Source organism: Phyllostomus discolor, chromosome 6 (genome assembly GCF_004126475.2).
Source record: "Phyllostomus discolor isolate MPI-MPIP mPhyDis1 chromosome 6, mPhyDis1.pri.v3, whole genome shotgun sequence".
NCBI lineage: Eukaryota > Metazoa > Chordata > Mammalia > Chiroptera > Phyllostomidae > Phyllostomus > Phyllostomus discolor.
The window spans coordinates 51,286,223-51,850,176 of NC_040908.2; the positions used below are offsets into that span (position 1 = coordinate 51,286,223).

The 563,954-nt window shown below is 45.7% G+C and overlaps 25 protein-coding genes, 5 long non-coding RNA genes, 1 other non-coding gene and 5 pseudogenes across 74 annotated transcripts; 20 read left to right on the top strand and 16 right to left on the bottom strand.

Annotated features, from left to right (window-relative positions):
• The first annotated feature begins 3,254 nt into the window (after nt 1-3,254).
• LOC114498523 lies at nt 3,255-8,188 on the top strand (annotated as a pseudogene).
• Nucleotides 8,189-17,395: 9,207 nt separating this feature from the next.
• On the bottom strand, nt 17,396-30,452 carry BOLA3 (bolA family member 3). Its single transcript, XM_028516383.2, has 4 exons — nt 30,297-30,452; nt 28,066-28,189; nt 21,507-21,595; nt 17,396-17,641 (listed from the first exon to the last, which is right to left on the bottom strand). The coding sequence occupies exons 1-4, from the start codon at nt 30,348-30,350 to the stop codon at nt 17,576-17,578; spliced, it is 333 nt and encodes a 110-aa protein (XP_028372184.1). The 5' UTR covers nt 30,351-30,452; the 3' UTR covers nt 17,396-17,575.
• A 4,647-nt stretch (nt 30,453-35,099) lies between these two features.
• On the bottom strand, nt 35,100-54,109 carry MOB1A (MOB kinase activator 1A). Its single transcript, XM_028515605.2, has 6 exons — nt 53,845-54,109; nt 49,930-50,096; nt 46,461-46,554; nt 44,617-44,750; nt 40,334-40,497; nt 35,100-38,654 (listed from the first exon to the last, which is right to left on the bottom strand). Exons 1-6 carry the CDS (start codon nt 53,856-53,858, stop codon nt 38,577-38,579), a joined length of 651 nt encoding a protein of 216 aa, XP_028371406.1. The 5' UTR covers nt 53,859-54,109; the 3' UTR covers nt 35,100-38,576.
• A 16,428-nt stretch (nt 54,110-70,537) lies between these two features.
• MTHFD2 (methylenetetrahydrofolate dehydrogenase (NADP+ dependent) 2, methenyltetrahydrofolate cyclohydrolase) lies at nt 70,538-88,419 on the top strand. 2 transcript variants are annotated; one of them, XM_028516562.2, is made up of 8 exons: nt 70,538-70,683; nt 80,284-80,468; nt 81,595-81,717; nt 82,716-82,868; nt 83,329-83,436; nt 84,554-84,646; nt 85,503-85,628; nt 87,228-88,419. In XM_028516562.2, the coding sequence occupies exons 1-8, from the start codon at nt 70,583-70,585 to the stop codon at nt 87,389-87,391; spliced, it is 1,053 nt and encodes a 350-aa protein (XP_028372363.1). In that variant the 5' UTR covers nt 70,538-70,582; the 3' UTR covers nt 87,392-88,419. The 2 variants fall into 2 exon arrangements, with proteins under 2 accessions (XP_028372363.1, XP_028372362.1); XM_028516561.2 differs by lacking the exon at nt 70,538-70,683 and adding an exon at nt 71,293-71,432.
• A 1,970-nt stretch (nt 88,420-90,389) lies between these two features.
• On the bottom strand, nt 90,390-192,254 carry SLC4A5 (solute carrier family 4 member 5). 2 transcript variants are annotated; one of them, XM_028514469.2, is made up of 27 exons: nt 192,144-192,254; nt 185,705-185,785; nt 180,032-180,223; nt 163,231-163,360; nt 140,389-140,549; nt 139,407-139,562; nt 138,040-138,135; nt 135,109-135,164; nt 131,657-131,814; nt 131,140-131,227; nt 130,047-130,201; nt 129,485-129,670; nt 128,224-128,398; nt 126,222-126,355; nt 125,278-125,549; nt 120,848-120,906; nt 114,246-114,446; nt 109,950-110,063; nt 108,732-108,893; nt 107,471-107,649; nt 106,147-106,219; nt 97,899-97,967; nt 97,072-97,245; nt 95,746-95,901; nt 94,100-94,184; nt 92,973-93,040; nt 90,845-90,984 (listed from the first exon to the last, which is right to left on the bottom strand). In XM_028514469.2, exons 2-26 carry the CDS (start codon nt 185,775-185,777, stop codon nt 93,006-93,008), a joined length of 3,339 nt encoding a protein of 1,112 aa, XP_028370270.2. In that variant the 5' UTR covers nt 185,778-185,785; nt 192,144-192,254; the 3' UTR covers nt 90,845-90,984; nt 92,973-93,005. The 2 variants fall into 2 exon arrangements, with proteins under 2 accessions (XP_035884059.1, XP_028370270.2); XM_036028166.1 differs by lacking the exon at nt 94,100-94,184 and having other exon boundaries at nt 90,390-90,984.
• Nucleotides 102,236-106,252, top strand: LOC118501136. The gene is made up of 3 exons (XR_004903739.1): nt 102,236-102,724; nt 106,058-106,062; nt 106,243-106,252. It is a non-coding gene; the product is annotated as an uncharacterized LOC118501136 (long non-coding RNA).
• Nucleotides 192,255-214,587: 22,333 nt separating the features above from the next.
• On the bottom strand, nt 214,588-233,253 carry DCTN1 (dynactin subunit 1). Its single transcript, XM_028517151.2, is given in 33 exon segments — nt 214,588-215,064; nt 215,468-215,557; nt 216,080-216,159; nt 216,397-216,589; nt 216,703-216,836; nt 217,027-217,041; nt 218,439-218,605; nt 218,885-219,027; nt 219,255-219,380; nt 219,588-219,719; nt 219,806-219,967; nt 220,125-220,274; nt 220,376-220,438; nt 220,672-220,740; nt 221,001-221,169; nt 221,273-221,433; nt 222,027-222,179; nt 222,410-222,441; nt 222,444-222,525; nt 222,615-222,806; nt 222,949-223,053; nt 223,178-223,337; nt 223,449-223,527; nt 223,604-223,808; nt 223,959-224,156; nt 224,515-224,709; nt 225,927-225,947; nt 227,380-227,397; nt 229,710-229,730; nt 230,442-230,476; nt 230,635-230,713; nt 231,007-231,251; nt 232,962-233,253. Coding segments are annotated over 33 exon segments (3,846 nt in total). The 5' UTR covers nt 232,999-233,253; the 3' UTR covers nt 214,588-214,929.
• A 4,991-nt stretch (nt 233,254-238,244) lies between these two features.
• LOC118501137 lies at nt 238,245-246,961 on the top strand. Of its 2 annotated transcripts, XR_004903741.1 has the most exons (5): nt 238,245-238,317; nt 243,131-243,219; nt 243,346-243,469; nt 243,894-244,052; nt 246,563-246,961. It is a non-coding gene; the product is annotated as an uncharacterized LOC118501137 (long non-coding RNA). The 2 variants fall into 2 exon arrangements; XR_004903740.1 differs by lacking the exon at nt 246,563-246,961 and having other exon boundaries at nt 243,894-244,536.
• On the bottom strand, nt 244,656-256,418 carry LOC114500498 (retinol dehydrogenase 11-like). 4 transcript variants are annotated; one of them, XM_028517208.2, is made up of 7 exons: nt 255,859-256,365; nt 255,448-255,687; nt 255,064-255,153; nt 252,554-252,742; nt 251,970-252,076; nt 251,642-251,845; nt 244,656-245,346 (listed from the first exon to the last, which is right to left on the bottom strand). In XM_028517208.2, the coding sequence occupies exons 1-6, from the start codon at nt 256,034-256,036 to the stop codon at nt 251,657-251,659; spliced, it is 993 nt and encodes a 330-aa protein (XP_028373009.1). In that variant the 5' UTR covers nt 256,037-256,365; the 3' UTR covers nt 244,656-245,346; nt 251,642-251,656. The 4 variants fall into 4 exon arrangements, with proteins under 4 accessions (XP_028373009.1, XP_035884062.1, XP_035884061.1 ...); XM_036028167.1 differs by lacking the exon at nt 244,656-245,346 and adding an exon at nt 250,157-250,417; XM_036028169.1 differs by lacking the exon at nt 252,554-252,742 and having other exon boundaries at nt 255,859-256,418.
• LOC118501138 lies at nt 247,160-248,092 on the top strand. The gene is made up of 2 exons (XR_004903742.1): nt 247,160-247,238; nt 247,413-248,092. It is a non-coding gene; the product is annotated as an uncharacterized LOC118501138 (long non-coding RNA).
• Nucleotides 256,419-257,507: 1,089 nt separating the features above from the next.
• C6H2orf81 (chromosome 6 C2orf81 homolog) lies at nt 257,508-263,014 on the bottom strand. The gene is made up of 5 exons (XM_036028179.1): nt 262,902-263,014; nt 259,343-259,564; nt 259,025-259,255; nt 258,357-258,881; nt 257,508-258,317 (listed from the first exon to the last, which is right to left on the bottom strand). Exons 1-5 carry the CDS (start codon nt 262,917-262,919, stop codon nt 257,691-257,693), a joined length of 1,623 nt encoding a protein of 540 aa, XP_035884072.1. The 5' UTR covers nt 262,920-263,014; the 3' UTR covers nt 257,508-257,690.
• Nucleotides 263,015-263,102: 88 nt separating this feature from the next.
• On the top strand, nt 263,103-266,793 carry WDR54 (WD repeat domain 54). Of its 7 annotated transcripts, none has more exons than XM_036028183.1 (10): nt 263,103-263,184; nt 263,554-263,776; nt 263,945-264,007; nt 264,405-264,471; nt 264,564-264,617; nt 264,931-265,058; nt 265,883-266,031; nt 266,130-266,292; nt 266,453-266,527; nt 266,606-266,793. In XM_036028183.1, exons 2-10 carry the CDS (start codon nt 263,555-263,557, stop codon nt 266,735-266,737), a joined length of 1,053 nt encoding a protein of 350 aa, XP_035884076.1. In that variant the 5' UTR covers nt 263,103-263,184; nt 263,554; the 3' UTR covers nt 266,738-266,793. The 7 variants fall into 7 exon arrangements, with proteins under 7 accessions (XP_035884076.1, XP_035884077.1, XP_035884073.1 ...); XM_036028184.1 differs by having other exon boundaries at nt 265,931-266,031; XM_036028180.1 differs by having other exon boundaries at nt 263,109-263,189.
• Nucleotides 266,794-266,921: 128 nt separating this feature from the next.
• Nucleotides 266,922-282,043, bottom strand: RTKN (rhotekin). Of its 10 annotated transcripts, none has more exons than XM_036028172.1 (13): nt 280,421-280,561; nt 279,631-280,059; nt 273,732-273,931; nt 271,898-271,959; nt 271,750-271,803; nt 271,528-271,645; nt 271,101-271,310; nt 270,254-270,348; nt 270,054-270,160; nt 269,692-269,820; nt 268,846-269,014; nt 268,188-268,292; nt 266,922-267,599 (listed from the first exon to the last, which is right to left on the bottom strand). In XM_036028172.1, exons 2-13 carry the CDS (start codon nt 279,700-279,702, stop codon nt 267,271-267,273), a joined length of 1,650 nt encoding a protein of 549 aa, XP_035884065.1. In that variant the 5' UTR covers nt 279,703-280,059; nt 280,421-280,561; the 3' UTR covers nt 266,922-267,270. The 10 variants fall into 10 exon arrangements, with proteins under 10 accessions (XP_035884065.1, XP_035884066.1, XP_035884064.1 ...); XM_036028173.1 differs by having other exon boundaries at nt 279,631-279,925; nt 280,421-280,553; XM_036028171.1 differs by having other exon boundaries at nt 279,631-280,268; nt 280,421-280,553.
• Nucleotides 282,044-290,963: 8,920 nt separating this feature from the next.
• On the top strand, nt 290,964-293,371 carry INO80B (INO80 complex subunit B). The gene is made up of 5 exons (XM_028515829.2): nt 290,964-291,097; nt 291,331-291,523; nt 291,749-291,867; nt 292,025-292,194; nt 292,761-293,371. The coding sequence occupies exons 1-5, from the start codon at nt 291,040-291,042 to the stop codon at nt 293,289-293,291; spliced, it is 1,071 nt and encodes a 356-aa protein (XP_028371630.1). The 5' UTR covers nt 290,964-291,039; the 3' UTR covers nt 293,292-293,371.
• A 166-nt stretch (nt 293,372-293,537) lies between these two features.
• Nucleotides 293,538-296,298, top strand: WBP1 (WW domain binding protein 1). Of its 3 annotated transcripts, XM_028517475.2 has the most exons (5): nt 293,849-294,092; nt 294,432-294,533; nt 295,040-295,142; nt 295,270-295,447; nt 295,618-296,298. In XM_028517475.2, exons 3-5 carry the CDS (start codon nt 295,131-295,133, stop codon nt 295,758-295,760), a joined length of 333 nt encoding a protein of 110 aa, XP_028373276.1. In that variant the 5' UTR covers nt 293,849-294,092; nt 294,432-294,533; nt 295,040-295,130; the 3' UTR covers nt 295,761-296,298. The 3 variants fall into 3 exon arrangements, with proteins under 3 accessions (XP_035884079.1, XP_035884078.1, XP_028373276.1); XM_036028186.1 differs by lacking the exons at nt 293,849-294,092; nt 294,432-294,533 and adding an exon at nt 293,538-293,836 and having other exon boundaries at nt 295,618-295,842; XM_036028185.1 differs by lacking the exons at nt 294,432-294,533; nt 295,040-295,142 and having other exon boundaries at nt 293,845-294,092; nt 295,618-295,842.
• A 147-nt stretch (nt 296,299-296,445) lies between these two features.
• MOGS (mannosyl-oligosaccharide glucosidase) lies at nt 296,446-300,279 on the bottom strand. Its single transcript, XM_028516015.2, is given in 12 exon segments — nt 296,446-296,891; nt 296,893-296,922; nt 296,924-296,953; nt 296,955-297,045; nt 297,047-297,264; nt 297,267-298,185; nt 298,187-298,241; nt 298,244-298,277; nt 298,280-298,384; nt 298,598-298,819; nt 299,300-299,526; nt 299,712-300,279. Coding segments are annotated over 12 exon segments (2,532 nt in total). The 5' UTR covers nt 300,064-300,279; the 3' UTR covers nt 296,446-296,642.
• Nucleotides 300,280-302,798: 2,519 nt separating this feature from the next.
• On the bottom strand, nt 302,799-305,053 carry MRPL53 (mitochondrial ribosomal protein L53). The gene is given in 4 exon segments (XM_028516372.2): nt 302,799-304,631; nt 304,731-304,796; nt 304,799-304,842; nt 304,942-305,053. Coding segments are annotated over 4 exon segments (336 nt in total). The 5' UTR covers nt 305,034-305,053; the 3' UTR covers nt 302,799-304,497.
• Nucleotides 303,453-312,308, bottom strand: CCDC142 (coiled-coil domain containing 142). Its single transcript, XM_028516371.2, is given in 14 exon segments — nt 303,453-304,631; nt 304,731-304,842; nt 304,942-306,293; nt 306,296-306,346; nt 306,485-306,684; nt 306,808-306,985; nt 307,206-307,289; nt 307,292-307,319; nt 310,151-310,215; nt 310,218-310,263; nt 310,335-310,465; nt 310,601-310,747; nt 310,838-310,924; nt 311,216-312,308. Coding segments are annotated over 12 exon segments (2,286 nt in total). The 5' UTR covers nt 312,279-312,308; the 3' UTR covers nt 303,453-304,631; nt 304,731-304,842; nt 304,942-306,087.
• Nucleotides 305,818-309,737, top strand: LOC118501139. 2 transcript variants are annotated; one of them, XR_004903744.1, is made up of 2 exons: nt 305,818-305,908; nt 309,403-309,737. It is a non-coding gene; the product is annotated as an uncharacterized LOC118501139 (long non-coding RNA). The 2 variants fall into 2 exon arrangements; XR_004903743.1 differs by lacking the exon at nt 309,403-309,737 and adding an exon at nt 308,172-309,127 and having other exon boundaries at nt 305,823-305,908.
• A 126-nt stretch (nt 312,309-312,434) lies between the features above and the next one.
• TTC31 (tetratricopeptide repeat domain 31) lies at nt 312,435-320,735 on the top strand. 5 transcript variants are annotated; one of them, XM_036028187.1, is made up of 14 exons: nt 312,435-312,582; nt 312,738-312,826; nt 315,926-316,028; nt 316,146-316,381; nt 316,555-316,638; nt 317,093-317,149; nt 317,261-317,341; nt 317,450-317,644; nt 317,978-318,029; nt 318,113-318,203; nt 318,291-318,432; nt 318,659-318,760; nt 318,900-319,120; nt 319,152-320,735. In XM_036028187.1, exons 1-14 carry the CDS (start codon nt 312,459-312,461, stop codon nt 319,459-319,461), a joined length of 1,887 nt encoding a protein of 628 aa, XP_035884080.1. In that variant the 5' UTR covers nt 312,435-312,458; the 3' UTR covers nt 319,462-320,735. The 5 variants fall into 5 exon arrangements, with proteins under 5 accessions (XP_035884080.1, XP_035884081.1, XP_035884084.1 ...); XM_036028188.1 differs by having other exon boundaries at nt 318,903-319,120; XM_036028191.1 differs by lacking the exon at nt 319,152-320,735 and having other exon boundaries at nt 318,659-318,701; nt 318,900-319,105.
• A 2,626-nt stretch (nt 320,736-323,361) lies between these two features.
• LBX2 (ladybird homeobox 2) lies at nt 323,362-325,243 on the bottom strand. Its single transcript, XM_028517594.2, has 2 exons — nt 325,039-325,243; nt 323,362-324,017 (listed from the first exon to the last, which is right to left on the bottom strand). The coding sequence occupies exons 1-2, from the start codon at nt 325,241-325,243 to the stop codon at nt 323,626-323,628; spliced, it is 597 nt and encodes a 198-aa protein (XP_028373395.1). The 3' UTR covers nt 323,362-323,625.
• A 6,420-nt stretch (nt 325,244-331,663) lies between these two features.
• Nucleotides 331,664-334,156, bottom strand: PCGF1 (polycomb group ring finger 1). The gene is made up of 9 exons (XM_028517451.2): nt 334,033-334,156; nt 333,530-333,635; nt 333,219-333,371; nt 332,748-332,819; nt 332,525-332,630; nt 332,312-332,345; nt 332,127-332,213; nt 331,912-331,992; nt 331,664-331,810 (listed from the first exon to the last, which is right to left on the bottom strand). Exons 1-9 carry the CDS (start codon nt 334,123-334,125, stop codon nt 331,763-331,765), a joined length of 780 nt encoding a protein of 259 aa, XP_028373252.1. The 5' UTR covers nt 334,126-334,156; the 3' UTR covers nt 331,664-331,762.
• Nucleotides 334,142-335,745, top strand: LOC118501140. Its single transcript, XR_004903745.1, has 2 exons — nt 334,142-334,227; nt 334,765-335,745. It is a non-coding gene; the product is annotated as an uncharacterized LOC118501140 (long non-coding RNA).
• On the top strand, nt 335,575-335,731 carry LOC114501233. The gene has a single exon (XR_003684983.1). It is a non-coding gene; the product is annotated as a U1 spliceosomal RNA (small nuclear RNA).
• Nucleotides 335,746-338,807: 3,062 nt separating the features above from the next.
• TLX2 (T cell leukemia homeobox 2) lies at nt 338,808-341,825 on the top strand. The gene is made up of 3 exons (XM_028516957.2): nt 338,808-340,772; nt 341,230-341,467; nt 341,581-341,825. The coding sequence occupies exons 1-3, from the start codon at nt 340,373-340,375 to the stop codon at nt 341,795-341,797; spliced, it is 855 nt and encodes a 284-aa protein (XP_028372758.1). The 5' UTR covers nt 338,808-340,372; the 3' UTR covers nt 341,798-341,825.
• A 4,896-nt stretch (nt 341,826-346,721) lies between these two features.
• Nucleotides 346,722-353,735, bottom strand: DQX1 (DEAQ-box RNA dependent ATPase 1). 2 transcript variants are annotated; one of them, XM_036028199.1, is made up of 12 exons: nt 353,176-353,735; nt 352,593-352,848; nt 352,136-352,329; nt 351,210-351,594; nt 350,631-350,864; nt 350,442-350,541; nt 350,202-350,360; nt 349,927-350,118; nt 348,051-348,170; nt 347,685-347,875; nt 347,179-347,369; nt 346,722-346,964 (listed from the first exon to the last, which is right to left on the bottom strand). In XM_036028199.1, the coding sequence occupies exons 2-12, from the start codon at nt 352,827-352,829 to the stop codon at nt 346,808-346,810; spliced, it is 2,160 nt and encodes a 719-aa protein (XP_035884092.1). In that variant the 5' UTR covers nt 352,830-352,848; nt 353,176-353,735; the 3' UTR covers nt 346,722-346,807. The 2 variants fall into 2 exon arrangements, with proteins under 2 accessions (XP_035884092.1, XP_028373010.1); XM_028517209.2 differs by having other exon boundaries at nt 352,593-353,735.
• Nucleotides 351,925-352,021, top strand: LOC114501112 (annotated as a pseudogene).
• A 154-nt stretch (nt 353,736-353,889) lies between the features above and the next one.
• On the bottom strand, nt 353,890-357,991 carry AUP1 (AUP1 lipid droplet regulating VLDL assembly factor). 5 transcript variants are annotated; one of them, XM_028517672.2, is made up of 12 exons: nt 356,758-357,991; nt 356,540-356,677; nt 356,310-356,460; nt 355,939-356,123; nt 355,622-355,694; nt 355,456-355,529; nt 355,151-355,217; nt 354,949-355,051; nt 354,697-354,816; nt 354,466-354,581; nt 354,166-354,281; nt 353,890-354,066 (listed from the first exon to the last, which is right to left on the bottom strand). In XM_028517672.2, the coding sequence occupies exons 1-12, from the start codon at nt 356,805-356,807 to the stop codon at nt 354,030-354,032; spliced, it is 1,230 nt and encodes a 409-aa protein (XP_028373473.1). In that variant the 5' UTR covers nt 356,808-357,991; the 3' UTR covers nt 353,890-354,029. The 5 variants fall into 5 exon arrangements, with proteins under 5 accessions (XP_028373473.1, XP_035884094.1, XP_035884096.1 ...); XM_036028201.1 differs by having other exon boundaries at nt 353,895-354,066; nt 354,697-354,831; nt 356,758-356,917; XM_036028203.1 differs by lacking the exon at nt 353,890-354,066 and having other exon boundaries at nt 354,216-354,343; nt 354,697-354,831; nt 356,758-356,927.
• Nucleotides 357,130-360,296, top strand: HTRA2 (HtrA serine peptidase 2). Its single transcript, XM_028517667.1, has 8 exons — nt 357,130-357,690; nt 357,792-357,996; nt 358,085-358,279; nt 358,493-358,525; nt 358,759-358,864; nt 359,002-359,071; nt 359,738-359,833; nt 359,939-360,296. Exons 1-8 carry the CDS (start codon nt 357,185-357,187, stop codon nt 360,102-360,104), a joined length of 1,377 nt encoding a protein of 458 aa, XP_028373468.1. The 5' UTR covers nt 357,130-357,184; the 3' UTR covers nt 360,105-360,296.
• LOXL3 (lysyl oxidase like 3) lies at nt 360,277-375,268 on the bottom strand. Of its 8 annotated transcripts, none has more exons than XM_036028192.1 (16): nt 375,126-375,268; nt 373,360-373,684; nt 371,373-371,536; nt 370,594-370,808; nt 366,558-366,614; nt 365,876-365,935; nt 363,472-363,691; nt 363,045-363,225; nt 362,750-362,904; nt 362,353-362,520; nt 362,054-362,216; nt 361,612-361,855; nt 361,399-361,514; nt 361,178-361,314; nt 360,978-361,089; nt 360,277-360,799 (listed from the first exon to the last, which is right to left on the bottom strand). In XM_036028192.1, exons 2-16 carry the CDS (start codon nt 373,670-373,672, stop codon nt 360,726-360,728), a joined length of 2,379 nt encoding a protein of 792 aa, XP_035884085.1. In that variant the 5' UTR covers nt 373,673-373,684; nt 375,126-375,268; the 3' UTR covers nt 360,277-360,725. The 8 variants fall into 8 exon arrangements, with proteins under 8 accessions (XP_035884085.1, XP_035884086.1, XP_035884088.1 ...); XM_036028193.1 differs by having other exon boundaries at nt 373,360-373,872; nt 375,126-375,233; XM_036028195.1 differs by lacking the exon at nt 366,558-366,614.
• Nucleotides 375,269-375,969: 701 nt separating this feature from the next.
• On the top strand, nt 375,970-378,856 carry DOK1 (docking protein 1). 2 transcript variants are annotated; one of them, XM_028517586.2, is made up of 5 exons: nt 375,970-376,136; nt 376,445-376,744; nt 376,915-377,008; nt 377,194-377,378; nt 377,621-378,856. In XM_028517586.2, the coding sequence occupies exons 1-5, from the start codon at nt 376,077-376,079 to the stop codon at nt 378,431-378,433; spliced, it is 1,452 nt and encodes a 483-aa protein (XP_028373387.1). In that variant the 5' UTR covers nt 375,970-376,076; the 3' UTR covers nt 378,434-378,856. The 2 variants fall into 2 exon arrangements, with proteins under 2 accessions (XP_028373387.1, XP_035884093.1); XM_036028200.1 differs by lacking the exons at nt 375,970-376,136; nt 376,915-377,008 and having other exon boundaries at nt 376,609-376,744.
• A 582-nt stretch (nt 378,857-379,438) lies between these two features.
• On the bottom strand, nt 379,439-439,406 carry LOC114499875 (meiosis 1 associated protein). 2 transcript variants are annotated; one of them, XM_028516377.2, is made up of 10 exons: nt 438,945-439,406; nt 426,077-426,262; nt 424,384-424,552; nt 406,453-406,626; nt 402,496-402,658; nt 401,157-401,298; nt 382,179-382,385; nt 380,970-381,110; nt 380,492-380,503; nt 379,439-380,007 (listed from the first exon to the last, which is right to left on the bottom strand). In XM_028516377.2, exons 1-10 carry the CDS (start codon nt 439,182-439,184, stop codon nt 379,837-379,839), a joined length of 1,605 nt encoding a protein of 534 aa, XP_028372178.1. In that variant the 5' UTR covers nt 439,185-439,406; the 3' UTR covers nt 379,439-379,836. The 2 variants fall into 2 exon arrangements, with proteins under 2 accessions (XP_028372178.1, XP_028372177.1); XM_028516376.2 differs by lacking the exon at nt 380,492-380,503.
• On the top strand, nt 388,657-389,220 carry LOC114500813 (annotated as a pseudogene).
• Nucleotides 439,407-449,062: 9,656 nt separating the features above from the next.
• Nucleotides 449,063-473,063, top strand: SEMA4F (ssemaphorin 4F). 2 transcript variants are annotated; one of them, XM_028517575.2, is made up of 14 exons: nt 449,063-449,914; nt 452,140-452,291; nt 452,930-452,989; nt 453,222-453,320; nt 457,943-458,036; nt 466,399-466,518; nt 466,618-466,769; nt 467,416-467,594; nt 467,810-467,957; nt 468,089-468,311; nt 468,452-468,561; nt 468,669-468,829; nt 470,335-470,393; nt 470,641-473,063. In XM_028517575.2, exons 1-14 carry the CDS (start codon nt 449,770-449,772, stop codon nt 471,249-471,251), a joined length of 2,313 nt encoding a protein of 770 aa, XP_028373376.1. In that variant the 5' UTR covers nt 449,063-449,769; the 3' UTR covers nt 471,252-473,063. The 2 variants fall into 2 exon arrangements, with proteins under 2 accessions (XP_028373376.1, XP_028373378.1); XM_028517577.2 differs by lacking the exon at nt 453,222-453,320 and having other exon boundaries at nt 449,066-449,914.
• Nucleotides 473,064-475,090: 2,027 nt separating this feature from the next.
• LOC114498520 lies at nt 475,091-499,439 on the top strand (annotated as a pseudogene).
• A 55,861-nt stretch (nt 499,440-555,300) lies between these two features.
• Nucleotides 555,301-560,089, top strand: LOC114498518 (annotated as a pseudogene).
• The last annotated feature ends 3,865 nt before the right edge of the window (nt 560,090-563,954 follow it).

Sequence of the window (563,954 nt, forward strand, 5' to 3'; positions counted from 1 at the left end):
GGCTGTCTTCTAGGTCAAGGATCCTGTTCTCACTGACCTCCCTCCCCAGAAGCCTTAACTCTGTGGACCCCTAAACCCTCCACCCCTGGGCTGTACTACCAGTAGCACTGCATTGTCCCAAGGCCCTAAAGCCCTCTGCCCCTCTCATGGCCCCTTTGTACATTTTCGTCCTTTAAATACAGATGCCCCCAAGAGAATCAGCTGCATCTTCGCCATGGCCTATAGGCTTCCTCGTTCAGGCATGAGGCCTCAACTATGACCACAGTGCTGATGATTTCCAAAACCGTGTCTAGCCCTGACCTCCTGCATGTGTTCTGGCTGCTAGACAGCTCTGGGTGGCTGTTTGACAGGCTACAGTCTTAACACCTCAAATGACTCCTTAACTCTCTGCCAGATTTCCTTCTGGCCTCTGACGGCCTCATCATTCTCCTGGTCACATCCTGACACCTGCCGAGTCTGGATTCTATCCCCTCCACGTCTTCAATTCCTCCTTCCTGCTGCTATTGTTAGCAATCCACACTGCATTTTCACAGGCTGTGTGCACTGTGCAGGGTTGGACAGGCGCCACTCATGCAGACCACTGTGCAGGTTTCCATCATTGGCATCGACTCCTCCCCCATGAGCAGGGCAAGCTGGAAGAAAACTGTAGTAGGGCCCCCTAAAGCTGGGGGCCTCTCATATTGACCTAAAAATGAGACTTTTCAGAAAAATTAAGTGAGTTGTCCAAGACTATTCAGCTAAGACGTGGCAGAACCTATACTCAGACCTGGCTGTGCCTGACGCTGAAGCCCATGCCCTGTCCAAACATACCCGCTTTTTCTGCATCTTAGTGCCATGTCCCTGAGGGACGCACATTGTCCTCACTAGCAGGAATCTACCCACAAGCAGAGGATAGGGCATGGCCAGCGGCCTGGAGGTCTGCAGACACAAGAGGCACCGGTTACAACAGGGTGGGCGGGCAGGGAGACCTGCGCTCTTTGGAGGTTTTTTCAACAGCCATTGGTATTTGAAGTCTGCATTTTAGTCCCCATTTGACCTCCCTGCCCATCTCTCCAAAGCCTGTCTCTCCTTGTCCAGACAGTCTTCCTACAGACCAGACAGGATGATACTATGTCACTGTACCAGCCCTCAGTTGCTCCCCATTTGGGTACAGCTCTCAGGACCATTTTAACTTTGTCACAGGGCCCTGCAGGACCTGGCCCCAGCTTGCACCTCTAGTACCACTACAGGCTGCTTGATGTCTTTCTCTGATCATCTTAATGTCCCACCCCGCCCAAGTGGCTCCTCAAATACAAAGTGGCTTTCCAGCTAATGGTAGTGCAAGTAATACCACCAAGAGCTCACTCCTTTTATTTTTTTTATTTTTTAAAGATTTTATTTGTTCTTAGAGAGAGAGGAAGGGAGGGAAATAGAGAGGGAGAGAAACATTGATGAGTTGCCTCTCACACACCCCCAACCTGGGACCTGGTCTGCAACCCAGACATGTGCCCTGACTGGGATTCAAACCTGTGGCCTTTCACTTTGCGGGACCACATCCAACCCACTGAGCCATGCAGCTAAGGGCAAGAACTCCTTTTAACATCCATTAAAATATTTACATAAACTATAAAGCAACTCCAAATAAACTCCAACTCTTATTATCAATAAGAATGGAAAAAATCAACAAGATTTTACTCAAAGAAGTGTGAATAGGAAGCTAAGGTGTCTGACACCAAAAAGAACCTTTTACTGCATAATGAACAACAAACATTTAGAATCCAAAGACTAGCAATGAGTCCTTTGCAAAAAGAAGTTAGACATCAATTGCAATCTATTTTCAAAAAGATTAGAGAGAACATCTCACCTACTCAACAAAAGTGGGACTACTAGATGGCAGACTAAGTGGTATCTATGCCAAAAGCACAATTAATGTGCAGGGAAGAGAATAACCAGAGAAGAGCAGGAAATAGCTATTTAACATGAAAGAACATATAGGGAACTGCACGAGGCCACAAAAGACCACGAGACTGGAGCACTGAAATGCCTCTTGAGAATACTGGGGATTCCCAGTAAAGGACATGAATAAATTGTTCTGAATTAGTAATAAAAGTCTATGGGGGAAAAATGTTCGGACTGAGGTCAGATGAGAACTAATACTTCCCAGACACTGCAGGCTGTGGTCCATTCCATCAAGAATAAAGAGTCCTGGAAATTATCTGTCTCCTAATGGGCTGGGGAAGCATTTCTGCAAATACATCTGGATTCTTCAGCCACATTCTCATTTGGAACCCTGAGCGAAAGCTCAGCCCTGTAGCCTGCAGCTCTCAGACCCACTCACTCCACGACCAGCACTAAGTGCCCTGCTCTCAGCAGATACTGCTCCAGGCACAGGGACCAGGCCCAGGCATCACACAGTTCAGAGCAGAGGGCCACACTAAAAGTCAGATTATTATTATTATTATTATCCCTATTCACTGGCAATTCTAAACAACATCATTGCTAAAGGAATACATGAATAAATACATACATACATACATACATACATACTATGGTGCAAAAAAGAAATTATGAATTGACACACTTTTTGTTTTTAAAGTAATAAACTTTATTTTAGAACAGTTTTATTTTAGAACAGTTTTTCTTTATTTATAGAAAAACTGAAGAGTAAATAGAGTGGTCCTACATACCCACTTCATCCTCCCTAATTTCCCCTATTATTAACATCCTGTATTAGTGTGCTACATTTGTTATGATTGAAGAGCCAATATTGATACAAAATTATAAACTAAAGTCTATACTTTACATTGGGATCACTCTTCGTATTGTACATCCTATGGGTTTTAACAAATATATAATGACCAGTATCCACCATTAAAGTATCACATAGAGTAGTTTCACTGCCCAAAAACCATCTGTGCTCCAACTATTCATCTCTTCTTCCCCTCCAACCCATGGAAACCACTGATCCTTTTACACAGTCTCCATAGTTTTGCCTTTTCCAGAATGTCACAGTTAAAATCACACAGTATGTAGCTTTTCAGATTGGCTTTCTTCAATTAATAATGTGCATTTAAGTTACCTCCATGTATTTTCATGGATTGATAGCTCATTTCTTTTTATCACTAGAATTAACACTTAAATTTCATTAACACGTGTTTGTAAAAGGAAGGAAGAGAGGAGTTTCTGTGGGTGCCCAGGACGCAGTGTGTCCTGTGGACAGAGCTGTCAGCACCAAGCCTGAGAAGCTGGTCCTGGCACAGGTGAGGAGTGGGGAAATGGCCGGCTGGGTGGGAGCAAAGGGGAGGTGAGGAGAAGATGGGGCAGGGAGGGTAATGGAAGGGGAAGAGGAGGGACCGGATGGGATCTGTGTTTTGACAGCGTCACTCTGGCTGCTGGGTCAGCAGTGCAAAGCGCTGCCCAGGAACAGGAAATGTTAAGCCGGAGGGCAGTGAGGAGCCGGAAGCCCGGGTCTCTGTTTTTCTCAGGATGCCTACGGACAGACTGCCTCCTTGGGCAGGCAAACTTGTTTCAGGCTAAATTCTAACAATTGCTTCAGTTACCATTTAACAATATATGTGTCCTTCAGAGTAGCACATTTTTAAATGACTTCCTCTTTAATAAACATTATATTCTGTAGGCAAACTAATTCCAAGTCACCCACTGACACGTGGACTCAGCCACATGCTTTTTAAAAAAGTTATTACTGTTGTTTGGTTTAAAGTCGGGTTTTCCCTTACCTTTGTTTACTTAGCAATTTAAAAAAAAATTTATTATAAAATGTACATCACATAAAACTTACTATTTTAACTATTCACTAGTTTACAATTCAGTGATACCAAGTACATTCACATGGTGCAATCACAGCCATCTACCTCCAGAACAGTTTTTCATCATCCCCAACAAAAATTCCATACCCTAAACACCAACTCCCCATTCTCTTCCCTTCCAGCCACCCACAACCATCTTCCTTCCTTCTGTCTCTATGCATTTGATTACTTCTGTACTTCATATAAGTGAAATCGTACTGTAATAGGCAGTTAGAGAGACGTGAACAGAGCAGGAACGATGGGCCAGGTACAGAAGGCACCTGGGGCTGAGAGCAAGGGACAAAACTGGGAAAACAAGGACCTTGCCCCCAGGGTAACCTTTCCTTCCCTAGTACAACACTGGTCAAGTGGTCTGGACCCCCTGACCTTTCCTCTCTAGGGATAACATCTAGGCCTCAGCTGTGTTTTAGCTCCAGGCCCAGAAAGGCAGCAAAATCAGATAAGCAACACAGAGGCTAACCTCAGGACCAGTGCATTGACTAATGACCCCCTGCCCCAGCACTGACTGACTGATCACAATGCATCCATTGTTGTTCAAAGTACTGACAGCTCCTTTCTTTTTGTTTCTGTACCCTATTCTGTCCTGTGGCCAGAACGATTTGTTTATTCCTCTCCCAGTTCATGGACTTTTGGATTGCTTCCAGTAGACTGCACTTTACTTTTATATCTTAACAATATAAATCAGAAGCAATTCTTCATCAGTTTATGGAGTTCTTTCTTATTCTCTTCCCTACACTATTTTTTTCATTGTGGATTTTTATTTTATTTTACATTTTTTATTGTATATTTTTATTACCATTTGTCTTCCTTACACCAACCCTGCAAGCACTACACTGTTGTCCATGTCCATGAGTCTTTTTTTCTTTTTTCCCACCACTTTTAGCAACTTTTTCAAATAATAGCTTTTGGGGGATATAATTCATAAAGCATAAAGTTCACCATTTTAAAGTATACAATTCGATAATTTGTAGTATATTCATAAAATTATGCATGAATCAACACTTTATAATTCCAAAATATTCTCCTCACCCCCAAAAGAAACTCCATACCCATTAGCAGTCATGCACATCCCGAACCTTAGCTACTTCCTTTGGCTGAGGATTCGCATGTTTTGGACATTTCCTGTAAATGGGATAATATAATATGTTGCCTTAATTGTCTGGCTTCTTTCACTGGGCATGATATTTTCAAGATTTATCCACATTGTAGCATGTACCAGTGCTTCATTCCCATTTATAGCCTTATGCATTTTATTGTATAAATATACTACATTTTAGTGGGCTCTGTGGCACAATGGATAGTGCATTGGACTTCTAGTGAATATACCACATTTTGTTTGCCCACCCAGCAGCTGGTGGACTTTTGGATCTTTTCCACTTTTAGCTACTATGAACAAAGCTATGAATATTCATGCACAAATTTTTGTGTAGACACATGTTTGCCCTTCTTTTGGGTAGATACCTAAGAGTGAAATTGCTGGGTCCTGTGGTAACTCCATGTTTAACCTTTCAAGAAACTCAGACTTTTCCAAAGCAGCTGCCCCACTAGCATATGTGAGAGTTCCAGTTTCTCCACATACTCTTCAGACTTGTTACTGTTCACATTTTGATTCTGGCAATACTACCGGTTGTGAAGTGCTACCTCATTGTGGTTTTGCTACTCATTTTCTTAATGGCTAATTGTTGAGAAGATTTTTAGATTTTCATGTGCATCTTTTGGCCCTTTGCATATTTCTTTGGTGAAATATGTAGTCGAATATTTTTAAGATTTTATTTATTTTTACAGAGGGGGAAGGGAAGAAGAAAGAGAGGGAGAGAAACAGCAATGTGTAGTTGCATGTCACACGCCCTGCGGTGGGGGACCTGGCCTGCAACCCGGGCATGTGCCTGGACTAGGAATCGAACTTATGAGCCTTTGGTTCACAGTCCGGCGCTCAATCCACTGAGCCACATCAGCCAGGGCCATAGTCAAATATTTTACCTAGAAGCCTTAGCAGCGGCAGCCCGAGTTGTAGCTGGCAGCGGAGGGGGGCGGGGGGCCTACAGGGAGAGCAGCGCTATGGGCAGGGGCCAGACATCACCACCGGACCCCAGGTGAAGCTCAAGACCACAATCTTGACCTACCAGAGCCACAAGAATTTAATTTCTCTTTAACCTTTAATTCAGTTCCAAGGGCTCTAAGGGCTTGTCAAAATTCCCAAAAACAATCCCGTCAATGCAGTGCACACATCTAATTTCTATTTGTCAAATGTGGGTAAAGACAACGGTCAGGGCGGCTCTGACTGCATCCAGCTAAGGTTCTCCAGCTCTGGAGCGCCCCCGCCCGACCGCCTGGGTTTTATACAGGATGAAGGCACGCAGTGTGCCGCAGACGACTGGCGTGGGACGGCCGGAGGAAGGGTGACCCGGGCGGAGGAGGAAGCCCGAAACCGAAGCACAAAGGTTATCAAACCCGGAGGACCCTGTGTGAGGGGAGGATGCAAATTCGGACGCACCTGGGGCTGTTTCAGACGCGGTGCCTGAGGGGAAGGGGTGACCCCCGCGACCCCCGCGAACGCTGGCAGCAGCGCCACACAGGGACGGGGCGATTCACGGACCGGCACGGAAGTCCTACCAGAAACCTGGGCTGCCGGAAAACGGTGTCCATCACACAGACAGGGACTGCCTCAGAGCGACTCGCCGCAGGTGGCCAGTCTGAACCCTGAGGACCTCCCATAAACCGTAAAGGGCTAGGAGAGATTGGTCTGGGTGCAAACTGACAGGGGGTCGTCAGCGCCGGTGCTCTCAGGAAAACTAAACGCACCTCGGGGCTGCCCGCACCGGCCATTCAGAATCTCCTGTAGAGACGCTGCATCTTCTCCTCAGAAACAGCTTTTAGATTCGGATTTCACTGACCCTTTAATGAGTAAAATAGCCCGAGCCCTGGCCAGGTGGCTCAGTTTGTTGGAGCGTCATCCCGTACAGCAGAAGACTGCAAGTTTGATTCCTGATCGGGGCGGGATGGGGCGGGGAGCGAACCGAAGACAAATGCTGCGTGTTTCTCATTTCTGTGTCCCCCCCGCCCCCCCGCCACTCATCATCGTCATCATGTCTGTCCTCAGGTTTGGGTTAAAAAAAAAACAAACCTTCAATATCTTACCTGACAGAGCGCCGCCAACATTAAGTCATGTCAATCCCAGCGGTGAAAACTCTGCCGCGGTCTCCAGCTGCCCCCGCAGCTGCTGCCCGCCCCACCGCTGCGCCACTGCCTTCAACCCACCTGCCCAGCTCCGGTCTCCTTAGACTGTACCTTCTCACTCCAGTTCCCCTAGCACTTCGGAAGGCCAGGGGACTCAAGGGTGTGTGTGTGTGTGTGTGTGTGTGTGTGTGTGCGCGCGCGCGCATTTAATTCATTTATTTCTAGAGAGAAGGGAGGGAGAAAGAGAGAGAGAAATATCAAGGTGTGGTTGCCTCTCACGCGGCCCTACTGGGGACCTGACCTGCAACCCAGACATGTGCCGTGACTGGGAATTGAACCAGTGACCCCCTGGTTCATAGGCTGTGCTCAATCTGCTGGGACACACCAGCCAGGGCAAGACATACCTGTTTTTGTCAAAACAGTAGTATCTGTGAGGACCAGCAAGACAAATATACCTCTGGGACTTCTCTGGAAACCTTAGGCTCTGTTTCAGTCCTAAGCCTATGGGAGAAGAGAAAACCATTCAGTGTCTCACCAAAAGTCTAAAAAGAAGTGTGAAAAACATGAGGAAAGGGACCAAATAAAGAAATATGACACAGAGATGATTGAGGAAGAGGAAGAGGACCTTAAAAGAGTTGAGGGAACTGCCAAGCTGAGCAACTCCAGCCTGAATTCCAGGGAAGGAGTCAGGGAGGGTTACACTGCCTCCACGGTGCCCTCTTCAATAATTGCATTCCCAGAGCGTTTGATAAAATATATTCTCTCCTCTCCTATGAGCAACACCAGAATTACAAGGATGACTTCAATGTGGAGTATGATGAGTACAGGGTTTTGCACACCAGAATGGAGACGGTAGCTAGATTTATCAAACCACATGCACAATGAAAGTGACTTTCTCCAGGCTCAAAGAGTATCAGGACGTTCATGAAGTCTTACAAGAGTATCAGAAGATCAGGCAGCCTCAATCCTACTTGCCATGAAGTTATTGCCTATATGAAATGTATATTCAAAGATTTTTTTTCTTCATCCTGGATGCCAGGAATATAAAAAAAGAGAAGATATATTTAACCATAACATACTGTGATTCATCAAACAGCACAAACTTGCATTTTATGGGGTTTATCTATTGACATTGATTTAAACTATCACTTGTTTTATTGTGTGGGAGCATAAGCTATGTCAAAAATATAAGGATTTGGGGGGGGCAGTGGTGAGGGGAACTCAAAGAGAGAGAGAAGTAGGGAGAGAGCAGGAGAGAAACATCAGTGGGTTGCCTCTCATACACACCTGCACGAAGGGAGCAGGACCAAACCAAAACCCACCCAAGTGCCCTGACCAGAATCAAAGAGCAAGCATTTTCGAGTACAGGATGTTGCTCCAACCAACTGAGCCACACTGGCCAGGGCACAAAAGGTTTGTTTGTTTGTTTGTTACTTGTTGTTGTTCTACTCAACCTATGAACCAAGGAAGAAAGTTCCTTCTAGAAAATTGTACTGAAAAACCTTCCTGAATTTAGGTTACTTTTAATATATACACCTGTGAACATGAGCCCTTGTTTCATATGGCAAATGTATTCCACAGAAGGAATCTACACCTGCCACTTCTGACACTGTCTACACCGTATGTTACAACTCTAAAATTTTGGTTAAAGTTTTAAACATAAAATTTTATTATTGAGGTTAATTATCCAATGATGGTATTCCATTTCGTGTTTAGCTTTGGCTTAACATATTTTGTAATATCGTCCACTTCTAGAAAGAGGGCAAGGAGGTTGGGCGGGTGAGTCTAGTTTAGGGGTGGCCCAGAGAGAAAGGAATAGGAGGCAGAGGGAGGTCAGGCTCGAAGTGCCAGGAGAAGAAGATGCCTGGCAGTGGCCCCGGAGTTACCACAAGCCCTCTGGAACAGTCCCTGGGCCGCTTCCTTTCTCACAGGAGAGGGCCTCTAGTACCTCCAGGTTCCCCCCTAGGGTGCTCCAAGCCCAGGGCGCTGCATCCCAGGACTGGCTGGGCTTCTTTCCCCGGTTGTTCCATCCCTGGGCCCGGGGTCCCGGCTCCTTCCCGGGACGGTCTATTCCCGGGCATGGCGGGCGACCTCTCGGTGGCGGCTCAGTGCCGAGTGCTGGGTCCCGGGCCCGGGTCGCGAGGTGCCAGGGTGTTGGCAGCCAACATCCACACTCCGACTGTCTCCCTCCCGGGCCTGTGCGCGCATACGCGCGCGTGTTTGCTTCTGGAGTTTGGGCGAATATCCTGGTCATTTACAAATTAAAGCTCCCAGGGCTCGGAGTGCTGGTTCCTCCGGCCGTTTTGCAGAAGAGCGACAGGGAAGGGGGACCGCTGATGAGACTCCGGCGGAGGCCGCGAGGAGTGCGGCAGGCGGAGGGATGGGCCGAGGAGCGGACCGCTGGAGCCGCGGCCGCAGTGGGCGCCCTTCCCGCCCTCTGCACTCATACTGGCCCATTGAGCTCCGGAGTCAGTTTGACTTCGGAAAACACACACAGTGGGACATTGGTATTCTTGAGAAATACATCACATCGTCAGTCACGGAAAGCACCGAGAGTGAACTGTGCTATGCAAGGCAACTCTCAAAGACACACCAACCTAATAGAAACTCGGAGGAATACACCGTGTAAAGTTTTCTTAACTCCCTGGGCGCGAAATGAGCGACCACACTGGGCAACATGATGTCATCTTTGAGAACGTGACCTCACAGATCGCTGTGGAGCTAGCGGCCTCTGATCAGGGCCTGAGCAGGAGTGGACATCATCCTTTCATGGGGCTCAAGAAACCACCCATGGACACTTGCGGGAAGCACCTTAAATCAAGTAAAAGAAGGCTTGAGAGGGATTACAAAAAGCCCAACAAAACACAACAGTATTTTCAGGAAACGTTGCTGGTATGAATGTTTTTAAAAGTAGGTGTCAGAAAGGCATACCAACAAGCTCAAAAACGTCTCCTTTGGCAGAGGACAGCAAAGGGGATTACTCCTCAGTTCTTCAAGACACTCCACCATGAGCTGCATAAATATTACCACCTTCATATTTCCAACATCTTTCAGAAAATGTAAGATATGGAGGGAAGGAGAATAGTGAGACCTGGAGAATCAGTGGACACGCGTAGGGGTTGATCAACAGTCAGTGGCAATCAATGGGAAGTGGTTGAATGGAATAGTAAAGGCAGCTGAACCAATAATCAGAAAAATGTCGCGGCTGATAATAGAAACTTTGGAGTCACAATTTGAGCCTTCTTGGAGACATCTGAGGATGACACGCAGCCAGTCCAATAACCTTTCAAATTCCAGAGAAGGCAAACCAGAGGTCAAAACTGGTAGTAAATCCAAAGCAAAGCTATATTGCATAAAAATAAATGCCTCCCAAATTGAAATGGAAATCCTTTGTTTCAATGAGTCCATGATCTCCAAACCCCAAATTCACTGCCTCAAAAGACCAAAGTATAGGGGTGCCACACCGGAGGACTGCAGCAATCTTCCACCTCAACAAAGAAGGAAGAAGCTATAAAAGAAAGCCAATGAATTAAATAATTTTCTTCAGCTGGTTTAACTCTAATCAAGTTTCTTTTGCTAAGATGGAGTTTTACATTGAAAGCTGAAACAGTTTACATTGTAACTGTGTCATTTGACATCTGATAAACAATTCTTTTGGCAGCATTATAAATAACCAAAAATGTTGGGTTATTTATAAACATTATTTCTGAATCAAAAATATAGCATAATGGAGGTACAGAAGACTGGCAGTTCTCTTATGTATATATGTCTGCCATACATTGAAATAGGTTGGAATGTTACATTTGTAACTTAATAAATTGAACTATGCCAGTTTGTTAAATTTTACCATTATTTATTTAAAGGAAATCATAAAAATAAAATCTCACCCCTCTTGAGTAAAGAAGTATATAAGAAAATACACTAAATATTTGTATTTCTCCTTAAATGTGGTTAAGATCATGTGTACTTTATCATGATTAGCCTATCATATCTATTTAATACCACACAACCAATTGAAAGCTGGAAAATTTGGTCAATTAACCTGTTGATTTTTATATATGATACCAATTGATTTTTCCACCAAACTGACACAGTATATCAAATGTTCTAATGCTGTACAAATGCACAGCATTAGAACAGTGCATGTCTACTTCTCAATCATCTTGGTTCTGTATTAGCTGGAGGTATTGTGGCAAGAGAAATTGTGTTCGGCTCACACTTCTCTATGCTGAGCTATAACTAGAATGCAGTAAAATAGTAACTACCATAACAGAGACACAAAACCCTTCATATTACTTTCAAAGGGTAGATTTTTTAATTGTTGGCATCTTTAACACCTAAACTTTGAGCTTGCTGGACTTTTTAAAAAATTTATTTATTTTAGAGAGGGGAAGGAAGGGAGAGAGAGAGGGAGAGAAACATCAATGTGCAGTTGCCTCTCATGCACCCCTTGTTGGGGACCTGGCCTGCAACTCAGACATGTGCCCTGACTGGGAATCAAACCCATGACCCTTTGGTTTGCAGGCTGGTGTTCAATCCACTGAGCCACACCAGCCAGGGCTGGACATTTTTAAATGCAGTAAATGTAAAGGTTCACTTCAAAAAGTAATATGATTAATTTTGGCCAGAATAAAATAAAATATTCTCACCATCTTTAAAGAAATCTGGCCACATGAACAGACAGCTACCAGTGTTTAATCTTGCCCAGTAATGAGATCTACCCAGAGATCATAGAGAACCTGCTGTAAGTGGGTCAGAAGGAGGGCTTCAGGTTGAGACTTTCCTTTTTAAAAAAAAAAAATTTACTTTGGAAAAAAAAAACCTGTGTTTATATCCTTCCTACTTTTAGAAAGGAAAATTACATTTTGGCTTCTACATGTAGGCTCATTTCATAAGCTGAGATCAGAGAATCACATGTGGCAGGAGGGATTCATGCTTGCCACTCTGGATGGTGGTGAATCAAGGTTCCAGCAGTGAGTTAATTCATACTTACTAGGGTTATGACAGTGAATTGTAGCAGACTTTACTTAATGACATCCTGACTTACAACTGTAATTTTTTAAATGTTGAAATTAAAACTTCTTTTTATTAAAATTATTATGCCCTCACTGACATGATACTGATAAATCTGCTTATCTTGATCCAGACCTCTTCAGCTTGGGGTGGGGGAGTCAGTCCTCATCTCTACGCATTGTAACAAGAAAATCAGCCCTGGCTGGTGTGGCTCAGTGAATTGAACACCAGCCTGTGAACCAAAGGGTCGCAGGTTGAATTCCCAGTCAGGGCACATGCCTAGCCTAGGTTGTTGGCCAGGTCCCCAGTAAGGGGTGCACAAGAGGCAACCATACATTGATGTTTCTCTCTCTCTTTCTCCCTTCCCTTCTCTCTAAAAGTAAATAAAATCTTTTTTTTAAAAAAGAAAAAATCAGCTGACCCTTAAACTGAGGGGATTTTTTAGAGACCCATACATTCTTCCTACCCCTCACTTTCAGCACTAGTAAATTACCTGCTTTAGGCATTTAACCAAATGAACGGGAGAATGAAAATATTAAAATCTGACCTTTCTATCCCTGACCAGTGTGATTCAGTTGGTTGGGCATTGTCCTGCAAAGCAAAAGGTCAATGGTTTGATTCCTGGTCAGGGGAAATGCCTGGGTCCAGTCCCTGGTTGATGCATGTACTAGAGGCAACCAATCGATGTTTCATGTTGACATTTCTCTCCCTTTCCCTCTCTCTAAAAAGAAATAAATAAAATATTTTTAAAAATAAAATAAAATCTGACCTTCCCATGTCAGATGATGAACTAATTTCCAAACTGAACTGTCAGAGGAAAGCAAACTAAACCCCCCAAAAGCCTAGAACAGAGCAAGTCAACAGTAGTTTCTGTAAACCTGCCTTGAAAAACATCCTGCTCTCTGAAGTTCTTTCTTCAGAAGCACAAATTTGATTGAGAAAGTAGCTCAGTTGGTTTGTTTCTGAGCAAGGAGTGTGCATGGGGCAGGGTTGTGTGCACAAATTTATAATTATTATTTTAAGTTATAAGTCTCAGTATGGAGAACAGATGAAGATGGTGGAACATTGACTAAACAGCTTAAGACATTTTGTAATTTTAGTTCTTCTAGTCAATGTCTGAAGTACTAGAAAAAGCACTGAAGCAATTTCCAAAGCATCAGGAATTTCCATTTCCACCCAAAGTATTTGTTTTCTTCCAACATTTCTCTGTTAAATAAAAGAAGGAAAATTTCCACTTGTGTATGAAGTTTTTTCCCTTTATTTTACAGGTTGATAGTAACACTTTATGGGTCAAAAACACATGTGTAGAAGCCTTTCCTTCCTAACCTTGTTTATAAATCTACTGAAGCTCTCCAGCCAATGCCCTCCTTGACACTCATCCTGTTGGGGTGAAACTGCTGTTTCATGGTGTCCATAACCCAGGCAGTTGTTTGATTTTTTAATAATGCCAATGCACTTCTTTGGTGTTGTGTCTAAGATGTGATTATTTAAAGTTTACCAAAATGTTTTAGAATAGCGTAACTTTCCATTGGCTGACTGGATTGTGACTTCTTCTGTGGTCCTGATTTTTTAAAAAATGCTTTCCGTCAAACACATCCATTGAGAGTATATTTGTATGTCCTGCTGCTTAACAACTAAAGAGTCATCCAAAACAAGGACATCCTGAGAAACTGTCATGGCCAAGAGGAGCTTAAAGAACCATGACAACCAATGTAATGTGGTATTGTAGAGGAGAGACCTGGCAAAAGACATTAGGGAAAAACTAAGGAAGTCAGAATAAACAAAACAATGGGCTTTAATTTGCAATACTGTGTCAGTGCTCACTCATTAATTGTTAACAAAAGTACCAACAAAAGTAGTGTAAGCCTGCCTTTATTTATTTAGCTATTTATTCATAAGAGAGAGAGGAAGGGAGAAAGAGAAGGAGAGAAACATCCACCCATGGCTCCCCCTGTCCTGAACAGGGACCAAAAGTACAACCCAGGCATGTTCCCTTATGGAGAATCAAACCGGGGACTTTTCACTTTGCCTGCCAGACAGCACCCAACCAACTGAGCCACACTGGCCAGGGAAGTAAAATAAGCCTTTAACAGGGGAAACTGGGTGTTGGGTGTAGAGGAATTCTATACCATCTTCTCAATTTTCTGTCAATCTAAAACTCTTCCAAAAAGTTACAGAAAGTTATATAAACTGTTCTAAAAATAGTTTATAAGATAAAAAACTAACGTTATTACTTGAACTTCAGTTGTTTAAACTTTTTACTCTTTCATCCATTTGTTTAGTTGCTTTTTCCACTCCCTAACAACCTTTTGTTTTCATGACTGCTGGGGAGTCTTGCTGGGTGGCACGCTTGACCGGGTCTAGACACTTGGGTTCTGAATCCATGCGTTTGGGTGAAGGTCTTGCGTTTGTCTCTTTCTATTCTTATTCTAAAAGAGTATGTCTGATACCCTAGCCAGCTTGGCTTAGTTGATTGGGCAATGTCCAGTGAACCCAAAGGTCTCCAGTTCAATTCCAGGTCAGGGCACATGCCTGGGTTGCTGGTTTAGTCCCAGTCTGGGTGCTTATGGAAGGCAACCGATCTATGTATTTCTCAGAGGCTGTTTCTCTCCCTCTCTCCCTCCCTTCTCCATGTACCCCCTCTAAAAAAAAAAAAAGAAAATGTGTCTGGCATCTTTTAACTGTACCTTTTCATCTGATTCTCCAGAAAACATTATATCTGTCTCAAAAAAATTAAAGTACATAAATGTTATTTTAAATTTATAGTAACATGGTATCTTAACACAACCTGTAAGGTCAATATCCTGAAATGCGGTGTCTGACTATAATTAATCCTACCAGCTTTATTAGAGCAAATGCAAACATAAAAGGTGTCAAAAGGCCAGTTCATGCAGCAAGTTGAGCCACCCTCCAGCGGGTCCCAGAGGAAGTATTGTGCAAGGGTGCGGTGTGGCTTAGGGTTCTTTAGGACACATGCAGGTAAGAAAGCCAGCTCTGCTGCCTCAGGCCAAGGGGTTTGGATATGCGCTGACTGTCTTACTGAGTCTTCTGGAAAAAGCTCTGGGGAGAAATGTGGTGGGCAGAGGGGGGAACCGGGCCTGCTCTGCTTCAGATGCTCCCAGGGAGCCGGTCAAAGTGGGTGTTACAGATCGGCAGGCCTGATCCTGCCCAGGTGAGGCCAGGGACTCAGCTGGCAGTGGTGCACTCCCACCCTTTACCCTGTGGAATCAAGGGCATCTGGGCAGGTCCCCCAGACAGGTGGTAGGTGGAGGTGAGCAGGCAAACCGCCACATATGCACTGCAGCTCCCTGGAAGGACAAGCATGTGCACTGGGTAGACCTCATCAGAGTACCCCTCATGACATCTCGCAGGCAGCCCTTTGCTTCTCTTTACCTGTCAATTCCCTCCATTTTCCTGATTTGAATGTCCACTTTGTTTGCCCTGAGCTCTCACTAGCCCTCAGAAGGTCTGTGGCCTGGCTGTCCCTGGGTCACCCTTTCCAGTTTGGATTCCCAAGAAAGGGAATTGGATCTATCGACTCCTTGCCACCAGATGTATCTGGTGGGGCTTTGCGGTCCCAGGTCTTCTCCCAGCTTGCAGGCCAGCTCACCCCATGACTGCTGGCTGGGTGGTCTAGTCAGGGGTGAGAGTGGCCTGCAGGAACCCATGGAGGAAGCGGGCCTGAGGGAGTGCTGTGGCCAGGGCAGTTCCCCTTAGACTGACTTGCCTAGTCAGCAAGCACCTACCCTCAGGACTCTGAATTTTCCATTGGAAAACTGTACACTGTTTTTAAAGACACTGAGCTCAGAAAATGGATCATCTTTCATAGTTCAGCAGTTTCCACAGAGCACTTAATCAAAAAGCTAGGAGTTGGCTGTATCAGATGCAATGTTATACTCTGGCCACTAAGATGAACAATTTCTTTTTTAATTGACTAAAAAGAAACCCTGTGATTCCTCTTCCAACTTTCCTTTTAATTTTGGGGGAAGAACAACTTGGGTGGGGGGGCCACTTTAAAATTATCTTGTTGCCAGATTTGGGTGCAGACATGCAGAACTGATAGGATTGCCACATTTCAATGGGCCTGACGACTCCCCTGGGGTGGGGGTGGGGGCAAAGCAGAGGGGAGAGTACAAGTTTCTCAGGCAGCCCCAGACTCCTAGGAGGCTTGCTAGGCCACATCATGTTTTCCTGCAGTTGAGAACACCTGTTGCTTTGTTCCAGCCTCTTCTTTGGAGAACAGAAGCTCTACTTCGTTTGGCAACTGCCCCTCTCTTCACTTCAGTGGAGCGAGGCTATAGTTACTGCACATCTCTTGGATGCCAGCTGATTAGTCCAGAGTGGCTCCTGATGAGAAACGGGTGGATCAAAGGCCTTTACCAGTATTCTTTGAACTGGAACTTAGAAGGAAAGTATCCCTGTCTCATGGCCTGGACATTAAGATACGAAAATTAATGTATGGTGTCAGGTGTGTACTGGAAATATCAGAGGGCACTTTGTAAAGTATATGATTGTCTAACCACTATAGTGTACACCTGAAACTAATACAAAATAATGCTGAATGTAAACTGTAATTGAAAAATAAAATTTAAAATATATACAAAAACTAAGAGCTACTGACAATATAATCACGGCTATATGGTGGAAGTCAGTGAGAATGAGAGGTAATAATGCTGAGCTACAGAGAGCAGCAGACTGGAGACGCAGAGGCCTGGTGGTGTCACTGTTCCTGACATTTAGCTGTATCCGTCCTTTCTGCATGCAGCTTGGCCCTTCAGCCCTTACTTCAGTATGCGAAACGCCCCAGTGCTCCCAGTGATGCATGAGTGTGTCAGTTTTCTATCACTGCCAGAATCAATGCACCATTGCCTGTGTGTCTTGGTGTCACTTCTCCCAGTTCTAAGTCCAGGGCAGATCTGTCTGATTGGCTGAGACTAGATCATCTCTGCCTGTGCCTTACTTTCAAGAGAGCTAAGAAAGCAAGACTTTTCAGCTTCTGTTGGGGGGAGGTGGCCCCACCTCCCACCAAGGTGCAAAGGGTAGGGGATCTTCAAATACAGAAGAAAGACCATGATCCAGGCAGCCCCACATCCTCAGACCACTCCAGGGAGTAAGAAACCAAGGGTGCAACACCATTCTTGTAAGAAGCGTGGAGAGAAAAGGCAGTGGTAAACCATGGGAACAGAAAAACCAAAGGATCCTTTCTTTTCTTTTTGGTAAGATTAAGAGGCCTGAGCAGTTTTGTAGATGAGAAACAAGGAAGTCTCATGACAAGACAAAAGTAGCTGGCACTCCATTCCACCTGTACAGCAGCAAAACGGAACTGTCCGAGGATGAGACCACTTTGGACAAAAGGACACCGCTTCCGAAATAAAGGAACTAGAAGCATTACTAATGACTCTTCAAAAGACTCAGATATCTGTTGTCTTTAATTAACATCTAAATAGATACCATATTCTTCTGTAATTATAATATGGAAATGTCTATGAACATAATAAATTTTTTGGCAAATGCCTAGGAAAGATTGGTCAAGTTCATCCAAGGTTGTCAGCAGCAGTATCTCTGCAGCCGAGGTATGGTCAGCGTTTGGGGACAGAGGTAAATATCCGCAATCCATGCATTCCTTTGATTTCTTCTTTCAGAGCCTAAATAAGTAAAAGAGCACCATCATTTCTTTTGTATTTGACACTGATTATAACAAGTCCCTCTGAGAGTATCTTTATATAGCTCTATATTTGTAGAAGACTTTGCACACACGTTTTGTTTAAGTAGTTTTTCCTTTTTTGGAAAACAATATATTAAAAAAAAATTTTGAATCAGCATCTAACCTGGTTCAAAAATAAAAAAGACACAAAAAGTCACAGTGACATCTCCCCCTCACACCTGTCCTCCACCCCCAGTCTCCACCTCCATCCCCAAACAAAGAACTGCTGCTAGTTTCTGTGTCTTTGCAAGGACACATATTCAAGCTCATATGAATGTATATTCCACCTCACACTACCTTTTTAAAGTAAAAATGGCAGCACTCCAAATATAGTGTTCCACACTTTGCTCCCTGCCAACCATGGAGATCTTTCCGTATCAGCCATAAAGAACACCATCTTGTTTGTGTCCGCACAGTGTTCCACTGTATGGATGTACCAAACTTTTCAGTCCATCCCCTAATGATGAACTCTGAGGCTTTTTTTTGTGCTTTGCTATTTTGAACAACAAACAGTTATTCTTTAAATCCACACTATCTAGCCCAAATGACCCAATTTTACTTTAAAAAATAAAGTTGGAAAATAATTATAAGACTTGTTTAAGGCTACAAACAGTGTCAGGGCACAAACCTGAATGAGCGCCACAGTCAGACGGACATCATTTCTCTGCCGTGCCAAGAGAGGAGCTACAGGACCCGAGGGAGGCACGGACCACTGGAGTTTGTAATCAGTGCAGAGGGAGACTCAAAGTTCTTTATATTAGATCCAGATCTGATCATCACAGTGGGGTGGGCATTTTTCTTCCATTCTGTCAAGCAATCTCTTTTCTCCTGGGGAATGTTCCTTTAACTGTGTACTGCTGGTGGGACTACCAACTGGCCTGGTATTGAGGGCGCCTGCAGTCTTGGCCCAGCCTGATTGGTTCAGGTGTGGTACATGATCCAAAATGGGCCAATCACAATCTCCCCTGGGATTTTTTAGAATAGTGCCTTCTCTCATCCATTTTGGACAGTTGGCCCAAAATGGGAGTGATATATTGGAATAATGTCAATTGGAGGCAGCTGGGGGCCACGTTGCCCACCAAGAAGCAAAAGCCTATCTCCAGTAGGAGAAAATGAGGCTGACACACAGAAGGCGAAAGTATATAGAGGACAGGAAAAAGTGCAAGCACTTTTGAACTTAATGAACTTAAGACTCTGAATCTAGATATGCTAGAAACCAGATAACAAAGGCGCCAATTCATTCCCTTTGTTTGCTTCTGTTAGTTTTAACTTGCTCTCTGTCACTTATAAGTAAAAGAATCCAAATACATGTGGTCAGGTTTATCAAGTAAGGAGAGATAACCTAGTCCTCTCCCCTTCTTAGCTAAAAAAGAAATAGTTTACCCCTTGTCCAAAGTCATCAAGTGACTAACAGATAAGACCTGAACCTGGATATCCTGATGTCCTGGCCACTTGTCTCCTTTGGGTTCCCGTCCAGCCCTGATGCCCCACCATCTCCACACTCACATCCAAGCCTCCTCAGCTCTACAGACAAGCAGCAATGCCCCCTGGGCCACATGTTCTCTGCTTTCTGCAGGCACAGAATGCTTCCTAGAGGCTATCCCTGTGTCTATGTCAAGGCTACAATCCCTAAAGCCTGCATGGCTAGACGGGGGTGCAGTCACACCTTCACACAAAAGCCTTGACCTTGTGCCCTAAGTGATGCCTTCTCCCAGCTCTCTGGCAGCCCTCTGAGGGCTCCCCAGCACAATCCACAGATCTTACAGCTACAGAGGGCTCCTGGGTCAGCTTACAGTTAAGGAAACTGAGGCCCTGGAGGGAAAATGAATTGTCCAAAGTTTATTGGCCACAGTTTATAAGATAGAGCTTGGGTAAACATTTTTCAGCATCTGCTATGCCCAGTGCATTATTCTGGGAGCTGGGGGCACAGATAAAAAGTCTTGGGAAAATGATGAGAAAGGTAAGGGAAGTAATACACGTGCACCAGAAATGGTGGTGATGGGCGCTGCCAGGCCCCCAGCCAGCTCAGGACTGTGGTGGCTGTTCCCAAGAGGGAGTGTCTGCTATTGCACTGGCCATCTGCAGATGAGGCAGCCCAGGAGCTGACAGCTGGGAGTGGAATGAACAGACAGGGACAGGGCATCAGGCCCAGGAGTGCAAGGTGAGAAAAGGATGGGAACACACTGCAATTCACCAGGAAAAGCCTGGCTTCAAGTCAGGTGCATGAGGGGGCAGACTAAGACAGGCCGCACAGGGGATTGGGAATCCCAGGCCAGGAGAGTGGGAGCAGACTCTGTGGGCAACCAGCGCACATACTGAAGAAGTCTGTCTCCGTCTGAGACAGACGGGGGCACCCTTGGTGGTGGGAGGGAGGTGATGAGCACCAGACTGGAGGCCAAGAAGGGGAGAGGGCAACTGCTATTTACCAAGTGCCTTCCACATGCCAGCTGTCTGGGGGACCTGCCCAGACGCCCTTGATTCCACAGGGTAAAGGGTGGGAGTGCACCACTGCCAGCTGAGTCCCCGACCTCACCTGGGCAGTCAATACCTCATATGCTCTTTGCTAAAGAGGAGACCAAGGCTCAGGTCCCGCTGGGGAGCAGAGGGCCTAGTCGGTGCTCACTCCTCTCCCTACAGCTGTTCCCTAGGGCGGGAATAGGATGGGTGGGGGAGAAACACTGGTCATCCTGGCATCCCTGGGGCCTGGCCCAAAGCAAATGCCAGTGACTATTTCAGAAGAGAAGGCTGATGAACCATGGGAGCTGGGAGAGGCTGGGACACAAGTCAGAGGGGTCACAGAGGGACAGTGAACTCACTACTGAGGGTGGCAGGGCCGGCCCCCTGCCCCCTACTCTCCACAGGCCATCAAGCAGGGACCGGTCTGGAGGAGTGAAGTGGCTGCTGTTCCACCCCAGACCACCCTGACTACGGGCACACCTTCAGGCTGTCGGTGCCCACAGGCAAAGTGGAGGGTTGGGCTCTGCAGCCATCCAAATAGAGATTCAGAAGGGGTCATCCAACACAGGGCTGACAGGGCTAAGGGACAGAAGTGTCCAGGATCCGAGGCAAAAAATGCTGGAGTCAGAGGGTGGAAGGCATTTATGCCTGCCGGGCAGGTAGAGAGGCGGCATTTAAGCTGGGCAGAGAAGGAAGGGCACCCTGCAGGAGGTCTGATCTGGGCAAAGATCCAGATGCACAGAGACCAACAGACAGGGGCTCAGGGAGGATGCATGCCAAGGCAGGCGGGGAAGGACTCAACAGCAATCTGGTACATCTGAACTTGATGCATAAGGGGCCACAGAGGGAATCTCATGACCAAAACTGTGCTTTACAAAAGTTAAACTAGTTCACAATGTTCAAAACCTTCCAGAACGATGTCAAGACTGCTATTAATTCCAAGTAAAATAAGCATAGATAATAAATAAACTTGGCCTTGTGTGGTTAAATCTGCTATTTCCAACCCCTACTGTCTGTCATTGGATCTGGGACAGCTGGAATAATTCTCAACCATGCTGTGCCTCAATTTACCCATCTGTAAAGCAGTCCTAAAGAGAGGCTAAAAAAATACTCAAATCTACAAAAATATATCTTTTAGTACTTTTACACTTGTTTTCAATTTTGAATAAAAGTCATGTCATATTCGCTCACAATCAGATTCCAGGTAACGTTTTTCTTGGGTCCTAAGTCCGGTCTGCATGGCTGCAGCACTGCATTATTCCTTCCCAGGACTGCAAGTAAAATGCCATTGCCACTCGGCAGGCCCTTTTGGACGGAGGAGGCAGAGGAGCATTTTTGCCTCTACTGACCTGGTTTACCATCTGGTGCTGCTGGACAGTCCTCTTCTCCTTAAATTCTTCTGACTCAATTTGAATTTCATACATTGCCCCACAGCCTCCTGAAATAAATGCAATTTGAAAGCATTTCAGTTATTAAGTTAGGGCAGCCACAGGCCCACACGTCCCTGAAGTCCCGTACCACCTCAAGAAGCTCTAAATACTACCGATCAGCAGAAAGTTGCTAAGACTGTTGGGAAAAGGTCATGGCTTACAATCTGGCCACCCACTCCCCCTGGCAGGCTGCCTTCATCCAGAGCGTGTTCCCCCTCGTGCAAGAGAGTTGCACCTCCAAGGATTATTACTTATGAGATAGGAAAGATAAGGCACAAAGTATGGAAAACCCAGGAAATGTAGATTTTCCTAGTATTTCCTTTCATTAAGCCAACAAATGCCATGGAGGAGGGTGGGAGGGCCTGAATTTCAGTGTTCCACCTTCACAAAATACTAGCAATCTTTTAAAGTACAAAAATATACAAGCTATGGCTGGTGTGGCTCAATGGATTGAATGCCAGCCTGCGAACCAAAGCATCGCCAGTTCAACTCCCAGTCAGAGCAAATGCCTAGATTGTGGGCCAGGTCCCTGGTAAGGGATGCACGAGATACAACCACACATTGATGTTTCTCTCCCTCTCTTTCTCCCTCCCTTTCCCTCTCTAAAAATAAATAAGTGAAATCTTTTTAAAAAATACACGAAAATTCAGTCTGAAAATTGTATAATACTATCAGAAAGCAAAGAAAGGAACAAGGAAGTGTGAGAGACACAGGGACATGGCGTTACAATAAAAAGCACAGACACGTGGGTCCTGGAGCTGCTGGGCTCTCCCAGCACCTCCTGCTCTATAAGCAGTACTGTGTGCTTCATCCAGGGCTTCTGCAGGGAGACAGAGGTTGGGGTGGACTCATCCGCGCCCTGACCAAGCTTTGTCTCCACACAGTGGGAGAACTGGTGCAGATGGCTGATAAGAAATCATGCTGCTCTAGCATGAAACGACCTGGGCAAGAAAGAATATCCTCTGTGCTGCTAATCCCAGGCCACTGTTATGTTATGTTCCTCTTATGAGCTCTAGAGGGCCAAGCTTTGGTTAAACCAAGTCCCCAGCCTCAATTCCCTTTCTGTACTCAGTCCACTGAGAAGAGTCAGACAGAAGGCCAAGCTCCAGCTCTACCCAACTTGACTCTGTCAAGGCCTCAGCATTGTTCTGAGCGCTCACCCCACCTACCGTTCCAAAGGATCTTTAGATTGACTAATTTCATCTAGTTTTCAGAATAAAAACTTTCTTCTTTTTTTCTTTAATCCTCATCCAAGGGCATTTCTTTATTGCTTTTTATTTTAAAATATATTTTATTGATTATGCTTTTACAGTTGTCCCAATTTTCCCCCTTTTGCCCCCCTCCACCACCTACCCCCATTCCCTCCAACAATCCCCACACCTCTTAGTTCACGCCCATGAGTCATGCATATACGTTTTTTGGCTTCTCCATTTCCTATACTGTTCTTAACCTTTCCCTGTCTGTTTTGTACCTACCGTTTATGCTTCTTAATCCCTGCACCTTTTCCCCTATTCTCTTCCTTCCCCTTCCCAACTGATAACCCTCGGAAAGATCTCCATGTCTATGATTCTGTTCCTGTTCTGTTTGTTTGCATAGTTTGTTATTTGGATTCAATTATTGATAGTTGTGAATTCATTGCCATTTTAATGTTCATAGTTTTGATCTTTTTCTTCTGTAATGTCCTTTAGCATTCCATATAATAAGGGTTTGGTTAGCTGGGAAGCACTTTATCTGCCCTTCCATTCTAAATGACAGCTTTGCTAGATAAAGTAATATAGGTTGTAAGGTCCTTGCTTTTCATCACTTTGAATACTTCTTGCCAGTCCCTTCTTGATTGCAGTTTCTTTTGAGAAATCATTGACCGTCTTATAGGCACTCCTTCATAGGTAACTCTCTGCTTTTCTCTTGCTGCTTTTAAGATTCTCTCTTTATTTTTAATGTTAGGCATTTTAATTATAATGAGTCTTGGAGTGGTCCTGTTTGGGTCCATCTTGTTTAGGACTCTCTGTGCTTCCTGAACTTGTATATCTATTTCCTTCACCAAATTAGGAAAGTTTTCTTTCATTATTTTTTCAAATAAGTTTTCAATTTCTTGCTCTTTCTCTTCTCCTTCTGGCACTCCTATGATTTGAATGATGGTATATGTAAAGTTGTCCCAGAGGCTCCTTAGCCTATGCTTTTTTAAAATTCTTTTTTCTTTTTGCTGTTCTGATTAAATGCTTTTTTCTTATGTTCCAGATCACTGATTTGATTCTCAGCTTCATCCCCTCCACTTTTGGTTCCCTGTAGATGTTTCTTCATTTCACTTACTGTAACCTTCATTTCTGCCTGTGTCTTTTTTATGCTGTTGAAGTATCCAGTGAGTTCCTGGAGCATCCTGATATCAGTGTTTTGAACTCTGCATCTGATAGGTTGATTATCTCCATTTCATTTATACTTGTTTTTCTGGAGTTTTGTTCTATTCTTTCATTTTAGGCCATATTTCTTTGTTTCTTCATTTTGGCAGTCTCCCTGTGTTTGTTTCTATGGATTAAGTAGATCTGCTTTTTAAAATATATATATATATTATTGATTATGCTATTATAGTTGTCCCATTTTTCCCCCTTTATTCCCCTCCACCCTACACAGCCCCTCCTATCTACATTCCCCGCCCCCCTTTAGTTCATTTCCATAGGTCTTACATATAAGTTCTTTGGCTTCCACATTTCCTATACTATTCTTAACCTCCCCCTGTCTATTTTCTCCCTACCATTTATGCTAATTATTCTCTGTACCTTTCCCCCCCCTCCCCCCACTGATAACCCTCCATGTGATCTCCATTTCTGTGACTCTGTTCCTGTTCTAGTTGTTTGCTTAGTTTGCTTTTGTTTCTGTTTTAGGTTAAGTTGTTAATAACTGTGAGTTTGTAGTCATTTTAGTGTTCATATTTTTAATCTTCTTTTTCTTAGATAAGTCCCTTTAACATTTCATATAATAAAGGCTTGGTGGTGATGAACTCCTTTAGCTTGACTTTATCTGGGAAGTACCTTATCTGCCCTTCCAACCTAAATGAAAGCTTTGCTGAATACAGTAATCTTGGATTTATGTCCTTGACTTTTACAACTTTAAATACTTCTTTCCAGCCCCTTCTTGCCTGCAAGGTTTCTTTTGAGAAATCAGCTGATAGTCTTATGGGAGCTCCTTTGTAGGTAGCTGTCTCCTTTTCTCTTGTTGCTTTTAAGGTTCTCTCCTTATCTTTCATCTTGGCTAATGTAATTATGATGTGCCTTGGTGTGTTCCTCCTTGGGTCCAACTCCTTTGGGACTCTCTGAGCTTGCTGGACTTCCTGGAAGTCTATTTCCTTTGCCAGAATGGGGAAGTTCTACTTTATTATTTGTTCAAATAACTTTTCCACTTGTTGCACTTCCTCTTCTCCTTCTGGTACCCCTATAATTCAGATGCTGGAACATTTAAAGATGTCCTGGAAGTTCCTAAGCCTTTCCTCACTTTTTGAATTCTTGTTTCTTCATTCTGTTCTGGTCAAATGTTCCTTTCTTCCTTCTGATCCATTCAATTGATTTGAGCCCCAGTTTCCTTCCTGTTACTGTTGGTTCCCTGTGCATTTTCCTTTATTTCACTTAGCATAGTCTTCACTTTTTTCATCTAATTGTGACCATATTCAACCAATTCTGTGAGCATACCGATTACCAGTGTTTTGAACTGTGCATCTGATACGTTGGCTATCTCTTTGTCACTTAGTTGTATTTTTTTTGAGTTTTGATCTGTTCTTTCATTTGGGCCAAATTTTTTTTTTTTTTGTCTTTGAGTGCCTGCTATGTAGTAAGGGGCGGAGCCTTAGGTGTTCACCAGGGCGGGGTAATCACGTCACTGCGTTTCATGCTGTATGTGCAGCTGGGGTCTGAGAGGGAACAATGCTGCTTGCTTTGATCTCTGCAGTTTTCAGTCACTTCCCCCACTACCCACAATCAAATTGGGCCCTTCTGGTGCTAATTCCCAGGTGGGTGGGTTTGTGTACATTCTAGGACCCTGTGGGTCTCTCCAATGAACTCTCCTGTGAGGCTGGGAGTTTCTCCCGCTGCCTCAACTCCCACAGGTGTTTTCAACCAGAGGTTTGAGGCTTTATTTCCCTGCGCTGGGACCTTGGGTTGTTCAGTCTGTCTTGCTCCCCAGCTGATCCTCCCAGTTTATCTGCACACAAATGTGGGGCTGCCTGGTCCACCAGCCACCACCTTGCCTGCCAGCTGCCGCCTTGCCAGCCCCAGTCCTTGAGTCACTGCCTTGACGTGAGTCCTCTCCACTTGGCTGCCCATCTCCGCCCCTCCTACTGGTCTGGATGAATGTTTCTTCTTTAACTCCCTTGTCGTCAGACTTCCATACAGTTTGATTTCCTGTCAGTTCTGGTTGTTTTTTGCTTTTAAATTTGTTGTCGTCCTTCTTTTGGTTGTGCGAGGAGGCACAGTGTGTCTACCTACACCTCCGTCTTGGCTGGAAGTCAGTAGATCTGCTTTGATTGTCTGTCTTAGTAATGTAGCCTATTATAGAAAAGCGCACCTGTAAGTTGTATGGGGCAGAGCCTTAGGTGATCACTAGGGCAAGCCAACCTGTGTCACCACTCTGTTGCCATTCAGGGGAGGGTTCACAAGGGGATGACTCTTGCTGCCAGACCTCTGGAGCTTTGCCCAGGAAGAAGCTGTCTCCCGGCACTTGCCCTTTTGCCAGTCACTTTGCTTTCTCCCCTTATGCCACTGGTGCCCTTCCAGCTGTTGCCCTGGTGCTGAACCCCAGAGAGGGTAGGTCTGCAAGAGTCCTAAGTCCATTGAGGGCCCTTTAAGAGTCTCTTGAGAACCCTGCAGTTTCTTCCACTGTGCAAATCCCACTGGTTTTTACAGCCAGTAGTTATGGGGTCTTATCTTCCTGGTGCTGGAACCCTTGCCTGGGTGGCCTGGTCTGGAACTGGGATCCCTCGCTCCTGATGTATCCCTCCTAATTTTTATCCACCACACGTGGATGTGGGACCGCCTGACTATGTCTGCATCTCTCTGCACCACTCCATGCATCTGTGCCTCCCCATCTCACCCCACCTCTCTGCACATCTCCATCTCCACCTCTCCTACCCATCTGGATGAATGTGGCTTCTTTAAATCCTTAGTTGTTGGACTTCCATACAGCTCAATTTTCTGACAATTCTCAGTGATATTTGTTTTGTAGTCTAGTTGTAATTTCTGCTATAGTTGTGCAAGAAGGCAAGATGTATTTACCTATGCCTCCATCTTGACTGGTTCTGGAAAGCTTTTTTAAAACGTGAAGGACAAAGAACAAAAAGGTAGTGGTGCTGGAGGGTGACACCAAAGCAGTCCTACTTCATTACTTTTTAGAGAGAGGAAAGGAGAGAGGGAGAGAGAGAAACATCGATTCAAGAGAGGAGCATTGAAAGTTACCTCCCACATGCACCCAAACCGGGGACAGAATTCTGCAACCCAGGTTGTGCCTTGACAGGGAATTGAATCTGCAACCTTTTGGTTATGGAATGACACTCCAACCAACTAAGCCACACCAACAAGGGTATCCTTTTTTATTATTATTGATTTTTAAGAGAGGAAGAGAGGAAGTGTGTGTGTGTGGGGGGGAAGCATCAATTTGTTGTTCCACTTATTTACGAGTTCATTGGTTGATTCTTGTTATGTGCCCTGACCAGGGACTGAACCCACAACATTGGCATATCAGGACAACACTTAACTGAGCTACCCGGCCAGGGCAAAAAACTACTTTCTCGCAATCCTTATGAATGTTATGTCCTCAGAAAAACCTGTGAGCCAGCATTGTGGCAAAGCAGAGTGGCAAAGCCAAGTCTGGGTGTGGGCAGTCAAGGGCATACCCACTGCCAGGCCGCCCATGGGTGTGTCTGGAAAAAGGCTCTATCTTCCCTATCCAGTGGGTGCAGAAGGTGACTGGCACACAGCCAGCCTGAGCTGCAAGGTGCCAGTGGCCATCTGAGAAAGGCAGGGTCTGGCTGGGGCAGGAAACTGGGCTCAGACCAGAATCTGCCCTGGGTCCTGGTTCTGGCTCCAGTTCCGTTGCCTCCTCCTTGTGAGGGGCTGCGTAGGTTCCTCAGCCTCCCTGGGCTCATCTTGTGGAAAAAGTGAGGCAGTTACTTTCCTCAAAGGGACAAACTCCTCCTGGGGTCCACTCTAGCTCTGACATTCAAGGGTATCAGAAGAATGTGGGATAATTTCTGCAAAGCCCATGTCGCATTCAAATGAAAGACTTGTGGACCAGAGCCCAGGGTGACTGAGAGGGACCTCGTCCCCACAGTTTCCCTCAATGTTTCTGTATCCCCACAGATGTATCCACATCTGCCCAAAAGCCACACATACTAAGAAGTGATCAAATTCCCTCTGCTAAGCCTCCCCACCACCCTGTCCTCTGTCCCTCTAGAGGATAAAATCCTACCACACTCTGAGATGAAAGAAAAGCTTACCTGAAATGTCAGTGACTTTGATAGTTGTAGCTTGAGGAAAGTTTTTTTTGAGAATTTGGGTTACTTTGAGCTCCCCTTCAGTCTGTGAGGCAAACATCCGCTGGGCACAGTGAAGAAGAGGAATCTGTCCCAGAAGAGAGGAGTCATGGTTGAGCAAGATGACACTGCCCCCAGTGTCATTTTGCCCCCAGCTGGGCCACTGTGAGGGACCCACCTGCCATTTTCCTTCCAGGCTGGGCTAGCCCATGGCCACGGGATATGTCAGAGGAGTTGTGTGGTGTCAGATGCCCATTTAAGCTCCACAGGATACAGAATAAACTTTCTTGGGGTGGAGGTAGGAGTGATTGTAAATAACTCACTGTGACTCTAGAGACAAGGCTCCAAACCCAATTCAATAGATGTTTAACTTGTCATGTTAATACCGTGAGATACTATCATGATGCCAGTTTTATAGGTGAGGAAACTGGCATTAATATGCCCAAGGCTGGATCCATTAGGAAACACGGAGCAGGGAGAGGCCAGGCAGCTGTGCCCTGCTAACCCTAGGTGTAACCAACCAAGAACTCACCGATAGGGCCAAGTACCCCCACCCTTTAGGCCCAATTAACATTCCAGTCTCTGCAGTGGGATATGACCTTGTGACCTACTGCTCAATAAGCCAGCAACCCTTTGTTACATGAACAAATTCTCACAGAGGAGAAGCAGGAGAATTCTATTAAACAACATGAAGGAGAAACATTTTTAGATTGTTTACCATTGGCAACCACTCTGCCCCACCAACGCCCCTAATGGCTACCACAGGGAGTCAGTGTTCCTGAGGGGTACATATCTCAACCCTTAGCGGGTGAAGAGCAGAAAATCAGGTCAGCAGACCCTTGGCTGGGTTGGTACTTTTCTGAAAAGGGAGACTGAAAAGAGTATGGCAGGCCCTGAATGTCAGGCTAAAGATTTTGGATGTAGGCATCTTGGTGCCAAAGTAACCTGAACCAAAGTGCCTTCTGAAGCTAGTCAGGAAAGATGCCCTAATGGGAGTAGCACCAGCTTGGGTCCCTAACTGGAGGAGGATGGCAGGTAGGAAAACACCAGCACATTCTCAAGGGCTGGTGCTAAAGGTACCTCCCCTCCATCAGTCCAGCTCATCGTCAAGCCTTTCCTGATGGTTCTGTGTTACAGAACCTCAGAGCACCTTCTTTAAAATGACCTGGGCTCTTTCACCAACATCCCTCAAAGGCCAAAACTGAGGCTGTCCTGTTGCTGCTGCCTTCCAGAACTGCGCCCAGGGCAGGCCCTCAGGCAGAGGTGGGTGACGGACGGATGGACAGACCGACCGACGGATGGATGGATGGATGGATGAGCAGGGGAAGAACCACACAATTCAGGTCATGCCTACTCAGCAGCAGCAAATAAGCATGGGAGGCAGCTGATTTGGACTTAGACTGTGTGAAGAGAAACAAACTTGATGTTGTAGACCTGGTTAAAACTAGGGTGTGGGGTGGGGTGGAGCCTCTTCTGAGGAAAGAGGCTTGGGAGGCAGAGGAAGGGAATAATCAGGTGGCAGGCAGAAGGGTAATCACTAAGGAGTTAGGGGGTAGTTAGTATTGCAGATTTTTTGGGAGAAGCCTTTCCTTCATCTCAGCAGATCTGTGGGCAGCGGCCTTTAATCAGGCAATCCCCAGACGTCACGGGTCCACTCTAAAAGCCACCTGCAGAACTTCTTCCAGGAGACAGGTCTAAGACCAGCAGAGAATAAGAGAAGAAAGGAAAAGAAGTGGATGAAGTGAGGCAAGGGTGAATCAGAGAGGGGGAGAGAAAACTAGGAAAGCACGTAGTGAGTGCCCTCTGCTGGGCTTCGACTCCGGCTGCGTGGGATTTTAGGCGGGCCAAGGTCAACGAGGCCGGAGGACATTCCCACAGTCCAGACCCCATCACATTACCCGGCACCCACGCTGTGACCCTAGGATGACTAGGATTCCTTTGTCTTCGGCTCGAAAGATCAATACTGCCTGCCCGTGCCGGCTGCATTACGGCTGTTTAGGCGTCTGTTTCCCTCGGCCGACCTCCACCCAGCTTGGGAGGACCCCCAGAGCACCAGGGCCCGACACGTCTCCGAATCCCGTTGCCGGGGCCCACTGAATGAAGGAACCAACTAAGGAATGAATGACAGAAAGGACTCGGAGCCCGCTGCCCCGGCCCCACGGGACCTCCGCAGCCCCCGCCCGGGGCGTGCTCACCCCGCAGATCCGGCGGAGCAAAAGCGCTGCCGTGGAAGGGCTCCACGCCGCCATGCCCGGCCGACGCGACCCGCAGCCCGAGGTCGCTGGGTCTCCGGAAAGGCGCGGAGCCCGGGACCGAAAGCCGCCCCGGTGGGCAAGGCCGCCCCCTGCCGCCCGGAGGCCGCGGGCCTCCTGTCCCCCAACGCTGGGCCAGGTCAGTGCCCCAGGGACACGCCACTCGGAACACCGCTCACTCACAGCCCTGCTCCCCTGACCCCGCACGGCGCTTCGACACCCTCCCCCCAGCCTCGTTCCACCAGCAGGTCCCTACCCCTCAGCCTAGAAACACTACTCAGGTACCCTCAGTTCGGACTTACCTTCATCCCAGTGCCACTCGTGCCCTAGGCAGAACTTCACTACCCACCCCCTAAACCCTCTCCCGCCCCACAACCTGGCTTCTCAATTGAGGAACTTGGTTTCCTTCCTCCAGAAAAGCGGAGCCGCAGGAGGACTTTTAAGCAGGGATGTTGTTTTCAGGTTTGCGTTTTAGCAAGGTCACAGTGGCTCCTGCGAGGGGCAGAAATTGGAGCTGAGGACGGAGGTTCTCAGTCCAGGTGAGTGAGACTTGAGGGTGAACTAGAGTAGCGACAGCAGGGATGGAAGGAGTGAATTGAAATATTTGAGAGGTGAACTGTATGCAGTGACTGGGTTGGGGGTAAGGAAGGCATCTGGCATGACTCCCAAAAGTCTGGCTTGAACAACAAAATGGGTGGAGGGACAGGTTGGGCATGAAGTGGGGTGACAAACTCGGCTTTGGATTTGCCTGGGTTTACAGTGCCTAGGCAACACAGCCCACCATAGGCGTAGGCTCCACAGGCCGTGGACTCCCACGAATGTAGTGGAAGCTGATGCCAGGTGTGATTGTCAGCAAAAACTGCCCGGCCTCAGGAGTACATCAGATAGACATCAAGGCGAAAATTCTACCAAGCCCTTTCTCTCTCTAGCTGTATTTGTTTGCAACATGTGGTCTGTTATATCCTGTAGACTTTACCAAATCTTTTTAGTATTTAATTCTGCCTATCCAAGCAATAAACTTCAGTGTTTCAAATGGATGGGTTGGTCAGACCTACAGTTGTTGTGTTTGTGGGGGGGTTCTTTTAAATTTTATTTTTAGAGGGAGGAAGGGAGGGACCCAAAGAGAGGGAAAGACCCAAACATCGATGTGTGGGAGAAACATTGGATGGGTTGCTTCTTGCGTGCCCCAAACTGAGGACTGACCCACAACTCAGGCATGAGCCCTGACCCAGAATCAACTGGCAAAACCTTTGGGTTTGCGGGAGGACCCCCAACCCACTCAGCCACACCTGGGCACTGGCTCAGTCAGAGCTACAGTTCTTTGAAGTGCTTAGCTAAATATGCCCATTCATTCCAGTATTGTGACTCCTACCTTGTGGCTCTCACTGAATTCTTCTTTGAATTACTGCAATAGCCTCTCACACTTTTTGTTGACTGCTTAAAAATTATGCTCAATTGAAGGATGAAAGAGGGGTTTTTTTCCACTGATGTTAATAATTAAAACTGCCAAAAATATTTTATCTATTAGTGTAGTGGTGAACCACCCCTTTGCTACTCAAACCATGTGGTTCAGATGAGACGTGATCACTAGACCCAGGTCCTGCCAGTAAGACACAGGAACTAGTTTAGGGTTGGTTCCAATGAGATGGTCCAGGGAATTTTATAGAACTAAAAAAAAGATTGTTTCCAACTGGATTGCTAAACTGGTAGAAAGCCTACTGCTGGCAGCAGCCTTTACAATCCCTTGGGCAGAGCCACTTTGGAAATGAAGCAGACAGAAGAAAGCAGAGATGAGAGGAGACAAATTTGACATTGCTTGTGTGACTGGAAGCCAGCAGTGCCAGATATGAACACTAGTCATTTTAGTAGGTTATCTTAAAAATAAAAAGACCTTTCAAAGTGAGAGGCAAACAAGTGTTTATTTGAGATTAGTAAGAATGGGTATTTGGGAACCATTAATTCGGGCAGAAGCCCACAAAAATGTTCTGATTAGGCAACAAAGGCAGTGGGCATGAGAAAGGAAAAGAACAATTACATCATTAGAAGGAAAGCATTTCTATTGGTGCAGATATCATAGTGATGTGACTTTTAAAGTGTTTTTAATCTTCAGTCCAGTAGTCATAATAACTTTTTGTTATCTTTGCAAACAGTTGGGAACACAGTTGCTTAGACCCAATCCAAAAGCTATACTCCAAGGTGTGTTTTAAGCCATGCAAGGCAGTTCCGGCTCCATTTTGAAGTGTCTCTGTTTATATTATTGTTTACATTTGTCACTTGCAACTGAGAGACCCATGTTGAATTCGATTTGTATTTGCAGAATTCCTCCTTCTTTATTGAAAATCAGCACTTTTACTTATCTCTGAAGTTATTCCCTATAATTTAACAATTTCTCCATTATTAATTTCCCCATTTAACATTATCTGCTATTTTGGATTACTGATAGTCTGCCCTAGCACCCTCCCCTGCTCTGTTTCCACACTGCCAGCAGAGCCATTTGAGATGAAAATCTGTTCATTATTTGCTTAAAATCCTTCAGACTCCCCATCACCTACAGACAAAAACCCTACTTCTTTTATACGACTTATCTCCTATCTACCTTTCAAACTGAAATCCATCCTTCACTAGTAATGACGGCTTGTACTTCCTCGTACAAGCTATGCTGCAAGTTTGGTTATCACTTACCCATCTTTTAAGCCAGTCCAAGCCTTCTCTTCTGCAGGAAGCCACCTCTGACTGCCCCCCAGTAAACGAAGGGCCCACAACTTGTGTATAACTTTTATTACATGAGGCCCTTGTTTATTACGTGTGTTCCTCCCACTGGCCCATAAGCTCCATGACAGGATCTTGTTTTATCATCTACTGTACGATCAATGGCCCAGGATGGTGTGAGACGGAAAGCATGCACACTGTAATTATTGAACAACTGATAGTGATTTAACAGTTCTAGTTCCACCGTGAATCTGAACCTTTTCAGAAAAGAATCTGTAGAACAATCTCACTAATCTTGGCCTTCCAGATTAATCCCAATTTAACAGAGTTCAAGTATGATTTTATGACAGAAGTCAGTAGAAAGCCACTTTTACCCTAAGTATAATGCTGTTAGTCCCAGGTCTGTCTCTTCTGGATTTTACTTTTTTCGCCTTGAACTTGAGATCCTCTTATCTTTACTTGTGTGGGTCCATGACCTCTCCCAGATTTCATAGCTACATTTACACCTGAGCTAGCTGCAGAAAACTCCTTAGGTGGGATCTATTTGAATATGTCTTTCATACGTTCTCAGTAAAAAATTAACTGCAGCACTTTTATAGAACCTCCTAGCATTCTTAAACACACAGAATTTTTAAAAATGCAACTTCGAGGAACAGACCTACCTCACTATGAACTATTTGAAGTCTGAGCTTTCATTACCCTGAAAAAGTCCTAACATACATCTCAATTGCCAACCTCTTCCCCAGGTTGCTGTATTAAATGAGCCTATGAAAGAACTCCCTAAAACAGGTAAGTTGCTTTAAGGAAGGGATATTCAAAGTGCTAGTCAGCCATGAAATAAGGAGCTTGACATCAGAATCGGAATCAATAATCTACTTCCTTCATTTAGCAAACATGCTACAAAAAAATGTCAGTAAAACTGAACAGTGTGCTTGGATACTTACATTCTGGTGAAAACCCCTTATCTTTTCACAGAACAGTAACAAAAAGCTCACAGAGCAGCAGTAGTCCAAGCTTTTGGACCATCCAGATCTTTTAAACAATTTTGCTGTAAACTCTGAACCCTTAAGTAAAACCCAGAAACTTTTCCCCGGTCTCTCTTGTAGCCAGGACTAAAGTATGTGATCTAGGAACTGTCAATCAAAGGCATCTGTGTCAGTTTTTGATTAGGAAGACACACAAAAAGAAGATACTAGGTAAAATCCTTCATTCCGGTCAGGACTCACACATGTAGCTTTTGGGAGATGCCACAGACTGACATCTAGTGGTCAGCCGTAGGGGATGCAGGCTGTAGTGTCCATACTAAGCCAGACAGCAACCTGTTAGAGGAGGCCCAAGACATGGTTTAGGACATCATTTCTGGTTGTGAAGCTTTGAAGCCTGACTCTGGCCCTTCCAAAGATTATTTGGGTTACTCTACTACTCATTTATAAAGTTTGAAATAATGTTCAAATTTAGCCATTAGACACCCATACAAACTTAATTTTTTGTGGTTAATTTTAGGACTAATAAAAAAGAACTATCCCCCAAAATCCAACTGACTGTAGCTTACATTCAGTTGTAAGATTGCCTTTAAGATGTAACATTCGTCTTAAGGGCAATGAGTGTTAACCCCTATTATTTAGCCACACTAAGTTTTTAATTTTAACTTCACTCAATAAAGGTCAAAACAATTCTAGCACTGCTATTTTGAATAGACCTAAAATCAGTTCTAATATTTCTCCAATAATGAAAACTGACTCTCTGGGGAGAGGGGGGTTGTCTTTCAGATGATGTTGAGTACTAAGTTCCAACGTCAGAAAATCAAGGAGTCCGGTCTCTCCTCTTCCCTTTTCTCAATCTCACAGCCAGGAAAGTACAAGGGGTCAAGAGCTTGGAGACCAATTTTTTCAAGAGCTTGGGTTTTAGCCACTGTACCCTTTCTTCTAAAATTAAGAAAACATTTTAACTACTAAATGATAAGACAACCTTGTACAGAAGCTGCAAAATTATCAAGTTTCACAAATAACATATTCAGACACATACTTTAGTCATTTCTTTCAATATATTTTATTCTGATGAAGTTACAAAAGTAGATACAAAATACCTTTTTGTAAAGTACAGTTAACTGACTTAGAAAAATAGATAAAGCCCCTAAAGGTTTAAAAATACAATATAAATTTTCATGTAAAGAACATTTAAAAATATTTTAGATGGTAACCAAGACTAACTTATGCAAGCTATTTTTCTATGTGGACCAAACACAGAATGTTCTATAATCTATAGCACACCGGCAATCCATTTGGATTTACAGAATACTTGTTTGGAACAGAATCTGATGAGAGAAAACCCAAGTGAATTTCAATGCAGTTGCTTCAATAAAATTACTGCTATCATATATAATATCCCCCCAAAGTCTTTTGCAGTCTGAAATAGCAAAATAATGCAAAAACATAGGAGACTGAGGGACTTACTATTTTCCCAGAATTCTACAATACTAAATCCACTTAACAAGCAGGCGTCAGGAGGAAGTAATGTCCCTGTGGAAGGCGCTCAGTGTGATGGCCCAGCCAGCATTTTTTAGCTGCAGACAAGAGGCAGCCTCCTCTAACCAGGCAGGCATAACACCAGTGCCATGACTGGGGCTGCTTGGAAACAAATTTCTAGGACTTACATTCTTTGGGCCTGGTTTATTTATGTTTCTGAGGTAATAATGTTAAGTTTAGAGGCTCCACTTCTAGCATAACCTCACCGCTCAGAGAAAAGGCCAACAGTATAATCAGGAAACTGCAGCAATAATTGCAAAGGTTAAAATCTCCACCGGACTGCTCCTCTGGCCTCACAATACTAGGCAGTTTCCTTTTGTTGTTATCAGAGTCATGTGACTACTGATTTGCATTTCTTGAGCAAGGAGCAACGTGAGCTAGAGCTCTCCAAGTCTATGAAAGAAAATACTGTGTTAGCTTGTGGCCCTCCAAAATCACTTTATCACTCTGGAAAAGAATAAAGGATACATTTGGCTGTCATTACAAAAACTAGTATGCACATCACTGTCCAAAAGTCTTTTTAAAGGCCTGGAAATAGAAGCACCAAAGGATTAACTGCATAATTTACAAAGCACTCTCCACCCCACTGTTATCAGGCAGGAGGAGCAGAGCAGACACTGAGAGATGACTAGCGATGAGGAGGGTCAGGGGAGGGCACGTGGTCAAACAGGCAAACCTCAGGCACAGGGAGATACATCAAGAGAGGAGTCAAAGACAAGCTGATTTCTTCCAACTCTCATCAGAAGCTGGCCCTCAAGTCAGGAAGGGGCCAGCCTCGCCCCATTCCTCCAGCTCTCCTGCCTTCGCCTCTGTGGCCTTGGATGTAAACAAATAATGCTAACACTGAAGTTCAGATGCATTGTTGGTTAAGCCAGATTAGCATGGGAACCTGGCAATGTTTTTATTTTTTAAAAAAGGACATTCTGAGTCTCAAATTACAAATAATTTTGTGTCATTAGTAAGCTCCCTTTATACTATTCTAACGTGACCTATCTTTGGTTCATTTGGGGCTGGGTCATAAAGAGAGGGAGGATTTCTATCACTGAAAATAAATGGAGAAAAGTGAGAACCCTTTTGTTTGAGAATATTAGAGATGATAATGAAAGCACAACCCTGGTTGAGAAATCTAATTTCATTCTTTGCAGGCTTAATTAAAGCCAACGAGAGAGGAAGTAACATTCTCGGTAGCATCTAGAAACCCTGCTTTCTTGTTCATAAATGATCAACATAAACATACAGACCACCTGACAGGGACCTTTGAATAAAATTAAAACATGGATTGTGAAATGTCTTATAGAGGGCTTTTCTCTTTTTTTTGTAAGTGATTATCCCACTTTTTAATTCCTGAAATGAGGTATGATTTCAGCCTAATAAGATGAAATGTTTTGTTTCCTTTAAAATTCTGTATATATTTGATAATTTACTGAAACTGAGTTATTACAAAAGTGGCATTTCTAAGGAACTCTCTCCTTCATACTCTAGTCTGGAATAATAAAAATAAACAACAAAAACTCTATCAAAACTAACTTTTGCCGAATCTATCAAGACACTGGTGACTACTTTGCAAAAGTTACAACTCTGAAACAGGATGATGCCAGTCCGGCAAGTCTTTAGTGTGCCTGTGCCTCAATCTATTCAAACAGTCAGTGTTTGCTAAGTCCTATAAACCTGATAAAAATCAGACCTGTTCCTCGTTAACAGGGAAGATTCTTTATATCTGATTAGAAATAGAATAATTTCAAGTTTTGATAAAAAAAAAATTAACACAGGATAAAACCCCTATGGGGGCTCAATTCATCCTTTGATATTAACAGAATTAATTTTTTTTACTTATTCCTCCCATGTTGTCTCATTAAACATGTGCGTGCACACACACACACACACACACACACACGAACAGGAAACACACTAAACCTTAAGCTGTGTTATAATATGTGTATACATTTCAAGGGTTTTTAATTGTAGTTTTCCTTAAGTTTAATCCTTATTGGGATAAAGTTGGTACATTTCTATAGTACTCTTCACTAAGTCTCAAGCCACAATAAAAACATACAGAAGTAATTATTTCAAAAAGGAAACTCCAAACAAAGCAATGGAGTACTTTTTTCCACTCTCCTAGCCAGATTTCCAATGCCTCTAAAAGACAACGTGAAAGAAATTAGTGGTTTGAGACTTAAATTTGTCATAATTTTTTGGAAGTTTTTATTCAGCCAAAAGGCACACATTCAAATTAATCTGAATGTTTTTTAAAAAAATCTACAAGACCACTCTTAGATGCTTTAAAAAAATTATTTCTGATACATACTCCTAAACATTTAGATAGGTTCATGTGAACAAAATCCCCAACACAGATTAAAATATAGTCATTTTAGAAATAACTGTGGTTACTCCCATACATGTCATAACAATTTAAATCACAATCATGGACTTTGAAAAAATATACGTATTTGCATTATCTATAAAAACACCAGTATACAACTTCAAACTACAATGTTATCCAAAGGGACACAAATGTTCTAAATCTTAAGGAAACTTGAAAATACCTCTTCTATTTGTAAAATAAAAGCAGAATAAAACTGATCTGAGTTTTGAGGAAGTTTTTTGTGGAAACTTGCTAATAAATTATTGGTGGAAATTCTTAGTATCCATTATGCTGTAACCTGAAACAGACTAAATCATTTTCTTTAGTAAAATAATAATAAGTAAACAGATAAACTACAGATTAATCATCACATATTAACACCAAGTGTGACTCAGTGACAGTAACAAGAGTGGTTACACAGTGCCTCAGATTTGGCTGTGTCCTGAATTTCTCACTCTGAACATATTAGGCCAACCTACCTTTGGGACAATTTTATCAGTAGACACAGACAACAGGTCTTTTAATCATGTTTTCGTCAAGTCTGTATCACTAGTCTCTAATAGATAGCAATGAGATAGCTCTAGCAGGAGATGAAGCAAGAGGGTAACTGTGCTCTAGAAGAAACATTTATCTGTCTTTTGATCCAAGCTTTTCAATTAATTCCTGAAGAGGTGCCAACTCACGCCTATCAATCAGATTAAACTCCTAAAAAGAGAAGAAAAATACAATTTTAAAATAGATCTAAAAGTAAAACTATGTAAATGTTATCATTCAAAGAAGATATTCCCAACCCTAAGTTTTTTGAAATCCAAAAGAATGATGAAATGGTCTCTGTGAACATTTTAAAATGAAATCATTTCTTACTCCCTTTTAAAATATAGGGGACTTACAAAATAAGCAACTGTACAAACAGCATGATGTTCACTGTGTAAAACATTAAAATCAAAACTGAGTATGCCTGCATTTACACAGAAATTATCTGAAAACTGTACACCGACCCTCTGGCAGTAGCTACCTCTGGGGCAACAGAACTTTCCTTTTCACGAATCTGCAGCTATAGCTGCACTGTAGGTATGTGCCAGCAACACTCTCAGAAGGAAAACAGACAAGAGTGCACAGGACAACCTCCTCCGTGTAACTGACAGAACTGTAATACTCAGTATCTACTGTAAAGGTGATGGTTTTTCCACAAAAAAGAATATATAGACATATTTATAGTTTGCATATACTGGGTTAGCCAAAAAATCCATTATGTTTTTCTGTATAATGGCTCTAGTAGCCCTCAGTTGTCTTTAACTTCATTTGGAACAGTTGTTAGATTGTATTGTGACAGGTTGTATTATATCAGGGTACATTAAAAAACAAAATTGGTGAATTTTTATGTAGCCATTTAAATATCGAAGATGGAAGAAGATACACATTTTCAGTATATCATCCTTTATTTTTTCAAGAAAGGTAAAAATGCAACTGAAACGCAAGAAAAGATTTGTGCAGTGTATGGAAAAGGTGCTGTGACTGATCCAACACGTCAAAAGAGTAGTTTGCGAAGTTTCTTGGTACTGTTGACATTTTGGCCAAATAATTCTTTGCTGTGGGCTGTCTTATGCACTGGAATATTAGTTTAGCAGCACCCCTGGCCTCTACCCACTAGTAGCCAACAGCAAAAGATAGCCAACATACTAAAAATATCCCAGTCAATAGTTATTGGTGAAAATGAAAAATATGTCTTTTATTTTACAGAATAAGCATAACAGACTTTTTGGCCAACCCAACAGAATTATATATCTATAAAATGAGGCTAAAGAAGCACCAATTCTTGATATCCTTTTCAAACAATGTGAATTCTAGTGATATTTAAAAAGTTTCAATTCCAACTAAGAGCCCATAAGGAAATGAGCTACATCTCTGAAGGCAGTAGGCTTTTTTAAAGTTTCTAGCGGCTGACTTCATAAAATTTGGCCTTAGGGGGAACTTTTGAAAACTGAATCCAAGACAACAGGTAAACAAGTTCTTCCAAAAGTTTCTTTTCCAGGCATGAATATCTCATGAAACAATCCAACCTCAGATACTTTTCATAGTGTCCCTTCACTCAGCAGTGGCGGAACAGAAGGGTATGGACAAGCTCATCTGAATTTCTGGTGCTCTGGCATATCCTAGAGCCAGAGACCTGGGCAGTCAGAGGCAGAAAGCCCAAAATGGAGGTAATGCTTTCTATGCTACTATGTACATCAGTGACATAAACAATGTGGCAAAGAGAAAAGAGAACACTGCTTAAACTTAGCTTTACATCTATAAATAAGACTCTATAAATTGCTCTTTATTAAAGTTACCAAGCCAAGTATGTCCAAGTCAAAGAACACAGAAATCAACATGGTTTAACTTACCTGAACAAAGAAAATAAAGTGCTTAAAAGAGGTGTTGAGGTGGGCCTCCTCTTGCAGCTGCATCACGGAATCAAAGTGCTGGTGATAAATGTGGGCATACACCCTGAACAGACGCTTCAGAATGGTCTTTGCCACAGACATAAAGTTTTTGGGAAATGGGACACCTGTAACATAAATATATAATGGCAAATATACGTATATATTCATTAGTCTTCATCTAATTGAACAGCGGAAAGTTTAGATAAAGCCATGAGCAACTCCAACAAAACCACACATTCACAAATACAAGTCTATTGCCACGTATTTTTTAAAAGACAAGGGAAAAAAGAATCCCAAACCTGTATATAAGAGATATATTCACATACCACACTTTTTCTGACTGCCTTAGAATAGCAGGCACAGGTATCAGAAGTTATATATATAAGATGCTACTGAATCAAGGTTAAAGTACAACTAATTTTAGTTGTTTAATATTGAAGAGTTTCTTCCTAAGATTAAATGCAAGAATAAGCATTTTGACAATAAACAGAAAATTTTTACTTTGTGTAATCTGTAACTCTAAAAAAAAATATTTTACACACTCAACTAGGACTGGAAACTCTCCTAACCAAAAGAAAAAAAAGCATTCTTCACTTCGAATCATTGTAATCTACTGTTTATAAATTTTTTTATCTTCTGAATTACTCTGAAAAGACAGTTTTCTTAAACAAGAAGTTACAAACTTTTTATTTTTTAAAGTGCTATTTTCATTTTTCTGTAGTTTAAGAAGGGGACAGACTTCTTAAAAAAGGGAGGAAGAGCATCTCCCTCTTTTTCAAAGAAAATAAACACCTTCTGAGAAAGAAGTGGGTCTGGTAATGTCTCTCCGAGCACTGCAGGTAGGGATGCAACTGGCTACTTCCTGAGAACTTTGGTTGACAAGACCAAAGTCTCTTAGAAGGTAGGGAAAGGAGAAAAACAATACAACTGGCACTAAGTACGGTAAATAAACACATAAGAATGTATCTGCTTCCAAAATAACCTACATTAGTGCCCTTAAAGGTTTGTTCTAGAACATTACTCTTAAAACATTTTCTTTCTTTAATCTTTCAGAGGACAAAAGCTAAAACACTTTCTCTTTTCCTACATTTTACTTCTCAGTCCTTCATAGCTTGAAATTTAGTATATTTTGCTTTCATAAACTGAAACTGGTATTTGTGGGGCATCCCCTCCTCCCCAGTCCTGGTTAACAATTTGCTCTTTTAAAAAATTATTCTGGAGCTCATGGGCATGTTTTTGTGAAATGAGGCTTTTATTTGTGTAGTGAAAAGATGGATTGTTATTTCAAACTCCTTTTCTCTCAGAATTTACAAATTGGCATCTTGCTAATAAAAGGAAGAATAATAACTTGGATATCTAGTTTAAAAATGAACAATACATTTCATCTAATTGGCATAAGTAAGATGTAGATAACAGCTTAATGAGAGCAGAAAGAATTCTAGAACATCAGAATAAAGCACTGACGAATGGGAAACTGAGAAAAGAGAATTAAGTCAAAAGTATTCTGTATCTTTCATAAGAGAAAAAACTTCAATGAATAAAGAAATATAACTTGTTTTAACCTAAGGACCTTCCCAGCTGAATTTAACAGAAAATTCAATCATGGTAAATATACAACAAAACTATGAAAAAGGAAATAAAATGCTTAATAATAGAATGAAAAAACTGACCAACAGCAAACAGACCAAGTGTAACATGATACAATTTTTTCCCCTGAAAAATAAATCTTTAATTAGACTTCAAAAAAGAAATCTGCTATGGTCTGAATATTTATATTAGCAACTCGAGTGTCCCCCCCCCCCCTCCTCGCCACCCCGCCAAATCCATAGGTTGATGTCCTAAGCCCCTGTATGGTGTCATTAGTGGGTGGAGCTTTTCGGAGGTGACTAGGTCACCAGGCAGACCACTCATGAATGGGATTAATGCTTTTATAAAAAGAGGTCTCAGAGGGCTACCTTTCCATTATGTGAGGACTAGGTAAGAGGCTGGCCAGCAGCCCAGCAGTGAACCTTCCTCAGAACCCAAACATGCTGGCACCCGGATCACAGATTTGCACCCTTTAGAACCTTGAGAAATTATGTTCTCATGTTTATATGCCATCCATTCTGGTATTTTTGTTACAGCAGCCCAAACAGACAAGACAGAATCCAACAATATGTTGTTCATAAGACACCCTTACACTAAAACTGGCAAGGATCAATCCCATCAATAAATACCAATTCCAAAATCTTATTCAAAATATCAGCAAATAAAAAATACTCTTCCAGGAGAACAGAAAAAAAATGGAGAAAACCTTATGGCTATCAACAACACATACTGGAAAAGCATCTGATAAAACTCTACAACCATACACCTGACAAAAAACTTGACACACCTCTAACCAAATGCAAGATTCCTTCTTAATGCTAAATACTAAAGCACTCATAAAAGGAAAACGAGAGAAGGATGTCTGCCATTATCACCATTAGTCAGCACTGTTCTGGAAGTATTAGTTGGTAAGTACAATTAGGTAAGAGTTACACAAGAAGTACATTAGCAGAAAGACGCAAAATTACTGTTATCTTAATGTAATAGAAATGCATATTTTAGCCCTGGCTGGCGTAGCTCAGTGGATTGAGTGCTGGCTGCGAACCAAAGCATCGCAGGTTCGATTCCCAGTCAGGGCACATGCCTGGGTTGCAGGCCACAGCCCCCAGCAACTGCACACTGATGTTTCTCTCTCTTTCTCTCTCCCTTCCCGCTCTAAAAAATAAAAATAAAAATAAAAATTTAAAAAAATCTTAAAAAAATTTTTTAAAAACCTATAAAAAATGCGTATTTTAAAAATGCAAGAAAACCAACCAAAAACAAGAGAAACATTCAAAATCTGATGGTCAATCATAAAATTTATATAAAAACCAGCAGCTTTTCTATATATTAAACACTAACCAGTTGGAAACCAAGTATCCACAAAAAAAACATTAAATGCATAGGAATAAACTTAAGAAACTTGAAGGATTAGCAAGAAGTATAGAGTTTTACAAGAGGAAATAACAAGAGACGTGAAAAAATGAAGAAATATACTTTGATTTTGCATAGGCAAATTCATAATTGTCGAGAGAACAAGAATCCCTATATTAATCAACAAACTGAATGAAACTGTAATAAAAATCTCACAAAGATTTGGGTTTTCTTTTTTAACCTTGAACAAATAATTCTAAGTTCTTTGGAAGAACAAATATCCCAAAATAGTCATGAATATTCTGAAAAAGAAGAGCAAGGAAGAGAGCCCTACAAGATGCTCACAGATATGTGGCCATGGTTCATTAACACAGTGTGGAATTCTGGTGGGCACAGATAGAGATTAAAAGACTCCAAAATATGTGGCAAACTTGATAATCAGGGGAGAAAACACACACACATTTGATAAATAGCACTGGACACACTGACTAGCATTTATAATTGGGAAAAAAGAAAAGGAAATAGTGAGAAAAAAATTCCAGACACAACAAAGATTTAAATGTGAAAACAAAAACACAAAACTACTCATTGAAAACACAAATATTTTAATAACAGTGAAGTAGGGAAAACCTTTCCAATTGATTAAAATCCACATGTAAAGCCCTGGCTGGTGTAGCTCACTGGACCGAGCACAGGCCTGAGAACCAAAGGCTCACCAGTTCAGTTCCCAGTCAGGGCACATGCCTGGGTTGCAGGCCAGGTCCCCAGTAGGGGGCATGCAAGAGACAACCACACATTTATGTTTCTCTCCTTCTCTTTCTCTTTCCCTTATTCTCTCTAAAATCCAGATATCATTAAAGAAAAATTAATAAGACAAAATAAGAAAGTTATACATATAACAGCAAAAACACTTCATGAATACAGTAAGACAAAAGGCAACCTGGGGAAAAATACATACATTTATGGTAACAAGTTAATATCCTTAACATACAAAGGAATGAGGAAAGGATAGAAAAAGAAATTACACAATGATCAGTAAAACAATAAAATGCTCAATTACATCAATATCTTAAAAATGTAGCTTAAAACAACTTACCCAAATTATAAAAATTTAAAAATGATTAACTATCAATATTAGTAAAGAAACACGGGCAGACACAAACATGTCTGGAAGGAGTATACATTTATAATTCTTTTAGAGAGAAATGTGGTAGTCCCTTTTACATTTTTTTTAAAGTAATGGAGTGTTAAAAAGCACACATTTATCATTTAAAAAGAAAAATAGTTCTACAACATTAACTCACCAATCTTAGAAGGAAAAAGAGTTTCATCATCAAGTTGATCTTGAACCCAAGTCATCAAGTAGTCAATGTATTTTGGTGCAGAACATTTGATTGGCTTTTTAATATTAGTACCATCTGCCCAATGATATTCATATCTGAAGAAAAAAAGGTATTACTGATAAAGTTTTCACATTAACAAATGTGTAAATTATAATCAAAGTAGGTTTACACTTTGTCAAGAAATTATAGATATCTTAAAAAAAAAAAAAAAAAAAAAGATTTATTTATTTATTTATTTTTAGAGAGAGGGGAAGGAAGAGAGGGAAACATTAATGTGTGGTTGTCTCTCCGGTGACCCCTGCTGGGGACCTGGCCCTCCACTCAGGCATGTGCCCTGACTGGGAATCAAACTGGCCACACTTTCATTTGCAGGACAGCACTCATCTACCGAGCCATATACCAGCTAAGGCAGAAGTTATATATATCTTTAGTAAGTCACCTAAATTTATACTGAAGATTACTGAGAGTTTACTATAGAATTATTCTGAAATGTGATGGCTATGACTGAAAGAAAAGGAGTAGATAATATGGCAGCTGGCAGTGCCACAATATAGAACAGCCCTGGGAAAAATAAAAGAATTTCATTCCTGTCTGTTAGGCAGAGGGCACTGAGGACTGGGGAAGGAGCTGATGAATCACCACATTCTGAGATCCTTGGCCACAGGTTATCACCAACAGGTCAAGATTATAAAACCCTGTTTCTTGGAGAGTGTGTTAAAGAAGCATCCTTGAGCATGCATTTTTTTGCACCCTCACCTTTGCAGAGCTAGAATGATTAACAAGGCTTACACAAAATTTCACTGTGTCAAGCATTTAAGCCATAAATTTAATTTTCCTATTTATTTAAATTTATTTTAAGGAAGCTTGAGAACTAAAATTTAAAACAACACAAAATCAAAACATTCCTCCTAAAATACTGTAATAAAAATATGACTGCACTCATGGGGGACCTGTTTATCCTTTATACCTGTAGCAAATTTAGAAAAGATAATTTTTTCCGAAGAGATAAATAAATATCTTGATACCATCTATCACCACATAAAATCAGTTACTATAGTGAAAAGACTGGAAGGAAACACCTAAATCATACACCATCGCACCTTGAAACATTATGAGTAACAAAGAGTTCCATCTCTTTCTCAATATTTCTTGCAATTTATTATAAGTTTTTAAAATCTAGCATCTTTAAGCCAGATAACTAAAGCAGCACAATTTGGAAGTAATTAACACCAAATAAGCACAAGAAAAAAGAATCAAATATGAAAGAGTCAACTAAAAACTTGATTTTGCCTTGGCTGGTGTTGCTTAGTGGACTGAGCATCAGCCTGCGAACCAAAGAGTTGAAGGTTCAATTCCCAGTCAGAGCACATGCCTGGGCTACGGGCCAGGTCCCCAGTAGGGGGCACACGAGAGGCAACCACACATTGATGTTTCTCTTCCTTCTCCCTCCCTTCTTCTCTCTTGAAAAATAAATAAAATCTAAACAAACAAACAAACTTGATTTCAATAAATTAATTTAAAAACCAGAAACAGAACCATGTTAATAAAATTCTAATCTTTTCTTATTATTCCTCTAATTCAACATTCACCTTACTATAATGCAATTATAAAATCAAACACTAAGTACCAAATAGCAAAATATTTAATAATAACTAAAAGCTTATAGGTATTTAAGAACTCATAAAAATGAACTGCTTTAACACAAGCAGACAAGAAAAACAAAAAAGTATTATTTAATTTCTATCAATTAATGATTAGCTTTATTTAGTAATCCACACACCTATATAAAAAGGGGTAATATGTACCTTGGACCTGCAGACATGACTGGACAGCTTGCTTCAGTGCAGAATTCTGTGATAGTTCCATATAACATGTTGATTTGGTTGAAGAAATCCACAGCTGGCAAGATAATAGCAGATTTGTGTTAAAAAATATATGTAAACACAACAAAATATCAGACCTCTCAGTTGAAAAAAGTAGACAATGTGCTCCAATTCTTGGGAAATTCAACAATCCAGGACATTGTAAATTCTCTTTATAAGTTGTCACATCCAAGTAAACTTTAATATACATTCATTTTTGATGTACTGAGCTTTTAACCAGCATATGACAGAAAAAAAAAATCAGGCACAATTCCAACTTAATGGTGACTGTTAATTAGGTCATTAGCATACACAATTTGATTACATCCAAGGGAATAAAAAAAGTCATAGCTTCTATTCATGTGGACCAGACAATATCATTTATTAGAAAAGTGTTGTAGAGCATACTGTGAGGCAGAAGGTACATTAGCTGTTATTAACTAGCATTAAAAAAATCTAGTTTATCATTAAAAAAATTGAGGCTATGCATATTGAGGAAAAAGACATGGGAATGTCTCTTGACCTGGATTCTCCAGCTAACAGAAAGGTGAAATTACAAGAAATGAATAATACAACATATAAGAAGGTAGTTATACAAAGGCCAACACCTAAGTGCAAGAGTTCAGAGCAAGAGCAACATATTAAACAGGTGAGCTTGTCAGGGAGTACTTTCTAAAGAAGCTTCAGCTAGATCTGCAAAATAATGGAAGAGGAACAGGGTGAGCGCAACAACTTAACTGACTGAAAAATACTCTGTACAAGAACCCCACAGGCCTTAAAACCACACAAGTTTTTAAAAATGTTTTAGTTCCCTGTCTAAAGGAGTACCTAAAAAATCCACTAGGGCTTTTCCAAGTTTCTTGAAAAACATATTAAAGGAACTTTGTACAAAACTCCCTTACTGACAAACCTTCCTCTTAATTAGTCATGTTTCTAAGAAAGCAATACGTAGGCACTCAGTATTCTTTCAAAACAAAGAGTAGGCCCAGATGGTATGCTAGTTTATTGGTCTAAAACAGTGACCTTCAGCCAGTGTGTGCCACAAGAATTTTTAAAACGTGCAATACTTGACTATTTAGTCGAGGCACTGACCTCTTTTCCCTTAGATTATCAAATTAAAAAATGACAACAGCCAACACAACAATAGCCATCTGGTGTGAACCAATCAAAATTATACCAATTCTTTATTTTGTCAGGGAGGCAAAAAATAAATGTTTTTGGTGTGCTGCAGAATTTTAGTAATTAGTTTGTATGCCATGGGATGAAAAGGGTTAAAAAAATCACTGATCTAAAGCAAGCACTCTCCAAACATGCTCCAGGGATTCCCTGTTTCAGGGGGTTCTGTGAGGCTGGAACCACTTAAACTGCCCTTTTCCCTTTCACTCTCTCGGGAAGTGCCCTGGAGTTACCCAGTGGCTCCATGATGTGTGACATTGCCACAGCCTGAAGGCAGAAGCAGACATGAGAATCCAGCTGTCTCCTATTATGCTGGACATTAAATAACATTTGCAAAGATGCAAAAACAATGCCACACTTCTCACTAAAATTTATTTTGAGAAATAGTCACTTTTTATTAAAATATATATTAACATGCAATGGATTTATTACTGTTATTTTTAGATGAATCTAAAAATGAACAATATTTAAAATTTCTAACACTGTAAGTATCACTAGCTATAATCTAAAAAATGAAAAGCTTTTTAGGGTTCTCAATAATTTTTAAAAGATTTTATTTATTTTTAGAGAGATGGGAAGGGAGGAAGAAAGGGAGAGAAACATCAACCAGCTCCTTCTTGCACACCCGCAACCAAGAACTGGAGGCAACAACACAGGTGTGTGAACCAACCCAGTGACCCCTGGGTTCGCAGGCTGGTGCTCAACACACTGAGCAACACCAGCCAGGGCTTGGGTTCTCAATAATTTCTGAAGAATAAGGGGGTCCTGAAACCAAATGGACTGAAAACAGCTCGTCTAGAACACTAAGTCACAGAAAAATCTAAGGCTGAAGAAGGTCAACAAATGCCTTTAAAAGATGATAATGTGAATAAGTTTTTAAAAAGGGGGGATCTTTTCTAATATGTAATATTTCACATGGCTCACATATCAAGAAGAAATATACAGTGAAAAATATCTAAACTCCAACCACTACAAATCCCCCCTCCACAGGTTACTGTATTAATTTTTTTCTGCACCCAGCCCCCTAAGTTTATTTGTCCTGTCTTACACAAAAAGTAATATATTATGCACTTCTGCACTTTTTTTTTCTTAGTGACATGAATAATGGCTTTTTAATGAGTTGAGAAAATAAAATTTTCTTAGTGTGGCTATTGGAAAATTTTAAATTACACTTGTACCTTACTTTTTAAAAAAGATTTTAAAAGATTTTATGTATTTACTTTTAGAGAGAGGTGAAGGAAGGGAGAAGGAGAGGGAGAGAAGCATCTGAGTGCAAGAGATATGTTGATCTGTTGCCTCTTGAATGCCCCCAACTGAGGACCTAAACCACAACCCTAGCAGGTGCTCTGACTGGGAATCGAACCAGCAACCTTTTAGTATATAAGCTGGCGCTCAATCCACTGAGCCATACCAGCTAGGGCTTCTTTTTTTTTAAGATTAAAAAAAAATTTTTTTTATTGGTTTTAGAGAAGGCAGAAGGAAAGGGTGAGAGGAGGGAGTAAGATGAGGAGGGGGACCAAAGCGGGGGGGGGGGGGGGGGGGGAGAAAAACATCAATTTGTTTGTTGTTCCACTTATTTATGCATTCATTGGTTGCTTCTTGTATGTGCCTTGACCTGAGACTGAACCCACAACTTTAGCGTGTATCTGATGATGACAACACTCTAAACAACTGAGCTATTAGGCCAGGGCCAGAAATGTTACATTCTGAACATTCAAATCTCTAGCCTCAGCATATTCTTCTATGCCTTGCCCTCCTCACTTTCTTGAACTCAAGAGTGACTTTCAGCTCATGGTTCCCACCATTTTCTCACAACCTCTCAATTTCCGATGACAACTCTTAAATCACAACAAATAAGTGACTGAAGGTATGACCTGTAGTGGACTTTTCTTTATACGTGGTAGGCAGATTGAGAGTTTCTGGAAGTGGAAGCACAACTATACAGATAGATTCCCTAACAAAGTCATGTTCCATCACAGGTAGATTTTTTGCATTTATCAATCTTTTATTTGACTTTACTCAGCTCCATTTCTCCCCAGAAATTACCCCAAAACACTCATCATTTCTCCTTAGGTCTCTCTGTTCAACCACAAAAGCTATAACCAAGAGCTTAGTGTTTCTTTATAGATAATCTATTATATTACAACCTTTACATACCTGCAAAATAAAATTCATTGTGAGATTTTAGCAAAACCTTCCTATAAACCAGAAAAGTTGAATGTTATTAAAAACTTACTGTTAACGGCAATCCATTCATTGAGATCCTCTCCCTCTGGCAACATAACAGCTTGTCTCAGATTTCCACTTCCTAGAGTTGCTTCTGCATGTTTTAAGAGTTCATACTGATGAGACCCTTCAGGTATATTCTTCTTTGGTTTGAATGTTTTAGAAGAGCGGCTGCTGCTGTTAGAAGAAAAACATAACAATTTTAGGACTAGAAGCAGAATGGCATAATTAATGGCATTAATATAAACTGTTCTGTAAAATAAAATATATTCCCTGAAAAGTGCCAGGATTTTGGGGAGAGGGGGTAATGATCACAATAAAAAGAATGCTTTAAATTTCTTTCCTCACGTAGAAACAGGATTAGCAGCACAATTTCACACATAAGACAATTTAACTATGCCCCATGAAGCAGTCTGGTATAATAAAAGGGTTCTTGAACCAAAAGAAAAACAACAACAACAAACCCCCCCCCCCTAGATTTTAGTCCCTGACCTACCACTATCTCTGTGATCGCTTGAGAAACCTAACCTTCTGGCCTCGATTTCCACCTACACAAAATGGTGCTGGGAGGACAGCAGCCCTTAGGTTCCAATAGCTCAAAAAAAACCCAGCATCTGTATCAAAACATCTAGGATGTCATCAAAGCAAACCACAGCAGAAGTGACACATTTTTTTGAGGTTTTTAGAATGAAAAATAAATGAAAGAGATAACTGGTTATTGGCAAAAAAAAAAAAAAACCCCAAAACTTTATTCCTATCTTTATACGCCATCCATAAGGAAGGTCTTCTTAACATGTCACAAAACCCAGAAACCTTAAATAGATGGACTTCAACCCATAACAATTAAAACTTCAGTAACAGCCCTCACTGGTGTGGCTCAGCGGATTAACTACCAGAACCCCAGTTGGAGGTGCAACAGGCACCCAATTGATGTACCTCTTGCGCATTGATGTTTCTCTCCCTCTTTCTCCTTCCCTTCCTCTCTAAAAGTAAAATAAATCTTAAAAAAGAAAAGAAACCTTCAGTAACAGAGCAAAAAGACATGTAATGAGAAAAGTACTTGCAACACATATTACAAAGGATAAACTGGATAATAACAAGCTTCGAAAATCTGTTAAGAAAAAAGGGCTAAGGAGATAAATAGGCAATACAGAAGGAAAATACAATGATTAATGAAAATCTGAAAAGCTGTTTAAAGTAAGGTTTATTCTTCCTTAAACTGAGTGTCAAAAGTTAAAACAATTAACATTAAGTGTGGTGAAAATGAAAAGTGTTTCTGGGAGGGCAATATGGCGGTATACATTAACACCGAAATGCTCCTCCATCTACCCCTTCTGAGTATCTCTCTTAGATACAGGTAAGGATGTGTTTTCCAAATTTTTTAAAAACTCTTTATTTAGGAGGACAGTTTTATTTTTATGACTTCAGTATCATTACTAACATGGTTTACCTTACAAAGTATTATCTCTTCTTTTTTTAATGGGAATGCATTTCTGTCATAACATTCTGAATTTTTTATTTTTTTTTCAAATTTTAATTGTTGTTATAGTTTTCTGCCTTTAACTCCCATCCCAGCCCACCCCCCATCCAAGATTATTTTTAATAATGAAAAATCTAGAAACGATCCTAAGGCTTATTAAAAGAATGATTAAATAAACTATGATATATCCACAAACCATGGAGTATTGTAGTTAAGATGAACAAGGTACAAGAACAGATAGAGCCACATGTGTTTACATGAAAAGATCTCAAGACATGTTAAAACAAAACCAAATGGACAGCAGGAGCTCATTTTTGTTTTTTTCTGTTTAACTGTATTTTGTTTATGCTATTACAGTTATAATTTTTCCCCCTTTACCCCACTCCACCCAGTTCCCCCTCCCTCAGGCAATCCCCACACCCCTTGTCCCTGTCTATGGGTCATGCATATATGTTCTTTGGCTACTCTGTTCCCTATGCTTTACATCCCCATGATTATTCTGTAACTACAATTGTACTTCTTAATCCCTTCACCTTTAGGAGCCCATTTTGTAAATACACAAAATATCAGAAAGGATACACATCAAACTGATGCTCGTGATTACTTCTAAGAAGGGGAAAAGAATAAACTGTGGGCTTTTACTTTACCTCAGATATTTGAATTTTAAATAAGACTGATTAAAAAGTAAAATCAAATATGGACAGTTTTCGACATGGTAAATACCTCTATTTAAATGAGAAGTACTAAATAACAAAGAATGGCCTTTTACAGATAGAAAAGTGTGAATGACAGGAAGTTAAATATGGAAAAGATGAAATGATGACTCAATATTCAAATGTGATCTTTGTCTAAATTAAGACTTGGGTTCAAATAACACCATCAAGACAGTGAAAACATTCCACAAAATGGGAGAAAATATTTGTAAATCATAGATGTCACAGTGACTTGTATCAGGGATAAAGAATTATTACAACTCAAAAACATAAAGAGAAATAATCCAAATTAAAAATGGCCAAAGGTTGTCAACTATAATTGAAAATGAAATGTTTTAAATGGTCAGAAGATTGAAATAGACATTACTCCAAAAAATACATATATACAAATGGCCAATAAGTATGAGAAAGGATGCTCCACCTTCTTAGTTATTAGGGAAATGCAAATTGACATCACAATGAAAAACTACCATTTTACATCTACTTAGGATGGTTATAATCCAAAAGACAATAAGAGCTAGTGAGAGTGTGGGGAAAATGAAATTCATTCAATGCTGGTGGGAAAGCAAAATGGTCCAGTGCTTTGAAAAAGTGTGGCAGTTCCCTCAAAAGATGAAATATAGTTACCATGTCTTAACTGAGCAATTCCACTCCTAGGTATAATACCCAAGAGGAATGAACACATACATCTAACACAAAAAATCTGTAGTACATACAAGTTCATAGCAGCATTATTCATAAAACCAAAAAGTGGAAACTCAAATATCCACCAACAAAACAAAGTTCAGAAGAAATACACAGCCTCTCACATTTACGTTCAAAGACCAACTAAACAACTTGCATACACAAACCACTAAATAAACATTAACTCATAAAAAAGACTTGAAGCACGGGGAGATTGTTCTAGTAAAATAGACATTTCCAATTAAAACATAAATCATACAGATTTTTTGACATGGTAATCATACTTTGGAGCCTACACCCTAAAAAAAAAAAAATCAAAAGGAGCGGAAAAGCGATATGGACAAAGATATTCTCAGTAGCACTAATTTACAAGTAGCGAAAGAATTTAGATTTCTCACAATAAGGAACCAGGTAGATTAACTCTAGTTATGAAACACTGTAATTTTAAAGTGTAATAAAAATGTCAAGTGTGTGGATAATGTCCGTAACTAAAAATGGATATTTATTTAATCACACAACATAGATTTAAGCAGTATACTACGTAGACAGCGCTACCTGAGAATAATAAGGTGCTAGAGCAATGTTTCTCAAACTGCAGCACTCCACGTTTTCCTGCGGCGGCATTTTTCCGCGGGGCTAACAATACTGAGGATAATTAAAACTAGACAAACGGTGGAGTAAAAAGCTAAGTCAGCAGGAATCGCTACAAGGCGGCTCCAGACTGCAGAGAAACTAGGAGCCCCTGGCCTCGCCCCCAGATCGTCCCTGCGCCCTCAGGGGCGTTGGGGCGGAAAGTTTGGACGCGCTACAGGCCTCGGGGCCTTTTCACCCCGTTTCCTTTACATTGACTTCTCGTTCCATTTCCTTTGAATCGACTTTTCACCTCCGTCTACCTCGGCCCACGTCCCATCCTCCCCCGTAGCCGCAAACAGGGGCAAGACAAAAGCCAGCCAATTCAACCCCGGGCCGAGCCTAGCCTCAGCCGTCGGCTCGCCCTTCCCCGCCCTCAGCGAAGAGCCCTGCACCCCTCGGCCCCGTCCGCACTCACAAGAGGAAGCTCATCTTCTATCCTTAGACAGGAGGAAAGGGGCCGCTGGCCCCTGCCACGGTCAGGTTTCGGAGCCCACACGGGATATCCCCTGTGAGGTAGCAAACAGTCCTCAATCCGCCAACAGCGAAAGTACTTGCTGCCGTTGCTCCGAGCTGGGATCAAGCGGCTATAACCCGACTCAAGTAACTGAGCCCACCTGGTCCTCCTCCCCCCCGACCTAGCAGAACCGAAATGCGGAAACAGCAAAATCTCGCGAGAGAAGGCTACGCTTAGCCCTACCCAGCCCCCAGCCTAAGGGTATTCAGCTTGCCCCTTTTCGCCCCACCCTCTTTTACAACTCATCCAATCATCATTGCCCAGGCCAGTACTTCCTTCTCTAGGAGGCAGGGTGGGATTGAGGTTCTAGGCCCCGAGGAGTGTCTGGGCAAGTGTTTTGTCCCAGCGTGTTGCCATAGGTGTACGTTTCCTGGATGTTATCAGACCTCTGTGAAAGCTGCAATTTTAAAAAATTTAATTTGATTTGTAAATTGAGTTATAATTCATATAGCATGAAAGTCACCCTTTTAAAATGTACGCTCCAATGGTGTTTTTCGTATATTCTCAGAACTGTGCAGCTGCCACAACTATTCAATTTTAGAGTATTTTTGTCACCGCAAAAAGAAATCGGTACCCTTTAGCAGTCCTCCCTCTTTTCAACAGCTGGCAGCAACTAGTCTACCTTCTTTTTATATGTATTTGCCTAATCTGGGCATTTGATATAAATGGAATTACATGTAATGTTTCCAAGATTCATTTGTTGTAGCTTATGTCAGCACTTAATCCCTCTTTATAAATGAATATTTCATTGTATGAATATACCTTACTTCGTTTATCCATCCATCTACTTTTGGACATTTCCTTTTCTACTTTTTAACTATGCTGAATAATGTTACTAGGAACATTCCCATTCAGGTTTTTATGTGAACAAATGTGTTCATTTCTCTTGAGTATACTTGTATGTCTAAGAGTGGTTGGTTCATGTGGGGAAGCAGAGATTGCCACCGCAAAATATTCCTTTTGGGTTATTGATTTTTTTTAGCTGGTTATTTTCAAGAAACAAAAGGCTCAGAAAGAGCCTTTAACCTTCAACCTAATTGTCCCTAAAAGAATTTAGATAGAGGACCTGCTGCAGAAAGGGAGCTACTACTGAAACTGTAACCGGAAAAGACACCGGCATTCAGGCTGCCTGTCACTACCAAATCCAATAAGCAATGACAGCAATTGAATCTTTTATGGGCTCTTTATTCAGATGGCCAGTGATCTGAGAAGATGGCGGGTTCATACCCTAGCAAACCATCTTGCCTTCTCTTTCCTGGCCAGATCTTTTATAAGGAGGGTGAGAGAGGACAAGCAAGGTGCGGTGAGGGCTTTGAAATTTAGGGAGGATTAGGTGAGGAAGCTGCAGCCTTCCTGTTCTCCGCAGTTACCTGTCAAAAGGGAGGGGGGGTGGTCACATGAAAGGCCCAGATGCCTCCAACATGTCCCCAGGCGGTAATCTCTAGCCAGTGCCCCAGGAGGTCAGCTGCTTTTCCTGAGCCCGGATGGGCTTTATCTGTAGTTTCGGAAACAAAAGCTTAACATACACATTACTTGCTAGATTTATAGCTTTTTACCTTAAGCTAAAATTTTCCAAGCTTTGAGTCCCCTATCAAAACCAGAAAAAAAAATCCAGCATTCCTGCTGCCTGTCATACCAAACCCAATAAGCAGAGACAGGGATTGAATCTTTACAGGCACTTTATTCAGATGGCTGGCAATCTGAGAAGATAGTGATTTCATACCCTAATGGGCCAGCTTAAGTTCCATTTGAAAATGGCCCTTTTTATAAGGAGAACAAAGTGTAGGTAAGGGGTTTGGAATTCAGGGAAAAGTTAATCAGATAAAAAAAACCCTGCAGTATTCTCACCCTGGGTGGTGGTCATCTCACTCTGGAGTACAATGGCTCAAATACCATCATGAATTGCTTGCAGTCCTCCTGAAGCACAAAGGTGGAACTGCTTATGGTCTTCTGGGGTCAAAGTGGATCATATTTTCAGTTCCTGGAACAACAGCTTTAACATATGCATTACCTACTAGGCTTATAACTAGTTACCTTAAACTAAAATTTTCTAACTCTTGAGTCCCCTATCATTACTACACATAACTAATGTTTAATATGAATTAAGTACGACAGACAGGGAGGAACCTAGTAAGACCCTCTGATTAAATTCCTCTGTGTCCCATTGTTACATTTATTTACCACACGTTTGCTTTTTCATCACACTCCCCTTTGTCCTTAGCTCAAGAGGGCATATAAACCTTAACTGTCAATCTATCTACCAGTCCTATATTCTTTTTTTTAAGACTTTATTTATTCATTATCAGACAGAGGGGAAGGGAGGGAGAAGAGAGGGAGAGAAACATTAATGTGTGGTTGCCTTTTGTGCGCCTTCAACCGGGCACCCGGCCTGCAACCCAGGCATGTACCCTGACTGGGAACCAGTGACCCTTTGCTTCACAGTCCGGTACTCCACTGAGCCACACCAGCCAGGGCCCAGTCCTATATTCTTAAGTAACCCCCATATGTGCATACATAGTAAATTTGATCATTTTCTCCTGTTACTGTGTCTCATGTTAATTAGATTATTAGTCCTGTGAGAGAAGAATTTAGAAAGGTAGAAATAAAATAGTTTCCCTCACCACACTTACATTGTAACTATGTTTAACTTTTTGAGGAACTGTCAGACTGTTTTCCAAATCAGCTGTACCATTTTATATTCCCACTGGCAAATGTCTGAGGATTTTAGTGTTTTCACATTGTCAATAACATTTGCTAGTATCTATCTGTTTGATTATAGCTATCCTAGTGGGTATGAAGTAGTATCTCATTGTGATTTCAATTTGCATTTCCTTGTTGGCTGATGCTGGTAATCTTTTCATGTGTTTATTGGCCATTTGAAACTAATTTATTTTTATCATACTTTCAAGTTAGCTGAGGACTGCAAAAGAACCATCCAACAACTCAAAAGGGCTTCTGGTCCAATAACAGGTTTTATTCAGTCTGCATAACATCACCATCCCTTTGTTCTTCAACACCCATTAAGTCCAGATTCTGCGCCCTGCTCACCCTCCCACAAAACCTTTTCTTACCAGCTCTCTAGTGTCTTAGTTTATAAATCCCATGAGCATTGTTTAGTTGTTATCTTACTTACCACTTAGTTCTTTCTGGCCCATCCTACCAGATTCCCCATTTGATCACAGTGATTTCATTTTTTCAAGAGCTTCTTTGTTATTCCCTGTCATCTGGCTTCTATATGGTGGCAGTGGGGTACAGAGAAGAGGAGACCATGGCTGAATCTGTGGTAATAGTCTAGCTAGATATTTTTGGTGGCAAATGACAGAAATCTACACTGTTCATATTTCCATCAGACATATCTTACATGTTCTTTCCCACAAGACTGTAAATTTCTTTGTAGGGCAGAGATATAGATTGTTCATTTGTCATGCCCAGTGCTCAGCTGCCAGGGTCCATCCTCTGCAGGGTCTCAGGGTCCCTGAAGGATGCACGGCTAAGGCGAAGCGAATAAAGTGAGACACCTGGTGGGGTGCCGGAGGACAGCCAGGCCTTTTGGGCCCGACTGACTCGCCGAGAAAAATCAATCTTTATAGGGGAGGTTATACAACACTCAATGCATAGTGTGATTATTAAAACAAGCAGTTACCATAGAAATAATTTCTAAAAACACAGGTTTTACAAATTAATCATGTTAATCAAAGAAATAACTGAAAGTACAGGAGGTCCCACAGATCAACCATATTAAACAAAGGTTATTTTGACCAAGAGGGTCATTAATCAGATAGCCACCGAAGCTATACGGGCAAACTTTCAGGTGCCAATTAGTAACTAGGTGTCTATTAAGATTCTAGGGATTGGTCTAAATTAAAAGGGTGCAAGGGGTGACTTATAGATATATAGAAATCAACTATTATCCATTGAGGTTAAACTTATCTCGGTTAGGTAACTGGTTTTTTGCCTAGGTTTTTTGATTTATACATCTTGGGGGGGGGCATGTTTTGTATTCATTTCCATGTATTGAGATTATTATTTCCAACTAGAACTCTTTGATTCTGTACACTCCTGTCCGGGTATGGGAGGGGTAGTGGCTCTAATAAATCTTAAGCTTTTGAGTGGTGACTGAAAGGTTTTCTTAGGCTCCTCCGAGGAAATAAATGCTAATCAGCCACAAAATTAGGCAGTATAGAGCTTTATTGGAGTTTGGGTTCCCAGGCGAGATTTCCTGGTCCACATGGTGGGGCTGAGAAAGTTGCGCTGAGCAGGGAAAATGGCAGGGTTTTATTTTGGGTTGGCTTTTCTTGGGAGCTGGGGATTGGTCCCTTGTGAACAAAATAGCAACATATCATTGGTAGTTCCCCTCACGCCCTGGTTTGACGTCATCCATCTATTCCGGGTTATAGTTCAGCCGCCATGATTAATTGTAGTCCAGCTGCCATTTTGATTGTAGTCCAGCTGCCCCCATCCTGACAGTGACTCCTTAAGAAACATCCCTAGCGACAGTTTCCTTCAGCGTTCTGGCAGTTGGTCTGCCCATAGTTAAATTTTGTCCTTAACTTCCCAGGTGGGGGAAGTAGGCAGCATTAGGGTTGCTAGGGGTCTCTATTCTGTGGTCAGCAAATCATTTCGCACAGAATCAGAGGCATCATGCAGATTTTTTATTATATCACACAGGTATCCAAAAATCCCACCACCTATTGCTAGCAGAGACAGGCATACAGGAAGAGATAGACAGGAGATCTGGCCACAGTCACCTCTGCTGTGCAGATGCATCTCATCTGACCTGACTGTGTCAAAGGTCAGCTGTTGGTCGGCTCCCGACACTCGGCATAGTGCCTGGTGCACAGAAACTACTCAATAAATGCTCTTTGTATGAACGGGGGTATAGACTAGAGATCTGAGTCTAGTAGATGAGGTTGGTACAGAAATAAGTGGTAATTAGCACAGTATTACCAGTACTGATAAGATAAAAGGTGGAGCAATTCTTGACTTTTTATGACTTGATCTTCAGTTTTCTGGATTTCTAGCTTTGTTGCTGGAGGCAGTATTCTGGACAAACGATGCCGTGCTGTTTCCCCTGGACCTTCCTGGGTCCACACTCCTGTTCTTGCAACTCTTTCTGCCTGGAATGCTTCAACCTCCACATCACATTCTGTCCAAGATCCAGCCAGAAATCCTCTTTCCTTCCTCTGACCTCTTGTAGCCCATTTTCTATATCCTTTTACAAATATCCTTTATATGGCAGTGAAATGACCAGATACAGCAGTTCAAATTTTTTTAAAGCAGTACTTATATATTAAACAGCTATTGTGTTAGGAGATAGGAATTTGAGGGTTTATGTTCTCCTCTACATTTCTAAATATTCCAGTTTTTCTCTAGTAAGCAAATACTCATATTATTTTCAAACACTTTTTTTTTAAGAGAAGCAAGATAGTATAGTGACTAAAAAGCTTATATTTTAGAGGTTACGGTCTGGACTGAACCCTGCTAGTGCTATTCAATAACCATATGACCTTGATGATTTTCATAACCTTTTGCTTCAGTTTTCTCCTCTGTAAAGTGGGGGTGGGCAATCTCATAGGGTTGTGAGGATTAAGTGAAAGGTAAAGAACTCACTTAGTTCTTAGAACATAGAAACACTCAACATTTGCTATTTAAAAAGGAAGACATTTTGACATGTGTTACCACCTCTAGTAGGTGGCCGATGTTCTGAAAGAAACCCCTGACTGTTTATCTCTGTGTTTTACATGTGTCTGCTATGCTGTCTTATATCAGAGTAGATATTCAGCAAATATTTGCTAAATGATTGCAGTTGGATATTTGGCTAAATATCATTTTACATCAATTTTTTTAACTGATGCAGTCTCTTGATTTCAGAACTTTCGTGTAGTTTGGGAAGTAGTTGCATCTGTTTCCCCAGAGAGTACGTTCGTTCTCTCTCTCTCTCTCTCTCTCTGCACCCCCCCTTTCTCTCTTTCTCTCTCTCCCTCCCCCCTCCCCCTCCCCCACCTCTGCCCTTTGGGTTTCTCCAGGTGAGAACAATCTTTCATTATATGGCAGTGAAATGACCGGATACAGCAGTACATATTTTCTGGGAGGGATGGAAGTGCCTGGATACTTCTGAAAGACTTTTACAAGGAAGCCATGTGGGAAAACCATGTGGGAAATATAGAAATATTAAGTCACTAGGATACTGGAGTGAGAGCTACAGGGAAAGTCCTATGTTGGTTTGGTACCCTTGGCTTATAAGAAAGGATGCAATCATCAAGTGCTAGAGCAGTGGTTTATGCTAGAAACCAAATCTATGTGTCTTGGATGCCTAAGTGTCTTCTATGAGAAATTTTTATTTGGTGTTTTCAGTTCATAATACATAATTGCTCTCACATACAATTATTTCAGACTGTGTGGTCTAATAGAAATATAATGTATAATTTAAATTTTTCTAGTACATATGTTTTTTAAAGCAAAAATAAACAAAACCAAAAATCCTCAGTGAAGTTAATCTTGATAATATATTTTATTTAGTCTAATACTGTATGTCCAAAATAATGTGATTTTAAACAAAGAGTCAGGTTAAATTTTTTAAGTGAGATATTTTACTTTTTTCATTCTAAGTCATCAAAATATGATGTGAATTAAATCTACAGCTCAATTTGGACTAGTTACATTTCAAATATTCAGTAGCCACATGTGGCTAGTGGCTGCCCTATTGGACAGTGCAGCTCTGGATCATCTGTATGATCTTCTTATAAACACAATTTCAGTATTGTGGGTGCATTAACACATGCTCTAGTTGGTACCAAAGTTCCAACTGGTTGCTACCCAGTGAAACATTAACAGAAGCATACAATGTGAAAATGATGTAGTAGCACCAAGTGGCAGTCACTTGACTGTGCTGGACTAAAGGAACCAAGGGAAAGGAAAACTGTGGGAGAATCAAGTCACAGGTCAGCAAATGGTGATACAGGATGCCCAGCACAAAAGAAAATCATGTTGCAAGTGATTTTTATTTCATCCAAAAATCACCTGTCTTATTAAATCATGACCTTATTTTGATTTTAACCATTGTAGTTTTGATGGTGTTTAATTTATAACTATGTGTGATTTGATAGTGGTGTAAAAACTATAAACAAGGATATTAATAGATTTGTACTTTTATAATAATTTATATTACTTAAATAATGTAATTATCATAAAAATATTCCCAGAGAGCAGCAGGGAGAAAGGAACTTATGAAAGTCCCCTCCCCTCTCAATGGCATTGCTCTTCAAGTTGGAGAGTCACCGAGGATACGAAAGTTGGGCTGTGTGTCAGAAAAACCTTTCAGGATAGCTACATTTGGGGGCCTCATGGATTTGGGAAAATCCTAGGTCAATATTTGAACAAGGTATTAATTAAGATAAGATGAGACAGACAGAGAGAGAAAAAGAGAACACTCATGCTAACTGCTGCAGAGAAATTTGAACCCTCCCAGACATGGCCTATAGTTTACAAAGGTTGGGAAGGTTTTACTTTCTCCTTGGATCAGCTAATCAGAGAGCTGTCTACACACCATCTGGTCACAGCACATACTTAAAAGCAGAAGCTAAGCAGCAAATTATAAAGTCACCAGTACTGACTTCCCTGAACCACTGTCATCCTCCACCCGGTTCCCCCCACACCCACTCATCACACAGTTCCTCTTTCCAGCTTCCTGAGCAGCATTTGCAACCTTGCATTTTCATCTGTGTAAGTGACTGATCTCATCATTTGCAAAGCCCCAACTCTGCCCTAATAACCATGCCCAGGCAGGGCCTCTTCCCACTGTGGTCACAGTAAGGTCTCTGCCCATCCCAGCTAGTTAGTTGGTGCTCTTTGGAGCAGCTTGTGTTTTCACTTTATCACAAGTGGGTGAAAAAAAGATAGTAAAGTTGCTAAACTGTTCTTTCTGTTATCTCAGGACTCAGGTCAAAGATTATGAAGGAGAAATACCAATTTATCAGACATTGAAAACTCACTCAGCAAAGAAACCATATGAAAGTTTCCACTTCGGTCTTAAGTCTAAGGTCAGACCTCTTGTCAGTCATATACGTTGGTGAATAAAATACATGGCCCTCCTGGAGCTTACATTCAGTTGGAGAAGATAGATATTAATCAATTACGCCTAAGTGCTAGGAGAAAAAGCACAGAATGCATTAAGAATATTTAGAGAGTGTAACAGGCAGGAGAGACCCGAGAGCCTGGGGAGTCTTAGGAGATGTTATTCAGGCCAAGACCCCAGAAGATGAGTTAACTGAACTGAAGAAAGAGGGAAGATGTTCTGCTCAAAGTCAACACCATATGCAAAGGTTTTGAAGCAGGTAAGAGCTTACTATGATCAAGGAAATGAAAGAAGCCAATGTGATGAGAATGTGATAGGCCAGGGGAAAGGGAAGGGGGCTGAAACTGGCCACCGAGAATCTTGGCTCTTATTTGAAGCAAGGTGGCCAGCCATCGAAAGGTTTTCAGGAGAAGGACAATGCTGTCAACACTTTAAAACACTGAATCAGTTAAGATGCAACTACATCTATTGTAGTTATTTGGTCAGGAGAAGAAGTTTGATCTGGACTAGATCAGTGGGAAGAAATAGATGGAGTTGACATCTATTCTGGAAAAAGAATATACAGGTCTCAGTGATGAGCTGGATGTGAGCCAAGGCTGAATCCTGTGTTTTTGGAGCAATCATGTAACCGGGAGCCAGTTGTTTCCAATGACTGAGATGGAAAAGCAGCTTTGGGGGTAGATCAGTTCTGCTTTCAATGCATTAACTTGGAGATGTCGATAATACAGATATATACAGACTTGGAGCTCAGAGAAGAGACAAGGACAGAGACAAATTTTAGAGCTGTCGGCATACAGGTCTGTTCAGGCACGGCAGTGGATGAAATAGCTGAGGTGAGGGAAGAAAGTAAGAGGTGCCAGGGAAGAGCCTTGATGATCTCTGGTATTTAAAGGCCACATAGAGGAGAATATTCTGGCAAAAGAGGTTGAGAAAGAACAGTCAGAGAAGTAGGAGGGGATGTGATAAAAGCAAGAGCAGAGTGTTAAAGAATAAAAGAGGTCAACTCTGTGGAATGAGTTCCAGCAAGATGAGGCCTGAAGGGAAATTTCCAAAAGTGGTGACGATGGGGAAATCCTCCCACAGCTTTCTCATCTTCATGCTCCACTGCAGTGATTCAGAGAGAGAAGCCTTGTAAATGCCATGGGTGTGGGGGGAGGGGTTCAGGCAGGAACAAGATGTACTGATGAAAACCTTTGTCACCCAAGCATGTCCTGCGGCCTCTCTGAAATTGTCTTCTTGAGTGAGAAACAGTGATAAAAGTTTAGGTTATATTGCCTTCAGCCATGGTGTGATCCCAACAACCCCAGAGTTTTTAATGCCTTTTTCTTCTCCTTCTCCTTCTCGTCCTCCTTTCTTCTTCTTCTCCTTCTTCTTCTTCTTCGGCTATTTTCCTTTGCTATCTTAACTCTGTGTACTTACTAACTGTGCATCTAGAACAAGTTATTTAAACTCTTTGTGCCTTAATCTCCTCATCTGTAAAACAAGGATACTAATAGAACAGATCAGAGGATTGAATAATACATGTAAAATATTCAAAACAGTGCCTAGTATATTTGGCTATTATTAAAGACTCCGAAAATAAAGTTTGTGCTATTGACTTCTTTACTCTTAAAGTTCAAGAACTATTGTGTGTGTGTGTGTGTGTCTGAAAAAAAGCAGGGTGGGGAGTGGGCCAGGGAGAATGGGTTTGAAAATTAGACCTGCCATTTGCCAGCTGTTTGATCTTAAGAAAGTTACTAACCTCTCAAGGCTGCAGTTTCCTCATCTATAAAATGGGGATAGTAGTATACTACTTTAAAGGGTTGCTATGAGGTTGAAAGGAATTATTACACATAAGCATTTAGAACAGTGACTGACACACGGTAAGTGCTACCTGTCAGTTGTATTTTTCTCTGCAGCAAATCAGTAATTTCCTTCAACATTATTATCATCTTTAATCTGGAATGTATTGATAATAAAATCAAGTCAAATAGAGAGTGTATAGAAACATTTTCATGATAAAACACTTTATCATTTTTTAAAATTACTTATAAGGACATAGGCAAAAAACCCCACAATAAATTGGCATCTAAGTCCTAAAGCTTGGAAGACAAGCAATATTACCAATAACAGTTTTTAATGCTGTGTACGTTACGTATCTTTTTTGGATTGATTTTTTTCCCTAGTTTTTTTTAACCATTTGATAAAACATCATCTCTATTTTTTTTAATTTATCCATTTTTAGAGAAAGGGGAAGAGAGGAAGTAAGAGAGGAAGAGAAACATCAACATGTGGTTGGCGCTCACGCACCCCCACTGGGGACGTGGTCCGAAACCCAGGCATGGGCCTTGACTGGGAATTGAACTCTCAACCCTTTGGTTCACAGGTTGGCACCCAATCCACTGAGCCACACCAGCCAGGGCTAATCTCTATTCTTTTAAAAAATCATACAAAATTTTGTAAATGGTTAAAATTTAATGAGTTTCTTTTAGCAGTCCAAAATTTTAAAAAAAGGAGGAAGAGGAAAAAGAAGAAAGAAGAAGGGAGAAAAGAAGGAAGATAGGAAGAACAAAGCAAGGAAAGGAGGGAAAGAAAGGAAACTTCATCAGAGTATAATCTTCAGGAAGAATCATTTTCTTAAATGTTCTGTAATCTTGCCGGGGTTATGTGCCCTGCGTTCTGGCCGCTGCATTCTGCCAAAGTACTGTCTTCAGTCTGAAGTAACACAACAGCGGTAGGCATGTTTTGCGGTAGAGCATGGGTTTGGATGAAGAAAAACTGATGTTTAGTCCTGGCACTACCAATACTAGCTGGTGACCATGGGCAAAGTACTTTAACCTTGTGAATTTGTCTCTTATTCTATAATGCAGAGATAATAATATAATGACCTCAGAGGAATGCTACAATTAGATGAGTAAATGTAGGGAAGTGTCTCGCACAGTTGCTAGCATATGGTTAATGGTCTATAAATTTAGTTCCCTTCTTCCTGACAACTTTCTCTCCCCTTTCCTATCTTGTTAAATAAGTAAGGTTCCCTTATTTCTTGAAATTAGAAGAAAACTAATTTTCATCTCTTCTATAACTACTGCCTCCCACCCCAGATTCAGAGGAGTCCCTTCTGTTTTCTCTGATGAGAGAAAAATTAAAGAAAGCATCTAAATCCTGAAAATTCTGAGGCTGGTATTCTCCAACCACAGCATCCTTAACCAGTTGCCCCTTCCTGCCCCACCAATGTTTCATAAAGGAGATATGCAAAGGGTCCCTGTAAATCACTGAAGGTTTTTGTGCAATCTTATCCACAAAGTTACTAGTTTTTTATGAAGTGGGGTGCACTGTGTGAACCTCTAGGTTCCCTTTTCCTTGTCTGCCTTAAGACTCTACCAAAAAGACTGAGCATACTCCTCAGCCTTCTTTCCCAGTCTACACTTTCACTATGGCCATAAAGGTGATCCAGTTTAAGGAGAGGACTTTGCCATGAATTGGTGGCCCTTCCTATAAGCTCCCAGAACCCTCTGGGCATACCTCTGTCACGTATCCACTGAAGCAGTAACACAGTTTGTCTTCCATCCCACTAGGCTACAAACCTGGTTAGGACAAGTTTGCATCTTATTTAACTTTTTAATCTCCTTTCTTCCAAGTACAATGCCATTGATTTAACCCTGGGTGTTAGATCAATGGCATTGTTAGTCTTTTTTGTAATTTCCAATGTGTGTGTGTGTGTGTGTGCGTGTGTGTGTGTGTTAAAGCACACGAATTGCTTTTAGAGTAAGAAAAAGAGGCGTGGCCCTCTCTGGTTGGATGTTTTGAAGACTGGGCTGTCCTGCCCTAGCACTGTCTGCTTTAGTGGTATTGAAATAGAAGGCAAGTTGGCCAAGAATTAGAATGTTCTTGTAACAGGGTGCAGCCAAGAGGGGAGCTCCAAATAGGGATTTATAATAGGGTCCAGAAGAGCTTGGAGATAATTGGCTCCACACCACAGGACACACCTGCCCAGAATGCTGGCAGCTGTAGCTAATTGTGGGAGGAGCCGGAAATGGAACTGCAGAAGAAGATTGGCGCTGGGATTTAAACCCAGCGAGGCAGCCATTTTGGGTCTCTCTTTTGGGACTGCGTCTCCTTTTTTGGGACCACACGTCTGTTTAGGACCACACAACTTTGGTGTCTTGGTTGGGACCATGCGGCTTGGGTGAGAGGACCACGAGACTTTGGAAGTGTTCCCTTTTGCCACGTGGAGGGTGCTGGGAGGACTGTGTGCATTTGTGGGAAACTTTAGTTTGTGTTATTTCAAATGAATAATAAATTCCTTTCCTTTTCACTGAATCTCGGGCATTGAGAGATATCTTTCCTTTGGCGGCAGACATAACAAATCTGGGGGGTTCCTTCAGGGAATAATATATTGCCCTTTGAGCACCCCCCCCTTGTTGCTCTGTAACATTCTGAGATGAGAGAAGTTCAGGGAATATGGAATGATGGGTATGCCTCAGGCTGGCCTCGGGTGAAAGCAGTGCCATAGTCCAGGTGTCAATATTAATTTCCCTAGTGAGGGATCCTAGGGTCTGATGATGGGGCCTTGGGAGTATAAGTTTTATCAATTGGAAAAGAAATACTTAAATATTTTCACAACTATATTGGCTATCATGTTGCATGAAGACTAATTATAAGCTCCAGATTATGAAGGGTGAAACTTCAGTGCCAGGTATAATCGTTCCTTCGAAAGTGCTCTGAGATAATACATGTTCCTAGATTTCTTCAGGTTAGTCAGTTAAAATGGAAGTTTGACCAGTGGTGGAATGAGGTAGAGTTCATAAACTCTGTGGTTCCTCCCAGACATGGAACACTGTCGTAGCTGAACAGCCAACCCTGTGGGTCCCACCACCATTGCCTCTGCTATCCAACTACTATCTCTCACCCATTCGTGGGGTTTTAGGTGATGTTGCCTATGCGTGGTCTGGTTTCCTCCCCATCACTATAAAATAGGCAGGCCCACATCAAGTGGAGGGCTAGAGGCAAGACTTTCAATTCCCACTACCTGGGGGTGGAGCCGGCCTCATCTTGTTGAGTGAGTGAGTTCAGGCACTTGGCCTACTCTCTCTGAGCCTAAGTTCTTTCAACTCAAGTGGGGAACATGGTACCTACCTCACATGGTTGGTGGGATTAAAGAAGACAGTGTTGAACCAAGTGCCTGGAACAGAGTAAGTGCTCAATAAATGGTAACTAATATTAAAAGCATGGGCTCTGGAGCCAGCCTGTCTGGGTTTAATCCCTGCCTCTTCCCTTACTAGCTTGGTGACTTCTGACACATTTCTTAAACAGCTTGCGCCTCATTTTCCCCATTTATAAGATGGATATAATAATAGCATTTACTTCATGAACTTATTGTGAGAACTAAATAGTATTATATATGTATAGTGCTTAAAACAATGACACATTGTAAGTGTTCAATAAAGCTTAACTATCATTAAAAAGATAATAAACAGAAGTTGGGTCACTCACATGTTTAGTGCTTGCATGATTAAAGAGTTATGCAACATGAATTATGTTGGTTTAATAAGCCCACATCATATTGGGAGAGATAAACAGGTGCACAAATAATAAGATATATTTCTGAGGGCTGAAATAGGAGTGTTCCTACATGCTATGACAGCCCAGAGGAGAGGGCAATTCATTCTGCCTATTCATATAGTTTTAGAACAAAAATACCATTTTGCCAGTGTGTGGTCCTGACATTCCTTTATGTGTCAGTGAAACATCGGGGCCAGTTAATATGGAGGTCTAGAGGCAAAACTTTTAAGTCAGAAAATCGGCAGGTGCAGCCTTAAGGGATGAGTAGCAGTGACTCTGGAGAAAAGAGAGAGGTGGGCGACCAAGCACAGGGCAGAAGTACAGGACATGCTCAGTGGAGGCAGAGTGAAGGGAGAGTGGGTCGCAGGCTAGTTGGCCCTGGGCATCTTCACCCTATAGAATTTGTGCTAAAAATTGCACCACAAAGTATTGTTAAACGAATGATTTTTCAGTATAATACTGTGAGAGCATAGAAGCAAATCCTTTTGTTAAGCACGTTAAAAATATATAAAGCAATGTTCTCATGGTTTCATTCTTGAGAGTTCACATTTTGTAAAAACAGAATTTTCAAAATTTTGTGAAGTGGTAAGAGGGTTAGGCATCTTAAAATCTGATCCTGTCTGGTTTCTCTCCCTCTGAAGGATGTGCTCTGACCCTATCCAGCCTTTCTATGTGCTTCTTGAGGGTTCCTTTTTCTTAGTTTATTTTCTTGTTCTCTATATGTCTACCTTATTCCCAAGCACCATGAAAGCAGAAATATTACTGATCTGGTTTTTAAATTTTTTATATAATTTCAGACATACAGAAAAATTGCAGGGAAAGTTCAGAGAACGCTTGTATATTCTTCATTCAATTACCCAGTTGTTAATGTGTTACATTTGCCATATGCTTCATCAGTTTCTCTTTATGTATATACACTGTTATGGATTAAATTGTGTCCCCAATTCATATGTTGAAGCTATTCCCTAGTACCTTAGAATGTGTCTGTATTTGGAAATACAGCCTATAAAGTTAAAATAAGGTCTTAAGAGTGGGTCCTAATCCAATCTGACTGTCGTCCTTATAAAAGAGAAGATTAAGACATTCAGAGAAGGACACCACAGGTGTGCTGTCACAGAGAAAAGGCCACCAAGAGCGCAACCATACAAAAGCCAAGGAGAGAGGCCTCCAGAGAAACCAAACCTGCCAATCCTTGGTCTTGGGCTTCTAGCCTCCAGAACTTGGAGAAAATAAATTTTTGTCGTGTAAGCCAGAGAGCATGTACTATTTTGTTATGGCAGCCTTAACAAAGTAGTAATTATTTATATTATATTATAATGTTAATTATAATTTTGGAGACATTTGAGAGTAAGTTGCAGATATGATTCTCATTCATTGCTAAAAGCAAGTACATTTGCTTCTATAAAAGTTGAATAGTTAAATCAGGAAATTAACACTGATATCTTTCTATTAGCTGATCTACAGACCTCATTAATATTCTGCTAATTGTTCTATAATGTCCTTTATAGCAAAATAGAGAGGGAAGAATAAAAGAAAAAAATTTTTGTTCAGAAACCATGCATTACATTTAGTCATCATGTCTAGACTCCTTTAACCTAGAACAGTTCCTCATTCTTTGTTTTTCAAAAGGACAGTTTGATATTTTCAAAAAGTACAGGCTACTTGTCTTGCAGAATGTCTTAGTTTGCGCTTGTCTGATATTTTCTTGTGATTAGATTAAGGTCTACTAGTATATTACCAAATTTCAGAATTCAGGGTTTTTCCTGGACTGTTTTATTATTTCAGGTCTATCATCTCTCCTCTCACATTATAAATGAAAGATCAGTAACATTTTTTAAGGGACTCGATGGATGAATTAGGAAAATCATTTCATTCAAGAGTTATGAAGTGATGTTTCCTCCTCAATGAATCTTATCTGGGGGTATACAACATGTCTGTCCTCATTACTGGTGGTGTTAACTTTGATCACTTGTTTAAGGTGAAAACTGTAGGTTTCTCTACTATAAGTTTACCCTTGCTATTAAAAAGGATTTTATGGAAGAGTTAGTTTGAGACTACACAAATAAGGCAGTCAGATAAAATACAGGAAGCCCAATTTAATTTAACTTTCAGGTAACTAACAAATACTTTTTTAGTGTAAGTATGACCCTCCTCCCAAATTACTTATCTAAAATTCAAAGTTAATTGGGCATCTTGTATTTTTTGAGCAAAGAAGTTATACTTTATTTTTTATTTTTATTTTTTTAATTTTATTTTTCAGTTACAGTTTACATTCAATATTAGTTTCAAGAGCATCTTGTATTTTTATTTGCAGGATCTGGGAACCCTTTATATGAATAGCTTGTTCCAAATACAACTTCACTCATTTTCACATCCTTTGACGATTCTGAATCAATGGCTTGCTAAAATAGTTATTTTCTAACCCGATCATTCTACATTTACTAGTTGGCATTTTCTCTCTCTTTTCATCCACTCTTTACAGCAGGAGTGTCAAACTCATTTTCACCGGGGTCCACGTCAGCCCCGCGGTTGCCTCCAAAGGGCCAAATGTACGGGATTTGTACATTACTCTTTTGTACTTACATTAGTTATTTGTACTTACATTTGGCCCTTTGAATGTACGGGATTTGTACATTACTCTTTTGTACTTAGTTATTTGTACTTACATTTGGCCCTTTGAAGGCAACCGCAGGGCTGACGCGGACCCCGGTGAAAATGAGTTTGACACCCCTACTTTACAGTGACTAGCGCACAGTTAAGTGCTAAAACGAAAAAACGCTAGCGTTGGCGGGGCTTTAGGGACCGTCTGGCAAGGGTTGGCCTTCCTCAGCCAATCACCACTTGGTCCCGCGGCTCCCGAGCCTTCTAGGGTCTCGCCCGGGTCTCCTGCTCCAATCACAAGCAAGGCTTTGCTGGACAGGGACCAATGGGTGCCAACGGGAGGCGGTACCTGACACGCGCCGGCGGTATAATCACTCGGCCCGCGCGCGCGCTTCTCTTCGGGCGCAGTCGCCGGTGCGGGCTATGGCTGCCTCATCCCTCGTGTGTATGTTTGCCACTCGGCTGTTCCGGCCCACACAGAACTGTCGCTTCCGCCAACGTCTGCTCCACTTCTCGGCAGTTCGGTGAGAGAGTCGGGAACTCGGGCAGTGTCAAAAGTCGAGGGGAACTGAGCGCGGGGGAACCGCCTCGGCTCCAGAGGGACTCCAAAGGAGTTCCTGAGCATCTCCGCCCCGGGCTGTGGTGGCCACCAAGAGGGGTGTGGCGGGGCGACGTGGCAGCAGAACTCTACCTCAACCAGCGACCTGGGTGCTAGGCGGGGTGGGCTGTTACCGGGTGCCCACCTTTTGGAGGATCCCGGTCTCCCACAGGCTCAGGGCATCGCCCTTTCACGGCACTGGTGGACTGGCGGGACGGGGCCCCAGTGGGGAGCAAAGGTACTGGCGGGTTATGGGGAGCCTCGATTTACGGGAACATAATTTACAGGCCAAAACCTGCCGGCTGCCCTTGGTAGTGATGAGAGATCTGTCTTGGGGAAAGCGGCAAAGACGTTTGGCGAGCGTGGGGAAGGATTCTGAAGGAGCAGTCTTAAGCGACCGTCATTTCTCGGCACCCTAGTGGCGCAGGGGGTTGGTGCAGTCTGATGAAATCCTTTAGCCGCCTTGCTTCCAGGGTACCCGCACTTCCCCCCTCTTCCAGGAGGTGGGTATGGCTCTTGCCACCCCTTTCCCTTCCAGGAGAATGAGTAAATGTGCTGCGGTCACCAGGGCTTTAACTGCCGCCCAGCCAGAGCAGGTCAGTGCCAGGCAGAGTCAAATGAGGTGATAAATACCAGGGAAGAGAAAAGAAGCTCTGTTTGCGTTTCCATGGAGAGGTAATAGGTTTTTCCTAATTTTTCTGGGCATCTAACTCATTTTTAAATCTAGGTTGAAGAGTTTTGGGGAGGGCAGTCCTGTGATTTCTCTCCCCAAATCTGTGACCTCTTCCTCTTCCTTTTATCCTTAAAGCCTTTGCATTGCCAGAGACCTAAGCCTTGTAACATCAGCCCTTTCTTTCATACAGGCACTGTGCAGTGCTAGGCTGTGGCGAATTCAGAGGTGATAATGACTGTTATTTCTATAGCGGAACTCACCTGTCTAGGGGCAGAACACACGTGTGTAATTTCCTCTTGATGTAAAATGTTATTAGAGACAGTGCCAAGGTGCTGTAGAACACTTGGGAGGAGACACTCAAAGCCTTTCTTGGTCCGGCCCTGACCTGTCTGTCCAGCCTCATCTCTCATTACTGTCTATTCTCCTTCCACTTCCTCCCTGAGTCATGGCCACATGGGTCTGTGGCTTTTGTGACTGAAGAGAAATTTACTATAAAGGTCCTCTCATTACCTGAAGAACTGGAACAGTTTGCTTGCTCTCCAATAACATGCTTTCCTTTCACTTGTTTTTCTGAATGACTTGCAAGTCAACCCGCCTACCTCTGGAGACAATATTCTGCTTGGTATTTATGGTTCCATTGTGCTGCTTTGATTACTGTTGGCTGGCAAAACTATTTTTTTAAAGATTTTATTTATTTATTTTTAGAGAGGGTGGAGGGAGGAAGAAAGAGAGGGAGAGAAGTATTAATGTGTGGTTGCCTCTTGCATGTTCCCCATTGGGGACCTGGCCTACAACCCAGGCATGTGCCCTGACTGGAAATCAAACCAACGATCCTTTGGTTCGCAGGCCCACACTCAATCCACTGAGTTACACCAGCCAGGGCAGGTAAAACAATTTTTTTTTTAAATGTATGAGTCTAAATGTATTCCTTTTTGGGGGATTGGGAAGTTGGTGTGAGGGTTTCAGGAGCATAAACCCCTGGTTAGAGAGAGATTACATCAGTTCTCCTGAACTATAGTTCAGGGGACGGTGAGATACACGGAAGAATGGACTTTGGGTGCAGAGGTTTGCATTTGTATCTTGTTTCTACAGGCCTCAGTTTCCCCTTCTGCATAATAAGGTTATTATATTGACTCACAGGTAACTGAATAATACATGCAAAACTCTTAGCAAAGTATCTAGTGTATAATAGATATTAATTCCATCCCACTTTGTGTATTTCTTCACTCATTTATGGTTCCATTAATTAGTGGATACTAATTTCTAAATTAATATCCATGAAACTTCTTTCTAAAATAAGCTGATCATGAATTGTAAAATTTCATGGAAAATTACAGTACTGTAAGCTGTTGAATTAGGAGGAAAGTGAAGATGCTACCAACTTGGATCTTAGTGTGTTCTTTTGTTTTTTTTGTTTTTAGAAATCTAGACACTAACATTCTTTTTTTAAAAAATTTATTTATTTTCAGAGAGGGAAGGGAGGGAGGGAGGGAGAGGAAGAGAGAGGGAGGGAGACGGAGAGCGGCCGTGGCCTGCAACCCAGGCATGTGCCCTGACTGGGAATCGAACCTGCGATGCCTTGGTTTGCAGCCTGCGCTCAATCCACTGAGCTACACCAGCCAGGGCTGGATCTTAGTTTTGAATTTTATTTGAATAATCCTCGTGACCTCTTTCTAGTTCATAATTTTAATGGGAATTTTTCTAAACACATCTGTGAAAACACTTAATTGTGAAATAAGTAATATTAGCTAATGTAGTAAATACATTTTGAATTTCCTGTAGAACTGAGCTCAGTTTCTATTTCTGTTTATTTGGGCATAGCAGTTACTTTGTGTGCCCTTTGGCAAAAAAAAAATAATGGGAAGTTAGGTAACTTGTAGACTTCCTTGCAGGGCAGTGTTTCACATTTTGCAGAGTGGTGGTATGCAGAGCAGTGGTATGCAGAGCAGGGCTGAAACAGTTACATTATGAGAAATAGGTGCACTGCATTGTGGCTTTTTTTGTTGTGGTACTTATTCTTTGCCAGGTGTTTGTTTTTGTTTGTTTGTTTAAGCAAGTTGGCATAATATCCAGAACCTGCCTTTAGAACTTGGAACTCTAGGTTCTAGAACCCTGTGTCCCTAACTTTAGTGTATCATTTTAAGCCCGAGTGTGCTGTTACCATTTTCTCTAAGTTTATTGCTTTGAAAAGGAACTTTTTTTTAAAAGATTTTATTTATTTATTTTTAGAGAGGGAAGGGAGGGAGATAGAGAGAGAGAAACATCAATGTGTGGTTGCTGGGGGTCATGGCCTGCAACCCAGGCATGTACCCTGACTGGGAATCGAACCAGCGACACTTTGGTTCGCAGCCCGTGCTCAATCCACTGAGCTACACCAGCCAGGGTTGAAAAGGAACGTTTTAATGAAGTGAAAGCTAAGCCCTTCTCACTGGATTTTATGTATATATATATCTCTATATAACTATATATATGTGGAGGATACCGGCCAACAGTATCCATCTCGGCTGCGGATGTCAACACTCGAAAAAAACATACACAGAGACAACCGGGTCCTGTGGGGGAATAGGAACAGCAGGGCCACTCCTCACGTGGGGAGCGCACCGCTTGGCCACCCTCCCTGGTGGGGAGAGTGCCCCGCTCCCCCTCAAGAGAGGCTTTTTATTGGTTTCGTTTGAATAAGAATTCAGGTGAAAGCTCATTACTCATTGCTAGGAAGTAAGGATCAAACAATAGATAACAAGGAAGTCTGAGGGCCTATTTTGAGTCAAGATCAAAGAGCTGTAAAACTTTGAGGAACAAATTTATTTCTTCCTTGGACCCTTATCATTCAGCTGAGAGCATTCTAAACAAAGCAGGTTTCACAGGATTTTACATATTCTTTCTTAGGCCTGATCGCCTGGGGAACCCGCCCTTTTCAGCAGCGCAGAGCGGCACCACCCTGTCATTGTTTCAGGCTTAGGTGGAGCGAGGGAACTAAGGTAACCTAGAGATAAGGAGATTTTCTCCCAGACAATGAGGACTCAGGCTATATCAAAGCCGTGGAGCGAGGGTCCATCACCCCCTTTTGCTGTAGCCCCCAAAGTCCTTCCTTGGGGGCCTCCCATGTGATCATGCCTGTCTTAGATCGTTCCCCCCTTGGGGAATCTTACCCATCATTGGCTAACTGACCAAGCTTTGGGGTTCAGTTATGAATGAAGCAGCAGAAGCAGCACTCCTGCCAGGGAGATAAGCTTTTGTCTCCTTGCTGGCTTACGGTCCAAGGCCACTCCCTCAGCCTTAGCCTTGCGGGGGGGGGGGGGGGGGGGGGGGGGGGGTACAGTTTCTGATACCAGGCAGGGCAGTTCCCAACATACATATATATATATATATCCTTAGGATTATATAAATAGGTAAATATATCTATTGCATAGTAACTATTCATATATATCTATTACATGTTAAGGATACATATGTATGTGTGTGTGAATATAACTCTAACCAATAGAAGAGAATAAAGTTGATTTTTATTGAATATATATTCCTGGAAGTTTATATATGTTATTTCATTCGATCTAAATGAGTGTCCGAAACCCTGTGTAACTAGTCTTTCTCTCTATATGTCCTAAGGTTGCGAAAGCATTTGTGGGCTGGGGTTGGTATTTCTGGTACTAATATAGATCAGGCATACTGCTGGGTATTTGTATCAGCAAAGCCCTTTCAGTGAAGTTTCCTTCAACTCCAGTTCTGAAATGGATTTGTGAATATTGACATGTTTTCAATTCCTTAATGTACCATGGGTATATGTGAAATGCTATCATTATTTTGTGCTATGATGTGAAATCTGGGTAAAAGTATTTGGTTTGCTACAAAATTATATCTTCCTAACATCCCACAAGATGCAAATACAGATTAGTACAGTGATCCCTCACCTGTTGCAGGAGTTACTTTCCAGAGACCCCCATGATAGGTGAAAATCTGCAAAATAACAGCGTTATATTTTTTATTATTTATATATATTTTAAGGCTTTATAAACCCCACACTCCTATAAACCTTTCCCACTCTTATTAACTTTTCCCACACTCTTATAAGCACTTCATATGCTCTTAAACACTTTCTACACTCTTAAACCTAAGTAATTTTAACAACACAGAAAATTCTATATGGTTACTCACCAGTGAAGTATACTATAACTTGAATGATGAAGATCATGAATTATGTAGCTGTGCGGTACTGATGGTGATGAAGGTGAAGACAATGAGATGAATGTACTGCACAGCCAAAAAGAGCATTACAGCTCTTCTGAAGGCACCACTTCATCGGGTGCTTCATCAGGTGGTGCAGTATCTTCACCCTGGGCAGTAACTTCTATTTCCGCTAAAGGCATAGGCGTAACTGATCTCTTTGTCCAAGTGATGAACATAGTTATGGGGAGTTGCTGGCGCTGCTTTTTATCCACAGAGGCAGCTTCTCCATGCAGAGAAACACTCACGAGTCCAAAGCGTCTCTGAAATTTGTTAACCCAGCCCTTGTTGGCACTGAATGGGGTTGGTCTGGTGGGAGAAGCACTCGATGGTCCTGCTTCTGTATCCTCCTTGTCTTCATCATCATGAACGTCCGTGCTTTACTCAAAACTATCAAAGTTTCTTGGCCTTCATCCGGACAGTGTTAGTATCCAGCAAGATATTCTTCTTCCTGCAGTCATTTATCCACAGGGCCAATGCAGAGTCCATCCTCACAATGGCCTTATTGCAGGAAGTGACCACCCTCTTTGCAGTCTTGTTAAAAGTCATTGTTGTCATAGACCTAATATTCTTCTCATCTTTATGTAGTGAATAGTAGATTAGTTGATCCCATAATGGCGGCCTACAGCTGCGTAGCTTTTGCCTTCCTTTAACATGTTGAGAAGTTCCACCTTTTTGGTGGTAAGCATATTCCTCTGACACTTGGGTTCACTGCCAGAAGCCTTAGAAGGCGCAGAACGTTGGGTGGCATCCTAGGGCTTGAAATAAATTCAGACTTTTACGAAAATTTCACAAAAACACAACACCGCAGAGCAATGCTATGCTCAGCGATCAGATGTTGCTGTGAAGTAGACAAGGGGAGATGCTGAACGTATGGGTACAGTGTGGGAGAGCAAACAGATCGATGCTATGGTCACTGAGCCAATCAGCACTCAGGATACAGAACACAGTGCTGTGGTTGGTTGCCTTCCATTCCATCAGCCAATAGTGTGCGGTGTACAATCCCACATTGGCAAACTTGCATAAGCAGTAGTGGCATACTGCATTTCCATTGTGTATAGTACGGTATTCATCCGCTGATGAAATACATACTATATTTTATTTTGATTTAATATTCTTTTAATATGTTTGAATTAACATTTTTTATATTTTAAATTTTTTAGGCAAAAATAATTAGAATAATAAATATATAAATACCTATAATACCGCAAAATCCCACAATATAGTGAAAACTCCACGATACAGAATTAGATATATATTTTTTAAAAAACCCACAATACAGTGAAGCTGCAATAAGTGAACCACAATACAGTGCAGGACAACTATATAAGGTTTTACTTTCTTAAGATTTTATTTATTTTTAGAGAGGGAAAGGGAGGGAGAAAGAGGGAGAGAAACGTCAATATGTGGTTGCCTCTCATGCACCCCCTACTGGGTACCTAGCCCACAAAGTCCAGGCATGTGCCCTGACTGGGAATGGAACCAGTGACCCTTTGCTTCACAGGCCAGCACTCAATCCACTGAGCCCCGCCAGGACTAATAATGTAAAGTTTGGGTATAAAATTACCGCATTGTACCTAGACATTGAAATCTAAAGTAACAATGCAAATAAAGTAAAATAATGCAAATAAAAGGTAGGCATTGAAGGCTTAAAGACTGTTAAAACTTCAAAATTCTATTTTAATTAGCAGGCCTTCAGCATTAATCATAATCTGACTGTACAAGACATCAAGACATTTATTTATATATATATAAATTGCCTATCAGTTTGTGAATGATCAGGGGGCAGGATGCTGTGGCATTAAGAATCTAGACTCTAGACTCAGAGCTGGATATGAGGCCCAGCTTCGCCAAGTACTGGCTGCCAGTTACTTAAACTCTAGAGCTTCAAATTAATGCTAGTAACTGTTTTGATCAATTTTATTTTGTCATATTTTTTATTTTTAAAGTATATATTATTGACTATGCTATTATAGTTGTCCCAATTTTTTTATCCCCTTTATCCCCCTCTGTGCTACACTCCCCCACCCTGCTGCGTTCTCCCCATCTTAGTTCTTGTCCATGGGTCATACATATAAGTTCTTTGGATTCTCCATTTCCTATACTATTCTTAACCTCCCCCTGTCTATTTTGTGCCTCCCAATGATGCTTCTTATTCCCTGGACCTTTTCCCCTGATTCTCCCCCTTCCTCTCCGCATGGATAACTCTCTATGTGATCTCCATTTCTGTGATTATGTTCCTGTTCTGGTTGTTTGCTTAGTTTTTATTTTTTAGGTTCAGTTGTTGATAGTTGTGAGTTTGTTGTCATTTTACTGTTCATATTTTTTATCATCTTCCTTTACTTAGATAAGTCCCTTTAACATTTCATATAATAAGGGCTTGGTGATAATGAACTCCTTTAACTTGACCTTATCTGGGTGTAGAGGAGCTCTGCCCACAGGCCCCCCTTGCACTGCCCCCCCCTCCCCCTGCCACGGATGAGAATAAGTGTACCAAGACATGATTGATCTGCTTGGGGAGGAAAGGTGGCTGATATCTCAAAGGAGAAGGGCCAGGAGCCTGTTCCTCAATGGGCTTTTATTGGGTTCAATTTGCACAGGAATACAGGTAAAGCTCATCAATCATTGTCAGGCAATAAGGATCAAACAATAGATAACATACAAAGAACTATGAAGACTTATTCTGAGTCAGGGTCAGATAGCTAAAGGGCCATAAAACGGGGGAAACAAACTGATTCTATGCTTGAACCCTTATCATTTAAATTGAGGGTATTAGCAAAGTAGGTTTCATGGGATTGTATGCATTTTTTCTTAGGCCTGATCACCCCAGGGAACCTGCCCTTTCTAGTACAGGGCTACACCCACCTCCAGCATTGTTTCAGGCTTAAGTCAGACAGGTGAAGTAAGGCAGCCAAGAGACTAGGAGACTCCTCATAGACAGAATGAGGACTCAGGCTATGTCAAAGCTGAAGGGAGAGGGTCCATCACTTGTTTCTATAGCCCCCCCACCCAAATCCTTCCCTGAGGGCACCTTTGCATCTGTACCTGTCTTAGGCCGTCCCTCCCTAGAGGAATCTTACCTGCCGTTGGCTAACCGGTCATTCGCTCAGGGCTAAGCAGCATGAAATAAAAGGGGCCAGAGGCAGTGCCTCTGCCAGGGAGATAAGCTTTGTCTCCTTAGTGGCTTAGGGTCCCGAGGTCTCTCACTCAGCCTTAGCCATGGGGGGTTACAGCTTCTGAAACCAGGCAGGGCGGTTCCCAACATCTGGGAAGCACTTCATCTGCCCTTCTGTTCTAAATGATAGCTTTGCTGGATGGAGTAATCTTGGATGTAGGTCCTTGCCTTTCATGACTTGGAATACTTCTTTGCAGCCCCTTCTTGCCTGTAAGGTTTCTTGTGAGAAATCTGCCGATAGTCTTATGGCACTCCTTTGTAGGTAACTGTCTCCTTTTCTCTTGCTGCTTTTAAGATTCTCTCCTTATTTTAATCTTTGGCATTTTAATTATGATGTGCCTTGGTGTGTTCCTCCTTGGGCTCAACTTCTTTGGGACTCTCTATGCTATGCTTCCTGGACTTGAATGTCTATTTCCTTCACCAAATTAGGGAAGTCCTCTCTCATTTTTTCAAGTAAATTTTCCATTTCTTTCTCTTCTTCTCCTTCTGGCACCCCTATAATTCAGATGTTGAAACATTTCAGGTTGTCGCAGGAGTTCCTCAGCCTCTTCTCATTTTTTTTGAATTCGTGTTTCTTCATTCTGTTCCAGTTAGATGTTTATTTCTTTTGCTCTAAATCTTTGATTTGAGTCCCTGTTTCCTTCCATTCACTGTTGGTTCCCTGTATATTTTCCTTTATTTCACTTTGTATATCCTTCATTTCTTCCTTTATTTTGTGACCGAACTCAATTATTTCTGTGAGCATCCTGATTACCAGTGTTCTGAATTTTGCATCTGATAGGTTGTCTATCTCCTGGTCGCTTAGTTCTTTTTCTGGGGTTTTGATCTGTTCTTTCATTTGGACCATATTTCTTTGTCTTGGTGTACCTCAATCAGTGTTACTGTGCTAGACATGTAGCTGGATACAGATTTCCTACTTTGAACTTGTTCTTCAGATTTCACTTGTTCCTCAGATTAGGCACCATGTATTTTAATCTAAACTTTTAAGTTTTGGGTATTTTTTCCCAGTGCTATTATGAAATAATTGACATATGCCACTGAATAAGTTTAAGGGTACAGCATGATGGTTTGATTTCCCTATATTGTGCAATGATTAATGCAGTAGGTTTTGTTAACATCCATCATGCCATACAGATACAATGAAAGAAAAACATTTTCTCCTGGTGATGAGATGAGGACCAGGAGAAAATGGTCCTCTTAAGATCTACTCTCTTAATAATTTTCTTGTATGTCCTACAGCATTGTTAACTATAATCATCATGTTGTGCATTATGTTCCTGGTACTTATTTATCATATAACTGGAAATTTGTGCCTTTTGTCCGCTTTCCTCCAATTCCTCCCCCTCCCAGCCCTGGAAAGTTTGGGTATGTAATAACACTTTTTTTGTAGTCTTATCTTTACTTTTTACAAAAATTCAAGCTAGTATTTGGTTTTGTGGCTTTGTTGCCTTCTGCAGGAATGAAGCTGTTGTCATTTCTGGAAGGAAACTTGCCCAGCAGATCAAGCAGGAAGTGCGGCAGGAGGTGGAAGAGTGGGTGGCATCAGGCAACAAACGGCCATACCTGAGCGTGGTTCTGGTTGGTGAGAATCCTGCAAGTCACTCCTATGTCCTCAACAAAACCAAGGCCGCTGCAGATGTGGGTATGTGTCATTTTCAGATCCCGACCGCTTTTAAACTGAGGGTTCCCTGGGGCAAACTCTGCTGTAATTTTTCTTTTTTTCTGACTAGAAACTCAAGCAGAGGAGGCTCATATGATTGAACTACGGCCAAAACTCTGTTAAAAAGAGATCAGGGTGTATCTGTTGGGGAGGCACATAGACTTGGACAGAAGGACTATGGTTTATCTTATCTTTGCCTGTTTCTTAGTTTTAACTTTGGACACGTGGCCTTGGACACAGTTTACGCCTACTTTCCTTGAACAATGATGAGAGCGTTGAGGTGGTTAAGCACTTGCAGACTAAGGCAACTGAGTGTTAGGGGAAGATTGAGGAGACCTCAGTGTTATAGCCTTGGACTTAGTACAGAGTTGAAGAAAATAACTCGGACTTCTGGGAAGTAGCTTTTGATTTCTTCACCAGTTGGTGAAGCCAATTAAATCCTGCAGTTTAGAAGTGATAGGAATTTTGAATGCAAAAGGCATGGGTCTGGGTGATGGGCGATTTGTGTTCTAGGTCTCGCTATACCACAGACTTTGTGTGTGGGTGGACTCATCCGTGGGTCAGTAGCCTGAGCAGGTATCCTGTCCTTCTGAAAGCACTGGTGTGGCTGGGCAGGTTTACTGGACGGTGAGCCCTTGGTGTACTCTCATCTATTTTTCTTTTCCAATTGATGTACTCTATTCTGTATTACTGAAGATTGAGACCTCCTGCACTTTTCACTGGAAAACCTTCAAAGCCTCTAGAAAATAGCAAGCCATGGCTTCCTAGGACATTGGGAGGTGCCATGCTGCAGCGGGAAAACAGGGGCTTCAGGACAGGAGGATCGGCTGTGTCACTAGCTAGCTCGTTTCAGTTCCACTGTGCCTCAGTCTCCTGTCTGTAAAGCGAGGTTACTGAGGATTACATAGAATAATATATAGAAAATGTCAAGCCAGAATTTCCTAGTGTATATATTTGTGAAATTACTGTTTTAGGTTCCTTCTGAGCTGATTCAAGCTTTCAGCTACCAGGGTGAGCATGATAATAAAAAACCTCAGTGGTGGAAGACTGTCAACATAGTGTTGCTCTTCAAATGCCTCAATATTTTTTAACTTTGAAACTTTCTTAGGAATTAACAGTGAGACCATTGTGAAACCAGCTTCAATTTCAGAGGAAGAACTATTGAATTTAATCAACAAACTAAATAATGATGATAATGTAGATGGCCTCCTTGTTCAGCTGCCCCTTCCAGGTGAGTTTTAGACTCTACCATTTAAAATGATTTCTGAATGGAGAGGCTTGGTTACTTTATACAGGTGGCTGTTTATGTGAATTTGACTCAAAGGAGAGGTAAACTTGAGTGAATGTTTTATTAGACCATGGAGCAGGCCTACTCCGTGACGGGAAGCAGCATTTGCCACCCTAAAATGTGCTTTTTGGGGTATTGATTACTTTAAGCTGGTTATTTTCAAGAAACAAAAGACCCAGGGAGAAGCTTTGACCTTTTCCCTAACTGCCTAAAAGAATTTAGATAGAGGACCTCCTCCAGGAAGGGAGATAGCATCACAGATAACTATAGTTGAATGTAAACAAGGTGTGCTAGACGGGGAGGAATCTAGCAAGGCCTGTTTGATCAAAGTCTTCTCTGTGTCCTGTTGGTAACGATGGCCCAGCAAACATTTATTTACCAAACATTTGTTGTTGTTATTGTTGTTTTTCATTTATCTCTGTCTGCATTGCCTTCCTGCTCTTTGCAGTCCCCAGCCACAACCCCCCTTCTCCTTAGCTCAAGAAGGCATATAAGCCTTAATTGCCCAATCTGTCCTGGGTTTCATGGAACCCCCATTCTTATACATATATACATACGTAATAAATTTGGACATTGTCTCTTGTTAATCTATCTCATGTTAATTTGATGATTCGTGCAGCTAGAAGACTTTACTTTAGAAAGTTAGGAGGAAAAATAATTTTGAGCTGGTAAATCAAGAATACCAATTACTCCTTGATTTGGCATTCAGATCTTGATACAAAAAACAGTGCAGGGAAGCAGTTGTACAAGAGGTTATTGACATTTGGCTTTGCTTGATGTATCCCTTCTGTGCAGATGGAAGAAATAAATCATGGAGTCAAGTAGAAGCAAGTTGTAGAAGGGGAACAGATTTGTGCGTCAAACCAGATAAGCTGGAGTCAAGCAGTACTAACTATGCAACGGTGACTGAAGGCCACTCACTGCTCTGCTTGCTTTTTCAGACCACATAGATGAGAGAAGGATCTGCAATGCTGTTTCTCCAGACAAGGATGTGGATGGCTTTCATGTAATTAACGTGGGGCGCATGTGTCTGGACCAGTACTCCATGTTACCGGCTACCCCATGGGGTGTGTGGGAAATAATTAAGCGAACTGGTAGGTATATCCCACAGTTAGTTGTATGTCTGTGTTAATACTATCAAAGCAGTACTTGCAAATGGTAAAAGAGTGAGGACTCCCGCCCATGACTCATCCTGGTCCCCAGAGCCTTTCTCTTTTAGCGATTGCCTATGATTGTTTTTGCTATTTAATCCAGAAGCCTCAGTGAAGGAAACTTAAACTTTAATAGTGGTACTAGGGCACATTCGTGCAACAGTTTGTAGCTCACAAAAAGTTTTCTTTAAACTTCACTATGTGTAGAAGTGATAGCACCAGTTGATTGATGAGGCAATAGGCTTAGCTTTCCTTCTTTATCACAATTAGATTCACATCCTAGGCCATCTGCCTTCTTTTCCTTTGGTGCCCTAAGACAGCCTGGCATTGCTTTTAATACACACACGTGTGTATATGTGTGTATATATACATATGTATGTATGTATGTAAATTTTTTTAATAGGCATTCCAACCCTTGGGAAGAATGTGGTTGTAGCTGGAAGGTCAAAAAATGTTGGAATGCCCATCGCAATGTTACTGCACACAGATGGGGCGCACGAACGTCCTGGAGGTAAGCAAACTGCTTTCAGAGGAGAGTCTTCTTCTCCCTCATGTGAGAACGTTCAGAGGCTGTCTTGTCCATGTTTGGAAGTGTTAACTTTGTTAAACTTCCAAGGAAACATTGTATTTGTGTTTGCATTTGTTGTAATTTTATTAACAGATAATTTGGGGTGTAATCTTTGTAGGAGAAGCTGTACTCAGTGTCACCTGGGAATTTATTTATACTCATTTATTATGGAACTAGTTCAGAAATTGATGTGCCTCAGAAATGAATTTGAATTTTGAGTATAAGTATGGTTATAGGCAATTAGAGATTTTTAGTTATGGCTTTGATAGTTGGAGCTAAGAAACAATTCTTACTCAAAGTTCGTATTGTGTTCTATGTCATTTGATGGAAAGAATCTTAGATCATTGCAAAGGATTAAATTAATATGACTAATGTGTCATGTCAAATTTTGTTAATTTGCTTGAGAAAAAGCATCAAAGCAGAGTTATGTGATTATCATATTATGATACTACATGATTATATCAGAACTAATGTTAAAACAAAATACTTCCAAATATCTCTTAGCACAGTTAAACACAAAAAAACAGCCCTGGCTCAGTGGATTGAGTGTGGGCTGCAAACCAAAGGGTCCCTGGTTCAATTCCTGGTCAGGGCACATGCCTGGGTTCCAGGCCAGGTCCCCAGTGGGGGCCACGTGAGAGGCAACCGCACATTGATGTTTGTTTCCCTTTCTCTCTCCTTTTTCCTCTCTCTAAAAATAAATAAATAAATAAATAGATAGATAGATAGATAGATAGATAGATATCTTTAAAAACAAAACAAACCTGGAGTGATTCTAGTGGTATTTTATTTAGAAAGTTAAAATCCTTGAAAAACAGGATAAAGAAGAAATCTAATTATATATGATTCCAAAGAGTAGAGCTAGGACTAACAGGTAAAAGTTAACAAGAAACCGAGTACTAATTTTTAAGAAAGTGATAATTGGCTGTCCAGAAAATATGGCACATGAATTATGTGTTATTTTTTTCAGAGATGTTGAATTTCTACAGTGATTTGCTTGATATCTAGTCCCATCCTAGCTTTGATTTAGAAATCAAGACATTTAATTTTTAACTCACAGGTGATGCCACTGTTACAATATCTCATCGATACACTCCCAAAGAGCAGCTGAAGAAACATACAGTTCTTGCAGACATTGTCATCTCTGCTGCAGGTAAGAACACCAGGGAGGGGAGGGAGAGACAGACCTCTCCTCTTAGAGTTTGCCCGCCTTGCTGCCATCCCATTCCTTATTGCCCAGGACAGCGATTTTCCACCAAGGGGTTGCAGGAAGTGTTAAAACATGCAAGACCTGACTATTTATTTAGCCAGGGGCACTGACCTCTTTTCCCTTAGTTTGTCAAATTAAAAAATGACAATAGCCAATATAACAGTAGGCATCCAGCATGAATGAATCAAAATTATACCTGTTTTTTGTCAGATCAGCAAAAAATGTATTTTTCAGTGTGCCACAGAATTCCACTAGTTAGTTTATGTGTGCCTCGAGATGACAGAGGTTGAAAGTCGCTGCCCTAGGCTCTGTGAGTCGCCCACAAAGAAGAGGAAAGCATTGTGGGTGGAGTAGCAGTTTTGGTCATTTCATTATGGACTTCATGGGTGAAGTTTATTTCTGTAGCCTCAAAAGATTTCTGTTTACTATATGAAGTTTAAATGTTTCCTTGGTTAATGGTTCTTGTAAGTTTTTTATAAAACAAACTAACTAGTTCTTCTGGGTCTCTTGAAATTGAAATTACATAAGAATCTGATAGGTAGGCCTGGCTGGCGTAGCTCAGTGGATTGAGCTCGGGCTCTGAACCAAAGTGTCGCTGGTTCGATTCCCAGTCAGGGTACATGCCTGGGTTGCAGGCTATGACCCCCAGCAACCGCACATTGATGTTTTTCTCACTCTCTTGCTCTATCTCCCTTCCCCCTCTAAAAATAAAAAATAAAATCTTAAAAAAAAAAAAAAAAGAATCTGATAGGTAAAACCTTTTCGGTCCTAAAGTGGTCATTCCTGTCCCCATTTCCAGGCATTCCAAATTTGATCACAGCAGACATGATCAAGGAAGGGGCGGCTGTCATTGATGTGGGAATAAATAGGGTTCTGGACCCTGTCACTGCCAAACCCAGGCTGGTTGGAGATGTGGACTTTGAAGGTAAAGAGTATACTTTTTAAGAAATATAAAATCAATAAATACTACCTTTAATGGACATTTAGGACTAGTCATTTACTTTTTCTTTTAACTATTGAACTTGTGTTACCCTGGGAATACCATTTAAAATGCTTTACTTAGGGGGTGGAGGGATTGAGCAAAAAGGACAAAGGACTCATGGACATGGACAACAGTGAGGTGATTGCTGGGATGAGGAGGGTCTAAGGGGACTAACTGGTAATAGAAAAAATATAATGAAGATTATATATTTTTAAAAAATGCTTTCCATTTTTCCATTTACTTGGGGTGGTGAAGACACAATACAATATACAGGTGATGTACTACAGAAGGATACACCTGAGACCTATGTAATTATATTAACCAATGTCACCCCAATAAATTCAATAAAAAAATAAAGTGATAATAATAACAAAAAATACACAGCACTTTCAGAGGTCCTCCCCCAGGCAGTGGGGTGAAGATTCAGGGGCTGGCGCTGAGAGGAAACCCTGGAGCGCGCCCTGGCCCTGGGGCCGTGCCAGCAGAGGCTGCCACTCAGTGGCACAGAGAAAAATAAACAAATGCTTTTAAAAATACTGTAAAGAATCATTGTGTAAGCATGTGCCTAAAAAGATATTCTGGTCTTTGGTTGTAAAGATTAATTTTCTGTGAGGAGAAATGCTTTCCATAAGAATTAAAAGAAATCTTTTTTTAAAAAATATAGATACTCGAATTATTTTAGGTGTTTATATCATAAAATAATGGAGAGAGAATATAAACTTTTCAGGGAATTGGTTTTTTTTAGGTTTATTTCATAATTAAAACAACTTTAAGACTTTTGAACAAGTCCGAAAATTTAATAAAATGATTTTCCTAAACCATTGAGTCTCCTAAAAAGTGCTACAGATTTCTCAGAATCACATTGAGAGGGGAGATCCCAGACCTGGAATGTTAAAACAGTCCAGGAAAAAACCATATTCTTGAAAATTTGGAATTTACTAGTAGATACCTCCTTTTAGTTCTTAAGGTATTATGTTTATATAAATTTTATGCTGATAATCCTGTTCCTAGCTTTCTCTTTCTATTGAAGCCATCAGAACCAAGCCTAGGTATCTACATATTTTTTCTTTAAAATTGGGTTAAAAAAAATCTTGCTTTCTACTTTCCAGAAAATTACTTTTCTTGATACTTTGGGCAAATAGTATAAATACATGTAGTATATAAATAGAGTAAAATTAAGATAATGTTGTAAGTAGGTATTAATTGAAGTAATGCTTATTATTGTTATTATTATTATAGGTATACCTTTCATACAGTTAACATGCTGAGATGTTTCTTTTTTGATATGGAGAAAAGTGTGGCTGTTAGATTACAGGTTATTTAGATGTATAAACATTCATCAAACAACTCTGCTTATATCTACGTTCAAAAGCCTTTACTCTTGAGTAATTTAATGTGTTGTTTTTAATGAGTTTGAGGCTTATAAAAGTGCTTAGGAATATTTTTGCTTTTTTTGTTTGAATGCTCCTTCCATGATATGTTAAAATACATGCATTCCCTTTGTCATAATTAAAGTGGCCTGCCTCTTGTTTCTCTACATAGGAGTCCGGAAGAAAGCTGGTTATATCACTCCAGTCCCTGGAGGTGTTGGCCCCATGACAGTGGCGATGCTGATGAAAAATACCATTATTGCTGCAAAAAAGGTGCTGAGGCTTGAAGAGCAGGAAGCACTGAAGCCTACAGAGCGTGGAGTGGCAACTAATTAGATATCATGTCTTCTGTGTCATGAACAGCGTACTCTAAGCCAGTTCAAGAGGCAAAACAGGCCGATAGAAATGCAGCATTTTTTATTTATTTTACTGACATGGTTTTATACGATGCTTTGTATTTATTGAAAGCTTAAATTAAATGGTGGGTGTTTGCACACAGAGGTCTTCAGTACCTTACCAGGGAGCACCCACCATCATGCTGGGTCTGTGATCTAGCCACAAGAGGAGCCATTAACCTAGTGATCACCGCGGGGACATTGTCACTTTGACAATGGCTGCCTAATGTGGTCAGATCACTTCAGTTACAATTTGCCTTTTCTAGGATTGCATTTCCCAAGTGCTATTCCAATAAAAGTTGGTACTCACTTCAGGTTCCAAACCTTTTGAGTTCAACTGGTGAAACCAAAGGAAAAATATTGCTAGAGAAAATTAGGGGAAAGGTAAGAAGGAAGAAATGATAGTACTTGAGTAGAAAAAAATTTACCCTAATTTTGTACATGTTGATTGATAACCAGAATAAAAGCTACATGTTAATAGAATTCTGTCATTTTATAGCTTAGTCAGTCATCCAGAAAATGTCTGCTCCGTGTGCTATTATTAGCCCTTGTTTTATGTGTGTTACCATTGATGAGCTCTCCCCATTTTAGTTTTTGGGGATCAAAAGGCTTATTTTATAAATAACTCATATGTATCATCCTATTTGATTTTTCCTGTGTTCTTAAACTTCATTGTTAAGTTTTTGTACTGTTGGGGTTGTCTGTGTAGATCTTTTTGGTAGATCTTGAAACCTGCTCTTGAAAAATAAGACTTGGGCTTGATGATCATTAGGGCAGCTGGTACAAGGACGCAACTCACTTTTCCACCAAAGAATTGATTGTCAGCAGCTGCCTGCTTTTCTCCGATGCACCTATTTATTGGTTTTCCCCAATAAGTTTTTGAGACCTTGAGTTAGTATTGAATTTAATCAGACTTTCTGTTTAAAGATTTTTGTTTGTTTTAATAAAACCTGACTGGTATGAAATGAGTTTCTGAAATACTGCATCTTCCTGCTATTGTATCATCTTAGTTGTGACCTAACCATAGTTTATTTTTCTCATTGGATGTAATCAATGTAGCTGTTTGTATATTTGGTAATACCCACACCAATGCCTTAAAACAAGTTGGTTTAAAGGGCTGTGGAGGAATCACCCTAGTCCATTTAGTCTTCTTATATCACAAGATACAATGGACTGTCTCTCACTATTTCTCTCTCCTTCCCTTCCCCCTCCCCCTGCTGTGTGTGTGTGTTTGTGTGTATAACAGTTCTTAAATGTGTGTGTTTGAGGTGATGGATTGGAAGGTATTGGCTGTGCACATTTGGAGGCTAGGATAGGTCCCTCTGTGCTCCCCACCAGGACTGGGTATTTGCCTTTCATGCAGGCAGGAGCAGCTCCTGTTCCATGCAACCTGCAACCTTGCGTAGACAGAAAGGAGCAGGATGAGGAGCTGACCTGTTCCCCGCGGTGCCTCTGCCAGCTGACTTTATTCTTTCGATAATTTTCTGGAGATGAAGAAGATGATAGTTTGCTGGAGATGTTTCTGTAAGTGAGATGTAGCTGGTGTCTGTAAGCCAAGCCTTCTGACTTACCTAAATTATTAACATGGAGCAAGATGAGCAGGCAGCATTATATTTTATTGAATTGTAGTTACAAGTGGGAAAAAGTACGGACCTACTGCACAGAGAAGTAATATGTCAACCTGTTCAAAGCTATCAAAATTAAAATGCTCATGTATATACAAAGTACAAATGACATATAAGGTGAAAGTTGTAGTGATTAATTTACAACAAAAAAATTAACTTTGTAGTTTTTCAGCTTGTTTGATTAATCAAGTGCATTTATTCCTGAATCCATAACATTTCTACAGTTTGATTTGGACAAAGTACTAACTGAAAATCAGCCAAGTTTTAAAAGTAAAATGTTAAGGGTAGATTGTTAGCTCTCCCACATTGGTACAGATGAAGATAAAGAATTTATGCTTAAACTCAGGTGATGGTTCTGGATTAGCAAGCAGCTAAGCAGTTCTGCGCTGTCAGAAGCGGTAGAAGTTTAGGGCTGTACCTCTTGGCAGTATCCCTTGGAAGGGAGCTCTGAGATTTAATTTAATAAACAACTAAGCTTTCTATGGACCAGGACTAAGCCCTGGGAATTACAGAAACATTTAACTGTTCTGGTACTCAAGGTGTTAATGATCTAGTGTCATTTGTCTTTTTTTAAAAAATAGGAAGAAATAAAGAAAAAGCACCTGCATTTGTCATCTTGAGTACATGTGGTAAGTCTAACCTAGTGATTAACTCAGGATTCAGATCCTTGGTTTTACATCAGATGCATTGTGGCTGTGAGGCACATAGGTGCTAAATAAACATGGTTGATGTTAAACGTGGGTTGAAGATAAAGACCAATCTTGTTTTATGAGGAAAGGGCTTGCTTCACTAATAACAGGTTTTAATCTATCCAATTTGCTTTCGATCATTCCCTTAAAGTGCTAGTCTAATATTACAAAGTTATAATTGTCCTAAATTTGACCTCAGCTCTGCCTAACATGCAATCAATGTTCATGTGAATGGGAGTTCGGCTTGGGGAATCAGAACACTGAAAACTTGCAGGAAGGACCTACCCACAGGCCCGGAAATTTGATTCTGTGCATGAAAAACCAGTGATGTTAATGCAAAGGATCATTTTGTTGGTTTAACGTGGTTTCAGATTTTACTCTAATAAGAATCATTTGAAAAACATTTACTCAAATGTGTTGGTTGTTTCTTTAACACACTTTGGAACTGGCTTTTCAATCTGGTCATGCCCCAGCCACATGTCAGTGCCCCGGGCAAGGCCCTCATGCAGGCAGTTCAAACTGTTCCCACGATCCATAACAACTGGGCTGAGATGGAGAGAAAAGACAGGACCTTCAAGCATTTCTTAACACACAGATTTGCAAGATGGATTTTTCAACCTTTCTGTATTGAAGTATGAGTATTTTAATTCTTTCAAAATCACCTAGACACTTTAAAATCTAAACACATTCTCAACTGATAATTTATTTGAATAAAAATGGACTATTGCCCCTTTACCTTAACTATGGTTCTGGGAGGTGAGCTTTTTTTTTTTTTTTCATTTCAAAAGAAAGGTTATAATTTCTATGCTGGACTGTGTTTTAAAATAAGGCATAACACTTTCCTCAACTTATTTCTTAACTATGAAAGGAAGGAGAGTTTTGCACCTAAGTAGCACTTTACATCCACAGAGCTGCAGTTTTCTATCAAGAAGAATAATGACAGTTTGGTAAATTCAGAGATGGGCTCAGGCAAGTTCAGTGTCATGGCCCAGGCCCTCACAGTGAAGACTAAACCATGCCCCCCACCCCGTGCCCCAAATGCAGGTGCCGTGACCTAGAGGGTGGTCTCGCCATTGGCTTCTCTTCCATCCATGTCCATGTCTGTGAAGTCACAGTCCGACTCCATCTCTATCTTCACCTGTGGCACCATGAACACGGGGCTCTGTGAATAGTTGAAAGCAGGGGAAGCTGGACAGGAAATTTTGAAGTGTAAGGTGATGCTGAATGAGAAAAAGGAGGGAAGCATGATTTATCTAGTGTTTGGTGTTTTTTCATGCTACCCCCCAGAGCAGGGCTCTAAATGCAGGTAGGTCTGTCTTTGCCTATGAAATCTTAACACATTGCAGGAACTAGCAGTATCTGCTTGGTCTTTGGCTGCAGTCATTACTGCTCTTGCCCCGTTTCACCCTGTTCTTCACATCGCTGCCAAAGTGAGCTTTCTGGATCACAAATCTGTCTATGGTTCCCCTGCTTAAGTTTTCCCATGGTTTCCCACTGTTCAAAACATAGTATCCAAGCTCCTTAGCGTGGTGAGTTCCCATGCTCATGCTGCTGTTTAGTGGCAGTGTGACCACTCCATCCACCCCTGCGTTCTTTGCCCTGAGTGTGTGTGTGTTTTCAAGTGGTATTTCCAGCCTGTTCTCATGGCCCAAAATACCCATTTCTCTCCACCCTCTCCATTCCTAGGTGTTCCAGATAAGCCAAATTGTCCCTTAGATGGCTGTTGTCTCTCTTACGTGTGCTCCATTGTTCTGGTCACAAGGAGCTGGGTGTCCTTGTTCACGTGCCTGTCTTTCTGTATCCCCAGGGATTAGCAAGGCATTCTACCTGAGAGATCAGGACGCTTAACCTTTGTTAACCTTTCTTAAATTAGATCACGTCCCTTTCCTGAAATGGAATCCTGCTACTTGGTGGTCTCTGCGTCCATCTGCTTTCGCAGCTTCGGTCACACACCAGCGTAGTTGGGAGATGCCACTGCTGGTTACCAAATCTGCTACTGTTCTGACCTTGTCCCACGCTTTGTATCATTTAACAGTGTTTTCAAGTGTCTTGTCTTGGTCTAAATTTTCTCTCCAGTGACTGAAATTGGTGTAATTAGAGATTCAATTTAGTGCAGGCTATTTCAAAATGAAAATAAATCAGGGTAGACAGACTTCTTTTTCTCTTAACACATTTATATATAAAGGCCGGTGACCTTAAGGGTGCAAGAGCCTTGTCTGGGGTGATGGGGTGAGGAGGCAGGCAGAGGCGGAACGGGACGTGTGACACCCCTGGGCTGGAGCAGCCCAGGCATGGCCTGCTGCCTCGGGGGCTTGTACTGGTGATAAGTGTCTTCTCATCCCAGCCTGTGATAACAGCTCTGACTTATACCTCACAAGATCCCATACACGTTTCCTAAAATATCCCGAGGGAGTGCCACGTAAGTGGAGGTTTATCTGCCTCTAGACTTTGGGTAGCTGCGCTGTTACTGTTGGCCCAGGCCTGTGATTTCCGCCCAGTGCAGGGCCGGCGGCACAGGAGGACAGCCTGCTCCTTCCGCCTTCCCTTGCAGGGACTGAGGCTGGCTTTCTTGCCTCTGCATTGCTTTTCCATTTCTGAGCCCTGCTTCTCTTCAACCATCAAGCAGCCCCGCTGTCTTCATGGGTGGCTTCCCGTGTAGAACAGGCGGGAATGGCACTGTTGGCAGGGAATCCTGGGATCTAGGTCTGGAATCCTTTCTGGACTGTTCTTATCTCCACCTAATCTTTGACATTTAGTTTGCTTTCCTTGACATCTGTTCTGGTGTTTGCTAATTACCCATGCTGTTATTTTATTCCACAGAGCATGAGATTACCTGACGTTTAGACCCAAACTGTCCCTTTATCCTGGCTTTCAACGATATACATTTTAGTCATATCTAGCTTTCCTCTTTGTTGCTTTCTATTTCTCAGTATTTACTTTTACTTTTCATTTTACCTAATGCTTCATAATAATTTCCTTTTCTAAGGTTGAATACCTCTTCGCATTGTAATTATGTTTTGTTTTGTCAATAAGACGACAGATTTGTTACTGGACACTGATCAATCAGGTCTGTCAGCCTGTCTCTCCGCGGTGGACCACAGAGGCCTTTTGCTGAGACCCTGGCTAGTCTGGGAGGTCACAGTCCCTCAACCTTCCCACCCTTGTTCAGTTTCTTAACCAACACCTGAGGAGCATACTTCACTGTTACCTGTGATCAGGTTCTGAGTCACTGAAGGAAGAATCAGAATGAGTAACTCCAACTGGAAGATCTTTTTCCTGGCAGGAAAATTAAAATGTCAGATGTGGAGCAGGTTTGAGGATGACACTGGAGGATGCCCTCCTTTTCCAGCTTCCCTCACCCATTTCTTCTCCTTCCTGTCCTCTAGCCCCATGGCCGTCACTGCACAAGAGGAACACAGGGCCCTCGCAGGGACGGGTGATTTAGTCACTGCTTCACGGAGAAGACTCAGCCAGGTTAGGGGAGTGGGAGGTGTGGGGAGGGCCAGGGAAGAGTGAGAAAGGGTGAGAGGATTATATAAATAGGAAGGAGGGAAGGAGAATGAGAAGCTCCAAGAGATATCTGATGGAGAGGGATGGGAAGCCCTTGAAGGGCCCTGGAAGGTGCTGGCAGGATCCCTAGTCTGGGTCTTTCAGGAAAGTGACAAGCTCCATCTCAGGGGCGATGGGGTCTGGACTCAGGTTGGGAACTCCAGCTGTGTTGTCTCAGTGACAGACTGTCTACCCAGAGGGAACTGAGGCTGCGAGGGGGTAAAGGCAGCAGCAGAATCCCCCAGGATCTTCATAAGCAACACTGCATCCATCCCAGGCAGCCTCCCTTTCAGCAGGTGAAAGATGCTTGTGATTTGTACAGAATCACAGCCCAACTGTTGGGACCTTCTAACTTATAGTCCAGATGTGATCTACCTGTTTCTCTAAAGGACAACTCAGCTTGGGTTTGAGCTCTCAATCATCTCAACAGTCACTAGGAAACATGGGGGGCTCAGTGGGTCATGTGCAGATCAGTGTGATCTGAGACAACGCAAGAGAGGGCCGGGCAGTGCCACAGGCATCTGGGGGCACCAGGGGGAAAGCTGGAATGACAGGCTTGGCCTACAGTGGAGACTGGTCCCTGGGTCGGCAGGGTTGGTTGGAGGCTGGGCTCCATCCGGCTGGAGTCCCAATCCTCGTGGCACAGCTCTGTCTGGGCTCTGCCTAGCACAGCGGTCCTCTAGCATCTAAAACCGTTCAATTTCCTGAATTAAAGATGGAAGTTCCCTGAAGAAGAGGTGAAGGGTTAGTAGTAAGGAAGGGAGAGACACCATGTGTTTTACTTACTGGCAATGCAGTGGATACCATTTTGGGGGTCTGTTTGGACACTTTCCATGGGAATCTTTATAACTGAGGGAGGAGGGAACTGGGGCTGGAGAGAAACAGTGGGAAAAGCTGATAAACACCACCAATGAAATAGCTTTAGTTTTCTTGCCAAGACGGAAAATACATACATCCACAGGGTGCAAACTACCATCTTCATGTCCAGACTAAACAGTGAGTGGGTGCTGTGAACACTCCTGGGCCCACTGAGGAGCAGCGCACGGCTAGCCCGCCGTCCCAGACAGGATGTGACTCTCCAGGAGCATTACTCAGAACAGTCTCAACTGTCGTGGTGACCAGTCACTTGGGAGTGACCTCACATTATAGCTGTGTAAGGACATGTGTAAAATGAACTTGTGTAAATTAAATCCTGTTTTCCCATTGATATTTAGTTAGCTTTCCATTGAATATATCATACAATCCAGAGATATTTTTTCCCAACCCTGGAATAGTTCCGGGCACATGGTAGCCACTCAAAAATTTATTGAATGAATCAATGAAAGAATAAGTATTTGTCTTTAAAAGGCACTTAGACTCTTGGTTTTTTTGTTCTCAGAACTTTTCTTTGCAAATCATCTAACCATCAATGAAAAACGTGAATGAATGACTGGCCCTTCCCTTTCTGGAAGAGGGTAGTAATAAGGACCCAGGGAGTTTGGGCTTCTCACTATCATCAGAAGATTGGTTTAATCACCACCAATCAGTCAGCAAGGATTTGCCTAAGAACAGTTTTGATCTGCAAAAGGCAGCATCACTAGGAGAACAATTCAAGGATGATTCGGGGATGTGGCTTTAAGTCAAATTGGGAGGAAGGGAGCCAGGCATGGTGTTGGGAGGGGTCAAGGGCAGCTTAGTATACTGGGAATGATCAGATTCAGAGTTAGGAATGGTTTTCTTAATTCCCTCTAAGTCATTTAGCTATATGTCCATCTTGGATGAATCACTTCCTTTTGGAGGACAGTTTCATCATCTGTAATGAGTACTTGAACTAGACAATCTTTTTGCCTGACATTTTGTGATTTACTATAAGTCCTGGACTGGATTCTTGTCTATTGACTCCCTGAGTGTTTGGAGGGGGGCGGGGGTTGGGGTGGAGAGGAAATGTAGGAGAGGGGAGGGGTAGCCAGGGTCACTGAGTGTTTTCGGGCATCTGGAGAATGTAGCCACACCCCTTTCACTGAGGACCCGTCCTCTTCCCCCACCTCCCTCCCTGGCACCCTAGGGGCAGGACCAAGCAAACCATGTCCCCAGACCTTCGATCTGTTCAGGAGCTCGGTGTCCCCGGAGCCTGCTGCACTCTTTGGAGGTCGGTCCTTATAACCTCCATGGTGGAGCCAGGCTCAGCCTGTTCCCTCAAGGGACTGCACTGCTGTTCATAACGGCCCCAAGAGCCCATAGGAACAGGAAAGAGTGGGCTTGGCCAACCAACATTTCCCTGCATGGGGGTCTTTCACTCTGGCCCAACCTGAGCTCACATAAACAGATGAGCTCTCAGCGCCCCAGACTGGGTTGCTGGCTGCCTGCGGAGCCACCCCATCCCCGGCCCCAGCAGAAGTGGAGGGACGGTCTCTTGATCTCTCCCCTAGGCCCAGGCCTCACATCCTCCCCACCTCCTCGTCACTGTCCTCGTGGGCCCCCTTCCTTCTCTTTTTCTTCTTATCCATCTCCTTTTTCTCCTTTTCTGGGAGGATGTTGTCAATCCAGGCCAGGTCATGCTGGGAAAAGACGAGGTCCAGCAGCCTTCGGACGAGGATGAGGCCCAGGATCTGCAGTGAGAGTTCAGAGAGAATTGCAGGCTCAAGTTCCCAACCTTGGGCACAGTTTTTTCTCCCCAGTCAGCCATGTTCAAGGACTTTCTCTGGTCAGTGCCTTTGGAGGCATCTCAAGGCTCCCACAAACCATTATTCACCTCCTGCCCACCTTGGATCCTGTTGGATTTTCCTTAGTCAGGTGCCAAGGCCTACCAGTGACCCACAGGCTCAGAGCCTGCAGAGGCCGAGGTGGGGAGCTGGGTGGAGACCATGGGCTGGAGAACTACAGTTATTCTTTAAATCGGTGCTCCTCAAACTTCAGCTTGCATCATCACCTGGCAGGCTGTCAATACCAGACACACACTGCTGGGTGCTGAGGACCCCAGTGAGAAGCCCGGGTCAAAATCACTCACACAGTGCCTCCCAGGAGGGCACAGTTCAAATCCTACCTCTGTGTCCACGTTTTGGCCCCAACTCCAGCCCTGCAGGTTTGGGGGCCCCTCGGGGCTTTCCCTGAGTGCTAGTTCACTGGCTCCAGTTCTCCAGCCAGGGCCTGAGGCTGCTTCCCTTTGGCTGGTTATTCAGGAGCCAGAGGCAATATGTTTCAGGCTTTTTTGTCCTTTTTACTTTTTATTTTGGAATACTTTCAAACTTACATAATAAAAAGTGTTAGAATAGCCACAGAACTCTTATGTACTTTCCTCAAATGTCAGGTAAATGACATGGGGCTTCAGAGTTCTTGATCTCAGATTCTAGTTCTTCCCAGCCTCCACCCCCCATTTATCTTTTCCAGTTCACTTAGTTTGAATGGTGAAAGGATTTATACGGTGAATTTCAGCAGTGGGGACCTTAGTTTCCTTGTTGTGTTTGCCTAGCTTCTCCACCCTGCCCTAGAGCTGGGGAGGTTGGGTGGCTCTTGCAGTCTTGCTGGGCATTGCCACCTGGGCTGGGTGGAGGTGGGAGTGTGCACAGTCACAGCCGGGTCACAGGCCTCCTTCCCCTGCCCTCTTCTCCACGTCCCCCATCCCCCCATCCCTTTGGGCCTGGACTTACAACCCCAATCTTGTTCGGTGCGTCTGAGGAGAGTCAGGCCATCTGGGTGGAGAAAGCAAGGGGGGACCTCCCCCTGGACACCCGCCCAGGCCGAACCCATGCAACAGGAGGGGGACGCCGGCCCCGCCGTACCATGACCGGGAAGACGATGGCAGCCACCGTGGACTTGAGGATCCAGAGCACCGCCAGGCAGAGCACCTGCACCAGGGTGAAGAGGTGGATCCGGCGCAGGGGCACGTGCCGCAGGAAGGCATGGTCCGGCTGGTGCTTGGCGGGCATCAGGAAGAGCTTGCAGCGTTCCCAGAACTGGTGAGGACAGCAGGAGGCTCAGCCGGCAGTGGGGACCCCGGTAGTCCTGCCTGGGGTTCCGGGCTGTGGGGGAAGGGTTGGTGCAGTGGGGCCTCATAGAGAGGGGGCCCTGGGCAGGCGCTAAGGACGCACAGAAAGAGACCTGGAGGCGCAGGAGGACACGCAGCAGCAGATCTCTGGGGAGGGAGCTTGGGCCCTGGCTGAGGGCTGCGGTCCTGGAGCTGGCCACAAATGAGCCTTGTCCACAGTTTAAAAAAAAAACCCCAAACACCTTAATTATAATATCAATAATTCAAAACATCCTGGTGTTTCGTGGTAAATAAAGAACGACACAAAATGTTTTCTTCTGCCCGAGGGGCCTTAGAGAAGTCCATGGTGGAGTGAAATGCTCGTTGGAGTCAGCCCGATTTGGGTTTGGGATTCGGGGCCTCAGTTTCCTCATCTATAAAATTGGTGTCAGAGGACGTACTTATACAGATTTAATTATATAGCACCTATAAAGTGTCTGGTATAGTTATTTTACTTGGCAAATGGTCAATGGTAGTCTTCTTATTACTATTATTGTTTCATTGAACTGGGAAAGTGAGCCCTTGGGGTCTTGGTGACTTGGGTCCGGTTTGGGAGGGCCGACCGGAAGGGGCGGGCCTTACCTGGATGCCATTCAGGGAGGCCACGCCCATGTAGAGGAAGACTCCGTACAGCACTGGCATGGGGATGCACTGAAATGAGAGGGGGAAGCAGAGCTTTGGAGTGAGCCTCTGCCTGTGGCAAGCCCCGTTCTGTGTAAGAGTATCTGCCAAGTTACACCGGCCGCCCTGCCCGCCTGGGCTCTCCCGCGGCGGTGGAGGAGCTGGATGTTTGGAGGGGCTGATCAGATCTGCAGCCGTTGGGGAAGGAGACGGTCTCGGGGCCCCTCTGCCGCCTTCTCTACCTGGGGCGGCCAGGCCAGTGTGCAGGCGCTCGCCCAGCCTGGTCCCCCGCTGCAGGCCCTGCAGAAGCCGCGTGGTCTGAAGACATAGCTTCTGGAACATGAGAAAGCTCCATAGAAAGCCCCATAGAAAGCCCCCTGCTTATTCCTGTCTGTCCCTCCCCACTTCCAGCCCCAGCTGAGGGGTCCCCAAAGCTGTGTTTCTCAGCTTGTGCGGAGGGTACTTTTCATGAGCTGACCTATAATACATCAGCAGGGAGTACCTGCTGATTAACAACACTCACACATCACACAGGATCATATAAAAATAAAGAAGAAACCACGTGGTTTGGACCCACATGCTGTGAACACCAGTCTAAGACATTTGAGCTGGAGGAGAGGACAAGTGGGGCGTGGCACTGCTCATTTTTACACGGCTTCTGAGGGTTTTGCTTGATTAGGAAACACAGTGAAAATCTAAGTGTACAGCACGGTCCTGATCATCCTCAAAGTGGGAGCAATTGGGAGAGAAATAAAATCTTAAATAAATGACAGGTACAGTCTGTAATAGCACAAATTTAAGACTGCTTACAACTTCCCTTTGCTCTCATGAGGGTGGAAACTGCGTCAGACGGAAGTGAGCCAGGTCTTCGATAATTTCTAGTGACCAGTGACTGATCATCCAGCCTAGGGGATGATTTCTAGTCCCGCTATTTCCAGGCTGGAGCAACCTTCCCAGCAAATCCCAAAGGCCCAGGACCTCACATTCCCTCCAGGGATGGGGCTATGATCCAGAATTCCAGACGAATCTGCACAAATCTTCCTTAGAACCCTGGGGAAAGGCCCTGTTCTGATGCTAATGACACAGTGCAGTGGCAAAACGGTGCTTCTAAGTGCCAAATTTACACCACCTGTTAAAGCGCTCGCTCGACAAGGACCACAGTTCCACACAAACAAGGACATCACGGCATCCTATAGAATTGGAGCTGAGATCAGAGAACAACATGGAGTTGGGGGAGGGGGATTTCAGACACCGTCGGGAGTTCCTCTAAGGCAGCATGTAGAAATTCACAGTCCCCGAGAGCTGTGGCAAAGTGCAAGCAAAAAGCAAAGCAAAACTTCAGGGTTTGGGATGGCCTGGGAAGCTGTCTGTGTAAGGCATCTATGCCGCCCACCAGACGCATGCGTGCCTCACCCGCCACTGCCCTCATTTGGCAAGACAACTGAAGATTTGAAAATTGGCGATAGAAGGACTGAAGATTACCACTGGTCCTCTAATAATAAACAGTATTGCAACCATCCTCTGAGAGGGAGGGGGAGAGAGAGAATTTCATTCCTTGCTGCTCAGTGTGTGATCTCTGGTCCAGCATCACTGGCATCATCTGTGAGCTTGTTGAAAACACAAAACTTTGGGTTCCATCCAGACATACTGAATCAGTATCTTCCGTTAACAAGATTCCAGGTGATTTTTTTTAGACATTAAAATTTGAGAAGCCCTAGAACAGAACTCTACTGAGGAACTGATACAAAGACAGGTATAGCTAATAACTGATACAGAAACATTAAAAGAAACACTAGTAACTGGGTCCAGTTGGCACTCTCCGAAATTTGTAGCATCAGGAGGCCTCTCCTCTGCTGGCTACATATGCCAGAAGTAAAGGTTTCAACTGAAGGTGGGTCTTGTGCAGACAGCTCCCAGACTAAGTTCTTGGTGATTCTCGCACTCAGCGGTTCCTCGGCTGTTCCTCGGCTGTACTCAGCTGGGCAAACTTACAGTTGCAAAAGTTAAATAAGCTCTTTTTTTAAACTTAAAAAAAGATTTTACTTATTTGTTTTCAGAGGGAGGAGAAGGGAGGGGGAAAGAGAGGAAGAGAAACATCAATGTGAGAGAGAAACATGGATCGGTTGCCTCTCGCACATCCCCAACTAGGGCCATGGCCCACAACCCAGGTAAGTGCCCTGACTGACACTCACTCATAGGCCATCCCTCAATCCACTGAGCCACACCAGCCAGGTGTAAACAAGCTTTACAGAAATATTTCTTGTCTGGAAATAAGTATGGGCATTAAATCTAAGATGTCAGATCTGGATTAAGTTACTGTATACTTTTCTTGAACTGGCTATATAAATAATTCTTCTTTGACCAGAAATGAATCTAGTATTTAATACTGGTGTAAGCTAATGATAATGCTTTAATCATTAAACTAACAGTTTTGAAGACTTTTTTTAAAAAAAATTAGAAATTGTTTTATTTTGCTTGGTTAAGATAAAAGAAACTTGAACAGGATAGTTGTTGGGTTGTGATGGGAAAGTTTTGCCTCAAAGATACTCTTGATATCTCATTCCCAAGAGCAGTCTTGGGTATGAGACTTCATTCTTAGAAGAAGCAGGTGTAAAGTTGTTCACTTCTCCTGAAAACCTGTCTTTATAAAAAGGTATATACCTTCATATAATCAAATCAGAATTCTGAATCTTACCATCAAGGAAAATCTAGATGGGTTTGCACTGCTATAAAATTTATCAAATAGATTGAGGAAAGAATGAAGATAGGGAATACATAAAATGCAATCATTTAACCAAGCTGCTAAATTTATTAACATTATGAAGGTTGAGGCATGAGGAAAGACTCCATTCTTGTTCTAACTAGCCTTGAAACTTAATTTTTTTTAACTTTCCATTTCTGTGGCAATGCCTGTATATATATCTGAACCTGCAGGTAACCCTCTGATTACCTCCTGAAGGACCCAGGTATCCAGGCAACCTGATACCCCCCTGAACAATATATGTTCAACTGACATCCATTATCCAGATTACTCAGTGTGACCAGATCACCTGACATCTGTCTCCTGGACCCCCTGGCATCCATCAGCCTGACTGCCTGATCGTCTGTCTGATTACCATCCTGGAACAATCCTAGGACTAAGAATGCAGGACTGGCCCTGGCTGGTGTGGCTCAGAGGGTTGGGTGTCGTTCTGCAAACTGTACCATCACCGGTTCCCATTCAAGTTCCAGTCAGAGCACATGCCTGGATTATGTGGGCCAGGACCCCAGTTGGGGCGCATGCATGAGGCAACCAATTAATGTTTCTCTTACACGTTGATGTTTCTCTCCTCTCTTTCTCCCTGCCTTCCCTCTCTCTAAAACAAAACAAGACAAAACAAAAACCTTTAGAAAAAAAGAATGCAGGACTGATAAATGCACTGTTTACTATAAGAACTTCTAACCTTCCTTTCTTCTTTGGAACACCTCTGAATTTTTGCCTAGCTGTGTTCTGATTGCACCAAGACCTTGAATAATTAACATTTATTTCCAGCAAAGCCTCCAGATTCTCTTTGAGTTTGTTCAACAGATTATTTGGTGGTTAAACAAAATATTATATTTTCCACTCTTATTGTGAAAGAACATGGGCAGGATTTCTCAAATCCTGTTGTCATTAAATGCAAAGACATTATCAGAACATTTGGAGCTATGGGATCCAAGGGAACTTTTCTAAGATGGCCAGAGTATTGACGAACATCTCCCCATATCTGGCATCTCACCCTCTTATTAGAGCCCATTCATTTTTATCAGGTGCTTAAATTAATACAGAAATACAGTGTGCTGCTTGAAAAACTTACATTTGAGCCAAGAACTGCCCTGGAAAAGAATTTGCATTACTGCTTAAGTTAGAAAACTATTACATATCACCCACGAATAAGCAGTCTGACAGCACATCATTAAGGATGACCACGAAAGGCTTTGGCAATGTCAGATCCTAGACACAGAACCAATTTCATTTCAATTACTTTAAGTACAAGGTCTGTCCAGAAAAAGCCAAGCTATTGTTAATATAGCAAGAACGGTTTGCATGACAGGGGTGTAACCTGGCAGTTAAGGACAGTGGACTAGAATGTGCATGTGTGAACAACAATGACTTCACTGTACTAGTCAGAGTGGGTGGTAGACTCCATTGAGTGAGCATGTGTACTGTGTGGCCATTGCATTCAAAATGACTGAGAGAGAAGAGGAATGAATCCTCATTAAGCTTGAACATTTCTCCTTGGAAATTATTTGGATGATTCAGAAGGCTTTTAGGGACAATGCAGTGAGTACAGTGCAAATAAAAGTGTGGCACAAATGCTTCAAAGATGGTTGAGAATCTCTTGAAAGTGATCCACATGCTGGAAGGCCTGCAACAAGCAGAACACCTGAGAATGCTGGACGTGTAACGGGCTGCAATCAGCAAAGATCAGCTACTGACAGTGCAAAAACTGGAAGCTGATCTGGGAACTCCAGAAGGTACTGGGCCTGAGATTTTGACATGGGATCTTGGCATGAAATGTGTTGTGGCTAAATTTATTCTGCGGCTTCTGCTAACAGAGCAGAAAGAACATTGTGCTGCAGTTGCTAATGACTAGATTGAAACCACTACCAATGAATCAGATTTCCATAAGAGGGTCATAACCAGAGATGAATTCTGGGTCTATGGCTATGCATATGATCCAGATATGAAGGCCCAGTTGTCCCAGTGAAAGTCTCCTGGTTCTCCATACCCAAAGAAAGCACAGCAAAGTCGCAGCAAGATCAAGGTTATGTTAACTGTGTTTTTAATTGGGAAAGTGTTGTCCATCACGAGTATCCCCTCTAGACCAAACAATTAATAAATACCACCTCAATGTTCTTTATTGGTTGAGAGATGCAATATGATGAAAATGGCCACAGCTATGGGCAACTAGTGATTGGGAGCTTCATCACAACAATACGCCAACTCACACATCACATTTCATGCAGAGTTTTTTTGCAAAACATGAATCACCCAGGTGATTCAGCTCCCTTACAGCCCAGATTTGGCACCCTGCTGCTTCTGGCTTTTCCCAAAACTAAGATCACCTTGGAAAGGGAAGAGATTTCAGACTGTCGATGAGATTCAGGAAAATCCTGAATCCTGCAGGGCAGCTAATGAGGATTCCAACAAAGGATTTTGCAGAGTGTTTTGAATAGTGGAAGAGATGCTGGGAGAACTGTGTGAGGTCCCAAAGCACCTACTCTGAAGGGGACTGAGGCATCATTGTTCTATGTACATTGTTTCTGGTATCTTGTATGTTCTTCAATAAATATCTCTTCTTTTTCATGTTACATGGCTGGATACCTTCTGGACAGCCCCCATATGCTTTTTGGACATGCTATTTATATTCAGAAGATAGGTGACATTAGTGCCAAAACAAAAATGCACTAAAATCAGATGTGTCAAGCACATGAGTACAAAAGCCCAGAAAATTCATACTCATAACAAGTGTATAACAAGATAATTGAGTACATTATAAATGAAACAAAGGAGGGAAATTCTAGTGGAACTTTGTAACTGCTTTGTGTTTCTTTCAAATACCAATCAGGGCTGGTGATAAAAGACTAAGTCACTGAACATGCCCTGCAGCTGGGATGGCATGCCATGGATTGCTGAGCTCTCTCTCTCAGGGATATAGATGCTGCTATCCACAAAGGGTTTGCAGGAACTCTTGGCCCCTAAAGTAGGTTTGTTCTTAGATTTGAGCTCTTTTATGCAAATTATTTTCTGTTAAACAGTGTCAGGATCAACAGGCACAATGGTTATTTAGAGCCCTCTCCACAAGATTAAATATTCCCTGGCCACTTACAATACACTTTTAAATAAACAAAATGCCTGCCCACCTGCATGCAATCTGTTTTCTGCACAAACCAGCTGTTTGGGTTGCCCAGCCCCAGCTCTCAGGCTAGAAATATTTTCCATTGTAAATGAATCAATTGATATCATGGTTCTTCAATTTTTGTACTTTACAAAGTCATCCCTGAATGAGTTGTTCTGAGATAGTCAAAGGGGGGAAATACCTGTAAAAGACTGGGGCAGCTACAATTAAGATTAATTCAAGAGAGTCTGGTCAAGATGGAGGCATAGGTAGATATGCTTCACTTCCTCGCACAACCAAAAGGAGGGTAACAAACAATTTAAAAACATAAAACCACCAGAACTGCCAGAAAATCAAACTGCATGGAAGTTTGATGACCAAGGAGTTAAAGAAGAAATACTCATCCAGACTTGTGTACCAAGGCAAAGAAATATGGTCCAAATGAAAGAAGAGATCAAAACTCCAGAAAAAGAACTAATGATGAGGAAATAGACAACTGATCAGATGCAGAGTTCAGAACACTGGTAATCAGGATATTCACAGAAATAGTTGAGTACAGTCTCAAAATAGAGGACGAAGTGAAGGCTACATACAAAGTGAAATACAGAGAAAATATACAGGGAACAAACAGTGATGGGAAGGAAACCAGGACTCAGATCAATGATTTGGAGCAGAAGGAAGAAATAAACATTCAACTGGAAGAGAATGAAGAAATAAGAATTTAAAAAAACAAAAAACAAAAAACAAAAACGAAGAGAGGCTGAGGAACCTCTGGGTCAACTTTAAATGTTCCAACATCTGAATCATAGGGGTGCCAGAAGGAGAAGAAGAAGAGCCAGAAATGGAAAATTTATTTGAAAACACAATGAAGGAGAACTTCCCTAACCTGGCAAAGAAAATAGACTTTCAGGATGTCCAGGAAGCTCAGAGTCCCAAAGAAGTTAGACCCAAGGAAGCACACACCAAGGTACATCATAATTATGTTACCCAAGATTAAAGAAAGATAAGGAGAGAATCTTAAAAGCAGCAAGAGAAAAGGAGACAGTTACCTACAAAGGAGTTCCCATAAGACTCTCGGCTGATTTCTCCAAAGAAACCTTACAGACAAGAAGGGGCTGGAAAGAAGTATTCCAAGTCATGAAAGGCAAGGACCTACATTCAAGATTACTTGATCCAGGAAAGGTATCATTTAGAATGGGAGGGTATATAAAGTGCTTCCCAGATAAGGTCAAGTTAAAGGAGTTCATTATCACCAAGCCCTTATTATATGAAATGTTAAAAGGACTTATCTAAGAAAAAGAAAATGATCAAAAATATGAACAGTAAAACAACTGAACCTAAAGAACAAAAACAAAAACTAAGCAAAGAAGTAGAACAGGAACAGAATCACAGAAATGGAGATCACATGAAGAGTTATCAGCGGGGAGGGGGAGAATGGGGAAAAGGTACAAGGAATAAGAAGCATAAATGTTAGGTACAAAATAGACAAAGGGGGGTTAAAAATAGTATAGGAAATGGAGAAGCCAAAGAACTTCTTTGTATGACCCATGGACATGAACTAAGGTGGGGGGAATGCTGGAGGAAGGGTGCAGGGCATAGGGGAATAAAGGGGAGAAAAAATGGGACAACTGAAAATATCATAATCAATAAAATATACTTAAAGAGATTAATTCAAGAAAGGAACATGTTTGTAGACATTCTTTATGTGGAAGGGCCATTGATAGGTGCTATGGGCTGAACTATGTGCCCCCAGATTTATGTGTTGAAGTCCTCACGCTCAGTGCTTCAGTGTGAGGACATGCACTCCAAAGGTACTCCAATTTGATTTCATCTCTCTCTTGCAGATGGTCAGAGAGACACGAATAAGAGGAACTTCAGACTGTGTGGGGAAAAGTCACTTATATGCCCAAGACACGAAAGACACAAAAGCAGAAAATAGACCCCAAGTACACTTACAGAAGGCTTCCCCTGAATGTTTGAAACTTCAGAAATCAAAGAGCAAGGAGGCCTCGAGCCAGCCACAAACACAACAGTGGGGAAACACCACCTGCTCTTGAAGCTCCTAGTCTAAGCAAGGATGGAACTTGGTAGAACTTTCTGAGGAAAGAGTGTTTCACAGAAAGGTGAGGGTGGACCCTGGGAAAGGTGGGTAGAGCAGTGAAGACTGCTAGCTGCTGATAATAAATGATACAATATTCTAGAAAACAATGATGATGGTGAAGTATCTCTTTGGCCTAATAGAATCCTGCCTTTTCAGAGACCACGTGAGAACCTTCCCTCAACCTCCGAGGCACCAGGCCAGTGGTTTCCCAGGCAGACAGACCCCTGGGGAGGGTGAAGAGCCTCACCTTCAGGACAGGAGCCAGGAAGACGGAGATCCCAGTCAGGATGAAGACAATGGTGCCAGTGACCCTCTGTTCCCTGGTGGAGAAGAGCACAGTCAGGTAGACTGGGAAACGCTCCATGATCATTACAGCGCTCCAGCCCTCCGTGGGCACATCAAGGTTATGTCCAAGGCCCTGGCCTCTGCCTTATTCCCCCATTCCAAAGAGTAGGCCCACTGCCCGAGGCCCAGCTGACAGGCAGATGAGAAGACAGGGAGCCCCCGAAAAGGCGAGGGCATTTTGAAGGGGTGTTTGGGAGGTTGTCCAGCATAGTGACTAATACTGGGGGAGCTTGAGCCAGACTGACTTAGGTGGCTTGGCCACTTACTAGTTGTGTGGCATCACCTAAGTAGGAGAGAGGTGGGTTGCTGTGAGGATGAAATGGGACATAAAGTGCTTATTGTCCCTGCCCTTTGACCGTAATAAGATCCCACGTTTGCAGGCCACGACTAAGGAGGATTCGGGGGAAAAGTGCCCGGCTGCTGTGAGAGCAGGTATGAGGGGTGGGAGAGCAGGTGGGTTTTGCCGTGTGCCCAGGTCCAGACACGATGCAGGTGGGAGCTGGAGGTGCTGGGGCAGATTGCTCAGGCCCAGCTCTCTGGAGGTCAGGGGTCTGGGAGGGGACCCTGCCCTGACCAGAGAAGTCTTGCTTGGGGCAGGCTGGGCAAGTCAGGTCTCCTGAGGCCTCGGGGAGAAGCACTGAGGATGGACAGTCACTTCTGAGAATGCCAGTGTCTGGTGTGGGCTCACCGTGGAGGCCCTAAGAGGTGGGAGATGTGCTTCTTTGTCTGAAACGGATCAAGGACCTGACACGGGGCATGAGAGGAACAGTGGTGACAGGCCACGGGCCACAGCCCAGGCGTGGGAACGTCCTGGAAGGCTTTCTGGAGGAATGAAGATGGAGCAGGACCCAAACCCACAGGAGGGCTTTGAGGGACAGTGGGGACAGGGAATCTTAAAGAGGAGACAACGGGGCAGGTCAGAAGTGGACTGTGGGGCTCTTAAGTGGCCTCTACATTATGATGAGAGCTGAGAGTGTGTATATGGGCCTTGGCGGTGTGTTGCTTGGAATCTATTAAGAAAAAAAGCACCACTTAGAAATGAATTATCGCCTCCCTCCCCCTTCCTCCCTCCCTTCAGGAATATCACTCCTATCCATGTCGCTCCTGGGCTGTCCCAGCAGGGGCCCCTGTCGCTCAAATACTTTGATGGTAAGAAAAACCTGCTTCTCCTCCCCCAAACTGACCACTGCTGCCCAGGTGGTCCCCAGGCCTGGAGCCCCACCTACCTCACCCCCAGGAATTGGGGCTGCTCCCCTGGGGCACTGGTCTCCGTTTCCATCTTGAGGCTGTCGATGTGGGCGATGGAGATGACCGTGGCCGCCACGTACCAGGGGAGCCCCATGAAGGAGCACAGGGCCATAAGGATGCCCACCCAGAACAGGTCCAGATGGTAGCCAGCGGCCTTCTGCAGGGACAGCAGGAGAGGGGAAGCTGTCTAGGAGCCTGTTGCTGACCATCTGTTGGGGTAGGGTGGGTTAGACAGAAGTCTTCCCAAAATGGCCATTTGGTGGAACATGGTTCAGGGGCTCCCCTTGACCTTCTAGAGGGAACCCTGAGGGGGTTGCCATCTTGAAGTGCTCAAGTCTTACCAACCCCAGGGTTTGGTGAGCCAAGGAAGGGACACACATGAGTGAGGAGAGAGGTTCAGACTTAGAATGGGCCTGGGCGTGGGTCCCCAGGAAGAAGGGCTCCTAACAGTGGCACAGCATCTCTGCAGTTCCAGAACAGGGGCCCGGGCTGCGACAGGCCCTAGACCAGCAATCTGCAACCTTTTTCATCTCATGGTACATATAACTAATGACTAAAATTCTGTGGCACACCAAAAAATATATTATATTTTTTGCCAATCTGACCAAAAAATAGGTATAATTTCGATTCATTCCTACTGGATAGCTATTGATGTATGGGCTATTGTCCTTTTTTAATTTGATACTTTAAGGGAAAAGAGGTCAGTGCCCCTGACTAAATAGTCAGGTATTGCATGTTTTAAAAATTCTTGCAGAACACCTATTGAAAATCGCTGCCCTAAATCTGACCCAGGGTGGTCCAGAATGGGATGGGGGAGAGGGTAGCCCAAATCTCTTCAGACACAGAGGTAGGGTGGGGGAGTTGCAGGGACAAAGAGAGCTAAGGATGTTCCTCTTCCTCATGGTTCTGGGTCAAAATGCCTGTGTTGGGATCTGTGCAGACTTCCAAATTCACTGTCAGGAGGTACAGAGCTGGAGGGGCTCTTTGGAAGAAGCAAGGTGCCCAGTGGCCCACCCTGGACTTGGTCCTGGTCTTTGGATCAGGTCACCTTGGCCCTGGTGGCCTTGTTGCATCTGGAGGTCACATTCCTCCCCAAATACCAGAACTCCTGTCTTCTGGCCTCATATTTCGCTTCTCAAGTGGCCTAGAATTTTGATAGACACACTGTCTGCCTGCTTCATTCCTTCTGACTTTGTGGGAAGAAAGAAGTCATGCCCCTGCTCCTAGCACCAGCCTTACCCTCAGCTTATTTTCCTTCCGGTTGACGATGACAGCCGTGATCTGCTGGTCCATGAATATCAGGATGGTCACGAGCAGGGCAGGCAGGATGCTCGCTGGGTACACCCACCACGGGTTCTTCCCAAAGGGGGCCACGAACCAGCCTCGGTCTGGCCGTGTGGGCTGAGTGGAGCAGACAGAGAGGCCCTTTCCTCTCTCCTTCGTCCCAGTGCACTCGCCACCCAGGGCCCCCTCTCCCCACCTTCCTGCCGATCTTCTATCTGGAGTCCTTTTCAAGTGCAATTTTTTCCCTTACAGACACTGGCACCTACAACTTGAGAACAAAGAGACCCCAAAAGGGACAGATTTGGGAAGGACCCCATGTCTGCAGAGCAAAGGGAGTCATTTGTGGTAGCTGCCTGGGACTGGTTAGGAAACAGGAGGAGCACAGAGGGCATGGGGAAGGAGCTTGCAGTCACCTCGTAATTGCAAACTAAAAAGGAGCAGAAATAAGGCTCAACAGGCAAGAAGACAGAATCTGATGGGCACAGTGCCTGATGCTGCTGCGTCTCCTTGGAGTCACCTGTCTGGGGAGCCTTACAGAACTGTCTGTGAAAACACTGAACATCAATTCAGACTCACATATTGAGACATAAGGGATTATCTGTGCAGGAGCTGGGCTGAAGTTTTTCTTTTGTTTTATTTAAGAGGTACTTTAATTTTCTAGGCCAACACCAGTTTCATGAGATATGATTAATCTCCTTGAGAACCCTGAAGTAATATTGTGAAGGTCAAGGCCTCAAAGGCAGGAAGGGCCAGTTCTAGAGCCTGTGCCTCCCAGCCTGGTATAGATGGGGAGTGGGTGCTCCTCGTGAGGCAGCAGGACTAGGGCCACACTTTGAGATTCACTGTCCTAAGGGATCATTTTCACCAGAACCCAGGTGGCCCAGCTCACAGAAGTCAGGGAATTGTAGACCTTCAAATGGAAATCAAGAGGCTTCAGCTAGATTCCAGCACCTTGCCCACCCTCTGGCTGCACAGTGGGGTTTCATTGTGAATATGGCCCCAATCCAATGTCTCGAAAGAACGCCCCCTGGGAAGCTGTTCCACACAGGAAGGGTGGAGCATGCACAGAGAACCCACACAGTCTCAGAGCTGAGAGCACAAGGCAGTTTGATCAATGAAGAGTGGGGAAGGACCTGCAGCTGGTGGGCAGCAGAGCTAACGCCCAGAGCAAACCTTGATGACACTGGGCACGTGCAGCTTGGGGGTTTCCAGACCGAAACAGGCATCGATTCCACAGAACAACAGGATGGAGAAGACAATGGAGAAGTCAGCCACTAGGGCCCGGACCTGCAGAAAGATGAGCAAGTGAGTGAACTCCCCACCCATCCGCAGGCAGACCCAGTCCTCAGGCAGCAAAGAGAATGATTAAGAGCACCTTCCGTGGGTTTCCTTTGCACTTTGAAGATATGTAATCAAACCTCTCTTTCCACTAACTTTTGCCAGTGTCTCCCCTCCCCCACCATAGGGGGCCGGGCTTGCTGCCGCACCCTCTCCGCCATCTTCCTCCTGCCCCACCCCTTCTATCCTGTGACGGTTCCCTTTCATCTGTACAGTGTCAAAGCTGAGAACATTCATATTCTCTTCTGTAAACATGTGTCCTTTGTGTTTTATCTATAAGTTGATTCTAAAAGTTGAAAATCAATAAGAGCTTTGTATTATTATGATCTTATAGAACATTGTCATACAGAACCAAGCAGTGTGCTAGGTTTCACTTGCTTTCCTACAATATTCTAAGCATCCAGATCAAAAAGTTAAGTTAGACCATTTGAATTTGCCATTTTTTTGTAGGTCAAAACAGTAAATATACAGCAGGTCCTCAAATAACATCATTTAGTTCAACATTGTTTTGTTATAATGTTGATGAGGGGGAAAAAATCTATTGCTGGCCACGGTCTGTGTGGAGTTGGCCCAGTCTCCCCGTGTCTCCAGGGGCTTCCTCCAGGGACTCTGATCTCCTCCACACCCCAAAGACGTGCACGTGAGGTGTGTGGGTGTGTCCACACTGTCCCAGTCTGAGTGTGCGGGTGTGTGATGCACCCTGAGATGGAAGGGCATCCTGTCCAGGGTGGGTCCTGCCTGCACCCTGAGCTGCTGGGATCAGCTCCAGCCACCCACAACCCTGAACTGGAATAAGCTGGTTGGAAAAGAATTTATTTGTTTTTATTAATCTTTCTTTAATGTATATATAGTGTGCATTTATTTCAACGCTTAATGTTATATGGGCTTTGAGTCTCTGTTTAGAAGTTTGGTGATGTTTTTGTGACCAGAAACAAGCTATAGGAACTTAACTCTTGTTAATAACAATTAGGCTACAGTAAAATTAGTTTTCTTATATTTCATTTTGTTTAAAGCCACAGCTTCCAAGAACCTATCAATGAATGACACTGAGGACTTACTGTAGGCAAATTACGTGGTCCAGCCTAATATCAGATGGACATAATAAACAGGGGTAAACTCCCTTCCACTTTAAGAAATATTAGTGTACCTGCTCAGTCAGCGCCTCTTCTGCCATGCAGTGGCGTCCCTGTCCCTGCTCTCCAGAGAGGCCCACTGGTCTGGATTTGCAGTTATTACTCCTGTGAATGTCTTCATGCTTTTACTAAATATGTATATAATGCTAAACTAAATATGGCATTGTTTTTCATGTTTTAGAATTTTATATAAATGGTATCATATTACTTGTAATCTGCAATTTACCATATTTTGCCATGTGTAATGCACTCCTGTGTATAATGTGCACCCATGTTTTTGGCCCAAACTTTCAGGAAAAATATCTTTCATTTTAATTTTTTAACTCAATGATTTATTTATTTATATTTAGAAACAAAGCCAATTATTGTTTTCTAGGGTATTATTTTGCATATGGATAGTGTTACTGCTTTCTAGAGTTATACTTTTAACACATCAGAATAAATAAAAGAATGAAAAACATTTATAGAGATACAAAATTAGTACTACCCATGCATAATGTGCATTCTTATTTTTCCCTCAAAAATTTGGGCAAAAAGGTACGCATTATACATGGCAAAATACAGACACTTTATTTGCACAACACCGTGTTTGTGATATTTCTTCCTGTGGATAGATGTAGTCTATGTGAGGCCACTGCACCTTAATGTTTGTGTGATTGTTTTCCTTTGTTTCTTATTCTCCTGTCAATAGATACATTTAGATTGTTTTCATTGTTTTCCTCCCAGAATCAGTGCTTCTACGAACATTCTTGTGCACAAGTGAGCTTCTCTGGGGTGTGGACCTGGAGAAGGGCCAGGTTGGAGATCGTATCTGTCTTCATCTCCATCAGAGAGTGCCCGCAGTTCTCCACACTGAATGGACCTGTTTACTCTCCCACCCGTCGCTTTTCATCTCCAACACTGGGAATCCCAAGCCTTTAACATTTTTACCAATCTGATGGGTGTAAAATGGCGTCATTCTTCTTTGCAACACTGAATTCCAGGAGGCAACAGAGCAATTTGCCAGTAATTTGAGGGTAAGGGGGGATGGTGGGAGAATTTCATGCCACATGAATTATATTTCATCCTTTAGGAAAAAGGCATTATCAGATGCAGTCACTGCTCTACAATTTTTATGTAAGAGGTGATTTAGGGATATAACCTGAATGGAAGTAGGAAAGAAGGAAGAGAATGTGTCTTGAAGACGCCTTTGCGGTGTAAGCACACTATTTTTCTACTCAGTTTATATAGTCTGAATCTTCCTAAAGAGCCTTTTATTATTTAACCTTTACAAAATATTGGGAAAAGTCCAATTATTCATACCAAAGATGATGATGATGATTAGGAGTAGTCGCAGTAATATCTATCTAATGGCTTTAGATAGAGAGTGCTCATGAAGTTTATGGTGGAAGAGAGTTACTAAAATATTTCTGAGTGCCCCTCCCCATGGCACAGCTATTGCTCATGTATACAAGTGTTGTTTTGATTAATTATGTTTTATTCTGGTCACAGAACATAAAATAAAGTTAAAACTAGCAGTTAGCATTTCAAAAGTATTAAAAAAAATCAAGTATCAAAAAAAAAAAAAAAAAGCCCTGGCTGGTGTAGCTCAGTGGATTGAGCGCGGGCTGCGAACCAAAGCATTGCAGGTTCGATTCCCAGTTAGGGCACATGCCTGGGTTGCAGGCCATGGCCCCTAGCAACTGCACATTGATGTTTCTCTTTCTCTCTCTTTCTCCCTCCCTTCCCTCTCTAAAAATAAATAAGTAAAATCTAAAAAAAAATCAAGTATCTAGGGATACAATACATCTAGGGATACACAATAAAAAATGTGCAAGACCTGAAGACCAAAACTTGTAAAACATCATGGAAAGACAGAAGACCTTAATAAATAGTGAGGTATACCATGTTCATGAATCAGAAGACTCAGAACTTGAAAGGTGTCAGTTTTTCCCAAATTGACATGTAGAGTCAATAAAATCTTTTAAGATTTTCAACAACTTTTTATTTTGGTGAAATTTAACGTGATTGCCAAACTTATGTGAAAATGCAAAAGGCCAAGGCATTATTGAAAAAGAAGGACAAAGAGGGAGAGGTTGGTATAAGATATACAGACTTAATATAAGCCACAGACATGAAGTTGTGATATTGACATATCAATAAACTGATGAAACAGAATAAAGAACCTAGAAATAGACCCTCATCATTTGTGAAATTTAATATATGGCAAAGCATTTTATAGCAGTGGGAGAAAGAATGGTCTTTTTTAAGAAAAAAAGTTCTGGCCTGCTGGTGTGGCTCAGTGGATTGAGTGTGGGCCTTCAAACCAAAGGGTCACCGGTTTGACTCCCAGTCAAGTCAGGGCACATGCCTGAGTTGCGGGCCAGGTCCCCAGTGGGGGGGTGCGTGAGAGGCAACCACACACTGATGTTTTTCTCCCTCCCCTCTCTTTAAAAATAAGTAAATAAAATATTTTTTAAGAAAAGTTCTGGGACAATTGACTATCTATACAAAAACAAAGAAATACCATCTCATATTACATGCCAAAAGCAATTCTGATAGACTTTATATAACATGAAAAGAAAACAATGAAACTTTTAAAAGATAATATAAGAGAATATCTTCTGTCCAATATTTTCTTTGAGGAAAATTTCAATATATTAGATTACAGTAAAACTAAGAATTCTATTAATAAGAAGATACCATTAAGAAAGTTAAAAAGAGTGGGAAAAGATATTTATATCATATCAAGAAAATGAAAATTTAAAAAACACAAGGATTTACTACTACACAAAAAGGGTAAAAATAAAAGTATGACAGTAGCACTAAATGTTGTCATGGGTACTGACAACAAAAGGACCCAGTTCCTTCTGACTCCAAGTCCGTGCTGTTAATGTGAAAAACCTCAGTGAGCCAGTGCTAATGTGTCTGTCCAGATTGTGAGTGGGTCAGAATTCTCTCAGGGAGATCTTGCAAATGGCCGACTATAGGTCCCCTCCTAACTGCAAAGTGAGCTTACCTTGGTAGGGAAATAGCGGCTGAATTTGAACTTTTTCAGGGTCAGGGTCATGGAGTATGTCCCGAAGAAAAGGATGAAGGACATGAGTGCCAGGTCTGGGATGAACTGGCAGGAATTCCCGAGCAGGCGCCCACCGTAGTTCAGACATTCCTTCTTGCTCAGCAGGGACCAGTCCAGTGCTGTGAGGTTAAGGGGGTTGTACTTGAAGACCAAGCACAGGAGAGAAAGGGTCAGGCCTGGTGGGTCAGCTGTGGTCTCCCCTGCAGTACTCAGGCAGCCCACATGCCCCTGCTGCTCTCTGAGGGGCCCCAGCCCTCCTGCCCCATGGAGCCCAGCAACAGAACGATGCTCCTGGGGACAGGTTGCACTAAGGAATGACCGACAGGAGGCTCCCGTGGAAGATTAGAAGCTGGGATGTGTTTTTTCATTGTGTTCTAGGATGCACTGCTGTGCTAGCATGGAGGAAAAGCACAGAGGGTGGGATGCCCTCTCCCTCAGAAGGCCTTGCCCCAGCTCAGTTAACTAACCATGGTCCTGTCAGCACCTCCTTCCTGGAGTGTCTCACTCTTACTCTTTCCTTCCCTATTCCTCACACATCCTTTCACATACTGGGGCACACCCCCCACCCCATCAGACCCTTCTTGGGTCAGTTGCTTTAGTCACTTCCCCTTTTGGTGTCCCAGAAGCCTAAAATCCAGGACACACACAATTTTACACACACACACACACACACACACAGGAATATACTCATGTATTATAAATATTCTTTTGTATATTTCTGTATGCATATATTCATATATACAGGGTCCAGCACAAATAACACCTCTTTTTTATTACAAAATCATAAGCATGTAATTCTGTAACATAATACTATCACACTGAAGCACACCATATGACATTTTGGATGAAATGTTCAAATTAAAACTATAAATTATTGCACACATATTATTGCCCTACCAACCACACTCAAGCAGGCATTACTTCTACCAGACCCTGTATAGACATATTCCTAAGTGCATATTCATTTATGTTTATTTATATATCTTCTTATGTTTCTAAGTATAATAAAAGGAGAGTAATTTATCATAAAATTTAATATATATTAAAAATGTAATATGTAAACATTCAGAAACTTACATAGTGAAATAAACAGATACTTGCAACCATAGCGGATGTTTGGATTAGCATCCATTATGGTAGTGTGGTAGAAGTGTGGTAGTTTGACATAATGACAGTCCCCAATGAATCACACCTCCCTGTGTCCACACGCCTTTGCAATGTGACACCGACAGTTCTCCCATCAAAAGGTGAAGTCTATTTCTCCAGCCCTCTGAGTCTGGGCTCCCATGGGCCAACTGAGACCAACAAACAGGGGCCGAAGTGGCTTTGAGCAGGTTCTGAGCTGAGGCCTCGAGGAGCCTTGCAGCGTCTGCTCTCACCCTCCTGGAACCCTGAAGCCGCTGTGCTGTGAGAAAGCTCTGGGTCAGAGAAAACTACAGGAGAGAGGCCCAGCCATCTGCTGAAAGTCAAGGTGCCCCTCAGTCAGCATAGTGATAAAAAATGCCCCCTGCAGAGTAGCATGCCTCTACTGGGTCCCTGGTCTGGCCCAACAGGTCTCTGCCAGCTTCTCTTGTGGTTTCCCTGCACACTCCCCACCCTCACATGTCTCAGCCCAATCTCCGTTCACTGCCCTGAAACAGCTTTGTGTTTTTCCTCTGTGCCCTTCTGTCTGTGCTTATCCCTCAGTCTGGAATGTACTTCTCCACAGAACCAACTTTCCCAGTCTTTAAGACCAGACTGCATTCCAGTTTCTCCATGAGGCTTTCCTCTCCAGCTTGGAGTTACACATTTGGCCTGATGACACATGGCATGCTCGGCTCATGCTGCCCATTACTTTCCAGGTTCATCTCCACAGGCTTATCATTATGCCAGCAAGTCTGAGAGCAGAGCTATTACAATTGTCCCACTTGTCTCCTTTTGCCCCATCCACCCAGCACCCCCATTCCCTCTAACAATCCCCCCCTTAGTTCATGTCTACGGGTCATGTATATAAGTTCTTTGGCTTCTCTATTTCCTATGCTGTTCTTAACATCCCCCTGTCTATTTTGAACTTACCAATTTGTACTTCTTAATCCCTGCACCTTTTGTCCATTCTCTCCCTTCCCCCTTCCAGCTGATAACTCTCCAAATGATCTCCATGTCTATGATTCTGTTTCTGTTCTGCTTGTTTGCTTAGTTTGTTTTAAAGATTCAATTGTTGATAGTTGCGAATTTATCACCATTTTAATGTTCATAGTTTTGATCTTCTTTTTCTTAAATAAGTACCTTTAACATTTCATATAATGATGATGAACTCCTTTAGCTTTACCTTATCTGGGAAGCACTTTAGCTGCCCTTTGATTCTAAATGTTAGCTTTGCTGGATAGAGCAATCTTGGATGTAGGTCCTTGCTTTTCATTACTTTGAATATTTCTTGCCAGTCCCTTCTTGCCTGCAAGGTTTCTTTCGAGAAATCAGCTGATAGTCTTATGGGAACTCCTTTGCAAGTAACTCTCTGCTGTCCTCTTGATGTTCTTAAGAGTCTCTCTTTATCTATAACCTTTGGCATTCTAATTATGATGAGTCTTGGAGTGGTCCTGTTTGTGTCCATCTTGTTTGGGACTCTGTGTGCTTCCTGGACTTGTATGTCTATTTCCTTCACCAAATTATAGAAGTTTTCTTTCATTATTTTTTCAAATAAGTTTTCAATTTCTTGCTTTTTCTCTTCTCCTGCCAGCACCGATGTGATCTGAATGATGGTACGTTTGAAGTTATCCCAGAGGCTCCTTACCCTAGCCTTGTTTTTTTGGATTCTTTTTTCTTCTTGTTATTCTGATTGAATGTTCCAAATGATTGATTTGACTCTTGGCTTCATCCATTCCACTGCTGGTTCCCTGTAAATTTTTCTTTATTTCACTTGGTGTAAACTTCATTTCTACCTGGCTCTTTTTTTATGCTGCTAAAGTACCCAATGAGTTCCTTGAACATCCTAATAACAAGTGCTTTGAACTCTGCATCTGATAAATTGCTTATCTCCATTTTATTTAGTTCTTTTTCTAGAGTTTTGTTCTGTTCTTTTATTTGCGCCATATTTCTTTGTCTCCTCATTTTGGCATCCTCCCTGTGTTGTTTCTATGGATTAGGTAGAACTGTTTTGACTCCCTGTCTTAGTAGCATGTCCTAATGTAGAAAAGTGCACTGGTAAGTTGGATAGAACAGAGCTTTAGGTAATCACTAGGGCGAGGCTATCCATGTGAACCAGGTTGATGAAGATTCCAATATGGTGTTACTGCTTTGTGGCTCTGCGTAGGGGAGGGCTCAGAAAGGGGACAATGCTGCTGCGTGGCCTCTGGAGTTTTGTCTGTGAGGAAGCTGTCCACTGGCACTCGCCCTGATGCCAGACACTTCAATTTCTACCCATATGCCACTGATGCCCTTCCAGCTGCTGCCCCAGTGTGGAAGCCCAGAGGGAGTGAATCTACCTAAGTCCTAAATCTGTTACAGGCCATTTAAGGGCAGACACCTGAGAATCCCGAACTTTCTTCCACTGTCCCAACCTCCACTGGTTTTCCCAGCCAGAACTTATGGGGACTTAACTTCCCGGCACTGGAATCCTGGTCTGGTGTGGTGTTGGGATCCCTCACTCCTGAGGTATCCCTTCCAATTTTTATCCATTTGTTCAGTGTCTCCACATCTGAATCTCTTCTACCCATCTGGATGGATGTAACTTGTTTAATTCATTGGTTGTCAGACTTCCATACAGCTCAATTTTCTGATGATTCTGGGTGATAGTTGTTTTGTATTTTAGTTGTAATTTTTGCTATAGTTGAGCAAGGAGGAGAGCTGTATTTACCTTGGTCTCCAATTTAACTGGAAGTCCCCCAAGTCTGTTTTTTGAAGGTCATTGTAGCTCTCACAGCACACACAGCACTTGCACATAACTATTCAGATATAGGCATTGACTGATTCCATTCTTCTTCTCTCAAAATCAGATACTAGAAAAAAAACCTTAGGTTAAATCGTCAACTGAACAGCCAGCTACCTGTGTGCGGGTAACTAAAGAAACCACCTCGGGGACATGAGAGGGTTAAGAATCTCCCCCAGGGCCAACCAGGTGCTACCCTTCACCTGGTTTTCGACTTCCCACCATTGGAGTCTGAACTTTCACAGTTTTTTTTAAATATATTTTATTGATTATGCTATTACAGTTGTCCCATTTCCCTCCTTCTCTCCCCTCCACCCTGTACACCCTCTCCCACCCACGTCCCCCAACTTTAGTTCATGTCCATGTGTCATACTTATGAGTTATTTAGCTTCTACATTTCCCGTACTATTCTTGCCCTCCCCCTATTTTCAACCTACATTCTATGCTACTTATTCTCTATACCTTTTCCCCCTCTTTCCTCCTCCCACCCCCCTGCTGCTAGCCCTCCACGTGCCCTCCATTTCTGTGGTTCTGTTCCTGTTCTAGTTGTTTACTTAGTTTCTTTTGGTTTTGCTTTAGGTGTGGTTGTTAATAATTGTGAGTTTGCTGTCCTTTTACTATACATGTCTTTTCTTTATCTTCTTTTCTTAGATAAGTCCCTTTAGCATTTCATAAAATAAGGGCTTGGTGATGATGAACTCCTTTAACTTGACCTTATCTGAAAAGCACTTTATCTTCCCTTCCATTCTAAATGAGAGCTTTGCTGGTTAGAGCAATCTGGAATGTAGGTCCTTGTCTTTCATGACTTAGGATATTTCTTTCCAGCCCCTTCTTGCCTGTAAGGTCTCTTTGGAGAAATCAGCTGACAGTCTGACGGGAACTCCTTTGTAGGTTACTGTCCCCTTATCTCTTGCTGCTTCTAGGATTCTCTCCTTCGTTTTTACCTTGGCTAATGTAATTATGATGTGCCTTGGTGTGTTTCTTCTTGGGTCCAACTTCTTTGGGGCTCTCTGAGCTTCTTGGATTTCTTGGAAGACTGTTCCCTTTGCCAGATTGGGGAAGTTCTCCTTTATTATTTGTTCAAACACGTGCTCAATTTGTTGCTTTTCCCCTTCCCATTCTGGTACCCCTATAATTCGGATGTTGGAACGTTTAAAGGTGTCCTCGATGGTCTTAAGCTTTTCCTCGTTTTTTTGAATTCTTATTTCATCATGCTTTTCTACTTGGTTGATTCTATCTTTCTTCTGGTCCACTGTATTGTTTTGAGACTCAGATTCCTTCCTTTCATTATTGGCGCTCCTCCGTATATCTTCCTGCATCTCTTTTATGGTAACCTGCATCCTTTCATCTAATTTGCGCCCAAAATCAACCAATTCCGTGAGCTTTCTGATCACCAGTGTTTTGAACTGTGCATCTGATAGATTGGCTATTTCTTGGTCACTCAAAAGGATGAGTCCTGGGGGACTGATCTGTTCTACTGGAAACATGTCTTATGTCTTTCCCTGTGTCTCCTATTATTTGTTTTTTTTTCTTTTCCGGTCTGGTTGCTCTTGTTACTGTGTGGGGGTGGAGCCTTAGGTGTTCACCAGGGCTGGGCACTGCAGTCGCTAGATTGTGACGTTATATGTGGGGGCGGGGGCAGGAGTGGGGACGGGAGCGGGGACAGGAGGGAACAATGGCGGTGGTTCCGTTCTCCTGGGCTCAGACCCTTCTCTGGGATCCTGGGCTGTGAGCTCTGCCCTGGTCCACAATCGCTGCCTCACTGGGTCCGCCAGCTGCAGCTTGCATACTCAGGGACCACCACTGCGTTCTTGCGCCCCGGATGGCTGTTGTGTTGATTTCGCACCAAATTTTCCCTGGCCTCCGCGCTGCCGACCTGCGCCAACCCCACGCCCGCCTGGCTCATCTTCTCCTACCAGTCCGGATGAATGCGTCTACTTCAACTTCTTGGCTGTCCAACTTCCATTCAGATAAATCCTCTGTCAGTTCTGAGTGTTATTCTGTCTGTAAATTATTGTTGTTCTATTCTTGGTTGTGCGAGGAGGTATGGTGCGTCCACCTATTCCTCCATCTTGCCGGAAGTCCAACTTTCACAGTTTTTAAAAAAGTTTTTAAATACATGTTAAATTTTATTATAAATTATTCTCCTTTTATTCCTCTTAGTAATGAGGGCCCCTGCTCATTATTTTTAGGGAAAGCAGACCAAGTTCAGGGAGCGGGGAACATGAATCAACTTTCTGGGGCTGAGGGGTGGCATTGCTGGGTGGGAACTGGGGATCCTGGGTAGAAAGGCAAGGAGGGAGGTAGAGAGATGGATGGGAAACTTTGTTCACAGAGTTGTTTGTGCAGCCCTACTTATTACTCCTTAAATCTGCCTCTCTTTTGTGTGTGCACATGCATGTGTGATATTTATGCACATGAATCCAATGGAATGAGGCAGGTTATAAAATGGGATTTTGACAGTAGATACGTAAAATAAAAATGTGCATTGACAAGGCTGCACAGGTGACCATGACGGGCAGCTGGGGCTGTACTTGCAAGTTTGGGTTACCATAAGATGGCCTCAGTTTCCCAATTTTTCTCACTCTCCCCACAGACAAAAGCTACCCAGTGTCAGACATAAGAGGGAAGGACTTACCAGAGAAGTGTTGGTGTTTGGTGGCAGGAGGGCTGAAGCATTGAACCCGGTTGTATTTGCTGTGGGTGAGCACAGGACATAGGGAGAGTCAGCAGCCACTGGGCGGGCAGGCTACGACCACTCACTCTGGGCCCCCACCCTTTCCCATCTTCCGCTAGGCCCTTAGAGTCAGTGATTGGCTCCAATGTGAGGGCAGCATGTTGAACCCCCACCACACTTCACTGTCCTTGCTTTGTTCAGGGAAGACAGGGTGGTGGGGGAGCCCAGCCACAGCTCCAATAGACCAGTTGGGCCAGGTTAAGACAGCTCCCATCTGATGCTGAAGGACTGGCTTTAAAGGGATCCACTGCCAGGACACAAATCAATGCCTGGTGTGCCCTATGAATCCCTACCAGCCCCTGGACCATGTCCGTGCTCTTAGACTTAAACATTTTCAAAGTACTTACTTGATGCCAGGCACCACACAAAACCCTTACACACAGCATCTGGCTAAGTCCCTACATCTGAAAGAAGTACCCCCATTTTAAAGATGAGGTAACTGAGGCCCAGAGAAGTTAAGAACACGCCAATAGCCCAAGGTCACACAGCTTGCACTTGGAAGAGCCGTGATCCATCCCAGGCAGCCTGGCCCACAGCCTACGGATCCCCAGGTCCACACAGCGAGCGTCCTTCCCTGCCCCGCTCCTCTCTGCACACGCTTCCTTTCTCTCCTGCCCCATCCACATGTGATGTATATGTATATATATATGTGTATATGTGTGTGTGTGTGTGTGTGTGTGTGTGTATTTTAGGTCAGTGGGGCCTGTAAGAACTCTTTGGCTCTTTGGCTTTGATATTGTCTTCTCTAATCTGCCCCTTGAGTGGAAGCTGAGGAAAATTAAACCCTGGTCCCAGTCTGAGGATCCCTAAATCTAAGTGGAGTGTATGACTGTTCCCATCAGGGGTCATGAGAAAGGTCGAGAGGAACCGCAACCCTCTCTTGGGGGTATGTGACCATTCATTATAAAGGCAGGTCTTGGCGGGCCACCAGCCTCCTTTTCTGTTGCTCCTGCAAGGCATGGGGGGAGGAGAAGGGCCAAGCCCTCCTCGCCTTCCTGCTCCAGGGAAGGCTGCCTGAGCAGCACCTCTGCAGCAGGTTTGGGGAGGGAGGAGGCCACAGGCCAGTCTGCTGGCGACAAATCTGAAAAGCGCTGCAGGCCCCATTCGGCTCCTGCTGGCTATGGTTGGGACCAGGAGGGAAGAAGAGGCTGTTCTTGGAGCTTCCTTCTGCCCCCAACAAGCTGCCATGGGGTGGATGTGACCACAGGGCCCCTCTAAGCTGCTCACTACTGGGGAAATTGGGGCTGGAAGTGACAAAAGGATTCAGCTTTGACCCAGGTCACAGCGCACACAGAGGCTCTACAACCCAGAGGTTTGTTCCGATTATTCTGAGGAAAGCTTCAGTTCATAGAAATCAGGGACATGTGCTGCCTTCCCTCATACCATGGACGAGGAGAAAGTGAAGTACAATTAACAAGGGGTAGAAAGGTGGCAGGAAGGCTGATGACCCACGCAAATGCTAGAGGGCCCCCAGCTGATGCCCGAGCCTGGAAGCTGACTCCTGCCCGCTGCCAAGGCCCTCACGCCGAACATTCCTTTGATGTCTGTTGCTTAGGCTTGTCCATTCTTTTACAGCAAGAAGTTTGTAGGAGCTACCTGAAAGCCACTATGAGATGAAGGAAGAAATATAACATGGAAAATTCCAGAGAGTATCAAAGTATCACATATTTTAAAATTCTAGAGTTTGTACATGATACTCACTTGGGATTGAAAGCAGCCAAGTCAGTGTGGGCAGCATCCATAAACAGAATACAAATCAGTTACAATGGAAACAAGATTAAATTAAAAAAGAGTGTCCCCAGAGTGCCAGTGAGTGACAGTGGGCCAGAGGCTGGCTGGGTTTGCAGTAAAACGAGGAATGTGGAATGATTAGTAAGGAAGTAGTCCATGGACTGGGAAAGAAACCCTCCTCTGTTAGTAGCCCCCACCCCCTGCCCAGTCTCCTAAATGTCTAGAACTTTCTTTTTCATACTCTCCTAATCAAAACCAACTAGTCCTGGATCTAGTTCCTTCATTCTCTGTGAAGAGAATCCAATTTTCAGTTCATAGAAATCCAATTTTACTAGAGTTAGTGGTTAACAATGCCTCAGTTATTAATTAATAGGTTAATGGAGCAATAGTTCTCAAACTTAAACATTCATCAGAATCACCCAAAAGTCTTATTCATATGCAGCTGACCCTACCCCAGATTTTCTGATTCAGTACGTCTGGGAGGCAAGGCCCAGGAATCTGCATTTCTAACGAGTCCTAGACAGTGCTGATGCTGCTGGTTGGGGGGGCTGCACTTGAGAACCATGACAATAGCATGATCCAAAAGGGTGAGGCCACAGAGGTGCCTGGGCAAGGCCTGAGGGTGGGGGGCACTGTTTGAAGGCAGAAGAATCTCATTAAGCCTACTGTGCACACTCCTGTTTCTAGGGCATCCTGAGATTTGTTTTTTTTTCTGTGGACACATGATGCTCAGAATGGCTGAAGTTTCACATATGACCCCAGAATTGGGAAGGCTTCTCAAAGAGAGTGAGGACGTGTACTTCCAAAAGCTTTGTTTATGGGAATATTTCTGTTCAGTGTGATGAATCCACAATCCAGGGGGGATGGGAGTGCCCCCATGGGGCCCAGGCACCGCAGCGGGGTTCTCTGGAGGGCAGGAGGGAAAGAGCCTGCAGGCAGGGTCTCCTCGATTCCCTGGGCAAGAAGTATGTCCCAGCTCAGGACAAAGGACAGCTTTACCTGTCTTTGGATTTTAATAGAATGTTAAAATTAATGATAGGAAGCCCTGGCTGGTGCAGCTCAGTGGACTGAGTACCAGCCTGTGAACCCAAAGGTCACCAGTTCGATTCCCAGCCAGGGCATGTGCCTGGGTTGTGGGCCAGGTCCCCAGTTAGTAACATGCCAGAGGCAACCAATTGATGTATCTTTCACAAACATAGATGTTTCTCTCTCTTTCTCCCTCTTAGCCCCTCTCTCTAAAAATAAATTTGAAATATAAAAACATTAATGATAGGAAAAAATGGAAAGTCTAGGCTTTGCTACAAAATCAGTGCAGGGATGTAGGGAAAGAGGACACAACCACAACTACACTCTCAGAGATTAGGACATCTTTATCTCCACAGGCCTGAAGTAGGGAGCATAGTTATAGCACAATAAATGTTTTGACTGACTTATGATGAGTGTTTTTTATTGATAGTGTTATTAGGTTTTTTATTGATTAGTGTAAGAGGCTGAACAACACACTGCCTGCTTGTTTCCTCCGCCCCCACTGGGAAGCTGCACAAGAGTCCCATGAGACTGGCCAGGGCAGCACTGGTGTCTCACTCACAGCCAGGAAAACTGAGGTTTGGTGTGACCTTGGTGGTCTCTGGACCTTAGCTGCTCTCTGTGTTTACAGCCTGGTGGTGCCCAGAAATTTACAGGTGGACCTCCAGCCCCTGCTCTGTAGCATTCTGGGTACTCGGAGCACATCCCACGGAAGGCTCTTGGGACATGATTATGACTGTGAAGGGGTCAGACTATGGGAAGCCCTACCTTTCCGGGTGACAGTTTTTTGGTCAGAAAGGAACCATAAGAATGGCACTGAGCATTAGCAGGTTGACCTGTTGGTTGATTCGGCTTCCTGTCCAATGCAGGGGCTTCCTGTCCAGTGCAGGGATCCTTTTTTATAACATCTTTGACAGATGGACATCTAAGTAGTGCCCAAGTAGCTTGAGACACCCCAAGGGGCCGACACCTCTCAGGGTGGAGGCTCCACCACTGTAAGTTCTCCCCTGAATTCGGCCAGCATGTGCATCTGGCCTCCCTGAGACTGGGCAGCCCTTCCCTCACACCTCTCCAACGTGCTGAATAACCCCAGGTCCCCAGCCATTCTTCAGATGACATGGTTGCCAGACCCTCTCGCACCCCGGCTGCCCCTGCACCTGGGAAGTACCCTGATCTGTAGGCATGTTCATCCCTCTGGTGCCGTCTCACCTTATGTACTAGGGGGAGTTCACAGTGTCATGCTCTCAAGAAGCTGGGAAGCATCCCCCACAGGTACGGACTTCCCATCCCTCCCACACTGAGGCAAAGCAGGCCTGCCTCCCTGCCTGGGGCATCCTTGCTCATCCTTGATCACAGCCCTGGGCTCTGCTATCCTGACCCTAATTAGGGCTATTGTACTTTCCCCTTGTTTTTCTTCCAAGCACTGATTTCAAAACTCTGCATTTGCTCCCTTGGGGCAGTAGGTGCCCTTCAAAGCAAGCTTACCCTCCTGCACTTGAGTAGAGACATATGATGGAGGGAAGTGGTGGGTGGGTGGAGGGTGGGTAGTGGGCACCACTGGGGTTACCGGTCACCTGTGTCCGGAGCAACACACTCGCATTTGTAGGTGGTGATGGAGTCAGGCTTGAAGTCCATGTTGATGGGGTAGTACTTGAAGGCACTGATCATCTTCTTGATGGCATCGTAGATGAAGATGAAGCTGATGAGGGTGGAGAAGCCCTCCTCAGTGAAGCGGGTGATATACTTGATAATGAAGCTGGCATCTGTGGCCACCAAGATAAGGCACTGGACAGCCGAGTGTAGGCCAATCCAGAGGCGGAACTCCATGTAGTCCAGGCCATTGCCTCTGGAAGGCAAAGAAAAGTGGGGGGCCTCCACCCCAGTGCTCTGGCCTGTGCTTGGCTCCCCAAACACCCTGAATGGCTTATCTGCCCCTGCTGTGGCACAGCTGCCCCCTCCCCCCAGAATTGCGAGAGGACTGGAGAGAGAGATGATCCCTGGGTGGGGTTGTCTGATCTTTGAGAATTCTGAAAATGAATCTCATGAGGATGGCAGGAAGGTGCTAAGACATCTCATTTCTCACAATTTGGTAACAAACACCCAGAGTGAGTGAAAAATCAAGGAATTTCAGACAGAAAGAGCCGGGACAGGCCTTAGGAACAGCCTCATGGTACAGAAGAGGCCGCTGAGCCTGAAGTGCGGATGGGGGCTGCCCGGGTCAGGGGTAGCCTTCTGACCTCCAGCCCAAGACTCTTCACACACTGTACTGGCTCTAAGTCCTGGCTGCTCGGAAGCAGAGTGGTGTGAATTCTCTCCTCTCGTCTTGCCTGGGTGTCTCCCTATCAGCTAAGCTCCTATGCACTAAGATGGCTTAAAGGCAGGGAGCCAGAGGGACCCCCAGGCAGTCCTCCACATAGGTCTGGGCAGCTGTGGTGCCCCCTCACCCCTGCCTCCCCGTTGGGGTCATTCCCCTGCCCGGGTCTCAGCAGACTACCCCTACTGTGAGGGGGCTACCTACTTGCTGAAGTCGAAGAGGAGCTTCTCGAAGATGAGGATGGGCCCTGTGCTACTCAGGATGATGAGAGGCTGTCCCGAGAAGAGGCAGAACAGGGAGCCGGCCATGGCAGTGCCCAGGAAGCTCTCCATCACCCCCTGGGGGCACAAGGGGTGTGAAGCTCCAAGGAAGCAGGAAAAGGGGTCTCGGCACAAAATAGAACGCAGCTATCTCACCGGGGGCCCGGGCCACAGAGCTCATCCTTTGTTCCAGGCTCTCTGCTTCCCATCTCCTACGCCACAACCTCCCACAATCGCCAGCATCACCCTCTCTAATTCCACTTGGGTGAAGGTCTCATGTGACTCCCTTTTGGCACCCTAAGATCTAGAAAACAGAGCTGCCAATGTCTCTACTTGTCCCTGTGCCCAATCTACTCCCAGAGGACAGCCCATTGATTGATCCATTCACTTAGTCATTGAAGCATCTATTAGGTGCTTTTGGAGGTTAGACCATTCATTCACTCAAAATTCATTAAGTGCCTACTATGTATCAGGCATTGTGCTAGATATCGGGGACCCATGTGTAGACGAGATAAAGCATTTTCAGTCCAGTGGGAGACACAGACAAGTAACCAGGCAATGTCCACACAGCAGAGTTTCTTAACCTCAGCACTATTGACATTTCAAGCCAGATAATTCTTTGTTGTGAGGAGGCTGTGTCGTGCATTACAGGATGGTTAGCGGTATCCTTGGCCTCTACTCACTAGATGCCAGTAGCCACCCCTTGCAGTTGTGACAACCCAAACTGTCTCTAGACATTGCCCCATGTCTCCAGGTGGGGGAGAGGTGTCCAAAAGCATTCCTTGTTGAGAATCCCTGCTAAGGAGTGTGATACGTTGGGATAAGGTCAGGAAGCACACAGTAGGAAAGAAGCGGTGATCAGGAAGGCCTCTCCAGAGGTAGCTATGTGGAAGCTGATACACCCACACTGAGCAGGGAACTGACTAGGAAAAGAGGGCACATGTAGTGATGAGAAAGAGTGTCCCAGGAAGAGGGAACGGTGTTTACCAAGGCTGCACATGCAGGGAGCATGGCCTGAAGAACTGAAAGGTGATCAGGACTGGTGGAAAACAGAATGCAGAATGAGTGAGGAGGACAGGAATCTGAGAGAGGGAGCCCTGGGAGGTGCGGTGAGAGCGGCAAGTAGGACCATGTCCTGAGAGCCTCTCCGGGCGGCTGGATTTATGAGTCGACATGTGGACAGCTGGGTGAACCAGTCACTCGCTGTGCTGGTGGAACAGCAAGTCTGGAGGGAAGACGATGAAGTGCAAAGTAGGCCCTGTGATTTGGGGGGTCCTGAGGGGCAGCTGTATGGGCGTGTGTAGGGGCAGCTGGGCATTGGACCTACAGCTCAGGAAAGTGGTGCGGGCTGGAGACAGGCATTCATCTCAGTTTACCTGGGAAAAGGGGTCTTCACCTTAATGTTCTGAGATTTCTAATGGTTCTCTCTTGAGCGCCCCCTTCAGAGAAGACCCTTGCTTGGAGCTCAAGCTAGAGTCTGCTGAACGGGTGCTTTCCCAGGAGGCTTGTGCCATTGTCATGGTAAGAGTTCACCAACTTTCTGAAAATGTCTTAACTCCAAGCTAAGAATTTAAGGTTGTTTAAAAAAAATAGTGTGGGGAGGTCACAATTAGCAACTCATTAATTGTGCTGACTAAATTCATTCAACCATCAGTGGGGAAAGTGTCAAACAGAGCAGATGATTCCCCTTAAATTTCGCTCCATTTACATCATCCTTAAAATTTGTCTTTAGTAACATGATTTAGTCTTATATTTTTTAACAAAGTTGGCTTCTTACTAATTTTTGAAGGGTAAAGGATTATGAAGAATGATAGTCTGAACCTGGATGGTAAATGAGAGCCAAGACTTGCCGCAGGGATTCCGGACAAAGCTCCTTACCGCCACCCGGTGGAAGCAGGTTTTACTGAGGTTTGCACTCTGGGCCCGTGTTGCCAGCACCCACACACCTGGTAATTGTCAGTGGCATCCCCCAGAAGCCCGCCAAAGGTGATCGCGTTGGTGATGCAGCCCAGGTAGATGAAGAGGATGGCAGAGATGGACTGGATGTGGAAGCCATCGTAGAAGTCACTGAGGAACCAGGGCAGCTTCCTCTTGACATCCAGACACAGGCCACCGAAGAACCTGCTCAAGACAGGGCGGAGTGCAGCTTTCTCACACGAACCCCAGTGCAGGCGCAGGGCTATTACCGGAGTCTCGGAGTCGGCCGAGGAAGGAGACTCAGGAGTGGATGGGGGCAGGGGCCTTTCCATCAGAACATTTAAGACTGGGGAAGAATTCTCTCAGGACTGAGTCTGTGGTTGCGCCATCTCCACCGGGAAGGGTGGTTGTAGACAGCCCGGACGGGGGCCTGATGGGAATGTGCCCTGGGGTAGACCTAACATGCCCGGGGATGGAAATCCTGGGGTCCACCGACAGCCATCCACCTGGCGTCTCTGATCATCTGCAGGCACCTGTGCTCGGTAAACACCTGTGCTCTGTCTCCAACTAGGAGACAGAGATGTCCCAGGTTATAACACAGATTCACTGTGTCCTCCCAAAACACATACTGAGATCTTAACCTGTGAGTGTGGCCTTATTTGGAAATAGGACCTTTGTAGATGGAGTGAAATTAAGATGAGGACATTAGGGCGGGCCCGAATTCAATATGACTGGTGTCCTCATAAGAAGAGAAAGATGCCACTTGTAGATGGAAGCACAGGGCGACAGAGCAGAGACTGGAGTGGCGCAGCTGCCCCTGAGGGATGCCAAGGCCTCACCGCACCCACAGAAGCCAGGGAGACGCAAGGAAGGGCTCCACCTAGAGGCTCAGAGGGAGCACAACCCTGCTGACATTTGGATTTGGAACCTCTAGCCTTCAGAACTGCGAGAGAATACATTTCTGCTGTTTAAACCACCTAGTGTGTGATACTTGATTATCTCAGCCCCAGAAAACTAATAGAGGTAACAAAGGGTGTCTAGAGAAAAGTATGGGCCTCTCCATTCCTGTGCTGGGTCCTGCTTCCCTTCTCCTACGGGAATTCTTTCCCTGGATGCAGGAGGGGCTTTGAGGGTATGGGAAGGAAAAGAGTGCATTGGGCAGATACCGTGGCCAGACCCAGTGTTGCAGGGTGGGTGCTGCAGGGAGAGGTGGGGGAGGTCCCTATGGGTGGGTGGGAGGGAGACACAACTAAAGGCTCCTGGCACCACTGTCAGGCCTGGGGTGGGCACCTTCCTGTCCAGATAAGCTCTTCCCCGATTTCATGCGTGGCCGGCATCTCTCTGTCATCACCGCTGCTCCCTCCGGCGACCCCACCACCACCATTGCCACCTCCAGAGCCACCTCCTGCAGCTGCGCCACCTCCTGCCACAGAGCCATTCATCTGGCCCAACTCGGCCAGGGAGAACACGGATTTCCTGGAAGAAGAGGGACGTGGGACAGTGTGGTGCCCAATCCTAGGCAGGGCTCAGCCCTCTGGGACTGTCCCCAGAATACCTTTTATTTCTCCAACAAAAATCATAAAATAATCTTAAAATATAGAGAAAAATGCGGGAAATGATGGAACAATACCCACACACAAATCGTCCAGATATTACAGATGTTCAAATGCAGCGTATTTGTTTCTGATATTTTTTAGAGAGAAATAGAATGAAACTAGAGGGGAAAAAGTCTAAGCCCATGTATGCTGACATCTTGCTTTTAAATCCCCCTCCCAAAAAGAAAAGAAATGGCCAGACTTGAAGTTTCCTTTGTATCACTGCCCCCATTGCTGCCCCTCCACTACACACTCACCTCTTGTCCGCAGAGGGCACCTTCTTGGGGGGCTCGATTCGGATATTTGGGTCCCATTCTCCAGGGGGAAGGACGATGACCTCATCCAGAAACTCATCGATCCCAGCGATCAGATCGTCCCGATTTCGGGCTTTGTAGGCCACGTCGCTGAAGAGCTGGCAGCGAGGGGGAAGAGAAAGGTCAGCCCAGGTCGAGGTCCCCTTGTTACCCTCCTCCTGAGAGCACACCACACATTGTTTCAAGGAAAACCACTCTGAACCACTGCTCTTGCTGCCAATTTGCTGTCAGTTTTGGAGAGGAGAACAGTAGCTCAGCAGGTGAAACATGGCCCAATAGAAACAGCAGTCTTGGGGGCAGGTGGCCCCTCTTGGATCTAAAGGCCAGGTTTCCACTGTTGGACTTTGGCCGAGTGACTTCACCTTTCTGTTTTCAGCTTTACAGAGCTGCTCATCAGAAAACCTGTGCAGAGCCCAGTCCGAGCAGCTCAGCTATTTCAAGTCTGTAGAGAACTTCCTAGCCCTTTGTCATTCCACACTATCTTTAGAGTGTTCTTTCTGACTTACACATCCGATTTGATCATGCCTGTGTTTAAAATCCGCTGAGCTCCCCAACCGTCTGGGAACAGAGCATGAACTCTCCGCTCCACCCACAGGCTCTGCATGGTCTCTGACTCACCTCTTGTGCCACGCCCCCCCTCCCCTGCCACTGCTCTTGATGCTCTAAACCTGAGCCTACATTAAACCACTTCCATCCAGCTTCTCCATCTCTGAACCTTGGCCCCTATTCCCTTTGTCTGCAATGCCTGCCTCCTAGGCTCATGGTGGGTCTACCTACCTCCTGCTCATCCATAGCTTTAAAGCCCCTCGTGTGTGAAGCCTCCCCTGGCTTCCTGGATTATAGGTCTGTCTCCCCTACTCAGTTGATACTCCTAAAAGGCAGTGACTAATCCCTCATTCTCACAATCCTCAGCACCCTACACACAGCCTGGCCTGCAGTAGGTATTCACATGTGTGGAAGAATGAATGAGTGAAGGTACAGTGCCTGATTCAGGAGCCGCGGCATTCGGGAGTGCATGTTTCTCGTCACCACTCACATCATCTACCATGAGCGTGGCAATGGCACGGCCGATTTCATTGTAGGACTTCGCTCTCCCACAAGGTCCCAGCAGTATGAACAGAAATCTGCCAAGTTGGAGGAGGAGGAGGAGGAGGGAGGTGAGAAGGAAAAACGGAAGCAGGTGAAGAGAAGGGTTCTCTGGCTCCAAACAATGTCCATTCTTAATTTATTAACTGGCTACAAGTGTGTCCCTTCCCTCTTTTGACTCCCATATTTGCTTTGGAGACATGGTCCCTCTCCACTCCCACCCGCTGCCCCTTGAGCATCCTCACCAACAGCCCACCCAACGGCAACTCTCCCACAGCTGGCTCCTGCTTTAAGAGTGATTATTACACATACACTCTCTAAAACTCTTGCCTACTCAACATTTCCCTCCCCAGCCAAGGACCTAACTGTTTTAGGCTTTAGGGCTGTCTCTACCAGCACTGTGTGCTGACTGAGTGGACAGCTAGTCCCTGAGTGCAGGTGTGGTGGCAGATTTCAGTGGCCCTCACCTGGTGGGGACGGGCACCTCGGTCACTCCTCCCAGCATGGCCGACTGGATGAGACGCACGAAGGCGATGAAGGGCTGGTCCAGGAAGTCCACCTCCCCCACGAGCACATTGGAGGCTTCTGAGTCCTTGGGGATCTTCTTCATGAATTTGTTTTTCCGCTGATCAAGGAGTGAAAATGAGGTTCCCATAGATACTCACAGGCAGGGGTTTCAGCTCTCACTCCCTCACCTGCCTTCGGATTGCTGCAGAGACCTAACTTTGAAAGCTTCTCCAAGCCTTTCTCAAGAGACTCAAAGAAATAATCACTCTCCCCCATTCTGCAGAGGAGGACATTCCCAGGGACCAACTACACCTCTGTAGATGGGCAGGAACAGGCAATGACTTGATCCCTAAGATGTTCTTTGACGGGTAAAAAATTTGCCCAAATCCAGTGTGAGCCAAGGGGTCAGAGGAGAGAGCTCCAGGCTCATCCCCCAGCCTCTGTGGCTCCAGCAGACGGAGTCTTGGCTCTTAGACGCAGCCCCCACCCCTCCCTCTAGGCCTTCACCTTGTGTGCCTGTGGAAGGAATGTGTCCCCATCTGATGGCCAGAGCAGATGCACTATTTTTCCCCTTTGCCACCTGCTTCCTCACTGACAGGAACCCCTGGACCACACCTCTAAGTCTGTGGGAGACTCCCAGACCCCCAAGTCACCAGCAGGGAACTTCCCAGGAAACTCATAGCTTCTGAGACTTTACAGCTGAGACTGTCCAGGTGCCCTCTTGCCTGACCGTTCAGGGCAGGAAGGTCGAATGGGCAGAGCAAGTGGCATCTGACGGGGGAGGTGCTGGAGACAAGCCCTCTTCCCATGAGTGGGAAGCTTATTTCCGCTGTCTGCGTTTATGATCCGGTTCCTAGGGCGAGACACTGACTCCTCCTGAGTCCTCCTTCACGATGGAGATGCCCCGGGGTGGTCGCACACAAGCTCAGAGCTTAGGATGTACTTGTTTTGCAGACTGCTTTCCCCCAGGGCAGCACAGGGATGCACACCACAGGACTGAGATAGCTTTGCAGTGAGTTGGCAGAGAGGAAGTGTGGGGGAGGGCAGGGCAGGTGGCAGTCCACAGTGGCTAATGAAGGTGGGAAGGGCCTGGAAGGTGGAGGTGAGAGCTCCAGAGAGACCCTGTGGACGCCGAGTCCACCACCCACTCCCCCGTGGGCTCTCCTGTGGGCACAGAAATGTCTGTTTCTCGTGAGCTCAGAGAAGACACAGGCTCTCTGTGTCACTCTCTGCACCAAGGGGGTCAGCTGTGGGCATGAGCATGGCCAGCGGGCCCAGAGCCATTCTCAGGTTCCCTCACAGTGGGCGAGCTATACACTGGGCTGGGTGGCCTCCCAGCATGAGAAAAGGCACATGAGCGAGGGCTGCACCCTTATAATCTTTTAAATCCAATCAAAAATTAAAACTCTCTACAACCACCCAGGCAGCAGCCTCAAGGACTCGAACACAGTGAGAACAGGCAAGGGCAGGGGTTAACAGGAAGGCCAGAGCCCCCACAACTCAAAAAGTCCCTTTGTCCCAGCGCAGTCAGCTGATTCATTGGCAGTGGTCTTCAGGATGGAGGTTTGGTGGGTGGGGGCAGCCGAGGACCTCGCTTGCACTGTGCCCACAGCATCAGGTGGGGAGCAGGTCCAGGGGACAAGAGGTGGGGGCGGTAGGAGTGCCTTGGAGAGCAGGGCTTTGCAGCACGCAAGGCTTTGGGGCCGCCCAACATGCACGCTCATAACCCAGGAGGGAGAAGACCTAAGACGGGGCCGTGGTCCTCCCTTGCCAGTGGTGACATGTTTGTTTAGGAGCCAGGTCTGGGTGGTGACATCCCAGAAATGGGCCATGCTGCTGTTCTGGCTGCCCTGGCTTGACCACAGTCTGGACCATGTCCCTGTTGACCCCACTTCTGGAACCCATGGGGAGTCTGCTCCAGCTTTGCCAAGTGCCTGCACACGGCTCTGCTGCCTGAATCCGCCCGCTGCTCCCTGGGAACCTGCCCAGGGCGGTTGTGGGGCTGTGGCAAGTCTGCAGAGCAACTGCCTCCGGCCTTGAACCTGAAGAATGCCCACTGGCAGACAAGCTGCTGCTCCCACAAGCCACTGCTGCTGCAAATACTGAGAAGCAGCATGACCTGGCCAGTTATAAGAGCAGGACTTTGGATGCAGGACTCTGATCTCTGAATCAAGGCAGCATTGCCTGAGAAAGCAACAGCTAGCATTCTTCTTACCTCTTAGACGTTTATTAAAATAGGTCGTGAATGACCTTGACTAGGCAGTGCCTCCTTATCATGGTTCCACTGCCTGTGTGCTTGACTGAACCCAAGTGGGGATCTTCTCTAAATAACATCCCAGAATACTTGTTCCTCGGTCACTTCCAAATTAAGAGCTCTGGAGGCAGACTGTCTGGGTCACACTGTGGTTCTGCCATGCTTCAGCCACATGAACTTGGGCATGTTATTCACCTGCTTCAAGCCTCGTGTTCTCAGTAGACTGGAGATGATGGTAGTGCCTGCACAACTCACAGAAAACGCTTGGCCTGGTGTGGTGCATGCAGTGTGTGGGTTTCAAATGTTAGTTGATGCAATTACTGTTGTTAGTTTGTTATTTTGGCCACCAAAGGGCTCTTGGGACCCTGACATGAGGGACTGGTTTTGTTTTGCCTGCCACCAAACTTGGGGTGCCTTGGAGGCTAGGCCCTCACCCAAGTACCTGAGAAGTCCTCACCAAATTTCCGGTTTCTTTCATTGCCTTCTTCCTTCTTCTGGGGCCAAAGCGAGGGGCCCATGATGGCCTCTGCAGGGGCTAGAATTGAGGGAAGCTCCTCTGGGCTTCCCCCAGTGGCACAGTCACAGGGTCCTGGGTTGTGGGCCTTAGAACATGGACTCAGCCTGTTTGTAGGATTCTGATCTCACCAAGAGATTGCAGCCAAGCTGGTGGGGGATTGGAACTGCTTCTTCCTGGCCCAGCCAAGGAGGAGACTCGCTGCCAGTTAGTCCAACTGACTTGCTATCACCACTGTCCCTACAGCGAGGCCCCTCTGCCGATCTCTACCAGCCCAGATCCCCACTCCGTCTTTCAAGGTGCTCCGTGTCACACAGGAGGTGAAACTCAGTGTCTGGTCTTCTCTCTCCAACAGATCCCGAGCTCAGAGACAGCTGGCACTTACCTGACCATGCTTCTCTGCCCCTCATGCCTCCCAGGGCCCAGCACAGAGCCAGTACTTGGGGCTCAGTCAATACCCAAGGGATGGCGTGGGCAGCATCACCAAGGCAGCCCAGAGCCCCTCCCCCGACCCTGCGCCCTTCCTGGAGACTTCCGCCCCTTCCTGAGAGTGGAGTCCTGCCCACAGGGGCTCCCTGCCCGGGAAACCAAAGGTTTCATCCTCCCAGGCCCTTCGCTGCAGCCCAGTGCAGGGGCTTTACTACCTGGTCAGTGTTCGGGGTTCGAGAAATATCGTTCATGCTTCTGCTCTGGGCATGACCTAGGAGAGAAGGGAAGAAGGTCCGTCAGGGGAAGCTGAGCTCTCATAGGTCTTCCCCCCTTGATGCTTACACGGGCCTCTCTCGTCTTCATAACCACGAAAAGAACCACCCCCCAACCCTGCAGCCCCTTGAATGAGCCTCTGCTCTCTTTTCCTCTTTTCAGTGGCAGCTTTCTTTATTTTTTTATGTGACTTCTTTTAAAACTCTTTTTTTAATCGTCACCGAAGGATATATTTTATTGATTTTTCAGAGAGAGAGAGAGACCAATGTGAGAGAGAAACATCTATTGGTTTTCTCTGTACATGACCCGACTGGGGATCAAACCCATAACTTAGGTATGTGCCCTGACTAGGGATCGAACCTGCATCTTTTGGTGTACAGGACGATGCTCCAACTGATCGAGCCACCTGGCCAGGGCAATGGCAGCTTTCTTAAAAGAGTTGCCAGACCCCAGGTTCTACTTCTTCCCTCTCACTCCTCAGTCTGCTGCGTTCTCGTCTGAACCCTCCACCCCCATCCCTCCGTTCTGGGCAGAGAACACCTTTCTGAGCAGAGGCCAAGATGTCTGCTCTGTGCCAGGCCCTGGGGCTGGGGGGTGGGGACACAGACACATTATCAGGTGAGGTCCCAGGTGTCACTGAGCTTGGACTCTGTTGGAGAGAGATGAGTTTCACCTCTGTCCTCCATGACCCATGCGAGTCTTTAAAGATGGCTAGGGACTGGGGTGGCAGAGGGAGGAAAGGTGGGTTTCCCACAGGGAGAACAGTGGCGGCAGCTTATTTGAGCTGCCCAATAGCTCCCCACTTTGGTTAAGGCAGGAGATGGTCACCCAGGTCCAGGGGACGCTCTCAGGCCTGTGGCGTCTTGGTTTTCTGAGGCTCCCCTCCTCTTATTTCCATCCAGTATCCCCTCCTGCTGGGCTCTCCTGAGGGTCTTGTTTTGCCCCCACTACCTCCAAAGGCTTTAACTCCCTCCACCCTTGGTCAGTCACACTGCCCCTCGCACTTCCACGCCCCCACCTCGGCGGAGGATGCCCAAGTGGGGTCTCCAGTCCAGATCTCTCTCCTGAGCTCCAGACTCCTCTGGCACCTCACCTGGGAAACAACTCATCGTCTCCCACCAAATGACTCCCCCACAGACTCCACCCAGTGCCCCTCCCTCCCATCCAGGGGCAATCAGAGCAGAGATGGACTCCCCTTTTTCTCACCTTCTCCCCCCAGTCATCAGCTCCCACCTTGACCTTCCCTCCGTTCTTGCTCTCATAGCCCCGAGGCTCAGGCAAGTGACGCCTCCTCACTGAGCTTTTCCAGGTGCCCCCTCAGTATGGGGCAGCTGCATACAATGCTGTAGTCCCTTATTCATGCTTTTTATCTGAGTCCCCACCCCTGCAGCACAGCAGGGGCGACCTTACACACTGAATAAATAGCGGAAGGCTGTCTGTTCTAAAGACAATTGCTGCCCGCTGACTGCTGTCCCCTGGCATCCCTACGTGGAATAACCAAGTCCAGGGGGTTGAACTGAGAGGACCCCGGATCACTGAGAGCAGGGAAAAAAGCCTGTGGCAAACTGCAGCTGAGGCTCAGGCACGGGCCACATCTCCTCCCAAGTCATCCCCCCGGCCTAGGAGGGGCACAGCCCTGGGTTGTGCTTGTTCATGTCTTGGCATTTCAGTAAAAGTATTTAAGGGAAAATAGGATTGCTATTTTTACACCGCCTCTCCTTTTCATTTTCCAAGTTCCTTCTTCTCCTTGCCTCACAGCTCACCTGTCCTGTTCATCCCCGATGGACTGCCTGAAAATGCCCCGTCTGCAGCCAGGCACCTCACAAGGCCCCTCCAGATTCCCGGCACTCAGGGGGCTGTGGTGGCCAGTGTTTTATTGTCTTGATGGCAAGAGACTATCCCCCAGTGACAGGAGCATTCTCTGTCCAGGGGGAAACTAACTCACCTGCTTTTAATTCTGTTTCTAGGAGGGCTTCTTACCAAAACCAGGGCTAACAATCAACTTGATGAAAACAAAGGTAGGACCCTGGCTGGTGTGGCTCAGTGAACTGAGTGCCAGCCTGCAGGCTGAAAGGTTGCCAGTTTGATTCCCAGTCAGCGCACATGCCTGGGTTGTGGGCCAGGTCCCCACCCAGTTGGAGGCGCACGAGAGTCGACCAATCGATGTTTTTCTTACACACAGATGTTTCTCTCCCTCTTTCTTTTTACCCCCTCCCTAAAAATAAATAAAATATTAAAAAAAAATAAAGGCAGGGAGACTAGGATTCTATTGCCTAACACATAGGATGTGGTATTACGTCAGGACTTGATTTAGTGTTGCATTTTTCAGAAGAATGATACAGAAAACTGTAGTAGATTAGGCCGTGAGAGCAGACCAGGCCAGATATTAAGGGAAAGTTACAGCTTTCCTGTTGTCGTCCCTGTCAGGGTGGGCGGGGTAGGACAAAATGACGGCTGGACTACAACCCGGAAGGGACGGCTGACGTCAAACCAGGGCGCGAGGGGAACCGCCAATGGTATGTTGCCGCTCTGTTCACAAGGGACCAATCCCCAGCCCCCAAAGAAAGCCAACCCAGAATGAAACCCCGCCATTGTCCCTGCTTGAGACTTCTCTGGCCCCCTTTCCCTAGACCAGAGAACCTCACCCGGAAGTGCATACGCCATTAAAAGGCTTTATACTGCCTAACTTTGTGGCTGATTAGCATTTATTCCGCAGAGCCTGAGAAAACCTTTCAGTCCTGAGAATTCTAGATGGATCCGGCTTTATCTCCTCTGCCTTTGAAAGTACGTGAAAGATGACACCCCTCAGCTGCCACAGCCCCAATGAGGCTGTCACGAAGAAGCTGTGGCACCGCGGCGGAGGATGCACTCACACAGGCGGCCGTAGTTCGTGCTTTGCCGCACCCTCAGGTCCTCGGTGGAGCGGCGTAGGCTGGGGCCAGCAGGCGGGCTCCGGGCCGGGCTTCGATCTGGGAGGAAGAACAGAGGCGGTTTGCTTCGGCAGCCTGTCTGGACTGCACTGCCTCTCCCGTTAATGTGGTTCACAATTTATGGTCATTTCACCTAAATAAAGTCGGGTTACAAGACCTGTCTCTTCTCCTTCCAGTAGAAAGTCTGGTTTTGGTTGTTTTGTCCTTGTTTTGGGGGCTTTTTTTGGAGCAAGTTAATAGTCTGAACAAGATTAGAGAAAATATCTATACTGCTGAAAGTGAGGTAGACAAACAATTGCTTAAATAGATACAGGTGTTGCAGGTAGCCTGGCTTCATCCATTTACTGGCTATGTGACCTCAAGGAAGTCACTTAACCTCTCTGTGCCCCAAGCTCCTCATTTGTAAAATGGGGATGATGGGAACGGTACCTAGTCACAGGGTCATTGTGAGGATGAAGTGAGTTAAACATGCTTCAGTGCTGGGACGTAGTAAGAGCTGAGTATGTATCTGCTGTTACAATACTCTAAACACTCCCCCATTTCAAACGGTTCATCTAAAGAGATCCCTCAAGGCTCCTTATGGAGCAACTTAATCATCCTTGTTCTGCTCACTGCATTTTATCTGACAAGTCCAGCAAGGCTAGTGTCTGGCCTTCACGACTCTGGGGTGTCCAGAGGAGGGCTACAGGTCTGAGACGTGTGAAGGGAACAAGCCACTCTCCCTAGTGGCCCCCAGCTCTGCCAGTCAGCATGATGGCAGCTGCCAGACTTGCTCATCCTGGCACCTGGACATGACCCAGCCCCTTCTACCATCCTGATGTGCTTCACTTTCTGCTGAGGCTCCTGGCTCCTCTTGGGGGGTCCAGTGGGAAAAACCCAGCCCTTCCCACAAGTGCCCCATCTCCACAGTATTTTGCCACCCAGATTGCACGTGAGAATCTCCTGCGGATCTTTCTTAACTCCGGGATCCCAGGCCACACCCCAGGCCAGTGGCATACAACTCTCCAGGGTGGGGCCTAGACATTAGGACACATTTCATATCCCCAGGTGATTGAGAATCAACTCTTCCTATAAATGGTTCTGCTCTGCTCGTGGGGACCACGTTGGGGTGTGGCTGGGGTCCCTGAAGGCCTGATAGAGAAGGAGGCTAAGGAACACCCAGAACCTCAGAATTTCTCCAGGATTGTGAAGTCCGGGAAGCTTCCAAGTTGCCAAGACTCTCCGGTCACTGGTGTGTGCTCACCCAAGCACCAGGGCCCGAGAGCAGCCCCCCGCAGGCCCAAGGCCCAGCAGCCTGTGGCCGGACTCACTGGTGGTGGAGGAGACCGACTTCCCGATGTCGACCAAGGAGCGGTGGATGGGCTTTTTGGTTTGGTGACGGTGTTTCCTCAAGAGGACGTAGCTGACCCTCTCCCGGAGCTCCGGCCGCAGAAGGCCATCCTCAATTTGCTTCTCAATGACGTCATCTAAGTGGGAAGCAAACATGCCTCATCTGTCCTTCCGCGTGGGACACAGTGACCAGGGGTGTGGGGGTTTTCAGTTTCGTCTGTTATTTGTGGGATTAAAAGTGAGCCAAAGGAGGCGGGGGATGTGGAAATAGTCCCGGCTTTGCCACAAACTATTGAAACTTGGGCAAATCACGAACCCCCGGGCTCCTCAGATGTAAAAGGCTGTATGCATGCACGTGTTTGCGTACTTATGTGGGCGTGTGTTTTCGTGTGGAGAATTCTCTGCTCTATCAATTCTATTGTCAAATACACATGAAAGTACCCCAGAAGCACAAAATACTGTGTCAATTGGTTTTAGTCTTAACATGAATTCTCTTTAGGCAAATATCTTGGGCAAAACAATTCTGGCAAAATTGAATGTGTTAGAGAGCAAAATCACAAAAAGTCCTAGGAATAAGGCAAGCCAGCCCCTCCCTTTGCCACTCCACTAAATGAGGGCTAATTTCCTAAAGATGAAGGATCATTCATGCACCCTGACCAGAAACGGGTTGCCATGGCAACGGGTATCTCCCACCGCACTAAGAAGCCCCTCCTCCCTTTTGCTGCAGTGCCAGAAGGTATTTCCTACCGAGGCTGATCTTTTCTTCCTTTGGAACTGTACATGGGCCTGAAACTTAGAGCGACTGATTTGCGTTGTGAGCATCCGACCCAAAGCCTGGTCTCTGCAGAATCAGGTGGGTGTCCGAGGTGAGAATGTCGCCTAGACTGAGGGTGGACCGGAGGCAGGAAGGGGAAGACCTGCCCTGGTTTTCTGGGGCCTCGACAGCCCCAGCCCCTGCCTCACCTATGATCTGTGGCAAGCAGCCACTGTCCAAATCCAGCAGCACCGTTCCCGTCTGCAGGCAGGACCGCAGCTCGAAGAGGCTGTGTAGGGACAGTGTGGCCACGTGGGGCTTGCTCCAGCGCTCGCCTCCTTCCTCCACCTTTTCTTCAAACTTTATCCACCTAGAAGGGGTAAGGATGGGCTCAGCAAGGCCAATGTCCTCAGGAGGGGCCCCTAGGTGGGTCTCCTCAGGAGAGGGGTGTTGACTTGCAAGTTATTCAATGCAGGATGTTGGGGCATTGGTTCTAGGCTCACAGGTAGAGGATCTCTCAGGGACCCCCTCACTCTGTCCCCCACTCCTCCTGACGCTGTCAGGCTCCGGGCAAAGTGGCATCCCGAGAATGACCGTAAATGGGCATGAGGAATCTTTTGGGTGGAGGTGAGAATGTTCTAAATTTGGATTCGGTTAGGGTTTCACAACTTTGCACTAAAAGTCATTTAACTCTACACTTAAAACGAGGGAACTTTGTGCTCTTTTATAACAACAAAGCTGTTAAAAAAAGTTCCAGCTGGAACCTGGCAACCTGGGGTTGGTCATGCGTGTGTTCAGCGTCTCCTTTACCGGGTGTGGAGCAGGGAAAGTATGTCCTGACAAAAATATTTCCCCCCGGGCTCTACCGAAGGGCCTGAGGTTTCTAAGCATCTGCGCTGGATTTTGGCTCTGAAAATTCTGGTTAAAATGCAAGGAATAGAAGAAATTAAGCGGAGGGTGTGCAGAAGTTGCCCTTTTTTCATAGGCTGGCTGGAGGGGGCCCAGTGCAGAGGTAGCACTGGTCTGTCTTTCCCTGCAGAGGGCAGCACTGGACAGCCCAGAGCGGTCAGCTAGCTCAGCTTTGTAAGACGTCAGCCCCAAATTAGTGGGAAGCTTCAAGCTAGTCCAATAAAAATTCCCAGGGAGGATTTTTTGGACCATGACTATTAATTCCAAAGTTTCTCTGAAAAAGATAATATCTGAGAATTGTGGGGAAAATCTAAAAAAAGGAGAAGAATGGAGATGAGATATGCTTCTAGTAGATTAAAAAAAAAACTTGCTTAAAAGCTTCAGTCATTAAATCAATGTAGTTCTGGACCAGATACAGACAAAGGGATCATGGGACGACAGTCCAGAAACAGACCTGGACCCCATGGAAATGTGGGTGTTGATGGAGGAGCTGTTTAAAAGATGACCAACCTAAAAATTAAAAAGTGACTTCTCACCAAATACAATATTAAATTGCATGTGGATGAAAACCTAAATGTAAAAATAAATCTATAATGGAATGTTACTGCTTTAAAAAGGAGCTTTAAAAAAGAAGGAAATTCTGACATAGGCCATAGATGGAACTTCAAGATATTGTGCTAGCTGAAATAAGCCAGTCATAAAAGACAAATAATGGACGATTCCATTTATGTGAGGGACCTAGAGCAGTCAAGTTCATAGAGCAGAAGTAGAATGGGGCGAGGGAAGGGGAGGGGCAGTTGCTGTGTAAGGGCCGCAAAGTTTCAGTTCTGCGAGATGGAAGATTCCGGAGATTGGCGGCCTTGGAAGCCACACAACACTGAGAACACACTCATTGCCACTGACCGTGTGCATAAAGACGGCTGTAGTGTTGGAGGGTATACCGGTTATGTATTTTGTACCTCACTAAAAATAAATAAACAGTTCAAAGTCTACAAATGAAAATGCAAATATACTGGAAGAGAATACAGGAGAGTTTTCGTGTATTCTTGACTGTGGAGAAAGACTTCCCATGCAGCATATAAAACCATAAAGAAAAAAGTGAAAGATGTTATATAAAAATAAACTAAACTAAAACTTCTATGTAACAAAATAAGACAAAGTTCAAAGAAATATAACATACTTGGAAAATATGGGCAACAAGTAGGGCATCAAAGGACTGATGTTTATAATATAACAAAGCTCCTTCACATCAGTAAGAAAAATTCAAATTATGCAAGTGAAAGTGAACAATTCTGAAAAGAAACAAAAACGGCCAATAAACATGAAAAGATGCTCAAGCTTACTAGTAATTAAAGACATTTAAATTACTGCAAATTAAATGCCATTTTTACCTCTCATATTGGCAAAAAGTAAAAAGACTAACAACCTTCTGTGTGCTGAAAATGGGGGGATGAGCACTCAGTTACTGGGTGTGTGTGTGTAGTATGTGCATATACAGTATATGTGTGTATGCCTATACTGTATGTATGTACACACTATATGTAGGGTGTTTAAATTTTTTATTGATTTTAGAGGTAGAGAAAGAAAAAGATAAAGGAACATCAATTTGTTTTTTCACTTACTTATGCTTTCATTGGTTGATTTTTGTGTGTTCCCTGACTAGGGATCAAACCCACAACCTTGGTGTATCAGGATGATGCTCTAACCCACTGAGCTACTCTATGAGGGCCACTATACACACGCAGTATGTTTACACTATACTAGCTGCGCAGCCTTCTTGGTGTGGGGAATTGGGCAGCCTCTTTCAACGTCAGCGTGCACGTTTGTTGACCCAGTGGTTCCATTTCTGGGAGATGATCACAGGCCTATCGGCACACATCTGCACCCAGTAATATGTGGACCAGGGTGTTCACTAGAGCTTTGCCCGCGGTGAAGAACTGGACACCACCAGTTTTCAGTAGAGTCACGGTCACATCCACGCTCTATGTGCATGCTGCCAGATCCCCCTCAGAGGTAGAGTCTGAGGACGAACTGCATGCTGACAGGATAGACAATGCCATCGCATCATGAAGCATACACACCTGTGTGTGTGCGCACATGTGTCTGAAAATGCTCAGCAGAAAGTTTGGAAGGATACTTGTCAAATGGTTAACAATGGTTACTGCTGAGGATAGGATGGAGACCACGGGAGGGGGGACTTAAGAGACTTGTACTCTGTTCAGATAATTAGAGCGCAGCCTGTGCAGTTAGGTGGCCAGGTTTCAAACCCCAGCTCCATCATCCACTAGCTGTGGACCACGAGCAAGTTACTTCATCTCTCCTCACCTTCGTTTTCTTCAATAGATGGCAATGAGAGCGTGCCTGGCACACAACGTACATGCTGTTAGTGTTAAGTGTTGAGCATAAAAACGACAAATATTGCTTGTGTGATTTTATAAACAATAAAAAGATAAGAAGATAAAGGCATTCGGGGCTCTACCAACCAGAAAACCAGAAAAAGGCATTTCGATGACCATCACTGTAAATCTCTGTGTGCGTGAACACACAGACACACACAGGCACACACATAGATGCACACACATGTGTGCATGCACAATTAACGTTACTGACACCATAAGGCATGACAACTAATGGCCATCCTTTCATATTTATTAAATTCATATCATTTTTAAGGCTCTTTGGTATTCTATTGTAGGAATGGACCATAATTGATGTGAATAATCCTCACTTGGTGGATATTTATTTAGGTTATTTCTAATTGTTCTTTATTATAAACAAGGCTGGTTTGAATATCCTTGGCCCCTGCCCAATAGTTTCCTTAGGATAAACTCTTGGAGGTGAAATTGCTACATCTGCACATTTCTTAGTATATGACATGTATTTCCAGACTGTTCTCCAGAAACTGTGCCAATTCACACTTCCACCAACACCCAGGAGACCTTACTCTTCTCTGAAGTCTCTTAGAGTCTAGTATTGCCATTCCTTTTCACCTTTGCTTAGTTGCTGATTGAAAAATCATATTGTATTTGTGTTTTTTTTGTTACTAGTGGGACTGAACATCATTTCAAGATTCCCTCTTTACACTGTTGTGTGAGTGAGTACTTTGTATTATCAACATTTAACATCCTAATTCAGTACTTTTATTCGAGACCGGTTAACCAGGTGCCTGGCAGGGACTTCAGGGCTTGAATGGACCCAGGAGGGGAGATCTGATTATAGGAGATTGGGGAGATGACCTGAAACAGGGGGGCTGGAGTGGGGAGAACACAGACACTTGCCTTGGAGACCCCCCAAGGTTTGCTGACTGTTTTAAATGGGCAGATCTATTTAGGGGAACTAATTAGATCATTTAAATCTATTTAGATCATTTTTAAAAAAATTTTAGATTTTATTTATTTATTTTTAGAGAGGGAAGGGAGGGAGAAAGAGAGAGAGAGAGAGAGAGAGAAACATCGGTGTGCAGTTGCCGGGGGTCATGGCCTGCAACCCAGGCATGTACCCTGACTGGGAATTGAACCTGCAACACTTTATTTAGATCATTTAAATTATGGTAGATCCAAGTGTGGATGACACCAATACAAAGTTTTTCTAAAAGTTGTACTAGCATAACTAGAAAGAGCATAACTTCCTTCCTAACATGCAAGGAAGAGTTGAGAGGACAAGCTCAAATATTTCTGTCAAGAGGATGCTCACCTTTTCCCTGAGAGCCTTTCTTCTATTCAGCAATCACATTGCCCTTTCCACCCACCCCTCAAAATACACACAACAAATTATCCTGTTGGCTTGTGACCAAAGACCCTGTTGCTCCTCCACAGCCTTACTCCCTGTCCCCAACCCACAGGTGATGTGTCCCAGTGCAGGAGCCACTTGAGTGGATTTCTCTCTACGCTGTCTCCTAAACATCCTGGGGGACTGCCTCGGGCAGCTCTCTCCACGACATCCCATTCTTCAGCGTTCTGCCTGCAGAAATGCACCTCTACCCGGAAGGAGCAGGGGAGAGCACACCTTCTTCTTCAAATATCCTTTATTAACTCCAGCAAGCAAGGACAGTCGGTCCTCTCTGTCTCCCGGGACTTCACTGTTTGTGCTGTGTGAGGCCCATGCAGAAACTAGCTCTGTACACAAATAGACGAGGGCACCAATGCACCCAAGCTGTCTGCAGAAAAACAAAGCTATCTATTCCTAGGTTCAGGGTAATGCTAGAACTAGATTTCTGCTACTGGCATCCCTAACTTGATTTCCAAAAATTCACTCGACAACTTCCAAAATACTTGATGACCTCACTAGGTACACCTCTCCAATCCTCCTTGCAACTATTTGGGGAATCAGGATGTTGAAACGGGGAGCCTGAGACCTGGAGCTCAATTTTGTGTTTTTAGTGGTTACAGCTAGAAGCAGAGCTCACTCTCACCTCGAGTGGAACTTGGAAACATGGGGAACCCAAGACCCGCAACCATGGTTTTCAACTTTGGCTGCCTATTAGAATTTCCTGAAAAGATTTAAAAATTACTGATGCCTGGATGGTCACCCCATCAGGAGGGTGGCTTGCCCATGGGAGCTCCTAGGTTATGAGACTGCGCCCTGAGGATCGGAGCCCTTGCTCTGTAACCACACAGCACTGTGTGACTAGAGATAGCCTGGCCTGTCTGGGATCCCTGCGCAGGCAAGCTGCTCTGTGCACATGGAACCCATTCTCCTTACACGAGAGGGGCATGGCCTCTTTCCCTTGGAATGGCTCTGAGAACACCAGCAAGAGAGTGGAACCGGAAATCCTGAGCCTCTTTCCTAGCATGGTTGTGCTCTGCTTTCATTTCTTAACCCACATACAAATACCTGTGCGTCTTGTTCAAGTACGTAATCTGGTTGAGCAGGCCCAGGATGGGGTCCAAGATGCTGCATTTCTGACAAGCACCTGAGTGTGCTGACGCTGCTGGCCAGCAGGCCACCTTTGAGGATCTTAGGGCTATACATTAGAATGTCCTCTCTCTTCTTTGTTTTTCAGATCTGATCCCTTCTTTCTCCATTGCCTAGCAAGAGTGCCACTTCCTCTAACAGCCTCTCCCAGTTAACCTGCTTATTTCTCCAATAACAAACACCTGAGGCAGGGTTTTCACCTGTAAGCATGCATCAGCATCACCTGAAAGACTGAGAATACCCATGACTAGACCCCACCCCAGAGTTTCTGATTTCATGGGTCTGCATGGATGGGAGGACATTTCTAACAAGTATTTGTTAGAAATACTAACAAGTATTTGGACATTTCTAACAATTTCCCAGGTGATGCTGCTGCTGCTGCTGCCGCCCCAGGGACCACACTTTAAGGACCACTGCCCTGGGGCCCCGGCCAGTGTGGCTGAGTTGGTTGGTGTGTCACCCTGTAACCGAAGGGCTGCAGGTTCGATTCCCTGTCAGGACGCATGCATAGGCTGTGGGTTGGAGCCCTGCACTGGGCATGCACCAGAGGCAACCAACCAATCGATGCTTCTCTTGCATCAGTGTTATTCTTGCTCCCTTCCTCTCTCTCTAAAAGCAATGAAAAAATGTCCTCAGGCGAGGGGAAAAAATGCTATCCTGGGACGATGATTCTTAAACTTGTTTGCTCATAAAAATACCTAAAATACTTTTAAAATCTGTAAGTCTAGGTTTCACAGACCAATCTACATGAGAATATCTGAATGGGAACCAGGCGACTCTGCTACAGGCTATTGTAGGTGACACTCCTGACCTCTGGGGTTCGGAGGCTAAAATAACAATTATTTGCAGTCAACTTGTTTCCCCATTGTTTGGTATACACAGATGGTTCCTGACTTCCATGCTTCGACTTTCAACTTTTTGACTTTACAATGGTGTGAAGGTGACAGGCATTCACTAGAAACCGAACTTCGAATTTGTAACTTTGATCGGTTCCCAGACCAGCGACACTGCCCGGTAACCCACTCTCATGCTGCAGGGTGGAAGCAGCGAGCCTCGGCTCCCAGGGGGCCGTGCCCTCACCGAGGGAAATGACCAGTTCACTGTGCACCATGTGGCCAGCATTTTTTGATATCATGTTCTGTGTTTTCACATCCCATCATGCCCATAAAATGCCCACCGGTGCCTCCTGCTTCTGGTGAAAGAAGAGGGAGGCTCTTCCTCTTGAGATGGTGGCCCGGCTCCAGGTCTGGGCAACATTTACAGTGGGCTGGGCTCAGCCCGAACGTTCTATAGGTTAGGTGTGTTAAATGCACTTTAGACTTACAGTATTTTCAACTTATGCATGGAACATAGTCCCATGGTAAGTTGAGGAGCATCTATACCTGCCTCTCCAAATAGACATCAGGTTTCTCGAGAACAGGGACTCTTTCTTCTCTGGTCCTTTGTGGTCCCCGGCCCATAACAGACCTCATGAAATGCTTGTGCCCTCCTGCTTGAGGGTAACATGGCTGCACTGATTTTTTGGGGGGAAGTCTGGCTATGAGGACATGACTAAAAAAAGACAGCTCAACAATTGTGGGGTTCAAGTGTGTTTGAAACACTCAGTACAATCTAAGTGTAGTCATCATAGTCTAGTCATGCGGCAGACAGACACGTGAAGGGCAGCTGGGTAGCAGCTGCCTCCTGAGGGAAGCAGACACCACCACGGACGAAACAGGCTTGTGAAAATGTCAGGCAGGAGCCAGAGGGGCCTGGACCCAACTAGCACTTCAGAGGGAGTACGGGGTCAGGGGCATCTGTTGAATGTGACCACAGGGACACAATGAATGAGATTCGGAGTATGGAGAACCACTTGGGACAAATGATGCCATTTCTTTAGCAATAACAACTGTAGGGGAAATGAAGGAGGAGGGACAGGTAGGTTAAAGGTAACTTAGATGTGTCTCCCAAATGCAATGTGTGGAGCAGTCACATTTTTGTAAAAAATGAGATAATCTGGGAAAGATGGATACTGCCTGGATAATTCAATAAAAATCAAAAATACTGTCATTTTTTAAAAAAGACCTGACAGTGCTATTGTGATTGTGATAAAAAGAGGCCTTTACCCAAAAGAATTGAAAACAGGGTCTTGAAGGAGTATGTGTACGTCCATGTTCAAAGCAGCATTATTCATAATAGCTAAAATATGGAAGCAGCCCAAGTGTCCCCCAGTGGACAAACAGATAAGCAGCATGTGGTACACATGTTCAGTGGAACCTTATTGCGTTGTAAAAAGACAGGAAATTATGATATATGCTACAGCGTGTGGGAACCTTGGGGACATTGTGTAAAGTAAAACAAGCCAGCCATGAAAGACAAATAGTGTATGATTCCACTTGCACGAGGCATTCAGAACTGCCCAAATCATAGAGACAGAAAGGTTTCCAGGGGCTGGAGGGAGGCGTGATCGGGGAGTTAGAGTTTGACAGGTGCTGAGGGGAGCTGTGGAGACGGATGGCAGCGATGGCTGCACAACATTTAATGCCACTAAAGTACATTTAATGCCACTAAAATATACACTTTAAAATCATCAAGATGGTCATTTGTGTGTTAAGTATATTTTACTGCAGTAAAAACAACTGGTAAAGAAAGAAGCCTTCCTTTGGAGACACACACTAAAACGTTTGCAGCTGGAATGAAACGGGGCCAGGTCTGCGTCGGCACCAGCACTGGCACCGTCGGCGTGGGGTCTGGGGTGTGGGTGGGGACACACGCAGCCTGCCCACGAGTGAGCCAGCACCACTGACGCTGGGTGATGGGCGCGTGGGGGTTCATTCTACCGCATACTACATTTGTATAAATTTGAACTTTCCATTAAAAAGTGTTCAACCCCTTTACAGAATCAATAAAGGAATGGGCTCTTTAAGAAGCCACTGATCCAAGCCAGGTTTAAACTCTTAGAAGCCTGAATAAATGGTTCATGTCTAATCCCAAGCGCCTCACTGCAAAGTGACCTTTATGTCACGGTTGACTTCAAAAAGTGGGGAATTAGATTGGAGAACCAGGTCAAGTGGAAAGAAAACCTCTGGGCTGGAAAAGGACTCTCAGGGATTTGGTCTGGGCTGGGCGGGCATCAGCCGCTTCTCTCCCAGCTGAGATGGAGCTAAACAGAACCTCCAAGAGTCACATGTCCCAGAAAGCAGTTCTCTGTCACGCAAGGGGGTCCAGAACTCAGGCCTTTCCTGTGACCAGTAGTAACTCGGTCACAGGAACGATTAGAGGAAGCTGCTGTTCAGTTAATACCAAGAGTGAAGAGAGTGTGTGGGGCAAACCAGCAGGTACAGCCAAGGCTTCCCAATGCTCAGACCACGGGTGTGGGAACAAGAGGGCAGTTCTGCTTAAAGGAGGATCTAGAAAGGGCCGCACACGAGAGAGCTGAGAGCTAGGTCCTCCCTCAGAGGGAGACTTAAATCACGACCCACACTAACCCTGCCCTGACTGGCTTATGCAGCAGCAGCTTGCAACCTTCACTGTGTGAGGATCATCTGGGAACTTTTAACACATTCCAACAACCAGGCTGACCCCCAGACCAATGACACCAGAATTTCAGGGGCCTGAGAATGAGACTTCAGTGCTTTTTAAAAAGAAGAGCCAGGTCTTTGGGAAGGCAAACAAGGCATGAGCCATTGCGTGAGGTTAGATAAGAGTAAAATCTGAGGAATATAGAAAAATATTGGGATTGGAGAGAAGGACCTTTCTTTCTGTACTTATTGTGCATGCGATTACCCTTCAATTGTGCCATGGTTAACTTTGTGCTCAAAAATTCCCCTTAGAGCATCCTAATTTTAAAGCTTTTTTTAAAAAAAATGTAATTGCCTATAGAATACAACCTTTCACCTTAGGGTTATGTTGCCGCTAAACTTTTAAGACTTATATCTGTGCAAATTTGTTTCTTAGAGAACTTAAGGTCACCCACCTACCAGCTGTGAGGTGCACAATCACACTGTGGTCATTCTCTACCTACACGGCCTCCCTGACATCATTCGGTCCCGTCCCATCCCCACGCCACCACCCATCACCTAAGAGTTGACATCCATGTATTAGTTACAAAGCATTAAGACTTGGTGTTTTCACTTTCTGTGTGGTAGTAATAAATTTTGTGACTCTAACAGATATATTTCTTAAAAGTAATAGGAATGTGAGTTTTTTTCCGCATTATCTAGCAAAGCCATTAGCTTCACATTGAGTCATATCAGGGACCTGGCTTTTTCAGCAGAAACCAAAGGTAAGTGTGAATTCTCTTACAGGCCAATGAAGAATTTTCCTAGAGATGTCTGAGCAACCATCAGATACTTGCAGTTTCAGTCTTTAATAGAGGCACCACATGGTAATTTACAGAAGGAAAGCTTTTCAAAAGGGAACCTCCTAAGCAAATTCTTGCTCATCTCTATAATTTATTTGCCAAATTCTTACTACATAATGCAAGCCCATGCATTAAAATATGTATGTGAAAGAATGCAAAAAGTTGTTTCTTCAACTGATTAAAACAACGCATATGGTGTGCATGCTCACAAATCAAACCTGACAGCGAATTGGGAAGACGGTAAAGAATAAGAGACTGAGTGGGCAAGCACAGCTCAAGGGCCAGCAGGCACATACAGAAGTTGGAAGGTCCCAGGAGGGGCAAAGCCCTGGCAGGCCACCTGGGCTGTTGCCCCAGACCAGACTCAGAAATCTGCCTTTCTATTGTCCCAGAGGTTATTAGGCCCCAGGCTGTTGTCTAACGCATACCAGGTTCACACCGGCTGATGTAGAAACCCAGAAGCCAATTTACTCAGTTTACAATGAGGTTTACAACAGTTATAGGAGTTAACAATTCACATCTTCTAGCCTTTACATTCTCTCTTTCTCTCTACAGGGAAAGTCAAATTATCATCGCAAAGATATAGAATCAGAATGAGGCACATTAACTAACGAATTAAAATGTTTAAGACATTCAGAATAAGCTGTCTGGAATCCTGCAACTCCACAGATGAGATTTGCCGGAGACTGGGACCAGAGGGGTGGGAGCTGGGTCCTGGACAATTTGGAAGTAAACCCACAGCCTTCCATGGCTGACTAACAACCTGTGCTCGAAAGTATTTCCTGCTGCTGGCTCCTCTAAGGGCCTTTGGCTATGCGGTGCAATTGGGTGCTAATGCAGAGCCACTTCTCCCCAAGAAGTGCACCTCGTGGTTGTGGTCGGCCGCAGGTATGTGGCAGAGGTGTGGCATTCCGTGAGCTGTGGTGAAGGGAATTCAGGGAGGCAGCACCCTGCAAGTTCATGCTTTTGGTGAGGGTCTGTCCTGCTGCACATCGTGTCTTCATTCAGGGCTGGGGTGGGGAAGGCCAACAACTATATGAGTGCCACCAGACAAAGCTGCTGGCAAATTCTGAACTGGCTTCTTCAGGGGAAGGTTTCTGGAGCCAAACTGCTCTGAAGGCTGCTGTTCTGTGTCCAGCCGGTATTTGTAATTAGCCCCACGGGACTGTCATTTACAGACTTGTCCACCCCCCCCCCCCCCCCCCCCGGAGTCTGCTGGCACCTTCTCCTCACTGCCCCTCAAGAGAGGCGCTCTCTTCCACCTCTGCTATTCAGGGCCTACTTCAAAGGCCACCTCCCACATGACAGAGTCTCCCCAGGGGCCCAGCTTGAAGAGACAGCTCCTTTCTCTGGCTCCACTGCACTTTGTGTCCTTTGTCACATAGCACAGTAACACCAACAATAGCTAAAGCTTACTGAGCACTTTCTGCGTGCCAGGTGCTCTGCTAAGACTTTTTGTGTAGTATCTCATTTAATCCTCAAATTGCTCCCACAGGTGGGTCTGTGACTATATTCATTATACAGGTGAGGGGACCGAAATTCTTAGAGGATAAGGAACCTACTCAAGATCACACAGCTTATAAGAGATGGGGTTTGAGGACAAGCCCTTTGATTCTAGAGCTGTGTTCTCTCCACTTCACACACCCTGCCCTGAGGTTTGGTTGTCTGTGTACATGAGCACACACCTGCCTTTGACTCCAGATCAGGAGTTAGAAAGCCATACCTTATGGACTAAAAGCACCTTACAGCCTGTTTTTGTACGAATGGTTTTTACATTTTTTTAAAAAGATTTTATTTATTTATTTCCAGAGAGGGAAGGGAGGGAAAAAGAGAGAGAGAGAAACATCAATGTGTGGTTGTTGGGGGCCGTGGCCTGCAACCCAGGCATGTGCCTTGACTGGGAATCGAACCTGTGATGCTTTGGTTCGCAGCCCATGCTCAATCCACTGAGCTACACCAGCCAGGGTGGTTTTTACATTTTTAAAGGAGTGTAAAAAAGGAGAAGAAAAAGAGGAAGGAATCATATATGGGCAAAAAGCTTAAAATATTTATTATCTGTCCCTTAGGAAATGTTTGTTGACATCTGTGCTAGATCATATGTATTTTGGGAACAGATTCATATCTTACTTGTTAAATTCTCCCATGGGACCTAAAACATAACATCCTCTGAAATGTTTTTAAAATAAAAAAATGATGGTGTGAAGAAGACACTTTCCACAGGTCTCCCAGAGCCACAGATTGGAGCTTCCCCTTCTCCCCAGCCCTGGGGACTGAGACAGCACTGCAGGACATCCGTGAATGTCCACATGCCAAGACAGGGCGCGATCTTCAAGGTGCTTGTCCAAGACAGGGATGGGTTTGTGAAATTCTGTCATCTATACTTTCATGGACAACTTGAAGAATTCTGAAAGTTTGGGTTGGCATAACAGCTGTAACTTCAGCCAAAGAACAGATTGTATAAAAGTGCATATCTTATTACTACATATACATGAAAGACATAATTGGGGGTGTCCACTCTGTTGCCATCCATGGGGCTAGGTTCTCTAAGCCCCATGGCCAGCTCTCCCCACCCCCACCCCCCATAACTCTGATCTGGGTCACAGTGATGAGACAACCAAAGTCGGGCAAATCAGATTCTCTGTGAAGAATTGTGAATTGGGATTGAGGAGCAGCCAGGAGCTCTGGGTTGGTCCCTTGAGTAGAGTAGGTGTAAACATGGAGGCTGAGGAACAGCCAAGGGCCAGAGACAAGCAGAAAAAGCTCACCTGGTTTCCCAGGTCCAGCACTTGAGAGATCTGACAGTCCCTGGGCACCAGGAGATCCTCTGTGTTCTGTGTTCTGCCGGTCCTTCCTCCTTTTGCATAAGTTAACTTGAGTGTCTTTCTGTTAACATGCAGCCTAAAATGTCCTGACAATGACAGTGGCCTTTCACTCTACTGGGCATCATATTCAGGGCCACACAGCTCACTCAAGCTTAGGCTGGGGCTGTTGAAGATGGACATATCAGATGGTGGCCCTTTTTTAGCATAAAGGGCTCCTGCCAGATGGTTTTCAGTGGGGGCCTTTCCATTGGCACCTCTAGAATCTGACAGTTCTGATCCTAACAAGACAGGTAGGAAAACTACCAAAATCAATGTTTAGATCTTGTTTTGATTCTAAGTTGTACACAGCAATAGTAAAAAGGTGTTTTTAAGATAGTAAGGAAAATTTGAATCAATATTGGATGTCTCATTGCATTAAGACAATTCCATTCCATTAAGGAACGGTTCTCAGTTATGTTAGGGGATATAATGGCATTGCAGTTGTGTTTACAAAAGAAGTCTAATGTCATAAAGTTGTGTACAAAAATGTTTACAGCAGCTGAGACTTTCTTTAAAGTATTCTGGCAAAAATAAAACAAAATCCATAAGCGCGAACAAAAAATAGTGGTGGAGATACATAAATATTAATCATTGATGAAAGAGGGTAATGGATACATGGGGGTTTATTACATTATTCTCTCTACTTTTGTGTTTAAAATTTTCCACAATAAAAGTTTTAAATACACATTTAGAAATGTAAATTATTATATAATTTATACTATGTTATACATATGGATAAATCAAGTGGGATCTGGGCTTGTAAGGTGGTCTGATGGTGGGGTTGTCCCCCTGCAGTTGTGGGAGCTGTCCGAGGATGTCCTCCATTCCAGGGAGGGGTCTCTCCTGACAACCAGCCTACAGGGCTCTGAGGAGCTGCCAGCAAGTCGTGCGTGGGAGAGCCCCTTTCTTCTCACCTCACTTACCTATCCTTCCTATCATACTCATGACCAGCTAGTTCAATCTTACCATCCTGGGTCCACTGTTTGATGGCCTTGCATCATTGTGTGACTGTCTCCTCGGCTGTAGACTGCCACTTCCCCATCCTAACTGCAGGCCTTTTGAAGCTGCCCCCCCCCGCCATGGGTTAGGCCTCATGCAGCCCCATCCTGAGCTGTGCTGACTGTAAGTGATCACTAAGTCTGGGGGAATGAATGCCCTAACACAGCCCCCATTCTGTGCTCACGCAGCTCAAAGATGAGATAGTGGCTGGAGCCAGGGCCTCCAAGACCTGGGGAAACCTTCCTCACATCTACCTGGAACTTGATCCAGGTTCTGATTCATATAAAGTGACTTTTCCCTTCTTGCCCAGCATAGCATCAAGTAGGTATTAGTGTCTGACTGGTGGAGGGAGAGGGGAGGACCATGTTAAATATGGGGTATGAAAGTAGTTTGATGATGACAAATTGTATGACTGCTCAGACCAGTAGGTAAGCATCTGGTCAAACAACCTTACAACCTTCCTCTGACCATAAATCTCCATGCGCTCTTCCTGTCAAGATTGAGGCATAGGTAAACGCAGCTTGCCTCTTTGCACAACCACATCAAAATTACAACTACAATATAGAAAAACCATCACTCAGAACTGTCAGAAATCAAGTTCAATCAAAGTCCAACAACTACTGAATTAAAGAAACCACATCCATCCACAATGGTAGGAGGGACATGTATGTGGAACAGGCTGGTCCCACACCCATTTGTGATGGCTACAAATTTGGGATGTATATCTTGGGAGCAAGGAGTCTTAGCCCCACGCCAGGCCCCCTAAGAGCAGGGTTCTAGTACCAGGAAGATAAGTCCCTGTAACTTCTGGCTACAAAAAACAGTGGGGATTGAGTAAGTGGAAGAAACTTCTGGATTCCCAAGCAGTTCCTCTTAAAGAACCCACACATGGACTTACTCAGACTTACTCCCTCTGAGCCAGCACCAGGTAGCAGCTTGAAGGGCACCAGTGGCATACAGGGAGGAATTGAAGTGTCTGGCATCAAGGCAAGAGCTGGGGGATAGCTTTCTCCCAGACAGAAAGGTGGGCAGAGGCCATTGTCCCTTTTCTGAAACTTCCCCCAACAGAACAATAGAGCCCACAGGCAGGTGCCATAACTGAGACTCCATCAACCTGGCCAACCTGGCTAACACTGTTTGTCCCACCCTGGAGATCCCCTGAGACTCTGTCCTGCCCCCCTTACAGGCCACCCAAGCAGTTAACAATGGCTTTTCCATAGGAATGGATGGTCTTGGGTAATGCTTCACAACTTTCTGGATCTTCTCAAAGAAGCAACAGCTGGCCTCAGTGAGCCCACAGCTCCCTATATTTGCTAAGTGGCCACAGGCCTGGCACTAGCAACAGCCAAATTTGGATCATAGTTTGGCTTTATCTGGAAACCTCCAAGCCCTGCACAAGTAGCAGTCATCTGCAGATTGCTGTATAGCACATGCAGGATGGCCCCAGGCAGAACACAGGTAGGGGCTGACCTTGGCCTGTACCACCCAGGAAACCTCAAATCCAGCACACCCAGTAGACAGCTACAGACCACACTGGAGCACCACCACCCTACCCCCACACAGCTGATTCTCCACAGAGCGTGGAGACTGGTGGTCAGTGATCATAGCCAGGCCTTGCAGCTAACTGGCCTGGGCAAATCCCTCCCATTGACCTGACAAGAGCCACCAAGGCTCAACTGCAAGGGGAGGGTATACTCAGCCCACACAAAGGGTTCACCTCAAGTACTGAACTTGGGTGATAGGTGAGGCTGTGCCACTGAACCCTTCAGGACACCTACTACATTAGGCCACACCACCAAGACACGGAGTCAAAGCAGCTCTGCCTAATACATAGAAACAAACACAGGGAGACTGCCAAAACAAGGAGACAAAGAAACATGGCTCAAATGAAAGAACAGATCAAAACTCCAAAAAAAGACTAAGTGAAATAGAAATAAGCAATCTATCAAACGCAGAGTTCAAAACACTGTTAATAAGGATGCTCAGGGAACTTAGTGAGGACCTCAACAGCATAAAAAAGATCCAGTCAGAAATGAAGGATACACTAATTGAAATAAAGAACAATTCACAGGGAAATAACAGTATACTGGATGAAGCTGAGAATCAAATAAATGATTTGGAATGCAAGGAAGCAAAAAAAAAAAAAGCAATCAGAACAACAAGAAGGAAAAAGAATCCAAAAAAGTGAGAGTAGTGCAAGGATCCTCTGGGACAACTTCAAGCATTCCAACATTCCTATCATAGGGATGCCAAAGGGAGAAGAGAAAGAGCTAGAAATTGGAAATCTATTTGAAAAAATAATGGAAGAAAACTTCCCTAACTTGGTGAAGGAAGTAGACATGCAAGTTGAGGAAGAACAGAGAGTCCCAAATAAAATGGATGCAAAGAGGCCTACTCCAAGACACATCATAATTAAAAGGCCAAAGTTAAAGATAGAGAATCTTAAAAGCATCATGAGAAAAGCAGTTAGTTACCCACAGGGGAGTTCCCTTAAGACTGTCAGGTGACTTCGCAAAAGAAATTTTGCAGGCTAGAAGGGATTGGCAAGAAATATTCTAAGTCATGAAAAGCAGGGACCTACAGCCAAGACTGCTCTACCAGCAGAGCTATCATTTAGAATCAAAGGGCAGATAAAGAGCTTCCCAGACAAGAAAAACTAAAGGAGTTCACCATCATCACCAAACCATTATTATATGAAATGTTAAAGGGACTTATTTAAGAAGTAGAATAAGAAGATCAAAATTATGAACAATAAAATAACAAAAAATACAAATCTATCAACAATTGAATCTATAAAACAAACTAAGCCAATAGGAAGAACAGAGACAGAATCATGGATATGGAGAGCGTTTTTGAAGGTTTCCAGATGGGAGGGGTGTGTCAGGGAATGGGTGAAGAGGTGAGGGGATTAAGAAGTACAAATAAGTGGTTACAGAATAGCCATGGGGATGTAAAGTACAGTATAGGAAATGGAGCAGCCGAAAAACTTATAGGCATGATCCAAGTACATGAACAATGGTGGGGGGACTGCCTGAGGGAGTGGGGGGTGTTGGGTGGAGTGGGGGCAAAGGGGAAAAATCAGTACAACTCTAATAGCATAATCAAGAAAATATAATTAAAAATAAGTAAATAAAACATAATTTAAATAAAATCTCCATGTGTGGCTCCACCAAAATAAATGAGGATTGCCTCAGGCCCTGTCCTGCTCACCTGCCTCAGGACTGCATGGCAATCTGCAACTCCTCCATCAGCTCTCCAGTCTCCTCTCTCCAACAAAAGACCAGTCTGGAAGCCCAGAACTCTCTCAACTCTGTTAGGAGCTCCCAACCCTCGCTGTAGGTGCCCTACCCTCTTCACCTTCGGTCCTGGCATCAGGGAGAGATGTGGGCCTTCTTGGCCGAAGGAGCCTCACAACCTGCACCCAGGGCCCTGAGCCCACCATCCAGCAGCCCCACTCTGCTTCTTGCATCTCTAAATGACTCTCTTTCATGTGGCCCCTTTCTGCTAGCCTTCAATCTGCTCACATCTCTTTCATCCCCAAAAACAAGAAGTAGAAGCCTCCTGTGGCCCCATATTCCCCTTGAAAGACATCCCAAACTTCTGCCCTCCACAAAGAAGCATCTTGGAACAACAGTTCAACTGAACCCACCTCCATCCTTCTTTACCCTCTGTCCCCATCCCTCCCTGGAGACTTCCTGGAGACTGTCTCTCCATCCTATGGATACTCATCAGTTCTTCCCCCTGATGGAACTCCTCATCAACCTACCTCCTCAAGACAAAACGAAGCATCATTCCCAACACAACAAAACCTACTACTGCTCTTGCGCTTCCTAAATTGCTACCCACTTGCTCAGCATGGAAAGCTGGGCATCTCCCTGACTGCCCTTCTCTTCCACCTGCCATGAGGCCCGAAATCCTGAGAGCTCTACCTTTTAAGACACCTCTCAGATTCAGTGAAGCAAGGTCAGGGATTAGGGAGGAGAGAGGAATAAGTAGGCAGAGCACAGGCGATTTTCAGGGCAGTGAAACCGCTCTATATGATACTATAGTGGCAGATACATGTCATTGTCTGCCCAAACCCTTAGGAGGCACAGCACCAAGAGTAACCCTTATGGAGGCAAGGACTCCAGGTGATAGTGATGTGTCAGTGGAGGTTGACCGGTGGTAGCACATGTGCCCCTCTTGTGGGGGTGTTGATAATGCGGGGGGGCTATACACGTGTGGGGTGGGAGGCATACGGGAACTTTGTACCTCCTGCACAATTTTGCTGCTAAAACTGCTCTAAAAAATAAAGTATATTTAAAAGGATATATGTCTATTATTATATTATATGCTTAAAAAATATGTTTACAAGTCTTTATTCCCACCGCTGACCTATGGTTCAGGGGCTTGTCACCTCTCACCTGGACCAGCCCCCCAAGTGCTCTCTTTCAAACAGACAAACCTGCCCCTTCCTACCACATCCCCTCGGTGGCGCTCTGAAGCCTCAGCACCCAGTTCAGCCCCCACAGCATGGCCTGCACAGGGCCTGCCACTGCCACTCCCAGCCCCGTGCTCTGCAAGCCAGCCACAGGGCCTTCCATGCCTTCCTTTGCATGTCTGCTTCCCCTGGTGCAGTGCCCCTTCCCCTCCCATTCCCTCTCCTGGCTAACCTTGACCCATCCTTCAGGTCTCAGTGTGAACACCTCTTCCTCCTGGACATCTCTGACGCCTCCTGTCTAATTAGGCGCCACTATGCGGTGGTTTCAGGGCACCCCGTCACCAAAGCCCGGCTGTCCACCTCTGTGCCTCATCAGACTGAGAGCAGGGGTGGCGTCTGCTGTTTGTTTTTGTCTCCCCAGCGCCTGGCTCAGGGCCTACAGGTAGCAAACCCTTAGTAAATATTGGCTGAATAAATGGATAAGGTTTGTTGACTTCTGTACTTAGAGCTCTCAGCTTCCTAGTCTGTTTCGTGCATGGAGTGGTCGGCGCTGGTCTCAAAAGGGTGACCCCAGGTGAGCGGCGAGAGCAGAGGGCTGGGGTGCATTCTGTCCTGGACCGACAGCAGAAATGCTGCTAGCAGGGTAACCCACAAGAGCTTGAGCAGGAGCAGTTTTAGGGTTGAGACAAAGTTCGGGCTCCAATCCCCGCGTCCCCCCCATGTGCAGGGTGAGGAAGCATCCCCACCTGCGCCGAGACCCATTCGGGGCTTTTGAAAATGTCTTGGTCTGGTTTGACCCCACTAAGCTGACCCACTTCTCCTGCCCTCTTTCCGTCCTTTCCTGGTCGTTGCAAGAAGGTTCTCAGGGCATGTGTGTCTCATAAGAACTTTCTGGCAAGTTCATGATTTTGGTCTTGTCTGAGATCAGAGGCAGCTTGGATTTGAAATGTGATTTCAGAGCTCTTGAAAGGCTCTAAGCTCTGGGTATTTTTGAGTAACCCTGAAGGGCCCTCCACCTTTGGGCGGGTTCCAGCTCAGGCCATTCTCCTTCCCTTCTGGACCTCGCCCCCAGGCGGGCAGGGGCTCGAGAGAGGACGGAATTCTGGGTGAACTGTTTGCTGGCAGTGAGGGGCTCGCCTGCCCCCACCCCATCCTACCCAGCCTTCCCTTCAGGCAAGGTCAGTATCAGCAGCCAGCTGCACTTCGCTCCCGGGAAAGCCAGAGACAGAGTTAGTAAAAATCTATCTCGTGAACAGCCCGACCTATCAGCATTGATCCCATTAGACATGATGCTCACACACACAGTCCCCATTATGTGCAGAGGGGCAAGACTCAGAGGAGCTCAAAAAGCCGTTTAATTCTGACCCGGGGTGACTGCTTCCCCCAGGGCCCGAAACATCCCCCAAACTAATAACCCCAGACAAAGCACTGCCGGGAAAATTCCTTGAGGATTTGAGATTTTCACTCCGTTAATCTCCTAACTCAATAAAGTCAACACTCCTGCAGCAAGTTAAATACTTTTATTAAAGGATCCCCTCCCCCATTCTCTTTGATGTGATGTAGACCGGTCTACCCTCCCAGGGCCTGAGTGTGTCTGTAAGGGGTCGGCCTCTGCCCACCATTTTCTCCTGCTCCAAGGAGGCCCAGAACACACTAGAATTTGCTAATTTTGGATTCTGAAAACTTCTGAGAGCTCTGACTTCCCCGAGGAGGTCCTACAGCCTGTCAGCTGAAGGAAATGCGTCCCATTCCTTTGTGAGGGGAAACAGGTCTCCTCCAACAGGCCTGGCCCCAAGCACCTCTACTGTCCGGTTTGCCTGAGGGAGTCGCCAGCACAACTGTCCAGGCTGAGATGGACTTGCGGGCCAGGGGCCCACCCTTCCCCTGACCTCTCTAGAAGCCAGCTGGCTATACCTTCAACAGTCAGCTGGAAGCCGGGTGGGGAGAGCAGGCAAGGAGGTTGAAGGAGGCTGGGGTGGAAAAAGGAGACGGGCGGTAAAGAAGGCTGGAGCCCCTCTCCTCCCACTGCTTCATGCCCCAGGGTGTCCCTCGAGCTGCTCCTCTCAGCTCTGCCTGGAATCAGGTCCAACCATTCTAACTCACAGTCACCACTTTCCTCTCTCTGTCGGTTTGAGGCTGTGGTGAGGCCCTGCCCGGGTCGCCTTGGATGCTGTCCCCAGAGAGCCCGCCTGGTGGGAGAACCCGCCAGCTTGCCGATGGGAACCGTCAGGCATCTTTATGTTTCAGGAGGAGCCTCCTTCTAGAAACATCATCATCTACAGTTTACCCATTTCATTGAGGGGTTTGTAGTGCGGACGCTGTGGATGCTAGAAAGTGGGTATTTCATCTATGGGGACAGACAATCAGGTCTCAGAGAGGCCAGAACACAGGTATTTTATCTATGGGGATGGACACTGTGGTCCCTGACGGCCCTGAGGCCTCCCCAGCAAGGGCCCCGGGCGTGTCCCACAGGCTCCCCGGTGGGTCTGGCTCTGGGAGCTATTGCCAGAGGTCTGCATGCCGACCTTGCCACGGGGAGGGAGCGGGGGAAGGCAAGCTCTCCCTACTGGGCCTCTGAGAAAGCTCTTCTCAACTTTCCTAACTTTCCTTCTGTTCATCCCCTCGACAAGAAAGGCACCTGCTCAGGGAGGCACTAGCCCCTCACAGCCATTAAGCCACTATAGCTTAGACTGGGCCTTGGTCATTTGAAATGTCCTGCCTTCCCTTGTCAGCCCTGGACAGATGTCCCAGGCTCTGTGGCTGTCCCCATTTATCGCCCACCCCAGTGAGATTGCCTCCAGATTGGAAACCAAGGCAGAGTCCCTGGAAGCCGGAGGAAGGAGAGGGAGATGACTGACCCCATGAGGAAGGTGGGGCCACGTGCCTCAGGCCTCGGGCTGGGGAGGCAGACGGGCCTGGGCTGGAGCCCAGACTCAGCTGCCGGCACCCTCTGACCCTTGCAAGCTATTTGCCCCTCTGAACCTCAGTATCTCCATCTGAAAAATGGGAATAATAACAGTTCCCTCCTTCTCAGTGTCGCTGTGTAGCTTGAAGTAGATGAGCCTGTGAATTGTTTAGCACACAGTAAGGGCTCACTGAATGGGCTGATGAGAAGAGGCTCAGTGGCTTCCAGACTGGGATTGGGCCCAGCCATGAGCCCAGAAATTCCTTCCTTCCCTGAGGCCTGCAAGGATTTGCTAGTTAGTCCTCCCGATGGCCTTGCTTCCCAGAGAGGCTGGGGCTTGGGGATGTGAAGACCTGCTCCTCTTGGCTCTGCAGAGCAACTATGTAGGTGATTGAGGTTGGCAGGGGAGGGAAGCACCCAGGTCATGGTTGCAGCAGCTGCCAGGCTCTGGGCATACGGTGGCCCCCAGGCAGAGTCAGTGCTGGGCACAGGTGGTCTGTGCACTCTCAGTCGGGGTGCTATCAGCCCCAACAAGGCAAAAGTTGGTTCTTAGAGGAGCAAAAATAGGTTTAGATATTACAATGGTTTGTGGCACTCCAAAGCTCAACCCTACCTGACAAAATCTGATTTTTTGTAGTATTTATTTATATTTATGTTTATGTTTATATTTATATTTTATTTTTTCAATTTATTGGAGGAACATTGGTTAATAAGATTGGTTAATAGGTTTCAGGGGTACGATACTATAATTCATCTTTTTTTAATCCTCACCTCAGGTTTATTGATTTTAGAGAGAGAGGAAGGGAGAAAGAGAAACACTGATGTGAGAATCATCTTAGTAGTATTTAATTTCTCTCATTAGAAGTGAAGTAAATTCTAATTTAATGAAGTTAGCTTAAATTAAAATTTCCGTCGGGTGGGGGATGCTGATCAAAGAAGGCTGGGAAACACTGGTATGGTCCGTCTTCCAGACTCTCAACTTTCTGCCCAGGGTCGCCCTCCTCTCACAGCCCTTCCTGCCACCTCCGACCATACCCTTCTTCCCCTTGGGCTCTTGGCAGCACTTTGCACTGCTGACCACTCCAGTTCAGAGGTCACTCTGTCCCAGGGTATGGCATACATTACTTCTTACTCCAATCCTCCCTTGGTTCCCATGACTTCACCACACAGCTCCTCCCTCCAGCCTCTGGCTCTTCTCTTCCTTTGCCCCATGGACACAGCTCTCTGCTCCCCTCACCTGCTTCCATAGCTCCACTCTGCTTGCCCCGCGCCAAGCCCCAGCAGCCTACTGGAGCACACCGTCTTGATTCTCTCCCTCCCTGTCCACCCCAGCTGGCTTGATGCTCCCCCTTCTCCTGTAGTATTTACTTTGGACCATTTGATGCAAAAGAATGTATGCCCTCGTATTATTCTCTCATGGTTGCATGGGTATCTGGTCTATCTTCCAACTTGGATTTTAATTTCTTAGAGGATAAGAAAAAATTGTAAGTTTCTGTTTGCTCCTTAGTGTGCAACCCAGTTCAGGATACCAACGAAGGCAGGTGGGAAGGTCTTTAGAGGCCACAAAGTGGCCTGCAGAACTCCAGTTGCAAGGTGCCACTGCTCGATGGCCTTCCCAACAGCAGAGCCAGCGCAGCCTGGGCCCTGGGCAGAGCGCAATGGGAAGGCCCCCTCTGCCTCCCACCTGGGGCTCTGCCTCACCTGGCTGACTCCTTCCACTCCATCTGGTCTCCGTCGTGCTGCAGTGTGTCCATCTCTGTGAAGAGGGTGGGGTTGGGAGCCTCATCTTCCTCCCCCAGGATGTCCTGGAGCTGCTCAGCAGCTGGAGCCCCTGCAAAGAGAGGACAGCAGGATCTGCTGAGTGCCCTGGGGGAGACAGAGGCCTGAGAGGCCAATTGAAATGGAACAGGGGACAAGAGCAAAGGAAAGGTATTTCCTAATTCAGTAAAACTAAGTCCACCTTCTGGGTGAAGCTGGATTCAAGTCTCTGTGGGTTGGATGAGGATGAGATAGTCTTTGGGATAACAGAGATAAAAGGGTTTAGTCTGCATTCAAAATCTAGGGTCGTGTAGCAGACAATGAAGAAGGATGTAAAATGGCCAATGCTGGGGCAGCAGCAAGGACAGGGGACACAAAAGTGAAGTGAGAAAAATTCTGACCCAACTTCAGCATAAAAATCCCAGAGGGATCCCTTTCCCACTGGGCCCCAAGCCAGTCAACTGCCAACGTTGGTCTTGGAGGGGCGGTCAGCTGTGTGAGAGGACGGGCTTGTACCAGGGAGCCACGTGGCTGACTCTCTACACGGGCAAGAAGACAGCCTGTGCCTGAGCTCCTGGTCTGCTTTCTAACTGCCACGGGGTGTCCCCTCCCACATGTGTCTCCAGGATCTCAAAAGTTAGCATCTGGACACTGAACATGCACCCTTCCCCAGACATGCTTCTCCTCTTTTCCTTATTCCCTTTCTTCTTTTCTTCCATCCTTCCTTCCTCCCTCCCTTCCTTTCTCTCAATATTTAATAAACGCCTACTACGTGCTGGGCGTCATTGTAGGTGTTAGAAAACAAAGCTGTGAAGAAGGCCCATATGTCCTTGCTTCCTTAAACATCTGTTCTAGTGGCAGAGACAGGCGATACACTAACAAATCCATAAATGATTATTTCAGGTAGTGATAAGTGCTCTGAAAAAGAGAAAAGAAAAAGACTTTTCTTCTTCAGGGAGCTACATTAGAGAACACGGTCAAGAAAGACCTCTCCAAGGAGGGTGTGCTTCAGTTGTGATGGGAAAGGTGGGCAGAGTCACTGTGTGTATCCGGAAGAAGGGTGCTCCCGTGTTTCAAAGACTCTGAGGTGGGAATGTGCTGGTCAGTGTGTCTAGGGCATGGTGTGCAAAGAGTGTGACGAGATGTGGAATGTCTCCGTTAAAGGCACAACTGTCCACCCAACTGCATAGGCCAGACACCCTGGAGTCATCCTCACCTCTTTCTCTCACCTCCACTCCCATATTGAAAGTTTTCAAAAACACATTCCCTCCGCACTGATCCCGCCATCACTGCCCTGGTTCATTCACTCACCGACTATCTCCTGGGCTTCCCCAAGTCTTCCCTTCCTCTGAACCTCCTCCATCCCCTCAGATCATCCTCCCCTTTAACCTGCACTTATTGCTTCATGGGCTCCCAATGGTCAGTAATTTCAACTATGCTTTCACCATAGCTTCCACTCTTACTCCTTAACTTCCCAATAAAAGCAGCCAGCCAATTCCCAGACCAGAATTCACTGGCCCATGATTCTTCCCTGCAGGTGTGCCCTGGGGTGCAGGGAGAGGCAGTGGGGTACAGTGGTACAGTGGAAGCAGTGTGCTTTCAATCCAACTAGCCACAGGTAGGAATCTCAGAGTTGCCACTTACTCATGAGTGAAATCTGAGTGAGCGGAGGTGTTGAGAGGAATAAATCAGACAGGGAGAGACGCATGACGTGGGGCCTGGAATGTAACAGGTGCTAATCCCCTTCACCACCAACTCCACAGCCAGCCTCCTGAGCCCTGCTGGAGAAAACCACCCAACTGTGCAAATGGAGGGTTTCCTCTCTAGTAGGTTCCGGAAGTGCAGCCACCTTCCACTCATCCTTGTCAGCACCCTTTCCAGCATCCCCCAATGCCATCCCTAATCTTTGCTCCTCATTTCAAGCCTCTTGGACCATCTCCTACTCCATTTCATCGATAAAATACAGGCCTCCAGGTATGAAATCCACAAACTTCTTCCCCTCTGGTCCTTCTTTTCATTACCACTGTTACACTCCACCTTTGAACAAAGGAGCCCTACCTCCAACTTGATCTCTGGCCCCATCCATTCCATTCTGCTGGATCCTTATTTCATCAACTAGCTTTTCCTTGCCTAGGTCTTCAACTTGCCTTTCTCCACCTCTTTCTCTAGCCTGTAAAATAGCTCTACCTTAGAATATCCTCCCTTAATCCTGATGGCCTTCCAAACTCTCTTGATTTCCTTTTCCCCTGCTTTCCCCCAACTTCTTGAAGAAGTGGTTTACATTTGTGGTCTGCACTTCCTCCTTACCCAGTCACTCCCCAACCTGCTACAACTGGTTCAATCTCACCACATTAAGGACATTGACTAAGGCAGAGATTTCAAAATGGCAGCTCAAAGAGGTGTTTAACTCAGACCTCGTGGAGTATAAACATTTTTGAAATTGTTGCTAACATAAAAAAAACTGTGAGATCTCATTTAAAATCCATTTCCTGACTTTTGTTGAAAATGTAGATGCTCTGAAAGCTGTGCTGGCACTCCTGTTTGGCAACAATCAATTAGAGCTGAGTAATGGCTGCCTTTTTTAGCCGGGCATATGTATTTTAGTTTGCCACAGTCCCCAGTACTCCCTACTACCCTGCCAATCTCATTTATGTTATGTACCAGAGTTTACAACACCACCCTCAGATCTCCCTTGTGATTTTATCCTCGAACCGGTATGTTAAAAAAAAATCAATCAAACCAACAGTGCTGCTAAGCTATGGACTGGCTTATCTCTCTGGGGCATCTTTGCTCCCTCTGAACTGAAATGCTACTCTTGGCTCCACAACACAGCACTTTCTTGATATTCTTCCCTATCTCTTTGAGGGCTCCTCAACATCCTTCTGTGGTCCCTCTTGCCATCTCACTTAAATCCTGATTTTCCCCAGGCCACCCATGTCTCTAGGCCCTGCCTGCATTGAGCACTTCTGACTGCCAACTGGACCTCTCCATCTGGGAGTTGGGCAGCCTTCCCAAGTCAGCCTCAACATATTCAAAACACTTCTGCATCCCTTCTTCCAACGCCCCAGCCCTGCCCTCCTCTGTTTTGATCAATAGCGCTCCTAGCTACCCAGTCATCTGGCCAAGAAATGTTGGACTCACTCTAGAAGCCTCCTTCTCCTTCACCAGCCAGGTCCAAGCAGACACTGACTTCTTTCATTTTCTCCCTAAATATTTCTTTAAAAACATTTTTATTTGTTTGTTTATTTCTTTCTTTATTTTTAGAGGAAGGTGAATGGAGGGAGAAAAGGGAGAGGGAGAGAAATATCAGTGTGTGGTTGCCTCTGACATTCCCCTCACCAGGCACCTGGCCCACAACCCCAGCATGTGCCCTGACTGGGAATCGAACTGGTGACCCTTTGGTTTGCAGGCCAGCACTCAGTCCACTGAGCCAACCAGCCAGGGCTGCTTCCTAAATATTTCTTACCTCTCTCCTTTCCCCCCACCCACCGCCGCCTTCTTGGTTCAGGTTCTCATGGTCTCCTGTTCCTGTTACTGCAACAGGCACCTAGTGCTCCCCCAGCTTCCGGTTGCCCCATCCATTCCCATCCCATATGAGACAGCAGAGTTGGCTTTCATAACATTTCAAACACGTTTGCAAGGCAGACTCCTGGGAGTCACTAAAAAATATTTTGTGCATGAGTTAGAAATATTTTTACTAGCAAAAAATGCTATTAATTTACCTGCACATGGCTCAATGGAGCTCATTTAATTTAAACAGATTTTATTTCTTAACTTTTTATTACTTTTAACTTACATCTTTTTCATTAGCTTATTGATAGCTGACACTTGGTAGCAGACACCAAAGACTTAAAGAAACTTTATAGGAGAAAAACCAACAATTGAACAAATAGCATTACTTTTTCTCTAAATTGGGAGACGACTGACTGTTTGATTCCAAGAGGGCACACTGATTCTCCATGTGATGGGAGTTCAAGAACTATTGTTCCAAAGTGTAGCTTTGATCATCTTACTCTCTAGATGGTGAACCTTCAGTGGCTCTCGATTACCTAAAGCCAGGGGTCTGTGACATGGCTTACAACATCCCTTGTGATTTGGACCTAACTTGCCTTTTTCTAGGTTCTGTCATGTTCCCCAATCAAATGCCCTGGACTCCAGCCACCATGCACCCCAGCTACCCTCAACTCCAGCCACCCTTGACCCCAGCCATCCTTGACCCCACACGCCCTGGACCCCAGCCACATCAGACCACACACAGTTCTCTGAAAAGGAGGACACCTCACTCCATGGACCTTCGTGCCTACCATTCCCTGAGTCTGGAGTCCCCTTAACACTTCAAGGCCAGATAAGAAGGCAAATAAATGGAGAGATGAGGCAGAGCGGAGAGCAGGATCCCCGAGTGAGCCTTGCCTGGTGCATTACCTGCTCCCCGGAATAGCTGAGGGCTGGGGTCTCCAGCTGTGGGCACTGCCTCTGGCCCCAGCCTGTTTCTGCTGCTGCCACCCGGCCACCGGCCACCGGCCACTGCCTCCACACGTCTGCTTCCCGGCCTGGCACAACAAACTCACTTTTGTTTCCAGTCGAGCACCAGGGGAGGTGTGGATGAGGCAGGTGGGGTGAGGGCGGTGAGGAGAGAGAGAGAGATAGAGAAAGAAATGTAGAATGACTGGGAAGAGGGAGAGTGATGACTCTATGTGAGAGAGAAAAGAGATGGAGTAAGTGTGAGAGAGAAAAACTGCGTTGAAAGGGAAGTAAAGCTACTACAAGTATGAGAGGGTGTGTGTGTGTGTGTGTGTGTGTGTGTGTGTGTGTGAGGGGGGAGGGAGAGAGAGAGGGAGGGAGGGAGAGAGAGAGAGAGATTCTCAGGTGCACTGGAAGAGGAGGGCTCAGTGGCTGCAGCAGAACTTCAAGCAGGCAGCCGGGTCCCCACAGCCGCAGGCCATTGAGGCGACTGGCAGAGCTGCCCCCTCCCCGCCCCCACTGGCCCTTCCCACAGAGCCAGGGGGCTCCCAAAGTGCCCAGGCACCTCTCCTCTGGCCCCTTTATAAAGGCAGAGGTAGGATTTGCCTTGAGACTCCCCGGGGCCTCCTTAAGAGCCTTGGCTGGCAGGTGAGCTGGCTGGAGTGGCCTGGCAGGGCAGGCCTCTCAGCCACAGGGCGCTGGTGTGGAGGTGGGGTTGTTGGGGGAAAGGTCGCTGTGGGGTTTCACATTTCAAGGCAACCACACCTCAAGCTGGTTTGTCTCCCCCACAACTTCAAACTGGAACTCCTGATTCTTTCCCTCTTTATCTACTTCTAAGTACAGTCCCAGATGTCATCACCCAGTGGGTGCTTTCGGAGCGTCTGTGGACAGTGGGAACTGGCCACTTCAGGGTGTGTAGTGAACCCCACTAGGAGATTATTTGCTCTGCCGAGAAAAACTTCTAGTCTCCTGGGTTCGGTTCAACAAGTGCTTACTGAGTACTTAGAATGTGCCAAGGTTGATTAGAGGTCGCTGAGTGGCTGCTGCTCCAAGGAGCTCTGAATCCTGAATTCACTAAGGCTTAGAGCTGGAAGGCAGCTTAGCAATCATCCGGTCAAACCCTTCATTTCATGGATTAGAAAACCGAGACCCAGTTTATACCACAGAGGCCCCAACAGACCCCAGTCAGGGGCGCCTGGAGTACAATCCACGCCAACACCACCAGCAAGGAGTTCCCGGCTCCATGGGCTCCTTGGCAGGCAGGATGATGAGGGGGATGGGCCCCTCTGAGGGTCCCAGGCTCTACAGCGCACACTGCATAGCACGTCCTGAACGCCACTGGGCAGCCACTGCACACCACGCTGAGTCAGGCAGGGGCTGTGTGTGACCTTGACCCCCAGAGAAATACCAGGGAGGTCACCAAAGAGGCCAAAGGATCCTGTCTCTGTGTGGTACTGTCACCAGCCAGACTGGGTTCAACTCGTGACTCTGCCAGTTACTGGGATTAGGATCCTGGCAAGGCATTGGGCTCTCTGAGCCTCAGTTTCCCCTTCCATAAAGTGGGAACTTTCACACTCATCTCACTGGATCACAGTGGCCATTGAAATAATATATGTGATGTGGTTGGCACAGTGCTTGGCATACACCTGTCACCCAATAAATTATATCACTGCATTTGTTGTTGCCAACAAGTGACTCCTTCTCCCTTATGACCATGACCTGCCTGGCTTTTCTAACACTCCAAGGGCTCAAACCGTTTCAGCTTCTAAATCTCCATTCTACTCCCATGCTGCTCCTCTGCCCCACCACCCTGAGGTCTCTCTCCTCTCCTGCTCCTCCCTGCTGCCCAGGGAAGGTTTAGCACACCACATGCTGGGCTACTGGATCGGGTGGCTGTAATGCATGGCGGGCCCCTCCTGCATGCAGCATGTCAAAAGTTAATCCACAGAATGAGACATGCCACAGGCAACAGCCCCGCTGGCCCATAGCTCACGGTGAGTCACATAGCAATGCCCAAATGTAGCAATAAATTCAATCAGCAGTTAGTTGCTGGAAGAAATACAACCTTGGTGGGAACAAGCTCCAGGAAGCACACTAAAAGAAGCAACCAGAATTGGGCTTTTACTAGATGGGAACTGTCCAGTCATCAGAGGAGCAAAGCACTAAATAATCTAGTGGACTGTAAATAGGCAAGCCTTCAGTTCCCATTAAAGACCCATGAGGGCCCTATCCAGGTGGTTCAGCTGTTTGGAGCATTGTCCTGTACACCAAAAGGTTGTGAGTTCAATTCCTGGTCAGGGCACGTATGGGAGACAACCAATAGATGCTTCTCTTGCACATCAATGTTTCTCTCTCTCCCTCTCTCTCTCTCTCTCTCTCTCTCTCTCTCTCTCTCTCCCCTTTCCCTCTTCCTCTGTAAAATCAATAAACATATCCTTGGGTGTGAATTTTTAAAAAGGCCCAGGAGGTATTTAGGATTTTAAGGGAGTCAGCATGAGGACGTGGTCCTAGAGTTCCCGTCTCTGGACCAGTCCCATCAGAGGCCCCCTCTCTCGTATGCTCTGCACCAACTGCCAGACAGCCAGCGTGGTGAGGCCGGAGTCCATTTATGCTCATACTACGCTGCTGGCCCTCAACACAGGGCTCACACAGCATGGGCACTCAGTAAATATTAGCTGGGTGAATGAACTTCACTGACACTTGCAAGCATATCAGCTGGGATTAGGCTCAGCAAGAAAAGAGGCAAGAACAAGGAAATGGAGCTGTGGGTGGAGCTGGCCGAGGACTTTGGGTAGCTCAAGGCCACTGAGTACTGGGGAAGGGGGGACAAACCTGAGGGCAAAGTCATGCTTGCAGTTGGGTGAAGTTGGTCTAGAGAGGGGACTTGAAGGCCCCCAGTTCTAGTTTCATGAATAGTAAATGTCTTTTTCGAGAAAGCTGCCCTTAAACTCCAAATGTGCTCCCTGAGAGAGGAAGAGCAGGGACCCTGCCTGCTGTGGTGTTTACCGGAATCCCTCCTGCTGCATGTAGGTAGCTTTGAGGATGTCAGCCCAGTCCATACCTCTCCTGCAAAAGGATGGCCCTTCGGCAGCCGTGTTCACGGGATGCATGACCTGTGCCCCTTGGCCACAGTTCATGGCACCAGGGACAGTTAGCTGACTACCCGACCCAAGCCAGAAAATTTTGAATTGGGTCTCTGAGGCAGCCATGCCTTTCCCGATGGTTTGGGGAAGAGAGAGCAGGTAAACAGGAAGATGAGGGCACAGGGAGCAGGAAATGCTGGGGCAGGGGCAGGGTGGAAATGAAGCAGACTCCCAGGAAAAGTGTGGAGAAGAAGCCAGTGCGGTCCCTGACAGGTGACGGAGAGGGTGCAGTGCCCACCCACTGAGCCCAGCTGGTTGTTCTGCTCTGGGACTGTGAGAAACTCCTTTGCTGTTACAATCTAATAGCTCTCTCTTTTTCTCTTTCTCCCTCTCTCTCTCTCACACACACACACATTCCCTCCTTGCCAAGCCAACCCAAATAGGTTTCTGATACTTTTGATAAAATTGCCTTCTTAATCATGAGTACCCCTTGTATGAAATTCTAGGGTAAAGATTTTCTTCTGCACACCTTCTTCAAAACTGAAAGGTTAAGACTTAAAAAGAATGTTGAGTTACTATAGTAAGAACAGTTAGAATAAAAAGGAAGAGGGAATTGGTGAAAGAGAGGGCAGAGCAAAGGCAGAGCAGGCTGAAAGGAAGAAGGGAAGAAGGGAAGGAAGGAAGGAGGGAAGGAAGGAAGGAAGGAAGGAAGGAAGGAAGGAAGGAAGGAAGGAAGGAAGGAAGGAAGGAAGGAAGGGAAGAAGGGAGGGAAGAAACCCTGGCCCTGGCCCGAGGAGGAAGCTGTGTTGAGGGGTGGCAGAGCCTCACAAGTGCATTGCTAGCTCCCCAAAAGTGCTCTCAGCGGGAACCAAGGCTGGAAGATCTCTGTGTTGGGTGAGTGGAGACTCAGCCAAGGCTGGTTGAGAAATTCAAATAAGAGACCCCCTAACCTTCCCCCGCTGAGCCTCCCCCCACTCTGCTCCTCCAGGAGCTTCCTGGGAAGGGCATCCAGCTCAGGGTGAAGTCAGCGAGGCCACAGGGAAAAGCCCATGATGACACTGTTCTCACTGGAGCCCCAGAGGAAAAGATTCTGACATTCCTGGAGAACCAAAACAGTAAAAGGCAACTCTTTGTACTGCATCCATTATTTCTAATCTGTGAGGTATAAAATGTCACTGATAGTATTCACTTAGCATGTAGTGTTGGGAATAAGGAAATTAAGAACTAAATTTAACCTTAGTAAACAAGAACCACATTGTAGCTAAAAAGAAATGATAAAAGAGACAAAGTGCAGTTAAGCAAACATCCTGTGTCTAGCAGATGCTCTCCCCTGGGTAGGCTATATAAACAATGCTTTGTAGTTTTAAGGAGAAAATAAGAACCTAGCTAGCTAGAGCCAGGAGATTACTAGGTTAATGAACAAACATCCTGCCTTCCCGCCTTATGCAAAAATGCTTGGTTTGAAATTCCCGAGCTCGGTCTTTGTAAGCGAATTGCTAACTGCCACGTCTGCTTCTGTATAACGCTTGCTTGCCCGCCCCTATATAAGAACGTAGTTGTAAGCACTCGGCGCGTCTCTCGTTTGCAGCTCCTTGTGGGCACTGTGTCGCTGGACACTTTGAGAGTTCGCCCCTGCGCAGGTTAAACCTGGCCAATAAAGTAACATCTTTGATACCCTGAAAGTCTCCAATATTTGTTCTCGCATTTGCTGGATGCTACAGTAGTCCTTATTGTTTTGCTTTAGTGAATATAAATGCAATAAAGTGAATAAATGGTTATTTAAAATCAAAACAGAGAGTTGTTGCTTTTCTTGTCCAAGCCAAAATGGGCGTGGGGGCCGAACTCCTGTGACTGAATCTCATTCTGCCTTCTTCCTCTGGCAGAGGTTGGTGGCTGGGGTGGGGGGTGGGGGGATGTCAAGGCCTCTTCCAGGCCCTCTGGTCTGCTGAAGGGCTAGACTTCGGGGAGAGGGTCTTCGTGTCTTTAGTTGTGCAAAAATGAGTCCTAAGCCAGGCAAGGGGCAAAGGGAAACACATGTGACTGAAAAGTGAGAGGAGTAAGTGGGGGGGGGGGGGGCAGGGAGGGCTCAAAACCTGAGCTGCAAGGAGGTGTGAGGGGCTCCGGAGGAGGACTCAGGGTGAGGCAGGTAGGAGGCTGGCACCACACAGGAAATTTCCAGGGGCCAGAGGTTTTTAAGAATAAGGTTATCTAGTATCTCATCTTAAAAATTGTGTTTCTCTGCAATGTTAAACTGCTCCATGGTTTTGGGCCGTCGAAAAGCCTGTTACTCACACATGTGCTGTGCGTGACCAGCTGGGGGGAACCAGAGGGGGCCTGAAGTCCGGGCCGGAGCTGGCCCAGAGGTAGAGCAGGAGGTGATGCACAGGGAGACTGCGAGCCCGTCAGGGAGGGTCTTGGAGCCAGAGTGACCTGAGGCTGAAAGCCCCTGGGAATTCACAGAAATTTAGGCCACGGCACAGACCTTCCCCGGGACGGGGGCTAGGAGGCTGCTAGCTCTCAAGGAACCAGGTCCATCTGGCTAATGGACGATTCATCAAGACAACGTGTGGGGGAGCGTTTGTTGGTTCACTTGTAAACTCAGGCTTCCAACCCTACTTTTCCCTTAAGGTCTTAAGGTCACTAACTCAGGATTCTGTCCAACTAGGGTTTTTTTTGTTTGTTGGTGTTTTGTTTGTTTGTTTTCAGAATAGCCCTTGGAGCTAAAGAGGGGGCACCTTGACATTCCCAGGAGACCCAGGTTCACGGAGCAGAGGACGGGACAGACGAGCGCAGACAGGCTTCCTGCCCACAGGGTCTAGAACGACCCCCATTGTTTCCCCTTCTCCTCCCCTTCCCCCCCTTTTCTCCTCTTGTATCCTTCCCAGATACGAATGAGTAACATAGACAAAAGTGAGGAAGCCACACCTTTTTAAATTAAAAAAAATTTTTAAATGCTAAATGGAACCCAGCTGTCCTTGCTCCTACATTGGCAACGCAGCTTGTCTCTGGTCTCTGTCTCAGGGGCTCCTCCAGCCCGAGGGTGGGTGGGGTGGCATGCGGCCCAGGATGGCTATGAATGCAGCCCAGCATGAAGATGCCAAAAGGTTGGAAACCCCTGCTTCAGAGATTGAGGAAAGAGTGAAGACAGGGCGTGTATAAAATGCAGTCACTTTAACCAAGCTATTAAAATCATTAATGTTATGGCCCCAGCCAGTGTGGCTACATTGGTTGGAGCATCATCCCATCCACCAAAAAGCTGGGGGTTTGATTCCCAGTTGGGGCATATGCCTAGGTATGGGAGGAAACCAATCATCAATGTTTTCTTCTCTCTCTCTAACATCAATAAACATATTTTTTAAATGTTTTAATAAAAACAAAATAAAAATAAATCATTAACATTATGAAGGTTGAGGCATGAGAAGACTCTATTCTTGTTCTAACTAGACTGAGAACTTACCCAGGTCCCCAGATAGCCCCCTGATCACCGTCTGAAGGACTCACATATCTAGGCCACCTGACATCCATTATCCAGGCCACGGGACATGATCAGACAGCTGGGCATCTATCCTCTAGCTCACTTGGCGTCCATTGTCCAGACTGCCCGACAGCTGACATAACTGTGTTGGACCAAGCCTAGGGTTAAGAATGCGGGACTGATAATTCTCCAGAATGCACTTTTTACTGTAAGAAATCGTTTCTGTCTCCTTTGGAACACTTCTGGGTTTTTGCCTAGCTTTGTTTAAAGATTACAGACTCTAAGACCTTCGAATAAATTTTCATCTTCTTTCTCTAGCAAAGTCCTCCGGACTCTTTTTGAGTTCATTCAACAGGATAAATGTCTGTCCCAACTTCTGTCCCAACTTTTGCTCCTTCCTCATCAGAAATGGGGAAAGAAAGACCACGTGAAACATACCCTTGGTCCTAAGGCCTTAGAACCATATCAGGCTCAAATGTCTGGCCAGAAAACCACCTTTCTCTCCTTTACTGATCATCTTGTGGTGGCTTTGACCTTTAGTGACCCCAGAGTTGTTCAATAGCTGGCAAGTAGAAGGACTTAATAATTTCACACCCCTGCCACAAGAAGTCTCTCATAAGCCCTTGGTACTAATTGGCCAAGCCAAACCAATACCCAGTTGTAGAGGAAAAAGATCTGAGTTCCTTCTTGCTCTTAGATTAGGTTAATATATAAGGTCTGTCCAGAAGGTATCTGGCCATGTCATATGAAAAACAGACATTTATTGAAGAAGATGCAAGAAATATTATACACAGAACAATGACACCTCAGTCCCCTTTGAAGCAGGTACCTTGGGACCTCACACAGTTCTTCTAGTCACCATCAGCTACCCCATCACATTTTCCTGAATCTCATCCATGGTCTGAAATCTCTTCCCTTTCAAAGGTGATTTTAGTTTTGGGAAAAGGCAGAAGTTGAAGGGCACCAAATATGGGCTATAATGGGGGTGAGCCACCTAGATGATTTGATGTTTTGCCAAAAATCTCTGCATGAGACGTGATGCATGAGTGAGCACATTGTCGTGATGAAGCTGCAAATCACCAGTTGTCTGTAGCTGTGGCCTTCTGAATCATCCCAATAGCTTCTGTGGAGGAATGTTCAAGCCTAATGCAAAATTTGATGCAGATTTGTTGCTCCACTTGAATGTGATGGCCACATAATACACATGCTCACTCAACAGCATCTACCGCCCCTCTGACTAGTACAGTGAAGCTATTGTTGTTCACACATGCGCATTCCAGTCCACTCTCCTTGGCTGCCAGGTTACATCAGTGTTGAGCAAAACATTCTCACAACGGCTGGACTTTTTCTGGACAGACCTCATATACCAATTGACCTAATATAGGGTCTGGCAGAAAAAATGACTGCTCGGGTGTGGTTGGTAGGGCACTAATATGTGTGTAATAAATTTGAACATTTCACCTAAAATGCCATACAGTGTGCTTGAGTGTGATATTGTTATGTTACAGAATTACATGCTTATGATTTTGTAATAAGTGTTTGTAATAAAAAGGGGCATTATTTGTGCTATACCCTGTATATCCTAAGTACCTACCATGCGTCGTGAACCATGTGAAGTATTTTATATCTGTTTATATACACTTAGCAACTCACAACAACTTAGTATGGCCAACAATCCTTATTTGCTTGTGAGTGACCTGGTTTTGGCATCGGAAGTCCCACATCCCTTGTCCTGCGAAACCCTTTGGTCCTGGGCAAACTGAAGCAGGTGGTCATCCTGCAGCCACCTCTCCCTCTGCAGGTGAAGATTCCAAGACTCCAGGGACTGCACGGTCAGGTCGGGCTTGGCTGACCTTGTGTTTTGGGGCCTTGGCTCCAGTTCTTATTACCAGCCTAGAGAAGTAGAAGTGCAACCATATTTCTAAAGATGCTTCTGTGCACTCACTTCTAATTGCCTCTCAGGAGGTTCTCAGAGCCAGAAAATGCATTCTCTCCAGGACAGGAAGCATGGCTCTTACTGATCCTCACCACAGCCTGGTGACCGTATTCCTCAAACATGCTCTGCTTCTGCTGAAATTGATTGTGACTGAGTATTGACTTCCTAAAATTATATTCACATTGTAGGGAGGGGTGGTATGGAGAGAGAGAACAGACAAACCAACTGTTATGGCATTTTATTCCCTACCTACTTCCTCCTTTCACCATAAGGCAATTTGGCTGCTTGGAAGGATGTAGTTCTCAGCCTGTACTGAAAGTGGGGACTTACCAATGGCCTCTTACAAAGGACAGCACACACAGGCTTTGAAGTCCACAGACCTGTATCCAAATCCCAGCTTCACTGATTACAGCTGCATCATACTACATCCCTTTGAACTTCATCTGAAGATGGGCATAGTAATATCTCCCTTTTGTTAACACTACATTTAGCTAATACAATGATAATGAACTACCATTCATAGGCACAAAGCTCCTTCACGTACATAGTCTTGCTGGACCCTGGCCATTCCTCAGTGAGGCAGGAACTAAAGTGTCTCCTGGCAATCTTTCATCTGCACAGCCTGCTTTATGCTCAGGCCCTACCACATTTAGCCACCCTTGCCCGGCCCAGTTGCCCCCAACTCTGCACAATACCCTTCCTGCATAGTAGGAGTTCCCACTGGGGCTATGTGGCCAGGCCAGCTGGACCTCTTGCCTGGGCTGTCTGGGTGGATTCACAGAAGAGACAGGACACTCACAGAGGAAAACCACATTCGGTCAGGATCCAAGGAGAAGTGAGAGATTCAGGCAATTATTGTACGTAGATGATGCAAGTAGAAACGATTTAGGGACTGCTGGGTCCTCTCTTCCACAGGTCATTGTCACTGACACTACAATTGAGCAGAGTTTGTATCTACCTCACAGAGACACTGTCCCATTGGCTTAGAAGAAGTCAATGACTAGGGGTCATTCTATCGCCTCCCTGACCCCATGGAGAACAGCAGGAACAAGCTCAGCCCAGCTGCAGGAAAATTGCTGTGCCTGTTGACTTTCTAGTAGGTTTTGTGGCTCATTTCAATCAGCTCACCTACAACTGGGTCTGGAATGTATTCTTAGGGTTAAGTAGGTTCTATGGGAATTTTTAAATTTTGTGTTTCTTTTATCAGATATAAGGGGAAAACTTTTCTGCTGTTATAATTAAAAGCTGCAACACATTTTTATGAACTAAAACCTTAGTTAATTAAGATAGTTTCTCAAGCTGAGATCTGGTGCCCCCGGGTGGCTCTACAAATGTACAAATGCATTTTCATGCATCTACAAGAAGCTATCTTCTTCTTAAAAGGGGTCCCTACTTTACTCTGGTTTGAAAGACACAGCCTACAATTTCTGGTCCTCCTAGGCTGTCTCATTCTCTCCCCTGTTTCACAGCCATGCCAGGAATAAGCCAGTAATATGTGCACATGTTACGGGAATAGCAGGTTGGGAAAGGGATAAACCAAATGCACGAATGCACCAAAGGAGTCTTCATTCTCTCCCCCACACTGGTTTCCAGGCAAAACCAGTGTCCCCTTAACTGAACCAGAAACTGCCGAACAACCCACTGTACACACCATGCGATATGCTATGTCACATCAATAAATACTACTTGTTGGGCCTCCTCCAAACCCTTTGAGCGGAGAGCACCAACTCTAAACCATCACCTCTTCCTTGGCTCAGGAAGGACCCAGCAGACTCAACTTGCAAAGGGTGACTGCATCCCTGGATGTGGAGGCAGCAATGGGGCCACAGGGGGATACCCCAGAAAGTGAGCCTGAGGCATCCCGTGCCAACAACATGCAGAGTGGGAGGCTCCCCACCAGGCTTGCCCTCCGCTGGCCTCTGCTGCCCCTGCCCCAGTGGGCGTGTGCACACGCACATGCATACATGTTTGTGTGTACAGCATGTTTTAATCAGCACATATCTCTTACCCTGGGCACACCCAAAGGACTCCCCATTACCCCATCTCCCGCATAGATGAGACAGGATAGTGAGAAGCTAGGAAAAGTCCTTCGCAAATGGAACAGGGAAACTGAGACAGGCAGCTGAACACAGTGGCTGAGCAATTTACCACCAGGGACCGATGGTCACCAGGGCGAAGACCAGGCAGGTGTAGACTGGGAAAACAAGGACCTCACCCTCAGGGTCACCCTTCCTCCCCTGGCCTGTCCTCTCTGGAGGTAACACCTAGGTCTCAGTCGTGTTTCACCTCCAGGCCTAGAGATGCAGCAAAACCAGGTGGGCAACGCCAGAACCAATTGCAATGACTAAAGACCCCCTGCCCTGGCGCTGACCAGTCAGTGGAGACCTTGACCCTGAAATGACACACACACCTGGAGGACTGATGAATATTCTACTAAAACCCTCCCCTGAGACCTCCCCTACGCTTGCTCAGCCTTCTAGAAAGACATAAAAGCCTCAAGACAGAGGTCCCAGCACAGAGGCACGTGCTCTCCCTTTGGGGAGCAGCCAGGGCCGTTTCCTTTCCTTTCTTCTCTCCCCTCCCCCACCACCTCTTTCTTAACTCTCCTAAACTCCAAGGCAATGGGAGGCTGGCAGCTTGTCACAGGTTGATCCCCAGAGCCCCATCTTCTCTGACTTCCCAGTGAGATAAGGCAGCCCAGCCAGAGCTCTCCTGCTGCTTCCTCCATGCTAAGCCCCTCCGTGTTTCACTCTCCCTGGCTTTCATAAATGGATCCTCATAGTCACCCGAACCTGTGCTATGAAACCTTTCCTACACGAAGTCAAGAACTGACACACTACCTCTGGCCCTGGGCAGACCTGCTCAGGGCCAGGCCCCTGTCCGGTCACACAGACGCATATGCCCTGGAGAGGCCACAGGCCCTAGTGGACCGCGTCCCTGAACAGCGGTTCGGGCAGCTGCGGAGCTGGGGGAGGCCCCGGGGGCCTTCGGCAGCACGTGTGTCTGATCTTCTCCCACTGGGACACTAAACCCCGCTATTGCCTCTGACCTTCCTGGGAAGGTTTAGATGGTGAAATCGCTAATTTTGTCTTGCTCAAGACAGTAAAAATATGTAATAGAAACCAATTAAATACCATTTATTAGGCAGAATTGGGGTAGGGTATGACGGCGGTAAAATGATGTCCCTAGAAACAGACAGAAAATAATAAAATGTCACAGTCGTGCTCTGAGAACACCAGCCTTTTGACTCCTCTTAAGATTGATGTCTTTCTTTCTAGGGAAAGAACAAAAGGCTGATTTTTAATCAGCCCTGAACTGGTTTCTGTGCAGGAGAGAAGCCCTTTCGGCCAGGGTCCCAGACAATTCTGCACCATTCAAGTCCGAGTGAGGGTGGGGGGAGGCACTGGAACAGGGAATTCTGTTTTTTGAGCACAACGCCTCATGCCCGGCAGTCATGTCTGCACTGGTTTCTGGGGCAACAGCCATGTGGCCCCCAGGAACGTAGAAATGAGGGAAAGAGTTTCTGAGCATTAAACCATGAAATCCTCAAGGAATGGGTCAGAGCAGAGGACGCTGGGTCAGAGCAGAGGACGCAGAGTCACCACAGAGAGATGGGGCTCAGCCTGGCTGAAGGTGTCCCTGAGCAGCAAGGCCATCTGCAGCGGGGCCGCAGAGCAGAGGGGGCTGAGAGGCCCGAGCCACGGGCTCCACAGAGTCCCTGCTGCCCTGCCATTGCCCGTCTGCTCCCACAAGTGGGTGGACCCCCAGAATGCACCCCGAAGAACTCACGGGTCCTGCTGGCATGATCCACACTGCTGTCCCCGCTGCTTCCCCTGCTCCCCAAGCAGGTCAGCTCCTGTGGCGGCCTGTCTGGCCTCAGGCCCCAGCAGCCCTTTTGCCAGCCTAAGGGATGTCCCTTCTGGTCTCTCTTCCTTTGATGGTAACTGGGGACTGAAAGCCCAATGTGGATGGAACGGCAGTCTGTGGGCACACAAGAAAGGGGAAGCAAGAGTTAATAAAAGTTGACATTTCTCCTTAATATCCTACAATTACAAAGAACTAAGGCCAAAAGCAAAACAGAAGGCATAGGATTCCTGGACAGGGCCACTGCCCCGAGACTAGGGGTTGGCAAAATTCCATTTCTGAGCAACTCAACAGTTGCTGGGAAAGACACTCTTGGTGCTATGTTAGAGCTCTGTCAGCACGAGCAGAACTCCCATCTCCCCGCTCCTGCTTGTCCAGGCAGCAATGACCACAAGGCCCTCATTGGGTCACGGATTTAGTCCAAAATGAAGAGCCTCTGTTTGGTTGTTGTAGAGAAGCTTCATGCACCTCCATCGTGGGCCATTTTTAGTAACAACCAAGGGCTACTTATCTACTGAACTACTTATCAGAAGAGCAAGTTATTACATTAAAACTGCATTAAGATATCATCTCATACCTGTCAGAATGGCTATCATTAATAAATCAATAAACAAGTGCTGATGAGAATGTGGAGAAAGGGGAACCCTAGTGCACCGTTAGTGGGAATGCAGACTGGTGCAGCCACTGTGGAAAGCAGCATGGAGATACCTCAAAAAATTAAAAGTGGATCTGCCTTTCATCCCGGCATCCACTACTGGGAACATATCCAAAGGAACCCAAAACACTAATTCAAAAGAACATAAGCACCCTTATGTTCACTGCAGTGTTATTTACAGTCATCAAAATATGGAAGCAGCCCAAGGGTCCATCAGTAGATGAGTCGACAAAACAACTATGGGACATTTACACAATGGAATACTACTCAGCCTTAAAAAAAAGAAGAAGAAAATTTTACCATCTGTGACAGCATGGATGGACCTGGAGAACATTATGCTAAGTGAAAAAAGCCAGTCAGAGAAAGACAAATACCTATGATTTCACTCATATGTGGAATTTAATGAACAATCTGAATGAACAAGGAAATTGGGGATGGACTCACAGATGGAGAGCAGGATGACAGCTGGGGTGGGGCGGTGATGAGGGGGTGGAGGGATTGAGCAAAAAGGAGAAAGGACTAATGGACATGGACAACAGCATGGTGATTGCTTGGGGGAGGGTGACATAAGAGGGCTAAATGGGAATGGAAAAGAATACAATAAAGATCAAATAAAGCAAAGAAAAATAATAATAACAAAGCTAAAAAAGAAAGAAAAAGAAAAGCAAATTATTAAGGATTTCTCAAAGCTGGTTACGTAAACTAGACTTTTCGAGAACTGCAGCTGCCGACAACCTTCAGTGCAGACCCCACCAGGAAGCCTGACTGCCGTGCTGGCCCCTCTAGGTCTGCGCCACAGAGGCAGCTGAAATTCCCTTAGCCCTCGGGAAGGACATTCGGCTACCAGCTTCTCACCAGTGGTGTCTTGTGTGGGTCAATGATTTTTTGAAACAATTAATAGGCCCTGGCCAGGTAGCTTATTTTGGTTAGAGCATCATCTTGATACACTAAGGTTGTTGGTTCAATCCCCAGTCAGGGCACATACAAGAATCAACCAATGAATGCATCAATAAGGGGAACAACAAATCTCTCTCTTACTCTCTCTCTCTCTCTAAAAAATCAATAAACTTTAAAAATTAAAATAAGTAATTAATAGATTGCTTAGTGCAGTTTTAAGTGTGCAGAACAATCAAACAGACAGTCCATAGACTTCCATGCATTTCCCCCACACACCCCACCTCCGCAAAATTTCCTCTATTTTTATTGAGGTATAATTGACATATAACATTGTATGTATTTCCAGTTTACAACAAAATTATTTGATTTAAGTATATACTGTGAAATGATTACTACAGTAAGTTCAGTTAAATCCATCACCACACCGTTACATTTTGTGTGTGTTGAGAACTTTTAAGACCAACTCTTCCAGCAACTTTCAAATACAACTTTCACAATACAGATTGTAAACTAGAGTCACCATGCTGTACACTAGGTCGCCAGAACTTAATTACCTTATAACTGGGAACTTGCACCTTTGACAGTCCTTACCTATTTTGTCTGTTCCCTACCACCCACCTTTGGCAAACACTAATCTGTTCTCTGTTCCTACGAATTTGGGTTTTTTAGATTCCATGTGTGAATGAAATCATGCAGTATTTGTCTTTCTCTGTATGACTTATTTCACTTAGTGTAATGCCTTCAAGATCCATCCATACTGCTGTAAATGGCGGGATTTCCTTCCTTCTCATGGCTGATATATATTGAATGTACCACATTTTCTTTATCCACTAATCCACTGTTGAACATTGTGGTTGCTTCCACACCCTGGCTATTCTAAACAATGCTGCAATAAACATGAGGCTGCAGACATGTCGCCAAGACAGTGATTTTGTTTCCTTCAGATAGATAGCCAGAAGTGGGATTGCTGGATCATATGGCAGTTGTATTTTTAACTGTTTGAGTTGATACACTAAGGTTGTGGGTTCAATCCCCAGTCAGGGCACATACAAGAATCAACCAATGAATGCATCAATAAGGGGAACAACAAATCTCTCTCTTACTCTCTCTCTCTCTCTAAAAAATCAATAAAATTCCTGGAGGTTTGAGGAACCTCCATAGTGTTTTCCATTATGTCTATACCAACTTACATTCCAGCCAAAAGTGTACAAGGGTCTCCTTTTCTCCACATCCTTAACAACATTTATCTATTGTCTTTTTGATAATACCCATTCTAACAGGTGTGAGGTGATATTTCATTGTGATTTTGATTTGCATTTCCCTGATAATTAGTGATTTTTATTGCCTTTCCTGTATCCATTAGCTACTGGATATCTTCTTTGGAAAAATATCTATTTAGTTCCTCAGCCCATGTTTTAATTGGATTTTGTTTTGTTTTGCTATTAAGTTGCATGAGTTCTTTATATATTTTGGATACTAACCCCTTATCAGACATGTAATTTGCAAATATTTTCTCTCATTCTGTAGGTTGCCTTTTCATTTTGTTAATGGTTTCCTTTGCTGTACAGAAGCTGTTGGGTTTGATCGAATCTCATTTGTTTGCTTCTGTTTCTGTTGCCTTTGCGTTGGGTGTCGAATCCATAAATAAATAAATAAATAAATCATTGCCAAGACCATGTCAAGGAACTTACCCCTAGTGCTTCATTCCAGGAGTTATATGATTTCAGGTCTTATGTGCAAGTCCTTTATCCATTTTGAGTTGATTTGTGTGTTTTGCATGAGACAGTGGCCTACTTTATTCTTTTGCTTGTGGCCATCCAGTTTTCACATCACCATTGATTGAAGACCCTGTCCTTTCCCCATTGAATGTTCTTGGCTACTTTGTTATAAATTGAGTGTATATTTGTGTGTTTATTTCTGGACTCTCTGTTCTGGTCCACTGATATACATGTTTGTTTTTATACAGATACCATACAGCCCTGATTATTATAACTTGGTAATATAGTTTGACATCAGGACACGGGACGCCTCCAGTTTTGTTCTTCTTTCTCAAGATTACTTTGGCAATATGGGGGCTTTTGTGTTTCCGTACAAATTTTAGGGGTTTTTTTTATTCCTGTGAAAAATGCCATTGGAATTTTGATACGGATTGCATTGAATCTGTAGAGTGCTTCAGATAGTACAGACATTTAACAATATTAATTCTTCCAAATCATGAGAATGAGATACCTATTTATTTGTGTCTTCTTCAGTTTCTTTCATCAATATCTTATAGTTTTCAGTGTACAAGTCTTTCACCTCCTTGGTTAAATTTATCTGTTCTTAAGCACTTTAGTTTTTTTTTATTTTTTTAAAGATTTTATTTATTTATTTTTAGAGAGGGAAGGGAGGGAGAAAGAGAGAGAGAGAGAGAAACATCAATGTGTGGTTGCTGGGGGTCATGGCCTGCAACCCAGGCATGTACCCTGACTGGGAATTGAACCTGCGACACTTTGGTTTGCAGCCCGAGCTCAATCCACTGAGCTACACCAGCCAGGGCTTAGCATTTTAGTTTTTGTTGCAGTTATAAACAGGATTGTGTCCTTTCTTATAGTTTGTTATTAATGCATAGAAATGCAACTGACTTTTGGTATATTGTATCCTCCAACTTCACTGAGTTTATTTATTAGTTCTAACAGGTTTTTGGTGGAGTCTTTAGGGTTTCTGTATATGAGATCATGTCATCTGCAAATAGAAACAGTTTCACTTATTTGAATGCTTTCTAGTTTTTATTTTTACTTTTTGTTCACTTACTTATTTATTCTGCCGAATTGCTCTGCCTAGGACTTGCAGTGCTATGTTAATACAAGTGGTAAGAGTGGGCATCTTTATCCTGTTCCCGATCTTAGAGGAAGAGCTTTCAGCTTTTCAAGATCTACATTAACTTGATTTTCTTTTCTTGAAAGGAAGACTGCCTCTTGGTTTAAACTCCTGAAATGCACATGCTAGATGCCCGGGGACTTCCTGACTTCAGATATCATACAGAAGTCACATCCAGCTAAACCTTGAAGAGTCCGCTGCCCTGCATGCTACGGTCATGGACATCTCCCTCTCTGGGACTCAGTGCCCTCATCTGTCACGAAGAAATAAAAAATCCTTCCGCTACTGGCTGGACAGGTTTTTGAGAAGGTAGACTGGGATGGTTCGTGAGAACGTGATTACGAAAATTGTAAGTGGCTATATACGTGAAGTGTATGCTTACTAAAGGAACCAGGAGAGATGGCTGTCAGGGAAGTACTTCACTTTCTGTCCTGGATCTGCTTTGTCCCCCCTCCCACTTTTTTTTTGTGGCTCCGATCATCAGAGTGAGGCCAATTAATTTAGCTGGTAAACTGGGGAAGGGCTAACCCTCTTTCTTTGCTCTGTGGGACCTCTCCTCCCACAGTGAACGTCTTGCAGTTTGCTCAGGACAATGCCAAGTTCTCCTAAGCACTCCTCACTCCTTTCGTACTGACAGAGTGGCTCTACACATTCTGCAGCTCAGCAAGCACCCAGCTGGGCCGGGAGATTAGTGTTTCCCTCCAAGCAGTGCAGGGGCAGTGGTGGGGCACCGGCCTGTCTGGCTGCCTCTTCCTGAGAACCGTGGCTGCTTCTCAGAGTGCAGGATCCCTCGGGCCTCTGAGTCAGCAATTCTGAAGCAACAGGAATACCTGCACTCAGCACCCTCTTGCACTGGTTTTAGCTGTACTACCATTCTTAGAATCTATAAAATGTTGATATTTGGCATTAAGTATGGTTTTAGATCTTGTAAAATTAGGTGAGTTTAATTTTGAGCCCTAACCCATGCAAGCAAAGTGCTAGTGTCCTATCTCCAGCCGGACCACGTGGTCCCTTCAGGACACATGAAGGGAAGGCTGGTCCCACAGGATCTAGAGGAGACACTTGGGTGGGTCAGGAAGTGGACTGGCTCTCTAGCTTCCTCAGCTGGAAGAGGTTTTATAAGGATGGATATTCAAGGAATTCTCAGACCCTCCTGGGACCTGCCTCCTGTCTCAGAGTGCCCTTACCTTCCTGATTCTGACGTCGCCTCCTGTAGGTAGCAGGGTCCAGCTTCCCCACCCCAGCCTTCTCCTCCTCCATCTGCAGCACTGTAAAGTGAAAGATGGACACAGCTTCAAAATGTGTACAGCACAAAGAAGTAGAATTTCCAGGAGAAATGGTTACATCCATATTCATAGCTGGAGACCTTAATGCAGATGAAAAACTTAAGGCAAAGGAATGTATAAACTGAGGAAACTCAACTATCCACCTGCAACAAATAGAGAACACACCTTTTTTTTTTTCAATTACAAATGGAACATTTACAAAGAGGGCACATTTACCAGGTCACAGAGAGGCCTTAGTAAATTTTGAAGAATTTGTATCGTATGTCCATAGTAAATACACACATTTAGATACTAAAAATAATTTCTAATTATGGGTTTAATAGGAAATCACAATGAAAATTATTAAATATTTAGAACTCAATAATTACAACTATTACACATTGAAATGTGCAGAGTAAAACATACTTAGAGGGAAGAAGGAAGGAAGAAAATAAATGTGATAAGCATTCAATGAAAGAACCTAGAAAAAGAACAGGAGAGAAAACCCAGAGGACGTAGAATGTAAATATAAAAGATAAAGGAAAAATAATGAAATAGAAAACAATCGAGCGTAGAGGTGGTTAATAACTCTAAAGGCAATTATTTGAAAAGATTATTAAAATAAGCAAACCATGCAAAACTAACCAAGAAGCAAAAAGAATATTCATAAATAAACATTAAGAAAAAAGGGACATCCTAAAAATATAATAGGAAAAATTTTAATTATAAATGAATGCCATGAAAATACATTTTCATGCAATGCCAATATTTTTTTTGTTTTTTGCTCCATCCTTCCACCCTCCTGTGCCGATACATTTTAACTTAGATAATATATGATAGCCACTTTGCAGCGTGCCAAACCCTATCACAAATGCTCTGCATGTATGACTTCATTGAATCTTCTCAACAACCCTATGAGATAAGGATTATTATTATTTTCATCTTACAGATGAGGCAACTGAGGCACAGAATGGAGGAACAGGGATTCGAACCCAGATAGCTCTGTTTCTGGAACTATAGCGCTGAGTCACAAAGCTACTGAATGAATACTTTGTTAGAAAAATAGCAGCCCTGGCTGGTGTAGCTCAGTGGATTGAGCACGGGCTGCGAACCAAAGTGTCGCAGGTTCGATTCCCAGTCAGGACACATGCCTGGATTGTAGGCCATGACCCCCAGCAACTGCACATTGATGTTTCTCTCTCTCTCTTTCTCCCTCCCTTCCATCTCTAAAATAAATAAATAAATAAAATATTAAAAAAAAAAAAGAAAAATAGCGTATGTGATCAAAATTGAGTTGAGAAAAATTAGAAAACCTGAATTAACCAATATCCCCTAAGTGAAATGGTCATGAGAAAGGCAGCCCAACTAGCCACATATATTGATAATTGTTGAAGCTGGATTATAGATACAGAAGGGTCTGCCCTGTCCCATTTTTGGCTCCCATCATATTATTTTGTTATTTTTGTTACGTTTGAAATCTTTCTATATGTAATTAAAAGAAAAATAAACACCAGAAGTAGTTTAAAAAATGTTTTTTCCAGACCTTCAAGGATTAGACAGTCTCTAACTTACACAGAAATGGTTCTCAAAAGTAGGAAAGGAAGAACTGGAGGCAGCAGGTACGTCTGAAGACCAGGACTCAGGGTGGGACTGAGAACAGGAGAGTCGCTGGAACTCTTCCAATCAGCCAAACCCTCAGCTCTCCCTCCCAGGCTCCAGTCTTCCAGCTGCTCCACCACCACGCAGAAAATGGAGGGGTTACACCAGGAGGCCCCGGGTAGCTGCGGGCAGGGAGGAGTCATTTCCCTGGGGGCAGGGGAGAAGGATCTAAGTGAAGGCAGTTGGGTGTGCAGCCCACTGCCTGACCGGCTCCTGGGACACCAGCAAAGCATGCACGCTCCAGGCAGGAGACTGGAGGGGACACACGACAAAACGGCGAGGGCCGCACCCACTCGTCCCCCAGGGGTTCCTCCAGGGCAGCTGTGCCATAGAAAGAGCTAAAAGTGAGGGTTCAGAAGGAGCCACTCCCCTCAAAATAAAATAAAATACAAGAGATTTGATACACTCCTTGAGAACTTGGAAGAACTTAAGGGAGTGACAGAGAACAAAACATGCAAAGAAAAAGAAAGGCAGTCAGAAACACCAGTGAAAAACTGAAAGTACAAGAAATAAAAGGTGATCATAGTGCATAACCACGAGAATGAACACGGCCTTTTGAGTTAACTAAAAACAGTGGTGATGTACCTACACTGAGAGGGTAAAGGAGGAGATGGGCATGCTGTAAGATAGGTAAATATTCGTATGTTAGGTGGCTAATTTCTCTAACTTTGATGAATAGTGGAATATACACAGGTTTTATTAGGAGGGTGTAAGTGATCAACAGAAGAAGCTAAAAGCCTTATTCCAGCAGGTTGTCTTTGGGAAGCAGAACTGTGGGATGTGTGGAAAGGCCAGCTAGGGTGGAGTTCTGTCGATTTTTATCACACATCCTCACATGTGTTGACTGGTTTTCACGTTACAGTTATATATTATTTTTATTTTAAGGCAAATAATCCAAGATGACACATGTGGCTCCACTGTATGCTTCAATCTATTTGTTGACAGTGAGTCATGTTTAAAATACTCAGAACTACAAAACGAAGAGCCCTGTGAGACAGCGGTTCTCAAACCTGAGTCTGTCTCAGCGGCGGCGTCAGAGTTGCCTGGAGGGCGGGTTAGCCCCCAGCGCCGGCCTCAGCGGGTCTGAGGTGCAGCCCGAAGGGTGGCAAGGCAGCAGTTCTCATTGGCGCTGCTGCTACTGACTCAGGGACCATACTTTGAGAACCACTGGCTTAAGGAAATAGCTTTTAATTTATATGTTCTATTAAATTGAATCTCCATATGCTGAGCTTCACCTACATAACAATATCACGTCTTTTCATTCAAACTGGGCACTGGGAACAGGTAAACTTAGTGAGAACGCACAGGTAGCATCAGAGAGATTGGTGTCTTTTTTGAGGGTTGATATCTTTCTCCGTCCTGGCATGGCAGGAGGAGTAAAGAGAACTACCTCCTAATTGTGTAGGCTGACTCTGCCTCTCCCCAACCTCACACTGTAAAGGCCAAGTGACTCAGCCTGGCCAATCAAATGCTCCTGGGTCCCCAGCCACAGACACTGGGGTGATCCAAGCCCAAAGCCGGGCCAGTCAGAACTCTTCCCAGGACACTTCTGCTTGAGCCATCCGGAAACACTGCCTCCACTCTGCTCCAGCCTGGGAGGCTGATGAGCCCGGGGGCTGCTTGCTATCTGGCGGGCCCGGTGGAGGGAGGTGCCCAAGGAACGGAGCACTGCCGACTCTGTAACTCCTGAGTCAGTTCATTCTGGACTGGCCTTCTCAGTTGTGTTGAGCAGATAAATGCCCTTTATTTTTTCTTCACGTTTGAGTCCAGTTTCTGACACTTGCAGTCAACAGTTCCTGACTAATCCAAATAAAATCGTTTTCCAGGGTGGTTTAAAAATGTGTTCTTTCATGTTTGAAATCCTATAGATTTCAGATTGGAAACCAAATAAAAGTGAATACAAAATGAGAATACAGATGCAAATGGGGATGAAAACTCTACAGAACTGTAGAAGCCTGGAGACACAATGTAGCTCCCATCCAGTTGGAGGCACTTCCGGGCCCTGCACTAGTTGAGACCACTGCTTCCTGCCTCATCACAACAGAAGAAAAGCTCCCGTCCAGGAGTCTGCAGAAGTAGCAGGAGAATGGGGGCTGCCCCAGATCAGCTTCAAAGGAAGCCGTCCGTCCGTTTGAAGCCAGGTGTTGGCTGTATGGAAGGTGTTTAGATTAATTATTGCTCTGATCTACAGCTGCAGGGCCCATTATAAAAATTCCCAGTCATGCCTTGGCTGGTGTGGTTCCGTGGATTGATTGCCAGCCTGAGAACCCAAGGGTCGTCAGTTTGATCCCCAGTCAGGACACACGCCTGGACTGCAGACCAGGTCCCCTGTAGGGGGTACAAGAGAGGCAACCACAGGCTGATGTTTCTCTCCCTCACTTTCTCCCTCCCCTCCCCTCTCTCTAAAAATAAATAAATAAATAAATAAATAAATAAATAAATAAAATCTTTAAAAAACATTTCTAATCATGACCAAACCCATGAAACAAAATTTCTATCTCCAGTATTTCATATAATGCATATTATATTGAATGCCAGATATCTTGCTTTCATATCTCATTTAATCCTCACCAAATTTCATGAAGTGCATAATTTTCACCCCCATTTTTCAGAGATTTAAGTAATTTTTCCCGTGTCACAGAGCCAGCCCTGGTGGAGCCAACATTCAAGTTGGAATCTCTCTGATTCCTGGGCCCAAGGAAGGCAGGGAGGAAGAAGAGGAAAGAAAGAAGTGAAGACAAGGAGATGTGGAGGGTGGGTTCCAGGCCCTTCCTGAGGTCTGGCTGAATCCCGATCACTCTTAATGGTTTTATAATACCTGCCCCCCAACCCCGACTTTTTGACTTTTCTCTTACGCTGGCTTCAGCTGATTGTATCCAAAGAGCATCAGCCTCTACCACCACCCACTACAATATGTTGCCACAGGAACTATGCTAGCAACACACCAGGTCCTGTCATGTAGCGAATGAGAAACTTGCAACAGCAGTTTTTCCCACACCAGCCCCTCTGCTGCCCAACCAGCACCAGTTAAGTTCCATCCACCTTTAGATCACAGACGGTCTTGGTGGGAAATAGGGCATTCCGGTGAGGGGTCAGACCACATTCTCTTCTGTTCGGAGTCACTTAAGGCCCCATTCGGCTTCACTGCCCCAGCTACCAGTCTGGAATCGTATCTGGGATCCCTGGTCCACACCCTACTGACGAAATCAATACCCTAAGCCTGCAAGGCTAAGGCCCAGAGTGCCACGCCATTGAACACACATGCAGGGCGGCTCCCCGAGCAGCCTCCGTGTCTGCGGAAGCGAGGAGGTGGTAACAGAGCCAACCTGACGCGAGGATGGCACATTCTACTGTCAGAAACCTGGTGACTGGGTCACCTGTCATTTGCCCACTTTTCTGGGCCATAGGATGCACCTAGCTGTTAAAGAAGGAAAATGGGGGGGAATATTTGAAGCAAAAAATGTGGTAAAATATTTAATAACATAAATAACATAGTATTTCACCAATGTACATGTAAACAAAATTCAACAGCAGCATTAACAAGCACTATTCCTCCCAAATTTGGGGGGTGCGTCTTATGGTCCGGGAAAAAAAAATGTGGTTAGCTCTCCCCCCATGCACAAGGGCACACGGGTTCAGGCCAGCTAACCGCTGTGTTCCAGATGTTTGCAGCAGGCACCAGAGACAGAGTGATGGTTCAGTTACTAGGGGGAAGGGGGGAATTGGGTCCTTATTGAGACAACAAGTCCTCAAGATTAGACACCGTGCCTCTGGAGGAAAACTAACCAGAAAAAAGTTGCTCCATGTTCATCGGGGTTAGCCCTTGAGAGCATTTCCTCCCACCCTATCTTTTGAGTCTCTTGAGCTTATTACACCTAAGAACATAGGACCAGAGGGGTATCCAGTGAACCCCTCTGAGAGCCCAAAGGAGTTCAGCAAAGGGCTCATCTGGGATGATTCTGTGAACTGAACTGACAAGAATGACACAGGGGCATCTGAGCTTTAAAAAGCCAAACTAGAAGCTAGAGAAAGGCCACCCTCCCGACAGATGGCTTATCTACTGCCTCTGCACTGCCCCCCGCCATGGATGCCCCGGGAGAGGAAAGACAAAACAAGCAACAAAATACCCCTAAGCAAACCACCGGAACAAAACCAGCGCTGCATCCCAAACCTGACACCAGAGGCCTGTGACGGAGGAGACCAGCCTTCATTCAGTTTCTCTCTCGTGACCCTGTGCTAACAGATGTCATTTATTTTCTGGAAAAGGGGCAAATCTCAGGGCTTTTTTCTTTTACTTTATAAATATTTCAGCCAGTCTCATAAGCTTGGCAAAGACAATAAAAATTTACACATCTAGAGGAAAAGATTCTCAGCTCCATCACAGGAGAACCAAAAAAACTAACTCACCACCGTGTCCCAGAGGATGCGTCTCCTGCCATTTCTGTTCACATGGTGCGAGGTTTTGAGCCCCAAGCCAGGGACCTCGAGGCACCGGGGTGACTAATACAGTATAATCTTTTTTAAGGAAAGGCAAATATCCAAAGTTCACTTGGAGGATTTACCCAGCTTTCACGGTGTTTCCCTTCTCCGTGTGTGGAGCTCACTCCTCAGCGCCCTGTGCTGCACTGCGAAGCGCACTTCCCCTCGTCTATGGCGCTGTCCGCACCCTGCACCGCCCTGAACCGCCAAGGTGCAGACTTACCTTCGCAGTCAGCACCAGGAACCACGACCCAAGTCCCAGGAAGGCCCGAGTCACTCGCTCTGTTGCTGTTGGACGGCGAGGAGGACGCCCTGTGACTTCTAGGCTGAACAGTATTTGGGGCATTGTTGATTGACTTGTGGGGCTCAGTGGTGGCCAGCCATGTGACCAGGGTGGGGGAAGGGACACCCTGCAGGGCGAGCCTGTTGGCTGACAGAGCAGGGCAGTGCAGGGTCTTAACAGAGCTGGCAGTGATCGTAGGAGGGTGTCTTTGGTCTAAATTTCTTCTCACATTTTAACTTAGTGATCTTTTTATGGCAGTGGTATGTTTCAGCCTGGATTTTGAAATGTTGGTTTATCTCCCTGCAGAGTTTCTACTTTTCAAATTCTGTCCTGGAAGCACGTTAGAGGTGGAGGTCTGAGAGCCCTTGGGAATGTCCCAGAGCCACCCCAGGGGCACCCACTTTGTAGACAGGTGGTGGCCCACCCAGGAGCCTGCAGAAGCCTGGGTCTGGTATTAAACACTGAGGTGACCCTGGATGGCTGGCACCCAAAATCACAACTTCCTGAATATCTTTAACCTATAGGTCATTAAGTCTGAGGACTGCTGAGGTGCCAGTGTAGATCTTACCACACTGCAGGCACCTGAGCTGCACCTAACAGATTAGGACACGGCTTAGAAGTTGTGGTAGTTTGTACTTGCAGTCAGTGAGTTTGTATGAACATGTGTACCTGTGTTTATTATTTTATCACAATCTTCATTAAAAACTCTAAGATAATCTTTCTGGAGGGATCATGGGGCATCAAGAGCTGGAGAGGCCCTGGACCTCAAAGACTTTGAAGACTTCTCGAGACCAGAGCATGTGAGTAACCTTCTTGTTCACTTCTGCCTATCCTCCCAATGGTCTGTGCTGGCTTGCCTGCTCACGAAAAGGGAAGTGGTGGTCATGATGGTGGATATGGCAGGGGTGGAAATAGTGGGTGGACTTGTAGGTGTAGCAATCTGGTAATTGGGCATAAATGGAGGTGGTAAGGTGGAGGGGGTGGAAGGGTAGGTGGAGGTGGTGGAGGTGGTGGAAGTGTGGATGGAGGTATGATTGGAAATGGTGAAGACGATGGTGGTGATGGAGGAAGGGATGACATGGCCTCCTAAATGATGGAGTAAGAGATTCATGTTACTGACAGTGATGCTGATGACCCTGCAAGAACCTGACCTGCTGTGAATACAAACATAAGATGGTAAAGCCTTGACATTGAAAGTCTAGAGAACCTTATTCAGTCCCCAGAACTGTGTGACCTTGGAGCACTGTGTACACTAAATAAATAGTGGCTTGTTATGGGGATCTCATCTCTCTCCAAGCACTTTACCCATCCTTACTAAATAGAAGTTTCTGTCCTTTCCGAAGTCTTGAGAAAAATACCTCTACTCACCTCTACCTCCTCATCCACTCCTGCCCAGTGGAGGATGAGTGGCTCGTGTGTTTGGCGTATCTGGGAGAATAAAGTGGTCACGTACCGTGGCTCGTCTTTCTGAGAGCTACCTGCCCCCAAGACGGCCCAGGCTGCCCTCCTCCCCAGCTCTCTTCACAGTAAGCTTTCCAGCACAGTTTCTTGCCCAGGTGGGGAGCCTTCCAGTGCTGAGCAGATATGTTTGATTCTAGGGGAAATTAAGAAGCCTGATTGTTATACACCCTACACCTAATTCTCCAATTAGCTTTACATGTTACAAAGCTATCTTGATTTCTAACTCTCTGGCTTCTGTACCTTATTTCATACTTGGTTTCAAGCATAAAGGAAAGATTGTGAACAAATATCACCATCAAATTCCAGTGCTGGTGAACTAATAAAAGAGCCTGCATGGAGCTGATGGGGCTAAACGGTCTCTAGGTCTCCTCCAAGCCATAAGACCCTGGGGTTGTTGGAGTCTGTGTCTCTAGAGCACAACAAACTAGTACTCACAGAGCAGGGATGAAGGTTCAGGCTCTTAGTGGACAGCTTCCTAATCTCTGCCTCTCTTCCTTCCTGTTTTTGAAGCCAGTGAAGACCCTGAGTCTTCATACATCTTCTGCTTCCCTCTCCCTGAGTCCCTCACAGCTTCATTTACTGCCTCTGGCTGGACCCCATGATGGACCTCTTCAGCTCCCCTCCCTGATACCCATAAACTCGTGTTCCTGCCCTGAAAATCTCTCAGTCTAAATCAGCCCACCATTAACCGTCTCGACTTGCACTAAGCTCTTCCATCTCTGGAGAAAGCCTGTCTTCACAGGGAGAAAACAGAGCCAATACACAGAGTGGCAGAGGTGTGTGTGTGTGTGTGTGTGTGTGTGTGTGAGATGGAAGGGGGAGGGAGAGCCAGACTTAGTCCCATGAGGCCTATGACCAACTCCATCCCTGTCCTTCCCCGTGGCTTGGTTTTGTGAATGAAAAACTATAGACGATCCATCTATCCCTTTTCTCTTCTCCCCTTTCCCCCTGGCCTCTTTCCACATGACTGCCAAGGAGGCTAGTTTACCAGCTGGCTCTAATTACTAGGGTAAATGCCTGGGGCTTTCAGTCCTTCCTCACCACCAGAGTGGTACAGCTGAGACCCAGGTATTGGCTTAAGGGAAAGGGGAAAGATTGGGCCCAATGGTCCCAGTCGGAGGCATTTTACATTGGGTGGTATCTGGAGACATTTTTGGTTGTCAGACTGAGAGAGTACTACTTGCCTCTAGTAGGCGGAAGCCAGGGGTGCTGCTAACACCCTACACTGCACAAGACACCCCGCACAGCAAAGAATTGGCTGGACCCCACCTGGAAATAGTGCTGAGGCAGAGAAATCCTGGTTGGACTGCTCAGCCTCCTCTGGTTCCAGGCTCTAGGTTCTGTGTAACTCAGGTTGGAAGAGCGCTCCACACGGGCCCTCCTCAGCCATGGGCTCTTCAAAGAGGAAGGAGAAGCAGAGTCTTACTAATCTGCAGCTTTTGACCTCTGTACCTCCATGTCCTTTAGAGATTGGTGGACAGAGGTCCCTACTTGTAGGGACAGATCCTCTTCATCTCCGGGCCGAATGCCATCTGAACCCCACCTGGGTTTAACACATAGCAGGGTTTAGGCAGCATTGACATGGGGTGGTGCATGTGGTGGGGGCACATTTCCACGAAGAGAGAACAAGCCTCCTACCCTGGAGAGGCCTGCAAGTCTCAGGCCTTGGTGTTGGTGGGAACATAGATCCAACTGGCGGCCCCAACGGGCTTGTCTGGGACTTTACCCACAAGAAAATCCCTAAGAGCAGGGTGAGACTCACTCCAGGGTGTGTGGTTTTTGGCTCTCAGATTATTTGTGCCAAGCTTTGGCAGGTGGTGCAAGACTGGCTGTCCCAGATTCTTGTCGACTTTAGCTGCTTTTGAACTGCACCCAAGGTTGAGGAGGGAACATACTGTGATGGTGTCAAGACTATATGGGGGGAGGGGAAGATGAGAGGTATGTTATAGGAAAGCCGAGACACCCAAAGAGGCCAGGCTCAGATTATGTAGTGGATGGGTCCCCTCTCTTCCCCATCTCCACCACCCCCGATCACCGCTGGGGCCTGAGGCCAGCCCACTCTGCCCCAGCCACACCGCACATCCTGCTGCTGCTGCTGAAACACCTCAGGCTCATTTCTGCCTCAGGACCTTTGCACTTACTGTTTCCCTGACCCTCAGCATGTACTCAACCCTCTGATCAAATGCCATCTACCCGAAAAGGCCCTCCCTGGCCAACCCTTCTAAAATGCCCCTCTCAAGGGCTTAACCTTACCCTCTTTGTCTAGATGGCATTTCTATTCGAAACCATATAACATGTTTATTTGTTAACCCATTTATTGTCTGTTCCTCCAATGTGGCAGGGACTTTGTTTTGTTCACTGATGTATCCCTGGTACCTAGAATAGGGGCTCAAAATTGTTGGGTTCAAATCCTGGCTCTAACTGTGGGATCTTGGGCAAGTTCCTTTTCTCCCACCCTCTTTTCTCTCTCTCCTCCAGTTTCCATCACTGAGAAATGGGAATACTAATCATATCTACCTTGAACTGTTATGAAAACGGATTTGAATCAATATAAATATAAAATCTTAAGTCAGTGTCTGTCCCACAGGAAACAATTAGTATTCACTAGCTGTATTACTACAATTATTACACTCCCTAGAAGCCCACGACAGGTCTATTGTGAGGTGGTGGGGTGGTGTTCCTCGCAGTGTGCAGGGGCGGAGCAGCCAACTGTAACTTTTCTGGGAACCAAGATCCCGCCGCACATCCCGACCCAGGCAGGCCCCTTTCCTTCCTCCGCGCCTGCTCTCTGCTGCCCTCTGGAGGCCCGGGGTGGAGGACAGCAAAAGCTGACTTTCTTAGGGACTCAACAGGTGAAGAATGAGGCTTTACTGGATGGAGTCAGTCTCTTGATTTAAGCGGCCGGACTCCCACGGCCACAAGCTTGGCCATTGACAAAGCTGCCACTGCAGCCCTCGTTTGGCAGACGTGACTTGGAATCACTGAGGCCACAGAGGACCTGCAGGTACCTGGGAACTCATCCCTCAGACAGGCCCTGGGAGGGACCCAGAGCAAGCCCACCTCTCCCCATCCCAGGCTACACTTCCCAGGCCAGAAGAGAGTACTCTGGCCATCTCCACCTTCCTGAGCCACCCTGAAAAGCCACCCCTCACCCTGTACCTCATTTTCTGTCAGAGTGTATGTGATCTCCACACTGTCAGCCTAAAATAAGAGGGCTATGGAGCCATCTTGGGGGTGGCTCGTGAATGAACTACCAACACTGCCTGGTTAAAAGATATATTGGGGGGAAAGTTGTGAAAATAGACACGGGGATGCTAGGGAATATAACCAATAATGTTGTAATACAGATGTATGGTGTCAGGTGGGCACTAGACTTATCAGGGTGACCACTTTGTAAGTTACATAAATGTCTAATCACTATGTTGTACACCTGAAACTAATATAATACTTCATGTCAACTGTAATTGGAAAAAGTCTTTTTAGATAAAAGATATAGTGTGAAAAAAGGCTTTATTTTCAACAGTGACAAACTCCTAGAACATCTAAGAGTAAACTTATCTGGAAATGTATGTCTTATATGAAGATACATGATAAAATCTTGCTGAGAAACATAAAATAGGGTGCCATATTCCTGGATGGGAAACCTGAATAGGGCAAATTATGTTAAATATTCAGAAATTTATATACATTTCAAATACAATTTCAATGACATTTTAGATGCAAATGACAAAAAAATCATGATTCAAATATAGCTTAGAATTTATGGAGCTTTTACTACATCTCTTATAGGTTTATGGCCAGGACTAAATGAGCTAATATACAGGAAACATTTAGAATAGTGCTTGGCAAGCCTAAGCACTTAACTGATAGGAGCCACTGTTTTCCTCATTTACAGATGAGGAAACTGAAAATCTGAGAGGGTAAGTAACTCACCCAAGTTCATGTAGCTTGTAAATGGCTGAAATGGTCTGGGCAGGGTGGGTCGGGTGGGGAGACTTTCCTAAAAGATATAGACAACTATAAAATCATATTAATTAAAGCAGGAAGCACTCCTCCTATCAGACATGTGTATGCTTTGCAAAATAATGTTTTGAAAGATTAGCCAATGCCTCCTGCTGCCTCTTTACCTCCTTTCCTTCCCCCATGCAAATAGCCAGACCACTCCGTGCTTTGCCTCAGGGATGGTGCATGAAGGCCGGAAGAACGGAAGAAGAGGTAAAGGAGCCTCTTCCCTTAGGGGGATAGAAGACTCCTGGCCTAACCCCCTGCTGAGGCGTGGGAGAGGATGATCAAGAGGAAGACCAAAGCTGCCCCCGCCCTTCAGCCAATGTGGCATGAACACGCAGAGAGAGACTGAGCTCCCCAGCAACCGCCAGGCACCAGCCAGAAGGGCTAGATGGGACAAGGACGGAAGGCATCAAGCATAGGAGACTTTTTAGGTGTTTAAGAGTCTAGGACCCCACTCTGCACCCCATTCCAACCCTAAAATATGAACTGGGAACCAACAGGGATTTAAGTGTCAGCACCTTTTTAAAAATGGGGTCTCAGAATATAGATGGAGAGTTAAAAAAATAATAAACTAATGTTTCTTACACACCTGAGTTTGGGGGCTGAAACTAGTATTCCAAGAGATAGATTTTTAAAAAGAAGACAGTATTGGGAAGATGTGCTTTTTTTAAAAGATCTATTTTAGAGGAGAAGGCTGGGCAGTGGACAACAGTAATAACTGAATCATTTGTTGGCCTCAGCATGTTTATCTTTGCCTTGAAAATTCAGTGTGATTGTTCCTTAGGACTGGGGTTCAACTAGCACCCCAGTTTGTCCTGGATGGTCACCACCTGCCCTGCTGTCTTGGATTCATTATTAGCAGTGTCCCTTTTATTCCCAAAAGCATTCTGGTTTGGACAGTAAGATACGTGGTTATCCTGCTTAAGATTTAAAAATGAGATTGATCCCAGCCTGACCCGGGTGGCTCCGTTGGTGGGGTATCTGTTGGGGTGACCACACAGCGAAAGGTCACTGGTTCAACTCCCGGTCAGGGCATATGCCTGGGTTGCGAGTTCAGTCCCAGGATGGGGAATGCACAAGAAGCAACCGATTGATGATGTCTCTCTCTCACATTGATGTCTCTCTCCTTCTCTTTCTCCCTCCTTTCCTGCTCTCTAAAAATAAATATATAAATCTTTTTGAAACGAGTTGTGTCCTATGAGCCAGCCCTGAGTTAGATGCTGTGACACGGATAATAAGGATATGTAGGCAGGTGTGGCTGGAGGCCAGTGGGGCAACCAAGTGAAGCCTCTGGGGAGCCATGAATCTCACCTGTGTGGGAAAGGAAGGGGCAGGTGCTGCATCCCGAGAGGACTCATGCTGAGGTTGAAGGTCAGGTGCTGTGTGGAGTTGAGAGGACAGTGGAGGGGTCGGAGTGGGATGTTTGGACTTGATATCTCAGACATGGAGCAGCTCAGGGCAACGGCTGGCCCTGGTCATGACCATGGAAGCAGGGGGAGAAAAGGAATTCATTGCATTTTGTGACAGGAACTGGGCAGCTACTGAGACACTGGGAGGGGGGCGGGAACCTGGCTACTTTATACCCTTTTACTCCTATTGAATTTTGAATCTTTGTGACTGTATTAATTATTCATAAAATAAAAATGTAAAGGAATCCAGGCTACTTTGCCCATAGATTCTTCTAGATCAATAGTGGAATCATTTTATCAAGTTTTTAAAACCACATTAATAAAACAAGTGGTCCTCAAACATTTGAAAAGATGTACCTCATTCATGAAGGAGAGGATTAGAGCCCCAGGAAAATACTATTTTTCACTTTTCAGATTGGCAAACATCAAAAAGCTTCACAACCTCAACAACAGAAGGCAAGAGGCCCTCCACGCACTGCCTGGTGAGGCTGCAGGTGGACAAGCACAGACTCTGGGGCCACTTTGGTAACACACGTCTTTGAGTAGCAGCAAATCTTGGTTTAGAAAGTCATGTTACAGACAGACTCCCACCTGTGGGCACAGAAGCGAGGAGTTTGTGCAGTTACTCACCACCCTGCATTGTGCCAGAGGGTTGTCATGGAAGTTAAATGACATAACACGTGGAAGAGATGTGAAAGAGGGCTGGCACATGGCAAGTGCTCGGTAAAAGCTGGCTGGTATTATTAGAACATGGTGGCAGCAAACCGTCAGGAACAACCTAAATGCCCATCAATAGGGGACTGATAAAAAAAGTTCTGTGTGTACGTTGGAAAACCAGGAAGCTTTTAGACAGAATGAGGATACTCTTTACACAGCACTCTCAAATGATATCTTAGAAATATAGTTGGATAGGGAAAAAAAGTTTAGAAGAATGCTTATGACTTGCCAGCATTTGCGTGGGGGCTGTGCCTTTGGGCACACAGTCTCTCCAAGAAAGAAGTCACAAGAAATTGGCAATGGTGGTGATTCCTGGATGGAAACTGGGAGGCAGGGGCTCAGAGTTCATTGTGTAGCCTCCTGTACGTTTTATATTGTCCACCACAGGGGGCTACTCTCTATTCAAAAACAAATTCCACTTCCGGGTGTATATCCAAACGAAGGGGAAGCCGGGACTCAGCCAGATACTTGTACACCAGTGTCCACAGCAGCATTCCTCTCAGTAGCCAAGGGCGGAGACCACCCCCGTGCCCATCGGCAGATGAATGGATAGACAAAACATGCCTGTACACCCAGTGGGTTGCTGTTCAGCCTTAAACAGGAGGGGAATTCTGACATGTGCTGGAACACAGACGAAACCTAGGCCGTTATGCCCAGTAAGATAAGCCAGTCACAAAAAGACTCTGTATAATTCCAAATTCATAGAGCCACACAACAGAGTAGTGGTTATCAGGGGCTAGACAGAAGGAGGAAGGGGGAGTTAGCTGTAATGAGTACAGAGTCTCAGGTCAGGGGATGACAAAGTTCTGGAGGTGGATGGGGGTGAAGGTTATAAGGACAATGTAAACACAATGCCACTGAACTGTACACTCAAAAATGGTTAAAATGGTAAATTTTATGTTACCCATATTTTATCACAAAAGACAATGAAATAATTTTAATAATAAAAATAGTCTTAGGGGACTAAATGGTAATGGGGAAAAATACAATAAAATTTTTAAATAAATTAGCTGTTGATTAAAAATTTTTAAAGCCCCAGCTGGTATGGCTCAATGGATTGAGCACTGGACTAAGAATCAAAGGGTCACCAGCTCGATTCCCAGTCAGGGCACATGCCTGGGTTGTGGGCCAGGCTCCCAGCATGGGGTGCATGAAAGGCAACCACACATTGATGCTTTTCTCCCGCTTTCTCCTTCCATTCCCCTCTCTCTAAAAAAATAATTAACTAAATATTTTTAAAAATAGTCCTATCTTACTTTGATTGGAGTTATTTTAAGTGTAGAGATTAATTACAAGGAGCTGTACTGTATGACCCACAACAAAGAACTGCCCTACCTAAAAGAGGACTCGGGGTCTCCAAATCCTGGTATTTTTCATGCCAGGTGAACCTGTTTGCTGGCTGGCTTTTGAGGAGTTCATGGTATAGAGCAGAGGTGAAAGGCTAAGCCAGGGTCAGGGAAGAAGGCAGCTTCATCCAAGGAAGGGAAGGGAAGAGGTGATGGGAGGAGGCAGAAGCAGAGGAAGTTCCCACCTGACCACACAGACTGAGAGGTGAGAGTGTAGGGTGGTAGTGTCCACTGAGGAGCTGGTGATCACAAATGTGCAGAGAGAATTTTCCTACTCCTCCCACCTCTTCTCCCTTCCCAGGCAGCAACCTTTGGGAGTTAAATAAGTGAGGAAGAGTAGGAACAGGGACTTCCAAACCGACAGGCTTCTCTTTCTCAGCAGCACCACGCTAGGATGGCAAGAGGCCTCAACTGTATGAGATTGAAGTTTGGATTATTGTTGGATGAACACGATAATTACTGAGATGAGACTGAGACCACGTGTGACCAGGACAATCATGTGACTTGTCTAAATTTCATCCAGGGGCAGAGCAAAACCTAGCCCTATAAAATAAATTTTAAAGAGCAGTAATAGGCAAAGGTCAAGTTGCTTTCTGTGTTTGCCTATTGCTGCTCTTTAAATTGCTTCAAGTTGCTTCCATGAGACATGCTTGTTCAATGGAATAGCTTCAACTGTTAATTAACATGCATGTATCTTGCATTTCCCACTAGACTGTAAACTCTCTGAGGTCAAGGCCCATGTGCTATTTGCCCTCATATTGCCCCCACCGCCTAGCAAGGTGGCTAACAAGTACCCAGTAGGCTCTGAAATGACTGTGGCTGAATTGCTGGCCGAGAGGCACCACCGCATACAAGGCAGCTCCGGGCCATGACTGTGCTTACACTGTGCCTGGCACAGAGCAGGGAAGTAACCACACCTGACTGAGTTGAACTGATGCTTCCAAAAGAGAGAGCCTCTGTTTTAGGAAGTCTGATATAAAACAATGTTGCAGCCCTGGCTGGTGTGGCTCAGTGCATTGGGGGCCAGCCTGTGACCCAAAGGGTTGCTGGTTCAATTCCTAGTCAGGGCACATGCCTGGGTTGTGGACCAGGTCTGCACTTGAGGGTGTGTGAGAGGCAACCACACAGATATTCCTCTCTTTCTCTTTTTGCCTCCCTTCCTCTCTCTGTAAAAATAAATAAATAAAATCTTTTTTTAAAAAATGGTGTTGCAGGTTGCCCAGACTAGGATGCAAGGGGCAGAGATAAAAGTGGTGTGGGTGGTCATTTTCTGTCCCTCCATCAGGGCTGCTCTTGTCCTGGATTAAGGAGAGGAGGGTGTGATCAGACCCAGCTTCTGAGCTGTGATACCAGAAGTGAGCACTGCGGTGCCTTATTAGGCCTCAAACCAAGCTGAGTCCAATTTTGAGTAAGAAAATCTTGAAGGGCTCCTGTCCTCAAAGATTATATGCCATCGCCCCAGTTACGTACTTCTGAGATAATACATTAGCAGAAGCACAGAGCCCAACTCTGGACAGAGCCCAACTCTGTGGACATAGATCTCAGAAGCTCAAAAAGACCAAGAGAAGGAAACTGGGACCAGTAGGTCCCGGTCTGGGCAACGGGAACGCGGGAGAACTCACTGCCACCCATTTCTTGTGCCAACATCAACCGTGCTGACGCATCTCCTTTGTTGGCATGGCCACCATCCCAGTTCAAAGAGCAGGGAAGTGAAAGAGATGTTTGAGTATCTCGTTACTAAGTCTGAGTACTTCACTACTGCCTCTCTGGGAAGATGAACTTGACTGGAAGGAGAGCGGGCAGGCATTTGGTCAAGCAACAAGCCACTTACGAGTTCCTGCAATGGCTGGGGGAAGAGGGGTCTCCTTGGACTGGCCCATCCAGAGAAAGTTGGGGGTGAGGGGGAGAAAGAGCCGAGTTGGTGGATCTCCAGGGTGACTCGAAGATCATGAGCTCAAGGCTCGGTTCCAAATCCTGCGATGCCCGCTTAGCGGGAGGGTAGTGCACCCTGCCCCAGGGACAGAAGCCCACAGAACTAAGGGCTCTGGATTCTCAGCCAGAATTCTGTTAAGGGCTGGATAGCCCTTCTGTAGGAAAGCTAACCGATATCCAGAGTTGCTGATTGCACAGCCTGTTACATCTGGGGAGAGAGAGGTGGGCTAGTTCCCTGACTTCCCACGCTCCCCTCCCTCTTATTCTCTGAAGGGCCCGAGAAGCAGTAAGAGAACACTTCCTTGGGTCAGAAAACTTAGCTGAATTGGGATTTTCATACAAGTCCGCGTCTCCTGGTCTCTTAGGGGTCTCTAGGAAGATGCCCTAAATGACTTTTATTGAATTGGATGAAGGGTGAAGCAGGCACAGGACAAACACTGTGAAAAGCACGGACTGAAGAGGGGCAGTCGGACCTCCGTGCAGAGAACGTAACCAGGCGCCGGCCTCAGCCCCTCACTGTGGGTCTGACGTTGCACAGACATGCAGGTGCGACACACTCCCCTCTCCGAGGGTGGGGACAGGGGAGCCTGGAAAGCAACACTACTACAGGACAAGCCGGCCATTGTGGTCATTGTCTTACTTGTCCATTACTTATTGGAATGGTTACAGGTTCATTTAAGCTGGTTGTGCCTTATCTTCGCTCTCTAAGTCTAGGGACTTAAGTCTAGAGACTTTTAGCCTTTGGCAAAAAGAGATCAAGTTCTCACCTGAGCCTCGGTGGGCTGGGGATCCCTGCCTGGACTACTCAGTTCGTTCACCCACATGCCACACCAGCACCTACAACAATGCTGCAACTCCGTCATTAAAGCCCACTCTACTCACCCCCAGTGCAGAACCTGCTTCTCCTGGGCCCTTGAATCCAGTCCCTTTGGGCTGGGCCTTGCCGTTGAACCCACCCACCTCTCCTTTTCCCTGCTTCTGCAAGTTAACATAGCCCCTCCTCTATTGCCTCACCAACCAACTATGTTAGAACCAAAAAGTCTTTGTCTATTCATGGACACTGTAAAAGTAACATTCATTTTATGTCTTTTAATCTAATGCCTGTGTCTTTCACAGTTCTCATGGGCTATCTAATCAGCATGTCCGAGGGAGGTTTATCACCGGCCCCTTTAGCTTGTCCGAGCACAGTGGAGCCAGTGGAGGCAACTCCCTGGGCAGAACAAGCTTCTCTAAAATAGACAGTTCTCAAGAAAGATGTCAGAACTTTTGCTTCTTTTCTCCATGGGCCTGAACCTTCCACATCCCACCTTCACTCCAGCCTGCCAGCCCCCAATCCTGATTCTTTAGAAAAGGATATAGACAAGGAGAACAAAGAAGTCATTTTAGCCCTGGCTGAGTGGCTCAGCTGGTTGGAACATTGTTTCAAACACCAGAGGTTGTGGGTTCGATTCCCAGTCAGGGCACATACCGAGGTTGTGCATTTGGTCCCCAGTGGGGGCACATACAGGAGACAGCCAATGGATGGTTCTCTCTCACATCAATGTTTCTCTCCCTCTCTCTCTAAAATCAATAAACATATCCTTGGGTGAAGATTTTTTAAAAAAGAAGTATTTGAACAAACCAGATCCTATAAAAAAATGTTACATACTTTGTGGTTTTTCTAAGTTTTATGCTGATTTTGGCCTCATTTTTATTTATTCCTTCTCTGTAAGTAGGGAAGATTTAATGAAGGAGGAAGCAGTGGAAAACAGTAAATTTGGAGGGAGGCAAGAAGGGACAGACAGTGAGAGTGGGTGTAGATGGGGGGTGAGCTCATCGGTTGGGGGAGGTGAAGAGGAGCATGCTGGGAAGTCTCCAGCAGTGAGGCAAAGCAGGTACCAGGATCTGGGCGTGGTACTACACACACCTTCCCTCATTTAACCCTCTCAACTGTCCTGTGAAGAGATTGAAAAGAGATTTTTATCCCCAAACTTACAGATATGGAAAAGGAGGCTCAGATAATACAATACTTGCCTGTGGACTCATAGACATAGGAGGAAGAACAGGGGTTGGGAGCTTCTTTAGAAAATGAACTCTAATGCCTTCTTCCACAGGCCTTTCTATGGATTCTCTAAGTGTCTTCAGACCCATATTTCATGTTTGACTTTCCCTTTCAGAAAGCAAATTTATCTTCTGGTTTAAAGTCCTCACTTTATTCCTAGAAGACATGAAGTTTACCCTTGGTGACAAAGCCACACCCTTGGACCTCGGCCTCCTATAGAAAACGTGTGGAAAGGTGTTCCGGAGGCCATGGCTGGGGCACCCCATTAACCCTGCACCCTAGTTTCCCTCAACAGTCCATGGAATCCAAGACTGGCAAGACTAGGGTGAGAAGCTCATCCTGTTTGCCCGAGACTATCCTTTGCTCTTTTGTTTTTTACAAAGTAGTATCAAGGTGGGTTTAAAGTGATTCATCTTACATTTTGTTCAGTAGGGCACTGGAAAACAAAGTTTGATTTCACAACTTGATAAGCAAGCTGTGTTTCCTCCACAAGCTGACGCAAGTTCAGCTCCACTTGTTGGTCCTTGCTCAGCTGCTTGAGGTCTGGGGCTGACGCTTTCCACTAAAGACAGAGTCTCTCTTCTTGCAAAACAGGCCTGGCTTTCACTCTCTGTGAAAACCTGACAAGCTGTGAGTCCCACTGAAGAGCCCTTTCTAAGGACCTCTGCCAAGAACCTTTCTAAACCAGGAGCCCTTGGCTGCCAAGCATGTGGGTGGCCTAAAATTCCAGGGGAGGGTCTGCCTCATCTCATCTACCTCGTCTCATAGAGAGTGTCAAGATTTGATGGTCTGAAGCACTGAGAGAGTGAAAACTTGTCCCTTCACTTCCCTGAGAAAGGCAGGGACCATTGGACCGTTAGTAATCATATGATTTTCAAAGTACATTAAATCAGTTAAGTTAACTGTTTAAACATAGGTCCACCACTCCAATTGTTCTGAGGTACCTGCATGCCATCCCATCAGGAGACCAGCTGCTATCTCGCCCAATATTTCACCCCTACTCTCCCCAGCTGTTCTGACCTTTCTACTTCAATGGATGGCTACAAGAATGGGATGCTAGGCCTCACCAAGATGGTGACCTTGATGGCCAGCCCTGCTGGGATGGGTAGGAATTACACCTCCTGCAAGTTCCTGGGTGATGCTACTGCTGTTGACCAGGGGACTACACTTCAAGAATCACCACAGGCAGAGGAACCTATTAATGCCACGAGGATCCATTAGAACAAACATCCAGACTCTGAGAATAGACAAGATCACTTGACAAGTAAATTATAAGGGAAACAAGCAAGCAAAACTGAGAGATTAAAAAAGACTTCACAGGCACAGGTGCACGGCCAAGACTACAGTGCAGTCGGAGTGCAAGCCTCATTCCCCACGAGAAACAGGACTCCTGCATCCACTGGACTCTGCCACAGGCCTCCAGCAGTGGCCACAGGCTGGAATTTGGGCCACTCTGCTCAGACTGGTCATGGCCACATCACTGTAAATGGGAAGATTGCCTCTGTCAACTTGAGCATAAAATATCAAGTGAGCTCTTTGCTCAGGCACCAGTAGAACAATATTCGGGCATTGCTGAGGAGACAGTGACAGATTCTAGCTTCTGTTTTGCAATCTGGTTCCATAACGACAGTGGGCATAGCGCTTTCATGGGTATTCCTTTCAAAGGTCAGGACAACGCCTTTGACTTCAACATCCTTTTGCAAAATCATTTCAAGCGAGATGTCCAAAGGATCTGACATCAAATATGGCTATGGAGAACCACTCTCTCAACTTCCTGTAGTTCAGGATACACAAATTGTATGTATGTAGCTATATTGTGTTCAAGTATTGTTGCACTTAGCTTAAAATAAAGACTGCTATTGTGTTTAAAAGAATTAATGTTCCTACTTGTGAAAAATGAACACTTTGTGTGCACTTATAAACACTACCTGTAAATCAGCACCTAAGAAAATTGTACTTTCTTGACTTATTAATACCAGGAATTAAGCATGAAAAAGTAAGTATTTTAAAAAATGACCCTAGGGGCACAAGTCTTTGAGAGGTTGGAAACCCCTTCCCTCAGCATTTATGAGTCCCGAATTTTGACAGGGATAGGGACAGAGAACGTCATCTTTTCTGGTCACTGTTCTATGTCCTTCTCCACATCCAGTGCTGAGCACAGCTCCATCACCCTCTCGTGCATGCACATGACTCTTCCTATGAAAAGAGGGTTGTATCAGTGGCTCCTCCAGTATTGCCTGTTGGTTGAAAGGTGAAACATCTTTGGATGAGTTGGAGAGTTATATTGGGTTGGCCAAAAACTCCCTTTGGTTTTTTAAGTTAAGATGGCTCTAGTAACACTTAGTTGTCTTTAACTTCACTTGAAACAATTTTGTTAGATTGTTTTGTGACAGCCGTCCTATCAGCATGCATTTTTTAAAAAGACTTTATTTATTTATTTATTTATTTATTTAGACAGGGTAAGTGAGGGAGAAAGAGCAGGAGAGAAGCATCAATACGTGGTTGCCTCTCACGCGCCTCCTACTGAGGACCTGGCCTGCAACTCAGGCATGTGCCATGGCTGGGAATCAAACTGGCGACACTTTGGTTCACAGGCTGGCACTCAATCCACTGAGCTACACTAACCAGGGCTCAGTGTGCATTTTTTTTTTAATTATCAAAATTGGTGAATTTTTGTGTAGCCATTTTAATATTGAAGATGGAAGAAAATATGTAACATTTTTGGCATATTATGCTTTATTATTTCAAGAAAGGTAAAAACACAACTGAAATGCAAAAAAAAAAAAAAAAAAAGATTTGGCCCTGGCTGACATAGCTCAGTGGGTTGAGTATGGGCTGCAAACCAAAAGGTCACCAGTTCAATTCCCAGTCAGGGCACATGCCTGGGTTGCAGGCCAGGTCCCCAGTGGGGGCCACATGAGAGGCAATCATACACTGTTGTTTCTCTCCCTCTCTTCCTCCCTCCCTTCCCTTCTCTAAAAATAAATAAATAAAATCTTTAAAAAAAGATTTAGCAGCCCTGGTTGGCGTAGCTCAGTGGATTGAGCATGGGCTGCGAACCAAAGTGTCGCAGGTTCGATTCCGAGTCAGGCCACATGCCTGGGTTGCAGGCCACGGCCCCCAGCAACCGCACATTGATCTCTCTCTCTCTCTCTGTTTCTCTCTCTCTCTGAGGACCTGGCTTTGCAAAACCAAATCTCTCTCTTTCTCTCTCTCTTCCCTTTCTAAAAAATAAATAAATAAAATCTTTAAAAAAAGATTTAAAAAAGATTGGGCAGTATATGGAAAAGGTGCGGAGACTGATCGTACGTGTTAAAGTGGCTTGTGAAGTTTTGTGCTAGATTTCTCACTGGACGATGCTCTGTGGTTGGGTAGACCAGTTGAAGTTGATAGCGGTCAAACTGAGACACTCAACTTTTTGACCAATCCAATAGCTTCAGCTATTTGACACATTTCCCAAAGCAAAGGCTGTGATACCCATCACCTAGAGCATCTCAAACGCAAGTTGCTCTCCATTGCTTTTCTTTCCCACTGCCCTGCATTTCCATATACAACCTTTCTCAGCTGCATGGGCACCATCTAGTTCATTTATGGATAATGTGAGGCACAAATAAGGGGATAAAATTTGTTTCCAAAGCACCTATTTGGATGCTGTTATGTACCAAATGTTAGTGTCCCTTAAAATTTGTATGTTGAAATCTAATCCCCAGTGTGATGGTACTTGAAGGGGGAACTGTGGGAGGTGATTAGGTCTGAGCATGAGGACCTCATGAATGGGGGTGCCCTCGTGAGAGGCCGGAGTACTTACTCCTTCTGCCATGTGAGGGTGTGAGGAGTCGGCTGCCTGTAAAAGCACCCTCTCCATGTTGAACCCTGACCTCAGAATTCCAGCCTCCAGAACTGTGAGAACTAAATTTTTGTTGATTAGCCACACAGCTTATGGTATTTTTATTATAACAGCCCAAGCTAAGACAGATTCTTACATGCTGAGTGAAGGAAATCCCTGTAGTTTCAAAATAGATTCTCTCTCCCTGACTTCCACCTTGTATATCTTAACTTTGGTCCATTTTATTTTTTAATTGTGTTCCCTCTCCAGCAGCTCTATTCTTGCCAAGCCATGGCAGGGCATCTCTGAATTAATGTTTCTAATAGAAAACACCTACAGGAAAATCTCTACTATCACTAGTGACTAAATACCGGGACGCCCTCTCCTCAGTCCTCCTCCACGTTGTGTTCTTTGTGTCCTCAGTATGATGATGTGCTTTTGAACTGCTGACACACTGAAAATATATGCATCTAGAGCTTAGTCTTTCTTTTGAACTTCAGCCAAATACACATACTGTCTAACAAGACATTTATTTGACAATCAGATAAACCTGAACACTGGGTATTTAATGAATTCTTTTTTTAGGTGTGATAATAGTATCATAGTTTTCTTTTTCTTTTCTTTTTTTTTTTTTTAAAGAATGCTGTTAGCGCCCTGGCTGGTGTGGCTCAGTGGACTGAGTGCTGGCCTGAGAACCAGAGGGTTGCCCGCTCAATTCCCAGTCAGGCACATGCCTGGGTTGCAGGCCAGGTCCCCAGCTGGGGGCGTATGAGAGGCAACCATACATGGATTTTTCTCTCCTTTCCTCCCTTCCCTTCTCTCTAAAAATAAATAAATAAAACCTTTAAGAAATGCTTTCAGCACTAAAAGACTTTAGAATAAAATGATATTTGAGATTTGCTTCAAAATAATCTTGGAGGGGAGACTGAAGGGGTGTCATAGATGAAAAAAGACCAGTCTGGCAAGGATAAGCATGGGCACATGAAGATTCATTACACTCTTTCTTCATTTGTAAAGTTTCCGATAATAAGTAAGAAAACACAGGGTGACAGACATATTTACCCTGACTCCAGGTCTCACCCAAGCTCCCCAGCCTTCTGGAGAGGAAGAGGCCAACCTCCCAGGGACCCCTCTGAGCCCTTCAGCACAAGTGGCTGTCTGTCCCTGGGAGCCGCGCTGCCTGCTTCAGCTGGCATGCGTGGCAGGGACAGAGGAAGGCTGGGTGCATCAACATGCTTCTTGACATCCACAGAGGAGAGGGCAACAGAGAGCATAACACCCACAGGGAGGCAGGAGGGGCTGCTTGCTCTCAGATCCCATGTTCTCTGGGGGTCCTGGGCCTGCTCAGCAGGGGTCACGGTACTCTGTACTGTGAAGTTTCCTTAGGTGGAATACACGTGCTGCTGGTTCAGTTTCAGCCCCACGGCTACTGGGTAGGACGGAGTTGGCTGGGCCTGCCACACGTCCTAGGATTAGCTGGCAGACTCAGGTCTCTATTGCTCCCACTCCAGCTCCCCAGGGTGGGGTAGCACAGAAAGTGGTAACCAAGCAGGTCAATTCAAGTTGGATGTGGGCAGGGAAGTGCCATACACTACTGACTCTCCCTCAGCCCTGGCCTACCAATTGTCAAAGGAAACAGAACCAGAATGGTAGAGAATAAGACGGTAGCAACTCATGGAAACCAGCCAAAAGCTGGGGCACCACTGACTGCCTGTCTTTGGGGACCCAAAATATGGTCGTGTCATAGTGTGTATCTTGGGAACATGGCTGCTTGTTATTTCTTTTTTTGTTCAGTATCAGCCTCTCCCACGTGTCTTTTTATTAGTACCTGTGTCAAGCTTACTGTCACATTTAATCTTCCCCTGACAGTTACCCAAGGAAGGAACACCACCTGAGGAAGTGTTATTAGCCTCACATTACAGACCCAGAAACTGAGGCCCAGAGGTTAAGCAACTTGACCAAATTCACAGCTTGAAGGTGAAGAAGAGCCTTATTCTTATTTCACAAAGCTGCCTTCCTCAATGTTGCCCTGGAGACAGCCCATTCCCTGCCCCTGCCAACTCGTCACAACTGGCAGCTCTGGGTTTGGGTGGATGAAAGGAGGCTGTCCCCATGTTCCATCCTCAGTGCACAGAAAGACTACCAGGCCCCTCTCCCCGTCATCACATCTGCTCCCAGCAATCTCTTGGCCCCGTGAATAGCTCCTGTTACCACCTATGGGCAATGATGCTTGTGTCCCTGTCTGCCGTCCCCTGGCTCCCAGCTTCCCCAACCCAACCCTGGGACATAGGAATGCCCATGTGCTGCTCTCTCCCCTCCTCTCCACCATGACCCCGTTTCTGCTCTCCGGATCCAACAAGACCGCTCTGGTTGCCCCTCAGGTTCTCAGATGCCACTTCCCAGAAATCAGTTCACTTGATCTCTTAGCAGAAGGAGGCTGTTGACTACCTCTCCTTCTTGGCCCTGTAATGCTTCTTCTGAGGGACCCTGCCCTAGAAGATGTGGGCTTTTTTAATTGATTTTTGAGAGAGAGAGAGAGAGAGAGAGAGAGGGAGGGAGAGAGGGAGAGAGGGAGAGACACTGGTTTGTTGTTCCACCTATTTATGCATTCACTGGTTGATTCTGGTATGTGTTCTGACTGGAGATCAAACCCACAACCTTGGCGTATCTGGAGAGACCCTCCAACCAACTACTCGGCCAGGGCCTGGATGTGGCTCTTCAATGCTCAGGGCTGCACAGGGCTCTGCCCTCCCCCTGCCTGTACACTCTCCTCAGGTGACGTGTGGCCTCCCCTGCCTCCCTCGCCTCTGGCAGCTTGCTCTTGCCTTGACCAGGGCCTGTAGGTCAGTGCCCTTCTGCTTGAGGCACCAGTTTAAGGTTCAGAGACATGCCATGCCGCAAGGCAGGGGACTTTCCCAGTGGCCAAGTAATGCTATACAATCCCAGCAAGTGAGGGGGACTGGACGTGCCACAGGGCAAACTGGGAGCAACGAAGGACAGGAGGCAGGAGGTACAGCAGGTGAACTTGTTCTCCATCTCCTCCCCGACCACAGCGTGAGGATCCAGCCAGCCCTGAAGTTTCCATACGGCCTATCCAGAAACATCACACAGGCAAGGGGCCCCCTGTGTCTTTGTGAAGCAGTGGCCATCTCACTAAACAAACTTTGTTTTCTTCTCCTTCCCACCTAGCTCCCCTCTCTCACTGCTCTGAGACTGCATCTGCCAATAAACCACTAGTACTTCAGCTTTGCCTCAGGTTTGGTTTTCTAAGGAACCTGAGCTGAGACAGTACCCCACTGCCTCCAACCACCTCTGACATCCCCAACTCACTCCCAAACTTCATCTCTAGTCCGGACTTCCCTACTGAGCTTGGACCCAGTGGACATCTCCTTGGACATTCTCACAGGCACCGCAAACTCACGTCCACGATGAAACTATGTCCTTCTGTTTTGGAAGACACCCTAAAGGAGCCATCAGTCCGTAAAGTGGAAGAAGATGGCTTAACAATGAGAAGAAAAGCTTACTGGTGCCAAGCAGCGGCACAGGAGCCCGTACTGAGCAGGGGAGCCAGCCACGGAACCGGGGGTGCCGTCAGCACAACGGCCCTGTAAGGCCCCATTACCCCCACCATCCTGCAGCTGAGAAAGCAGTCGGGAGATCAGAAACCTTGCCGAGGTTGCAGAACAACTAAATCCAAACACGCCAGGAAAGAACATTCGTAGTCTTTGCTGCCTTCAGGAGAGGAGCACCAACAAGCCACAGGGACTGGAGATTTCCTGGTTGCAACGCCACAGCTGTCTTTACAGATGAACAGACTGTCAGCTGAGTAATCGGGTGGGGTGGGGTGGGGGCAGGGAGGTGGAGCGAAGGAGCTGGTGGGCATCGTGGGCTGTGAGGAGGCCTGAAAGAGCATAGGGTGGGTGGTGAAGAAACTGCAGGGGGTTAAGACATCCAGGCAACAGAGCACATGCAGACAGGCAGCCCCATGGGAGGCCGCGCAGGTGGGCAGGACCCACATCATGGATGGCTTCGTGCGCCGCTCCAGTGAACCTAACTTTTCATTTCTCGTCGGAAGAGCCATTTCAGGATTTAAAGCAGGGACTGGCAGGGCCCAGTTCACATTTTGGAAGGGTGCTTCTGGCATCAATGAGAACTAACAGAGAGGCAAGGGAGGTAAGGGGACCAGTTTATGGACTGCTAAGTACCCAGAGCAAGAAACTACACAGAAGTAGCAGTGGAGGGATTGGAAAAAAGTGGTATCAGAGATAGTAACGAAGGAAACACTGAACAGGACTGAGTAAATAAATTAGCCGAGAAGTAAATTAGCTCATGAGAGTGAAGAAAGTGTCAGTAGTCCAGGTTTGTGGCTCATCACATCCAGGACCTGGACGGCGACTTCTGTCTTAGACACACGGACATTGAGACAGATACCAACAGGCAAAGGGACGGATGAGCCTGGCATTCTGGGGAGCTGAGGCAGAGACGACCACCAAAGGAAAAGGATGCAACAAGCCTGTCCTCTTCTCAACGAGCCTCAGGAGTCGCCCAGTCTTGACCCGCAGTACCTAAAGCTCCCGTCGGAAGGCAGGTCAGCGGCTTGGGTAAAAGGGCAGGCACACAATCCAATCCCAGGGAAAGGGCAGTGTGGCCTGCGATTTCCTTGGGGAGAAGAGAGGCGAATGGCATCAAGACGGCAACCTTCTCCGTCAGTCCTGTGAGCATTAAGCCCTAACAACACAAGGTGTCCCTTTGTGGAACGAATGATACCCTGTGTGTCTAGAGCAGCATTAGCCGTGGTCACCCGTGAGAGCACCGAGGAAAGTCCACACAGCGTCTCTTCTGGAACTCCAGTGGAGAAAGGCCAAGGTCCAGAGCAGATATCGGACAGCAGAGGGTGTCCGCCCTCCCCAGAGGGGCTCCACCGGGAGTGAGCCCTCACCAACCGTGCACGTTGGGCTCCTGGCACGGAACGTCCTCGTCCCATCTCCCCTCCCCTGCCAGAAGAAGACACAGTGGACAGCCTGACCTAGCTGGAGGTACTTCCAAGTGCTGAGCATCTCTTCTTCCAACTGGATCAGAGATCTCTGGGAGCCTGGGCAGGACTTCCCCAAGGGGGGAACAAAAGAGAAGATCAATGTGCCCACCAACTAGACTAAACTGGCGCCAGACTCTAAAATGCCAGGGTGCTGCTTACAGGCCAACCTGTAACTGTGTTAAAGAAGCTCCCCAGGTACTGATCAGTAGAGGGACTTTGCAACTTCTGTCCTTCCTTACCAGTCTGTTACCTCAGTCTTCCCTTACTGAGCACATGTTCCCTTGGAGGAGCCCCAGGCCTCACAGGAGGATTGTGATCAGTGCGTCTGAGGTTAGCTAGGGTGGTGGCCACATCATCAGCCCAGCTCCAAGCACTGCCTGAAGAGCAGCAGAAGACCCAGGAAGCAGAGGCAGGGCCTGGCAGAGGCTACCTACCCTCAGCCCCCATCTCCATAAATAAAGGCAAGCACCAGGCCCTGGGTCCAGCTAGCCCTCTCCTCCCCTGCTCCCAGTGAACAGCACTTGAATCTAAGGGACACAGCATCCCTTCTCCTCCTCTCTTGCTCCGAGCTGAATGGCCCAGGACCCACTCCCAACACCACACAGAAAGCACTGAAGCATATGTTGCTTTAATCAAGGGGTGAAGTCCTCAATCTGGGGGACGTCACTCAACCTTTGGTGAGAGGGTCTCAGCCTATCCCCCACATGCCCTGAAGGCCCTCAGGAAGGAGGGAGCAGCTGGACAGCAAATTCTGGCGGAGGCCAGGGACTGGAAATGGGGGAGCCCAGGTCGAGGGGCAGGGGCAAGGCCTTGACAGGTGGAGTGAAGCTAAATGGGGGCCGGAACAGCCTGACACACACGCTTCTACCCGGGGGCCGACTGAGGGGGCTGTGCATCGGGCAGAGTGGCACCAGGGGGCTGAGGGCAGAGGGGACAGTGGGAAAGGAGAATTCAGATGAGGCGACGGTGCAGCTGGTGCAGCTGCTCCTGGGTCAGCACCAGCCGGTGTCGCTGTCCAAGGCCAGCCGCACACGAGAAGGTCACTTTGCCCATGTAGACAGTGTCGTCCTGCTGCTCCTCCTTGGCCTGGGAGTGGGTGAGGAGAAGAGACCCCCACGTCAGGGGCTCACTTGAACTGTGTGCCACTGACTGTCCCTGAGCCTGGAGACCAAGGCAGCCCCTAAGAGACAAGTTCTGGGGCTCCTGGGCTACAGTGATCACATTTTCCAAATCAAATTTGGGGGACACAGTCTGACAAGGGAGTTTCGAACCCCTCCTGGTGTCAAAAGTCATATAAGAAGTTAAACTGTTAAAATAGTGAAATTTCTGGAAGCAGGACAATAACTCCTGACTTGAGCACTGGCCGGGTAGCTCGGGATGTGCAGCTGCTGGACCTGAGACCCCAGAGGCCTTTTCAAATTCTGGGAGCCAGGGGAGGGCCCACCTGTGCCTCCATACTGCCCATCCCGCTCCCCATGCTGCCTCTTACCCTGAGGAAAGCTGAGGAAGGGAAGGTGGCGAAGTCAGTGGGGACTGTGGCTCCGCGGCACTGCGATACCGTCTCCTTGAGGACCTCATCCTGATGGCAGGGGGGAATGAGGGTTCACTTAGGGAACCCCCACAGGCTAGTCCATTACCCCCCCAGTTTCCCCGGGACAGGAACCCCAGGGGGCCAGTCTTCTCTAGCACCAAACTTATCTATCGCCTCTGACCCCATCTCCACCCCAACATCCTTATTTTAAAGATACTTACCCCCTGAGACCCAACTCAGATTCTATAGGCTCAGGGAAGCCACCCCCAACCATTCTACCCTGTGGCGATCTCAGCTCTGACAGAAGCTGCACCTGAACCACACATGCTAAAGCTGATCCTGCTCCACACATTCTGTTGACGAGAATCTGCCTTCTGTTTGCACCAAGACAGTGAGCACCCAAGGCAGGAGTCCTGCCTCCCCTTCTACTTCCCCCGCAACATGCCGTGTAGCCCAGGGCTGGGCCCAGAGGCACTCCAGGAATGCCTGTGGAAATGAATGCGCTAAGGCTCCACCAGAAAATGCTCTAGGGAAAACTCTAGGGTGAGGAAGGGCAGGGTCAGAGCTGACCTTGAGCTTCTCGATGGTGTCGCTTAGGGACTTGAGTTGAGCCACTTGCTCCAGGAGCTGGGCCGACGGGCTCTTGGCAGCTGTGGGGAGGAAAGGCTGGTGAGGCCCACCAAGGCCCAGGCAGGTGGCTGTCCTGGAATAAGGGTCGGTGGTGCAGGTACTGGACCTTCTTTTGGAATAGGCACATAAGAGTGGATGAATCAGGCAAACTGGAAACTGAGGCCAAAGAGCAGTGTGGGAATTGCCTGGGCAGGGGCTACACCTCTGGGACAAGGGGAGGGGCCAAGTCACTCATTCCGGGGTTGGCGGGTCCATACCAGGGTTGGTGCGAGTGATGTCTACTACATGAGTGTGTGTGCTCAGCTGATTCAACGTTTCCAGCAGCTGGCTGGTCTTACGATACAGCGCTCCAGTTGCTAATTCTCTGCCAGGGCCCTCATGGGGCGGGGTGGAGAGCTTTGCCACATGCAGAGGGGGCAGGGCTGCTAAGGAGGCCTTCATCTGTGCGCCCTGTTGGTGGGGGTAGATGGTGGTGGTAAGAGGCGACAGAAGGCCCTGCCACCCATCATCGATGGGACAAGTGTGCTCCACCTCCATCCCAGTCCCCCCTGTGACCTCCTTACCTTGAGGATGCTGTTCTCATGCTGGAGCTGGGAGATGTGCAGCCTCATGGCAGAGATCTGCTGAAGCAGCAGTGGCGAGTCCTTCACCAGCCCCGGACCTGGCACAGACCCCAGCACCTGCCCAGGGGCGCCTCCTAGAGTCCCACAACAAAAGTCGTCCATCTCAGGTGGAGAGGGTAGGAGGTGGGCTCCATCTCTGCTCACCACCTTTCCTTATCTCCTCCCAGCCCTAGTCCTGGCTGCTCCCAAGGGGAAGTCTCACCCTGCTCCCCCAGCCCCGATTCCCACCAGCCCTGGCAAACCCCAGCCAGGGCGGCTCTCTACCTCGCTGCTGTTCTTCTGTGCTCAGGAGAGCCCATGGGGAGCAGGAAAAGAGGAGAGAGCAGTTAGGTCATTTGGGGGTTAGGGGAACACACCAGAACAGTCCTGGACACAAATGCTGCAAGAAAACCCTTTTCCTGAACACCATATCTTCTCTGACAAGACTCTACTTCTGCCCTCCACCTTTGAGGGAAGAGCAAACATGTGGAAGACAGGAGCCGAGAGGGGAGTGAGGCCACGAGACAACACGTGATGTGCGAGCAAGTGCCAGTGGGAGGGTGCGCTGGGAGAAGCACCGGGGCCTAAAGCTGGTCCTGTCTCCCTGCCTCATATTCCGTCTCCCAGAGGGGCAGAGGGGGCACTCCCGAGACCCTGATGCGTCAGCACCCACACTTCCCCCCAGCAGCACAGCTGAGGCTGAGGGTGCAGATGCATTACCATGCTCCTCAGGTTCCCCACTGCTAAGGCCAAAGATGCCCATTTTTGGTGGGGAGGTCTATAAACTCACAACCAGTATTTGTTTAAATAGTCTATGTTGAGACAATACAATGTGGTAACTCTGGAGATCCCTCTCTCAAGGAACGGGAGCCATCTGTATCACGGAGTGGACAGTGAAGAAGGTACTTGGTCACTTCCCAAGTTCCAGACACATCAGTGACAGGGGCTTTGAGGAGGACAAGACCCTAGGTGAGATCAGCCGACAAGACAGGTACAGCAGGGGAGATCTAGAGACCCTGAGGGCTTAATTCCACAGTTTGTCTTCTGGAGGTAAGAAGGGTAAGAAAGGAACTGCAGAGAGAACAGCGAACAAACTCTAGAGCAGATGAGAACTGAGATGGCACTGACCACCTGCTTGGTCGAGACACAGGGGAGACTGAGCTTGGAAGCCAGGAAAACTCGACATAAGGAGCCCAGGCCACATCACCAGACCAGGCAAAGGTCAGAACACAAGCCCCGATGACACAGGGAGAACTCAGCCACGAAAGACACAGCCACGCCACAGGGAGCCACAACGAGCTCTGCAGGAAAAACACGCCCGAGCAAAAGAGCAACCAAGAGCAGCCTCAGGCTCGCTGGCTGCCACAGCGGGGTCAGCTCAGCCTGCTGCGGCTGCTGGCCCTCTGGGATGCCAGGCTGGGCCAGAGAGGCCAGACCGCAGGCCCAGAGGGACATCTAGTGGAGTCCCACTGTCTTTGTAACTCTGAGCTACACCAACAATTTGGTAACGTCCCACCTTGTTCAGAGGAGCTCTCCACGTATCTTTGGGAGAAGTGAGGCCCTGGTGAGAGCTGCCAGCGTGAAGCTGGGCTGAACACTGCGGGGTGAGTAGGGGGCCGACGTCAAACTGAGGCCAAGGGAGGAGGGAGGCCATTCGCTCTCCAGTGGGCTGGCACTACCTGTCCCCCTGCACTCACCACCAGCAATGCCAGAGACCAGTGTAGCAATACCCGAAGGAGGGGGCCCCCGCAGCCCCTCGATTGTGCGCTTGGACTGACTGTTCAGCCGGTGCTTCAGCTCTGTCTTCTCTGCCTCCAGCTGGTCGATGTCAGCCTGGAGGGTATCCATTGTCTCCTCAAAATCCCTGTGAAAGAGAATCTGGCTCAGCTGCGTCCCTTCCCTACGACCCCACACCACTTCTCAGTCCTGACAGGTCCTTGGAGTAACCTGGCTGGTGAGGACCAGGGGCAATACAGACTCAGACTGGGGCGATATAACAGGCTGGCAAGGGGCAAAGGAAATGCCGTATGTTCCCCCAGGGAATCTCACGATGAGAGGGTCTGAGCAGGGGCTAGGTTAGGAGGCAGAGAGCTGCTGGCAGGAGGGGGGACTGAACTAAGCAGGGCCCGGGGAAGTGCCTGACTTCTCCTTCTTCCGCAGCAGTGCCTGGGTCTCCTCCAGCCGGTTCTGGACTTTCTCGATGCGCTCATCTGCGTCCTTGGCGGCACTGTCCAGCTTCTTCTCCAGGAGGCTCAGCCGCACGTTAGCCTCACTCAGCTCCTCCCCCTGGACAAAGAAAGGAGCTTCTAATCGCTTTACACCCTCCCACAACCCCCGGGGACAGACCACAAGATAGAAAGCTCCTTAAGGGCCCACAAGAGTCCCCACTGATCATAGGTGCCACTTCTTCCCTTAGTCCCAACCCTTCTCAGTCCTGATCCCCAACACTCACTGCTGCCCTGCACCCCATGATACTTCCTGGGCCCCAGGTGCTGAGCCTACCCTACCCTCACCTTGATCTTGAGTGACTTCTTCAGCTCCTTGATAACTGTCTCCCGATCTTCAAGCTTCAAACCCAGGCCTTCAGCATCCGTGATCTCTGCACGAAGGGCTGCAGCCCGCAGCTCAACGGGGGGAGGCTAGGGGCCAAAGTGGGGACAGCGGGTAGGGGTGGGAATAGGATATCACCAATGTGCTGCTTTCAGAGAGATCCAGTTTCTTGCCTTGTAAGCACAATGGTGCCCTCGATTCCTTCCTCCACCCCTCAGCCCTCCCACAACTAGCAGCAGCTCTGCTAGCCCTGCTCCTCCAGGCCTCAGCAGCCCCTCCAAGGAGCTCCCACCCACCTTGCTGGGGGGCCGCTCGGCATCATACTCTCCCTCCTGCATGGCTGTGGCTAACTTGTTCATGGTACTGATGAGGATGGTGCAGGACTGACGCAGACACTCGTAGGGGCTGCTGGAGGGGCTCCCATAGATCTGCGGGAGCCAAGGGCAGCAGTGGTGAAAACCTCACACTGGCCACCTGACTCCCTGCCGCCTCCTCCCCAGCCATCCAGGCCCACCTGCTCGCTTGCTTTGAAAGCCAGCTCCTCTAGGGCAGCCACAGGCAGGCCTTCATTTTCCGCCAGGGGGGCGATGAGCTGGGCAGCGGCAGCTGCCACCTCCTGCAGCACAGCCACCACCCATGTCAAGTGTTTCCTGCAGTCAAGGAGTGTGTCGGATACCTGTGCAACAGGCCAGAGTCAGGAGCCCACCCTGGGTCCAGCACCACACTCCCAGCTACCTGGAAGCCATTCTTGCCCCATCCAGATCCAGACTGGACGTACTAGGCCCCTCCTGATCTACTTGGCCCCCTATCCTTCCTCCCTCACAGCCCTGAACCTGTGGTCCAAAGGCCAGTGCAGCTGGGATCCCAGGAGCATCTGTCCCTGGCATTCGCCTTCGGATCTTCTTGCAAAACTGGCGGATGTCACTGCAAGATGTTTCCAAGTCCCGGAGCAGGAGGGCAATATCTGAAGCCTCCTGCCCACCCTGCTCAGGGTACAAGAAATGGATGGGGCACAAAGTCAGCATTAGCACTGGAGGTGAGGATGGGGCAGCTAAGAAGGCAGAAGCGCTCAAACAGCTCTCACCTGCAAGAAAGCACGCAGTCGCCCCACCTCCACGCCCATGCAGTCCAGGGCACTCTGGGTGAACTGTGAGGACAGAAGTATGTGCTTGTCAACACCCGACAGGACTCCTTCTGTCCCCTCAGCATCTCTAAGAAGTCCCCGCTTTCTGCCGACCCCCATACATAAGCAGGTTCTCTGTCTCCTCTGATCTGGCCTTAGTGACCCTGTTCCGGTCACCCTCAGGGCCAGACCTCTGGACCTGATGACCTCCATTCTGACCTCTACATGGGGCTCAACCACCAGCCCAGACATTTCACCTTTATGTGGTCTGCCAGCTGCATGGTACTGTCCTCAGGCTGTTCGGCAAGGTGGATGCTGTACAGATGCTGAGAGATGATAAAGAAACAGACAGCCTTTAGGTCTTGGAAGGACGGGGAATTCCTCCCCAATTGCAGTTTGAGCCCCAGTCATCACAGGACCCTAGAGGTACGTGAGAACCTGAAACCCCCAAGGGCTGCATCCTGAGGCGAGTTCATCTACAGCAAGCTAAGCCTCAGACACACAACCCGGGCTACACCAGCCATGGCCCCAGAAAAAAAAAAACCTTGCCTCCCTCCTGCACCAAGCCAGAATCCTCGCCCCAGACCTGGTAGTACTTGATGGCTTTAGTGAGAGGTTCAACATTGACAGTCTCATCCAGCTGGTCCTTGTGCAACAGCTCAATGAGGAAGTCCAAGGAGCGCTCATGGGCACTCATCTCAGGGTAGAGGCTGCCCACCTTCTTATACACATCCACGCTGCACTGGGAGAGGGCACTGGGAACCAGAGAGGGGCCTGTGAGGCCAGGGTCTGCCGGGCAATCTCCGTTCTGGCCACTCTGGGGCCTGTGGCCTTGAACAGGGGCTGGGGCTCACTTACTGCTCATAGCGGTGCAGCGTGGCCTGCAGCAGAGTCAGCGAGTACACCAGCCCGGCGGCAAAGCTGAGCTGCTCCCCCGCAGCTCCTCGAAGACCAGGCCGCTCTGTACAGTTCTCACTCAGTTCAAACTTCTCCTGGGCCTGCTTTCGAATCAGCTCTGCCTGTGGGAAGAAGTGCCAGGAGCCTGGGGCTCAGAGCAGAGGACGAAGAACACAGACTCAGGAATACAGAACACAGAGCTGAGCAACTATGGGATGGGGGAGAGGCAGGTAAAACAGAAACAGCTCTTAGATGGGCAGGAAGCCTCCCATGGGGACAGGGAAGCGATGCGGAGACCCAGGGCTGGAAGGGTTTGAGATGTGGGGGTGAAAGGAGAGCGGGACCTGCAGCACCCAGCTCTTTCCTGCAAGCCTGAAGCTGCTGCTCCAGCCACCCTTCCACTAGAATGCCATCCTGACAATTTTCTCCTCACTAATTCCTGGCCATCTTCTGGATCTCATCCCAAATGTTATTCCTTCAGTAATGCCCTCCATCTAAATCAGCTCCCCAACTGTTCACTCTCAAAGAAGCTACCCCGCCTTTGTAACGGGCCATCTGTAACACAAATCCATCTGCAACTCTGCTGACTCCATCCCTCCACTACATCATAAACTCTCCGTGCACAGGGATGCTGACTGCTGGACTCACTGGCTCCCTAGAGGCCTGGTTCCCAGCAAGTTCCAGAGGTTCCTGCTGAACGTATGACTGGCTGTACCTTGCAAATGAGACGAGGCATGAGCAGCAGCACCAGGACGCAGTCATGGTCCCCACCAGGCCGAAGAAAACTGTCTGGCATGAAGGTTGTGAGCAGGGACATGTGCCGGTTGGCCTGGGCCACCTCCATCTGCCTCAGTTCCATCTCAATTGCCTATGAGATGGACAGGAGGGCAGGCACTCAGCCGGGCTGGGGAGAGTCCCAGGCCCTCTGTGACTCGTTCTACCAGGCCCCTTGCTTCTAGGACAAACGCACACCAGGAATCTTCCAAACCATCACACAAACACCCCCTGCCAGGGACCCACCCACCCGGTCAGTCCACAGCCACACTTAAGCTGGGCTCCCAAACACTCTCCTCTCTCCAGTCCACTCGCTTTCCTGACCTTGGCATGAGCCTTCGTCTCAGCAAACTTATTTGAAGTCAAAAGTTTTCCGGGGGTGGCTGCTGCTGCCGCTCCACAGATGCTTCCTGCTGGTTTGTTAGTTCCCGATTCACATCCTGGGAGCAGAGACAGACAGTAAGACACAGCTGGGTCACAAGCAAGCCCTGGGGTGACCATGGGTGGAGCATGGGGGGTGAAAAGGCACCTGCAGGTGGGCAGTCAGCTGGCGGTATTTCTTGATGGTTTGCTGATAGTCTGCAACTGTCTCCTGAGCTGCCTCCACACGCTTCTGGGCCTCCCGGACCCGGGCGCCTGCCATGTCCAGCTGCTCCCGCAGCTCCAGTTCTGTCTCTCGTGCATTCTCCTGCAGCTCATCGTTCATCTCATTCATCGCTTCCTGGGAGACCACGCGGGAGTTGGGGCAAAGGAAAGGCAGGGTCAGCGTAGCAGGCCAGGGGTCACATGTCAGTCCCTCTCTCAGCAAGTCCCTTTGAACACCCTCCGTCCCGGTCAGAAGTCAGAGTCTACTCTCCTCTTACCAAGTCCCCCACGGTCTCTCTCAATTCCCGCACTTTCTCTTCCAGATTCAGGTTCCGGTCTGTCAGCATCTCCACCATCTCCTCAGCACCCAGGGCAGCATCCACCTGTGTTACATGGCAGGAATGGGGAGAAGGGCTACTAAAAGGTGCTGAGAGAGAGGCATCTATGGGAGAGTCTGGGGCGGGGGGGCTGCTGGGGTCTATGGGAGAGGGGCTGGGCTCCCCAGACCTGTTCCTTGAGCTCATCAATGGTGCTCTCTGCCTGGCTCAGCTCCTCCTGCAGCCGCTCCCGCTGTTGCCTAACAACTTCCAGCTCTTGGTTCTTCTTTTCCATGAGTTTCTGGAGTTTCACATGCTCCTGCTTCTCTGAGGAAGAGAGATCCCGCATCCTGTGGGGAAGTGAGAAGAGGGAGCGAATGTCAGAGTCACTGGGTAACGGGCGCTTGAATGCGTCTGGACAGGGGAGCGGGCTCCGGAGCCAGGCAGTGAAGGGACCCTACCTCACCAGGGCATCCTTCAGGCGGGCATTCTGCTCCTCGAGTTGCTTGAGTTGGTAACTGGATGCAGCCCCATCTGAGCCTGAGGAAAACCATGAGCACTTTCAGACACGATTCTAACCCTGCCCTGTGTTTCCCAGCAGCTCCTGGCCCCTTACCCTTCTCTTCAATCTCAGCCTTGAGAATCTCCAAGTCAGTGGTGAGCTCATCCACACGCTCCTTCAGCGCCTCCACCTCCTGCTGCAGGGACTCGGCCCGCTCCTCAGCCATCTCCTTGTCCAGAGTGGCCATCTCAATGGCATCGGCAGTGTCGGCCATCTCTTCCATGTAGCGCTCCTTTGCCTCCAGTGCCTCCTTGGCTTCCTGAGGGGTGGAGGTTGGTGGGACACAAGCAGAGAGACGCCTCATGTGCTCTACCTCACAGAACGTTGCAGGTTCCAGCTCCAGCTGAGTTCCAGTCCACTGTTTCGGAACCCACGCCTCCCCAGCCACCCCTTTCCTCCCAAGTCACACCTTCCGCGCCTCTTTGAGGCGCCGCTGCAGGTCGGCCTGCTGTTCCTGCATTTTGCTCTTCCATTCTTGCACCTGCTCCAGCTGGATCTTGTGTTTCTCCAACTCTTTTAGCTTTGCCTTGTCTTCTGCCCGTTTCAGTCGTAGGGTCTCCAGCTTCTCCTCCAGGTCCCGCACCTGGGCCCTCAGCCCCTCCTCTTCCTGAAAAGGAGGGACCCCTCATTCTGTGCACAGCCTCCACTGCTCCCCCCCTTGCCCTCCTCGCCAAGGCTAAGCTGGAGCAGAAAGGACAGGAATGTGTGCAAACTTCACTCCAGCCCCAGGGTCAAAAGCAAATGACATAAACATCTGAGAAGAGAACAAAACATATGGGGAAGCTGTGGAAAAAGGGCCCAGGGGGAAGAATAGCTTAGTCAATGATAGGATACCCAAATGCTCCGCCCCCACCCTTCTGATCCAAATTCTGGAATTCTCCAACCCTGGGAAATCTCCAAGATCTGCCAGGGGTCACAAGCCCCCGTGCATCTCAGTTCATCCTCACTCCAACCCCGGTCCTTACCTTGGAGGGGGAAGGAAGTGGGGGTGCTGCTCCAGGAGAGGTGAGGGCTGGTGTGGGGATGATGGGCGCTGCCAGCGGAGTCTGAGCCGGGGTGCTGGGCTCACTGCTACTCAGCTCACCCGCTGATGCCGAGCCAGAGGGGCCCAGGGAGCTACTGGCTCCCGCAACCCCAGTACTACTGGCCGGGCGGGTTGGCTGTTCACAGAGGGTTGGGGCAGACCAGAAAGAAAGTAGAGGACAACCGTGGTGAAAGAGTGCAAGACAGAATATGAGAATATGGTGAGGGAAGGAGACAGAAAAAAGACAGAGTATCAGAGAACAATGAGAACAGTGATACAAAGCAAAGGGGAGAAGGAAAATGCCACAGAGTCAGAGATAGTGACAAGGACGGGGAGGAGGGAGGGAGATAGAGGGGAGGGGGAGGAAGGGATGGAAGAAGACATAAGATTATAAGGCTCTTCCTTGGCCCCGACCCCACATTCCTCCCCGCCCTGACACTGCCCCCTTAGAGCAGGGTCCCTTCCTCACTCACCAGAACTCTCCTCTGCGACCCACTTGTGTTCACTCTAGCAGTTTAACACTCCCAATCCTATCATGGCTCGGGGCCTACACCCTCCTTCCCCAGCGATAAGAGGTGCCTCCAGGTGGAATGTACTTGGTTCTTTTTCATGTTTCTAGAGAAGGCCAGGCTACATGTGGGGCACCAGGCCCTATATCCCTGCTAGGCCCCCCTGCTCTTTGGGAGTCAAGCTGACTTTCCCTTGCTTGGTCTATTTCAAGGGACCCTGCAGGTAAAAGGGTCAAGGTTAAAGTTGTGTTCACAGACTCCCCCTTGAAACAAGGTCAGCACAGCCAACCCTCTGTCATCTCCCATCCCGAAGACAGAGGCTCTGGCCGGGCGCCGCTACCCAGGCCTGTGCAGGGTGGGGTGGAGAAGCTGCCCCGAAGCCCTGGGTCCTGAAGCACCCAGACCCGTGCAGCGCTCTCCCAGGCAATGCTGAGCTCTCCCGGAGGGCTGGCGGACACTCAGAGACCACACGTATCAACAGGCACGTTTGCCTCCTTGTCTCCTGACATTTGGAAGGCCAAGTTCTTCACCTCTCTTTCAGCCCCTGTCCCCATCAAAGCTAGTCAAAACGCCCTTCTTCATGCAAGCCTGCCTTAACAAACCACAACTACTCTTATTTCTTTTTGCACTCAAGCTACTGGCTCAGGTATCCTCCCAAAAGTCAGATATCATTTTCCTAGGAGTGACCTGTCACTACCTTCAGTCCCCTCACTCCCATGAAAAAAGCACCCAGGATGCACTGTGACCAACTTTTACTTGGCCATACACGTGCCCACATACATGCACACGCCTGAAATGTGTGTGCACTCCGCAATGGCTTGCACAGAGGCCTGGTTTTTCTCACCTTGGGCCGCCGAGCTGTGGTCTGGACAGGCAACAGGAGCCAGAGGAGAAGTAGTCAGGAAAGAAAGGGTGATGGCACAAAGACAGACAGCAAAAGGGACAGCAGTGAGAGCAGAAGAAGTAACAGGAATGGGGCTCCGATTAGCCACGCCCTCTCCCTACCCCATCCCCCACCCCCCTCCAGTGAATCACTTTGTTGCCACTCCAGGAACTCAAACTCTGGTTCCCCATTGGTTCCTTCCCCCACTTACGCCCAACCCTTGCACACCTCACCCCTTCAAACACTGGAAATCCCAGAACCTTGGTCTCCTAGGCTGAGCCACGGGAGACCAAAGGCAGCAGCTGGTAGAGAAGGTCTCCAGAGGCCAGGCCTTCTGCAAACAGCCAGAGGCCCTGCCCACCCCACCCCTCCCAGGGGCTTTCCCAGGTCAGCCCCCTTCCAGCAAGTGCCAGAATCCACAGAGGATCCCCTAGAAATACCATGTAGACAAGACTGATGATGACACGGGCCCAGAGAGGACTGATGCAAACCCAACAGAGGGAGCTCAGCCCCCCAAACAGAACAACACTGCTGTCTTCCCTCCCCTCCCCCCCACACCCCCTCCCCCCACCGAGGAACAGATCCCACAGCAGTCTCCATCCCCAGGGCAGAGGGCTCAGGTGTCAAGACCATCAATACTGCATTAGCCAGAAGTTCAGAGCTCAAAGTAACCCCACCCCGCTGCCAGAAAGGAGGTGGGGGTGGCAGCAGCACACTTAAACTACTGCCCTAGACCAAGCCCAGAGTCCCCTCAGATTACTGCAGAGCTGTAAATGGATGGTTAGCTCCCACTCCCAGGTAGTGTTCTTGATACCTAGTGTCTCACAGCTCCAGCAAAGACAAGATTTGGCTTGGGACTTGTTCCTAGGAGACATTGAGCCCAAGGAGACCAACCCCCACCCCTCTTATCCTGAGCTAAGCCTCCACAGCTGTAGATCAAAAACTATTCTAGGGTCCTCATCTTACCCTGGGAAAAAGTCCCTTGACATAAACCTTGGTGGGGGAAGGGTGCTGGGAGTACAACCAATAGTCATTCTAGAAAAGGTCAAGGGAAGGAGGCCTGCTAGAGGCGCAGAGATATCTGGACCTGCTTCCCCCGATTCTCTTACAGGAAACTCTCCCAGAGCTGCTTTGCAGCAGAAGCTGCCTGAACCCCAAGCCTCTAAGGCGACTGGGTACAAGGCCCAGAACACAGGTTCAGTCAGAGCCAAAAGCAGGCAGGGCAGGGAGCAAAATGCTCAGGGAGTGGGGCATGGGAGTGACACAGACCTCTCGCTGCCCCCACCGTCATCTCCACCCTCCTCCCCCAACCAGGTAGACAGACGAAGTCAATCAGCCTCCACCCCCACCCCAGCAGCCTGCTGCCACCATCGCCCTGGCAACCCAGCAGCAGGACCAGAACAAGCAAGAGTACCTTTCGGGCTGTCGGTGCCTGTCTCATCATTGCAGAAAACCAAAGAAAGCCAGGACAGGAAAGAGGAAGGACAGAGGAGGATGGACACACAGAGGAAGGACAGATGGAGGGAGGGAGGGAGGGAAAGAGACCGAACAGAGGGAAAGGCGGCGGAGACAGGAGATTAGTGCATCAAATCCCAACAAAGCAGCCTCAGCTTCCTGACCAGCAGCTCCCCAGCCTGCAATGGCTGCGGCACAGATGCAGAAGCCCCACAGATTCGCAGAGGGACAGCCAGCCTCCAGCAGGCACCAGAGAGGCACCCGGCCCAGTTTTCCAGCTTAGGCTTATGGCAGCCTCAGTGGCCGCAGCACCAGCTCCACCTGACGTCATGCACCCACCCTCCTCTGCTTCTTGGGGGTGGAGCCACTGCTCCTCAGTCACCTAGCAACCACCTGACTCTGATGACTCCTCCTCCTCCTCCTCGTGACTGGACAAAGTCCTGTGCAGAGCCCGCCCTGCTTCTTCCTCCAAAGAACAAGGTCTGGCTCCTCCCTCTCCCTTCTCTACCATCCCCACCCCCCCCAAGTGTTTGTTCCAAGAAACTGGGCTAGGGACCATTTCTGAAATGGTACCCTCTGGGGCCAGGGCACCACTGGGCAGGGATGCAGGGTCTCACTGCTCCATCAGCCTCATTCATACTCATACTCTCCCCAGTCCTCAATGCCATCAACTCCCCTTGTGTCTCTTCTCATGACACACACACACCCAAAGCAGCCCTCTTGCATCAGCATCAGGCAGCAGCTCTGAGGGGCACACAGTGAGACTGAGAAACCTTGGGGACCTTCAACAACGGCTCTAATGACAGTGTTTGGCTCCTCTCCCAAACCCTCCCCTGGCTGTAGGCAAGTTAAAGCCTGTCTCCAAAGCGCTTCCAGAAAGGACTGAGGACCTTGCAGAGACATCTGGGTTCTTTTCTGCCCTCCCTCTCAAGTACATTCTTTCGTTCTAGAGTTAGCTCCCCTTCCCCCGGGGGTGGGGGTGGGGGGGTGAGAGCAGGGTCCCTGGGTGAAGAGATCTGTGCAAGAACACTGGAGACAGGGATGGGGGGGACTTTACTTGACTGACACTGCACCACGAGCAAAAGGCACTATATCCCAGCTCGGGCAGCCCAGTCAGGGCTCTGCTACAATTCTCCAGGCAGCTGCCAAAACCCCAGGATTTGGGCCTGGCTCAGGCCCCGCCAGCATCGGATCAGGCTGTTGGCCAGAACTCCACAGATATCGGAATGCAGGTCCATACTCTTCTCTATCCGGGGGTCTGATGTGAGAGGAACCCCAACCAGGAGACAATAATCAAGGGAAGAGACCAAGACTCTATGACCTGGAATGGGCCCAACATCCTGTAGACTAGACTAGCATTCTTCTCCTTCTTACACCCCCATTCCCACCCGAGCCAGGACCCCTAAGCAAGTACCAGCATGTGGTCTGTTCCATGGCAAGACTTCAAAAGTGTGGACCCATCACCAACCAGGAGTTGAAAGGAAGACGCTTTCCTCTCCCCTCCCACTGCCCCCACCCAACAGCTCTCCATGCAAGGTCAGAAAGGCCTAAGACAGACTGGCGACAAGGAAGCCACAGAGTCGTACACAGCACAGTACAGGTCAGACAGGCACATGCAGGTCAGAGACAGCCTGGGCACAGGCCCGAGGCAGGGGGTGGTGTGAGGAAGCGGTCATGGGAGCACCCGAAGAAGTCAGCCCCACTCCAACAGTGGTTGACAGAAGGCTGCAAGGGGTAGGAGGGGGGCCCTGGGCACAACACCGGGAGAGGAGGGAAGTCTAGTGGAACAAAGTGAAGGTGGGCATCGTGGCAGTGCCCACCCAGAGGCAGGCACAGACCCTCAAACTTTCCAACTTGGGGCTGTTCTTACTGGGATCCTGACCTCCTGCCTCCTTGCCCAACCACCTCACTTGGTGCTGGCACACCCCCAACCCTCCAGTCTCTCCTCTCACTGCCCCAAGCTTGGGCTAGAAAGAACCCATCGTAGCCCAGTAAAGGCTCTACTCCATGCTGCTGCTATTTACAGTCAAACACCAGCAGTCTCTGACTAGAAGTCCTGAGGCAAGGAAGTGTAGGGACTTTCTTAGTGAATGCTACTTGGGCCTGGACACTGTGCCTGATACCCTTGCAGCCCTTCAAAGGAACTCTGAAAGCCAAGGCCGCCATTTCCTCTGGCCATCCCAGCCCAAGGTCACACATACATGCATGCAGCAGCCCAAGACATGCAGGACAGCTGGGGAGGGGGCTCAGAGCCCTCACCCACCCAGGCACAAATAGTAAACACACCACCTTCTTAGGCTTCAGTCCCCGCTGCATGAGGAGTAGGAAAGGGAAGAGTTAGAGAACAGACATCACCACTGTGCTAGCTGGCCAGACATCCTGGGTGTAAGTATTTAATACCAACTTAGGCATACTCCGGCAAAGGGCGAGTCAAATCACTGTTACTCTTTGGGTAAGTGAGGTGAGGTGGTCCCTCAACGATCAGCTTCTAGGATGTCCACAACCTGGTCCAGAAAAGCTGGAGAGTCTGAACCCCACCTCACACACCGTGTGCAGAGCAGCAAAAGAGAGCTAGGATGGGCCCTCTCACACCGCCTCAAACAGGTGGCAGAGGGCCCACAGGTGAATGGCTCCTTACCATTCACCTGTGGACAGGAAAGCTCCTTCTGCCTCTAGCTCCTACCTTACCCTTTCCCTCAGCCCTTTTAGATCTTGGCAGCCTTGGGTACCAAAAGGCAGGAAGCTGACAATAACATACTAGGGTCAGACCTAACCTTCGTATCATGCCATTTGACCTGGGACTCCTGGGCCCTAATAGCTGTTCCCTGCTACCACCTTTACTCATCCATAAAACAGCAACTCATACCCAGAAGGCTTCCTTCTCAGGGAGGACGGAGACTGGAAGGCTATCTCAGTTTACTTACCTACCGCTTCTACCTGCCTGGCACCGAGTCTCCCTCCTTTCTATCTCCTTCCCCTCCTTTTCTCTAATACTTCCCACTCCCACCCCCAATCACTCACCAGTTTGCTGGTCTTTGTAGCTGAGTCAGTTCCCTCTATAGAAAACAAGAGAACATAATGGTGAATAAGAGAGTTGTAACAAGAGAAGATGGTGGTGACAGAAACATCTCAGGATCTACTGCGGCCCCATGTACTGAGGGAAGTCCTGGGGATTCTTGGATGTGGAGGGGCAACTTAAGTGGGGGGTTGTTACCTCTTCTGAGGGCCTTTGAGGCAGAAGAATCAGGTGTCTCTGGGGAAGTAGTATCTGCACCATCTTCAAACACCTGGATCTGAGGCCACAGAACAGATTCGATACAGCCAGATGAAGACTGCCACGCTGTCACGTGGCCCCTCCCCAGGCCCCAGACAAGCCTGGGGTACAGGGCAACACCCTAGGGATATATCTCCCATCTTCCCTCCCCCACTGCCTCCCATCTGCCCAACCAGAGACTTACGCTCATGCCCAGGGAAAGGGGGCACCAACACACCAGCTGCGCACGCAACACAGCACGTGAACATGTGTGTGTTTGCATGTGCATGCAGTGCATGCCCACACAGACACAGGAAGGTAGGGCGTGAGTACCTGGGACTGGCGCACAAAGATGCCGTGCCCTTCCTCACACGTGAAGTACTTCCTGCCTTGGACAGTCCCATCGTTCTTGCCCTTTGCTTCATCCAGGATCACGCCGACCCATTTGCCAGTGGCAAAGAGTGTGGCTCCGACGTAAGCCACAGTGCCTCGGTGCCCTTTTCCAATCACCTCCACACGAGAGCCCACTCGCAGAGGCCGGGCACTCGCCTCTGCGCTCATCCTGCTGCCGCTGGGTGCTGAAAGACACATGCAAACACACGGGTATAGGCTCAGAGCAAGGGTGTCGCCCCAATGCATACGAAGGCCCCAGTCAGGATCCTGGACCCAGGAAGAACCAGGAGTCACCTTCCTGAACCCCATTTACAGGGTGAAGTGGACCCCCAAATTCCCTTCTGAAAAATGTCAGTGACGTATTCTTCTAAGACTTCTCTAAACTCCTCTGGAAACTGCCAGAATTTTTAAGAGTTAATATTTAAATTTTGTAACAAATCAGAATTCATCAATAGATCTGTGAATGTCACCACATGGCTGCTTTCTCAGGAGCAGTGCCCCCCTGCCCCCCACCAAGAAGGGAATGAAGCTCAAGCAAATAACTCAGTTTAGACCAGGCTCCCCGCAACCCAATGCTCTGACTCAGGAACCTGAGCTGGAAAGACAGGTGATTCAGTAGGCGACCCCGCCAAATCCTGTTCCCCTCCCCACTGCTGCCTGTCTTCCCTGGGTTCAGATGGCTTTTAGGCCTCTCCCTTCCACAAGCACACAACTGCACCTCCTCCCAGCCCTCAGGTCACCACCACTCCTTCGTGACCTGACTCCCTGACACCCATCCACACGCCCACCATGACACTCCAGGCTGCTTCCCTGCAGCCCATTCCGACCATTTAATTCCCTTCTTCCTGACCTGGGTACTGTTCTATCAACTCTCTACTCCTCCAGCTCTAGAGATCCTTCCCCCACGTTATGCTGCTACAAAAAGTAAAACAAAGACCAGGTAAATCAAGTACCTCAGATCTGCCCCACACTCTGCCCCCAACATTCTGCCCACTGGTCCAAACGGAATGCTTATCACCCCGAGGATGGACAAGGTAAAAGAAGAGACTAAACACTGTCCTTGGGAAGCTCTTGGCTTCTGACACACCAGTGATGACAGGACACAGCATGAAATTAGGTCCCAAATAGGCCATGGTTTAGAAGAAAATCACACCTGAGCCATTTTCAGCAATAGCAGCTCCATGAACCAGGGGCCTTGCAGCAAACAAATGAATGAGGTGTGAAGAAGTGACACCATGGTCTCAACGACTCCACAGGGCTCCCTTCCCATGCCCCCACCTGGCTTCAGAAGGGAGCTGTGCCAGAGCCTGTCACTCCCCAACCCGTTTCCCCAAAGAGCTCATCCAGGGGGCTGAGGAAGGTTAGGAGCTCCCAGGGGCTCCAGGACCCCAAATCGTACCTGTGAGACGCAGGGTGTCTCTTGTGGACCTATCAATAAAAGGAGCTGACAGTGGCATCAAGGCTGCCCCAAACTTAAGAGACTCTCCCCAACCTCCCAGCCCTAATCAGCCTCTCAGCACCAGGTGGACACAACAGTGGGGACAGATTCAATCATGGCCAGGAGAGAAAGCAAGGGACAAACAACAAAGCGGCTCTAAAGAAAGGCTTCACTGTAAAGCCATTCCAATCCACCGACTCCTTTCAGAGTCCCAAAGACAGTCTAGTCCCCCTTTCAGGAGCCCCTACCCTGGGGTCCAGTTAAAGTCAAAGGTCAGGCCTCAATAGTCCCCACTGAGGGCTCAACTCTGGGAGGGGAAGCCAGTCCAACCTAACACTATCAGGGCTGCGAGTGGCCCCATCCCAGCTCCAGCCTGTCTCCCCAGCCCCCACAGCAATGTCCACAGGCCCCCAAGCCTTTCAGCGGCCCTCCTAGGGCCATCCCAGATCAGGGCCACTTACCCGGCTATACACGTGCCTCTTGCTCTGGGCCATGTTGCTCAAGGCCTCTACCCCCTCCCCAGCTGGCCGAAGACAGAGAGCAAAGGCAGAAGCCTAGGCAGGAGGGTCAGGGCTGCCGGCCCTCTCGGACAGACACTGGAGCTATCAGACGTGGCCCTCCCCAGTCCATGGGCCTGCCGGGATAGAGGTGGGGACAGAGATGGGGACTGGGGAGCACGTCCCCTCTGCTGCCAGAGGATTCCTGAACCCAGAGACACGGAGAATCCTTCTTGCCAGCTGATGAGTCTCACTCTGCGCTAGTGCTGCTCTAGACTTGTCAGGAACCGTGCTAGCCTCTGGGTCCTAGTGCCCCCATTCTTCACCTGGGCCAGACAACAAGGGCAGGGACTAGGGGGCTAGGCCCAGCCACAGACCCTCAGCACTCATCTCCAGAGTACGCTGTCCTAGGACCAGGACTATCACCCTAACCACACTGGCCTTCCCCCAGGATGTGAGGCCTGAGCAGGCCCAAAAGCATCAAGTGACACTTCAGAACCATCAGGTGCCAGGGGCCTCCAGAGAGCCAAAATAAGGGTCTTTCACCCCCCTTTCCAGTGCTTTCTCCCTCCTCTCACCAAACTCTGCATTGGGGGTCCAAACCCGTTACATTAGGGTCTGGATTTCAATCTTACATAGGCCCTCCCCAACATCCAGCAAAGGAAGGGCAGTGCCAGAGACAACTTCACGCACACAGCAAAGCAAGTCAATACCGCAGTCCCCCATGCTGGCAAAGGCTGCCAGTCACTCTTCTCCCTTCTGTATGTTATACAGGGTCAGGCTCTGAACCTCAAGATTATCAGGTTCAACTGGATTCCATAAGGGTCAGAAGCACAAGGCCCAGTTTACCTGACACCGGACCCTTGTACTCCTGGCCTTGCCTCCTAGGCATCTCCTTAACAGAAATGGCAAGATGGTTTATTTTCCATATTTCTGTAGTGCACAAAATTTCTTTAACCATGCGTTACTTTTATAATGAAAAATGTTTAATTTAGTAAGACTGTGCATTCTAGAGAAAGGTCTCCAGAAGGCTATGTAACAATACCATATCATTCATTCGCCCATCTAACATGGGCTAGGCACCAAAAGATCAGGGTTCCTGCCACTAAGTAGCCAACAAGGTTGGCCTGGGGTCTGACTTATGGCTCCACTGGGTGTGGTACCCACTGCCGGGCCTAGAGATACCTCACTTGTCTGAACTGGGCTTCCCTGGGTCTTCCTACACTCCACCCTCTTGCTAAGGCAAGCCAGATAGCCCTTTAGTAGTAAAATGGTGGCCGAGAGCAGGATCTAAGGTCCCAAAACACCTCTCTACATCTTCAGTCCTGGGCAGATCCCCCAGGAAACCATCTCTCTCCTCCCCTGCAAAATCTCCACGTGGCCTCCTGTCTTCCCGAAACACCATTACACAGAGGGGGCAGAGCCACGCGGGTCCTCACAGCATGGACTTCCCACATGCAGAACACTTCACAGTCTACAGAGACTCTTGGTTTTAGACTCCGGCTGTTTACATCCACTTGGTAGCTACATAAATTTGGTCCACTTAATATCTCTGTGCCTCAATCTTCTCATCTGCCAACTGGGAACAATCAAAGAACATAGAGAGCTGTTGTGAGGACTAGCTGAGATAATCCATATAAAATATTGAAGACATCGCCTGGTATTTAGTAAACATTCAACAAAAGTTAGCTAATAACAATGTTATTATCATCATATTTGGACATCACAGTTAACACCATGGAAAGACAAGCCAGGAACAATGCTGAAAGGAAGCGGCGGCTTAGAGAACTGGGCCACTTCCCTAGAGTTACACAGAAGGTGAGGAGTGGACCCAAAACTGGACCACAGCCTGGACTGAACCCTCTGCACATCCTCACTGCCATCACACATGTCACCAGGCTTCTGAGGCCATGCTCTTCCTCTACATCAAGCTGCCTTCAGAGAGTCAAAAGGACTCAGCTCTAAGAGCAACCTCACAACTCACTGGCCACACAGGTATATGCAGTCACCTAGCTTCTTGGAGGCTGTTTTCTTCTCCTATAACATTGGAATAATTATCTACACTAATGTTATGAGGCTTGAATTAGATAAAGCACATAAAAGTGCTTTGTAAAAAGTCTAGAAGTTGTAGAAGTGTGAAGAACCACCTGTCATAACCAGAGATGGTATATAAGTCTTCAAATAAAATATCTAGACAATAAATATTAGGATCACAGACAGGAGAAAGAGGAGCTAGAAAGAAAAGGGTGCCTGACTCTGCCTCGTACTTGAGGGTTGTTGGGGGGGGGTTTGATATGTGGAAAGACCTACAAACACTTCATGTTATGAACACAGTATGAGCAGAGACGGAAACAGTTTCGCTTCACTCGGGCATATCAAAGAACACTAGCCGGACAGAAGTGAGGAATTCAAGATGAGCTTTCCTATTAAACGACAAGCCTTGCAAAGCAGAGCCCACAACTTTTCCTCCTTACGATCCCATCACCCTTAGCTCATGGAGTCAAATACTCATTGACTAAATAAACACATTAATATTGAGATATATTAGACAGTAAGTGTGGCTAGTGAAGGAGTTTAACATCACATAGAGATAGATGGACTTGACCCAGTAACACCAGGAAGCCAGCCTCTTCCTGAGCAGGAGACTAGCGTAATGGAAACTGCTTTAGGAAGATCAAACCGATGCCAAGCAGGATGGAGTGGAGACCGGAGCAACTTGGTAAAATGGGGATAACATGCCCTGACTGGTGTGGCTCAGCTGGTTGGGCGTACTTCCACAGAGTGAAACGCTGCCTGTTCAATTCCTGGTCATGGCACATGCCTGGGTTGCAGGGCACATGCCTAGGTTTCGGATTCAGTCCCCATTCGGGGCATGCGCGAGAGGCAAATGATCAATGTTTCTCTCCCTCACTTCCTCCCTCCCTCTTCCTTCTAAAACAAGTAAAATCTTTTTTTAAAAATGGGGTAACAGCAAGAGGTCTGCTGAAATAATGAGCAAGGGGTAAAGAGGGCCTGAACCAGGCTCCTAAGAGAGAGAGAGAAAAGGAAAAGGGCCCATTTAGAGGCAGTTCCAGTAAGTCCTGGGAAAGCCCATAGACAGATCAGACATGCGGAGAGAGGCAGCGGGCTTGCACGGGCTCCGGAGACAGACACACCTGGGTTCAGCTTTGGTTCTCCTACTCCTTCACCTGTACGATTCTGGTCAAGATATTTAACTCAGAGCCCAGGTTACCTCATCTGAGAAAAAGGGGAAATAATGCCTGCCCCACAGGGGTGTTGTGAGGATTCAATAAGATTAGAGCAAAGCATTTAGCACAGTGCTTGGCACAGAATATGTGCCCAAGGAACTGTAGCATCATCTTCACTATTATTGAGAGGGTGCATCAATGATGACTTGCACACAGCAGCAACTCAAATGCCGCATGAATAAATGAATGCACAAATAAGTGATGAATGAATAAATGGGAGTTTCAAGCATGAGTAATAGAAGAATATTGATTGAAAACATTAACAGCATTCGGGTAGGGAGTGGAAAATTTCAATTATAAAAATTTTAAAATAAAAGAACTGGGTAGGGGGATGGAAGGGAAACTGACCATGTTAGGAGAAAGTCTTGTTCTTAGGGCATCCTCTGGGGCATAATTTACCTGGGTATACTAACACACGTTTCACTATTTCCTTCCAAACTGTGCCTGTCATGCAGACAAAAGAGATTCCCTTTATCCCAATCCACAGGTTATGGACTTGAGGCTCAGAAGTCAAACAGCTCACTCTGAGTCTCATGGCAGGAGAAATGGCAGGGGCCACTCTGACAGGTACATAATCCTTCCACAGCACCTCTGGGCCCCACCTCATGTCACAGAGGACAGGTCCGAGGTTACTCCTCAGCCAGGGAGAAGGGCAGATACTCCTGGATTTTCTAATCCATTTTCCTCCCCCAATGATATTAGATACTAAAATGTCTAGGAAAATGGAAGAGAGGAAGAAAAAAATCTGTCTGATAAATAGGTTATTATGGTCTTGCAGAACATTTACGAATACAAAAGGAAAACAGGTAGATTTCCTTTCATATTGGGGATTCAGGAGGAAAAGTGAGGTAGGAAAAGCCTCTTGGGCACCCTGCCTGTACCACTGCCTACCTTGCTTTTTTACTGGCACCCCTAGCATCCTTTGAGCCCTTAACCTCTTCTTGTCTCACCTCACCTAACCTTGACCTGAGCTAACCCAACTGTTTGCTTTCCCTGATCCCACTCATAAAGGAGCTGTTTCTGAAATCTAGGCAGTCTGACAGTGGGGTCCACACACTTGAACTGAACTACACATTAGGCACTGGGCATGACTAGTTTGGCTAAAGAGATAAAATGAAATACAATGGTAATTAACAAGAACCAGATCTTCTAAAGACTAAAGTTGTACATCTCTGAAAGGACTAGTAGGAAGGGGTAAGTGTGGATGAAGTCCCTCAGAAAAGCACAGGGTGTGCTCACTGAGTGGGGATGGAGGCTGAGGGGGTGTGGGGCTGGAAAGTTTGGAAGGCCGGATTCCAGACACACACAGGAACCCAGGAAGGAGACACATACAGAGTCTTTTGTTCCTAGGTCCTACTCCTGTTTCTGCTTTACAGATCTCATACAGAGAGGGCCTTGCCCCTAAATGGACTTTCTTTACCTCTCTAGATCATTATCCCCACAAATGTCTGCAGCCCACTCCCAATCTGCATATAGGTCTACCTCCCCACAAAGTATCCCCCCACTCCAGGAATACCCAGTGACTGCCAGGCCAACCTCCAAATGGGTCCAGACCTCCAAGGTCCAGCAAGGAAAGCTACACAACCTGCCACACTCATCCTCAATAAAGAGACCTTTTGCAGGAAGGCAAGAGGCACTGGAGTGCAGGGCTGTACTCAGGAACTGCAACCCTCCCAGTGCTAGCAGGGGTCCCACATAACAACCAGTTTGAAGTTCCTGCTGGTTCCTCCCCATGAATCAACTAGCAAGTAAGCCCTGGCACTAGGACCCTGCAGACAGAGAACCCTGAGCCTGCGCTCTAAAAAGAGAGATGCACCATTTCACAACTTCAGCAAAAGCCAAGCAGCCAACAAAGCCATAGCCACCTGGGCTGTGCTGGGCTCTGCCTTTTAGGCAGCTCCCTGGCCACTCCCCAGAAACAGAGCATTCTGTCCTTTCTCTTTTAAATGCACGTCATCATCTGATCATAATGGAAATCAATCTCAAGTCACCGCGCAAAGGCGTATCCATGGCAACCTCAAGAGGAAGGACAGGGAAATGATTGCTCCAGTGGCTGCAACAGAGAAAGGTAAGTCCATTTCTCCTCTATCCATGCCATCCCACCATTTTCCCCTTTCACTCAAGTCAGGTGTGTGCCTTACCTGCAATTCTAACTACCACACCAGCAGAGAAAACACACAAGGTGTAGTGTTAATAATCTATGCTATTGTGTAAGTTTATAGGTATTTCTAGCCTTATAATGGCAGAAAAAAACTCTTTTTCTGGCCGACAGAGACAAAATCATTTTTCTTATTCACTACCTCAAGTGACAGTCTCAGCCTACAGTACCTTACACTATTAGTCACTGGTCTGTCTAGTCAGGATGCTGAGGCTATCACTCAAGGGCTTCAGAAGCCCCTCCACAGTTGTGAAAAGCCAGCAGCAACACTGACCTCAACCAGCCTGCTGCCTCAGGCCAACGATCACGCCACAGACTGGCGTGGTCAGACCACCTCGTTAGCAGCCCTGGACTCCAGCCCCTTGAGATCCACATATTAGGAGTTGAAATTAAATTTCTGCCTTCTCTGATGCCTCAAGGGAAGCAATGCCATTTCTGCAAAAGAGATTCATCAAACATAAAACTACAACTGAGCCTAAGTTACCCTACATGCCTCAATTTCCTCTTCTGTGAAAACAGAGGAAAATAACAGTGCCTTTTCTAACAGGGCCGTGGGAAAAATCACATTAAGAATGCCTGAAGAGCACGTAGCAGAGTGCCCGCTACGCAGCACTCAATAAACGGCAGCCATTATTATCATCAGGAATAGGGAGGAGAGGACTACAGTGTAGGTCAGAGAGCACCCCAAGTCTGCTGTCTCTCCCTTTCCTCTGGACAGCTGTTTCAAGTTTCCCATACAACTTCCAAATCCCTACTGCAGTCCTGAGCCCATACCCACACTGTCACTCTCACAAGCACATAACCTCGTAGAGAAAGAAACTGAGCTATGAGATAAGAATTCCTTTGCAAATTTAGATCTATCTGCAGTAGTCATTGCCTCTTTCTCCTTACATTCTTTCCTTTCTTCTGTCATTCCTCTTCAAAGGAAATGATGAACCCTTCTTTTCAGGGCCAACCCCTCCACCTTCTCTGAGAACCTGATTTAACATGCACTTCCCTGTGCCTTCAATCACACCCTCCCTAACTGGCTCTTACACACCATCATGTAACCTATACACAAGACTCTTCTACTCTTGCAGAAGAAAACTGCTTCTAGTCTCTGTTACCCTTCTCGGCAAGCTGCCACCATCTCTTTTTCTTCCTCCCCCGCCAAACCATTCAGCAAGTATACCCTCCCTAACCTCACTTCACATGCATCCCTCAGTCTACCCAGCTCCTGGCCCTACCACTCCACTGAAGCCGCTCACACTAAAACAGTAAGAGTCCCTGGCGGCTACAACCTCCTAACTAACTGCCTGACTCTCAAGGTACATTTTCCAAGCTCATCCTAATTGATCTCCCTGTGGCATCTGAGGCTGCTGGTCCTAAGTCCTGGAACTTTTCCTCTCCTAGCTTCCTGGACAACATTCTCTCTCACTTTGTGTACCAATCCTTCTCACCTCCCGTCACCTTCAGCCCCCATAAGCATGGCTGGACTAATTATTCCCACAGCAACCGACCACCACTCACAACCTACTGCCCATAGGCTGACTCCTCTGAACCTCAGATCCACATTTCTGCCTGTCTGCTAAGTGCACAGAGGCCCCCAAGTTCAAACATAACCCAAGAGACACTTGTCCCCCCCCCACCCCCGCCACATTTTCTTTACTACTGGCACCACCATCCACCCAAAACAAGAAAGCGACTCATCCTCAGCAACTCCCTCTCTACTGTTCCCAACAGCCAATTACTCACTATGTCAGGTTAATTCTGTCTCCAGTCCCTCAGATTCACCCCCTCCCTTCCCATCCCCCCTGAGCTATCCTTAGTTTGGCCTTAGACCATGCTAGGCCACAGTTTGCTTCCCAAATACAATCTCATCACCCTCCACTGGTTCCCCTGCCCACAAATTGAATCTTTGAGCACAGACTGCCAGCCATTAAACCTGGCTTTGTTATGAATCTAGTCCATCGATCATCTCTCCTCTAATCCCAAAGTTCTCTTATATTCTAGCCCCTTGGATTCACCATACCCTCCCCCTTATGCCTCTGAACATGTTGCCACTGTCAACAGGGCTATTTTCTCTCCTCAGCTTCAAGGCTCAGCTCAGTTCTCATCTCTTTCCTGGGGATTCCCCCTGACACCTCCATGCAGAGCTAGTCAGTCTCTCCTCTGCCATCACATAGCATTTTGGACATATCTCCTACGATACCACATTTTACTTACAATAGTGTTTCCCTTACTCCATCGTGAATTCCTCCAGAACAGAGATTTCTTACTCACCTCAGACTCCTGAGCACTGGACAAGGAAGGCACTCAATGCTGAATAGAAGCCTGAACCAACACCAGGCTCTAGGGATACATGTTTGCTCTGACAACTTCCCATGGAGTAGCTCCACCCTTGAAGACCACCACTACGGAGGAAGTTACCAGTACACGCTCAGTGTATGCTGGAGTCATGCACACACACACTCCAGCAGAGGTAGCTCTTCCCTCTCCGGATAGGAACATAAAAAACCAACAAGGCAGAGACAGCCCCAGGTCCTACAGAATCAGGCAGTGACACTAACTCTCAATCTCACATGCTTCCAGAGTAAAAGGACCACAGAGAGACCTCTAGGCTCTAAAGAAAGTTCAGGTCTTCTGGGAAAACAACTCTCGTGAGGCTCTGGGTGTGACAAGGGTCCAGTCTCTGCTTCAATGAACGCCCCCCCGCCCCCGGGGGGATATGTAGGACCTTGGGGAAGTCAGACTGGACATCAAATCTGTCCATTGGCCAAGTGCAACTGATACAACCCTAAACTTCAAAATAAAATGACAGAAAGTCAAATTTAGTGTCTGCAAGATGGCAAGCCCTAATACATTTTAACCAGTCAACTACTCAGCGCTTACTTCCCCATGGGACACTAAGGACCCAGTCTCATTTCCCTGGTATGGGGACAGATAACCCAAGTCCCCACAGTACCACCCAGTATCTAGAGAGAGGCTAAGCAGCCTGGGAATCCTTTACTACAGCCTCTCCCAAATCATAACTCCAGGAAGCCACTAGCAATGATAAAGATGGCACAGCAAAACCTATAGTGGCAGTTGTCAATGGTACAGTGATTCTCCCAACTATTTTGACTCCTCCCTAACAACTTCTTCTCCCTTGTACCCCCATGTTGATCAGGCCAAACTTATCAATTGTCCCTTAGTATTGCTTCCTGTGGCCTTCCTTTTTCCTCCATTACTACTGTCATCACTTTGGTCTGCCATTTAATAGCTTTGAGAGTTACAACAAATCATTTTTCGTCTTTGGTGCCTCCTCTTTAACACATGATAACAGCTGCTCTGTCTACCTCCCAGGATTATTAAGTCAAAGGAAATTATACCCGTGAAGATTCTGTAATCTGCAAAATATTATACCTCAATATAAGGCATTACTATTATCAGCAAGCTAATCCTCTATTACTAACACATGAAGCATATTTGGCTCCCTGCCTCTCTCCTTCCCCATTTCCAACCACATTATACACCACAGTAAGGAAACTATACACCCTAAAATATCTGCTTTGCCCATTTATCTCACTTGCCCAAAACCTTTCACTAACAGACCATCTCTTACTTGAGCCAAACAGTCCTGGATCTGACTTATGCACTGTCATCTCCACACTACTGTCAGCTGCCTAGGATGCTTTCTCTAGTCTTGCAAGCCACGATCCATCCTTCAGCATCCAGCTAAAACCCCACTACACTCCAAGTAGGACTAATAGAAAATAAAAGATTGAAACAACATCATGGAGAATTAAAGGCAATTTCATGTGTAGAAAACTTGGTAGGCACAGCTGTCATCTAATGCTTTAGAAGTCACCTTTTTAAGAGAGATAACACTTTTTTTCTACACAATTCTAAGAGATAACCTAGGACCACAGCATGGAGGTTGCAGAGATGTATTTCAGCAACAAAACTTCCTTATTGAACTATCCAAAGATAAAAGGGGATTCCACATATGCAGTAAATTTTCCATTATTAGGAATGTTCAAACGGGCCACTGGGCAAGAATATTTTAGATGGACTTCAACTATCACATGGATAACTGAACTAGAATCACAATGTTTTAGATTGTTCTGGAAAGCAAGAAGCAGAACATCTTTTCTGATTTTCAATCCAGTGATCTATACACTTGCTACTCAAAGTGTGGTCCACGTACCAGCAGCAGCAGCAGCATCACCCCAGAACTTGTTAGAAGTCAATGTACAACCAACCAGAATCAGTATTTTAACAAGACCCCCAGGTTGCATGCACCACTCAAATTCAAAAAACACTGACCTACACGGCCCTTCCCAAGCCTCGAGTTTCTTATTCTGGAACTGCACTTCCGAGGCTCTATCAGATGTAAAACAGGGCAGCACCCAAGGAAAACAGTATTTCTAGCTCAAATCTGGAAAACTCTCCACACTACACTTCCAGTGGGAGACTCCTGGTAATGCCATTACCATATTAATGGCTCTGAAATACTCAGCAGTGGAGAAAACTTTAACCATTAAGTTTCTAAACATATCTGAGCATAAAATGCCTTTTAAAAAATGTATTAACATTCCGATGGCTCAGGCTTCGGCAGTACACCAAGTAAAGAATGTCAGTCTCATGGCTGGACTCTCAGTAACAAGCCCACTAGATTAGTAAATGGTCAATATTGGGCTTGCTGCTCTCCTAACTGCAATAAATGAGTTAAGTTTCTAAATCACTGCTTCTTTAAATACAGCGAGGTTCCTCATCTGTGTAATTTAGCTCTGGTTCTGCCTAAAGACAAAAGGAATGCGCAAGATCACTGCTCAAGGGTCACCCTGCCAGGTAGGGTGGACCCCAGCAGCAGGAAACACGGACACACCAAACCCATATCCATGCCTCCATGCTTGAGTCCTCTACCTTTTCTGTTATTTTTGTTTGACACAAACTTCTCAACCATGTGTCCACAAGGAAACCTGTGGCTCGGAATGGGTTCAGGGGTGCCTCGGACGCGCCCAGGAAAGAAGGGGCGACCTTTGCAGTCCCGGAGAAATTTGGAGGCTCAATCACTGTGATCCCTGGAGAACACCGCCAGGTTGAGCGCTCTTTTGGGTGGGACCAGTCCAGACCCAGACTGACGACCACCCCCGCTGCGGCCCACCCTGACGTTCCCTGTCCAGCACACCGGGCTCCATGCTACCCCCAGACCAGCACCGAGCCCCCAGTGCCCCGCCGGGAACCTCATGAGCATGAGCACGCGCGGGGTGGGGGGCGGGGGCGATGAGACGGCTGCCAGGGTCGCTGCCTCCATACCTGTCCGGTCAGGGACTTCGCGCCCGAGTCTGGCCCCACCGGCCAGCGACGCCCAAGACCTTGCGGGTCCCGCCCCGCCCCGCCCGTATGAGCTGCCCGACGCGCCGCTTCGTCCAACCCTTCTAGGCCCACCCCACACCCTCCCACCCCTAAGCCCCAGAGGCGCTCTGGGTCCAGGGAATACGCTACTTTTCCCCCGAAAACAGGTCTGGTTTTAAAACTGTGCACTGAGCGCGGCCCAGGAGGCATCTATCAGGCATAAAGCTGGACACCTGGAGTGAAATATGCGCGTGCGCGCTGTGCCTGGGAAGCCGATTAGGACCACAGGAGTGAGGCTCTTCGAGGCCAGCGCCCTCTGCCGTTGGGTAGGAGAGCGCGCGGAAAGGTAGAGGTCTCATTTGCAGCAGGCAAGTTGGTTCAGAGTCGCTGAGTTTTTGAGGGGTAAAAGCTCAGTAGTAACAAAATTCGTGATAATCTCGATTACTACGTATCTCCTCAGTCAGCTTGAGGAAAAATTAAATTTTGGTGCTACCCAATGTTGTCAACCATATGGGGATATAGGCATTCTCACGCCCTTAAGATGCAAACGTAAAAGAATACAAATTTACATAATGTCATTTTGGAATTTTTTTATTTAAAAAGAGAAAACATTAAAAAGTACAAACCCTTTCACCCAATGCACCCATTTTCAATAATGTATACAAAGAAAAAAAAGATATGCTAGAGCAAATATTCAAAGATATTTGTATAAGGATATTGGGAGAGCCAGGATTCCACAGACCATAGATTCAACTGCAGTTTCCTGGCTATGTGAGATCTGGGCTGGGTTGGTTGCTTAACCTCTCCGTGACTGTTTTCTCATTTGTTTAATGAAAATGTTAATGATAATATTTATTTTAAGAGGTTGGTAGGAAGATTAAGTGAATCTATGTACAGAACTTGAAATATGACTATTGTAATTTTTTTTAATCTCCGTTAATCCCAGATTAAAAACAACCTGAAAAGTCCATACACTTGATGGCAGGTGGAGGTGGGGGGCAAATGGTAAAGGATGAATTGGGCAAACTTTACACTACTACTGCTTTTTTTTACCATTTCATCTTCTAAATATTTCTAATTATTCTGAATATTTAATGTATTTGCATAATCCATAAAACACAACAATATAAAAAGAATGCACTGGGAAACCTCCTTTTATCTCCTTGTTCCCGTCTACTTTCTCCCCCTTGCCCACTGCAGGTAACCTTTGTTATTAACTTCTTGCTTATCCTCTCAATGGTTTATGCAAATGCAAACAAATATGAATAATATATCATCTTATTCCTCCAATTTCTTATGCAAAATGTAGCATACTATATACACTTGCACCTTAGTTTCTGTACTTAACAATGTATCCTGGAGATCTTTCTAGATCAGCAAATAGAGCTCTTCCTCTTTCCTCTTATCAACTGCATAGTACCCTATTGCATGAATATACTTAATTTATTAACCAGCCTGTTCTAGTGGGATACTTTGTTTTCAGCCTTTTGTTGTGCAAACAGTGCAGCAGTGAATCACCTTGTACATATGACATTCCATGTGTGAGCAAGTATATCTGTAGGATACACTGGGTCAAATAATAATTGCATCTATAATTTTAGTAGAAATGGCCTCCATCACCTTCAATTAAAGAGAAATAGTATGAAAAATAAATTTAAAGGCTGTGAAATGCACTGCATACACATAGTTTTATCGTAGAAAACCATAGATAACATGAATAGTTTACCATTTTAACCATTTTTAAGTGTACAATTCAGTCTCATTAAGCACATTTACATTATCCTGCAACCACTACCCATCTCCAACACTTTATCTTTTCATACTGAAACTCTGTACCATTAAACACTAGCTCACTTTCCTCCCCTTACCCTAGACCTTGGTAATAAGCATTCTGCTTTCTGTCTCTGTGAATTCGACTATTCTAAATACCTGGTGTAAGTAGAATCACAATATTTGTCCTTTTGTGTCGATCTTATGTCTTTAAGTGTCATTCATGTTGTGGCAGGTGTCAGCATTTCCTTCCTTTTTAAGGCTGAATAATATTACATTTAATGTATGTACCACATTTAGTTTTTTTATTCACCCATCAGTGTACATTTGGGTTGTTTCTACCTTTTGGCCATTGTATATATGCACATATTTTTAAACGTAAATACATAGCCCACTCATCCCATCCCCAAGATTACTATCCAAAGCAACTTTTACTTTTTATTGATTTTTTTAGAGAAACATTGATTTGTTGTTCCACTTATTTATGCATTCATTGGTTGCTTCTTGTATGTGCCCCAACTAGAGATTAAACCTGCAACCTTGGCCCATCAGGACAATGCTCTAGCTAATTGACCTAGCTAACCCAGTCAGAGCCTACCTAAAGCAACTTTTAATGCCAGTTTTTTGTTTGTTGTTCCAGGGTCAGTCTCTGAAAACTTAAGCAACTTAGATGCAAACATAGCTTCTATATAAGCTTCCTGCACCTGTTGTTCTGTCCACTGGACAATGTATCTTGGAGGTTATTCATATTAGTACATATTGATCTACCTTGACATTTTTTTAAGTGTATTTTTAAAAAGTTTGAGCTGGAGCCGTTCTTCTGAGTGACTTTTTAATGACCTTAACAGATGTGCTGAGTTTTCATGTGAAGCAGCCAGGCCTCAGGTGGAATGGGGGTGGGAGAACAGGAAAGACCCAAGTGCTTCTCAGCATCATGAATGCGGGTTCCAATGAGTTTAAAGGGCAAGATGTGCTAATAGGGAACACATTGTTTCTTTTACATTGGATCAGCTGGTAGTCTTCAAGGGAAATTAATATTTTCTTTGCCCTATGTGTCTTTTCATAGGTGCCAACCTGAGGCTCCCTCTGATGGGGGAGCCTGAACAGGACTCCAGGACTCCAGTGTGCATGCCTGGAGCCCATCTCCCAAACTGTGATGCGGAACAGAGAGCATCTGCTCGTCTGGATGGAACCCTTCCAGAACGTTGGAAAGAACCAAGAGGAAAAACCTGCCCTGAAAGAGAGGAATGCTGTTTCCCAGAGGAAGGAGGTGGTGCTCAGGCTGAGGGACTTGGAGGGGACTTGGATAAAGGCAAAGAGCAAATCAAAGGTGTCAAAGCCAGGTACGGTGGCGGGGTGGGGAACAGGTGTGGGGGAGAGAAGCATTTAGCTGAGCTATATCAGCACTCTCCAATGGGAATAAAAATGTAAATTTTGAAATTGTCTTTAACTGAGGTGTAGGCTAATACATTTTAAAAACATTTTTGGAGAAAATTATTAAAATTAAATTTTATATAAGCCAGTCATGCTTATAATCTTATTTTTAGCAACCATGTTCTTAAAAATAAGTGATATTAATTTTAACAAGATATCCAAAATATTATTTCAACATATAACAAATATAAAAATATTGACAAGATATTTTACATTCTTTTTGGGGGCAAAGTCTCTGAAATCCAGTGTGTATTTTGCACTTGCAGCACCTCTATATTCAGATGGCAAATTTTCATTAGAAATATTTGGTCTGGGATTGAGCGTGGGCTGGGAACCAAAGTGTCCCAGGTTCAATTCCCAGCCAGGGTACATGCCTGGATTGCGGGCCATGACCCCCCAGCAACCGCACATTGATGTTTCTCTCTCTTCTCCCTCCCTTCCTTCTCTAAAAATAAGTAAATAAAATCTTTAAAAAAAAAAAGAAATATTTGGTCTGGTTTAGATTTAATAAAACTTACAGTTGAAAAATAAGTTCAAGTATGTAATTTGTTTCAAATATATTTAGAAGTTTTCCAATAACTGGATTGATTATACATTTTTAAACTTAATTAAAATTAAGTGAAATTTAAAGTTCAGTTCCTCAGTCACATTAGCTACATTTCAAGTACTCAGTAGCCACATTGGCCAGTGGCTGTTGTATTGAACAGTCTAGAGATAGAATTTCAACCCTTCTTCCCCCTGCTTTGTCCTACTTTTATTAGAGGGTCTGGCTTCAGGAAATAATCTAATGTGTGTTCTTCACTGCCTGACTTTGTCACCACACACTGGGAGAGCGCGGAGAGACGAGGTGACCCAGGGAGCAACAGATGTGCTGTTTCCCATTTCTTTCTGGGGTGGAGGTGGGGACAATGTGAGGATGGCCCCTTGGGGACCCTGAAGATTGTGTAATAAGAGTCCACAATGTGGGTAAGCCAGAATAACCATAAAATGTTATTCTTGCTTTGGGGACTTAAAACCACTTATGTCCTGTTGTGAAAATCATGGGAAAAACCATATTTACATAGAGACATTTTTGTTAAAACAAATACAGGCCCTTGAAAAGAATACAAGTCCTCATTAGATTCTCTAAAATCAGAAATAAAAAGATGTCCAATATCTCTGATTCTAATGAACATTGTATTTTAGGACATAACTGATACAATAAGGTGAGAAAAATATAAAAGGCATAAAGATTAGAAAGGAAAAAATTGAACTGTCCTTTTGCACAGATTATACAATGTCTTATATATAAAGATATCAAAAGAATCCGAAAATTATTAGGATTACTTTTTTAAAATTTAGCAAGCTGGCTAGATATAAAATCAATAAAAAAATCAATTGACTTTCTATAACCAACAATAAAAGTTAGATAATATAATTTTTAAATAAAGCTGATGCACCTAGTAATACACGCAAGAAAGCATGTGCACAATCTAAACTTATAAAATTGTATTTGGAGACATTAACCATAGCCTAAATAAATGGGAGATCTAGCCCTTTCATGAACAAGCAGATTTCAATCATAAAGTAGTTATCCTAAATTAATCTATATATTTGAAATAATTCCCATCAATAGCCTATCAGGATATTCTAGGAGCATAACAACAAATTAATATATTTCTAGAGATGAGCAAAAGGCCAAAAAAAGCCAAGAAACCCCTGAAGAAAAGAGACACAATTGTGAGGGTGGTGGTGCTTACTTTAAAGTCATAGTAACTCAGGCAATGTGGTATTGATGTTGGAATAGGAAAAAAAGACCACTAGAACAGGAAAGAGTATATACCTAAAACACACACATACACATGAAGATTTGCTATATGACAAAATTTATATATTGATCAGTACAGGAAAGATACACTATTCAACAAATGGCCCTGGGACAATTGGTTATCCAAATGCAAAAGGAAGGAAGAAAGAGGAAGGGAGAGAAGGAAGGAGGAAGGAAAAATTGGATGCTTTCATTTTTGGAAATTCAGACAACTAAATATCACAGAAAGTCCGCCTGATATAGTGCAACTACAAATGCTGGATGCGGCGTTTAACGCAGGCACATGCCCGTGCATGTACCTATTTGTGTTCCTCGATTGAACTGGCAGGAAACTGGAGGAATTCCTCAGACATTGGAGATAATGTGACATTATGATTCCTAAGGCACAGATGATCACTGGAGCCTGTGTTTGCTAAACTAACCCCTGGTGGCCTGGAACCTGTGTTTAAAGGGCCATAAGGAGGGACAGAAAACAAAGTCTGGGATTGAGCAGAGAGAGCTGGGTTGAAAAACTATCCCCTACACACTTAAAGGCAGGATAATCAAAGAGCAACACCCCCAGAGAGTAAACTTCAAAAAAGTGCTTCGCCCGGGTTGGTGTGGTTCAGTGGATTGAACACTGGCCTGTGAACCGAAAGGCTGCCTGTTTGGTTCTGGGTCAGGGCACATGCCTGAGTTGCAGGCCAGGTCCCCAGTAGGGGGCATGCAAGAGGCACCCACACATTGATGTTTCTCTCCCTCTCTTTTTCCCTCCCTTCCCCTCTCTCTAAAAATAAATAAATAAAATCTTTAAAAAAACAAATTTTAATATAATGAAGGAACAAACAATTATAAAAACTGACTAGGTAGATTGGAAAAATAACCAATTATAACATATAGTAATAAAAATATAATTATAATATAAAGTCATTCGATGGCCCAAACAAAAGATTAGTTATAGCTATTATCCTAAAATAAAAAGCCTTTCTAATTCTTTTTTATCCTCACCCAAGACATTTTTTCATTGCTTTAGAGAGAGAGAAAGGGAGAGAAAGAAACTTCAAATGGGAGAGAAGAATTGATCGGTTGCCTCCCCTACACGCCCAGACCAGAGATTGTATGCAACCAGACCCAGACTGGGGATGGGAGATGGAACCCACAACCTCAGTATGTGCCCTGACCAAAAACTGAACCCACAAACTTTTGGTTTCGAGAGGATGCTCCAACTAAATGAGCCACACTGGCCAGGGCTAAAATAAAAAGCCTTTCAAAGTGAGAGACAACAAGCATTTATTTGGGAAGCACTGATTCAGGCAGAAGCCCAGATAGTGTTCCAATCAAGAGACAAGGCAAGGAGTATTTATGAGAAAGGGAAGGGGAACAATTAAATCAGTAAAAGGAAGGCATTTCTATTGCTTCAGACAAGCTAACATAGTGATATTAATTCTAAACAGTGTTTTTAATTTTCAATGTGGTAAATAAACATCAGTCCAGTAGTCACAATATCTGCTTTCTTTGCCAACAGTCCTTTGGTACACAATGTTGCTTTAAGCAGAGGTCAAAGGTTATTTTGCCCTGTTTAATATTCCAAAGGTCTGAGGCATGAGATGGGCAAACAGTTCCTCTGGGATTGCAGCTCTGGCTCTCTTTTAAAATGGCTCCATACCCCAGCTGGTGTGGCTCAGTGGATTGAGTGCCAACCTGCAAACCAAAGGGTCATGGGTTTGATTCCCAGTCAGGGCACATGCAGGGGTTGTGGGCCAGGTCCCAGGTGGGGGGCATATGAGAGGCAACCACACATTGATGTTTCTCTCCCTCTTTCTCCCTCCCTTCCCTTTTCTCTGAAAATAAATAAATAAAATCTTTTTTTTTTATTTAAAGAAACTCTTCAGGCTAGAAGGGATTGACAAGAAATATCCAAAGTCATGAAAAACAGGGACCTACAGCCAAGATTACTCTACCAGCAAAAATACCATTTAAAATCAAAGGGCAGATAAAGAGCTTCCCAAACAAGAAAAAACTAAAGGAGTTCATCATCACCAAAGCATTATTATATGAAATGTTAAAGGGACTTATTTAAGAAAAGATCAAAACTATGAACAATAAAATGCCAATAAATATATATGTGAACAATTGAATCTAAAAAACAAACTAAGCAAACAAGAAGAACAGAGACAGAATCATGGATACTGAGAGCATTTTGATGGTTGCCAAGTGGGAGTGTGGTGTGGGGGAATGGATGCAGAGGTGAGGGGATTAAGAAGTGCAGATAGGTAGTTAGAGAACAGCCATGGGGATGTACAGTACAGTATAGGAAATGGTGTAGCAAAGAACCTATGTATGACCCATGGACATGAACAATGGTGGGGGGATTGCCTGAGGGAGTGGGGGGTGCCGGTGAAGGGGGGCAAAGGGGGAAAAATTGGGACAACTCTTAATACCATAATCAATAAAAACAATCAATAAAATATAATTAAAAATGAACAGAAAACATTAAATATATGGGTAAAGCTACATAAATCTTAACTACTTAAAATAATAACAAATATATCTGATTTTTTAGATTAATGAAATACTATAATTAAAATACTGGGTTACAAAAGCATATAAATTCAAAGGAGAACATTATGCTAAGTGAAATAAGCCAGTCAGAGAAAGACAAATACCATATGATTTCACGCATATGTGAAATCTGATGAACAAACTGAACTAATAAGCAAAACAGAGACAGACTCATAGATGGAGAGCAGGCTGACGGCTCTGGGAGGTGGGGGCTGGGGGCTGAGGGGTCGAGCAAAAAAGGTAAAACTCATGGACATGGACAAGGGTGTGGTGATCAGTGGGCGAAGGGAATGAGTGGAAGTGGAAGAGAGTATGGGGGGATAAATGGTGATGGAAACAAAATTAAAATAAGAAGTCTAAGACCTGGGTCACTGAGGATCAGTCCGCCTTGTTTAGGTGTGTTAGTTTGACGGAGGCATTCCAGAGGCTTTGGGCCACATGAGGATCCTGAGCAGCTTTATGGGGAAGAGTTATCACACAGGAGCTGCTAAAATATTTTCCAGAAATGCCATCCAGTTCCTTTGCCAAACTCACATAGAGGATTGGGTTTGCACCTTGTTGAGGATCCTGTGGAAACACGGTGGGGGGTGGGGGAGGTCAGGCCCGGCAGGCTTTAGCCTGCTGGGGACACCCTGAGAAGTGGGGCCCTGCCCCACCCTCTTCAGGCCAAACCAGCTCCTCCCCTCCCCACCTTAATGAAGAAGCTGGAGAGCCAGAAGAGGAAACGGTATGACCAAGGAAACTGGTTCATGATCTTGGTGTATACAACACCTGGGTGCACAGAGTTCACAGTCACACCTGAGAAGGGAAGACAAGCATAATGCCACGTGAAGTGAGAGGATGCTGGGAGGAAAGGATTGAGTGCAATTCTGCAATGCGCAGTGAGAGAAGGGTCCTACCAGGTCTGTTGGTACAGGTAACCAGAGACTTGGGGGTGGCACCAGGGACATCAATGCCCTGTAACCTACATGAGTGGAGGTAGCCAAGCCAGTAAGGAGACACGAGTATTTGAAAGTGTTAACTGTAGGAGCAATATGATGTATGGTGTTAGTACTGGAAAATACTGGGAGAAGAGGGATATTGAGGGTGATAAGAGAGTTGGAAAGGTTGAAAAGGAGACATGAGGACAGGGTTGAGAGGACTATTAGGGGCACAGATGTAAATGGAAGGAATTAACAGTCGGCTTGAGGGGTGTTGGGAGTATTTTATGGCCAGGACATGTTGAGAGGTGTGAAGGGTGGGAGTGGAGGAATAGGGGGTGTCAGAGGCAGTTACCTGTCCCTTGAAGTCTCCTGGCAAGCTCCCCAGTGAATGAGGTCAAAAGCAGTTTGCTGCAGTAATAGTTCTGGTTGAAGGTCAAAGGTCTGCCAGCCCCTGTCAGATGTTCCTCATCAATGTATCCAGATGTGTGCATAAAGGAAGACACATTTACCACCCGGGCTGACCCTGCCCGTTGTAGTGCCCCTGGGAGAGAGAGGACCACGCTCCTTGAGTCCAAGTCCTGGAGTAAACTCCCACGCCCACTCCCAGCCTGCTTCTGCAGGACAGCAGGGACCATCTAGGGTTTTCAGGGGAGGGGGAGGGGGAGGACGCCCTACCCAGGCACCCGAGCTCCACACAGGAGAAGTAAATGGAATGGAGAGTTCATTTTCATTAGCTGCGTCCTAGTGCTCTCCTCCCTCCTTTATTTTAGTATTTGAAGTTTCATCTAGCTTTTCTTCCACTTGCTAGCTGGAGCTAATTTAATTGTTCCTTGTTTGTGTTTGACCTCACTGACAACAAGGGGAGAAAGGAGAGACTGGAAGCACTACCAGAGCCGTCTGTCACATATTCACACGTTCATTCACTTACTCATTTCACACGTGTTCAGCAGGCCCCTGGATTGCAGCAGGCACCAAGATGCGTGGCAGGCACCAAGATGCGTGCTAAGGACGTACGAATGCTAGGTTTGGGGAAAAAAATATGCAGAGATACTTGGGAGTGTTTTTTTTTTAAACTATCTCCCAAAGGAACAAAAATAAAATAATCAATAGGACAAGTTAAATCTTTTTTAAAAAATGAGTACCTAACTATATAAAAAGTTGATTATATAAATTATGAAAAACAGTAGTTGTCACCTGAGGTTACAGTATTGTTTGCAAAATGCACATCGAAATGAAGAATCACAAGTAACACAATTTGAATAGGTGGTATTTAGCCAAAATTTGCTAGAGAGAAAATTATTCCTAAAAAAAAGACAACGGACCCTAAACTTGCCGACACAATGATATAAAAAACCAAAGGGACTCGCAGCCTAGTTGGAGGCTGACAGAGGCTTACGACAGCCCTGTAAATTGGGAGTTGCTGGGGAGCTGGAGCTGCTGTCAGTGTGGGATCTACAGCACAGGCTGTATCTGTGCTGAGTCGTGACAGATGAACTAAAGTTAGCCAGACTAAGCGGATGGGAAAGGATATTCCGGATAAAGGGAATCGCATGTGCAAAAACACAGCCGGGGGCGGGGCGGGGGGCGGGTGGAGTGCGTGAGGGATAGAGTGTGGTCCAAGAGCTACAGATTGTCTCTGGCTGGAAACAAGGGTATGGGTTAAGGAAGAGCAAAAGTTAAGGTTCTCAGTCTTGTAAGTGAAGAGAAGGGGCTTAGAGTTTATCCTATAAAGCAGCGATCCCCAGTGTTTTGGCACCAGGGACCGGTTTTGTGAAAGACAACTTTTTCATGGACTGGCCTAGAGGCTGGGTTTCGGGGTGATTCAAGCACATTACATTCAGGCTCACCTCCTGCTTGTGGGCCCGAGTTCCTAACAGACCCAGACCAGTAACGGTCCACAGCCGGGAGGTGGGGAACCCCCGCTATAAAGGATAGAGTACCTTCAAAGGATTTTAAGCAAGAAATACTTAGGAACACAATTTAGGGTGCTACTGAATATTTGTATCCCAGGCTAGAGCAACTTTTGCTCAAATAAATTCTTTTTATAGAAAAGAAAAAAGAAAAAACACTAATACTGAGCAAGGTGCAAACACGTGATGGTTTTGGGAAGAGGAAAAACACACTCACACTCACAGGTGCAGAGTTTCGCATTGCTCTCTGTTCACTGTCCCGCTGGGACTGACGTAGTCAGCCACGGAAGGGTACAAGAGGCCCTGACAACAGTAGATCCCTCTCAGGTGGGGAATGGATAGCTGACTTTCAGGGAGCAGAGGATAATTTTTTCTCTGTATCCTTTTGTACACTTTCAATTTTGTATTTTAGATATGTATTACCTGACTAAAAAATTGGTTTTCTTTTAAAGGGGCTAATACACAATACAGGAAAATATGTTAGGGAAATTTTGCTGGCTATCCATTTTCCCCCTCCTCCCCAGGAAGAACCCAAACCTCCTTAATCAGAAAGGATTATGACTCAGAAAGTCAAAGGTCTTGGGCCCAAGAAGGGCACAAGGACGTGCCCAAGGCTGTGGTATTTTTAACTACTATCTCTGGTGGTTCCTGAGTGTCTTGGTGTCTCTACTCCTAGTGGCCTAGTGCCAACCTCAGGACACCTTGGTTGAGATGACTGACTCTACTGGGGTCACTGGAACCCAGAGCTATGAGAAGGAGCAGTGGGATCTTATATCCCCTTGCTGGTTGTATTTTGGGCTGATTCCATAACCAGAATCCTAATCCTGACTGTCAGGTGGTTCCCCTGTTATGTGCAGCAAGCAGCTGGGAGCCAAGGGGAAGAAAGTGGCCAAGAAAATGCCAGGGGAATGGAGAAGCAGGACCAGCACAGAAGGTAGGCATGCTTCCTTACCTTGCAGTAGGTTTGTGAGCAGAAAGGGCCCAACATAATTGGTAGCAAAGGTGAGATCAAGGCCCTCTGGGGTTAGTTTCTTGGGGAGTCCTGGGAGGAGATGAAAACACCAGAAGTGGACGATGGAGGGACTGCTCTGAGGGAGAAAAAGTCTGGGGGGATATATTGGGGATCAGTAGAAACGCTATAGGAGCATATATGTGCAAATATGGGGCAGAGACATTTGAGGCTATAACTTGAGGCAGGCTCTTTAGGGTTGTGTATGAATTATCAGTGTTTCAGCAGGATGCATGGGTTAGCCTTTGGGGATGCCTGTTTTGAGGTCTCTGACCTAGAGGCCAGTCTCCTGAAATGTGTTTAGGAGAAGCAAATGAAGGCACATACCACAGACTGCAGCATTGTTAACCAATAGATGTATTTCAGGACATTCCTGCAGGAGCCACTGGGCAAAGCTCCGGATGGAGGCCATGGAGCTCAGGTCCACCTCTCCAAGCAGAAGGCAGGCATCCTTTGAGGCTGCTTGGATCTCAGCCAGGGCCCACTGTCCGCGCTCACGGTTCCGACAGGCAAGGATCACACGGGCCCCACGGCGGGCCAGCTCCTGGGACACAGCCTTCCCTATGCCTGTAGAAGAACAGCCTGCGAGTAGGCTAGTCCGGGAAGTGACTAGAGGGCAATGGGGCAAGGGGCCAGAGGTGCTGACTTGTATGTATTGCTTCTTCCTCTGCCCTCCCTGTTAATGCTGTTGGGGGGCTGAAGCCCCTAGTGAGGTAACAGGGTGGGAGGAGCACTCACCACTGGTGGCCCCAGTCACCACTGCTGTCTTCCCCGTCAGGTCTGTGCAGCAATGCTGGAGGTCCCAAAGATGACACTTATACCAGAGTCTCACACTTAGTCTAAGCAGGAAGACCAGAATGAGGAGGACAGAGCCAGGGCCCCAGACATGGGTGCTGACTAGAGACCACAGCAACATAGCAGATTACTGGCCTGCCACCCAGAGTAGAAGAGAGTGAAGAAGTCAAAGCTGAGTGAGTGCTACCAATCAGGTTGGGGTGGAACCCAAGTCACAAAATGTTTTAAGGAGGCACTCTCACATTTGTTCAAGCAACCCATCTGAGCCCAGGAATGAGTTCCTCCTTACAGTGTGCCCTGGGCACTGGATTGCCTCACCCACCTAGTCAAAAATCAACAAACCCTCAGGACTTCCGCTAAACTCTGCAAGGGCTCAAATCTGTCCCCAAACCAAACTTGGATTTGCACTCTAAAGTGAACTGACAGAGCCCCAGGGACTAGGGAAGCAGGGAATCAAATTCCTGGTGCCTTGAATCACTCTGTATCTCAGCAGGGTCACCCCTTTCTCCGCCACCAAGAGGAGACAAAGTTCTCCCGACCAAGGCAGCCCCACTTGCAGCTCTATACCTGCTCCTTTGCCAGACAGGGCTGGTTCTCCAGAATGCTTCTGCCAGGGAGTGGCCTTAGCCCTGGAGCAGGCTCTCCTTTAGGTGGAAATGGTTTTATTCCCTGAAACCAGTAGCATTCTGTGTTTTTCTAGTCCTGCCAGGAAACCTCTTCCTCCCTGTCAGGATGGGTAGGGTAGGACAAAAAGGCGGCTGGACTACAATTAATCATGGTGCCTGAACTATAACCCGGAAAAGATGGCTGACCTCAAACCAGGGCGAGAGGAGAACCACCAATGATATGTTGCCGCTTTGTTCGGAGGGGACCAATCCCCACCCCCATGAAGAGAGCCAACCAAAATAAAACCCCACCATATTCCCTATTTGCTCGGGGCTTTCTCAGCCCCACCGTGCAAACCTCAAACCCCAATAAAGCTCTACACTGCCTAATTTTGTGGCTGATTAGCATTTATTCCTCGGTGGAGCCTAAGAAAACCTTTCACTCCCCAGTTCAGTGAAAATATGATAGGGACTCAAGACTTGGAAAATTTTAGCTTAAGGTGAAAAGCTGTAAGTCTAGCAAGTAATGTGTTTGTTAAGCTTTTGTTTAGAAACTATAGATAAGGCCCATCCTGGCTCCTGGGAAAAGCAGCCGACCTCCTGGGGCACTGATAGAAGATTACCTCCTGGGGACACCCGAACCTTTGTTCCAGGAAGAGCAGACAACCACCCTTCCCCCTTGGAAACAGCTAACTGCCCAGGACAGGAATGTTGCAGCTTCTGAATCTCAAAGCCCTCACTGCACCTTGTTTGTCCTCCCCAACCCCCTTATAGAAGGTCTGGCCAGGAAAGAGAAGGGAAGATGGTTAGGGTATGAACCCGCCATCTTCTTGGATCACTGGCCATCTGAATAAAGTGCCCATAAAAGATTCAATTGCTGTCATTACTTATTGGATTTGGTAGTGACAGGCAGCCTGAACACCAGTGTGTCTTTGGGTTACAAATACCCATCTTTGGAAGAAACCAATAGAGATATCAGGCCAATTCTAAGGCAACTCAGGTGTTTATTTCTGGCAGGCAGACAGAGGAATGTAGGATTCCCACTGGCTGAGGTTCAGGACTCAGAATGGGGCAGGGGTTTGGAGGGGAGTGGCTGCACTTAGGGGGCTGAGTTCTTCATTAGCTGTGCCATGGTCATCTGGGCTTCTAGGCACCGGTCTGGATGGGGTGCTACTCAGTGGGAGGTGAGGTGCAGCCTTCCTTGTCTTCCTCCTGGGGTGTGCCAGAGCTGAGCAGCTCCTGAGTGGTTGGCTTCCACATGCTTACACCGGGAACCAGCTGCGAGTTTTCTGGCTGCAACAGAGGCTTCCACATCACCTGGGAAGTGGCCTCAAGGATGCGGGGCTCAGAATAAGGCAACCTGTGAGGATCCAGGCCCTGCGGAGGTATACGGCTGCGGCCGGCCCACAGCTCTTCCAGCATTTCGGCCTCCCGCTCCCAGCCCCTGGGCCACTTCGCAGCTGGCCACAGGTTGGGGCTGGTGCAGCAGGGGCGCTCCAGGTGCCTTTCAAGAAATTGGTTCTCGGGTGTGAGCAAGGGCTCCTCTGACTGGCCTAAGCTTAAAGGGAGAATCTGGAGGCCGGGGCCCAAGGCAGGAAAAGAACAGGACGGAGGGAATGGGCAGAAAGCTGCCGCGGAGACTCGGAAACTGGGGCCAGTGGCTGGGCGTCTGGCCAAAGTCTCCGTCTTCTTGACCCGCTGGCGCCTGCGGTAGATTCCCAGGGAGTCCACCTCAGAGCCTGGATCCACAATCTCAACTATTGGGCTTACTGAGCGGCACGGCAGCCGCTCCAGTGCAGGCAGCCGCCCCAGTACAGGCAGCCGCCCCCACGCTGCTGCCTTGCGGCGCGCCCTGTAGGGAGGCACTCTCGGCTGGAAGTCCGTGCGCCAGGGCTGCTGCAGCTGGAAGGACGCGAAGGGGCTGAGCATGGTGGGGCCCGAGGCTGTACGAGGCACCTCCTCCTCCAGTGTTCCCTGGTCCTCAGCAGCATGCGACTCTGGTGTGCAATAGAAGTCCTCTATCGAAAACTGGGAGCTGTGGGGCCGTGCCCTCTCGGCAGATTCCTGGGAGCTGGTTACCTGGGACAGCTCCAAAGAAGGGTTGGGACTGCCAGTGGGAACCATCTCCACCATCTCCACAGACAATGACTGTTGGAGACTTGTGTTCAAGGACCCAGCTGAAGAAAGGTTGCCTTCTCCCTGGCCTTCTAGTTCCTCTAAAGGACCCCCATGCCCTGCCTCCTGAAACAGATCCGGTTTGGGTGGGGAGCCGGGGGTGTCTCTCAGCGATTCCATCTGCTCATCAAAGCCTCTATCCATCCACGATCTTTCTAAAGGAATCTGGTCCATGCTACCTTGGTCCTGGAGAAATGCCCCAGAGGCAGGCAATGAGAAGTCAGAAAAGAAGAAAGGACTTAAGGGTGGAGGAGTCAAGAGGGGCCCTAAGGTAAAAGATGCAATGGGCATAGAGGTGGGGGTTGGAGGGAGCTGGGGACTGGGCTTACTTTGCCTTGGAAGGTCTCCTCCAGCCCCACCCAGGCTGGCACCTGCAGCACCGGCACAGATCCCTGAGCCCAGGCATCCATTGTGCTTGCCGATGGCTCCTCATCCTCGTCCTCCGCCTCGCCCCACGTGGGGTCCTCAGCCACTGCAGACTCTCCTTCCCGGGCCAGGAAGCGCCACTCAATAACCTGCAGCATGGCCTCCCGAGCCTGGCTGATAGTGAATGGAATGCACTGTGGAGGAGGGAGGCAGGAGAAGGTCTCAACGGGGCAGGAAGAGGTTGCAGAGTGGGGAGTGGGAGGACCCAGATCCAGGCCCACCTGCCGGGTCAAGTAGACTTTGAAGGCAGAGTCCATGACTCCTGCCAGCAGATCTGCCAAGATGTCCCCCACCACGTCCTCGCCCTCCTCCTGAGCCGAGAGCGCCATCCACTCAGCCCCAGTGAGCCGCCCAGGAACAATGTCCACTTGCGGCACAGGCACAGTAGGCGGCCGTGCCTTTTCCACCTTGGATCTGGTCACCCCGCGGTCCCGGACCTGCTTCTGTGGGAAAGGAATAGGACAATCAGGGCAGGAAATTGAGGAATGGAAGAGAGAAGCAACTATAGGCAAGGAGGAAGCTTTCTCAAGTTCTCTAGTAGGAAGGAAAAGCCTTTTGAAAGGGACAATTTACTAAAAACCTACTGTGTGGCAGATGCTTTTCAGGTGTTTGACCTAGCTAATTTAATTTTCATAACAGCTCACTAAGCCCACTTCACTGAAACTTGACACAAGTTAACCAGCACTTGCTTGGGATCACACAGTCAACCCAGGCTATACATCCGACTCCACAGTCCTTGCTCTTTGCACTAGTACAAAATGTTCTAAGTTCTTGAGAGGTCAAATAACTTGAAAAAGGTGAATCAATATATGGGTGCTGAAGTAAAAGGTGTTTTGCCCTGACTGGTGTAGTAGATTGGACATTGTCCTGCAAACCAAAAGGTCATGGGTTCGATTCCCAGTCAGGGCACATGCCTGGATTGTGGGCCAGGTACCTGGTTGGGGGTATACAAGAGGTAACCAATTGATCTGTTTCTCTCCCTGTATTTCTCCCTCCCTTCCCCTCTCTCTAAAAATAAATAAAATCTTTAAAAAAAAATAGGTGCTGTTTAAAGTCTCCTCCCCCTCCCTTAAATCAACTTAGATCTTTATGTCACAACATTTATCCAAATAAACTCCAGATGGTCCTGGCAAGGTAGCTCTGTTGGTTAGAAGCTTATCCCAATGCCCCAGGTTTGGGTTCCATTGCCCGCCCCCTCCGCGCCCCCCCACCCCCCGCCTGTCAGGGTCAGAGCACATACAAGAATTAACCAGTGAGTGCATAAATAACTGGAACAACAAAGCTATGTTTCTCTCTCTCTCTCTCCCCCTTCCTCTCCCTCTAAAACCAATAAATGTTTTTTAAAAATTTTAAAGTTAAGTAAATTCTAGATGGATTAAAGGATAAACACATACACAAATAAAACAAAGGTATAAACAAAAAATAAAATGTAGGAAAAATAGATTAATTTCTCATATAATCTCTGGGTAAGAAAAAACTGTAAGAATAATGAAGAGCTCTGACTAGTGCAGGTCAGTTGGTTGATCATCATCCCAAAAAACAAAAGGTTGTTGGTTTAATTCCTGGGCTGGGCAGGGCACATGCCTGGGTTGCCAGCTCTCCCCAGTTGGGGCATATGAGAGACAACCAATCGATGTTTCTCTCCCTCTTATAGTAAAATCTTGAAGAAAGAAGAAGAGTAGCCCTGGCTGGTGTGGCTCAGTGGCTTCAGTGTCGGCCTGCAAACCAAAAGGTCACTGGTTCAATTCCCAGTTGTGTAACATACCTGGGTTGCAGGCCAGGTCCTTTAGTTAGGGGTGTGTGAGAGGCAGACTATGGATGTTTCTGTCACACATTGATGTTTCTCTCCCTCTATTTCTCCCTCCCTTCCCCCCTAAGCAAAATTATTTAAAATATGTAAAAAGAATAATAAAGAAATAGGTAGATAGGTATATATGTACAAGGTCAAATTTTCCTTTATTTATTTTTATAAACACTCCTAATTTACAAGCTGATATTGGTAGTTACTATTTTCTGGTACTGAAAGTATAATAGTCATATACATTGTCTTGACTAGATTCTTCCATTTTTTAGACTTACTATTTTTTTAAATTTTACAGAATTTTCCCAGTATCACACAGCAAGGAAGCAGTGGAGTGATAATTCACATGCAGGTCTGATTCTAGAACTTGACTTTACACCGCTTCCCAAACAAAAAGTAGTGTGGGGCAAAGTGGGTTTACAGTTGTGAATACAGAAAAACCAGAGTTTATTCTTGTATTATTATTTATTATTGTACTATTTTACATACAAACAACTGTAAACCTACTTTGCCCCACCTTTCATTTGTTACAAACATAAATTATCTCCCAATATATTAAAAACTCATGTAAAATAAAAAAATCATAAGATCCCAGGATAGTAATAAGCAAAGGACATAAAGTAGAACTATTAGGGGACTAATAAACATTTGAAAACATGTCTAACCTTCAAAAATACTAATTCTAGTATTATAAATGTACTCAAAAGCCTTTAAAATAAAAATATATTCTCTGACATATTTCCTGGGTGTGATAATAGTAGAATATTCAAAACATGTCTAATAAAAAGAGAATGAATAGCTAATCGTGCACTATCTGTATGATGGAATATTATGCAATGATTAAAGGTAATCCTTAAGAAGAATTTGCAAGAGCATAGAAAAATACTTAGGATGTAATGTTAAATGAGAGAGCAGGATACAAAATTATGTATCATGTATGATCTCAGATAATGTAAGCCTGTATGTGTTGAAGAAAAAAGAAAACACCAAAACTGTAACAGTGGGCATGTTTCTTTCCTATGTTCTTCTCTACTTTGTACGTTCTTTACAATAAGATTGTATCCCTTTATAATCATGAAAACTCTACTTAAAAAGAAAAAAGACTAGTCCCAAAAATTCATTTCAGGGCATAGGAATTCACTAGCAGATTCTTTGGAGCTTCCTCACTTCCCCACAAGAGTCTACGTAAGTCTGGTTCCCTCCAAAATTTAACTCCAAATGTAATCTTCCAAAACCTTTGCCTCTTCACCCCCAAGCTTACTGACTCATACCTGATGTTTCCCCAAATTCATTCTCCCTCAAATCTGGTGTTTTCTAGACTTTACACGGAACTGAGAATCCCTTAAGCCTCCTTTTCCCTCTTCGTTAGTGAGAACAGCCCTGCCGGCAAATCTGGAGAATGGCCCAAAGCAGGCTTGGTCAGAGCAAGGCAGGTAGGACTGGCAAAGGAAAGCCGGTTCGTTAGGCTTCTCCAAGATTCTCCTGTGAGACCCATGATAGTCAGGAAAGCCAAAGGACATAGCTCCACAAAGGTTCTTCCAATGTTTTACTTTAAATTTTCCTGTTTTAAAAACAATTTTGTTTTCAAGTGCAGCCTCAGGGTTGTTGTTGTTTAGTCCAATTCTTCCTCGTGAAACTCTCGAAATGGGTAACAACTCCTCCAAATCCTGACCAAGTATGGTTAATCCATTTAAATGGGTACTTCAGTGTTAAGAGACTTAGCTGTTTCCAAAGTCACTCCTGTTCTTGGCCTTTCCCCTCAGCTTCCCATTGTGTGGTAAAGTGTGTAAATGGGCGTGATGCAAGTGTAGGTTTTTTGCCAAGTACCGTTGTGGATTCCTCGGTCATCTTGAACGGCCGGGAGCTGGGTGGGCACCAGATATCTGGTGTCGGATATCGCGGAGCTGGCCCTCGATTTCCGACACCAACCTTAAACGCCAATCCCGGCTCGAAGAACCCCCAGCTGAACTGAAGCCTACCGAGCTTTCATGCGCCATCACCGCCGCTGTCGCTCCAACCTCGCTGTTTCAACAGCTCTTGATCCTCTGCCGCCGCCGCCGCCGCCGCCGCCGCCGCCGCCGCCGCCGCCGAACAGTCGCCCCAGCAACCTAGCTTTGCGCCGGGAGGCTTGCTCCTCCCACAGTTACCTCGGCAACCGAACCGCGCTGGCTACGCACATTTGTGCTCGCCCCGCCCAACGGCCTGCGTACGTGCGTTGTTTCTATGGTGGCGGCGGATTCGGAGGGACAGAAAGATCCTAGAGTCAGGCAAGCGGCCCTGGGGCTCCGGATGTGACCTCTGACCCGGGCCGGGGCTTCGGGGACCCAAACCGAGGGTGGAAGAGCCTGGGAACTACCTTACTTCAATCCGCCTTGGCTCGAGCACTTTGAGCCACCAGGTCTCGTACCATCCCCCTTCCTTCTCCAGGATCTCCACCATCGCCCCATGACTCAGCCCTGGGGCCCCCCTCTCTTGCTCCACGAGACACTCCCGATGCCAGACCCCCCCCCATCACCGTTCTTGGGAGCTCCATTACAGCATAACAGCATCCTCACCCCCACTCCCAGCACGAATCATTGCTGTCTTCTGTTTATCCTTGAGGTTTTGGTGATTCAGACATCTCTCCCCTAGGATGTTCCGCCGGGAGCGTTCCATCCCTCTTCGAGGCTCGGCTGCCGCCCTTTGCAACAACCTCAGTGTGCTGCAGCTGCCGGTCCATAACCTCACACACTTTGGGGTAGTCCATGGACCCAGCGCCCAGCTTGTCAGCGCTGCTCCTGAGGGTGTACCCTTGGCCCAGCGCCAGCTCCACGCTAAGGAGCGAGCTGGAGTGAGCCTCCCACTTATCACCCAGGTGAGGCATGGAGTTGAGAGTGGTGTTGCTGAACCAAGTCCTAACCGCTGCCCTTCCTCCCTAAACCTCAAGGAATAGGCTTTCCCTAACCCTCTGAATTTCTGTTCCTCCGGGTCCTCAGGTTCCCTGCTGACTGCTTCTCCCTACTCTGATCCATCTTCCTTCCAGGTCCATTGGTGTGTCCTTCCCTTCCGAATATTGCTGGTACTCACTTCACATAGGGGAATACAGGTAAGAGGAGGACCTTCCTGCCCTCCTGCACTAGACTTCTCAACTCCTCTCTAAGTTCCCAAAACCCTTTTGCATTTGCCTCTAACACTCCCAGGTTTTACACATGCTTAGCACACTCTTCCCTTTTTCTCACCTTCATTCCTTCTATCTTTTTAAATTCCCAAGTACCCTCTCCAACATCTGCCCTTTTGCTAGCTGTTAAGACCTTGGGCAATTTAGTTAACTTATCAGAACCTCAGTGTCCTCCTCTGTTAATAGGGAAAAAAGTAGTACCTACCAACCAAAGTTGTTTTGAGAATTTACTGGGCTAAGGCTAACATGAGTATGTGACATACTCAGCACAGAGCACAGCAAAGGATAGCTGGGTTGTACTCCTGCCCTTGCCCTCGTCTTCCAGATGTATGAGTCTGATGGCTCTGTCATGGTCTATTGGCACGCGCTGGACTCCGGAGATGCCTCTCCAGGTACCTGCAGGACTGAGTTGGGTGTGGGTAGGGAGTATTACCTGGAGCTGGAGGAAGTACTATTTCTAATTGTTTTACCCTTTTATACTCAGTACAGGCTGTGTTTGCCCGAGGAATTGCTTCCAGTGGCCACTTCATCTGTGTGGGTGAGGGGGCCAAGGGCAGGACATTGGGAGGTGCTGGAGTATAAAGGTGTGGGCTTTGGCCTGGTGGATGCTAAAGGTCTGAGGAAATTGTGGAGAGTTAGAGGGAAGGGTGGAAATGAAGGGGGCATTAGAGACTCCAAAGAGCCATGGATGGGTTCAGAGAGGCAGGGTGGGATAGAATAAGAGTAATCATGGAGGGCCAGGACTGTTGGAGTGGTGAGAGGTGGGTTTGTTATTAAGGTTTCTGGGATGGAGGGAGTGCTAAGTGTGATGACTGGAGACTCAGGAGGACTAGCACTCGCTGCTTCTGCAGGAACGTGGTCAGGCCGGGTACTGGTATTTGATGTCCCAGCCAAGGGTCCCAACATTGTACTGAGTGAAGAGCTGGCCGGGCACCTGACATCAGTCACAGACATTGCCAGCGAGCATGCCCAGGAACAGGTGAGTGGATTCCCTCTTCTAATTCCAGCAAGCCTAGGAGCCTTCCCCAACTTGGGAGGTAGAAGACCTGGATGCCAGTCTTAGCTCTGCCATTAAGCAGCTGGATGACTTTGGGCAAATTGAAGCACTTTCCTAGGCTTCAGCAACCTCAGGTGCAATAATGAAGCCAGGGATACTTTATATTTACGTGGCTTTTAATAGTTCACTAACACTTCTCAATACTGGTGTGAATTGAGGAGTTGTGACAGATGGTTTCTAAAAGGTTTTCCAGCTCTGATATGTGCAGCTTCTTTCTGTGGACTTGGGCAAGTCCTACACCTCCAGTGCCACCCTCTCCAGGAAGCCTTCCCACGATTCCAGCTCCAATTGATCTCCCTTAGCTAAACCCTGAATTTGTACTGTCCTCAAAGACAGCTCTTCTGTCCCTAATTGGATTGCAAACTTCTTGATAACATGGTTCATATCTTCTAACTCATATCCTCTACTGAATGTGGCCCAGAGTTGGGTCCATGGGCTATGTTGGCTGCCTGGGGTTGGGGGTCAAGAGGCTGAGTCTAGTTATGCCTGGGACTGGCTCACTATAAGACCTCCAGGAGGTCATAATACTGTGGTGCTAGTTTCATCATCCATCCACTGAGTATAATTATATACCCCCTCCTAACACATGGTGTATATGGGAAAAGAGGGTGGGGAGACTGAGAAATGCAAGGAAAGCATTTTATGCTTCCTGAGGGAACCTTGGGTCCAGTTTGTAAGGGCTGCATATCTTTGCTTTCCCTAGAGAGGTAAAAATGCAAATACTACCTCCCTTCCCCTGTATACAGGACCCAGCAGGGGAGAAAGGAAAGGGCTCACTCTGCCTTTCCCCTCAGGACTGCATTGCTGACATGGTGACGGCAGATGATTCAGGCTTGCTGTGTGTCTGGCGGTCAGGTCCTGAATTCAAATTATTGACCCGAATTCCAGGATTTGGGTAGGTGAGGCAAAGGGGCTGAGGCCTTCCTGAAGCAGCTTCAGGGTGGGAAGGGGCCTTGTGTCTGGAGAAATCAAAGTGGGGCATTGCCCTTGCAGGGCCCCATGCACTTCCGTGCAGCTGTGGCAGGGGATCGTAGCAGCAGGCTATGGAAATGGGCAACTGTGTCTGTATGAGGCCAGTACAGGAACTCTGCACGCCCAGATCAATGCCCACGCCCGGGCCATCTGTGCCCTGGACCTGGCTCCGATGGTGGGCAAGGTCAGTCTCCTCCTCCATCCCTACATACCCTCATTCCTGGTGCTGGGTGTTGAGAGGAACCCTACAGGCTTGTCTTTGCCACTTGGGCTACTGCTCCAGCCTCTACCACTCCTGTCAACACGTTCTGACTCCCACTTGTCCTACTGCCTTTTTTTAATAGCTACTCTCTGCGGCCGAGGACACCTTTGTACACATCTGGAAGCTGAACAGAAATCTAAAGAATGGCTGCATTGAGGTGTGTGTGTGGAGAGATGAGTGGGGTGGGGGCCCAAGCATAGGGCAGTAGGCCCTGAGCAGCCCTCTCTTCCCCCAGGTGGAACACTGTCATGGCGAATGTGTGCCCGACACTCAGGTGTGTGGTGCCCGATTCTGTGATCCCTCCGGCAGTTCTTTGGCTGTGACTGGCTACGACCTCGCTGAAATCCTGAGATTCAGCAGTGTGTGAGAGCAGAGAAGCCCTCCTTTCTCCCTGTGGTATTTATAAAGTATTTTCTCCACCTAGCCCTTGTCTAATCACTTGGCATCAGAGTCATCCTTCACAACTGCTGACCTAAGCTCCAGGGAAGAGGGGATGGGGTAGGTCCAGACCAAGAAGAGAGGCAATCTATCATCAAGAACTAGGTAAAGGCTGCTGTTAAATAATTTTAATGGTTGATGCGGGAGTCACAAGGGAGGTGTGTTCCCTCCCAGCGTGCTTCAGTGCCATCCTCAAAGCTGGTTAGTTCAGGAGGTAGGGCAGGGTTGGTTCCAGTTTTCTCCCAGGAAAGGTTTAGGGTTCCCAGCCAGCCCCGGGAATGAGTCCCTCAGCACCATGGCCATCGTAGTTTAAGAGGCTTCTGCTCCTCATCCCCAACCTACCCCCAGTCCAGCTGAGGAAGGGGCCAAGCTGGCCAACCGCTACAGATAGTGCCAGGTCAAGAGCCCAGCTGCGCACAGGTCATCCTCTTCTGGCCAGATCCCACTGCCAGCAACTTTCTCTCACACTGGTGACTGAAGCCAAGTGCGGGGCGGGCCTTTGCTGCAGAGGCCTCTGGATCGTGGGGATCGATGCGGGGGAAGAGGAGCAACTGAGCGGGAAGCCCCAGGGGAATGGTCTGGTGGGGCAGCATCCAGGGAGAATGTTCGGGGACGTCCCCAGGGTAGGGGGTGGGTCCTGGTTGGGGCCACTGAGGCAGGCAAGCAGGGCCTAGGCAGGGCAGGCTGGTCTGTAAACATGGCTAGCCAGGGTGGGGGCGTCTCCAGCCTCATGCCCTCCCGCTGGGCCAGGATGTCTGTCACGGCTGCGATGTCATCCAGAGGCTCAATAGCTGTGGCACCAGGAAGGGGTTGAGGGGAGGGGGCTAGTCAGAGCTGAGGCCCTAGGCCTACCCAGCCCTGACTATCACCTGTCACTGTAATAGGAGGAAAGCAGAGCCTGGATCTCGGCTGAGATTTCGTTATCCTGCAGTAGCAGCCCCTCACCTGGGCCCCCTGGAGCCACAGGCTCTGATAAGACTGTGGGATACAGGGTGCAGGGTGGACAGGGGTGGGGGTGGGCAGAAGTGGGTGAAGAAGTCAAGAAAAGGAGGAAAATGAAAGCAGTGCCAAGCAAGTGAAGGTCAGAGGAAGAGACAGGAATCCACATCCACATGCAGAAAGGGAAACAAAAAAGAAGAAATTAGGAAAGAAATCCATGAAATGAATCTGGTTCTTTGGGGTTTTGTTTTGAACTTTGGTGGAAGTGGTTCTACGAAGAGTTGGAGGAGAGAAAGGAACTCGACAGGACTGGGTGGGACTTGAGTCCCCAGAGCTCTGCCTTAGTCCAAGGTGTACCTCTGGTCTGTTTCCATGATCTGGGTTCCCTTAAAGTTCCAGGCCCACTTCCCATCAGGTTCCCAAAGTATACTTTCACTCACCCATCTCATGGTACAAGGATCCCTGCTTGGCTAGTACTGGGGCTGGTTTCCGGGGAGCAGGGGTTTCAATCTTCATGATTTCATCACAGCACTGCTTCCACTGGCCTGGAGGGAGAGCAGTGATTGGGGATGGACAGGAGGAGGACTGAAAGAGCCAGGCTACCCTCCACTGCTCCTGCTACATTTCCTTCCACTTTTTAGGGTTTTATTTATTTATTTTTTTAGAGAAGGGAAGGGAGGGAGAAAGAGTGGGAGAAGCATCAATGTGTATCTCTTGAACCCCCCTACTGGGAACCTGGCCTGCAACCCGGGCATGTGCCCTGACTGGGAATCAAACTGGTGACCCTTTGGTTCACAGTCTGGCACTCAATCCACTGAGCCACACCAACCAGGGCTTTTTACACATTCTTGTAACAGGCCAGTGTAGCTCAGATTGAGTGCTGGCTGCAAACCAAAGGGTCACCAGTTCGATTCCCAGTCAGGGCACATGCCTGGGCCAGGTCCCCAGTGAGGGGTGCACTAGAGGCAACCACACATTGATGTTTCTCTCCCTCTTTCTCCTTCCCTTCCCTGTCTCTAAGAATAAATAAATAAAATCTCTTTTTAAAAAGTAACAAACCCCAGTTCCTCCCAAAGGTTCAGCGTAGCCCCCTCTTACTCATATCAAAGAAAAGCTGCCACAAAGCCTCCATCCAGCTCTGCAAGGCTCCCCGACTCTCTGTCTGAAGGGTGTGTGTCACCTTGTCCTCCCCATACTGGTTGCTGATGATCAGGGTAAAGGGCCGGCCTGTGGCCTGGTCCAGCTCCCCTGCCTGGACTTGAGTCTCCTGCAAGAGAAAAAAAGGGTGTTTTTCCAACTCCATGTTGGTCATAGAAGTCAGCAGTGACTTCATGTGGGCTTCATCATGCCTGCCTTAGAAAGAGGAGCTTGTGGGGCTTTTACTATGCCCTCTCATTTGCCTCCTACTGAACAGAGTGGGAAGGAATGGCAGGAAGGGACTGAGGATGAGACAGATGATCTTCAGTCAAGGAAAAGAAGCAGACTGAGACTGGGAAAGAAGGTGGGCAGGGGAAGGTGCAGAGACTGGCAGGAATGCTGAGGTCTAATGTCCCTCACCACTTCCATAAAAATCTGCAGTAAAGTCACCAAAAGGGCTAGGAAACAAGTCATTAGACTTGAGTTGGGAGAGGAAATCTGGAAAAGGTAGAGTAGATACAAATTAGAATCTGAGAGGGAAGGTGGAAGGTAGATGAAAAATCCTAAACTGGCTGTAGAACCCTCTCTGAGAATTGGCAGGGACTCAGGCTGGTAAGCAGAAGGGATGGCCCTTTTCCAGTGATGCTGGTCAGGGAGAACATGGTCAGCATTCCCAGACCTGGAGGTGGGCATGGTGCTTTGAGGAGCAGGAGGCTTTGCTCTAAGGTCTGCACTCACCCTCCTGGGGCCTGAGGGAGAGGCCCCAGGCCCCTGCACCCGCTTGCTTGACCACCAGGGACCCATCACCTTATTGATCGCAATAGTAAACAGTGGCTCTTCTCCAGTATCTGCATCTTCAGATTGCCGGTAACAGAAGAGGTTCGTGCCCTTCAGGACTCCATGCACTCGTGCCCAGCCCTGCCGAGCTCCAGCTTGCTGCATAGATGACGCAAGGTTTCCTGGGGGAATCACACTCCCAGCACCCTCTTTCCCATCCATCCATCAAGAGTCTGCTCCTTCCTGGCCCCCTGCATCTGAGCCTCCTCTTGTCTTGTCACTCCCCTCGTCCCTCCCATATCTTGATGTTTTAGTAGTTCTTAAGATTCCCAGGTGAGCCAGCTCTCCTCTGCCTTCTCCCAGTTCCCTTCCACTCCCTCAGGGGCCCTCACCTGCACCCTGAGGGAACCACTCGCAGTAGGCTGGGTCATGCAGAGAGGCTGAGCCACCAGGCGGCAACACACACTGCCATAAAGGGGCAGCCAGGCAGGGTGCTCCTCTGGGGGAGAGCAAGTGCAGGGTGAGGGTGAAGAATGAGGAGGAGACCACCCAACAGCCCCTCTTTCCACCATTTAGCGTCACCCACACTCACCATGGCTGGCAAGGGTCAGGTCATGTGTGCGGAACCCATCTTGCACTGCTGCCAGGGTGAGCGTGGTATGAGCCAAGAGGTGGTAACGAGGACCACTGCAGGGCACACGGAGAAGAAGGCCTTAGCAGGTGAGGAGAGCACGAGGGCCACATTAGGGGGAAGGGGCTACACATAGTGCTGAGCAGATCTGCCCCATTATTAGACGGCCATGTGGAAAACTAGCTTGCCTACCCCACACAGGTTGGGAATAAACATTTACTAAGCTCCTGCTATGTGCCAGCTTCCGTGCTTTTTATATATGTTATCCTACTGTATCCCCATGACAACCCTGGACAGCATTCTTTAGTTAATAGATGAGGCAGCTGGAGGCATATATAGGTTAAGAAATTTGCCCATAATTTATAGCTTGATAGGTAGGTGGTGGAGCTAGAATTTGAACCCACGTCTGTCTCTAAAATCAGCATTCTGTCATTACCCTAGATGTTCTCAAACTGCTCCTTAGAGGCCTGGTGGTCCCACAGGGTGCTTCCAGATTCCTGTAGGCACTTCCACAGAGCCCAGGCTACCCTCCTCCAGCCAGGGTGCTCTGTTCTATCCATGTGAGATGCATTTGCTGCTGCAAGAAAATGAAGACCCCAGAGCCTAGCTCTCCCTGCATTCCTATTGCTTATCTCATTTGGCTTAGGCCCAGCTCTGAGTGCATCCCAGCCACGTGGCCACTGCTCATACATTTCTATCTGTAGGTCCTAGCAGCAGTACAAAGTAGGTTCTGCAAGCTCCCCACTGCTCAGAGGTCACACATGGTCAGGATAGGCATTTCAGGGCAAGGGGGAATGCAGGGCCTTACCCCACAGCCGGGGTGGGGAGCAAGATGGGACTGCTCCCTGAACCCCCAGCACTCTCCAGCGATGCCCTGACACGCCTCCCAGAGGACCGGCCCAGGGAGCTGCTGAGCTTGGTGGCAAGCCTCTTTGGGGCCCCAGCCAGGGCCCCCTCCTCTTCCACGCAGGCCCCATACAGCTCCAGTCGAAGTTCAAAGTCTGGCCCTGCCTCAGTGCTATAGAATTGTGGGAAAAAGAGAAGAGGATGGTCCTGGGGAAGCCCAGGGAGGCATGAAGAATGGGGGTGGGGGATGGATGTGGTACAAGTTCAGGACAGCTCCACAGGGAAGGCCTGACTCCCTTTCCTCCCTTCCCTCCCTTCCCTGTAGCTACCTCATCAGAGCACTGGGGCAGAATGGAAAGAGGAGGGAGCCACACGGATGAGGTACTTACAAGAGCAGGTTGCTCTGAAAGGAGATGTCTGTGAGGGTTCTGTCCACCAGGATCATCTCTGTGTCCTGAATGTCTCCCCCTAGCTGCAGCAGCAGGAACACAGCCCAACGGTGCAGATCTGGGGACAGAAGGCAAAACAGGTAACAAAAAAAAAAGCGCCTGGCAGGAGCTTTCAGCCTCAGGTCACTCCCCTGAATTGGTTCCAGCATGTGTGGAACTCACCTCCTTTGTTCTTGAAATATTCTGTGTCCTTCCACATGAGTGGAATCCGGAGGTCTAGGGGCAGAGGTTAGGAAGAGGCGTTGAGATGGGACAGGAGATCTTGTAGCTGGGCAAGGAGCACCAGGGGCTGGGGTAGTTGTGCTCTTACCAGAGATGCAGACCCGGCCTCGGCAGGGGGAGCACTCAGCAGACAGCCCACTGTCAGAAGGCCTGTGGGCAAATCACAGTGTGCTCGCCTGGCCTCCAAACACTACCCACCCTGGCTCTGGTTTCCAAGGCCTCTAGGACCACCCACCCCATCCCACCTCCAGCCCAGGCAGCCCCAGCCAGGCTGACATTGCTGGGCTGAGGGACTGTTTGAGTTGTCAACTAAACCCAGGAGGTCGCTGCGGATACTAGAGGCATGCTAGCTCACACACAGTACGAGCTCGAGCTCGAGCTCGGCTCCAAGCCACCTGCAAGCACCCTCCCTGACCATCCCCCCAAACCCCTCCCAGGAACTAGTGGGTCTTGAGTGGACAGGGGTCCACAGAGATGCTCTCTTTCTAGGGCTCTCCTCCATTAAACCTCAGGCCTGAAGGAGTTGGCAGGCTTTTTTTTTAACTTCACAATAAGACAGATGCTGGTCATCTCCACCATCTTATTACTTAGATATAAGAGGGTACTGGGTCAGCTGGAAAATCAAGTGGACCAGTTTTTGATGAAAGGAAAAAACTCAAGGAGGAACATTTGTATTCCATTTACCACAAACCATCCTCCTCCCCAGTTCTGATTTCTCCTTTACCTTCCCGGTTAGATAGGCTGCACCTTCCCAGGGCCCCACGTTCCCTAGAGCCCCACAGCAAGTCCCCAGACCCCTGGCCTTACCCGCCTCCCCAGCCCATTGTCAGGACTCATGTGGTATGTCCCTTCCTAAGGGAATGACAGACAGTTTACCCATACTAATTCATAGTGCCAGTGATATAATCAGCAACTTAGGACTTAAGCTAAATGATGTGACACTGATGTCCGTGTGGTTAGCTGTCAAAGACTTAGGTGTACCTCAGGTCACACTGCCTAGGCCCTGTGAACAGGGCAGAAACCGTTGATGGCTGCCTCTCAGGAGACATCAAACTCATAGTAGAAGCTGTCCCCCTGCCTGCCCTCCCTTGCCTTAGCTCTATGGGACAGGCATAGAGTGGGTTTTCTGCCTTCCCTGTGGCTTCACGGGTGAACTCTGGGGGGCTCCTGGCAACCTCTCCTTGTCTCAGCCTTCATGGCTGAGCTGGGGCCTTCTCCTGCTCACCCTTGCAGGTCAAGCAGATTACTTTGCCAGAAGTCAGTCTTATAAATGACCAATTTACCAAAAGTGGCCATTTCTTGGAATGATCAATTTGCCAAATATTTTCTCCCTATTTCAGTTTTAACAGAGCATCACCTCAACCATTTCACTGCAGATTTGTCAGATCAGCAGAGTCTAATGTTAGTGAAGCTTGTGTTTCACATTCAGAAAGAAGCTGAGCCCTCTGGAATGCACAATCTAATTTATGTGAAGGGTAGGCTTTCCCTTATTAAACTATATTTTATTATTTCCTTTCCCAATCTCTGCCTCTGATGGTGAGCCCCAAGAACAATAAAGTATTGTCAGTTTGTGGCAAATTGGCCATTCAGCAAATTGATCATTTGGTGAACTGACTTTGAGAAAACTGGCTTTCTAGAAGCCAGCCAGATAACCTCACCAGATCACAGGCAGGGCTTAGCAAATTAGAGTTTTTGTATCACTTTCCCTCAGACTGCCAGCCTGTCACTGAAATCCTGGCTTTCCTGAGTCTAGCCCTAGCTCCTCACTAGTGCACCTCTGCACAGCACACTGCGGTGGTAAAACATCAAGATGTCTTCCAGGCCTGATAGGAGAAGGTCATCTTTGGGGTAATAATCCACACTCCACATACACACACACTGTACCACTAACCCCCAGAAGACCTTGCCTCCCCCTCGCTCACCGCCGGCCTGTCTTCCCCAGCACCTGCGCCTCCTTGCGCCGCTGCAGCTCGCCCATGTAGCTGAGGATACGGCTGTTGCACACCAGCAGACTCTTGGTGGCCTCCAGGGCTTGCTCGCGCTGGGAACAGGCTGCCAGCAGCTTGCAGGCCCCTTCCCTCATCCGGATCTCATGGTCTAGTTTTCTCTGCAACTCTGTGTCCTAGCCAGAGTGGGGAGAAGGATGAAGAAGATATGTCAGTCAGGGGACAGGCAGAATCACCCTCCAGCCCCCAAGTGGGGGGTGGCCCAGGAGAAACTGACAAGAAACTAATGTTTCAGGTACCTCAAGGGCAAGGGTTGAGTTTCAACCTCAGCTACCCAAGAATAATCAGAGCAGTTTTGTAAAAATATGGATGCCCTCATGCATTTGATGGAGGGAAGTATACATTCCTTCAGCATCTGTTGAGAGCAGTTTGGAAAAAAAAAAATCTATGAAAACTACAAATTCACAAATCCTTTGATCCAGCTACCCAATATCTAGGAGTTTATCCTACGGATATAGTTACACGTGTGGGCAAAGCCATATTCATTGCAGTGTTGTTTTAAAACACCAAGATTAAAAGTCCTTTAACAGAGCATTGGTTAAAGTCAGAGCACGATGGACTTATCAGGGCGGCAGGGAGAGGGGATTACTTCATAGATTGTATAAATGGCTCATCACTATGCTTATACCTAAACTAATATAATAATATTTAATGTTAACTGTAATTCACAAAAAATGGGATAGGTAAAAATAAATAAGTTACAGTACATCTCTGCCATGGAATACTGCAGACATTAAGACTATGCTTATACCTAAACTAATATAATATTTAATGTTAACTGTAATTCACAAAAAATGGGATAGGTAAAAATAAATAAGTTACAGTACATCTCTGCCATGGAATACTGCAGACATTAAGAATGTACAGATATGAAACCATCTTCAAAACATATGAAGTGAGAAAAGTAGAACAGTGTTGTTGCATCTACCATGTGTACACGGCGTGCACACGCTCACTCACACAGACACAGAGACACATGAAAGAGTAGTGGCCGCAGCATGGGGAGCCAGGGATGGGAAACAGATATGGTACTTTATTTACATGTACCCTCCTTACTACTGTACTATTGGAAAGTATGTTACCTTTTAAAAAAATTAAATATTCCCAGTTAAAAAAAAGGTCCAGGCCCTACCTCAGACTTGCAGAATAAGAATCTCCAAGAGTGGAGCATGTGCATTTTTTAAAATTACCGAGTGATTCTGAGGTGCAGCCAGGGCAAGAAATCACCAACTAAAGGGAATGGACACATAATAAAGGCCACCCTGGGTTACCCTAAAGACTCAAGTCATGGGGGAACATCTAGTTGGCAAGGGATCCGTGTAGAAAAAGCACACCACCTACAAAGTTCACCCCATACACACTCCCAATTAGGGGGTCTGGCACCTGCTGGCCCTCTGAGCTGGGAAGGCGAGGACAGAGGCAAGGAATAGAGATGGGAAAGCAGGTGAAGCAGGAGGTCAGGAGTGAGGGGCTGAGCAGGCCAAGCACAGGGCCACAGGAGGGGTACTGGGGAGACACCAGGATTCTCAAGAATTTCTACGCTCAGAAAGGAGCCCTGGAGGTCTAGGCATAGGACAGAGGAGAACACCAGTTTGACATAAGACAAATGTGGGTTTGAGTCACAGCCCTGCCAGTCTTGAGAAGATGGGAAGAACTTACTAGAAAAGCACTGGGCAGTTTACTCATCCTCCCTGAGACTTGGTTTCCCCATCTATAAAATAAGGATGGAAGTAAGTCCCCACATTCTAGGGTTGAAAGGATTCAGTGGGACAGGAAGGTAAAGCACGAGCAGAGTGCTCAGCTCAGGGTACACAGAACGGTGAAGATGACCACTTTAGTAGTGCTACTTTGGCAGCAGTAGCATTTGCCCCAAAGACACTGGAATGTCCCTGTGCTATCCAAGGATCCATTTAAAATGCAGCTGGGAGGTGAGAGATGCAGACATTAATGGCTGCTCCATAAGTGCTATGTCATAGCATAAACATGCTCACAGAAAATACATCCTGTTTGCTTCTGGCTGAGTGATGGGGAAGGCTTCAGAGAGGAGGTAGGCTAACCCCAGGACAATGTACAGATCAGTTCAGGGGGAAGCCAATGGGGGCATCAGGCTGGAGATGGGTGTGAATGTGACCACCCAAAACCCATCTTCTCCCATACCAGATCTCTTCCACGCCCTGTGCCCTTGCTTCTGTCCCTGGTGACTCCAGTCTTCAAGTCTGTAAGACCTGAATCCCCTAAACCCCTGCTTCCAAAAGCCTTGCCCAGCCTCCCTGCAGATTCTTATCACCCCTTACCTCAGCACTATCCATCTATTCCCCTCCCTGACCGTTCAGAAAAAAAAACCTGGTCCCAAAGCCTCCTCCACCAAGAAGCCCTCCCAGACTACACAGCTCCACCCAGCCCCACTAGGTCTGCACCAGGACCCCACCTCTATTAATCTTTCCTGCTTGCCAACCCCTATCCCATTCTGCATCCAGCTTCTTCCACAAACATTCCCAACGGGTGAAGCGGGGCGGGGGAAGGGGGGGGCAAGCATCCTCAAGGCCCCTCCTGGCTGGCCTTCTCCACCCCGGCCCCAGCACTCACGGATCCTTCCCTAGCCCTGGCCATTGCGCGTGCCACGCCGCAGCGTCCGCAGCGCACTGATCCGGGTAGATGCACTGAGTGCCCGCTTAGCCGCTTAGCCGCTTAGCCGCCTAGCCTACAGCGCTCAGGGTACCGGTGACATCAGCTCCCAACTGCCGCGAGAGCTGCCGAGGGGCTCCAGGGCGCACGCGGTCCGACTGAGTGCCTGGTCATGCTAGGCTCCGGGCTCCTGGGCTCCTAGTGGTGGGACCACGGAGGAGACAAGTCGCGGTGCTACGGTACCACCTCCGGGAGTGCCCTGTTGTCCCAGAAAGGGCTCCGGGGCCACAGCATGCGCTGGAGCTGCATGAGGCAGGGAGGGAGGCCCCTGCCCTGTGCGGTTGCCCTCCAAGGTGACCCCTTCCCCCGGAGTGTGGGGGAGAAGGACAGTGTATAAATTGGAGTCATAGGCTGTAGAAATCGCTGGGCACAGCCTAGACGAGCCTGTCTTAAGGCCCAGACACCCCTCCTACCGCCCTTTGATCCTAAAACCCCTCTCCCACGGCCTATAAATCCCGGTCCCGTTCTTCCGGGAGAGCATCTCAGGAATCCTGGCGCAGTTTCTAGACCTCTGTGCTTTTCGCCCATCTCCCCACCCACTCCAAGGATAGCGTCTTGTTACCCCCTCCCCACCCACACACCCTCTCTCCCCAAAGAGGCAGCATTTTCACCAGGCTCTCCAGAGAAAGAGCCCAGAGTTGCATGTCAGCGGGACCTGGGTCAGGACCCAAAGGGCTGAAGAAGGATGAATAATGTGCAGAAACCCCAAAACACTGATGTGGCCCTCCTGGGACATCCTTTCCTGTCCCTCCCACTCTCTTCTGTCCCTGACTTCCTGCTCTGCTTCAACTTCTGTTCCCGTCAAACTATCCACCAGGGCTAAGTTCAAATCCTCACTTAGGAAGTTGACTAGCTATGAGAAGTTAACCTCCAAACCCTCGGTTTGTAAACGAGGGTGATATGCCACCTTGCTCAGAGTATGGTCTGGGGATCATGTGGGGAGTCTGACCTCTCCCTGGGCCCAGGATGTGGTTACAGACAAATTTTCTCTTGCTCCCACCGTCCCTTTACTTGCAGCTTAAGTTGCCTCCTTCAGAAAAATCTTCTTGGATTTATTCTCCTATGACTCTGTCTCTTGCCAAATCCCTAAATATCAATGGTTACCTCTTGGGCAGAGGAGGGTACTGCTGAGCTTCGTGGAGAAAACACAGCACCCTCAGCCCATGACCAAAGGAGAGGTGACAGAAGTGAAATCTAAGCCCCCCCCCACCCAGTCCCAGAACTTGCGCAGACTTGCCATGAAGAAAAATTACATGGCGGGTGGAGGAGAGATGCAGAATTTAAACATTTCAAAACATAGACCAGCTCTGAGAAATAAAACCTTCTGCAATGATGGAGATTTCCATCAATATTCTTCTGGTACCTGAAATGTGGCTAGAGCAACTAAGGAACTAAATTTTTATTTAATTTTGTTTTAAGTATAAATGTAAATAGCTATATTAATTAGTAACATGGACAGTACAGAGGACAAGGAATGGCAAACAGATTTTACATCATGTGCCAACACAGGACACTGAGTAGTGTCAGAATCCCAAAAGGCTCACTGAGCGCCTTTCTGCACATCATTAGAAAAAGGTGACCGTCTCTCCTGGCAAACAAATGAGATAAAGGTGCCCCCTCCCAATGCAGCCCAAAGCCAGGTCAGGATTCCTGACTCTGCCTGTGCCCTTGTGAAGGAAACAACCTGCACAATTTATGCAAAGGCTACTCTGAGAAAGACTCTAAGGCCATGCCTGGGCTTGCTAATAAAGAGTGATGACTGACTAGTAATGTCTGCTCTGATCCAGGGAGTCGGGGTAGGTGCCCAAAGAGGCAACCCATGAATAAAATGCCATTCCTGGTCCTGCTTCTGACCTCCCTCAACAGAAAACCCCTGCCTGGTCCCAGTGCCCATTTCCACAACTTCCTCCGTCTTCCCCATCTCAATCAACTGCCACTCTGCCCAGTTGTTTGGCTACACACCTGGGAATCACCCTGGAAGCCTCTCTTTGCCTTGCCCTTCACATCCAACCCATCAGCAAGCCCTGTCAGACCACCCACCAACACTTGAAATCCACCCCTTCTTGTCTCCACCATGAGCACTGGCATCTGCACCACCAGGTTTGCTCCCTTGAGGCTGTAACAACCTCCTTTCTGGTGGTCTTCTGCTACCTGCCTTCCAACCTTCCTCTCCCACCCCTACCCCACCAAGCCTATTCTCGGCAGCCATCATTTTAAAACATTAGATGAGTCATTTTCCTGTGTAAAGCCCTTCCATGGGCCAACATCACAGTGAGAGTAAAATCTAAGTGTCTTGTCATGGCCTTCAAGGCCCTGCGTAGTTTGGTCCCTGCCCATGAGCTCAACCCCAGCTACTTCCAGCCACCCTGGAACTGAAACTCATCCCCCTTTAAGGGCTTTGGCACTTGCTTTGTCCTCTGGAAAGCTCTTCCTCCCTTCTTCACATACCTTCACATCTTTCTGGTCTCAGCTCAACAATCTCCTCATAGAAGCCTTCCCCATCTAATGGTGCCCTCCCTATACCTCATGATAGTTATATCCCTGTTTTCATCATACTGTCACTATGTGAGATTACTTATGTATTCACATGTGTATTGCCTGTTCCCCAGTAGAATGGGCCTTTCCTGTCTGGTTCACCAAGGAATCCCATGATCTAGCTTGGCATATAGTAGTTGCTCAATAAATGTGTTTAAATAAATGAATAAACAGTTCTCTGCCATCTCCAGGGCCAGCAAAATCTTTATATCCTGCCCCACAGTCCCTTCCCCTTCTCTAGGAAGGTCACATCCTTCCTACAAACTTCTGTCAAATTGAACTCCTCTTTTCTTCCCATACCTGAAAGGACCCTCAGCCCCAGAACGCACAGCTATGCCCACCCACAGAGCTTCCAGACAAAGGTGTGATGTGTGATGACCCTGTTGCCAGCACATGCTCTGATTGGCAATACTGAGCAGGATCCACACACAGCACCCAACGGAGGAAATACAGAACCACCTGTTCCTCTTCCCACTTGGGGCGGGCCCACCCTCCCCCCTCAGCTCCAGCAGGGGTGGGCTAGGCAGAGACTGGGGCTGAGATGCATGCCAAAGAGGTACACTGGGGATGGGGGTTGCGGGGTGGGGGTCATTACCTCCAGGCTGAGTGCCATCTGCCGGATGTAGAGCATATTCAGGTCCTCCAGGATGTGCAATCTGTCCTGCATCTCTGTGTCCCCTAGTGCCCCTTCCCTTGTCAACCCCTCCAGAGGGAAGGGGTGGGCAGGCACCACACTGCTCCACAATTCCTCCTCCCACTGCTCCCCTGGTCTTGAAAGAGGTGGGCAGCTCCTGGACAGAGGGCAGAGGCTGCCCCTGTCCCTCTGTACTTCTGTTAGACCCCTCTGACAGCTGTGACAAACTCTCCTTGCCTACCGATGTTCCAGTGTCCTGGTGGGAGCCAGGCATGAAAGGAAAAGAAAGTGAGGTGAGAATAAGTGGGGTTCCAGGAGAGGAGGCCAGCTGCAGAGGGGACTCTGGGCACAGAGTGTCCAGTCTTGCTGTGGTGGCAGCTGTTCTCCCAGCTGTGGAAGAAAAAGGCCCTTTCATTCCGACTCTGGCCCCTCCCCAGCCTCCGCCCACATCCCTGGCAGGGTGGACGCAGAGTCTGTGTGCCTGTAGGGCCTGAGGGGCAGGCGCAGCTGGAAGGGGGCAGGGAAGGGCCGCCTCACGTAGGTTCTAGAGAGTCCTGGAGTTTTGTCAGGAGGTTGGAGCTTTCTGAGAGGGTTTCTGGCTTAGTCTGAGGAAGAAGAGGAATGGAGGTGAGGACTTGGGAGAGTGAGCCCAGGGAGTGTGACAAAGGTGTAAATGCGGCCCAACCCCCAGGGCCACCTTTTCCAGCGTGCGGGCCCTGTCCAGCCCGCCCCGCCCTGGGCTCACAGTTACCTCTCTTTTCCAGCAGAAGGGAGAAGAGGGAGGGAGAAAGGCAGGGGTGTGCCTGTCTGTTGCTGCCCCCGCTCCCCTCTGCAGGCCCCTTCCCTTCCAGACAGGAAACCAGCACCGACTCCCAGCCAGTGCAGCTCTGCCTAACCCCAACCCCCCACACCCCCCAGCCAACGGGTTTACGGAGTCGCACACCCCTGGGCGGCCGGCCGGGCCCTGCGGCTCCGCCCCGGCTCCTCAGCGCTGGCCCCCGCGGGCCGGGCTTGTCCCGGGGCCGCCCCGGCTCCCAAGGCCCCTCCTCCTGGCCTCGCCCCTCACTCTCCCACGCTGGCCCCGGGCGGGGTCGCTTTTGGGGGACCCGACAAGGGCCTTCTCCACCAAGTTCACTCGCTTCTGAGTCAGAGGAGGCCCGGGACACCACACCGGGACGCGCGTGAATGGGCCTTTGTTCCGCGCAGGCTGGGGGGCTGGGGGCGGGGGTGGTGGTGGAGGGCAGAAGCCAGGCCTGGAATCCCGGCCGGCGGGGAGAGGGTGACGGGAGGAAGGCCCCCTCGCTTAACCCTTCCGGGCCCAGCAGGGAAGCAGAGCTGACCTTGGACAGCTTCCCAGCGGTCGCCTCTCGGCCGCTCGGCCGCTCCGAACCCCGGTCAGGGAGTTGCAGGTGGGGCTCAGACCGCGGCGCCGGAGCGCGCGGGGCCCGGAGGAGACCGCGGAACCAGGGCCTGGGCTGCTCTCAGGACCCGGGAAAGGAGGCTGACAGCCTGGGGTGCAGGACATAGCCCCGGATCCCTGAAAGGGACCCCCGTCCCGCCCCCGGACACACACCCTCGCGGCCCTTCAGCCGACAGGGCAGTGACTGCGGGGGGCTTGCGCGCCCGAGCCCGCGCGGCCGGAGAGCGCAGACGGACGGCGGAGGCGCCCAGACGGCCGCGACGCGCCGAGGGGCCTCGCTGCCCGGGCCCGCCTCGCTGCCCGCCGCCCTGGCCCGGGGATGCCCGGCAGGCGTCAGACACATTTTGGGAACCGAGCCTGGGCCCCTAAGGTTGAGGCCGCCCGAAGTTCGTCCGGCAAAGGCACGCCGTCCGCGCCGGCCGGGGTGTCCGGGGCGGCGCGGGTCCGACCGGCGCGCAGCGCGGGCGCCCGAGCCCGACGGGCAGCGCCAGGCGCGCGGGTGGGGGCGGCGCGGCCGCCGCGGGGGCGAAGGGACGCAGGGCTCTCACCTCGGGCGGGTCGCTGAGGAGGCTGAGTCGGAAGCGGCCGCGTTTGAACTCCATCTCCAGCGCGGAGCCCCTGGCCACCGTGACCCGGCTCCGGTGGTTTCGGGAGAACATGCTGGCGGTTCGGCGCGTTTGCCCGCGCTGTGCTCTGCCCGCGCCGCCCGGCTCTGCCCCGCTTCCTCGGCTTCTGTCCCTCGACGCCCGCCCGCCGGTCCCGCCGGGAAGCTCCCGCGACGGGTTCCCAAACTCCGCCCCCGGAGACGGCACCTGGGCCAGGCAGGGCGCGGCCCCCGCCTCCGCCACCCCCGCCAACGGCCCGTTCGGGGCGGCCAGCCCCGAGGCGCCCTCTCAGCCCCTCCGCGGCGGGCCTGGCTCGGCAGCCTGCCTGCCTGGGCGCCCCAGCCCGGGCGAGCGCGGCGGAGGGAGCGCGGTCCCTTCCGGCGGGGGTCGCGGCCCCCCCCCCCCCCCGCCACACCTGCGCGCAGGGCGGGCCCAGAGAAGCCCCGCCCCGCCCGCCGCCGCACCTGGCAGGGCCGACTACCCGCGCCCGGAAAATCCCGCCGACGCCCGGATCGCCGCGGGGCACGCGGCAGCGCCGGCGGCACCCTGGGGCCGGGCCCTGTCTCACCCCCAAGCAGCTTCCGAAGCGACGCTTTCAACTTCCTACAGTCCCGAATGTTTCTTCTTTGACCCTTTTTCTAGTTAGGCTTCCCTCCCGTCTCTAGTCCCATCCCTAGCGGCCACAATTCAAGGGGCAAGTCCTGGAAACCTGTTCTGTCACTTACTAATTGTGACGCCCTGACTCAGTCACTGAGCTTTCTGAGCTTGTTTTCTTATCTGTTCAATGGAGACACAGTAATGATCTCGACTCTTCAGGTTGCTGTGAGAATTACACATGAGAATGAACGTATAGTGCATAGCATAGCACCTAGCACACGTGCCGGGTAAGTGGAGCCGAGAAGAAAAAGGAGCAGGTGCGGCACCCTGTGCCCTTGGACGGGGCGCCAGCGACCTCGCCCCCGGGCCCAGACCTTAAATGCCTTAAGAGGGCGAGTGTGCGGTGGCGTCGTAACGGTTATCTCCCAACTGTTCCGCTGGGTGGCTGAGACAGGGTTACCACTCCCTGCTTCTGCAGAAAAAGGGGACCCCTCTTTATCCCCAGAGAGCCTAGTGAGAAAGAGACGGCAGAGAATCACGGTAGCTCTCCGCCAACACAGGAGGAGTCTCCCGGGAGAGAGCAGGGCTCCTTCACAGCACATGGGCTGGAGCCAAAGAAACACCGGCTTTTAGCTTTAGAGAGCCCGGGTTAGCCTTGCTCTACCGAGCAAATTAATCAATATTACTTTAGAGAACCTGACTTAAAATTACTTGAGCAAAAGGGAAAATTCATGGGCTTAAGGAACTAAAATGGCTAAAATGGCTTAAAAATTGTGCATCAGCCAGGCTTTGGCTGAGGCTTGACCCAGGCATTCATTCAATGCCAAAGGCATCCTGTCTCTTCCCATCATCTGGCTCTTCTTTCCTCTATGTTGACTTCACTCTCCACAACCTAACAAGATTGTTGACAAAAATTCTGGGTTTAGAGAGGGGATAATTAATGGTGATGGAAGGAAACTTGACTTTGGGTGGTGAACACACAATAAAATAAAATTCTTATTTAAAACACACATAGAGTTTTTAAACATGCCTAATCCTACCTTTTAAAAATAAAAAGTTAGCCCTGGCTGGTGTGGCTCAGAGGATTGAGCGCTGGCCTGCGAACCAAAGAGTCACTGCCTCCATTCCAGTCAGGGCACATGCCTGGGTTTCCAGCCACATCAGGTCCCCATTAGGGGGCGCGCAAGAGGCAACCACACATTGACGTTTATCTCTCCCCCTCCCTTCCCTTCTAAAGTAAATAAATAAAATCTTTAAAAGTAAATAAATAAAAAGCTAAAAATAAATCAACAAAAACATGCTTTCCCTATCATCAGAGAAAAACACCAAAACAATTTGGTGCTTCATCTTAGCTCATAAAAGACAACTGCTGAATTTTCCAGAACTGTGCATTCTCATTGTTAAACACAACTTTAATTAAACATTAAATTATAAAAACTCACAAACAAATACATTTTATTAAAGCAAAGTGATAATTGCTCAACTCTCATCACCTTCTAATTATTTCACTGCATTTTCCCAATACTTCTTGAGGTTGTTTATATCTATAGTAACTATGGTGGAAATACTATGTAATGGTGACCTACTACTCATCTCTCCCCAGCTCTGTCTTGATTTCATATCTGAAATTGATCATGGTGGAAGTATTTATACAATAGAAATAGGTGGACACTTTAAGAGCTCACCCCGAACCTGCCCCAGAGTTTTTGTTAAACATTTACTAGTATGCCAGTGGTTTGGTGTGTAGTATTTCCAACTTTTTCTTTTACTTATGTCTGTATCTCTGTCTTTCCAAATTTGAAGTAGATATTGGGAGGAAGAGGCTGTTGGTCACTCAGTGTTCAAATAATCTTCCTATTTCTTCACAGTCCCCTACTATGGACAATATTGGTAAGTTGGAGTTCTCCCTTTTTTCTGGCAGCTGTAGGACTTGCATCCTCCCTCCCACTCTTCATAGCCCAGGGGTAGGTACTTGGCCTAAGCCATCCAACTGGAATGCTCCCAACTGGACTTTGAATCTTGAATTAGTAAAAACAAGACAAGACCCAGGGGTAGTTCAGCTATAACCACTGTACCTGCACCCCATATGGAGTGGATGGCTATGCCAGCAGGGAAATCCTCATCAGCAGGTTTCCATGGTGTGAATTTGGTGTGGACTTTGTGTAACCTCAGCTATGTATTCCTACTGCCTGGCCTCCCTTGGTTCCCACTCCTTATCTAGGGAAGTACAAAGTAAGTCCGAATCATTTTGTAGTGCAAGGAAATAAAAAAAGTACTCAAAAAATAATGGAGACATATCAAAAGGACATAGAAGCCACCTTAAAGAAATGTCCACTGACAAAACCTGGGACAAACTTGAGCATCAAAATAAATAATGGGTACAACCCAATGACTGAAACAGGAATCCATGATGATACAAATAAATACATATGTAAATGAATGTAAAGAGAAGAGAAAGCTCTTCTTCACAGTAGAATGCTGACTAATACAGAGCCTGACACAAATAACACACCTTTTTTATTACAAAATATTTTATTACAAAATTATAAGTGTATAATTTTGGAACATAACAATATCACATTCAAGCACACCACATGGCATTTTAGATGAAATGTTCAAATTAAAACAATAAACTATTACATCCATATTACTACCCTACCAACCACACTCAAGCAGGTGTTACTTCTGCCTCACCCTGTACATGTAGATGAAACAATGGAAGTAAAAAGATTATACAATTTGGCAATTGTTAAAGTAGTGCTGATTTACACTGTATTCATCGATGAATACTGAGCCTGGTAGGTGAAGGTTTGATGAGGAACAGAATATTCATTTCAGAGTATTTCCCCAGAAAATACTCATTAATTACAAAGGTGAAAATGGTGACTTTACAGAGAAGAAAACTGGCAGACACCAAGTGATCAAGTTTAGTATCATCTACGGTGGGGTAGATTGACATCAGTGCCTCCTGATGTGATACTCTGAAAAAAACACACCATAATCTTTTTTGTGTGTAGTACTCCTACCAAAAATTTAAGAGTCTACACATGGATCCAGGTTGAGGACCATCCTACAGAATCACAGGGTTGTACTCTTTAAACACTTTCAAGGTGCCCTGGCTGGTGTGGCTCAGTGGGTTGAGTGCTGCCCTGCAAACCAAAGGATCACTGGTTCGATTCCCAGTCGAGGAACAGGCCTGGGTTGTGGGCCAGCTCCAGTAGGGAGTACTCAAGAGGCAACCAAACATTGATGTTTCCCTGCCTCTCTTCCCTTCTCTCTAAAAATAAATAAATAAAATCTGTAAAAAACTAAAAATGAAAACAAGGTCACAGAAGATAGGAAAAGAGTGATGAAAGATTCCAGATTAAAGCAGATCAAAGAAACACGATTAGTAAAATAATGCATGATCCTGGATTTGGATCCTGGACTAGAAAGGAAAAGGCAACACTGGGCAGTTGGTGAGATTGGAATGGGGTCTGCACTGTTGTATTGATGTTAATTTCCTGGTTGGGAGGGTGGGGCCAAAAGTTATAGAACAGTGTACTCGTTTTCAGGAAAAACAGTGAAGTACTTAAGGGTGAAATGGTATCAAGTCTGCAATTTGTTATCAGATTAAGCAGAAAAGGAATGATGATGGAGCAGGGGAGAAAATGGTAAATGTTAACTGAATAATCTACCTAAGGAGATAAAGTTCTTTGTAGTCTTTTTTTAAAAATATTTTATTTATTTACTTTTAGAGAGAAGGGAAGGGAGAGAGAATGAGAGGGACAGAAACATCAACATGTGAGAGATACATCAATTAGTTGCCTCCCACAAGCCCTTGACTGGGGACCCGGCCTGAAACCTAGGCATGTGTCCTGGCTAGGAATTGAACTGGTGACCTTTCAGTTTGCAGGCTGGTGCTCAATCCACTGAGCCGTACCAGCCAGGTTTTTTGTATTCTTCTTGAAACTTTTTTGTACATTTGAGATTGTTTCAAAATAAATTATATATATTTTAAAAGATTTTATTTATTTATTTTTAGAGTGAGGGGAAGGGAGGGATGGAAACATCAATGTATGGTTGCCTCCAGTGCACCCCTACTGGGGACCTGGCCCGAAACCCAGGCATATGCCCTGACTGGGAGTCAAACCAATAACCCTTTGGTCCACAGGCCAGTACTCAATCCACTGAGCCACACCAGTCAGGGCTCAAAATAAACTATGTTTTAAAAATAGAGCTTCCGGCCAAAATGGAGGCATAGGTGAATTCACCATACCTCCACGCACAACCGAGATTAGAACAACAACAATTTAGAGGCAGAATAACACCCAGAACTGACAGAGAATTTATCTGAATGGAAGTTGGACAGCCAAGAAGTTGAAGTAGACCCATTCATCCAGACTGGTAGGAGCGGCGGAGAGGAGCAGCCAGGAGCGCAGAGAACAGGGTGAATTGGGCGCATAAGGCAACTGGGAGCGCGTAAGGCATCTGGGGCACGCAAGATTGCATCGGGTGGACCCTGAGTACGCAAGTGGCAGCTGGCAGACCCAGTGATTGTGGACCAGGGCAGAACGCGCAACCCAGGATCCTAGAGAAGGGACTGAGGTCCCAGGAGAATGAGCTACCACCATTGTTCCCTCCCACCCCAGCCCTCACATAAACCTCACAATCTAGCTAGGGGTGCCCAGCCCTGGTAAACACCTAAGGCTCCGCCCCTCATCAGATGCACAGTTCAAAACACTGGCGATCAGGAAGCTCACAGAATTGGTTGATTTTGGGTGCAAATTAGATGAAAAAATGCAGGTTACCATAAAAGAGATGAAGGAAAATACACGGAGAACCAATAGTGATGGGAAGGAAACTGGGACTCAAAACAGTAGAGAGGACCAGAAGGAAGAAAGGAACAACCAAACAGGAAAGAATGGAGAAATAAGAATAAAAAAAAAAAAATGAGGAGAAGCTTAGGAACCTCCAGAGTTGGAACTCTTTAAATGTTCCAACATCCGAATTATAGGGGTACCAGAAGGGGAAGAGGAAAAGCAACAGAATGAACACGTATTTGAACAAATAATAAAGGAGAACTTCCCCATTCTGGCAAAGGAAATAGACTTCCAGGAAATCCAGGAAGCTCAGAGAGTCCCAAAGAAGTCGGACCCAAGAAGAAACACACAAAAGCACATCATAATTACATTACCCAAGGTAAAAATGAAGGAGAGAATCTTAGAAGCAGCAAGAGATAAGGGGACAGTCACCTACAAAGGAGTTCCCATCAGACTGTCAGCTGATTTCTCCAAAGAGACCTTACAGGCAAGAAGGGGCTGGAAAGAAGTATTCCAAGTCATGAAAGACAAGGACCTACATCCCAGATTACTCTATCCAGCAAAGCTTTCATTTAGAATGGAAGGGCAGATAAAGTGCTTCTCAGATAAGGTTAAGTTAAAGGAGTTCATCATCACCAAGCCCTTATTTTATGAAATGTTAAAGGGGCTTATCTAAGAAAAGAAGATTTAAAAAACCATGTGTAGTAAAAGGACAGCAAACTCACAATTATTAACAACCACACCTAAAGCAAAACCAAAAGAAACCAAGCAAACAACTAGAATAGGAACAGAACCACAGAAATGGAAATCACATGGAGGGTTAGCAACAGCAGAGTAGGAGGAGAGAGGGGGAAAAGGTACAGAGAATAAGTAGCATAGATTGTAAGTTGAAAATAGGGGGAGGGTAAGAATAGTATGGGAAATGTAGAAGCTAAAGAACATAACATGGACATGACTAAAGGGGGGGATGTGGGTGGGAGAGGGTGTACAGTGTGGAGGGGAGTGAAGGGGGAAATGGGACAACTGTAATAGCATAATCAATAAAATATATTAAAAATAAGTCTAAGAAGTCTTTCAGAAGGAGTTCTTCCTTTCAGCATGCAAACATGCTCAAATCTCTCTCACTCTAAACAAAGCAAAACTAAAAACAAAATAATGAAGCCAGTGGCTACTTGCTATTGCCACTTCCTCCCTGCTGGGTGTCAGGATGTTGAGGAAATACCACTGGGTCCAGTGTCAGGAAACCTCTGTTTGAGGTTGGTTCTGCCCCTTCTTAACTGTGTGACTTTGGCCAAAGCATTTAACTTCCCTGAGCCTCAGTTTCCTCATGAGAGAATAATAGCATCTCCCTTAGGCAGCTGCCATGGGGATCAAGGGAGAGATAGGATATAAAAGCAGGTTATCAACTCTAACTCTAACTACAGGTGATCCTCTGCTTTAACTCCTGGTGATACAGGACTATTGCCTTCACATCCTGCTACAATGCATCTTATTCTTGGTGCTCAGCCTGCCCTTTGCAGAACTGTACGCATCTGAAGCCTTCATTTGCTGATACTCTCTGCCCTTGGGTTCCTTTCTTGACCTCCTCTTCTCAACTTGACCTTCTGCCTGCCTGTCCAGGATAGGTGCCCACTCAGGTCTGTTCCTGGTCCTTTCATCTTCATCTATTTGTTCATTCTGGAGTATCTTGTATGTTTCCATCCTTTTAGGGATCCCCATTATTATGCTGAGGTCTCCCACCACTCATACCTTCTGCATTGGATTCTCCTCTCTTATTCAGGCATTCTCACATGCATTGCAAATTCACCTTAGGCAACACTAAATAATTCTCTTCTTACTTGCTTCTCTCCCTATGTTCTCTTGATTTAAAACAACTCGTTTCAGAATTTAGCATGAACCATGCCAGTGTTTCCACGAGCACGAGTTACCCTTCCTCAGAGTACTCTGGTTTTGTTTGGTTTGCCACCGGAAGTCACTGTGTTGTTCTTTGCTTTGTACACATAAGCACATCTCTTGCCATTGGACACAGAATCCATGTAATGCTGTACCCCTCAGGGACTTATACTTATTGAAAAGTAAATAAATAAAATGGATTTGTAAATAAGTGAATAAATAAATCATCTTGTTTCCTCTAAATATATGGGCTAGAAATGTAGAAGTCGTTTGCTATTATTGTTGTTGTTTGCTTATTGAACATCTACTATGTGCCAGATACTACCCTAGGTACTTCGCATTCTTGATTTGCTTTACTCCTTGAAAGAGCCCTATAAAGTAGATCCTACTTCATTCCATCTTACAAAGCTGGAATCCGAGGTTCAGAGAACTTAAATAATCCTGAGCCCAAGGTTACCTAGCTAATAAATGACAGAACTGGGATTTGAAAATAGGCTTGTCTTACCTCAAAGTCCATTCTCTTAATATTAATCACTATATTACATTGACTTCTTCCTGACTAAATTGCCATATATTGATTGGCACTGATTCCTTTTAATTTTATCAATGAAATATCTTTTGAATCAATTCTTTCTTTGTTCACTGCTGCTACCTTGTTCAGATATATATCTTATACATATTTAAATATATGTATATAGATGGTGCTTTTTTCTAATTATAAACATGATATATACCTCTTTAAGAAAGGTCATTACAGATCTCAATAGTGAAAGCTCTCCAACCTCAACTTCTAAGGATAACCACCATTAACGGTATAGCATACATTCTTTTTCTATGAATATATATAATACCATATTATGCCTTTTAAAATGGGATGACATAATCTTGAAACTTGATTATTTCATATATCAGTTCAGAGCTACCTTGTTCTGCTTTTTAAAAAATTTTTATTTATTTCTTTTAGGGAGATGGGAAAGGAGAGAGAAAGGAGAGAAACATCAATGTGCAAGAGATACAGCCACTGTATCTCCCATGCCCCCAACGAGAATCTGGCCCTCAAACCAGACATGTACCCTGAGGGGGAATTGAACCTGAGACATTTTAGTTGCAGGACAGGATTCAATCCACAGAGCCACACCAGTTGGGGCTGAGTTTTTGTTTTTTTTTTTTTTCCTTAAAATTAGGTTAAACATACACATTTTTTACAAAGTTCAATAGGCACAGGAGGGTATTTTATGAAAAACAAGTCTCCCTTCACCCTTGTTCTCCAGCCACCAATCAGAATCCAATCAGATGCCACCAGCTTCTTGGGTGGCCTTCTGGGGCCTCATTTCATTTAATAGTAATACAGCTTCCCCTTGTATGGATGTTCCAAATCCATAAACCAAATTAGTTTTGTGTTTCATTAGAGAACACTTAAATTGTTTCCAATGCTATTTATTACCTACTAGGATCTACATTCCATGTCAGTCGTATCAATTACTTATTACTCTTTTGTTAGCAACATGGTGCTCCATATTGGACAGATGCACCATCACTTATTTATTAATTTCTCTACTGATAAGAATATAGGCTTAAACCTACTATTTGCCCTGCTTCTAGTGCACTTGTGCTGTTAAGCACTTCAGCCCTTTTGCTGGCAATATAATTTATGTACTCCTCCACCGAAATGTGAGCTCCTCGACGGAAAAGGAAAGTGTTCACATTCATCCATGTATCCTCGTTGCCTAGCCCCGAATTTGGCCAGGAGTATGCGCTCCCGACGCTTGAGTGTAATAAATAGCCCTCGCTGGACTCGGGAACATAGTGTGGAAGGACAGGGCGGGAAGCTGTGCCCTTTCGAGTTGAACCAGATTGAGCGTCCGGAACTTTTGTTGGAAGTATCGTTGTTTCTCAGGGAGGATTTTAGCTTCAATGTGTGCCCCGCACAAACATGGTTGCTATCGACCGGAAGTGGCGGGTTATTTCGCTGGAATTACTTCTTCCGCAGGGCGGAAAAGGCATGTCTGCTTGCGCCCCAACCGTTTCTAGCCACCTTTCCTAGCAGGAATCCATGAGTAAGCTGTGGCGGCGCGGGAGCACCTCTGGGGCTATGGAGGCCCCTGAGCCGGGTAAGCGAGGGTTGATAAAGCAACTTAGGCGTTTGCAGAAAGGGGGCTCCTTTCTTGCTCTTCAGAGCTTCTAAGGTATTTCGCCACAGGTGGGAGAAAAAAAAAGGCGGGCCTGTTGCTATGGTAACAACGCGTACCCGGGAAGTGTGGGACACCTTAGGGGTATTCCGTTGTTGAGGGCTCTCCACTGCCCGGCTCCTGCCTTACATCGTTGACAGGCTTTCCCTCCACAGGGGAAGCACTAGAGTTGAGTCTGGCGGGTGCCCACGGCCACGGAGTACACAAGAAGAAGCACAAGAAGCACAAAAAGAAACACAAGAAAAAACACCATCAGGAAGAGGAACCTGGGCCCACGCAGCCATCTCCTGCCAAACCCCAGCTCAAACTCAAAATCAAGCTGGGCGGCCAGGTCTTGGGCACCAAGAGGTGAGGCCAGTAGAGCCAAGGTTTTACTTGGGGGACTTTAGCAGCAGGCAGAGATAGGAGAAGCTGACTGGGCTTTTCAGAAGACAGAGAATAGACACTGGGACTTTAGGTCCCAGATTAAGGCAGCAAGAACCCTAGAGGATGTGGGCAAGGTTAGATGTAGCTAGCTACTGAGCAGAAGGAAGACGCTTGCTCAACTTACGGAGTGGTGTTGCTTCTCCACAGTGTTCCCACTTTCACTGTGATCCCTGAGGGAACTCGGTCACCCTCTCCCCTTATGGTTGTGGACAATGAAGAGGAACCTATGGAAGGGGTCCCCCTTGAGCAGTACCGAGCCTGGCTAGGTGAGAAGGATCTGGAGGTGGGGAAACCGGGTTTCTCATTATGCCTGATTAAGGGGAGAAGGTTGCTTCTGACAAGGGTGAGAATTTTGAGTGTCCCAGTATTAACTTCGCCAAATTTGGGTGCCCCACCTGAACAATTTTACTTTTCTCTCTCCAGATGAAGACAGTAATTTGTCCCCCTCCCCACTTCGAGACCTGTCGGGGGACTTAGGGGGTCAGGAGGAAGAGGAGGAACAGAGGTGGCTGGATGCCCTGGAGAAAGGGGAGCTGGATGACAATGGAGATCTCAAGAAGGAGATCAATGAACGGCTGCTCACTGCTCGACAGGTAGGTTGGTTCATTTTTTATTGTTACCAAATATTTAGAGAACCTTCCATGTCCCCAAAACTTTGCTGGGCAATGGCCACTGATGGAGAAAAGACAAACTATATTTCTTTTCTCAGTTGGTATTCATGTGTGGGTTGGGGGGGGGCAGTAAATAAGTACATAATTTTGAAAAGCTGTTATGTGTATAACAAAAATAGGGTGATAAAACAGAAAGTGGTGATAAAGAGATAGCAGTAGACAGGGAGGAAAGACCTCTCTGAAGAGGAAACATTTCCAGGACTAGAGGAGCTTCTCAAAAAAACCCCAGAAATGTGATGCAAAGAGTTTAGTAAGCAGGGCAGGTAGATGACATTACTAATAATTTTCCCTTTGATAGTCAATGATCTAAAGCTGAAAGTCTGAAGACCTGGGAGGAAGCAATATTAAGGACTCCTGGAGAGGGTGCTTATTCCACCCCTTCTCCCAAGGCCTGTGCTCTTTAAGACCTTTGCTTTCTTCATGTCCTCTTCTGCCTCCGCACGGACCTCACCTCTCCATTTTCTGACACCATCCCTCTCTCTCCCCAGCGAGCTCTGCTTCAGAAGGCGCAGAGTCAGCCTTCCCCGATGTTGCCATTGCCCGTGCCTGGGGTCTGTCCTGCCCCTCCCCTCACCGAGGAAATGCTGTTGAAGCGCGAGGAGAGAGCGCGTAAGAGGCGGTTGCAGGCAGCTCGGAGGGCAGAAGAGCACAAGAACCAGACTATAGAGCGCCTCACCAAGACTGCAGCGCCCAGTGGGCGCGGAGGACGGGGAGCTGCAAGGGGGGAGCGGCGAGGAGGGCGGGCTGCGGTCCCAACCCCCATGGTGCGCTACTGCAGCGGGGCACAGGGTTCCACCCTTTCCTTCCCACCTGGCATCCCCACCCCAGTACCAGTGTCTCAGAGGCCACCTCCATCTGGCCCCGCTCTGCGATGCTCAGTACCTGGCTGCCCACACCCGCGCCGCTACGCCTGCTCCCGCACAGGCCAGGCGCTCTGCAGCCTTCAGTGCTACCGCATCAATTTGCAGATGCGGCTGGGGGGACCCGAAGGCCCTGGGTCTCCCCTTTTGGCTACTTAAAACCCTTAACCTGGATTCTGCGCCCTCTCCCCTGCCCAGATTGTCTTCCCCACCCTATTAAATTTCATCCAGTTACTCGACTTGTACAGAATTGGGAGAATGGGGTATGGAAAGCCAATTTCCGGTGCACACATCTCGCCTGCATTGTAGCTTGCGTTGATGCCTAGAAAACCCACCAGACCTTGGGACAGCTAGCCACTCGGGCTCAAGACTGGGGCAGACTTTTGCGACCCCGCCTCTTCCAGCGGGATTACCTGGAGAGGTCCGGCATTGGTCGTAAACCCCGGAAACAGGGCTCAAGCCAATCAGCAGGAATTTTGCTCTTCTAGGCGGCCGTTCGTTGGTTGACAACCCGAAGCCTGTTCTGTTCCTGTTGGCTATTGTTGCTGCCAGTCAGGGCCGTGGGTCGAACCTTACCCCACTCTTTTGTCTGGGAACAGTTCTTGTTGTCTGGGAGAGTGGCAGAGGCATTGCTGTGGATTGGTCACCTGGAGAAACCTCCAGTCCTTTCCTATTGGCCCATTTTCTGAGGCCGATGCTGATTGGTAGGACGGAGCAACCGGGGTCCTAGTTGGCAGAGCTCTCCCCGGATGGGAGCTCCTGCCACCGAGTGATGGTGGCAGCCGCGAAGATGGGCCGGGCAGGGACCATGGCAGTGGCAGCAGAGGTGGCAGGGGCGGGGCAGCTGGTGGTAGAGGAGGCTGTAGTCTTCAGGGGGCGTAGGTGGAGGCATGGCTCAGGACAGCGGCAGGGAACGGCAGCGAGGAGGCCTGGGGGGCACTTCGGATGCCGCAACAGCAGGTATCCTAACAGCTCCAAAAGCGTACCACGACAGCCATCTATATCCCTTTTCTCCTTCATGTCCCTTCCTTTTTGGGGGGCTGGGGGCGGGAGGAACTCACGGAGCCAAAGGTACTGTGAAGTTCCTGAATATGTCCCTTCCACTCTTTGTTTAAACTTTGTAACGTAGATACAGTTGATTTTGCCTGCAGCCTCAGAGACTTATCCCATGGCTGCGGTGGAAGCTTGCAGTGGCTCTCCAGTGAACAGAGGCTTAGTGAGGCCCCAGGGGGCTCCCTCTCTGTCTTGCAACAGTTATTTGTGATTTTTTTTTTTTCTGTGTGCCTATTATCACTGCAGAGTCCAGCAGCGTCTTCTCTTGAGGGAGCAATTTGGAGAAGAGCTGGATCCCAGACTCACGCCCTGGATGCCATCCTTTATCATCCACAGCAATCCCATTTGGTTGGGAGCACTGTTCTGGGTCTCACACTGCCCCTGCTCTACCCTAGGAAGTCTGAGACCCAGGGTTGGAAAGACCCACCTTGGAGATGGGGAGTGGCAGACCATGGGGATGATGAAAGCATTTAAGCTTCAGAAATTACTTTAAACCCTTAACCCATTGTCTGAGACTTTGAGATAGCTCAGTCTGTCTTCTGCCAAAACACTTTGTCGACTGAATATACCTTGGGGGCCAACCCATATGTAGAGCTGAAATCTGCCTCTCTGTACATCTACACCATCATCTTGTTCTCTGGACTGTTTTTGCTATTCCAAACCCTCTTGCATGTTGACTGCCCTTCAGATACTTGAACAGCCCTCTCAGCATCACTCTTCCCCCTCCCTGTAGATCTGCACTAAACTTGGTTTACAGGGTGGGTTTGTGGATGTGCATGCAGGGGCTGAGGGTGGGAGTGGACAGTTCCTTGGGCTAGAATCTCTCTTGGTTCTAAGTGCCTCCTTGCTCCCAGCTTCGAGAGCTTTGTCCAGGAGTGAACAACCAGCCCTACCTCTGTGAGAGTGGCCACTGCTGTGGAGAGACTGGCTGCTGCACCTACTACTATGAGCTCTGGTGTGAGTCTCCAAGAGGGCTGTTCTTGGATCCTTCTGTCCAGCATCCCTTGGACCTCAGAATTTTAGCCTTCAGGGACCCTTCTCTGCATGGGAGGTATCTAAGACTCTCCCTCTTCACCCCCTACAGGGTTCTGGCTTCTCTGGACAGTCCTCATCCTCTTTAGCTGCTGTTGCGCCTTCCGTCATCGACGAGCTAAACTCCGACTGCAGCAGCAGCAGCGGCAGCGTGAGATCAACCTTACTGGCCTACCATGGGGCATGCCATGGGGGCTGGCCCTGTTCCTCTGGTTCACTGCTTGACCTTCGTGAGTGACTTGAGGCTCTGTGCTCACTACCAGTGGCCCCTCCCAAATGAGGACCTGAATCATCCCCTACATTGTTTTCAGATATTTCAAAGCAAAGTTTTCCCTAATAGTAAAGAGACTACAACCTCATCCTGGTTGCATTCAAACCAATCATGCCATTCTTCCTGCAGGCCTCCTCAGCGCCTTCAAACCCCCCAGCTATGAGGATGTGGTTCACCGCCCAGGCACACCACCACCTCCTTACACTACTGCGGGTCCCAGGCTGCCCTTTGACTGCTTCCAGGGACTGTACCTGCTGCTCTTCCACTTCTAGCTGCCCTGCCCACTGTGAGGGAACAAATGTGGAAGGTTGTCCTCCTTCCTCCCACCAGAGTGCCTCCCTCATCAGGAGGGTGGCCTGGTGCAGGGGTGAGCCCTGCCCCACACCCCTGGCATGCCGCTATCGCCGCCTGACTGGTGACTCGGGTATTGAGCTCTGCCCTTGTCCTGACTCCAGTGAGAGTGAGCCAGTCAAGGAGGCTAGGGCTAGTGCCACCCGGCCAGATCGGGGGGACCACTCCCCTTGTACACTGCCCCTAGGTCCCATACCCCAAGTTTCTTCTGTGGGGTCAGCTTCCAGTGAAGGGGACATCCCATAAGCAGTTTTAGGAGGGTGGGTGGATTACTTGCCCACTAGAAAGACCCTTGGTCCCAGCTCCTTGAGTTCTTCTTGGCCTCTCCCTGTCCTCTTGGAATCTGCCTGAAAGGGCTTGAGTTCTGAGGAGAGGGACTATGTTTTGGGGACTGTGCTAGCTCTACCCCCACTGACATACACAGGAGCCTTTGATCTCATTAAAGAGATGTGAACCAGCTGATTGTGGATTTGGGTGGACTAGTGCTCAACTCACTTCATTGCACCTTGACCTGACTGGCCATTTTTCCCACCTTCTCTGAAGACAGCATCCCTAAGACCTGGATGAGCCAGACCTTTTTGGTGAGGCAAGCTAGCAAAACAATAGTTTCTCATGGTTTTCCAATTTATTTAGAAAAATAGACTCTGAATTCACATTCACCCCAGTGCTGTTGGGCTGATAGTAGACACCTGAGATGAGGGTTTGAAGCACTGTAGCTTGAGGGCTGGGGGCAGAAGCTACAGACCTGGTCCATCTAGTCTAGAGTGGCACAAGGGGTCTGGCTCCCCTCCCACACTCTCCCTTCAGTAGTCTTCAGCCATGGCCAGTAAGACAAGGCTGGTCCAACCCTGGAAGGGGCGGCAACCCATGCCCCGCCCATCCCGATCACTGTACTGTTCCCAGAGGAAACCTGTGGCCTGGAACTGCCGCAACACATTGCCCACCACATTGGCACGGAGCTCACTGTGGAGCTTGGCAGCCTGGGCTTGGTGGGGGACCCTCCAGATGCCCTAGTGGTGGAGAGCCCCTAGGGCCAGATAGTTGACATTGAGCCCATACAGCACCTCGCCAGTAGGGAGGATACATGTTCTGATTGGCGCTGGCCATAAACAGGGACTGGAGGCTGCAAGGGAGCGCAAACCAAAGGGGCTCCAGAGATGGCGGCTGTCTGAGAGAACATCCAGCAGTGGCCCAAGGCGGGATGAGTGGGGTCAAGCGCCGCAGCAGCAAGGGAAAAAGACTGACATAGCCCAAGGCATCCACATACTGCAATTGAGGGGGGGGCCGGCCCACCACCCGCACCAGCCCATGAGGGGGCTGAGGCTTCAACTGTACTGCTTTTGTGTGGTTCCCAAAGTCTGCAAAGATTCCTAGCTCCGGGGCCCCGTGTAGCTCATCCAGGATTTTCTCTGCCCCCAGTGAGGCACGCCAGTGGGGCGCAGCTCCGCAGCTGCCTCAGCCTCTCCCAGCTGCTCTGCAAGCTGCGCAAGCACACGGGCACCCAGTGCCACCCAGCATCGCAGGTCCAGGTGCCGTTCAGTGGCTGAAGGGTGTGAAGCACGAGGATAATCATCCAGCCCTGAAGGCAGTGTCTTGGGGTTCAGTAAGGTTGGCAAGGCTGGGTCCCGACCCCGCCAGCGGTAAGATAGTGGCTCTGGCCCTGCCTGGCTCTCATGTAGCCAAGAGAACCAGGCACGCAGGCGAGGGAAGGCTCTGCGGAGAAAGGCTAAGTCAGCAGGATCACCACCCTCTAGCATGTGGGCTACAGGCAAAAGCAGGGTTGGGGGGTTGGCATGGGCTGCTCGTTGCACCAGGAATTCTGGGGGTACTCGGGCTCGGGCCTCATCCCCCAGTACCTGCTCCCGCCCAATCCAGCCATTGGCATTCAGTAGCCCCAGCCAGTGGCCTAGGGCATCCCGGGTGAGGCGGGGATCCCACCGCTGGACCAGTAGCTGGTGAAAGCCCTCGTCCCAAAGGAAGCCTCGTGGGAAGAATGACCTGGAGGGCACTGCTGTGAAAAGAGGGACAGGTGGAAAGAGGGCCGGGGCCACCTTCTGCTCAGATCCCTCATCCATTATGTCTGGCAACACAAGACCCTGTCCATAGAAGTAGCCAATCCCACCAAGGAGGCCACTGAGGGCAGCCTGACCCAAAGATTGCTCCTCAGGGCTCAGGCCCTTCTCCTGCAACCGGAAAGTCTTCTCAAAGCGTGCTCTAAAGGCTTTAGCATGGGTCTCCAGGGCCTGAGTCAGCTGGCTGCCTGACAGCTGCCCCAGGGCTTGGTTTCCTGCCTGGGCACTGCCTGATTCAAACACCAGCTCCACAGAAAAAGGACTCTCAGTGTCCCCTGTGTATCAAGAATTGCCCTTGTCCCTGTCCTTGCCCACTTGGGCCTCTGTCTCCCACTTCAGAGATACTGGCAGGCCAAGGTATCGATCAACGGGGAGGCTCCTGGGGGCCGATGCTGAAACCAGCTATTTAGGCGACTCTTCACCATCTCTGTCAGCAAGGGAAGTCATGGGTTGGAGGACCAGACGACATTTAGCTTGAAGGGAAAAAATAAATAGGAATTATTATTTGAGAGAAATTGGAAGAGATTATAAAGAGAAATATGAGGTGACCCAGAGTCAGGATGGGAAGGTCCCAGCAATATAGAGAACATGGAGCCTGGTGAGAAGGGAAATACTGGTGGGAAGAGGTAGAGTGGAGGAGGAGATAGAAATCAGGTTAAGTCAGCATCCATACCACCCCTACCAACATTCCCACATTCTCCCTCCAATTACCTGCCATACTTGGGAGTAGTATCCCCTGGACTGGTGGGTGCCAGAAGTGTAAAACGGAAGTCCCCAAGTTCACTGGAGTGTCCACTGATGAATTTCAATTGCCCCTTAGCCCCAACCTCTGGCACTAGGACTTCTTTGCCATCTGTCACCACATAGAAGAACAGGGACACCAAAGGGAAGGAAGAGGTACCTGAGGTCTAGATGACCAAGGAGGACAGAAAAACACAGCATTAGATTGACATCCTCTCTTGAGAATCAGACTTAGTGAAAGGGGCACCAGGTAGAAGCAACATGAGAAACAACATATAACTGGCAGTGTTGAGGGTCACTCAGGGTAAGCACACAATGGGATGAAAGATCCTTGCACAGGGTTCTCTGGGAAGTAAGAGTATTCCTGTGCCATGTATTATGCTAAGAACTCTACATATTATTTCCTTTAATTCTTACAATCATGTGAGTTAGGTGCTATTTTTATCTGTATTTTACAGAAAAGGAAAACAAGGCTTAGAGAGAGTAAGTAGAGGTGGTCATATAGGCGAGTATTTGAGGCAGGCAGTCAGATTCAAACCAGGCAGCCAAACTCAGAGCTCCTGCTGTTACTTCAAACTGCATTTGCCGGCAACAAAGGAAGGGTGGAGTGAGTCTGGGCTGGGGGTAGGGTGTCCTGAGGCCCTGACCTGAGGCTCTACAGTCACTCTCCAGGTCCAGTCCCCTCCGTGCAGACCCCCAGGTCTCTTGACGAATTCAGTGGTGAGCCTTAAGGCCCCATCCTGGATGTGTTGCCGCCCGAAGGAGAGACCGTCGTGAAACTCCCAGCCATAGGGACCCACGCCGTCCCCCTGTTCACACGTGTGCCTGAGCCTAGGGGTCCCTGAGGCGGCGCCTTGCTGTGCCCACATTAGTCCTGGGGGTAGAATGGCCACGTAAGTCGAAGATAGAGCAGGGATCCTGTCCCTCTGGGTCTACGAGAACTTCAGGGTCATCCCTCTTCGTAACTCTCCTAATCCACTCCTCCCCACCCCTACTCTGGAGTGAAACTGGGGCGCCCAGATTAAGACTTCGCCTGCCTGCCCGCTCGAGCCCGGTTACCGGTGAGGAGGGGCCGAGGGCTGCGGGTCTTCATGCCGAAGTAGACGTGTGGGCGGTAGGTGCCCCAGAAAAGGTCCGGAGCCACGGCGGGACTTGAAGAGTCCGGAGGCAGCGCTGGGGGCGCGGAGTGCAGCGTGACCGCCCGCCGCGCACGGTGCCACGCCAGCAGCCAGCTTCCTGACAGGGTCAGGGCCAGAGGCAGGACCACGATGGCTAGAACGGCTCCCCCGACAGTGCCACGGGCCACGCCAGCCCGCCTTTCCCGTCGCGTAGGGCCGCCCCGAGCCGCCCCCTCAGCCGTCCGTCCTCCATTTGTCGGCGCTCCGCGGCGCCGCCGCTCGCCCCGAGCCATCCTGGCACGGAGGTCGGCGTCGCGGGAGCTCCGAGAGGCGGTAAAGGAGCCCGGACTCTGCCTTGGCTCCCCAGCTCGAGCGTAGCGTCCCCGCGGCCACTGATCTGTCAGTCGCACAAGCCCGCGAGCGCCTTCTGCTACGCTTCCGCATCTCCCCGGAAGTCCCGCCCCGCCACGTCAGGTTAAGTCGCCTAGGCCGGAACCGGTTTTGACGCTTGGTGCAGGGCTCATCATCCGCGTTGGGCTGTTTGGGTCGCGTTTAGTGTTTATTTGGTGTCCTCGCGGAGTCCACGGGCTAGTCACGCTATTCTAAAATATGTATATTATATATACCTGAGACTCCATACCGAGTGATTACAATTAACACTACCTCCACTGCAGCACAACAGAATTCGTCCACATGGCGGTTAGCGGAGTGTTAAACGCTAAATACCAAGAATTGCAGTGGAGAAACTGGCTTTTTAAAAAGATTTTATTTATTTATTTATTTTAGAGAGAGGAAGGGAAGGGAGAAGGGGAGACAAACATCACTGTGTGGTTGCCTCTTACACCCCCAAGTAGGGACCTGGCCCACAACCCAGGCATGTGCCCTGACTGGAATTGAACCAGTAACCTTTTGGTTCACAGCCTGTGCTCAATCCACTGAGCTACACCAACCAGGGCTGTTGGTCGCTTTATTAAGGGTCCCATCCAGGAGAACTGGGAAGTTATTACTCAAAAGTCGGAACACCCCAATGGCATGCAGGTAGGTACAGATTTACAGAGCAAAATCACAGGACACCGTGGGTTAGGGGTTCTGGATCCTGCTGGGAGCTTATTGGTGAGCTAAGGCTAATGAATCATTTCTTCAGGTCTTGAGGATAGCTCTGGGGTGTGTTTCCGCCTCCCCCGTGTCTGGGTTTCATGGAAAGTAGTTGTGGGGGGGGGGTACCCCCACCTTTGGGCCCAGGAACTGAAACAACTTAGGTCAAGATGCTATCTAGCTTGCCAGAGGTGCGGACCATGGGACCATTAGTCATTTGGGTTACGGTCTTTTGCTACTTGGGGGGGTGGGGGTCACTGATAATGGGGAAATGGTTAAGTCTCTGAGAGGTGTATGTGTGGAGATAGACTGATTTCTAGGGCTATGATTTAAAACTCAATTTAATCATAGTCATAAGGACCCTTGGTTTCACCACCATGGTTCAGTCTGGTGGCTGAAAACTGTGGCTCAGAAAGTTCAAGTAATTTGGCCCTGGTCAGAGACAGAAAGTGGTTAGCTCGGAATCCAGGTTCCTAGTGAAAGGGAGGGTGCTGGAGTGGACCTAAGGGGAAGCCTGAGATCTGTTGCAGCAGTGTCTTTCAGGGACTGTGACTTTAGACGTCTCATCTTCACTCAGGCTAGGATTCCTTTTCTAGATGAACCCTAAAAGAACCATAATGGTTGTGCATGGACTTAGAGAATGCTTATTTATTTATTTTCTTTTCCACAACCCAGGAAGCAAAGGAGCTTAAGGAAAGGATCACTTACATCCTGTTATGGAAGGCTTTAGGAAGGAGCACCTCAATTTGACCTAGAAAAGTCAACATTACTTTTTATGGTTGTTGAGAATGCAACTTAGATTCATTCAGTTATTAATTTGTAACCAACAGCTCAGCATAAAAAGGCTTTAAAATCTGGGGCTGAGAAACTGGAAAAAAAAAAGGCTGACAACTCCATCATTACAGAGTTTATTAAGGGAATTTATATGAGGTGTATCTTGGGTGGCAGCAAGACATGAAATATCCTTTGTGCCACTTGGCAGGCCCTAAGGGGTGTGATCCACCCCAAAGAAGGGGAAAATGCCTTGTCTGGAGCAGGGCAACAGTGCATTCTGTCCCTGGAATTGGCACGTCTGGGGCATAGTGGATAGGTTGATCAGTCCCTGGGAGATTTTTGGTAAGTAATCTGTTTTGACCAGGATCTAGCTGGCCAGGGGGCCATGGTCACTCATGAAGTAGTCTCATTTCCACAAAAGGTATTTCCATAAAGTACAAATCCCTATCATCTTTTTAAAAACCCTATTCCACACCCTTATGCTACTCTAGCTATTACCACACCTCCTATCCAAATCATTATGTATAAAATACTTTATGCTGCATGCCCACTTCCTATTTCTCTATAATCTGACTTCCGGCCCCGCCCTCCAATGTAGATTTTTTGCTCATTCAACAATTACCTTCTAACCAAACCCAACAGTCACCCCTGTCTTTCTTGTTACCATCACACCTGGTCCACATCTCTATTGTAGCACTTATGACGTATCTGCATTTTATTATTCATCTTTGTATCTTGGTACTAATGAAAGAGGTGCAAGGTAGGTGCTAAATATTTGTAAATTCAACAAATGTTTATTGCACAGTTCCAGGCACTATGTAAGGTGCTGGCGACAGAGAAAACAACCTCAAGTTCGCATTTACAGCAATGTTTGCACCATCTCCATTTTACAAATGAGAAGTGGTTAAGTCTGGTGAAAGGTAATAGCCAATTAACTACAGAGCTAGAGAATTCAAATTCTAGGTTGTAACTTGGACTATAGCATAAAGCTTCTTGTGTATTACATGCCATTGAGTTGGCTTAGATTCTTAGCAAGCCATGAAGGAATTTTGTCCCCTATGTCCTATCCTCAACAGCACTGCTCATCTCCTGTAAACTTGTGCCTATGGCTTTTTTCATAGTCAATCCACCTCATATTTTGTCTTCTATTTTCCTGCTGCTTCTATTTTTCTCAGCATTAATGTCTTTTCCAAAGAACCCTGCCATTGTATGGTGTACACAAAGTAGAACAATAAGGCCACTTATATAACATTTCATTCCCAGTAATGCTTTAGGTATTTAACAGATGTCAATTCATTTAATCTTCTCAACAGTCTTACAAGGTAGATTCTGTTGTCCCCATTTTACAAATGAGAAAAGAGGCACTGAGAGACTAATTTTTCCAAAGTTACATCAACCTCAGGCATCCTGGATTTTTACTACACTATACTGCCTCATGGTAGTTTTGGGTTTTTGAAGGGGGAGGGGGAAAACAGCCCTTTTAATATAGCACACTTTTAGGTATAGAAGCAGTATAGTAATGTTGTAGGAGAGTCATGGAAAATGTTTTTGGCAAAGCACCCAGCTGGCAGTGTCTGGAGAGATCTTGATTGTCTGGCAAAAACATTCTAAAGTTCTCTAAACCAGGGCTAGCACCCATCTTTTCTTATAACCCACATTAAAAAAAATCTGTATTGCAACCAAGTACATGCAGATACAACACATGCACATGTATTTTATGTAATATATATGTATACACATATATAGGTTATATACATGTGTACAATTATATTCCAAAAAACAAGTTTCTTAAAATAATACTTCCCATTCCATGTGCCATACACTGATACTTTTTATTATATTTTACTTTGTTTATGAAAGGCTGATTTAACCCCCCTAATTGATTTTATGATCCACTGGTAACTCAGTATGAAAAGAACTTTTGGCACTGTTTCCTGAAACAAGTAGTAGTGAGACGTAACCAGTGATATGCTTTGGAAAGGTAAAATTAAGCAGCAGCAAAAATGGTGAGAAAAAGGAGACAAGGAAGGAAAATGTAACAATACAGGAGAGTAAAAGGGAATGAAGAAAACATTTCAGGAGCTTTAGTTTAAGATAGACTATTCTGAACTTTCCGACTGGATATGAGGGAAAAGGAGAGAGGGCAGAACTAGAGGTAATGTGGTTTCCAGCCAAGGTGGAAGAAGTAGATTAAGTGTCTTTAAAAGGAATGGGGAAGTCAGGAGGAGAAGCAAATATATGTGTATGTGAGATTATCATTATTTTGGATAAAGAATGTTGGTGGGATTTGGAGAAAATCAGGAGTAGGTAACCTGACTATAGCACAGAAGTTGAGATTAGATCCAAACAGAAATGCAGGGTTTAACCTAAGAGGGCAGTTCAAGTTATATCAGAAGATGAGATTGCCCCCAAAACAACGAAAAAGTGTACCTTTATGGTTAAGAGAAGAAAAAGGAGAAAAAGTTCTACAGGCAAGTGGTACTGAGATAGAAGGATGAGGACTGAGAAAACAGCATTGGATTTAGCTAGTAAGTTTAAGAGGTACCTTGATGTGAGTGAGTGGTCGAGAAGTAAAATTCAAACGGTTAAGCAGTGAGTGATGGTTAGAAATCGCAACAAATTAAGTTTGTCCACATCCCGCATCCCGACTTGTTCCTCCCACATCCCGACATGTCCTAGAAGCACTGGTTAGATTTGTGGTCACAGGACTCTTTTTGGGGGGGGGCGGTGATGCGCGGGGGGCGAGGAGGGCTCTCTGTGGCCTTGAAGATGATTTGAGTGATTAAGTTAAGCTTTTCTTGGATAAGTGTCCTAGTAAGTCCCAAGCTAAAATCTGCTTGTTGGTCTCTTACGCGCTGTCAGCGCCCAGCACCAGCTACAGGCTTGTCCCCACTCTCTGCCGCCGCCCTGGCCTGGATGTGGGAGGCAAACGCAGTGAGCATTTCTTGGGCGGTGAGGTGGGCGCCGCGCATGATCAGGCGATGTCCGTCTCCTGGGAAGAAACGAAAGAATCAGGTACAGGGACAACGGTGCCTTGGGGGGTGCGGGCTGTCTGCTGCCCCTCCCGCCTGACAACCCCAAGCATGCCCACCGAAAAGCACGTCCACACAGGGCTCGGAGCCGTCGTGCCTCACATCTGCAGTCACTAAGCAGTTAAGTTGGTGGAGCGGACTTTCTCGCTGCTCACTGCCTGGAGGAAGGTCCTACGGCGGGAAAGTGGCGTTAGCGTCGGGCCGAGGATGGTGGGCTCCGCGGCGGGAGGGAAGCGCATCCCTCTTTGTCCCACTCTCTTCCCCTCGTACCTCGTTGACTCCACGTTCTTCTCGAAAGGACAGAATTGAACCCGAACCTCTTTGACAGCCCGGAGGCCCAGCCGAGCCAAGGCCGCCGCCATGGTAACGCTCGCCCCGGAAGCACTCGCCTAACAGACTTGTAGTCTTTGAAAGTGGCTGTGAGTGGCCGCGATGGCTCAGGTCCCGCCCCCCAGCTTCCGCTGAGTGCGGACTGCAAGCCGGGGACCTCCTGGAATTGCAGGCGTGGGCTCCCAGCGCCAGACCAGGAGACAGGCCCCGGTGGAGAGTTTGTTTCGGCACAGAGTATAGAGTTGCCCAAAGTAAGCGATCAGCAAATACTGCCTATCATTCGTGGTCCTATTGTACCACGTAAAGGCAATAAATACAGTGTAAAAGCTGCCTGCACCTGGCTCCGATAATCACGCGTCCGTCTTCTGCCGCAGAATCCCCCCTTACCTTCCCTGCTGTGCCCGATCTAGGTTAACGCCATGTTATTTGCTGGTCCTTTCCAAGAAGACACCATCACCACCACAGCGATTATGCCCCTACCAGGGGATAAACCCCACTCAGGTAACTGACGATTAAATATGTTGAACTCTTAGTAACCAAAGCTTAAACGTGAAGGTCCCACAGCCCAATATGCTTCAATAGCTGAAAGTAGTAATGGGGAGAAAAGTGCAGGGTAATACAGCCCTTGGGACTGATCTAGCTGTAGAAATTACTGTTTCGCCTCTGGTTCCTGATAAATTAACTTTGTGCTTATCCTGATTCTGGGAACTTAAGAAGTGGCATCTAGGCTCTCTGCTTTCTGCTGCTTTTTCTTCTTTCCCTTTCCTCTGGAGTGCAACCCTATAGCCCTTCCTTCCAGCGTCTAGCCCTGAGATGTCTTTACTGATGGGGAATTAGGCCTGAGCCTCCAGAGATGCTGGCCCTCCAGGTTCCAGGCTGTGGTGTTGCCATTTACTCTGGATCGCAGGTACTGGAGTGATCTTGGATTCTTAGCTTGTAAGTCCAGGGCTCTGTATAGTTTGTGCTTCTTAGGTATGCTTTCTTCCAAGCTTCCAATTGTAGGTTTCTTTAAATGCAATTCTAAATGTCTGGGAAAGCCTAGACAGAAATACAGAACACTGACTTTCTGGCTGCTGATTAGACTCCTTAGGATTCAGGGCTGGTCCCCAGGCAGGAAAGAAAAGGCAAGTGCCAACGTGGGTGGTGCTGGTGCTGCCTCAGGGCAAGCCAGGCCTGCTGATTTCCCACCAGGTAAGCCTGGGGGCTAGGTCCCCCACCCCACAGTGTACTTTGCAGTTGAGCTGTCTGAGCTGGAGGTGCTCCAGTCCGAAGAGGGGGCTCCAAGCTCTCAGGCTGTTGAGGCTGCTGCTGGGTAATTCCGAGGTCTGGACCTCATTACATGCACCTGGTAAGGCAGGAGTGGAAGGCATGTAGCTGTTGGGTGGTGGCTGAAGCCAGATCAATGATGAGCATGGGGATGGGGCACTTAAAGTAGTGAGCTAGGGCAGAAAGAGTCTGGAGTTGAGAAGGGGGAGTGACTCACAGCAACAGGGAGGCCTTCTGTGGACTTGAGTCTTGGGCAGGGGCTGCTGCAACAGACACAGCAGGGCCCCATCCAGCCGCTGGAAGATGTTGAGCATGAGCAGAGTCTGGCGAATTTCAGGTGACAGGCCCCACCGCTCTTCTTCCAGCAACTCCCGGACCACTCCAAAATCTTGTCTGAGCTGCAATGCTCCATGCAAGCTGAAGGCCAAGGTACAATTCGGTTACCTGATCTTGTGGTCTCCTTAAACTACTCTGCCACACCCATCCCTCCCCTTTTCCAGTTCCATTCATCCCCCTGCCACCACCTTCGTTTCTGCCCACCTGAATCGAATCCTGTGGGTGAGGATGTGGTCAAGCCAGGCACCCAGAATGGCTGTCAACACCTGGCCAAGGACAGGGGCCTGGGCTGGTGGTGGCAAACCCTGCAATCCTTGCAACACAGGCTCCAGTACAGTGTGAACCACCAACTGAGAATATTCACTAGGAATGCTGGGGAGTTCTGGAGTGACAGAAGAGAAAGGACAGAATATAAGAATGCTGAGATCCACTGAGCACCTAATGGAGTGATTAGGGTAAGAGAGTAGGATTTCCAGTGGTGGGTCAGGGGGAGGGGCACAGGGAGTGAGGACAAGGATGGAGAGGAGTGCAACTAGGAATTGGAGGGCTCAGGATATTCTTACCCCCCTGGGAACCCTGAGGAGGCTGGAATAAGGAGTTACCAAGACAAAGAGGATGTCGCCAGTACCGACCCCGTGGCATGTGAAGTTCAAAGCCTTGTGTAGCTTGTTTATGACATTCTTGAAAAAGAGACTTAATGACTCTTCAGGCAGGAGCTGTGGGGATAGGGAGAAAGTAAAAGGGGCTTATCTGTTAGGGACTTGTCAAGTTCTGTTGCTCTTCTAAATCTGAGGAGTTTAATCTGGCATCCATAAAACCTAAGGAGAGAACTGTATGCAAAGTTGTTTGGGCTCAGGCATTTTCTGAGGAGAGATGCCATCACTTTTATTGGGTTTTTCAAAAGGTCTGGACCCTGAAAAGATTATGAACAATTGCCCTAGGATTATCCTTCTCTCCCTAACTTGAGTCAGAGAATGAAAGTCCTCCAGGTTAATTTTTTTCTATAGGAACCTTAATAGGAAAAAAGAGATACCTTTACCATGACCAATGTTCAAAAGCAAATGTTAGGGAGAGGCTAAGGAAAGGGGCACCATACAATCTTCTGGTTGTTATCTATGAAAGGAAGGCAGGATCTGCAGTGTGCAGTTCAGGAACAAAGACTATACCTTTCTGAGATTCAGGAACCTTTGAGATGTCCTTCCACTGAGTATTCTGACAGCCCACTTGCATTCCCCCAGAGCAGTATAACCCGTAAAGCAAGAAAAGGCCCATGTGCTAGTTTGGTTTCTTTGGTCTGATAGATTTTGTTTTTTGGAGGAGGGGAAGACAGTGAAAAAGGTGTGTGTCGGGGGGTAACTACAGCCCATCTTGGAAGAGAATAACCCCAAGAAATGAGGTATGTAGTGGCAGGTCTGTAAAGAAAAGGAGCCTAGATGCCAGCAAGCCCGAAGAGAGGAAGGGGCCTGGAGTCCAGACATGGGGTGAGGGTAGAGCCCATGTGGTTTCTGGTACACATCCCAGCAATAGCCTGTCTAAATCAAATGCTTTCTCTCTTTCCTGAAAATCAGAACCCCCTCCTTCCTCTGTCAACGGATATTGGTAAGGAACCTGTGCACTCAAGACTCAGGAAATGCAAGGCCACATGATGAGACAGTCTTTTTCTCTGGGACATCACACTGCTGTATGTGGTGGAATGCCAGAGCAGGCGCCTAACAGCGCAGTCACCAGACAGAGGGGCAGGGCATCAGGGTGCTTTGCACAGTGTTTGGTTCACATGGTGGGCACACTGTCCCTGTACCTTTTGCTCTGTTCTCACCACAACTACCAGAGCTAGATCCTTCTGATGTTATATCTCCTCATCTCCCTTACATCCTGACCACTGTTAACTAGATCAAACTCCATGACTACCTCCCATTGTTCCCCTTCCATTCTTACATGCTTTCCCACCACTTGTGAGAGAAAGCCTCAAATCTGTGGACTAGTGTTCAGTGCCCTTCACCTGCTAACTCCTCTGCAGTCTCCAACCCCCACTGCAGACGTGTGTGTGTGTGTGTGCGTGCATGCACACACATGTGCACACTACACACAAAGGGAGCTTCTGCTTTGGTCCGGCTATTTCCCCACAACTCCCCCAAGAAATTATGAACTTCCCACCTTCGGTAACCCCTGCCATTCCTCTGAGGCTTCTGAGCCACCAGCTTGAGCCATAGGCCTTGTATGGAGCTTTTGTCACCACAGGCCCACTCTGACCTTCCCTCCTCAGAGCTCCTACGACCATCACTACTCATGAGGAGCCTGCTTTGGAGCATGGTGCACTGAAGAAGGCAGCAGTAAATTGAGGTGGAAATGCCCAACAGACAGATCAGATGGTGGATTAGGGCTAAACTGGTGTAGGGGTGGGGCCCACAGCACCAAGGTACTGTGGGTAGTAGGAATGCAGAGAAATAGGAGCAGAGGGACAAGGACTGAATTCTATAGCTATGGCTTATTCAAGGCAAAGAGGAGAAGTTTGGGTAGGAAGAGAGACAGACATCTTCCACAGTAGGAATAGATAATATGCAAAATGGGGAAAAGGTAAAATGGAAGTATACTAGTTTTATTCATAAGTTGAGAAGAAAATAAGAGAGGAGAAACAGCCAAGAGTGGATGAAAGTTACCACTGTGGAACAGGAATCAGAGGTGGGAATGGGGGACAATTAAAGTGCTACTTTTTTTTCATTAGAAGCTTTCTAAAATTCTCTTTCGTTAAAAAAATGTTTTAAATCTTCTCCTGAGGACATTTTGTCATTGCTTTTAGAGAGAGAGAGAAAGGGAGGGAGAAAGAAACATCAGCTGGTTGCCTTCCATATGCGCCCCAACTGGTGATCGAATGTGCCCTGACCCGGAATGGAGCCTGCAGCCTATGAGACACCGCTCCAACCAAGCCATACCAGCCGAGGCTATATTCTATTTCACTTTTAAAACTATGGACATGTATTACTTTAATAAAAATACAAATTACATGTTCAAGAAAAAGGAGAAATGTTGTATTAAAAACTAGTAAATAAAAGGATTCAATTATTATCTTGCTTTTTCTCTGCAAAATAGACCTCAGAGTAACCAAATAATTAATGAGGGCAAGTTTCCCTTTATAGTAGTAATCCAAATAATAAATAAAAAAGGAACAATAGAATTGGAATATCACCACTTTGCACCTCTAATGAAATCATGGACTTGGACAATGGTCATCAATGGCTGTTAACATGACAAAATGAGAGCCTAACATGGGGGAAGGGTGGAATATACAGATGAAACAAAGTTGACCATGAGTTGATCACTGTCAAAGCCTCTATGGTGGGTGTATGGGGATCTATTATACCTTTCTCTCTACTTTTGTACATGTTTGAAAATTTCCAAAATAAAAATTTAAATAGAACAAAACATGAACAAAGCAAAAAAGATAAATTTAGCAGAAAACTCCAAGAAGATTCCAAGTCACTGGGATGTTCTGTGCCTCCTCCCAACTCCAAAGCTGGCCGGCCATTGTCAAGGTCCCTGCTCTTCTCACCTGCATCTGTAAGGTCAGCTTCCGGATTTCCAGGCCCAGCTGCTCCTCCACCTCCAGGGCCACGCTTCCCCTGAGGCCAGGCTGGACAGAGCTTCTGCTTCGTGTAACAGAGGCTTTGGCAGAAACAGGGAGTGAGATCTGAGCCCAGCCTAGGCTTCTCCCCTCCCCAACCCTGGCTACTTACAGGTAAGTCCTTCTGGATCAGAAGCAGGAAGGATTCTGGGGCCCATACTGCTAGATGCTGCTGAACTCTGCCCCAAAACCAGAGCAAGGTTGTCTGCAAGGTGCAGAGCCCCAGGGCAAGGAGTGCAGGACCTGGGGAGGGGAGGGACAAGTACCTGAGGGCTCATGGAGCACCTTTGGGAAGAAGCGGGTTCAGAACAGAGCAAAAGAAAAAGGAGATTTCCTCAATTGTTCTCCTGTTTCCCCAACCTCAGCCATTTGTCTCACCTGGAGGCTGACAGAGGCGCAGCCCTGACCTGGGCTCTCGAAGGGCATCCAAGAGAGGAGAGAAGAGCTGTTGTAGAAGTTCAGTGGTATGACGTGATGAAGAAAGGCTGCTCTGATCACTACCGGAGCCCAAGGCTTGGCAGAAGACTGAGGATGAGGGGGTACGGTTTGATGGGGAAGGGCCAGTTGGGGCTTGTGTCACTCCCAGTGCCCCTTCCAGTGCCCCTTCCTTCTCACCTTGGTCCCAGCTCTGGATAAGAGACTGATGAAATAGGCTGTGACACAAAGAAGTCAGCTCCTTCTCACACTCCTGAGGCAGGGATGCTAGTGGAAGAAATGACTCTGGAGCCTGCAAACAAGGCCTCGGTTTTCTACAACCACTGCTGGCTCAATGATGGGAGAAGAGAGGAGGCATCCCCCAAGACTCAAGAGGGGTGGTAAGCAGGACTTTGCCTTGAAAGGTCAGAAGCTATAGCCTGAACACTGGGGTGGGTGTGGGGCAAGGGTGTTCATTCTAAAGGACCTAGTTTTGTCGGGATGGCAGGTGAGTGAGGTGACTAGGGAGAAGGAAGGGACTCCAGGCTTCCCAAACGCCTGCCCAAGCCCACCACTCACCCTGATCCAGTGCCTGACTCAGTTGTCGTGCCGCTGCCCTGGGGTCCTTCCAGGGTCCTAGACTTAGGTACAGACTCTGCGCACAGGCTGCCCATAGCCGGGTCCAGTACTGGCTCCACAGGGTTCCAGCTCCTCCAATTCCCAGGCCACTACTGGCTGAACCTGCCACGCCCCCCACTAGGCCCAAGAGCCCTGGCAGCAGCTCCTGCTCCTCACACCACCACATGCGGAGCTGGTCCCGCAAGTCTAATCCCCTGAGCGCCTCATTCAGCCGACCTGCCACCAGGCAACCCCGCTCCCCCGCGAGAAGGCAGAGCACACGGTCCGGGGGGAAAGGGCGCGCTGCCCCTGGGATGTGACTTAAGGCTTCTCCCTGCAGCTGATGGTAGGTGGGAAGCGCCAGCAGCAGGTCAGCCAGTTGGGATGACAGGCTGGGGCTGGCGGGCGCTCGGCCCAACGCGCGAAGCTGTATCTCGATGACAGCATCCAGACTCTGGGCAGCTAGTCCAACGGGGCGCGCCAGGAGTAGCAGCTCCGGAGTCTCCCGAAGGCAGGTTCGCAGGACTGCCCTTCGGGAAAGCTGCGGCAGCAGGTCGCGACACAGCTGAGGCAAGAGGCCAGAGGACAGCGCGCCAGTACTCAGCATCTTCAGGAGGCGCACGGCCGCCCGTAGGTGGCGGGCGCAATCTCGGGCTTGGAGGAGCTGCTCCCGTTCGTGGTGCAACCGCAGCAACACCGCCCGGAGATGCTGCAGTGCAGGAGGGATCAGCCCGCCAGTGGCGGGCTTCTGCCTCCGGTCCTCAGCACCAGCCTCATGGTGCTCTCCCGTGTCCGTCGGTGCCGCCCACCACGGCTGCCCTTCTGGAGCTCCGTCGGGCAGTCGGTCCAAGCAGGGGATGCTCCCGGCCACCAGCGGCAGGGGCCAGCCACGAACGTCCCCGCCGAGAGAGCCTGTGGGCCTTCTCTCCCACTGCTCCTCACCAGTGGCCCCGGCAGGCGCCCACACCTGCGGCACCGGAGCCAGCGGAAGCAGGAGGCCACCTGAGCGGGAGGGCTGGGCCATGGGGCAGCTTGTCGGAAGGAGCCTAACGATTCCAACCTCCAACCGGCCTGCACCGCCCAACGCTCGCAGTAGCTGGGACTCCGCCCCACCCTAAGAGCCGTCATTTCTGGCCCAGAAGCCGCTGGGACCGTCTTGAACTCTCTCGCACTCCGTAGTCGGAGGCTTCTGCCCATAACAAAGATGACTACCCACTTTGACTTACCACTCCCTTCAACCCACAAAATACGTGACTGTCTTTCACTTTCGGGTCACTGTGGATGGGAGATGGCGCCGATTCCGAAGACGGTGGGGCAGATCAAGCTAGGTGAGCAGGTGTGACAGACAGGGAGGGAATCCGGGAGGGCTGGGACAGCCTCACTTGGGTGTACCTGTTTTCAGTGGGATTTTGAGGTTCACGCGGTGGTAGAGGGCTCCAGCCAAACCATCCTCCTGACGCACCGTGGCTTTTCTTTCCTGTAGACTGTCCTCTGACGCTCGGCTGCCCGCTGGGGGTCGCTGCTGTCCCCAAACTCTGCAGAGAATTCGGTCCTGAGGACTACGGAGAAGAGGTAAAAGAGACTCCTAACTACCCCTGGCCCTGTTTATGTCTGCCACGCCTCTTTCCACCCTGCTTGCGGATCCCCGCCTGGCGAGGAGCCGAGCTGGGCTCCAGGGGCTCAGGAGGGGTGTTGCCTAGGCCCCACCCTCGAGAGCGTGGTGAGTGTGGGAGGAGGAAGCAGCAGAGACCCGAGAAGACGCTGCCTGGATCAATGCTTGAAGTGGACAGGGTGGGGCAGACCAGGTTCCCTAGGTTGAGCACTGGGGAGTGGGTAGGAGTTCCTTGGGGAAGGTATGACAAGAGGGAGCAGTGTGAGCAAAGACATTAAGGCAAGGAAAAGTTAAAAGAACTTTATTGAAATAAAACATGGGCTGAGGGTTTGGTTAGAACTGTAGGAGATGAGGTGGGAAAGAAGGCAGCAAGTGACTTGAAAGGCCTTGCCCAATACAGGGGTTGGGTGTCCTCAGGTTGATAGTGTTATTGAGGGAGGGACAGGATCAGATTTGGGAACACTGAAAAGCAGTACTTCCTACTGCTTCCAGGTTGGTTTTCTCTAAAACCTCAAACTCATAAGTCCAGAAGTTTATTCATCATCTTTGCAAATTGGTTGCTTTTCCTCTAATATTAGTTTTGGTTGATAACACAAACTTCCATCCAGTTGTTTCATCCAGAATTGTGAAAATCATTCTATATACCCCCCCCCTTTCCTTTACCTCACACATTGAGTCAGTCACTAAAATCTACTTCTGAAATGTCTCTTGAATCAAACCCATCATTTCCGTTCCTGCTCCTGCTGCCACCTCTTTAGTTCAAGAACTCATCCTCTCTGCCCCGAATAGCTGTAATGGTCTTCTAACTAAACGTTCCACCCCTAAACTATTTTATTTGAGTGTTTCACTTCCTATATCAGGTCCACTCTTATCACTGATAGGACAAAGTTCAAACTCACTGGGTCACACAGAGTTCTTCAGATATAGCTCCTGACTGCATCTCAGTTAGAATAGTCTCCTCATCAGTCTGCCTTTGCTATTCAGCACACACTCACTGAGTGCCAGCCATGCACCTAAAACAGGCACGGTTTTTGGCTGGAAAGACATCAAATCAAACAGACAATATTCCTTCTATTAAATGAATTAGAAGTATCTAGTAGGAGCAGCCAATCAATAAATAAACAATATAATATGTCAAATATAAGAAGTACAATGAAAAATAAAGTGAGAAAGAGGATAGGGAGCACTGAGTTGGGTTGAGAAATTTCTTGTTTTAAAAGGAGTAGTCAGAAGGCCTTTCTACAAAGGTTTAAGCAGATGTCTGAAAGGAACAAGAAATTGAGCCATTCACCTGGGAAAGAGCATTCCAGGAAGAGGTAATAAGTACAAAAGACCTGAGATATTAGAAGTGAAGCTTCTCAGGTTACTTGGTGTGTCGTAGATTACACCAGGTAGCTGGTGTAGATCACACCTCATGGCAGCTGGAGGAGGGGCAATGAGAGGGTGGGAGATGATTTATGAAGGTTTTGGGTGCAGCCCAACCGTGTGTGGCATGTAGTGAATTAAGACAGTAGTGTAGAATATGTCTGGGTAGAGGTGGAAGATCAAAGAATTTTTCTTTTTAGTTGGCTGGACTGGGCTGAGGAGAAAGAGAGAGGTTAAAGATATAGGGAAGGATATATTTGAATGTCAGGCACATCCTGAGGAGACTGCCTAAAATGGGTCCAGAGCATGCATTATTTCTGCCCAAGTTCCAGTTTTAGAAGTTGAAATAAAGCCACCAGAAAATTGAGTTTGAGACGAAGACTCGATGAAAGTGCTCAGCAATGTAAATGAAAATGCTATTGAGTCAAGACTGTCTCCTGAGGGGAGCCCGGATCTAACATTGCTCAGAGGCTGACTATGCCTCAGTGACCTGAGTCCTGCCTAAGCATTATTTTACCACCCTGTGGTTTCCACCCAGTCCACACCTAGTCTGGGTCTGCTCTGTTTAGGCCTGATTAGCTCAGAGGGGCATGGTGATTCCTATTCTTCCTAGCTTACAGTAACTGAGAAAACCATTCTTGTCAGAACCACAGAATGTATAGGCCAGGCCTTGAAGGATCTTGCCTCATTTTGTGAATGAAGAAGTTGAGGTCCAGAGAGATTAAACAACTTGTCCAAAATTGAACAGTCAGGCAGTGGCTGAGCTGGGACTAAGAAGCAAGTAGCTCTGCTCCAGCACAGCGCTCTTCCCAGTTTCATGGTGATTCACCAAGCAAGGAACCAGTAAGAAGCAGTGAATAGTAAGGCTCTAAATTGTATTAACAGCTATGTGAGCACAGCTCGGTAGAGATAATTGGAGACGAAAGGGTCTCACAAGTCTCTGAGGGAGAGATAGAATGTGTACTGGACCTTGACAGTGAGGCAAGATGTGGTAAGAAAGAAGCTCAGAGCCAGGAGGGATTCAAGGACCACTGGGGGCAAACGCCAAGGCTGGAAGGAGCCTGGTGGCAGAGGGAGGATGGCAAGGGAAGATTGGGAAGGTCAGCCAGGGAGCTTTTTGGAAGGTTCCAAATCCCAGGGAGCTAGATGCCAGCGTGTGGCCCTGGCAGTGGGGGATTACTGGAAGTTTCTGAGTAAGAGAGTAATTGTTCAGAGCTTGGTTTTGGGGAGAAACATGAAGTACAGGGGAGAGGCCAGCCAGGAATTGCCAGGCGCGGTTAAACGTGAGATAGCTCCAGGTGGGTTTTATGGGGGCTGTTCTACTCTAGGATGTGATAGGGGGCATACCTGGAAGAGGAGGTAAGAGGACTCCCATTTTAGGACTTGATTTCAGTGGCTGACCTAGTGGCAAGTCCAGGGGAGGAGATGCTGCCCAGATAGTAGGGAAGGCTGGGTGAAAGGCACATGCAGTCCTTGGGAAGGCAGGGCAGTAGTGAAGGAAGGTGATAGACCGTGAGAGCTGGGACCAGTGTGTTTTGAGGTGCTGAGTCAGGAGAGGGTGGCAGTAAGGTTCTCCAGGCTGGGTGGCTGCTTTGTAGTTGCTGTGGTGGAGGGGTCAAGCCAGCCAAGCCCCTTGCTCTCTTTCAGAGCTCTCCCCCAACACCAGCCTCCCTCCCGTCCCCTCCCCCTCCCAGGACATAGTGGATTTTCTGCGACGGCTGGTGGAGAATGATCCCCAGGGCCTGCACCGGATCCGTGTGGATGGGAGCAGCGGGCGGCTGCAGCTGTGGCACCATGGTGGGGAGTGAAGGGGTCGGGCCCAGGGATCAAGGCTGGTACCCTGGGGAGGGCTGGCCCTCAGATGCTCCTCTCTCTCATGTTCTTTCTTTCCCTTTTCTTTCTCTCTCCTGACAGATTGTCTCCTGGAACATTTCTGTGATGAAGGGAAAACAACTAGACAGAGTGACAGGGGCAAGGGGGCTGAGGGACTGGATACCTACTGTGGCCTCCAAAAGTCCTTCCTGTACCCTCCCCCAGGGTCTAAGCCCTGCCCTCAAAGACCCTCTGCCTCGGCTTCCTTCCCCGGCGGCGGCGGCTCAGACAGTCTGCTCCAGGTGGCCATGCCCCAGAGGCTCCTGCCAACTGAGGAGGTGAGCCTGTCTGGAAAGGGTTCACCCTCTCCCAGGGTTCTCCCAAGCCCCATATTCCCATATCTGTATTCTCCCCAAATCTGGCCCTTTCACGGTCCTTCCATGCTGCTTGCCTCTCTTTGGCTTTCTCTCTCCTTCCCCTTTTCTCCTGTCACCTGCCCTTCCTCCTCCAGGAAGCCAATCGCCTGGCCGAGGAGCTGGTGGCCGAGGAGGAGCGCGTGAAACAGAAAGCAGAAAAGAAGCGACTCAAGAAGAAGGTAGCAGGAGGATGGGAGGAGTGGGAGCTTAGAGGGATTTGGGGGGCAGAAAGAGGGAAGCTTCATGAGAACAGGAGAGAACTCGGGGTGGTCTGCAGTGGATCCTCTGCCAGGAGGGCCAAAGGGGTGCAGGGACTGGGGGGTCTCCTGGGGGCCATGTGGTGCAGCAGTTCTGGGATCACACTGCACTGCCTGGGCTGAAACCTGCCTCCTGTTGATTGAGACATCTGCCTGGTAACCACTCTCTTGTCTGATTTTTCACCTGTAAAATGAGGGCAACACCTACCTCAAAGAGTTCCAAGGATTAAATGAGATAGCGTATACAAAACTCAGCCCAGCACATACATGACCTATTGTATCTATTCTACACATGAAGAGTTGGTGTCAAGATACTAATTGTGTGTGTATTTAAGAATAGTTTCAAAATACAGCCGCCTCTTCATTATTATTACAGCGTCAAAAGGACCGAAAGCGACAGGAGCGCATGGAGCAGGACAGTGGGGAGCCCAAGGTGAGCGTCTACAGGCAGATTCTAAGAGCACCAAGCACCAGGAAGGTGGGGACTCGGAAGGCGTGTGGCTCCTGGAGATCCCAACTCTGTGCCTATCTACCTTCCTTCCAGGTCGAGGGCACCCCAGATGGGAATGGGAGCCCCCCATCCAGCCCTGGGAACCCAGCTCATGGACAGTGTGGTGAGGAAGAAGTGAGAGCCCCCTTTCTTCCTCTCTGGGTCTCTGCCCACCCCTACTTCCCCCTACTCCATGACATACTTCATCCCCACCCCCTCCCTACCTTTCCTTTCTATTCACAGGATGCACTGGATCTTTCTAGCACTTTCGTGTCTCTGGCTTTGCGCAAGGTTGGGGATTGGCCCCCTAGTGTCCTCAGAGAGAAGGAACTGGGCCAGGAGCACCGAGGCAAGAACCTGGGCCCTCCAGAGAAGATAAATGAGAAGGGAGGGAGGTCTCCAAGAGAAGAGAGCCCCAGGCAGAGTCCTAAGTCAGAGGTGAGGTGGGCCGAAGAACCACAGCTGGAACCAGTGGAAAGGGGGCCAGAGTTCGGGTGGAAGTCACAAGATTTAAGGGTTGAGGACTGTGACCAGTAGAAGGAGTTCTTTGGCCCCAAGATTAAGAAACCTGGTGTCAAGCTCCATCACTGACTCCCTAACCCTGGGTAGTTTTTCTCCACAGGAAGGCAGCGCTGATAGCATCTTGCAGAGCTGTCATGAGAACTGCCTGTGTTGGTTGATGCTAATTGTAATGTTACTTGTTTAAACAAAATAAAAGAATTTGGGGAGGCCGAGGCCCAAGTCCTACTTGACTTTTCTCCTGGTCCCTAGGCATCTCCAGGACTGCTGGCAGCTGCCTTACAGCAGAGCCAGGAGCTAGCAAGTAAGATTCTTTCTCTCTCCCTCCTCCTTCCACCCTCCCTGGGGCATCCCCATCTGAACCTTCCCACCCTCTCTCCTCACCAGAATTGGGTACTGACTTGGCCCAAAACGGTTTCTACCGCGAGGCTGTGGGCCTCTTCACTCAGGCCTTAAAGCTCAACCCTCGGGACCACCGGTAGGTTGGGGTTTGGCCACTGTGCTGGGAGGTCAGGGCAAGGTGAGGTATTGAGGGATTGAGTTTCGGTCACTTTGTCTCCATCAGGTTATTTGGAAATCGCTCTTTCTGCCATGAGCGGCTGGGACAGCCGGTGTGGGCCCTGTTCGATGCCCAGGTGGCCCTTACCCTGCGGCCCGGCTGGCCCCGGGGCCTCTTCCGCCTGGGCAAGGCCTTGATGGGGCTGCAGGTAATGGATCTGACATTGGAAGCAGAGGAGGAATTTGAGTGGAATGGGTTGGGGATTGGGTCTACATTGGCATTTTCTAGGTAAGCTCGAAGTACCACAATGTGACAATGCCAGTGGTACTAGTAACTGGGGCCAGTTCAAGAATGGGGTCACTTTTAAGTTCTTTGACCCCTCTCCCTTGCCTGATACCTAAACTTTCCTCTTTCTAATCACTCTGGGATGAAAGCGCTTTGAGGAGGCAGCTGCTGTGTTCCAGGAGACTCTAAGAGGTGGGTCCCAGCCTGATGCAGCTTGGGAGCTCCACTCTTGTCTTCTGCGGCTTGCTACGGTAAGGGGGCGGCAAGAATTGGATTGCAATGCCAAGTGGTGCTACCTTCTGCCTCGGAGGCAGCAATGGGTGGGATGAGGGGCCGGGGCTGTGCTGCTAGAAAGGAGTATATGAGGTGCCCCTCCCTTTACATTCTCAGCAGGATCAGCGAGGAGGATACCGTGCACCACCTCTGCCAACTGGATTCCCCAAGCCAGCTCCCCACACTGAGCCTGGGGCCACAGACCTCCTATCCCTCAGTTACCCTCGAAGCACTGCCCCTGGCCTTCTGTCTCCACCTTTGCATTATCTGCCACGTCACCTGAGCCTCTCCAACGGGATCCTCCCCCAGACTCAGAGTAGAAGACTTCCTCTCCATTTTCAGGGACTCGGGCACCCAGGGACTCGGACCCCAGCATCTACCTCAAAGGGCTGGGGCACCCAGGGACTCGGGCCCCAGTATCTACCTCAGGCTAGATGAAGGAGGACCTGTCCCTCATAGGACAAGGCCATGTGTGTATCCCACAGAGGTAAGGGACACTGTATGGTGGCTGTTTCCTGCATATTTAGGGACCTTGTACTCTAAAACCATAGTTAGAAACATTCCTGGTAGTCATTCCTCTGGCCGCATAACTTCTCTCATAAGAAGTTATGAGAGAAAGGAGCCCCATATCCATGGAAACAGCCTTTTTCTTTGTTTTTCAAACAGATGGCTTCCTTAGTGTCCTCTGGGGGCAATAAGGAAAAGCAAAATCCAAGACTCGAAAAGGGCACTGGCCCTGCCTGAGTGGTTCAGTTGGTTGGAGCACTGTCCCATATACCAAAAAGTTTCAGGTTCAATCTTGGGTCAGGACACGTACCTTGGTTTTGTGTTCGATACCCAGTCGGGGTGCATACAGGAGGCAGCTGATCAATGATTCTCTTTCCCTCCCTCCCTCTCTCTCTAAAAACAAAACATCCTTGGGTGAGATTTTTTTTTAAAGGGAACTATACAAAAGTTCAGATTTTAAGGCTATAATAGACCCTGCAGGGGGTGTTTGGGGCCCGCTCTGCTCTTGGCCCTGGGGGACTCATTCACTAACCAGAGCTCTGTGCTCAGGAATCGGGTCATGGTGACAAATAAGGCTGAGTCCCACCCTTCACCCCGATGGTTGCTCACCTCTTCCTAATCCCAGTTCTTGCCCTGTTTTCTCTAACCCAGCCCATCATGCCTTCTTTCCCGCCCGTATTTCTGTGCACATTTGGACCTATCCTTTGCCCAGTAGTCTGATGCTTACCTCCTCCAACTGCTAGAAGATTTGCCAAGGGTTTGCATTTGGGAATTTCCTTACCAGCTCCTGCCTGGAGTTGGCAGAGCCCATGCATTTCTACACTTCCCCGCTTCTGGCTCCCCTGCTGATGTGGCTTCAGCAGGCACCCAGGCTGCTGCCACCTTGGCTGTGCTCTTCCTCCACTCCAGCACTAGGCATCGTAACTTGTCTTTACTCAGTTTTTACTCTGTATTTACTCAGTTTTTTCCACCAAGGGTCACTGCCCCCAGCGATGGCTGTAATTTTCTATTTCCTGTGTAAGAATCATGAGTTTCTTTTGGTTTCTTGGGATCCTGGCAGCTGCCTCCGGCTGGTTTTTCCCTAGCCCTTCTTGGGACACAACTCACTTAAAAGCGAATCTTCAGGTGACTCTTAGGCCTCCCAAAGTGCCGTTCCAAAAGGAACCCATTCATCAGGATAAATGATTTCTGCTGCCCTATGGGTCTTGCTCAACACCACTCACACCTGGAGGTAGAGGGTGTTGCAGCTATAGTAGGATGAAGTCTGCCATTACTAGTTGAGTTGCCTTGGGCAGGTCTGTCAACATCTGTGCCTCAGTTCTCTCATCTGTAAAATGGGTGCAATTCCTACCTCACAGGGCTGTTGTGAGGATGTACAGAGAAAGTGAGAAAATACCAAGTGCCTGGTATATAGTGACTGTTAAATAAACCAATTTTTATCTGCAACCGGCGTCCATATTCACAATTCCCACAGTGGGAGTAGTGGGGTATGAGTGAATTGCTGCTTATTTCACACAAGACAGAATTCCTGGGATGATGGTTCTCAAAATGTGGTCCCTGCACCAGAAGTATCACTGTCACCTGGGAACTTGTGACAAATGCAAATTTTTAGGCCCCACCCCAGACCTCCTACATTGGAACTTACAAGGTGGGGGTGGGGGGCAGCAGTGTGTTTCAGTAGTCCTCCAGGTGGTCCTGATATACCCATCCAGAGGCCATTTTGACAGAATGAGTTTGAGTTTTGTTTGCCCAATGTTTGATCACTAGAAATGGCAGTGCTGGGCTCGAATTTAGGAAGCCTCAAGTGAAAAGGGGTTACGGCTCAGAACCAATTATCTTGACTGGCTCCTACCTTCCTAAGTAGAATTATTTGCCCTGGAAGTTCTTTGCTTGTGCCTGGCTGGGGAGTGGGGCTGGGGAGAAGTGGTTGTTTGTTTAAGGGGTGATTAGTTTACTGGCTCCACCAGAAGCCTGACTATCTGGCTTTGTTCTGGGGGAATTCTCTGCTTTGGGAACTTCACTAGGGCTCCTGGCCTCTCAAAGAATAGCTGCCCACTACTACTGGGTGGGATCTTTACTTTCAGGCTAGGCTGACTCCTTGTTCTTCCAGCCTTTCAAAGAAATGTCCCCTCCCTATTCTGGACTGGAATCCTCTCCAAAAGCCACAGGACTCCTGATACTTTGTCCCCAACCTCACACTGCTAACTGGTAGGGTTTACCCAGAAACCTGAGTTCTGAGTCCCCAAGTCTGGAAAGCAGAGTGAGCCATCCTGATCTTCCTGGGACTGGGTTTTCCTGGGGTATGTGACTTCCAGTACTAAAACTGGGAAGGAAAGTCCTGGGTAAGCTGGAATGAGTTGGTCACCCTAATCTAAAGGTTCCAGAGAGACCTTTAGAGGGGGACAAAGGAACTAAGCAAGGGGCCCTGGACATGAACCAGAGGAGGTATGCGTGTGTTCTATATGTGTATTGAAGGAGCAGCATGGACACCAAGAATGCTCATTGTATATAATTGCCGACAGATCCTTAGTTCTATGCTAGTAGTCACTGTCTGTTTCTGTCTGTGATGCCAGTTTTCTTCCAGCTGCCCAGGTTTGCAAAGTTGTCACTGACTCATGCAATTTTTGGTCGCTGGGGGAATCACACTGATTCCTTTTATTTGACAACCTCCCTCTCTCTTGCTCCAAGTCTGGCCCTGAATTCTCTCTGCTCTTACCTTTTGCAGTGTCCAGAAATACACTACTTCCTCAGTCTCCCGTCCACACTGCACATTAACCTGCCCCAAACATTGCTCTCATTACTTCTCTAAAATCTCCAAGGACCAGACTCTCTACACTCAATGCCTGAATTTCTATACTTGGCCATTCTCCCCTCCTCTCTCTGCAATTTCTTTTCTTGCAGTCAGGCCCAGTCACAGTCATAGGGACAGCACCTGTTGTGGCCAAAAGCGTGAGCTTCTGAGTCAGACAAACAGGTGAGTCCCGACCCCACCACTTAGAAGCTTCATGACATGACCAAGTCTCCTTGGGCTTCTGTGATTGTCTTCTCATCCTTGAAATGAAAGCCTCATTATCTTATGGGGTTATCGTGAAGATTAATTGGTGTAAGACACCTGGAAATGTTCAATAAGTGGAAGCTATTGTCTGAAAATGCCTGGTTCCTTCTGCCTTCCAGCCTTGTTCACCCTCCCTGAAATATTCTCTCCTGGGACCTCCACCTGCAATTCAGGCCCTAGCTCTGCATCCTCGAACCCTTGAAAGTGGGACTGTGGCATCTGGGCAGACGTTTGGAAAGATCTGAGGAGACTGGAGGGACTGACCCTGAGAGACAGGAAGCAGGGAAGAGGCCTAAGCACAGTCTCCTGCTGATCAGTTGGGAAGGTGAGGCGTAGGGGAAGGCCTGTAGCTACCGAGTATTCTCCTTCCCTCCCCATCATACTGCTGGAGGCTGGTTAATCTCCAGTGGAATAAATTAATCTCAGAATGTCTGGCAGCAGGAGGTAGGCTGGGTTCTCCACCCCTCAAGGCTGCTACTCTAAGCTCCGCCTCTGCAGGCCTTGCCGGGCCATCCCACCCTCCCGACACTGCCGCTGCCACCGTCCTAGTGGGAGCATTTTCTGCCTGATTGTGGACTGAAGGTCTCGAAAGTATGGGTGTCGTGCGCTTCCCCCCCCCCCCCCTCCGCAAACGCGCACCACTTTGTGACTCAGCTTAGTGTTCTTTTGGCGAGGGCGGGGAGAAGTGTTACCGGCTCCGTTAACAAATGACCTAAGGGCGGGGAAAGAGGAAAGAGGCGGGAGGCCGTCGTCAGTTTGAGGCTGGTCTAGAGGTTAGGAACGGTGTTTCCGAGGCTGCGGGGGATCAAAGGTGCGGTGGAGTCTTACCACCCAGGCAGCAAGTAGGGGAGGTTCGCCGCAGGTACCAAAGGTCCATCCCCTTCCTCAGCCCCGAGTCTGCGTAGCTTTGAATGCTGGCTGGGCGCTTAGGACCAAATCCTGACCTGGGGGCTCTTCCTTTGCAAAATGGCCATAATTATATCACCTACCTTGTAGGGTTGTTAAGAAGTTAAAGAAAACTGCTCCGTACAGTGCCAAGCACGGAATATTCGAAATAACCAGCGGATTTTGCCCTTAGTGTTCCGGGAGTGGGATTGAGTCGTGGTTCGGTAGAGTCTCGACTTTATTCTCAACAACTAGGAAAGGTTGGCGTCTGGACTGTGAAGTGGAATTGGCCAGGATCGACACCGCCCTCCACCCATAACCGGGACAGGGCTCGGAACGCAGAGGCAAGGAGGTAAAGAAGTCCAGGGCTCCAGAGCCGAGGCTGCGGCTTCGCCTTCAATCGTCCACCTGTATCTCCTCGTCTGACAGGTGGGGCCCGGAGTCAGGCCGCACGGGGCCCGGACCCAGGCCGAGGCAGGGGGCGCCCTCCTGCAGCGCCAGCAGGCCCTGCACTTTGGGGGACAGCGCGCGCAGCGAGGCCACATCGGCGCGCATCTCCTCCACGTCGCGCTTGAGCTTGGCACGCCGGTTTTGGAACCACGTGACCACCTGCCCGTTGGCCAGGCCGAGGCTGGCCGCCAGCCCCTCGCGCTCGGACGGCGCCAGGTACTTCTGGAATAGGAAGCGCCGCTCCAGCTCCAGCACCTGCTGCGCGGTGAAGGCCGTGCGTGACTTTCGCCGTCTGCGGCCAGCCGGGCCGGGGCCCAGAGCACTCGGGGCCGCTCGGCCTGCGGGGATAGGGCGGCGGTCAGTCAGTCTCCAGCCTGCAGAAATCGGGCTTCGGCCGGTAGGAAAAGCTGGGGATGGGGTCAGGCCGGGGTGGGAGTGAGGGGACGGGAACTAGACCGTGGTCTCTTGGCGAACTGCGGGAGGGTCAGGCCCAAGAAGGGTGAGGGGACACAAAGTGGAACCAGCCACTGGGGAACGGGAGGAGGCAGGCTGAGGGCATGCTACCAGGGGAGGAGGAGGAGGGCGCAAGGTCTGGCCTCCTGGGGCGGGGCCTTTGAATCCTGCGGGAGCCCCCGATTGAGCCGGCTTGCAGGCTGGTGCCCTGGTGCCGACAACAGAGGTGGGGGCCAACCACGGTCGGAGCAGGGCAGCTGCCCGGGCATGGTGAGGGTAACAGGATCCTAATCGGGCCCTTCGTTAGACTCGTGGGTTGTATTGGGCCCTCGCAGCCTACTCTGGTTTAGTGACTCGCTCCCACCCTCCTCGAGCATGAAAGGCAGGTAGGTAGTGGGAGTACAAAGGGCAAGAAAAGGCCAAGTCCGGAGTCATGGGGCCCTTGCCACTCCAAGGCCCTTCAAGTCTTTGCGCCCTCTCGAGAAGAGAGGGGGTTTGAAGCGGAGCGTGTTTACCGGGAGGGGTCCGAGCCCCGCCTCCCATCGCTTTCTGCTCTGCCCTTGCCCTAACTCACTTGTTTACAGCCTCAGCTCAGGCCTTTTGTCTCCTTCTCTCCGGCCTTTCTCTGTGGCGATTGCCCCGCCTACAGCGAAAGGACCCAAGGGTCGCTCAACTCTGAACAGCCCTGTGCTGCCCCTCAGCGCTGGCGGCCTCCAGGAGCAGCTGCGGAGCCTGGAACTAATGGACAGGGAGGAGCTGGAGGTACAGTCCCGGCACGTGGGCAGCGGGCAGGGAGCAGGGTAGGGTGGTGGCCAGGGCGAACAGAGGTGAAGACCAGGAACTTGGAGGAGAGAGAGACCTGGGGAGAAGGCCAAGTCACAGGGCGCGACCCGGCCGGCGCTGTACCTTCAGAGGGCTGCAGGGCGTGCCCGTCCAGTCCGCGGAAAGCTTTACTAGTCAGCTCCTCCAGCGCGCACAGCGGCGACGTAGGACCTGCGCTGAACTCTGGAAGCGGCGGCGCCGACGGTCCTCGGGGGACCCAGCGCGGGCCTAGGATGTCTGCGATGCTGAAGGGTGTCCGGGCTGCCTGGGGCTCGGGTTCCGAGCCCATGGCCGGCCAGGCTGTGACGGTTCTGCCGCCCGCTGCTCTCGGCTCCAAAGCTGCCTGAGCCCCAGCGGGCGGCTCCCGATCTGGGCTCCCGCCTCGGACCCGCCCCCCACGCTGGGCCCGAGGCCCGTGTGTCCCTCCTCCTGCGCCCCCACTCCCCAACCCCGGGCCGTGGTGGATCTGCAGCAGCGATATTTGTACAGGCTATGGAGGCGCTCAGAGAAGCCGGTGGAAGACCCCTCGGGGTCCGGCCACCTGGCTGCTCCGCGCTGCCCGAAGCGACCCGGGGTCACTCTGGCTGGACCCTTCCTGGGCGGCCCCCAGATGCTGTGTGCCGCAGACTCCCCGCCTAACCGCCGCTCTGGTTCATAAACTCGTCGGCAATAAAATTGCTTCCCTGGCTGCGACTGTGCTAATATCCCCGATCTCACCCTAGCAAGGACCTCAGGATCCTGACCTGGACCCTTCGTCCCTCCCCACCTCTGCTGAAAACTCTTAAAGACGTCCTGGCGGCTGGAAGTTATTAGTGCGGCTGGCGGGGTGGGGGGAGCTGGGGGGACTCAAGAGTTGGAAGGACTTGGTCAGGCTGAGCGACCGCAAGGGGGAATCCAGGGGATGCGCTGCGCAAGCACGCACGCACAGGTGAGTGGACTGCGGCCGGCTCTGCGGCTGGACCCAAGGCTGTCCCAGCGTGGCTCAGAAGCCCTGAGAAAGTCAGAACATCTGATGAGGCGCTGGAGACCTGGCGCTCAGGAGAGAGGACACAGCAAATCCAGAGCTAGTGCAACCGCCCAGGGGGAGTCTTCGCCAGTAAAGACTGGCCTCCGCAGAGGGCCTTCTGGCTACACATCAGTCTATCAGTGTATATCTTTGTCTCCTTATTAAGCTCCCGCCGTCGTCCCAGCAGGGGTTTCCTAGCCTGGGGAGGCCCAGAATCCGGCAGGCAGGAGCCGTGGTGGGAGGGGCCGCTGCCTTATAGATGAGTGACTTGAAGGGCAGGCTTCATCCAGCCAACCTGATTCCAGGACAGAAACCCCTGCCAAGCCAAACTCCAAGGCCTGGGATATTCATTCCCATTGTACCTGCATCCCGTGTGTCATTCTCTCTTCTCTTCCACAGCTAATCTAGTCTGGGGCTCACACGATGGCGGGCACCTCCACAGCCCTCGTTTATAGGAACAGGGCAGTTCTGGGGCAGTGCCACTGCACCAGAGAAGGCCCAACAAGGCAAGGCTTTTGTTCCCACGTCACACCAAGACAGTGAGTGGAGTCAGGGCCTGGAGACAGAGAGGCCCGCCACTCCGGGCAACTCACGCTCGGAACTCTCTGTGATGGGTTTCTTCTAGTTTTTTCAAACAGTGCCATAAAGAAGCCAACTGGTCATCCCTGGACCGTCCGTTCTGTCAGCTAGTCTCTGTAAACATCTGTGCCTCCCACCATTTGTGCAGTGATCTTCTGGGTCCACCTGTCTAGTCCCTGGAGCAAGTAGAGCCAGTATTTGGGGTGCCCCAAACAGAGCTTGGGAGATCTGAGGCACCTGGGCCAAAGAATCCTTGATGAGACAGGAAGACGCTTTGATCATGGTGGTAGGGAACTGCTGGTTGAGGCACTCACCTAGTCCACCCAACAAAGGTGGAGAAACAAAGGGTCTTAGTAGAAGCTCCTTCCACTGACCATCCCATCCCCCATACACACACAGACACTTGCAAAGTGCCCTTGCAACAGTCTGAGCAACTCAGCCCAATGGGTCAGAGAGCACAGTTAGGCCACAGCAGAAAGCCGAGATGCCTCAGGACTTTGTTAATTGGTTGTCAATGGTGGGGGGCAGAGCAGGGCCAGGAGAGCTCCTCCTAGCTGAAGGCCTTAGCCCTTTGAACCACCCTGGTGGTTTCACTTAATCTGAAATTAAAGAGGGTCCCAGGAGGCTGCAGGAACTGGCTAGCTTAGGTCCCAGGCCTGTCACTAGACACTACCACTTCCACTCCTGCACCCTCTATGTGGCATTTGTCATCCCTTCTGCTCTCGATTACCAGTGTGTGTCTGTGGGGAGTGTGGGGCTCTCCCGAGGGCCTTTGCTGTCTCTGCTGCCTACCTTCTTTGCCCTGCAAGTGGGCTCAGGTAATGGGGTTGGACAATGGGGTTCGGCAATCCCCACGTGAGTTTGGGGGAGGAGAGGGTGAGAGAGACTAGTAATGGGAGGAGGCTGCTGACAGCAGAGCCCAACTGAGGTCTTCCCAGCAGCCAGCGATGTGTCCCGAAGAATGTGGGGCCACAGGGGGGCACTTTTTCCCAGCGAAGCATCTGGAATCCGAGCTGGGGAGAAACCAGATCCTAGGAGTGGGTCAGAGGAGGGTGAGTGATTAATGAGGAAGATTAAGAGATTAAGCCTGGGTTTGGGGCTTGCAGGGGAGCTCAGTTGTCTCAGGCTACTCCCACCCCAGTTTGGGAGCCCAGCCCCAAGCCCTTGGGAGACAGGCTCTGGTGCTCCTTGATGTGTACCTCTTCCTCCCCAAACGGTGGTCCAGCCCTCCCTGCCTGGGGTCCTCACCGGAGCAACCCACAGACAGAATCACTCACCACTGCCCTCCAGCGTTTTCCTCTCCCAGCATTCTCGAGCAGTAGTCCCTCGAGCCTCCCTCAGATTCCCCTCCTGGTTCTTTTCAGACACTTCAGGGGTCCTCTGCCCTCTCCCTTTGCAGAGAGCTCCACATTCAGATTTTCACTCCCCTGGGAAGGTGTCTCAATTCCCTTCAATTTTTTAAAAATTATTTATTTTTAGAGAGAAGGGAAGGGAGGAGACAAAAAGGGAGAGAAACATCAATTGGTTGCTTCTTCCACACCCCCTGTTCGTATGTGCCCTGTCTGAGGATAGTGGATTGAACCCACAACTGAGACATGTGCCCGGATGGAGACCTCTTGCTTTTCGGTGTGACGCTCAACCACCTGAGCCACACCAGTCAGGGCTCAGATCCCTTTTAATGATGCTTCCTCACACCTGCCCTCATCACCCCTTTGATTTCTCCTTCCTCATCACCCCCACCTTATCTCTCACTCCCTGACACCACACCTCTCACCCACTCTACCCTTTTCACCCTCTCACCTGGCAAGTTCCTCTACCCAGGCCCACTCCAGATACACTCCTCTTCTTTGGTACGGAGATCTGTTCAATAAACCGCTTTTACTCTTTGGATTTCTCACTCCAGGCATTGCCCTGAATTCTGTGTGCATGTGTGGGGGGGAGGGGGCACGTATGGGGATCCCCAGAATAACCCCCCTGGGGAGGTGCAGAGGACAGTCTCAGAGATGTGCTTGCCACTCCCCGCCCCCTGCCCCTCAAACCTTTAGCCTGCCTGCGAGCTAAGTGGGTGGGGGTTCAGGGAGGAAACTCCAAGCAGAGGAGCTTGGGCGGGGCATCCATCCATCTTGCACACTTCTGGGGTGGTTTTTTCTTTCAGAAAATGTTACTGCAGAGTGAACTGATTTAAACACTGAAATTTTAGATTCGATACTTCTAGGGACTCAAGTTTTTGAGTTCCTTCTGTTCTTTTACACTGTTTCACAAGCTCTGCATAACCGCTGCCAGCTGAGGGTGTGCTGCAGGCTGGGACGGGGGAGCACGGAATACTCAGACACTTCCCGCCCCCACACAAACTTACATACACCCTGAGACTCACTGTCACAGGGAAGTCCATTATCCTCACCCCTGCCTCCCCTCCCCCCAGTCCTGGGAGTGACTGGCTAGGCTGAGAGGGATGGTTTCCTTCAGTGCCAAAGGTGGGGTGGGGGTGCAAATCTTGGTCCCTCCTCCCTCAGGCCTAAGCAGCTAGGTGAGAAAGGACAGCAGAGGCACCCACAGGGATGGCGAGGGTGGCGGGGGGCCCTGCAGGTGAGGACTAACGCCTACACCTGAAAGTACTTCAAGGTCAAAGGCCCTGGGGACAGGGCCAGTGCACGTGTGCTGTGTCGCAGAGCCCAAGAGAACCCGAGGAGTTGATTCACCTGTCCTGGCGCAGGCAGAGAACTGAGTACCCCCAGGAGATGGGGTCTGCGTGGAGTAGACCAGGAATGGGGTTGATGAGAGCCTGTAGACGAGGGAGAGACGGAGAGACACAACACAGCCGCAGCTGGCCTGCATCAGCAACCTGGGAAAATGCCCCACAGCTGCTGCCACCACAGTCGCTGACAGGCGAAAATGAGGCTCCGTTAAGGTGGGATGAGGTGGGGCAGCTGCTCCACCTCAGGTCTAGGCCTGAGTGCCTTTGGCTGCTCCTTGGCCACAAGCCATGTGTATGTCATCAGAAGCCTCATCTCCCGGCTTGGTGTTCAGGACTAGGGGTCTCTGGCAGCCTTATATTCTAGCTGGACATTCTTGACCCAAGACAAACCCCAACCAGACTACTCCCCAATTCCTGCAGCTGTTTGGGCAAAGAAGAGCCCCCAGAGGTGTCTCTATTCTCTTTCCCCCTAGTTCACACCTCTCCTTTCCAAATCACTCTCCCAAAACCCCCTTTCACACATGAACTGCCTTGGGAAGAGCCTGAACGCAGAGTGCTCTGCTGCAGCTTAAATTCCAGAAGAGGGTGGGGAACTCTGGGATAGACAGAATTAATCCAAAATCTTGAGAGGAGGTCTGTCTGGAAAGTATCCAGCCATGTCATTTGAAAAATAGAGACATTTATTGAAGAAGATACAAGAAACATTGTACACAGGGCAATGACACCTCAGTACCCTTCAAAGTAGGCACCTTGGGACCTCACACAGTTCTCCCAATTACCATCAGCTACCCCATCATATTTTCCTGAATCTCATCAAGGATCTGAAATCTCTTCCCTTTCAAAAGTGATTTTAGTGTTGGGAAAAGGCAGGCCCCAGGGCACCAGATCTGGGCTATTGGAGGTTGAGTCACCTGGTGATTTGGTATTTCGCCAAAAAACTCTGCAGGAGACCTGATACATGAGTGGGCGCATTGTGCTGATGAAGCTGTCAATCACCAGTTGCCCATAGCTGCAGCCTTCTGAATCATCAAACTTAATGCAAAACTTGAGGCAGATTTGTTGCTCTACTCCAGGGGTGTATAACCTTTTGGTGTCTCTGGGCCATACTGGAAGAAAAGTTGTCTTGGGCCAAATACTAAATACATTGTGACACGTAATCACAAAAACATCTCAATGTCTTAAGTAAATTTATAATTTTGTGTTGGGCCACATTCATAGCCATCCTGAGCAGCTTGCTGCCCATGGGCTGCAGGTTGGACACCCCTCCTTTCTCAGTCTTTCTGAACGCACCAGCCACACAGTACACAGGCTCACTCAATGGCATCTACCACCCTCACTGACTAGTGAAGCTGTCACTGTTCATGCATGTGCTTTTCAGTCAACTCTCCTTGGCTGCCAGGTTACATCGATGTCATGCAAACCATTTTCATATTAATAATGGTTGGACTTTTTCTGGATAGACCTCATATGCTGGTGTAGAGACAGGCCCAAGGTCTGTGGAAGAAGCACTGATTCTGACTGAGGGAGTGTTTCCTGGAGGAGATGACACATAGGACAGCTGAGTGTGGAGGGGGCTAGGGGTGGGGAGGCATTCCGGGGCATGAGGCCTGAAACATGGGAAGTTTTCAGAATCTTGGAGATCAGACCTCAGCTAGGTGATTTAGGTTTTAAACTTGGGATATGGTAACATTTGTGCTGCCTGCTCCATCCCACTTGTGCCAGCCCATTTGTTAATTAAGCCTTCAGCCTTCCTGTTACTATCCCAGTCAGGCAAGTTTCTGGCTATCCCAATAAGAGGCCTGGAGAACAGGGACACTGACTGGGTTCATTTCCAGAGCCCAGTGCTGATGGCCAGACTCGTGAGGACAAGGAATGTTCGCTGATTTATCTGTAGAGTGCCTTAGAGTTGCCTTTGCTCTCCTGGGCACCAGCTCACTCTCTACAGCCTGGCTTCCCCTAACCCAGCTACCTGAAGGCTCACTGAATCTTGTATACGCAGCCAGGTCTCCAACTCTATCCCTGTGTGTGCCCCATGCCCCTGTTTTTTTAGACTCCTCACAGTCCAAATCTTTGGGTTTTTCTTTAAAATATCACTCTTCAGTTCTGCAGTGGCCACTGTCCAACCCAAGCCCTACACTCACCACTCTTGAATCAGGAACCCTCTACTTAGGCCTGCATCACAGGTTGCAACATCCAAAGACAGTGAAAGCTCCCCTCCAGAAAAACTTCCCTTCACCAAAAACAGCTGATGTGGGTGGCCTGGCCTCACTTAGCTCACTTTCTGAGTTTTACATGTATAGGGTCCTCTACCCCTCTTCTCTGGTCATTCACTGAGGGACATCCTTCTTGATGACACTCAGAGGATTTCTGAGGGAAGCAAGACATAGGACAAAGCATGAGGGTGTGGTAGAAAAGAAGGAAGACAAGTGCTTTATTAAAGTTTTTATTTCAAAAAAATAAAGCCACAATTAATTTCACATAAATATCTGGGGAGGGAAGGGGGGAGGGATGGGATAGGGGCTTGGCCCCTACCTCCTCTTCTCTTTCACACTGTATTGTAAAAGCAAAGGGGATGGCTAAGGGGAGAGCAAGAGGGAGAGTAGTCAGTGGGAGAGTCCTTACCTGAAAGGCCCCCTCAGCCCACCCCTGCCCTGGTACTGCCTTGGACCTGGCTCACCTTGCCGAACCAGCGGGAGAGCCATATCTGCTTCATGGTCATGTGATCAGGGAGTACTTCATTGTCAAAAAGGAGCTGCACCTGGCAGGGAGATAGGGGCAGTTTTACAAACTGTCCTCTCACGCCATCAATAACTAATCTGGTCCATTCTAACCTCTTTCCTTCCCTTTGTGGACCCTCCCCCTCCCAAAAGAACCTACTGTGGGAATACTCACATGCTGGGGATTTAGCATCAACTGATGGCATAGGACCCTCCGGAGATGGCGAACCTCAGCTCTAACAGAACATCGGACATATTTATTCTGGGGGTGGGGAGAGTAAGGAAGAAGACAAGGTGTGTGAGGGAAGGGCCCTGGGGGAGTGAGTTTCCTTAGAGAGGCCCTCCCTTAGCCCCTCTCACCTGCAGAACGCTTTTATTCTTATCTTTGCCAGAACTGGGGGGAAACAGACATAGGTTAGAGAGCCCTATCTTTCCTTTATCCCCATGCAGAGCTGTGATAGACTCTCTTCAAGGGAACAGACACTCCCTTACTGGGAGCCCTCTCCCTGAGCCCCTCCCTGGCCCTGTGTCATTGACAGTGTCACTTCAGACAGCCCAGGACCTGCCCCTCACCTCAGCCGCTCCAGGCATAGGCTTAGCTGCTCATCGTAGCGATAGTAGTGGGCTTTAGAGTGGTCAAAGCTACTGAAGGGGAGGCCGAGGTTGCTCAGGGCTGGCTCTGAGAAAGATAGAGTAGCAGCACAGGTTCCACAGTCCTCTTTCCCCAGAAAGCAAAACTGGGCAGGAAGAATGTTCTGGGGGCTTTACCTTACCCTCCTGATGTCATGCGACATACCTTCCCCGCTGGGCTGGGTGACTCGGTCCAAGCCTCGAGACTGGTAGAATTCTCGAATCCGTTTCTCTTCACCTAGAAGGCAGTGGAGTATGGGCAGTAAAGTATTAGCTCTCCTTCATTCTGTCCTCCTGGCTGTCAACCTCTTTATTTTAAAATATTTTTATTTATTTATTTATTTATTTATTTATTTTTAGAGATAGGAGAAGGGAGAGAGAAAGAGAGGGAGAGAAACACTGATTGGTTGCTTCTTGTACCCACCACAACTGGAGACTGCCTGAAACCCAGGCATGTGCCCTGACCCAAGGGTCGAACTGGCAACCTTTTCCTTTGCAGGTGGATGCCCAACCAACTGAGCCACAGTGGTCAGAGCAACCTCTTTACCTACATGAGTCCCACAAAGCCCTTGTCACCTCAAGCTGTTACCCAGCATCAGTCCTCTAGAAGCCCCTCAGAGTCAGGTTGGTCACTCACTATCTTGCAAGCCAGGCACTAGCTTGTACACGATGTCCTGCATGACCCGGTCCAGTTTGAGGTTAAGCAGTGGCTGTGTCTCGTGGATCTTAATGTTGCACATGGGGCAGTACTTGCTGGTTTGGAGGTACTTCACAATACAACTCTTGCAGACTGCAGGAAAAGAAAAGCAGACTCTCAGGCCCTCTGGGAATCAGGTTCATGGACTGGAGGAGGTGCCTGGGTGGTTGGGGCAGGTAAGTACAGAGGCTGACAGCCAGCTTGGTGGGAACTAGGGCCTGGAAGAACCAGTCAGGGTCCAGAAAACTTACAAGTATGAAGACACTCTGTGATGGTGGTGGCATCCACAAAGTAGCCGGCGCAGAGGCAGCAGACGATGTGCTCATTCAGGTCTTTGATCTTTACTCGGACCTCCTCCTGCAGTAACAACCTCTGTCATGGATCACCCTTCCCAGCCCCAACCCTTGCGCCTTCCCCGCGGCCAAGCCCCGCACCTTGCGCGGTCAGCAGGGGATTAGCTCCCCAGGGCTGACACTACCCCTCTGCTCAGGAGAGGGCTCTGCGCACAGCGGGGACTCCCTTCACGTGGATTCGCCCGACCTTCCTTTCCTAGGGGAGAGTACAAGACGTGGGCGGCACAGTACGCAGGCGTCCTAGCCCGGAGTTTGGCAACTCGACCGCAATCGCGCAGGCGCACTGGAACCCCTGTCCCTGCGCAGGCGCATTGGGCGCCCGGCCAGCCAAGGCCTGTCCTCTAGTCGGCCCCAGTTCGCAACGCTAACCGACCACAGAAGTAACCCTGCCGCCCCTGCACCTCGTTCCGTAGCGGGTCCATCTTGTACACTGACTGGAGCTGGTTCCGAAGCCTCATCGCGATCGCAATCTGGCCCCCCTGAGGAGACGCCATCTTAAAGGCTGATCCCGGCCTGCCACTTCCGGTGCCGCCTGCAGGGCGGGACTTGTCACCCAGCAACGAGGGCTTAGGTCTTTTTGGATTTGCTGACTCTCTGTAAGTCCCCGCCCATGTCCTTTCTCCCCGTGTGCTCACCTGAGCCCCAGTGGCCCCACCCCCTCTTTCCCCCGTAATTAGGAAGGGGGGCGGCGTGGGGAGGAGCCCTTTTTCCCTGACCTTTTGTAGTAATCATCATAATAGACTCTACCGGACCTCGGGACTAACTTTTGGAGCCAGCAAGAGACTGTCCCCTCCTACCCGAAAAGGCCCGATGGTCTCCACCCGCCACCGCTCAGGGTCGTCCAGCTCCTGTGACAACCACCCGGCTAATACCCCTCCCGGTCCCTCTCTTGGGAGTGTCGCCCTCTTCTGCTGACGCCTTGACCTTAAGGAGCTTCATCCCGATGGAGGGCCTTCCCCCAACTCCCGAGCGGGAGTTTTCCCGGGCTTTGCGGAGTCTCGGAGAGGATGTCGGGGAGGAGGGAACCCTAGAGACTTGGTAGTAATCTTACATTACCCCCACCCCCATCCTTCCCCTGCCGCCGGGGACGGGGTGGGGGCAGGCCCTCGTTAATGATGATGATTCAATCACAGGCGCCTGCGGAGGCCTGGGACAGACTAATGCAGAGCAGATGCCCAAGGAGGAGGGGAGGACGACTAGGACACTACCGCACACACACAAGCTGAGACAGCGAGCCCCTGCAGTAGTGTAAGCTCAGCCCAGTATTTGGGGAAAACTTAGGGGGCCCCGGAAGCTTGTACACCGCTGTCCCCAGGAACTTACAGTGGGATTAAAAAATAAGGATAAATTTCTATGAAGTTTTTTAACACTGAATGCATTTGGAGGTTGAAGAAGGGAGAAAGCTTTTTGGGGTCCCAGTGGAGACCCCAAAAGGCTTTCTGAAGGAAGTAGGACTTCGTGTGGGGACAATTTAGAGTTGGGGACGGGGGCGGGGCGGGAAGAAGTGTGGTGGAAACAGAAAAGGAAGGCTGAGTGGAGGGGAGTGATGGGAGAGGGCTAGGAAGCAGGCCAACTTGTGCATTTGAGAGTAGTGGTGGAAGCAGCAGGAACTTACAGAGTTAGGACTTTTAGCTTGTGGGCCGTAGGGTGCTAGCCGACCCTTGGAGAGGGTTACCCAATGAAAGAAACACTTTTGTTCTTTTATCTTCAGAGTGGAGTGGATGAGCAGCAAGAGGTTGTGGCAGTAGTGATTTTTTAATCAACTACTTCTCACTATAGCCACTGCTTACATCCCTGGTCCAAGATGCCATCATCTATCCTCTGGATGAGCAGTGGTATTTTGCCTGCTTTTCTTGCTTCCACTGTTGCCCCCTCTTTAGTCTATTCTCAACAGTGCAGCTCAGAGTAATTCTGATAAAATATGAATAAAAACGGATACAAGGATACTTATCTGGCAGAGGAGATACCATGATCACCAAGGTGGTTTCCCTAGGGTAAGGCTTAAACATTGTACTTCGTGTGCGCTGACCCCTGTGATTTCGCCAAATGTGGGAAAATTGACTGCATAATTTATGGTAGTGGGGGACTGCTTCACCCTCTCCCAGAAAAAAAAAGGAGGGAGGGAGGGGGAGGATACAAGGAAAGTTTCTTTGAGTTGATGAATATGTTTATTATCTTGATTGTGTTGATTGTTTATCTATGTCAAAACTTATTAAATTGTATACTTCAAATATGTGCAGTTTTATTGTATGTCAGGTTTACCTTTAAAAAACTGTTAAAATAAAATAAAAAAATCGGGTGTCTTTTTTGTTTATAATCTTCCAATAGTTTCCTTTTTAAAATCAGAATAAAAGGAAAATCCTTACAATGGTCTATAAAGCTTTGCACAGTTTCTCAGTGATCCAATTTCTGTAGCCACACCAGACCCCTCACTGTCTGCTCCGCAGACGCACCAGGGTGCCCTCCCACTGGGTCTCCAACTCCAAACGCTCAGATGTCCAAATGGCTCCTTTGTCCCTTCCGGTCTGTACTCCACAAGGCCTTCTGTGATCACTGGAGGTAAATCACAGCTCCCCACCTTTCCACTTCTCCCCCTTCCTTGCTTTTTCTTCTTAATATTTATTATTATTTAATATATTGTGTATTTTTCTTGTTTTACACCTGCCTTCTCCACAAAAATGTAAGTTTCTCAGTGGCAGAGACTTTTTTTCCCCTGTTGTGTCTATAGGGCTATATTTCCAGTGCCAGGTGCAGAGTAGGTATTCAGTCAAAATTTTCTGGATGAATGGATGAATGCATGAAAGTAGGTGGTAGTGATGCTGGCCCAGATGAGGCTTTTATCAGTAGAAATGGTAAGGAAGAGCTGTATATGAAATATTTCAAAGAAAAGCACAATAGGAGGAAGTAAGTAAGGAGCTTGGGAGGGGAGCCTGTCTTCCAGCCTGCTGGACTTGAGGTGGCTGCCGCAAAGGCAGGTGGAGTTGGTTAGAAGGCCATAACGGTGGGCTACAACACAAGTGTCAGAAACAGGGATGGAGGTCTTCGAGTTTTCTGGGTGGATGTCATAGATAAAACTACTGAAATAGATGAAACCTGAGCAGATGTAGGGAGAGAGGAAGCTGAAGTCTGAGATCCGAAGAATGCTCAGAGTCTACAGTGGAAGAAGGAAAGTCAGTGGAGGGAAGAACATAAGCTTTCACCATGAAAGTCCAAAGATGTAGGAGACAACACATGGAAGCCAAAATAAGGGACATTTCAACAAAGAGTTGCTGATCAACAAGGTAAAGCATATCAGAGATTCCCGAGTAATGGACACTGGACACTGAAACTCTCTGAGCAAGAGTCTGTGCAGTGAAGGTGGCTTGCTGTGGGGTAAAAGAATAAATAATGAGAAAATGGAGGCAGTGGGTATGAGCACTAAAAGGGAAAATAAAACAGTTTTTCATGAAGAGTCAGGCAAAGACTTTGCCTAGATAATAGTGACCCAGGACAGTTGAGGGTAGGAAGGACTGAGTTCATGAGAGAAATGATGGCACAGGGGTGGGGATGATCTCAAGGGAAGGACACAATACCAGTAACAGAAAGGAGGGGAAGGTGCAGGAGCACGGGCTGGGGACGTGGCCTCTTGTGAAGCTGCAGGCTTGAAATCGGAAAACTTGAAGAGCTGGGGGCCACGTGCATGTGGAGATGGTGAGACGGATCCAAAGCAGTGGGTATGGGAGGTGAGGGGGTGCTGACCCCAGAGCCTCCGTCTTCAACATAAACTAGCAGGAACCCTCCTTTCCAGGGAATTGGCAAGGTGAAGGCAAGCAGAGAAACTCCTAGGGCTGCGGCTGACAGAAATGAAAGCCCTTTGTTCTTAAAGTGGGACACTGAAATATTTTTTAAAATTCCCCAGGAGATTGGTATGTACTTCTAGACATTTTCCTCAAAGGATCAGTTAGGTGCCTCTGGGTGGCAGTGCCATCTGTGCTGGCCTCAAAAGGCAGGGTGTACAGTAAGTGGGTATGCAGGTCTATACCCTGCTGCCTTTTCTCTCCTTCATTGATTCGCTCACATTCATCCCAGGATTTATTTATTCGACTTGGTTGGAGGTACACTAGTGCCTACTCTCTCCTCAGAGGCCCACCTCCTAGAGTGGGGAAAGGGACGGACAAACTCCTGACCTGCAGGCCAGTCCCTTGAAGAAGCTTTTTCACTTTTCTGTCTCCCTAGCATTTCTGTTCACATCCAGGGGGATCCAGCCTAACTATCTCTGAAGGTTTTGCCTGAATAGCAGGTTTCATGCCCCTCTAACAGCCCCATTCCTCTATTGCTGAGAAAGGGTGCTTGGGCTTCTTCGAGGGCTAAGGAAGGTGATAATGTCTATCTTCTCCACCAAGGTAAAAACACCTGCCAAATTTGCAGAAGCTCCCCACCCTCGTCTCAGAAGGGGCTGCTGCTTTAACCAGGTGTGGCTCAGTTGGTCGGGTGTTGTTCCACAAAGTGAAAGATCACCTGCAAAATGAAAGGTCACCAGTTCATGCCTGGGCTTCAGGTTTGGTCCCCAAATGGAGTGCAGGGCCAGTAGGAGAGGCAACTGATCCATGTTTTTCTCCCACATGGATGTTTCCCTCCCTTCCCCTCTCTCTAAAAATAAATAAAATCTTTGAGAAAGAGAAGGGGATGTTAAGAGGTTGAGAAATTAGATGATGGGTGTGGACAAGCTTGGGGAAGGATGTCACATGTTAATGCCCACTGCCTCCCTCCCCCAGACGTCAGACAGAGGCTGCTGAGGACACTGAGGGGCTAGTGGCTTTGGGTGGGGAGAGAGCCCACTGTCTTTTCTTTATCTTCCTGTCCAGATGCCCAAATATCATCCCTCCCTTCCCTGGAGAGAAAAGACCCCTCACCCTGCCCCAGGCACCAGGCTGCCAGCCCATCTGCTGGGGAGAAAGAAGGGGCAGAGCCTTTCCCAGAAGACCCTGGAGAGGCAACTGGAAGATTCCTGCTCCCAGGGAGACCCATCTACTAGACTTAGAAGGCATGTTGGCTCCCACGGGATGACAAGCAGCCTGGTACTGAGCACGGAGTGGGCTGGAGTCGAGGGCCTAGGGTTGGCACAGTGGGGTGGGGCCCTTTGGCCACCACGTGTCCGAGGCAGGCCAAGTTGCTTATTGGTGCCAAACCGCCGTGGCATGATGGGAACACCCCCTCCCTGCGCCCAGTCTCACCGGCTTGGAGGCGCCAGGGCCCCCCCGGGGCCGGGGCAGGCCGGGGAAGGTAATGTAATTCCGACCCAGCTAACCCGATTATGGCGGCCTGCACCGGGCCGGGCGGCGGCAGGGGCGGGTCTAAGGCGAAGGGGCCCGCCCGGCCAGGGGTCCCATCCCCGCGAAGGACGCCGAGTTCACACACTCCCACCTCCTGGGTCCTCCACCAGAGGTCATAAGGTCACCAGGCTGCCTCGGCCTCTCCCCACCTCCCTTCTCCGACACGCTCCGGGCACAGTTTCCTGCGGTTGGGTGGGGTGAAGCGTCTGTGGGAAGCGAGGCGGCTGGGATCCTCCGAAGGCTCCACTGAGGTACCACGTGTCTCCTGTGGCGATTTGGCCCTCCGCCTTTGGTGGTGGTAGTGGTGGGGATGGGGGGGGGGGGGGGCGTGTGAGAACAGGCTTCCTAGGCGCAGAGTGGAGGCGCAGAGTCCCTTATTGGCGGCCTCCGGCCGGGGGCAGAGCGGCAGCCCCGACCTCACACCGGACTGTGTTGGCCGGAGTTGAGCCAAGGGTCCGCGTTACGCCGATTTGAGAAAATCGAAATTCTGAGAAACAGGGCACCGATTCCTGGCGCTCCCGAAAGGAGCTAGGGGTTCCGCGGAAGAGGCCAGGAGGCCCTGGCCGGGAGTGGTGGTTCCGCGCCCTAGCCCACCAGACGCGCCCTGCCGCCGCTTCCCACACCTGTCCTCTTCCTGGGCCTTCAAGTCGCCAGCGCCGTTCCCCGGCAGCTTCCCATCGCATCCAAGAAGCCACAACGAGATCTGGTCTTCGAGGGCACTTAGGCGGGGGGCACAACGAATCCGGGAGTCCGCAGGCAGGACCCATCGGGAGGCTAAAAAATGGGGGGTGTGGGAAGAGGTACCTGCGAGGAAGCCCTAAGGCGGAGGCCGGCGAGGATGGAGTAGCCATGAGCATCTCGGCTGACTCAGCGCGTAGCGTCCCATGCTCTGGCCCCTCCCGGGCTGGGCCTGGTTCCTAACACCCTCGCCACCTCTTTACCCCACCCCCGCCGCCCCGGCCTCCCAGTCTCCCCCTCGCTTGGCGCACACAGGCGTCTCTTCCCCTTTAATGGGCCGGGCCCCGCCCCTACACTCCCCCCAGCCCCCACTGCCCACTCGAGGCAGATCTGTCAGTCACTGCCCCAGCCAGAGGCTGCCAACCCTCTCCACCCCGGACTCCGGCACAGGCCCCGCCGGCCCAGCGTCCATCTGCGCTTCAGAGACAGAAGGGCGCTCCCGGGACGCTGGTCGGTCGCGCTCCCTCGGGATGCGAGTTCCTGCACCGACGCCCAGCAGAGCCCGACATGGGCGCGGCTACTCCCCGTCCCCTGGGATGAAGCTGTCTTGGGGGGCCCGGCGCCTCGCCGCGGCCGGCTCCGCGGGCCCCTGAGGCCGCCGCCCTGTGCGCTCCGCTGCTGCGCCCCCAGAGCTGCCTGGGGCGCCCTCCACAACCGCCGAACCTGCTGCGGTCTTCCCTGACTTGGACCCATGGAACCCGCGGTGCTGGCCTCGCACAACCTCCCGCATCATGAACCAATCAGCTTCGGCATTGATCAGATCCTGAGCTGCCCGGAGCCCCCGGGGAGCGGTCTAGGCCCGGGTCGCACGGGCCAGGGCCACGGGGAGAGCGCGGCGTTCTCAGGTGGATTTCATGGAGCCTCAAGCTACGGCCCCTCAGGCTCCCTGGGCCCGCTACCCGGCAGCTCCGGCGTGGGCCCGGGCGGCGTGATCCGCGTCCCAGCGCACCGCCCGCTGCCCGTGCCGCCGCCCGCGGGAGGCGCGCCTGCGATGCCGGGCCCCTCGGGCTTGGGCGGCGCCGGGGGCCTAGCGGGACTCACCTTCCCGTGGATGGACAGCGGACGCCGCTTTGCCAAGGACCGTCTCACCGGTGAGGTTGCCCAACCCCTCTATCGTCTTGCCACTCACTCGCCGGGTTTCCTCATCTTTGATCCTTCGGATCCAAATCCAGGTCCCCTTTCATACTCCTCCCCCAGATCATTTCAGGGGATCCCCTCCCATCTTGTATCTCTTGGTCCCACTGCTGAGAGGCGACGGGAAGGGAGCTGCCGTCGATGCCCGCGCTCTTCTCTGCAGTCCACTGTCCACACCACGGGGAGAGCAGGGTGAAGTTATGGGGCCAATTCTCTGTCATCCGAGGGGGAGGGCCATTTCTTCCGAGCCCTCTCGTTGTTTGGTCTAGAGGCTTCTGCTGTTGCGGGGCTGCGCTGGGGGCGCCGGCGAGGACCGGGCGCGGGAGCTCTGCGTCCTGGGCAGCCGCACTCTCCTCTCAGGGACACTTCGAACCGCCCCGCAAACCCTGCCCCGCTCTGTCTTCCTCCCCGCAGCCGCGCTCTCCCCCTTCTCCGGGACGCGCCGCATCGGCCACCCTTACCAAAACCGGACCCCCCCGAAGAGGAAGAAGCCGCGCACGTCCTTCTCGCGTTCGCAGGTGCTGGAGCTGGAGCGGCGCTTCCTGCGCCAGAAGTACCTGGCCTCGGCGGAGAGGGCGGCGCTGGCCAAAGCCCTGCGCATGACCGACGCTCAGGTCAAGACGTGGTTCCAGAACCGGCGCACCAAGTGGCGGTGAGGCGCAGGGCGGGAGGGACCGCGGGCCGGGCCAAGCGGCTGTGAGGCGCGGGGCGGGCGAGGGCCGGACCCGGGCCGGCCTCGCTGACTCCCCATCTCCGCCCGTCCAGGCGCCAGACGGCGGAGGAGCGCGAGGCGGAGCGGCACCGCGCGGGCCGACTGCTCCTGCACCTGCAGCAGGACGCGCTACCGCGGCCGCTGCGGCCGCCGCTGCCCCCGGACCCGCTGTGCCTGCACAACTCGTCACTCTTCGCGCTGCAGAACCTGCAGCCCTGGGCCGAGGACAACAAAGTGGCTTCGGTGTCCGGGCTGGCTTCGGTGGTGTGAGATGCGCCTGGCTGGCTGGCGGAGCGCTCTTCCGTCTCGAAGCGCTGCCTGGAGCGCGGCGGCCAGGGCGGAGGGGCGTGCGCCTACCCTTTCCGCGGCCGTAGCTGCGCCACGCAGGAGTAGCAGCCGGCCTCGAGGCTCTCGGCCGCCGCGGGCTTTCGGGGCAGCGTGGCACGCTTGCCTCGCACGCGGAGACGCGGCCTTTCCCACAGGCGTTTTCCACTTCTACCGTCTTACGGCTTTGGGACCTGAGGCGCCGAGAGGCCGGGACCTGCCCATGAGGTGCGGGGAGGGGGCGCTGGCCCGTGCTTTCCCGAGGGACTCCGGATTCTGCCGCTGGTGGGTGGGAACTGCGGTGCGGAGCCAGGACAGGTAAAAGGTGGTGCTGCGATGGGGGCAGCCCTCACTGGCTGAGTCGGTACCAAAGGTGTGATGGAAGGAAGACGCGAACGACAGCGGAGTAATGTAAGAGGTGCTGGAGAACAAGTGTGACTGTGACGGGAACCAGGTGTTAGCCACGTTGGGCATCTCATCCTTCTGTAAAATAATCGCTAAGGATTCCTTCCTTACTCTGAGCCTCGTGTGGTTCGTGCGTGTTCAGACTCCTGACTAGGCCTCCCACTGGAGCCTCACAACGCGCCGGGGCGGCTGGGGAGACGGACACTTCTCTTCCATCTTTCACTTGATGAAAGAGAAAATCTAGGAGCACTCATCCCGCTGAGACAGACAGGAGAGAGGAGGAAGGAGTGGTGGTCGAGGTTAATGGGCCCAGTGGAGTTGGGTGAGCAGAGCTTGGAAAATAATTAGGAAAATAACCTGATAGACCTAAAAAGAATCAAAGATAATTTCAGGGTTGGAAATGCAGGGAATCAGGCAACCAGTGGTATTATGGACGATGAAGGGGAGACTGGGAAGATAGGAGCAAGACGAACTCTGCAGGCAAAACTAAATGCTAAACCCAGAGAGACTAAGTTCTGGCGAAGTGCCTTTGGGGGAAGTATGCTGACATCCACATGGAGGTGGAGATGGATGGAATGATGGGGACAGAAACTCCAAAGAAGGAAACTCTGAAGAGAAAGCAGAGTTCTTTCTCTGGATGAAATATGTTTTTCCACCAAATTCTACAAGCATTTTTACCATGTGCAAGGTGATGGAGGATATCAAAGTTAGTGGTCCATGGGAAGAAAAGGAAAAGGAAAAGCTGCAAAGAAAGGAAAGCATGGTGTCCATGCAGTATTTATTTATTTATTTATTTATTTATTTATATCAATTATGCCATTACAGTTGTCCTGACTTTTTCCCATTTGCCCCCCATTCACCCAGCACACCCCACTCCCTCAGGCAATCCCCTCACTATTGTTCATATCCAGGGTCATGTGTATAAGTTCTTTGGCTGCTCCAGTTCCTACACTGTACTTTACATCCCCATGACTGTTCTGTAATTACCTATTTGTACTTCTTTTTTTTTTTTTTATTTTTAGGGAGGGAAGGAAGGGAAATAGAGAGAGAGAGAGAGAGAGAGAAACATCAATGTGCGGTTGCTGGGGATTATGGCCTGCAACCCAGGAATGTACCCTGGCTGGGAATCGAACCTGGGACACTTTGGTTCCCAGCCCGCGCTCAATCCACTGAGCCACACCAGCCAGGGCCTATTTGTACTTCTTAATCCCCTCACCTCTTCACCCATTTCCTTATACACCCCTCCCATCTGGCAACCATCAAAATGCCCCCTATCCATGATTCTGTCTCTTTTCTTCTTGTTTGCTTAGTTTGTTTTTTAGATTCAATTGTTGATAGATTTGTATTTTTGCCATTTTATTGTTCATAGTTTTGATCTTCTTTTTCTTAAATAAGTTCCTTTAACATTTCATATAATAATGGTTTGGGAACTCCTTTAGGTTTTTCTTGTTTGAAAGAAAATAATGGATGAACTCCTTTAGTTTTTTCTTGTTTGGGAAGCTCTTTATCTGCTCTTTGATTCTAAATGACATCTTTACTGGGTAGAGCAATCTTGGCTGTCAGTCCCTGCTTTTCATGACTTTGAATATTTCTTGCTAATCCCTTCTAGCCTGCAAAGTTTCTTTTGAGAAATCAGTTGACAGTCTTATGGCAACTTCCCTGTAGATAACTAACTTCTTTACCCTTGCTGCTTATAAGATTGATTCTCTATCTTTAACCTTTGGCATTTTAATTATGATGTAACTTAGAGTGGGCCTCTTTGTATCCATCTTGTGTGGCACTCTGTGCTTCCTGGACTTGCATGTCTATTTCCTTCACCAAATCAGGGAAGTTTTCTTTCATTTTTTTCAAATAGGTTTCCAGTTTCTTGCTCTTTCTCTTCACCTTCTGGCACCCCTGTGATGAGAATGTTGGACCTCTTGAAGTTGTTCCAGAGGCTGGTTTTACACTATCTTCATTTTGGGGGGGATTATCTTTTCTTCTTCTTGTTCTATGTGGCTGTATTCTGCTTCCTCATATTCCGAATTGTTGATTTGATTCTCAGCTTTATCAACTCTACTGTTGCTTCCCTGTAATTCTTTATTTCAATGAGTATATCCTTTGTTTCTGACTGGATCTTTTTTATGCTGCTGAGGTCCTCATTAAGTTCCTTAAGCACCCTTATAACCAGTGGTTTGAACTCTGCATCTGATAGATTTTTTATCTCCATTTCATTCAGCTCTTTTTCTTAAGTTTTGATCTGTTCTTTCGTTTGGGCCATGTTTCTCTGTCTCCTCATTTTGGCAGCCTCCCTGTGTTCTTTTCTTGATCTTAGGTAGAGCTGCTATGACTTCCTGTCTTGGTAGCATGGCCCAATGTAGTAGGTGTCCTGTAGAGTCCAGTGGCACAGCCTCCCTTTTCAACCAGGCTGGGTGCTTGAGGTGCACCCTTCATGTGGGCTGAGTACACCCTCCTCTTACGGTTGAGTCTTGGTTGCTATTGGCATATTAATGGGAGGGATTTACCCAGGCCAGTCAGCTGCAAAGATTGACTGTGACCGCTTACCACTAACCTCCACCCTCAGTGGGGGATCAGCTGTTCAGGGGCAGGGTAGTGGTGCTCCAATGTCCACTGGGTGCATGGGCCCTGGGGTTTCTAGGTGGTGCAGGCCAAGGTCAACCCCCCAGCTGTGTTTCACTCAGGGCCACCCTGACTGTCTATAAAACAATCTGAGATGGCTGCTGCTTGTGCTGGGCTTGGAGATTCTGGGGTGAAGCCAAGCTGTGAATCCAGGCTGGCTGCTGCTAGTGCAGGGCTTGGGGCTCACTGAAACCAGCTGTTACTCTTTTGAGAGGATTTAGGAAGTTGTGAAGCATTAGCCAAGACCAGTCATTCAAATGGAAGAGCAGCTTGGGGGACGTGTAAGTTGGTGGAGCAGAGTCTCTGGGGATCTTCAAGTCAGGTCAAACATTGTTGGCCAGGTTGATGGAGTCACAGATACAGCACCAGCTTGCCGGCTCTGTAGCTCTGTAAGGAGAGGGTTTAGAAAAGGGACAATGGCCTCTGCTCACCTTGATGTCAGATGCTTCAGTTTCTCCCAGTATCCCACTGGTGCCTCTGAAGCTGCTACCCCAGTGCTGGAGCTCAGAGAAAGACAGTCTCAGTAGATAAGTCTGTGTGTAGGTTCTTTAGGAGGAACTGCTCGGGGCTCTAGCAGTTTCTTCCATGGACTCAATCCCCACTGGTTTTTGCAGCCAGAAGTTATGGGGACTTATCTTTCTGGAACTGGAACCCTGGGCTGAGGGGCCTGGTGTGAGTCAGGGAGTCCTGGCTCCCAAGATAACCCTTCTGAATTTTTACCCACCACATGTGGGTGTGTGACCAGCCTGTTCTGTGTTTGCAGCCTCCTTCCAGTCTGGATGGATGTGGTTTCTTTAATTCTGTAGTTGTCAGACTTCCATTCAACTTGATTTCTGACAGCTTCAAGTGATTGTTGTTCTATATGTTAGTTGTAATGTTGATATGGTTGAGCGAAGAGGCAAGCCATATCTGCCTTGGCCACCATCCTGACCAGAAGTTCTTGAAGTTTTTAGAAAGATGTTATCTTGTGGGTGAATCAGGGACTGCTGGGAAGTCATCTGATAGAAAGTTGAAAATTTGGGAATGGTCGCGATAGCCTTATGGTTTAAGAAGGAGCAGGACTTAAGTTATATGAAGATGAAAGGGAAGACTTTGTCTGATTCCTACAGCACCCCCATTCTTCCTCCTCTGGAGGCAGGTGCAATGTGACAGAAGGAAGTAAGCTTTAGGCAGGGTCAGAGGCCAGCGGTAGCCAAACTACTCATGCTCTGTGTTAGTGACAGCTAGCTCAGCCATAGCACAGAGTCTTTTTTGAAAAATGATTTTATTTATTTATTTTTAGAGAGAGAGGAAGGGAGGAAGAGAGGGATAGAAATACTGGCATGTGAGAAACATGGGTGTGAGAAACACCAATTGGTTGCCTCTCACACACCCCCACCCAGGGACCTGGCCTGAAACTCAGGCATGTGCCCTGACCAGGAATCAAATGGCAACCTCTTGGTTTGCTGGAGGACACTCAACCCACTGAGCCACATCAGTCAGGGCTATAGCACAAAGCCTTGACCAGAGGTGGGACCTGGCAAGTGGATATTGCTGGAGGAGTTGGTCCTGAGTCTTTGATACTGTGTCATCTCTAACTCGTGAATGTTGTACAGGCTGCTGCAGAACCAAACTCAAATTTGGCACCATAGGAAAAGGACTTTTCTGGCTCAAAGTGGAGCCTGAGGATAGGTTTGGCTTAAGTTAGGGATACAGAAGCATGTCATCCCCCCTCCAGTAAATAAAACAAGGCTAAGGAAAGGATCCGACCCTACGTAGATTGTGGCTTACCAGATTCCTTTCCATCCCAGTCCACCATTTCTTGAGACTCAGGTTCCAAGATTTATATTCAACCCTAAATTTTCGGCTTCTAAATCTGGCTGGTTGCCTTAGGGCTAGACGGAGGGAGGACTGCATGCAATGAGATGAGTTCTGCTCCAGCCCTCAGGCAGGTCACTGCAGGACACAGGCATGTGCAAACTCTTGGGTGGAGGGTGATTCATTCTCTGTTGAAGAATCTGCCATTTCTTCCCTCAGCTTGTTCAGGAAGTCTCTGCTTTCACTGGGGGGCAGGTTACTCAGGAAGTATGGAGGGGCCAACTCCACCAGCCTGAGAGAGAGAGTCATAGTTAGATGATTTCTGAATACTCTCATAAAGCAGATTTTAAAACTTCTCACTGTCCTTTCCACAAACCCTGTCTCTCAAATCATGTTACTACAAACCATTATGATCCCCTCTTCTTAAAAGCTCTCTAGCTCCCCAGCCATAATTTTGGCCCCAGGAAGAGGAATGGGCAGTGTAGGAGGAGTGTCAATAAACTTACATTTGTGGTTGAATCTCAGAAACAATGGAAAGGCAGTTGTCTTTGGAAATGGAGAAATTGTGGTAAAGCACCCATGGTGGAGGCCTGGCTGGAGCCCGGCGGCTTCGGTAGCAGCAGTGTGGGGAGAGCTGGGCCACATGCTTATGGGTTAGGAGCAGGTAATTTCCAGTCCCATCTATGTCTTGGGCCACCTCATTGAAAGGCAAAGAAATTGAAGGAATAAGTTATAAGAGGCAGATAGTAGAAAAAAGTAAAGGGGCCCGAGAAAGAATTAGTAAGGGTGGTGAGAGTATCAAAAGTAAAGCATCACCTCTAGATGTTATAGTCCCTACCATACCATACGACATTTTCAGAGTTCCTTGTACCCCAAAGCCTCAGAGAAAGTTTCTCTTGGTTCTAAAAAAATCCTTTGACTGGCCACCTGGACCTCAGTTTTAGAGGTGGCATACCAATCTTTGGCCTCTCTGCCTTCTGCTTCTTTTATGACCCCAATTCTTCCCTCTAACCTTAAGGAAGTATCCAGACAGCAGTGCTTTCTGAAGGTCTCTGCGATTCTTCTCAGAGCCAAAGGCTGGTTGGGACAAGGGAAGTTCAATTTGTTGCATAAGTTCTAGGAGTTCTCCTCGAAGTTTCTGGGCTTGGCACAGTGCTGCCCAGTTTAGACCCCGGGCCTGGCACCAAGCTTTATCTGCTCCATCTAGGAGAAGAAAGGGACCAGGTACAACTAAAGTCTTTATGAGTCCCCCAAAGAACCTAAACCTTGGCCAAAGGGCCTTGTCTTCCTGAGCATAGAGACCTGTCAGCTGGTTGCATACAACTTCCCCTTTGGAAAATCTGGGATTTTATAAGAGGATGCAGAGTGGGCCACTCACTCTGTATAAAGGCTTCATACACTTGGATCAGAGAACTGTGATCACCATCTGCATGTTCCAGGGCTCGACGTAAGGCAGCTTCTTCTGCACAGAGTGGAGGATGGGTAAACCCAGGGGAAGCTGGAGGCAGAAGACAGGAAAGTTGTTTTGGGGAATGAGAAAGGATAGCAGCACAGGTGGAATGGTGAAAAGGTAGAAATGTCACTTTGGGAACTTAATTCAAAAGACATTGGCCCTGGCTGGTGTGGCCCAGTAGACTGAGCACTGGACTGCAAACCAAAAGGTCATAGGTTCGGTTCCCGGGTAGGGTACATGCCTGGGTTGCAAGCCAGGCCCCCTGTTGGGGGCAGTTGGGGGTTTGTGAGAGGCAACCAATTGATGTTTCTTTCACACGTAGATGTTTCACTCCCTCTCTCCCTCCCTTCCCTGCTAAAAAAATAAATAAAATCTTAAAAAATGTTTCCCTAAACAAAAGACATTGATAACTTCTACGTGCTATGCACTTTATTAGACATTGAAGATAAATGAAAGACAGTCTCTGTCCTCAAGGAGTCTGGTAAAAGAGACTAACAAGTGAGCAAACTTGATGAGCACGATAGGTGGTGGGCCAATATTTGTACTTGAAGTAGGAATTAGCTCAATGGAGAAGGGGTAGAGAGAGGATTCTAGACAGTGGGAAGGGCAAGTTAGTAGCATGGCATGAACTGTAAGCACCTAGTCTGAGTGGCAGAAATGGCTGGCATGGCAGACTCGCAGGAGATAAAGCTGTGGAGGTAGGTATGGGCCAGAGCATGAGAGGCTGGATGTGCCAGGCAGATGGGTTTTACAATCTGTCCAGAATGTAAAGAACAGCTGTTGGAGAAAAGTTTTTAAATAAGAGAGTTCATGACTTTGAAGAAATTCACAGAATCCAACTGAGCAGTGATAGGACCTGACATTAGCACTGATGGTGAGTGTGGAGGAGAGCAGGTTAATTTAAAAACTTTAGGAGGTAAAAATGAAAGAACCTAGAGAAAGACTAATCTAGAATAGCGGTACTGGAGCAGAGATGATGGTGTGATTTTGTGAGAAGGTCGCTTAAGAAAGTGGTCAAGTGTAGTTCTAGGCTGAAGTACTGAGGACTATACTGCTAGAAATGTCCCTCAGGAATTGGCTATATGAATCTAAGATTCAGAAGAATGATACTGACAGGGACATAAAAGGTTTAGAAATTGTAAGTGTGAAGGTGCCCATTAGACCACAGGTGTGGATGACTTGCTTAGACAGTTCAGGGAATGAGAAGATAAAAAGGGGCAAGAATGGAAAACTCTGAGGTCCAATTTACAGTGGATGAACAGAAGATGGAGAGCCCAAGTAAGAGATTAGCAGATTGGGTAGTGTGGTAAGATGCAAATCATGAGGAGAGGTCACAGAAGCTTAGTGGGGGCAGTTTCAAGGTGGAAATGGCCGACATTCTGAAGTGTCAAAAGGTCATGAATAAGAGCTCAAAAGTGTTTACTGGATTAAATCTTTGGGAGGTCACTGGTGAGCTGAAGGCTGTCCCAGTGCTGTGGCGGGCCTGAAGCTGGAATGCAGTGGGTGAAGATTAGATGGAGTAGGGTGGAGATTATACTGTCTAGCTGAAGGGGAGTACAGAGTTGAGAAAGAGGGGTGTGGGTTTTAGTAACAACAGATAGGAGAGTTTGAAGCATGTTGAGAGGAAGAACCAGCAGAAGGAAATGGCTGAAGAGACGAGAGAGGTAAGTGATTAAACCTGGTTCTGTAGGCACTGTGAGAGGTAGGGACTGGAGCACAGGAAAGGGCTGGCCTTCAGAGCACCAAAACACCAAGCAGAAGGACTGATTAGGTGAGGGAGCCAGGGAGAGAGGAGTTGTACCAGTGAGCATGGCAGCGAGGGTGAGCATCTCATCCACACAGTCAAACTCGCAGGAGGCCAGCAGGGCTTTGGCCAACTCAGGGGGCAGGGGGAACTCTGACAGGATGACACCCAGGTCTGACAGGTCCCCGTTATCATCCAGGGCTGCCAGATAGTCCAAGTCTTCCAGGGCCTGCATCAGTGCTTCTGGAGCTGGTGAGGAAACAGGGCTGATAGAGCAGGGAGTCTCGGAGTCTGATGGTCAGAGAGCAGGGTGTCGGCAGGAGGGGGCTCACCAGGACGGTCCAGGAAGTGGCAGTCCCCTGGCTCTGCAATCTGTCTCCTCTTTAGCAGTAATACGAGGGGGCTCAGATTCTCCTCACACACCCTGGGTTGGGTCAGTGGGGGAGCTTCTAGTTCTTGGAAGGACTTAGGATACAGACAGAGGCAGGATCCTGAGGAGGAGAAAGACCTGGGAAAGACTGCCTGTCGGTGACTCTTTCGTGGTTGATCTCAGAAAGGACAAAGCCTCTTACCTGGGGTGGCCCCTCTTGCCCGCAGTTGTCTTGCCTCTGCCTGACACTTGCTGATTGGCCTCAACACTTGGGATTCTGCTCGGATCTGAGGATTGTACACCTGTCACCGCCCCCCAACCAAAGCCAAAACAGATCAGAGCTGGCCATTTATATCTTTAGCCCCCACACCCCCTCACCTCTGTCACTCACACTTCGAAGCTCCAGTCCTGAGTCAATGACATGTCGAATGTAAGGGAGGGAGAAGGAGAAGTCAGCCAGCCAGTGAGTGACCACAACCTTTCGGGCACCCGAGTGTGTGTCCTCGTACACAGCCTGAACAGCTTGACCATGGCCTGGGTGAAGGGGCAGCACCCGTGGTGGAGGCCCTTGGATAGCCAAGGTCCCTACCTCCCTGGACAAGGATTCACAGCACAGGGAAATTTCCTGAGGAGAGGGGTGGGGCGTTAGGATAGTTCTCACCTTTTTGGGTCATAGACCCCTTTGAAAAACTTATGAAAGCTATGGCCCTTAACCCTGAAAAAATGCACATACTTATAAAATTTGGGGTGTTATTATTTCAGGAATTCATTGAACCACAAATCTCTGCATCAGATGGAATCAAAAGAGGGTGGTAGACCTCTTCACCCTGAAATCCTTGTTTTCCTCAGGACCCCAACCAACGAACACTGAAGTTCCAGTGTTTCTAACAAGCAGTGAATGCTCCCGCTCCCCTAGCACAGGAAGGCCGTGTAAGGAGCACCTCCTTTTGCAGCCTGTTTTTTTTTTTACCTCCTCACTGGGCAGGTACACTAGCACGTCTCCTGGAGTTTCCTTTCGACACAATTCAAGCACAGCCTGGCAGGCAACTTCCACTCGATCAGCAGGGACAGTGTCCATGTAGGTGGGAGTAGGACAGCTACCAGGCCCTCTGGGTACGTGTACAATAGGAGGATTGTCCCAGAAGGCTTGGAGCTTAGGCTCAAGGGCTGGGTCAGTAACCACAACTACTCTGGGGTCCTGCGGGAGGTTTCCTAGCTTGGCATCTCGCAGCAACCCCTGGAGCAAATCTGAGGCCACTGACCGCTCCTGAGCCTCATCCAGCACCAGCACATCCCAGTCTCCAGTGCCCCGGGCTGAAGCCAATTCCTGAAGCAGCAGCCTGTCCCAGCAAAACCTGTTGACATTGCCAGTGGACAGGGGAGTCAGTGTGGACACTGACCAGACCCAGAAGTCCAGGGGAGCTTCTCCCCAAGGGCCTTAGATCTTGATAGTTAAGGTCAGAAAAAGAGATCATGACTGAACTCCTGGGCCTGTGGACCCTTAACAGTGACCCACAACCTCACTGACTGATGACATTTTGTTCAGAAGCTGTAGTCCAGCTGGGAAAGTGAGACTTTTGTGATGAGGGTGAGGATGAGTGTTTGAGGTCCAGGCTGAGGTTAAAGAGCCTAATTCAGCATTGCATAAATCATGCATGATACATGCTTTAAAGGGTTAGCTGGGTGCTCACTTTGGCAGCATATAAAATTGAAACAATATGGAGATTAGCATGACTCCTGTGCAAGGACGAGATGCAAATTTGTGGCGTGTTCTATATTTAAAAAAAGGGCAGCGGTGAGCTGGGCTGAGAGTGTATGGTGAGATGTCATAGGACTAGGCTCATTTCTCCTGGGTGAGGGGAATTAGATTTTAATCAGGCCTGCAGAAGGCCTCACCTGAGCAGGGTGTGGGGCCCAGTGCAGTCCTCCTGGGGGATGCTGTAGCCAACCTCATGACCCAGGGTCAGGTCCATCTCATCAGCAACCTGCAGGGCCAGGCTCAGGGCTGCCAGAGGGTAGGGTTGAGTGACAGTTACCCGGCCCTTCTGGAACCCCCTGGCCAGCGCAAATTCTGCACACCACTGAGGGATCTGGGATAGAGGTAGGGAAAGACAACCAGCCATCAAGACATAGGACTTCCATTAGAAGTGCAAGGGGAGATATGGCCAGCTTAATCTCTTCTTATTTGGGGCTGTACCCTGGTCCTTCAGTACCCTAGGGCCAGCTTAACCCAACTCCCTTTGCCTACCTCCCCCATAATTCCTGGCAGCCCAATCCCCCCTTGCTCAGGGAAGGGCCAGTTCCCCAGGCCCTCCCCTTGCCCACTCCCAGAATCCAACCCCCGCCCTCCCACCTGGGTGCTCTTGCCAGAGCCAGGCTCTCCAGACACCAGCACAACTCCACTGGTGCTACTTTCCAACTGCTCCAAGAAGATAAAGCGAGCAGCCCAGATGGGCAAGGCTCGGCGCTGCTCAAGCAGTTCGTAGTAGCGAGAAGAGAAGGGCAGCCCGTCAAAGGGGTTCACTGCCAGCTCAGACTCCCCAGGGCTCAGGCCAGACTCTTCTGCCAGCCCAAGAAGCTGAGAAGCCATGGTGCCTCACTGGTAGGACCTACAGAAGGCAGGGCAGTTATTAAGGCTTCATACCATCTTTCCATCTCGCTCCTGATCCCTAGCCTGTACCCTTAGCTGGGTACAAGGAAGGGGTCCATCCTTCCCAGCACTTCTTGCCTGCTAGGAAAACAGTGGAGACTTGAGTTTCCAAGTAAGGGACTAACACAACTGATTACCCTCTAGTCAGGTAGCAATAATCCTGTGACTGTCACAGGGGCCATCAGGAATTATGAAACCTATGGGAAGAACCCCAAGGGGAAAGGATAAAGAATAAGAGGAGGAGCACGAATCAGGGAGTAGGGCCACAAGGACACTGGATTCAAACCTGCTTGCAGCTCTGAGACGTGTCAGAATGGCAGCCAGTTCCAGAACTACCCAGCCAGTTACCTTGACCAGCATGAAGTACAAAGGTAAGTTCCGGCTCCACCCTGGAGCTCGGCTCAAAGGCAATTCTAAAGACTGCATTTGGGGTGGAGCCATTTGCTCCACCTTGTTTAACTTCGTCTGGAGCCTGCGGAAACAGGCTCCAGCGGCCACACTGGGCATGCACCAACTCTACAGAAACCACGCACGGTGAAAGGCATTCTGGGACTTGTATTTTTGTTTGTTTTAAAAATACTTTTATTTATTTTTAGAGAGGGAGAGAAACGTGTCAATTGCCTTATCGGCACCCCATCTGGGGACCAAACCTGCAACCTGGGCATGTACCCAGACCAGGAATCGAACCAGTGACCCTTCACTTTGTGGGGCAACACCCAACTGAGTCACATGGTGGTCAGGGCCTAGGACTTGCGGTTTGGCAGCTGTTTCTTCACGAACCTGGGCTCAACACCCAAGCTATGTCCAGTTGCTGTTGGATCTTCAGTTTAGTTACACTTTCTTAAAGCCACTCATCTCTTGATGTGAAGGGGTGATTTCCAACAGTTCCATCTGACTGCCCCCCACAAACCTACAAGGAGGACCTCATACCCATTCCCCCAACTGAACAAAAAGGAACCTGCTTAGGGGAATTTTTAGACCCAGAGAGGCAACAGAGACCTTGAATGAAAACCCTGAATTTAATGTGATATTGGGGGGAGCCCCATCTTTCCCTTTCTACCACCCACCCATCGGCCTGTTGTGAGCTGGGTGAGGGCTGCCCCCAGTCTCCGTCCTGCGGCTCTGGGTGCCATCCTGTACTCAGTCAGCCTCCTGGGCCCGTCTCTCTGTGAATCTCCTGTGGGACATAGGGGAAAGACATTGTGTGGGCTTTGCTGTATTATGTACTAGCTCCATAATCAGCTCCTTCCTACCCACTGTCCTCTAAGCCCCTCACCTTCTTGCATATTCATACAGTGCCTGCTTGCGCTCCTGTAGGCTTTCCTGCCGGGCCCAGGAGGACTTGGCAAACGTTATGGCTGTGGGCTGAGGCATCGGGCCAGAGCTGGGGAACTGAGGTGATCACAATGTCAGAGGGCTTGCGAAGTCATCATCATTAAACACGCATCGAATGCCTACTTTGCAAGAGAGGCACCGTGCTAGGGTCTCAGGATCAAAAAAAAGACATCAGGGATAAGGAGTATGTAGACTGCCCTAACCCCCCAAGTCTTAGATCTGACCATTTCCTGGGTCTCACCTTAGGAGCAGAAGCTGTGGGAAGGGACTGGGTCCTCTCGGTGATGTCTTCAGGTATGAAAGCTACAGCTCCCTCAAGTAGATTGGTGATGGTCAAGTCTATGCACCCAGTCTTGGCTGGGGAGAAGGGAAGAGTAGAAAAGGGATCTCTCTCCCTGCTCACAATTTCTCCTCACCACCCACCTTTCCTCTCTGTGCCTGTCTTTCTGTGGGAGGCTACCCTTTTCCATACCCAGATCTCTCTGGATGACATCCAGTGGCACATGCGGTAAAACCTCCTTGACTCTCTGTGCCAGAGTTGCCAGCTGCACATCAGGAGAAGGGCCAGGGGAGGGGAGGAAAGATGACTGGGCTGCAAAAAAGAGATCTGAAATATGGTTAGTAGAGAATGAAGAGAAAGGAGAGGCTGACTAGCACAAGAATAGGGAGAAAATCACAACAGCCTGGGAGAAAAGAAAAAGCTTTGGGTATGGAGACTACACACCTGACTGCAGACGCAATCTGGGGTGTCTCTGTCGTTTCATGTGCTCTGCTTTGTCTGCTGGAGTGAGTCGTGTCCCTGTCTGACCCAATTCTTTGGCCACCAGCTGGGGAGAATTGGAAGGTTGGGAGTGTCAAAGCCTCAAGTTGTCCTCTCCTTCTTCTTAAGGAAAGACCTACCTCCCCCTGCCTGTGTACCCTACCACCTGTTGTACACGGAGGGCAAACTCCTCATTCCCCTCCCCTGGGTGGCGATGAACAGGACGGAGCCACCTGCAAAAAACAAATCAAGGCCATGTTGGGGGCACCAGGAATATAGGCTGTCACCCTACTTTGATGCCTCATTTCATGGGGCAGTGGTGTTAAGGGTGGAGAGAGTAAATACTTGGTGTTGCATCTATGTTGGAATCTTGATATTAAAAGATCTACAAATGGACAGGGCGAAAGCAACCACTCTCCTGACCTTGAGGTGAGCTCTTCCCAGCCACCAAAAAGTAAGGACAATTAATACCTTACTTGATACACCGTGAAAGGGACGAATAGTGACCACAGCAGTTCTGAGACCCAGGAGGCATCTGACACAGTCTAAGGAGGCATGAAAGTGAGATCTAAGTCAGGGCCAGGAGTGGGAAACTTTCTCCCAAGCCCCAAAGATTCCCTGTCCAGTGTGCACTCACCACAGAGACTAGGGGTCTCTGGACCCGAAGAGTAAGAGGCTGTACCACATCCTGGATAGAAAATGGCCAGGAACTAGAAGGAAGAGAGTAGAATGGGATTCCAGCCAGCATAGTCAGCAGCTCATACCTGACTTAAGAGAGGAAACTGTCAAACTGCCCAAGTAGATAAATGGGGAATAAAGGGATTTAGGGAAAAAGAACCAAAAGGAAATGAACTACGAATGGAAGGGTTAAGGGTGAAGAAGATTTTGGAAAGCCGAAGGGTCCCCAAGCCAGGAAACCTAAGCATTTAGAGACTAACACCTGTGCTCACCCACCTGAAGTGCAGGAGCCCCTCCCGGCCATTGGTGGCCTCTTCCTCGGGGAATAGCAGCAGATGGGTGGGGGGAAGCCTCGTGGAAGCACAGAATCTCTTGAGTGACTCCACCAACTCCCCCCGCCCATCCATCTCCATGAAGCCCCGAGACCAGCACACAAAGCTGGGGGGACTATTGAGTAGAGGCTGGGAACAGGGAAGATAGAAAGGAAGAAGAAAAGAATGTTGGGAAGTGATAAAACTGACATGTGGGGTATAGAAGCGGGGTTAGGGGTAAAGCTCAGTATCTCGTGGTCTCCAAGGCAAAACAGGGCAGGCAAGCTGGGTCCCAGGGGACTGCCCATGGCGCAATCGTCCTCGCCCCCCACTCACGGTGCTACAACTGGTGAGCAGGTTGACTATGTTGTGGTCGAAAGGTGTCACATGATTGGAAATGAGGACCCTGACGCGGTGATCCCGGAGTCCGGAGTCTTCCTGCCGGGCCACTAGTCCCAGCACTGCACACATGGTCCGCACCACGAACCTGGGGACGCAGGCAGTAGTGACTGCACCGTCTCGGGCTGGACACATCCCTGACCCTCCCCGGGCGCCCGGGTCGGAACCTGCGAAGAACGCTGTCTGGGAGTGCGCAGCTGACTAGGAAGACGTGGATCCCAAGAAACAGACGCAGGACTAGGAGGCAGAACCCGACGGGCGCGTAGAGCAGCAGCGCGAGGAGCAGGAAGCCGTCACCTGGGAGCCTGGGGGCGAGAGGCGGGGTGATCCGGCACCGAAGGCCGAGTGGACGCGGGAGCCGGTCTCTCCCCGTCTGAGCTCTTACCGGTGCGAATCAAAGAGCCGCTCCGGCCCCGGCGCCGGCGGAGGCTCCATCGCAGCTGCTTTAGGGGTGTCTGGCAGCTGCCAAAGCCGCCATCTTCGCGACCCGCCGCAAGGGCTCCTGGGAAGGCGGAGTCTCGGGGCGTCGACTCACGGTGCGGTGACCAAAATCCTGAGGCGCCCCGGAAGGGCTACAGCCCCAGCATGCCTCGCGGGCCCGTGGGCCACCTCAGACCTTGCGCCCCGTAGGGACCACAATTCCCGGCATTCGCCAGACGGAGGGCGGAGTCGGCTTCCCAGAATCCTGGTTCCAGCGTGCACCTCTGGAGGACTTCAGATACCGGCGTGCTCCGCGTCCCGCCGTCCACCCGCTCAGGTCCAGGGCGCCGCCTCTGTGTAGGGCGGGCGAAGAGGCAGCCGAGGCGGAGCTGATGGCTGCACTGAGGGCGGGGCGGAGTGCAGGCTGGGGCTTTCGGGGATGGCGAGCTTTTGGGGGTTTATTTTGGGGAAAGGCCCCTGTGTTGACCCCTGACCTCCGGGCCCTGCTGACGTCAGGAACTCCCGACCCTCGGGTCGGAGTGTCTTACGGGACTCCCAGTCTCCGGGCCCAGTTCTCTGTGGGGGTCCCTGGACCACGAACATGTCTGACGTCGGGGACTTCGGATTCCCGAGCGCGGCTGACTGCGGAGACCCCAGATCCTCAGACTCGGGAGAACTCAGGGACCCCTGGAACCCGTCCGCGCGTGTGGCTGGCCGTGGCACTGGGCGCTGGGGGGGCAGTGCTGCTGTTGTTGTGGGGCGGGGGACGGGGTCCCCCGGCCGTCCTTGCTTCTGTCCTTAGCTCGCAGCCTGCCTCTCCCCGGAGCCAGTACAACTTCATTGCAGACGTAGTGGAGAAGACTGCACCTGCTGTGGTTTATATCGAGATCCTGGGACGGTAACGGTGGGGTAGACCAGGAGGCACCAAGTTGCGGGCTAGAGGGCGGGCGAGCTGGAGGAGTCCGACCTCCTCACTTTCGTGCTCTCCCTCCATTCCAGCCACCCTTTCTCGGGCCGCGAAGTTCCCATCTCGAATGGCTCAGGATTCGTGGTGGCTGCGGACGGGCTCATTGTTACCAACGCCCATGTGGTGGCTGATAGGCGCCGAGTCCGTGTGAGGCTGCCTAGTGGGGACACGTATGAAGCCATGGTCACAGCTGTGGATCCTGTAGCAGACATTGCCACGCTGAGGATTCAGACTAAGGTGGGAGTCTGGGCAGCCGGGGCTGGTTGGGGCTCTGAATTTGCTCTTGTCTCCAGATGATAGACCCCTGGTACACATTTTCTTTTAGGAACCCCTCCCCACACTGCCCCTGGGGCGCTCAGCTGATGTCAGACAAGGGGAGTTTGTTGTTGCCATGGGAAGTCCCTTTGCACTGCAGAACACGATCACATCCGGCATCGTCAGCTCTGCTCAGCGTCCAGCCAGAGACCTGGGCCTTCCGCAAACCAATGTGGAATACATCCAGACTGATGCAGCTATTGATGTGCGTACTGATATGGGAAAAGTGACAGTCTAGGTTGGGAGAGGGACAGGGGCTGTGTGGTGCAGGCACCAAGTGTGATAGAAGGTGGACGAGCCTATACCATATGGAGGTTGGGCTACAAAAATGTAGAATTTGGAGAAGATGCCTGCAGCCTGGTATGCACTCAGGCATAGAGTCCCTGGATCTCTTCCATATTTTCTCCTTGTCCTGCAGTTTGGAAATTCTGGAGGTCCCCTGGTTAACCTGGTGAGTGGGACATCCTTTCCAAGAATCCCTGTCCCAGGTCAGTGTGGGAAGGGGTGGGCTTTTCCCTGATTCAATGAGGTTTGGTCAAGTTTCTGAACAGTCCCTTGTTAGCTGTCTCCCAGAATCCAGTCAGATCTCCCCAATTCCCCAATGGTCCCTGCTGTTCTTGTTCAGGTACACCCCATCTCCTACTATTTATTCACGTTAGGGAATAGTTGATTCTGTCCCTGCAGGATGGAGAGGTGATCGGAGTGAATACCATGAAGGTCACAGCTGGAATCTCCTTTGCTATCCCTTCTGATCGCCTTCGAGAGTTTCTGCACCGTGGGGAAAAGAAGAGTGAGCCTGGGTTTGGAGGGAGAGGCTCCTTTAAGTGGTGGGGCATTCATTGGGCCTTGTTGGAGAAGGGTCTGTTGGGAGGAGACATGGGAAGGAAGGATGTAACTGGGTAGGGTTCATTTGTCTGTTTATCACAGATTCCTGGTTTGGAACCAGTGGGTCCAAGCGCCGCTACATTGGGGTGATGATGTTGACCCTGACTCCCAGGTATGAGCTTTAGGAATAGTGATCTGTAGGATGCCATTGGTGAGCCAATGGCACTTCTGTTGAGCTTTGTTCTCAGAAAATTCTATCTTTATGTGTGGTGAACTGTGTCACACTTGGAGCTATCAGAAGAGCTGTCCTCTCTCATCCTGTTGACTTTCTCACCCCATTCCATTTTGCACAGCTGTCATCAGATTGATTTTATCTCATTACTGCTTTGATTTAAAACCTTCAGTCTATTAACCTGGTGTTTGGGGTCATTTTCCATTTTTCAGACCTGGCTTTCTACACGACTATATTCTGTTCCAGCCAACCTGATTTCCTATTACAGGTTTTTATTTATATTGTTCTTTTTTATATATAGTTAAACAGCTGGCCCATCCTTTTAGGCTCAGCTGAAGTTCTACTCCTTAAAGCTTCTCTTAGGATTCTACAGTGGATTACTTCTATTGATTTAACATTATGTGTTATGTGGAATTAGGTACCTTTTCTATGCACGTCTACTTCCTAACTACTAGAAGGCAGAAAGTAAGTTTTGGCCTTTGTATCTGGAGTACCTAGTGTATTTCTTGTCCATATAGTCATCAGTGTGTTGATGAAAAATTGAAGGTGAACCCAAATGGGGAGAGCACCTTGGTGTGGTTAACAGGGTGATCTGTGTCCTTTCAGCATCCTTGCTGAACTACAGCTTCGAGAACCAAGCTTTCCTGATGTTCAGCATGGTGTGCTCATCCATAAGGTCATCCTGGACTCCCCGGCACACCGGTGAGGGAGAGACTGCACTGTGAGGTGGTGATGGGTGAGGTGTACATGTGCCCATGAACTGGGCTGTCTACTCCCTCCTTTCTCTCTGTCCATCTTTTGCAACAGGGCTGGTCTGCGGCCAGGTGATGTGATCTTGGCCATTGGGGAGCAGCTGGTACAGAATGCTGAAGATATTTATGAAGCTGTTCGAACCCAGTCCCAGCTGGCAGTGCGGATCCGGCGAGGAACGGAAACACTGACCTTATATGTGACCCCTGAAGTCACAGAGTGAATGGATCAGCAAGAGTATGGGGCTCCTACTCTGATTTCCACTTGCTTTCCTGGCCTAGGCTGTGAGGGCAGCTGGACAGAGGATTAAATGAACCAGTGGGGGGCAGGTCCCTCCAACCACCAGCATCAATCCCTGGGCTCTGAAGAATCACAAAAACACTTTTTATATAAAATAAAATTATACCTAGCAACATGTTATAGTAAAAAATGAGGGAGGGATGCTGATCTTCTCTCTCCCAAAAAGGCTAGAGGTGAAGCTGTATTCCCCCCTCACTGAAGAGGGGGTATACTGGAGCTGACCATCCTGACCTCCCTATTCAAGAAAATGAGCTGCTGCTGTCGGTTGTTCTGGCCAGTTAATTGGGCTGCCCTTTGTGGTGAGCTCAGCTCAGTGCTGGGCCTGGGAGCCAGGGTTCCCCGTGCTTGGTCACAGATGCAGACAGCTGGCCTAGGAAAAAGGGTGGTAACTTCTGCTTGACAGTCCCATGTCTGCAGTGCACACGGATGAGTGTGGTGGGCTTGCTGACGGCAGGGGTTTCTTGGTAAGCTCCTGAGGTAATAGCAGCCTCAGACCCCTGCCATTAGGGGCCAGTGGTGGTCTGAAGAGGTGGGTATTAGCACCTTAAATGACCTGGTTGCTGGTCTGTCCAGGGTAGCGCTCGAACCTCTTATTGGCCTCTTCACTGAAGGCATCACCTATAAAGGGAATGGGCAGTGTGGGCAGGAAAACAGATCCATTGTGGGAAAGGGTGGGTGGAAGTGGAGAGGCTAGGAGATCCAGAGGCGGATGGGAAGACAAACAACTGGGAGAAGAGAATGAAGGCCTTTCCCTCCCATCCCCCAGTCTTCCTGGGCTGCCCTTCCCACCAAATACCAATGTGGCAGTTGTGCACCCAAATGCGATGTCCATCATATTTGCAGTTACATTTCATCGCATTGTTGGTGAAGTCACTCTCTGCTACTTCAAAATTGGGGTTGATGACCACCTGCGAGGGGGAGAAAGGCAACATAATTCAAAGGTGTCGAATAAACACTCCTTCCACTTGGTAGCAGGACATATCAGACCCCAGGCACCTGCAGAATGTAGTTTCCTGGCTTCACATCTGTGATGTCAATCCACTGACAGTCAATATCATGTCTGTACAGATCCCAGCAGCCTACGGTGATGCCCTGCTCTCCAAAGTTGGCACACTCGTATCTCTTGGAGACATCTGAAGGGATTAGCATGACACACATCAGCGTGAGGCAAGGCTGAGGGATGGAGGTACTGTTGTCCATTCTAGGCCCCCACTCACCCTCCTGACACTCGGTGTCTTCTAGACAGAAACTAGCTTTGTGGCCCTCAGCCACCTTGGTGCCGTTGGGGGTCAGGATATCATAGTGAGTGAAGATGTCCATACTGTGGTAATGCCTATGGGGGCAAGAGACAAGGGAGCTTGTTTCCTTCCCTGCTCCCTGCAGCCTCACACTAACCCCAGGGGCCTTGCTCTTCTACTAGACCCACTCACCCATGGCACTCGTGCCACACCCAAGAGTGGCGCCCAGCCTTGGGCCTGAAGTCAGCTCGTCCTAGGTTGTGAATCTGGGAGGAGAATCGGAGTAGACGGCGGTGGCCATAAGGCCAGTTGGCTGAGCGGGCTGAGCGGGCCAGGCAGTTCTCCTCCGCAGCACAGTACAGCATGTGCAGGGGCCGGTCCTCGATGTAGGCGGTCTCCTGCACCAGTGCTGAGTGCAGCAGCAGATCTGATGCGGCTGCACCGGGAAGGCAGGGGAGTGTTAGAAGTCACTGCTGAAGGGCAGGGACAGATGGGGATGCTTTCACCCTGCCCTTCTGTAGAGTGTATAAAGCTGTTTTTTTAATGGGAAGGAGTACCCCTCCAGATTACAGCCTTCTCGTTCGCAGGAGGGGGTGGCCCAGAACCTCGCTTCCCTGGCTGGCTCTCCACTCACTCTCAGAACAGATGACTCCGGCAGTGAAACGGGTGTCTGTCCTCTTGCAGGCAATGTGGGTGCCATGATGAGCACATTGGTCCAGGGACAGCTCGGTCCCTGTGCAGCGCACTCCACTCATTACTACCTCTGTTGTATTCCCTGAGTCCCAATACCAGGTCTCCTGGGGACACATGCAGATGTTTCTGTGAGGCCCCACTATCCAGCCTCCAGGGTCAAAGGACTCATTTCCATAGTCCTCTGCCCCAAACACGGGCTTTGGAGGCAATAACCTTGGCTTCTCTCTCCTTCTCACTCACCTGCAGGCCATGGTTGGCATAGCCCAGTCCAAGTTGCCTACAGACCACCATGGCCTCCAGTGTCCCCCAGTCATCCCCACAGATGAGGCCCCAGCGAAGGGGCCCGGGTCCCCCTATTTGCACCTCAACTCGCCCTTCATGTCGGCTGCGGCCCCCACTGAGTCGGATCTGTAGTGACAGAAGGGAAGAGCTGGGAAAGCTTTTGGGGTGGGGCAGTGGGGGTCTGTAGCAGGCTGTGGTAACGGGTTACTCAGAGGCACGTAAAGGGCACACGGGGTGTCAGGTGGGAGCTGCAGGATTGCAGGGGCCGAGGGCAGTGGTTTGGGAGCCATCATGCTTCAGAACGTGACCAGATAAGATGCGAGATACCTGAGCCAAGGTGGAAAGTATGACTGACCCTGGTCTCTACCCCAGTGTAGGGCATGTTGCATCGAACTCCAGCATCCTGGCCATGGGAGCAGTCCTCAGCTGTGATGTTCTTGTGGGGGCACTTCCAGAGGGAGGGTTCCTGTCCAGAGCATCGAACTTCACTCAGATGGATGGCACCCATGCCTAGGGTCAAAGGCCAAAGATCAGGAGGTTGTAACTGGGCCTTGGTTGTCCATCCAGGGGTCTCCTTCTTCCCAAGGGTTGTATCCCGCAGGAGTGTGTATGTCTTTCTTCCCTGCCCCTCCCACCTTCATCTTGCTCACCCTGCCCCATGCGGGCACCACTCAGAGCCTCCCGAGCACTCCCGAAGCCCAGCTCCCGACACACCACGCTGGCTGCCTGTAGGTCCCATTTGCGGTCACAGACTGTGCCCCATGTGCCAGCCTTCAGGACTTCCACCCGGCCCTCTCCAGGGTGGGCCCCGCCCTTTAGACGCACTCGGGCCTATAGAGAAGAGAGAGTGTGGTGGCAGTGAATGGGAACAGCAGCATGGAGAGGGCAGAGCAGACCTGGAGATCAATGGAAGAAGGGAGGGGGGGGGGGGGCGGTGTGTGTGTCTCAGGTCTGTGGCCCACCCACTGGAGTTTCCTCCCTGTCCTTAAAGGTCAGGGCTGTGCTTAGTCAGGGGCAGACAGGCTAGGGTGGGTCTCCACCAGGGGCAGGGAAGGTCATTGTCACTGTCTCACACACCTCCCCCTGAGGTTTCGACTGCTGTTGCTTCTTCTGGCCATTGGACGTTGCGTAGACAGGACCTGGCACACAACTCACCACCGCTGGGGCACCCCCTGGGCACCTGGTGGTGTCATTGACACGATAGAACTCCAAGGAGCAGCGGGAGAGGTGGGTCTCTGTACCCACACATGTCACCCCATGCAGACCAAAGAAGTGTTGCTGCCGCTGGGCCAGCAGCCTGGGGGGACAGGAGTGGGGAGCAGTAGGGTAAAACAGTGCTCCTGCCTCTGTGCTCGCAACCCGCCTCCCGCTCCATGCTTCTACCATCCCCTAACTTTTCATGACCACTTTATCCCTCTTCTTTCCTCCTTCTCTGCTTCACTGCCCTCCGGAGGGACAAAGGGAATGATGAGTTTCTGGGCTGAAAGAGTCTAGGTTACTCAGACAGCAGGGTCTATGGGGACCTTTTGCAGCAGAAAAACCTTATGCCGTAGGGCCTGTGGGAGGGCAGCCAGTCTTGACTTGCCTGACAGAAACTTTGCTCCACATGGTTTCACACTGTTGACCTTAATAATGGAGGCTGAGGCCTCTCTGCAAAGAGAATGGGAAGCTAGGACCACCCAATGGGAAGAGACGGGTAGGAGGGGGCAGCCAACATGAACAGGAAGCCTGTATAGCCAGAGTACGCAGATTCTTCTGCTGTGCTGAGGATGGAATGACTGAATGAGTCAGGATGTGGATGAGTGAGTAAATCTCTCATCTAAATGGCTCCTGAGAGACCAGAGGGATGCCCAGGCCAGAGTATGACAAGCAGTTATGGGAAGAACAGACTGGTTAGGGGACACACAAAAGATGGGCTGGCAAATGTAGGGATGATGGTATATAAATGCAAGACAGACGAAAGTTAGAGGGATCACATGGCCAGAGAAGGAGAGTGAATACAAACAACAATGGCAAAGACATCCCCAGACCTGAGCCAAGCTGTGAGTCTTTAATGAGGCAGTCTGTGCTTCTGCAATTTAAACGTAACAGAAAGAATGTTCCATAGCCACCGGAGTAGGAAAATGGGACTAAATGAGGGATGTTAAAATTTGGAATCACTGCAGAGAGATGCTTCAGAGAATGAGGGGACTTATTATTGACACAAATGGAGTGAGAGATGGCAGCGAGGCATGTGAAGTACCTTCTTGCTAGGACAGTTGGTTCAAGCCCAGAGGGGAAGGTAACCAGCTAAGGCCTGGTATTGGTGGAGTGGGCTTGTGAGGCTGGTTTGAAAGTGAAATATTACAGCGATGTGCCTCAGAGGAGGGAAGGAACATGACAACTTGAAGACATTGGCTAGGAAGACAGAGAACAACATGTTTATAAACACAGCAGACAAAGGAAGCCTAGAGACTTGACAGAATACCTTTGGAAGCTCAGGATAAGTGGATTCGGAAGCTCAAAGAGATCAGGTACTCTCCCAAAGTCCTGTTTGGCTGAAAATAAAAGTCAAAGAGGCCATCGCAGGAAAAAGACACCTCTCTCCTGGGCTCCCTCCTCCCCTTCCCCCCAGCTTAGAAAGTAAAAACACAGTGTGCACTTTAATGTGGAAGTCAGGGAAGGCCAGAATATGGCCACATTGGGCAAAGATGACCCTCAGCTAAAAGGCACTACAAGAACATCCCCAAATTCCAAGCTTCTCTGAAGCCACCAGAGGGAGGACCTGGAAAATGAGGGGTACCAGGAGACCAGTGGGTGATCTCAGAATGCACTGAGGAGAGGAGGGGACAATGGAGTGGGATGAGTTCTCTGTGTCTGTCACTCCTGAAGAAGTCATCAGGGAGGATGCATGTGCAAATGGCCTTTGGAAGCCCAGTGAGATGTAATCACAGGTGGGAATTTTCCATTCCCTTGTGTTCTCTTTGAAGCAACCCAGGAGGAAAATTATGGAACTGGGAGCCTAATTGTGTCAGTTGGGCCAGAGAGGATCCCATCCCTGGTTAAGTTTCCAGAGGAGACACTGAGTCTTACCTCCAGGCCAGTAGCGCTTGTTTTTAAAAATTAATCAAATAAAGGTAGGATGGAAACACTGACAACTTCTTAGGGGACAGGCAAGCATGGCACTTGGAGGACGAAAGTGCTAGAGTTTCTATTAGAATTCACTGGGGAAGATAAATGAGCATGTGGAACAAGGGCAGTCAGTGGATGAACTCCTATAGAGATTTAAAAAAATCCCATGACAAGCATAATTCCTCAGTGACACAGGGCAAGCCGTACTTCATGGTTCAGTGACTCATCAGGAAGGTGGTCTGTAATAGCTGCTGCTGCTCCCCCACTTTTGGCGGAGGGCTCTCTGGCACCCCTTCCTGACCACAGCCCAATCCTGGGACTCACGGCTAGGTGCTCCCTCTCCTGTCCACCAAACCTGAACTTTATTTACCTCTTGATTGGCCCCCTGCCCACTCGGGGTTTGGATTTGACTTTACGCTTGGTGATTGGTCTGAAAAAAGGAGACAGAAGTTAGTGGAAGTAGTGGTTAGGTACTTGGCCCAGGAAAGGCAGAGAGTGATTTTTTTTTTCCTGTTTCTGGGAAGGACCCCTTATGCAGAGTGTGGGAAGGGATATAATAAAGGCAGCCCAATTTGCTGCAAACACTGGCTGCTGCATACCACCGATGTGTGATTTTGGATCTCATGCTGTTCTCTGGATTCAGCAACAGTGATGAGAAATCTAATTATGTCAGTCCAGGTGGGTGAGGGGAGGAGATAAGAGAGAAGTTAAGGCAGGAGAGAGAATGGGAATGAGGGTGAATTAAGGGAGAAGATGGGGGAAGGGGAGGAAGCATGCAGGTGGCTCAGGCTGCAGTCCAAGCTGTTTGGGGGAAATATAAAGATGAGGAGTCTTCTCCTCAGCCATTCCTTCATTATTCCTCCTAAGATCAAAGCCTGCCTATTCCCACGCCTGCCTCCCCTCCCCATCACCCCCGGAATGGCCATTTTCCAGTCATAGCCTTAATTCATCAGCTTGGGTTTTGGGATGGACATGGATAGGCTGCCTTCCATCCATCCACCTCCTGGGGCCACAGGGGTGTGCAGGAGGTCCCGGGGCTCTTGCCCCATTACCTTCCAAGGGGCTTGGGGCGTCGGGCCGAGGCTTTGGCCGCTCGCTTCCTCAACTTTCTGTGAGGATAAGATAATAGCAGAGTCAGGATCATTCTAGAACCAAGTCGAAAAGGCTGGTGCTCTGGGACCAGGGGCAAGGTTTCTTTTTCTAGAATCAAAGGGTTCGTGGTAGCAAGATGTTATAAAGTCAGACACTCACAAGGCTCTACCCTTCATAGCTGTTTGACCTCATAAGCACATGACCAGGTGTGTGAGCAGCAGTGAAGGGCATGGGCTCAGGACTGACAGAACCCCTACACCAGACCCACAGAATTAAGGCAGATGGAGTTATCCCATCTTCTGGGTCAATGTTAAGGCTGATCTAAACCTTAGGGAAGGGCTAAGGGAAAGGGTATAAGTAGGAGGGTGTTAGGATTGTTAGGCTAGCCAAACTGACCAGGTGAGGAGAGAAAACTGGCCCGGTCACGCCTGGGGAGGCAGACTGTCTTTTTATTCTTGGATGCTCTCTGGCTGCTGGCATTTCCAGGCCTGAGGCTAGTGAATGAGGACCAAGGGCCAGGGTAGGAATATCTAAGGATGTTATCTCGGTTTGACTGGGGGATATGACGCCAGGCTGCTTAGGATGACAGCACCTTTCCTGCCCAAGTTAAAGCCTGTGTGCTTTAGTCATTCACAAACTGAGCTCATCCCCCTAGGGAAATAAGTTCTAAAACCTTATTTATTTGTAATTAGTCTAAACATTTGACCTATTTTATTCTTCAAGATGTTGCCTTAAGTTTAATGACTGGAAACTAGGTCTGTTTTTCCTCTCACTCTCCCTTTGCTTTCAAAGACTTAATTCTGCCCCATTTTTGTCCCATCCAACTGTGTACGAATGAATGTAGGTCCTGCTTGTCTGTTCTTATAAGTTCATGAACATGTTCTTATAAGAACATGTTCTGCTCTTTTATTGTTCCTTTGAACATGTTCTGCTCTGCTGTTTCTCTTGAGGAGTCATATGTGGATACAGTATATGGCATGAAGAGGCACTAAAATTTTAACATATAGACTCTAAACAGGGCTGAAACTGTTGGGTATTTCCTGCCTTGGCTACTTCCTGAGGATGTACTTAGTTGGCATTTTTGCCAAAACATCTAATCTGTCCAACATTCAAGCCAAGAGTCTACAGTAGTTCTCAGGTCCCTTTCCTGAGACATTACTAAGAGTTTAGACTCTGCCAAGACATTACTAAGAGTTTAGTTTTATAATGTAAAACTTTCCCCCAGATATCTTTTTCTCAAACATGTCTAAATAAAATACACTTGGGCCCTGGCTGGTGTGGTTCAGTGGATTGAGCATCAGCCTGAGAACTGGGGGATCACTGGCTCAATTCCCAGTGGGGGCATGTGCCTGGGTTGTGGGCCAGGTCCCTGGTGGGGGGCTTACAGGAGGCAACCACACATTGATGTTTCTCTTCCTCTCTTTCTCCTTCCCTTCCTCTCTCTCTAAATATGAATAAATAAAATCTTAAAAAAAAATACACTCGGGACCTCCTTTTGCCAGTGATCCAGAGAGATCACCTTGGTCTCCAGAGTAGTGCTCAGAAACATGTAGTATTATTTAGAAATCTAGAAGTACAGTAGTCTACCCTTTTCCACAAGAATGCATCCCTGGTATGACTTGACCTCATCCCTGCAACACACACTCCCCTGGATTTTTTCATTTATAATCACTGTTCCTGAAAATGCTGGTCTGGATTTCTGCATAGCTTGTACCCTTACCTCCTTTAAATCTTTTCTTAAAAGATGCCTTCTCAAAGAGGCCTTTGCTGACCACCCTATTTGAAACTGCAATCCCACAGCCATTTCCTAACCCCTCCCCTGCTTAATTTTGAATGGTTCTGCTCTTTGCTGTTCTTACATTCTTATTCTCCAATTCTTCCTTAGTCCGTGAGATCAGGGATTTTTGTCTGTTTTGTTCACTGTTGAACCCCTACAGTCTACAACAGTCCCTGGCACATAGTAGGCACTCAATAAATAAATACTGAATGAACAAATCTCTATGCTTTTGTTTAATGCTACCCTCTTCAATTGAAATGCCTGCTATTTAAGTCATACTCACCTCTCAGACCCTGGTGTTTGGAGTAGGAAAGATAAAGAGCAAACAGAGAAAGATAAAGAGCAAACAGCCCCAAGGAAATAACAGTGGAGGAGTCGAGAACATAGATGTTTTAAAACAGTTGAGTCTCTAAAGCAGATAAAGTGTATTTTGGGGGGCTGAAAGAAATTTCAGATGTGTCTCAGAGCTAAGGCAAGGAAAATCTGAGCACATATGGGAAAGAATGGAGGTTGGATAATATACTGACTTTCAAAAAGAAGAGAAAGGATTCCTCAAACTGTAGATAAGTAATAACCTAGAGTAACTTATGAAATAGAGAGTTTGTGAACACTGAGAGGAAATTATGGTGATCCTTAGAGGCTTAAAATGCTTTCAATAAACATTAACTCAGTCAAACCACCATGATTTCCTTTTTTGAACGATTACTAATCAATCAGAAGCTGGAGAAAGGCTGTGAACATAGTAGACCTGGGTTTTAGCAAAGACTAACAAAGTCTCCTGTGAGATCATCATAGATAAGATGGTGAAATGTTGGCTACATCATTGTAGAATTCAATTTGTTCCCAACTGGTTGAAAAGACATTTCACAACTAATGGTGGAAGCCTTTGTGTAAACCTGGAGGAAAGTTTCACAAGAAGAGTCAGGCTTTGGTTTTAAACATTTCAACAAGTTTAACAGTTACTCTGATGAAGCCAGAAGGCACAGCTACCAGGTCTTTCTATGGAAGGAGGCTGGAAAGGATGACACGTGGAAAATAATGTCAAGATTCAAGGTAATCTCAGGGGATCATCATGGCCTTCAAAATGGCTTTAAAATGATGTAGCGAATTAATAAACTCAACATAGATTTAGGTTCAAATAGGCTGCTCTATCAGTATCAAAGATAAGTGAAGACCTGAACTGGTTTTGGCTGATTACAAGCCCAGGCGGAGCAGTGCGAGGGGGCCTTATCGAACTGCAGCGCGAATGGAGGCGCGGCTTAAGCAAAGCGGAGCATTCCTCTGATCAGACCACGTCAGACCACGTGGGAAGCAGTGTGCCCAGTGGAAGGTCACCTAGATGTCAAGAGGTTTTTCTGCAAAACTGATCTAAGGAAATACTGAAGAAAATAATCATTTTCAAAAGAAAAAATAGAAAACAAAGGAAAAAAAGGATACAAGCATTTTTATCCTGCAAAAGTAGATTATAGAGACTAAAGATTTCCAAATTTTTCAAAATGACCAAATTAGATGCTCCAGGGAAGAGAGACGTAGTAAATACACCGGTCCCCAGTGAGACTCGTTATTCTGTTAGCTGGCTGGGCTCTCCGGCAGGTGGAGGGCCGAAGGATATTCTAGAAAATATTCCTATAAGTTCTTAGAGCTCTCGTGCTCACAGACGCGCCCGCTGGCGTCCTGAACCCAAGGCGGGGCGCCCTCCCTCTCTGGCTCCCGGGAAGAGTCCCAGAGCGAGACACGCTTCCCGGAGGGCGGGCGGCACCGGCCAGTTCCAGTCCTCAGACCCTGGTCGCCCAGGCTTGCGCAGCACGCAACCAGGCTCTGCCTGTGCAGGGGGCGTCCTCACCCTTTCTGAACTCGGACTCGGGATCCGGGCGGTGCCAGGGTGGTGACCTTAACCCACGCTGACCCGCTGCCGCTGCGCGTAGCCTCGAGACTGGCGCGCGCCAGGCGGGGAGGACTCGGCCTGTCAGCCCGCTACCACTTCGGACACCAGAGAGCAGGAGCCTCACTGGTCCCCTTGCAGACCCACCTGGAGGAGCCCCTCATAGTCCCACAATATTTCTCACCTCTCTAGCCTCGTAACGGTGTCCCCCTTTCCCCACTATCCTAGAGGCCCCCCTCAGCCCCGCGCCTGGATCCTCTCAGAGGTCTCTCAATCCCGTTCTTTAAGGAGTGCCCCTCCACCCAAGTGTGCTCCACCAGCGCCCATATCCCTTCACCTGTAGAAAGCCGTGTTGACCCTCTTTTCGCTGGGGAAGCCCAGCATCCCGCAGACCACGTGGCTGTTGTGGGCACTCCAGCCTTTGTCACACACTTTGGACCAGCCATCTGGAAGCCTCACTTCGACCAGTCCCTCAGTCACAGGCAGGGGTCGCCTGCCCCGCCCAACTGCTGGTCGCAGTCGCACCTCCTCCACTTGCAGGTGATGCTCTACCTGAGGAGGGACCACAAGCAGAGGAAGGAATCCGGTAGCACCTTTCACATGTCCTGACACCCTTAGGGAACCCAGATTGCGTGTGCATCCTGTGAACCCAGTGGGGAGCAGAGGCTGAGGCAGGGCTGAGAGAGAGGCGTGCCTCCCCCAGTGGTGTGTTGACTGGAGTGTGGGGTGTCCAGTGGAAGTACTGCTGTGAGGTGCCCTGAGGGCTGCTCAAGGGTGCTAGGAAGGAGCACCTCACTGTCTGGAGCAGGTGGTGCACTTCACAGAGGAAGTGGCACTGGAGGAGGGGAAAGTGAGGAGGGAGATGTTCCAGGGTGCCCTGGGGACCAGGTCCCTGCCAGGTTTGTTAATGCTGAAACAAATATGGATTTTTCAGCATCTAGGAGCCCCAGCATTTGCCCCCACCCACTCAGCCCTCCGCTTCCTATGCACCCAAATTGTCCAGTGAGCACATGGAGTCCCCTACCTTCTAGTATCTCCTCTAACTACCTACAACACCCCACCGCCCTCTCTGGCCATCCTGGCTGGTGTGTGTGTGTGTGTGTGTGCACTGCAGACCTCGATGACATTGGAGTCAGGGAAGCCAGGGAGGCGCTCGTCCTTGCAGATGACTCCAGCATCCTCATCATGGGTACAGTCACTGTTCCCCCAGCCCCTGGAGGCACATTCCGTCACGCTGCGCTCAGTCCCTCTACAGCTCAGATTGTCCAGCCAGATGCGGCCTGTGGAGGGAGAGATGAAGGGACAAAGAGGCTTGGGGAGGTAGGATGGGGGAAATGATAGGGGAGTTGGGGACAGTGAGAATGGAGGCCTCACACTTGGCCATGATGATCCCATTTTTTTGGTAAGATGGGGTGGGGAAGGGACAAGGGACCCTGGAGGGAATAGGAAAGGAGGCATAGGATTGATAGAGGGTTGGTGGTGGTCTGGGGATGGTTAGGAATCTGGTACAGTGAATAAAAAAACAAGAGTCAACATTGAAATTTGGCTCAGTTCTTACCCACTCAATGATAGTACAACAACCAAGAACCTGTTGTGTTAGGCACTCTGCCATGATTGCACATGCATGTCACTGTAAGAACAGAGCTGCCAGAAGATATTACCACCGCTTTACATAAAGAAACAAGGGTTCAGAGAAGTTAAATAACTTGCCTAAGACCACACAGCCAGTGGGAGCTTAGGGGTTTGAGCCATTTGTGAGTCTTGGAAGTCTAAGGTCTGTTACCTCAGTCTCACAGTTTCCCATGTGTCCCCCTGTCTGTGCTTCCACATTGTCCCTTGTCCTTCTCTCTGCCTGGACCTTTGAAATGACTGTCATTGACTTCCTCTCAATTGGGAGGATCCTCAAAGGTCCTCTGTCTCAGCCACTGTGCAGGGACCCCTGATGCATACCTAACCTGACAGGACTTCCCCAGCTTCTGCGGGGATACCTTCCACCTGCCCACAAAGCTATGGGAACCATTACAAAGTCCTTGTGAATCTTTATAACTTCCCCCTACCCGGTCTAATTCAGTCCTTTGATGCCATAAAAAAAGTCCCTTAGCCACATGACTGTCTTCATATTTGAAGATAAACATCATATAATTGCTACCCAAGGTTTTTTCCTTTTCATATAAAAAAAATCCCTGGTTTCTTCAGCTACTCTTCCTTGAAGCTTGGCTTCACACCTTTGACATCTGGGCCCTGTTTGGGTAGCTCAGCTGGTTAGAGCATTGTCCAGATACCCCAAGGTTGCCTGATCCCCTGTCAGGGCACATAAAGAGCCAGCCAATGAGAGCATAACTAATTGGAACAACAAATCGATGTTTCTCTCTCTCTGCTGTCTCTCCCTTCCTGTCTCTCTCTAAAATCAAGCAATAAAAAAAAAAATTAAAAAATCCTTCACATTTGGGCAGCTCTCCTCTGAAAATATTTCCATTTTCTAGCATGTCTCTTACAATGTGGCATTCACAAGTGGTTCAGAAGCAGTCTAGCCAGTTGGAATTGGGGAATCCGCTGCAGACTGCACCAGCATCTGCCTGTCAATCCCATTGTGGGTTCATACAGTGCAAGCACCCCCAGGCCTCAGGTAGAATTGTTCCTAAGCTTCTACTACCCACATTCATACTCGTCCTGGTCAGTGACAGCTTGTTGGTTTTAGCTCTGGCCTATAACGTGACTTTGTCAGCTGCAGTATCTGTGATCTGTCTGTCTTTGGGACATCCAGACATCATCTACCTGCTCTCAACATCTCATCAGAGCACCTGTACTTTAACCAGGGCTCACTTAATCAGGGCTGTGCTCATGCATGGCCTTGGAGAATCATACTTTGTTCAACAGAAAGAAACTTAGATATCATGTAGTCTTTTTGCACATGGGGCATCCGAACCTCAGAGAAGGCATGGACCAGCCTAAGAACACAGAGCTCTGAGAAGTGACTATGCTGGTTGACATTAGCTATTCTTTGTGTCCTGTGTCCCTGTGGCTGTGTTATCCTGATGGTCTTGCTCCCTGAACTTAGGTCACACTTAGGCAACAACTAGGCTATACCTGGAGCAGTGCTCACCTGTTCCAGGGCCATATTTGGCGCTATGGGTCCAGCCTGTGGCCTCTGTGAAGCCCAGCTCCCGGCAGAGGACATGGGCTGCCTCTAGCGTGAAGTCATCATCACAGATGGTGCCCCATTCACCAGCTTGCTGTATCTCCACACGGCCCTCGAAGGGCTTCCTGGGGAAGCCAGCCAGCCGGAACCGCAGCCCTTGGCTCCTGGCCCTCTTCTCTGGGGCCGTGGATGGGGATGGAGATCCCAGGCACGAGCTGCACAGCAGGCACAGCAACAGCCCCCACAGGCTCCACTGCCAGACACTGACAGGCTGCATGGCAGAGAATGCCTGGGTGCCCCAGAGGGAGAGTGTGTGTGACAGAAACTGAGATTGAGCCAGGCCCAGGTCCGAGAAACAGAAATCCTGAGAGGAAAAGAGACAGTAGTAAGACCAGAGACAGAGACAGACAGGGACTAAGACAGTGAGAGAGAAACACACTAAATAAGGGCTGAAACACAGAGTCAAGGAGGCACAGACTTCGAGGTGCAGAGTGAGGAGAGGGAGGGAGGGAAGGAGGGAGAGAGAGAGGCTGAGAGACTCTCCCTCCCTTTTGTAGAGTAAAACTCTCACTATTTGTTGTTAATGTGTCACAATGACCTTCCCTTGTTCTACATTGATCACCTTCATTACCCACCACTCACATCAGGGACCCAGAGATCAAAAGACAACCATTAGACACCAAGAGTAAGAGAATGGTTGAGATATAGAGATAGAGACTGAGCAAGAGACACAAAGAGGAAGACCCAGACAGACAGGATGTGAGAGGAAGGGAAATTGTGGGAATGAAAGGTGGGGGGGAGAGAGAGACAGAGACACAGACAGACAGACAGACAATGTTGATGATGGACAGAGGGTGATCTGGAAAGATCCAGGAACACAGAACTGTGGAATGGCTGAGAGAGGCAGGGAGAAGGTGAGGAGGAGAGGGACTGACAGGAGCCAAGAAGCAGAGGCCAGGGGGACCCATTCAGCCAGTCAGACAGAGGACAGACAGCTACTGACTGTGGAGAGAAGCAGGCAAGGGGGGCTTAGGAGACCCTTGGATCTAGGGTCCTTGAATGGGGGCCAAGCCCAGAGTCCTGTCTGGGCAGATTCTGTGGCAGAGAGGGCAGAGACTAGAGTGTGCCGAGAGCCCACCGCAGGCCCTACCCAGCACACAGGCTCTCACTGCCCTGCAGGGTCAAGGGGCCCAGGAGAGCCAGGCCTCCAGCTGGGTGGGGGGTGGGGGGGTGGGGTTGTCCAAGCGTCCTGCCAACATCGCCGTCAATGTCACCAGGCAACCGCAGGCCGGGGCACCATTCAGTTCCTCAGCCAAGGCCTTCCCTCCGTCAGGGGCTGAGAACAGCTCCTCTACAACGGGAGTGGGGGGCACCCAGAATACTTCCCCAGACTCGGACAAACAACCCAAGAGGACAGCTTTGTTCTGTGGACATTTTGGCTTGGGGAGCCCAGGGGTAGGGCCTCAGAGAGCAGCCCTCCGCCTTAAGGCCCTCCCAGCTGCCCTATTTGAAAAATCCTGCAGCCTCCCCCCCTTCTACTGCCCCACCCATCTCTCCGTATCTGCCTCCTCTTTCCAATCTGCTTGTCTCACTCTTCTTTGACAATAATAAAACCTTCAGCTGGTTGGCTTCCCCTCGACTCCATCCCACATCACCCCTTTGCCCTCCTGGCCCCTCCACCCATCCTCTCCAGCCGCAGCTCCCCTTCCTCAGCAGCGTGACTCCCCTACCTTTGGCTGAGCGGGGGCCCTAGACGCTGGAAGAAGATCCGGGAGACCAGTCCTAGGACTTCCAAAAAAAAGTATTCGGCCTGGGGAGACTGGACCCCTCCCCTCTCTCCCCCCTCTCCTTTTGTCCCTCCCACGTCCCCTAGAGCCCTCCTACATTCTGCCTTCTCTCTGAATTCCTCCTAGACCAGGTCCCTCCTCTAGGTCCTCCCCTCCCCCGTGGAGCTGGCTGGCCGCTGTTGCTCCACCTCCCCCCTCCCCTCCCCTCCCGGCCGGCTCAATGAAGCTTTCTTTTCCCTTGGGTTGGAGGCCGGGCAGCTACGGTCAGGGAACTGGACACGCAAGAGGCCACAGGGTAGCGGACTGGCCCCGGGCGGCGGCCCCTGTGGCGGGCGGCGGGAAGGCCGCGGCTCAGTTTTGGGCTCCTGGAAACCTTCCAGTCCCGAACCCGTAGCCCGTCCTCCGTGTCCCCTGCTCCGTGTAGAGTAAATAGCCAGGATTGGGACGGGTCTGGTCGGGGGAAATGAGGCTAGGAGGACCCCATGGTCCCACCGGGTCCCCAGGATGCCCGTCAGCACTTCCCAGGTGATGTCACAGCCTTCACTACTATGTCACGTTGAGCATATGATGTCACGCGCAGCTCCCCAGCCCAGGCGCCAGAGCGCTCTGGAGGAAACCGCGAGGTTTCTCTTGGTGGAGCCACTTGTGCCAGGGCTGGGGGTAAGGTAGAGGCCGGGAGGGAGTGCGCCGTCCAGCTTACCTGGGGACCCCCCGCCTCCCACCCCGCGCCCCGTTTCATCTTGCTCTTCTCTCTCCTCCCCCTTCGCTGTCCGTGGGGTCTGGGGCCCCGAGCGGGAACGCCTCGGGCGGGCCCGCCCCGCCCCGCCCCCGCCCCGCCTCCGCCCCGCCTCCAGCCTGCGAGGCCAGGAAGCAAAGAAGGAACCGCCGGGGGCCATGGACGGGGCCGTGATGGAGGGGCCGCTCTTCTTGCAGAGTCAGCGTTTCGGTACCAAGGTAGTCTGGGGCAGGGGTGTCGAACCCCATTAGAGCTAGGGGTGGGTGATAGAGCCCAGGAAGCAGGGGGCAGCGGGTAGGAGCGCGGCGCGGGAGCCGAGAGCCCCGCGAAGTTCCCGCGAAGTCTCTTCGCGCACTGCGAGGAGCCGGCTGCCAGCCGGGGGCACGCCCTCTCTGGCCCTGGGAGACTCCGCGGCGTCCTCTTCGGGTAACTTCAGCCCGGTCGCCAAGGCTTGCGCGAGTCCCCCCTTCCCCGTCGTCGGCCCTCGCCCGCTGCCTCCCCAGCGTCTCTCGCGTTTTTTCCGCAGAGGTGGAGGAAGACCTGGGCCGTGCTCTACCCGGCCAGCCCCCACGGCGTAGCGCGCCTCGAGTTCTTCGATCACAAGGGGTCGAGCTCCGGAGGGGGCCGAGTGGCCTCGCGCCGCCTGGACTGCAAGGTGATCCGTCTAGCCGAGTGTGTGAGCGTGGTGCCGGTGGTTCTGGAGAGTCTCCCTGAACCTGGGGCCTCTGCCTTCCGCCTGGACACAGCACAGCGCTCCCATCTGCTGGCCGCCGATGCCCCGTCCAGCGCCGCCTGGGTGCAAACGCTGTGCCTAAACGCCTTTCCGGTGAGGGGGCCAGGATTGCCCGCGAGGGGCTGGGACGAGCCGAATTGGGGCCCTAGAGGTGATTCGGGGTGGGGGTAGTTACAGCGGCGGAGGAACTGGGCTGTCTCAGACCCTCAGAACCGCATTGAGGGAATGACAGGGTCTTAGATACTCTTTTCTCTTTACCCCAGAAAGGCAGCTGGCCTCTGTCGCCTGCCGAGAACCCACCCAAGCTTACTGCCCTGGAGATGCTGGAGAACTCGCTGTATAGCCCCACCTGGGAAGGTAGCCGCCTGAACAGTCGGGCAGGGATGGGGTGGAAAGGTGCCCTGGGAAGGGGCTGATTAGAGGGTCCAGGGACCCATTCGGAAGTAGGAAGTTTCTGAGAGCTGGCTTTCAAGTTGAGTGCTGGGATGATCTGCCCCCCCACTTCCTGGTCAGGTGCCAGGCTAATTGTGTATTCCCTCCAGGATCCCAGTTCTGGGTAACTGTGCAGAGGACTGAAGCTGCTGAGCGCTGTGGCCTGCAAGGCTCCTATGTGCTGAGGGTGGAGGCTGAGAGGCTGACTCTCCTGACTGTGGGAACTCAGAATCAGATACTGGAGCCACTCCTCTCTTGGCCCTACACTCTGTTGCGTCGCTACGGCCGAGACAAGGTGGCTATGCTGTCCTGGAGGGTTGACTTTCTGGGGCCAGGGCTGTGGGCTGTGTTGCGTGGGACAGGGCAGGGCAGGAAGGTGGGAAGCTCTGCCTTCTGATAACCCTTTTTTGCCTAGCCCAGGAGCCCACCTCCCTCCCCAGCTAGTCTTTTCTTTGTAGACCCCCTAACTAGTTTGGCCCTGTGACTCACCATGCCTGATGGCTCTTGGTAATGTGCTTCCCTTCCTCCTCCTTTCAGGTAATGTTCTCATTTGAGGCTGGCCGGCGCTGTCCCTCTGGCCCTGGAACATTCACCTTCCAGACAGCACAGGGAAATGACATCTTTCAGGCTGTTGAGACCGCTATCCAACGGCAGAAGGCCCAGGGCAAGGCTGGTCAGGGACAGGATGTTGTTAGAGCTGATTCCCGAGAAGAACTGGCAGAGCAGAAGCTGGCTTCCCACCCTGGTGCCCAGGAGCTCCCAGGCAGCCCTCCGGTCCTGTATGCTGAACCCTTAGACTCCCTGCGAGTTCCTCCAGGTCCTTCCCAGGATTCCCTCTACTCAGACCCTTTGGACAGCACCCCTGCGCTGGCAGGGGAAAGGGTACAGTTAAAGAAAACTCTCTATTGGAACTTGTATGAGCATGTGCAGCAGCAGTTGATGAAGGCCAAGCTGAAGGACCCCAAAGAGGACCCCATCTATGATGAACCCGAAGGCCTGGCTCCAGCCGCTCTCCGGGGCCTTTACGATTTGCCTCAGGAACCCAAGGATGCATGGTGGTGCCAGGCTCGAGTGAAAGAGGAGGGCTATGAGCTCCCCTACAACCCTGCCACAGATGACTACGCCGTGCCTCCCCCTTCTCGGATCACAAAGCCCCTGCCAGCTCCCAAGCCCCAGGGCCTGGCCTTCCCTGAACCTGGTGCTGCAACTGGCAGTGGCAGCAAAAGCCACAGCTCAGACACTGCCCTGTACAGCCAGGTCCAGAAGAGCAGAGCCTCAGGGAGCTGGGACTGTGAGTTCTCTAGAGCGGAGGCTGACAGGATTGGGGTCAAGTCAGAGGGCTCCACATGAGAAGCTGGGCGAGGCTTGGGGAGCTGGTAGGACCATGGAGAGGTGGCATTGGGGATCAAAGAAACCTTTTAGAACCAGTGGAAACCAGAGGGCTGGAGGGGCCTGTGTGAGACTGGGGGACCAGACATATCAGGGGAGTCAAGGGAAGAATGTTTAATCCCTGGAAGTCCTGGAAGTGGGACAGATGGCAGGGGCCTGGGGGGTGGGGCCTGGGGACACCATCAACCTTAAGCCATCTGCCCAAAAGGAATGGAAAGCTGCTGGACCAGATCTGCAGAAAGGGTCAGTACAGTGGGAGGGGCCTGCATGGAGGCTATAGGGAGATGCTGGACTGTGCCTGGATCCTTTCCTCTGCATTGTTCTTTGCCAGAGATTTATTTTTTAAAAAGTTGTATTCTCATTAAAATCAGTTTGGATTTAAGAGGTCTATGTGTGTGAATGGTCACAGAGAGGACACAGAGGCAGGGTGTGCTGTGGGTGTGGAGGGCACAGCACAGGACAACCAGGAATGTGCTGGGGGCTGTGCAAGGAGGGAAGGGCCCCAGGGCGGCGTGCTGAGCTGACTGCCTGTTCAAAGCTTGGGTGGTCCATCCAGCCCATCTGGGCTTGACTCTATCTCTGTGGCCTTGGGTGAATTTTATAACATCTGCAACCCCCAGTTACCCCTGCTGTCCTTTGTAAACTGAGAACACTTAATAACAGGCTGTACCTCACAGGGTTGTTGGTATGGAAGGGGTTAAGTTTTTCAAGTACTTGGTGCAATTTGGAGCACAGCGCTGATGGGAAGCTAGGCAGGTGAAGAGAGGGGAACAGGAAGGGAATAGGTCTTTTTCATGTCATCCGCTCCCCTGTTCTCAGCCACAGGATCCCCAACCCCACCCATACAACTTTGCTCATAGGTAATGAGCACCAGTCACTTTTCTGTCTGGAGCCTAAACGGAACTGCATACAGCGTGGTAGGGAGAGGGGCACAGGCTTGGATTTCAGTCCTTGTTTTTCATGAGCTCTGAAAATATCCTTGTTTATTGAGGCCCAGTTTCCTGGAGGTTATATGACATCCACCTGCTTACATAGAGCTACAAGGAGAAATTCAGGGCTGGAAATGCTCCTAACAATGGTGTTGGTTTACTGGGTGTTTAATCTTCATCTGTGTTAACAGTATCAAATGACCCAAAAGAAAACTTGCTGCTTGGAGAAGCAAGAGGCTTGGTTCTTGTGCCTCTTCCCAGGCTGAGTGGGGTGGTGGCAGGACTGGGGACAGAGGAGGGGAAGGCTGTTTCTCAGTCACCTAGAGCTCACCGAGGCTCAGGTGGATGGAAGGCAAACCTGGCCTCAGAACACCATCGGGTGAGCCCTATCATGGATGTGGTTGAGCAGGGCGGCCAGGCTCTGGTGCTGGTTACTTAAGGCCCTGAGGGGTACTCCTCCTCCTCTTCCTCCTCCTCAGAAAGCTGGAAGATGGCTTCTGAGGAGGCTTTGCTGGCTGCTGGCACCTTGGGGGCTCTGCCAGGGGCTGAAGTCATAGGTAGAGGGGCCACCGTAGCTCGAACTCGATTTGTTTGCAACTGCCCAGCCTGGAAAGAAAATGAGCAGAGTCACCTCTGAAGATCGGATTTCCTTATCTCCTATCCCATTGCCTTCTGGGTCTGCTGTCCTAACTCCTTCCCTTGTCCCAACCCTAGAGTGACAGCCTCGAGGCTCAGGGCAGTGGAGTCCCCTGGACTCCAGCTTCCCCCGTGCCCATGCCCTGGCTGAGTGTTCCTGCTCTGTTGGCTTGCCTACCAGCTAACTTATGTGGGTTCTGTTCCTCCTGGTCTGGAAACATCTCTTGTAACTTCAGCTAAGGGAAAGTAGTGTTTCTAAAGGCTCTATTGCTGTGAAACTAGAAAAAGTGAATAAGAGCAAAAGGAAGCTCAAACATTATAAAATATGGATTTTATAAAAGTAACTCCATTCAATTACTCTTCTCTTTAGCCCTTGTCACTAGAGCCCTCTCTACAAGCTACTAACCTTGGTCAGCCTCTCTTTGCTTACCTGAAAAATGAGCATAGTGCTTACCTTGCAGGGATGCTGTGAGGAGTAAATGAGAAAATTATATGTGAAAGGGCTTGTCACAGCACCTGGCATAGGACTGGTGCTCAGTAAATGCTAACTTCTCTTCCCTGGGGCATTTCTTTCCCTTCAGCCTTTCCTTTCGATGAAGGGCTATGGTGTAGTTCCAGTGCAGCTGGTTTCCTTAGTGGGACAATGGTCTGTTTTATGACTAAACACTAAATTAAGATACCTGAATGTTATCATATGTCAATGCCCAGGCAGAAGAGCTACCCCGCTGGAGAGGGGCTGTAATTTCCTTTGTCTAGGGCAAAGGGCTGTTCTTTTTCCTCCCTAGAGGCCTGGCTCTCTTCTCCACTAGGGGAATCCAGGGAAAAGGGCTACACCCTGGGGTGAGAGTAGGGTGGGTATTGGGCACAGGACACGGGGGCCCTTGGGTTCTGGACATAGAGGGAAGGAAGGGGAGTAAGGAGGAGATCCATACCTTTCTCAGGGCCCGGCTCTCCCAGCTTGGGTGGTGACGGCCCTGAGGCTTGGCAAAGGTGCTGCTCAGGTGTGAGTACAGGTGACTCCAAACCTGTAAGGGGTTGTAGGTGGGCTCTAGCTCCAGGAGGTCCAGTACGTTCTGAGGAAGAGAAGAGGAGCCTCACGTGGGGAACTTGAGGTCACAGAACACAAGATGTCAGGCACAGCCCTTTGTGTGTAAGAGGCCGGAGGAGGTGTGAAGACCCAGCGTGTCTCTGCAGACTGTGGGATAGATGAGCGTCTCATAGGCCCCAGGTCTGAGTGTTTGTGAGGCAAGTGTCAGGCACAGGTACAAGAAGTTGGAGCAACCCTGAGTGGTTAGGGGCACTGAATGCTCCAGCTCAAGAAGTGTGTCACGGGATTCCAAAGCACTGTGAGAGTTACAAGGGGTCCTGTGTGCAATGCTGTGAGGGAGGGTGTGTCCATGGCCTGGGGGAGCTCACAGTCTTCAAGGCAAGTACACTGAGTTCTCGGCCTGCCTGCCAGGTGAGCATAACCAGAGGACACGCGAGCACAGCATTCCTGAGCAGTCAGGTTTTCCGGCCACAACATCCTGTGCCAGGAACCACTGGCCCTGAAGTGAGACGCTGAGCAAGCCACAGCCACTTGCGCCCACCTCTCTCTGCATCCCCATGGCCGCCAAGCTGAGAGCACAATCCCAGGCTCTGTCTTCTCTGTACAGAAGCCAGGGACCCAGCAGGGAGGTGGCTCCAGTTCTCCCCACTCAGAGTCACTCTCCTGCCCCTAGGCTGGGGAGGCAGGCAGAGGAAGCCCAGAATCTAGATCCAAGGAAGAGGAGCAGGAGCAATGGCCTTCAGAGATATTCTCTCCTGTGCATTGGAGTCTGATTTTAAAGCCCTTTCTATTCTGGGCACCTACATCTCTGCCTTTTTCTCTTTCCCTCAGCACACCGGAATAGATGCACACATGCTCGCCCATAATGCCGAGAGAGAGGCCTGTGGGGACACACCATTACTGCTTACTTCCTCCTCCCTGGCCTCAGTTCCTACCTTTGTTTCTTCTCTGACCCTCTCACCACTCTTGGGACCACTTCTCCCTCAGCTCCCTGTCCTTCCCCTCACTGGCTCCTTCTTCTCCCGCACCACTTTCCCGAATTCCTGTCTCTTCTCTCCTGTCTACCTCTCTCCTGAGATCGGGCTCCACTTGCCTCCACAACCTGAAGGCTGTCATCAGGTGGGTTCTCAGGAAGCAGTGCAAAGGGGCTGGGCAGCATGAGTTCTCTCGTGGCCACCGCCTTCACCAGCAGGGTGGGGGATCGTGAGGGCACGATCACATAGAAGGTGCTGGCAGGCTCTCTCAGGCTGCGTCCTCGGCTCGGGGGCTCCCCTTTGGCCAACAGCAGCCATTCTCTTTTCTGAAAGGAGGACATACATAAACTCTGGTTCATCTTCAGTCTTTGGAACATTTGCAATCCCAGCTGAGGTTTCCCTCGAGTTCCTGGAGGGGGTTGGTGTCAGGGAGGGTTGAGCCACCCCCCACCTCCCCGCCCCGGCTCTGGGAGGGGCTGAATCACCAGTGTCCCTAAGTGCTGGTCCAGGAGGTACACAAAAGGGTTGATGGTACAGAGATGAGTTAAGAGATGCCGTTTAACCTGAAGTAGGTGTTTACCCCTGAGAGGGCTAATGTATTAATGATAAACATAGAGTTTTAAGAATTATAATTCTTTAAAAAAATTATTACTATTGAAGCAATACTTATTTTTATTTACTTATTTTTAGAAAGAGAGAAAGAGAGGGAAACATTGATGTGTGAGAAAAATATTGATCAGCTGCCTCCTGCATGACCCCAACCGGGGACCTAGCCCGCAACCCAGGCATGTGACCTGATTGGTCATCAAACCAGTGACTTTTCAGTCCACTGGGCAATGCCCAAACCACTTAGCCACATCAGTCAGGGCAAGAATTATAATTCTTAAAAACAGAGCCTTGGGACAAAGACCTGCATGGGGTGTTGTGAAAATTCAGGTCTTATCTGGAGGGTGGTAGAGCCTGGCTGTGTTGCATGACTGGGGTGGGATGGGCTGGTAGGGGAACCTCTTGAATACTCAGGGAGGGTGTGAGAAGCTGGTGGTCAAAGTTGCCTGTGCATCGAGAGGAGGAGGGGGGGAACAGGGAGAGGAAACCTTTGGTACAACAAGGTGGGGGTGGGATTGGGGGATGGGGCTTTTGAGATCACTTCAGCCAGTCACAGGACAGAAAAAGGATCAGAATTCCAGGGGCAGTGACTCTGAGCAAAGGGTACTGCAGAACAGAGTGGTGACACTTTGCCATGTACCATGGGGATCAGAGGTTAGTTAGCACGCGGGTAAGGAGACAAAAAGACTTATGAGCAACTTTTCGAAGTGCACCCTTTGAAACCAGACATGGAAATGAGAAAATTTTCTGTTAGTTTTTCAAGGTACACTACAAGACTCCAAGAAATATGAAGTTAGAACTGTTATACTCTGTGAACTGTGTTCTCCTTCTTGAGGTGATCACCAATTATAGTTGGTAGACGCAATAGTCTCCCTACTATGTAAGATGAAAGACAGTACTCTAACTTATTTGAAAAGTTGGAAGAAATAATATAAAAAGGCAAAAAGAAAAAAGAAATTAAGGGACTAGAGGAAGGTCAGTATCTTGTGGAAGACAAGTGGAAAGTGACACAGTGAAGCAGAAAAAACCTACTGTAGCATTAGAGCTGCACCCCTAGGGGATGTGCTGGGGTCAGATGGTGGTGGGGGTTCTAGACACTTTAAATCACTGTCATCATTCTGTGCAGCGCAGAACTCTGGAAGGTGTGTAAGGTTGGGTAGGTGATAGATACCTTCGGCAGTTTATTCTTTTTCAACATTTTGCTTATGTCTGGAGATGTGCTTCTTCCTGAAGAACAGATCTTCACGATGGAAGGTCTACCTGATGCTTCTCAGGTCCATCAGATTGAACATAGATAACATAGAAGTCATGGTGTATGTGTGCATGTTTGCCCCTCCTTGGGGACGGGGCCTCTTTAAACTTGAAAGGGATGTTCTCTGGGAGGGATAAGTAGGAAGTGGCAGGGCATTTCATTTCAGTTGACTCTAGTAACTTCTTTTTTTTCCTTTTTTTAAAAAAATATTTCATTGATTATGCTATTACAATTGTCCCATTTTCTCTCCTTTATTTCCCTCTGCCCTACACACCCCCTCCCACCTGCATTCCCCCCCTTTAGTTCATGTCCATGGCTCATACATATTAGTTCTTTGGCTTCTCCATTTCCTATACTATTCTTAACCTCCCCTTGTGTATTTTCTGCCTATCATTTATGCTTCTGATTCTCTGTACTTTTCCCCCTCTCTCTCCCTCCCACTCCCTCACTGATAACCCTCCATGTGATCACCATTTCTGTGATTCTGTTCCTGTTTTAGTTGTTTGCTTAGGTTTTTTTTTTTTTGGTTCAGTTGTTAATAGCTGTGAGTTTGTTGTCATTTTAGTGTTTGTAGTTTGATCTTCTTTTTCTGGCTCTAGTAACTTCTGATGTGGCTTTTGAGATCAACTCAGGCTTTGGATGATGATGATGATGATTACTTTCTATTTTTATACTGGTTCATGTATTTGTTTGTAAATTAGTTTGTTTATTGAGAACTTATCGAGTGCCTATTGTGTCTGAGCACTAGGGGTGGGTATATAGAAATTCACTAGGCATGTTCATTGTCCTCTTAGAGCTTATACTATACTAAGGGGAAGAACTGCAAACTAATGTTTGTCCACACTTTGTATGGCCAACTGATCTGGTTAGCCCATTTTTAGCACTGAAAGTCCTGTCTCCCAGAAAACCCCTCACTCCTGGGAAAACTGGGTGGTTGATCACCTTTCCAGACTCCATGGAGAATGGAGTATCTTGCCACTGCGGCAAGTCACTGAAGGCTAAATATAGTATCGTAACATTTCTTGCATTTTAGTGTTATGGAAAAAGTTCTCACTTGCTACTTCATGTGATTACTAAGAATCTTTGAATATTGTACAAAAAAGCTATGACCCCAAGAGTTTCAGCTGACTGATTTTGAGATTATAGCTAAGATTCTGTTAGAGAATTGGTATGCAGAAACGAATGAGATCTCTCTAAAGTAACCCCTGATGTGAGGACTATCAGAATAGATTGAGTTGAAAGGATTTTACAAAATGCTTTAAAACTTTTTGCAGAGAGGCTGACAGAAGGTTCTGAAAGGAAGAGAGACAAATGCATCCTTATTAGAATTTGATAAAGATATTAATTTATCTGTAATTTCTAGGAATATTCTGAGAAAGTGAGAGGTAGGGAAGTTGAACTTTAAGGTCCCTGTTTTGGAATCTGAATCTCTAACTTCTTTGGACATTTGAAACCCAGGACCCAAGCTTGAACATGTCACCCAGGCCGTGGGTTGGCCTGTTGGTACAGGCAGCTGTAGCTGTGATGGAAATGGCTAACTGCTACAGCAGGTCTCTGAGGATGAGAAAAAGCACTGGCATGGGGATATCTTCTGGGATGTCCCAGGCCAGCCTTTAGGGTTCTCAAATCAAGCAATATTTAAAGACTATAGATGACTGCTGAATACTTAGAATATGCTTTTGCTAGTTCTAAAGAAAGGAGCATGAGTTAGATGCTGAATTTAACAGAGGGCAGGTGAAAAGGTATCTATGTTGTAGTTAGGGACTTTGCTACAGAGAAGAGGCCAGGGAGCTTGGATTTTTAGAAGGTGGAGACTGATTCTGTTTTGAGCAGGTGTGTCAGGGACAGAATGGAATGGTGTGTCATACTAAAGTCATCCTCCCCAACCCTTGCCCTAACTTTGCATTACTAAGGTTAGGAAGGAAGGTGTGGCAGCTACTGTTGGTTGACTGGTCACTGCTTCCCCTCCCCTTTTCCTTTTCCCTTCTCTCTACCCATTTCCCAGCCTTTCAGTGATTGGTCTAGGGGTGACTTGTAACCTAGATTTAAATAACGAGACATAAGCAGAAGTTGTTGGATGGGGCTTTGAAAAAGTTTTGTAATCTTCTGGCAAGTTTTTTGCCTCTGCACCCTACCCCTTCTTTCTCCTTAGGACAGGACTGAGTCTTAAGTTGCAACAGCCATCTCGTGACCAGGAGGCAATAGGCATAAGAATGAAATATACCTGCTATGGTTGCTGTAGTGGAAAAATGGACAGAGCTTGAGTCTTTGATGGTATCACTGATCAACTGCATCAGCTTGTAATTGTCTGTCCTCATACTTCTTGCTAATGAGAAAAATCAATTTTTAATTACTCAAATTAGAGTTACTTTGGTTTTCTGTTAGTTGCAGCCAAATGGATCCATTACAGATACCAAAGGGAAAGAGGATGTGGTTACTCACTTCCAGTATCTGGGAAAACAGGAGTAGAAGTGACAGTTTTAATGGCATTGGTGTAGGCCTTGCCAAAAGGCCCAGTGGGAATTTACTATATAGCAGGTAAAAGCTCTAGTCTCACCAAACCAGAGTTCCCTTGCTCTGCCCTCAGTATGATGGTCTGGGACCAAATACAGTGATTAAAGAAGTGCTGACCTCCCTGACTGGTGTGGCTCAGTGGGTTGGGCATCACCCACAAACTGAAGAAAGGTCACCTTTTTGATTCTGGGTCAGGGCATATACCTAGATTTCAGGCCAGGTCCCTGGTTGGGTTTCTCTCACACATTGATGTTTCTCTCCCTCTCTTTCTCCCTCCCTTCCCTTCTCACGAAAAATAAATAAATAAAATCATTTTTTTAAAGAAGCACTGACCAGTTCCCAAGAAGGCATGTTTCTGAGGCAGCCACTGAGAGGAGAGACAAGCAAGAACACTCAGTCTGCTTTGCTTGCAGGCAGAGACACATTTCATTGTCCTGACACATCCAGGAAGAGGAGTCACAGCTGGTTATGAGAAAGCCAGGCATGCCTGGGGTTTTTTGGTATGTGGAAGGGCATCAGGAGGAAATTAGGTTAATTCGACATTATTTGCTTATTTTCTCACACCAGAAGGCAGGACTAGGAGGGGGGAGAAAAGAAAGCTACAATATTCACTACTCTGCTACTCTCACACTCACTTTCAAAAAAGAGACAGTAGAATGTGGTTAAAGACATTGCAAACCCCTAAACATCAGGTTATACATTTTTCTCAAGTAAACATGGAACAGTCTCCAGGACAGACCATGTGGTAGGCCATAAGTCAGGGTACAATAGACTTAAAGAGATTAAAATCATCCAAAGTATCTTCTCTGACCAAGTGGAATGCAATTAGAAATCAATAACAAAAAGAAATTTGGGAAATTTATGAGTATGTGAAAATTAAACAGCATACTCCTAAATAATTAATGGTTCAAAGAAGAAATCACTAGAGAAATTAGGAAATAATTTGAGTTGAGTGAAAACAAAAACATAATATACCAGTATTTATTAAAAACAGGTTGAGCAGTATTTAGAGAGAAATTTATAGCTGAAAACTCCTCAATTTTTTAAAAGAGACCTCAAATCAATAATCTAACCTTCCACCTTATGCAACTAGAAAAAGGAAACCAAACTAAAGCAAGCAGAAGGAAGGAAATGAAATAACACTAAAGTAGAAAGAAATGAACTAGAGAATAGAAAAATAATAGAGAAAATCAATGTAAACAAAAGTTTGTTCTTTGAAAAGACCAACAAAATTGACAAACATTTAGCTAGACTGTTCAAGGAAAAAAGAAAAAATATCCAAATTACTAAAATAAAAATAAAAGGGGGACATCACTGCTGACCTTATAGAAACTGAAAGGATAATAAGGAAACATTATAAACAATTATATGCAAAAAAACCAGATAACCCAGATGAAATGGATGTATTCCTAGAAAGACACAAATTACTGAGACTGACTCAAGAAGAAATAGAAAATCTGAATAAATCTGTGTCATGGGTCCCCAGGACCACTCCCAGGTTCAGCAATTCACTAAGAGAACTTACAGGATTTAGCATATAGTCACACTCATAGATATGATTCATTACAGCAAAAGGACACAAAGCAAAATCAGCAAAGGGAAAAGGCTCGTGAAGTCCAGAGGAAGCCAGGCACAAGCTTCCAAGAGTCCTCTACCTATGAAGTCACAAAAGATGTGCTTACTTCCTCCAGCATTGAATTGTGACAACATGTATAAAGTGTCCACCAGGAGAAGTTACAAATTTGTGCTCAAATTTTTATTGGGGACTGGTCACCTAGGTGCCCTGTACCTAGCAGCTGTGAAAATTCTAGAGTCCTAGAAGAAAAGCAGGTGTTTAGCAGAAACCATATATTTTTGCACAGTTTAGGCACAATGTGCCACTTGTATTATTTAGGGAATGGTGGAAACACTTTTCAAACCCATATCCCCAGATGCCAGCCACAGGTAAATCTTTGTTTTTAGTAGTTTTTTTTTATTGTATTTTTTCCTTACCATTTATTCCCCTTAGACCCTCTTCCACTTCCACTCATCCCCTTGAGCCCCACACAAGGGTCAATCTTGCAAGTAGGACTATCTAAGGATAGAAGCCTGAGGTCTGTTATATTAACTTTTTTTTGATAAAGCCTAATACAAGAAAAGATAAAGAACTAGTAATTAGGAAATTTTCCAAAAGAAAAGCTAAGGCCCAGATGGCATCACTGGCCAGTTTAGCAAGGCCTACATCAATGCCATTAAAACTCTCATTGGGGTGTCTCGGCCACCAACCTCTGCCATCCACACTGAGGAAGACCCAGAAACTTTGGGTCATATGAGCCATGGCCATGGCTGCATTGGCAAGGACGGGAAGCACCTGGGAGCCCGAGGTAATACTGGTAGCTTGCATCATCACAGGATCGCCTTCGACAAATATCACCCAGGTCACTTTGGGAAAGTTGGTATGAGGCATGACCACTTAAAGAGGAACCACAGCTCCTGCCCCACTGTCAGCCTTGATAGACTGTGTACCTTGGTCAGTGAGCAGATACAGGTAAATGCTACCAAGAACAAGACTGGAGCTGCTCCCATCATTGATGTGGTGCGATCGGGCTACAACAAAGTTCTGAGGAGGGAGAGCTCCCAAAGCAGCCTGTCACTGTGAAGGGCAAATTCTTCAGCAGGAGAGCTGAGGAGAAGATTGAGAGTGTTGGTGGGGCTTGTGTGCTGGTAGATTGAAGCTACATGGAGGGGAATTCATTAAATGCTTACAAATGCTTTTGTCAAAAAATAAAATAAAATAAAATTGTCACTGGGAATTCTATAAAAGCTTTAAAGAAATAATTTTAATTCTTCATAAATTCTTCCAAAAAAATAGATGAAGAAACACTTTCTAAATTATTCCATGAGACCTGTATTAACCCTGATACTAAAGCCAGAAAAAGATACCACAAGAAAAGAAGATTATAGATCAATATCACCTATGAATATAGATGCAAAAACCCTCAACAACATATCAGCCAACCAAATCCAGTAACATAAAAAAGGATTATGTACCACAACCAAGTGGGATTTATCCTCGGAATGCAAGGTTGGTTTAACACCCCAAAATCAAACAATGCAATACACCATGTTAATAGAACAAAGGCCAAAAACTACATGATCATTTCAACAGATGCAGAAAAAGCATTTGATAAAATTCCAAACCCTTTCATGATAAAAATACTCAACGCACTAGGATTAGACTGGAACTTCCTCAGCCTGACGAAGTCTCTACAAACAGCTAACATCGTAGGGAGTGGTGAAAGACTGGATGCTTTGCCCCCCAGATCAGGAACAAGACAAAGATATCTGCTCTTGCCACTTCTATTCAACAATGTATTAGAAGTGTACTGAAGACCAAAGGGCCATTTCCCATATTTTCTGGACTTTTAGCCCCAAGACTGTGAGGGAAGGGGAGAGACACTCATAAAAATATTAAATGTGGCAACATTCTGGTACTTGGGGGCTAATATAGTCTAAATCTGATTTAGAAAAATATAGCAATGTGACATTTCTCACATCAGAGAGCTAAGGTGGAAATTTATACCACTTATCAGTGATGTGAAGCTCCAGATAGATGTGGCAAAAGGTATGTGGGTGGGAAGGGGCAAAAAGGATCAGTGGGGGCTGGCTGTAGCTGGAATGAAGGAGTACAGGAAAAGCCTTGTAGTGAAGGCGTTTAAGCAAAATCTGGAAAGAAATGAGTAGATATTTGTCAAGTGGACAGATGTAAGGGGAAAGGAGCAACATGAAAAAAGGTGGAGGTCTGAAACAGTTCAGGATACTTGAGGAACATTTAGTAATTTATTAATGTGGCTGGAGTGGACGACCAAGGGGCATGGCGAAAGATGAGCTGAGAGAAACAGACAAGGCTGGGTCACCAGCCCATTGCTGTCCCAGCACTTGTCTGTTTCCCTGCATGCGCTGTACTCTAACCTCATCCTGATTGTTTCTTTTTTCCTTCAGAAAATGGCTCCTGACCTGCCATTACCCCACTCTCAGCTTGGATTCTTGCTCTTGACTGTATGCCTAATATAACCAAGGATTTTCCACTTCCCCACCCATTTACAGCCCAACCAGGTCATCGCCTGTGTACTTAGACTCCTGCTGGACACATTCCGGCTTGAATTCTGTCACTTCTGTGGCCAATTAGGGCAGACATGGCCAGTAAAACTCTGGAATGCATCTCCAGAGACTCTGACATTTTAAATAGGAAACTGAAAGACCTAGGTGGTATTTTCATTTCTTTTTCTAGTTCATACAGACATGACTTTGTAAGAGAAATGAGGATGTGGAAAATGAGTCACTAGCTGCATAACTGAGACTACATAGTAGGATTTGGTAATTGAAATTATGTTTTCCTGGTGATGGATAGATTCATTTCATAAATACTTGGAAAAATTGATTATATATATATGTATTTCCCACTACATTCCACAAAGTAGTTTTGCCAGTTTAGAAAAATACAACAACACAAAGATAAAATAAACCAACAAGGGGATTGTGCAAAGAAAAAATAAGGGTAGAGCAATAATAGAGTCAAGATTAGATAAGTGTCATAGAAATGCACACCACCCACTTTTGCTAGAAGGGAGCCTTACAGCTTTTCCTGATAAAAAGCCTGGGAGAAGCTATTTTGTGCATTCTTACTGAGTAGTGAATGTATTTTAGAGAACTCCTGCAATCAATATAATAATGAACTTCACATGGTTATTGAGTGGTTAAGCATTTGGGTCCTGCAGTCAACCTTTCTGGGTTCAATCCTGCTTTACCATTTACTAGCTGTGTGATCATGGGAAAGTACTTAACCACTCTGGGCCTCACTTTCTCATCTGTAAAATAGAGACAATCATTGCTACCTCCTAGGAGGGTTATGGAGGTAATATAAATTAATATTTTTTGTGAAATGTTTAGAACTGTTTCAGGCTCATAGTAAGCACCATGAAGTGTTAAAAATTTTAAATTAAAAATACATATAATAATTATTAGATTCTGTTTATTAAATTTTGTTACTTTAAAAATAATTTAGCCCTGGCTGTTGTGCAAACCAAGGTCACTGGTTTGATTCCCAGTCAGGGCACATGCCTGGGTTGTGGGCCAGGTCCCCGGTGCAGGGGTGTTCGAGAAACAACCACACATTGATGTTTCTCTCCTTTTCTTTCTCCTCTCCTTCCCCTATGTCTAAAAGTAAATAAATAAAATAATAAAAAATAAATGAAAACAATTTAACAATTTTAGATATAGATCTATAAAGCTGAAGAATGAAGGAAAAACATAGCTCTCTTGTGTCTGGAGTGAAATTCATGGAAATGGTGGATGGCACACATCTTTCAGAAAGGGTTGGAAAATGAGTTTACCAAGAGCCTTGCTTATCTGATGAAGGAATATTTCTCTGAGGAAAAAGAAGTAAAATACTCAAATAAAACAAGTATCCTATGAGGACAGAAAGATACAACATTCAATTGTCAAGTAAAAAACATTAGGGAATGGAATAACACTTAAGGCTGCAGCTGACTAAAGTTTTGGAGTATGTGTAAAGTGTAGTTTGCAAAGTCACACAACTTTTATAGTTGATGAGGCCTGGTGGGCTGGCACTAATGGCCGGAACTAGATTTTATAGCAGCGTGGACTTTGTACAGAAGAACTGCTCTTAAAGAAGGGCTGGATGAACAGACAGCATTGAAGGAACTGAGCTCTGCTTATAATTGTAAGGAAACCTGGGAACCTGGAAATGAGAACATGGTAGAATGCCAACTGATAAGGGTAAACCAGAAAATGTATTATGGGTTGTCTAGCAAGATAAAGGGTGCAAAGGGGGAATCAATGAACATTTAATAAGCATCTAGTTCTGCATCAGAGTACATTGGAATGGTCAGAGGTAGACTGGCCCTCCTGCCTAGAACAGTTAGAAAAGCTGGAAAAAATAGCGAAACCATTTGTTGGAAAACAGTGAGGAAGTGCTGTGACAAAAAAAAAAAAAAAAAAAAATGAGGGCAGCTAAGTGTCTGGAAAGGAAAGAATCCAGAGAGATCAGGGAATTATTGCAACTGCTTTTACCATAAGGGCATATGTCGGTTCTGAGTTGGAGTCAGGGTGGTGGCTGAGAATCTAGGATTGCTCCTGCTGAGGTACTTGCAAGGGAACAGGGAGACCAGCAGATCTTGTAGTAGAGACTTGGCAGTGGTAGGGTGGGTGCTCAAGCCAATTTTTCACTTGGCACATTTGGCAGATACTGGGGCTGCACAGAGCAAGAGACAAAAAACACTTAAGGAGAAAGCCTCTAGAAGTAGAGTGTTGTAGTGGCCAAGGGAAGGGACACACGCAGTCCACTGGTTTCCAGTGGAAAGTCCTGGAGGGCCGGGGGCAAACGAGGAGCAGACGGAGACTTCGAAGGGCTCAGCCCAGCCTTGACTCAGCAGAACTTCAGAGGGGAATGAGATGATCTGTCACCACTCTATCTGCTTAGTGCAGGGCAGGGGGAGCCCTCTCTGAAGGAAGCAAACCAACACCAACTGGAGCCTCTACAATTTATTTAGATGCAATCAACATCTTTCACTGTAGTATTATCAGGTGCACCAAAAGACAAGACCAATGTCTGAAAACCACAAGAGAAAAGAGACAATAGAAAAAAAAGCTGTAGGTGATCTAGGTATTGGGGTTAATAGTTAAGAACCTTAAAATAACTACAATTAGTATGTTCAAGAATACAGGTGAAATTATGGAGAATTTCTCTAGAGAATTAGAATAGAAAAGGAACAAATGGAAATCATAGAACCATTAACCAACCATTATATGTACATTGCATGCCAGACATATGCTGGGTGCTTTACACATACCATTACTTACTCATCTTAAAAACCATATGCAGTATATTTTTATTGTCTCTATCTGCATGTGATAGGAACAAGAGTTAATAATGTGTGCCTGTCACGCACCTTCCCCCTTTATCCCCTTTACCCCCACTTCACTTTTACTCAAAAAAGGAGAAGCATTGTGAATTCTTTTCCTGGATATTTCAGATAGGTAGAGAGAGACAGGACCTGAGAGGGAGGGGACAATTCAGGGAGGCTGTCAATCTATGGAAAATTATATGGCTGAGACAGAGAGAGGAAGAAGATAGAGGAACAAGGATTGGGGGTGTCGACAGTGTTTTTGTGTTTATTTATTTATTCAGTGTGTGTGTGTGTGTGTGTGTGTGTGCACGCGCAGCTGGGGATGGGTCTAGGTTAGATATAATAAAGGAGCAGAGGAAGAAAATTTGAGAAATGTGGTAGGTTATGAACCATTTCCTTTTTGGTGTTCTTTGAAAGCACAAATAAATTAATTTTAAAAATATCTTATGGCCTCTGGGTAGTGTTTCTTTACCATTTATGCAGAGATTGAACCCCATGGGGCCAGGAGACATGTCAGGGTTACAAACAGATGAATACACTGATGCTCAGAGAGGTTAAGTCTGTTGCCTAAATTCACACAGTTGGGAAATAATGAAGCTGTCATTCAGGCCATCTGATTCTAAAGTCCATCTTTTCATGGACAATACAAATTATATTTTACCACCACAGGTTAGAAAACTGCCTTGCCTTGAGTCCCAAAAGAGAGAGGTAACAATTTCTGCTCTGAACCCAAATTTGATTAAGGCCCAGGAATTAGTTGCTACAGTGAAGAAGTGGTAAAAATGCCAGGGAAAGGCACTGATGTTATGCTGGAGTCTGGGTAGTCACATTTATATCCTATACTTTAACCCATGTCTAATAGGATCATATGAATTGAAATATGCTTTTCTCTAAAAAGAGACAGAGCACACAGAGATCTAATGACAAATATGGGAATTCAGAAAGACTTCAGTGCAGAAGGACCCTTTGAGCTGAGTCTTTCAGGTTGGGGTAGGATTTGAACACATGGAGACAAGAGAAGGGATAACATGAACAAAGGTTCAAAGGTGGGGCAATTGAAAGTCTGTCTATTAATTTGGTTGGTGTGTGTGGTACATGAAGGAGAATAGTGTAAGACAAGGCTGGAGTTGGTTAAGTAGAATGAACACTAAGTCACAAAATATCTTTAAGCTGAAGAGGGCAGGATCAGTGCTGTGTTTCAGGAAGATGAATCTGGTGGCAGTATGTAAAATGGACTGGGAAGGGGAAATGCTTATAGGCACTTAGGCAAGTTAAGATAGTATTGCAATACTAAAGGAAAGATGTAAAAAGGGCCTAAATGAGGATGGTGATCTATAGAATGGAGAGGAGAAGACACATGCAATACTGGTAGATGCTCTGAGGATAGAGCAGACAAGGCTGAAGCCCTGCATACTGGCACCATGGAAAAACATGGGGTAGTCAGGAGAATGCTTCGAAAAGATTAACCTGGTTTATTGAGCAGAGCAAATCAGAAGGAGAAGAGACTGGAGGTAGGGAAGCTAGTTAGGAGTTTACTGAAGTAGTCTTGGTGAGAATAAGCAGTGGGAACGGGAAGGGAAGGACAGTTACAATTCATGTTATGAGAAGAAAACTGATATGACTTAGCGATGAAGTGGGTGTAAACACTGAGAGGGCTGGAAGTGACTGAGGTTTCAAGCCTGAGTGAGTAGACAAGGGTGCTGCTGCTATTAACAGAAAGACAGAAGTTAGAATGAGAAGTTAGCTGGAGGGAAACGTCATGATGAGAAACAGGAGGCAAGAGACTTACATAGGGGAGCTGACAACATCAGATTTTAAAAGAACATATGAAAAAAGTTGTAAGAAAGAATACAAAATCAAGGATGAAGTTAAAGAAGTGCTAAAAACTTTTACAAATGGGACCAAGAAGGTTAAAATTCTAAATAAGTCTTATTACATAGTAGGCACTCAAAAAATAGTTGTTATTGAATGAATGAGATGAGGCTTGTGGGAAATTCTCTCTATAACACACTGCCTTTGAGGCTTTTTGTTACTTGGAGAAGATGGCACATAAAAGGCAAGAAGGAAGAGCCATTCAAACACTATTTTGTGTCTCTCTTTTCCAGAAAAGAAGAGTGGTCATTAATCTGGACGAGGTGGAAGAAACCAAGAGTAGAGGGAAAAACAGTAACATGTGATGGGAGAGGAGCTATCACAAGCACCCAGTCCCTTTACTTCATATCCAGTGGAGGACAGAAGCATGGGGTATTCAGTAAGGGAGAATTAGCCTCCGTGTTGTAGTCTATTTGTCTGGCCACATCTGGAGTAGGGAATTTAGCAAGAGGTTAAGAGCATTTGCTTTGTAATCTGAAGAAGTAGATTCAAATTCTGACAGCCACTTTGGCAGCTGTGTGACCTTTGGTAAGTCACTTGATCTCTTCAGACTTCCCAATTTGTAAAAACAAGATGAACAGTTCCTATTCTCATGGAGCTATCGTGAAGGCTAAGTGAGGTAGAGTATGCAGAACACTTGGTTAAGTGACTAGTACTTAGTAAGATGAACATGTTGGTACCTATAGCTTTGCTCTCTTTCTGATTGCTTTCTTGGGCTACATGCCCAGCAATGGAATGAAAGTGTTGAAGGGTATCGCTTTCCAGAACATGTACACTCCCTCCAGCAGTGTATTAAAATGCCATTATATTTGGTTTTGAGCTTCTAGCAGCCAAACAAGAGGAAAACTAGATCAGTTAGAAAATCAAAAGCAAAGCTGTTTTAGTCACAGACCTCCCCATGAACAGGGCCCAGATGTTGCTGGGTGCTGCACCATAAATTTGTTTGAGCTCTTCTACGAATCTGTTACCCAGGACCACGATGTGAACTGTAGTAAGAAGACAATACATACTCTGGAGAGAAGCAAGACATACTTAACTCCTCACCACGTTTGGTGGCTCACAGAGGGTATCCACAGACCAGTGCCCCCTGGCTGATCACCGTCTAGCAGGGAAAACCAACTGTCCTAGAGTCACTCCTGAGAACTCCATACAAAAAAGAAAAGCAGTCATGATACCTAAATGAAGAAGTAGCAGAAAATGAAAAATGAACTTAAAGGACTCACAGCTATTTCGTGGTTGATGATTGCAGGGAATAAGGCAGTGCTGGAGTGTGGCGATGCCATTGGGGATCAGAGGCACTGCAAACATCTGGGGGACTATTTTATTACACGCAGAGAAGCACACATGCAGGGTAAAAGCAAACACACCAACACGTAACAACTCTCAATTCTGGGAGGTAAGAAAACTTTGTACTTTATGCTTATCTGTATTTTTAACTCATTTAAAATGAAAATAGGAGAGATTGCTGCAGGGGATGGTACATTGGTAAAAGGTTCTTGGAGAAGAGGAGGTTTGAGGCAAACTATAAAAAATGGACTTTGGATGCCCTCAGGGGAGAGCTGCCAGGGTCCCAGACTGAGGAGTTTCTGTTTGGAAATAGTCTTGGTTTTTCAGAAGTCAGTTAGCTATATAAAAATAACCTAGGTGAAACACCCAGACTCCAATTCACGGTAATACAGAATTAAAAATTATATCACTCATTGTTAATGAAAAAGAAAGCAAAAATGAATTATTTAGAAATAAATAATTCTGATTTTTCCTGACTTGTCCTAAAAAAAGTTGCCAATGTCTGTTTAAAATATCATGTACTGTAAGAATGTACTGAAGCCACTTGAGAGAAATTCCTCTTGAGTGATGTAGAATCTCCGAGATCCTGAGGAACTGGGTGGAGTGAACAGTAAACTGAGCTGTTGGGCTCTAACAGTCAGAACACATCTGTTGTCTTTGCTCAGCAAAGACAGGAGATGGGTGTTCTTCAGATAGGAAACAGGAACTCAGTGGGTGGACCCAAAAGGCAGTGTGGGCTTTGAAACAGGAAAAAAAGAAGTCTGCTTCTGATAGTGAAAGAGATGCATTGCTATGCCATTCTAATCAGGCATGTCCTGCTAGGTCAAACCTTTATTCTGTATCCACTTAGCAGCTGCATACGTCCTAGATTATATTGGCTGCTGTTTTATATATTTTGCCCTGTAAGTGTTGCATTACTGCTTCGTGTATGTGCTATTTAGTTTTGTCATTTCAGGAAATGGCATACACTTACTTGTTCAAATCAGAAACTGGGCGGTTATTTGATATTTTCCTCTTCCTTGCTCCCCACATCCAACCCTTCACCAAGTTCTGACTCTTTCTTTAAAGCATCTCTTTAATCCTTTTACCTTTTTCACCTTGACTTCCAACACTGGAGTCGAAACCACCATTGTCTCTTGCCTAGATGACTGAAATGCCCTCCTGCCTCATTTTCTTATTTCTATTCTTGCCTCTGTTCATTCTTTTTCAAATTTTGGCTGAAGTAATTTTAAAATAAAACTTAGATGATTCATTTATCATGATTTTTTTCTTCTGTACTTAAAGTCCAAAGTCCTTAATTTGGCTTCCAAAGCTTTGCACCATTTAACCCCTATTCACTTGTCCTTCCCACCTTGTGACTCTCTCCCCTCACTCTCTTTATTTCAGACACAATGGCCTCTTTATTATTTATTTTTAAAAACATTCTAATTTTTATTTTAAAAGTATTTTAGTTATTTGTTTTCAGACAGAGGGAAAGGGAGGGAGGGAGGGAGAAAGAGAAGGAAACGTTAATGTGTGGTTGCCTCTTGTGCCCCCTAATGGGGATCTGGCCTGCAACCCAGTAATGTGCCCTGATTAGGAGTCAAAACAGGATCCTTTGGTTCGCAGGCGAGCACTCAATCCACTGAGCCACACCATCCAGGGCTAAAAATATTTTTAAAAATTGATTTTAGAAGAATGCCTTTCTAGTTGCTAGATGGGTTGCTGCCCAATTCATGAATCTCTTAATAAAGCCAATTAGACATTCAAATTTATAAGGGCTTTTGAATCAAAAGAATATAAAGAAGCAGCCCAAAGACTCCCAGCTACTAGGCCATCATTTGAACTCTAGGAGACTTCCTGCTAAGATGGAGGCATAGGTAGATACACTTTGCCTCCTCATACAACCAAAATAATAACAAAGGATAACAACCTTTGGATAATAATAATAATAATAATAACAACCAAGGATAATAACAACCTAATAATAACAACCAAGGATAATAACAAATTTAAAAACAAAAACCAACCAGAACTGCCAGAAAATCAAACTGTGTGGAGGTCTGACAACCAAGGAGTTAAAGAAGAAATATTCATTCAACCTGTAGGAGGGATAGAGACAGGCACATGAGACAGAGAGGATGCTGGCAAGGCAGGGGCTGGAGGACTGGGCAGGCAAGGCAGCTGCTGGGGGGTCCCTCATTTGCATGTGGGTAAACCAGAAGGAACGACTTGGGAGCAAGACAGACCACACAACCCAAGGTTCCAGTGAGGGAAAAGAAAGCCTCAAAACCTCTGACTGTAAAAATCTATGGGGGTTGTGTGTCGGGAGAAACTCCCAGTTTCGCAGGAGAGTTCTTTGGAGAGACCCACAGGGTCCTAGAATGTTCACAAACCCACCCACCTGGGAATCAGCACCAGAAGGGCCCAATTTGCTCGTGGGTAGCAGAGGAAGTGACTGAAAGTTGGCCAAGAGCTGAACAAGCAGCATTGTTCCCTCCCTGACCCTTCCCCCACATACAGGACCACAATGCAGTGACACGGTTTGCCTTGCCCTGGCAAATGCCTAAGGCTCCGGCCCTTATAATGCAACAGGTATGCCAAGACAAAGAAATATGGCCCAAATGAAAGAACAGATCAAAACTCCAGAAACAGAACTAAGTGATGAAGAGAGAGCCAACCTATCAGATGCACAGTTCAAAACACTGGTAACCAGGATGCTCACAGAAATGATTGACTATGGTTACAAAATAGAGAAAAAAGTGAAGGTTAAGCAAAGTGAAATAAAGAAAAATGCACAGGGAACCAATAGTGAAAGGAAGGATATCGACATTCAAATCAATGATTTAGAGCAGAAGGAAGAAATAAACATTAAACCAGAACAGAACGAAGAAACTAGAATTCAAAATAATGAGAAGAGGCGCAGGAACATCTGTGACAACTATAAATATTCCAACATCCAAATCATAGAGGTGCCAGAAGGAGAAGAGGAAGAGTAAGAAATGCAAAACTCATTGGAAAAAATAATGGAGAACTGGTCCAATTTGGCAAGAGAAATAGACTTCCAAGAAGTCCAGGAAGCTCAGAGAGTCCCAAAGAAGTTGGACCCAAGGAGGAACACACTAAGGCACATCATACTTACATTAGCCAAGGTGAAAGATATGGAGAGAACCTTAAAAGCAGCAAGAGAAAAGGAGATAGCTATCTACAAAGGAGTTCCCATAAGACTATCAGCTGATTTCTCAAAAGAAACTTGCAGGCAAGAAGGGGCTGGAAAGAAGTAATCAAAGTTGTGAAAGGCAAGGACCTACATGCAAGATTACTCTATCCAGCAAAGCTTTCATTTAGAATGGAAGGGCTTATCCCAGATAAAATCAAGTTAAAGAAGTTTGTCATCACCCAGCCCTTATTATATGAAATGTTAAAGGGACTTATCTAAGAAAAAGAAGATAAAAAATATGAACACTAAAATGACAACAAACTCACAGTTATTAACAACTGAACCTAAAACAAAAACAAAAGCAAACTAAGCAAACAACTAGAACAGGAATAGAGCCACAGAAATGAAGATCCCATAGAGGGTTATCAGCAGGGACGGGGAGGGTGGATAACGGGGGAAAAGATACAGAGAATAAGAAGTATAAATGATAGGTACAAAAAAGACAGGGGGAGGGTATAGGAAATGGATAAGCCAAAGAACTTAGTGTATGGCCCGTAGACATAAAGGGCGAGGGGAATGCTGGTGGGAGGGAGGGTACAGGGTGGAGGGCAATAAATGGGAGAAAAAATGGGACACCTGTAATAGCATAATCAATAAAATATACTTAAAATTGATTTTAGAGAGAAGGAGAGAAGAAGGTGGAGGGGAGAGAGAGAAACACTGATTTATTGTTCCACTTATTCATTCATTCATTGGTTGCTTCCTGCATGTGCCCTGACCAGGGATTGAACCAGCAACTTTGGTGTGCTGGGACAATGCTCTAACCAACTGAGCTACCCAGCCATGGCTGGCCCCCTTATTTTTGATTATTTTCTCAGCTCTTTCTAGCCATGGGATCTTTGCACATTCCTTTTCCTGCACCTGGAGTGTTCTTCCTGCCACCCTTCATCTGGCTAATTCCCATTTATCTGGCAGGTCTCAGTTTAAATGTCACTTTCACAGAGATGCTTTCTTATAACAGCTACTTCTTTTTCTTCATAAACTTCACAGTTTGCAACATGCTTAATTCTGTCTGTTCCATTACAGAGTAAGTTTCTTGAGGTAAAAAATAACATCTATTATGTTAACCATTAAATATCTAGGGCTTAGCATGATGTTTGGCACAGACTAGGTACTCTTCATTTAAATGAACCACAATGTCCAGGGCAGTGTTAGGAAGAAAATAAGTTTTAAAATATAGTTACTTACGGAAAATTCCTTGCTGCCATTTATTGTATAAGTGTAAAAACACGGGGCTTTTGAAGTTTAGTATCATATAATTGAATTCAAGAGTTATTCTCTATAACATGAAACAACAAAGGTAAGTCATATTTAATCTACATTTCAAAGTATCTCCTGTTTTTTCCTGTCCTCTTGAGGACTGGGACAGGTTTGGAATCAGGGCACAATTCAGCTAACTGCTTTTCTGTGGTTGGTACTTGAACATCCTTCCTCTTCCTCACGTGGAACAGATACTCACCAGCAGGCTGTGACACAAAGCATGGAAATGCTGCTGATTCGTCTCCAGCTCATCCCAGTCCAGTTGCCAGCAGCTTGTGGGTCTGAGGATGAATGGGAGACCGTATGTCACTGATTCGCAGATCCCACTGGATTTGAGAGCCCTGGGAAGAGACAATGGCAGGGAACGTCTCCTCAATGATATCCAGAACCTTAACCCAAATTCACTAAAATTCAGTTAAATCTATAACCCTATTGTGAAATCCTTTAGGCTAGGGACTGTGAATTATTCATCTTTGTATGGCCAGTACCTAGCAAGGTATCGGGCACACAGCACATTTTGAAAGCCTGTTAATCAATGAATGAAGCAGCCATCATGAAGGCTCAAGGCTCTGATGAAAATTTCTCCTGAGTTCATTCTATGCCAAGTGACATGCCTGGGGACACTCCCATAATACCCCTGCTATATGAACCATATAACACAATAGTATGCTAACCATCTGCATCCTATTCCTGGCTCTTTTGAAGTGATGTGCTGACAGAGGATGCATCTAAGAAGAGGATGCATTTTAGAAGGTTCCTAGCAGCATCCATGGTCAGAAACCCATGGACGAGCTTGTGCAGATACCTGATTTGAGCACTGTGATAGGAACTAGGAAACAGTAAAAATAGCCTTAGCCTTCATGGCTAATTCTACCTTGAACTTGGTTCCCGTAGAAGCAGGGATTCTAGTTTTTAGAGTAGAGATTTTCAACCAGTGTGCTGCAAGAATTTTTAAAACATGCGATACCTGACTATTTAGTTGGGGTCACTGACCTCTTTTCCCTTAGGTTGTCAAATAAAAAAAAAATGATGGTTAATACAACAGTAGCTGTCCAGTGTGAATGAATCAAAATTATACCTATTTTTTGGTCAGATCAGCCAAAAATCTACTTTTTGGTATGCTGCAGAATTTTAGTTTAGTTTATTTTGCAATGAATGAGATAAAAAGGTTGAAAGTCACTGACTTGGAGAAATGGAAGGGCAGGGGAAGACACTATGTACCACTTGCTCCTTGAAGTCCAGATCTCTCTCTTGATGCTTAACCACAATAGATCTCTGCATTCAGAGACTTTCTGGATTTCCAATCCTCATTCAGCCCTCATTGTCCTACTGAGGCACATCTCCATCCTCTGCTCATTTGTCTCCCTGTGCTGAGCAGCCTGACCATGCTCTTTCATGCCCATACCTGTAGGTGCTGCTTTGGAACAGACTCCCGCCTGCCTGACACTTGGGGATGTCCTCTATCCCTGGACTTCCTAGCCTTGGAACCTGTAAGAATCAGTGTTTGCATGGGTTGGGGAGCTTCCCATGGACCCTACTTGATCACTCGGAGCTTGAAATAAGAGGCCGATGACTGGGAGGCCATCTGGTAGAGTGTGCTGAAGTCTCCTTTGGGGTCATCCATTTTCAAGGAGCCATCAGCTGTGCCAGGGAGCAGAGATGGGCTGAGAAGTCGCTCTTGGAGATCACATTTCAGGCACACTACAATAAAAAATGGCATTGGGGGAAGGATGTTTATCACAAGTTACCTCGGGCTATGCGGTTCAGAAACAACATCTGCTACTCATTCCACCTTCACCAGGCAAGTAAGGGTCGGGAGCAGGCAGGAGAGTGGAAAGAGGAAAATATGATGGGTTTACAGAGGCAGAGCAGGTCTGGCACCTACAGTATTGCCCTACACAGCAGGTAACATTTTCTGGGTCTGACATGATTTTTACTTATTTTACTCCTGGGCTGGCTGAGCAGTTGCCCAATAGCGAGACATCTGGCTTGTGATCCAGTCTGAGAGGATCATGTGTCCTCTGTGGAAGAGGCAGCTAATCTTATAACATGTAGAGGCCCTTTGGCAATCACAGAAGGAAATCTTGCCTCTGCTGCTTCCCTGTGGCTAAGCTTTGGCAAGACTACAGGGCAGATGAAAGAAGAGTAGGAAAGCAGAAGTCAGTCAGTCAGCTGACAGCTACTGTTCTGCGGAAGGACTTCCCCTCTGTGGGCTCTTGTAGGGACATTTGGGGGGAGGAGGAATAAGTTCCCAAAACAGTTTACTTTTAAATTCCCCAAAGAAACCAAAGTATAAAACCTTCTGAGCCTTGGAGCATCACGGTGACACCAGACCACATTTCTGAGGGGGGGCTTTGAGTAGGTATGAGTTACTCATCAAGGTGTTATATTCTTGTGTATTATTAAGCTTCTGCTCCAGCAAGTCTATTCACATGCCACAGTGTACAGGGTCCTTTTGCACTAAGCTTGAATCCTAGATATTACAAAGTTTTTCAATAAAATTTGTACCAGGTTCGAATACTGTTAACAAACCTGTGAATAAACCAATGTTGAATCCTTGTGAGAAGGTTAGTAGTTGGTGTTAGTGATTTATGAAATGACTATACTAACCACAACGTGAGGTAAAAACAAAAAGTAGAAATAGTGTAGAAATAAATAGGACTCCAGCACAGATGTTAGGTCCAGCTGGCCCTCCTGGGCTCAGCAATCATACATAGCCATCGATGTCGTGTGAGGTGCCTCTGGTGTGTCCCAGGGCACAGGAGGTCAGTAGGAGGGACTTTGCCTAGAGCTCCAGCTTCCCCTCCTTCCTGTGTGCCTGACTTCATTGTCGGGTTCCTGGTTTTTAGGACTGGATAGCTGTATTCACCTGGCTGAGGTTCTCACTTGGACGGAATTAAAAATTATATAGGAAACTTTTAAAAGACACTAGTATCTGGACCCTGCTTCACACTGATCAAATTGGAATCTCTTGGAATGAAGCCTGGATGCTGGGTTTTAAGAAAAGCTCCTCATGTGACTTTTTTTTTCAACCAGGGCTGAGAACTATGGGCATGGTAGTGCCAGCAGTGCTCCAAGGCTAGGAAAGCTGTTTTAGCAGGCCTTGGGTCTAAAACAAAGTATGCTTCTCACCACCCAGAACCTGGGTGATGAGGTGGCAGACCCCAAACCAAAGAAATGAGAAAGGACACTCATCTGAAGCTGACTGTGTACTTTGTCTATGACAAGGAGGCCTCTGAGGGAGGCATCTATAGATGGGGTGAAGGGCCCTAGGCAGCTACTGAAGCAGGTGATGTGGGGTGGAGAACCTTATAAAGAGAAGTCAAAGTGAACACCTGAGGGGCAGTCCTCAAAGGATGCTGGAGTAGGAGAGCTCAGCGTTTTTGTTTTGTTTTGTTTTACTTTTTTTTTGTAATGAGCCACATTTTTAGAAATCCATGTATCTGGCAATGCATCAGTTTTTTAAACAATGGATAACTACAGGAGGTCAACTTTCCCCAGACCTCATTCCAACTGTGTCCGAGCATCTGGACTGCAGGGAAGTCCTCCCCAGCAGAAGAGCTGATTAGTCTGGATCTAAGTTCTGCCATGCACCGTGAAGACCCATGAACTGCTGGAAAATGGTTGCAGATGAAGATAAACGTTTGGGCTCTGGTTCTGGTGCTGAAAGCCATGGAAAGAGAGGGCAAAGCAGAGAAATTCTCAACAGCACCATGGGCAAATACTGTGCAACAGTGGAAGAAAGACTGATTGCAAGAGTTCCTGGCCTTTGAGGCCCTCTGCTCTCCTAATAAGAGAAGTGAATCTCTAGCGTCTTTGTCTAGAATTACCCAGCATGAGGCAGGCTGCGTAGTAGGTATGGGCCCCAGCTCTGGAGGCAGATAGACCTGGGTTTGGTGAGTGTCCTCTGGGCTAAGAGTAGTCAAATGCAAAAAATACAGACTTCTAATCCTAAGGGTAAGAGTGGGCTCTGGAATTGCCCAGCTTCAAATTCTGGTTCCACTGTTAATTTTCCGTGCATCCCTGGGGAAATGTTTAATTTCTCTAACTCTCAGTTTTCTCATCTGTAAAATAGGGATAATATTGCATTTAATTGATGCCAAGATGCATTTTTTTCACATACTTGCATCTCTATATGTGTCCTATAATTACCACTGGCCAGACACACACCCTTACCCCTTACACATTACTCCAACCTAAAAAAATTCTAAGGATGAGAAAATATTTCTAAGTGATAAGAAAGCACTGTGTCATGTTTAATTGATAGTGTTTTTATTTCTTAGTGGTACAGAAAATAATAGTATATCTTACTATTGATTGCATCTTAGATTTAATGACATACAGTAACATTACCTGCCTCATGATGCTGTGTGAGGATGAAATGGGATAATGCAAGGAAAGAAGTTGACACAGTGTCTGGGGAAAAGCAGATAAGAAGTGAATTCCAGAAAATGGGACAGGAAGCAAATGGCACTGTTACCCTTAGACACAAAGGTTGGAAAGAAGGTCCTGGGAAGATTTTACACTCAAAGGAATGACAGAAAAAAATCCAGGTAAGTTGTCAAAGGCATTCCAGGTCTTAGGTTGGAATAGAGGTAATGGGTAAGGACCCAGTGATTATCCCCAGAAAGAACCAAGGGGTGTCTTTCCCTTTGGGGCCAGGGGTCTGTCCCCATTTTTCTGAGGGAATGCCAACTCCCAAAGACACACCATGGCTCTTTTCCTTTAGCTAGGCCCTGAGGAGTCAGCTTTTCCAAACTCGGTGTGGCTGACTGTACTGATGGGCCCATTTGCAGGCCCTTGCCACCCTGGGTCCTGAGCCAATCTTCAAAGGGGATGGAGACTAGTGGGAAGTGGAATGAATACCACTAGCAGACAGAACAATATCCAGGGCCACGGTGGCATGTCTAAAACACTGGATCAATCTCTTGGTTTTCATAATTGCCAGAACATGCTTTATGGACATGGTCTTGGGTCTCTAAGTGTCCTCTCAGGGGCCTGCCTTGGTAGTTGCTTTACTCCCCCTCATCCCCAATTTGATGTCTCACTATCCAGAAGACCTCTATTTAATTTTGGTTTAGTCTTGCTTCTTTTCCTCTACTCATAGGCCCTGTTGATATTATTGAGGTACCGGCATGCTTCAAATTATAATATCATTAATATCTACTGCATTAAAAATTAAAAATTTGAGAAAAATATATAACTCACTGTGTTCTTTTGTAGTGTAGTTGCTTCCCTAGTATTGAGGTGTCTAAATTTTGCCTCTAAACTAGCTGTCCCTTGCTGTCTGGGATTAATTACGTTCAGTTTTCTAACTGCTCACTCTTTAGAAATTCTTTTCTTACTCCTCCTGCTAACACTGAACAGCTTCATCCAGTCCTCCTCTAATTCTTAAATCTCAAGTGCTCTGTATTCTGGTGACTCACCAATCTGGAGTCTTAATCCTAGACTACGATTATGATAGCCTACATAATATGTTGTTTTAGGAGTGTTACTTGGATTATCTGTGGCTCTGGAAATCTTGTTGAAAGACTGTGAAGGAAGCAGAAGGTGAACGTGTTCTCGGTCTGTTCCACTGTTATGTAGCCAGGCTTTGAAGAGCATCTCCATGCTGACAACATCATTGTCTACAGTCTGAAGGTCAATGTCAGTTCCCAGGAAAGAACTCTCTGCAGAAGAAAGGGAAACAGGAAAGTGTTTAATTCTTTAATTGTAAAATTTGAAAATTATAAAATCTTAGATTTGACCCATTAATGATACCTCCAGATATCTAGCCTACAGACAGTCTTGGATAGTACACAAAGAAACACAGGCAAAGAAGTTCAGTACAGCATTATTGTAATCAAAACCCCAAACAGGAAGCAATTCAAATGCTCACTGATATGGCAATGCTTAAATAAATTATGGCACAATAAAACTGTGGCGTACTATGTAGCTATTAACAAAGTAAATGTACTCACATGGAAAGCTATGAGATAGTAAGTAAATAAAGTTGTAGAACAGATGTGTAGGATGAGCCCATTTATATAAAAATATGTATGTATGTAAATGTATTTCACAAAGGTCTGGAAGGCTATCACCAAACTGTTAGCTGTGGACAGGAGTGGAAATGGGGCAGTTCTGAGATATGTTCCATTTTTACTACTCAAATTTTTATACTGTTTGAATTTTATTGTTATCATGTATTTCTTATACTTAAAAAGCATCCTAGAATACAAAACAGCAGTAAAATAATATAGCCATGCAAGTTAAATACTTAGTTAACAAGGGGAACTTCAGCTTTAAGTTGTTTCACAGTGAAAATGTATTCAATTAGTACTTCTGTTATAAAAAATAAAATACAAAAAGATGAAGAGAAAAATAAAGCTGAACTCCTGGGCTCCATCTTCTGACACAGATTACACAAGATTGTCTTTGGCATGCAGAGGCTCAAAAGTGTGTTTAGCAGCCAAGAACACAGGAATGATACGGTGGAGTGTAATTTGATTCCAAATATGAATGAATGGAGCTGGTGGGTGGGTGAGGAGGCTTTGCTAGTCTACTTCCTGCTTCAGGCAACACTAGCTCAGGACCTGGGGTCTAGGTCTGCAGGTAAAGGTTGTCAGGAAAAGTCAAGTGTAAGGTGGTGAAGGAAGCAGAGAGAGGAAATGAGGCAAGAGCTGGAAAGAACCTGAAGAGGAACCCACTTTTTTTTTTTGCCTGACCATGAGGGCCTCTCTGAAATACTTTTACAAAGGGCCTAAGAAAAGCCAGTTGGTCCAATGAATTAACTTCTGTGTGTGACTCATGGGCCCCAGGGAGAAGGCTGGTTTATTTCTAGAACGACATTCCTGAGGACAAGTATGCAGAGGTGGCAGACTCTCCGCATGGAAACAAAGGGCTTCAGTCCAGCATGTTGGTACCCACACAGAGGAGACTTAGATGACTTCACAGCATACTTAACGACTAACTCTGTGGCTAAAAAGGGGCACCAAATGCATTTCTCTTGTGAAATGTGTGAGAGAAACTCTATCACCTTCTGTGAAGAGTTGTAAGGATTCATTAGCTAATTAGTTATTTTATTCATTTCTTTAAGCAGTAACATTATGTACTACATAGAATCAACAAAATTAAATACCATATAGGGTACAGAGATATGTGATACTTTGCACTCTTTGGGCATTTATAAAGCAATATTATATATATATATATAAATATTTATTACAGTTATAAAGGAACATTATTCTTGACCATGCTTCCTTAAACTCTCACCTGCCCCATTATGTTTTAGGGGACTACAGTGATAAATATGAAGTTATCGTCAAAGAAATGTCCCTTGTAAGTAAAGAGAAAGGTTCTTTTAAATAATGTGGATATTATTTTGTCATAGGCAAAACAAGAAATAATTTCATTTTCTGAGCCTCGACTTCACCTTGAATGACATATGGAAATGATTGAACAGACTCTCTTCAGGGAGGCAAAATAACCCTTAAAGCACACAGAGGCAGTCACAGAGCTACAGGAATGGAACTGGGCAGCAAGGATAGTATCACTCAGAGTTTAAACAACAGAGTGCTGGAGAAGAGAAATAAGCATTTCATTTTTTCTCCCAGGGAAAGGATAGAAGAGTGGAAACTGTTCGAATAGGCCATATAAGGAGACAACACTAAGTTATCTCCCAGCAAAAGTCTGGATGTAAAAATAGGGGCTCCCTCAGATAGTTAAACCATAAAATTAACACTGAGTGGTGAGGCCCATTAAAAACAGTGGCCTTAACAAAGGAGAATGGTTTACTGACCAGAGCAAGATTGGGCTGGAGCCTATGGATGGTACAGGCTTATCCAAAGAATGAATGTGTCCTGCCCTGGCCGGGTGGCTCGGTTGGTTAGAGCATTGTCTTGCACAAAAGGCTGCTAGTTTGATTCCCAGTCACGGCACATACCTAGGTTGAGGGTTTAAGGCCAGGTCGTGGTGCATACTGGAGGCAACCAGTTGATGTTTGATAGTTCTCTCTCACATCAGTGTTTCTCTCTATCTCTCCTTCTTCCTGCTTATTTCTTTAAAATTAATAAAAACATATCCTTGGGTGAGGGTTAAAAAAATAGAATGAATGTGTTCCTTAGAAAGGGAGAGAACTGGCCAGAAATGGAGCACAGAGAAGGGGAGCGACAGGGGCGCACACTGGCAGTGCCCCTCCTAGAGTGGCTCAGTGGAGGGGGCATGCTGGCCCAGTGACATGCCCCAAAGGCAGGATGTGTTTGTCAGGTCTTGGTGATGATGGTGGTAATGATTCTCCCTCTAAAATAGGCTTTTACTTTGGACTTGAGTTTGATAAGGTGAGTCTATCACAGAGAGGGTGTTGACAAAATAACCTTTTGATTCTGCAAAGAACCAAGCCTGAAACATGGCACGCCCATAAGGGACAATGCCAGTCTTCTCTGCAGATACCCGCCCCATCAACACTCCCAAAGTTTTCTCCAAGTTCTCAATCTACAGGTTCCTGGGAGATCCACAGAGCAGAGCTTCTTTCTCTGAAAAAGCTCTCATGTAATTCCCACTGAGACACTGTGCTTCAGGTTCACATCTGCAGTTTTGCAGGCTTGGAAGGGACTCAGCAGCTTCCCAGGAACAGCCACTTTGTCCAAGCTAACAACTAACGTGTAAAGTGGAGCAGGCATCTTTTTCATGTTCTCTGTCAGTGGATCAGGCATTCCTTTCCTTGTGCCTGGATCAGAGCATTAACCGCTTAGCCATCCGTCAAGCCTCCATTCCTTCTCCTCCAGTACTTACGTACTACTACAATCAAATGTTCTAAAACATGGTTTCATCAGATCCCACCTTTGCTTAAGAGCATGTGCTGCCTTCCTGCTGTCACCTTTTCTCCCCTCACTCATCCTATACAACTGGTCATACTGGTTATTTCTCCAATACCCCACTCTTTCCTTTTTCTGTGATGGCTCATCGGACTCCTCCCATCCCCCACAGGTAGTGTGCATGGAGTGGGAGCTCAGCAAAGGTCTGTTGAGTTAAACAATAAATTAAACAATTGCTCCCTTCTCCATGGCTCTCATTACTTTTTCCTGTAACTCTTCTGTTTCAACTAAGTTAGTCTCCTTACCACATGACTTCCTTCCTTCCTTAGTGCTTTTATTACTCTATCAATCTCTAGCCTGCACCTCCCCCAGAATTCAGCTCAGAGCTGACTTTGTTCAGGAAGCTATGCTTAATTATATCCTCCCTTTTTCAGTTTTAATCAGCACCCCCTGGGTATCTGTAGCCTTCATTTGGTCAGAACAAATTATACTTGTTATTTGGTTTCTCCTGAAGAGTTTTATTCTCTTTCTGTGAGTTTTTGAAACATGGTGGGATGTAGTGGAAAGACCGGGGTTTGAATTGTGACTTGGAAATTGTCAGCTGTGTTACTGTGGGCAAAGTGGGGATAGTGCAACCTATTTCAGTTATAGTGAGGCATAAGAAGTGAGATGATTATCTATGAATGACACCAAGTAGTTTCAACAAATGGTATTTTCTTTACTCTCATCAACAAAATTATTTGCTTTTACAGGACAAGAATGTGCTTCCCTTTTTAAAACTCCCCCCCCCCCGTCACTTCCCTTGGAGATTACTTCCTCCCCAGCACCAACATACAGAAGAACCCCAACACTTGGCACTGTGTTCCTCACAAGTATAATACACCTAAATGTGCTAAACCTGGGGGACAGGGAGACTTCTCACTTCTCAGATGTTGAAGAGCATCTCCCACCTTGACTGGCGAGCAGGGCACGGGACACTGAATGATAAAATGTTAGGTCCCACTCAGTCATAAAAATGTTATCAGATTGAGGGTGCAGCTAGCTGGCTGTGTGGTTAAGACAAGCCAGGAAGGCCTGGTTCACTGCAGTCTACACAGCAGCCAGCACTCACATTCAGTTTTTAGACTTAACCTGCCTCCTTGTGGCCACAAGCAGATCATTCATTCACCAAACTCCACCCCCCTCCACCCCACAAGGTGCGTTTGCTCCTCGCCTGGCGAACAACCTCCACCCCACCCCTCCTCGCTACCCTCCCTCCTGCCCACCCCTGACCCCAATTTTGTACTTTCTGGGATATTTCCATAACCTTATCTTTAAACATTTAAACATTTTTAAAAATAATATTTTAAATTTCCATCAGGAAACGAGATTTCTTGTTCTTGGTTTACTATAGCTTCTCTTTAAAAAAATTATTTATTTTTAGAGAGAGGGGAAAATAAGGAGAAAGAGAGGGAGAGAAACATCAATTGATTGACTCTCACACACCCCAACCAGGGGCCAGGCCGGAAACCCAGGCATGTGCCCTGACCTGGAATCAGACCAGCGACATCTGACATCTCGGTTAGGGGATGGCACCCAAACAACTGAGCTGCACCAGTCAGGGCTATAGCTTCCTTTAAAAAAATCTTTTGAAATTAAATTCATTGAGGTGACATTGGTTAATAAAATTATATAGCTTTTAGGTGTACAATTCTATAACACATCATTTGTATGTTGCATTGTGTGTTTACTACCCAAAGCCAAATCTCCTTCTGTCACCATATATTTGACTCCCTTTGCCCTTTTCTACCTTCTCTCCCCCTCCCTCTGGTAACCACCACACTATCGTCTCTGTCTATGAGTTTTTGTTTGTTTGCATTATTTGTTCATTTGTTGCTTTCAGTTTTATATATCACATGAGTGAAATCATACCGTTCTTTACTTTTTCTGTCTGACTTATTTCACAAAGCAAGAGCTCTTTTTGAGCTTTTCTGGAAGGGCTCCACTAAAGAGAAAAACTAAGAAAGCCTAATCATTGAAAATGAGGTAATGAGCCCTGGCTGGCGTAGCTCAGTGGATTGAGCGCGAGATGCGAACCAAAGTGTCGCAGGTTGGATTCCCAGTCAGGGTACATGCCTGGGTTGCAGGCCATGAACCCCAGCAACCGCACATTGATGTTTCTCTCTCTCTCTCTCTTTCTCCTTCCCTTCCCTCTCTAAAAATAAATAAACAAAATCTTAAAAAAAGAAAGAAAGAAAATGAGGTAATGCTTAAGGCAGTCCTTCTCAGAAGTCAGCCTAAAATCAGCGTTACAAAATGGAAATGTGTAAATTTTTAATGGGAGAATTTAATGTTTTAACACATGTATATGCATATATAATGGCTGTATTTCTCTCTTGACATAGAATATCTGAAGAAGAGGTCCAGGAAAATGGGGCTCCTGGCCATCCTGCACACCCTCTACAGCCCCACAGAGGCCCTGGCCTGTTGTATTGGCTAGCCCTGTTTCTTTCCAAATGATCCTTGTATAGCCTGTTTTTTGGGCATCGTGGGTGGGTTTCAGGGGTTCTTAGAACCACCTGAAATGGTATACAATTTCATCTGTATGTGTATAGATATATTTTGGTGGGGTGGTGGAAGGGGATAGGTCCTTAGCTTTTATCAGATTCTCAAAATAGCTCTATAACCTTAGAAACTATGAAATTATGTTATCTTAGCCTCCCTGGGTCAGTTTATAATCAGTGTTGTCTGCTCTTGGAATATAGAAGTAGCTCTATGATGTTAACAACCAGGTTAGGTAATCATAGCAGACAGAACCTCCTCAGGAACAGCTATGCAGAGCCATTCAACCCCAGTCCTTAAATCAACAGTGGCATGAGGATAATTTCCAACAGTTCACAATGTTGGGGGCAGACCAGCTTGCCTTTCGTTTGCCTCATTTGTGGGGGTGATGCTCAGACTCTGGGGAAAAGGAGGTGGCAGGGACAGTGGTGGTTATGGCAGTGTGGACTCCGCCGAGAAGTAAGTGCAGGGCTCCCAAGTGGTGACCATCTTCTGGGGCCCCAGTCTACAAGAGGGGTTAAGACATCGCTACAACAGTATGAAATAGAGAAAATGATTTTCCTAGAACTCAAGGAGAATACTGTTTTCACTCATTCATTTATTCTTTCACTTAATTTATCATTCAAATAATTATTTATGTAGTGCCTTCTATGAGCCAAGCACTGATTGGTGTCAACAATGAAAGCGGCAAATTCTTTGCTTTTGTGGCTTACATTCCAGTGAGAGAACAGACAATAAACAAAAAATAAAACAGAAAATAATTGTAGATAATGATAGATACTATGAAGAAAAATAAAGCAGAATAAGGGCATGTGTGTGTGTATGTATGTTTGTAGGGGATAAGTGGATTTGACATGAAATGGTACTATATTAATTCTAAGTAGGCTGCAAAAATTTAAAAAATATATTTTAATCCCTACTCATGTGAAGTATTGTGATCCTGAGTCTTCAACATTTTATGTGAAGTGGAACTATTTTGACTCTAAGTAGACTGTGAAAAGTTAAGAATATATAACATAATCCTTGGAGAAGCCACTAAAAAATAATGCCAGGAAATATAGCTAAATGATAACAGATAAATTACAATAGAATTCCTAAAATATTACATCACCTGAAAGAAAGAAAGCAGGGAAAATATGAACAAAAACCAGAGAAGACAAACAAAAAATAAAATGGTAGACCTAAATTCAACCATATCAATAGCTATGATAAATGTGAATGGGCTATACACTCCAAAAAAAGAAGAGATTAACAGAATAGATAAAAAGCAGGCTCAATTATATGCTGTCTATGACAGATAAACTTTAAGTATAAAGATCAAATGGGTTGAAAATAAATGAATGAGAAAAGATGAACCATACACACAGTAAGACCTAAAAGAAATAAAAACATATGTCTCCAAAGATTTGTGTGTAAATATTTGTAGCAGCTTTAGTCACAAAAGGCAAAAATTGGAAATAAACAACTGACATGTCCATTAACGGGTGAATGGTTAAATAAGATGTGGCAAATTCATACAATATAATGCTACTCAGCAATAAAAAGACACTAACTACTAATATAAACAACATGGATGGATCTCAAAATCTGAATGGAAAAAATCAGACACAAAGGAAGAATAGACTGTACAATTCCATTTACACAAAATGCAAACTAATCTACAGACAAAAAGCAGATCAGTGGTATACACCGGAGACCAAGGGAGGGATGAAGTGAGTGTAAAGGGCAAAAGGGATTTTTTAAGGGTGATGGAAATATCTTGGTTGTGGTGATGATTTATGGGCACAGTCAACTGTCAAAACTCATTGAATTGTACACTTTGTATGAGTGCAATGCACAGTCTGTAAATTATTTTTTGATAAAGTTGGTTAGGGAAATTTTTAAAAATTCCAATTTTCAGATAATTTTATATTTTCCATTGAGCTCTAAAGAATTCTTTAATTCAATTTGAAAAAGAGAAGAGTTGCTTTTCTCTGAGACCAGTCTTCTCTTAATGAAATAAATGTCTCTCTGTGTTAAAAATCTTTAGGTAATAAATACACCAGTGGTTGTAATTTAGTTCTAATGCCACAGGGAAATGACTTTAATACAGTTATCAAAGACAAACTCAAGATACAGCTGTATTTTCTGGTCTATTTTCTAAGACACTAAAAGGGGAAAAATGCGGAATCTGACAATTGCACTGAAGCATGGAGCATTGAAGAGGGCTACCTCCTTAGGAAGCGACGAATCTCTATCTTCTATGTTTGGGTTGGTAACATTTGGTGTTTCCTGAGAACACATATGGATAAAATACCTTTCCAGAAGAGCTTGACATTGATCCGTGGCAAAGTTTAGGAGAAAATATTAAACAGATGGTTTGTGAGCACTTAGAAAGGGAACCTGATATCCTTGTGTACAAAGCTGAGAGATGTAGGCTGGTTGACAGCATCATTAGGTTGATTTGTAACTGGTTGAAAGACTTACACACCCAACGAGTGCAGACTGCTGTCAACCTGGACGGGTGCCCTCTGGATGCTAAAGTGCATTGATTACAGTGGCCTTTTAAGTTTTGGCATATTTATTACCTGGCTAGTCTTCAGAAGGCTATTATAAAATCTTATTATATGCAAATGAATACATGCGACATATATGTAAGCTATGCGGCACAGCAGCATGTGAACACTCAGGATTCCTTTATTCAACTTAAGATGTAGAGTGTCATCAATACTACCAAGATATCTGTAAGCTTTTCCCTGATCTTCTCCAAGAGAAACCTTGCCACACTCAATTTTTTTATCATTCCTTTGCTTTCAAAAGTAGTTACATTATTTTAAACAAATACTTCATTATTTTAGTTTTGCTTGAGCTTTATTGAAGAGGTACTATATTGTTAATATATATCTTTGGTTATCTGCTTTTTTCTCAATGTTAACTTTCATTCACACTATTGTATGTAGTTGTGGTTCATTCATTTTCATAACTGTATAATATTTCACTTTGTGAATGTACTTTGTAATATTTATTCACACCTCATTTAATGGACATTTGAGTTGTTTCTAATTCTGGCTTTTTGAATAATGTCCATATTCAAGATTTATAAATATACCTGGAGACAAGACTGTGAATATCTTGTATATTGTATATTGTAAAAGTCTTTCTGGTGACAGTCCCCTAGGAATGCAATTATTAGGACTAGGGTATTGTGAATGTTATTACAACAAAATGACAAGTTGCATACCAATTTATACAACTGTGTAAATTCCAATCAGTGTAAAAGAATTTCTGTTGCTTTGCTGTTGTCAATACTATTGTGAGACATTAATTTTTTTGTAATCTAAGGGGCATAAAATGGTATATCATTGTTTTAATTTGTATATCTCTGGTTACTAATGAGGGTGAGAATTTTTCTTATGTTTATTTGCCACTTAGATTTTCTCTTCTGTGAAATGCTTGTTCAGATATTTAGCTCATTTCAAAATTAGATTGTCTTTTTTCAAAAAATTGGATTTCAGGTGCTGTTTATTTTGTATACCAGTTCTTTACTGATCACAGGAGTTGGGACTATAGTTACAATTCACTGTATCACTTTCTTCATGGTGTCTTTTGAGGAACAGAAATTCTTCATTTTAAACTAGTCATACTTATCAATCTTTTATTTTGTGGTTAGCAAACTTTGTGTCTCATTTAGAAAATACTTCATCCTCCTTCCTACCTCTGGTGATAAAATTTTTATTCTTTATTTTCTTATAAAAGTTCTAAAGATTTCCCTGTCACATATAAGCGTTTAACCTATCTAAAACATATTATTATGAATGGTGTGTGGTAGGATCAAATTTCATTTTTCCCACATGTGATACTGATAATTCCAATATGATTCAATGACAAGATCCATCCTTTTCCCACTGCCCTGCAATGCCAGCTTAGCCACATACAACTTTTATAACGTGCTGTCTGTTTTGGGGCTCTCTCATCTGTTCTAGACTGAACAGTTTGTCTATTCTTCTTTCAGTATGACACCATCTTAGTCAGAATAGCCTTACAATTAACCATCTTAATATTTGGTAAGGCAAACCTTTAGCCTTAATATATATCTTAACCATATATATATATATATATATATATATATATAATTTATATCCATTAAACTGCTTCACTAACAATTATGTCTTCCTTAACATGCATCAATTTCCCAATAAATGTTCTATACATCTTTTGTTAAGATTTATTTCTAATTTTTTACTATTGTAAAAGGTATTTCTTTAAAGTTTTTCAGAGTTTGTTTCTAATTATAGAATGCTATTGATTTTTAAATATCGATCTTATATCGAGCTACCTTGTTAAACTCTTACTAGTTGTAATAATTTTTCCATAGGATCTTTTAGTTATTAATGCAGTCAATCAAATAAGTTTCAAATGAGTTAGTTTTGTTCCTTTACAATCTTTATACCTTTTACTATTTAAAAAAAAATCTTACTAGACTAGGACAACTATGTTGAATGACAATGGTGATGAGGCATCCATATCTTATTCCTGATTTTTTAAAAGATGGTTTATTTATTTATTTTTTAGAGTGAGGAGGGGAGAGAGGGAAAGAAGCAGCAATGTGTCATTGCCTCTTGTGCGCCCCCTACTGGGGACCTGTGCCCTGACTGGGAATTGAACCAGCGACCCTTTGATTCACAGGCAGGCACTCAACCACTGAGCCACACCAGCCAGGGCTTATCCCTGATTTTTTGAAGGCAATATTTTTTTATACTTCACCATTAAGAATTGTATTTACTGTAGATTTTTGTAAACACACTTTGCCAAGTTAAGGGAGTTACTTTCTATTCCTAGTTTGCTAAGAGTTTTTCTCTTAAATAGAGGATGAATGTTACTGTATTTTCAATCAATAAGACAACTTGTTTTTTACCTCTTAATCTGTTAATGTTATTAATTATATTTATACATTTCTATTCCTAAATCACTTTGCATTCCTGGGATAAATCCTACTTAGCATTGTATTCTCTTTCTACATATGACTGGATAATTTAAGATTGTTTTATCAATTTTTATGAGTGGATTGGCCTGCAATTTTCTTTTCTTACATTATCCTCACCTGGCTTTCTATTTGGAAAGTGTTTTCTTCTTATTTTTTAATTTCCAAAACAGTTTGTATAAGATTGGAGTGACGTACTTCTTGGAAGTTTAATAGAACTTGACTGTAAAACCATCTAGGTTTGCTATATTATGGAAACAACGCAGATTTTTTATTTCTGAGTCAAATTTCTTATCTTTTAAAGGAATGTACCTATTTTTGTCTAAATGTTTGAATTCCTAATTCCATCTGTACTTATGTTCCCCCTTCCCAACCTGACATAGTTTCTTGTGCCTTCTTTCTTTTTTTCCCTTCATTGCATTTACCAAAGGGTTATCTATTTATCAGTTTTTTTCAAAGAACCGACTTTCAAATTGTTGGTTATCTCTGTTGCTCTTTTCAACTGAAGCAGTGTAGAGTGTATGAGCTTTGAAGCCAGGCAGCTTAAATTTGAATCTCTGTTCTATCTCTTAACTGAGAAACCTTGGGAAATTTAATTTGGACAAGACATTATGCCTTACTTTCTTCACCTAGACACATGAAGAGTAAATAAGAGAATATGTGGAAACTATCTAGAATGGAAAGTATTTGAACAGTAAGTGAGCAATAAAATGTTGTTATTATTATGATCTATACACAGATACTAGAGTATGTTGAGACTGTGTTTTTTATTTCACACATCTTTTCCTTGGGGCTCAGAAACTACTTAAAATGAAACCAATTAGCAGCATTTTTCCCTTGATTGATGGCTCTTCTATGGGGTTAACTTTGGCTGCTGGAATGGGCAACCTCTTCTAGATCCCAGACTTACAATCAGGATCCAGCATTAAGGATTTGCCCTACTGTGTAGGGTTGGCTTATATGTAAAGAGGGCATAGAAAGATAGAGAAGGCATCCAGCTTTTCTTGTGAGAGGTATACATGCGCATATTTTTATGTCTTAGACCAATACTTCCTAGTCCTCATTTAAGTACAAAAAAGAAACAAAATAAATAACAAAAACTATAGAAAATTATGTTATGTTAAATAAAAACAAAAAATTACATACATGAATTATAAGTATGCAACCTAAACATGATTGTGGAGAACTGAGAGACAATGTACAAGAATAAAATCAGTGTAATGGGGTAGTGGGATTATGAATGATTTTTATTAAAAGATTATTTTATGGTCAGATTTTCTTTTCAATAAAAAATTATTACAGCCTGATATTTTCTTGGTAAAAACACATATGTAAAAAGGTACTACTACTACTACTAATATCAACAGATAACATTTACTTACTACTCACATGTCCAAGAACTGTTCTAGGTGCTTTACATGCAAGTTGTATTTAATCCTCATAAAAACCCTACGAAGTGCCCTGGCTGGTGTGGCTCAGTGGACTGAGTACTGGCCTGAGAACTAAGGGATCACTGGTTCAATTCTCAGTTAGGGCACATGCCTGGATTGTGGGCCAGGTCCCAGTAGGGGGTGCAGGAGAGGCAACCACACATTGTTGCTTCTCTCCCTCTCTTTCTCCCTCCCTTCCCCCTCTCTAAAAATAAATAAAATCTTTTAAAAAATCCCTATGAAGTAGCTACTGTTATTCACTCTATTTTATAAATGAGAAAATTGTGGAATAAATAGTTTAAACAACTTGTTCAAGGTTACACTGTTCTTCAGTAAAATGTAAAATCCAACTGGATGGTTAAATAAATGGTGAAGAATTTACACATTGGAATATCTCAAAGCTGTTATAAAGGATGGGTTAGATCTCTATGTGCCAATATGGAAAAAATATTGGATAAACAGTTAAATAAAAACCAAAAATACAGTGCAGTGAGTACTGTATAATTCCATTTTTGTAAAAGTAGGTAATATCAATAACAATAATCATGTTACATGAATGTCCACATCCATGCATATGTAGGGAAAGCAATTCAGGAGAATGTCCTATACTGCTGATGGTGTTTATCTCTGGAGGGTAGAATTTTGGATCATTTCAAACTGTTTACATTATATTCCTGTAATGTTTAAATTTGTATAGCTTGTAATAACAAATTAAACTAACCAGAAAAAAGAGCACTAGGCAGGTTCTTTCAGCTAAATTTTAAAGTAAAGAAAAAATGAACAAGTTAGACCAAGCAGGAACAGACGAAGGTGCTATTTAACATACAGTTAGAAGAAAACATATAACAGGCTATACAGGCTGAAAATTTATAGAAAACCCTAACTGATACAAATGTGATTTAAAGTTAACTTTTTCATTTTAGATCTTATTAAACAACTTTCTAAAATGTGAGTTGACATCCTTAATTTCTAAGTTCACTTTTTCTGTTATAATTCTGGATCTTTTAGAGTCTCCAAGTCATCTTTGTAATGATTAGTTCTCACTGTACAGGGCTGTACTAAAGAAGAGACTTTAGACCTATCAAAGGACATAGTCTCATAGTTACTTTTAAAAAAATTTGATTTGAGAGAGAGAGAGGGGAAGGGAAAGAGAAAAAGAGAAACATAATTTTTGTTGTTCCACTTATTTATGCATTCATTGGTTGCTTTCTGTATGTGCCTGACCAAGGATTGAACCTATAATCTTGGCGTATTGGGATGATGCTTTAACCAATTGACCAAGCTGGCTGGGACCTTATAGTTACATTTTAAACTAATCTGCAATATCAACACTTCCTTGCAACATGTTTCTTTCTTTGAAAAGTGGAGTACAGACAATTTTTATTTAATTGATGATCATGATTATCAGAGTTTTAAAAATTATATGTAAATAAATTCAAGGATATTTGAATCAATTCATGATGTTCATGGACTATGAAGGGAAGCTATGGGTGATTGGGGTATGTCTGAAACTGTCTGAATTGGTGTCAGACAGGTTGACCATGACCTCTCCCAAATATTTTGATTTTTTCCCATTCACTTATTTATTCAAAATTTATTGAGAGTCTATTATGGGCCAGACAGAGTGATATATGCTGGTGATACAAAGATATTTAAGACATAGTCACATCTTCAGGTAGCTCACAGTCCACTTGGGATCTACCCATTACAATTTTTTTCAGAAATATTAAACCATCTATATACAAAACATTTTAAATTATTTTTAAATTTAAAAATACATTTATTGATTTTAGAGAGAGAGGGAGGGAGAGAGAGAAACATAGATATAAGAGAGAAACATTGATTGGTTGCCTCTCATATGTACCCTGACTGAGGATCAAACCCACAACCTAAGTATGGGCCCTGACTGGGAATCGAACCCTCAAACTGCTGATGTACGGCACAATGCTTCAATCACCGGCCAGGGCCAAAAACTTAAAAAAATGTTAATAATAACAACAGCTAACTGTTACTGAGAACTTATTATGTACTAAGTAATTAATGTACATGATCTCATTTAATCTCCACCACAACTGTATGGGGTAGGAATTGATCACTAAGGTTAGACAGGCTAAGTATCTTGCCCAAAGTCATATAGATAGTATGTGATAGAACTGAAATTTAGACTTAGGCAACCTACTTCTGGAGCATGCATCCTTCTGGGAACAAGAGAAGGTAATGTTGCTAGTCTCTTGATAAGGACACCAAGATGAAACAAAAACATAACAGAATAAAGAGATTAAAAAATTGATTTTAGGTAGAGGGAAAGAAACATTGATGTGAGAGAGAAACATTGATCAGTTGCCTCACATATGTGCTCAAACTGGGGATTGAACCTGAAACCTAGGTATGCTCCCTGACTGAAGATGGATCCTACAACCTTTTGGTGTATGGGATGGTGCTCCACCCAAGTGAGCCACCAGGCCAGGGCGCACAACCACCCTCATGGACCTAAAGAAATTAATTATGAGGAAGTATGGGCGAAGTAGAAGATTTCAAGCCATAAATCGTATGTACACTTAACACACAAAGAGGAATTACAAGCAATTTATGGGATGATATATTATTTATATGCAAATAGGAAGTTACTGGAAAACGATCTGCGGTGACACAAAGGTAGAAGGCTGCTTTCCTGCATTTAAAAGCTTTTTCATACAGCCCTAGCCACTAACAATTCTAAATGAAGGCATCGGGCGGCCTTAGAGATATAGCAAGTTCTTTCTGGGAACAGTCACTGAAGGGAGAAAAGGGCAGAGTCCATGCCTGATCTGTTCATGGCCAAAAAGAAAAAGAGCTTCTTGCTCACAGATTCCTTTTGAGAACGCACTGGGAAGGGCTATAAATGGTGGATGAGTCGTGGCCTACTCTGACCAGGAAGGTGGAGGTGTTACTAGGGACTGGGTGCAGGGGATGCTGGGCAGACTGAGAACAGCTTCCACAGGTGTCATTGCCATCAATTCATTCAACAAGTGTCTACTGATAATCTAGTATATGCTATACACTGGGACACAAAAATGAGTAAGACAAATTTCTAATCTCAAGGTACTTACAGTTTTTAAATTGTTTTTTTAAATTGTTGTTCTGTTACAGTTGTTCCAATTTTCCCCCTGCCCCGCCCACACCCCCACTCCCACAGTCGATGCTCACCCTATTGTCCATGTCCATGGGGCATTTATACTTGTTCTTTAACTAGGCCCTTCTCCTTCTTTCCTCCCTTATCTGCCCCCCCACCCCCACACCATTCTCTCCTGGTCCCTGTCAGTCTGTTCCTTGTTTCCAGGCCTCTGGTTCTATTTTGCTCATTTGTTTGTTTTGTTCACTAGTTTCCACTTATGGGTGAGATCACATTTAATGCAGAGAGAACAAATGAAACATATTTTATAATTTTAGGTGAAAAGGCAAAATTATGAAACTATGAAGCAGGGGTAAACAATTCTATATGGTATATAATTAAATGCTAAGTTGTGCAGTGCAGACCACAAGTATGTGGTTGTTCTATGGAAAGAAGAATCAATTTTGCAGTCACAAACCTGAATTAGGCCTCAAAGGATGGGGAGTATTCGGCTGGAAGAAGATACGGGAAGGAACTCAGAGGAAGGAAGAATGAATTCAGAGGAAAAAGCTACTGTGAGTGGAGGAATGTAGAGAAAGAAAGGTAGACAGTGAGGACGCTGACTTGAGAAAAAGAGTGTGTGCAGGAGGGGAAACTCATAAACCACACAGCTAAGGCTGGTTGCCCACCTTTCCTCCCTGACCAGAACAATGGCAGTGGCCTCGTGATGCTGGAAGGACCCACATGTGTCAGAATCTGATGGGAAACTCACCCCTAGTTATCAACCCCTTGACTGATTAGGGACTGAAGGGCAGAATATATTATCCATGTGGGACCAGAAAGAGGTCAATAGTATCAGAACAGTGGGCTCCTGCCTATGTGTATACCTTGGAGAAGGTCAATATAGCCAGGAAGGACTGCTGGAGGGTGAACTGTATGTAACTTGACTATTGGATAAGTTAAAATGAGTTTAAAAACCTCTTAAATTCTATAATTTGGGAATCTCTGCCTGACTTCCTGACCAAAATCTCTTCATGATTTTCCATTGCCTTAGAATGAAGGGCTAAATCTTAGGATGGATTTAGGGCATATTTGGCCCTTCTTCATCTAACCCTTGCCTACCTTAATGGCATCACTTGTCCCTCCACCTGATGCGCCTCCAGCCATAGGGAACCACAGGCATGTCTTTGAAAGTATGATTCATCTTGCTTTTTCATGCCTCTGGGTCCCCTGTTTGAGTGCCCCTTTCCTCTTCTTCTGCTTGGATAATTCTTCTTGTCCTTTAAGACTCAGTAGGAAGATATTTTTTTTCTAGGAAGTATAGGGTTATGGGTAATTTATGTAAGATTTATTGGCAGGGACCTGGATGCTAGTGGTTGCTACGTGCTGAGGGTAGACAGGTTAAATACCAGGACTGGGAAGCTGGTGACTGAGAACGCATTCTGAGGAGGTGGGAGGGATGCAGGAGACAGGGTGTATGTGAACCAAAACTCCAACCCCCTGGCACATGGCTTCATTGTTCCATCAGACTTCACGTACAAAACACAAATTCAAATATCAAAATTATTAAGAATGCCACGACAGCAAACTAAGAGCATTGAGTCCTAAGCACAGAGCTTTTATGAATGCAGGGCCCTGTGTGACTGTGCTGGTCATAAGCCCATGAAGCCAACCCTGCATAAAAGTCTATTCATACAGCATTGGTTAATAGCAAAATGTAAGAAAACAAATTGTTCATTAATAAGTGATTGAACCAATACATTACAGTCCAACCAACCACACAGTAAAAAAGAAAAATCATGTAGCCGGGAAAAAATGAGACAGATCATTATAGATACTCACAGAGAGCTGACTAAAAACTGAGAAGGTTATAGAATATTATATAGGTAATCACATTAAAATATTAAATACCATTGGCCCTCCATATCCGTGGGTTCTGCATCAGTGGATTCAACCAAGTGGATTGAAATCATTTGAAAAAAAAAGTTACATTGTTACTGATGTTTTATGTAGTAAGACCTACAGACCTATGATAGTGTGTCTGTACTAAACACGTATAGACTTTTCTTTTTGATCATTATTCTCTAAACAATACAGTATAGCAACAATTCACATAGCATTTACATTGTGTTGGGTATTATAAGTAATCTAGAGATGATGTAAATTGTGCTGGTAGATAGGTTACATGCAAATACTACACTACTTTATATAAGGGACTTGCACATGTGCAGCTTTTGGTATCTGTGGGGGTTCTGGAGTCAACATCCTGCAGATATTGAGGGACACATATATGTTTGTATGAATGTCTACCTAAAGTAACATTGGGAGGGATGCCTGAATCTTTTAAAAGTGGTTACAGGAGGAAGGGATTTTTACTTTTCATACTTACAATATTTCAGGCTTTTCATTAACATATATTGTTTCTGAAATAAAAGATATGATTAAAAATTCAATGCTAACACCTAGAAACATCTGTCTGGCCCACAGTGAAATCTGTTGACTTCATCTCATTTAAGAACATAAAAGTAGCATGGGAAATAATCTTCCTGACCTGTAAAACACTACTCATTAAAATTCTTACCATTCTTTTTACCTTTACATTTAATTCTTACCATCACTGCTGGACTCTTCAACAGGGGATGCTGAGTCCATACACCCTAGGGTTTCCTTTACGATCTCAACCACCTGAAGTCTCCTGACCTTGACTAGGTCTGTATCTTTCAATCCTTCCTCCAATTGTTTGACCAATTCTCTTCCAGGCTGGGAAGTCAGAATAGAAATCTGGAAATAAATCCAAGAATCAGGGTGTCTGCCTTTCCTTGCATACAGAGTGAGGAACATAGGTTAGTCTAGAGATTAACACCGGAGAAGCCAGTGGTAATGGCTATTGTCCTAAGGGCATGGAAGAGGATTCAATTGTACAATAACTACAAATCAAATTTCATTTGACAGGTTATTTTGGATCATCACAGGACCCTTTCAAACAGGGCAAGCCTACCTCAGGAAGTGACCAGTGAGAAGCCATCCCTGTGTTTTAGTTTTTACAGATTGCTTAAATCACTGGTAGTATCTGTCCTGCTCAAAATGCTTTGATTTTATGAGGGAATAAAGAAAATCAGATCCTTAAATTCCACTCGCTATATGTGTACTGAATAGCAGAGAGCCTATATGTTCCTTTCCACAGTGGTGCTTCCACAGAGATTTCTTTCCTGCTCAGCCTGGATCCAGCCGAGCTGTTTCTTTCAATCTCTCAACTCTAAAATGTACTCACTCTTGACCAATATATCTGATATAAAAGAATATTGAGGTGTTTGTGAAAAATTGAGTATTTTGTTCCACCTGAATGAATACACTCTTATTATCAGCACTTTTGCCTTGAATTTGAAACTCTGGGAGGCAATTCTTTTTTGTACTTAGACATTTTGATTGATGATGAGAGATGCAGATGAAAGCACAATTATTTTTTAAATTGTTTTTAAAACTCAGTTTGATGCCTAGGGTTACCAGAGATGGGAAGTGCTTTAACTCACACTCACATACTCAATGGACTGTACGGCCATGACTCATTATATTTTAAGATTGCCTCAGTCTGGCACCAGAATTGTAGAAATTTTTTCACTTGCATATTTGCTAATCTCAAGAAAAGTTACTCATTTTGATGCCAAGATTTGATTAAAAACAATCACAAGTTTTTTTAATTTGACCTGATATTGAAACAGACTTCATTAGATCTGGTGATTCTTTGTTATTGTTTATTTATTTTTCAGTTACAGTTTACATTCGTTATTATTTTGCATTAGTTTCAGGTGTACAGCATGGTAGTTAGACAATCATACTTTATAAGTGGCCCAAGAACAATAGTAAATTCTCAGAGGTAGCCAGAATATATAAATACAGACACCAATCTAGGCAGTTAAATGATTGCTTTGCAAATTCCAAAAGTCCAAAGGCAGACGGCATATTCAGATTTTATTTTGATTTCAGTTCTCCCTTATAGTTCACTTTCGTTCCAATTTTTAGAGCTCTTCTCTATGCCTGGCTGTGTACTTTGTATTGCTCAGGTGATAGGAAAAAGGGACCATGTTTCCTGCCTGTAGGGGGCTGAAAATCTAATCTTGAACACTGCATTTAAAGGGAGTATAAGGGGACTAAATGGTAATGGAAAAAATACAATAAAGTTGAAATCAAAAAAGACAATTACATTCAATGTATATGAAACATAGAACAATATAAGCGATAAATAATGAAGCATCTAGATGGACTGAAATGGGAAGATGGCTTAGGATCCTAAGGCCAACCTCTTACCTCCAGGGCAGTGCAGGCCAGAGCGGCACCTGTGGTGACATGTCTGCAGTACTGGTTGAACTGCTGGAGCCCATTTTCTACCGCCAGTTGAAGGGAAGTACCTTGTGGTCGGAAACAACCTTCTCTCTGTAACATGCGGAGTTCTGAGATGCAGGCCTGCAGCCTAGCAAAGTTCCCTTTCACTTGCTGCAGAGAAAAATGAATCAAAGAATCAAATCTTTAGCCTGGCTGGCATAGCTCAGTGGATTGAGCATGGGCTGTGAACCAAAGTGTCGCAGGTTCGATTCCCAGTCAGGGCATATGCCTGGGTTGCAGGCCACGGCCCCCAGCAACTGCACATTGATGTTTCTCTCTCTCTCTTTCTCCCTTCCTTCCCTCTCTAAAAATAAATAAATAAAATATTTTTAAAAAGATACAAATCTTTAGTGACCCAAATGCAGATTAATTGGGAGTCTAACTTCATTACCATTTACTCCTCAGGAGTCCCTTCTCTTCCTAAAAATCTGTTTATTTGACCAACATTAACTGAATGCCTGCTATGTTCCAGGCACTGCATTCAAATCTTCCCCATACCAGAAGAAAGAAAATTTGCAGCCCAAGGGCTTTGATTATGTGCAGTTACCAGAAACAGGAAAGGAAGTGTTTTAAATCACTCAGTCACCCAATGGAAGGTCCAATTGTGATTGCTTAGTTTTACTTTAGGGTGGCCTAAAAATTGGAGGATTAGCAGTGTTATTCTTAAACATTATCTTTATTTCTCAGTCTAAGCATTGGGAGCTTCTCTATTCAAGAGTGTTGTTTTCCTAGAAATTGGGATTTTGACGTGGTTGTTCATAACTGATAAGGTCCTACCAATCTGCTCCTCAGGATCACTTCCTGGTAAATATTGGTTTAGTCTGCAGTCTGCTCAAGGAGCCAAGAGGTTCACTTCATGGTTCTCTTCACTCTCCTTTATAAAACCTTGCTATTAGGAAGTAATCTAATATAATCTGATTTTAGATCAATGTTTTATCTCCTAAGGACATATGCATTCTCAATATATGTGGAATTAAAATTTGTGACACTGTTTGAAGTGGGTGGGAAGAAATTATATTTTGGGATAAGGAAACCTTCCTGACCAAAGAGCAGAACTAAGAAATATTTGTAAATGTACATAAAATTCATGAGCATGAGTTCCAGTACTGCCAGGGTACAAAGACCACTTAAGCCAATGCTGCCCCACTCAGTTCCACAACTGCTAACTTTGCTTACATGCTCCTTTCCCTGAACCTTTGCGAAAAACACAAGAAATAGGACATAATTTGTACACAAAGAGAACTTGCAATCTAGATAGAAAGATAAGAAACTTACTTAGAAAATGAGAACAAATGAGATGATAGGTAGAGACTAGCAGACTTTAAGCATTTCTTTTCATGTATACCTAAATGTATCTGAAGAATGATATACTTCTTTACACATTTTAAATTGACATCTAGATTTAAAAATTCAGAATGTAAGTAGCTGCTAAGAATGTAACTTCCAGCATATTTTAAATATCAATATTTAAAAATAAAACTATAGCCCTGATTGGTGTGGCTTGGTTGGGCATTGTCCTGCCAAGCAAAAGGTTGCTGATTGGATTCCCGGTCAGGGCACATGCCTAGGTTGTGGGTTTGATGCCTGGTCTTTGCATCAGAACTATTTACATATTGTAAGATTTTTAAATTTCCTATGACCATAGGCTCTAAGGAGTGACCTAGGTTGAATTATTATTAGAATTATTATTCATATATAAATCAATTAAAATATATATTACTTGTTTTGATATATAATAATTGGCATTAAGCATGAACTTTAATTTAAAATGAATCTCTTAATGGCATGAACATGCTGGGTTCTTTTTTCAAGTAGTTCAGGTATGTATGAATAAATACATTACTTGTTGCTCAGATAATGCAACTTTCAGAATGAATTCTATTCCTATTTCTTATTGTTATAATGCTGAAAACCTTGTCCTCATAAATGGGAGATGCTAATCAAAATGTCAAATTCTTTCTGAGTTGTATGCCAGAAGTCATACAGAGATCTACCAATAAAAATTATTTTAATGACCTATCAGTTGCTATTCAGTTTGTTTTTTCTTCGTGTTTATTAAAACTGGAAACCACCTGTATGCAAAAGACTAAAACTAGCCACAAGTCATTTACTTTCTTACACTAATACCAACATTTTGAATTATTCCTTTGTTTAATGCCCCTGGAAGTTTTAAAACCACATGGCAACTCATCACAGTAAGATTCATAATGGGTGAAAAATATGCAGCTCTCCCCTCTTTCTTTGTACTTGGGATTTTCTTTGTGAAGTGAAAGGGGGTAATTGTGAGAGGGTTGGTGGGAATGGAGAGGCAGCCTGATGACCTCATCATAGGCATAATTAGTCAAAGAAGTTTTAAAAAGAATACTCATGGAAATTGAGAATCTACATATCAGTTCTCTAAAATTACCTATCGCTGTGTACTCTGGGAAGTCTTCTTGTAGTCCTAGGCTATGTGTACCCCGGTTTGAAGAGACCATCATAGACTGTGGATGCTTTCCAGGTGTGTCCCACCCAGGGGGCTACATGTGGCTCAGGATGGCTATGAATGTGGCCCACCACAAAATCGTAAATTTACTTAAAACCTTTTTTTTTGCTAATCAGTTTTCATTAGTGTTTGTGTATGTAATGCGTGGCCCAGGCAGACAACTCTTCTTCTTCTAGTGTGGTCCAGAGACACCAAAAGGTTGGACACCCCTGCTAGAAGTTAAGAAAAAGAAAGGTAAGTGTTGTTGGGAAGGAGGTGAGATTGGGCTGAGAATTGAAAGGGTAACATTTATAAAAATACAGTATTTTATGTGTGTATGTGTGTGTGGGTGGGGTTGGTGGGTAGGGAGGCAGAAAGTTCAATGTAACCAATGGTGTAGGGGTTGAGAGTAAGTATGTGCTAGAGAGAATGAGAAAATGTTCTTGACAAGAATAGAGGATGCTTTTAAGAAGTAGTAGGCATGTTAGTCAAGAAGTAGCTAGGTTTTAGCTAGATCCAGATAGACTTGAGTTCCACACCTGGCTCTCCCTCTAACTGGCTATAAGTACTTAAACCTAAATTTCTTCAACTAGAAATTAGGGACAATGAAATACTTATCTTAAAGAATAAGTCTTAAGTACATTAGTTTATGGCACACAGTACGCACTCAGTGTTAGCTGTGGTTATTATTTTCATCACTATTACACTCTAAAAGCATCTAAGATATTACTGATCAAACACAAGGGGTTTGTACTGACTTAATGGTCCTGTTCTACTACTGACAAAATAACTAAAAAACCTAAAAAAAGGTATTCATGTAAATGACATTGATTCATTCACTCATTCATTAAAAAATTATTATTAGGTGCTTATGATATACGAGGTACCAACAAAAGCCCATAATTTCAACTTTCTATTAACTTTACAACTAAGTGAAATAAATAGCCTCAGAATACAAAGGGATAAGAGCCACAATAGAATGACATTTTTCCAAGTATATTGACCAGTTACTGTCTGTCTATCTCAGTAGAATATAAGCTCTTTATTATAGGAGAAAATCATCTGTTTCTTCATTGCCATGTCTGCAGGGCCTAGAACACTACAATTGATATTAAACAAGTTATCTTTGAATAAATGAATGCATATATAACAAATTTCAGGGGGATGAAAAATGTAATTTAGAAAATTAAAACAGGTATATAGGAATCTCTGTACTATTCTTGCAACATTTTTATGAATCTAAATTTATTCAAAACTTAAGTTTACTGAAAAAAAAAACCTAGAAAAATAACAGGAAGTAAAAAGGGAGATTATTTTGAGGTGGAGAAGGCCTTTGTAAACATGATAAAAAAGGTATAAAACCATAAAGGGAAAAATGGAGAGATCTGACCACATAAAGAATAAATTGTTCTGTAAAGGAAAAGAGAATAACGTTAAGGACAAAAAACAAACTGGGGAAATATTTTCAACATATATGACTATCATGACCTTAATATTGTTACTATGTAAAAAGCACCTACAAATAAATAAAGTTGATATCTAAAACATATTCTCCTGCCACCTAACAATATATATACTAGATAAGGCACAAATATCTTTTAAATGCATAGTTGCATTCATAGGAAATTAAGGGAAATCTTCAGGTACCCAAGTGGGGGACAGCAGGAAACAGGAAACCACAGTGTTAAATAGATATAAAAGTTTTGGCTTTACTTGCTGATCTTGAGAACCTAGGGCCTTGTGTTTCAAGGGAGCAGGAGACAAGACCTTAGCCAACATAAGGAAAAGAGTTGGAACTGCAACATGGTTCAAAATCAAGACTGCTTGAAAGGTTACTTTATCAGTGAAAAGGTGGGCTAGAAAGAATCCATCCAGCGATACAGGGTAATGACAATGATATGTGTTGACTAATGTGAGTTCTGAGTAGAAATGAAGAAGAAATTACTGCTGAGAACTAGAAACAACATGCCTCCCCTCATGTGGGTTTGGGATTTGACTTCACCTGCAGGTCTAAGAAACCCTAAGTTTAAAACATTACTTAAAGTGGTCCTGAATTGATAGCACCCAAGGGACCTGGCTCATATAAACACAAATTCTCTCTAGACGTATACAGCCTAAACTCAGGCTTCACAGAATTTTCACATATTACAATCAAGTAAACATATGCTCATAATACAAAATTACAAAATCAGTGAGAAAATAAACATCATGCGTGAGAATTAGCAGAAACAAACAGCAGAATTAGAACATCAACCATTTCAGATACTGGAATTATCAAATATATTTAAGTACCTTTAAGATGTTTAAGGAAATAAAAGAGGGAATCAAAACCATGAACAAAGGATAAAAAAACTATCAAAAAGGATGAGACATATTTTAAAAATTACCAAATAGAATTTCTAGAAAATAAATTATAATAATTGAAATAAAAAACTCAATGAATGTGTTAATTAATAGATTAAACACCACTGAAGAATTATCAACTTGGAAAATAAAGCTGAAAAAAATACTAGAGAACATGGCATGGAAAGACAGAGGGGGAAAATATGTTAGGAGAAATGGAAGAAAAAGTAAGAAGACCTAATACTGAACTAATTAGAGTCTCAAAGGTGTGGGCTGGAGATAATGAAGAAGAAGCAATATTCAAAGAGGTAATGGATGGGAATTTTTCAGAATTGATGGAAAGGCACGAACCCTTAGATTCATAAAGCACAATAAACACCAAGTAGGAGAAATAAAAAAGAAATCCATATTTAGACACACTAAAGACAAAATAACTCAAAAAGATCTTAAAATCAGTCAGATATTTAAAATATTATTTATCAAGAGACAGAAAGACTGACAGAAGACTTTTTAACAGCAACACTGTTATCTAAGAAGGCAGTAGAATGATATCCTCAAAATGTCAAGGAAAAAAACTTCTCAATTTAGAATGGTTAAACTAATGTTACCTAATTTTATGTGTCAACTTGACTGAACCACAGGATGCCCATATTAAACATTATTTTGGGGAGTGTTGGTGAGGATGTTTCCAGATGAGATTAGCATTTGAATCAGTGGATTCAGTAGATTCTTGTGCCCAGTGTGAGTGGGCATCGCCCTGCTGAAGACCTGAATAGAACAAAAGGCAGAGGAAGGAGGAAAGCCCCTCCCTTTTCTTCTTGCTTGCCTGTTTGAGCTGGGCCTTTGGTCTTCTCCTGCCCTAGGACTGGGATTTGCACCTTTGGTTCCTTTGGTTCTCAGGCTTTCAGACTTGTACTGAAATCACACACTACCAGCTTTCTTGGGTCTCCAACTTGCAGATGGCAGATCATGAGACTTAGACTCCATTATCACAAGAACCAATTCCTAATAATGTTTCATAAATCTTCACATATTTTTACATATATATATATATTTTAAAACTCCATAAAATTTTATAAATTCTCACACACACAAACACACACACACACTCCATCTTGCTGCTTCTGTTTCTCTGGAGAACTCTGACCAAAGCAAATTTTGTCACTGAGAGTGGTTTCCAGAGGAAGAGAATGTTAAGCATGAGTTTTCTGAATCAGTTCTGGGTTTTCTGGAATTGGCTCTCTAATCTGATTAGATTTAAAGATGCTAATAAGTGTATTCCAGTACTAAAGAGAGCAATGATAGTCCATGGCATGATATGGCTATAGAGATATATATAAAACATCTGCACTGGATATTTTACTCCTGATCAACCACTTATAAGAAGCTATTCTTTATAAGGAGCAAGGAGATGGGGGACTTAAGTGTACATGCCCGCCAATTAGCTTTCTCAATTGTAATTAACTGTCTGACATTAAGCTTTTGATTTACGAGTCATTCATTTTGAATAAACACATTTCCAGCTACATAACTAGATAAAAAAGGCTGTTTTACCATGAAGCTCCCCTTTTTAGAACATTTTTGTGGGCCTAGAAAACTAACCATTTGAGTGACCCATAATCATTCCCAGACTTGAGCCAATTTACGAACCCTGAAACCCTTGAATAAAGGGGATGTGGGATCCCCTTGAGGAAGGACCCTAGCACTTTTCCCAAAACGTATACCTTTAATCTTTGTCTAATCCTTCCCCAAAGGGACCTACAGGCTTTTACCAGGGTACCTGTACACTGAGGCAAAGGAAATAATCAGAACTTTTAGGGTCTACTGGACACTGTCACTGAACTGAAACTAATACCAGGAGATCTCAAACATCACTGTGGCCTAGTCAAGGTAGGAACCTATGCATATCGGGTGATCGATGGAGCTTTAGCTCAGGTCTGTCTCACAGTGGGTCCACTGGGTCCCTAAATGCATCCTGCGGCAGTTTTCCTCAGTTTTAGAATGTATGTTTGGAACAGCCATACTTAACAGCTAGCAGAATTTTCCAACAATGGTTTCCTGACCTGTAGAGTAAGGGCTATTATGGGGGGAAAGGCCAAGTAGAAACCATTAGAATTGTCTCTACTTAGGAAAATAGTAAACAATAGCAATTCTGCATTTCTGGAGGCACTGCAGAGATTAGTGCGGCCATCAAGAACTGGAAAGATGCAGGGAGGGAATTCTCACCACGTCCCCATCCAACTTGCCTATTTGGCCTGTGTAGAAGGCAGGTGAGTCTTGAACAATGACAGTGGATTATCATAAGCTTAACCAGGTGATGACTCCAATGGAAGTTGCTGTACCAGATGTGGTTTCATTACTTGAGCAAATTAACATGTCTTCTGGTTCCTGGTATGTAGCTATTGATCTGCCAATGCCTTTTTCTCCATTCCTATTTACAAAGTCCCACAGAAGCAGTTTGCTTTTAGCTGCCAAGGCCAGCAACACACTTTCACTGTCCTACCTCAGGGAGATATCAACTCTCCATCCCCATGTCATAATTTAGTTCACAGGGACCTTGACCACCTTTTCCTTCCACAAGATCTCACTCTGGCCCATTACATTAATGACATCATGCTGATTATAACTAGTGAGCAAGAAGTGGCAACTACTCTAGACTTATTGGTAAGAAATTTGTGTGACAGAAGGTAGGAAAAAAATTGACTAAAATTAAGAGGCCTTCTACCTTGGTGAAATTTCTAGGGATGCATTGGTGTGGGGCATATTGAGATAGCCCTTCCAAAGGGAAGCTTAAATTTGCTGCTTTTGGAGTAGAAGAGAGGATCTAAAGGTTCAATATCTTTTTGCTTTTAGTTAAACCTTCATTCTTTCCTCTAGAAGTACTTGCTCTTGCCAATTCCAAAGCCTTTTGAGGACTTGGTGGTATAATTTGCTTTATTCCTTGGCTTTCCCCTCTACTGTTTTAAGATTTAGCATTCTTAGGACTGCTAACTCAATTATCACTTGTTCACTTGTATATAGCTTTCAAAATTTTGTTGTGACTTTTTTCTCTCATTATTTTTTTCTTGTGGGGTTATACTGTGGTGGCAGAGATTTCTAGTTGTCCTTCAATACTTACCCTTTTCCTCTAGGTACCAAAACTATCAATTTTTACATGGGCCCTCTGACTAGCTGGAATGACTATATTTCCAAGTCTTTTTCATACACCTAGGAGTTTCAGTGTGATTAAGTTCTGGGCAGTGGGATGATGGTAAACCAAGTGATGGGAGCAACTTTTAAAAAATCCTCATCTGAGCATATATTCACTGATTTTTAGAGAGAGAGGAAGGGAGAGACAGAGATAGAGATGAAAGAAAGAAAGAAAGAAAGAAAGAAAGAAAGAAAGAAAGAAAGAAAGAAAGAAAGAAAGAAAGAAAGAAAAGGTAGGAAGGAAGGAAGGAAAGAAGGAAGGAAGGAAAGAAGGACGGAAGGAAGGAAGAAAGGAAGAAAGGAAGAAAGGAAGAAAGAAAGAAAGAAAGAAAGAAAGAAAGAAAGAAAGAAAGAAAGAAAGAAAGAAAGAAGGAAAGAAAGAAAGAAAGATGTGAGAGAGAAACATCACCTGGTTGCCTCCCCTACACTCCCTGACCGGGAAGCTAACCTGCAACCTTTTGTTGCACAGGAGGATGATCCATCCAATTGAGCCACCTACCAGGGCTGATGGGAGCAACTTTTGATGAGTTTTTAAAAAGGATGCAGGAGTTTCATTCTCTCTTTTTCCTTTTCTGCTTGCTGGAATATAGCCCTAAGAGTGGCCAACTTGGACCACAAGATAGCCAAATTAGAGCACTATTAGTCCTAAAATCACATTGTAGATCATATATGATTTAAATAACGTCTCCATTCTCATTAAAAGATAAAAGAATTGGTAAGGTAACTATGTATGTTGCCAGGTGGTACTGGAAATACTGGGGGGAACATTATGCAAAGTATATGATTATCTAACCACTATGCTGTATACCTGAAACTAATAAAAAATAATATTGAATGTAAATTATAATTCAAAAAATTAAAAATTAAAAAAATTGATAAACTCACAATAAGGGAATTGTTCTGAAACTGCTTTGAGAGGAGGTTAATCACTTTGGTCAGATTTATTTATATTAAGGTCACAAGGGATATAAAAGGAATTCTAATATTTTAATTATGATTCCTCTGTCATGATTCCTTATTAAAAGTTCAGGATTATTTGATTATACTCAGAAATTAAATATGAAAGTTATATTGAGGTGTTCATTTTGGGCAATTTTCTTACCTGCTATTTTTCTCCATTTATATTTTGAGCTAAATCTGAAGATAGAAAATGTCAGACACTTATATAGGCCAGAGACAGTGGATGTAAAATAACATTTTCCCTCAAAGATTTGATTATTCTATATGTAAGGTAGTAGCATTGTTCTAGTGATTTTCTTGAGTTTTAATCAGGTTTGAACTTACTGTTCTTTTGGAAAAAAATTATTTTTGGCTTGCAATTTTTCCTGAGATACCAGTCAGAAGCTTTTAGTTTAGAATGGTCTGCCTCTCCTACTAGAGTAATTAAGGGGTCAAGGGATTCATCTGGGGCTAGATGTACTGAGGAGTGCCAGATGCATATAACATAGTCACTTGAAGAGGGGAAAAAATCCTTTTACCTTTCTTTGGAACATGAACTAATTTCTCAAAGAGCCTCTTTATGCTGGCTAGCTTCCATTTGTCCTTCCATATCACTCTCTACTTCTCCCTACCCCTATTGCCTGACAGAAGACAGATATCACAACCAAATGTGGTCATGGGACAGACATGTGCAAGAAAAATGGCACAATAGAGGAATATATCTACCACATGATTATAAGCATCAGTGTCACTTTCACTCTGTCCTCACTATACTCATACAATAGATAATCTGTGAATAATATACAGTGACAGTTATACATTTTGTTTACCCATTCACCAGTTAATAGATACTCTGGTTGTTTCCAGTTTGGGGCTATTATTAATAATGCTGCCATGAATATTCATGTACATTTGTTTGTGTGAATGCATGTTTTCATTTCTGTCAGGTAGATTCTTGGGGGTGGAATTGTTGGGTTATATAGAAAGTATGTATTTAGCTTTTTAAGAAATTGACAAACTATTTCCCAAAGTGGTTGTATCATTTAACCTTCCTATCAGCAATGAATTAGGGTTATAGCTTCTCCTCATTCTCACCAACACTTGGTATTGCCTGTCAGTATTGTCTGTCTTTTTAATTGAAGCCATTCTAGTCAGTGTGTAAAGTCACCTTTATTTTTCTTTAACTTTTTATTTTGAAATAACTATAGATTTAAATAAAACAGCAAAAATTATTCATAGAGAACTTTACCTATCTTTTTCCAGTGGTTACATCTTGTATAACTAGAGCACAATTTCAAAACCTTGGTATAATGTGTGCATAGCCTCATATTATCACATCACTGAGAAGCTCTTCCTCATGCTATGCTATTAGTCCTTACCATCCCCAGCCCTTGGCAACCATTGATCTGTTCTCTATCTTTATAATTTTGTCATTCTGGGAGTGTTATATAAATAGAATTGATGTTCATGACCATATGAGATTGGCTTTTTTCCCCACTCAGCATAATGTTCTTGAGGTTCTACCAAGTGGTATGTGTCAATAGTTCATTTCTTTTTATTGCTGAGTAGTATTCTATGATATTGATATACTAATTTTCTTAATCATTGACCTATTAAGGGACATTTAGGTTGTTTCAAGTTTTTGGCTGTTACAAATAAAGCTGTTGTTAATATTTAACTATGTGTTTTTGTGCGGATGTAAATTTTAATCTCTCTGGGATAAATGTCCCAAAGTGCAATTGCTGTGTCATGTAGTAAGTATATGTTTAGATTTTTAAGAATATTACAAACTGTTTTCCCAAATAGCTGTGCCAGTTCACATTCCCAGCATCAATGTATGAGAGATCCAGTTTCTCTGCATCCTTGCTGGCATTTGGTATTCTTACTATTTTATATTTTAGCTGTTTTATTAGGTGTGTAGTGCTATCTCATCATGCATTTAATTTGCATTTACCTAATGGCCAGTGATGTTGGATACCTCTTATGTGCTCATTTGCCATCTATATATCCTATTCATTGAAATTTCTTTTCATGTGTTTTGTTCACTTTTGAATTGTGTGTGTGTGTGTGTGTGTGTGTGTGTGTGTATGTATCAAATCTGTGGTTTGGAAATATTTTCTTCCAGTCTGGAGCTTGTCATTTTATTCTCTTGACAAGGTCATTTGCATAGCAAAGGTTTTTAATTTTGAAGAAGTTTAATTTGTCAATTTTTTCTTTTATGGATTATGCCTTTGGTGTCATATCTAGGTCCTGAAACTTTTCTCTTATATTTTCTTCTAAAATTTTTAGTTTTACATGGAAAACTATGATCTATTTTGAGCTAATTTTTAAATAAGAGGTTTAGGTTGAGGTTTATTTTTTTCCATGGCTGTCCCACTGCTCCAGCACCATTTATTGAAAAGGCTCTCCTTTTTACAATTGGACTGCTTTTGCATCTTAATAAAAAATGAGTTGGATATATTTCTTTAAAAAAGATTTTATTTTTTCTTAGAGAGAGGGAAAGGGAGGGAGAAAGAGAGGAAAAGAAACATTGATGTGAGAGAGAAACCATCAATCAGTGTCAATAACTGCTTGTTAAAGCATTTATGATAGTTGCTTTAAATTTTTTTTATAACTCTAACATCTGTGTCATTTCAGTACTGGTGTATGCTGTGCTCTCATTCAAGTTGAGATTTTACTGGTTTTTGATAAGATGAGTGATTTTTAAAATTATTTTCTGGACATTTGGGGTGTTATAAAACCCTGCATCTTGTTTAAATCTTCTGCTTTAGCAGCCCTCCTCTGATGCTGTGTCAAATGGGGAAAGTGAGGTTTCCAGAGTGTTATTGCCAGGTGGGGTGTGACCCTACTTGATCTCTCTTTACAACCCAGAATGGAGGGTGCCTTATTACTTCTGGGTAGGGGTGGGAGTTTAGTCTCTCCACATGGCCCCCACTGGCACTCTGGGGATAGGGAAGCTTCGTTATGGTCAGGTGGGCATAAAAGCCCTGCCTTTCTAGTAGGCCTTTATTGACACCACCCTGCCTTAGAAGTAAAAAGGTGCCTCACTAGTGCTCCCCACAAGGCCTTCACTCTGCCTCCTCCTACAGTACCTCAGGGGAAGAGATAACTTGTTAATGTTGGGTAGGAGGGTGGGAGTCCAGGCTCTCACATGAATTCCCTGGATACTAGGGGAAGGAGGTCTTGTTTCCACCAGGTGAAAATGAAAGTCCTGGATCTCCAGTAGGCCTTCTCTGATTATCCCAGCAGCAAGCTGTCTCAGGAAAGAGATGTATGAGAATCTCCGAAGTCTTTCTGGTCCCTGTGATTCTAAACTTTGTATAGGGGATAAAGTGATGATTTGGGTTTGTCTGAGAGGAAGGAGAGTTAGTTGTCAATGTGGGAAGGAGTGTTGTAAAAGCACTGCCCCTGGCCCAGCCTTTGCCTTCTGTGTGAAACTGTAAAGAATGTATTTTCATGTTTCTGCATAGTTAGGGCTATCTGAGCAAAGAAATCTGGAACCTGGGTTAAAGGACAAGTCTTGGCTATTCACTTGAATAGCCAGAGACTTCTGCAGAAATTTAGAGACTCATTTCCCTGTGCTTGCATTTTAAAGGGGTGTGTGCAAAAGGAGTCAGTTGTTTATATTCCAGAGGTCTGCAAATGCCAAGGTTTCTCTCAGGAGGGGGAAATACATAGGCTAACTTCCATATTAATAATTTTGGGGTTTCCCTTATGTGCAGGATGACATCTGGCTGTCACTGTGTTGCTTGTGGGGTATTGGGTATGGGAACAGGAATAATTATTGCTATAAGTAATAATAGCTGTGATATGAGGTTTCTGGAGCAGGATAAAATGAACAAATATAAATATACTTACCACAAATGGAAGGATGCACTCATGCTGATTTTGTACCATGTATAAACTGAAGAGGGACATTCGGCTGGGGCCCATTAAACTGCAGGCTACAGAGAAAAAGTTCTGCAGAGCCTCACAGAGGTTGGAGCAGATGTCAGCCCAGGATGGTAGAGGAATATGCACAATGAGAAGCCTCGGAGGTTGCTGGTAAATCTGCGCTGGAGTCAGGGGCCCTTTACCAGTAATTCGCCCATGATACATGGTAGCCAGACCAGAGGCAGAACTGCAGCCACTACCTGGATATTCTCTACACCTGTGGAGAGGAAAGAGAAATCAATGATGTTTGTAAAACTGAGTTATATGCTCTATTGAAACAGAAAGTCTAGAAAGGAGTCACCAGGTACTCACACAAGCTCCTCACTGCAGGCTATCCCATCTTTTTAAAAAAGTGTATGATTCCATTTATGTTCAATGTCCAGAACAGACAAATCCACCAGACAGAAAGTAAATTAATGGTTGTGAGAGGTTGAGGGAAGAGGGAAATGGAGAATGATTGCTAATGGATGAAGTCTTTCTTTTAGGGGGATGAAAACAATCTGGCATTATAGAATGTAATGGATGCCAATATTTGTGAATGCAAGAAAAACCACTAATTTATACATCTGAAAATGATGAATGTTTTGGAAGTCTATCCCATCTTAATAGCTCTCAAGGGATCTGATATGTACCTGTAATGTAAGACTGAGAATGCTTAGAGATGCTGATAGAACTATCAGAAAAGTTACACAAAACTCAAATTTCAGCCCCAGGGTAAGCTATCTCCTCTCATAAACTTTATTAGCATTTATTATGCTGTATAGTGATTTGTTTCTATGACTGCCTCTCCCACTATATTGTGAGTTTCCCAAAGATGGAGCACCTGTTTTGCCAGCTTTATTAGAGCTTAGCACATTTTTTGGGGTACCTAGTAATTCTTAAAAATGAAAATATGACCATGTTTTCCCCTTCAAGACCTGTTCAAGACCTTTCATGCTTTGGCCTTCAGTTTTATTGGTCAAATTCCTAGAAAAATATATCTATATATCTAATACTAAACCAAAAAGAAGATTTAAAAATCTAAATATTCTATAACCACTGAATAAACAATTGGTAGTCAAATATCTTCCCACAAAGTAAAAGACAGGGTCAGATGATTCCTCTGATGAGTTCCATCAAACTCTCAAAGACCAAGAATTTCAATCTCAACTTCTTTCAGAGAATAGGAGAGGGAACATTGCTCAATTAATTTTACTAGGTTAGCATAACCTTTGATATAAAAATCAGATAAGAGTATTATAAGAAAAAAATTATAGGATAATCTCATCTATGAACTTAAATGTGAAAATCCTAAACAAAATATAAGTTGAAAACAGTGATATATAAAAAGAATTATGAAAGAAATAAAACTCATTGAGATGATATGATTGTGTACATAGAAAATATAAAATAATTTAGTTTTATTTTCCTCAAAAGGTGTCCTCACACTTTATTAAATTTTATTCTTAGAGATTTGCTAATTTTAATATTAATTACATGACATCTTTTTATTTTTATTTTATTTTTAAGTATATTTTATTGATTATACTATTACAGTTGTCCTATTTTTCTCCCTTTATTCCTCCCCCTTGCACCCCCCTTCCTCCAGCATTCCCACCCTTGTTCATGTCCATGGACTATACATATAAGTCCTCTGGCTTATCCATTTCCTATACTATTCTTAACTTACCCCTGTCTCTTTTGTGACTACCAATTATACTTCTTATTCCTTGTACCTTTTCCCCCCATTCTTCCACTCCCACTCCCCATGATAGCCCTACATGTGATCTCCATTTCTGTGATTCGGTTCCTGTTCTAGTTGTTTGCTTAGTTTTTGTTTCTGACGTTCAGTTGTTGATAGTTGTGTTTATTGTCATTTTATTGTTCATAGTTTTTGATCCTCTTCTATTTCTTAGATAAGTCCCTTTAACATTTCAGATAATAAGGGCTTGGTGATGATGAGCTCCTTTAACTTTACCTTATCTGGGAAGCACTTTATCCGCCCTTCCATTCTAAATGAAAGCTTTGCTGGATAGAGTAAACTTGGGTGTAGGTCCTTGCCTTTCATGACTTTAAATACTTCTTTCCAGTCCCTTCTTACCTGTAAGGTTTCTTTGGAGAAATAGCTCATAATATTATGGGAACTCCTTTGTAGGTAACTCTCATTTTTTCTTGCTGCTTTTAAGATTCTCTCCTTATTTTTAATCTTGGGTAATGTAATTATGGTGTGCCTTGGTGTTTGCTTCCTTGTGTCCAACTTCTTTGGGACTCTCTGAGCTTCTTGGACTTCCTAGAAGTCTCTTTCCTTTGTCAGATTGGGGAAGTTCTCCTTCATTATTTTTTCCAATAAGTTTTTAATTTCTTGCTCTTCCTCTTCTCCTTTTGGCACCCCTACTATTCAGATGTTGGAATGTTTAAAGTTGTCCCAGAGGTTCCCGAGCCTTTCCTCATTATTTTGAATTCTTGTTTCTTCATTCTGTTCTGGTTGAATGTTTATTCTTCCTTCTGCTCCAAATCATTGATTTGAGTCCTTGTTTCTGTCCCTTCACTGTTCATTCCCAGTATATTTTCCTTCATTTCACTACGGATAGCTTTCACCTCTTCTTTTATTTTGTATCCATACTCAATCATATCTGTGAGCATCCTGATTACCAGTGTTTTGAACTCTGCATCTGATAGGTTGGTTATCTCTTCATAACTTAGTCCTTTTTCTGGAGTTTTGATCTGTTCTTTCATTTGGGCCATATTTCTTTGTCTCTGTGCACCTGTTATGTTGTAAGAATGGGGCAACCCACATTGCTATGTTGTGGCACTGTATGTGGGGAGGGGTCAGAGAGGGAACAATGCAGCTTGCTAGCTTGTTCAGCTCTTGCCCCACTTTCTGTCACTTCCCTTGCTTCCACAATCGGACTGTACCCTTTCAGGTGCTGATTCCTGTGTGGGTGGGCTTGTGTACATTCTAGGGTCTCATGGGTCTCTCTAAACTCTCCTGAGAGGCTGGGAGTTTCTCCTGCCCCTGCAACTCCCACTGGTTTTCACAGTCAGAGGTTTTGAGGCTCTATTTCCCAGTGCTGGAACCCTGGGTTGCACAGTTTGTCTCATTCCCCAGTTGTTCCTCCTGACTTATCCCCATGCAAATGTGGGACTGTACAGTTTGCCAGCTACCGCCTCGCTGTCCTAGTCTGCCAGTTTCCATCTGGTCATGCAGCCTCTCAGTCTGGAGTTCCTGTCTCTGCTTCTCCTACCAGTCTGGAAGAATGTTTCTTTAACTCTTTAGTTGTCAGACTTCCATACAGTTTGATTTTCTGGCAGTTCTGGTTGGTTTTTGTTTTAAATTGGTTGTTATCTTTTTGGTTGTGCAAAGAAGTGAAGTGCCTATGCCTCCATTTGGCTGGAGTTTCTACATGACATCTTTTTAAATTTCATTTTTAGTTTGTTGCTAATGCCTAGAAATGTAATAGATTTATATACATTGATTTTTTTGAAATATTTATTTATTTATTTATTTATTTTTGGAGAGGGAAGGGAGGGAGAAAGAGAGAGAGAGAGAGAGATAGACATGAATGTGTGGTTGCTGGGGGCCGTGGCCTGCAACCCTGGCATGTGCCCTGGCTGGGAATCGAACCTGTGGTACTTTGGTTCACAGCCCACACTCAATCCACTGAGCTACACCAGCCAGGATATATATATATATATATATATATATATTGTATTTAACAACTTTGCTGCAACTTTTACTAATTACAATAATTTATCTGTAGATCCTTTTGGATATTTTGTGTTCACAATCACATAACCTGTGAATGATAACATGCATAAGGTACATGAACAAAGTCAGATCATAGCAGCGAAAAGACTACTCATAATAGTTTTGTTCACAGTTACCCCAAACTGAAAATAATACACATGCTAATCATCACTACAGTGGTAAATTTTGGTATATTTACACATACAGCAATAAAAATCAGAAAACTACAGTTACATGCAACAACCTGGATGACTCTAAGAAATAATACTGAATAATAGAAGCAAGACACAAAGAATTTATATAGTATGATTCCATCTACACAGATTTTTAAAATAAGGAAAATAACTATATTTTTAGAGATGTGTACATAATGATAAAACTATTTTTAAAAAGCAAGAAAATGCCCTGGCTGGCGTAGCTCAGTGGATTGAGTGCGGACTGCGAACCAAAGTGTCGCAGGTTCGATTCCCAGCCAGCGTACATGCCTGGGTTGCAGGCCATGACCCCCAGCAACTGCACATTGATGTTTCTTTTTCTCTCTCTATCTCCCTCCCTTGCCTCTATAAAAATAAATAAATAATAAAAAATAAAAAGCAAGAAAATTATCACAAAAATTAAGATAGTGATTTTCTCTAGAAAAGAAGGAGGGTATTATGATTAGAACGGACAAAGGGAGAGATTAGGGGGTATTGGTAATATTCAATTTCTTGATCTTTATTGTGGTTACGTGGGTGCTCACTTTATAATTATTAAACAATGTTGATATTTTATGAAATATCCTATACATGCCATATTTACCAATAAAATATTTCAAAAAAAACATTAAGACAAACACAAAATAAATTTCTAATATTAAAAAACATGTCCCCAACTCTAGGAACTAAAATGATTTTATATAATTGTTTTATAGCTGTTTTGTATAATTGTTTTAATGAAGAGAAAATAAAAGCTTTTTAAAAATTTCTCTTGGGTCCAAGAGAAAGGTATTTATGATAATTTTCAGGCACACTTTAGAATTTAGGATCTTTAAAAAGGATCTAAGAGTGCATAAATGTCTTCCTCAAAATAAACTTGTGAAGTTATTCTCTTTCAAACTCTCCTTTTTGGACAGCGGAAGTTAGCATTTGTTCATTCAATAACCTTTTATTAAACTCCAGTTATGTGCTGGGTAAAATGAACAAATAAATGAATGAATATGCTAATCGGTTGAAAGTAATCTTGAACCAGAAATCCAAGTCAATGACTAAAGTATTTACTAAAAAAAGCACATATCATAAATACCTTTTAACTGTACTTTTAAAATTAAGTGCATGAGACAAATGTAATGCTGAATTTGAGGCTGACACATGGACAGGTAGGTTCACATAAGACAAACAGGCACCCAGACAGAGGCCTTATTTAATATAGAATGAGCTGCTATTCCTCCTGCCCATCTTCCCTCACATTTGAAACTCTTGCCATTTTAAAGTACAGGCAGTTCTAACTTTTTATGGTTCCAATATATATACAAATCTCAAATTAAACACAGCTTAGTTAAATAACACCAGTACATATCAACACAGGTAAAATTTTAGTTGCTGTAGAATACTGTGAGTATCCACATAAAGTACAGATCACAGCTAGCTCTTCAGTCCACAAATCATTATGCAAATAACAGATAACATCATGATCAGTGATCAGTTATGTCATTTCTTCAAAGTTTGTCAGTGACTGGTCATTGCAGATCTCTTGGTTTAAGCACAGATAGCAAAGTGTATGGTTCTTTTCCCTCCTTGCCTCCTAGTGATAAACCCACAGGACACTTTACAAAAACAGTTCATTGAAAGACAGAATTGGCCAGCAAAGATAAAAGTGTAGCAAAAAAAAAAAGATAAGTGATATAATAATGAAAGTAAAAGTTGAGTTAAACATAAATGGAGTTATAGAAGAATGAGCTGATTGTGAGAATTTTGACAACATCATTTGATAGACACTAGATCAATAGCCAGAGGAACTTATTGAAGGTGAACTTATCAACCAAAAAAGTGGTTATGAAAAAAAGATCCTAAAGTGCCACTGGCAAAAAAAAGCTTCTTATTAGAGGGATCCTTCCAGATATTTTACAAAATTTAGAGCATGAAGGATAAAATGTTGGAAGCTGGTTCAAATTTAGGAATATAACAATTTCCTAAGGCATAGAAAAGATGCTTGCTTTATCATAAGTTATGCCTTGAGAAGAAGACAAGAACATGCACTATTCAAACTACTATTGAAAATTTTTACAAAGAAGACACTTTAATTCTCAATGTTTCTAATGTTTTAAATTATAGTGTAAAAATAGATACTAGTTTTATTATTTTTCATTTTCCTGTACACTTATAACTGACAATAAGAGAGTTTTAACATTTGACAACAGTTTTGAGAGGTCCTGGAATAAATGTAATTTTCCCCATTGATTATTAAGATTACTTTGAACGGTTTCAGCTTGCACAGTCATTTTTAGATCTCACACTGTGTGCAATTCCAAGACTGTGCTTTAAATGAGGTAAGAGGCAGCTTTCTTCCCTATATCCTCAAACATGATTAATTAATGCATCTGAGGCATCTGGGCATAGTACTAAGCAGCATCTGACTATTTCTGACCCTACACTATACTCCCCACTTTTGTCAAGAACACCCACTTACTGGTATCCCCCTACAAACTGGTTAAACCTGGAACTGGGCCTTGAACCACCACCCAAAGCCATCAAGTTACTCCCTTACTAAAATCCCTTCAATGGTTTCCAATTGCACTTGGGACAAAATCCAAAAATCCTTACTCTGGCTCCGAAATTCTGTACTGTGTCTCCTTTCAACTCTCCATTCTCAAGCCACGCCATCCCTGCTCAACTCCCTTCCACACTGTCTGGTCCCTGAGGCACCGTTCAAGTTCACGGATTGCGGTCCTCTATGGTTCCCACTGTCGTTCTTTTCTGAACATTCCCCTCCTTAGTCCTATTCATTCTTTAGATAACAGAAGGTCTTAATAGGTTGGGGCCACTTTACATGCCCTCATAAAAGCACCTAGACCATGCTTTTATAGCCTTTAGGATAATTTATGTGTGATAAATCATCCAATGGTTCTCTCTCCTGCAACTCTGAATTAAAAATTTCGTGGAGCCCACGCACTTTTGTCTTCCTGGGGCCCGTCCCCGTTGAAAAAATAAAAATCAATTAGTAAGTTTTTGAGTGCCCTAAAAATTTCACTTTTTTCCCGACATAAGAAAAAAATTCAACATATTTTCTTTGATCCTTTCATGGTTTTCTTCTGATACTACAAGAAGTTAGAACATTTTCGGGAGCCCCTCAAAGTGTCGTGGTCAAAGGCAGGGTGCCCACCATGACTGACGCAATGGTGGCCCGGTCCCCAGGCCTGGGAGAGCCCTCCCCGGAAACAGGGCGTTTGCCTGTCCAGCCCTCAGAAACCTGGGGCAGGGCCGCCCCCGACCCGCGGTGGATTTTGGCCTCGGGGCAGCAGTCCTGCCTAGGGACTGAGCTGCCAACACTTGCCTGGAGGCGGACGCGAGCTGGCCAAAGCCCAGCCTTCGAAGTGGCTTCTCCCGTTTCCCTCCAGTTTCCTCCTAGCGGCCCTTTTTAGCCTTCTCCTACCCTGAGGTGTGGAGAAGCGCCCGCGAGGGGAGGCAAAGAACCCAGTATGCTGCCCAGCGGCTCCGCGCGCGCCTGCGCAGCCGAAGGCGCCCCCCTCAGGCCGGCTGCGGCTCCGCGCAGCGGCTCACGGCGCGAGCTGCGTCAGGGTCCACCTCAGTCGCTAAGCCCCGGGTTTTGGGGAGCACAGCTTTTCTGTGCCTTTGGTAGAGTTTTAGATTTTTGTGGAGAATATTATGCTAAACTCGACACTTCTCAGCAACCCTCCACGAAGTATTCTAGTGGCCCCCCTGTCTTGTTCTTGGTTTTAACCTTTGTCTTCTACATCATTCATTCATTCGTTCGGCAGCCTATCTTGTATTCAACAAGTATTTGTCGAGGGCACACTCTGGGCCAGGCGCCGTGCCAGGCCTGGGGCACAGAGGACCCACACCAACGGTCCCCGCTCTCACGGAAATTAGAGGTTAGTCTTCCCTCAGGAAGCTCTGTGAAGCCTTTTCAAATCTCCACAACTCCATGAGAGTCGCCCCTCTATCCTCATGCTCATTTTCATTTACTTGTTGTTGATTCCTATAGTCCTTTGACAAAATCCAGTTGAAATACGAGTGTCCTGGTCCTTCTTCAACGCTGCCTGGTTAAACGGGAATTTTTCTCCTCATTAGTCTACACATAGGAGAGGAAAAGATAATGCTAGTATTAAATCAGAAATGGACAAGCACTTTCTCCCATTTTCATCTTTATTATTGTTTGTTCCCCAACCCCCTCGGTTTATTGCCTGAGAGAGGGGAAGTCAATTTACCAATGAGTAGTTCAGGACAGGGTAGAACAAATAGGAAAAAAATCACCAGCCTATGTTCTAGTCCCTTTCACTCACTTTTGTTCCTCTCAACTGCTCCTTGTTATAAAACCAGAAATATTTAACCCATGTGTCCCAGGTTTAGGAATCGAATGTCCAATACACTTCCTGTGTTTTAATATAAAGGGTAGTTTCTCACTACCCTTCTCACTAGGTCTTCTACATAATCCAAATTAGTCTTCCTGTCTCTAATCTCCACATTATCTTTTACACTGATATTAGAATTATTCTTGTAAAAATATGTTTGGTCATGTCATTCTTTGGCTTAAAAATCGTGTTTCTTTTTGGTTACAAGATCTATTATAACTGATCCCACCTACCTTACCAGGTTCAACTCCAACAATATTTTCACTCAGCTCCAAACAAGAACACCCACTGCTCCCACCTACAATAAATTTCTCCTGTACTCCCTATATGTTGTTTAATCCATCTGGAGTAGGAGTGTCTGAAAAATGTGCTAAGGACTATGCCAGACTTGGGGGACTGTGACATTTCCTGAAGGCCCCACTAAACGCTGAGGGTGATGAACTGTGATTGCTGAGAAAGTACCTTGCATGCTTTCAACTACAAGGAGGATAATTGACCAAGGGCATCAGCTGCTACCTTAGAATCCACTGCCATGTTTGCATGGAGACACACTCTCCACAGGCTGCTCCCAGCCAATGACAATGTGGTGGGGATGCTAAGGCAGACTTGATACTGGGAGACACAGAACTTCTCTCTAATGGACAGCTTTGGGTGGTGATTCCTCTTCAGCCTTACTGGATTCCTACAGTCTAGGATGCTTCCTTCCCTCTCTTCTTCGCTTGGGGTCAGACTTGCATCACATCTGACTGCTCTCAGCACCTCTCCTGACTCCTTCACCATGTTCTCTCATGTGTGATTAGTCTAATAAAATCTTTGTATGTTTAATCTCATTTTGGTGTCTGCTTCTTGGAGGACCCAGACTAACACATGAATATTTTAACAGATAATTCTGGACAATGTAATAGGCACTAATAAAGGTGTTAAACAAACATCCACCAAATATTTACTGACTACTTACTCTATGTGAGGCACTTTGCTAAGCTCTGAGAATATAATCACCCCTGCCTTCCCGGGGCTTAAAGTCTGTGGAGGGTAGACAAGTACGTAGGCAATAGCAATGTGCTGTAGTATATGCTGCAGGAGGGGAAGTGCAAGGTTATGGGAGCACATAGTAAAGCACAGACTTGGAGGATTGCAGCATGCTTCCTAGAGGAAGGTATTATCATTCTGAGCTCAATCAGTAGAGTGAATAAGAGTTAGCCAAACAAGGGGCATGGAGAGCCTTCTATGCAGAAGGAATGCTGGTGGAATGAACAAACTCAACCAGTCCAGAAGATTAGTATGTAGAAGTGGTAGGGCAAGGGGCCAGAACATGTAAAATTTTGTGGACTGTATTAAGGATTTTGGATTGAGCTGGACTGAAATGTTTTAAGCAGAAGAATGATATGATCTGATTAGTGTACTGGAGAGAACATTTTATTTGTCCTAAGGGGAATGGATTGGGGCTGGAGTTAGGGTGGTGGTGGATGGTGATGGAGACAAGACTGAAATATGAAGTAGCCTAGGCAAGAGATGATAGTGGCTTGAATTAGGGTGTTGGTAGGGGGATGAAGAGATGTGGTGGTGATATTTAAGAGTTAAAATTAATAGGGCTTTGTTATTGACTGGGTTGATTAGGAGGATTCCAGAATGATAGAGCCTTGAACATAGTCATTTAATGAATATTTATTGAATAAATGAATGCAAAGTTTCTGGCTTGGACAGCTGGAAAAACAGTGGTACTATATACAGAGACTGAAAACATTGGTTCTGCCATGTACCCATTACCCGAGCTGGTGTGGGGATGAGGTTGACAGTTCAGTTTTGGACATGTTGAAATCAAGGTGCTTGTGGCAGACAGAGTGGAGATGTTCAACAGGCAGTTGAATGCCTGTGTCAGAACCTGAAAAGAGAAATGTGGACTGGAGTTGTAAATTTAGAAAGAGATATTAACTAAATTGGTATAAATTAGACTGCCTAGGGCTGTGATTTTTTTCAAATCGGGGGACTCAATCCATTAATAGCTATTAAAATCAAGTTAGTGGGCTGCAACCGGCATTTTTAAAAAATGAAATATAATAAAATATAATAAAATAGAAAATATCAGGGTTTAGCCTCTGAATTAAAGATAATATAAGTGTGACTTCGTGAAAAGTTTACTAGCAGTCCTCGCGTGACACGTCTAGACCAATTCCGAGCAAGGACTCCCACCTATACCTGGGTCTAGCTCCGCCTCTGCTTGGGTTGGGCATCTCATCTCAATAACCCTGTGATCCCCTCAACCCTGATTGGCTGGAGGAGAAAATCAGCACGGCCATTGGTCCCCTCTTGAAAGGGCGGAGCCGGGTTGCTCCTCGTCTGCCAACAGCAGGTCGAGCCTGGACCGGGAGACACCGGAGAGAGCAAGGCCAGCGGTTCCGCGGCCCTGAGCTGAAGCGGTGGAGTGCGCCCCACCCGGCGGCCAGGCGGAGCCAAAGATGCCAGCCTCTGCCGTGCGGCTCCGCCCGGGCCCCGGGCCGCCTCCCGGGTCGCATTTCCCGCTGCTGCTGTTGGCGGTGCTGAGCGGTCAGGTGTCCAGCCGCGTCCCCCGCTCAGTGCCCAGGACCTCGCTTTCCATCTCCGGTAAGACGCGGGCGCCCTCGCCCTCAGCCCTTCGTGCCGCGCTCAGGCCCCGCCCGCAGGTGCCTACGCCCATCTACCCTCCAGACCAGGGCAGCCGCACCCGGGGCCCCTCCGAGCCGTGCGCGGGCCCCTCCGAGCGGTGCGCGGCGTAGTGCGATGCCCACCCCCGTCCAAATCCAGGCGGGACGCCCACGCGGGGCTGCTCCACCATGTCGTGGGCCAGGGCCTCGCGGCTGGGCTCCCCTGACACACCCTGGCGGCCCCCTTATTAGCAGGACCGCGGGAGCATTAAATCTGTCGTCGTGCAGGCTCGGGCACTGAGGCCAAGGGAGGGGATGGGAGTTGCCAGAGGTCATCCATTTCGAAGTTCGCTCTCCCGTGTTACCCTCTTACCAGACCCGCCTGTGTGGGTCACGCCAGTTAGACGCCCATCTTGCTAAGAAACTCAGAGATCTTTTATTCTACTCCAACCACCCATTCTTCTGATTACCAGCTCAGCATTTTCATCCGCCCACTTCTCAGATTCATTCCCATGCCATCAGCTCTATCCCCCCACCTTCTTTACCCTGCTCACAACCCTAATCTTTTCTAACCCACTTTTCAGTCCTCTCACATCTGACATCAACTCCCATTCTCCCATTACCTGATCCATCATAACCCTAATTTCCTAACGTTACTTGCTCTCTCTACCCATTCCCTATACTGAATGTTGGGGAACCATTCAGTGAGTTGACTTAAAATTCTGTTTACATGATTTTTAAAGTCTTCAAAAAGAAAAAAGAGGGAGGGAGATATGGCCCTTTCAAAAGATGTCAAAGAAGCCAGGAGATGCCGCAAGGTTGGAAGTGGTCATTGTACCATTTTAAAGGCTCTCTGCTGAGGTGGGCAGGACTGTGGCTGTAAATCTTGTTTTCTTCTCAGCGGGATTGAATGTTAGCACTTTGGGAAGACAGATCCAGTGAAGCTGAGAGTACAACCTATTGGCAAAAACCTAAAACTGCGTGCTAGTAATTTAGAGTCCAAACTTTAGACCAGTGACCTATAGGCATGTTTTGAATCCAGGAGACAAAATTGTGGTCAAAGCCTGGGTTTTCAGTGTGCGCTGGAGCAATAGCCACTACATAGAGTTGAGGTTGCCAGGCTGGGTTGATGTCCAGGAATCCAGAGAGGTCTAGATGGTGAGATGAAGCAGAGCTGGGAATACAAAGGGAGGCTGGGGGCTTATTCAAACAGGAGAGACACTGCACAGCTAGGAATATGGGTGTGGGAAGATGGGTGGGGCTCCATACATCAGCAAATCTAGGAATGAAGGCTGTTGGCCATTCTTTCAGTCCTTGATGGTAGCTGAGGAGATGAAGCAGGCAGAAAGGAGCTGTATTGGTGCAGGGATAGGATCCCCAGAGCCAGACATTGAGCTAAGAAGGTGAATTATGCTAACTGATTTGTTATAATCTTTACGTGAATAGGAGTTTTGCATGCTGATATGAAATTTAGATTTGGCCAATACAGAGTTCATACTTAAGAAAGGAACCACATGTAGTGTGTGTCAGATGCTTCCACATATGTTATCCCATTGAATTCTTTCAACAACCCTGGATGGTGTATTTTCAGATGAGGAAACCAGTGCGTAGAGAGGGCAGGTAACTTGCTCGAGATCATGCAGCTGGTAAGTGAAAGAGCCAGATTTAACCTCAGGCTGACTCATTTCCAAAGCATACACTCTTGCCCACTACTCTCTGCCTCTTTGGGTGGAATGGGGATGGAAGGAGGTCAGGGGCTATAGGAGAGAGAGATTAGTCTCCTAATGTGTTAGTGAAAAGAGTGAAGTATTTCCCTTTAAGTGAAAAGAAGTTATTAAGTAGTGATTTTTTAAAGAAGGGAAATTGAGAGAGGAAAGTACATTCTATAGGTATTTTCAAATTGTGTGTCATGTTGCTATGAATGGAAATTACAGACTTAATATTTATGCTGTTATTTTAATAAGGCATTTATTTTTTTTATAGAAAAAGCATCCTTGACTGGATCGTGTACTAAATATTCTGGCCTCATCGGTTATCTATCTTTGGGAAAGTTAGATGGCCTGTCAGGCTCCATTTTTCCCCCCTGATGGCTGCTAAAAAAATGGTACTTGGAAGAAAACAAAAATTAGCCCCTTTAGCGTTGCCCTTATGGACTAACCTTTATGAAGCAATGGCTGATATCATTTTTCCCTCTCTTTCTGCTAGAGGCTGACTCCTATCTCACCCGGTTCACTGTCCCTCTGACCTACAATTACTCTGTTCTCCTTGTGGATCCTGCTACCCATACACTTTATGTTGGCGCCCGGGACACCATCTTTGCTTTATCTCTGCCTCTCTCAGGGGAGAGACCCCGCAGGGTGAGAGATGAGAGTGGGGAAGACCCCAGAGTGTGTGATTAAGTCCATGGTTATATGGGATGTGTGGGGCGGGGCGGGGCAGGGGGGCGTGGTAGGAGGGGAAGTATTGGTGAAAATGATTCCGGGGGTCATCAATTACAGATCTCAGCTGAGGTGATTGGTGGGGGTCATGGTAACTGGGAGGCTATGAGGGAGGCTCATGATAATGGGAGGAGGCCACAGTGACCAAGTGTTAGTTGACAGTGGGCAGAGGAATCATTAGAATCACATTATCCTAGGTTAGTAGCTTTCCAGCTTTTTTGACTACCCCTTAGTAAGAAATATATGGTACATTTTGAGCCAGTACACAAAGTGTGTACTGAGAGAAAACTTTCTTGAACCAATATCTACTCTCCTATATGTGATACATTCTAATATATTTCATTAAAAATAACGTTAGTCATGACTTCACAATTGATTTAATTAGTCAGTAAGTGGAGACCTCCAGTTTTAAAAACACTGCTCTGGGGGTAATGGGCGTGTCTCTAAAGTTTCTAAATTGATGGACATGTCAATCAAACGTGGGACTGTGTTACCTACCCTGACTTGGGAGGAATTGGGAGAGAATCTGGGGGAAACGGTCATTCCTTCTTTCTCAGATTGACTGGACAGTGCCTGAGGCCCACAGACAGAACTGTAGGAAGAAAGGCAAGAAGGAGGTAGGTGTAGATCTGGGGCCTGTCCTGAGTGTCAATTCAGACCTTGGCCCAGCCCTGACTCTGTGTCAGTCCCCTGCAGTGCTGCCATCCCAATGGGCCCAGGCAGGGACACTAACATCATATCATCACCCATCATTTCTGATCGAAGAGCTGCATCTAACTGGCCTGACACTGCCCTACCTTTCCTGGTACCTGCTGCTTCTGATTCTCTCTAACCATCTCTGACCCCCAGGACGAATGTCACAATTTTGTCCAGATTCTCGCCATTGCCAATGCCTCTCACCTCCTCACTTGTGGCACCTTCGCTTTTGATCCGAAGTGCGGGGTTATTGTGAGTGACAGGGGTGGGAGGCTGGGAAGGGTCTACTGTGAGTGACTGTGGTGGGGAGCATGCTTAGGACAACCCTTGTGCATGATAAGCATTGGGGGTGAGGGATGTCCTCACAGGGTGGAGCTTTCGTTTGCTACTGGAGGAGGGTACGGAAGGGTGGGGAGGGAGGTTTCCTGTAGAAGGTAAGTTACACAAAATGTGAAGAGAGATGTAGTGGGGTGATGAGAAGAGTTAAGGATGTCAGCTGGGGTGGGGAGAAGAGAAATTCAGGAGAGACTTCAGAGACCAGAAACTCATGTTTCCCTTGTCCTATGTATGCATTGTCCAGGTAGCCTGGGTCCATTTCTTTCTTTTCTCTGCATCCATTTCTTAATCAGCACAGTTCATGCCTCTTTCTTCCTCCATGGCATGTGACTCTTACCACCTTCTCCCAGCTCCACTGTTAACTTCATTCTGTGTGGCCTGTGACTTGCTGCTCTTATGAGCTTCTGAGGCCACTGCCTACTAATGTAGCACCTGCTGGCACCGTACACAGGATCTTGCCTTCAAGGTGGCCACTGTCAACCATATTTTCTTCTAGGTCCTGTTCATTGCTCACACCCAGGCAGGCTTGGGATATATATATATATATATATATATATATATATATACCCCTAATCACATCTAGGCTAGTCATGGTGACAAAAGTGCCTGGGACTGGTGACATCTCAGAAAAGGTCTGAATGTTTTTGAACTCTCATCTTTTCCCATCACTTATCTAGTAGTCAGGCAGTGGTCCTTTGCCTGCACACATTTGTGACAAGGCCCTGCGATGAGTTGAAAGCCTCACATGTCCTTGGTATCCAGTGGCTTCCCTTCCTGCCCCATACAGCTGTAGGGGGGAGTGCAGCGACTCCTTTTCTTGACCCTGATCTTTAACTGCAGATCTGGATTTGACTGTTTTGTAGTCTCCAGTAATCATTGCCACCTGGATCTAGCCAGTGTGTACCTCTAAACCTGTCTTTGTTGAAGACCATTCTCATATCTCTGGCTTAGAATGCTATGATTGCGTATGGTTGATAGACAGTCGGTCTCTCTGGGCTACCCTTGGTTTAGTTGGGTTTATGCTGTGCCCATTTTATAATGTGGATGATAGACTGCATGCTGGGTGTGGATAACTCCCTCATCTAGTCACCTGGGAAGGCTTCCAGGTCAGGGTGATATTGGAAATCTTAGTATTCTATCAGGTAAAATTGGATATCTAGTTTACCTGTAGTCCTCACAAAGCTCACAAAGTAGCTGTAGAACTGTCGTTGCCACATTTGTCCTGTTGTAGTCTGTGCAGGCGGTGGAGCCTATGGGTGTGAATATCAGAACCATGGCTTATAGATATCCGAGTCACTCCAAGTTAGTCTCCCAGGGCCTTCTGTTCTTCCTTGGCTCTCTGAGGTGGGCCCCTAGTGGTTGTTAGGTAACCAGACAGAAAAGTTCTGGACATACCTGTCAGGATTGGTGTGACTTGGAACATCGGCACCAAGAGCAAAGCCAGGGCTCTGTGTTCTGCATTCCTACAACTTTCAGCAATTTTTCTCAATCCTCCTATCTAGCAGGCTCATGAAATGAAGGACTATCCTTTTGTTAAGGCTTGTTTGTAGCAGAAAGATCAGCTGTGTTAAACCTTCAAGTCACATACTGAGATTGCCCTCTAGACTTTCTGAATGCTCTCTTCTGCCTTTAACTGCCTGTCTTATCCTGCTGTCTGGCAATGCTCACCTGCTTGAGCAAGTTCTTAGTGCTGAAACTCTCCTGTCCCAGACTGATGACTTTGAGACTCTACTTAACTGTTATCTGAGGGCTTTGACTAGCTAGCTGCTCCAGACACAACAACTTGCTCAGAGTTGATTGCGGAGGAATGAAGGTTCTCACAAAAGGAAATTCAAGCACTGGACCTATCAGTTCCAATGATATGGAGTGTTGCCTGTCATAGCTCATCCAATATGAGGAAGTGTTTTAAGTTTTTTTTTAGAGGGAACTCCATCAGCTAAGAGAAAAAAAATTTTAGACTTAGAATGATTAAGACTACACATTCAACTGAGTATCACCTCTGGCCCAGGCTTGGTGCTGGGTACTTTACATTCACGATTGAGTTTAATTCTCATCACCCCTTCTAGATGTTTAGGTATTATTTCTTGTCATTTTACAGGCAATGGGACAAAAGTTTGGAAAAGTTAGGCACCATATCTAATGTTATATAGCTAGCAGAGGCAGAGCCAAGGTTCAAATCCAGTTTTGCTGGCTCTGCTCCACTACCCTGGCCCCGTAGACCAACTTGCAACACAGAAGGCCTCACCTGGCTTGAACTTGTTGGGACATTTGACCTGTTACATGTAACAGGGACCATCTCCCCCTGCTCATCTCCCCAACCACCTGGGAAAGGTCCTTGGCCAAGATGGAAGGATGGATTTCAACCCCACGGTTGAGTGAGAGCCTTCCTACCTTGCTCTGATGTTCAGCTTGAGGGACTTGCCTTCACCACAACCAATAGGCTGATTGACACAGTGATGACACAGTGAAGAATCTCAACATTCAGAGAGAGAATGCAATAGAGCAGTCTTGCCTGTTTTATAACCCTAATAAATGCCACTTTGACTGTACAGTTATAATAACCTTTTTAGTTAATAGGAGGCTCACTCGTTTAAAGTCTATAAACCTAGATAACATAATGATTCTAGCTGAGGAAACTGGATGAGGACTAGTTTTGTCATGATGAGCCTTAAGGGGCTGATAAGCCATCTCTGTGAGGAAGTGCAGCAGTCAAGTATAAACATGGACTGGAGTTGGAGGACCTCAGACTCGTGGGGTTTGGGGAATGATTTACATAGAAGGTCTGGCTGTCACTTGAAGAATAAATGAGGTCTTTTAAGTATATGCATAAAGGACTAAGGATAGATTTTTAGGATTCATAGTTAGGGGCTAGAAAGAAGAGGAACAACCAAAGGAAATAGAGAAGCAACAATTAGATTGGAGGAAGGACTCCAGGAGAGTGAGGTTTCAAGAAAGTCAGGAAATAGAATATTTCAAGGAGAGGAGTGAGTCAAAAGTAGCAAAAGGTAACTAAAGGTTAAAGAGAATAAGAATTGAGAAAAGGCTTATTTGTTCAGTCCTTGGTGAAATGGGAACAGTTTCAGGCATAGAGATGGGGAAACATAATTTGTTTTCTAGGAATAACAGGTGATCCAGGTTTGGTTAGAAGTTCATTTTAAGAAGTATTAGAGAATAAGTTAACTTGGGCTTAAGAGTTTCTACTTCAGGCAATGGTGAGCCATTTTGTCATTCTCTTGCTCAAAAATTATTAAGTCAGTGACTGATAGTCTAGGAATATTATTCTGAGGTGGATACATAGAGTAAACTGGGGACGAGGCTAGGCAGTGTGGCAGAGAAGAGCCATAGCAGTGGGTTTTAACTTTGTCTCCAAAGTGCCCAGACACCTTGGTAATCTCTCACTGAACTGTCACTTTCTCCTCAGGCTAGGATGCTCCCACTGCCACACAAATAAGGTGCTTGGTCCTCCATTCTGGAAAACTCTTTGGCCCAGTATTCCCTTTGGGGGGACCTCAGATCACATCTAGTTTTAACAGGCCTTTTTAAAGACTCCATAAAATAAAACCTTGCTTGCCAATTACCGCCAACAGACAAGCAGTCAGAATGGGCCAGTAGTGTACTCCAGCCCAGAGGACATAGATCTACATTACTAATGCAACCACGATCCAGGTTCTTAGGCTCCAGCAAACACCTTATGTCCACACTAGTTTGTGAGCCAGAGACACCATGCCTGGCACTTCCATGCCATAACTTTGATTCCTAACCGGCCACAGTTAATGCTCCCTGTCAGTCTTAGGTTGAAATCATTCCTGATTTCTACTTTTAGATGTTATCTTGAAGTCTCTCTTAGTGCATGATGCTTAGCTAAGGTAACTTCTGGCTGGCTCTTACACCTTTCACCCCCTCCCAGGTCACTCCTTCTAGAGTCCCTGGATGAGGAAAGCATTTACTTAGCAAATGCTCGAATTCTGACCTGAGCTTCAGGCCCTGACTGACTTTGCAGATTCTCTTGCCCCTTTTCTGAACCCTTGACTCTGGTGCCATCTCTCATCCTTGGGGTAGAAGTAGGGAGAGGATGGATCTTCTCTTTCAACACCTGGGTTCCAGATGGTCCTGTATCAGTTGCTCCTTTTCCTTACCCTTTCTAAGGGTGTCAGACCTCAGGGGGCCTGCTGTCTTCCCTGGTCTTTCTTGTCCTGTAGCATGTTCTACAGCCAGCCGCAAACCCTACCTTTCAGCAGCATTTCAGGGGAAAATCTGCCCTTCAGCCTCTTAGTGTCATCTAGGGCTATCCTAGCTGTCCCTTCATTAGAGCATGGGGACTAGGGGTATTGAAGGAGGAGGGATAAACCGATGAAAAGAGGGATGGCGGAGGTGGGTCATGCAGGAATGGGCAGGGGAGTCAGGAGTAGCAGATTGGGAATATGGGGATGGTAGCAGAGGAATGGGAATTGGGCTCTTCCTTCATCTGATCATCTTTGTAATTTTCATCATGAACCTCCCCATGATCCCTAAACCAATTGCCCCCTTCTGGTCTGTAGGCTGTGTCCAGTTTCCAGCAGGTTGAAAGAATTGAGAGTGGCCGGGGGAAATGTCCTTTTGAGCCAGCTCAGCGGTCAGCAGCTGTAATGGCTGGTGAGTGGGAGAGACAAGAGCCTGTAACTTCTTGCTGTAATTGCTTCCTTCCCCACCCCTGCTGTTGGAATTTCTGTGTCCTTTCTTTCCTAGGAATGTCTATTATTCCCATGTCTCTTTCTAGCCCTTCCTATTCTTCCCAGAGTGCCTGTGTCCTGCTGTTCTCCAGAGTACTGTTTCCCTGGGTTCTCCCTAGAGAATGTATTCTCTGCACCTCTAGTGTGTTTTCTCTGTTAACCTCATTTTCTGTTCTCATTTTTTCCTGTTTATAAGAGGAGTTTGCTACAATGCATATTGTAATACATTTGGAAAAAGTATAAAGAACATATGAAATCTAGAACCGCACTGTTCAGAAGTATTTGGTGCGATGACAAAAATGTTCTGCATCTTGGTTATCTGATATGGTAGCTACCAGCTACATGTAGCTATTGAGCCCTTGAGATATGACTAGTGTGACTGAAGGAAAGACGTTTAAATTGTATTTAATTTCAATTTAAATGTAAGTAGTCATATGTGTATAGTGGCTATTATATTGGCACAGGTTGAGAGTATCCCTAATCAGAAAAGCACTGCTAGTATTTTAGGATATTTCCTTCTACCCTTTGGAGCGTGTGTGTGCACGTACACAGACACTCATGCACATATTTTGCTGGCCAGTCCTTCGCTGCTCAGCAGAGTCAGTAGCGACTATCCAGTAAGTTCCTGCTGTTATTTCCTTTCAACAAGCTATGGACAGTTGCTCAAGTGTTGAATGGTTCTATCACAGCTTATGCCTAAACCTCTTCTGGAGAATGAGTGCTTTGGTAGCCACAAAGTGAATTGTTTGTATGCCACATAGCCTATCATTTAGGTTAGATGATTCCACACCCCCCCCCAAACTCAGAGAGTCCAGCCATTTTCTCACGATAGCATGAAACAAGCAGGTTAGTTGAAATTTATGTGTGTATATTATAAAACTTTTAAATGTTACACTACATGGATATAATTTTGAATTTTGTCATGCAACTTTATATCATAGACATTTCTGTATAATTTAAAAATTCTTTATCAAGAGAATTTTCAATGACATCATGCTGCTGCTCATCCTGTGAGCATATAATAATTTAAACAATTCCAAATAACTTATATAAATTAATTTTATTCAGTTTACTTCTGAGTTTTTGCTACTATCCATTAACATTATAATCAACATTTTTGTGCATAATTTTTTGCTCCCATTTTAGATTGTCTTTTTAAGATTTATGAAACTAGATTACTATATCAAAGGGTGTGAACAGTTTATGGCTCATTATCTTTTGCTAATTAGGTTTTTACAAAGAGTGTACCAATTCACACCCTAAATCAGCAGTAACTGAGAGTGTTTTTTTCCTCACATAAATTTTACCAGAATGTATTGTTGTCATTTTAAAAGATCTTTGAGGCTAAAAATAATACCTTGTTTTAATCTATATTTCTTTGACTATTAGTGAAGTTGGACATTTTTCATGTTATAGTACTATTTTTATTTCTCTTCTGATAAGTCCTTTGCTTATGTTCTTGGGCAAATTATCAGGTAGGATATTAGCGTTCCGATCTACAGCTTTTCCTTTCTAACTATATATTTTAAAGCTAAGTCCTTCTTCAGGTAGAGAGTAGATAAAACTTTTTCCTTAACATTTTTCCCCAGACATTTAACATTTTGATTTATTTAGAACTTATTTTGATGAGTGATAGAGAACTAAATTTCCCAACTAGCTAATCAGTGGACGCAGCATCATTCATCAAACTGTTTTTTTCTTTCTTCACCAACTTCTGCTGTGAACTTTTGTCATAAAATTAATTTTACTTATTCTTCTGGGTAATATTTTATGAAAAACAAAAATTGGGATGTAAGACCTAACAATGAAATCTTTTTCTTGTGTGTGATATGATAGGACAAGTCTTAAAATCTATATGAATTAAATAGCTTTTAGTCAGCTAATTAATGTTTTAGAAGTGAATTTAAGTATCTAGTCAATACAATATTTGGGTTATTTTTATCATTCATCTATAGTTGAAATTGATGAGACCTTGTCTATACTCACACATATTTGAATGACAATTTAATTAATTGTTTATTTTTCTTGCCTTTTTGATCAAGCATGTTTGGCAAAAACTCTGAGCCAGTCATTGGGATCCTTAGGAAAGACAGCAGTTGTGAATGTCTCTTGATTCTACATAATTGTTTATTAGAAAAAATTTTCAGTTGCAGCAATCTAAGATAATCGTTTAACATATTTTCTTTTTTTTTTCAAGCAGCAAACTTTAAGTACATTCAGCCTTCTGCTTGTAATTTCTCAATGTTCCAGTCAGCAAGTGGATTTGCATTAGCATGTGGTTTAAGGGCACAGATTTCATAAATATGATCATTGTATGAGGATGATAATTTTCAAAAAGGAATAACATTTTCAAAAAGGTTTCAAGTCTGTTTGTCTTCCAGCTAATGAAATTGTGTTGGGTTTCATCTATAATTGATAGAAGTGATCAGAAATCACTTTCTAACAGTTTAGAGTGACTGGCTTTAGACAGTTAACACAGAACCTCCTGGCTCCTTTTCAGATCTAAGCCACAGTCAAAGCCAATATTATAAATTTTTCTCTCAAGTTCTTACTTTTTAGGGCTATAATTTAAATTTTTTTTCTTGGTCTGACATAAATGGCAGTATTTAGCTGCAGTTTTCCATGTTGGTCCATTATGTCCTCTGTTTTGAAAACTACAGAATAGAAAATAGTGCCAACGTTAGGGAAGAACTAGAACTGAAATTTCTAGTTAGGAGATATAGAAATGTCCTTAAAGAAATAGAAGTATTTTGAAATAAAAAGATGTTTTAGTAATGAAAGTAGTATTAGAATATAATAAAGTAATGTATTTTAAATGATAAAAATTACAATGTGCATTGTAGAAAATATGGAAATGTTAAAGATGAAAGTAAAAGATTTATATGCAATTCAATCATTGCCAAGTAACTGCTATTGTTATTTTAGAGTATTTTTTCTGTCTGTGTATTTATAATAAATTGGAATTATTACGCATATCTCACTAATAATTTTCTCATCATAGAAATTGTTTAATTATTCAAAACATGATTTTTAATGATTATATACTATTCTATCATATGAATATAGCACAATTTAATTATTCCCATAAAATTATACATTCAGATTTTTAAATTATTGCTTTTATGAATATTGCTATAGTAGAAATATTTTTACATAAATTCTTTACATGAATGTAATTAACTGCTTTTGAGTCAATCCAAAAAGTAGACTTGCTGGGCCAACGGGTGTAAAGATTTTTATGGTGCTTGATGGATTTGTCGGAATTCCCCTCTAGTTAGTCCCACCAGCCCAGATGAGAGGCCCTGTTTCGTTGCATCCTTGTCAGTCCTGAGTAACATATATAATAAACATGCAAACAGTGACCTCCAAAGTCCCATTTGTGTATTTTTTATTTGCATCTTTATTAGTGAGATTGAACAACTTTTTATGTGTTTATTGGTACTTGTATTTATTTTGGGAAAAGCCTCTGAAATCTTGTCTTCAAACATGACATTTATTTGTACTGCACTTAGGTAAAATCGACAAAATGATCCCAGTGTCTCTATTTGCTCCACTCAGATTCAGAAATACTGTCAAGTATTTTGACAATAACATTCACATTAGCCTAAAAACACTGGCAGTTTCTTCCCAGTCTCCTTTGTAGGGTCTTTGTCTTCTGCTCATCTTTATAAATGTTGGAGCCCATTAGACTTCCACCCAAGATCCTCTTCTCTTCTTGTTTTATGTGGGTATGATCTTAATCAGCCTCATGGATTCTGTTTTCACTGCATTCTGATGTCTCCCAAATCAAATGCCTTCCTAATCTTCTAAAACCAGCTCTGTGGGTTCTGTTTCCACTGCATCCTGATGTCTGCTAGACATTATCTGCAGCTACAGGCTACATATCCAGCTGCCTTCCGGATCTCCACTTTGGATGTCCCACAGGAATCTCAAAATCAGCATGTCCCAACTGAGCTCATCATCTTCACTCAGTTCCCCCAAACCTGCTCCTCCACCAGTGTCCCCTCCTCTGAGAGCATACCCACCCAGGTACCTAGGCCACAGACAGCAGTCAGTCATCTGTGGTCCTTCCTATCACTTCCTATAAAAAAATAATGCTTTCACCAAGAAGAGCAGAAGGAAGGAGCTTTTGTTTTTTCGCTTTGGGAATGTGTCCTGTGTTTTTATCATCTCCTTTCGGTCTCATTGCATCCTGTGGTTAGTGCATCTGCCAAGGAGCACTCTGGAGGTGTTCCAGATGCACTGGGTGCTGCCAGCATTTTGGATCCAAGCTTACCCCTTTAAGTCCTGGTGTGTGTGCCTGAAGACTAACACTCACACACTGAAACAAGACTGTTATGTGGCCAACAGAGAAAAAGGTAAACGCTACATCTCTAACTATCTAATTAGGTCCAAACAATAGGCTGTTTTTTAAAAGAAAAGTATCTAGCTGTCCCAATCTTTAGATAAGGAAATGGAGATAAGGGAGTGGCGAAAGGAAAGCCAGGGCATGTTAAAATCACTTCCTAATGCTAATGAATGGTATTTCCCACTGTAAACCTTTAAAAGTGAGCATTTTGATAAGAAAGTGAAAATTCGAAACCCCAGAGTATTGAAGTATTTATTGCTGTGACACTACCCTAGCCTGTCAGTGTTGGGTTCCACCCCGTCTCGGAGGCCTGTGCTCACTGGGAGGCCTGGGCAGGATTGACTTTGCGTTGTGGATCGACTTCCACAAATATTGTGATTTTCCCTCATTTTCAGCTTCCAATCTCTTGAATTTATTTTTGTATTACCAAAATGAAAACATCTTAATTTGAGGGGTTATAAACTTAAAAAATGCCAACTACAAAAACCTTTCAGTGAATACAAAAAGTATACAGGAAAAAATAAAAATTACTTGTAATTTCATTAGTCAGAAGCAAACGTTATTAACACTGTAGAGTTGTAGCTCCTTTAACAGCCTTCCCTGTGTCTGCAGACATGTACACCTGTCTTTAAAAATCAAGTTGACTTGTACTCAGTGTTTTGTTCTAACCAGCTTGTTTGCTGAACTCGACACTGTGGGCATCTTTCTCTTTTGCACATCACCTTTTGCCAGTAGCAGATGTATATTTTGATGTCTACTGACTCAGTCTATTCAGTAGTAATCCAGGAAAAACTCCATGTGCAGGGGTATTTTATTATGTGGGTAGTGCAACAGAATAGTTGGAAGTGAGACTGCCCTGGTGAATCTAGGACATGGTGATCCCGTGGCCTCCTTGGCCGATGGCTAATGTTCCTTCTGTGTAAGCCCCTTGGTACTCAAACACCTGGAACCCTGCTACTTCCTCCCAAAGTGTCTGATCCCTTCTACTGTCCCTCAGTGTCAGTCCCCCTCTGCTGTTCCATCCTGAGTGTGCTCCTTGACAATTCTAGGCTCCAGATTTGCTGAGCACCCCTGTTGATCCCTTAGAAAATTTTGGGACCCTTTAACCATCATCTACCACTGGGTCCTCACATGGTTATTAGAGGTCCTTTACTGTTTGCAGAATTGTTATGATTGTCTTCCCACTCACACACATCAAATCATGCCCCCCAAACATTTATACCTGTTTCCACCACATCTCCCTCCATTCTCAGGGTATCTATGACACAGCTTCCACCAGCGTTGTGGTTTTAGAGTGTTTGTGTACCACACAGGAAACATTTCATTCTAACTTTGGCTTCTTTATCACCCTTTTTCCCCCATTGGAAACAGAAGATGGGCCCATTTGCCGCTCCATTTGCTACCAGGACCTGTACCCCAAACCTGTTTTTTTCCCTCCTGAAACCTCTGCCAGGAAGTGGATGCCTGTTTATAGTCCCCACCTCTGGCAACAATTCGAGCATGGGAGTTGATAAGGAGCTGTAACCACTGTATATAGAATGCCAGCCATGGGCCAGGCCCTACCTGGGGCTCTGTGTTTATCCCACTTAAGCCTCAGTGCTGCTCTGAGGATCTTGAGGCTTAGGAAAGTTCATTTGCTCAAGATCACACTACTAGTAAGTATTCAGGGTTCAAACCCCAGCCTTCCTGGTTCCAACACATTTGGATTCTTATCACAATCTCAAAAGATTAGTAGTGTCGTCTCCATTCCCCACCCTGCAAGGAGGTTTCTAACCCTCCACTTTACCCCCTGAGGACTTGTGCCCCTATTTTGCTCTGCATAACATGTTTTTAAAATAGTGGTTATCACTCTGGCTGGTGTGGCTCAGTGGACTGAGTGCTGGCTTGCAAACCAAAGGGTCACCAGTTTGGTTCCTGGTCAGGGAATATTGCCTGGGTTTTGGGCCTGTCCCTGGTCCAGGGGTGTGCGGGAGGCAATTGCTTGGTGTGTTGCACATCGATGTTTCTCTTTCTCCCTCCCTTTCCCTCTCTCTAAAAATAAATAAATAATTTAAAACAATAGCAGTTGTCCTTCCGGTGCCGAGGCATGCAGCTTTGCTCGAGCATCTGTGACTGCAGCATGACTGTCTTTCCCTTACAGTGGCCCTACTCCATACAGCTTCCCTCCTGGGCATGAGCCTCATGGCCCTTGGCGGGGTTTGCTTCCGGCACCCCAGCCTCTTTGCTTCTCCATCCTCTCTGACTTGATCTGCTGAGTTGCCTTCAGTGGCTTCTCCCATTAAATGGTGGTGTCCTCAGGCTCTTTTGCTTTCCCATTCTTCCTGTCTATTATGTTCTTGTTGTAACTTAAGCAGGACTCCCAAGCTGCTTAACTTGGCCCTGCTACCTAACCCCTTCTGTTTGATTGCCTCCCGGTATCTCTGACCAGATGCCCCCAAGGTGCTTCAATCTTAGCACGTCCAACAACGAAGCTCCCTTCTTCTCCAGCCATCTCCTTTATGGGCCTTGTCCTGTCATTTCCTGGCTTGGCTCAGAGCATCACCATCTGCTATCATCCATCTTCTAAGCTGGAAACCTTAGAGCTGCATTTTACTCCATTCTTTCACATCTCATACTCAATTGATTTTCAAGTCTTATTATTGGGCTCTGCCTCAGAAATACCTTTCTTCATTCCCTCTGCCCCTGCCTTTGTTCATGCCCTCCACTGGCATTATCTTCTTAAAAACAAAACCTGGTTATGTCACCTTGTCTTCAAGAAAATCTCTGCAGTTTTGCTTTCCCCGTAGGATAAAGTCCATGTTCTTGGTCCTGGCAGAGCAGACTCATCACAGTTGGGTACCTGTCTCTGTATTTCCGGCCGTATCTCTGCTTGCCTGGCCGGCAGGCCCTGTACGCCACCAGCACTTCAGCCATGGGGAGTGCCCCTCATCCCTAAACATGGCTTCCCTCTTCCCATCTGTCCATCGTCCTCCCTGAAGTGGTTCTTCCTGGCAGATGCTCATTTTTCAGACCCAGCTCAGATGTTGCCTCCGAAATGCTGCTCCCTCAGTCAGATGTGGCTGGGTCGTCCTCTGGGCTCCTGCACACATCTGTGCATCCATGCCTCCTGGTGTCTGAGTAAATGTTTGTCTTCAGTCTCTGATGAAGGTTCTTGGGGGCAGCCATGTGCTCACATACGAAGCACAGTGCTCTGTATTTAAGTGGTGAAGGAATGCCACTCTGTTCTCTCCAGAACCCCTGTGATACACAAATTCCAGGGGCGTTGTGACCTTCTCCTGCCCGGAATCATTTTCTCCCGCTCACATCCGAGCCCTTGGCAGTGGTGCTCAGCGTGGCTGTAGTGCTTCAGCCCACAGAGCCGAGCCTCCCTTTCTCTCCCAGGAATCTGCCCTTTGGCCAATTCCCTGTGATGCTAGTACACCCTGAAGTTGTGGCTTGTTCCAGAGCAGTGTACACCCACTCATGTTCAGAAAGACACTAGTTCCTTCAGGCATTTACCATAGTGGGTGAATTTATGTAAAACTGGGACATGCTACAAACAGACCCCCTTCCTGGAGAGTCACAGTAGATTAACACATTACAGGGTAGAGAAATCACTAAGATGACGACGATGACGACGACGACAACAACACCACCAAGCAAACCAGCCAAACGGTCTGATTTCCACAAGGGCAGCTTTTAGCCTCCCTTCATGCACATTTTAACATTCGGGCACTTTTCCCTTAATGCTGGTCCCCCTCCCTGGCCTGGAGCACTTTGCATCTATGATGATTTCAAGTGAGGGGATGCCTGTCATGTGCTTAGCAGTGTCCAGCACTTAAGGGGCACTGAGCCCCTGAGAGTTCCTGCCCCTGCTTTATTCCCTGCTCTGCCTGTGACGCCTTCTGCTTTCCTCAGTGGGTCTCTTACAGTTCATCTCCTCCCTGTCTTTCTGCAGGGGGGGTTCTCTATGTCGCCACTGTGAAAAACTACCTGGGGACGGAGCCAATTATCTCCCGGGCTGTGGGTCGTGCTGAGGACTGGATTCGGACAGAGACCTTGCCATCCTGGCTTAACGGTGGGGAGACGGCGAGGGGTGCTCTGGGGACAGAGAGGGCAGGTGGAGGTGGGGTCCCCAGGCTGTGGCTGTGGGATCTGAGGCCTCAGGTCTCCCCAGCTCCAGCCTTTGTCACAGCTGTGGCCTTGAGGCCAGCCGAGTGGGGGGACGAAGACGGAGATGATGAAATCTACTTCTTCTTTACGGAGACTTCCCGAGCATTCGACTCATACGAGCACATTAAGGTTCCTCGGGTGGCCCGTGTGTGCGCGGTGAGACCCTGATCCCAGCTCTTTGTCTGATCCCAAATCCCAGCCGTCCATCTGTCATCTCCTGCTCTGCTTGGCCTCTGTCTTTTCTTCTCTGGATCTCCATTTTTGCAGCTCTCCTCTGTCTCCTTTTTTCCTGTCTTCTTCTTTGGGTGCTTGAGGAGTGTGGGGAAAGGGCTCTAGCCCCCATAAGCCCACAATTGCCCCGTGACACACCGTCCCTGGGAGGTGGACTGGTTAGTGTGGAGGTTGAAGGCAGGAACTGTTGACAGATAGACCTGGGCTGCAGGCCCTGCTCCACTACTTACTGCCTCTGTGACTCGGGGCAGGTTCTTCAGCTTCCTTACAGGTGAAAGTATCAGTGAGGCCTAGCTCTAGGATTGTTTTGAGGACTGATTGAGGTAAGTTATGGAATGCATGTAGTACAGCGCTCCATAAGTGCACAGTGAACTTCGTTACTGTCACTGTGACCCTGTCTGCCCATGCATTACTCTCCTGCACTGTTACTCTGTCTGTATCCCTGTCATTGCATTTCTTTGCATCTCTCTCCCCATCTGCCCTCATCTAGGGAAAACTTGTATCGGTTTCCACATTCTTCCTACAATGTTGGTCTTCTAAAAAGGAATTCCCATGCTCTTGTCACCCCCAGGGGGACCTTGGGGGCCGGAAGACCCTCCAGCAGAGGTGGACAACATTCCTGAAAGCCGACCTGCTGTGTCCAGGGCCTGAGCATGGCCGGGCCTCCAGTGTCCTGCAGGACATGGCCATTCTTCGACCCAAGACTGGAGTGGGGACCCCCATCTTTTATGGCATCTTTTCCTCCCAGTGGTGAGGGGGTCCTGGTGTGGAGGAGAGTCACAGGGTGGGAGGTGCATGGGGGTGGCACAGTGTCAGTGCTGTGTCCTCCAGAGGGCGTGGCCTCTCCCTGGAGCAGGCTGCACTGCTCCCGTGCACATCTTGGGGGTCCTCTCCTTTGAGAGGGAGTGAGTTGTTGTCTCCTAGTTCTCTTCAAATAACCTGGCTCCAACCTGGGATTCTTCCAGGGAGGGGGCCGCCATCTCTGCTGTCTGTGCCTTCCGACCACAAGACGTTCGGTCAGTGCTGAATGGTCCCTTCAGAGAGCTGAAACATGACTGCAACAGGGGACTGCCCGTCATGGACAATGATGTACCCCAGCCCAGACCAGGAGAGGTAAGGGGTTTGGGGCAGCTCTTCCCCAGAGCCACGCCAGCATTGCCTCAGTACAGCAAGAGCCCAACTCAGCATCACTGGGACTTCCTGGCCCCTGGGAAATGTCGTCACCCATCCTGTGTTTCCACTAGTGTGTCACCAACAACATGAAGTTGCAGCAGTTTGACTCGTCTCTCTCCCTGCCTGACCGAGTGCTCACCTTTATCCGGGACCACCCCCTCATGGACAGGCCAGTGTCCCCAGCTGATGGTCACCCCCTGCTTGTCACTACGGACACAGTCTATCTCAGAATTGTGGCCCACAGGGTGGCCAGCCTCTCAGGGAAAGAGTATGATGTGCTCTACCTGGGGACAGGTATGTTTCATAGCCAAGTACATTGTCCACTCCATGCACACATGCTCTCGTTAAAGAGAGAGTCCCATACTTACAGGTTCCAGGGTCTCAGGCATGGATACAGTTGTTTCATTATGTCCTGCTCCTTGCCTGCTTCCTAGAGGATGGACACCTCCACCGAGCTGTGCGGATTGGAGCCAAGCTCAGCGTCCTTGAGGATCTGGCCTTATTCCCAGAGCCACAGCCAGTTGAGAATATGAAATTGTATCAGGTGAGTTGTGGATTTTGGGGAGCCTGATGGGGAGACATCTGAGCCAGTATGTGACCCTAAAGTCTGGGAAATGCAGTATATTCCTCTTTCTCACTCACTTTCTGTAGAGCTGGCTCCTGGTTGGCTCCAGCACTGAGGTGACACAAGTGAACACCTCCGACTGTGGCCGTCTCCAGAGCTGCTCAGAGTGCATCCTGGCCCAAGACCCTGTCTGTGCCTGGAGCTTCCGGCTAGATGCGTGTGTGGCTCATGCCGAAGAGCGTGGAGGGTGAGTATGGCTGTGTCTTGGCCTCTTGCCTGCTGTCACAGGGCTCTGACCATCCGTGTAGCTGTTTGTTTCTCATCAGTTAATGCTGTCCTCTGTGTGTGTTTCTTCTTTTTATTGCTTGTGTGTTTTAATGTCTGTCCCTATTAAGTCCTCTGTTCATCCATCACACTGCCTCAGTCAGTGTCCTTGCCCCTCTGCCCGACCTGCCGGGACCATGTGACTGACTTTCTATTTTGAATCCCAATTAATTTACTCTATCTTTGTACATGTTACTGAACCCCAAACTTACAAATACTTTAGAAGTTAAAGTACTTGTCTTTGGGAATTAATTTTTGGTTAAGAACTCTAACCCGGTATTTCAGTTTCTTTTGGGAGAACTTTAAAACATCTCAGGCAAAAGCAAGTACTTTGTTCTTTCCTTTATTGTTTTAATATTCATTAAAATAATAAATTCATTGTTATTGGGTATCCTGTATACTTGAGCCTTGGGGTTTCCTCAACATATATATGTGGGGACGATGTGGGGTGTGTGTGCATGCCAGCGTACTACTTTGTAATATAAGAAATGACCAAGTTGCTACTGCTCTTCACTCTACCCTGCATAGTCCAATTCATACAAGGGAGAAAACACGGACCATGAAGTGCCTGTGGCTATAATCGCACCCATGGCCTTCCCCATTCCCCTACTTTCAGCTAGATTGAGCAAACTTGGTTTTACCCAGGAGGCTTGAATGTATTCATACCAGTCTCAGAGCTCATTTCAGGGCCTCAGCTCATAGTGGAGGAGTTCACACTCAAATGGAGCCTACTTTGGTTGAGGCTTTTTTGTGTTCAGACCCAGCTCCCACCTGCTCTTCACTGACGGCCCACTAAGGGTCTCACTAGCCTCCCTCTTCTGGGAGTGGTGCCAGGAAGTTCAGAGTAAGCAGTCTGTCTTGCTGTCCTTCTGTCAGACACAGTCCACTGAAATCCTGAAAGTACCAGGATTGTCTTATTTGAAGCAGATCTGTTGCAGGCCAATGGACACTAAAACGGCTGTTGAAGAAAAAGTTCCTGCACAGAGGAGAGGTGCTTTGTATAACAAAGTCATCTCACTGACCCTCACAGAGTTTTGATTAACTTTTGTAGAGAAGAAATTTCTCTTTTTTCTTAACAGAAAACAAAACACCCTGTAGTCTTAATATTTTTTCCCAGAGAACTCTTGTGGCTCTTGACAGATGGCTATTATTTCTTGGAAGGTTCCTACCAAACATCTTTCCAACAGACCTAGTGCAAATTTAATTACCTATGGGCTGCTGGAATATGTGTAGAAGTTGACACGGCAAATGTCATGAAGAGTGTAATAGGTATTGGGGGAAGTTTCAATGATGAGCACGTCGACTGATCATTTCAGGAGTGATTTCTGAGACGATGGGGGATGTAACGAGTGAGTGAACACTTAGTGGTACTGAGGAGGATGGAAGGGAATGTCAACCCTGGATTTACCAATATTCTCTTCTCTGTAGGCTGGTCCAAGACATAGAGTCAGCAGATGTCGCTTCTCTGTGTCCTAAAGAGCCTGGAGGTCTGTCTGGTTTAGGGAAGTGTGGGTGGAGTGGGTGGAAAGGGGCTAGAAAATGATCTATTTTGGACCCACATTAAAACTTGGACCCTGGAAGATGTGGCAGCCGGGGGCCTAGGGCCTTGTCCTCTTCGGGAATCCGCTTTAGCTATGCCCCCATGGCCCCTTCTCCGATCTGATCCCCCCCCACGTTTCTCTCCATTCAGCCTATAGCCTCTCTACCTTCTGTGCCTTTGCTGTTTCTCTCCAGAACACCCAGTTGTGTTTGAAGTTCCTGTGGCTACAGCTGCGCATGTGGTCTTGCCATGTTCCCCAAGCTCAGCCTGGGCATCCTGTGTGTGGCACCAGCCCAGTGGAGTGACTGCTCTTACCCCCCGGCGGGATGGGCTAGAGGTGGTAGTAACCCCAGGGACCATGGGTGCTTATGCTTGTGAATGTCAGGAGGGTGGGGCAGCCCGTGTGGTAGCTGCTTACAGCTTGGTATGGGGCAGCCCTCGGCCCCCTGCAAGCCGGGCCCACACAGTGGGGGCTGGACTGGCTGGCTTCTTCCTGGGGGTTCTTGCAGCATCCCTGACTCTCCTCCTGATTGGTCGACATCAGCAGCGACGGCGACAGAGAGAACTTCTGGCTAGAGACAAGGTGGGCTTAGACCTGGGGGCACCGCCATCTGGGACCACAAGCTACAGCCAGGATCCTCCCTCTCCCTCTCCTGAAGATGAGCGGCTGCCCCTGGCCCTAGGCAAGAGGAGCAGTGGCTTTGGTGGCTTCCCTCCACCCTTCCTGCTTGATCCTTGCCCGAGCCCAGCCCATATTCGGTTAACTGGGGCTCCTCTGGCAACATGTGATGAAACCTCCATTTAGGGCTGGGCGAGTGACCACTAATGCATGAGTGACTAATGCATCAGTGGTCATTCCACTAAGGTGTGGTCATTCTACTAAGGTGTGGAATGACCACTGGGATGCTGGGGTCACCGGGCCTGGAAGACAGTCATGGCCTCTGAGTTCTGTTTGGCCTTTGAGTGATCACTTGACTTCAGTGCCTGCCCTCTCTGGGCCTGGATGGGCTCGGGGCCAGCCCTTTGAGTCCTGATTCCTGGTTCCCATGAGAGATCAGAACTTTTTTCTGCAGTGAATCAGGACGTTTGCCACCCATGCCCTCTGAGCCCTTGTGACCCCCTTCAGCCCTGGCCCACTAATTTGGGCCTGTGAGTTTGGAGAGGGACATAAGACATAGCTATGACTTTGCCTTCTGGTTGGACCCTGGCCAGAAGGAGGAGCTGTGGAGGTGTTGGGGGTGCATGTGCACTGAGTCCTTGGGTGGTTTTGCTGATTCTCCCAGTTAATCTAGTTCTCCGTGGGGAGTGCATGATCCCTGCATCACAACATGAATCTCTGTCCTGAGATCTGCCTCCATCCCAGTTTTCCTTCTTTCATGGAAGAGTACGTGTATATATGAGTGTTCATAGGGCCTGGCCAAATGTGCATGGATGACGAGGCCACTGCTCAGGTGTATTCAGGGGGGGAAGAAAGGGGAAGGCTGGGAGGGGGGCACTGCCTGCAGAGCTTTAGACCCTGTAGCCAGTGACAGAAGGGCTTTCCTTTCTAAAAGAAAATAAAGCACTGCCTGCCCCCCCACGCCCCCATCACTTCTCACCCTTCTCTTGAGTTGAGAATAACTCCCAAAGTGACCTTCTGGGTGGAAGGACAGCGGCACATGTGACCCCACCTTTCTGTTTGTTTTTGCCCCCTGGCTGCCACCAGGGCCGTGCACAGCTGCCCTTTCTCTGTCTGCAGTATAGGCTGGACCCCCTTTCCTTGGCTCTCATTAAAAATGAATTTCACAACCTTCTAAATAGTAGGGAACAACAAAAGGGGAACAGTCCTGGGAAATACAAGCATACAAACAGTTTAAAGATAGGTTTGTATCTGTGACTTGACTCAGGTTGACACCCTTGCCCTAAAGCAGCTCTCCAGTGGGGTCTACGGACTCCCTGAAACCATATGCAAAATGTCGTCTGTATGTGCGTGTCTATGTTTTTCTGGGGGGAGGTTTTATGACTCTCATCAGATTCTCAAGGCCTTAACAAAGTTAAAGGACCACTGCCCCAAGGTCACCACACTGCTGGCCAAGCTGAGATGGGGCCACTCAGCAGCAGCTCCCCCTGCCCCACCCCACCTGCCCTGTGGCCACCCTTGGACTTGCAGCTGCTGGACGAGTCTCATTTCTCCAGTCCCTGGAAGCTGGGCTCTGTGCATATCTGAAGACACTATCAACTCCCACCAAACGTAAAGACTTCTTCCTGCTTCACAACTCACAGATGCTTTAGGCTTCTCTTGCTCAGTTCTGGTCTTGGCCTGTGAATGTGCCTCGGTCATCCCTGGTGAGGGATCCCCTCACCCCACCTTGAGCTCCAGTGAATGACCCAGCCCCTCCCAGCTGAAGTTTTCAGCTCTACTTTCCTTGGCAGCAGCCTGTGAACTACCCAAAAGAGTCCCCTTGGGTTTGGAATTATCAGTGGCTGTCCCCTAATAAGTGCATGATCTTCAGCAAGTAATCTAACCTAGGAACATTGGTTTACTCATCTGTAAAGTGGGGATAATAATACTACCTCAGGGTTGCTGCCAGGACTAAATGAGAGAACGTGTAACAATAAAGCACTGTCTGTACCAGAAGAGGTGGTGGTTGTGTAAAAATTGGATATTAGGCCGTGATGCTATAGCTTATCCAAGTGATAACCATGACACATGCAGTCACTTTAAGCCCCATTGGGTGGAAGGAGGGTCATTGCCTCATGCAGGCATTCTGTCTTGGGCCATCTCTGGCATATCTCAGCTGCCAGTGTCTAAGGCCTATGGGAGACAGGGCCTGTGGGCTTTTTTTTTTAAATAGCCCTCAGATATGTCTGACCTTAGTGACCTTATTAGTAATGACTTATTTCCACATGGGAACATTCCAAAGTAATGACTTTGTCCCACATGGGAACAAAGGAAGGCTGGTGTTCTTGGGTTTATCCTCACTTCCCTCTACTCTCTCAAGGTTATGGGTTAGTTCATTTGTGGGGAGCAAAAGAGATGAGCAGATGTCAAAGGGGGCTGAGGTCTCTGTGAGGAGGGGAGGAGGAGAATTTTGCAAGGAGGAGAGGGATCTGAACATGGTGGATTTGGGCATTTGGTTTTTGAACAGTGGCCGTGGTCGGAGGAAAATGGAATGAGCAATGTAGGAAAAATGAGGAAGGTTGGAAATGGGCATGAAGGGAGGACAACCACCACTTGGTTGGAAAGTTCAAGTCCCGAGAGTGGGTGAGAGCTCAGGAATGTGAAGCCAATTTTTAGAGAAATAGTGTGAGCAACTGATTGCATTATCTTTGGGCTGGGGAGGGCATGTGGGAAGGGAGAGAATCTGTGGGTGAGGGAGCTGAAGGAGCATGCAGGGTTCCTGCAGGGACAGTTGTGAGGATCCTGGCAGCCAGGGGCCTGCCTGGCTCTCCACATTAAAGCAGCAGGGAGAGGGGTGGGGATGGGGCTTGTGCTTGTGTTACCTTTGTCTCCAAAGACTGCTCACTTTGTGGCCCTCCCTCCTAAATTCCCCTCTGCTTTTGGCTCTGGTCTCTGGTTCCCGAACTGTACTCTCAGCTTGTCACTCCCAACCAGTGGTCTACTGCTATCCATGTGACCTTACTGAAAGAGCCAGAAAGTGATGCTCACTGTTGGCCCTCATGAACCAAGCGAGCTCTAGCACAGCACTGGCTCTAACCCAACAGGAGGCTGACTCACATCCTTTCACTGGAGATGCTCAGCTCCCTGGCTTTCTCCAGCAGCCCACGAGTGTGCTGGTGGCCTCAGTGGTGGCAGGAAAGCATCCTTTTGATATCTGCTGGGCCCTGACAACCCAGCTACTCTGCTCCTGTGAGAGGGGGCCAGTCATGGCTACAACAGACTGTACACAGGTCCTGCCTGTCTCAAGTGTGTGGGGGTGGGACTTGCCTTTTTTTGGTTGTAGCAGAGGTGAGGTTGGAATTTTTAAAGACTGTTTTCACCAACTAGAGGAAGAGCTAGCAATGGAAGTACAAGAAATCTGGCCCTGGCTGGTGTAGTTCAACGGATTGAGCACGGGCCTGCGAACCAAAGGGTCACTAGTTCAATTCTCAGTCGGGGCACATGCCTGGGTTTCAGGCCAGGTCCCTGGTAGGGGGTACACGAGAGGCAACCATACATTGATGTTCTTCCCTTCTCCTCTCTCTAAAAATAAAAGAAATAAAATCTTTAAAAAAAAGTACAAGAAATCTTTCTGCAGTTTTTAAGTTCTCCCTGGTGGATCCCAGGATGTGGCATTTTGTGTGACCAGTAGACAGCAGGTATGGTTCCAGAGATGTGGACTGATGTAAAACACCAGGTCCTGGTTAAGGTGGGGAAGGGCAAGTGACAGAGAAGGATCTAGCTTCCTGAGGATGTTAGACGGGGTCAGGGGTGGTTGGAAGAGCCAAGATAAGGGGTCAATTTCAGAGGGCTGCTCCAGACCCTGTGGAGAAATAAGAGCAAGCCAGGAATTCTTTTTTTCCTTGGTTCCCAGTCTGAGGGACTGGGGTTTCCTGCAGATACACTGGGACTGGGGTTTGGGGCTACAGATGAATCGTGGACCTGCCCCCTGCTGGGTGTGGCACTCCTCATTCATGTCAGAGTTGGCACTCTGAGACTTGGCCATGCTGGACCGCAAGCTGAGGGCTTTCATCCCCTATAGCTGCAATGATGGTTGGGGCAGGAGAAGTCAGCAACTGATGCTGGATCCAAAGACCAGCATCTCACCCTCAGGTTCGAGTAAGTCCTTTGAATAGAGGAGGCTGGCAATAAATTCCTTCCAGGGCAGAGGTTCACTGCGAGTACTCTCCAAGGGTTAAGTGTTGAGGAAGCTGGTTTGATTTCTGTGGTCAGAGGCTGAGGCAGAGACCTCTCAGGGAAAGCGCAGGCCTCAGGCCTTCACAGGCATACACGGTATCTGTCAAGTAGGGGGTTCTCATTAGCCTCAGATGGAGTTACGGGAATTATTCCCCGAAAGCCCAAGAATGCAAAGACTCAGCACGTGTTTTCAATACTCTTCTTTCAAGACACACTTAATCACTATGATAGGTAAGTTCCTGTTTCTTCCTCTATAAAAAGTGAGGAGGCAGAAGTGGCCCTTCCCTGAGGTGAGAGTGAGGATGGCTGTTTTGGTCTTCAAGTGACACAGACCTGTGCCCTGCTCCCATGCTGCTTCTCCCAAAGTGACACTAGCTCTGGTGGGATGGAGGGGAGGGAGGGGATGGAGGCTGGCCACAGTCACGGCCTTGAGGATGAGGAGGAGGTGGCCAATACTTTGATGTGGAAGGATAGAGCTGCCTACCCTTTGGCTGTGTGAACGCAGCTAATGAGCTTCTCAGTGCCGGTCAAAGGAACCAGACTCTCTTGCGCTTTGCCGGGAGCCACATAAGTCTCATGAATTCATGTTCAAGTTTAGGGAGAAAGATGCCCCCTTCCAATATGTCTGAGATAAAATATTTTCCTTTTGAAGTGTCTGGGAGCTCTGGAACAGGTGAAATTGATTCACAAAAATAAAGTAATGTATGTTTTTTTTTTGTCCCTGTGAGTTTGTGGAGAAACATTCATGCCCACCTTACCTAATACCAGCATTTCTAAAATCAGCTGAGTCTGGAGTGTCTGCATTATGAGCTGGCCCACAGACTGACAGAGCAGAACTGGCTGCAGGAGGGTAGAGCTGAATGAGCACTAGGTGCCTAAAATGAAGAAGGAGGGCCTTCTTCCAGTCCTTTGCAGAAGCCATTTCCCCTGACATAGGTCTCTCCACTCATATCCACTGTATTAATCTATCAGTCTTGACACCCATCACCTCTCAGATTTACTGGGTTTATACAATTTGTCTGATTTCATCAAAATAATACTGTAGCTTACCATAGATTGTGTGATCACTTGCCAGTCCTAGGTAAATGTCCTCAGAAAGAAGGAAATGTAAACCTCTGGTGCCCTAGTTGACAAACTAAAGTGTCCACGTGCTACCTCTACAAAGGTTTATGACAAAGCTGCCATTAGCAGCTTTGCTCCTAAGTTCTTATCCTTTTGAGTACTTATTGCTGTATCAGTTGGGACAGGTTTTGTTATGATGTGGTAATACACAACCCCATACTCTTACTGGTTTAAAACATGTTTCTTACACACACTGCTTGAAAAGAAGGGAATCCTGACATGCGCTACAACATGAATGAACCTTGAGAACATTATGATAAGTGAAATAAGCCAGGCACAAAAAGACGAATAGCATATGATTCCACCTATGTGAGGCAGTTAGAGCAGTCAAATTCAGAGAGACAGGAGCTGTTACAGAACGGTGGTGGCCAGGGTCTGGGAGTGAGGGGAGGAGGGCCCTGTAGTTTTAGTTTTACAAAGAGGACAGAGTGCTGGAAGTGGCGGTAGTGATGGTTGCGCAACATTATGAATGTATTTAATACCACTGAACTGTGTGCTTAAAAATGGTAAAGATGGTAAATTTGATGTTATATATATATTATTTTACCACAGTAAAAAAAAAAGAATAAAATTCTGTACTGGCTCCCGTGAAGCTCCTGGTTCAGCGGGGAGGCAAATAAGTGAGCCAATAATCACACTTTGAAAAGCATTATTGTCAAGGTATGTGCCGAATCCTGAGGAACCCAGCGACAGTGCATTCTGCTGACATTTCTTTGACCTGGCAACTTGTGAAACAGACTCGAGACACCAGCCAAGGCCTTTGTACCCTCTGACTGGACTCCCCTGACATAGTCTAATGTGGTCTAGTGACAAAGTAGTCTGTTAGGACATACATGCTTCATTTGTTTTCTTTTCTGTATCTAATTTTACATAATAAGAATTTTAAAAACAAAATGTTCTTCTGTTTATGAAACTGGCAAAGATTTTTAAAAAGATGAAATACCCCTGGCTGGGAGGTTCAGTTGGTTGGAGCATTGTCCTGTACACCAAAATTTCTAGGGTTTGATCCCTCATCAGGGCACATGCCTAGGTTGTGGGTTTGATCCCCGGTTGGGGTGTGTATGGGAAGCAAACAGTCAATATTTCTCTTTACTTTCCTTTCTCTCTGAGATCAATAAACATATTTTAAAAACCAAAAAGGTGAATGATCTTTGTGCTGACAAGGGTTTGGGAGGAAATTAGGTAATTTATTGTTGGGAGTGAAATTAGTACAGTCTCTACAGAAGGCATTCTATCTTAATAGCCATTAAAATTTAAAATGTATATATCCTTTGATTCAGTAATTACACTTCTGAACATTTATTTTAAGGAAATAACAGTACAAGTGTACAGAGATATTTCTAAAGGCTTTCATTTTAGTGTTAACTATAAGTCTAAAATATTAGAAAAATATAATTATTCCACAGGAGAAATTTGGTTAAATAACCCCAATAATGACTAAAAATAATGTGTACAATGTTAAGTGAAAAAAAAGAGGAAGCCATAAGGTAGAAGAACAGCCAGACAGCTGGGAGCTGGTGTGGTGTCACACAGAGCCCTTACCCTTCCGCCTCACAGAACACCAGCATCTGCCAAGGCCACGCTGTGAGGTGGCAGACTGAGAAAGAGCAAGACCCCTGCATAATCATATCTGCACACAGACAAAACAGGCACATTGTCCAAACCACACAAGTGACCAAGCCTCCACCTGTCCCAGCTCATCGGAGGGGCTGCTGCTGCTTTATTGATGCCTCACCAGCTCCAGCATCATGACTGTTGACCCTCCTTCTGGACAAGATTTAGTAAGGTGCCCAGTCATAGAATTACCCCACTTCCTGACAATACCGAATGCAAAGCCCTGCTTCCTTAAAGCCTCCTGCAAACCACCTTGCACAAGCCCAGGTGCTGTAAGTTTTTTTCTGACAGCCTCTTGTGAAAGGCCCCACAGTTCCCCATGTGTTTGTAACATATAATCCACTTCATAAAAATGTGTGGATAACACACACAAAGCTGTTCGCAACGGTTTCTCTGATGAAGAATTTTTACTTTTTTTTTTTTACAATATGCATATGGGGGTGGGGGGAAGAAAGAGAGGGAGAGAGAGGAAAAGAAAGGAGAAGAATGAAGAGAGAGCGACGATGACAATGGCAGTGGTGGTGGCTCAAATTAAGTGTTGATAGTGATGTTGGACGATCTTTATTTTTTACAATTAATATGCATTACATTTGAATATGAAAAAAATACAAGTTATTCTTAACTATGAGAAAATAGTGATTTTTCCAGGGGAAATACTCTATAATTGCTTTTAATTTTTATTTTTGCAGTAGTGTTTTGTGCCTGACTAAAATGGTACACGAGTCACGGCAGGTTTGATGTCATCTGATTTTCCAGGTCAATTGCAGTACAGTTAGGGCACAGTAGGTGTCGCTAGCTCTCCGAGAATGGCAATTGCTAATATTGGCTGTAAGCCCTCTGTGAGTTTGCCCAGTTCTAATCAATTATCTCTCTGGAAGATATACCTAATCTCTAACCTTTGAGTATTATGTACTTGTAATTTCCCTTCCTGCCTGTTGTAATTTTAATCCATAACTTCATCTAGATAAGAGGTATTATTAGTACAGTAAAACATACTTCTTATTCCTTTATGTAGGTAGAACTTCCACATAGGCATTCTATATTCCATGTAATCTTTTGCAGTACTTCAGGTGAGTATTATATACTCCATTTTACAGAAGAGGAAAGTGAAGTTAAACAGAAAACTTAAGTCATTAATAGTTTGTTGGTCCAGTTTTCTTTTTCCTTCATTGGTTAGTTTCAGAAACTATCACGTATGTGGCAAAAACAACATTATTTGTGTTTTAAATATATTGGCATATAAATGTATCAACAGTAAAAATGCATTTGGATTAGTTTCTGAGAAATGTCATCTGAGTGATGAGAATTGACCCACACTGCTGGTGCCAGCGTTGCTGTGCAAAAGCTTCTGGTGGATGGACAACAACAAGGAGCCCTCTCAACTCTGGGCAAGGTGGGCAGCCTTCGGAGGGCTGGGGCTCCTTTGCAAACACCTGGCATTCTTAGGGAGCATGCTGAAAAGGACCCATGTTTATGTGCGACTTGGGGTTACATTTTGAATACCAGTTACTATGCTCCGAGGTAAAGCCAGATGCACAGGGATCTGAGATGTCGCACTTTTCCAGGCCTTATGTGTGATCATTCTCAGGCTCTCACCTCCTGATGCTCACTTTCTGTAGCTACTGCTTACCTTCTCTTTAGTTTGCTTTTCCTCAAATACTATGGAGTTAGAAATTGAATAACCAAGCTAGGTAGAATGAATATAAAGTAAAGTTTACCAAAGCAAATCTGTTCGAAGGCATTTGCATTTGTATGTTTCTTCCTGGTTCATAACTGAATTATGCAAACACTGAGACTGACAGGGAGCTGGTTTTGGAGAGATGAGGAATGACTATGCCAATCTTTTTTTTTAAACAGTTTCTTTAATTTTGTTTCTTCAGGTCTTTTTTTTTTTTAAAGATTTTATTTATTTTTAGAGAGGGAAGGGAGGGATAGAGAGAGAGAGAGAGAGAGAGAGAGAGAGAGAGAGATACCAATGTGTAGTTGCTGAGGGCCATGGCCTGCAACCCAGGCATGTGCCCAGACTGGGAATTGAACTTGCCATGCTTTGGTTCGCAGCCCGCGCTCAATCCACTGAACTATGCCAGCCAGGGCTTATACCAATCTTTTTAAAAGCCCCATGGTAATCATGGCCAGCCTTGATCTCAGTCTGAGTCACCTTGGGACTTGGTCACTTACTCCAATGCTATAGGAATTTGGAGGGAATGCTTCAGGTTAGGACAAGGGTGTCCAGGCTTATGGAGCTTGCCTGAGCACTCTCTGACAGAGTGGTGGTTTCTGGACCAAGAAAGACCAGAAAAAGGGCCTCAGGGAGGGGCTACTAGATTATGATTCAAGTTGAAGCAGAGTGATGACAAATCTAGTCCTCTTTCCATCAGGGATTGAGACAAAGTAAGGGCCTTCTCACAACCTCTGGGGTGCAGAATGGGCAATCATTAAGAGGACTGGATGCATCATGTATAACCTATGCCAGGTAATGTTTCTATAATGAGATGGGCAATGGCAGATGCAGGGTTCAACACAAAATTGTGGCCAATAGGAATAAGGTCGCAAAATGAGCTCTTCAGCTGTTTGAGGTACAGGGCTGTGACCCCATGAGGCAGTGCAGATGAGGGATATTTAAGGTCCCCAAGGGACCTGGGATGAGGTTACTGAACCTGGCATGACCTTCAGCCCAGCAGTGGGCAGAGAAGCTTGGCATATGGAGGCTTGAGGCTGCCAGAGTGATTTCCAAATCTACCCACTGGGGAGGCAAAAGCTTCTGCTAGATGACCACAGGGAAGAGCCCTCTTAACTTTGGGTACGGTGGGCAGCCTCAGAGGGCTGGGAGTCTACAAACAGCTAGGATAAAACTAGTACTGGGTGCAGATGCTGATGCCAGAGGCCACGGTCACCTGAGGAATCAGGCCTGGCCTGGGCCTTTCTGGAACCCATAGATCTGAGGCTCCCCTTCCTAGGGTAAGGGGCCAGGCAGAGCAGACCAATCTAGTTTTTTGGGAAGGTGGGAGTGGGTTGGGAAGTGGCCTTAGGTCACAAACACTAAGCACTTTGGGAGAAACACAGCTCATACTAGTGGACTTGAATTTTGCATGCACACCCATGGGCATATGTTTATGGGTGAAAGAGATTTATTGGTTTTTCAATTATATAAATATGCTTAATATAAAGCATTCAGAAAATACTGAAAAGTATCGTAAAATAAGAATCATTTGGAATCCCATAGGCCAGAGTTATAATCTCTAAATAAATTTCAGTAAATTTCCTTCCTGATTTCTCTCTATGTATACATTCAACATAGTATATATAAACCTACTTTTTTCACTGAACAATACAGGGTGGGTCAAAAAATGGGTTTATAGTTATTTGTATGGAAAATAATATAATAATAAATAATAAAATGAGAATAAACTGTGTGTGTGTCATGTACTCACAAGTGTAAACCTACTTTTGCCTCACCCTGCACATCTAGGAATTTGTTCCCTGTCAGTTCATAGGGCATTTCCTCATTCCTCTTCACAGCTACAGAGTGTTCCATTGTGTGGTGTGTCATAGTTTATTCAACTTCTTCCCCAGTGATAACAACCCACTTGGGTTGTTTCCAGTTTTTTGCTGCAGCAAATAGTAAACTCATAAATACATAATTTTTAGATGTGTGGGTATGCTATAGTAGAAATTCTCAGAAATGGGACTGCTGTGCTTATTAGAATGAATTGGGAATTATTTGGCCTTTCAGAAACAGATGACTAGACAGATAAACCCTGACTCTGATAAACAGAGTTTAGATAAGTTGGCAATGATCTTTTCCCGTGTTTGATAGAATGGCCCCAGTAAATGGCCTGGAACGCCTGCCTGTGTGTGTGTGTGCGCCTGAAGAAATGGTTGTTGGATACCTTTCGTGCTTCCTTCTTGATACCCACACTTTCCATAGCTACACACATGCTTCAGCCTCTCAAGGGCGATGCACTTAGAATCCCCAGAACATAATGGAAGCAAGGACAGTGATAATTGTTATCATGTATTGAGCAGCTTCTTAGGGCCAGGCACTGTGCTGGGTGGGTGTATTATTTCTAAGCTTTGTCTCAACCACACCAGGAGCTTTTGTGCTCTGTGTATAGGTGAGGAATGCAGAGCTCAGTTTGCTCAAGACCCCTGCTAGGAAGTGGTAGATGCAGAATTTGAAGTCAAGCACATCTGCTCCACAGCCATGCCCTATTAACCGTGCACATGCCCAGCTTTGCCAGCATTCCTGTTCTGCTGCTAACAATGGCTGACTGATGGGGATTTGTACCGATGGTTTAAAACAGTACCCTCAGCTCCTGGATTATTCTTTTAAATAACAGCTCTCTGCTGCGAGTTCCTTTTTGATGTCAGATCAGGTCGAATTAACAAATGCTTACGGAACATCTGCCACATGGAAGGCACAAGGCTAGTTGCTGTAGGAAGTATAGCAGCTTAAAACAACACTTGGATAAATTGAACCCTAGTCTTGCAGAGCAATGAGTACATTGACTGGTTAACCTAAAAATAACTACTTCCACCAGATAATTTCGTCACAGTGACTTCCCAGAAGTGGGACTAAGTTTCTTATAAAATAAATACAACCAACCAAGACTGGTTTCTGCTCCTTTCTGCCACCACTGTAACACACACCCAAGTAAAAAGCAAGTCTGTAAGCTCTTTAAACATCTAAATCATGTCACGGAAAGACTAGCAACATTAGAGTATTTGTTTCTGTTGCAGAGGGATAACTTTATAAGAATTGAAGCTATAGAGAAAGTGATAAAGAAAAAGATTGACAGATAATGGTAAAAATTTCAAAAAAGAATTTATATAAATACGAATACAGTAAGATTATATGTGTCAATGTCATTGACTATATAAAAAATTATAAAAGACATTTAAAGTTTCACCATGAGCAATCATTAATTTTTTATGCTCTGGCCAGTGTGGCTCAGTTGGTTGGAGTATTGTCCCATAAACCGAAGGGTGTCGTGTTTGATTTGCAGTTGAAGCACATGCCTAGGTTGCAGGTTCGGCTCCCGGGTGGGGTGTGTATGACAGGCAATTGATCGATATTTCTCTCTCACATTGATGTTTCTCTCCCCCTCTCTCTCCCTCCCTTCCCTATTCTCTAAAATCAATAAGCATGTCTTGGCTGAGGATAAAAAATAAGCATTAATTTTTTAAATAAAAATAATGGTTATAGTAATTTAAAACCAAGTTTTAAAAAATTTTATTCAAATCATAAGAAAATAATACGTTGACTCTAAATACTAAAAACAAATAATTTGCCTGATGATGTAGTAAACTGCATGACTAGAGATAGAAAGGGAAAAAAGTAAGAAAGTAATGAAAATGTTCTTCATGTTTATATCCTTTAACCTAGTTATCTCCCCTTGAGAATTTATTCTAAAGAAAATCTTAAGGATAGGGAAGCTAAGTATACAAGGAGCTCCAACACAATATGGAAATGGTTAACTAAACCATAGTGCATCTGTGCAATGCAGTATTATTCAGTCATCCAAATAATTGTTAAAAAGACTTTGAGGTCACAGGCTTAGAAAGTAATGTTAAATGAAAACAGCATAAATTCACCTACACAAATAGTCTGCCTTGGGAAAAGTAAGTTCTCATCATCAGGGCCTGGAAGTAAACATGGAAGAATGAAAATAGCTGTGTTTGGATGAGGGTAATTAGATTTGTTTTTTAATTAAAAATTTTTAAGTTTTTGGACAAAAATGATTTTTAAAGAAAATTGTACTGTTGGGATCGCTGGCTGTCTCAGCTGGTTATACCAACACTGTCTACACCAGCATCGGGCATTTGGCCAGATGGGACAGTGGAATCACCTTCTCCTAGAGCTGAGCTCAGACCCAGCCTTAGAGCTGCTGTCTTACACCCATAGAGCTCCTCCCCTCCTTTAGCCTTTAGCCTGTCTCTAAGCCTCCCCTATAGTGCACAACCCTCAGGACACAGCAGCACCAAAAAGCCCCACGCCAGTGCACTGCCCTCTTGGCTCCTCTTTAAGCCTCAGCCTTGCCCTCGTTGTCTCTTGAGCAGCCCAGCTCATTTCAGTTTTCCTATGCTGTAGTCATGGGTTTTTATCGCATTTCCACTGCCCTTAGCAGAAGTAACCAAATGAAGCAATTAAGCAGAACTGGACTTTGTCATATAGAGAGTGATTACCCAAGAAACAGGATGCTATATGTGCTTTTTATACGACCAAATTGCTTTCTAAAAGGAGTAATCTAAGTTAAAGTACAAATTTAAAAGCGTCTGAAGAGAGCCTAAGAGAGAAGCACAGGAGCATGTACGATTGCCAAATGTAATTCAAGAATGATAAGTAATCTGATATAGATTGTGAGATTCTGGGAATTCTCTGGGAAATTGTGCTGAATATGATCAGTAAACTTGCAATTGTTTGTATAAGCGAAAGACACAGAAGGTAGCAGTGGTATAAAACAGGGCGTGATCCAGGAAAGAGTCTCATTTATGGAAGAGTGGGGCTGGAAGGAACTGAGATCGAATGAGCAACCCTCTCCCGTCTTTCAAATGAGGAAATTCACGGTGGTCAGAGGTCCAAGCGGGGTCACAGTCACCCAGTCAGCACTCTGCCCTTCTGAATTCCTTCTACAGGAGTTTCCCTCTTTATTAATTCACTTTTGGCTAAGTTAAAATATTGACATGATTTAAAAATAAAAATATAAAAGACTGTAATTGCAAAGCCTCCCTCCTATCTCTCTTAATTTCCTTATGTATCCTGCTAATAATGACTCTGTGACAATACAAGCAAATCAAATGTATTAAAATGCATTCTTATTTTCCACTCTTTCTAACACAACGTGTCAAGGAGATCTTCGCACAAAAATGCATAGAAAAGCTTCCTTTTTCCATTTTAGATACTGAGTTATAAGGATGTATTATAGTATATTTCACTAGTTCTATTTGTGAACCCTTGGGTTATTTCTAATCTTTTGTGTTTACAATCTGTGCTGACATAAATAACCTTGTACATCTGTCATCTCGTAGGAAAGTAAGTGTATCTGGGGGATAAATTCCCAGAAGTGGGTTTGTGTGGTCAAAAATTCACCACACGAGTTGTTAGGTGTTGCAAATTGCCTTCTGCTGGGCTGTACCATTTTGCCTCCCTGTGAGCAGAGTAGAGGTGACCTGTTTCCCCACAGAGTCAGTTCTTGCTGCAGATCTGTCTCCCAGATATTCTGCTTGGATTGATATTAAATTTTATTTCACCATTTGAGTAAATACCACTTGGCATCAATTGAGGGGCATTAGTCCTGAGGTGAACATGCTGGGTAATATGGGGACTTAAAAATTTGGCATAAGTAGTGCATGATACACAGTCCAGAGTATCAGTGTCTCTCATCCCAAATTAGCTCTTTCCACACTTCTCCTTGAGACACCACCGCTTGGAATAGCCTTGGATGTTGGGTAGTCAGGTGGTCAAGTTCTAATTTTATCCTCAAAGTGATCCTGTGGGATGAGAGGTAGTTACTATGATTTCCACTTGACAGATAAAGAAACTGAGGCACCGAGGGGTGAGATAGCACTCTCTTACTGCCCCCTCCTCTTCTGGAGTGTAACTCAGATGTAAGATTGAGGTCTTGAGCTGGAGAGCATTTTGAGAGGTCGAGTTTTGAGCTAATGTGGCCTCTGTCTGGGGAGATACAGGGCGTGTAGAGAGAATAATATGTTGAAGGCTGGCTCTAGGATCTGGGCATAAACGAGAAGACAGAGACAATCTTTAGTTCAAGTTCTACCTTAAAACCTGGGTTGCTGCGTTCTTGATGCTCCTTGAGGCCATGGGCTGGGCCTCGTTTACTTTCATACCTGGAACCTCTAGGGTTTGCAGGGCCCAGAGCAAGAGTACAAATGAAGATGCCAGCCCCCAGCCCTCCTTTCTCTTCCTTGCCCTGGTTCCACCCCCCCATCTCCAGGATCCTACACACTGGCCTCAGCCACCCCTCAGGCCTAGGAGTTCACACACAGGCAGTAAGGCCCACCCTCCAGACCTAAGCAAGGGCTTGTCCAGGCCCTAGAAGTAGGCTCATGGCTGTATGGACAGGGAATTCCGGCATCCCAGGTATTTAAGGCTGATAGAGGGAGGATGGAATTCTAGGTGGACACATCTCCTTGGGTCCATAGATTCTTTGCCAGAGCAGAATCCTCTCTAAAATGTAAGGCCATGGGTGATTCTATGGGAGACAATCCAGTCAAATTATTAGTCTGAAGGCATCAGTAGAGCTGGAAAATCCAGGTAGGTAAAAGCGAGTTGGAAATCAGGGAAATCTATTCATGGTACAAAGATTTAAACAGGCAGAGGGCAGGCAGAGGTTATAGGAGTCCAGTAAGCAGAAAGTATAGTGCCAAGTATATGAAGGGACAGGATGGGCCAGAGATGGCCAGGGAGGGAGCTATCTTAGACATGGGGTGTCTTGTCACATGAAGGTGCATGGAGCTGATGCTTAGTGGGAACCATCCTTTTTTCAGACAGTAATTTAAGTCTTATTTTTACCCAGAGATGTAAAAAAGTCAGAGATACTGTAGATTCAGACACAAAAGTCCTCCTTAGCCTGGTCATCAGGCCATTCATGACATTCTACCCCGCTTTAGGGGCTCATGCCTCAAACAAGACAACAGAACTTCAACTAAAGGTTCCTCTGAAATATGGGTAATGCAAAGTCCACACCAACTGAGTGGTTCCATAAAAATATAACTCAGGACAAATACCTCTGAGAAAGCCATGCCATGGGAGCTTGTTCAGTTTCTTTGGTCCTTTCAGCTCTCCTGAGATGTCCATGCTGACTCTAGACTGCAACCAAAGCCCTGTTGATTTGAATCCCAGTTTCCTTCCCATCATTGTTGGTTCCCTGTACATTTTCCTTTATTTCACTTAGCGTAGCCTTCATTTTTTCATCTAATTTGTGACCAAATTCAACCATTTCTGTGAGCATCCTGATTACCAGTGTTTTGAACTCTGCATCTGATATGTTGGCTACCTGTTCTTTGCTTAGTTGTATTTTTTTCTGGAGCTTTGATTTGTTCTTTCATTTGGGCCATTTTTTTTTTTGGTCTTGATACACCTGTTATGTAGTGAGGGGTGGGGCCTTAGGTATTCACTGGGGCGGGGTAACCTGCATCACTAGTTTGTTACAGTGTATTTGGGGAAGTGGTCTGAGAGAGAACAATGGCACTTGCTCTGCTCTCTGCTGGATTTCAGTCACTTCCACCGCTACCCACAAGCAAATTGGGCCCTTCTGGTGCTGATTCCTGAATGGGTTGGCTTGCATGCATTCTAGAACCCTGTGGGTCTCTCCAATGAACTCTACTGTGAGGCTGGGAGTTTCTCCCACTGCCACCTCAACCCACTCAGGTATTTTCAATCAGTGGTTTGTGGGGTTTTTTTTCCCCGAGCTGGAGCCCTGCATCATGCAGTCTGTCCTGCTACCCAGTTTCACCTGGTTTATCTGCTCCCGAATGTGGGACAATTTGGTCTGCCAGCTGCCTTGTGCGCCATGTCCTGTTCCACAATGTGTCAGCTCGTTGGGTCTTCCAGCTGCTGCCTTGCCTTGCCACAAGTCCTCTCTACTCCAACTGCCCGATTCCGCCCCACCTACTGTTCTGGACGAATGTGTCTTCTTTAACTCCTTGGTTGTCGGTCTTCCATACAGTTTGATTTCCTGTCAGTTCTGGTTATATGTTTTAAAATTGTTGTTGTCCTTCTTTTGGTTGTGCGAGGAGGCACAGTGTGTCTACCTATGCTTCCATCTTGGCCTGAAGTTCTGGCTATTGTAAATTGTGCTGCTATGAACATTGGGGTGCATAGGTTCTTATGGATTCTCCAAGGAGGGCATACAGAGGGACCTGAGACATATGAAAAGATGCTTAGCATCACTAACCATCAGAGAGATGCAAATTAAAACCACAGTGAGATACCACTTCACACCAGTGAGAATGGCCATCACAAACAATTCAACAAATAAGTGTTGAAGAGGTTGTGGAGAAAAGGGAACCCTAGTGCACTGTTGGTGGGAATGCAGACTGGTGCAGCCACTGTGGAAAACAGTCTGGAATTTCCTCAGAAAACTGAAAATGGAACTTCCTTTTGACTTGGCAATTCCACTGCTGGGATTATATTTTAAGAACTCTCTCTTTTTAATCCTCACTGAGGACAATTTTTCCTTGCTGAGAGAGAGAGAGAAAAACATCAATTGGTTGCCTCTCATAGGTTCCCCAACTGGAAATCGAACCCACAATCTAGGTGTGTGTCCTGACTTGGAACTGAACCCACAAACTTTCAGTGTACGGACAATTGACCCACACTAGCCAGGGCTTGTTTCATTTTCTTATGCTATACTTAACTACATAAGACTTTTAGTATTATATTAAATAAGAGTGGTGAACACAGACCTCTTTGCCTCATTCCCAATCTTAAAGGTGAAAGTCAGGCTTTTACCCATTAAATACCCATAAAAGTGTTGTTAGCTATAGATTTTGTCATGAATTGATGCTGAACTTTATAAAATGCTTATTCTCCTTCAGTTGATATGATTATGTGATTTTTTCTCCAGCTTTTTAATATGGTGAATTACTTTAATAGTTATTAAATTTTGAACCAATCTTGCATCCCTAAAATGAACCTCACTTTATTATATTATGGTTTATAGTTATTTTGAAATATATTTGTTAATATTATATTAAGATTCTTTTTTAAAATCTATATTCATGAGGGGTATTGGTTTTTAGTTTCCTTTTTTTGTATTCTCTTGGTCTGTTTTTGGCATTAGGGTAATAACTGGCTTCATATGATGAGTTGGTAAGAGTTTCCTTCCTTTATATTTTCTATACAATTGACATATAGTTTAATGTCAATTGTATAGAATTGACATTAATTCTTCTTTAAATATTTGGTACAATTCTCCAATAAAGCCATTCAGGCTTAGAAATTACTTTTTCAGGAGTTTTAAATTTCTTTCATAGTTATAGAGCCATTTAAATTATTTATTTCACATTAGATTTTGGTAGTTGTGCCTTTCAAGAAATTAGTCCATTTCTTCTAAGTATTCAGATTTACATATGTAAACTTGTTCATAGTATTCTGTTGTCATCCTTCAGATGTCTGCTGGGTCTGTAATGATGCTCTTTGTTTCGTTCCTGATGTTGAGTTATATCTTCTTTATTATTTTGTCTATCTTACTAGAGGTTTGCCAATTTTATTGATCATTTCAAAGAATTAGCTTTTTGTTTCATCAAATTTCTGTTTTCAATTTCATTGATTTATGCTCTTTATCATTTCCTACCTTCTGCTTGTTTTTTGGTTTATTTTACTGTTCTTTTTCAAATTTCTTTAGGGAATGCTTATATTACTAATTTGAAGAAAATTTTGCTATTCTAATTTAGTATTATAAAATATCCTTGTCAGCACTGCTTTAGCTGCATCCCACAAATTTTGACATGTTATATTTTAAATTTTATGCAATATATTTCAAAAATACCCCTTGATATTTCTTCTTTGACTCACGAATTACTTAGAAAAGTGTTGTTTAGTGTCCAAGTATTTGGATATTTTCCTGTTATTTTTGTTATTGATTTCTAGTTTGATTCCATTGTGGTCAGAGAACATACTGTGTATAACCTCAATTCTTTGAAAGTTGTTGAACTTTCTTTTATGGCCCAGGATATGGTCTATTTTGATAAGTGTTCTGTGGGTGCTTGAAAAGAATGTGTACTCTCTTGTTGCTGGGTGGACTATTCTATAAATGTCAGTTAGGTCCTATTCATTAATGTTTTTCTGCACCCTTGTTGATTTTCTCTCTAATTGTTCTATGAGCTTTCAAGAGAAGGGCACTGAAGTCTCCAACTATAATTCTGGATTTTTCTATTTCTTCTTCCAGTTTTGTCAGTTTTTGTTTCACATATTTCACAGCTCTGTTGTTTGGTGGTAGATAGCATAGCATTTAGGGTTGCTATGTCTTCTTGTTGGATTGACACTTTTATAATTGTACCTGATATATTCTTTTTTCTGAAGTCTACTTTATTTGATATATTAATACAGACAATTCTGCTTCATTTTGATTGATGTTATTATGGTATATATTTTTCTATCCTTTAACTTTCTATTTATTTTTATTGTTTCTGAAGTTAGTTTCTTGTATAGGATATAGCTGGGTCATTCCCTTCCCCCACCATCAACCTTATTTTTTTTTAATTAGTGTATATAGGCCATTTATATTTAATGTAATTATTGGTATAATTATTTACCAACTTATTGCTTGCTAATTTATTTACTGTTTTATGTTTGTTCCCTCATTTTTCATTTCTCTGTTTTCTTTTACTTATCTCACTGTGGGTTACTTAAATATTTTTTAAGAATCTCATTTTAATTTATCTCTCGTGTTTCTGAGTGTATTTCTTTAAATAAATTTTAAGTGATTGTTCTAGGTGTTTCATTATACATACGTACTTATCACAGTCTACTTATCACAGTCTCATTATACATACATACTTATCACAGTCTGTTATACGTACGTACTTATCACAGTGTACTGGTATCAACATCTACTGGTTCAAATGCATAGAAAACTTAACTTCCTTTATGTCTCTTTACCTTCCCCTGTTTATAATGTAATTATCTTAAATATTTCTTTATATCTATTAACAACCACATCAGACAATGTTATAATTTTTGCTTTGACTGTCAAATATAATTTTGAAAACTTAACAGAAAGTCTATGTATTTATCCATATTTTATTATGTCCATTGTTCTTTCTTCCTTTTGGATGTATTAAGTGTTTCCTCCTCAAGTGACCCTAGAAGGTAGTCACTATTATTACCTTGATGAGGAAACTGAGGCACAGAGAAGGTAAGTCACTTGATAAAGATCATTCAGCTGGTAAAGGAAAGAACAGTTAGGATTAGAATCTTAAGTAGCTGGTTTCAGAGCCCAAGTTCTAAGTTTCTTCAGTAAGAGAGAATGAAGGAAACTTGCCTAGCAAAAAAAAAAAAAGAAGGAAGTTAAAGAAAATGGGAGTCCTAATAGCGTCTGAGTCCCTGGTTCTAGTCCTTGAGGTCTGAGCTTTTCTTCTGTTCCTGCTTTCTTGAAGCTTAATTCTTCAGCTCCGCCTTTGATGTTGTGAGATACCCAGTGTCATTCTAATAAAAAGTGAAATTGGAGAGATTCAGCGGGAGGGGCTGAGTGGTTCCTGGGAAACTGAGGCTTCACTGAGCCCTGATATCTGGGGATCTGTCATGTGGGGTGTATGGCATGGCCACAGGTGATTGAGTAGGATTTCTGCTGCCTTGCTTGTGGGAGGGGATGGGGCTGTGGAGGTTACTGATGCAGAATGAGCATGGGAGTGTGAGCTGCAGTAGTCTCCTTTGTCTTGAACTTGCCTTTCCTGGATCCTAGGTCTCCCCCATGCTTCTTCCCCTGAGATCCTTGTGGGTTCACCCACAGCCTGCCTGAGCTGGGTTGCTCTGAGTACTGGTTCCTTCTGGTGGGCCTGCCTCCCTTCTCTAGCCTGAGGCTTACTAGCAATTGTTTCCGCTACATTCTCATCAACGACCCACTCCTTGCACTCCCTATGCATGTGCCAGACCATCTTCCAACTGCAAAGTGGCTCTACTATTTGTTTTCTCTGCTGGAGGTCAGGTAGAGAAAATTCCATAGCCAGGATGACTGCTCTCAGAATGAATGTATGATTTCTGACCTTAGCTGGGTTCTCAATACTAAAAATAATCTTTTTCTTCCCTTAGGCAGTACTTTTTAGGGACCCCATGCCAACAGCTCTGGGCTCTAGCCAGCTCCTTGAGCCCCATCTCCCCTCAGTCTCTGTAATTTTCTTCTTCATAGCTAGGGCCAGAGATGGGGTGCATACTGGCTGAATTGTTAATGAAGGCAGTACATGGTATGCCCAAAATGTGAAAAGAAAGAATTACAGAGTTCTCAAATCACACTGTGAAATTGGTTTCTGTGCTTCAGGTCTAAGGTGTACAAAGTTACTGAAAAGAGGTAATTTGGATCTCAGGCCTGGATTATTGTTTTAACATATCTGAAAAGAATGCATCCTTTTACAAGTACCTTGGTCAGTCATGAAAGCCCAGGGAAAATGAAGTCGCAAAAGCAATCTCTGAGATTAACCATTTCAGTCATTCAGCAATTGCAATTGATCACATACACTCATTGGATCCCCCAGTGGGACCCCAAAGAGGAGGAAAATATGGCAAATTTGAACTTTGTGGTGCAGCAGCTGCAGCAACACAGGGAACAATGAAACCCGAACACAGCACTCACCAGCTTTTCAATAACATTTCACACAGTCTTTGGGACTGGGGCTCTGATAGCTAAGAAGTAAGTTTGGCAGCTCTGAGGGTGACTGTGTTGACAAGTTCCCAATTTGTATCTTTAGCCCTTTTGCTTGAACTTCAAACTTGTGTATCCAAATGTTTATGCAATTTTTGTTTCTGAGTATTGAACAGATAGCTCAAACTTGAGACAATCCAAACTTAACTCTTCTGTCTAAAATATATTTCATCCACAGTCACCTTCAGCACAGTTAATGTTTATGTTATTGCTTAAATCGTTCTTCAGCATCTAATGAAGACATCTCAGTGATCAGTTTTTTCAGTTGCTTTTCCTACCATAAACTTACCCTCTTTTAGTTCTCTGGCTAGTAGCTTGTTTTCAATCCTTCCTGGGCATTCCAGGATTTGGTCTCTCATCCTGGGGTGGCCAGGACTTGAGTTGGGCTGGCCAGGACTTGAAGATCTTAAGGAAGGAAGCTCAGGGGTCATCCTGGAAGCCTGGATGGCAGGAAAGCAGAGTGGTGACCAACCACGATGGCCTGGGTTCAAGTCCTGGCTTCACTACTTACTTGCTATGAGACCTAGCAAGTTATTTACCATCCACAAGATTCAGATCCTTATCAGTAAAATGGTTCTTTTAACAGTATCAACCCAGGGGAGAGAAGTGTTCACTAAATGAGCACATACATAGTTACTGGCACACGGTGAAAGCTCAAGTAACTACTGGTGGTTACTCTTCCATGAGCCAGAAATAAAAAAGTAAAATTGATTGGAAAGCCTAAAGAAACTCTCCTGAAATTTATAAATAACCATACATAAAATAACCCATTGAAGAGTTAAAGTGGAAAAAATGAAGTAAAATGGTGCTTTACTCCATAGTTTTTTGCATTATTCATCCCTTAATTCATCACATATTTGTTGGATACACTCTGTATGCCTGCCACTGTTCTAAATGCTGGAAAAAACCCCAACCAGGAAACAGACAAAAATCCCTGTCCTTTTGGGACTAACCTTCTAATGGGGGTCAGATATCAAACAAAATATGCAAATAAATTATATTTCAGGTTGGAAGAAAGGGCATCATTCATTTGGGATCTTAAATAGGGTGATAATGGAAGGCACATAATGCTATATTCTGAGTTGGGGAAGATACAAAAATAGGATCTTAAAATATAGTCCCTGTCTTCCAGAAATGTACAATCTGGTTAAGGAGACAAGTGGCATTCACATATCAATCAGTGATGAAACAAACAATGCATTATGTGAATATCTGATGGAGACAAGCAATGTTCTAGAAGATCAGAGAAGTTAGAGAGCAGGGGAGGGTTGCGGCTCTGGGATTTGTTGGCAGGAGTGGTCTGGAAAAGTCTCATGAAGGGAGTGGAATTTAGCTGGAAATAGTGAAGTGAGTTTCCCTGTACACTTCTTCCCCTCTGGTTAGCTGCTGGGAAGCAGCGTCACAATGGGCTAAAATGAAATATTAATCATGACCTTTTCCAGGAAGATGCTGTGATGAGAAGATAGTGTAACAAGGAACAGAAAACCATTATAGTGGCTTTAAAGGGCCCTGCCATAGCCTGTCGGTGGGCTGCAGGGAGAGCACAGCTTTCAGGTCAAGGCAGTAACCTGCCTCCAAATCTTTGCAGCGTGAAAACATGAGTATGAAAATGTGAGTATAGCATGGCCCTGTTAAGCAGCAGGAGGTTCTCCTGGATCTCTTTCCTAACTCTCTGAATTTGCACCTTTTCTCTAGAGATATGGTCAGGTCCCACTTGAGGGTCTGTGTTAGAGGAGCCTCAGGGAGGGTAGCCAGGTGCAAACTGGGGCCTCAGAAAGGTGAATTCCTGGTACCTATTTTAAGTTGAATTGCAAGGAGAGAAAGAGGTCAGGATGTGAGAATCAGTAAACAGATTAGTTCTTTGGGCCTAAATGAGTGTCAAATCTCCAAGGAGTCAAGCACATTATATTCACTACTGCTTAGTGAGGCAGGCTCTGAATTGCTCTAATACAGTAGATGGGAGAGAAAAAAACCAAAAACAAATGAAATGCTGAGATAATTGGGGCCTTAAATGAGCCACCAGAAGACTGAGAGTGGAGGAAGGAAGAATTCTTGGTCTTGTTCCTGTTCTCCAGGGGAATTGCTGTTGGAGTCTTACCTTTCTTTTCTCGTGGCTGTTTGGCCTTCAACTTGAACTAAATATCTAGTGTGAGTCATGTGCTGGGTAAAGACAATGGTCCTTGTAAAATGTTGTGGTTAAAACCTTAGGTTTGAAGAAAGATAGGCCTGGGTTCTCATCCTGGCTCCCTCTATTAGTAGCTCTGTGGACAAGTTGCAACATCACTCTGAGCCTGTGTCCTCATCTGAAAAATGGATACAACAATGTGATAGGGCGTGATGTCTGCAACCCACTCTTCAATGATTCAGCAAAAATGATAATGATCTGTGCATGCATGTGTATCTGTATCTACCTATCTGGAGAAAAATAAAATAAATGAGGCAAAATATTAGCAACTGATGAGTCCAGGTGAAAGGGTGCATAAGCATTCACTGTACTCTTCTCACAACTTTTATGCAAGTTTGAATATTTTTTGAAATACAAAGTTAACAACTTCTCTAGAAGACTTCTGATCTTGCCAACATGGAATAAAGGTCTAGATTTACCCTTCTGCCTGAAACAACAAAATTGAAAGAAACCCCCAAGAAATAACCATGTAAATATATAAAGCAATGGTTTTTAAGACATAGAGATGACACAATGAATCAGTGTTTTCTGAGAAGTGAGAAGCAAGTAAGGTGAGTCCTGCAATTGCTCCAGCTTACTGCCTCAGAATAGTTTCCAGGGCATAGCACTCAGGTGGAGTCTGGCAAAACTTTAGGTTTAAGGAAATAGAGAAGGATGTTCAGGGATACCAAAGCAACTAGAGTGTGCAGGAGAGTCCTGGGGAGGAGAGAGCTGTGCAGAGAAAACTTTGGAGGTCTGCAGAGGGTTCCTGTCAAGAATTGAGCTGAGCTCTGTCCTGGTGGGTCAGTTGGTTGGAGTGTCATCTCATAAACCGAAAGGTCTCGAGTTCAATTCCTGGTCAGGACTCGTGCCTAGGTTGCAGTTTGGTTCACAGTCGGGGAGCGTGCGTGAGGCAACTGAATGATGTTCCTCACATGGCTATTTCTCTACCTCTCTCTTTCCCTCCCTTCCCCTATCTCTAAAATGAATAAGCATGTCTGTGGGTGAGGATGAAAAACAAGGAATTTAGCTGAGTACTGATCAGCATAAGTGTGAGAAACCTGAGAGGTTTAGAAGTAACAGTACAAGGCTGGAACAGTGCCCATTCCCACTGGCCAGACTGAAAAACCTCATGACTCAGGGAGCACTGGGTCATGCACACAGAAAGGCCTTGTTTCAGTAGTGAGGAGTAAGTAGCCGTAGATGGAGCACTTCTCAGGACCCTCCCAAAATATCATAAAAACAAAACCTAAAAGGATCAAACTATTTACAAATAACTTAATTGTATCCCAGAACTAAGCTCAAGAATATTAAAAAAATACAAAAATATCTATACCAACCAAAAATATCTATATCTATAATGTCTAGCATCCAATAAAAATTTACCAGTGTGAAAAAAAAAGAAAATATGACCTATATAAAAAATTGTGGGCTTCCAGCCAAGATGGAGGCATAGGTAGATACACTGGTAGATTCGACCTCTACGAGGAGATTGTGCCTCCTTGCACAACCAAAAGAAGGACAACAACAAATTTAAAGACAAAAAACAACCAGAACTGACAGAAAATCCAATTGTATGGAAGTCTAATAGCCAAGGAGTTAAAGAAGAAATATTCATCTATACCTGTAGGAGGGGCAGAGATGGACAGCAGGCAGAGAGGACTCGCAGCAAGGTGGTGGCTGGGGGACTGGAAAAACTTGTGGGGGTTGAGGCAGCAGTGGGAGAAACTCCCAGCCTCACAGGAAAGCTCATTGGAGAGACCCAGAGGGTCCTAGAACATACACAAACACACCCACCCAGGAATCAGCACCAGAAAGGCCCAATTTGATTGTGGATAGTGGGGGAAGTGACTGAAAGCTGGCAGAGAGCTGAGCAAGGGGCACTGTTCCCTCTTGGACCCCTCCCCGACATGCATCACATCACAATGTAAAAATGTAGGTTGCCCCACCCTGGTACATACCTAAGGCTCCACCCCTCACTACATAATGGGTGCATCAAGACAAAAAAAAATGGCCCAAATGAAAGAACAGTTCAAAGCGCCAGAAAAACTACAATTAAGCAACGAAGAGATAGCCAACCTATCAGATGCACAGTTCAAAACACTGGCTATCAGGATGCTTCAGGAACTCGCTGGGTACTTCAACAGCATAAAAAAGACCCAGGCAGCAATGAAGGTTGCATTATGTGAAATAAAGAAAAATATACAGAGAACTACCTGTGACAGGAAGGAGACCAAGACTCAAATCAATGGTTTGGAGCAGAAGGAAGAAGGAAACATTCAACCAGAAAAGAATAAAGAAACAAGAATTCAAAAAATGAGGAGAGGCTTAGGAACCTCCAGGACAACTTTAAATATTCCAATAGCCAAATCATAGGGGTGCCAGAAGGAGAAGAGGAAGAGCAACAAGTGGAAAAGTTATTTGAACAAATAATGAAGGAGAACTTCCCCAATCTGGCAAAGGAAATAGACTTCCAGGAAGTCTAGGAAGCTCAGAGAGTCCCAAAGAAGCTGGACCCCAGGAGGAACACACCAAGGCACATCATAATTAACTTACCCAAGATTAAACCTAAGGAGAGAATCCTGGAATCAGCAAGAGAAAAGGAGGCAGTTACCTATAAAGGAGTTCCCATCAGACTGTCAGCTGATTTCTCAAAAGAAATATTGCAGGCAAGAAGGGGCTAGAAAGAAGTATTCAAAATCATGAAAGGCAAGTACCTACATCCAAGATGGCTCTATCCAGCAAAGCTATCATTTATAATAGAAGGGCAGATAAAGTGCTTCTCAGATAAGGTCCAGTTAAAGGAGTTCATCATCACCAAGCCCTTATTATATGAAATGTTAAAGGAACTTATCTAAGACAAAGAAGATAAAAAATATGTACAGTAAAATGACAGCAAACTAACAGCTATTAACAACTGAACCTAAAAAACAAAAACAAAAACCCCAAACAAACTAAGCAAACAACTAGAATAGGAATAGAACCACAGAAATGGAGATCACAAGGAGGGTTATCAGTGGGGGATTGGGAGGGGGAAAGGGCAGGGAAGGTAAAGAGAATAAGTAGCATAAATGGTAGGTAGGAAATAGACAGGGGAAGGTTAAGAATAGTATAGGAAAAGTAGAATCGAAAGAACTTACATGTATGATCCACGGACATGAAATAAAGGAGGGGAATGTGGGTGGGAGGGGCTGTGCAGGGCAGAGGGAAATAAAGTGAGGAAAATGGAACAACTGTAATAGCATAATCAATAAAGTGTATTTTAAAAAATTGTGGCCTGCCCTGGCTGAGTGTCTCAGTAGGTTGGAGTGTCGTCCCATACACCAAAAGGTTGCGGGTTCAATATTCCCAGTCAGGACACATATTTAGGTTGCAGGTTCCATCCCTGGTTGGGGTGTGTACTGGAGACAACCAATTGATATTTCTCTTTCACATCAATGTTTCTCTCTCTTTCTCTAAAATCAATAAACACATCCTCAGGTGAGGATTCAAAACAAACAACAACAACAACAATCAACTGTGGCCTCATCCCTGTCAGCAGAGGCCAAGTGAGGAGCGTGGACTTGGTGGCCAGAGCAAGCGTTAGCCATCCCCTGTCAACCTGGCTACCATTTCTGTAGCTTCTGTGTGTTTGAAGAGCAGTGCCTGAGAAATAATACTTCTCCAGTCAACAGTGATCAAAGTGATGGTCACCAAAACTCTCTTGAGGCCAAGTTCCATGCAAAAGAGAAATACAAAGAGGTAATTAAAATTCTTTTAAAATCATCCGACTTTCCCTGGCTGGTGTGGCTCAGTGGATTGAGCACCAGCCTGTGGACTGAAAGATTGTCAGTGCAATTCCCAGTCAGGGCACATGCCTGGGTTGCAGGCCAAGTCCCCTGTAGGGGGTGTGTGAGAGGCAACTAATTAATTTTTCTCTTGCACATGGATGTTTTTCTCACTCTCTTTCTTCTTCCCCAACCTCTCAGAAATAAATAAATAAAATATTAAAAAAATAAAATCATCTGAGTTTGAACCTAAATTAACCTGTATGTTTCAAAACTTGGGTAAATTGTTATCTCAGATGGCTGCAAAGTGCCTTACATTACTCCTGTATTTCCAATGGAAAGAAAATGTTAAATAATTCCCGGGTTGCTTTTTTTCCAAAAATAATCTTTCTGAATCCTCCAAAAATAAAAAAGTAGTATACTACTTCTGGACTCTTACTGTTGTAATAAAAGAAATTTTTAAATATACATGTTCACAAAACCCAGAAAATTTAAAGCAGTTTTTGACTCCCTTTGACACTGTTTTTGAAGTCTTTTATAATTCCTTACTTTCTCAGTATTTTGAAAATCTCTAAGACACTTCCAAAATAATAAGCAGCTTGATATGTTTCCTGGAATTGCTTGAACTTTGTGTACCTTCCAGAATCTACCTGGAGTTACCTTTCACCTGCCAGAGGATTTTATTTTTGAAAACTTCTTGTGTTCTAGACATTATTACCTGGCCTATTCAGGCTTTTGTCAAAATGAAGTTCATTATATTCATTAACAAGTACCTTCTCTGGAAAGTGCATGAAGACCTTTGTCGGGGATCTGTCCCTGTCGTCAAACACCAGATTATCATTTAGATGTGGACCCACTGGCTGTAGCTGATGCTGTTTTGCAAGGTGTGGATTTGGGCTTATTGAGGACATTGTTTGTCCATGGAAAACCTTCCTGCTTTGGAGGTGGTGAAGTTCAGCTTGGATGTGAGCAAAACCCTGGTCCCAATCATGTAACTCTCAGAGCAGCAAGCGTACTTATTATTAAATCCTTAGAAATTAAGTTTTAAAATTGTGCTTCAGCAAAGGAAGTGAAAGTTGCAAGAAGGCACCCCACTCTTTCCCTGTAGGGGTGGTGTTCCCCAGAATGACTCCATGATGTCAGTGAAGGCCATGCGGGAAGCTGGAACTGTCACCCACACCCAGCAATAATGAGGTACTTCTGTACTGGATGTCTGTCTATGGAGACCAAATGGGGAACATGGACTTCCACTCCCTCCTGGCAGTAATGAGTCAGCTACTCCTTTTTTCTGATGGCATGGTGTCAGAAGTAGCTTGCTAAAACAGAAAATTTAAATAAAATCTACATTTTTATAACATAAATTCCAAAATGTTCAGGATATAGTAGAAAATCATTAACCATGTTATGAACCAGGAAAATATCAACTTGAATGAGAAAAAAATAGTCAATAGATGCCAACATTGAGATGATACAGAAATAGACAAAAATTTCAAAGGAGCTATTATAGAAATTCTTCAGTGAGAAGTTATAAACGTGCTTACAACAAATGAAAAGTAGAACATGTCAGTGAAGAAACCAAAGATATAAAAAAGAACTGAATGGAAAATTAAAACTAAAAAATGACCAAAATTTGAGAAACTAGTGACTAAAATTTAACTAAATTTGACAAGAGACATAAACCTAACGACTCAAGAAACCAGTGAATCCCAAACAGTATAATCTGAAGTAATTCACAGCAAGGCACCTTCTGAAAACTGAAACAAAGCAGAAAGAGAAAAAATGGCACATTGCCCCTGGGAAAAACAATTTGAGTGATAGCAACTTTTCTTAAGAAACCAGTGAGGCTTGAAGGAAGTGGCAAAAACATTTTTTAAGTGCTAAAAGCAAAGAACTGTCAGCCTAGGATCCTATGTTAAAGTGAAAACATTATTCAGGAATAAAGGGGGACATCAAGACATTCTTAGATGAAAGAAAACAGCGAGAATTTGTGACTAGCAGACCTACCCTACCATAAAAGAATGGCTGGAGGAAGTTATTGAAACAGAAAGATAAAAGGAATCTTGGGAAAATCAAAAAGGAAGAAAGAACTATGGAAAAAATAAAAACATGACCACAGCTGTTCACTATTTGAAAAGATCATCACAATGCTCATAAAATAATCCAAGAAGTTATTTGAGAGTAACATACTGCCTTTTAAAGAGACTAGTGCCTTTAGATGGAGAGCAGGATGACAGCTAGTGGGTGGGGGGAGGTGAGGGGTGGAAGGATTGAGCGACAAGGAAAAAGGACTCATGGACATAGACTACAGTGTAGTGATTACTGTGGGGAAGGAGGTATAGCGGGACTAAAAGGTAATGGAAAAAATACAACAAAGATTAAATAAAAAAAAAGCAGAATTCCCTGAAAGAAAAACAAATAGACCAGTGCTCATGCTCAATGGTAATGATCTCAGGCAGAAATCCAGGTGAGATCTCCAGGTCGATATACTCATCTAAGATATTAACATTTAACACAAACCACTTTTATGATGCTGTAAGTTTCAATGTTTTATAGATACATATCTTAATCACCATGCATACCATTCCTGCTTCTATTTTTGGTAAACAGAATGACTATTTTCACATGATATGAAAATGCTAGATTGTCAACAGCTTCTGTGGGGCTTCGTGGTTTCCTGTGACCTCTTGGATGATTTCATCATGGCATTAAAGTATCACAAATTACCAAATGTAATTTTCCAGACATTTCTAAGCCATTTTTCTTTCTTTCTGATGTTCAAAATAGAAATGTTATTTTATAAGCAAACTGAATACGAAATAACGGAGTTGCCAATTTGTAAACTGAGCGTATTTTATATGCATAGGTTGCACGCATTAGCATTTCACTGCAACAGTCAATTGCACATATAATCATAGTTTTTGAGTAGTTTGATTCAGTATTTGGCTCTTGAGAAAATTAGTTTTTGTTTGTTTCCATCCAGTATTCTTTTTTAAAAAACAGTTTACTTTAATTTCATAAATTTGAAGTTTTGAACTTGCTTTTTCTTTTCCTATATTGAATTCCTTTTGAGGTTACAAAGCTTTTAGGAGAAGAACCAAACAATTCCTTTATATCTTTGAGCTGTTTAATAATTTTATGAACATTCTATGCTATTCTATAGAGAACTCTTGGTTTTTCATTTGCTCATATTTTCTTTATCCATTTGTGCCTTTGAGTAAATAAAGGACATAAAGTATGAAATGTTTTTATAATACAATAAATTAAATGCACTACTCTTGATTTAACTATGATTAAAATGTCCATAATAAGAAAACAACACCTTCCCTGGCTGGTGTGGTTCAGTGGATTGAGTGATGGCCTGCAAACCAAAGGGTTGCCAGTTTGATTCCCAGTCAGGGCACATGCCTTGGTTTCAGGCCAGGTCCCCAGTTGGGGGTGTGTGAGAGGCAACCAATCGATGTGTCTCTCACACGTTGATGTTTCTCTCCCTCTCTTTCTTTCCCTTTCTCTAAAAGTAAACAAATAAAATCTTAAAAAACCCCAAAATATCCTTTCCCAAAATGGGCCAAATATTTGAACTGCCACTTCATCAAAGAAGACATGTGGATGGCAAGTAAGTATATGCAAAGATGCTCAACATCATTGATCATTAGGGAACTGAATTGCAAATTAAACCACGATAAAAGACTACTGTTTTTCTATTAGAATGGCTAAAGTTGAAAACACTGACCATACCAAGTATTTGAAAAGAGATGAACCATTTGAAACTCCAACACGTGCTGGTGGGAATATAAAATGGTACAGCTATTTGGAAAATAGTTTGAAAATATCTTAAAAATGTAAACATATACCTACTATGTGATCTAATCATTCTATTATAAATATTTACTCAAGAGAAGTGAATTTGTCCATATAAAGAGTTTAGATGAATGTTTTCAGAAGCTTTATTTGTAATACTAAAAAACTTGAAACAACCTGCATATCCATCAATAGGCAAATGAATAAACAAATTGTGGGGTATCTACACAATGGAACACTGCTTAGCAATGAAGAGGAATACAGTATTCATGCATGCAGCAACATGGATGAATCTCAAAATGTTGAGTAAAGAAGCCAGACAAAAAAAGAGTACTACATATTATAATGTTATATATATAAACTATATAAAATCCAAAGTAATCTATAGTGACAGAAATCAGATCAGTGGTTGCCTAGGCATGGAGAAGGGGATTTAGAGAGGAATTACAAGAAAACTTTTGGGAGTGATGGATATATTCATTACCTTGATTGTGGGAATAGTGTCATAGGTGTATCTGCATGTAATGGCTTATGAAATTGTACACTATAAATTATATATTGATTATATCTCAATAAAGTTTTAAAAACTTAAAAACCATCTCTAGGAAGATTATGGGATATATCAGTTACATATTAATTAGTTTTCTATTTTTACGTTTTTAAATTAAAACATTTTAAATAATATTTTATTGATTCTGCTATTAAAGTTGTTCTGATTTTCCCCATTTGCCTCTCTCCACCAAGAACCCCTCACTCCCTCAGGAAATACCTCCACCATTGTTCATGTCCATGGGTCATGTGTATAAGTTCTTTGACCATTCCATTTCTTATATAGTACTGTACATCCCCATGGCTATTCTGTAACTATATATTTGTGCTTCTTAATCCCCTCATCTCTTCATCTCTTCCCCCAAACACCTCCCATCTGCAAATATCAAAACCCTCTCTGTATCCATGATTCTGTCTCTGTTCTTCTTGTTCACTTAGTTTGTTTTTTGGATTCCATTGTTGATATACATGTAGTTATTGCCATTTTATTGTTCATAGTTTTGACCTTTTCCTTAAATGAGTCCCTTTAATATTTCATATAATAATGATTTGGTGATGATGAACTCCTTTAGTTTTGTTTTTTTGTTGTTGTTGTTTTTTTTTTTTTTTTGGTCTGGGAAACTCTTTATCTGTCCTTCAATTCTAAATGATAGATTTATGGGGTAGAGCAATCTTGACTGTCAGTCCCTGATTTTCATGAGTATTTCTTGTCAATCCCTTGTAGCCTACAAAGTTTCTTTTGAGAAATCAGCTGACAGTCTTATGGGAACTCCCTTGTAGGTAACTAACTGCTTTTCTCTTGCTGCTTTTAAGATTCTCTGTCTTTAAACTTTGGCATTTTAATTATGATGTATCTTGGAGTGGGCCTCTTTGCATGCATTTTGTTTGGGACTCTCTGTGCTTCCTAGACTTCCATGTCTATTTCTTTCACCAAATTAGGGAAGTTTTCTTTTATTATTTTTTCAAATAGACTTCTAATTTCTTGCTCTTTCTCTTCTCCTTTTGGCACTGCTATGATGCAAATGTTGGAATGCTTGAAACAGCCAGAAGCTGCTTACACTATCCATGTTTTATTTGACTCTTTTTTTCTTCCTGTTGTTTTGACTGGTTGTTTTTTGCTTCCTTATGTTCCAAACCAATGATTTAGTTCTCAGCTTTATCTGCTCTACTGTTGTTTCCTTGTAAATTGTTCTTTATTTCAATTAGTGCATCCTTCATTTCTGACTGGGCCTTTTTTTTTTTTTAAATAGAGCTTTTTAAAGATTTTTATTTATTTATTTTTAGGGAGAGATGGGAGAGAGAGAGAGAGAGGGAGAGAGAGAGAGAGAGAGAGAAAGAGACATCAATGTGCGGTTGCTGGGGGTTATGGCGTGCAACCCAGGAATGTACCCTGGCTGGGAATCGAACCTGGGACACTTTGGTTCCCAGCCCGTGCTCCATCCACTGAGCTACGCCAGCCAGGGCTTGACTGGGTCTTTTTGTTACTATTGAGGTCCTTACTAAGTTCCTTGAGCATCCTTATAACCAATGTTTTGAACTCTACATCTGATAGATTGCTTATCTCCCTTTTGTTTAGTTCTTTTTCTGGAGCTTTGATCTGTTCTTTCATTTGGGTCATGTTTCGTTGTCTCCTCATTTTGGCAGCCTCCCCATGTTTGTTTCTATGTATTAGGTAGAGCTGCTTTGACTCTTTGTCTTGGTAGTGTGACCTAATGTAGTAGGTGTCTTATAGGGTACAGTGGCACAGCCTCCTCTGTCACCCAATCTGGGTACTCAAGGTACACCCTTTGTGTGGGCTAAGTACACTATTCCCTTGTAGTTGAGCCTTGATTGCTGTTGGCAGATCAATGGGAGGGATTCACCCAGGCCACTCAGCTGCAAGAAATGGCTGTGACCATTGACTACCAATCTCTACTCACTGTGGAGGATCAGCTATGCAGGGGCAGGTTAATGGTGCTCTGATGTGGTATAGCTGTCCACTGGGTGCACAGGTTCTGGGGTTTCCTGGGTGGTGTAGGCCAAGGTCATTCCCCCCCTGTGTTCTGCCTGGGGACACCTGGCATAAGCTATAAAGCAATTTGAGATGGCTGCTACTTGTACTGGGTTCAGAGATACCTAGGAGGAGCCAACCTCTGCTTGCCTTGATGCCAGACACTTGAGTTTCTCTGTGTGTACACTTGGTGTCTTTTAAGCTGCTAACCTGGTGCTGGAGCTCAGTGGGAGTGAGTCTGAGTGAGTGAGTCCATGTGTGGGTTCTTTAAGAAGAACTGCTTGGGGCTCTAGAATTTTCTTCCACTGACTTAATCCCTGCTGGTTTTTGTAGGCAGAAGTTGTGGGAACTTATCTTTCTGGCACAGGAACCCTGGACTGGGGTACCTGAGACTCCTCACTCCCGAGATATCCCTCCTGAATTTTTACCCACTACACATAGATCTGGGACCAGCCCATTCCACATCTCTGCCCCTCCTACCAGTCTGGATGGATGTGGTTTCTTTAATTCTGTAGTTGTTAGACTTCCATTTGACTTGATTTCTGATGGTTCTGAGTGATGGTTGTGTTATATTTTAGTTGTAATTTTGTCTTTTTTAAAAAGATTAATTAATTTATTTTTAGACAGCAGGGAAGAGAGGGAGAGAAACATCAATGTGTGGTTGCCTCTTATGTGCCCCCTACTGGGGACCTGGCCCACAACCCAGGCATGTGCCCTGACTGGAAATTGAACTGGCAACCCTTTGGTTCACAGGCCTGGTGCTCAATCCACTGAGCCACACCAGCCAGGGTTTAGTTGTAACTTTGATGTGGTTGTTTGAGGAATCGAGCCACATTTATCTATGCTACCATCTTGACTGGAAATCAATTAGTTTTCTAAGCTTTCTTCTTCTGTGAGGGTCAGGTAGAAAAAATAAAGGGAAGTAGATTTTAGTTCAATAGAATAAAAATAATTCTAAGAAGAATTAAAAGTGGGATGAATCACTTGCATTTCTCATACTGTGCAAGTTGAAGAGAGATTGTGTAATGGTTCTTTGGAAATGTGGGGTTTATGAGTTGTATTAAGAGTCTAACATTTAGGTCCTCTCATGATCCATAGGACATCCCCTCAGTCTCTTCCTTGCTGCTTGTTCTCCTTTTTGAACTCCTTCCTTGGGAAACTCTGCTCTCTCAACCCTCCTCATTGGTAGGTTCAGGCACCATCTTACAGGTGTTCTTGGTGCCTCAAGCAGCTTTCTCTGAGTGTTTATCTCTGAACCTCCTGGAAGAGATCTGTTTATGCAGATTATTCTGGGACCCATGTCAGACTCAAAGGATCAGAATCTCTGGGGAAGGAGCCCAAATATCTGCATTCTAACAAGCTCTCTGGCTGCTGCCTCTGCATCTGGAGTTGAGAAGCTCTTGCTCTGTGGCCTCTGAAGTTGCTCAGAACCTCCTTTCAGCATCTCCACCTACTTTCCATTCTTCTTGAATCATTGTCACTTTTCCTCAAATGCCAGTGGCATACATAATGGGTTGTCCACTGCCTTTCCACTGCAGGTGTTCAATATGTGATAGCTAGTTTCTAGGGTCTGTCACAGGACCTAATGATTATTTAGAACCACATATGGCAGGAAAACGAGTTTAGAATTCTAAATAATCCTTACAAAGATTAAAAAAAAAGATTTCATTTATTTATTTTTAGTGAGGGGGAAAGGAGGGAGAAAAAGAGGGAGAGAAACATCGATGTGAGAGAGAAACATTGACTGGTTGCAATCCAGGCATGACCCCTGACTGGGAATTGATCCACTCACCTTTTGCTTTGTGGGATGATGCCCAACCAACTGAGCCACACTGGCTAGGGCAAAAAGATTTTGTAAAATGGCTTGAGAATAGAAGCTATGGGTAATCTGGGGCTCCCTGTACAGTTATTGCTTAAATTATTGAAGCTGTTGAGTATTTGGAAATCACATCCCCTAAACAAATTGGCTGTGTCATCGGTCGTAAAAGGATACGGTCCTGTGAGGTCCCATGGGTAGGAACAAACAGGACTATGGAAAGAGAATAGGGAAAGAGAACAGGGATTGCATGAGCCAGTAGGAAACGTTTGGCCTTTGGGGTCAGGAGCATGTGAAGAGCAGCTGCTCCCTGTGAGCTGGGCATTTGGGACTTGCTGGGGACAGACAAGGTCTTGGCTGACTGATTGTCATTGAAACCACTCATAGAGGCCTGAGTACACTCTTCTGGGAAGACAAGCACTCATCTGTCACATGGAAGGCTTTGCTGATCTCTGACACTGGATATTTCCCCTTGCCCTGGTGCTAGGAACTAGGGGAGAGAGCACTCTGGGGCCAGAGTAGGGCTAGAAGTGCCAGACACAGGCAGGGCAGGAGCCAAAGAAGATGACTCTGGTATAAACCCCGGCCACTTGAAATGAAAAATAAATCAAAGAGAAGGAATTAAGACAGTTGTGGTAGGAAACATGTACATACTGACTGCATCTGTTGCTCCACATCAGGCATTTCCCCTGAGCAAGCCAGCAGCAGCTGCCTAGCCACTCCTGGGAGGCAGACTAGCTAGCCAGAGATGAGAGCCTTGTCTCTCAATGCTGGACAGACCAGGGTTCAAGTCCCAGTTCTGCTGCTTTACTTACTAGCTATGTGACAGTGGCAAGTCCCAGCTCTCAGCCTGCCTCCACCAGTAAAAAGAGGATGAGCAGAGTATGGAGGGTTACTGCAAGGCTTGAATGAAATTTTGTGTGTAACATGCTTGGTCTAGTGCCTGCTCATGGTTGGTATTTGATATATGTTAGTTGTGATTGTTATTACTAATCAGGAAAGGAAGATCTTCAATAGGATATTTAGCCAAAATGATCAAATCTATTCTAAATCTCTTTCTCTATAGATTGAGATAGATCTGTTTTCAAGTGTCTAAAGAAATATTATGTTGTTTCCTGATTCTTTTCAGTGAAAAGTATTTTTTTTCCTCATCATTTCTTTTCTTCAGACAAGACACTGAAAGAACTTTTTTTAAAAGATTTATTTATTTATTTATTTATTTTTAGAGAGGGAAGGGAGGGAGAAAGAGAGAGAGAGAAACATCAATGTGCGGTTGCTGGGGGCCGTGGCCTGCAACCCAGGCATGTGCCCTGACTGGGAATAGAACCTGCAATGCTTTGGTTTGTAGCCTGCACTCAATCCACTGAGCTATGCCAGCCACGTGAAAGAACTTTTAAAACAACTGATATGTTAGATACAATCTGGACCTTCACAGAACTCACAGGGAAGAGGAAGAAGTAAGTAATTTCACTACTTGGGGGAGCACCTCATGGTTAGGTGCTAGGACTGTGGTAGGAGCACTGAGCTTAACACAACTGAGGTCTGTAAGATGCAGGCACTGCAACTGCCTGATCTGTTGCCCCTCTCTAACCTCCCCTCCAAATGCAATGCCTGCTAGGTCAGCCTATTAATACGTCATGAAGAAAAGATTTGTTATGAAGAAAAGGTTCTGAGCATAGAGCCTTTCTTTTAGTTTCCTTGACATTTTGAGGTCTGGTTTAGGTAGTTGCCATAACTTAAAAAAATCCAGGCACTGCAGAGTGTTGTAAAATAATATGTGTGCTCATCACATTTAGATAAATTATAAAGGCAGTCATGATGCAGTAAAAAGAATCTTGGTGCAGGGAGGGGAGGAGCCCGCGTGCACCCTGTTCCACCTGCTGTCCTGCACTGGGCAAGCCACGAGGCCACTCTGAGCTTTAGTTTCTCAAAGCAAAACGCAGATGAGGACATCTAGCCCCCAAGGGGATACACACAACTGTGCTCAAGACAACTGTGAAACGGTAAACAAATGGAGGAAATTGTTTATCTCGGAGTCTAAAAATCAGAATCTTCCAAACAACAGAATGCTGAAAATGGCAAAAACTAATCTAATTCAGGTTTAAAAGATTTACATTTGAGTACTTACTGTGTCTAAGTGTAGTAGACATATTTCACTGAATTCTCATAAGTTACCTGTGAGATAGATACTGTAATCATCTTCATTTTGTAGGTGAGAAACCCAAGGCATAGAGAAGTGAAGTACCTTCTCCCAGGCCCTCCACACTAGCACGAGGCAGAGCCTGGACTCACACCTGGGCATTCTGTGCTCAAACACAGCCTCCTATGCTACAGATGCTGGGGTGCATTTTCTCACTTAAAATGCACAATAGGCCCGTGAGGCCTATGAGGACTGTACTATCATTTCCATTCAGTAAGTGAGGACACTAAGGCATAGAGAGGAAATGTGACTTTCTCCAGGCCACAAAGTTAAAAAGTTGGAGTCAGGATTCAAACCTAGGCAGCCTAACCACAGGGCCTGTGCTCTTACCCATCACCCTAATGAAATTATTCTAAAATTACTTTTAACTAATCATTCACTTTCAGAATCATGGGATTGGGATACCTGCAGAACGAGTCAGAGTACAGGGTGGTAGGGTAACCCACTGGGCTGCAGGTGACCCTGATGACAACCACTGGTGTTGTCACAGGGGACACTCTGAGCAATAGAGGCAAGGAGGCGCCGGCTGTGACAGAAATCACAGTGATGTTACGCAGGTGGCACTGGCAACATACCAGCCACAACCTACGTGGATCAATTACATGCTTTGCTGGTGAACATCTGTTTTACATCACTGACTTGTATTTGTGCAAACATGTGTGCATATCATCACTCCTCTTCCAAATCCACAAATGAAAAACCAACCAAAGGGAAACCTCCAGAGGATGTGTGGAGGCTAGGTCAAGTCTTTCTCCAAATTTCTGGGCTCTTTGGAATCAATATATTTAAACGTGAGTGATTCCAGTGGTTCCGATAATCTGAAATACATTCTCCCCTGTCCTGAAATCCCTATTCCAGTTACCGGCCACCCAACTATAGTTGGCTCAATTTCCCCTTTCACTTGCAGGTGGCAGCACAAGCAGCACCTGGGAGTCCGGGGCTGTGACTCCCCCCGAAAAGTAACTCTGAGGTAGAAGATGAGAACCAAGTTACACACAGAAATAAGATCTCATGAATTTTGACTTCGGATAAAACAGGTCATTTGCTGAAACCCCTCCAGTCTATCTGAACTTGGAACTCCTCATGAGAAGGTCTCGTGGGCCCTGGAGACCTGCAGTGCAGGGCAGGCCCCGGTTGAGTGGGCTCACATCCTCCACCCTGGACTTCACTGAAGCCTTTGCCAGGGCTGCAGTGGGCTGGGACCTGAGAGCTATCTCGTGTGGTTGTCAGTCACTTCGAATCCATACTGCAGCTCCAGGCTGGCCTTTTGAGTTTCATAAGCCCTTACATAACTGCATCCACTGTCACAGAGGATTGCACATGGTCAGCTGCCCTCCAAGTGCTCTTCCTCCAGGGGACAGGGGAGGCCCGCTGCCCTGCACTCCCGAGGGGGGGCTGCTGCACACTTCACTGCGCGTTCTGCCCACTTTCCGCAGGATCCTGCAGAAGAAGCAGAGGAATCGAGCCTATCTCTGGACCGGAGGCTTCTCCCTTTAGATCACACATTGTGGAATTTTTCTAAAATTATATTTTAAATAATAATTCACTTTCAGAATCATAGTATTGGGATACCTGCAGAAAGAGTCACTATGGCGCAGAGTATAGGGTGATGGGGTAACTTTCTTCCAGGCACCTGTGCTCCATCCTCTTTCTATGTCTTCTCTCCTTCCCTCAGATGAATGCTAATCACATTCAAACCAAAGATTAGAGACTCAATGTGGTCTTCCTCAGAGTACATATATGTGTAAAAAGACAACTGGATACAACTGCACAATATATAATGATGTCATTTCAGGGATGTGGACATCCCTGCTCTTCTTAGGGGCAGTTTCTGCCTAGAATTCCTTAAATTACATTCCATAATTCACAGCTGGCTCATGCCTTACTTAAGGACACACGTGGCTGAGAAGGGAAGTCCAGCTTCCTTCTCTTAGGTTTTAGCATAGAGATGTGACCTGATTTGTTGGGAACCACCCTGCCTGGTATCAGAAGCTGTAACCCCCAACAAGGCTAAGGCTGAGGGAACGACCTTGGACCATCAGCCACCAAGGAGACAAAAGCTTATCTTCCTGGCAGGAGCACCGCTTCTGCTCCTTTTACTTCACTCTGCCTGGCCCCCAATATTTGGTCAGTTAGCCAATGATGCAATGATGGGTAAGATTCCCCAAGGGGGGGACGACCTAAAACAGGCACAATTACGTGGGAGGCACCCAAGGAAGGACTTTGGGGGCTACAGTAAAAGGGGGTGATGGACCCCTGCCCCTCAGCTTTGACAAAACCTGAGTCCTCATTGTCTGCGAGAAAATCTCCTAATCTCTTGGCTGCCCTACTTCCCTTGCTCCACCTAAGCCTGAAACAATGACAGAGGGTAGTGCAGCTCTGTGCTGGAAAGGGCGTGTTCCTGGGTGGTCAGGCCTAAGAAAGAATATGTAAAATCCTGTGAAACCTGCTTTGTGTAGAATGCTCTCAATGAAATGATAAGGGTCCAAGCAAGAAGTAAGTTTGTTCCTCAAAGTTTTACAGCTCTTTAGCTATCTGACCAGTGACTCAAAATAGGCCCTCAGAGTTCTTTGTTATCTATTGTTTGATCCTTACTTCCTGGCAATGTTTAATGAGCTTTACCTGAAGTCCTGTGTAAATGAACCCAATAGAAGCCTTCCTGAGTGGGAGGACTGGGTGCTCTCCCCTAGGGAGGATGGCTGAGACGCTCCCCACTAGAAAGAGTGGCCGTTTTGTCCCTATTTCCCCACAGGACTCGTTTGTCCGTGTGTATGTTTTTCTCGTGTTTTGACGAGCTATCCTCAGTGTTCCGCAGTCACTGCCGGTCGGTGGCCGCATCACTGATTAATCAGAATAGCAACTTAGAGCCTCAAAATAGAAAAAGAACAAAACTCAGAAATTTCTTTAGTCAAAGCTGAGTCTCTAGGAATTGCAGGTGCTCTTATTCAACTACAGGTTTGGGAGACACCCATTACTCACATGAACTTCTGGCAGGTAAATGTTAACCCGTGGTGTTTATAATGATAATTACTACATGCGGCCAGTGTTGTTGGCGTCCATTGTCATCTACTGCGATTCCAGTACAAAGAATCATTAACTTTGTAGGAGGCACACTCTTATTAGTTTATTCCTCCTGCCTCAGCAGCATATATAATTATTCTGTTGTAAAATTACTCCTCACTCTACTTTCCCTACATAATTTGTCTGCTTTTCAGTGAACTCAACCTTCCAATGAAGGTTTCTCTCTCTGCCCCATTCCTCCTCACCCTCTAATGCCTCCAGACTCCTTCCTAGCTTGACCACCCAGGAAACTGTCTGGACTACATTGTGAAATTTGATTATAGTTGATTAAACACGTTGTTAAACATTGCTCTGACTTATTCTCAATTTTCTTTCTGAAAGTATAATCTTCTGAACTGGGCTGTAAGCATCAAGAGGGCAAGGGCCATATTCATTAATGCTAGGCTTAATAAGGTGTATTAATGTTAGGATTTATATACTTAATCTCATTTTATCCTCACAACAAGAAACGAGGTAGGTATTGCTAGTACTCCCATTTTATGGGTGGGGAAGCAAAGGAAGTGCAGATAGTTTATCTAAAGCCATGGCACTACTAAGCTGGGATCTGACTCTGAAGACTTGCTATTCCCCCTCCACAATGTGTGTGAGAGGAAGTGAGAAATAAGATTGGGAAGGTGTTTGTAGGTCATATTAAATTGGGCATTAAATGTCAGAACTCAATTTGGTGAGTAATTGGGAATCTCTGAAAATTATTGGGAACCTTTGAAGATTGATCAGGTAAGCACCCACCCGATTAAAGTCAACCTTTAGGAAGGTTAATATGATGGTTGGAGGTAAGATGAGTTGGAGGGAACAGAAACAGAGGTGGAAAGACTGAGAAGGAGATGAATGCAAGTGGGGGGTGGTGGTGAAAATTCAAAGTCTGAGTGGAGCAGTGAGGACGGACTATGAGAAATTGTTGTGGGAAGCATTTCAGGAGTAGATTCTATAGAGCTTGGTGGCTGGCAGAGATGGAGGGTGAAGGAGAGAGTGGGCAGTGACTCCAAGGCATCAAGCTGAACCCTGAGGAGATGGCAGCAATACATGTAGGTATGAGGCAGCAGGCAGAGCTGGTTAAAGATACTCCCTTTGCTTGATCAGTAGTGTTGGTGGGACTACACTGGACTCTATTTTGGTGGTCATGTACAATAGAAAGGGGAGTTGCTGGTCTGGAACACTGGGATGAGGTTAGGGTTGAGGTTATAGATTTGGAAATCCTTCTCGGTGAAGCCAAGAGAAAAAGGAGCCCACCCAGGGAAAAAGAGGAAAGAGGGGGGAAAGAAGAGGCTAAGAGGGGCTCTGGAGAGAACCTGGGGGAGGAGGTGGAGGAAGATAAGTCCTATTACTCATCTGTGAAGGAGGAGATGGAGAGGATATCACAGAAGCCAATGATGGAATTTTTCAAAGCAGAAGGATGGTCAATACCATAAAGTACTGTGGAAAGTCAAAGAGGAAGGAAACAGAGTTGCTTTGGCAACTACGGGGTCACAGGATCTAACACTAGCAGATGAAATAAATACATTATGGTGCATGTATATGTGGAATATTCTGCAGATATTAGAAATTAGGTTTTCTGCCCTGGTCAGGTAGCTGGGTTGGTAAGAGCATCATCTCGATATGCTCAGATTGTGGGTTTGATCGCTGGTCAGACTTAAGTTTTCCAAAAATATTAAAATATTCAGCAAAGTGCTCATAATACTAAGCAATAAAGAAGTAAGTACATAGAGTAAGAGCAAGAGATAGGATACAAACAGATAATCCCAAATTTATTTAGTCTGTATACCTTTTTTACATGAACAGAATACTAACATATACCAGGTATTTTCCTATGTTTTCTGCTGGGCTCTCCTGCTCTTGTTTAGCTAAAGAGAGTTATAGGCAGAACTGAAAGTTGGAAGGAGATTCAAAAGACTGGATATTGGAAAGGGCTTGGAGCTACTTGCACGAAGGATCAGGGACAACCAGGAAGAGGGCAGGAAGGGCATCACTTTGAGGTAGTTATATCATCTACAAATATTCTGATAGGTAGCTCTAAAGTAAATGTTCTTTAAATATAAACATAATACCATTATGACACTTAGAACCTACCAATGATTTCTTAGATTACCAAATATTTGGAGTCACAGTTTCCCCAATTGTCTTCTATTTTTACAGTTTACTTAAATTAGGATCCACAGTCCACACATTGCAGCTGGTTACCCTTAGCCATGGATCTTTTTAAAATTACAGGTTCCCCCTTCATCACTTCTATTGTTTCTTGAAAATTTTTCTGAAGAAATCCACAGTATGGATTTTGCTGATGATATCCGATAGTGTTGCCATTTAATGTGTTCTTCCTGTCTCTTGTGTTTTCTTTTTTATATCTCTCCACATTTTTCAAGTTTTCTACTCATAACTCTTTACTTTTATATTCAAAATTTAAGAAGTTAAAACAATGTTCTTTAAGATGGCTTTAGTAAAAATCTTCCTTAAAAAGATGGATTTAGGAGTTAGACATTGGCAAAACTAGTGAAATTCTAATGAAGTCTGTAGTTTGTTAGTAGTATTATATGAATATTAAATGTCTTGGTTTTGATAGATGCACTATAGTTATATAAGGTGTTAACATTTGAGAACACTGGGTGAAGGGTATATAGAAATTTTCTCACAATTTTTGCAATTTTTTTAAATAAGTCTGAATTTAATTCAAAATAACAAAATTAAAAAGTCAAAAGGGGAATTTCACTTGTGTGTTAGAGATTGAAGCTAGATTGTAGGGAGTTAAGAAGTAGAGGGGAGAAAGGAAAGAACTTGTTGGTCACATCTGGTCATTAAAAAATATAAAGAAATTAGGAAGCAGCTCAAAAGAGTAGCAAGATGATAATAATTTTTAAAATTTTGTTTTTCAGGCTGGGGGAGACCTGCTCGTGCAGACTAGAAAGCCAGAGGAATTTGGAGGTTCAAAAAGTAAATAAGATTATTTGTGTTTAAAATTTTCTTTAATAATTTTTTAAAACAAATGAGATAATTGATATTATAATGAGAGACAGGATTCAGAGCAGGGATGGGTTTGCCAGGCCAAGGAAATAAAACATCACCTGTTCCTCTAAGATAGGAGGAACCCAGGAGAGGATGAATGTAGACAAAGAGAAATTCTAAGGTGAAGAGAAACAGAGTTGAGGCATATCTGAAGGATTCTTACTTTACAGAAAAATGAAAACAACATTCTCAGATGAAAGTAGAGGACATGGGGATGGAACTGGAAACTTGTGAGACCTAGGAATTTGTTTGCAAGAGTTGGGAGAGAAGCAACAGGAAGCCAACTCCAGATGGATAACCATGGAAGCAGGGAGGGCCCAAATGTGTTTGGGGAGTGGGAATACTTAGCAGGCCCTGTGGTACAGTTGTGATACTTTCTCTGGCAAAACTTGGCAGTCTCAGAGTGAGTAGATGGCAGGTGGCCTATAGCGAGGTGTTGGGAGCATTGGCAGGTAAATGAGCCAAGGGGACCAAGGATGTTAGCAAGGGCAGCACTGAATGGCTGGAAGCCAAGAGTGCTGTGGTATACTTGCCTGTCCCTGGTCCCAAGGGGTTACATCAATCATCATGCCACTGACCTTGCTATATAGAGTTCTTGGAAATTTTTTGATTAGCCAAGGGGGATAATTATTTCAGCAAAGCCTAAGTCATAAAATGGCAGAGACAGGGTTGAACTTTTTTGTTAGTTGTTCCACCTCTTTCAGCTCTTGTCTCTCTGGATGAGCTACCAGCAGAATGTTAAAGGCTCCACAGAGAAAAGTCATTTTCTTCTTTGGCTTTACCCACAGTCTGAGATTCTTGGCCCTGATTACTTCCTCAGGTGGGGAGAATGGACATTTCTGTCCAAAAATTTCCAATCACTACACTTGGTTCTTTGATTTTTCAAGTGGGTTCTTGGAACAAACTGATCAATGACCCAGAATAGCCATCCCCCACCCATTCCTCAAGTAGAAGAGCATCCAGTGCCTCAGGCTGGAAACACATACCTCACTCTGCAGCCACTGCTTCCAGCCCTCTCTGGAGGGTAGCTTTGGGAAATCATTACTTGTGAGAAAGTGAAGAAGAGGTAACTTGAATCCAGGAATGGGTTTCCATAAATATGGTGTGTTAGTTTGCTCAGGCTTCCATAACCAAGTATCACAGGCCAGGTGGCTTAAAAAATTTATTATCTCACAGTTCTGCAGACTAGAAGCCCAAGATCAAGGTGTCAGCTGGGTTGGGTCCTTCTTAGAGATGTGAGGGAAGGATCTGTTCCAGGTGTCTTTGCTTGGTTTGCAGATGGCCATCTTCTCCCTATTTCTCTTCACATCATTTTTCCCTAGGTGTGTCCATGGCAGTGTCTACATTTCCCCTTCTGAAAAGGATAGTAGTCATATTAGATTAGGGCTCACCCTAGTTAGTTAAGATGTAAATTAATTAATTACATCTGCAATGACCCTATTTCCAAGTAAGGTCATATTCTGAGGTACCAGGGGTTAGGACTTCAACATATGAATTGGGTGGTGGTGGTGGTGATATAATTCAAACCACAACAGATAAATAGACAAAGTCTCCTGTTTCAATCTCTCCCTAGTCATTTCCCTCCTGTAGAACCTAATGATACTCTACTTGGGGTAGTGAAATTTCTTGCCATGAATCTTTGTCTCCTGTCCCTTAACCTCCAGTCCATCTTGCATATGGCTGTCAAATTCATCTTTCTAAAATTCCTACTTTTATCATGATTCCTGATTACAAACCACCCTTGGTTCGTTGCCTAAAGAAGTGGTTCCAAAACTTCCTACTTTGTCAGACTCCTGCAGCAAGTTTAAGGAAATATAGGTTCCTGGGTTCTACTCTCTGATATTCTGATTTATAAAGTCTGGCATTTTAAAAAGCTCTCCAGATGATTTTTATCATCAGATCCACTGATTTAGAGAAGAGACTCAAATTCCCTACAATCTGGCTTAAGTTTACCCTCTAATTTCATCATCCTCTAGAATTCTCTGTCTGCTTCCCAGGCCCTAAAATTGCTCTGACAGTCACACCCAAAAATATCTTCAAATGGGGCTACCTGGGGAGGTGCTCCCTCCCCACCACTCCTCCAAACTGCTTTAGTTATTCTCAAGTTCCACCTTTTCTTTGAATTCTTTCTACCACCCTGTGCCACTGTCACCTTCCTTTTCTTGACCTCCTTTATCTTCCTGTCTGTGTTACTCACTAAGCCAGGAGCTTCTCCTTGTGCTGGTTCACAGATCACAGAAGACCAGGGCTGAGAGGGCTCTAGAAACCACATATGTCTCAAAGACCTTCAGAATTCAGAGGAGGAAACTGAGGTTCCTAGATGATATGCTCAGGACACACAGTGGTGGAACCAGGAAATGGTTCCAGGCATGACTCCAAACAAGGAGACTGAATAAAATCCTGAGACTTCATATCTCTTTTCCTACCCCATGTACCCAGGAGATAATTGTCCACTCTGGCAGGGGACTGGAATAGATATATTCTCTGCAGAGACTGAGATAAAGACGCTTTGGAGTTGAGGACTCAAAGTACAGAAGAGGGCGGAGAAGAGTACCATACTGAAAAGAGTAAAATTAACTTAGAGTCCACATACTGAGTAGACATCCTCTCCCAGGACACTACCATTGGAAATACCTAAAACAGGTTATGGCCAAGATGCAGGCATAAGTAGAAACACTTTGCTTCCTCATACAACCAAAAGAAGGATACAAGTCAATTTAAAAACAATAAAAACCAGAACAGCCAGAAAATCAAACTTCATGGAACTCCAAAAATCAAAGGGTTAAAGAAACATTCATCCAGACTGGTAGGAGGGGTGGAGATGGGCAGCCGAGTGGACTCAGAGGACCCACTGCAAGGCAGTGGACTGTGCAGGAGAGTAGGGACTGGCTGACTGGGAAACTAAAGGTTCAGAACTTCTAGCTGTAAAATACTGTGAGGGTTGTGAAGGCTCCCAGTCTCACAGGAGAGTTTGTTGGAAAGTGGGGTTAAAGCAGAACAAGTGAGTGGCCTTGTTACCTCTTTCACCCCTCCCCCACAGACAGAACCACAACACAGCAAAGAGAGTTGCCCTGCCCTGGTGAATACCTAAGATTCCACCTCTTTATAACATAACATAACAGGTGCACTGAGACAAATGAAAGAACAGATCAAAATCAGAATAAGAACTAAGCATCAAGGAGATAAACAACCTATCTGATGCAGACTTCAAAACATTGATAATCAGGATGCTCACAGAATTAATTGAGCTTGGTCAAAAAATGAAGGAAGAAATGAAGGCTACACAAAGTGAAATAGAGCAAAATATACAAGGAACCAACAGTGAACAGAAGGAAACCAGTACTCAAATCAATGATTTGGAACAAAAGGAAGAAATAAACATCCAACTGGAGTAGAATAAAGAAACATGAATTCAAAAAAATGAGAAGAGGCTGAGGATACTTTAAGACAACCTTAAGCACTCCAACACCTGAATCATCGGGCTGCCACAAGAAGAGGAGAGCAAGAAATTGAAAACTTATCAAGACAAATAATGAAGGAAAACTTCCCCAATTCGGCAGAGGAAATAGACTTCCAGGAGGTTCAGGAAGCCCAGAGAGTCCTAAAGAAATTGGACTCAAGGAGGAACACACCAAGACACATCATCAAGTTACCAAGATTAAAGATAAGGAGAGAACCCAAAAGCAGCAAGAGGAAAGGAGAGAGTTACCTACAAAGGAGTGCCCATAAGACTCTCAGCTGATTTCTCAGAAGAGGCCTTACAGGCAAGAAGGGGCTGGAAAGAAATATTCAAAGTCATGAAAGGCAAGGACCTACATCCAAGACTACTCTATCCAGCAAAGCTTTCATTTAGAATGGAAGGGCAGATAAAGTGCTTCTCAGATGAGGTCAAGTTAAAGGAGTTCATCATCACCAAGCCCTTATTATATGAAATGTTAAAGGGATTTATCTAAGAAATAGAAGAAGATAAAAAACTATGAATAATAAAATGACAACAAACTCATAACTGTCAACAACTGAACCTGAAAAACAAAAACTAAGCAAACAACTAGGACAGGAACAGAATCACAGAAATGGAGATCACACGGAGGGTTATCAGCGGGGAAGTGGAGGGGGAGAATGGGGGGAAGGTACAGGGAATAAGAATCATAACTGGCATAACATAGACAGGGAGAGGTTAAGAATAGTACAGGAAATAGAGAAGCCAAAGAACTTATATGTACAACCCATGGACATGAACTAATGGGGGGGGGTGTGGAATGCTGTAGGAGAGGTGCAGGGCAGCGGGAGGATAAAGGGGAGAAAAAATTGGGACAACCTAATAGCATAATCAACAAAATATACTTAAAAAACAAACAAAAAAAGAAATATCTAAAACAAAACCCTAAATCACTTCTATCTGAAGAAACTGACCAGTCTAAGAGGAAATACAGACAGAAAGGATTTATCAATAAATGGCTAATTTTTAGCACTCTCCACCCATGCACACTGTACTGTCAATCAACCTTTGGTCTCCCACTTACATATATGCATAAGTAGTCACAATCACCAGAGACCAAAGCAAACAAACTAAAAAACACACAAATGAAAAACACAGGAAACAAGGAAAGCCCTAAAGTCCAGAGAGGAGTATACAAAAAAAAAAAAAAAAAAAAGGAAATTTGAAATTAGAAGGCAATGAAACGATACCTTCAATATTCTGAGGAAAACAGTTTTCAACTTAGATTTTCTTACCTAGATAAGCCATCCATGAAGTCTGACAGTAAGCCACTTTAGATATGCAAAATGCTTAGCTCCTCTCATATTTTTTCAGGGAGATACTGCAGGATGTGAACTTCAAAAATGATTAAGCCAAGAAAAAAGAAGTGTGGGATTCAGGAAATAGAGGGTTCAACATAAGAGAAGACTTCCAGGATGATGGAGAAGGGAAGTTCTAGAACACCATTAAGCAACAGACCTCAAGAAGAAACAAGCCTGGAGCAGAAAAGTCAAGGGCTCCAGGAGGAAAGAAAATGAAAGAACTGATGGATCATCTGAAACATTTGACTCCATGGGAAATTGTATTGAAAGGATGTTACAGAATGTGGGAAGACTTAACTACAGAAATTAAGAAACTAAACCAATGAAAACACAAGGTAGGAAAGGATGTAGATAAAAAAAAAGAACTGAACTAATAGATGTGTTTGTATTGAGTGGAGTTTTATAGTTCTATGTGAAAATTTGGGGGATGAGATTTAGACATAGAAAGATAAGCAATTACTAAATCTAGGAAAAACAGAAAGCTGTACAAGAAAGGAAATGTTATTATGGCACATTTCCTGACTCAGCTGTAAATAATATTATACATTAATATTATTTATATTTATTATATTAAAAATAACATAATAAATATAGATTTATCCAAAAATTGAAATATTACCATTTTGTAAAGCTTAGTATATGATAAATGTAGGCATGCATGCATTTGTGTGTATGCACCATTACTACACCTTTGTGTCTTAGCTTCAAACCTACCCCTCACTTTGTTCTGTGATTGTGGGGCAGAAATCTGCAAATCAAATTTCTCTCTTGCCAGATGGCTCCATGTTAGGGTCTGTTAATAGGGGAATTAGGAGGATATTGCAGAGCTAGCAGAGGAAAGAATTTACCTTTTCCTGTCTGCCTGCTTCTATCTCAGTGTTCATTCATTCATTTATTCAATTATTCCACAAAGATTTATTGAATGAGTATTGTTTGCCAATCACCATTCTAGGGGTTTAGGATTCATCAATGACAATATCTCTGCCTCCATAGAGCTTACCTTCTAGTAGAGAAAGAGAGGTATAAACCATGTACATAATAAACAAAGAAATTACGTAGTGTTGTAAGGATAAAGAACAAAGCAGAGTAAGAGTGCTTTGGAATGCATAGGTGAGGAGCATTACAATTTAAATGGGGTGGTCAGAGTTGACTTCTTTGGGAAGAATATATTTGAGCAAAGACTTGGCCTTGACATAAGAGTAGACCTGTTATGTTTGAGGAACAGTGGAGAAACCAGTATGGCTAGACTGAAGGAAGAGAGGGTGAAAAGAATGAGAAAGCCAAATTTTTTTTGCCTTTGGGAGAAGGGAACTGGAGGTGAGGAGGGTTTGGGCACAGACTGCTTTTCTTTGTCATGAGTTGTATATGATCATTTCACTTTTCAAACCATGAACATGTGTAAATTTTACAAAAGTAAAAATTAAATTTTAAAATGATGAATCACAAAATGCAATGTGGTATCTTGAATTGGATCCTGGAATAGAAAAAGGACATTCACTGAAAAGCTGATGAAATTTGAATAAAGTCTTGTTAATCATACTGTACTAATACTATTAGTTTTGACAAATGTACTAGGTAATGTAAGATGTTAACATTAGGGGAAACTGGGTAAGAGATATAGAGTAATTCTCTGTATTATCTTTGCAAGTTTTCTGTAAATCTAAAGTTATTCTAAAATGAAAAGTTAATTTTTTAAAAAAAATCTCTGAAATAAACAGAAAACTGAATCTGGTGGTAAGATGTTGGCCTCTCCCTACCCCTACCCCAACATCCTACTCTTTTTTTGGTTTGAGCAGTTGGCTATTTACCTGGTAGAAGGATGTGATTTACTCATAGACTTGTGCTGATCCCAAGATGAAAAGAAAAGGCCAGCAGGGAAGACTTTGTGGATCACATCCATGCAGCATCCTTCATCCTTGTCATCCATCACAGATCCTTGATGGAGGACATTCAGAAGCTGAGAAGCAGAAACCAAGACAGAGGCATTTATGCAGAAAAAACATGAATGTGCAATTCTCTTAAATTTTTAAGAAAGCACAATGCAAAAAAAATATCTTCATAGGACTTCACTTCTTGCTTAATCTCTGTCTCTAGTGAGCTGTAAAGTTTAAGGCGTGGCTTCAAAGTAGAAATAATTCCAGACCTTTGATTCAGTGACTTTTTCCTTACTCCAAAGCTTTCCAAAACTTTTTGGTGGTGTGCCTGTTTAAGTGATTCTGTTGTTGATGCTAAAATAGTGCCTATGTCAATGCTTTCCATGTGTACTTTATGTTCTTCACTGTAGAAATTAGTAGAAAGTTCTTTTAGATGATTATTTAATTTTAGCAAAGGAAAACTGAATTTTCAGTGCCAGTGCTATGAGACTATCAGCTTCTTACTCTTCTCCCTGGGGAGAATTTTTCTAGAATTAAGGAAACCCTTTTCTGTTCATGCTTTTCCCACATATTCTGCTTCCACACATAATCTCTCTCCTCTCTCTGGTACTTACACTTTTGGGAATAAAAGCTAGGAAAGAAAGTACAATTGATCCCTAAACACCATGGATCTGAAATACATGAGTCCACTTATACATGAATTTTTTCAATAAATATTAAGTTAATCCTCTGTTTCCACAGTTTTGCATTCACAGATTCAACCAATAGTGGATTGAAGACAGTATTTTCGATCCATGGTTGGGAACCCATGGGTGCAGAGGGCTGACTGTGTATGCATTGTTCTATGCCATTTTATATAAAAAACTTGAGTATATGCAGATTTTGGCACTTGAGGGGGATCTTGACACCAATTCCCTCTGGATACCAAAGGATGACTAAATTTTGGGGAAGTCCAAATTTATATTCAGATTTTCAACTGCTCAGAGATGTCTCTAACCCTGCATTGTTCAAAGGTCAACTTTATTTTGCTAGTTTTGTTTTCTGTCCCACTACTTCCCCTGAGGTGGGATAGGCTACCCCTTTCAACCAGTGTGCCACAAGAATTTTAATATGTGCAATACCTGTCTATTCAGTCAGGGCACTGATCTCTTTTCCCTTAGATTGTCAAATAAAAAAATGAAAACAACCACACAATAGCTTGTAGCACACAGGCTACCCCTTAAGTTGGGGTGAAAGGAAAAAGGAAAGAGAATATGAGAGGAAGAGAAAAAATTAGTTCATTTTTCTGGCACCCAGGAGTCTGCATGGTATATTTTCTGGATTGTGAGTAGTGTGGTGATGAGCACTGAGCACTCAGTTCATTTTATTTTATTTTTTTCTTCTTACTTTAAAAAATTATGTAAGAAATACATATTCATTTGGAAAAACTTAAAAAATAAGTGACATGCTAAAATTTATTTTAAATTACTTGTAATCTCAGAAATAATCACTCTAGTCCAGCACCTTTCAACCCTTTTCATCTTATGGAACACATAATTACGAAAATTCTGTGGCACACCAAAAATATATATTTTTGGCTAATCTGACAAAAATAGGTATAATTTTGGTTCATTCACACTAGATAGCTATTGTGTGGTTGTTTTCATTTTTTTATTTGACAATCTAAGGGAAAAGAGATCAGTGCCCCTGACTGAATAGACAGGTATTGCACGTATTAAAATTCTTGTGGCACACTGGTTGAAAATCGCTGCCCTAGTGCAGCATATTACCAACCACTCAATGCAAGAAAGCAAAAACAGAAGTGAGAGAGGAGGCACTGAAGCCTGTGAACTTTCAACCCCAGAAGCTTCTGAGACTCAGTGACTATCCTCCTTGTGGCTTGGTGGTTTCATGTTTTCCCCATGGCTGATTGTCACTGTCACACTAATCTTTTGTATTGGACAGCATCATTTTGGTTGCAAGTGACACAAACCCAACTCACATTTATTTTCATAAAAATAGATAGAAACAGTATGTTTGCTCAGGTTGTATAAGTTTGAATACCAGCTTTGTGTGGCCTATAGCATACAACTACCTTTTATACTTCTGTTTTCTCATGTGGAAAATGGTACCCATCTTCTTGTGAAGCTATTATAGGGATTAAAAGAAATAAGGCACCTACCTGTCACCTGGTACCCACTCCATAAATGGTAGCTAGATTCAGCAGGAATTCAGGGTATCTGGCCTCGTTAGGGGTGGGGAAGGTTGTACTGCTAGCATGCTATTATTCGAGGAAGCTGGAAGGCAGGAAACAAGGGGGAGTGGAGCAGGAACTTTCATTCTCACATGTACAGCCCTGAGAAGTCCACCATGACCCGCTGCAAGGATTGCTGGTGTGGATGGCTGTGCTGCTGACCTCCTCTTCCACCATGAGCTCCCCAGGAAGCACCCTCAGTGTCTTATTTCTTGACTAACAGGCTGGCCCCTGTAGCCAAAGTCCAGGAGAACTCCAAACTTCATCAATGATAAAGAGAGGTTTTGCCACAGGTTATCTGGGGAGCTGAGAGCTCCAGTTTGAGGTGGAGATTTCAGACTCACTGGAACACAGAAAATTGTGTGAGACACTCTGAAAGTTGAGAGCTGCTCCTTCTAGCATGGGTCCACTTAGACATTGGGTTTATGTCCTATGTTCATATTTTTGTCTTTGAGGTCAAATCAAATTCTTTATTTTGGAAGCGGGGAGTAACATTTAGGGTCTAGTTAATAAAATATGTAATGAAAAACAAACAAACAAAGTCTGGTAAAAACTTCCTCAGAAATGATTACCTTGATCTCTAGTTGTAGATCTTCAACTATTTGTACAAACATTGAAAAGCTCTTAATGAGATACTTATCAAAACACACCTGGATGTAATGCACTCTGTTCCACAGAGCCAAGTAAATGTCAACGTCTCCACCAAAATTCGTGATGAACTAACATATACAAATAATCAGATCTGGCTTGAGATGGCCTCCATTGAAAATACAGGCTCAAAATATTTCTTATCAAGTCCCAGGTTCAGGTTGGCGGGGCCAAAGGGGATTTCTCTTTGAAAGAGAAATCCCAGCTTTGTGTGGCCTATAGCATACAACTATTGTGGCCCAGGTAAAGCTGCCACCTCAGGTAAAGTTGCCACCCATGTGAATTGTGGGCTCGTGATCTAAGCGGACAGGTTTTTCCTAAGTATGGATAACTGAGTCACAAACTATAGCACCACACCCCTTTGATTTTTTTCCAATAAAATAAAACTCTCCATTAAAACTCAACAGCAATTAAACAATTTCTAATCTTCACTCTACATACAAGGCAACCTAAAATTTAGAGCAAGATTTAAAGAGATAGACCGCCCCCCCCCCCCCCCCCCCCCCCCGCCCCACTGCAATCTGCTTCCATTGCTGGGAATCTTTGTTTAATCTGTCTGTAGATCTTTCTTTGTGTTTGAGGAAAACACTCACCCTGCACCTTCTGTGGCTTCTCCATGTCCCAGTAGCAATTTTTGGAACCCTGATGAGTGCCATCTAGTTTGTAATCTAAAGCTTTTGGGAGGCTCAGGCTTTCTCTGTGTGAGACAGTTATCCAACTACTCATTCCCCCTTTGTTGCTCTGTGAAATAGAGAAAACAGCTTCCTGCTCCTGATGACTTGGCACAACACTGAATGAGAGAGAGCGAGACACACACACACACACACACACACACACACACACACACACACCATCATATAGCAGGTGTGCACAGCAGGGTCCTGTCCAAACCTCCTCTGTGGTCCTTTTCTAACCCGAGGAGTCACTAGTTTCCCTTTTCTAAGGGGCTGGTCTATTTTGCTTACCAAAGAGCAGAGGTTATAGTTCAATGATTAGTTTTAGGGTCAGAATGCAGGTCTCCCTGTTCTCAAGAAAATTCCCAGAGCACTTATTTATATTATTTATTATCTATTATTTTTTAAAGTATTTTACTGATTATGCTATTACAGTTTTCCTAATTTTCTCCCCTTTATCCCCCCCATCCTACCCCCCAACCCTCCAGCATTCCCCTCTCTTAGTTCATGTTCATGGGTTGTACATATAAGTTCTTTGAGTCCTCTGTTTCCTATACTATTTTTTATCTCTCCCCATCTATTTTGTGCCTACTAATTATGCTTCTTCTTCCCTGTAATGTTTCCCCCCTATTCCTCCCTTCCTCCTTCCCACTGAACTCCCTCTGTTTGATGTCCATTTCTCTAATTCTGTTCCTGTTCTGGTGTTTGCTTAGTTTTTTTTTCTTTTCCTTTAGGTTCATTTGTTGATATTTGTGAGTTTGTTGTCATTTTACTGTTCATATTTTTCATCTTTTTCTTAGATAAGTCCCTTTAACATTTCATATAATAATGGCCTGGTGATGATGAACTCCTTTAACTGGACATTATCTGGGAAGCACTTTATTTGCCCTTCCATTCTAAATGAAAGCTTTGCTGGATAGAGTAATCTTGGATGTAGGTCCTTGCTTTTCATGACTTTGAATACTTATTTCCAGCCCCTTCTTGCCTGCAAGGTTTCTTGTGAGAAATGAGCTGGTAGCCTTATGTATACTCCTTTGTAGGTAACTCTCTCCTTTTCTCTTGCTGCTTTTAGGATTCTCTCTTTATATTTAATCTCAGGTAACTTAACGATGATGTGCCTTGGTGTGTTCCTCTTTGGATCCAACTTCTTTGGGACTCTCTGGGCTTCCTGGACTTCCTAGAAATCTATTTCCTTTGCCAGATTGGGGAAGTTCTTATTCATTATTTGTTCAAATAAATTTTCAATTTCTTGCTCTTCCTATTCTCCTTCTGGTACCCCTGTAATTCAGATATTGGAACGATTCAGGTTGTTCCAGAAATTTGTAAGAGTCTCTTCACTTTTTTGAATTCTTGTTTCTTCATTTTGTTTTGGTTGGATATTTATTTTTTTCCTTTTGTTCCAAATCGTTGCTTTGACTCCTGGTTTCCTTCCTGTCACTGTTGGTTCCCTGAATGTTTTATTTTATTTCATTTTGGGTATCCTTCAGTTGTTTAGTCATTTTTCGACCAGGGTCAATCAGTTCTGTGAGCATTTTGACTACCAGGGCTTTAAATTCTCCATTTGATAGGCTGGCAATCTCCTCATTGCTTAGTTCTGAGGTTTTGTTCTGTTCTTTCGTTTGGGCCATATTTCTTTGTCATGGAGCAGCTGATAGGTTGTAAGGGGTCAGGGCCTTAGGTATTCACCCAGGAAGGGCAACTCTCTTTGCTGTGGGGGAGGGGCCAGAGAGAGGACAGTGCAGCTTGCCTGCTGGTTTCTAGCTCACTTTCCAAGGGACCCTAATGTGAGACTGGGAGTTTCTCCCACCGTGGCAACCCCCGCCATAGTCCACAGTCAGATCTGAGTGACAATTTCCCCTTAAGTCAACCCTGATCAAGCAGCCAGCTCTGCCTGCATGGCCTGCCCTTCACCACAGGTTTTCTGAGTTGGCCTAAGCAATCCGCCTCCTTACTGGTCTGGTTGTTCTGGTTGATTTTTTCTATAATTCCTTGGTTGTTGGGGTTCCATGCAGTTTGATTTTCTGGCAGTTTTGGTTGTTGGTTGTTATCCTCCCTTTTGTTGTGCAATGAAGCGAAAGGTTTCTACCTATGCCTCCATCTTGGCTTGAACACCCCCAGACCACTTCTACTACAGCCATAATAATTTCTTGAAATTAAGTTTTACTTTTATCCAAGAAGCACTTTTAAAATATTTACTTTTATCTATTGATTTTTACTTAGTTAACTTTTATATTGTTTAAAAGTTAAAAATGCCAAAAGTCTTATAAGGAAAGGCAGCTGTCTCCTGTCTAATTTACTCTTCAACTACTTTTGAGTTTTTTTCCTTTACTGTATTTTTTTCTATATTATATGCATATATTGTTTGTTTGAGTTATAAATTTTATTTTATTTCTTTATCCTCATCCAAGGATTTGTTTATGAGAGAGAAACACTGATATGAGAGAGAAACATCAATCAGTTATCTCCCATATGTGCTCTAATCTGGGGTTGAACCTACAATTTAGGTATGTGTCCTGACTGGGGATTGAACCTGTAGCCTTTTGGTGTATGGAATGACACTCCAACCAACCAAGCAACCTGGCCAGGATGAGTCATGAATTTTAGACTTTAACTACTGGCTTTCTCATAGGTTAAGTGGGATAGAGCTCTTCAGCTATCCCTCACCTCCACTTTGCACTCCTCCTTCTGCCCACATAGCTGTATTACAGTTTTTGCTTAAATCTGATTTTAGTATTTCTATTATTATAATTATATAAATACTGTTCATTATAGAGCCAAGGACTGTATTGTACTTGTGCTTTATTTTTTGTAAACTTTTTGATATTCCTAGAGTTAGTAATTGTTTCCTCCCCTATGTGCCTAAATTTCTCAGTTCTGATAGATGGCTTCTTAAATGATCATTCACAAAGTTGAATGTGTCATAACTTACTGGATGACTTTTCTGCCTGCATCATCTTGCTCCAAGCAGACTTGTTGCTCTCTGGGCCAGTGTGCAGACATGGCTCTGGGACTTGCTGTCATCATCCTAAAAATCCCCTTTGGCTTTCACCTGTGTTTGATTCTGTCTCCTGGATTTCATGTCTTTCTCTTTTTTGGTTTATTAATTCCCTCATTTTCATGGATCTCATTCTCAAATAGCTTCCTGAGAAAGAGCACAGGGGAGAAAAGTCTTTTGAGACTTTCAAGCCTGAATACTTCTTTATCCTTGCACTTGATTGATAATTTGGCTGGGTATAGAATTTAATAATGAAAATAGTTTTTACCTTAGAATTTTGGAAGGATTGCTTCATGTGTTCTAGCTTCCTATATTATAGGTGAGAAGTGGCCATTCATATTTCTAGTTATTTTTATGTAACTTTTTTTTCTTCCTTAGGAACTTCTATTCACCCTTGGTGTTCTGAAATGTTATCACAGTATGGATCATATTATTTGTGCTGGCACTTGACAGGCTCTTTTAATCTAGAAACTCAAGTCTTTTAGTATTAAGGTTTTTTCTTAAATTATTTTGTTTGATAAATTTCTTACCTTTTCAAATTTTTATTTTCTCTTCTAGAATTCTAAACTGCCTGAATTGATTCTCTAAATTTCTAGCTTATTCTCCCCTATTGTCTATCTTTTTGTTATTTTGTCCTGTTTTCTTGGAGACTCCCTTGAATTTACCTTCTTCCCCTTCTATTGAATTTCCTAACTTAAAATATTTTTTCAACTTTGACTATTACCTATTTAATTTCAAGTGCTCTTATAGGTTTTCTACTTCTCCTTTTCCTTCTATAACATCTTCTTCTTGGTATTATCTCTACAAAGATTACAGACAATGTTTTCCCTGAAGTTTTTTTTTTATCTTGATCTTTTCTCTAAGCCCCCTTTTACTATCTCTTTGTTCTGGTCTTTGTTTTTCACCTTGGGGGTCTTTTTCAAATATCTGTGGATTCTTAGCTGTTCATGCATGTTTGAGTCTATCACTAAAAAGCTAATGGGAGATCTGTGTTCATGGACAGGGTATGCCTCTGGTGATCTTCACCGTAGACCAGTGATTCTTAATAAAGATAGCTCTTAGGTGCATTTTGGAAAGTTATGAAGATATTTAGTTTTCACAGGTATTGAGGGGCTGTGACATAATAATAAATACATATATTTGTTTTTTTCCCTGGTTCCTGGGCAAGGAGTTTCTAAAACTCCTGTAATTTTCTAAGTAATTGGGGTGCTATTGATTTATTTTCTGGTGATAAAAACATTTTTTTTTCCAACGAGGCATGTCTTAGTAGGCTCCTGGATAGCTTCAAAATGGGAGTCGGTCACCAGAAAGGCCAAGCCATGATTAGAAGCTTAGAACTTTCAGCTCCATTTCCTGTCCTCTGGGGAGGAAAGAAGGGCTGGAGATTCTGTTAATAATCAGTTATGACTACATGTTGAAGCTTCCATAAACATCCATAAACTATAGTGCTTACAACACTTCCAGGTTGGTGAACACATCTAGGTGTTGGAAGGGTGGTACACCCCAAATTCCATGGGAACAGAAGCTCCTGTGCTCCAGATCTTTGCAGACCTCATTCTATTTACCTCTTCATCTTACTGTCCAATTTTATCCTTTATTGTATCTTTTATAATACACTGGTCATAACATAAAGTCAATATTTTCCTGAGTTTTGTGAGCCCTTGTAGCAAATTATCAAACCTGAGGAGGGTATTCTGGGAAGCCTGATTTACAGCCAGGCTTTAGTTGGTCAGAAGTGCATGTGACAACCTGACTTATTGTGATTGGCACCTGCAATAGGGGACAGTGTTGTAGTCTAAGTCCTTAACCCGTGGGGTCTGCACTTGCTCTGGATAGTGTCAAAATGAAGTTGTTGGACATTCAGCTGGTGGTGTCTGAAGAGTTGGAGAATTGGCTGGTGTGTGGAGGAATCCCACACATTTTGTTGAGAGGTGTTGTGAGTGGAGAGGAACCAAGTTTTTCTTTAGGGGCCTACTAGTACCTATAGTGTGGGGGCCAGGGATGCTAGATGACATGTAGGACAGTCCCATACAACAAAGAGTGCCATGTGTCTAGAGTTGCCAGATAAAATATAGGACACCCAGTTAAAATCAAATATCAGATAAACAACAACTTATTTTGCTTTAGTATGTCTCAAATACTGTATTTTGATCTGGCAACTCTGTGTTCTACTCCACTTTCAATGTCCTTCCAGACAGTTACTTGGTGAAAAACTATTTTTATTGATTGATCCAGGATACCAATTCTGCCTTATATACAAGTGAAAATGAGGGTCCCTATGACTGCCATTTAGTTTTAAATCCTAGCTCTAGGAATCATATCTCCGATACCCTCCCTCCCCCTTCCCCTCAGACACCTAGCTATTTTCCCAGGAAGGAGAAGTAGCAACACCTGGAGCAGTAGAAGACAGGCAGTAGCCAGACCTGACTAATGGCCGCATGGTCAGGACCTCCTATAGGCTAAAGATAACATTTTGACCTAAGCTTTGTTTCAGTTCCTGAGCCTTAAGGTAGAATGACTCACTGGCTATTGTCCCATGAGACCAGCCAGAGGGACACCAGAAAAAACCTCAGAACTGTCCTCAAGACCGGAAGAAATAATTTATTACTCTCACATCACCTCTGACCAATCAGTTCCCACCAAGACCCTGTACTACTTAACTCATGGTGTCTTGTGATTTTTGCCCTATAAATCTGTAACCTACATGCCACTGGGGAGTCAGTTTTTAGAGCATAAGGTCCTTATCTTCATATTAGGCAACTTAATATTAAACTTTTTTTTATACTGCAAACTTTTGCTCGTGCATTTCTCTGTGTACACAGGTAGGCAGACTCAAGGAAAAAACAATGGGGTTCTGGTAATTGAAATACAAATAATTTTTGCATGGATTTAATATACCCTGGGATTTCTATAGCTTTGTATTTCTAAGAATACAACTTCCATATAAGCTAAGGGAGACTGGACTTTTTTTTTGTTTAGAATTTAACCAAAGGTTTTCACCATTTAGAAAGACATATCACTGACACCAGCCTGGCTTGTGATCAAACACACTGATGTTAGTCTGCAATTGCGGTTGTCTTACCATGGTGATTCAAATACACTAATTTAGACCTTATTTTAAAATGACAACTATAAGAAGTGCAACAAAATATAATGAAGAAAGTGTCAACAACATTCGGCTGAATGTGGTCTAACTTCTCTTAAATTCAAACTTACGGTAAGATGAAAACATCTATTTTATTACGTCTTCCAGAGTGTTCTGCTACATGCTGACACAGTGAGACACGTGCTATTGTATTATAATTATTTTCCTTTTATTTCTCCCTTTTAAGGACATTATAATGTATTTTGTAAAAATTATGTATAGATTGATTATTAACTATGAATTTTATTTCACACAGTAAAAGGAATATTTCAAAATATTTATTGTAAAAAGAAGATGTTGTTACTTACTGCTTGGTCAAATCTCAGAATAATTATGTTTCATGAAAGAAACCAGGCAAAAGTATACATACTTTGACAATCCTTGAAAATACAAATTAACTTATAATGACAGAAAGATCAGTGATTGCCTGGGAATGGGGGATGGGACAGGAAGTGGCAGGAAGGGGAGATTAAAAAAGGGCACAAGAAACTTTTGAGGGGATGGAAATGTTTGTAATCTTGATTGTGGTGATGGTTTCATGAGTGGATGCGTATGTGAAAACTTTTAAATTGTACACTTTAAATCTGAGCAACCTACTCTATGTCACTTTACCCCAGTAAAATTGTGTTTTTTTTTTTTTTTAAAGGTGCCGAGTCTGATAGAGTTGAGGCCACTGGTATGGGCAGTTGAGCGATGATGGGATTTTTGCACTGAGGTGCTTCCAAGTATTGGTATCTGTAGGATCTGAGGTCTTTCTCCAAATGGGGTTCAAATCTCTAGATCAAGATGCTTCCTGGGGGATGTGAACCTGGTTGTCAGCATTCTTGGAACTAATCAGAGGTAGGGTGAGGTGGTCTTGCCATTCAGCATGTAGACTTTACTTAGTCTCTTGTTTTTAATTCATCTCCTTGTGCCACCTTGTGCTCTGCCTGCTGTCTCCCAGTCAGGTGCCACTCTTGCTTCTATTAATGTTTATAAAATTTATCCAGAATATGCTTTAAATAAATATGCTCAAATATAACATTAAATAAATGATTTTCTGGCAATTATTTATGTAGATAATTCTTGGGTGGCAGAATCAGTTGGTTACTGAGTGAGACCAGAACAGACAATTAGGGTAGGTGGATGACATTTTAACTCTTTGTGCAGGATGGTGATAAGACAACACATTCACCATCAGACAATCCCTTGCTACCACTGCCAGAGACACCACCAGGTGGGATGTAGCAATTCAGATGTTGTCACACTTGAACTTCAGCAACTTCAGTGCAGGGACCTGGAAAGAATTCAGGTTACATGGTGCCTACATTAGTGGTAGAGCTTTGAGGTCTTCATGGAAAGGCTCTGGACAGAGATTATCATGAGGACTCCAAGTGCCTGGGGGTCAGCCTTCCCTGGATGCTCCCAGCAGGAACTCTCCATTCCTCGGGACGGCACTGGTGCTGCTGCCATTTTAACACTGGTGACCCCTCTGTGAGCGCTAACTCTGTGCCAGGCACCATGCTAAGTGCTTTTCATAAATTATTCCAGTGATTTCACAATAATCCTATTGTTTTTATCCCCATTTCACAGATGAGGCTACTGAGAACCAAATTAAGTGAGATAACATGCCCAAAGTCACCTAGATAGGAAGTGACTGAGACAGAACCTCATCTGACAGGCCGGCAGATAGGCTCCAGAGCTGGAGATTCCCTCTGAATCCAAACACTCTTCCCTCAAGAACTCCAGCTGTAAGAATATTAAGTAGAACTGGAGGAGTGAGGGGGAAACTCTTTTGGCATCATTCGTGCCAGGGCTGTGTGAGGAAAGCAAGTGCCCACTTGGCCCCCTTCCTGAAATGTAGGGGGGCAGTATTTTCAACAGATCCTTATGTCTACAGTGTCATGGGCTTGCTCTCAGGAGACCCCAGTTCAAGTTCCCACTCTGTTCCTTCTCACCGGAGGGGTCACTAATCTCACACTGGACACTGTCCTCATCTGGCAAGGGGGAAGATTTGATGAGACAAGTCTAAAGTTCCATTCAGTTTTAACATGCTGGGAATCCATATGTTTATCTCTCTCAGGAGCTTTTGCATCGTGGAATAGAAGGCCTGCTGCTGCTGTCCCAGAGAGGTATTTTGTGGGTCAGAGGGTGCCCTCCAATGCCCTGAACTCAATAATCTTAGCAGCTGTCCACCCAAGGGCAGCCCTCCCGGTGCCAGGCCGTGGAAGCAGAGGGGTTAAGTAGCATGCCCTGCTCTGCTTCCAGGCAGAGGGGCTGTGACGACTTAATCATGCCTCAGCTCTGCAGGCAGCTGTGACTCACTGCTGAACTGTGATTATGTAAGCACCCAGGAACAGGCGGCATTACATACGTGCTGGTAGCCACAGACCTCTGCCATTTGTTCGCTACTATTTTTTTAAATCTTTCTTTTAGATACAAGCTTTGCTTGAGTTCATATTTGGAATGGAAATGGAAGCATTATTGGAAAACAGGCAGAACAGGAGTTGTGGATCGGTCAGAGAGAACCCAGTCCTTGGGAAGCTGGAATCAGGATGTGGAGCCCCTGAACCTTGAGCCGGCATCACCAAGTTCTGACTTACCCCTCTTTGTCCCTCACCCCTCCCTTCTACCTGTGTGCCCCACCTCCTCTCCCCAGATGCCCCAAGGTAGCCCCATTCCCATCAGGAGCCTTAGGCAGAAAAAGTGAGGCCCAGAGAAGGCACTGTCCCTGGTGTCATTCAGTGAGTAAATGTGTGTGCTTTGGGGAAAGGGCGCCACAGGAATAGGATGCCAGGATTCTGCAGCTGGGGCTTCTCAGATTCCTCTAATGTAATTGCACACTTAACCTCAGCTGTTGTTCCAAGGGAAAGCTGTAGCCTAGATTTTATCTTTCTCCCCATCTCCATCACCTGATATCTCCCTTGTCAAAGATTTGTTCTACTTCCAGGTTTATTTCTCCTGTGTTCCTTCACCTGTCTGATGCCCACCTTCCCATTTGTGCTCCTTATCCACTCCCACAAAGTACAAAACAAAACAAGAAAATATGAGGCTCCTCACTCACTTAACCCCTCACTTTGTCTCTGTCCTTCCTTTTGCAAGTCTATACAGTGGGTGAGTCTGTCCTCACTTCTTCTGCTTCATCATCTCCCATTTGTGTCTTCTGACTCTGCAGAGCAATGAACTGACTGGCCTTGCAGTCTCCTGTGACCTTCTCATCGCTCAATCCCATGGCCTTTTTTTAGTCCTCATCCAATTTAACCTCTTGGCAACATGTGACATGCCGACCAGCTGCTCCCTCTTCTCTCTCTCTTCCCTTGGCTTCTGTGACCCATTGCTTTGCTGTTCTATCTACCGCTCAGAAATAATCACCTTCTTCTCAATCTCTCCTGTCATTCCCCCCTGCCTCCCTGGCCTGAATACCACTTATATGTGTATATACACACAAGTATTTGTAGGTAAGCAGGTATTGATTTCCTGTCTCCTTCCAAAAAGTATTTAAATAGCTGACAGAAATATGTGCGATACTAGGATAGTAAAAAATGGAATGAGTGGAAGTGGTCAGAAATTAAGAATAAATTGCAGGCATAATAAATGAAGAATACAAAACTTTATCCAAAAGACACTGTCACATCAATACTCCACCCAACAAATCCAATCATGTGACTCTCCCACCACAAGTCATTGATGACACATCATTGCCCAACTCCCTAGCTTATCCTGTCAGCAGTCAGATCTCAATTGCTCTTCCAGCTCATTTCCTGCTTCTGGGCCTTGGTGCAAGCTAATCCGTCTGCTTTGAATATACTGTGTCCACTCCTCATTCTTTTATTGCCCACTCCACAGACATCTGCTCATTTTTAAAGAGAGTTTCAACATCACTGCTGCTGTGAAGCCTTCCTCACCTCCTTCTGGGATAATTATCCCTCCTTAAGTCTCGGTTTCTGCATCTGGACAACGGGAATAATAATGGAATCTGTTTCATTGTGCCAATCAGTGAGACATGGTACTTAACACAGTGCCTGATATATTATTGTAAACATTTACCAGATGTTGAAAACTAGTTATTTTACCCCCTTATAACTGGAGAGGACAATAACCAGGAAGACTAAGCTATTTTATGAAGTTAATTAGGATCCCAGTGGTGGAGATTAGACTAAGACTCTGATTCCTCTCATCTGGGCCACAGGCTATACTATCTCTGCCTATACACAAGGTGTATTCGGAAAAAGTCCAGCCATTGTTAATATAAGGAGAATGGTTTGTGCGACATCAATGTGACCTGGCAGCCAAGGAGAGTGGACTGGAATGCGCATGTGTGAACAATAATGACGTCACTGTCCTAGTCAGTGGGGTCAGTAGATGCCTTTGTGTGAGCATGTGTATGTGTGGCTGTTGCATTCAAAATGACCAATTGAATAGAGCAATGAATCTGCATCAAATTTTGCATTAAGCTTGAACATTCTTCTGTGGATACTATTTGGATGATTCAGGTGGCCACAGCTATGGGCAATTGGTGATTGACAGCTTCATCATGACAACACATCTGCTCATGCATCACACCTTCTGTGGAGCTTTTTTTTTTTGTGCAAAACTTCAAATCACCCAGGTGACTAGCCCACCTACAACCTAGATTTGGTGCCCTGAGACTTCTGGCTTTTTCCAAAACTAAAATCACCTTTGAGAGGAAGAGATTTCAGACTGTTGATGAGATTCAAGAAAATACAATGGGGCAGCTGATGGCATTGGGAGAAATGTGTGAGGTCCCAAGGTGTCTACTTTGAAGGGGACTGAGGTATCACTGTCCTGTGTAGAATGTTTCTTGAAGTTTGTATCTTCTTCAATAAACATCTCTCTTTTCACATTACATGGCTGGGTACTTTCTAGACAGACCTCGTAGTCTCTCATCAGTCAGGGCTATTCCTCTCTGCAAAGTCCTTTCTACCCTGAATGTTGCCCCCTTGAGTTTAGGTACTAACTAGCTTCTGTAATTTTGTTGGTGCAAGTGTGAGTATAGGTGCTGTTCAGCTCTGATCCTGTCTCCTAGATCTTGCTGAGATCATTGTCTCTATGATTTCCCACTAAAACAAACTAGTTTCAGTGTGCAGTGGATTTCCAAATGGATTTAGAAGTGAGGGAACAGGTGTCTCAGTGGCAGTGGCCAGCTGGATAGAGGCCACAAGCTCCAGCCAAGGCATTTGCTGACCTTTGGTGCCAGGAGAACCAGGGTGACCTGAAGTCCGGCTTTTGTTGCCAGGGATGTGTTCCTGAGGGCCAGCTCCTTAGCAACCCTCTTCCTGTGAACACTCGGCAGTATGCATATCTGTGCATGCCTGTGTGTGTCTGTGTGTGTCATTCACCCTTTGGTAGGTTCAGGGACCTTGTGCCAATTCTTAAGATGTCATTTGTTAGCCAAGTAGCATTCCTGGACCAGAGTCAGGGAGCTGGTGTCACAGTTACTCAGCAATATGCCTTAACTGGGGTCTGGGAAATCTCATAAGAATTATACCAATACTAAGTGGTAGCTTGTATCCATGCATATCCAGAGAGGGAGAAAATAGGAGGCTCCAGGAGGCCAAGTGCCTCACACAAAATCACTTGTTCATAAGTGGTGTTTATACAAGGCCTGCCTGACCCTGAGCCCAGGTTCTTTCTTTCATGTCTTGTATGCCTTCCAGAAAAGTAGAGGAACACACAAAGGCCTTCAATAACCATATAAGGTTCTCTGCAAACGTAAGCTACAGTACCGTCACCTTCTTGAGGATCCAGTGCTGCCCTGAACATGCAGAAGTGCTTCCAATGAATGTGCTGGGATGACACGTATGAGGATGTACCCTGAAGAGAGCACTCACAGGCTCTAGAAAGCAGGAATTACACATTATAGTTGGAACAGTGGGTTTAGTGAGCACATGGGCAGCACTGTGTTGGTGTCAGGAGGTACTAGTTCTGGGATCTCGAGCAGGTTTCTCTCCATTTCTCCATCTTACTCTGAGAGGTTGGTAGAGATGACTTTGAGGTTCCTTCCTTTAATAAGGGGTTTCATGTGGCATTAACCCTCTCCCCTGAGACAAGTATTATTGAAAAATTATAGTGAGACATAGTGTCTTACATGTGTGGAGTTTCCTTAACACTTTCCATTGCATGTTCACATTCAAAGTGCATTTCAGTTTACCTTATTTTTACACAGCACACTACTTTTCATACTACATGGTAATTGAGTAATTAATTTTTTAGGGCACCTTCCCTCTTCTATGCTCCAGGCAGAACCCTCATTGCTCTCATGGCAGACATTTCACCATCTGTGGATCTCAAGGAGAGAAACAAACAGGGTGGTATCTGTCAAGGGGACAGGTGAGGACAGGCCTGCTTAGAGGCGATCAGCAGGCACTGAAGACCCTGGAGGGTGGCAGTCAGAGAGGGCAGCCAGCAGCTGGGTCTGGTTTGGCCCCCACAGTGTTTTAAAGAAATTCAAAATAGTGCCTAAAATTGAAAATCGGGATATTTTACATTGAAAGTCAATACCTTGGGCTTCTGTTGAAAAATAGGAAGGGGTTCCACTGAGCCTAAATTCCCACTTGGCCACCTTTGGCCAGATTCCCCTTCCTAGGAGGCACGCACCATCCAGTCCAGCCCAGGGTGCCCTCCGCCTGCCTCCCTCATGCCTGTCACCTGCATCTGTGGGCACTGTGTCCAGCTACATGGGGACTAAAGGTGTGCTTAACAAACTTACAGGTAATTAAATTTTCCAAATGCGACACTGCAATATAACCAATCTTTTTTTTGGGGGGGTGGACATTGGACTGATTTTATTTTATGTATTTTTTAAAATTTTATTTTAATAATTGTTCAAATACAGTTTTGAACTCCCAATCCAGCCCCCCCCCCAACCCTCCCCACTTCCCTCCCATTACCACCCTCCCCCTAGTTTTTGTCCATGTGTCCTTTAAGTTTGTTCCCGTGAATATAACCAATCTTAATTGGGCCAAAAATGGGCTGCCAAAAGATGTGAGATTTGGACAAATTAGTGTGTTGGGAACTGCCCTGCCTGGTTTCAGAAGCTGTAATCCTCCGTGGCTAAGGCTGAGTAAAAAGACCTTGGGACCATAAGCCCCTTAGGAGACAAAGCTTATCTTCCATGTAGTGGTACTGTCTCTGTCCCCTTTCACCTCACCCTGCTTGGCCCTGGGGGGATGACTGGTTGGCCAATTACGGGTAAGATTCCTCAAAGGAGGGACAACCTAAGACAGGCATGGTCATGAAGGGGCTCTCAGGGGAGGACTTGGGGAGCTATAGAAAAAGGGGGTGATGGACCCTCACCCCTCAGTTTTGACACAGCCTGAGCCCTCATTCTGTCTGCAAGAAGTCTCCTAATCTCTTGGCTACTTTACTTCCCCTGCCTGACTTAAGCCTGAAACAATGCCTTAAGCCTGAAACAATGCTGGAGTTGGGTGCAGCCCTGTTCTAGAAAGGATGGGTTCCCTGGGGCAATCAGTCCTGAGAAAGAATGCATAAAATCCTATGAAACCTACTTTGCCAATACCCTCAACTTAAATGATAAGGGCCCAAGCAGGAAATGAGTTTGTTTCTCAAAGTTTTGTGGTCCTTTAACTATCTGACCCTGACTCAGAATAAGCCCTCAGAGTTCTTTGAATGTTATCTATTATTTAATAATTTCTGCCTGACAATGACTGATGACCTTTATATACACCCTGTATTCCTGTGCAAATTGAACCCAATAAAAGCTTGTCAAGGCAAGAGTTGGGGCACTCTCTCCTTGAGAGAGTGGCCATATCATCCCTTTTTCTCCGCAGGACTTGGTAGTCCATATGAATTTGTCTCGTCTCATCCATAATGTCGCAGCACTGCAGGCCGGTGTCCACATCAGTGGTGGATCTTATTTTCCAGAGTTGGCTATGAAAGCCGTGAACCCTTCTATGCTGGGATCATCTGTTCCATGCCAGGCCCTGTGCTAAGTATTTTAGCTGCCACAGCCAACTCATGCATGAGGTAGCTACTATATCTCCATCTCTAAGGCACAGAAAAATGAAGCAACTTCCTCTGTGTCACACAGCCAGGAAATGGCAGGATTGGGATGAGAACCCAGGCGGCCAGACTCCAGAGAGCATACTCCCAACCACCTGCTATGCCATCTGGCCATGTGAGACTTCTGTGAGCCTGTCTTCTCATTTGTGAGAGGCCCGCCAATCATCCCTGCCTTGCATGGAGCAAATGAGATCATGTGCGTGAAAGCACTTGGTAAATTGCGATGTGCTCTATAAATGTTAGTTGTTTCTAGTAATTACTGTAACCTACAGATCAGGACTCAAGGCCGAATTCAAGCCAGATTTAAGCCACAGGCTGAGGCTGCCCTGCTTGCCAGTGTCTCTCCAGCTGTGGCTGCTGGATGGGGAGGCAGTGTCAGTCACTAGCACTGACTCTTGACATTCCAGCATGGTGTGGGCAAGGAATCAATTAGAGGCTACATCGTGGGGTGGTTGCTGAGGTGTGGGGCCCATTTTAAAAGACACAAAGACTAGTTTATTTCAACACCCTTTCCTCCCACCATGGAGTTAAGCCCACCCACAGTTGCTCCTTGTTGGAAAGTCCAGGCTTGCCTACTGCAAAGGAGAGCAGGAGGGTTCACACATTGTCTGCCTGGCAGTTCCCAGGGCATCCGTGTGCAGGTGTGCTGTTTGTGGACTGCACACAGATCCCTAGCAAGGGAGGAAGTGAGCCTTGGAATCCAGCTCGTGCTGTGCCAGCAAATTGCTTGCTGGTGTGGGCTGCACCTGCAGGAGGAAGCAGAGCCTGTCTCTTCATACAAAGGTGCCATCTGAGTGTCTCTGATGTGTCTACTTGACTGGTATGCCCAGAGGGACACCACTGGGTCAGTGGGGGTCCTGGCTGTGTACCCTAAAGAGACAGATGACAGACTCCTTTTCTTCGCAGGAACTCAACCCCTACCTCCAACTCTGTTTTCCTCAGTCAGATGCAATCCATATTCTGTGTCCAACCCATATTCTCCCATGGCTTTCCCCTTTCCCTCCTTCATCTGATCCAGGAAGGTGATCCAGGGCCTACCTCCAAGATCCAGGGTCAGAACCCCCATTTGCTTCTTCTTCAGTCTCTGTTCCTGGTTCTATTTCTGGTAACCTCCTAGAACCCCTGCCTCCCTGCCTATACCTTCCAGTTCCCTAGCCCAAAGACTAAAGAACTCTCCTAAATTCTGGTATTCAGGTGCTCATTCTCACCTGTGGATAACCTGCTTGACCAGACTTCCAGGTGCTGCTCTGTTGATACTATCTGCACTCTACCCACCTTTGAGTCTAGCTCCTGCTTCGTCCCCCACTATTCACTGTCTGCTTCCCCCAGAGCTGGAGACTGCCCATCATGACCACATCCAGCATCACCTGCCTGGCTGAGCATCCGGGATCAGGTTGGGCCAGAGGATCACTTCCCTCAGTACCTATCCCACCCCAAAGGTGAAGTTGAGCTGGTTCATGCCCTCCCTGCTGGACTATCTTGTGAGTAAATAAACCATCATGCTCAGACAAATCCAGAGTGATGACCCAATGGGGCAGTGGTCCTTAATCTGTGTCTGCCTCAGTACTCTGGGCGTCTACATGTAGTGCCAGAATATGGGAGGTGCTCTGTGGTTACTGAACCTTTTAGGCTGTTGATTCTATAACTATTCTTACTTGGAAGATGATTCAGAATTTCTGTAGGTGGGTGTGGTGGTGATTGGAGAGAATTTAAAAATCATCAGTCTCCTATTAAGAATCACATATCCCTCTCCATCCCCTTAGAGGCATATCCTCTCAGAATCATTGCACTGGAGTTTCTTTGTTGATTTTATCTCTGTTGTGACAAACTCTAGATATGAGAAGGGATAGATTCCTCTATTGCTAACTTGCTGCTTTTGGTATCATCTGCAGGAATAAGCCTTTATTTCCCTGTTTCCCTGACTTGGCCCAGCAGGTGGTTTGGGGGAACCAAGGTGGTTGTACAAGAATCTTGCCACAAGCATGGGCTGTTTCTGAAGTCCCTAAGGCTAAGCTGACCGGGGTTGGCTACTCAGCATCCCTTATGCCCCTCCCTTCAGACCCAAGCTGGCTAGGGGTCCCAAGGCCAGTGGTCCTTGGAAGGGTGCCTCATTCCACCCTATCAGAAGCTCAGGAAAGTTCCCCCTGAGAAGTGATGACCCTACTCTTCAGCCCAGGAGTGCCTGGTGCCAGTAACTGGAACAGAAGATAAAGCTTGGGGATGTCAGCAATGTTGGCTCTAACACCTCCTAGCCCTCTCCTTACCCACAGAGGCAGACAGGAAGGGGACTCAGTATTCCTGTTAATACTCTGGTCCAGGAAGTGACAGGGCACATCAGAGGGCCAACTTAGCAGGGAAGCCAGAAATCTTACTGTCCAAGGAGTGTCCCTCCTCTCCAAGTCTTTAGGGGGGTCTCTCTGGAGCCTATTGAGATAGCAGCTGGGCTTTTTCTGGTGACATCAGCAGTGCAGGGTTGTGCAAGTCTCTCAGGCTCCCACCCACACCCATGACCCACCTAGCTTGGCAGGGCGCTGACTCATACCCACATCATTGGGCAACCAAGGTTTTGAGATTGACCTTGGCAAGAGGAACAGTTAGGCGGACTGAGGCTAAGTGGGAGCAGCACATGCCACATGTTGGTGCTGGGCTCACTGAGACGTGTGTTTGCATGAAATAGGAGACAATGAGCTGTGCTGTCTTTTTCCTCTTACTCCCCTAATTTGTTCCCCTCTTTCTCCACTTCATTCTGGAACCCAGGGCCCATTTGCTTCTGCCCCTCAATTCCCAATGGTCGGAGCTTCTACCCAGGTGTCCTCACCAGGTGAAGATTATATGCCCATTTCTCCTCTCCTTGGCTCACTTACTAGACCCTACTTGTCCATGCGCCCTACCTCCCTGCGAGGCCTCACCCTAAATGAGCCCTTCACCTTCTAGTGCCTCCTCCCCTCTTTGTCCCACCCCTTCAAACAGTCCTCTTTGTGCATTCACCCTCTCTCTCAACCCCTCACTTGGCTTGGCTCACCTCTCCCCTTGCCACTCTTCCGTGTGCCCCCACCCTGCTGCACACGTTTTTTTGTGTCCTGATTTATTTACTTTCGCAGAGCTGTTAGGTTGGAAAGGCACTGACAAACTAGGTCTCTCTACCTGGGGAAGAAAATCATCTGTCGTTTGTTGCTATCTTTCCAGTAGCAGCTGCATTCCCTAACTAAGAAAAATGGAAGAGCTCTACAAAGGTAGGATTTCAGACATTAGCACAGGGAGTTACCCAGATTGCATAGGAGCAGCCCCCTGACCCCTTCACTATGTCCCATCTCTCTGGGCTTCTGAAACGCTGGTGCTGGCAATGCTTGCATTTGAATGGGGTCCTTTTGCAATATTAGCTCATGTGTAAGTTTGAGGTCTGATAAAAATTTTAGTGTGTTTCCCCTGTTTGTTGAAGTCAGTGTATCTCTCACTCTATCTTTTCAGTCAGATGCTCTCAGTCTGACTGTTTAACCTGTTGTAAGTGAGAAAGAGTAGAGGAGGGAGAAACCAACACCTTTCTGTAAGCATGAGAATAACTTACTTTTAACTTGTTTTAACTTGAGGTCGACTGAGAAGGGGCTAGAAAACACCTTACATGAATGCATATACAAATATCCCAGAGAACCTGAACAAATTCTTACAAATGAACTTGGTCTTTACTCTGTGGTCAGCTGTGAGTGCCCACGGCTGCACACACAGAAACTGGGACTGTGACTCTGAAAAGGCCGATACATGCCAAGGATCTGAACACGTGGACCTAACTGCACAGAAATGTTGAAGGGTTACTAATAATGATTTCTACAACTGTTCTGTTTCTGTTTCACTTGGAGGAAAATTGGGGTTTTGCCGAAGGGTGACTCATACCTGAGCTTCCTGAATGAGGTGGGAATGTGGAAATACAGAGGGGCTGCCTGAGGGCAGCAGGAGGCCGGCTCCTGGGTGCAACAGTGCTGAGTCCTCACCTGGGATTTCATCTCAGGCTGAGCAGCAGCCTTTCATTCTGGGTTTTTGTCAGCATGGCATGTGTGATTTGGTGTTTAGAAAAGTCAAAGAATTCCATGATAGTCACACAGGAATCTGGAAGCTACTCAACTTAAACTGTTGGGACTGCCATTGCCTAACTGTAGTACCCAGTGTATTTTCTGGGCCATTTTTGATGTTTGGGCTGGGATGCTAAAGGCAGTTAGCATGTGGCTAAGACTGAAGATTCTGGGCCTTGCTTGGAATCAAATTCTCAGTCCATTGCTCACTAGCTGTGTGACCTTGGGCAAGTTACTTAAACATTCTGATCTAAATTTCCTTACCTGTACAATGAGATAATACTGTTGCTGTGAGAATTAAAGGAATTAATATCACATAGAAGAGTGCTCAGCATATAGTGGGCACTTAACAAGCATTAGCTTTTTATTACTGTTACTATTTAGAGAAGGATTTCAGAAATTGAATTAGACTGCTAGTAAAAGACTATAAATAACCATGTATTAAACAAAATGTGGGCTTTATTTTGTTGTTTTTCTTTTTTATAAAAGAAGTCTAGAGGCATGAAATTCAAAACTGGTGTGAGGGACCCATACCACACGTTCTTTATATCTGCCCTGCCATCAGCAGTGCATGGCTTCCATCTCTAGGTTGCTCATGGTCTAATATAGTTGCTGAAAATCCAGCCATCACATATGTGTTCCAGGCAGGAAGCAGGAGGAAGTGAGGAAGAAGAAAAAGAGAGGACCAATCTCTAGCTGCCTGTCCCCTTTTAGGGAGTATTTTCTGCGCACTGTCTCCCACCCTCACCCTATTCCCAACAGCTTCTGTTCATGTTTTTTTTTTTTTTTTAGCTAAAATAATGTCACATGACCATATGGATTGGGAGGCTCAAAAATATAGTCAGTCCAGATAAAATTGGGGTGGTGTTACTCAAGAAGAAGAGGAGAGCAGTCCTGGTTGGATAGGCAAACAGTAGTTGTTACCTAGTTATACCCAATACAAGAATTGTGCTTTTAGAGGGTCTTGATTGGTTATTTTTATTTGTTGAGGATTTGGAAGATGTTAAGTGAGGTGAAAAGTATCTGTAGATACACAAAGGCCATTGCTGAAGTTGTAATCAGGTGTAGAAATTGATGTACCTCTTCCATACCTTTATGAACTCATTTGATCTAATCTGTTTGGGAAACTTTAAAAAAAAAGCTGAGGGGAATTCTGGACTAACAGCTCTTTGTACAGTGTCTCCCACCTTTTCAATGAAGTATCTATGAAGTCATGGCAGGGAGCAGTGAGGGGGAAGCTTATAACCATCCCCTAAATTGTCTGATGGGCAGGAAAGCCCCAGAACTTCAGAGGATCTGAATCTTTAACACAGACACATGAAGGCTAAGACAAACCTCCTCATCTGGATCATGAAACAGAGCATACTTGAAAAACAGATGACCCTTCAGACTGGTGCACTGTTTACCTCTTGACTCAAAGATCCAGCTGACCCTTGGCTGTAAGGTCCTGTGAGGTAATCTAGGTTGATTCTCCTCCTCCTTCCTTGTTATTTATCTGCATCTTCTTAAAGACAGCAATTCCCCAGGAGTAAACAAGGCAGTAAGTAGTGGGATGGTGTGTGTGTGTGTGTGTTGGGAGACACCAGGGTGGGGAGCTGGCAGTAGTTCCTTCCTCCTGAGAGATATAATCCCTGCAGGTAAAGAGTTATTAGAGTTGGCACTGAAAGACAGAGCTCTGTTGAAACCAGTCAGAAATATACTTTTCAAGTATTCCACTGGCTAGGAGTATCAGGTGCAGGGTTAGATGGGTAAATACCCACCTAGAAACAGAACTGGCCTGGATGTTTGTACGCCAACTTGCCCTTCAGCTGTGGAACTGAGAAGGGAGTTTGACTTCACACACAGAAATGGAGCCAGGGGGCATCTACACAACAGTGCCTATGGTCAAATAGCAAGTTTAAATAGCATTTACCTTTAAAAATCATTTAAAAATGACTGAGAGGCAGTGTCGCATCAACATGCTGGAGCCAGACAGTCTGGGTTCAAATCCTGACTCCACCATTTATCCCTCTGCGACCCTGGCCAAGTTGCCTAACCTTGGTATCTCAGCATTCACATCTATAAAATGAAGTTAGTAATGCTTTTCTTCATTGCTTTTGTGAGGACTACACAAGCTAATAGGTAAGAAATGCTTAGGAGAGTACACAGTAAGCAGTCAATAAGGTGAGCTGTATCATGATGAGGAAGATCGTGATTAAAGAGAAAAACAATTTAATATGGAACATGTAAATAAATTACAAAAACAAGGGAAAGGGAAGAGCAGGCTAAGATTAAGAACCTCAATATATCTTGGGAAACAATGTACTGCAGGCTCCAGAAGAACATTTCAGAAAATTGTTTGGTAGTAAAAGAGTTGTGGACTTTTTGAGAAAGGACATAAATCTACACAGGAATAAGAGAATGAGATAACAAAATGTAAAAAGGCACAATGAGCCATTGTTACAGTTTAAAAAGTGGGGGCCAAGGGCAGCCGAGTCAATATACTATTACCCAAAAGGAACCCCTCAGGTTCGTTATGTCCGCCGCCAAAGGAAAGACATCTCTCAATGCCAGAGATTCATGAAAAGGAAAGGAATTTATTATTTATTTGAAATAACACAAACTGAAGTTCCCTACAAATGTACACAGTCCTCCCAGCACCCTCCACGTGGCAAAAGGGAGCACTTCCAAAGCCTCGTGGTCCTGACTCTTACCCAAGCCTCATGGTCCCAACCAAGACACCGAAGCCACGTGGTCCTAAACAGACGCGTGGTCCCAAAAAGAGAGACGCCCAATGGCTGCTGTGCCTCCATTTAAATCCCAGCGCCAATCTTCCTCTGCAGCTCCATTTCCAGCTCCTCTCACAATTGGCCACAGCTGCCAGCATTCTGGGCAGGTGTGGCCCTGTGGTGTGGAGCCAGTTATCTCCAAGCTCCTCTGGACCCTATTACAAATCCCTATCTGGGGCTCCCCTCTTGGCTGCACCCTGTTACACCACGAAGACTAGAACAAATAACAGAGAGGATGAAAGCAAACTTGAGAAATTCTCCTAGAATGCCAAGGAAAGGGAAAAAAGTCATGTGAGGGAATATAATAGATATAGAGAACAGAACATTGAGACATATAAATAATTGTTTCTGAAGAAGAGAACAGAACAAATGGGAAAGAATGCTTCATTATGGAATTAAGAATATTTTCAGACTGCCAGGGAGAGCATTCTCTGTTGATGCAAATGATTTACTTCTTCCCTACCAATTCAATGAGAAGAGACTCACATTGAGGCACACACAAGCAAAACACGTAAGGCATCTAGTCAGAGGAGGCGTGCTTAAAAGTGAGACTGGCTGTATACATTTGCTTTGTAATACTAAGTGCTAAGAAGACACAGAAGCATGGTCATTTGCTGATGATATTATTTTTATCTACCTGGAAAATGTAACAGAAGCAGCAGAAAAAAATTTCCAGGATCAATAACCAAATTTGGTACCATGACCAGTTTAAAAGTAACACGCCAATGAAACAATTTTTTTATTTCCTAACAATAAACAGTTTATTGGGGTGCTTGCCAATCCTGGAGAGTGTGGCTTGGAGGCTGAGCAACACCTTTATAGCCCAATGGATCTGAGTCACAAGGCTTAGAGTCCAAGGTCACCATGAGGGAAGCCTAGTAAACCCTCCCCTCTTTTGACTGAGACCTCACGAGGATGCCTGCACTGCACGAGTGAGGTTGAACTGGAAGTAAATGGGCCTTTGGAGGGATTGAAACTCAGCATTAATGAAGTCTCTGAAATTGGATTAAGATGATCCCTGGTTACTAGTGCTTCCATGCATGTGACAGAAACAACATAAATTCACTCCTGAAGAAGATGTAATTAATGGTTTAATTGACTAGTAAGATATAACAATACTAAATACACATGCACCTAATGATATTATAAAATATTTTAGATGAATAATAATAAAAGCACTATTATCCATTTATGGGATGCAGATAAAGCTGTGCTTAGAGGAAAATATACTATATATATAATACATAAATACATAAATATATTTAAATAGTATATTCATATAAATTCATATATTTACATAAGTATAATGCTATGATATAAAATTAATTAGTTTAATACATAAAATAATGTTTAAATATATATGTATATAGAAACAAGAAGAATATGGGAGAAATTACTCTAGCTAGCTGTGTCAAGCTTTATCACAAAACTATAGCAATTAAGACTTTGTGACATTGACTCAAGGATGGACACATTTCTCAATGGATTGGAAGAGTAAAACAATTAGATGGACCCTTGATTATGTCAAAGGTGACACTGTAGGGCAGTGGAAAAAAGAAAAGTCCTCTCAGGGAATGTGCTGAGATATTTGGAAACCCATGAGAAAAAGAAGAAAATTAACTTCGGCTTCACAGATATGCGAAAATAAAATTTAGGTAAACTATTCTTTTAAAGGAAAGGCAAAACAATAAAGGTCTTAGAAGAAAGTATAAAAGAATATCTTCACAATCTCAGGATAAGAAAAGACTTCTTAAATAGAATGTAAATAGCAGTAGCCATAAAGGAAAAGATTGATATTTATGAATGCATTAAAATAGAAACTTATGGTCACCAAAAATAACATTAAGAGAGTGAAAAAGAAAGCCATAGAGGGCAATTATATGGACACATGTGACTGACAAAGGGCATATATTGCTTTGACTATATACAGAATATATAAAGAACATATAAAGATCCAGGGTTCATAGGATCTTAGGGTATGTGTATCTTCAACTTGGTAAATAATGACAGCTTTCCAAAATGGGTACCAAATTATACTGTAAAGAGCAATAGCTGGAGCAAAAGTTGCTATGAACAAGTATACATAGCAAAGGCCAAGCTCAGTTAGAAATCCTGAGATCAGTGGAGTGCAGCTAGAGAAGAACTGGAGGACACTGAAAAGGAGAGGACAGTGGCAGAGCACAAGACAGGAACAAGCAAACTTAGTACAATGGAATAGAAGTAAAGATTGAAAAGGGTTAAAGAGAAAATAGTGAATGTAGAAAGCAGTCAAAAGAGATCCAGCATAATTGGTTTTTCTGGAAGAGAAATCAAAACAATTTAAAAGAAAAAAATACTTAATATATAACAAGAAAAACAGGTGATCTCTTACAAAGTTAAATGTACACTTAACACATGACCCTGTGATTCCATCCACTCCTAGGCATTTATGGAGGTAAATTAATACTTACGTCCACATAAACACATATACAAACGCTCATAACAGACATAGAAATTTGACAACATTTCATTCAAAAGAATAGATTTAAAGATTGTCAATAAAATTTGTAGGTGATAATGGAAGAACTTTTGCTATCAGCATTTTATATATTTCAAAACTATACTTTTTAAAAAATATGATATTGTAGACAATTAGAAGAAAGTAGACAGACTGTATATATGTATATGTCTGTATTTTTATACCTAATAAGTATGACATTTAATCAGTGGGAAAAAGTATTAACTATTTAATACACAGAGCTAGAATAAGAGTTGTGTCATTCACCAGGAATTGACAAAATTTTTTCTGTAAAGGTCCAGATAATAAATTTTAGGCATTGTGAGCCATACTGTCTTTGTTACATACAACCAATTAACTGCCATTGCAGTGTGAAAGCAGACATGGAAATACATAAACAAATGAGTGTGGCTGTGTCCCAGTAAAACTTTACTTAAAAAAAGTAGACAGCTGGCTAGATTAAACCTGATGGCTGTAGTTTGTTGACCTGTGCCATATATGAATATAAATTAAACCATCAAACACAATAGAAGAACATTTAGCTGGATGATTCAATTATCTTAGGATGAAGGAGGATACCATAATACAAAGGCAAAAATTCAAAGAAAAAGATTGATAATAGTATCATTTAAGAGCTAAAAGCTTTCTCACTAACAAACAAGTAACAAATGAAAAACTGGAAAAATGTTTGTATAGATAGAAACAGCTTTTATAAATCAATTAGAAAAGGAGCCACTAGTTCAAAAAGAAAATGAATATAAATGTTTTACAAAAGAAAAATATAATTGACCTCAAATTCATTCTAACACAGAAACATCAGAACACAGAATTACATGAAACATTTGGAATGAATACACTAAGAAATGTGGTTGCTTCTTTTATTCAGCTGGAACCTGATAGGGGAACTAAACTGATGAAAAAATCCAAATATATTTTACCTGACAAAGTTAATTAACATGTGAATTTAACTCCTGGAAAACTTAAAAAAAAAAAAAAACCTGTTGGGAATAAGCCAGAAAACCAGAACAATCTTTTTGAATTTTGTTTTTAAAATAATGGTACCTTATCTAAGAAAGCAGAATGCATTCTTTGCTTATAACTTAGGCTCAAATCGCTTTTTTCTTTTATGTAACATTTAATACATATCAAAAAATATATATGCAACATATGGACATGTTATAAAGCATGATAATACGTCTGTGAGGCCACCACCCAATTTGTAACCTAGAACACTATTCATGAAGATCTATGCATGCTGCTTTCATTCTCCTGACTTCCTACCACCAAGAGGGAAATTCTGTCCCACTGTGTGTTTATCATTCCTTTGTTTTTCTCCCCCCTTAAAGTCAGAATAATATTTATTTAGCTAAAAATTGAATCTGATAATTCAGGTTTGTTTCATGATTAGTAACAAGAGTAGAAGAAGAAACATGATTTGACAAATAACTGTATTACATTCTAATTAAAAAAAATTGAAATTGTGTTTCTAAGAAACATAGTTTTTGCTCTCCCATTAGAACTTGGCACTAATAAACTTTGTTTGCATGTCAGTAGGTTTGCTGGTCTGTAATTCTTTACTGCATTGGCAAGAAGAACCAAGTTTCCCATAACATTTGTACTTGGCTGCCTGAAGAACTCTTCTGAGCTGTTCCTCCTTGAAGAATCACAGACAAATGTCTTGTGATGATGTGCATGTCTCAGGGATCCAGATCATAATTTCAGATCTAGAATGTAAGAATATATATACCCCTTTTGGAAGAAGTTGCTCAAGAAGCTACATGCAATAGTTGGAAATTTGATTATCCTCAATTGCAATCTCAAATTTCTAGAAAGAACCAATGAATCTTTCTGCCAAACCTTTTCACACACACTTTGGAGGGGGAAAAGGAAGAGTGGGAGGAAGAGAAAAAGAGGAGCTTTGATATGGGTCAAAGTCAAAGAAATAATTGGGCCATGGTGGTAGAATCAGTAAAAGATTAAAAGGTTTCCTACATTTGTTCCTTTTTCCTGTTGATATTTCTTTAGATTCTTTCTTTAGAAACCTACTGGCACTTGGTCATCTTCATATAGAGCAGCTGGCTTAATGAAGGACTGTGCCCTGTGGTGGGCCTTGTCTGGCTCTGTTCTGGAAGTTAGAGAAAAATGATACAACTTGGGTCAAGACTGAGTTTGAGTCAGGATTAAGCTTGTACCTGGAGTTAGTCTGGACTTTGGGCAAAGGGATCCAAAACTTCATTATGGCTCATGCATGACCTGTCTGAGCTCACAAAATTTAGGAAATCCATGTGGGGATTTGGGGCCAAAGTTTTTTGATGATAAACACTATGTTTGCTTGTTTTATGACCATAAGCATTTGTTGAAAGTTGTTTTTGCTGTTGTTGTCAAAACAGTTAAAAAGGGTTATTTAAGAGAAAAATCAACAAAATGAATCCTTTTGAAGAAATACGAGAGAGGGGCCCTGGTGAGTGTGGCTCAGTTGGTTGGAGTATCACCCTATAACCAAAAGGTCATGGGTTCAATTCTCAGTCAAGACACATACCTGGGTTTAGGCTTTGGTCTCTGGTCTGGGCACATATGATCCTCAGTTGGGGTATGTATGGGAGGCAACTTCTCGATGTTTCTCTCTCACATCAATGATTCTCTCTCTCCCTTCTTTTCTCTCTAAAAGCAATTAAAAATGTCCTTGGGTGAGGATATAAAAAATAAAATAAAATAAAGAACTAAATCCTCTGGAGACAACGCTGTCTTAAAAAAAAGAAAAGAAAAGAAATATGAAGGAGGGAAGCCAATCCTTAGTGACAGCATATGACACAGTTAAATGGACTTTAAGAACACACAAGCAAGTCCAGATAGTAGAAAAATACCCAAAACTATATAAATGGCAACTCATGCTCTGATGTATGATTTTTTGGGGGAAGCTGATTGTCATGACATATAGGATAGAAAATAACCCAACTCTGGAATCTCAGAGAAACTAATGACCACAGACTACAAAGAGATCAATTGGAGAGAGGAAAATTGATTTGCTCTGGTGAAGAAAGGGTATGTGAAAGAGTAAGTTATCAAGCAGTTCCTGTAGTTGTTTTTTATTCTGCAGCAACATCAATTTTTATATCTATATAGCAATTTCACCAATCTCATACAAACATGCCAGTGTGTATCTCTTATCTTAAAAAAATAGCAAATTCCTCTTTCAGTCAGTCTTTATCATTATTTGTACGTTCTGTTTCTTTGAAGCACTTGTTACCTGCAATGTTCTTATGTATGTGTTTGTTTCTTATTTGCCCCCCTACTCTAGGAAATTAGCTCCATGAGGGCAGGGTCTTGTCTTTCTTGTTCCCTGCTATTTTGTCAGGGTCCTAGCATAGTATTTGACAAATAGCTGGGGCTCAATAATGTCTCTTGATTGAATGCAATAAATGGAGTGACATGAAGATACTTTTATAATTACCAAGGTAAAAATAATTTTTTTCAAATGTAACTATAGGTTCTCAGGACCGAGACAGTGGGCTGAACTGTGACACTAGGAATAATATGAAAAGCCAGTCCATAAGCTACTTGGTTATAGACCAAGGATGGCAAACATCATCGCATACATGTTGCCGCTTCCCCATTCTGATTTCAAAACAGGCATCACTCACCTATCTCAGCTCTTTTTCCTATAGAATGTTTACTGCCATTTCTGATATTGAATCCATATTATAAGTGGAAAGATGAAATTTTGCATAGAATGGTAGGTTTGGGAAAAGACCTTATCAATTTAGAAGGTCAAGGTCCTTCCATAAATAATGCTTCCTGACCATCAACTCTAGAGTATGAATAAGGAAAAAAAGAATAGTTGCATAACTTGACTTTTTTTTCTTCCAAATGACACCACAGTTTGATTACTCCACATGCACTGATCAGGAGCATCAGTTGGAGAGCTAAGCATTTAGCCAAGGACAGATACCAAAACCCAACCAAGAAAAGAACCAAAAGCACTGGGTAGAAGTAAGCCCCACTGGCTATGATTGGCAGCTGTAATTCCCCTTCTCAGAAAGCTGCTGGCTCTAGGGAAGTACTTAAGAGAACACTGAGAATTAAAGGAAAGAGCAGGGGACATTAAGAAAAGGGCAACTCTTATCTACTTTCTGAATATTTTTATTTGGGGAAGGATGCAAAGTGGGTGAAGACAGCAGCTGGGATGTTGCCTTCCATTAATACGTGGGTGGATCCAACACTTGAATTGAGAGCTGGGGCTTTCTACAACAAGCAAGAAGAGTCAACAAGCATTTATAAATTCTACAATGGCTTGCATGCAATAAATGTCATGGTTCTGTCTCTTCGCCCCACCACACACCCAGAATACTGTTCTATATTATGCAACTGGCACATGCTCCCAGAATGTGAGATCTCTGTTCATGACAAGTGGGGGACCAGTTTGGCTAACTTCTACTTAACTTAAGTGATAGGAAGGAATGTTGCAGAAATCTTGTCAAGATAGTTAACATGTCAAGCAAGCAAACAAACAAGCAAGACCATACAGAGTAGAAGCAAGCTTTCCATTTGCTTAGACTCCCTGCTCTTGTCCCTGCTCCTGACGTTACGATATAGTGATGGGGCCCTGAGACGACCTGCTGAGAGAGGCTAGGCAAAGGGTGTGGTTACACCTCGCTTAGACACTGCGTTCTCTCTCCAGTGGGTCTTTCTGTGGGTGAATCATCTGAGGCAGGACCACATGAGACCAACAAGTTGGTTTTTATGCCTCTTCTGCACAAAGAGGATGCAAAGTAGAAATAGGGTAAGGTAGCATCAGGGACCTGTTTGCTCAGGGGAATCTTTGTGGGAAATAAATCATTCCTTGGATGTGATTCGTGGATTGAATAGGAATAACACCTTCCAGGTAAGCTTCTTGCCTGCATCATTTCCCCATTTGTCCATCTTTGTCTGCTGGACCTTCTTCTCCCCTTCTCATTCCTCTGTCACTTTAGGACTTCAGGTACCTTTGTTCTTCAAGAAGCCATCCCCTGTTGCCAGGCCCCCTCTATCCATCCATTACATCATCTTTTTCCACACCCAGACTTCTGGGCCACAATGTGTATACTGATCACCTCTTCTTAACATCCAGGTTTCCAGACACTGTACAAAACAATTCATAGAATCACTGCCTTTAGTCCTCCCAACAATCTAACAATACCTCCAGGATCTAGCTACCATTTACCTCATGATAGGAACCCAGACACTTTAAGTAACTTTCTCACAATCCAAACTAGTAAATGATAAGAGCTGGGATTTAGACCTAGGAGTGTCTGCTCTTGACCTCTATTTTAGTGTTTTCCAAAATGTGTAAGTTAGGAGAAAAGTATTCCATGAGATTAAATAAGAAGACTGTAAAGACATTTGAAAATTTTATGCTTCTAAAACAAACATTATACTTGGTCTTGTTACTATGAAAAAAATCTGTCTGTAAACATGGTGTCACATCTTGCACTGCTAGTGTTTACCAAGAGGGGTACTGTTGGCCTATAGTCAGGGTCTGTACAGTGTAGAGTGTTTAGTATCCCTGGTCTCTGACTGCTAAATGCCAGTAGGGTCCTTAGTCAATGTGCAACCAAGAGTGCCTCTGTGTCCATATGTCCCTGGGTGATATGGATGTTACTGCTTCAGGTGAGAATAACTAAGCCTAGACTATAATTACCATGAAGTCAAGGTCTGTGTCTTTTTTACTCGTCACTGCATCCACAGCATCTGGCTCTGAGTAGGCCTTCAGTAAATATCAGGAAGTCACTTACTCCACAAATGTGTGATGGTAAGCAGATGGAAGCATTTAACAATCATACTGGATATTATCGAATCTGATCTCATGGGCATCTGGTCTGTACAATCTCAACATGCCTGTGATGTTATTCAATGCTTAGTGTATACTAGATACCTGAATCAAATATTGATCAATTGAATCATCCAAGTACTTTAACCCAAGCATAAGATTCTCTATCTTATGCTTTCTTGTTGCTGTACCCTCTATATAACTGAAATTATAACTGTGTTTTACACACAATTGTCTATTGACAGCTACCATCCAGCAAAAAGAATCCAGTCTCTCTCCTTCTCTAATGCTTTGATTCCCTTTTATGAACATTTCTGAGACCCTTAATGTCTTTTTGCTCCTGTCTTTATTCCTCACAGTGGTACTTCCCCTACTGGTATCCTCAGACTGTCCTTCTCATGTTGACCTCTTCTTTTCAGACAGTTCTTCTCAAATTCAAAGATACAATATGAATAGAAAAATATGTATGGACCAGTGGTGGACACTATTATGCTTACATGTCTCCAGTGGTTTATTTTTAATTCTCAGTGAAGTCACCATCAGGGTTCCGTGTCAGCTAGCTCCTAGCTGGAGTTTCCTCTGGTCATTTCTTTGTCTGCTTCCCAATAATTGTTCTGTTTGATCTTTTCATTTTCTCACCTTCTCACTGGCTTCAGTGTCTCTGGTAGATACAGGAATAGGCATTATGGAAAAAGAGGTGGGGATGGGTCCATGCTGGCCCTAGAGATACCTGGTAGGGAGGAGCTTTGGAAAGCTGACCGAGGCAGAGATGCTGTAGCAGGGCATCAGTTTTCTAGGCAAACAAGAGTGGCAGCCCTACTGGGACAAAGTCCAGGCTGGCTATGGGCCGAAAGGGAGCCTGAGAGCAGATGAGGCACAGTGATAAAGGAGCTGAGATGGAGGGACTTGGAAACACAGGCATAGAGCAGGCCGTAGAGGCTGCCCTAGGTAGCAAGTCTTGTCGACACAACTGGAGTAACCTGGGAAGGCTTTCGGAAGGAGTTGGGACTGGATGTGGGGTTTGAAGAAGGGTAGAGTTTGTAGAGTTGAAAAGGAGTGTGAGAAGTTGTTATATTTCCTGTGAGGTGAGAATGCACATCACTCAGTGTTTTGCACCTAAACTGGGCTTTTCCATGTCCTGATTGGCTGAAATCACCTGAGGACTAAGAGTCCAGCCATCAGGCCGTGGTGCTGGCTCCCAGGGGCAGCTGAGGTAAACTCTCCCTCTGGAAAGTCCTCTTGTGCAGCAGGTCCTTGCTAACATTGTTTCTTTAGCATCACTTTGTTTGTTATAACGTTGATGAAGTACTGTAGGAATGTAACTCCTGTTTATATCAATTATAAACAATGGTAAAATTGGTTTTGTTATACGGCGTTTTGGGTTTTGTTATATGTCGTTTTACTTAAAGTTGCAGAACTGCAACATTAAATGAAGACTTACTGTACCTGATTTACACTTTACAGGGTGCACAGTTGTTTGTACTTCTTCTGAACAAATGAATCAAGTCCAGTTCAGCAAGGGAAATAACTTCAAGGATGTCTTTAACAAGAGAAACAAGGTTTCTGTTTAAATACAGTTAAAAACATGTGTGCATACAGTACTTACTATATGAAATTTAAGCAAATTGTACTTTGAATGGCTGTTAAAATGAGAGGGGGGCTCTGTCCAGTATGGCTCAGTTGGCTGCAGCATCATCCCACAGACTGAAAGGTCACGGGTCTGATTCCCAGTCAGGGCACATACCCAGGTTGTGGGTTCAATCCTCGGTTGGTGTGTGTCTGAGAAGGCAACCAACCCATGCTTCTCTCTCACTTCAGTGTCTCTCTCTCTGTCTCCCGCTTCCTCTCTCTCTAAAAGCAACGAAAAAATGCCCTTGGGCATGGATAGAAAAGCAACCGGGAGGGAGGGGTCTGTCGGCCCAAGACCACACAAGCTCTTCCCCATGAGAAGCCTGAGATTGGCAGTCACAAACTCAAAAATTTATTGGAAATCTGTAAATAACGAACCAAGACAATTGTGATGCAATAGGAAAGGGCGGAAACTATGCCTACCTGGAGAGCACACACCTCATTCAAAGAGGACGGTTGCTATTTCCCTCCCTGCTTTGTGTGCCTATAAGAATGAGACTCCACTGTGACCAGACTTCCTAATTTTTCAAGAGAAGCCAGAAACGCTATTTTTTTTGTAATAAACTTCTCAATCTAAGGAATATTATATGGGTGCCTTCTGCTGTGGACCTCCAGATTCCAGTCTCTGCCTTAGAGACCATCTACTTTTGGAGGTCATCTATACCTGTTCTCACTAGTCCCAGCAGGAAGAGTAGACATTTGTAGGAAAAAAGCCCAGCCCCCTAGTATGACATGAAAGACCCTCACCTACTTCTTCAGACTTATCTCCCCCTGTGCTCACCTCCTGCTTTCCAGTTTAGCCTTGCTGAGCTAATTGTAGCTTGTCTAATGTTCAAGGACCAGAGGCAACTTTAGCCTTAATCTAAACCCTTAGGAAAATGTAATGTCAGTGTAAGCCTGAGCTGAGACTGTGTAGAAATTCTGAAATACATCCACAACTTTTTTTCTACATTCCTCCCATCAGGTGGTGGGCTTGAAAACTAGTTGGGCTTCTGTGACAAGGGAATAGGTGGGAATGGTGCTACATGACTTCCCAGGTTAGGTCATGAAAGGTGATGCAGCACCCACTTGGCTTTCACCAGGTGAAATTTAGGTGTTTAGGTGAAAGAGGAGAAAAGAGCCATCACATGAGTTACCTTGAACTTGAAAAGCTTTTGATGTCTGGGTTGAGGGGCCTGCTAAGAAGTTCACTGACTCCTGCAACATTTTGACACTGGCTTATTGATTATGTCATTTTGTTACCTGCAGTAGGAACAGGCTGTGTCCTAGGTATGAGGTCTGGAACTTGAAACACATTTTCCCTCATAAAAACAATGTTACAATTCAGTGGTTTTCAAATTAAAAATAAGGCAAACAAACAAAAAAGTCATGACACTCTTTTCAAATGAGATTGCTCCTTGAAGCTCACTTCCTTCTCTGCCTTCTAGACCCCCTAACCCTCCCCCCATCATTAGCAGATCCCAAGTGTGCATGCTGGGGGGACATCTGAAAGCTCAGATTTGAAGCCACAGCCACAAATGAGTGTTGGGCCCTAGCACAACCTAGGAAACCAGTAAGGACCTGAAGTAAAGGCCTAAAGCCACTGTAAGCTACCTGAAGCTTGTTGGGAACATAGCCAGAGGCAGCAAATGACATCTCTAGAAGAGGGAATACTGAAATGAATTTCTATTCACTGAGTGCTCACTTTAGGTACATTCTTTTAATTTTTGCAACAGCTGTGACATGGGGAAAATGACAAAAATCTACCTCGAAGAGTGTTTGTAATAGACATAATGTATGTGATATGCCTGTGGCAACGTGGCCTATAATAAATGTTTGTTGATTGTAATGTTTCTTGTCTTGTCCTCAGTCTGCCGAGAAGTCCCACCAGTCTAGGAGGGTTTGTGCTCCTGGGGTCAGGGCCTCCAGCCTCATGACAGGTGGTAAGGGTTCACATTTATCAGGAAGGTTCCTCTTGTGGGGTTGAACATGCTAACATGAAGTTGAAACTTTTGGGACCAAATCCTGGTGTTTCCAATGACTAGTGTGTGCATCAGTTTCCTCATCTGTTGAAAGAAGGAATGATAATGATGATGATGACTCGGGTACCCATTTCCTCAGGCTGGTGAAGGCTTGGATGAATCGATGCACGTGAGACTAGAGCACCCTGGAACTGCTCACAAATGTTAGCTGTTAGTGTCATGCTTTCCCCTCTTGCTCTTTCCGTACCTAATGACAGCAGCATCAAACACTCCAACAAGAGTGTCCCTCACCCCTTTCTTTCTTTTTCTTAGCATTTAGATTTTTTTGCGTCCCAAATCTGCTGAGTTGGAAAACCTGGGATGGAGATCAGCAATCTGTATTTGAACAAATCTGCCAGAGGGTTCTAGGGCATACTCCAGTTTGAGGCACTCTCAGAGATCAAATGTCTAGAATCACTTGTTTAAGTAACTCTTGCTGTCTATGCTCTCAGAAGCTCTGTGTTTATGTATGTGAAATAGATGCCACAAATCATGACCCCTGGAAGAATTTTCTGCTTGCTACACTAAGACACCATACTAAAAACAGCATTGTTTTAAATGTCTCTGGACCACTTTTACAAAGAACTTTGGATCATATATTTAATTACCTTTTAAATTCTAAAGTGGAAAATACTTTCATATAGTTGACACCAATCATATGTAGTTTGTGTTAGGTAGACTGATTCTGTGCTACTATGGAGTACTCATTCATTTAAGTAATCACACTTCAGCTCTTTGAAGGATTGATTTATCGCCTACCAGTTTGTATTAGTCTTTTATGTATAAGGAAAGAACAGATCTGCTTTTATTTTCAGATCTTATTTTAAAAACAAACAAACATTTTCCATGATATTTAGAAGTTTGTACATGTGAAGAATTTGAATGAGTTTGGAGAAATTTTCTTTAGCACTTAAAAATGTCTGGAATCCCCTTGACCTTCTCTTACATTGATGCCAAGATAAAGGAAGACTGTCCAGGATTTTCCTGCTTTCACTGAGTTCTAGATTCCAGGTATGAAGAAATTACAGCCCACATCCTAGAGGGTTACCAGGGTAGAGGACTGGTCCCAATGATGCCATTTTAGGAAAATGACAGAAGGCCTGGAAGAAGAGAGCTGAATAAAAGTCACTTGGATGCTCAGAGGGAGAAGAACATAATTTGTTTGAATACTGGCTGAGTTTGGCTTCAGTCCCTGACAAGTTCTAGACTAGATTAATAATTAATAATAATAATAATAATACACCTGGTAGAGGAGCTACGGGCCCCAGAGGCATTCTTGAAGTACTGGGTGCACCAGCACGTTTCCTGGTTCTAGCGCTAGTTTGACTGCCACAATAGCATTTCATCATCCAAGGGCCAGCTCTACCAACTAGAATATGCTTTTAAGGCTATTAACCAGGGTGGCCTTACATCTGTAGCTGTCAGGGGGAAAAAATGTGCAGTAACTGCCACACGGAAGAAAGTACCAGACAAGTTACTGGATTCCAGCGCCGTGACTCACTCACTTATTCAAGGTAACTGAAAACATGGGCTGTGTGGCAGCAGGAACGACAGCCGACACAGACCCCAGGTACAGAGGGTGCGCTCATTGGAAATACGAGTATGGCTATGAGATTCCTGTGGACACACTGTGTGAAAATAATTGCTGATATTTCTCAGGTCTATAGGCAGAATGAGGCTGAAATGAGGCCTCTTGGTAGCTGTATGATTTTAATTGGTGCAGATGAAGGACGAGGCCCTCAGGTACACGGGTGTGTTCCTGCAAGTTTCTACTGTGGGTTTAAAGCCACTGCAGCAGGAGTTGAACAACCCAAGTCAACCAGTTTTCTTGGGGGAAAAAAAGTGAAGGAGAAATTTGATTGGACATTTGGACAGTGGAAATTGTGGTTACCTGCCTGTCCACTGTTCTATCAACTAATTTCAAACCTTCAGAAATAGAAGTTGGAGTAGTTATACTTGAAAATCTTAAGTTCAGGATTCTTACAGAAGCAGAGATGGATGCTTACCTGTTGCTCTGGCAGAGAGAGACTAAATATGTAGTTAGTTCATCAAGTCCGTGACACCACTTGCCCGTGTGTTTGGTAAAAACAGACTGACATTATGGGGGCCCCTGGATTGAAAAAGGAACCTCTCCCACTCCTCCTGCTGCTGAAGAGGTTATGATTCTGGATAAATAAACAGTGCTTTTGGGGGGAAAATAATAACAGTAAAGTTTGGGAGACTTTTGGGAAAGCAGCAGTCATTGGAGTTTAGCCTGAGATACTTAAAAACAAAATATGTCAGCCTGACCTTTTTCTTTTCTTAATGTTATTTTTGAGTCATCTGTTAAGGAAACACGAAAGACACAAAGTCTGGAGCATAATAGGGACTCAACCCATATTTGTTGACTGAACAAACAGAGACTTTTGTAAGGTTTTTGATAAGGTCTTTAATGAGCTGGCTGATACAGGGGTAGTACGATGCAGGCTGGATGCAAGGACAATTAGCAGGTTGGAGTAGCCCGGAAAACGGTGTGCACACCAGCCCGGAGGCAGAGTCCTGAGGCTGGGCCAGCACCCCCAGTGACCTCTCCATGACGTGGACCCGACCTGGAGAACAGGCTCCCACAACCAGCTGGGGAGGGCAACGCATATGCTGGGGGGTGGAATCCAGATCAACAGACTTTACGTAGCAACTTTTAACCTCTTTGTTCCTCCTTAAATATAAGCAATGCCTGTTTATTGCAGGCAATTTGAGAAACAGAAAAGGTTAAGGAAGAAAAGAAAAAGAATTCATGAGTTCCTTTCACCCAAATATAACCACTGCTAACATTTTAACATATTTTTAGAGTGTTTGGTTAATGTATACACTTTCACATTCAGAAGAGTTAATTTTATATTTCTCTTCACTTTAACTAAAGTCCTTTGAAGTGTATTTGTAATGACTGTATAACATTCTGTCACATCTGGGTTGGCTCCGCACATGTCTGTTTGCTGAGCCAAAACCAGTAATAGCAAATACGGTAGGAAATATTAACATGGTATTTTACCAAGGCCCAGGTGCTGTTTTAAGCACTTCACATCTATGAACTTTTTAATCCTCAAAATAACTTTATGAGGTACAATTATTCTTATTTTACAGATGAAAAACGGACACATAGAGAGTTTAAATAACTTGCTCCAAATCACCCACGTATTAAGTTGTGGGAGAAGGAGTTTTTCTCTCTTCTAAAGTCAGTTTTGGTAGTTTACACATATTACATGGTATTGGAATAATGAAATAGCCATCTGGGAAAAAATTGGGTTGAGTTTCATATCACACTGTACCTTACTATCAATTCCAGATGAATCAAAGACTTAAATGTAAAAGATGATATATATATTTTTAAAGATTTTATTCATTTTATTTTTAGATAGAGAGGAAGAGATGGAGAAAGAAAGGGAGAGAAACACCAATGTGTGGTGCCTCTCATGTGCCCCCTACTGGGGACCTGGCCTGCAACCCAGGCATGTGCCTTGACTGGGAATCGAGCCCACAACCCTTTGGTTCGCAGGCCAATGCTCAGTCCACTAAACCACACCAGCCAGGGCTAAAAGATGGAATCTTAAATATGCAAAAACAGTGGTTCTCAATGCTGGCTAGCCTTTAGAATCTCCTGGGGAATTTATTTAGGAATTATCTATTTAAGTCAGAACCTCTGTTTGCAATGGAGGCACTGGTATTTTATATAAGCCCCTGTCCCCAGTGATTAGAATGCAGACAGTGCTGAGAAATACTGATCAAAAGAAAAAATATGTAGAATTAAAAAAAATTTAGTAAAAGAGAAAGCTATTCTATATATATTACATAAAACTAAAAAAGTGTAAAGAAAAAGCTGACACATTCAGAAGTGGGGAGCTGCGGTGTCACGGAGTTCTAGTTTGGGAGGGTGTGAGTTCTGGAGCGACGTGGTAGTGACGGTCGCACAGCAGTGTGGACCCCCTGATGCACTGAACTGCACGCTTAACAATGGTTAGCATGGTAAGTTTCCTGTCATATCTATTTTTCCACAATAAAAACCATTACGAAGGCAATCATGGCACAATCAAAATGCAAGCAACAGATTGGAAAACATAAGCAACCTATCATGAAAAGAACTTGTATATAAAGAGCTTCCACAAATCAATAAGAAAAAGAGCAATTCCATGTAAAAATGGGTAAAAGATATAAAAAGACAGTTTATAGAAAATAAAATACAAAAGGTTCTTAAACATATGAAAAAAGACCATCCTCACTAATTATAAGAGAAAATAAAATTAAAACCATACTGAAAAATCATTTTCACTTAGACCGAGCAGGGTAAAAATAGTTGGCTAACAACATGTTGATAAGGGCCTTAGGAAAGAGTTACTCTTTTTTATTGCTGGTGTCAATAGGATATGCTATATATTGGTAATTTTCTATGGTGAGCAACATCAATTAAAGTTCTCAATGTACACACAATTTGATCTTATAATTCCACACCTAGAAATTTATTTTACACAAATATTTATATACAAATGACGTGTATAAGGTAGGTAGTTTTGAAATAGTATGAGATAGATCCAAACATCTGTCATTTGGCAATAGAAGAATTGTCAAATAAATTTTGATATGTCTATTATACTTTGGAGTACGCTAGAGGATGTTACAAAATAAAGCAGGTCAATATATGCTATATGGAATGATCATCACTATGTGAAAACCACAAGTGTAAAACAGAGAAAGGATATCAAATAGCTAGAATTCTATGCATGTAAGAAAATGGTAGGAAAAGTAGCTTCTGGGAAGAGGACTGGGATATGAAAATCACCTTTTTCACTGTGTGCTATCTTAACACTGTTTTTTAAAGAAAACGTGAATCTTCAACCTCTTCAAAATAATTCCTTCTTTTTCTTTAAATAAAGCTTCACTGGTGTGGAAAAGAACACTGTAAAATGGAATCTGGTGGAAAGATGGTCAAGGGTTTGTTTTGTCTGCCTTTGTTTTCAAACAGCTGGGGGAAGACTCCGGTGTGTTTGTGTGATGCAGGGATAACATCAGAAGGAAGGAAAAGCCGGATGAAGTCAGTTATTTGCAGAGTGAAATCAGGATCATGAGGGAAGCCTTAGCTTCGGGCAGGAGCGGACACATCTCCTTTTGAGATAAGGGGAGATTGGTCCCTAGAAAGACAAAACAGGGGCAAGAGGGCCCAAAGAGCTCAGAAGAGATGAACATCCTGGTAGGCAGGCAAAAACTAGACAGGTAGGTATGTATTTCTTGAACCCAGCAGTGGTCGTGTGGACTCTGCTGGTTCATTGGCTCCTGGGTAGTTGAATATCATGTCCACTTTTGCCGCAGCTTCCCTTTACTTCAGCTGCAGCCGCCATCCAGAGCCTTTCCAGGTCTATCTGGGTCTGCTAGCAGGCTGGGGTCGACATCTGCACCAGATCTTCAGAAAGGCCTTTGGGTTGGAGGTGAGTCCCGAGGTGAGCACTGGAAGGAGTTGTACCACGGTTTCAAAGCCTCTGTCAGGTCGGTCCTTCACCTCTGAAAGGTGAAGTTCTAACTGCCCTGGAGCCTGCCTTGGCTAGGGCTTGACTAGGGTGGTGCTTTGTCCAGAGGGAATGAGAAACTGAAGCTCCAGCCTCGTGACCCCTATTTTCCGCAGAAATTATGAGATAAGTTATCTGCTGCTAGGGAGGGAGAAGGTGGTTGGGCCCGTGGATCCGGGAAGGGGTGGGGTGGGAAAGGACAGTGGTTAAAATGGAAAGGAGCTCTTGTGTGAAAGTAAAGCAAGCACTGGGGAGGCTCAGAAGGTAAGAGTTGGAAGCTTTGAGGGCCCATGACCTTCAGTGATGACACTCCGTGTGGCTGAATTTCTTTAGCAGTTTTCAGTCCCCAAGGACACTGAGTAGACAGTAAAGAAGGGAAAGACGCCCTGGCTGGTGTAGCTCAGTGGATTGAGCACGGACTTCAAACCAAAGTGTCGCAGGTTCGATTCCCAGTCAGGGCATATGCCTGGGTTGCAGGCCATGACCCCCAGCAACCACACATTGAT

Coding starts and splice junctions, on each gene's coding strand:
- BOLA3 (XM_028516383.2), bottom strand. CDS start 30,350: ATGGCGGCGTGGAGCCCTTCCACGGCAGCGCTTTTGCTCCGCCGGATC. Junction 28,190..30,296: donor TGCTCCGCCGGATCTGCGGG/GTGAGCACGCCC, acceptor CTTCTGGGACAG/ATTCCTCTTCTTCACTGTGC. Junction 17,642..21,506: donor AGCACCAGATGGTAAACCAG/GTCAGTAGAGGC, acceptor TTACTTATTTAG/GCTCTGAAAGAAGAAATCAA.
- MOB1A (XM_028515605.2), bottom strand. Junction 46,555..49,929: donor TGAATGGATTGCCGTTAACA/GTAAGTTTTTAA, acceptor TTATCTTGCCAG/CTGTGGATTTCTTCAACCAA. Junction 38,655..40,333: donor ACTTTATTTTCTTTGTTCAG/GTAAGTTAAACC, acceptor TTCTCTTTTTAG/GAGTTTAATCTGATTGATAG.
- MTHFD2 (XM_028516561.2), top strand. CDS start 71,308: ATGTGCTGCGGTCACCAGGGCTTTAACTGCCGCCCAGCCAGAGCAGGT. Junction 81,718..82,715: donor TGTTCAGCTGCCCCTTCCAG/GTGAGTTTTAGA, acceptor TTGCTTTTTCAG/ACCACATAGATGAGAGAAGG. Junction 83,437..84,553: donor GGCGCACGAACGTCCTGGAG/GTAAGCAAACTG, acceptor TTTAACTCACAG/GTGATGCCACTGTTACAATA.
- SLC4A5 (XM_036028166.1), bottom strand. CDS start 185,777: ATGGAGGAGGAGAAGGCTGGGGTGGGGAAGCTGGACCCTGCTACCTAC. Junction 138,136..139,406: donor GTCGGTCTCCTCCACCACCA/GTGAGTCCGGCC, acceptor TCTTCCTCCCAG/ATCGAAGCCCGGCCCGGAGC. Junction 130,202..131,139: donor CCACGCTCATGGTAGATGAT/GTGAGTGGTGAC, acceptor CCTCGCTGCCAG/CTCTTCAGCGACGTGGCCTA.
- LOC114500498 (XM_028517208.2), bottom strand. CDS start 256,036: ATGTTGCTGTGGTCTCTAGTCAGCACCCATGTCTGGGGCCCTGGCTCT. Junction 255,688..255,858: donor GGTGACTGGGGCCACCAGTG/GTGAGTGCTCCT, acceptor GTTCTTCTACAG/GCATAGGGAAGGCTGTGTCC. Junction 251,846..251,969: donor TCTCCAGCTTCTTCATTAAG/GTGGGGAGGGGA, acceptor GTGTTTCCACAG/GATCCTCAACAAGGTGCAAA.
- C6H2orf81 (XM_036028179.1), bottom strand. Junction 258,882..259,024: donor AGGAGACCTTCCAAGGCAAA/GTAAGCCCAGTC, acceptor GCATTTCTCCAG/GACCAAGGTAGCATGGACCA. Junction 258,318..258,356: donor ACAGGGCGCGCCGCAAGGCA/GCAGCGTGGGGG, acceptor GGGCGGCTGCCT/GCACTGGAGCGGCTGCCGTG.
- WDR54 (XM_036028180.1), top strand. CDS start 263,146: ATGGTGGCGGCGGATTCGGAGGGACAGAAAGATCCTAGAGTCAG. Junction 263,190..263,553: donor CAGAAAGATCCTAGAGTCAG/GCAAGCGGCCCT, acceptor TCTCTCCCCTAG/GATGTTCCGCCGGGAGCGTT. Junction 266,293..266,452: donor TGGCTCCGATGGTGGGCAAG/GTCAGTCTCCTC, acceptor TTTTTTTAATAG/CTACTCTCTGCGGCCGAGGA.
- RTKN (XM_028515360.2), bottom strand. CDS start 281,748: ATGTTCTCCCGAAACCACCGGAGCCGGGTCACGGTGGCCAGGGGCTCC. Junction 271,960..273,731: donor CTGGGGAAGACAGGCCGGCG/GTGAGCGAGGGG, acceptor ATTTGCCCACAG/GCCTTCTGACAGTGGGCTGT. Junction 270,349..271,100: donor CTCCCCACCCCGGCTGTGGG/GTAAGGCCCTGC, acceptor TGTGCCCTGCAG/TGGTCCTCGTTACCACCTCT.
- INO80B (XM_028515829.2), top strand. CDS start 291,040: ATGAGTAAGCTGTGGCGGCGCGGGAGCACCTCTGGGGCTATGGAGGCC. Junction 291,868..292,024: donor GCAGTACCGAGCCTGGCTAG/GTGAGAAGGATC, acceptor TTCTCTCTCCAG/ATGAAGACAGTAATTTGTCC. Junction 292,195..292,760: donor GGCTGCTCACTGCTCGACAG/GTAGGTTGGTTC, acceptor CTCTCTCCCCAG/CGAGCTCTGCTTCAGAAGGC.
- WBP1 (XM_036028185.1), top strand. Junction 295,448..295,617: donor TGGTTCACTGCTTGACCTTC/GTGAGTGACTTG, acceptor TTCTTCCTGCAG/GCCTCCTCAGCGCCTTCAAA.
- TTC31 (XM_036028187.1), top strand. CDS start 312,459: ATGACTACCCACTTTGACTTACCACTCCCTTCAACCCACAAAATACGT. Junction 312,583..312,737: donor GGTGGGGCAGATCAAGCTAG/GTGAGCAGGTGT, acceptor TCTTTCCTGTAG/ACTGTCCTCTGACGCTCGGC. Junction 319,121..319,151: donor AGAAGACTTCCTCTCCATTT/TCAGGGACTCGG, acceptor GGGACTCGGACC/CCAGCATCTACCTCAAAGGG.
- LBX2 (XM_028517594.2), bottom strand. CDS start 325,243: ATGGGCTCGGAACCCGAGCCCCAGGCAGCCCGGACACCCTTCAGCATC. Junction 324,018..325,038: donor CGCCCTGCAGCCCTCTGAAG/GTACAGCGCCGG, acceptor CTATCCCCGCAG/GCCGAGCGGCCCCGAGTGCT.
- PCGF1 (XM_028517451.2), bottom strand. CDS start 334,125: ATGGCGTCTCCTCAGGGGGGCCAGATTGCGATCGCGATGAGGCTTCGG. Junction 332,820..333,218: donor AGTGCCTGGCTTGCAAGATA/GTGAGTGACCAA, acceptor ACTGCCTTCTAG/GTGAAGAGAAACGGATTCGA. Junction 332,214..332,311: donor AGAATAAAAGCGTTCTGCAG/GTGAGAGGGGCT, acceptor CCCCACCCCCAG/AATAAATATGTCCGATGTTC.
- TLX2 (XM_028516957.2), top strand. CDS start 340,373: ATGGAACCCGCGGTGCTGGCCTCGCACAACCTCCCGCATCATGAACCA. Junction 340,773..341,229: donor TGCCAAGGACCGTCTCACCG/GTGAGGTTGCCC, acceptor TCCTCCCCGCAG/CCGCGCTCTCCCCCTTCTCC. Junction 341,468..341,580: donor AACCGGCGCACCAAGTGGCG/GTGAGGCGCAGG, acceptor CCGCCCGTCCAG/GCGCCAGACGGCGGAGGAGC.
- DQX1 (XM_036028199.1), bottom strand. CDS start 352,829: ATGGCTTCTCAGCTTCTTGGGCTGGCAGAAGAGTCTGGCCTGAGCCCT. Junction 352,330..352,592: donor GCTCTGGCAAGAGCACCCAG/GTGGGAGGGCGG, acceptor CCTCTATCCCAG/ATCCCTCAGTGGTGTGCAGA. Junction 350,865..351,209: donor TGTACCTGCCCAGTGAGGAG/GTAAAAAAAAAA, acceptor CCCTCTCCTCAG/GAAATTTCCCTGTGCTGTGA.
- AUP1 (XM_036028201.1), bottom strand. CDS start 356,807: ATGGAGCCTCCGCCGGCGCCGGGGCCGGAGCGGCTCTTTGATTCGCAC. Junction 355,695..355,938: donor GAGGGGCTCCTGCACTTCAG/GTGGGTGAGCAC, acceptor TCTTCCTTCTAG/TTCCTGGCCATTTTCTATCC. Junction 355,052..355,150: donor TTGCCCTCCGTGTACAACAG/GTGGTAGGGTAC, acceptor AATTCTCCCCAG/CTGGTGGCCAAAGAATTGGG.
- HTRA2 (XM_028517667.1), top strand. CDS start 357,185: ATGGCTGCACTGAGGGCGGGGCGGAGTGCAGGCTGGGGCTTTCGGGGA. Junction 357,691..357,791: donor TATATCGAGATCCTGGGACG/GTAACGGTGGGG, acceptor CCTCCATTCCAG/CCACCCTTTCTCGGGCCGCG. Junction 359,834..359,938: donor CTGGACTCCCCGGCACACCG/GTGAGGGAGAGA, acceptor CTTTTGCAACAG/GGCTGGTCTGCGGCCAGGTG.
- LOXL3 (XM_028517664.2), bottom strand. CDS start 373,672: ATGCAGCCTGTCAGTGTCTGGCAGTGGAGCCTGTGGGGGCTGTTGCTG. Junction 371,537..373,359: donor CAAATATGGCCCTGGAACAG/GTGAGCACTGCT, acceptor CTCCCTCCACAG/GCCGCATCTGGCTGGACAAT. Junction 362,217..362,352: donor ATGCCAACCATGGCCTGCAG/GTGAGTGAGAAG, acceptor ATGTGTCCCCAG/GAGACCTGGTATTGGGACTC.
- DOK1 (XM_028517586.2), top strand. CDS start 376,077: ATGGACGGGGCCGTGATGGAGGGGCCGCTCTTCTTGCAGAGTCAGCGT. Junction 376,137..376,444: donor GTCAGCGTTTCGGTACCAAG/GTAGTCTGGGGC, acceptor TTTTTTCCGCAG/AGGTGGAGGAAGACCTGGGC. Junction 377,379..377,620: donor GTCGCTACGGCCGAGACAAG/GTGGCTATGCTG, acceptor TCCTCCTTTCAG/GTAATGTTCTCATTTGAGGC.
- LOC114499875 (XM_028516377.2), bottom strand. CDS start 439,184: ATGTATCATGGGCGAATTACTGGTAAAGGGCCCCTGACTCCAGCGCAG. Junction 426,263..438,944: donor AGTGCATCCTTCCATTTGTG/GTAAGTATATTT, acceptor TTTTCTCTGCAG/CAAGTGAAAGGGAACTTTGC. Junction 424,553..426,076: donor TGGCCTGCACTGCCCTGGAG/GTAAGAGGTTGG, acceptor ATTTATTTCCAG/ATTTCTATTCTGACTTCCCA.
- SEMA4F (XM_028517575.2), top strand. CDS start 449,770: ATGCCAGCCTCTGCCGTGCGGCTCCGCCCGGGCCCCGGGCCGCCTCCC. Junction 452,292..452,929: donor CAGGGGAGAGACCCCGCAGG/GTGAGAGATGAG, acceptor CTTCTTTCTCAG/ATTGACTGGACAGTGCCTGA. Junction 467,595..467,809: donor GGCATCTTTTCCTCCCAGTG/GTGAGGGGGTCC, acceptor GGATTCTTCCAG/GGAGGGGGCCGCCATCTCTG.